Consider the following 559018-nt stretch of genomic DNA (forward strand, 5'->3'; position numbering starts at 1 on the left):
TGTTCAGGAGAAGCAGCTACGTGATGGAGTCCTGTAAACTGCATGAGAATTCTTCATGGCAGTGGCTGCCTTTATAGCAGCAACTCTTTCAAATTCCTGAGCTGTGCCTACCCTTCTGAGGTCAAAAACAACTGCAGGTGCAAGTGATGTAAATGTTATATCTAAGTAGTTACTATTATTTCACACTTCAGTCTTGAAAGGCCAAGAGATCTGGAAGACCAGGTCCTCCTTCCTATAAAAAAACCAAACCAACCAAACAAAAAATCCCCCCAAACCCCCCCAAACAAACAAACAAACAAAAACAACAAAAAACCAAACAAAAACCCCCAAACAAAAAAACCCCAAACCTCACTACTAACAGCTTTTTTCTTAATGAACTTGCCTTGTATTATTGAGTCATCCAAATAATTAAAAAAAATTTGTTAACAAAAAAGGTCTGTTTGGCCAAGGCTCTTCACTGGGTTAGAACTAAGTGGAATTTAAATTAACTACTAGAGTTCAGTACTGACTGTCCTCCATTCTTTGAGAGAGGGGATTAAAGAAGTGCAACACTTCTATCTGACTTTTTCTTGAGAAAGCAAGGTAGGGTTGAGGTTTATACATTAAACACAGACCAGGTTTGCTGATATTTTGTAAACCTTTTGGTATGCATTGGGCAAGCTTTTAGCAAACTCTCTTTCAGGTATTATTTTGATGGCAGTCTTCCTGAAACTCAATGTTTCCATGTGGTTTCCACCCAGAACAATTCAAAACCTGATGAATTTACCTGGAATTACTTTTATGCTTGGAAACCTGAAAAATTGGAGCATTTTAGTAACAGATTTCTATATTAACACACATTACAGGAAAAGTATTGCACAGATTTATGTGGACTGGGATCATTAAGATATTAACAGTGTTTTCTTGGATATCTATTTATAAAACCTTGGCTTGCTGCTAGCCTTCTGTGAAAACATTGCCAGCCTTGACTCTAAATTTTGTCTGTTCATAGGATAGGGATGATTTGCCTGCCTTTATCAGTGGATTGCTGCAAGCACTCTGAATCACATTTTTAATCATCATTGGGTAAAAAAACTGCAGAGAGGAGTTGACAAACCATGTGATGAACCACCAGGAGGAGGAAGAGCTCAGAAGAGGTTTTTTTTGTGTGTGTGTGTACGTTTTGCTCAGTTTATCATCATTACTGCTAAATTACTTTTGTTGTTTTCCCACAGTCACTTACGTTCTTACTTACTGATAATCTCTTATGTTCTGCTGCCAGTTGTGTTTCTAGAGACTTGCCATTAGTATAAGTAGTAGATGATTGATGGTGTACTGTAATCTTGGGTTGATTCATTACATCTTGAATGATTAAAACACGCTGCTTGTATTGGAAGGGCTGAAACCTGAGCACAATTTTCTGCAAGTCAGAAATCCCCATGAGCAAGGGGAGCCACAGAAGCAGGGGCTGCAGCATAGCAGGGAATACAAAGAGCGTCAGCGGGTAGATCACAGCAAAATCTAACCCTTCATCTTTTTTTAATTGTGCTGACTCCTACACAGAGATTTGACAGATACAGCTGGCTTATTGACTCAGTAGTCTTGCACTAATTGACTGCCGGTTTAGATACCGGAGCCTCTAACCAGTTGTTAAACTCTGAGTAGGCACGTCGGTAACATGCCAGCAAGAGTGTTTGGGGGAGGAGAAAGCTGCTGGGTGCATGCCTCTCGGATTTGGCTCCCCGCGCCGGGAGATGTGAGGTTGGGTGTGCGTGCTGTCACAGGCAGATATTCAAGGGCAGCTAAAAGCGAGCTCGAGTGCTCTGCTTCCACAGGGGAGAGAAAGGCTGCTGCTGAAAGTGCAAGCTGGCAGGATCATGACAGAGTCAAGCAGCAGAAAGGAAGGATTTAAAAAATGCCGGAGTGCTACTTTCAGCATCGATGGCTATAGCTTTACAATTGGTGAGCCTGATTTAATTCCCCTTCTTTCCTTTATTGTCTCTCTTCTTTTCTCTTTTTCTTTGCAGCTCCAGTAAGTGCAACTAAAAGATAGTTGCTGACAACTGCCTTTTGTCAATATATGCCTTTAAAATGTATAGATGCCCTGCTACTTCTGTCTGGGTTGGTTTTCCCTTCTGTCTTCTATATTTTCTTCTGCCCAAGAAACTTGCCTTTTGATACGCAGCTGTGCTAAATCCTTTCGCTGGGTTTTGGCACAAGTTCACCAAGATATTTGCAGAACTTTTGTTTTGGAACCTTATCTCAGGAAAGCCTGGGCTTCAGGACCACAGGTTTCCAACTTGCTAGATGCGTTTCCTTCCGATGCGCCCAGAACACAACCCTTGGGAGCCCTGGCTTTGTTTCCAACATTTCTTTGTTCACTTAGCCAGCGTTTCCAAATTCTGTAACCTTTTGCCATTTCTCAGTTTGCGTGAAGATGTACGTAACAGTTCTCGTTGCCTCTCAGACACAAAAAGTGTAATTGCTGGGCAGGGAAAGATGTGAGGAGAGATTAGGAATTTTAGGACTGGTTGTTGTAGCTGTTTGAAGAGTGCAGTTTATTGTTTGTTTTCACTGTCTTAGGGAAAAATGAGGCTTCTCAGAGCAACAGGTGTCTATGTGTTTTTCCAAGAGACTTGCTGTACAAAAGTTAAAGTCTGAGGATTCCCTGAGCAGGCTGCTCTGCTGAAAGTGCATATCTCACTAGGCTACATTATATAGATCCCTATTGATGTTAGAAACAAAGCAAGCTTATATCCCATTTGAATTTTTAGATTAAATCCAAGTTAAAATATATGGATAACTTGTAATAATCGATACAAATTCCATTCCCCTTGAATACCTTTAAGATGACAGATTCTACTTCCTTGCAGTTGTGAAATCAGGAAAGTCTTTCCTGATTTGTATTAGTGCAATTGGGTCACAATTTCATCTAATAATGATGGATGCAAGCTTTTTATTGGTGTAGGAGGAGGCACCTGTTTAGTCCTCTGCTTTAGAGAAAACTTGTTTTGCAATCATTAACATCTACAAACCTTAAACTTGCTGAAAAAAAATTAGAGGTGGGAATGTATGTTTCATTCAAGTATCTTCATGGATTCATCTGTTAATGTGCATCTAGCCTTTTAGAGGTGAAACTGCCACGCAAATGCTACTTTTCAAATTTCTTTCTCTAATGGGAAGGTGGTAGTGCCTCCACACGTTAAGTTGCAACATGCTCACTTTTGAACTCCTTATGTTAATCTCTCCCCCTCTCAGCATCATTACTAATAGTGTTATTTCATCAGTTTGTGTCAGTCTGGAGGATAAACATTTCCTCTTTGAGCCTAGGCACATTATCTGAAGATGCTGAATATTTATGACTGTGCCCAATTTTGGTTTTTTTTTCTTTTTGTTCATGAACAAACCAGCAGGATTGCTGTATTTGTTGCTCTGCTGTCTTTATTGCTACTCATGCTCACAAAGCAACTAGAGCAAATTTTAGATCAAATGCCTCAGGTTTAGAATTGTAGCTGCTTCTGCTTCTCAGGACAGTTGTTGCATAGGAGTCCCTGTGCTATTTTCTTCTGTTTGGTGCACACAACCAGCGTATTGATTCTGTGAGCTGTGCATTATATAACATTTATTTTTATATCTGGGCAAGTGTGCATTGGATTGACTCACATAACCATGAAAACTTTGTAAACATGCTATCTAGTATTACCAGCGCGGTCTGGTAGACAGACCTGGATGATTCATATATTTGTTAATCTTTATACTGAAGAAAATGAATATATCCGAAAGATCTCACAGCAACATTAGTGCATCAGGGATGTGCTTAAACTTCTTTTTTCCATCAGGTGAGACTTCTGTATAGGTATCTAGTTTTGGGTACTGCAAATTTTTAAGAAGTTCTTGGGAAATGCTGAGATGCTGCATCTGCTATTGAAGCGTCAGCTGGGAGAGGAGACAGATACTCTCGAGGAACAGATTAATACCAGGTTGAGAGAAATGGGTTTCCATTTGGGTGCAAAAGAAAATACTTTGCATTGATTCCCCCTTACACGAACTGCTAAGAAAGGATGATCTTTGCAGTGTTTTGAAAAATAATCACTTACAATGAGACTTAATGAAAATTTTAATGAAAGACCTGGGCCTAACATTGGATGTGAAAGTATATGGGCATGGAAGAAGGCTGGTGCAAGAGCAGCTCCTCGTGTCTCTGGAGATGGTGAGCATCCATTTGCACAGAAGTGCAACCTAGAGCAGCTTCTCGGCTGCTCTGATTTCCACTTTGGTTGCTGACAGCCTTGGTGGTGGCACAGGAGAGCTGTGGGAACTCCACACTTCCCAAGGACTTCACAGATGCCTGCTGAAGAAAGGGATGAGCCGTACCTGAAAGGCAAATGTATGCCAATACTTGATAGCTTTATTCTGTACAAAGAACCAAGGTAGTTGCAAATCCTTTTCCTCCAGATACCACCCTTTCGACAGAGACCCTGAGGAGGATGGAGGTGTGCTCCTCTATGCCCACTGAGGATTTCCGTGCAGTTTTGGATATTCTGCTTTTACGGACTTTTTGCACTGGTACCATGATGTGCAGGGACTATAGTAGGGACACAGTGTGAGCTGTTCAGTGGGACCATTCAAGACTGGCATCATGCAATTTAGTAGCTCTAGAAGGCTTCAAGATCTTTATTTGCAATGGTCTATGTCAGCAGATTTCAGAGTCCATGAAGTTTTGTACACAGATTATTGTATTTGAACTCTTGTTTAACTTTGGATGTTCTTCTTCCGCTAAAAGTAAAATATAGCAGAACGGCAGCTGAGTTTAAAGGAAAAACAGTTAAGAGTTAAAGCCTTTTTTTTCTTTTTTTTTTTTTTTTTTTCTCCTGCACCTTGTCTCATCAGTCCTGTGCAAATGAAAGGCTATTAAATCAGAACGCCACTGTGTTGCTGACTTTGCTGTTGTAATTGACTGACTAAAGGTGGAAGACAGAGAAATATTCACTGTCTTTAAACCTGGGAAATGGTAAACACAAACATTAACAAGAGCATATTTTATTCTGCATTTATTACCTTCCAAGGGCTAACTTCATTAAAGTGCTCATTCTCCGCTTCTCATATCCAGAAGCAACTGGCAATGCTGTTTTGTCCCATCCAACATATCTAATAAATGAATTTTTATAGATTAGAAAGAAATGAAGTTATGGGGAGTTCTGCTGTAACTCAGGTGTTACTGGAGAGGAGCGATGTGGCACTGAAACACTTGTTTCTCACAGCAGTTTCTAAATCTTGTAGGAAAGCTTCTTTAGGGGGACACTGTCTCCATTTCGCGTGCAAAAGCTCTTGCTCCAATTATTATGGAGGATCTGAGTTTTGCTTGGTGGTGCTTTTGGGCTCTATTTTGAAATAATTCTTTAAAAATGTGGTTTTTGTAATGTTGCTGGAGTTTCTCATGCTGCAGTTCGCTACTTGAAACCCACTTCAACATCCCTTTCAGCGTCACAGGTAGAACAGCCACAGTAGCTCTTGCTGGCCTCTGACAGAACACTTCAGAAACGCCTTCTGTGTTTTCATCAAAGAAAATGTTGCTTGAAGAGGTGCGTGTGCTCTGTTGGTCTGCGTTGGGGTGGGGGAGATTGGAAGCAAACTAAATATGGAACTTGGCTTTATTAGGATAAGGAAAAAATACCTTCAGCTCTGTGTTGTGTGTTTAACTTCTAAAGAAAATGCTACTGTGGATTTTGTGTTATTCTCTCTTGAAAGGTTGTCCATTAGGAATGGAATAGACAGGAATGGTTTTTTAAAATTATCCTAGAAAGAAACCAGAGAAATGAAAGCAGTTTCTTTTTTTTTTTGTACTGTATTTTGGCCAGAGAACTGTGTACACTGTATCAATTAACTGTTTTGTTCTTGTGTATTGATTTTCAGCCTTATTGGAGTTTGTCATCCATCTGAGGGCAACGACACCTTTGCAACCCACAAAAACAGGCAGGTTTCAGCAGAAGACACTCATAGGTCTAGGCACGGTGCACTTCCATGGAGATTTACTTTAATTCTTCCCTTGGTTGCTTACAATAAAAAAAAGTCATTCTGACTGAAAGCACACTGATTATAAGGTGCTGACAAACCTCTCACTAATTCTGCCTGTGCGTCACTCGTAGCCTTCCTTCAAAGGCAGTCTGGGAGAAATGTCTGCCTGTGGGGTCAGCCCACCTCTGAGGGAGGGCAGGTACCTGTGCCGGCACGCGAACAGTGTCCCTGGCAAAAAGATGAAGGGGGAACGCATAACTGCCACTCCTGCTGTGGGTTATGGCCTCTCCTTGTCATTGTACCCAAACTCTATAATTTTCTTTGTTGTGACATAATACAAAAGATTTTAAAAACAACAATGAAACCCCCATAACTTTGCTTTTCTTATTTTCTTCCCCTCTTTCTCCTGACAGACCTTAGCGAGAGGGTATTTTCCCAATAAGAGCTGATAGGAAGCACTGATGATTTTTGCGTGAATAGTGGAGCACTGTCATCTGAGATCTGAGAACTGGGAAATCTAAATTTATTAACGTAATACTAAGCTTGCAATAGGACGTGAGATTTTAAATGTAATTTAAGGAAGTCTGGTTGAGTTATAATAGCCTATGAAGAGTTAAAGTATCTTCCAACATAGTCCTACCCCCAACAAATTCACCTGAAGAAAGCTGTCAGCAAATAGATTGTAAAATAAAGCTCTAAAGTTATGAGAGCTTTTTCTGCTCCCTCCATTTCAGTAGTTGTGTTTTAGCTTCAAACCAGTTTGGTCTCTGCCTGCTCTGCCTGAAAATACACCTGAAAGGAGTCTGCATAGTTGGCCTGCATATGGGTGGGATACCCAGCTGGCCCTTTGTGTGGGGTGGATGGTCTCTGCCACAGTGATGGGCAATAGTAATTCCTGCTGTTTGTACTTAACCTGTAGCTGCTTCCATAAAGGGGAGGAGATGGTGATTTCTGTGGCATCTACAGGGTCTCAATATTGCACTGACATCTTTGATGTTGCAGGGGTGGACTGCTGTAAGCTAAGTAAATGAGCTTTGAAAAGACTGCAGTGATAGTTCTTGTGTGGCAAAAAGCCTGGGGCTCTGCTCATTTGCCTTTGTGGATGGTCTACCTTGTCACTGCTACCTGCTGTTCACAGCCGTGCTCTACTGCCTGTGTCTTGGCATCCAGAAACACAGCAAGTATTTGGGGCTGTCCCCTTCTCTGTCAGAGTTGTTTTGGGTGACACAGGTTACCACGCAAGGTTGCATACCAGGTTCATCAGCTGCTCACAAAGGATCAGATTAAGACTGCAGGACCGCGTGGCAGGGTCACATCAAAAGTGCCATTTTCCTTCCTCTTCTTGATTTTATTTATCAGGGAAGCTGCCAAGAGTAAAATCTTTGCAGCATGTTTTGATGTGAGTGAATGGGCATCCACGTCCTCTGCAGCTGAATTCCATACATGGAAAAATAACCTCCAGAGCTCTAGGTGAGGAGACTTGTTAACGGACAAAACCGTTGTCATCACTGTCAGGAAGTGTTCTTTTCATTACTTCACTTTTTTATTTAAGATTGGAGAATTATGTATGCCCAGGTCTTGGTGCTTGGCCACCTCTGAATCTAGCTTCAGGACTAATGTCATCATATGGTCTAAACCCCTCAATGTGTTGGGAATAAGATTCACAAATGGGAAGTAGCCAGAAACACTGGGCTTGTGGGGCAACAAAGCCCCCTGAGAGAGGTGCAAATAGGGCAGAAGGTGGAGACACCTGGCTAGAGGTGAGGCTCCTGTTCCCTTTGTGCCAGATCCCAGACCCACTGTGCTGTTTGTCCCTCTGCTCGACTTCTGTGAGCGAAGGAAGCACAATCAGTCCTCTTCTAGAGACAACAAATGATTGTTGCTTCCTACCAGGAAGGGCCCCATCTTACCATTGTGAGAAATAGGGTTGCCCCTGCTTTTGTTTTCTCTCTGGTCTTTGGCCAACTACTCCTGCTCCCAATGCCTTCTGAATTGATGCGGCGAGATTAACTAAAAATTTCAGATTTTCTAGAATGCCCAAAGTTCAAAAGAAATAAACAGGCATGAACTCTTCTGTGTCTCTTGAGCTCAGTTTTAGGCAGGCAGCCAGGCCTGTTCCCGAGCAGGCAGGCTCTGACTGGGAGCAGCCTTCCCTTATTTGCAGCCCCAGCCAGCTCCCTCTCCCATGTCTAAAGCCAGAGATCTGCATCCTCCTCCTCATACTGCTACTGTGGGTACCAGAGTCTACTCTGTACTGTGTACTGAGTACACAGTACTCTGTACTGTGGGTACCAGCTTTCAAACCTAATTGCCTTTGGGGATTTGCATTTCTGCTGCATATCTTCTATTTTAAACCCTTGTGCTGTCCTAATTGGTCTATTTTCCTGATGTAGTGTAAATGCTAGCTCATTTTTATCAAGTTCTTTAGCTCTGCATGAGTAAGAAAGCAAAAGGCTCCTGGGTGTATCTTGCACTTATTTGTGTACTAGTGCAAATCAAGTCGAGAGGCAGGATCCTGGCCAGCGGTAAATCTGCATCATTCTACTGCAGCTGGGAGAGAGAACCACAGTGATTTAAATGAGCAAAGAATTTGTCCTGGACAGTCTTTTTCCAGTTAAAGCAAACACTGCTGTAGACTAGAGAAGGAGCTGCCCTGCGTACAAGAAAGGCAAATTACGCCGCTTTTCCATGGCTCGCTTCCAAGACTTCATTAAGATTACGCTGATATGATTTTGCTCCCCACTTCTCCCTGCCTGGTGACACAGCTTGTTCTAATGACCCTGCTGAAACTCGATCCCAAATTTCTAATAGCTACAGGCTCGAAATTTTCAGGCCTGGGAACTTCACCCTCATGACTACATCAATAGCCTTGTGCTACGGCTGTGTGCAAAGTTGGAAGCGTGGTGCAGGGAAAGTTGTAGTAATTACTGAACAGATGCACTTAATGAGGTCTCTACTGGCTTCCCAGCTGGCGAGTCGAGCCGTGCGCTGGGAAAATGTGACAGCAGTCACTCGGGTCGTTGTGTGACATCACATGCTACCCCTTGTTGTCATAGCAGCTGCAATCAGCCCCCTGAAAATTTCCCTCAGGAAGACTGCTGCAAACATCATCTCTCCATTAAATGGCATTGTGTGGTGTTTAGTCTCTTGCTGCTGCTGCACAATGCTGTGTCTTTTTTCTGTTGATTTAGTGCCCTTTCCAACTCCCCTTCCTCCCCCCGCTCTTTTTCACGGTGGTGAGACCTGTCAAATGGTGTGTTATTGGGAAAGGGGAGAGGGGAGACAACTCGCTTAGCCAGTACCACTTAATTCAGTTCTAACTCCAAGTGCCTCTTCTATGTTCAATAGATTTACAGCCAGTTCATACTCATCAGAGGTGAGGCTAAGGACACTGGATTCAGGTTGCATATCCTTTCTCTTTTAGTATTGACAATGAATGCTTATTGGGAGTGAAAGCTTTCAAAAGTCAGGTTTTACTAGCTCCTTCCCTGTATACATGGGTAGCTGAAGTCCTTGCAGTTGCCCCACGTGGCATGCTGATCACTTTTACGGACCCACTTTTTCACATTTTTTTTTTTAATTCCCATTTCTGGGTCTTGTACTCTTGAACTACAGTAATGGATTTAGTCCCCAAAGTTTGTACTAGTGTTTTCCTGCTTCATCCTTTTCTCTTTATTTTTCACTCCATGAATGCCAGTGTGATTTAGTTTGAATCATGTGGACTGAAAACTAAGCTTTCTTGCTGTAGTCCCACCACACAGCTAAGTATGTACAGAAAACTTATAGGGATATTTTTTTTTTATTGCTAGTTCAAGCACAGCAAGTGGTTAAACCACTTTGGAAATAGACTTGAAGTAAAAACCAGAAATATATTAACTTTTCTCTGAAACCACTTACAGCAAAATGTTCCTCTGCTTAGAACACTGAGTTTGAGGTTTGTTGTTATTTTTGTTTGTTTGTTCTACGATCCTTATAGCTAAAGATGAAAGATTTACCCATACCAGGCAGATACCCTTAAGAAATCCTAAAAATACTTTTTCTCATTCAGGCCATGATTCTGCCATTGGATGTGCACATGAAACCTTACTGAAGTTGCAGAATTTTTCAAACCAGTTGCAGGCTGAGGAGCTCTGCTGCGTAGTGATGAAAGTTCACTCTGTGATTAAATGAGAGCAATTGGGTTTTTAATCAAATACCAAGTGGGGACAATTGCACCTGTAACACTCTAGGAAGTGAGCAAAGAATGAAAGTGCATGGAGAAAAAGGACTGTCTGAAATTTATAGGTGCTACCGTCAGCTATGCTCCAAATACGAAGTGTTGTTTTCCACTCCCATTAACACTGGCGTTTTGCAGGATAGGATATTTTATGTGCTGCTGTGCACGATGTGAATAGCAGAATACTAAGCCCATTTAGTTTATACTGATTTCCTCCCCCATTCCCAAAGCTGTGATTATTATCAGACATGTATACCGTCAATAATCACTACTTCCCTTGAAATGTACTTTGAAAATGGAATCTTTAGGATGTTCAGACTTCTTTTATTTGCCCTTATTTGGTGGCACTGTATCACATTTTATTAGTCTACAGGAGGGAGAAGGTCTTTCCTCTGAATTGCCGGCCCTTGATTTAAAGGCCACCTATGTTCTTTCCACCTTGAACATTATCATAATTCAGAATTACAGGTCTTGCAGGCCAAATTATGTTCTGACTCTTATGCAACCCTGGTAACTCAAAACGTAATTTGGCCTGCAGTGTGTACTATTTTTCTTAAAACTGACATATGAGCAAATCTAAGAAATCTCTGGCAAAGCTGTGTTTTTTTTCAATGCTAAAATCTGGAATATTAAAATAGAACTTGATAATCAAAGCTGATTTCAATCTGAATCATATCTATATTTTATAGTCCATGTACTCTGTACATGGTGAATAGTAAAAAAAGTTTTGAATGTGTATATAGCTGTTATGGAGCACAAGGGACCGTGGTAGATTCTACTGCTTCTCCTAGGAACGTAAATAATTTTTCAGCATTAATTTACAGAATCTCATTTCATGGCTCCTTGCATAAAAAAAGCTGTGGGATTTTCCAGAGCCCCAGCTGTTGGCTAACTCTGCTGTTACAAAAAAAATCAATGGATATCTTTAGAATGTCCAGAACAGGACACCCCATGCTACTTTTGAAAGTTCCTTTGCAGGTAAAGGGTTTAATTTCTTCCTGGTAACATTAAATAGAATTCTAGTGGGAAATACCTAAGACCTCATGACTGCTGCTAACCATACCTTTTGGTCAATTGTCTGCTTTTCAGAAATTACGCAGCACGTGTGGATCAACTGATTAATGAGCACCTTGCTTCTCTTCAACAGAACGAATTCTGAGTTTTCACAAGCATAATTCAGGGTAGATTTGAGCTGAGTGTTTAATGACATTTGGGTGCATGTTTCTTCCGCAAAAATGATTGATTTTTCCATGGTGTGAATTTTTGGTTGTGACAGAGGTGGATATTAAGGTAGTTGTTTTACCTCTTTTCCCTATTACACATAGATAGAAACAATTACATAGAAACCTCCTGCCTCACAGTGCAAAGCCACAGCATACTGATGTGGGTTGGTGCTGGAGCCTGGCATGCTCGCACAATGATTATCCCAGAACCTGGCTGAACAGGAGGTGTAGCAGCTCCTCTGTGACCACAGTTTGCAGCCCGCTTTGCCGCAGAGAGCAGACATGGATTGCTGGTAACTTTAATTAATCTGGCTATAAAGTTGAGTCCTTTCCCCTTGGCTGGCCCTGCTGCAGGAGCCACCTCTGGGAGAGACACAGGACAAAGACAAACAAGCTGAAGGAACCCTGACCAAACCATTGCTGTTTAAAACGCCACCTGGGAGTCATCACAGCAGCCTGGGGAAACCAGGGGATCCTGGCTGTTATTAAGTGTTGTACAATAGTTTCACTTGGACGGGCTGAAGCTGCGACTTGAATATGGATCCATGTCAGCTGGTGTTGGATCCTGTAACTAAGCAAATGCCTCAACTATCAGGCCAGTGTGCTAATGCTCCCCAGCGTTCCTCCATTCCCAGAGTATCAATGGGTTATTACTACAGTTGCTAGGTGGCTTCACGATATTACTCCTGTCTGCATGGCTAATGCTTAAGGCTTAATTTTTATTGAGTCAAGGGAAGTGTAAGTAGCGAGAATGGCAATTACAGCACTGCTGATAACTTGGATCCACTTGCTCCTGGAAGATGCTTGAGTCAGCTTGACAACATGATCAGAGTAGATTTTCCTTCATAGGAGAATATGTTTATTCTTTAGTGATGTTTGCTGCCTTATGTTCCAGTCTAATGCTTCCCATTAATTAGAATTCATTGTGCCATTTAAGTGAAGTGGCATTTTTGAAGTGAAATTCTGCACAACGACTTGTCATTTACTCTCTGATTGCGTTTGCCTACTTGCCCTCTGAAGCAGCAACAATAATCCGAGCCTTCTGTTTTATTAGCTGTCATTTACAGTAACACTTTACATGGATAATTATTTTTCTCAAGCTCTGCACTGATACCTCTGGGATGTGTTCCCAGCTGGTTGAGTGTTTACGTGTTGCATTCAGTCACTTGCATTTGATCTCTCTTATGTCGTTTGTGGCAAGGAAGTTTTGTGTCCTTTTAGGAAGTTTTTAGCTTTGATTATTTCAGTGTTTATTAAGCACTAACCTGTTCAGATGTTTTGGATAAGCCTTCTAAGAGAATGTCTGTATCTTTAGGTCCCTAAGCCAAGAGGCAAAGGAAATGTGGCCTTTGAGCACCTTGGGAAATTTTGCCTGTAATGCATAGGCGCTGTTACAAACATCTTTTCGAACTGGGGAGAAGAGGATGTTTCCATGTTGGTGAAATGAGTGTTACGCTGAAAGGAGTGAGGGCACGATTTCAGATGTGGACATGCACATCATTCCTGAACCCCCATAGTCCTCTCCACCCTTTGGCAGTAAGATACCTGAGCCCTGCCGCTTGCTGGCACTGCTACTAATCAAGAGGAGGGGATGGAGTATTTTGGCATTGAGAGTCTTTCAAAGGCACCTGGAGGAAGAAAGAAGGGAAGACAGGGTATGCTTTGGGTGCCAAAATCTCTCTCGATGGCTTTGCTAAGACTAATTTGTGTTTCTAAAGAACACGGTATCATACCTTATGGACCTTGAACTCCTAAATCCAAATGTTGTAAGTTGGAAAATGCATTGGAAATTCATGAAAAGAAAGGAGGAAATATGCTAATACTTTTAAAATTGTGAAATAGCCGTCTAGACAAGCCTGCTACTCCAGAATGAAGCACAGGGAAAACTTTGGACACAGAAAAATGAGTCTTATGCTACACAATTATTTTTTTTTAATTTAATTCAGAACATTCCTTTTCAGTTTTATGTGTTCAGTGGATTTATCACATCCAGTAAACTGACTATGCAGACAGCACATGCTGTGTTTGCCATCATCACTACAAAATATTTATTTGTTCTCATTTGAAATAAGCTGATTGTTGAAGTCACTGAGCAGCATTTGGATGGCTAAGACATTTGTGACTGCTCTATGAAGTCACATTTGGTACCTTTTGGCACTGAAAAAGGAACAAAGCAGAATCTTTTGAAAATGTGTGTCATTACCATCAAATAATATCTGATAGCTAAAAAGAGTTAATTTTTGTAATATTTTGAATTTTCTTTTGTACTGCATTGTCTTTCAGTCTATGTAAATTCTGAACTTGTATACATAATTTTATATTTGTAAAGCTGCTATAAACTGCAGGAGGGATTAGCACTGGAAAATGAAGGCATCTCTTAGTATGGCTGCTGAAGAACAAAACAGCAGCAATTCCAAAACTTGTTGAAAGAAAAAGAGCAGTGGGGATTAGGAATAGTTAAAGGAGATAGGCTGAATCCTTAATCCTATATTTCTTATTCAGCCCAAATCCCTAACAATATTGGTGATAAGAGAAAGCATTTCAAAACTATGCCCAAGTTATTTAATGTTGGAAAATGAGGCTGGCATTTTGCATAACAATAATGCTTTTTAAATGAAAGGAGCATTTGCTTTACAGTTCATTGTGGCTAGAGGGCCATGTGCCGATACATACAGGGGAAGTGTCTAATCTGGTAATTTCGCTCCCCCTTGGAATTCAGTGATCTAAAGTGGGCAACAATTGTTGGTATTATTCTCTCTTCTCCAATCTTTTACTGATGTAATTAATGCCATTGTAAGGCATTCTTTGATCACTGAAATTTTGGGACACAGATGAACAAAGCAGTAAGTGGAAAATAGATTAGGCATAGTTGCAGAAGGTGGCAGATAGTCACAGAAGTGTAAGGATAAAGCAGTCAGGATGAGGCATGGACATTATATGCCACTGAGGTTATGAAACATGCAGTTGGACTTCCCTGGTGAAAGACTTATTTAAAAAACAAAACAAAACACCCCACAAACAAACAAACAAACAAAAACCACCCCAACAAAAAACCAAAACCAACAAAAACCAAAGCAAAAAAACAACCTGAAAGAGAAAAATTAGAGATGATACCGTTAAATAAAAAGACAGCATGTGGGAAGATTCTGTAAAGAAGCATGGCAGAACCAAAGGAAATCAGTGAAGGCAGTAACTAAATTAGGATTATTTTGAGCTGTCATGCATTTCTATGTGATTAGTGCCATTACAATATATGTGAGTACTTACTACTGCAAGAGATGCCAAATTAGACTCGTTAGTAATGATAACTTTTAAAATATAGAAGATACTTAGCTTCAGGAGCTCAGTCACATAGCTCTTAAGTGCTATACTCAATGAATTTATGAAGTAGTGTTTTTGTGCGTTTTGAGAGCGCTCTGTTGCCAATACCTTTCAGTAATAAGGGCAGATGCTTCCATTGAGGTATCCACATATTCATCATGCCTCCCGCCTCTTCCTGGGATACACCTGAGAAAAGAAGAGAGCGGTCACCTCAGAACTACTCAGTAAAACATAGTCAAACTCCTTCCTCTGCAGAGAGCTACTCCTGTAAGATGTTTTAGAGGAGCATGGGTTTAACTCCCTTTGTGCTGCATCCACAGCATCACTTGTATTGAGGCAGAAGGCCTTGTACCGTCAGGGAGCTATGGTAACAGGACTTATACCTTCTGCTGTGCACTTGTAAGGCCAGCAGATAGCTCCTGCTGCACAAAGAGACCACAGGTGGTTTGTCCTGATGGGCAGATGACCACCTCCTGACTTCCAAGCACAAAGCCCTAAACTGAATCCCATTTTCTGTAGCCAGAACACTGGGTGTTTGCTATGTTGCACAGACTCGCTGTTCACCGTGGCCTGCTTGTCCTTGGAGCTGCTGAAGTAGCACTGTCTCTAGAAAGAGCCAAGAGATTTTTTTTTCTATACAGAATCAGAGATGTGCCCTAAAAACCCAGATGCCTGTTGGGAGATGTTGGGGAGACATAGCATGTGTTATTGCCTAGTTCAGTCTGTGTGGTACCTGCAATGAAGTCACTTACAGTATTACAGATGAAAAAATTAATGACTTTTCACAGGCGTTTCGTTTAGTCGTTTTCAGAAGAACAAAACAAACAGAAGAATTTTTCCTTGGCTAAAGTTTCAATTTAAAGAGCCATATGTAACTTTAAAACTAAGACTGACATTATATATTAGCCAGCGTCAGTATTTTGCTCAGGGCCTTCACTAATGGTATATATTCAAGTGCAGTGCCAAAAATGCTCTGACTCAGGCCTTGGATCTTTCTTCCTTTTATCACAGATTGTCAGCAACTGGATGTGAAGCTTGGTAAATCTTTTAAAGATATTAATTTTAAATTTATGTAGTATTAAGACAAAGCTGTCCTTTTTACAGTGGCAAGACAGCTTTGGGGGAAGAGTATATGTTATACTGGTCACTACTTTTATGGGTATTGGTAGTTTATGTGAAGTAATAATGATAACGCTGGCAAATACCCCCGGTGGCGCTTTTCACGTCGGAAGTGCTTAATGGTTTGGCTGCGCTTGCTTCAAAGTGGAGATTTTAAAAAAAAGAGTTAAAAAAAAAAGTTTTTATTTTAAAACACACAGCATCTTTGTGTGAGTGAATCTTTTTGCATCACAACTGGAGACCGGTTGCTGCAAAGGCAACTCTGAGAAGAGCCGTCTGTGGGTACTCACTGGCAGATTGCCAAGGACAGGGAATTGGGAAGCAGTCCTTAGTTTCTATATGCATGGGAAGCTTTAGTTATTGACCTGAACTGCAATTGTTTGAAACAGTTATATCAGACGGGATCACACCACCAGTCAACCTCTTCTGCGAGCTGGTAGACAGCAGACAAGCTGAAAAGGAGAGACACATGATAGATGGTTCTCCTAACATCTGCACTGGCAGCTTATGAAGTGGTGTTGCATTACTGTATGGTTGACTTGCTGTGTTGCCTATTAATGAGAAGTTTATTTACCAGGATTATCTTTCTTAGCTTTTTGCACATGCCGTTCTCTATTTGTGAGAAATCCTTCCTGTCTGTTCCACCTGGTATGTAGGCCACAGCAGCATTAGGTTTTGCTAATTAAAGATTGGGCTGTTTTCATGAGTTGGAGGAGACAAATCCTGCCCTGCTCTTCTCCTGCTCTCTGAAGCATAGGCATATAAGCACAGGGACTTTTCATGTCCTGGGTTTAAGGTTATACAGTACAGTGGGCTTTATTGCTGTGAGGAAATATTTTTTACTCAGCCACTCAAAATGGAGTCCTTAAATACATCTTGAAGTCTTTTATATCTGATCCCATACTGCTTGTAAAGTAAATAAAGGGTGCATGCACCAGTGCCGAAGTGTACGGGGGAGATCCGATGGCACCTAAGCAATGCTGGCAAAGTGACCACAAATGAAGGAAGGTAAAAACTCAGTGCACTTCCATTAGAGAACCATTTTTGCAATCTTTCTAGAGCCATTTTGCACAAGGTTGTAACTGAAATAAAACTTTAAATATTTCTTTTCATTCTGTAACAAGCAATGTGCTTTAAATTAGCTTTACTTTAAGCAAGGATCAGAACTCATGCCCTTTGAAGGTTGCTCCCAACCGAAGTTGTTCAGTGATTCTATATGTGAATAAAAAGTTTCTCTAGATGAAGATACAGCAAAAAAAGAAAATCATACTTTTAAATTTTTTTTTCCTTCGGTTTCTACTTCCTTTCTTATTTTTTGCATATCATGAAAGGATTTTATTCTCCCATTGAAAATAATGGCAAAAAGTTCTGCTAGTTTCAGTTGGATCAAGGCTTGGATTTGAACAGACAGAAATGCGTTGACATTGCATTTAGAGGGAAAAGCAGGGCGTTGCCCTCTTTTGTTTGCCGCTTCTCTTACAGACTCCTTTGAAAGCATCATGGGCAGTGGGCAAAGTTTGTGTAGTGTATGTCTCTTCCTTACAAGTAGCAGGAAGGCTGTGACAAAGGACAAGTGACAATAGCTGCATGGCACCAGGGCAGCCTGAGAGGTCTGCTGTTCACATTCAGCCTCCTGTTCCTGAGACAGCACACAGAAGAGGGAGAAGAGAGGCTTCTCTGATTATTAAAACTGAGTTGCTGAACAGTTAAAAGGGGGTGTTATAGTGAAGTCTTTTCAAAAAAGGATGTAACGCTCCTTGACTTGCATGCAGGATGGGCAGCCAAGGATCAGTCTCTCATGGCATGCTGTCTGTGCAAACCTGCCGGTGTTGGCAGATGAAAAAGCAGTAGAGTGCAAGGCATTTCCAGTGATGTACTTAAGCTGTGAATCCACTCAGCTGTATGGCACATGCAACAGTCATTTGTCCAGGATTCCTCTGATTAAAAGAGCTAGCAGGTCTGCCTGCCTCTGCTTGCCTTCCTGTCGGTGTGCAGCTGAAGTGCTGATGTTTTGGGGAAAGAAGGGTATTTCCAAGGCCTCGCTTTAAATATGTGTGTGTGTATTTGTGTGGATTTATGGAAGCTGGGGGAGCTAAAGGAACAGCATAGCAAGCATACACAAATTTAGCAGAGGTCTAAATGACCAAAGGTATAAAGCCATGACGACCTGGGATTTGAGGAAGCTCCAAATAGAAGAGAGGGTTACTTGAAAAGGCATCGTTTACACTTAGCTGCCTTCCTTGCTACGCTCTTTTGGCCTCCTGGCTTTTTAGTTTTCACGGGGAAACATCAGAAGTGATGTGTAGGGAAAGAGGAATGTGGCAGATTACATGCTGGTAAGTAGATGTAAGTCTCCTCCAAGGGAAAGGCGGAACAAGGTGTGGGCTTCCATGCATACGCTCCCTTGAGTGCTATATAGGTGTGCTCTGGGTCACCTCTGGGCTTGGATGATGCCTGAGGTCCCTGCCTGGCAGAGGAGGAAAGGAAAGCAGGCGTCAGAGGAACTTCCTCAGGAGTGCCACTCACAGCCAGAGGGCTAAACTTGGATCCCCCTGGGACTGCAGACTGAAATAGAAGGGCAAAGGAAATGGTGTATAATTGGTCCCTATCGAAAACAATGGGATTGTTGCCTTGTAAAACAAAATATTTTGTCAATGAAGCTCCCACAGACTGCATATTTTGGAGTTCCTTTAGGGTGAACTCTCCTAGGACCTGGTAACCAAGCCAGAGCCCACAACATGTTTCTGTTCTCTGCTGAGTATGACCTGTTCATGCATAGGAAGATATCTGATGGAAACCTGAGTGGACAGAGTGATGATCCCAGGGGTACATACAGTTTAAAAATTAAAATGGGATGCTGGAAAGGAGAAGATGCAAAACAGAAAACAGTGAGTTCATTTCTTGAAAACAAAAAAACAGAAATGCCCATTTCCTCTCCCAGTCATCTCTTGCTTTGTCTGATATAAACTAAACTGAAATCAGAGGCAATGGTTCGTCTTTTCTATTTGGCTTTTGGAATAGACTCAGTGAGAGAAAATGTGGGCAGAGCCTACTGCTGGAAATGCTGGTTTGACCTACAGTTAACTATCTCAGCCATGCTTCCCAGTACCTGAAAGTCTTTTATATGTGGTCCACGCTAATGACTGTCACTTTTTTAACAGGAAAAATAGCACTAATTAATAGGAATAGTAGATCATCATTTTCCCATTGTGTTCATTGTAGCACAGAATGATTTTAGTAACTCCATCTTTAACTATATCTGGAAAAGGAATAAACGTTTTTCAGTGATGTCAGCCATTTTTCTTACGGCATAGCATCTTTGTTAGTAAACAGACTAGCCTGAAAGGTTTGGCTTTATGGACTGCCACAGAAAGCAGTCCAGTCTGTGGAGTACTGCAGTCTTCATATAGTGTGAGGATGAAAGATGATGTTTGTCCCAAAATGATGTCCTAACCACCTAATATATCTAGAAGAAACAATGCACAGGAAGTTCACAAAAGCCTTCTACGCTCCGAGCCCCCAGGAAGGCCTGTCTGCTCAGTGCAGCTTGTATATGTCTCAAAAGGTGAAGGCACACAGAGTTAGAGAGCGGTTAAGGTTGGAGGGGACCTCTGGAGGCCATCCTGTCCAATCCCCCTGCTCCAGCAGGGCCACATAGACCCAGGATTGCCCAGGACCATGTCCAAACAGCTTTTGACTGTGTCAAAGGATAGGGATTCCACAACCTCCCTGAGCAACCTGTACCAGTGCTTGGTCACCCTCACAGTAAAAGAAAAGTGCTTCCCAATGTTCAGAGGTTCCCTCCTGTGTTTCAGTGTGTGCACTTCACCTCTGGTCCTGTCACTGGGCACCACTGAAAAAAGCCTCGCTCTGTCGTCTTTGCACCCTCCCTTCAGGTATTTCTGCACGTTGATGAGGTCACCCTGAGCCTTTTTTCTCCAGGCTGCACAGTCCCAGCTCTCTCAGCCTTGCCTTATATATGAGGTGCTCCAGTCCCTTAACCATCCTTGTTGGCTTTTGCTGGACTCTCTCCAGTATGTCCACACCTCTCTTGTACTGGGAAGCCCAGAACTAGACTCAGCACTCTAGGTGTGCCCTGACCAGTGCTGCATAGACAGGAGGGATCACCTCCCTTGACCTGCTGGCAACACTCCTAATGAATCCCAGGATATGGCTAGCTGCCTTTGCTGCTAAGGCAAGTTGCTGGCTCACGTTCACGCACAGCTGGCCTTCTCTCACCCATCAGTGAGGCCAGGCCTTGCACTCGGACGTGACACTGCTGTCACATCTCCCCTCCTTTATGAACCTTTGTGCTGGGGAAGAGCCAGGATCAGGAAGCACAAGAGAGAAATTGTGGCACTGTGCAGCGTCTTAGCCCCCTTCACTCCAAGTATCCCAGCTGGAAAATGTATTTTTAGGCTGTGTCCCAGTGCTGAGCTTCCCTCTGGCCACAAAACCTACCATGGCATTGGGTTATGAATTGGAAACAGGGTTGCTGGACAGAAGGTGTGCACATCTGGGCTATAACTGTTGTTGAGAAAATCAATCTAATACTGCATGACCTCTTACGTTCTGTCTTGTGGCACATATTGGGCAGTATCAGTACAGGAGTTTATTACAGCATAGTTGGAAACAATCTGGAGCAATAAGGAATAAAAGGCAACTGCAAAGTAATGTGGGTCATAGGTTTTTCCTTTTTTCCTTTGAATGTTCCTGTCACTACCACAGTAGCCTAAGATACCTTTGCTATGGATACAAAGGCTCTAGCTCTCTTAATTATTCAGGAACAACTTGTTTACAGCCTGACTGCACTAAGATCATAAAGACGTATGCTGTTGTTGGTGGCTATCAAAAAAGTACCTCTGTGTTTTCATAACGGATAACATTTGCAAAAGATCCTATTGATGTGGGAGCTGAGGCTCTGCTTTCAGGTGTGACACAAGCGCTTAAGGACTTATGTCTCGGTGATCTTTAAAAGTAGGACTTGTGCTCCCAAAGCATTACCTGCTTTTGTATCGTAGTACTGATATAGAGTAATGGCTGCATCAATCTCGTATTTCCAGGTAACAGAAGTGCCTGTTTGGCTGAGAGAGGATGCTGTTGTATCACTGCCAATTTCAGTACCTGTTGATAAAGGGCTCTGGAGCTACTGCATTTCCCCCATGGTAGAGAATCATTTGATTTGCTGCATCCCCCAGTTTTATGACCAAGCTGTCGTATCAGAGCTGGCAGGTACATGTGGCTGAGACAGTTTGTTGCTCTGTGATGGTTATAGCTTCAGTTATTTTTAAAGGCAGTTCCTTTGGTGAGCAGGAAAACACAAACCTTACCCGTATCAGAGGCTGAACTTCTGGTCTGGCGTTCCTTTAGCTGTGCACAGCTCAATGATTTTCTTTTTTATTTTTTTTTTTAAGATCACTACATTTCACCCTTGTGTGGAACACCAGTACACAATCTTTCCTTTTCTTTTGGTGTTCAGCAAGGGAATAAAGGTGCCTGATAGAAATTCGCAGGAGGCCTCCTTTACTAGTATTACAAAATTCAAATCCAAAAGGTCACACCCACAAGAGCTAATTGTCAAACTGTGCTCTACCAATGGAGAAAAAAAATGTTTCCATGGTAACTTTCTAACGAGTCTGCTTGCAAACCTTTCCAAGAAGAACTTTTTTCCCAGTGGATTATATGTTTGTGAGGTCAAGTGGCTCCTATGCTGTCAGTATAACCTCACATATTACTGGTGGTTTTTACACAGCCTGGTTATTTTCAAGGAGAGAGCCTCCAACACAATCTGTACAAGCTGCACATGAAACCAGGTCAGGGCAGGTTTTCACCTAATTTAAGGCATCCTGATCTGAGGTAATAATTTTGGCTTCCTTTATAATCAATATAGAGAAATAGATTCTAACAGGGTGTTGTTAGTCTGACCTATTTTAGACATCAATCTCTGGCTGAGCTGAATCATGCCCTAGAAGTGACATTTTCTTTCTGTTGACTATAAAGGAAGCCTGGATGACTATATCGCAATTACCAATATCTGGATCTGAAGACGTGCCCCCTTCGCTCCTCAGATGCTTTTGCAATCTAGAGATCTAGAAAACATACTTTTAGGAAAAAAGGTAGAATGATTAATTGCATCGTCTGGAAAAGATAAAATGAGGGACACACATGTAACAGTTTTCAAATATGTAAGTCATTTGAAAAGAAAGGAAAAGTGTTTGAACTGGACAAAAGGTGTGGGTTAAACTTCTAATAATAAGGGCAGCAAGACACTGATGTTTCACTGAGAAGTACTGATTATCTAGTTTTTTGTGGAAGCATTCCACAATTTGTTTCATTTCCCAGCACTCTACAAGTTCCAGTCGTCTTCTTCAACCGAAAGGTACTTACTGATATACTTTTTTCCTGTTGTCAAGACAACACATGGTTGTATATCCTCCTTTTGTTTCTCAAGGATGTATTAAAAAAAGAAACCAAGCAAACAGTTTTTACCTTTTTTTCTTTTTTCTTTTTTTTTTTAGTTCCTTGTGAAAGGATTTTTTCTGAGCAAGGTTTTTTGTGATTTTGGATAGGGGGGTTGCCAAAGGGTTTTGGCTGCCTAGAGTACAAAGGTGTCATACAATGTATGAATGGAAATAAAATCTGAAGAAGATAGTTAAGTATACAATTTTTACAACTTTTATTGCTTTTCTGATATTTCAATATCTACAAACTAAGTGCTTCATGAGACATCGGAGGAGACTTCACATGCTTCAAAACAATCAGTAACAGTGCTTAAAAAAAAAAAAAGTTATAAACTTCTCTCTCATTCCTCTAGTTTACCTGTTGTAGCAACAGGAATATTTGGCAGTGAGATAATTTGAAATGTGACAGTGGACGTTCTTACTATGTGTGTTGCTTTTTTTCCCCCCTCTCTACTGGTAGCAGTCAGTCACTCAGACCAGTTTCCTGAGCAGTTCAAGGTGTTTCAAGCCACTGTTACCATTGAAAGCAGTAGTTCTGCCACCTCCTTCCAGCTAGCTACACGTTGCATCACCTTCAGCCACTGCAGATGGTGCCACATCTGGGTAAAGCACCTGAGCTGGGAACTGACCCTGGATAAAATCAGTGTCTTGTCTTTTCTCCCAGTGTCACAAAGGGCTTGGTGCAGGTTTGGAAATAAATGGAATATCAAAGGATAGGACTGTGTCTTTTGGTCTCAGTTCTAACTTAAGGTGCTGGTGAAAGCAGGAATCCAGTTCTGTGATGCTTATTGTTTTGACTGCTTTGTGAAACTTCCTTGGTCAGTAGTTGGCATCTCTTGGTGCCTTTGCTAAGGGTGAAGTTTAAACAGCATTCTTCCAATTACAAAGTATAATTTAGGGAGCAAATGGAGCTATAACAAGAAAGTGCATTTTGATCTTGCTTTGTTTTCATTAAGGCATTATCTGGTAACCAAGGACATCTGTCATTCTTTCAAAATTTTAGAGTGTGGTGGGGAGTCTGGACCTGCTTCCTGTGAAATCATTAATAGTGATCCAAGTAATTTGTGTGGGTTTGATGTCTCTTTTCTTCCATGCACTCATAGATGAAATGGCTAATATTTAGATTAATTGCAGCAACCACCTGCTATTTGCAGAGCAAGCCATTTGCTAGTGGACATTTAGCAATTGGGATGACAGACATCGATCCTATTACTCCGCTGTGCATGGAGCTACTGCAACCTGTACTTTTTAGCCTTTCAAATACAGCTGGTTTTCTTCTAGGAAGAAAAGGAAAAAAGGTCTTCCTGTTTACAAAGAGTGTAAGTTATAAATCCTATCAGAACTTCTGGTTTTGAGAGTTGAGTCCAGACACTGTGTCTCTAAAGCTTTATTTTCTAGTATGCTTTCCCAAATGGAAGCAGATATGTCCAAAACTGGTAAAATATCATTTCAGGTCTGGTCATTGTCCTCTATTATTTTTCTGTTTGACCCAGAGTTCAGTTGCACAACTTGGTCACGATAATGACATGCATAACAAATTTCTGCCCATTTCTGCAATACTCAAGTTTGCTCAGAGGTCAATGTCTCTGACTTCTGGATTCTTAGCTCAAAACACATTGTGAGTTGGTGTAAGTTTTAGTCCATGTCACATATGTTTTTTTTCTTTGCTTCTTTTGTATTTTTTTTCTTAAAGTGTTTAAGCCCTTAAACTCCTTTTTCTGTTCATGAGTGTTCAGACCCTCAGTCTTGAGAGCAGAAAAGGGCGAATGCAAAATCCAGAAGCATATATTCTGAAATATTTTGAAATTTAAACTATGTAGGTTGAGACTTCCTGGCCTTTACCCTTTCTGGGTACTTTTCTTGCCTCACAAGATTTATGTTCTCTAAAGCTTCACAGCTATTATGCATCAGCATTTAGAATATCAGGTGGAGCAAAGCTTTACAGTTTGGATCATCCTTGCAGAGGAAACCTAAGTGGGAAAGGAAGGAAAACACTGAAATTTCTACCCCATTTTAAACTCTCAGAAAGGTGAACACATGGGAAGTTTGAAACTGCTCCCTTAAAAAGGGCCCCAGAAACCTCTTGTTCTTCACCAGTGAATGAAATGAGGCTAGTGAAATTTGAGGAAAAATGGATTTGTGCAGAGTTCTTTCTGGGACTGTAGCACAGCTTGGTACATTGCAAACAGAAATGATTTATGTGCCAAAGTCTATTAAATGTGGTATGTGCTGGAATGCTGACTGTGGATGCTGCAGATTAGCAGCAAGCTGGCAGTTTTGGAGAGGTCTAGTGGAGTTGTACAGGCACCTTCCATGGGCGGACTGTGGACTTACCTCAGTGAATGTCTATAAAGTTGCATGCACGCTTACTCAAGGTGGCTCTGAAATGGATGGACCCCAGCTAGCTTCAGGCTCGAAGGTACCTTCTAGTTATGTTATCACCCTGTTGTACCCAAACCAATAAAGCCTTCTGAAAGCTTGTAGGTTCTATAAATGTATTTCTTACAGTAGGATTTTTTAAAACTTTGATTAAATAGTGCTACTTTGAAAGGGACAAAAGCACTCTAAAGACTAATAATGTGGGGTTTTTAGCTATTTTGATTCTAGGCTAAGCCTCTTCAATGTGTACATTAGTGCTCATATACATGCACAGACCAATCTAAATCCAGGTTGCAGCATGCTTCACTGAGGTTCATGATTTCTAATGACTTTGCTTGTACAAATGTCACCATCTGGAACTAGCTCATGTGACTTTTTATGTTGAAGGAACAGACTGATTATATTTAGAAATCTGAGACTCTAGATTTTCTTGTGATATTATATTACACTGTCACATCAAATTTCAATAAGGGGGGATTTGTGTGGTTTCCACCTAACCCAAATAGTTACAAAATACACAGTGATTACCCAATAAGGTTGTATCACTTGATTCTTTCACAAGAATCAAAAAGAAAGACAAAAATATTTGCTTCTGTTATGCAGATTATAAATTTTTCAGCTTTTCTTATTCAGCTCTACTGAAACTTCTGCATCTTAAGGTGCATTTCAAAGTGTACTTATTAAAACTGAGTACATCAGAAATTCTCACTCGAGACTGAAAGGACACTGAAAGTTCATGTATTCAGATAATAATCAGTTATATCTGCAGTTCTAGTCTGGGAGACTGAATCCTACTGTGGCTGATTGTATCTGCAGCTGAAACTGGTTAGAGTTTGAGAAACCTTGATATAGACAGTTAGGAATTGCTCTTTGAAAGTTTATAAGGGTGTCAAATTTTAAGACTTCACATTTCCTTCTGAATTATTGTGCCTACATCCTGGCCTGAATCCAGGGATACTGCTTATGCCACAAATAGGTTTCTTCAGAAAAGCCCCAAGAGATTAGAAGTCAAACCTTCCCCTATGGACCTGAAAAATGGTTGTTATTCTTATCCTCCCTTTAACTGTTTTCTTGGGAAGAATGTGACCTTAGAAAACGCAGAGATTTAGGTGGGTGGGAAAGGCCTGCCACTTTCTGGGCTATGCTGTGGGTACAGTGAGGCTGTTACTGCAGGCATAGTGGTTTTATTTTTTTCTTTTTCAGCCCAGGCTGGAAGAGACCTTGAAAGATCATCTGGTTCAACCTTTTGTGGGAAAGGGAGCCTAGATGAGATTATCTAGCACCTTGTTCAGTTACATCTTGAAAACCTCCAGTGCTGGTGACTCTTACCATGTGCCTGGGGAGGTTGTCCCAGTGATTGATTGTTTTTACTATAAAAAATTTCTTACATCGAGATGAAACATCTCCTGGTGCAACTTGTACCTGTTGTCCCTTGTCTGCCCCATATGACTCCATGTGAAGAGAGCTGCCATCTGCTTTGTAGCTGCCCTTTAAGTACTGGAATACTATGATGAGGTCCCTCCTGAGCCTTCTCCAGGGAGAAAAGACCTAACTTTTTCAGTATTTCCTCGTACAGCAGGTTCTCCAGCCCTTTGATCACCTTCATGGTGCTCCTTTGGACCCTCTCCAACCTCTCTGCATTTTTGAATTGTGGGGACCAGAGCTGGATGCAGTACTGCAGGTGCAGCCTGATAAGTGCTGAGTGTGATGATTGTGTCCCTAACTCTGCTAGTCATGTCCCTGCAGATGCAGCACCGGATCAGTTTTGCCTTCATTCTCGCAGACCACCTGTCCAGTCTGTATCTTGCCAGTTTGGCCAGGAGAAGGCTGTCGGAAACAGCATTGAACACTTAGTCGAAGTCCAGGTAAACAACACCTGCTGCTCTCGCCATATAACACAAAATTTTATCTTCTTGTAGAACAGGAGCAAGTTGGTCTGGCATAATTTGCCTTTGGCAAACCTGTACTGGCTTTTCCCAAGCACTTGCTTTATTTGGTTTGTAATAGTTTCCAGGAGCACTTGTTCCATTACTTTCCCAGGGAGTGAATGAAGACTAATGGGCCTGTGGTTTGGTTGTAGCCCTTTTGAGCTCTTCTTGTAGGTGGGTATGACATTTGCCTTCTTCCAGGCATCAAGGATATCCCCCGATCTCCATGATTTTTCAAATATTATAAAAGGTGGCCTTGCAACAACATCAGCCACTTCTCTTACCACCCTGGGGTGGATCTCCTCTGGGCACATAGACTTTGGCTGCCGGCGAGCCAACATGTGTTGCTGTAGCTATTTGATCCTGTGATCTGGGGTCTACCTATTTAAAGGCAGAGGCAAAGATGATATTAAGATCCTTTGCCTTTGTCAGCATTATTAGTAACTAGTTTCCCTGCCCTGTTTAGCAATGGGCCTATGTCTTCCCTGTGCTTCTGCTTACTGTTTGTGTATCTGAAGACCTCTTTGGTCTGCACCCCTACCTCTGACTGGCAAGACAGAGGAGAAGATCACTTGGGCACCTGTTACTTTCACTCATGCCCCCAAGGCAGTGAAGTTCTGTTTGATCTTGCCCAGGTTTTGCTTTACCATGTCATGGTGCCGACATGGAAAGGAGCAGGGGATAGTAGTCTGTGCTTTTAATCAGTGTGGTAGCCTCCCTGTGACATCCCGGAGCAGTTCTGGGAGTTCAGCAGCATAGGGCCCTTGTATTTCTTCTTGCAAAGTCTCAAATAATACTCATAGCTTGTTCCTCCTCCCAAATACAGCACAGCCTGCTGACTGCTGCCTTCCTTCTGCAGCCTCTCCACCTGCTGAGTGACTCCACCATAGCTCACCTTGGGTAGGTGGAGACTCAGGAGGGGATGTGCGGTCTTTGCAGCCCTCCACCTGGGCAGCAGCTTCCCTGGTAGGAAGCTCTGTCAGGGCGGTCACCCCCAGCTAGCGCAGCCAGGTAGCTTCACAGCACAGCTCTCGCCTGCTCTCTGCCACCACGCTTCCGCCAACCCCAAAGCGGTGAATAACAAGCCCTCCTAATCCTCTGGCGACCTCGGGCTGCTGGGCAGGCTTGCAGGCCCACCAGCTAGCTGGGCGGCCGTCGGGGCTGCAGCCCAAGGCGGCAGGGGAGCAGAGGGGCAGCAGCCCCGCCTCTGGCATGGCGCCCTGGCCTTCCCGCGCTCAGGGGCGCTGCAGGGGGCTGCTGCGCCACTGGGGCAGGTTGTTCGCGGCTTCCCGCCCGTGCGACCGGCCGACCGACCCCTCCACACGCACAGACAGCCCGAGGGTGTCGGGGGGGACGGACAGCCCCTCGGGCAGCCGGCGGGGAGCTTGCAAGCTTCGCCGCCCTCCCGCAAACCGCCTGCAGAGGTAGGGAAAACCGCCGCCTCTGAGCTGCTCGGCCCAAGGGTGAATGCGGCCTCTGTGCAGCCCCCTGGCCGGGCAGGAGCCGCGGGCAGCGCTGCCCTCTGGGGGGCACCTGGGACCGGGGTGCCAGGGCACGGTGCCTGGAAATAGTGGGGAATTGGGCAGTCGTCCTCAGGCTTTTTTCCTGAGGGAGTACAGTCCTGCTAGGTCTGCTTCTCTGGTCAGTGACAACATTTCTTTCCCGTTTTTTTTCTTCTTGGCTTGTTTTTCTCGTGCTGTAAGCAAAACATTTTGGATTGCTCCACGCATTGCCAGGCGATAGTGGGGGTGAAGAAGAAGAGGGGTAAAAGGCGTCTCAGAAGCCATGGAGGGAGGGGGCTGAGCTCTGTGTGGGAGCAGCCGTTGGTCAGAGAGCGCTAGGTTGCTGCTGGGGAGGTTTCACCGAGCGAGGAAACGTGGGGTTTTGCCAGTTGATTCACGTCCTTTTGATTTCTTCCGGTACAGAAGCCCTGTGAATCGTGAAAGTGCCAAGTGTTGTCTGCTGGTACAAAAAACAGCGATTTCTTTCCTCATAGTTATTAGCACAGTGGATGGCCAGATGGGTGAGCGTAACAAAATCCAGGAATTGCATTTTAAAGTCTATGTCCCAGAACGCAAAAAACCCCGCATTGTTTATATTTAGTTCTTGCTGGCGACACGCTGAGACAATGTGACAAAACCTTTTGACTTGGAGAAAGGGCATTACAAAACAGTATTCAAAGGGCTACACAAATTATTTCACACAGGGCTCGCAAATGTTTCTGCGATGTCTCTGGTGGCCTTTCCTGGCATCTGCTATGCTGTTGCAAACCATGAACTCCAGGAAATCCACAGACATTTGAAAGCTATCTTGGGATGAAATGCCCAGATCTGAATATTCTTTAACTTTAGAGGAATTAAGGTCTGGATGCCCACAATGTGATGCCATCCCTTTCCTTGATGAGCTGACAGCCCGCATCTGAACACCCCTGGTACCTCTTGAGCTGTGGGTGTACTTTTCAGTGGGGGATTGTCATGAGTTTGTGGTATTGCAGGAGGTACTTTTGAATCTGGATATAGCTAGAGTATATTTTTGATTGGATGTTCAAACAAAACTTCATAGGGTAGCAGTGGAGCGAAGAAACTGAACAGGTTCTCCCTCTTCTTGTTGAGGTATTTTTTTTCCTACATGATGGAATAAAGAAAAATGGGCTCTAGCCCTGACCTGTGCTTTCAGCAGCAATACCGCTTTACCCTCTGCATAGAACCAGCTCACTGATGCCCCAAAAATTGCAAATTAGCAGGACTGCAGTTAAGAAGCAGTGGTGCTGAAGGTGGGTGTGATTTGTGTGGTAGAAAAGATGCTCCTTTTCTAGGTGATGGAAAGCAAATTCTGCTTTCCCTGACTCCCACACAGCCCCTTTGTTTTCAGCAGGCTTCCCACCAGTGCTTCTGCAAGCCTGTTCTTAGGTGCAACCAAAAGCAGAATTTTCTCTTTATTATCCTCTTGCCTCAGAGGCAATTCTGCTTTCACTGAACTGAATGGAAATTTGTGAGTGAAGATGGTGTTTAGATTCCTCTGCAGTGCCATGGTAGAGTTCATGTGACCCTGCCTGTCTTCAATAAATGTCAGCTTTGTGCTGTGATTTTCACTGAAGTGACATCTACTGAACTGGAGAAGACCCATGGGAGAAAATAAACTGACGACAGAAGTTTTGAACGATGGGCTTGGGAACAATAGATGTGCATGTTTATAGAGTACATCTCTTTCAGTCTCCTTAGGGGATTTTTTCATCTTGTAACTTGAGTAGGATGGAAATCTTTTCGGTCTGGTGGATTTGATATTTTTAACTTCACTTTTTATTGTACTGTGAAAAAAAAAAATGAACACAATCTTCTCGTTTACATGCCACAGTGTTACCCAGTGGTCCAAAATATCTGAGGCTTTCACATCTATTCCACACCTCTGCTAACACTGTGCCAGACTTGATCTGTTGAATGAGAGCCACTACTGCGAATAATGTTACTGACTTCCCCATCTCTGCCCTCTGGTTTTTCTCTTTCTTGGGCATGCTTTCTAGAGACTGCATATAAGGGAGAGAGATTACTAGAGTCCTTTCTTATTCCTAAACGCATCTGAAAGTGCTTTTAGGAGGTACTTGCTGTAAGATTATCTTTTGAAGCCATTGCAGAAATGTTTAAAATTTTGTAGAATTTTTTTGAGGCTTAGGAAGGTACAGTCCTTTTCTTACACTCAGTTTAACAACAGTCTCTGTAGTCTTGACCTCATCTTCTTTAATGACACATTTGAGGGTTACTGGTTCTCCCAAGCAGGGTGCCCTGCTGTTGAATTAGCTAGGCACAGCGCAGAGCCCTTGGTCTGGCCATGGTGAGTGTGTTTTTGGATAGACTCTGACCTGTATGGTGAGTTTATGTTATTTCAAGGATTTCCTATAATGTTTGTAGCATTTCTGATTCAATATTGCAGGCCTTTTAAAGCTGCATACTTTTTTTTTCCCCTTCCAATGAACCATTCTGGGACTCTGTAGAGCACAGGATTATTGTGCTATAATATAAGGTATTAATATAGCGGCAAAGCAGTCTTCCTTGCCGGTTTCCTCCTACCAGAATAACATCGTTTCATAATGTCTGTACTGGAATGAAAATGCTAATAAATGCAACATTAATATTTGCTAACTGCATATATTTTTACAGTGCTGATCCCTCTAATATCAAGGCAGATATAATGATAGTCATCTGTGTACTTCCGTAAGTCTGTGCTTTGTTTAGTTAATGGGCTGGAGAGTGATTTCTGATTATGATTCTCGTGTTATTAGAAAGGGAAAAAGTGGATGTGGAAATGACAGGAGAGGCTGGGAGCTTAAGTTTATAAATAATCGTAGCATCTGACAGTTGGTCTTGGTGAAGGGTCAGAGTAAGGAGGGAGAAGGAACTATGGTTTTGTTCAGATCTTCCCTCCAGTTAACTTAAGTAAGGGTGGATGAAAACCCTCTTGTAAAGAAGCACTTTTGAATCTTCCTCCAGACTTTGAGGGTTTTTGTCTTTTTATTCATACTAATGTACAGTCTTTGTAATATTTTCCCCAGGAAAAGTATATCGCTCTATGTGTTTCTTACTTCTTGAAGTGTAACTATTATATAAAGAAGCTCTATTGTGTCAGAACCACTAGACGAATATTGTTACAGAACTGTGTGTAAGTGGTGGTATAATTTAGCTATGACAGCTGAGACATCACAGCAAGTTATTTTTATCAAAAGAATTGGTGCTGACTTGGGGTTGGTAACACTTATGCGAGTTCATTTTATGAAGCATAAGAGCATGGGTAAAACAGGTGCCTTAAAGGTGATGGTCGGCTGAGATTCAGTCTGAGCCTTGCATGCCAGGTGAGATTTCATAAATCAGACAACCAAGTAGATAGTTTCCTTGTGAACTGGTATTCATCTGGGATTAACTTAGCAACTAATGCCATTGCACAGTTGTGGCCTGACTGTACATTTTCCTTAAGAACATTTTAAAATAGGAAGCTGAGTTTTCAACTTAATTTCTACAAGTCCCTGTTTCCTCTGAGGAATACTGTTTTCACTGTAAAATTAAAAGGTGCCTAAACTGAAAGGGCCTTAGCTTTTCATGGGAAACATCCATAGGCTCTTCAAAAATATTTTTATAGAGCCCTTAACACATCCTTCTCAAAACCCCTCATTTTTTCTCAACACCTCAATTGGCAGTATAATTTCTTTGACTGCCAAAACACCCTTTTGAAATCTAATTGCTGAACTGCTGTGCAAGTTTGGACAAGATATTTTTAATTTACTTTCTGTCAAATTTCAACAAAGTGGGAAAGACTGCTTCTTTTTCTCTGTTCACATTCTTGATTAGAATAGCGTAGTTCAGCTGGAAGTGCCCTACAGCGATCGTCTAGTCCAACTGCATGACCACTTCAGGGCTGACCAAAAGCATGGTATGAAGGATGTTGTCCAAATGCCTCTTAAACACTGACAGGCTTGGAGCATCAACCACCTCTCCAGGAAGCCTCTTCCAGGGTTTGACCATCCCCTCAGGAAAAAAATGTTTCCTCATATCAAGTCCAAATCTCCCCTGATGGATGCAGCTTTGAGCCATTCCCACACATCCTGGCAGTTTCTTTGCATCTGAATTACATCATCAGTAATTTCATCACACTGACATTCCTAGGTGGTTTTCAGGTGGGCATATAAAAAGCAAAGTCTTCAGTCTTTGTGGCTATCTTCCAGGCGTGTAGGGGCTCTTAAATAGAGTCAGTTGCCTTTTAGTTTTGGATGGCCACCTGGCCAGCCACCTCCTTACCCATACCAGCATTACCAGCAACAGCCTTCCTCTTCATTAAATGCCCGCAGAATTCATTTTGAAAATCATCAGCAACCTTAAATCACCCTCTTGGAGAGTAACGCGTATCCCCACAGACAGCAGTTCCGCCAACTGCATCGCCACCAACTGACCCACCAGTGTTTTGTCTCTTTTATAGCTTTTCCAGTGTCTGGGCTGATGTGGCACTTTCTCCCATGCAAATTCCAAAAGGGAAGCTCAGTTAATGCCATCTGGGGATATTTTCTTGCCTAGGAGGCAGACATCCATTTTGAAAGCGACTGGACTGACACCACCAGCTTCATGCTCAGAGCCCACGCACACAGCCTGTTTGTTGCCCAGCCGGCCAGTGGAGGGCTCGATCTGCTGGTCATGACTGTGTGGAGCTGGACTCCAGCAGGCTGCTGAGGGGTGAAAGCCCCCTTAACACATCTCTCAGGCTCCACCCTTCATGCTTTGCTGCCATCAAACGTATGAAACAGTGAAGTTCTTGGTCAGGTCTTTTGAATTCAGATTGCAGAAAAGCAGCAAGAAAAGTTCAAGAAATGTAGGTTTCCTTGTCCACATCATGTTCTGGATTTCATGGCACCCCTGAAGCAGAAAAAGCTCTATCTCATGGCATAGTCCTACGGCCCCATCCTCCCTACCAGCTGAAGCTCTGATGGAAGAGACATCCCCTACATCAATAAACCCTGCGTGAAGGACTGCAGGTAGGAATAGGTAACACAATGTCAGGCAGAGCACCATGAGTTTCTGCTCCAGTTTGGGAACATTGGAGGAGGCAAGTGTTCCTGGAGGCATGAGCAGATGATCACAGGGTGACTGTGAGCCACGAATGTGATACAGGCAAATGCATTCTTGTGTGTCAGGCAAGGAAGGCAAGCATTGTGCAAAGGCCTGGTGAGAACTCACCTGTACCACTATGGCCATTTCTCACTCCTTGGGTTCAAGAAAGACAAATTCCATCTGGGATGAAGGCAAACAAGGACTAAGCATTTGATTAGGGGCATGGAGGCGTACAGAAGAAGATGATGGCTGGAAGGAGCAAGACAAAGGCTGAGAGGGACGCCATCACTTTCAAGAAAGGTATCAAGGATGAAGGCTGACGAAGGAAAAGCACTATTGAAGTGGAAGGAAAAATATGGTAAAGAACACAAAACAGTTCAAGACTTCTTTCCAAGAAGCAGACCTCACCAGAAACAGCACAGTAGCAAATATCACTTGATGTCCCTTGGTCCATTGGTAAGGAATGGTGAAGAAATCATGCGTGCTTCCTGTGTCTCTGCAGAGTTCATGCTGAGGGAACCAAACTGCTATCTTTCACCTCTGGCATCACCGCAACCAAATGAACGTTTATGGTATAAATGCCCTTATTTACATAGTCTGAATGTACAGATTAATTTACAGGAATGCCTGGCAGCTGTGCCCAGTGCATAGCCATTGAGGGCAGGGACAGCCCCCTGGGCCTCCTGGGCACAGGGACTGCCTCAGGACCAGCACCCCAAAAGCCTTCCTCTTAAGGATGCTGGGCAGAGGGCTGGTGGGTGGGGCTGCGCATGGAGGGCCCCGTCATCCCCATGTCACAGGGCCACCACCCGGCAACGCAGCAGTCACAATGCCCCGGGACAGGATAAAAGGGAGCAGCGTCCAGTGGCTGCTGCCAGTGCTGGCCTGGGGGTAGCCTGAAGACGTCTGAGAGGAAGACCTTGAGGAGCTGGTGGAATTACTTGGAGGGGGCTGATGGAGGAACACCAGATGCTGGATGAGGATGCTGGAGCTTCTCTGCTGCAAGGCCAGCTCCCGGTGGGGCCACATTCAAAGCCCATCTGCTGGGTGGAGATCCTGCTTCAGCCTTCAGGGAATAGATGCAAGCCCCTTGGGAGATGAGAAGAACCACCAACCCCTGGAGGTACCTGAGGCTATCAGGCCTTTTCAGCTGGATAGCAGTGGTAGACCAAGGCAATGCATTTTTGAGGAGCACTGCAGAGCTCACCGTCCTCATCCCCTGTGGAACCAGGGGCAGCAGTGTCAAGGAAAGGGATGCAGAGATGTTGCAAGGGGTCCCAGTGCTTTGGAGCACCCACTGGCATTCTACTAGATGTGGGAAGGATTCTCGCCCCCATGGTCGATCAGGCCCAGGAGTATGTGGCCACCCTCGGAAGTCCCTGAAGATGGTTCCAGGCTGAGGGAGAATAGGGCTTGGGCATCTCCTGGGAGGCATGACCAGCTTGTGGGACAAGGAGACAGGTCTTGCTCACATGCTCAGGGAGTAGCCGATCGCCAGTGCTGGGATCAGGAAGGAATTTTCCCCCAGGGCAGATTGGCACTGGTCCCTGGGGGTTTTTCGCCTTCCTCTGCAGCATGGAGCATGACCGCTTGTCAGGGCTCCCCTGGTCCCTTTTAGCTGGGTCACTGCCTGCTGCTCGTGCACCACGAAGATGGCCTCTCGTGCCCTGCAGCTGGGGGGAGGAAGGCTTTTTTTCCCCCATGGTGGGCTAGCAAGCATCCCTGGGGGTTTTTGCCTTCCTCTGCAGCAATGAGCACGGTCCCTTGCCAGGGCTCCTTTGGGCCATTTTGGCGAGGTGCCTGCTGCTCGTGCTCCACGAAGGTGGCCCTCGTGCCCCGCATCCGGGGGAGGAAGCTTTCTTGACTCCCAGGATGGGCCCCCAGCATGGCCCCTGGGGGTTGCTTCTTGTCCTCTGTAGCACTGAGCACAGCCCCTTGTCAGGGCTCCTCTGGGCCCTTTCAGTTCTGTTCTTGCCTGCTGCTCTTGCACCTCCAAGGCACCACTTGTGCCCTGGCTGTCTCTGGCTCTCTTGCCCATTGCAAGTTTGGAGCAGAAGCGAGCTCTGCTCTTCCCTTGGCTCCATTTCCCTGGGGCTTCTTGCTTGTGCAAAACAGCCTGTGCTTGGAAGGGCACCAGGCTTGCTGCACCACCAGGAGCTGCCACTTTCCAGCTCTCCCTGTGTGCAATATGAGCACGGGGCAGGCATGAGAGCGCTTCTTATGCATCACTGGCCAAGAAGCACAGCAGAGCAGGTTTTGGAAGGCAAAACATATGCTTGTCATCGCTGTATTTTCCATGGGGAAAAGAACAGGTATTGCTCACCTCAAAAAGAATTGCAACCATTTGGTTCAGGAGAATGTCCTTGCTTTGGTCTGGGGGCTTGATCTTTGAGCCTTGCTAGTGTCAGAGATGTGGGGCGTTGCCCTCCTGTGGGAACCCAGCTCAACTGGATGAACAGAGAAGACTTTCCAAAACTGCACTTCACTCTTGCCTCTTGCCAATTTGTGCAGATGGTCCAGTTATCTCCAGCCAATCCACAGCTCTCACCCCCATCAGAAGGTACGTGGCTTCTTCCCACATAGTGAGAGAGCCAATGCCTAGGATGGGACACGACTGCCCATTGAATGCCTTCTGCTAGTGCTGCGCTGGGAAGAAATGTCATCAGATTTCCTTGGCATGTACTGCTAGGGAAAGGAGGAGGTAGGAAGAAGAATAGCATAGCATAGCTCAGCACAGTTCAGCTGGAAGTGCCCTACAACGATCATCTAGTCCAACTGCATGACCACTTCAGGGCTGACCAAAAGTTCAAGCATGGTATGAAGGATGTTGTCCAAATGCCTCTTAAACACTGACAGGCTTGGAGCATCGACCGACTCTCCAGGAAGCCTGTTCTGGGTTTTGACAGTCCTCTCAGGAAAGAAATGTTTCCTCATGTCGAATCTGAACCTCCCCTGATGCAGCCTTGAACCATTAATTAAATACCTCTGTTGTGAGTCCCTTGAAATCTGTGCTTTCATTTAGACATCATCCCATTATCTAGAGCTATGAACAGATAGTGACTTGGTGGTGTGACAGGGGTGTACAGGCAGCTGTTTGTATTCTGCTACTTGATGTTCAGTGTTTGAAGTCAATGCCTGAAGTTTTGAGCTTGGTTCAGTAAAGCATATGGTCCTTCCTCAGGACTTGACCCAGTGTCCCTGAGGAAAACAGATAATTTCTGCTGACTTGCAGAGGACTTGAAATCAGGGATGTTACACTTTTAAGGGTCTACCTGCACAAGGGGGCTAGTTTCCGAGTGATATGTCATGATGTGTAACCACATCGTAATTGGAGACTATATCTGCATGACAAGCCAGTATTTAAAAAACACAGGAGGTGCTGAACTGAGGCAGACTAAGGCATGTGCAGTCCATAGTCTGTTTCAGGTGGTGGCTAGAAGTGCAGGGTGATCAGTTTATCTTTTAGAGCCTTATGATGGGGGACGTGCCTCTTGGATTAAATGATCAAGGTGAGAGCCAGATGTGACCTGTTCTTCTGGTGGGAGGAGATAACTTTTCCAGGCTCAAAGTGACTGGAGAGAAAAGAAAACTGGTATCTCAAGGAAAGTGCTGAAGAAAGAAGCTTCTGCAGATTTTCGCTGGGATTTCATCTTTATTCCAGTCCGCCCTAGTCAGACTGGGGTACCTGGGCATCCTATAATACAAATTGCTAGTGGAGTAGTATGGGAAATGGCACAGACACTTGATTTTTGTTCTGCATCCTTGCTTCTAGATGAGGAGGATGGCATCCTAGCTATGCAGGAATGTACCTGAATCTTTGTAGAGGGGAAGTATAACTGAAAAAGGGTAAGGGGTACAGAGTGAGAGAGATACAAAGGTGCTTGGGCTCATCCAGTGATGGCTGTAGTTCCACTCAAGTGCTACGAGTTGAGGGGAGCAAGGTGAGCAATGGAGGAGTGGGTGAAGAAGCTCAAAGACAGAGGATTGCTGTGTATGCCAGTCAGGAGAATGTCATCCTACCGTATCTGATGCCAATTTCATGTGTTTGGTCACTATGCTATTGTTTATGTGATGTATTTTCTAATGGAAGTGAGCTGGAAGTCATGGGCAGAATCCTGCTCTAAAAATCCTATGGTTTATTATTTCCATCTGTCTGTCTTAGATTCACTGTACAGAAAGGTGCGACCTAGACCAAGCTTTCCAGATGTATAGGTACTCTCAGGAGAAAGATATGAGTGGGTTTGCTAAAACAGGCAATCTGTTAGAGCTACCAGAAGTAAGAAATCTCAGCTAAATGTAGAAAATCAGCCCAGACATTTCCAGGTTAAAAAAAAGTCATATTCCAGAACCCAAAAGTTAAAGTAGCTTCATCATCTTGTAGTGGAGAAGTTTTATGTATCTTGTTCTTCCATCATCTCCTGATTCACAACTTCTCTGGTAGCCATTTTCAGGCTTTTAGCAAGCAACTGTGGGTCCATCACACGCTGTTGGTGACTGGGTGTGCCAGAGGCTTATGTATGTGTGTATGGCCGGGGAGGCAAAGGGGCTGTGCTCTTTGTACTCTGAAGACTGGCATGGCAGAGGTTGGGAATGAGAGCAGCCTGGACCTTGTATGACCAGAGCCATTTGTTCTGTGAACTTGGAGAGCTGGGGGATGTTCAGTCTACAGAATGTATGTTAATAGTTTGAGTAGACCACACAAGACTGTGTCTCGGTTTTGAGGTCAGGAATGTGCTTAACATGGGCCTTAGTGCAAGGAAGTTGGTTTTGGTCCAGGCACTTGCTGGTGTTTGCTCCTGTCTTCCTTCATCTCCAAAACACAGCATCAGGGCCCCTCCAGGCTTTAGGTGCCAATAGGGCTGGAGTGTGCAAGTTCAGTGTCTGTATCTCTGCCTCTAAATAAAATTTGGCTGGTGCTCAGTAGGGTATTGAATAGTTTGTGGGTTTTTTTCACACAGGTATTTTGCACCTATTTCTCTGTTACAATTCCTCTGGGGACACCTTGCCCTTCTGAAAGCATTTCTGTGGCTGGCAATGAGACACAGAAGCTTTGAAATCTGTGCATGGAGTCAGAGTCCCTTCAGAGTGAGGCAGCGACCGCCTTCAGTTGTCTGAGGGAACAAAGTGTTTTCCGCTGCGGAAGCAGCTTTCCCATCAGGGATGCAAGTAACCTACAGTGTGAGGACCCTTTCATAAGGAAAATGAATCATCAGTTGTGTACGGTGTTCCTCTCTCAGTTAATGAAGGACAATGTTTGGTGTACAGTGTTGTTGCCAGGCAAACAGCAGCAACAAAAATCCATTAGGAGTTATTTCAGGAAATGCTGGGTGCCGTATGCCTTTTGGTTATTACTTGTAAGTGAAGATTACGTTTCCTGCCTTCCAGTATTTTGAAACATCTTTTGTTTCTAATGTGTTTTGTGATCTTCAGGTTATAGTCAAGAGATGCATATTGGGCCTTTTCCATCCATGTAATTGATTTATTTCTTAATTGGAGTAACTAATTAGAATCTTAAGTTCAGAAGGACAGAAAAGTTATACAGTACTTTTTATGAGCAAAAGGTTGCTGCATATTGTTGTAACTTTGTGACCCTATCAATTTGTTTTCTAGGATGTGTTTATATCGCTTGTACTGTTGAATGTTTACAGCACAAGCATTTCAAATCATATTAAGTTGCTGGCATTTCCTGTGTGGTACTGGGATTCAACACTCTCGTAAACGCTTCGGGTGACTGACTCTGAAGGGGCCTGAATAATCTCTGGCTCAGTAACGTGTGCACTGGCTGCACAGTTTCTGTGCTTGCAATTTATGTAGTGCTGAATAAAAACTCTCAGAAGCAGAATTTGCCGTGTTATGAAGCATTATTTGTATGGTCTGAGACTTTTCTGATCTCCTTATTGGACTCAAAATCCCCCAAGAACAGGTTTTCTTATGAGGAACCTGAGCTTCTAAATGGTCAGAAATCCATCAGGAAAGCCTTCCTTTGGTACTATTGTGCATCAGATCCCTGTGTGGGATTGGTCTCGTGTAGGATTTTTGTTAATGACTCTGACACTGAGAAAAGGAAAGTGCTGATAATTGCTGCTGACGACACAGAGCCTTGCCAGTACAGGGGAGGATCTGAATATCTCACAGGAAGATCCACGTGACCTAGAGGATGGGGCTAATAACAAGGGCTGAAATAAAGTAGTACAGAGTGAAGGATCATGCGGATGAGGACTTAATAAAAAAAACTTCTGCTTTGATCTGAGAGTCTCTTCATTGTATGAGGGGGGTGTCACAGCACGCAACCAATGTGTGGGCTGGCAAGAATAAGGCCTCTTAATGTTTGCATACAGTACTTGTGAGAAAGTGAATTGATACTGAAGAGATTCAATCAAGATGGGGAGGGGATATGAAGATACCTATTCTGTAAGGCAAAACTGATGATCTTGGTGTGTTTAGTCCAAAAAATGATGGCTGAGGGGGGCAATTCAGTCTTTCTGCATCCAAGTCAGAGGAGGATTAAGCAGCAGAAGAAAAAGAAATACTTCAGCCTAAGGAGATCACTGATGCAAGAATAAATGGATATAAATTGACACAAATTAAATGATAGGTCATAACTCACACTGTGATCAGGTTCTGGTGAAGTCTCATAATATAAGATGGGTAAACATAAAAAACAATCTACTTTTAAGATGGAGCTTGATAAGTTTATAAAATGTCTAATGGCATTATAGTCTTTGAGAGCAAAAACTGCTGGAGTTCCCATAGATGATCTTAGTTTGATTTGCCTGTAAAAAGTAGACAGCAACAGTTGTCTCAGCAGTTGCAGTACTGTCTTTTATTCTCCTGAGTTTTACAGGAAAAGATTACCAGGATATGATACGTGTGGGCAATCCAAAGATTTTATTCAGATTGTATGTTCAATGGAAATCTATCTACATATCTGTGTTCTCACCTTATCTAATGTACTTTTCCCCTTCCTAACAGTGACAAATTTACTAGCAGCACGAAATATATAGTTAAGCTCATCTGCCCTTTGACTGATTTAAAAAAAAGTCCTCTTGAAAGAATGTGTTTACTGGTGGGTGTAAAAAATACCTGACTTTCTTTTTTCAGCCTCTCAGCTGCTTAATGGCAAAATATAGATGATGTCTGTCAGTCTTGATGAGTCAGTACTACGACATTGTATGTTTTTCTTTGCATTGTACTACAAGTTTGACAAAGGATCTTTGAAAGCTAAATTGGCTGAGGGGGCGTACTGGTGAAATTGATACCTTCTGTAGAAAAATGTGGCAAGCTGTAGGAAATAGTTTAACAGGTCAGACATTAAAAAATGAAGCCTGACCATGAAGTGGGCACACCATGAACTAGCATATGAGTGATCCGTGTTAATCATAGAACTGATCGTGCCTATGAAGATATTTTTATAATTGCAGTGAGAGGCTCTTGAGATTTCCAGGCAGTTATGATACAACATAATACTTTTAAAATGGAAGAAATTTGGCTAGGCCTGTTATTTTGTTGTCTACTTGGGCAGGAGAGCACAGACTGCATGTGAATGTTTTGCTCTAACAGGGTGATTACAGGATGATGTCCCCTGCCTGTCACAGCTGTCTTTCTAAAGGAACAGAAGTTACTTACAAGCTACCTGCATGTTGCTATACCCCTCACCAAGATTTATTTGCTTCCAGGTTAGAATGGAAAATAGCTTCAAATCTGCATCGTTTAGTATTAAAAAAAAATAAATTAAAAATGGTGGGATGGAAACTGAAGAAAGTCCCACCCACTTAGAGGAATGAAGTAAATATCTGCAGTTTTCATGCTGATAGTGTCGTCTAATCAGAGATGAAAGTCAGCCTAGACTTCAGCATACAAGTAGAAGTGGAGTGTGACTGGAGAATAAGCATATCCGAAAAGACAGCGGTACAGGAAGTCTTTGGAAATACCAGAAATCATCTTTGGTGTGGGTTGCGACTTGCTCTCTCAGAGATTCAGCTTCTTTCTCCAGCTTCATTAATTCATGCCTGCTTTTTCCCAAAAGCTTATCACTATTAATAAACTTGAATATCAACACAGGGTGGAAAAAATTTCAGGCCATCTGGAGAAAAAGTCTTCTCATTTATATGTATCACATATGAGGTCTGTTAGTTCTTTGTGTCTCCAAAGACTCCTGTAAGACAACTGTAGGATATATATGCAAAATTTCCACAGTAAAAACTGCATCAAGTAAAATCTTCGAAGATTTTCACACAGAGCAAATGCAGAAACACTCTTTGCATCTGAATCCGTCCCCTTTTGCTTGCAGGGCTAACCAAACCTGAGATCTCAGCTGTGCACACCTCCTTGGTCCCAGAAAATTCCCAGGCAGCAGTTAGCTCACTTGCAGGAATCTCACAAGGAAGCTCACGGGAATCTTGCTAGTGAAGCAGGTTCAGCATCCCCAGTGCTTTCTGCCCTGCTCATTGCTTTGCTCTTCTACCTGTACCTTTGCTCTGTGTGGCCATATGCCAGGTGGAAGGGCATTACTCTATATATAACGCCATCTGAGGTTTGGAAAGCACTGACAACCAAAACCAAACCTATGCAGCCTGGAATTGGAAAATGCTTATTTTTGAGGGGGTTAACGACACCTGTTAAGTTGGATGCTGTGAGTCTGGGAGCTGAGCTGCCCCAACACAGACGCTGGGTGGAGTGCTCCAAAACTCTTGTTGCAACATCCAGCTGGAGGGTGGCACAAAGGTGAGATCTTGTGTGCACCTGAAACCCCTGGTGACCAGGGAGTGCCATCTGCCACCAAGGTGGGTGGTGGGAATACTCGAAAGTGGGTAATGGTGGAGCTAGAAGGCCCTCAGCAGGCTCTTCCTCATTGACTTAGTAGTTTACTTGGTGTTCCAACTTAGAACATGATTGCATGTTATGAATTTGCCTGCGCCTTGCTATGATATGGAGAGATACCTAGGACCACAGAAGGGGCCAGTCTGGCAGGTGATCTCTCAGCCTACCCTATGCAAGCCATTATCACTGGGTTGAATACAAAGCCTGGCTTATCGACCTTTACATATTGGCTTATAGCAGTGTTTTCTGGTATGGTTTTTGGTCTCACTGGGTCCAACTCCTTTGATCCCTGCCCCATGGAGGATGCTGCTACCTCTCCTTCACCATGCCATCATCTCAAGCAGAGACAGGTTTGACTCTGAAACTATGAACTGCGCTGGATCTGCCTAACTGTGCAGTAACTCCGGTGTCTCTGCAAGCAATGTGCCAGTTGGTTAGGGTTTGTGCTGCACAGGTACCTGTGATGGACACAAGCCAAGGAAAGGTGTCTTGTAGGACTTGGGAGACCTCAGGGCCTCTGCTCCTGCCAGCCTGGCAGGTTCCCCAGGCTGATAGAGAAGCACCAGTGTTTTAAGGGCACCATCTACTGGCTAATGGGAGAAAATGAGGAATTGATTTTCTAGGGTCCCTCTGTTCACTACAATGAGTGCTGGAGCCACCTTAATCAGCAGGTTAAGACTGGGGAGCAGGTAGGGAAAGCTGGAGTGACACTGCATATGGGTCTTAAATAAAGCCAAACTTAAACTGAAAACCTAAAGACTTGTCAGAAGAATTAAATTTCATCAAAAGTCTTTTCTGGCTTCAAAAAGTCCATTATAGTTTAGTTGACATTATCTTACTAGGAACCTGTGAGACAGTTCTGGTCATACTTTGCATCCTTTTGTGGGATTTCTTAGCTTTGTTGTTCTTGTCTATAGAAAAGAGTACATAAAAGAAATACAGAAAGTAAAGGTTTGGCCAGGTTTCTATGTGCACTTACAATATGCTCTCCTTCCCATGTGCCCATCAATGATTATTCTAGTTAGAAAAAATAAAAAGTCATGGGTGGTAATTCCTCTTCTTGATAAATTTCCTCTTTTTTTATCTGTAGTTTAATATTGTGAGAACTCCAAAGAGTTGTTTATGCTCTTGACTAACTGCATACCGGCTGGGTCACAGAAATGTTGAGAGCTATGCCAGTATGAATCTGAGGCAGAAAAAAGCAGGATTTGTATGGGATTGTTTTTATCCTAGGTGGTATCTATATGCAGTTCCAAAAGTCAGAGGATTCCTTTCCCCAGATCCTTAAATTTAATTTAATTTGCTATTACATGATCCTCTGGGCTTCTAAAATTGCTAGTGCATTTCATTATATAGGTGGAATAACCTTACTTTTTTCTTACCATACTCATTAATGCAAATGAGAAAAATTATATTTTATTTAGGACTTGGAAGAAAGTCCAATATAAAGTAAACTTTTGTCATGGTTTAACCCCGGCGAACAACGAAGCCCCACGCAGCTGCTCGTTCACTCCCCGCCTGGGGGAGAGAATCGGAGGAACAAAAGTGAGAAAACTCGTGAGTTGAGATGAAGACAGTTTAATGGGTAAAGCAAAAGCCATGCACACAAACAAAACAAAATCATTCACTCCTTCCCATGGGCAGGCAGGTGTTCAGCCATCTCCAGGAAAGCAGGGCTCCATCACATGTAATGGTTACTTGGGAAGACAAATACCATCACTCCAAACCTCCCCACCTTCCTCCTTTTCCCCTTAGCTTTATATGCTGAGCATGACATTATATGGTGTTGAACATCCCTTTGGTCAGTTGGGGTCAGCTGTCCCAGCTGTGTCCCCTCCCAACTCCTTGTGCACCCCCAGCCTCCTCGCTGGTGGGGTGAGAAGCAGAAAAGGTGTGTAAGCACTGCTCAGCAGTAACAAAAACATCCCTGTGTTATCAGCACCGTTTCCAGCACAAATCCAAAACCTAGTCCCATACTAGCTGCCATGAAGAAAATTAACTCCATCCCAGCCAAAACTAGCACAAATTTATAAGGATGACTGCGATCATATATTGCTGTGTACTATTAATGTCTAGTGGTTGAATGTTGGGTAGTTATACGATTCAGTTATTACATGGGACAAGACAATGTTTGCAGGTACCTGTACTGTGCCCTCTTGACTTGGAAAGCCAAACTGAACCAGCCAGCCAGCCAAACTGCAAAGTAATATATTTGGTGGTATTAAAAAAAGTATTATATACCTATGTGTATATATCCATCTGCTGTAACTGTGAACAGTCTTCTCTCCCTTATGTGCATGAGAATTGCTATTATCATTAATCTTAATGTAACATTTAAATTTGATTACTTTTTATTTCTCTCTATTTTCTCCTTTCAGTTGCAAATGAGGCAGGTGACAAAAATGCACGACCACTTTCACGATTTGCCCGTAAGTAGCCTTTTTTATTTTAACTGGTTGATTTCTGTATCTACTGTATAAGTAAACACATGCAATAACTCTTTTAATCTCATATTATGCCCACCCTGTTATTACAGTTCACTTACAGTACTAAACTGAGGAACCGAAGTGCTTAGTTGGAAAAGTCACTTAGAGACATTTAGTCTTTTTGAACAGAGTTGATGCAAATCTAAGAGAATGGGAGGCTTTGTGGCCTTACTATTGTTTCAACTATAAAAGGTTATAAAAGTAAGTGTTACAAAGCCAGCTGAGGTTGACTGCAGTGGCTACAAAGAGATTTGGGTCAAGCATTAGAAATAGTGTACGAAAAATATAAGTAGACTTTACTGATAGCTCCTCCATCACCTTCTGCTTCACACAGCAAGGTTAGGAACTAAAGGTATGGCTTGGGATTTGAAATAAATGACCCAAGTTTGAGCAAAACAAGGGGATGCATCTGGTAATACAGCATCAGCTGACCATGATTTTGACCATATAAATTATTAAAAACACATGTGACAAAATATGTAGGAATGAGGAGGACGATAGGAAATCCTGTTCATAATGCATGCAGTTTTATGATGATTTCTCATCACTTATCAGGGAAGAATCCCCTTCTTATCATTAAAAGGGGGCATTTGCCATCATCATGGGTAGTGCAGACTGAAATGTCAAAAGAATTTTCATCTATGATGCAGTATTTCACACAGTCACAGGATGGCACTCTGAGCATGCCATACCTCACATAGGTGATAAAGTGCATAATGTAGAAGGAAATACTGTGGCTATGATGTGTGTAGTGACTTACAAGGTGATGGAGCAGATTGAACAGGATGGAGAGAAAATTGTACTGGCATTCCTTATTCCCGATTTAGGGTTTAGTTTCCTTCACATTGTAGACAGTAAAGCTTAAAAAGGGGTTCTATTAATCTGTCCTGTCTGGGTCAATATTGAAAATGCATATGGCAAAGGAAATCACAGAGGAGAGAAATACAAATGTAAATGCAAACATTTTGAAGTTTTTTATCACTCCACTTTTTGTCCATTATTGGTTCCTGAGTACTAGGCACAGAGTTGGAAGATTCAGCCCAAGTACTGTTTATTCCTGGATCTTTGGGTTATGGGGGCTTCATGCTGCAATATTCCCTGACAAGTAGGTCAAGCATAATGTCATGACATTTGGAACTGAGCTGGCATTTCAGTTGTGATTCTGACATTCATAAGAACTTGATTTTTGGTGAATGTGTATAGGGTGCAGGTCTGAGACCCAGGTTCTGCTCCTGTTTTAATCTTGGCTCTCAACCAGGCAGCCAAGCCTTATTTGCAGAGTTAGGGGTGACTGGCATTAAATGGAAGAGAGCAGACTGGAGGATGGCTATCAGCTGAATGAAAGCACAGGTTACCCCTTTATAAGGCCTCATCGTATGACCCAGTGCTGCATGGGATTAAGTGTGGAGTGAGATCAAGGCCGCAGGCTGTTTGACAGCAACAGAAATGCAATGCAGAGAGGGACACTTAGATAAGCCTGGTTGGGAAATAGTCACAGAGGCATAATATAGGGATGAAGGGAGATAACTCAAAGTGTAAACCAGACCTTTGCTGTTAGGAGTTAAATTTAGTGATCTGGGAGTCAGGTTGAGGATTTAATGATCCAGCTAGCTTCTCATAGGGTACCATTAATGATGTCTGTGTGGCCATAAGCAGTATAAGGTCACAGCTCTGTGAGAATGGGAAGGAAAATTAGAATGGGAATTGTGTTACGGAAAGGAAGGAAATGTGTGAGGCATGTGCTGTGCTAATGCGAGTTAAATGGATGATGCCCAAATTTATGCTGAGAGTACTATAACCTACTCTGCCATACCATGTTTCATTGAGCAAACAATGGAGTACAGATCAATCATTCAAAAACATCTAGACTGAATGGCAGAAGAGCTGCTGCATTTGAGGGCAAGGATTCGTGCAATAGCTGAAGTCATAGAGGATTATGGTCATTATCCTTGTATCCAAGTCGCAAACCAGAGACTGAGTATCTTCCTGGATGGTGCCTTTCACATTCACTCAAATAATTAATTCAAAGGCAATTACTAGCTTCATGACAGAGAACAGGATTTCTATTGCTCCGTAACAGCTGCCCATTTGAGGTCACCCTTCAGAGATTTCAATGGGATCACAGTTGGGCTGTTATTGAACATTTAACAAACCATACCAGCTTTGGCTGACCTTATTTACCCAATCTAACTTTCTGTGCATGCAACCAAACACAAGATAACCTACAGAAACCCAGATGTGCCTTGTCCATCCTGACTGTCATCCACAGCTCCCTGGAGCATGTAACTGTTTAGCCTTTTGTTCAGAAACAAGCAAGACTGAAAAGCTTCAGGTGCTGTTAAGTGAGGCAATGGGAATGATGGTTGTGTATCTAGACTTGCAGTGTAACAATATTTTCAGGCTATATTAAAGTATTTGAACACCCACCCACAAATTCTTGAGAGTTCTGCTTTTTAAATTATAGCACCTAAATCTAGTTTGTTTTTGCCTCTAGCTCAGCTATAATCATCTTTGACAGGGTACAATAAAATGAGGGAGAAGCATTTTTGCAAATGTTTACACTTATTCAAGAGAATTTGAAATTAAAATTAAGTGTTATTCATTCCAATGCTAGGGCTACCCAGTCTCCTATACCCTTAAATGTCAAATTCCAGTTGACTTGGGAGGCTGAATTTAAGAAGTTACTACTCCCTCTAGCAGCAGTTAATGTGCCTAGTATCTCACTATGTCATCTTGCTACAAGTACCACTGTGCCATCAATGTTTGAACAGTTGTGGCTGTGGGAATTTAAGTTCATCAGGCTTTCAGCGTTTCAGGCAGCTGGAGGCTCCTGGCTGGTGTCTGCTTAGGCAGGCCTGTTAATAAAAAAATCATTTGCCAAGTGCCCTTCACTTGAGTGTAGCTGTGGGCAGGCTGAACATTGATTAGGACAGGTGGGCATTCACGTCAGTTGGCTAACTTGCCACTGTTGATCTTCAGAAGAGCCAAGTAGGTCTGGGTCTACAGTCTAGTAGGGGAGAGCTCCATGGGATGGATATCCATACTGGAGGAAAAGGTATAGGTATATGTGCAGAGAACATAGGGAAAAAAGCTATATATACTGAAACAAGTACTTGGGTTTTTTTTTTTTTTGCACTGTTTTTGTTTAAAAAAGAAGAAAGAAATAAAACAAGGTTTTGATTTGAGTGATTATATGGTTTTCAGGGACAATTAGTTAACGTGTCACTGCTGGCTTTCAGTGGTAGTGCAGAATAAAAGCTAATATGTTGTTCTCCTGGACCATGCAGTTGTCCTGCACCTGACAAGCTGGAGGGCTTGTGGAATAAAAGGAAGGATGGAGCTGAGGAAATAAGGAGAAGATGGTGGTTTGGGAAGCTCAGCAGATTCCGTGGAGTCATTGCAGGGGAAAACCTCAAAATTATAAAAGTGGCTTCAGAGAGCCTCTTTTCCACAAAATATTATTTTAATAATGCACAGCATCTTTTTCGGCAAGTGTTGATGCCCTGTCTCCTGTCTTAGTGTGTTGACCATATCTTAATAGAGACTTAAACTTCTGGTTCCAGCTCTGCTGAGTATGCCATACCTTTGCAAAAGAAGTGGTCCTCTCAAATTTCTATAGGGAGTCACAATATTGTTTGCTATAGCACAGGGGGCATGAATGGTCATATAATTTAAAACTCTGACATCCTTTATATTTCCCCGTAAAGAATGGGAAAACAAATGCTTACCTATTCAAGTAAAATCAAGAAAATTTGGGAAACTTGTGTGGTGGTCTAAAGAACAGAAACAGTGGTATTGCCATAACGTTGCAAGTCCTGGAATGATAAAGATGTATGGATGTTGCATTTATTTCTGCAGCTGTTGTGTAGACATTACTTTGGATTACCTGCTGTGAGGAGTAATTTTTCTAGCTGTTGTAATACAGAACTCGGCAGAGGATGACAAGGCTTCCTGTAAATCTGGGTAAATAGAATCATTGTATATTAAATAGGTGCTGACAAGAGCAGAGAAGCCTATGAGTATGGGCTTTCCTGATTAGCTTGGAAATACTCTGAAAATTACTTCGGAGTGGGGGAGATAGATGATGATTCTTGCTGATTTGTGTTTGCACCATTTAGGCTGTGTGAAAAAAGGACACTGAAGACAACTGGAAAAGTAAGCTGCCATCACCTGTCTAGCAGCAGATATTGCTGCTTCTAATAGGGTAGCTTCTCATGATCTAGTCCCAGGAGACATGAGACAACAGGTCTTCTATCTGGTTTCCTCTTATGTACTTTCTGTGTACTGCAAGAAGTAGTCAACCTTAATCGAGACGTGTTAGGTCTGCTGTTTGTTTCTTAACTGTCTCTGCTGGACAATTAAGTCTGAATGCTGGTGTCATAGTTTTAGCTGTACCGTCTCTTATGAAAATCTGTTGCTGACTTTAGAAATATCCATTTGTCAGAATAGAGTTTGTATGTCTTATGACTTTGGAATCTGGTAAGATGAACGCCTGCTCTTCTTGGGATCTGCTAACTCACTCATGTATATTCTGTAATAATTGAAAGCTAGAATGCGACACAGGTGTTCAGCGTGGGAGTATCACTGGGATTTTCAGAAGTGCCTAACTTATTCAGAAGCCATTTGGAAATTTTTGAAAATATGAAGCAGATACTGTATGAAATATAAGGCACGTATTCTTTTCTCCAAAGGCGGGGGGAGATCTGACGGAAGGTTGCTAATTGTACTTTGTCAGTGGAACTAGACTTACAGATGAGGACGGGTTCTCTGAATGACAAGCAAGAGGCACCTGGTGACACTTCTAAATAGATGTAAAAAGGTCATCCATATAAATATTTTGGCATTTGAATATTTACTGAGAAATGTTGAAGTTTCAACAGAAAAGTATGTTTTGTGATACTAGTCCTTTAGAGAAATCTTTAATCTATAATTTGATCACTGTTAACTTCAGTCTAAGAAAGTCAATGTTTAATATTGTATTGATTTGGTACTTTGTTTTTTTGTTAACTTCTTTGGCTTAAAATACAGCCACATCAATACATGCTAAGCTATAGTCGAAGTATAATGTGGAGAGGATGTTTTTTATCGAGACATGGAAACTCCATGTTCTGTAATCAAATCTTTTTATGGGAAGCATACAGTCTTGGATTTGGAATGACCTGAATGTTAGTACTTATTTTCACTCTGAGCTTTTTTTCAGGTTTTCAGGCTTAATCCCAACCTGTGGTGATATGTAGAAAGATAGGAGACATCTTTGTTTTTCAGACTGCTGAGAGACTGGGCAATAGGCCTATGAATTTATTTTCCTTCTCACGCTCTGTTTTTGCAGGGTCTAAATCACAAAACTGCTTGTGGAACAGCATTATCGGTGGGCTGACCGGCAACCTCAAGGAAAGGTCAAAGCCGACCATCATGAGTGACCCTAGACCTCCTGAAGAAATCTTAGCGGATGAACTACCACCAGTGGACAGTCCTGAGGCGTTGGTGAAAACATCTTTCAGGTCTGATGCATATGTGTTTACTTCGTTTATCCTTGAAAGGATATCTTTTTAAGATCAAGTTTGCAGTGTGGGTTTGGTGCAATAATCAATACTGAAGGATTCAGCAATGCTGCATATCTTTGTACTGAACAAGAGTGACAAAACAGGTCCATAAATAATACTGACTGGACTAGTGTAGTCTTTCACTTCTCAGTCCTCATTAGCCTTCTTAAAAGATTATGGACCAGACAGAGATACGTTCTGTAACTAGTCAAAATGGTCAACAAAGACAGCTCGTTATATGAAGATGTCTTTGAAGATTGTTATTGTGTCATTTGAGAGTGGTTTAGTGATCAAGACTTGCACTTTAGGTCAAACGATATGCTTTATTGATGCAAGGAAGAGCTAAACGTTCTTCTGTTGATGCAATGTCTTGAGAACTGTCTAGCATTAATTTTGTCAAAGAGAAGGATTCTGGCTGAGGGCTTGCAAGCAGGCAGTTGCTGCTGTTGTAAAGTGTGTGATCTATCTATTGCTGGGGTTTCCGCTCTTTTAGTTAATCATGAGGACAGGCAGTTGTAAGATGTTTTTTGGAGGCATGTGTTCTGAAAATAATTCTCTCAAAAAGAGGTAAAATAGGGAAGCTGTGTACATGCAGTGAATCTTTGACCAAACTGTGAAAATTGGTGTGCCCAGCAAAAGCAAAGTGAATGGCAGAATTTATTTTTCCAAGTGTTTTTATGAGCTTTTCTGTTGTTGTTGTTGAAAAACTATGCTCTGCTTTTCTTTTATATTAAATGCACATATGTGCAAGCATAAAATGTTTTTTGCTTTCAGTAAATTTCTCTGACTGCAGTGATTTTGATTATACTTCAGTCTGTCAAACTTATTTCAGTCTTCATATAATCATTACTTTGAATGTACTTATTTAAGTCATTATATTAGGTAGTAATTTCAGATATCATGTTTATGCTACTTGACATTTAAAAGCATATTACCAGAAAGTGAGTTTATGTCAGTCTATATAAATAAATCCTTTAATTCCATAGCATATTTTCATTTTTTAATATTTACATTGAAATGCTTCAGGACAAATATTTCAGAACCTGGATCCTCCTTTTATGATGACCTGTGGTATTTAATGGCTTTTAAACACTTTGTGTCTCTGATATTTAAAGTCTGTAATTTCAAGAGATCTAACTCTTTTTCAGCTTTCACTTCTCATAACAAATTCTGGGTAGCAGTAATCCTTACATTGCCATGGTCAAGATAATTTTGACCATTTTATATGACAAAATAATTTCACAGTGTTTCAAATGGCGTGATTTGATTATGTGTGTAGGGGTGACTCTCTGAAGAAGTGAGCTTGTATATAGCACAATAACGACTGATAAGTTGGAAAATGTAATTTAGCAAAATAGTTTTGCTAATGCAGTTTGAATGGCTTTATAAACATGACCAAACCTTTGTATTTCATCAGTACAGGAATTACTGTACCATGTGGCATTTTGGGGGTTTTTATAGATGAAAATCCACACAAATTGTTGTTACTAAATAAATTGTAACAATTGTTACAATTGTAATAAAGTTTTATAAAGAAAGGAACACCCAGTGCATTTAAGAGCTGTGCAGAGAGGAGTGGGAGATAAAGCAAGTACTTTGCAATTACTGTCTAAAGACACGAGCAAATAAAAACACTGTGGTGTTTATATTCATTTTGGGATCTTGTTGATATTATGGGGAAAACTGGGGCTTAGGAGACAGTAGCATCTTTTCTATGGTGGGTTGCATGTTTGATTCGTCAGGGTCTTCTGTGGGTAGCGATCTTCAAGTGCTTCCTTGACAGAGTTTGAGTGGTGTGTCTGAGTGCCAGTGGTTGCCTGCCAACCGTGGGCTTTCCTTGTTTCTTATTAACTAGACACCAGTGGAATATCTTGCTACTGTTGCCGTGTGGGGAATGAAATGAGCTTTACAAGTTGTCCAGTCTAGCATGTCTTGGTTAGGTACGTGGTGGCTGAATCTCAGGGTGTGGGCAGGGCAATGACGTGCTTATACAAAGTGATTTTACAGAGAGAACCACCAGGCCTTGCTTTTGAACGTGACCCTTACAAACCATAAAATGCAGCGACTTCCTTACTACTTCTGACTCACCGCTGTTAGAGCAGTGTATGGCAATACTATCCCTTTCATGCACAGTTAAAAAGAAAATGTCTCTCCGGTGTCAAATGAGTCACACTTCCTTGTGATTGCATATCTTTTTATGTGAATACATATAAGCAGCATGAAATCCCAGTTGCCACCTCTTGTATTAGATCTTGTTTTCTACTGTGTGGTACTTATTGTTCTGTAGCTTGGAAAATTGGGAAGGGAACTATATTTGATTTTGTTCAACATCTAGATATGAGCTTGAAATGCATTTAAACATAAAAGGAGGAATGTGATTATTTCAATCATTTCATACTTTTACTGCTGTAATAATACGTCTTTAAGATGTAAAGCAAAATCCGAATGAAACCAACCCCCTCTCTACCCCCCAAATAAATATAGTGCACAATCTCTCTATAATTAAAAAGTGTTCTCATTGTCTTGATTTTCTTACACATTTTTTTTTTACTATCTCTTTTCTGAAGATACCAGGAACAAGCACAAGATTGGTCTAAAGAAGGTTGAATACCTTTCTAAAGAGAGAATTGAGTTTGTAGTATCTTCTTGTTTGGAATGTTGGACTGAATGAGCAGTTATAAATAATTTTGTGTGTTGAATAGTTATACTACTGCGCTGCTTACAATATAGATTTTAAAATCCATTCTCACTGGCATTTAGTCTATTTATCTAGTAAAGGCGGGGAGGGCCCAATTTGAATTACACTTGAAAATACAGTGTGATATGGAGAATGGCAGATTATCACCTTGTGATGAGGGAAAAAAAAATAATTACACACATAGAAGTAATTAGCTTCTTGGCCCACACGCTGTGCAACAAATCTGATATATCCACTGTCTTTCTTCGCACAGATATGTAAGTTCAGAATTACAGGAGCTGCGATCACTTTCTGTTTTTAATAGCTGTGCATGTATCAGTATCTGTGCATGTTGGCAGTGGCTGTGGATTGATGCCCAGGAATATTAGGTGGTGGGCTATGGCCTTGTCAGGGCTGCGTGATCTGGATGTTGGCCGGAGATGTCAGTGGTTGCTGACACTGAAGCCTGTAACTCAGAAACTCTCTTTCTAGATCTGCTTTTTGATCTGCCAGGTCCCTGTAATGAGCAGTAGTGGTATTGGGAAGAATTAACAGTTGTAATTAATGAGCTTTTAAGGAGACTGTGTAATAACTTTACAGCCTGCTTTAGCTTCTGTGTGCTGCTCCCTGGCAGCACTACCCAAGCAGGCATTTTGATAATGCCAGGCTGGCACCCACCACCACCAGGTGGAGCAGAGAAATGAGACAGGTTTGGGTGCTGTTCTCCAAATACCACCTGGAAGTTTGTGGAAGCACTTTATGTTGGAGGATACGAGAGAAAGTGCTGCATTTGTCCCCAGACTGGCATGTGGAGTGAACTAAGTCACCAGGGCGGCACAGCTCCAGCTGAAAATTTGACGTGTCAAGACCTTATGATTTCTCCCAAACTCATTTAGTTTTGATGTACGGGAAAGAGGGAGTGTTATTTTGAGACCGGAGGCCTGGAACACACTACTGGGGTGTATGATTGTGGTGCTTACGGGATGTAATGGCTGTTCTGGATCTTGTGGCAAAAGAGATCCCATGGTACGAAGTGACTGGGACATCCAGGGTAGAATGAGGATGCTCATCTGAAACAAAATGTTCAGTGCAACCTCCCGTCCTGGTCCAGAGCCTGCATAACAACTAAAGTTGGTCTCCAACTGTGTAGTAGTCCAGCTGGCTCTGTCTAGCATGTGCAGGCTTGGGGTGGGAGGGTTTCCAAAGTGATAAATCAGGGCAGCAGGTAGCTGAACAGTCAGAAGATGAGGCAAAGACCCTCCATCCTGTACCAGACAAGCCTTACTGGATACCTATGTATGCTGAACTAGGAAGTGATATGTTTCGTCTGTTACCAAGGCAATGTTGCCCTGGGAGCCAGAAAGGCAGGTTCAGACTTCAAGGTCAGGGTGTTTTTAAGCTCTAGGCTTGCATGGGTTCTTAATTTCTGTCACCTTTCAAAAATACTTCCAGCTTTTAGCTCGAGGATGGTAACACCTCTGCTTTCCTTAATAGCTGCTTTTCCTGTGTCAGCTGCAAAGTTTCTTTGTCTTTCCAAGGACAGTTTGCTTTGCTTTCCTTATCTGCCTCTGTTCTGCTTTGGGAGTTTTAAATCACACTGGCAGCTAATCTTCTTTCTGGTTGGGTGTGGATGATGTAAACTCTTGCTCATGCCAACTATTGGCCACTTTGTCTACAGGATAGAGGTGATGTTGCAGTGCTCCAAGTGTGAAAACTTCAGTCACAGCACCATGTGTTGGGAGTCAGCCCACGAGCCTCAGTCATGTGGCTCAAGGTGGCGTCGACGGGAATAAGGGGTATGAGCCTTCCTTTCCCCCACCTTGCCTGAGTCACAGCAAGAACCCATCTCAGTCACATGGTGGAGAGGGACCTGCAGGACCACCCCTCCTTTACCACCTCTCACGTTTTGACACTGTCTGGGGGGCACCAAAGCTCAGCCGTAGCTCCCTAAGCTAGTGTGTGAGGTCTGAAAATCAGAGAGGGAGGTGGTGCTGAGCGGGAGAGCTGTGATCATGACTGCAGAACAGGAGTTGAGAGCTAGTCATGGGGTAGAATAAAGCCCTTCCCGCTGGGTCTCAGTATTTATTTATTGCCTTTTAAATTTGGTTTTTCTTCTTGTTTTTTAAAAAACACACACAAAATTGAGAGATGAATTTCTCTTGCCCTAACTTGTTAAAAAAAAAAAAAAGACTGTGTAAAGCTGGAAACTCATGAAAGGCGTTTCTTGTTTGTTTTTATACCCATCTGCAGCAGATCCAGGTCTCACTAAACATTAAAATGTAAGCGGTCTTTCTGACAGCCACCCTTCTCAACATCTTTCTCAATTTACTTGCATTGAACTTAAACTCATCTATGCTCTGTTCAAACCTGTTGCTTATTCCTGTTACTTATTGATACTCATTATGATGGATAAGAAGTTCAAAGTCTTCTGTTCATTAAGGAAATAGCTCTGACATAATTTGTTTCTCTTCTTTTAATTGTGCCTCCATTCTAGGTGCATGTTACGCTTTGTAAGAGCTAAGCACTCATTTCTTGGTAGATTGAGATTGATGAGTCAGACGGGGGAATGATCAGAGGAGAAAGATTTATACCAGTTACTGTTCAAAGGCTGCATTCTCTCTCTCTTTGTGTATATTCACATGGGTGCAGAGGAAGGTGTTTCTTCAGGTAGTTGAAAGAGAAATGAACTTCTCTTTTTTCTTTTTTTTTTTCCTATTTCTGATATCACAGTCGTCTTGTTCTTCTTAGGATAGATGTATTATTGATGACAAGCAAAGCCAGCGATTCTGTCCCTGTAAATATCAGACACATCAAAAGCCCCAAGTTGAGAAATTCGGATGAACAGTGGGTGTCCTAACAGAGCTGTGCCTCTGAAAGGCAGGGAAGAAATCCACTGCCAAATGGGAACGAGAGTTTGGGCTGAAGTCCTGCTTTGAGGACTGACCAATGCTTGTCCTTAACGACACTTCTCTGCCTCACGTACGTCACCTGAATCTTGTACCATAATAAACTCTGAGCATTTGTTTTGCAGCTGTGCAAGGCTTCCAGTTCTTTGTAAGCATACAGATCGCCCCCAGTCCTTGACATGGACTACGCTAGCCTCCACCACACACAGACGGCAGACATATTTTTAAATCCAGACGTGGTATACCTGTACAACCACATGAATCTTCGATGTCTGTGTGGTACTTGTGGGCACACAAGGCTGTTCCAAGGGCCGTGATTAATTGCTTGTCTTACTGAACTTGCTGGCCCAGTCCTCCTTGCAGGTTTACAGAAGAAACTGTGTATGGGCAGGGAGCTGTATATAGGAAAATACATGAATTTAAGGATAGTCTTTATCCTGATGAGGAAGTGTTTAATAATGCACTATTTAGTTACCTCCACCATGAGAGACTAATGACCTACATACTCATACCAGACTGGGATACCTTGAAATTCCCATTGACATAATTTTTAGCCTGATTTCCTAAGGAAAACTGGCTATCCTTTTCCTAAGGAAATTGCTGCATGTGTCTCAGTCAGCCATCCCATTAACTTCTTAAACATGGATTAAATTGATCAGTAGCTTAACAGAATGGTGGACATCTCAAAGGTACTTAGTTCCTACCTATTTTGTGAAAACTGATGGTAGGATAAAAAAGTGTCCCAGTGAAGAAGTGGATAGGAGAGAGAAAAGATGACTTTGGAGAGTTGCTGTCTGGCTGGCCAGCGCTAACATACTCTCTTGTTAATCAGCACACATGTAGCTGTGAACCAGGCACCAAGTGTGACCACGCAAGCAGGCAGGGCAATATTTGGAGGAGAAACCCAAGGAGAGCAGAGTGGCAGGAGACACAGCAGGTCGCAGAATGTATGGCAGTGGGGAAGGTAGGAAAGATGTAAAGCGCAAGTGCATAAGAAACCAGTCATAGCTTGTGCTGCAGCTTTGAGGACTATAATTGATGCTAATGAAAGGTATTATTGTCACTACTATTATGCTATAAATCATGCCGGTCACCCTGGTGGAGTGGACCACATATCTTACTCTGGTAGCCTAAGTGAATTATATACCATGGCTCCCTCCCCTCCTGCTGTGTGGTTACACCCAGGGTAGTCTTCCTTTGCACATGCAGAGGTCCAGGGTTTCCTGAGGTGAACTGATTCTCATGGAGTGTCACCGAATGGGCAGGAGCAGCTGGGCTTTCAGGCGAAATAGCACTAGAAAGGGTCTGGTGGCCACCTGGCCTATTCCTCCAGCCTGTGGTCTGCACTTGAGGGGCACTTGGGAGGAGGGGATGTGGGCTCTTACACAGACTGCCAGGACAATAAACCTGTTCATGTCCTACGGGCCGTAAGTTGCTCATCCTGCTATTAAATCAAGACTGTTACAGTATGTATTTCATTACCAATGAGAAAATGGGATAGTGGCTTTCTTACTTTTGGCAGTCAGAGAGAGTGTGATGAGCTGAGATAAAAGTCTTTGACTAATCAATTGCTGAAGCTTTATCTTGAGTTCTTTAATTTGCGTAAGCAAGAAACATTAAAAAGGCTCTCAAAGGAAATTCCTATATGGTTTAATCTGCTTTTAAATGGCTGGCTGATAACATACCACTTCACTTCATTGCTATACTGTGATGTTTTCCTAAAGGACGTGGTAAAACACCCTCCAGATCCAGTCCAGTCAGGGACAGATTTGGTTTGGTTTTGAGACCACAAAACCTGCAAGTAAGAGTTCAGGAATACTTTGAAGTGAATAACAACCATAGCAATCATGAAACTACCCAAAACAATCTTAAGGATGATGGATAAGAGCTTATTCTTCACTAATGCCCTGCATTTCTTCTTAATGTGAAGAGATTTGAAGGAGGAGGAAAAAGGGATACTTAGCTCCAGTTAATTTAGTGTTACAGTCAGATCTGGAGAGAAATCTGTGTCTGCCTTGGGAAAATACTAGCCATTTATGCATTGAAATACAAATTTTAGATTTTTTTTTTTTTTGTGAGACCCAAGAGAATCTACACTACATATTTACCTGGGATTCATTAGAAATTCCCATACCTGTTGCAAATGTCACCCACCCAATGGATCGAATTGTTGATTCCCACAAGAATGCTCTTGAAACCAAGCTATGGGTTTCTTGGAGTCACCTGTTTGCACCCCTTGCTCTGTGTATCTCTCTTTTAACTGTGTGGTTTCTGATGAAGGTTTTGTCCGGTTTGCCTCCCATGCAAAATGATTTTTGGTAAATGCTGTGTTTTGCTGGAAATTCGTTTGCCAGAAATTATCAGCGCAGCCTACCAGTGACTTTGCAGACATGTAGCACCGTCTAGGTAAGTAAAGCTGCTGCGAACTGTCAACACCCCTTACCCACGTAACTTACTAATGGCTGTTCTTTATCTGGTTTTTGCATGTTAAGCTGCCTGCTGGCAATTTCTAGAAACTATTTTATGTAATAGAAAGGTCTCATTTGGAAATTATCACACTATTCATCTGAGTACTCAGCACTTGCTGATGTCAGAGCCACGGTGTCTGTAGTTTGCAGATTGGGACATTTATTTTTAGTTCCAATAATTTTTGGATCTGATTCCAAAGTGTTCGCAGCAAGACTGCTAAAACTATCATGTGTTACTTGGTTTCCATCTGAACTTTATAAATTGATCTAAACTTCATAAATTGACTCAGGTTGTTTTGAAACCAGGCCTGTAGTCTAAATTTGCTGTCAGTGCTGCCCTTACTCTGGCAAAAAGCAATCTTGTAGCTCCTTTTGGTGGAAAGGCCTTCATTCTGAGGTGTGGAAATTGACCCAGGAATATGGGCTTTGGGTCCCCGTTTGTGCCCAGTGATTCCTTCTGTTATATATGTACCTTTGATCGGTCTCCTCTTTCGTGTGAGCACTTACATTTCCTTGTCGGAGCAAATTTACTCTCAGCTCAGCTGAAAAAGGACCAGAACTGAAGTTCTGTTTCTTTTAAGTAACAGCTACTGAAGAGCGGTTTATTGCAAAAAGGAAAACTATCAGAAGCTTATTTTCCTTCCTCCTAAATGACCTGTGCAAGCATCATTTAGATCAGTGTGGGCATCTGTAGTTGCAGTTTCTAAGATGAAGATAACATTTCTTTTCCCAGTACTTAGAACCTCAGGATTGATTTTTGTCATATAATTGTCACCAGTAGGATCTGCTTCGGAATCAAAAAGATACTTGTTATCCTACCGGCTTCTTGTAGCAGTTATAATTAAGTCTGCCCTAATTCCGAACAGTGTTATTCATAATAAAGTAATGCTCAGACTAATTCTGAAGATGAGGTGTTGAGAAAATTGGATTCCTCTTATGGCACTGTACCTCCTTTTCAGGGCGTCTTCACCTCCTCAGTTGTTTTAAAGTTGCTCATAACATAATTATCTGCAATGTCAGCAGTACTTGAGTAAGAGTACACAGTGTAGTAGTGTAAATACAGTGGGCCAAGTTTGGTGTAAATTGGCATAAAACTCAGTTGCTTCCATGGAGTCCTACTGATGTACTGCAGCTGAGTATGTGGTTTGATAGTTCAAAACAGTGCTTGTACGCTGAAATTTGCATATTTGTTGATTAATGTTATAAATCTGATAAACTTGGAAGTGTTTTGCTGAACCATGAGCAATGCTGTCAAATAATTTGTTAATCAAAGTGGCCTGGGCTAGATACAGCAAATTCCCATCTGAAGAATGCCGCTGGCTTTCACAAACACTCCATGAAACTTGCAGACTTTGAATCAGTACAGCTTTTAACTGTTTACCTTTATTCTCCACTGCTTTAATACTGTTTCTAATGTAGCCAAGGCACTCCCTGGGCATCTGAAGGATGGTGTTGGCAAGCTGTGACCCAAAACGTAAGTTTTCTTTGTGTTGCTTGGCCTTTACATATTTGCTCATTGCATTGGTTCTCAGAAAAAAAAAATAAGTACATATAGCACTTTTTCATTTTATAATTTATGATATAATATAAATAATTGTGTTATCCAGACTTATCAGCTGTTGTGCTAGCAAAACTGCCCTAATTTCTTACAAAAATTACTCATTGGTATCAACAGAATACAGGCTCCTTAGTTTCGTGCTGCAGCAGAATATCAGCCGTATGACTCTTTTTTTTTAAACTAATTTCATTGTTTTCTGAATTGAAGTGAGGTTAAGCTCAAATTTGTCATATTCAACACATCATTCTTTTTGAAGCAGTTGTACAATAATTAATGAAAAGTTTATAACAGCACAAATTGATTCAATATATTTTACAATGATTGATTCCCTGCCCCAGCATGGTTGTGCTATGGCTTATACAACTATGATTTATGCTGTTTGACATTAATGACCTGGATGATGGGGCACAGTGCACCCCCAGTAAGTTTGTGGATTAAAAAATCCCCCAGAACAGGGGGAGCGGTTGGTACACCAGATGGGTGCGCTGCTATCCAGGGGGACCTCCACAGGCTGGAGGATTGGGCTGACGGGAACCTCATGCAGTTCAACAAGGGGAAGTACAAAGTCCTGTGCCAGGGCGGGGAACAATCCCATGTACCAGTACATGCTGGGGGCTGACTGACTGGAGAGCAGCTTTGCTGAGAATCACCTTGGGGGCCTGGTGGACAGCAACTTAGACCATGACCTGGCAATGGGACAAGACTCTTCTCAGTAGTGCCCAGTGACAGGGTGAGAGGCAGAGGGCAAAAACTGAAATACAGGAAATACCATTCAAACACAAGGAAAAGCTTCTCTCTCTCTCTCTCTTTTTTTGTCTTTCTTCTTTTTTCCTTTTTTGTTTTGGTGAGGGTGGCCAGACACTGGCACAGGTTGGCTAGAGAGGTTGTGGAGTCTCCATCCTTGGAGATATTCAGAACATGACTGAACACATTCCTGGGCAACCTGCTGTACCTGAAACTGCTTTGAGCAAGGGGATTGGACTAGATGATCTCCAGAAGCCCCCTCTAGCCTCAGCATTTCTGTGATTCTGTGGTGGGAACAGTGAAGCTGAATTATCACCCTGTGAGTAAAATCCTGGTGTCTGATCTGCATTGCGGATCTGTTATCTGCATTGCAGATTTTTGTTGCATTGTCTGCACACATCTGCTGCACGGAACTCCCTCTGACATCAGTATGAAGTAGAGGTCTGCAGTGCAGATTCATGACTGGGATTTTTCTCTGGAGAGTTTCCCCATCTGTGTTTGAGATGAAACAGAATAACATCTTTTAACTTTTTTCCTATGTAAACTGAGTATTTTGTGAATTGAGTCTTCGATAGAGAAGTTTATTAAAATGCAAGCTTCATCTCCCAGTCATCAAAAGAAAGTGGCACTGAGTTCATAGCTCATATAGATGATAGGAAAGAAGAAACTCATGTAACGAGACACTAATAGAGATCCTCAAATGTAATTTAAATTTGTCTGAACGAGTTTCCTCTAAGAAAAGGGGGGAAAGTGCAAATGACAGAGGCAACTCCCATAAAGAATTGGTGAAAACTTTTTTTCCTCAGTTCATCATGAGTTGGGTGATGGTCTTAGTGAGATTATTTGTAGCCTTAGAAATGATTAGTTCATTTGCAGTGTCAGCCTAACACTTTGATCTGTCTTGAATCAAAGCCTGGTAACAGGGGTTACTGCTTGTTGCTTCTGCAGAAGCATTTCTGGGGGTCCTGCTGAGCTTTCCCTAGGTCTTGAAAAACATTGCTTAAATAATTATAATCACAGAGATACTGGACTCAGGTGTCATCTATTTTTAACCAGTACCCTCTCCTAGTGTTGATTTCAATAGAGAACTTGGCCTAAAATACTACGTGGGAAATTTTGTAATGTATTTCCTCTGGCACTGAGATAAGACAAAGTGATAGAAAAGCAAATAAGCGTATTCTGTCATTAACATTTCAGTTGCTGAATTTGTGTGTCTGTTGATTTGAAAATTTTGAAAATGTCAATATACTTTTTTTTTTTTTCTCTTGTCAAAGGTAAAGTCATGCTGGCTGGGCTGGGAATGTCCATGGGATCCCTGTTGTGTAGCATCTACTGGAGGACAGTGTCCATTTGTGTGGCACTTATTTTCCTGGGTTGACTACCATAAGCATTTCATTTTTGCTAGTGTCACTGATCAAGTCTATGATTTCTGCATGTTTTAGGGCTTTTGTCTGGCCCAGACTTGTAAGCAGTCAAGTCACAGGTTTTCATGTAGTCTTGAAGCCTGGTGGCAGTTATCTTATCATAAACATCCCTTTTTGGTTGGGATGACATCGTGACTGGTTACTGTGTGGCATCGTTGCATCTAGTTTTCTGGGTCACACTGGCTACAGCATCCTGCTGACCTGGCCGTGTAAATACAGTGTTTTGTGCTATGCCTTTCTCCAGGTGTACCTTGACTAGCGATGCTTCAGGTGGCTTGAATCCAGAAGATGCATCCAAACTACAGATGAGTACAGATTGGAAAGTGCATCAAAAGCCTGATATTTTCAAAGGATTACAGCTCGTTGAATGGAGGCTGGTGCCTTGCTGCAGCCTAGGCAGTGTGGACGTATGGCCAGCTTAGCCTGCAAAGTGGCTTTGACAAGATAGTCTCAATATAACCACTAGAGAGGTTGGAGAGGATTGCTGAGTTAATTTTATATACATTTCCTGAAATTTCTTCTTCTCAGCTTTACTCTTCTTGGTCATATATTCTTAAAATAAAACTCTTCTTTAGAGAAAAAATAAGAAATTCTGGCTGTAATTTGCACGCAGCATGAACTCTAAAGTGAAATAACCCAAATGTATATTTAGACACATGCAGGTAAATATCTCGTAGCTGAACTTTTTATAAAGGAACAGCTAATTGAAAGTAGTGTGTTAACACTGAGAGTAATGCTGTACTTGTTTCCCATTTCACAAAGTAGAAAATGTACATCAGTTAAAGAAAATTGCAGTGCAAGTCATTTTTATTTTGTTGTATTTCTGAGGAAGAAAACAAATATTGGAAATTTCTTAGATGATTTTGGAAATTTTTTCTATAGTGGATATTCTTTCAACTTCAAAATATTTTCATCAGGATATTGTGATGCCTCTAAAAATAATAACGTAGAAGATTAGCAACATTAGATAAACAATTGCCAATTAAATAGATCTCACTGTTATAACACAGTATGAAAATGCACACTGCAAAGCAGCATGAAGAAAATGCATAGGAAGATGGTAATGCATGATTTTCAGAATAATTTGCTTTGTGTTTTTTTCATCCCTGTTTAGTGGTTTGTCATAATCCTTACCAAACAGTAACGTATGGAAGCAGCTTTGCAAAGGACCTTCTTTACAATGGTCTCCTTGGGATACCTGGTTTGTGATGGCAGAAACGAGAATGCTGTGGAAAGGGAAGTAGGGAATGAGAGTACCAAGTACCTGCTTTTTTCAGTCTGAGAGGAGAAGAGGAAATTGTGGCTTGTCACAGATCTAAGCCTGCTTTCCTCTCCAGTGTCAGCTAGTGGACGTTTTGCTCCTTTCAGGGCAATATCGTAGGGTGACACCTAGGAACACACTGCTGCAACTCAGCCAGGTGGGAAGCCTGAAAACATACTGAGGGACAAAACTTAGGTGCTAGAAGAAGCATTAGAAACTAGCAGTGAAATTTGTCATGAACAGGTCCAGTGAGGAGACAGATAACTTGTGCTCAGCTCCAAGGAGATGCAAAAACCAGGGCTGAATATTAAGCTAAAAAGGAGAAAAAGGAGGGGGGAAAAAAAGCAGCATAGTTTGGAGGAAAGCACATGTTTTTCACTCCCATGTAGAATACAGGATCTTGGTTTCAAATGTTTTGTTGTTGTCATTACCGTTTTGCTACGAGTGTGTTCCTGCTGCTACCAGAGGATCACAATTAAAACTGCTGATGGTGTGAGGGTAGTGTCCATGGTAGGAGGCAGCGCATTGCCAATCTCTGCGTTGGCGTGCAGAGCCTCGCTCCTCACTGAGGGAGGTGAGCTGCCACGCTGCTCTGAGCAGGGAGGTGGGTGATTTTGACGCTCAAGGTCATGCCCCGCTCCTCTTTCATGTGCCACATGTGTGTGACTAGCTGATGAGTGTAGCTGCACATTATGTATATGCGACGGGAGATAAGAGGACTGTTTTGCCATGGCTCTACAAAAGCTGTGGACAAGAGGACCCAATGACAGAGGCGTGATAGCTCTGACAAGCCAGACCTCTATGCAGTGTCTAATTTTAGTGTTTATCTGACCAGTGGGTAGCTGGAAGTGTTGTCAAATGACAGATAAAACCCTGAAAAGATGCACTGTGACCATCCTTTTCTCACTAGTTGCAAGTAACCATGGGGATAGGGATCTAAGAGGTCTGTTCTTGTTTTCCTGTTGTTCAGTTCACGAGTGAAACCAGGAATACCTTTAAGTCACAGTCAAATGGACTCCAAGCCTGTAGATGAAGATAAATTCAGGGACAGAGATTCTGACCTTGTCTATCCACAAAAATAGTAGTGATTTAGAGATCAGTTTATTAACTTAGTACTTGCATCTGTTTAATTGAATTCAGTAAGCGATGTGTACAGCATTGCCTTTCTAGCACAGCTGTATGGGGGAAGATGTTACCATGCTAATCCAGGCACTCATGCAGCAGCAGGAAATCATGAATATGATGTCTGTTTTCTTCCTTCACTTCCTATAGACGAACACCTGAAGTAAGGCATAAGGGTATCTTTCTACAGCATCATTCTCTGTATTTCCTTTTCTTCAGCTTGTTTCAATTGTACTTTAATTTTGTGCAGAAGTGATGGCTTGCCCACGACACCTGACAGTTGTTCTCTCATTTGGCCCCTGTCACTGTAGGAGCAGGCTTACTGTGATTGCTTTGCTCACCACTTCAGGCTATCAACTAGCTTTTTTTGATCATTTATGTACTTGCGAATTTGCAGTTGTCATTCTTTCCATTTGCCCCAGCGCACGTATTCTCTCTCTCTTTCTCTCTCTCTCTTTTTAAAACTTCTGGCACAGGACACAGCCCTTCTATACTTTAAGTAATCTTCTCTGAACCCTTCCCAAAATTCATCATGGCTGTTATTCAAGAAAGCAAAGAAAGGGTCAGTGAACAACACTGAGGCAGAAGGCATTAAGTCCTGTCAGTTTTCTATATTTAATGGGTGGCATTTTTTTTGCTTCAGAATTGAATACCTGAACCTTTTCTCATTTCAGTTCTTGGCAATAGTTTTGCTGTAGCCCAAACAACCTGAATTTATTGTTCTCACACAAGAGAGGAGCCTCGTTGGTGGGAGAATTGTGTGGGTGGTGTAACACATTCAGCCTCCAGCTCACCTTCCTGTTATTCAGATGCCAGAATCTCTGATCAGTTGTGAAACACAAATACAGGCAACTTGCCTCTATACATTTTTGTGGCACTTGCAAGAAACCTACTGCTATGTATTACTCTCTCATATATTGCCAGCAGTATGAAATTGCTGCTGAGCTGATTCATCCTTCATCTACATCCTTGTGGTAAGTGAAGCCAGACAGGTAAAAAGTGAATTATTTGGCATGTGCTTGACTTAGAACACTGACTTTTTATGATGTTGGGAGTCAGATTCAGGGTGTTGTCCTCATCTTCAGTGATCTGGACTTTGATGTAGTTCAAGCTGCAAATGAAGGCTGTGGTCAACAGTCTTCTGAACAGTGAAGGTTTTTCTGCAAGTGTACAAGCCTGTACAGAAAATGGAAATGATCTTAGCTTTCAGGTTTTTTCTGCATTTTAATGGAAATTTACAATTCTGAACAAAAATCTGTGTGCAAACATAACCTCGTTGAAATCTAGGAGTGACTCCTAGGCAAACAATACCAAGGGGAAGGTTGACAGAAACTGATCCAAATTCATGCAAGCATTTGGAGCAGTTAGCACAATTTTTTTTTTTTTTAATGAACTTCAGGAAATCTTCTTGGCCTCTTTAAGGCATCTTTCAAGGTTTTCAGTTCCTGCAGCAGAAAGTTTTCGTAGTCATCCTTTCAAGCATGGGATGCTTGGCTGAATGATAGTAATTGAAGAGTAAGGAGTTTTCAGAGTGTACTATTAATAGACGTGGACTAATTAAGTGATCCAGGAGAATTTAATATTATATGAGGTTTGGGGGGGAAGAGGTGCAGGAGGGGAAACTCTTCCTCAGATGAATCATTCTGATTTAGATAAATGGTTCTCATTCCACCTACCAAAACGCATAGTATGGGGATTAAATATTCAAAATGAGTATCTGCAAAGTAATGGACAAAACATGACATCCACCTGCTGCGTCATTTCTACCTGTTAATGAACACTAAATGGTGCAGCTGCTTTGCCATGCTGGGTATATTTAGCTACAGAAGTGGGGAGACGGCAATAGAGAGCTGTGATGAGGATGTGGTAGGTTTCTGTTTTTAACAAAGGCTGCCAAATGTCAGCGTATAATTTGTGATCATTTCAATAAAGGCTGTTTTTAGATTGAATGCAGAGGGGAAACAGGTATGTCACAAGTGGCAGATTTGTGCCTAAAATCCTCTGCTTTTCAGAATGTAAGTGAAATTTGAGAACAAGTAATTCTTAAACCATATTTTACTCTGTCCACTGTAAGTTAGGAATAACTAGATGTGTATCAGACTGATAAAAGAGAAGTCAGATCCTGTTACCTGATTTTACTGAATGGTAAAATGAACCTAATCTTAGCATCTATCTTTGTTCTTGTAGAGACAATATAGCTCTCCCTTTTCTCATCTGTATCAAGATGTTGCTTTTTTTTCCCTTGATGGTAGTTTTGTTGCCCAGTTGACAATTTAAGAAAATTTCTCCTCTCAGCAAATTACGTGCAGTTTGGGAAGAGTAGGACTGAGGTTTGTGTGGGAAACCATCTTAATTATTGTTCGTTGCTGATTTTGTTTGGTGTCAGAGATCTTTGCTGTGCTGGAGGTCTCGGTTTCAGGACAAAGTGACAGTTGGAGCAGTCAAAAATTCCCTCCTTCTTTTGAGGTTCTTTGCGTGTTGATGTAGCTCCCCAAACTTTTCCAGACGCAGACAGCCACATAATTTGCTGGAAGAGCAATAAGGTAAACTTCCAAGGTGCTTTCTGCATTACTTGTCTTCTCATATCTCTGAAAAGGGATTTGATTGTGGGGAAAAGAAAGTGGATAAAAAGCAGAGAGCCCGTGTAATTGTTGTGTAGCTTACTTCAATACCACAGTTCTGTAACAGGACAGGATGGTGTGTCAAAGCTAGGGCAGATAAAATGTTAGTACACAGACTTGTCTCTACTTCCTATACAAATAAGTCAGTAGTTTATAATACACTGATACAGCTAATGTTGACGAATGATTAAACCTTGTTGCATGGAGGCAGCAGTGTTTTGGGATTACCATATTGCCTGGTGGATATCTGCAAGTGCTGCAAAAGAAAAAAACAACAGAAACAAAGTGTAGGATGTGACTGATGCATGGTTATCCAATGTGCTGTAGGGCAGGGGCAGACTGTACTCTGTGTCCAAAGGGACTGTTTGTTAAGGAGAAAATGTATGATTTTTTTTTTGTGTATCCTTCATGTGTCTCAGATTACATGGCTTTGCATGCTCACAGCAGTGTAATTCCTCTGGGAACGGCCACTTGAGGAGAAGCGACATGGATGTGTGGAGCTCCGAGGTGTCCTGGAAGTTGTGGAGTGGTAGGGCTGCAAGGCAGCAGGAGCATTTCTTTCTTCCAGAAAGATTCAGAGGCTGCACGCAGTCATTTCAGAAACATAACACCAAACTGTAGATCTTTGTGGGTAGTGAGGCATCTGTCCCAAGCAGTCTGAAAAAATCTGCTCCTTGTCCATTTAGGCAATAGTGGGGCAGGAGGAACCGATCTCCATAACCGTACCAGCTCTGTGGGTTTTCCTTGTGGGCAAGGAAAGGATGTGCCTTGGCATTTTTTTAAATCAGCATTTTCTACTTGTGTGTTTTTCCATCCACCCTGATTTTTCAGTCATGTTAAAGCATCTTTTTAACTTCGCTGGCAAAGTAAAGGATTTTCCATGGGCGCATATTGCATCGTACCCACCTCTGGCTTGGTGAAAGAGTGAGACACCTGTGAAGCAAACGAGCATCAGTCTGGTGGATTTACAGGTGAGGGTTGTTTTGGAGTTGCACATACAACCGGGCTGCTGTAAAACTTAGATGTTTTAAAACTGAAAAAAAGTTTCTAAAATCTGAAATCAGTTGTTTGATTTGAGTGAGCCCATGTTTAGAAATGGAAATATTGAGTACAGTGTAAAACAGGTGGAATTACAGAAATGCAGGATCTCACCAAACTGGCTTACCAGTGATAGAGGTGTAGGGATAAAAATAAAACAAGTTGCAAATTAACCTATTAGCACTTTGGTGTACGTGTGAAGTAGACAAACCACTGATGTACCTGTGCTGATTCATGTTTCTCTATTATTCATGTACACAACCTCACACTTTCCAGAGTGTGTAAAAGACGGTCAGCCTTTCAAGCCGTATCACGGCATAATCTTTGTATTAATCACAGAGCAATAACTTGAAATAACATTCTGGGTAGGTGGAAGCAGCATTAGAATCTAGTATTTCTGTTGTCATCTTCCCCTCTGGAAATAAATCATAGAATCACAGAATGCCCTGCACAGGAAGGGGCCTGCAAGGATCACAGAGTCCAGCTCCTGCCTCTGCACAGGGCAACTCCAAAATTCACACCCTGTAGCTGAGGGCATTGTCCAAGTGCTTCCTGAATATCGTCAGGCTTGGTGCCGTGACTGCCTCCCTGGGGAGCCTGTGCCAGCGCTCCACCACCCTCTGGGTGAAGAACTTTTTCCTAATCACAGAATGGTAGGGGTTGGAAGGGGCCTCTGGAGATCATCTTGTCCAACCTCCCTGCTTGAGCAGGGACACCTACCTAAACCTCCCCTGGCACATCTTCCTGCCACTCCCTCAGGTCCTGTTATTGGTCACCAGAGAGAAGAGATCAGCGCCTGCCCCTCCTCCTCCCTTTGTGAGGAAGCTGTAGACTGTGATGAGGTCTCTCCTCAGTCTTGTCTTCTCCGGGTTGAATAAACCAAGTGAATTTAGCTGCTCCTCATATGGCTTCCCCTCTAAACTCTTCAACTTTGTGGTCCTCCTCTGGACACTCTCTGGTAGCTTTGCATCCTTAATGTAATGCGGCGCCCAAAACTGTGCACAGTGCTTGAGGTGAGGCCGCACCAGTGCAGAGCAGAGCAGGACAATCCCTTCCCTCAACCAGCTGCAATGCAGCGCTTGATGCACCCCAGGACACAGTTGGCCCTCTTGGCTGCCAGGGGACACTGTTCAGCTTGCCGTTGACCAGAACCCCCAGGTCCCTCTTCGCGGGGCTGCTCTCCAGCCTCTTGTTCCCCAGCCTGTATGTACATCCAGGGTGGCCGTGCCCCAGGTGCAAAATCTGGCACTTGCCCTTGTTAAACTTCATATGGTTGGTGATTGCCCAGCTCTCTAATTTGTCCAGACCTCTCTGCCGGGCCTCGGTGCCCTCAAGAGTGTCAACAGCTACTCCCAATTTTGTGTTGTCAGCAAACTTGATTAGTATTCCTTCCAGTCCTGAATCCAAGCAATTCACAGAGAGATTATTAAAGAGTACCAGCCCCAAGATGGATGGATCCCTGTGGAACCCCACTAGTGACTGGCCACCAGCCCAATGTAAATTATTTTTAGCATAAACTAAAAAGACAAGGTGTGTTACAGTGAAGCTTCCACCCAATTGAGTGAGTAGGTGTATACTTGTTTTCTCACACTGAGATATGTTTCTTCAGCTATGAAATAAATAACTAATCATTTGAAATGAAGACATGCATATGTATTATATAACTGAGATACGTAGTTACAGGACAGGAAGTTCCATGCTGTGCTGGTGGATAGCAGTATAATGACAGTATACAGCAGTTTTTTACAGTAGCTCAGCTAACTGTGACTAGAAAACTTGCTTCCAACAATTACAATCTGAGATTCAGAAGGAAAAAAGCCATCAGTACAGTGTGAAGTATTTTTCAACACTCAATTGTGTGCATGTGTTTTTCTTTTGGAGTCAGGGCTACAAACCGTACAAAAACATGCAAGCAAACTTCAAGAGCTGCTGGCATTTACTACATTCTGATAACTTCTTCTGGAAAAACAAACAAACAAACAAAACCCAACAAAGCCAATACACACCCTAAAGGACAATACACGTGTACTGTATTTGTCAAGTATGTATAAGTGGAGAAGGACTGTAGTTGTCTCAAAACAAGAGCCCTCTTAGCGCAGATTTGAAAACAGTTAATAAGAGTGGCCAATTCTAGCTCTTGAAAAGAATAGTGCCCAGTTTCAGAAGGCAAATCCTCTTCCCTTTTCTTCCTTCTCATGCAGTAAATTCACTGTATCACGTAAATCTTAGTCCTGTGTTTGTCTATGTTGTGGATAGAGAACGCAGCGTCCATCTTGGATGCACCAAATGGGACTGATGTTTTGCCCACCTCGCTAGCCTTTGCACAGGCATTATCTCACAAATGCCAGATTCTGTATGTGCAGGCATCAATGGGAATCACGTGCATACCTGCGGGTTGACCACTTGATGTTGACAGTGAGAGAGTGTTCCAAGAAAACTGTAATGAAAATAGCTCTAATAAGATAAGTGCCTTCAAATGGACGCACGTCTGAAAAAGTGAGGGAATATTTATAACAATACAGGTAATTAAGAAAGTGTATAACAAAGGTCTCTGCAGGTATAGAATTTCTTGCATGGGATGCACGTTAGGCCCGTACAGATCAGGTGATTTTAGCAGAGCCTGAGCTAAAGCAGACTTAAATTTTTTTTTTTTTAAACACTAAGATTTATTTTTGTTAAGACTTCTGCCAAGATTTTGATTAATTTTAGAAGTTATGATCTCTAAATTACATAGTTTTTTAAGCTAAAGAGAACAAGCTTAATCTATGACTATTTACCTTCAGCAACCTGGTAATACTTTCTACATCAGATTTTTTGGTATCCAATTTAATTATGGAACAGCTGTGATGTAGGCTGCATAACATCTTGACTTAAAATCAGTTTTACATAAACAGGACAACTTCAGGAATACTGATGCTGATATGTAAAGCATATCAATGATGTTTTGCTAACTGAAGGGGACATGCAAGAGCATGCTGTGAAGTATCATTCACAAAGGTATTTCTAAGTGTACTAAGGTGAAGTAGTGCTGTACTCTCTGAGCAACCTCAAGTAGCATCCATGGGTCTAGTCAGAGGGGCAAAGATGTGCGATATGTGTAAAAGTGATTAAGTCTTACCCCAGGTAGTTATAAATAATAGGGATGTTTGATTAGTTGGTGTAAACAGTGAATATAGACAAATGTAACTGCAGTACTGTTTCTTGGGAAATGGAGAATGAAAATAGCTTTGCTGCTATTTGGTTGATGTTTCTTTGACCTGTGAATCACCTCTTGAGCCACAGGACAGCTCTGGAGTAAACTATTGGAATTAAGCTTTTTCAGTTTTTCCCTGGTTCTGTTTAGAGCAGAAGGCTTTATATCTATATATATGTATGTATGTTACAATTTCTATAAAATGTGGTTAAACCTTGAGTCTGTTAAAAGAACTGGTCTTATGTGGGGAGCAAAGCTTGGGTCAGTTAACGGGTTCTTGAGTCAGATATGTCTGCTAGGCATTTGATAGCATTATTTGAAAACAAAATGCATGCTTTATTTATCCACTTTAGAGAAAGAGAGATATAGCAACGTAGGAAGGCTAAGAATTACATGGACAGTCAAGTAGTTCATTTGGTCTTTTGTGACCACACCACCCCCCCAACCCCACCCCCCCCCCAAAGAAGCCTTTTCAAGAAATTGATAAGATGTAAGGGCTCAAAAACTATCCTCAGAGTAAGTCACCCAGACTGAGTGGAATTACACCAAAATGCGTTTTGTGGTATCCATTCAGCAGTGCTAGTTTCATTTCTTTAAAAAGGTACTGTTGCCTCATAACAGGTAGAATCCAGGCCGCATAATGGCCCAATGGTTTGAAACTCACATGGGAAAGATCTGCTAGTTCATTAACCTACAAGCAATACCTGGTGAGAGCATGTCGGTACAGCTGGTGGAAGGTGCTCTCTGTGTGTGGTGGACAGTCTCAGCAGTACCTTGCTTCTTGGGAGGTAAAGACGCTGTCGATCTTGGCATCTGTTTTGTCCGGGGCATTTTTAGAGGAAACATGTTTCAAAGTGTACTGCTGTGCTTGCACACACTGGAGAGGTGGCTTATGGCTCTTCCTTCCTTTGTGAGGAGGAGGATGCAGCAGCCCAGGGCACAGAGCTGTGTGTGGGGTGGGTGTGTAAGCAGGGGGTGAGCTGGCAGCAGGGCCCCTGCCTGCGTACTCCACCCCAAAGGTGAGACCTGGTCACGGGTGTCCAGATGCAAGTGGGGCGCAGCAAGAAGGGAGAGCCCTCACCCCTTTTGCCTTGAGCTTCTGATGTATAGGTGCTTGTGCAGAGCCCCTGTGCAAACCCCACATTTCCCCTACATCCTCTCCCAGACTGCTTCCCACAAGGGAAATCTTCCTGTCCCACTCCTCTGAGAAGACGGAAGGGGACCAAGTTACACGAACTGATATAGGCTTGCCCAGTGAGTCATCATTGCATGCATCTTCGCACCTCCCCCTGTTTGGCACCCACTCGCCATGCTGCAGAACCCCTCTTCTGCCCCCTCCCAGGCTCCCACACCTTCCAGCTCAAAACTCCCATCTTCTTTTCCAGCCCTAGCTCCTGGCATGGTTTTTCCAACGCTCATCTACCAGCTGTACTTACAAAAATTTCATTCAGAAAAGAGCCTGACAGCTTAAAAAAAGAGGACAAAGCTGAGAAAGATGGACCCATTGTGTACTTTCCCAGGCCCTTTATTCATCCTGTGGTTAAGGCTGGGGTGACAGGTGTCAAATTCTGCAGAGGAACATTGCTGCCATGGAAGAAGGTGCTTCAGAGGTGGTATGTAGGAGATAGCTGAAACCTGCATAGGCCTCATTTGGAGGGGTCTGAGGGAAAAGGTGCTGGAGAAAGGAGGATCTGTTTCTGTGTATGGTGACCTCTCTGGGGTCGTGTTTGTTATCACAGGGTCATTTACTGCTTTCTTTCCAGAATGGGGTCTTCATGCTTTTAGCGGGTTAGGAACTTGGCTTACATTTTACCTCTTGTTTTTTCTTTTCATACTGCCTGCACAAAGAAAGTGCAGGGTGGATCTGAAGTGGGGCTGTTGTTTTCTCCTTGAGATTGATGAAACACTCTCCTTGAATAGAGAGCAAAAGGAATTTTTTGCAGCTTTTGCAATACCAGTGATGTGATAAGGTTAGAAGTGTAACCATGCACCTGGCTCCAGGGTCTGACAGTATGGGAGAGAAGGTTTGCCTGAAAATCAGTTTCCTCTCTGCAGTGCAGGAGTCCATTTTGCTTTTGACTGTCATGGGAAGTGCAAAGGCAGCAACTGGCCTGGCAGTAAACTGATTTTGGGTTTGATTTCTTCACCCCTACACTGAGCACCTTATTACAGAGGGCCTATTAATGAAGCCAGCAGTACTGCTTGCAGAGGAGGACGCTGTTCTGTTCAGTAGGGGGTACAGAAGCATCCCTTCTGGGGCTTCTTGGGCTATTGCTTCATTTGTAAAGAAGCACAGCAACCTTCATTCCCATCTGCTATTTTCTTCATGGGATTTATTTATTAGAAGTGAACCGAAGGATGTGCTGTGAAAACCATATTAACACAGATATGCAAACAAAGGCCCCTGGTATTTGATAATTTACTGAGTGACTGTGATTGCCTGGTCTCCAGCTGTTAGAGTGAATCCTGGCTTGGAACAGGCAAAGGGGAAAGTCATCACTAGATTAAATAAGAAAAAAGCAAATAAAACCATCAATCAGTCCCTAACAAAATATTTAGCTTCCTGTCATCTTCAGGAATCCATTTTGTGTAGTACCGCAATTCATCATTTTCTCTGGCTGTAGAAATGGTATTGTTATATTTACAGAAAAATGCTGAAAGAATATATCTATTAAATAAAATTTACATAAAATATCTTAATATATTTTTTTTTACCCAGGAATATCAAAGGTACCTTCTTAAAATAGCATGGTTGTAGTTTACTTAATTTATTCCTAAATACAGCTACGTAAGCTTTCAACTTAAAGATTTGTCGAAGTTAATAGCATTTCTCTTAAATATAGCCTTTTAATGTTAGCATAAATGAACAGAAGGAGATAAAGAACACTGTGCCCAATTGAAATTACAGGGTTGATTTTCAGGTAGGCAGACTGAATTTGCTAAAATTAGAAATATTCCTGCATACCCAAGTTAGCATCTTCCTTTTTACTTCTGTGTCACTTGCTACACTAACAGTAGGTAACTGTAGGTGTTTTCTGCCTTTGGGACAGGAATGCTGGAAGAATCCTAAGGCTTCTGGATCCATTCCTCAGATTACTGTACGAAAAACATTTGCCTAAATTTATCCTTTTAAACCCAAAGAGTTTGGGTTTCAATGAATACCTTGTGGTACAGTGTGATAAGTATAATAGTGATTAAAATGCAAGAAAAGAAAACTTTGCTCCCTTAGGCACTGTTTAATGACATTTCGTTGCTTTGTAACAAGTGAACTCATGTCTTAGTTCTAGTATAGCTGGTCAAATCTACACCAACAGTCACAGGTACCCCCTTTTCTGTGTCTTTTCTGTGCCTTTCTGTGAGTTCATGATGGTGTAATATAACGCAGAGCTGTTCTATGTCAGTGGCATCTTCCCTAGCCAACATGCCCAAATAACACAACAAACACGTGGTCTGAGGCGTCACATATTTGCTTGAGATTCCTCCAGTACTTGCACAAGCCAGGAGGACATTTGAAGGATGAGCTGATGTTTCTAACTCTGAATTTTTGGCTTGGCATTATTTACAATTCAATATTAAAAAAGCTTATAAGCTGCCATGCATAAAGAAACATTTGTATAATTTCAAAATACAGGGAATAACCAGAGGGCAGAGCAGAAATTTCAGTTCACTGATATGACCTCCTTGGTGACTTCCTTTAATGAAGTTCAAAGCAGCTAAAAGACTGGGAAGAACAAATGATCTGCTGAACCTCTTCCCATGCATTTTAAAGGTCTTGGGACACTGTATGAGATGCAAACTACTTGCTAGCTCTTTTTCAAAGCCTCAGCTGGTTTTCTCACTGAAGGAACCTGCAGCAAGGCTGTAGGAGACTGCAGCACTAGTGACATTAGATGAATTCCCATGGAGGATGCGTGAAGCCAGCAGAAACATCTGCAGGGTGAAGTGGGCTAAAAACCACCTGGAATTCTGGCTGATTCTCAGTGGTGAGGGTTACATAAGCAAGTCCAGCCTTCTCCCACACTTTTTTGTGTCATGAACTCATTGTAGGCATTTTCATAGGGTCTTCAGTTAGGTATGTGTCTCAGAGACTGGTTATTCCTTCCCTTCTCATGAGGTGCCTTGTTTCCTATCTCTTCTGTCTTTTGTAATGAAATTGTAGCTTGCCTTATTGCTTCCTGCCCCTGTGTCAGTGCTTTGCCAGTGGAGGGACTGTTGTGAAAAGGGCACCCAGATACCACAATAGCGAGGCTCATGTAAACACCTCGGGAGATTAGAGAGGAATGCCATGTGTGACCATGGTGTTCGCTCCACCTGACCAGAGCCTCAGGCAGGCTGGTTCCTCTGTGCGAGGCTGCCAGGCTCTGCTGGGACGCTGCGTCCCACAGCGTCTGCAATCGAAGGGCCAGTATTTCTAGAATGTGACTTGAGTTATGTCAGTTTGACATAAATAGTTACAAATGGAAAATGTAGCGAGACTATCTTAGAGATGCCACAGTCAGCATGCAGCAGAGCTGATGTTAGTCCCTCACCTAGTAACAGACATGTATAGGCTTATGAAAAGTCCAACTTCAAAATACGAGGCTTAAGAAAAGACCATGTGTTAAGTGTAAGGAACAGGAAGAAAGCAGGAGAGGCTTATACTGGAGAAAGGTTGAATGTCATAAGTTTCTGCAGGGAAAGAGTATGAAAACAAAAACCAGAGCTTGGTTTACATTTCCTTTGTACCTGAAGCAGTGGCAGATGTTCCAGGTTAGCATGGTCTGGTTGTGTTACACCGGTTTGCTTTGCTCCTTTATTGGATGCAGCTATCCCGGGATGCTGTAGGACTGATGCTGTTCAAAGGAAACAGGCTTGTTTTCACAATTTTAATACATTTACCAACCACTACTGTTACTGGGGACAAGGGACTGGTGCAGCACTAACACCCAGGCCCCCATACCAAATCATCTGCTACCCGATCTATCTGACCAAGACTCCATAACACATTACAGTCCTGAGGCCTTGTGGCTGCACTTCAAGCGTCAAAGCTTATTAACTTGGCAATTAATGGAGAATGGTTTGGTAACTGGCAGCGCCTGCCCAGAATATTCTGGGCTGGGATTTGGGGTTTGTTTTCAGAGGAGTCTACCTGAGGATTGGGCAACTGTGTCTGCACTTGGATACCTAGATTAACTAGCTTTGTTTTCAGTTAAGATCAGTTACACAGTCTATTTAAAATTTGGAGTACCATTGACAATATAATCTCTCACTTTGAAAAGTGACACAAGTCTTATGAGGAGGGATAGGTGGTGCTGGGAATCAGGGTGGGGAAGAGAGAGGGGAAAATAATGATCAGGCTCAAGGTACTGGTAGGTGAGTGGTTCAATTTCAAGCTTCTGTTCTGCCTGCCTTTCACACTGCATGTAAGCAGCAGGCTACTCTGATTTAAGGTTCTGTTGCAGAAGAAATATTAAGTAATAACCTTCTGAGTCATCTCTAAATTTCATTTCCACCTGTTACTTCCAGGAATGTAAACAGGAGAGGCCAACAGCGTGCAAATTCTTGTGTGGTTTTGTCTTGCGTTCTTTTTTTGTTGCTACGTAGAGTCAGTAAGCAAGGGGTTATTTTATATTTCCAAATGTTTAATTTCTGCTATATAGTATCTATTGCATTATACATAGTGTAATATTTTCCTGATGTTACAGAATACATTTTCCCCCTTTCTGTCTTCTTATTGTGTAAACAGATTAGAATACATTTAGGACTGCCGAATCATATCTCATATGACTATAAAGTGACACAGAACTGAAAGCATCTCAAAATTTATGAGAAAAAGATTGCTTCAAGAAGTGTATCAAATCCAAGATATTACTGGTGCAATACATTTGCAGGAAAGCTACTTTTTTGATAAAGAGAGAAATTGAATCTTACCAATGTGTCAGTTATAAACTCATTGGTAAAGTAGCGAGAGCAATCTGTTCTTTGCGTTATACTACTGGGAGGTACAAGTTTGGCTTACTTGACAGATAAGGAAACTGAGGAAAATTTTTAAAATCCATTGAAGTGAATGCAGTGTTATTTTACTACCACTTGTGAAATTGTCCATCTATGCATGTTTCTTCAAAGATGCCCATTTGATTGAAAAAGGGGATAGGGGGACTTTGTTAGAGCTGGGGTTAAAGTTCAGGATGAAGACTGAACAGGTTTTTTTGTGCGAACAAACGACCTGCCCTTAGATGCAGACTGTGCCAGTCTTAAGCTATTTGCAAATCTGATTTTGAATCTCATCAAACTCTTCGGGCAAATATGTACAAGGAAAAGCAAAAAGAAAGCAAGCATTTCATAAGTGTTAGTATCACCTGATTGTCCGCCATTTCCTTATGCAGCTGAAACCTCTCACCTCCCTAGTTTCTTGCTATGCATCCAGATTTGCCAGACAGCCAGGCAGGCATAACAGTCTGCAGTAAGACGAGAGAGTCTTACTTTGTGCTGGTGGTCAGGGCACATCCCTGGGATGGAGCCACCTGGCTTTTGGGCTCTGCTCCAAGGATTATTCAAGTATTTCTCACAAAGCAGAATAACCGCAGTGGGAGAAGCTGGGAGAAAAGATATTTGCGGTATCAACTGTAGTGGTAGTCACCGAAGGCATGAGCGCTCTCTCGAGGTGCTAGGCTTTCTTCAAATTCATCCATGGAGTGAGGAAGGACAAATAGAAAATAGGTCTTCCACATGAAATAAGGAGCTGCTCCCCCCAGCAGCAAGATTGAAAGGCAAGGAGACACTATAGGTAATAGCACCCTTTCCTTCCTTGTTTTTCAGTCTGCACATTTGTTTCTATTACAAATTCCTCTGATTTGTTTTCCAACTGGGCAAAACTTTTATAAACTTAGACAAGTGTTCTTCATCTTCTGGGGGGTGGTGGTGGAAAATAAAAATCCACCAAAATTGCAAGGCCATCTGCTTCATCTGCTAATAAAGCTTTCTTCTTGAAGGTCACCTTGTTCCTCTGAGTCTTTGCATTTACTTCTTCCTGGCAGTAGATTCAGTGTGTTTCATATACTCTTGAAAAATACAGGCGTCACCCGAAGTTTTTTCTCTTAATATTATTGCAGTTAGAGGACATATGCTTCTCAATTTTTTCCAAATTTCAACACTCTGACATAGAAGAATAATGAAATATGAGTACTCCTGATTTGAACTGAAACTTGGAAAGAAACAAACAAAATCCCCTCCATGATCATAGAGGTCCTTTTTCCAGCCCTGGTTTACTTGAGGCAGAGGTAACTTGCAGCAATATCTGATTACTGCAGGAAATACAGGTCATCTTATTTAATGATCTGAACCTGGAGATGTATTGCAGCTTCCATCTGTCACTTGTGATTAGCGTAGAGCACTGAACTGGACTGGAAATGAAACTAAAGAATGATAGGATCATGGCTCGCCAGGCTGGAGGGAAGGACGTCTGGGGTACGGGAGGCACTGGGAGCTGCTGCTGCCCACCATGGTCACTGTGAATGCGGCAGGATAGCTTTGGCACTGCTTCCTCCGCAGGCTGGGTTGGAGTTATGTTGAAGTGTGGCACTAAAACAGCCTTTTACTCCAACTCCTGGAAACAAAATATGGATGTAAATGGGTGTACTCCCTCACGTGCCGCACCTCACATGGACTCCCTGGCCTCAGGACCCCAGCAGGCTGTTTTCAAGGGTTCAGTTTTATTTCTTAAAACAAGACAAGACTGGTTAGCGTAAGTTTGATAGACCATTCATGTTGTTCTCCCTCATTCTGGTTTCTAAAACAGTCTATTTATACTATGAATTTACACTCCCACCTAGTTTTCTATTTGTAAGATTAGACTCCACCAGCCACCTCCCTGGGAACTGGAAGTTCGTTAATGATCCAGCAGTTCCAGTAGGAGCTGTGCTGTTTCCTGAAGCTCTTACTACCCACTAAGGTACCTAAAAGATATTTAGGTACCTATTTGTCCCTTGAAACATCTAGATCTTCTACCTCGGTACACTGGCATGCTCAAGACTGCTTTTCAGCAGCTGTGCATTAACTGAGGGAGCTGAAGAGTGGCAGGAGAGTGCTAGAGGTCATTTCATTCCAGGAACATTGCTGAATTGGAACAGAAATTGGAAATTTGTGGCAACTGTGGTGCAATGAAACCTCCCTGTACCGGTCATCACTGAAAGTCAGCATTTACCTGCTGTGTCATACTAGGGTTAGATATATCTTCAGAGTGTTTGGCTTAGCTGTGCTTTTCATGTCTGTCCAGAACTTGCACCGTAAGGGCCTGATGCCAGGTACCAGTGTTTTTTCATAGTAACATTGCAATTTTTAGTAGGAATTTAAAAAGATACTCAACAGATAGTGATACTTGAGCTTGATTCTTGCAGATTTTTGGCAACCCTTGCATCTCTTCAGACCTTGGAGGTGCTGGGCAGGCATCAGATAAAGGGCCTTTCTTTGTCATGATGAGTAGCAAAAGCAACTGAAAAGAACCAGGCAATTCTGAAACTTTTAAAATGTTGTTGCTCTTACATTGCATTCTGTTTTAATGCTTCATATTCCTTTTATGTTGTTTCTTTTGCTTACAAAGAAAAATTAATCTCTGTAAATTTCCAATTTGTGTCACAGCCACTCATCTTTCTTAAGGATGAGTCCTAGGAATATCTAATGTAAGTAGGGTCAAAGGCAGAGGCCAGAGGTAGAGCTCTTGAGAGAGACTTGCTCTGTAGACAAAACCATATAACCTTAAAGTGTTTGAAGGTGGTATTGAAATACTAACTCATTATATACATCTTTCTGACAGCTGTGATGGGCTCTGTACCAGAGGTGAAATATTTACCTGCAGTCCTTTTTTACAATAAGAAACTGTATCTCAGTGCATCTTGTACAACATAATTTTATGCCCATAGGGCTAAAAATAACTGCCTGTAAAAATTTACAAAAGGGAAAAGATAAGTCTGGGCTTAGCTCTGAGTCTCAAATATTTTTGTTTCTGGTGTCTTCAGTCCAAAATGCTTTGCTAAGGAAGTTTTGCTGGAAGTAAAATATTTATCTATGTCTGATTTGTATCCAGCTGCAGCCCATTTTTAATAGGTATATATACTATCTTTTATGGTTTCCATAACTTTTTTTCGATTCTATAATAACATATTTAATCATATTCCATTCCCTGAATGCTGGCTGATGTGCTCTTCCAGCTAATCATTTTAGTAAATGGGATACACGATTATTCTTTTAAAAATTAATTCTGTTTTTTATAGAACTGATTCTTAAGTAGCTTTAGAGTGATTTTTAAGTGATTTTAAAATTTTTTATAGCATTGATTTTTCTGAGTTCCCAACAAAAGCTTTAAAAATATGTTTCTGCATAGACAGGGCTTCAGAACTGTCACTTACTAAATAACAGGTCAAACTACTGTACTGCAGTATGATCATGGACCTGCTTGTGAGATCAGCAACACCAGATCTAACCCAGTGCTAGGGAGTCACAGATGCTTGTGTAATCAGATCACATTTTGTTTACAAGCAGCCCTGGACAGGGTGAAGTATAAGACAGTAGTCGGCTACTCAAGCCCTGTTCATATCTTGGAATTGAGTTATGGCTGTGATGCTTAGGTTTGCGACATGAGAGGCTAACAGATCACGATGATGCCTTTAAGACCTATTCATAAAGTGCTGTTTATGTTACGTTGTCCTGTGGCCTTCTCTGCCTTTGCACCTGGTGGTCTTCTGTCACACAAAGACACCCGCTAAGTTCATCACAAGGGGCTTTTCTCTTGTAAGCTCCTTGAAGGTAGGGCTTGCCTTAGCTCGGCAGAGTACATGGAGGACTATCTGAGCAACCAATCTGATGACGGTGAAAGCTCTATACTGGGCCACTCTCTCCCCAGTTTGTGAACAGACTGCTTAACGTTAATAACAATAGAAAGTTAAAAAAGCTATACAAGATGAAAAAGACAGCTGCAACCCCCCTGGTGTTACAGATACCTGCAGAAATACAGTCTTCCTTCCTGCTTCTTCCATCTTGGAGAATAATTGTCAAGGCAGCTGGACTCAAGTCCTTCTGACTGCTGTCTGGTTGCTAGTGGTATAATTCTGTAGAGCATAGAGGAGGCAAGTCAACTGCTATAAGCAAATCTGACAGAGCAATGCTAGGAGCATGAGATGAAAAAAGGTCTCAGTAAACTGTTAGACTTGCTGAGCTATGACACTGATGTAGCACAGGAGACAAAATGTGTTACTGAATTTATGGTTTGGGATTTGGGCTGTGTTTTTAAAGGTGCATTAGTTTGCACTGATTGACAACTGAATTCCTTTTTGAAATGCACATGGCAGGCACATGAAGGCAGAATTAATGGCAATCAGCAATTCTGTTGTGATTATGAATCCAGTTAATAAAAATTCTGTTTCGTGTCTCAAGGTGATGGACAGAACTGGGCATTTTACAAACAGGCACACTGCCCCACTCAAGTGGATGAGAGGTTCTTTCCAGCTCGTTGTCTAGTAACTGCTTTGCTGGGCCATCCCTGAGACAGCGTTAGATTAGGCTTGGAGATGCAGCATCACAAAACTCTTGATTAACCACAAGCTGTGGACTCTTCAAATCTTCCTGTTTGAAAAAAAATAAAATTCTAAACCTTCAGCAAAACAGGTTGACTTCAGTTTGTACAGTGCTTGGTGCATGATACGTTGTGTTCCCTTTGCTGCTTTGCATCAAACAGAAGAATAGTCATCTTTCAGCAGTCAGTTTTCTTATTTCCCCCTTTTACCATGACAACCAAGTCACATGGATTACAGTCCCCCCACCATCCCCCAAAAATCTGGGAAGGAGTAAAAAATACAGTATCCTCCTGAAGTTCAAATAAAGCAGGTTATATCATACAATATTCATCAAGACAGTGAGTTATCGCTCCCTGTAGAAATCATGGGAGAAAGCATTCATCCCGTTCTTTCTATGGACATTTGAGGTCAGCCATGAAGTACAACGTGATTCATGTCAAAAAAACCAAACTGATTTCTATTGGAGTGAAAAGGTACAGGGAGTTACACTGTTGATGGGAGATGTCGCTAGCCTTGAGCATGGTTTCCTGGAGTACTTGGATGGTGAGGTACAGGGGGTGGGTGCTGCCTGTGAGCAAGCATGGTTGTGTTGGAGGAAAATAGCTTAGGTGCTTGTAAGTTTGGGGTCTGCTCTCATCTGTATCAGTGAGCCACACACAAAGAGGAATGTCCTACCATGGAGGACCATATTATCCTAAAGTGCCTAAATTCCTTTGTTCTGCATTTGCACAGGAGATAAGTGTTCTGGGCTATCAGTGATGTTCCTGGATGCTATGTTGAAAGCAATAGTAATAAAAATGACTGTTACTATCAGGGTTGGGTGGGTCTTTTTTTTGTTTTGTTTAATTCTAAATGCACAGTCTATTCTTTTTAATATTTGTCATCAGTTCAAGCAATGGAAGCAAGCTGATCCAGAAAGTTATTCCTCAAATGTGGAAGCAGTGAATGGAAAGCTGCACAGTGTTTTTTTACTGCGATTTTGTTCTATGAGAGCACCCATATGCCCCAAAGAAACGTGAGCACAGGTACTGAAAGAATATACATGAAAGGCATTTACATTTTAACACATTTCATTTTACAGTCTTATTTAGGTGACCGAGGCTTATCTGTCAGCTATTGGAATGCATTTTTCCTGCTTTATATATTCTAAACCACTCCCTAATTTTGCATCACTTAAACTTTTGAGGACTCATCCAATTTTGCCATGGGATCAGGAGAAATCAAATACCTTTTCAGTATGAAAGATAATTTTGCTTGAATTTCTGAATTTTCTGTAAAGAAACTAGATTCATTTTAACAGAATTCTCTATGAAAATGGGTCAAAAGTCATATTCAAGATCAAGGAACTTGTGCTCTCAACTTCCGAATACCATTTGCCCTCTGAAGCAACGCTGGTGTTGATTCCCTTTTCATCCCTTGTGTTTTCATGGCTTTACTTTCCTCTTCTACTACAAAAATAATGTTATGCCAGTATATTGTTTGACAGAATGATAAACTAAAACCAAGAAGCAGCCCTTTCTCAAACTGCATCCTAGTTTTAGCAATGAGCCATAACACTAAAAATCATTAATCCAGGTTTGTGAACTTGGACCACTTTTTTCCTAAGCCCTCTGGCATTCTGCAAGGTGAGAGCTGAGCCCTTCTCACAGAAAAGCCATTTTGTGTATTATTCCAGTCATTACGGAGGCTCACCAGTGAGGAATTCATCATTTTATTGAAGAAATTCCTAACCTTTGTTGCCAGGATCCTTTTCTCTTAGCTGTCACTTCAAATTTGGCAAATAGTAAGCATTGTGAAAAAAGCCATTTTGTAGTCATCTGAAAGCCTGGACTTGCTGCTATCTGGGTTAAAATACATAGCTTTTATTCTGGTTCTCCTGGATTTCCTTTTATTTTTTTTCTTGTAAGAAAATCCCAAATTTTCACATTTTTATTGGTTTCTTTTGTCACTGCAAATAAAAATATCCAGGACAACTTCTGTCTGCTATGTGAAAACACCCGATAGGTCTGACATTTCAAATACAAAATTAATACCCTGTACTGCTATCTGTGCCTGTGACCGTACAGATGTGTACGCATGCAGTGCTACACAGTTCAGTGGCGCAATGAAGGGGTAAGAAGGGAATGGGATGGTGAAGTATTAAAACATCGAGAAGAAGCCTTTGTTGTAAACACTTGCAAAGAGGGTGCAGAAAGCTCTTTTCTCTGACACCACTTAAGTCTTGTCCAGATACAGAGCCAAAGGAGAGACGTTTTGTGCATGTTCCCAGCTTGCTGATAAAAGCCCTTGGAAAACAATTTTGCTTTATAGATAAAATGGTCCAAAATTATGGATGACCTAACTCCCTGGAAGCAAGTAGGACAAGTTATAGCAGTGCTGGTTCTTGGGGCTCTGTAGAAGAGGGCAGGCTTATGCAGGATAGGGTTCGAACAAGCCTCTTTAATAGGAAGGTGTGGGAAGGGGAGATTTTTGGCTGCATGGGATAGTTGATCAACAGTGACGCATTCCTCTCTAACTGGTTACCATAAATAGTGTTATGGAGCTTGTAGTGCTTTCTGCTCTGAGCATGCTTCAGTCATAAGACTCTAAGCTGCCTTCCCTGCCCTGTGAAGGGCAGGAGAAGGTGCATAATTAGGCGTCTTTGTCTAAAAAGGGAGGGGAAGAGCTGGGAGGGCCTGGAGACAAGGCGTCATGCACAGTGGTATGGAATCTGTCTGACTGCCGAGGCCAGCACGGTCCTCCAAAATGCTCAGTAAGAGAGCCAAGTATTTATCAATATTTGTTGTCCAAGATTAATTTTATTTTTGCTTATAAAATAAATGAAGGTTTTAGCTGCATAATAGGCAGCACATTTCATTCAGTTTAATTAATGAATGTGGACCAGATCCTCAACTAACAGAAACTGGCATTGTTGTATTTGAGTATGTGGACAGATTTTCAGCTTTATTCCTTCCAGTGGTCCTTCTAGTACACAATGAACTTTTGGTTTGCTTTATTTGAGGAAACCATCCATCAGCATTTAAAAAGACAAAAATCTGAAAGCCTGCAACTTCAATTCACAGTCAGGTTATAGATTCGTGGATTCATACCTTCTCATTTAAAAAAAATGCAGTGACGAGAGAATAAAGTGACATCAATTAATTCAGAAGTACTGCAATGAGAGGAATGATCTCTAGTGGTTATCAGAGACAGACAACTCAGCCTCAAAGAACATCATCTGTCAGCAGGCAGATACGGATGAAGACAAGACTGCGCAGAGGTCTAAAGTTACTTGTACTATTAGAGTGTCAGTGTCTTAACAGAGCGAAAACATAAATCTGTTCAGCTTATTGCAGTATTGATGCTTGGCAAGACTCAAAGTTAAAGGTTTTAAGCCAAGGAGTACCCTTTGCCCCTTCTTCTGCAATGCTCCTCTGATTTTACTGAGCCCAGCAATTTGCAGGCCAGCAAACATTCAGAATCTACTCCTGTCAAATCTTGCAATATTTTTGTGAACTGGTTTTATTTTTTACACTTCTAATGTTGTTCCAGACAGTTTTAGCAGCAGACATTTACTCCTTTCTTCTATGCTTTCATCTTATTTTGCAGTCTGACAACAGCTAATCTTTTTTTTTTGCTGAAAAATTATCCATCAAAGTCTTATTTGGAAGAGGCAGATATCTGTTCAAGACCAACTAGCAGTATGGAATTGCATTATTGCATTGGATATTACAGTAAAGTAAATTATTTCAGACAGGATATGTGAAAGAAGAAAACTTTTTTCAATTTATTCGTTGTTCTACTGTACCTCTGCAAAGAAGTCTGAGTCCACCTGACTGAAGTAAAACATAAGTTTCTCTGCTGAATTTAATCGAAACAGGATCCTGCTGCATTTTGTGCCTATCACTTGAATCACCCACATTTTTTGCCATTTTGTTAGTATATTGACTTACAGCTCCACAGATAAAATACATTTCTTTGTTTCTTCACCAAAATCCATCTCACTTTCTCAACTGATTTCACTGAAATCAGAAACAGAACCAAGTTTGCATCGAGATGTGGCATGAGGGAGAACATGAGTGCACTTGACACAGTTGTGTTGGCGAGAGAAGAAATGGTTGGATGGGAACCCAAGATTGTAAATTCAACAGGTGAAGGAGAGAGGCTACAAAGAGAAACCATCTCAGCCTAGAAAAACAGCTTGAAGGAGCCTACCACATGCTTAAAAGTAACACGAAAAGTAGGTCACTGTACCAACTGAGGTGCTTTCTCTTTCCCTCCCAGTTTTCTGAAACACAGGATAATTGTAAATAGACCAAGGCCATATCCACTCAGTAATGTCACACAATTATCAAAGTGTTTTTAGGAATGAAGAAATATACTAGTAACTCAGTGACCTGTCATGGTGAAAAAAGAAAACGAAACACAAAACCAAACCACACCAAACAAAAAAAACCCACCACCACCCAAAAACCCCACAAAATGCAAACAATCCTTTAAAAAGAGTGTTAGGTCCATTACATGAATTTGATTCAACTACATTAATTCAAGGCCTTGAGCAGGTAGTGCACAGTCAAATCTCAGAGTCTGCAGATGCTGCTGGTAGTCAAGTGCCACCCCAAGAGCAATGCACTCCTGAGGCACCTCACTGAACTGAACGTGTGGGCAAAAAAGTGGCAGGTGAGCTTCAGTGCGAGCAACCATAAAGCTGTGCACGCAGGGGAAAACAGTGTAAGGAATGTTTGTATAATATTGAGCGTGACACTGATGGTTACAGCTCAGGAGAGAAATCTTGGAGTCATTGTTGACAGGTGTCTGCAATCATTAGCTTAAAGTGCAGAGGCAGCCAAAAAGCCAGGAAAATATTGGGCATCATCAGGAAGGTTACTGGAAACAAGACCAGAGGATATCATCTCGCCACTCTTTAAAACTTTGTCACACCCACGTCTTGATTTCTTTGTGCAGTTCTTTCTGTCAGAAAGGTGTAGTGGTGTTAAATATATTTGCATGTGTATATGTATTTATACACAACAAAAATGATCTAGGGGCTGGAGCATCTGCTGTACAAGGGCAGATTAAAAGGCAAGGGCTCTAAGTTTGGAGAGCAGAAAGCTGTGAGGGGATATGAGCAAAGTGTATGGTATCGTTAAGGGACTAATGTGAATGCAGAGCTGATATTCACCAAATTCAGCAATACTGGAATGAGGGAGCAATCGCTGAAACTAGTAGATCAGTTTAAAATAGGCAAAGTATTTTTGAGTAATATACTTCTCAAGTTTATTTCTACAGGAGGTTGTGGACACAGGTAATGTGAGTGGGTACAAAAGGGGTTAGCCAAATTGTTGGACAACAGGTCTGTAAAGAGAAATGGAAGAAAAAAGGCAGGGCTGTAGTCTCCACATCCCTAATACGACAGTGTGGATGTCGGGGAATTACAAGGAGAGTGGCCTGTGGGAAATATCCAGATTTGTGTGCTGTCCCTAAATGCCATCTCTTATTGTTGCTGGTGACATAGCTGTATTGTTGGAGATGGACCATTTGTCTGACCTAGAATGGCATTTCTTACATTCACAAGATTTCTCCCATTTCTTCAGAGAAACTCTCAGTATTTTCATGTTTGCTATAGAGATAAAAACAATCTTCTAAACACCTATTTTTCTGTAAATAAGTATCCTCTAAAACTAAGGAGAAGCCTGAAGAATATAAATGAAAGTAGATTTAGATGCCTCATCTTGTTTTGCTTCATAAGAGTGAATGCCTGGGGGCACATTTAGTACAGACCTCCCAAAGGTCTGTGACTCATCCAGAGCGTTGCCCACGCAGATTACGCTGGACTGAAATGCTACCGACCCTCTGACAAGCTGTAAAGTATCCTGAGTTTCACACACTGTGAGCGGATGCTCTGACTGCTAAGGTGTTGGGTAAAAGGCAGGGTGACCAGGATGATGATACTGCTACCCCTGTTAAAACCTATTTTGCCGTACAAAAGTGCATGGTGAACCCAGTCCACGTGTGTGCCCAGGATCAGGACGATTGTAACCGAGTTTTTTGGCAGACATATAATTCAGTCAAAACCTTTAACTTACCTCTAAGTGGAATTCTTAATATATATGATTTGTCTCACTGGAGAAACAGGAAGAAAACAAAGCTAGTCTCTCCCTGCATTTAACACTGTGAATAAAGCCACAGGCCTAAAGATTTGGAATCAGATTAATTTTCAGTTGGGTTTTTTGCTCCCTCTAAAGGGAGGCAGCTGCATAGCTCAAAGGAAAATTCAGCCCATCTCAAGATCTTCCACTGACAACTATCCAGGCGGCATAGGATGATTAAGTCCTAACCTTGGCACTGCAGTGCCTGAAGTCAGTTGGGATTAATTCAGGTTCTTCCCCTTTTTCCAGATTCTTTTTGTTGGAAAAAGATGCTGGACTTAAATTTTTCACTGAAAGTATTTGAACTGCAGTCAGTCTGCGGGTGTGATTGCTGGACATGTAAAGGGATCATTTAAGATGAGTCTTGTTTTAGGCTCCTTGTTTGATTTGTGGTGGAGCAGGGAACTATGTTCTCTAGCCTTCATTTATTTTGCCAGAAATTCTCCACTTTATGATTCCTGTTGATTTTTTGGTGTGGTAATCTGGCATGCACTGGTAGCTGCAATGTCCTGGGGGTGCACATTCTCCCTTCAACGCATACATACAACTCTCCTTCACAATACAAAATTTTAGAGAGATATAAAAGTTGTTCTCATTCCTCTTCTATATTTTTGAGACCTCATGCACACTGTTACTCACATTGTACATATAAAAGGATCCATGGTTGAAATGCTGGATTGAAAGCACTTTTTTTTAGCTGGGTTCCCTTAAATGAGCTGGCAACAGTGTTCAGGAAGAAGAAATAAATTTTCCATAGCTACAAATTTTAATGGAAGCTCACACAGATAGGATCTCTCTCTTTTTTTATTCTAAGAGTACAAACACTGATATCATTTTGACAGTAGCAAAAAATGAAGAAGATGGGAACTTCTAGATCATCTTAGTTCTGCTGGGCTGCCAGGGTTGCAGAGTACCCTGAAATTCTTCAAGGGTCCATGAACCCTTATATTAAGGTAAATCCTTTACTTAGTGTGTAATATTAGTCTCCCATATGGAGGCAATATGAGGCTGTTCTGTGTCTTCTATTTCAGTATCTCTGTGCAACGACCATTAGTGTGTCTTTTAACACAGAAAAGCCTTTCCCTTTCCCTTCCCTTCATCAGTAATTTGCCAAGCAATCATTCTTCACCTTCATTAAGGTTCATTATTTGTCTTCATATTGTCCTCTGTGGTCACTGTACATGACATGAGCCTTTGGTTGATGAGGACCATGCGGGTACCAAAGGCCTGGAGGCTTCTGGACAGAGTTGTGCTCAGTTCTGGGATGAGCAGCTCTCTTCTAACTGCTGCGCTTCTGCCACCCCATCAACAATGCTCGTCAGTCATGCAAAGTATAAGATGGGATTGTGTGTAATGTGCACCTCTTGCAGGAAAATCAAACTTATATTTGCCCGTAGCACGAGGTAGGAAGGCAGCAACAAAATCCAGGCATCTGGACGGAGACATTATTTCCTACGAGCAATCTTTGCCCAAGCTTATGCCTGTTGCTTGCAAAGCACAGTAACACGTGGGTGTAATAAGTCATAATGGTGGAATTAATAAATGTGAAGTAGGAAATACAATTTGTGTTATTGGGATCCGACAGATGGTGCTGGCCAGAATGATGCTGAGTGATGCTCACAACTCTTTTAAATGAAAGCATAAAAGACTTGTTCTTTATTTTCCTTCTGTTTGGATACTATTGAGCGTACTACCGGTAAAACCAGTTCTTCCTGAATATCATTTGCTTATGAAGAACCTGTCTATAGAACACATCTCCGTCCACCTCTACTGCTCTTCCTCCAAATCCTGCATGATATCAAAATCACTATATAGGTTATTCCTCTAACAGTTTAATTTAATATAAGTGATATTATACAGTGGTGTGCTGGTTGTGGCTGGGATAGAGTAGATTTTCTTCACGGAAGAAATGTTTTGGATTTGTGCTGAAAACAGTGTAGATCCTTTAATCTTTTCATGCTTGGACCATTCCAGCTCTTTTTTTCTGTAAAATGTATTCCATATGTAATATCCATATGTAACATGTATCCATATGTATTATGTCATCCAACTGTTCACACTCTGGGTGCACAGGCTGTTCACAGGTATATTACTGTAGCACCCATTTTTAAAATTTACTCTGTTTTATGTGCTTCAGGATCAAGTGTAAATTTTCCTGTATGTTTCCTGCTTCTCCCTGCTTGAGGTCCTCATTGGTGGTGGGTGATGTAGCAGTACCACCCCAACACTGGGACTTTAAACTCAAGGCTTGGCATGATACCTGAGCTCCCAAGGGTGAATGCTAGCTTTGTGTCCTATTCCTTGTGCTATCTCATGTGACCCAATTTGTGCTGCACCCACTGTTCTTGGTGTGCATCTGCCTGATCTCTGCCTTGCAGCCCTTTGCTCATCTGGAAGCAGGGAGGGGAAAAGTTCAGGGAGAGTTTGGGCTTCACCTTCCCACCCATCTCTGCTCTGCTCCCTGTCTCCTCCCTGAGGATGTGCTAAGGGAGAGAACTGCTGTGCCACAGCCTGCAATCCTTCACCTGAGATTGTGCTAAGTGGGGTCAGGGATGAGACAGGGGCTCTTGGTGCTGCTCTGCCTTCACGAGCTGCCATCTCCATGGAGGGACTGCTCTCTTCCTCTCCGGCAAGACCAGATTAGTCCTTACCCACAGATGGCAAAGCCCCGTTGAGCCCTTCCCAGGCTTTTGGTAATAGTGTACACAGCAGCACTGTGATGCTTCTTTTGACAGAAAGGTGTGAGAGGCCAATATCATTGCTCCTCGCAGGTCTTTGTCCATTTGCCAGAACAAGTGGGAGAATTGCATATAATACTAACTTTTCCTCCCTTAATAAAAAAAGAAGCAGTAAAGAAAACAAAATTTACAAAGGAAGAGATGGGGACTTGTTAGTTTATTTGTTTTCCATTTTGTCTCTACATTTTTCAGTTCTTTGTTTTTTCCTAAGTTGATACTGTTTCCTCATTTGCCTGAGTGCCTCAAGGGATTGTTTTCTTCATTGCTCTGTTCTTTCCCCACACCACACTCCATGATTCCTTGGATGCAGTATTGTCAATGCCTGTCAGTATAACGATGGAGTTGAAGGGTCCTATAGACCTGATCCTCCAAACACTTTTCAAGTGTTCAAGTGTTCAAGTGTTGAATTAATGAACATAGGCATGGTTAAAGGTAATGGTGAACATTGTTCTCAGGATCAGGGGCTATATCGGAGACAAATATATTGATTAATTCCATGAGGCATAATTTCACCCTCTTTCAAATCTCTCTGTCATTTTGCTTTGTTAATGGCAATGTGTTTTCACCTGGAATTGTAACCAATGTTTGAGGTTTATAAATTTTGCAACTTTCTTGCTTGAAGCAAAGGTTAGAAACTCTTTAAGGACACAACTCTGACTTTCAGCTACTGCACCTGGTTTCTTTATGTTTCCCCTTAGAATTAAATTGACATAGAGGAATCTCTGCTGTATGTATGCTCACTGAATTTAGGAAAGTCCTGACATTTAGCCCATCTATTAGACCATGTGATAACTGTAAAAACTCATGGAATTAGGGGTCTGATAGTATGGTTACCAGTGTGAATGCCAGCCTTCAGCTTGCTGGGGACTTCAAATGGCTCTTTGTGGGTGAAAAATCATTCATTCTGGCTGCATTTCTGTAGCTGGCCTTTTAAGGTTGCTACACTTGACTTAGGAGTGGAGTAGTTTTACAAATAAAAAAGGTATCCTCTAGGAACATACATCTGATTTGACCTTGAAAGCTGGAGACTTTTTGATCGCTTTCATATCCAATTGCTTTTAACAACATGCTGTTTCAAATGACTGATTTTTGACCAAAAGTGCATAACAATACTTTTCTTGAAAGCACAGTGGTCAGATGGGATGACAGGGAATTATTTGTATTAGCTGAAGAGGAATGCTTAAAAACCACCTGTTTATGTCTTCGTGTTTTGTACAAGACAGTAAATGATGACTGGCAGCAGGTGTGATCATTTTTCTCTAAAGGAACTACCGATATTTGTGACACATTTCTGGTATCTTAAAAAGTAAAATTAAAATCCTTTATGCCTTTTTTTTTGCTTTAGAAAATGTTGGTGTATCACCTGTTCTAAACTCTAAGGGTATCTAATTTATCAAATTTGTAGTAGGTTTGCTTCTTTCTGAGATGAGCTTTTAGTTGGGTGATTTTAATTTCCCGTATTAAAGCTTGCGTGCATGGCTCACTCTGCTGCTGTTTTTTTGTTAGCCTGTTTAAAGTGTGTGTCTATTATAGGTGCTTTGCTGAAGGGCATACAAATATCAGATGATGAGTCTGAGTGCCTCATCCTACCAGATGTAGAAGTGTATGAGTATCGTGGCTTGCTTGACTTCCGCCAGTTAAGTAGATGAGTAGGTGAGGTAGCGCATGGACACAAAGAGTTTTCTCAGCCAGAAGTCTTTGCAAGGAACAGTGCATTTTTCAGTGTATGTAGAAGCTTGTATTGTGAGACTGTATTTGCATACTGCAAATGTGAGAACAAAAGCCAAATGCTCATGTCAGAAATGTGTGATAGACACAGGGTAGCTGTTGTTATCATTGAAAATGCTAAAGTTAATTTTGTTTAAATCAGCATTTTTAACACACTCATACTAGGAGGAAGCAAAGTTTGTGGCCCTTAAAGCTGAGGCTTTGTAGCCCCATTCAAGGTATCACAAGAGTGACGGACAGCTACAGTGCTGCACTGGTAGTTTTGCTGGGGGGGTTTTGGAACCACACCTTGAAAGGGACTTCAACTCATTCCTTCTTCAGTTAAAGAAAAGAAAAGAAATTTATGTTTTAAAAAAGTTTCAGTCCACAGGTCCAAGTGTTTGCTTCTTGGGCTGAGCTTACAGCTAGTTTCTTTTTGCTTTCCTTTTTTAACAATTTATTAATCCCTAACTAGTCTGCAGTCTGCATGCACCACTTTTCTGTTGTTCCTGCTTGTTGGTGTGTCATTTTTATTAACCCTTGCTTAACGCATGTGTATGTATTTTTGCAGATGCATCACAGACGCTTGAGGTTTTATTATGTTACCTCATTTTATGTCATGTACTTTGGGTATAGATATGATTCTGCTGGCAGTCTGCACACGTCAGTGATTCACAAGTGAAATCTTCCTAGATGGGAAGATTATTAGAGTCAGGAAACCTTAAGTATTATTTTAGTACTATGGTGACATGGGTGATTTTTAAAAAATATTCCTGTTTTATTTGGTTCAAAATAAGAACTCTTTGGTTTTTCTGTGCCTTTTTAAGTTCTTGGGAAAAGTTATTTTTATAACTTAATACTTAAGGGCTCCAAGTTATACTGCTAGGGAGAAAATACCTAAGAGAAGATGGCAACAGGAGAACAGTACAGGCTGGGCGTCCTGCTACAGATGCAGGCTCGTGACTCCTTCCAACTGAATCCTGGAGTCTGGTCTTCCTGCCAGGATGGGGATTTGTTCATTTTTTTGGAAGGCAAATGCTTCGTGCCCCACATCTGGCAACAGTGGGCTCAAACAAACAATTATTTAGGTTAAAACATGATGAGTATTTACACCAGTTTTACCCAGCATTGCTGCCGCTAAGAACAGCTCTGAATCAAGTTCCCGTCGGGTACTGCAAGTGTCTTTGGAGTAAAAAGTTTAGATAGTTACTGAGCAGACTTGTCTGTTTGGACAGCGTATGGATCTCAAGTGTGTGCTTAGTTATCTGACATAAGGAGGAACCTTTCTATGAACTGAGCCAACTGTGTCAGCTACTGGTGTTTGGAAATGAAAGGCACGCAGTTGACACCTACCTAGGTTTAAGCTTGAAGGCTAATTCCAGGGTACTCAATGAATAAGTGTTTCCAGAGAAAGGTTTTTCGATAAAGTTGGTACCTGCTGCTGTGTACCTTTGTATGAAACCACTAACTCACTGCACTAGCTCCTAAACAGTAAACAGTTTTGCATATTCCACTTCAGATAGACTTTAGGGAGCTGGAAACTTGTTTACAGATACATGCAGGCAGGCTTGCTTTTCCTTTGAGCTCCTAGGTATTATTTTCAGATTTTTCAGTATATAATTAGACTGTCATTCTGTTAAAATAAGACTTCTAGACTCTTCCAGGATTTGCCCAGAAAGCCAACCATACCCTGGGCTGCATCAAAAGAAGCGTGGCCAGCGGGTTGAGGGAGGTGATTCTGCTACTCTGCTCTGGTGAGACCCCACCTGGAGTGCTGCATCCAGCTCTGGGGCCCCCAGCATAAGGAGGACATGGACCTTATTGGAGCGAGTCCTGAAGAGGGCCACAAAGATGATCAGAGGGCTGGAGCACCTCACCTATGAAGACAGGCTGAGAGAGCTGGGGTTGTTCAGCCTGGAGAAGAACAGGCTCCAGGGAGACCTTATTGCGGCCTTCCAGTACTTAAAGGGGGCTTGTAAGAAAGATGAGGACAAAATTTTTAGCAGGGCCTGTTGTGATAGGACAAGGGGTAATGGTTTTAAACTAAAATAGGGTAGATTTAGACTAGATATAAGGAAGAAATTTTTTATGATGAGAGTGGTTAAACACGGGAACAGGTTGCCCATAGAGGTGGTGGAGGCCTCATCCCTGGAAACATTCAAGATGAGGTTGGACGGGGTTCCGAGCAACTTGATCTAGTTGAAGATGTCCCTGCTCATTGCAGGAGAGTTGGACTAGATGACCTTTAACTGTCCCTTCCAATCCTAACTATTCTGATTCTATGAATCTGTTGTTTTGTAAGAGAGAATTGGGAGAACTAAGGAGGGTTAAAACTGGGGAAACAGCACTTCTAATCTGCTTCTGTATGGTGCATTTAAAAAGTCAGCTTGTGCACTACAGTTTCGCAGCTCTAGTTTGGAATGAATTAAAAATACTGTACAAGGAGTACTCAGCTTTGGCACTGTAAACAAGACTTTAATGGACGAAAATGCGGCTTGTAGGAGTCTTAGGTTATATTCCAACCAGAGCAGCAAGTAAAACATCCTGCATGCTTTGTTGATCGCACCATTATTTTCAGCCCCAAGAGATTTTTCTTTGCTGCCACTGAATTTTCACACCTGCCACCAGTGCGCCCATTTAAAAAAAAACAGCAAAGAACAACAGACCTGAAGTATTTCAGGGGGGAAATTTAAATATCTCACAGATGTAAGGCAGTCCAGTATACTAGTATGGGAGTTCTCTATGGTTTTGTCTTACAAACTTGCCCCTGGAGGGTTGTGCTAGGGAGAGGGGGAGCACGTCTGCCCTCCTTCCCAAGGAGTAGGACCTTTGCAAGGTATTGCCTCTGAATCTCGGGAGCATCATTGCAGGCTTCTCGGCTCCCTCTCCTTTTGAAGCAACAGTACTGGCAAAGGTTTTCTCTGTTGCAAGCCAGCTGCTGAGGCTGTTATTTACGTGAGGCAGCTGAATCCCCACATTGTAAACAAAGTTTTCTGTTGTAGTGGTGGTGGAATTGACCCAGCAGAGGAGTGGGAGCTCTGATTTGAGCAAGCAGCTGTGGCTTTTCCTGGCCACGTGCTGAAGTTCTTCACTAGATGCAAGTCAGTAGGCCTTTTGAGTTCATGTTTAAACAGGGTTGTTTTTATTGCTTTCCAATACAAATAAGAATGGAATCCCTCCAGGAGCTTTCTGTGTCCTGAGGTAATCAATCTTAGCTGAAAAATGCAAAGGGTAAACCAAAGATTAAGTTGTATAATTTTGTTGCCTTCTTGTGTATTAACATAATTGTGTAATTAAAATCAGAGGGACTTTACAGCTTACAAAGCTGGGCTCCTTGTTACAATTTCAAGTCTGTTAATACACAGATAAAACACCTATTTGTTTGGCCCAGCATGAGGAAGTAACCAGCCCAATCCTACTACAAATGCCTGCTTTGGTAGCAATCTTACACTGGCAAGTGAAAATGCAGTCAAATAATACTTTTTTTTTTTTTAAAACTACTCACTGGAATATTTGCGAATAAACTAAAAATGTGTTAATTCTCCCATGTTTTTGCAGAAACTGGGAGGGTTTTTGGGTGTGAGGTGTGGCATGCCCTACCATTTATTATTTTGGGTTCATAAAGTGCTTTGTGCTTCCCTTCTTCCCTTCCCTCCTTCCCTTCCTCTTTTTAAGCCATAACTTTTGTTCTCTACAATTTACTCAGACGCTAATCTCAGAATAAATCAAAACAACAGATACCATCAGTTCTAATAATTATTTGTACACAATTCGTTCACTGCAAGCTTATGTAACCTATTTCCAATTGAAAGCAGAAAAAAGCCTTCCCCATTCCTCTGTTCCTCTTAGCACACTTGCAAGATGAAATGTTGCAGCAAAATGTTGTTTCTCGGCTCTGATTAAAAGCATGAGTCACAATTTGTCAGGTCGTGTGGGTTAGAATTGCTCAGACTCTCTCGCTGCATCCATTTCAGGACACGTTATAATGGAGTGTGGAGCTGTTAGAATGAAGTCAGAGCTGGTGAAAAGAGGGAATTTCCTCTTCTTTCTGGGCAAACATACAGACAAGAAATGACATCTAGGAGCCTTTGGATAGCTATAAATCAATGCTGTGAAAGAATCACTGGAGAAGGTACTGCTTTGAAATGAGTGACAACAACTGATACCAACTGCATGTCTGAGCCACTTCATGGGTTTGCAATACATTCATCAGGCTTTGAGCAGATTAGGGCAATTTAATTGTTAATTAAGGTTTTAAATACTGTACGGAACTTGTTCGGACTTACATATAGACTGAGATTTCATGCAGCATGAAATCATGCTGAATCCAATTTCTGCCAAGATCCACAAGGAGGTTTATTAAATATTTTGTGTTTTTACAGTAGATGCATTACAGACAGCCAAATTTAAGCACTGTTTTATTGGCACAACAGGCCCCACATCACGCTTATATACTCAGGGGTGGCAGTTCCCTTATGGCAGCATATTTATCACTTATCGTTAAAATGCAGCATTTGCAGAGTCCATGTGTAATATGCTCCCAATACCCTGTTCAGAACACACATTTAGCTAAAGAATATCAACGCAAAGACCATTTGAGCAAAATACAGGAGCATAATACTGCTTTATAGCGGTGCTGGAGACAGAAGTGCCTCGTGGTACCAGGAACAATAATGAAAATGAGACGCTGCATGAAAAAGAAGTGCCATTTCCAACTTCCCTCCTTCCTGATATCGGTATCGTGTGTCTCTGAGTGAATGTGTGGAAATTAAACCAAACTGTTATTGTAAGACTCTATTTCCAGGCCCTGTAGCATTGTAGACCTTATCTGCTCTGGTTGCTAAGCTGAGCATTCTAATATGAAGAGAGATGAATACGGCTGAAGTAGTCTATAGGGAAGGACCTCAGTGTGCAGTGCAGGGTCTGCATGGTGCAGAACGGAAATAGGTATAACCATACAGCTAAAAGTTTTCTCAAATTGTTGGCACGTAGCAGAGTTGCTTAGGGCTGTCTGTGCACTCTTTATACTGGCTTTTTTTAAACTTTCAGTGCTTGCCTTTTTTACCTTAGGATTCTTGTGTCTAGTCTCACGCTCGTACTCAAACACACACATATGCGTGCACACAGATATAATTTTAGATTCTGTGCAGATGGTCACAACTGACATATAGAAAAATGATAATTCAAGACTGGATAAACATTTAAAGTCATGGGAATCCAAAAGCAATAATAATCCTTTTAGGAAGTGCTCAGGACTGAGTTATTACGGTGGCAGATGCTTCATACATATAAATCAAATATTTACTGACGAGTGAACTGATTGCTGCTGAGCATATCTTTTAAAAATCAAGGTAGCAGGTGAGAAGAAAACACATTAAGGCATGAATGAAGCTAGTAGGTACTTCTTTGGTCTGTGCAGGTCATATTAAGACGCAATTTGATGGATTTTTGACACTGCAATATATTTATCTGCAGGAAGGACATAAAATGCACTCCTCTGGAAAAAACAGATCTCTTCCTAAAGGACAATAGTGTAATGGCTTCTTGATTCCAAAGTGATTTAATTGTAATCTTCTTTTTTATTAAAATAGCTCTCCAGGATAATTTTTTTTATGCTGTGGCATATGCATTACACTATTTAAATGTCTCTCAGGTGTGACCTAGATCAGTAATTTCACAAGCCACTTGTGGAAAGTTCCAAAACCATTTGATATGAGAGATGTAGTGATTGTACTTGAGAGCCCTTCAAAACATGGCCTGCCATTTTTTCCCTTTATATAAGTTTGCCCCTTCCTGCTGCATTGCACACATAACTCTTTGTCAGTATGTGGTGGATGAGTGTGATGAAGCTGAAGCTGGAGTGGACATTCATAGTTACTGTTCTGGAGGTTCTTGCACAGGATTTGGCTGAGAGGTTTCTACATATTTTCTACTGCTTCACCTGGAACAGTGACACAGACACTGAAAGTGAGCAAAAATGGTTGAGCCCAGGCCTGTAAGGAAGGAATCTGGGCAATACTCTCTGCCAAATCAAAACTTTACCAACAAGCCATGAGAGGGAGATGGGCGATGGTGATTCCCTTGGGTATGATTTTCCCCCTCACCTTTCCCAGGCACCAGTCAAATGCCGTATGTCAGAACTGTTATGACAGTCATTCCACTGACCTCCTGTGCTGTTGTTGTCTGTCTCCAGTACTTCAATTTATTCTTAAATCCATCCACTTGTAGCCAAGGTTGCGGTAATGTGCAGTGGAAATGGCAAAACAGGTTAGATGAGAGTGTCAACAAGCTGTTGCTGAAGTTTGATAAATGGGTCTAATTTAAATGAGAATTGCAGGAATTCGCTTAAATGAGGATTTTAGAAATATCAGTTGTTCTTCCAGTGCAGGATTTATCTTGAAATATCAAATCCAGCACATACTACCTGAATGGGCACGTACCTGTGAAACCTTCGGGTCAAAAGAGCTGCCATCCTCTGCCCTTCCAGCAGGCAAGGATCTAGTTTTGCAGCAGCAGGAGGGAGGATATGACCTGCCTTTGAACCTTCTGCCCTGTGCATCCTGAGGTATGGATGCCTGTTACCCACCTAGGGAAGGAGGCCACCTCAAACCTTCCTTGTGACAAACTGTTCTGCAACACCATTTCCCTGCTGTGGTGAACCTCTTCATTTGGGAAGTCTCTGGAGTTTGCACGGCTACATCCATAGATTTACATGTTTTCTCACTATGACATTTTTCTGTAATTTTTGTGTTTATTATAAACATTACTGGCTTTAGGCATGGTAAGAATCAATTGTGGCAGAACGACTAATTGCAGCTACAGAGGATGGGGAGCATGTCATTGCAGTAAAGTGCCTAAACCTACCTGCAGGCTTGCAAAACTCTTATTTTTGTCACAGGGAAGAGGTAGTTCAGGTTTGGAGGGCAGGCCTTTCCTCTTTCTAGCAGAAGACAACTTATGAGAAAGGAGGAAGCCCCAAAGCTCTTAAATTGTTCAAGGAAGCTCAGCTGTTAGAGCTAGAAAGAGTGGTCTTTGAGGAGCACCTTTTAAACCTTTGGAGGAGCCTCTCCTTGTGAAGATGAGAGCCATTTGTACTGAATAACAATATACTAATTTCTTGCTTCTCATCATCTCAGAGGAAACCCCTGTTACCTTTTTATTTTTCCTCTCTGGAGAGTGGGTTGCCCTGATCTGATTGTCCTCCCGTGTGGGTGTCAGCCCAAGACCTCTCTGTGCAGAAGCAGGAACATCTGCAGGACACAGGACTCAGCATAGGTTGCTGGGTCTAGCCTGCTGCATTGCATATAACCTCTGCATAAGCTGGGGAACCTTCATCTTCAAGTAAGTGAGGTGGGATTTTTCATTCGTGCTGCACCAGTTGGGAGGCTTTTCCAGAGGCTCACTGCTCTGGTGGTTAGAAATCTTCTAGCTTCCAAGTTATATTCAGGGCCAGTTTATTTCCATTTGTTCCTCTGGCAAGAGTGTTCCTTTAAAGGTTTGTTGGTTTTTTTTGCTGGTGTTTACCTCTGATAACTACAGAGAACAAACTGCAATCCTTTTCAGCCTTCCTTTTGCTCTATTGAAGCAGCTGGTCCTTTAGGGTTTGCATGAACAAGGACAAGTAGGGAAGACAGGCCAGCTGTGGCAGTGGAGAGTCCTGTGAAGGCTAATTTACCCCACATCCTTGTCTTGCGTTTAGTCACATCCCTGCTCACATTGCAATTCTCTGTTCCAATGCCTGTTTTTTCAAAATGTTGAAACTGAGGCCTTTGTAAGCTCCAAACATGTTAGATCTACCACATTTGTGTGATCACAGGAAATAGATTCAGGGAGAAGGAGACCAGGTTAATCAACCATGATCCAATGGGATAAATAGATGTTGCTTTTTATTCTGCTTCCCTTTTCTTTAATTATTCTTTCCACTGAGTTCTGATGCCTGGCACACTGCTGAGATCAGACTAATGAGCTTCTACTTTGTGAATCACTTCAGCAAAAGCTCCCTCTACATTGTAAATCCCTGCTACAGGCAGCCATTTCTCTGGTGATGATGGACTCCTTGGTTTCTGAGCAGTATGGTTTTGCATTTTGCTTCCACTTTCTGCTTGTACCCATGTCCAGTGCATGTTATCCATAGAAAAATATGGGAAATATTAATTTAATTGGGGGATTTGGGGTGGAAAGGGATCTACATAAGATCCCAAAGCTAACATTTGTCACTTGGACTGTAGTCTGCCAGAGTTGGTTAGTTAAATAGCCCTAACTTGCCTATCTCTGCCAGCAAAGGCAAGTGGAGTGATCAGAGGTGGCTACCTACATCCCCCAGGAGACAGCAGATGAGGAGAAGAGAAGGAATTGCACTTGGGCTCCCTGGCATCAAAAAGCAGTGGTAGTCCTAAAAACCAACTGGGAATCTTCCTTCTTTGCAGCAGCTGGGCAGATTTTAATTAAAAAAACCCCAAAACCCAGAAGTGGAGCTCTGGTTTATAAATTACTTTACAAATGACTATCGACTTTTAAGTTGATAAAATTCAGTGGTGTAAACACAGATATTCCATGATAGTCATAGATTTGTTTCCTAACACCAGAAGGGATAATAAATGATGCACAATAATGTATGTCTTTATTCTTTGGAATTTGCGTATATTGAATATAGGATCAAATGTAGCACTCTAATGGTACCGGGGGCAGCATTGGCCTGTGTAATAAAATGTCCTTTGTGTATGAGAGACAAACAAGCAAAAAACCTCCCACTTCCACTTCTCAAACATATAAGTAGTGATTAAAAAACCCTTTGAGACAGCTTTATTCATGTTTTGAATTAGCTTCAGTATTCAATCCCTTTGCATCTGATGATGTGAAAGGTGACCTGGAGCAGGCATCTCTGCAAGAAAGTTGTGTAGAGGCTTCAGGTCCTCAAAATGGTCTACTTTGACCTCACTGGCTGTTTGCTGGTGAAAAAGGAAAGGACTAGAAAGCCAGTTCTTGTTTAATCCTCTAACTAGGGATTTCTTTTAAAAGGTAATTAATTGCTTGGACTGTTCACATTTTATTTGCTTTTGCCAAGACTTTTCATCGCTGAGTTTTCAAGCTCTTCTCATTCTTTTTTGCAAAGCATTTTATAAAGCTCCTCTTCCCTTAATCATCACTCCTCTCTCATGCCTCCTTCCTAAACTGCTATGTACAGTAATATAGGTTTTAAGGCTTTCTAGTGCTGTGGAGGACACTAGAGAAAAGCAGACTTTTAAAAATGCCCTTCAAGAGTGACCGTGCTTTTGTCAAAGTTGCAGTGCTCTGAGTGAGCACCATAAGGGTTTTTATGGAGCCATTGCAATGCCATGGTTTAAGTAATAACTTCAAGTGTCATCCGCATGGAAATGTTCTCATTTTGGTAAGCCTCCCGAGTTGAAGAAGGTTTCTGCAAGTTGTCTGAAATCTGCCTTCACAGAAACTGAGCAACTCTGGGTCAAAAACGACAGACTGCAAAAGAGGTATGCCCTTGTCTTAGTGGCAATATTAGTTGATTGTATTTGGCAGAAAAATTCTTACCAGTCACCAGAGCTTTTAATCAAAACTGTCAGCTTCATTCAGTTCACTCAAAAGTTTAAATGAACAGCACCTTTTCCACCAACTTCATCAGCTGCATTTTTTTGTGCTGATGATTGTGTTGTCACTTTTGTAAATTTTTTTTTCTTAGATGAAAAGCTAGAATTTGCCTTCCTCTAAAACTCCTGCTTGAAATTCTCCATAGTATGCCTAGTCCTGGTGGCAGTCTGAGACTGAGCACATTGTTAGGATTCAGGGAATGCAGCAGTGGTCTTATGTTACCTTTATCGCTCTCTCTCTTTATATATGTATATATTTTTTCCCCACTGTTTTTGAAACTTTTTGAAAGTGCAGCATTCCCTGGGTCAGCTGCATCTGTGCTCCTTCTGGACAGAGAAGCTAAAACTATCTGTAATTACTGGATGCAGCAGAAATCGGAGTTCCCCAGCCCTGAGGGAACTGGCTGATTGCTTGTAATTAAAGGCAGTTAGCAGTCCCTTAGATTGCTGCTACTCCTTCGCTAGCTTTAACCCTCGCAGCCTTGTCTTCCAGCCCTCACTTATGGTGGTATTAATGGCTCTGCAGCTATGGTGTGAGTCAGTTACCATGAAGCCCTAAAATCTAATCGGAGGTAGGAAAAAAGAGATGAAATTTCACTTGCAAACTACAGTTGGAGAAGTACTTGGTCAAGTTTCATAAAACTAGGAGAGCAGAATTGCAACAAAAAATCTGAAACCAACATGCCTCCTTCATACCCACGTGACTCCAGATGCTAACAAATATGTTGCTTGTGAACAAGTATGGAATAATATATGGTTGAATTACGACTCTATAGAGCAGATCCACTAGGCTTGGAATGTTATAATGCTCTTGACTAAATGGGGCAGAGGCATCTATGCTTTGATGACAGTTTCTTGCTAGCAAAAAAGCTTAATATTTAGGTGAATATTAATGCTTTTTCAGCAGCCAAAAGCTGAATCAGGTATAAGTAATTCTGTTCACTACCATCTATTTTGTAGTGAAGTGTGACAGAGTTAATTATGCTATTAGATGAATTGTCTGATTTATTCGCTTTTTGAGTCTCATGATTTTTTTATTAACTCTTCATACACTTAGCACAGTGGTTACCTTTCTCAGAGTTCAACCTTCTGAAGTTATGTTTTGCTCAGGACAGAGTGCTGTAATTCTGATTATTTTCAAAAATGCATACAAGTCAGCTGCAATGTCTAAGTATTTCCCAATCACTCTCTTATATTTCAGCATGAAGAATAAATTAGATAAATACAATTTGGTGGTACAGCTGATCCCCTCTCCCTCCTCCTAAGCCCCTCCCAAACAAACAAATTGTTCTTAACTGAAAATGAGCAAGAAACTTTTTTCCTGCTAGGATAAAGACTGAGCAAAATCTGCCCAGTTTATTTTGGTATTAGCAGAATTAGCAGAAATGTCAGTATTTTACAAACTGAATATAGTATTAGCATAATATTTTGGAATATGGTACTGGCAGACTCATCACAGTGTTTGTCATAACTGAAGTTCAGAGATCCAGACTCAGACGTGCAGTAATGAGAGCAAAGAGGAATACTCTGCTGCAGTTTTGGTTGGAGGCATCAGTGGTAAGAGAATAAAATATATTCTGGATTATTTATGCACGGACAGACGTATGAATACATTGTAGTTGTACTAATTATAGATCTTGTTATAATGCTTGAAGCTTTAATTCTGTCAAATCAGATTAATTGATGGGAGAAAATGCGTGTTCACACAGGCGATATGTAGGAATAGCAATAGGCAACATTTCAGCATGCTTCCAGCGCCCCGTGCTACCCCTTCAGCACAGGGTAGCTTAGCTGTTTTCGCCACAGTCCGGCAAAGACTTCAGAAGTCTTGCTGTTTGAAATTATCGTTCTGGTTTGCTTGTACTTACTGAAGTGCTGTTTCCATCAGACAGGCTGCTGCCTCGGAAGCATTTTTGGATGCGTTTCAGTGGGCCTTTTAAATGTCGTTGCTAGCTCCACTTAGCTCTGGTGAAGCCTGCAAGGAGGATTCTGAACTTCCCAGCGCTTTTTATGGTCTTTGTTTAAAAGAGAAAAGAAAGGATCTGTAGGTGTCTTTAAGGAAAGTTGTTGTTGGGGAGTTTTATCCCAGGACAGAGCCTAGTTTACAGCTATGTGGTATGTCAGAGGTGGCTCTGACCATTCTGCCTTGGACTTCCTGTTTTGTGTATGGAATACCTCAACCACCACCCTGAGAAAGGCAGACCTACTCCTACACACCCAGGTATTTTGTCTGTTTTGCAGAGATGCCTGCCTGCCACAACGTACAGAGGTGTGTTGTGGACGCTACCCTCCTCAGCTGCCGTTTAACACCTCTCTGCTGCATGTCAGCAGCATCCTCCTGCATCAGCAGTCATACAGAATAGTGCACTTAATTACAGCTACTTCTCCTTCCTTATTAAGATCCTTCCTGCACAGGGCTCAACCAAGAGGCTTTTGGCGTGAATGCAGGTATAGTCCTGGACTAAGGAAGGGGAGGCAAAGAGGATGAAGCCCTGATTTGCCCAAATCTATGTGCTGTGCTAGAGGAGGAGACTGGCATAGGATTTGTTTGGCCTGGGACCTCTGTGTTGCTCTTCATCCTTCACTGTCGCAGAGCTGACCTAGTGCCCTAGGAAGGGAGCAGGTGAAAGCTGTTCAGGACAAGTGTCCTGGCTGCTCTCTCACAGGTGAGTGGAAGAGGCAAGACAGCTGCTTCTAGGGATCAGGAAGGAGTCCTCTTGCCCTGGACCCTAGAGGCCAGGTAACAGAGCAGCAGGGGGAAATCCAGTCTCTCCTGTGAGCTAGATCTTTTTTGAAGGCAGCAGTGGTGTCCTGGATCCCTCTTGCATCTTCTGAGGGACAGCTTGGGGAGGCACTTGGATGCAGCACAGTGGGATAAAGTCTGTGAGGTGGTGCTCCAGCTGTAAGAGTGTGCAGTGCTGCATACGCAGCCCCGCCTGTGCTCCCAGCATGGCCCTCGGTACCCGCTGGAGGCTGGGCAATGGATGTCTCTGACAGGCACATGGGATTTTGGATACCTGAGCTCTCCTCTGCTTTGAAGACATGGCTACTTCATCAGGAGGTGGCTTACTGCTGCATCTGTTGAATGATGGTCATGATAGTCAAGTGCTTTAAATGGAGTGAACATGATGGTGCAATTTCTGAGTTTTGGAGCTGGATTTGCTGTGTGTCTGTGACCTGTCGCCTCTATGCAGCAATGTGAGCGCGAGAGCTGAAGCAGTGCTGTTTGCTCAGGCTATAAACTTGCTCACCATGAAGTGAGCCATCAGTTTAAGGACAAGGCAAGTAGGGTGACATGTATTCATCATAGATATTTATGGGAAAAGTTCATAACATTTTACAGCCACAGCTGCTGTCCTGGTGTTTGCTATCTTTCTGGCACCTATCACAAAATCAGACTGCCAGGAGAGCAACTTTCTTAAGCAAGCCAAGGAATCCCAAACCTGAGCTCAAAATGGTGCTATCAATACCCTGCATTTGTGTTTGGCTCTGTGTTACTCCTGATGTACCTTAAAATGGGCAGAGAGACGTTTTGTAATGGCTTTACTCACCACTGAAAGGCAGCGACGTGTGTGAGATGCTAGCTGTTCAGTGGTGGGCTTCAGTGTAACGGGAAGTAGTAGCAAAGAATAACATTATATTCCATTGACACTGCAGGAGGAGTGTAAGCAGACAACACGCTCCAAGCTGGCATGGGCGTCTTTGCTCTTGTTGGAAAACTGCTTACTATGGCTGCTTGTGCAGTTCTTTGTATCATTCAAAAGGAGTTCCAAGAGCAAACATACTGGGTTGTCCTTTGTAATGCACAAGAGGAAAGAGGACCATCTGGAGAGTTATTCATGCTTTTACTCCTCATAACTTGTCTCTCTTCCTTGAATGTGTCCCAACTTGACTCAGCTCCTTGCTGGTTATATTTGAGGATCTCACTCAGTTGCAGAGAACTAAAGATGGTTAACAATTGCAGCAGTGCTAGACCTGGGTAACTCCTTAAGAACTACTAGGAAACTGCTTGGAGATGATGGCTGGTACAATTTAGCACCTAGCAATGGGAAGGTTAACATTCATTAAACAACTAGCTTTCTGAAAATCAGCATCAAGTACTTCAGAGACCCTCCCTGGACCTGGTGTTGCAGGTGTGTGGTTGGATGTCGTTGCAAGGATGAGGTGACCTTCTCCAGGGCACAAGCGATGAGACTGCCTGAAGCGCTAAGTGTCTGTGGTGCAACAGACCCAGGTAGTAGGTGGGATCTTCATGCTGCTTCAGCTGCTGGGAATTCCTCATTGCCTCTAATTAATTAGGAGTTTCTCTTATCATGGGAGCAAAAAAAGTTACTGTAGTGCACTGTAAAATTTTATTAAAGAAGGAAGGAAACTTTATTTTTAGGAAGTCTCAAATGACTTTTTTTCCTAGTCATCTTCTATACAAAACCAAACAGAGAGAAGTAATGGAGACTGAAGGGGTGGGGGGAGACTCTTGTTAATAGCTTCTTTTATTTTGTTACTCTAGCGGTGCTGTTGTGTGGGATCTCCTTAGGGACCTCCCTCCTACCCCAGCCCCAAATTGCATCACAACACTAGATCAAACGGGGCAGGAAGCCACCTTGTGTCTTCAGTGATTCTCTCGTCAGTGCCACCTCTGCCTCCATTGAGCAGATAAACTGGTGTCTGTGTCTCAGCTTCCTTCAGCTAAGTGTCACAACTGTAAAAACGTTTGCCTTTGGCAGGAGCAGCATCCTCAGACATGTTCCTGATGCCTCTGTGGCTGCCTTTAGACTTTCCATTTGCTTCCACAGGCTCCAACACTGGTGTCGCTCCTGCCAATGCTCTTTCCTCTCCCAGTTCATATTTTGCATATCACCTTGTTTCCTGCAAACATTGCAAGCCCTCTCTCTGCCCATAATTCCCATAAATATCATTGCTGTGACATCGTATCAGTCCAGTCCTCAGTTTCCTCAACAGTTGAGTGCAATGGGATTTCTGTCTGCATACTCCTGATTTGGCCCTGTCTCAACTTCCCAGTTTTATTTGTTTTTTACAATTAGCTATCAGAATGCAGAGTTCTTGTATTCAGTAGCTTATGATCTCAAAGGCTCTTGGAGGTCAAAATACAATGAAACAAAAGGCTGTGCACCACTCAAGGCTGGGAAGATATCTAGGTTCTTCTCTATCACTTTTTTAACAGGATCCACACAATATTACTTTAGCTCTTCAAATCTGCAGGTGTCCTAGCCCGGCACAGAATCTCATCATTGTCTTTTTTTCTTCTCTCCACCTTGCTATCTTTGCTTGCCCAATATCTGTTCCCTGTGTGTCTGTCTTCATAACTGTGACACTAGTTCATAATTTTTCTGATATTTCTGCAGTCTATAGTAACTTTCCTTGAATTCTTAGTCTCATCCCTCTCTTTGCTTTTAGATATCAGCTGAAAATAATTTTTTTTTTTTGCTTTCCCTCATAACTTTTTATCTTCTGTTATTATATTATGTATTCTTTCTGGTGTTATCTGGTATTTTAAATGCATAATTTGCATCGTAAATAATAACATGGTGAAGGTGAAAAGTACCTGGGTTCTGCTAATCTTGACTGGCTGATTATGGCTGAGGAAAAGCATGAGTCACTGGTTAAATAGATAATATACAGGTAAGGTACAGACATACAGCATCAGATTTTTGTTGACTTATATTTTAGTCTTGAGCTGGAGCTGATGTGTTTATCACTTCAAGGGAAAACGTTATTTAAGAAGTATTAAGAAGTATATGAGTTGTGGCATGTTGGTAATACATCTCTGTTCCAATGATGATTCCTGGTAATAAATGAAACGTCATAGAAAATGCTCCTGACTAAAGCTGAATGGGAAAAATGCAATTCTGTGCATCCAGCAATGGAATTCAAAGAGGTATACAGGAAAAAATGAAGTGTAAATGGGGATTTTTGTCCTGCTGGCCACTTTATGTAACTGTGGTAGGCCATGTGTCCATGGGGTTGAATACCTGCCTCTGGTTTTTGCGTGAGGTGGTTTTTTAAAAATATCTAAACCCCATAGGAGCCAAGCGTGAGAGAGCTTTGCCTCCTACAGCATAACAGAAATCCCAGCATCTCTGCGTTGATTTGTGTGACTACTAGAAGCTACAAAGGGTTTCCTTAAATGGGACGAGTTGGATTTGGAAGGTCTAATATCAAATGCATGTTGGGAAAATGATGCAGAAATAATGAAGGATGATAATGCCTTGCTCTTACAGTCTCCTCCTCATCAGTGAAACTCACCATCCTCCCTCTAGGTAGGTGGTAGGGCTGTGCAGGTTCTCTGATGGAGACACTGAGATAAGGAGTAGGGAGATGATTACCTGTCACCTGTGAAACATGAGGCTGAGCTTCTGGGTCTTACTGACGAATCAGTAAGACTGGGCTGTCTTATTGACAAGGTCAAAAGTGCCAGAAGGTTGGTAAAACTCTAGTAATGTAAGCTTAAATTCAGTATAGGCTGTTCTCTTTCTGTCAATATAATAACTTTTTACGGAGCTTTGTCTAGTCTCACTAGAATTAAAATGAACCCTGGCACCACTTCTACCTTGGAAGAAAAGTTTAAAGGTGTGTGGTTTTACCTCAAAACTCCTTTTAACTCTCTCCCCCCCCCGCCCAGCAGTGTGAACTCCCCTTTGCGTTAATGGATGCAACGCTTCTTGTTTTCCTGTGAATGAAAAGCACTCTCAAATATGTAGAAACAAGAGGGTGAATTGGTAAATAGTTGCACAAACTCAGCAGCACAGTTCCAGAGCCTCTTGCACACAACAGATCCCAAAGCAGAAACCCCACTGATTTTGTACAGATGTGTAAATCTGCAGGGTTTTTTTTTTTCCCATGGGGTAGGAGATTCTCTGTGTAGGCAGGATGGCCTGGTTTTACTTTGCCTGGCTGGATTTTGAAGTAGTCGTTACATGACTAAAAACTGATTTAAACCCTTTAAATAGGGGCTTGCTTGATTAGGCTAATTAGTGTATTCTTCACATTTCCACAACCTACTCAGATTGTCAGTGTGTGGACTTGCACAACTGGAGTTGGAAGTCATCACCAGAGAGCATGTTTTCACCGGCGCCTGTCTTCCCTCACATGGTGAACTCCTCTGTTGCAGGCTCTGCTTCTCAAGAGGCAACTTCTGCAATATGTGACATAAAGGTGTTAAGGCTAGGAAAATGGGTTGACAGTTATTTTCCCTCTGCTCTAATGGCTTCAGCTGAAAGCACCACATCAATAAATAACTAAAGAGATGCATGCAGGGGATCTTGGCAGAATTTGAGAGGTGATTGATTGGGTCGGTGCAATGAAGGAAATCCCTGTCCTTCCTCCTGCCCAGAGCAGGAACCCAGCAGGAGTAGAGAGAGATGCCCTGTATCTTGGTCCCTCCTGTGCCTGGGGTCAGTACGGGTGTACCTCCAGGGACCCGGAGGGAGGCATCCTATTGCAGAACTGGGTTTTAACCCCCTGCTGTACAAACCTTTTGAGTTTGATCCACAGGTCCTGTTTCAAGCTTCATGCATTATGAAGGATGTGTTTTCTTTTAATGTATTGTTTGTGGTTCTTGTTGAAAGGCACTGATATATCTGTGACTAGCGTGTTGGGCTTGATCTCTCTTCAGTGTGCAGACTTCCCTTGCTGTGTTTTGGGGTGCTTTAGGCAATTGTGCTTTACCGATTTATTTATTTTAAAAGTGGGTTTTGCCCCAGTTGAAGCCTTACAGCCCGCGCTGCGTGTCGCTGTCTCAGGAAAGCAGGCTGACTGCAATGAAGCAGATGGCTGTTTGCCAGGAGTGAGTCGCTCACTTTCTGTAATTTACCCTTCCTTCTTTTTTTTTTTTTTTTTTTTTTCAATGGTTTGGCTTGGTTGGATTTATGATCAGAGCCAGCCTTTCTCCAATAGCCTGTTCTCTCAAGCACGCCTGTGTTTGTGTGTGTGCGGGAGAGAGAGAGGCAGAGAGAGAAGCTGTGCCTGGGCTATGCTGACAGACGACTTTTCCCTCAGTTGTCAGGTTTTGAGCCTGTCGGCAGCGCTGCTGGTAAGTGGAAAAAAAATAATGCCAGGGTGGGGGGAGTGAGCCCGGAGGGACTGTGGGCTGCTGCTCGTGTGGCAGCGGTGGCGGGGGGCCGTGGGACCCGTGCAGCCGCCCGACTCCCCAGCTGCCGGTGCAGACAGCTCAGTTGTCAGCAAGGGATTTTCCTCCCCTCCTCCCTCGATAAAGATCCCTCAGCTGGTATTACTGATTGTATCCTTGGTTTATTGTTAAAAAAAAAAAAAAGGGGGTGGAAAAAAAGAAAAAATCTGTGTGGGTTCGCAATCTGGAGATGAGCCTCTAATCCCCTCGGTCAGTCTGAGGATGGTGGCATGCTGGTGCAGCTGCCCCCCGCGTACACCTGAGCGCTCGCGGGCTGCCCACGCACCCCCTGCTCGCAGGGAGCGGGGAGAAGTGTCTGCCAAAAATGTTGGCCGCTCCTGGGCAGCGTTAAAGGTGGAGCGTGTGCATGTGTGGGGGGCAGTATCTGTCCTCGCTGAGCTTTAACCAAAGTGGTAACCTGCAGCTATGGAGTCACCGACTAAGGAAATCGAAGAATTTGAGAGCAACTCTCTGAAATACCTACAGCCAGAGCAAATAGAGAAAATCTGGCTTCGTCTCCGAGGCTTGTAAGTAGCACTTTTTTTCATAGCCTTCTCCCGTTTCCTCCCATTGTCAAAATTATTGTAGCACTTTCGTTTTCCTTTCTTGCTGGTACCTTCAAAATCTCTCAGGAGTTTCCACACCTGTTCTCCATAAACACAGTGACTTAATCTTAGCAAAAGATCCATGTGCTTCCTTAAATTGAACTGCTTGTTACATTGAACAAACATTTTCCAGTGGGAATGTAAAAATGTCATTAATGAGGCATTGTAAGATATAAGCAGTTACTGAGATGCTAATTACTTTACCTGCTCTACTAGAAAAGTTTTGTTATAGCCTGAATGGTACTTATTTGGATCCTCTGTTTTCGATAATCTTACCCTTAGATGCAGCATGCAGAAGACTTTTCTCCCCCTTAAATGCACAGCATTCCTGTCACTGACATGGTTAATAAGGACAAAATAGGCAGAGAAGGCACAGTTGGAAAATATTTCTAGCAACATTTGTAATGGCAGCAAATTCATGTTCCACAGATTGGATTGTACTTATTAATTTATACATTAAGCCTGACTTGCCATGAAATGATGGGACACTGCCTCCTGAGTAGAAAGAAAGTACCAGTTCTTGAAGAACTTGGTACTGCAGAAAAGTAAAAGTTTATAGGCTGTAGAGTTTATGTAGCTTACTTAGAGTCAATGTCTGGCGTCTTTTTCAGATTCTCGGTATGTAAAATACCGTCTACCAGCAATAAGATCCATCACTGGCGGCAAAGTATTTATTTGTCCATCAGTTTTTGGCCAAGGTAAAGAGGAGCGTTACCACGTTAAGTTGCATCCCTCCCTGTGTTCAGAACTGTATGGGTTTTTTTTTCCTTCAACCTCACATGTGAGAGTTATTAAAATTTCAGCCCTCAAGGGAAAGGGGGAAGGGAAGGGAGCAAGGAGGCTAGGAAGCAGCAGAAGTAAGCAAATGTAGAAGGAGTAGGCTAATAACTGAAAACAAATGGGTCCAAGTTAAACTTGAGTTGCTCTTTGAGTGTTATTTTGTGTGAGCAGTGATGGCATATTTTGTAAAGCATATCCAAAACTTCTGTAGGACTCCAAGCAGTCTGAGAGACGTGCATGAATATGTATTTCTTTCAAGGCGTCACTCCAGGAAGCCTGTTTTGTGAAGGAACTTAATCAAAGTAGATGACAGCTGTCTTGTAAGCCTTCCAAATAGAACAGCCATGCAAAACAAACCCTCTTATTTTCAAGCCTGTGCCATGCTGTAGTATTAGGAATCCTTGAAATTCTGTCTAATACGGAGTTTAGGAGCATGCTGATTCAGATTCCACCTGAAGTTCATAGATGATTCTTCAGCAGCATTGTAGTTCAGGGTCTCTCCTGCTGTTAGTACAAGGCAGTGTCTGCATATTACATATACATCAAGCTCCAGTCTCCTCTACCTTTTGGAAATTTTGCAAAACTGTAAGACTTATTCTAGATATGTAATAACTAAACCTCAGGCTGTTTTTCAGTATAGCCCTCCCTGTTGGCAGTGTGTGTGAGCATAACAAACACATCCCTTCTCCTTCTGAGTTTCAATATTTCTTTGCCTAAAGAGGAGATAGATTTTTCTGTAGGATTCTTGATCACAAGGTGAAAACTGAAATGTATTCTGCTCTAGTTAAAGACTGTAGAAGATTTTCCATTCCCAGTAATTCTATGGAGGCTTTTAGCACATGTATACAACACACAAACTGGTTGCAAACTGAGGTTTGGCATCGTGTTTCATGGTTTTTGTTGTCCGTTTTTATGCATGCCTATATGTGTAAGAAGAACGATTGGATGTGCACAGCCATCTTAATTAGCTCTTAAATAAGATGCTTCATCCTGGAGAGATCAAATACTACTTGAGAAGATACCTCTCTCCCCTGCCCCTGGTACACCGACAGCCGTATCACAGAGGAATTAGTTACAAGGCACAAGAGTGCTGCCAGAGCCGTGTTATACAGGTAGCGAGAGAGAGCATGCTGCTGTCTGGAGCCGTTCCGGGAGCTGTAGTCTGCAGCAGGCAGACACCCAGTAAGTAATTTGATCCTGACACCATATTTTAAATAAGGGCTGTGATGATTTAAACAGGCTCAGGTGCTCAGCGTTGGGTTGGACATCTCCTTCGTAGGACGTCACCCGTGGCAACTCTGGTACCTTCTTCCCCATCTTCCCATTCCCGGTGCTGGCTGATGTGTTTACTCATTGTGACTCAGTGAGCAAACCAATATGCATCACCTCTTGCAATACCTGGCTTTTCCAGGGGTTAGGGAAGGGGGCTTTTTTACTTTTAGTTTGTTTTAAAGTGAATGGAAACCCAAAGGCTGCAAAGGGGTGATTAAGCTGAAGCCTTTTTCAGACTCCCCTAATGTAGTGTGTTATTGCTTAAACAAGTCTGGTAAGGGCTTTTTTGCCATGTGCCTGGTACAGTTCTGTCCCACAGGATGGTTGGCCTTTGAAGGTTTGGGCACGGGGTGTGTATTTTCAAAGAATAGGGAGGTCTTCTGGACAGCATGCAAAGGGCAGGTTTTTGTGAGGCTGAAGCCAGGTGTCCATTGCAACATGAGTCATGTGTTGCTGTAAGAGCCAGACAAGATATTGAATTTGCCTCTGGCGTGGAGTGGAAAGATCTCCTTCTCCTTTCCGTTATGTATCTGTCCAAGGCATGGTTTGTTGGTCAGGACAGCCTGGTTGCTTTGTAAGCGTAGCGTATGAGGTGATGGTCCTTAGGCCATATACAGATTCTTTTTGCTTTTACTGTTTAAGAATGCGCTAAAATACTAATACAACATATTCATGGCTTAATGATTCTGTGCAGGAATTTATAAGAGAATCAAGTCAGTGGAACTATAGTGTTTTCCCCGGTTTAAGGGAGCATGATAAATTGCCTCACTGGGCAGTAAGTCACCTGTGGCAAAATGTTTGGGTGTCTCAAACCAGGGTTCTATGAAATAAATGTTGTCTTTTATACATGACCTATTAAATATTAATTTAGGTTTAATCGTAGCTTAGAAAATTATCTTTTAGTGGTTTATTATTAATAAACTTTCAGGAAAGATTTCTGAACAAGCTGCTTCCTGGGCAAAGGTACGGGTATATGAAACTCTCTCGGGAAAATCTTGAAAGTTGAGAACTGACAATTTTGCCCTTTTTTCTTATGTCATGCTGGAATGTCAGGTAGAGGTTTACTCCAGACCCTCCTTGTAGGAGCTCACTCCAGCAAAACAGCTCTGTGTGCTGGACATGCAGCCGTCAGGGTCCTGTCTTCCCTGGGAAGGAATGTACCAGCTTTCGCTGCAGCAGGGACCTCCCAGAAACAGACCTGCTTCTGAGTTTCATTGTCATCATAAATGAATCAGACTGGAGCAGCTTCACATCCCTACAGGGGTATCTCAGATGGGGCTTTCCCTCTTGGCTGCTAGAGGGCTGCCTGCCTCCCAGGAGTGCTGCTGGGTGCAAGCGGTGCCTCTCCACCACCCCGCGCCTCCCCGTCCCCACAAGCGCACACACGGTCTCACTCCCTGGCTGCTGATGGGCTTCCAGCTGCCTCTGCACACCGCTGGTGCATATGTGCACTCCTGCTGAACAAGTGTTTAATTCAGGAGTGGATCTGCTCGGTTCCTTGGCTGCTGCTGGGCTGTGGGGATGTCCATTTGTTTCTTCATGTGGGGCCTGCCTTTGAACCAGTTGCCTGTTATTGCCAAGCAGTGCTCACCCACAAAAGCTGACAAGCTCAGCCTGCAAAAAACTGTGTTTCTTAAGGATGTGTTGATTGTTTGCTTATGGCTCTCTATAGCTGCTGCTGCCAGAAAAAGGGTCTTGAGTCTCTTACTCTGTTCTGTCTTCTTTGCCCCATGGATCCATCCAGAAGGAAGTCTTTTATTCAGACTTGCCTTATTCAGCTCCAGGCTTGGACGCTGTATATATGGGAGTTACATATGAGTCTGCCCTTTGCTCTCCTATGATTGCTAATAACTCATTCTGTTAAGCTCAGAACCTTCTGCTCTGCCAAATGTGTCAGTTAAGATTAGGTGGGCCCCAGTACAGAGCACTGTTAAGCAGCGGAGCTTGGAGACCCGATTTCAAAATACGACCACATGGTTGCTTTTCAAGCTGACAGTTTCTCTAGGGAGGTACGAGCGGTGGTGGCTGTGTTGGGGTGCTCTTGTTTTAGCACTCGGACCCCTAGCTGTGGGACTGTGAACTCCCATCTGCTAATTAGGACTCAAAGCTCCATGAAGGGACTTCAGTTACCTCCCAATTTCTCAAGAATAGGGAAAGCACTGAAGCCCTTTTCTACACAAGGATTAGGTGTCATGTCTGATGGCACTGAAGAATGCAGAGGCATATATCCAAAGAGCTTTTCTAGTTTCAGTAGAAATGTGCTAGTTGACAGCAGCTGAAGACCCAGTTTGGAGATATTTTTGGTTTGATTTTGGTTGCTTTTATGCAGAAGAATAACACCTTGGTTCCTAGCTATTGCAGTAGTACCAGCATCACTGGCATCTGCTGGTGCCCCTGCAATGCTTTAAGCATTACAGGAGAGGAGAGAAAATGGACTTTAACCTTCTCAATAGCTGGGATTGTAACATTAAATTGCTAAATATGTAATAAATCCCTTCACTGTCAGTATAGTACTTCCTCATGCTGCCGAAGATGACATTAAACAGCAGCAACGTCTGAACTGCGACTCAAATGGGATGCTTGACTTTGAGCTCGTTTTTTGGATTCTCCTGCTCAAACCTGTCCATGTAGAATTGGTCTAAGAAATTTGATGGGGAAAGAAGATAGAAACACATGTAAATCAGTGTCTTTGAAAACTTTGTGGTTTTGCTGAAGATCTGGAACAATATTTCAGCACTTAGGGTGTATCCTCAGCTTCCTCTGTAAAGCACCATGCATCCTATCGTCAGTGAAGACGTCCCAGTGCAAACACTTGTGTAAGATCCAGATTTGTTCTTGAAGTACATGGTGAAGCAGCAATGATTTCAATGGGAAAACATGCAGCTTTGGTGACTGAAGACTATCTGGCAAGTGTTAGAGTGCTACTGCTCAGTTATATGTTTCCCCGTCTTATCTGTATGTGCTGTGTGATATTTGTAGGTCGCCTTAGCTGATAAAATATCACGTAGAGAACAGCTGGTTCTGCCAGTGACAGTATCCTATCTGCTTCGTTTTCATTTACGTGGCCATCGTAAACAGGAAAACAGAAAGCTCCCTTCAATTCCAGAGGCACGCTCTACACAGTGGGCTTTGTCCCCACATGTTTTAGCTGGCAGCACGGAGTAGAGGTTAAAAAAGCCCCTCAGAAAGCACCACTTTGTTAGGAAATGTGTAAATTAGTCAGTTTTCAAGTGGAAAATATGAATATGCTAATTCGTTTCCAGAGGTGAGAGAGGCACTTGGGCTGTCTTTGGTCTTGGTTTCAGTCCTTCTGAACCTCCTGAGGGTCTAGGTTGAAACTGAAGCCCTGTTCATCCTGGGAGCAGAACTGAGCTACCTTCAACTGTATTTAAATACAGCTGCTGCCACCCTGTTTCTTATTTGGCTTTCCTAATGAGCATAGAGAGGGATTAATTGTCAGAGAACCACGTCAGGAAACCTCTCTGTAGGTCTTTTAGGTCCAACTTCACTTTTCCTGTGGTTGTCATGATTCCTAGAAGGATTAAGGAGGTCTCCCTGGTTAGTGAGTGGGTGCTGGGTACATGCTGGAGGTGGCAGAGCTCCAGTGTGGCCCAGAGATTCTTAGTTTGGGTGAGCTACTCTGTGGGTGTGAATGACTCAACTAGTTTTAAGGTTTGTCAGGGTCTGGTTGATTCATAATATTGTTCTCCCCGTAGTGTGAAGAAGGGCTGAATTTTACCATTAGACTAAGCCACAACAGCTCATTTTTTACTGTCTGCAGTATAGTCCTTGAAGGAGCAAGGGGAACAGGTGAAGTGCTGCCAACTGCTCATCTCATGCCTGACAAATGGACAGAGGAGAGAATATATTCTAATAAATATCAGAATGACAACTATAGAAAAAGTTAATTAAAAAATACAGTGTTTGGAGGTATAGTAATTTAGTAACCTGGTACCTCTTGCCACAGTCGTCCTACCCAGTGACTTTATTTGAATCTTAAATCAATAGGTGAGTCCTGTACATAGCAAAAGAGAGAAGACTTCATGTTTAATGCTAAAATGTTGACTAAGAAATAATATACACTCTCTAGTTTTTGCCATAATCATAAAAAAGCTTTTATTCTTCTGGAAGTAGTACAAATGAATCATACCTGCAGCTGAAAAAGCAATTATTTATTTCAGCAGTCATAAAAAGAAGACCACAGTCTGTCGTAGAAGAAAGGGGCTCCCTTTGTAATAATAAATTCAGTGCTTTTCAAATAACACTTCTGTAAAGCTTTCAGTCCTGCATAGGAAACAAGGATATGAAAAAAGTTATTTTGGGGAAGATGAATTTAAGCCTCAGGTCAAAGGGAAATTACGAGTCTCTTTTTGGAATTCTTTTTTAAAACTGTCTTGGTGGGATAGGAGTCCATACAGAAAGGAAAAAAACTGGATGGAAGACAGCACTGAAAAGTCCTCTGTGTGTGTGTGTGTGTGTGTGTGTGTGGCCAGCTCATCTCCTAATCTGCCAGCTTTTGGTGGATTCAAACACTATATAAAACCCAACTCAGCCCTTGAAAGGATTTTTATTTAGTGTGATTCTGTGTTTCTTTTTCTTCCTGCAATTCATGTGAGATTTTCCTGTTCCATTCTCTCTTGTCTTGTTCCATCAAAAAATCACTTCAGCCCCTTCAAAATACTAGAAATGGTCTGACTCTGATCCTGACTGATAAATGAGGGAAGACTGAGGTTCACGTGTTAGGGCTGACCCATTAAAACACTATAGCGGCTGTGAAACGTACCTCTACAGACGCCAATTGCTCTCAAAACACTGGGGATTTGGATGAAGTGGAGGTTTTCTAGAAGGGCTTGTTTGGATTCATAAAGCTGCTTTTGATCTCCTGAAATGTGCTGTAAATACTCGAAAGAACGACCTCATTGATACCAATGCGTTTGTGGGGGTGAAATGAGAATCCAGTTCCTGGCTTTTGGAGCATTTTTTTGTTTGCTTTCTTTGAAAAGCTAGGTTTTCCAAGTAATTGATGACTTGAGAAAAGTTGTTGAGCACTGTGACAGTGCAAAGTTTTCTCCAACAGTGCTAAGCCCAACTTTGTCCTTAACTTTGAATTGTAGCTGAGAAATAGTCCTTCCTCCAGCAGACTCAGCACTGCTCCAGGTCTCTGCCAAAATTTGTCTGCAGTTGTCTTGGATATTTGAAAAACAGAATCATTTTGAAGGTGTGATTATAAATACCAAGAAAACAGAATTAAAATTTTGGAATAGATTGAGTGCAGCTTAAACTCTGGTGAAGCTGGTTGTAATAAACTCAGCTGGTTGACTTAACTGGAATCAGATTCCTCTACAAAACTGGTAATGTCCATGTTGGGGATTTTTGGATTTTCACAGAATCACAGAGTGGTAGGGGTTAGAAGGGACCTCTGGAGATCATCCTGTCCAACCCCCCCTGCTTGAGCAGGCACACCTAGAGCAGGGGGCACAGGAACGTGTCCAGGCAGGTTTTGAATGTCTCCAGGGAAGGAGAGTCCACAACCTCCCTGGGCAGCCTGTTCCACTGCTCTGCCACACTCACAGGAAAGAAGTTTTTCCTCATATTGAGGTGGAACTTCCTGTGTTCCAACTTGTGCCCATTGCCCCTTGTCCTGTCATTGGGCACCACTGAAGAGAGCCCGGCCCCATCCTCTTGACACCCACCCTTTAGATATTTATAAGACTTGACAAGATCCCCCCTCAGTCTTCTCTTCTCCAGGCTGAACAAAGCCAGGTCTCTCAGCCTTTCCTCATAAGAGAGATGCTCCAGTCCCTTGATCATCTTCGTAGCTCTCCACTAGACTCTCTCCAGTAGTTCCCAGTAGTTTTCTCTTAAACTGGGGAGCCCAAAACTGGACACAGTACTCCAGATGTGGCCTCATTAGGGTGGAGTAGAGGAGGAGGATAACCTCCCTGAACCCGCTGGCCACACTCCTTTTAATGCACCCCAGGATATCGTTGGCGTTCTTGGCCACAAGGGCGTGTTGCTGGCTCAGGGTCAGCTTGCTGTCCACCAGCACTCCCAGGTCCTTCTCAGTGGAGCTGCTTTCCAGCAGGTCAGTCCCCAACATATATCGGTGCGTGGGGTTGTTCCTCCCCAGGTGCAGGACCTTGCACTTGCTTTTGTTGAATTTCATGAGGTTGCCCTCGGCCCAGCTCTCCAACCTGTCCAGGTCTCGCTGGATGGCAGCACAGCCTTCTATCGTATTGTCCACTCCTCACAGTTTGGTATCATCAGCAAACGTGCTGAGCATACACTCTGTCCCTTCGTCCAGGTCATGGATGAATATGTTGAACAGGACTGGACCCAGCACAGACCCCTGGGGAACACCACTAGTGACAGGTCTCCAACCAGACTCTGCACCACTGACCATGACCCTCTGAGTTCTGTTGTTGAGCCAGTTCTCCATCCACCTCACTGTCCACTCATCCAACCCACACTTTCTAAGCTTACCTATGAGGATGTTTTAGGGAGACAGTGTCAAAAGCCTTACTGAAGTTGAGATAGACGACATCCGCTGCTCTCCCTTCCTTGACCTAGCCAGTCACACCATCATAGAAGGCTATCAGTTTGGTCAAGCATGATCCTTCCTTGGTGAATCCATGTTGACTGCTTCTGATAACCTTCTTGTCCTCTACATGCCTGGAGATGACCTCCAGAATGAGCTGTTCTGTCACCTTTCCAGGGATGGAGGTGAGGCTGACTGGCCTGTAGTTCCCTGGGTCCTCCTTCTTGCCCTTTTTGAAGACTGGAGTGACACTGGCTACTCTCCAGTCTTTGGGCACCTCTCCTGTCCGTCATGACCTTTCAAAGATGATAGAGACTGACTTAGCATCAGCATCTACCACCTCCCTCAGCACTCGTGGGTGCATCCCATCAGGGCCCATGGATTTGCAAGGATCCAGTTTACCTAAATGATCTCTAACACAATCTTCCTCAGCCATGAGGAAGTCTTCCTTCCTCCAGATTTTCTCTCTCACCTCTGGAGGCTGGGACGCCTGAGGGCCAGCCTTAGCAGTAGAGACTGAAGCAAAGAAGGCATTCAGTAACTCTGCCTTCTCTGTATCCTGCGTCACCAGGGCCCACACCTCATTCAGCAGTGGACCCACAGTTTCCCAGTCTTACTATTACTACTGACATATTTGAAGAAGCCCTTCTTGACATCCCTTGCCAGTTTTCATTCCAAGTGGGCCTTGGCCTTCCTCATCGCATCTCTGCACACGCTGGCAATGTTCCTATATTCCTCCCAAGTGGCCCACTATAGCCATGCACACCCTTGAGGTGGCTGGTCTTCTGATTGTCATCTCTTGAAGCAGCTAAGGAACCTTTGTTGCTGTGCTCAGGTTAGCCTGGCTTATTCTTTCGTGGCCAAGACATGGGGTGCAGAGCTCTCAGCTGTAGCTCTACGTGGCTGTCAAGAAGAGGTTTGAAAGGCTGCATCTTTGCCAAGGAGTCCAATACACGTCACAGCAGTCTGCCCTGCCCTCTTTGGGTGGACCTCCATGCCAAGCAATTGGTGACATTTGGTGGAGAAGTCTGTGTGGGCTCAGGCATGCAGCAGGAAAGGAGTGTCATAATCTTTCTTGGAGAGAGAGATGTAGGAGACAGTTCAGTTATTAAGATACATATAGACATGTATGATAAGTTCCATGCTTTTCTCGCTTATCTGTCAAGCTATGGAGTTATTTTGTTACTAGACACTTTGAATGGCTATTAGTAGGTCTGTGTCATCACTTTAGGAGTGATTTCTTACACTCATAGGGACAGATACTATTCATGCACAAAACTCCTAGCCAAGACAGAAAGTTGCACAATATCCATCTGTAGCACAAATCCTAGTTTGGCGCATATCTCATTTCAACACCAAGATGAGCACAAATTAAACATAAGATTTGTGCAGTTTTTAACAGCTAAGACTGTACAGAGCCCTTGAGCTACAGCTGTGGCATGCAGGGGGTCCCTGCAGAGCATACAGCACAAGCTGCAGCAAGCATCCAAGGGCAAAAGAGCAGAAGTAGAGCATAAACCCCCTTGCAAGGCTGAGCAGTTCAGATGGTTGCTGTAAATGATGCTCAGATCACACTTCCTCCCATGCCTCCTGTGGAGCAGCTGGTTTTCTGGGATTCACTAGCAGCAAGCAGTTACTGGTGTCTGCTAAGCAAAGAGTCTGAATACACAATTTAACTATGCTCCTGTACACATATTGATGCAGCAGGGACAGCTACAGTCAGATGGGAGAACTCTCTTTTTTTCAGACTTGCTTGAAAAGTGAAAGGAGAAGAAACTGTGGGGGTTGAGGCTGGGAGGGGAGAATCAGGAGATCATCTACAAAAGAGCATACTGACTCATAAAAAGGAGGGAGAGGAGAACCAGAGAGAGATTTTTAAAAAAGAAAACAGTGATGGTGGGGAAAGAGATAGTCCTGTGAGTTCTTCAGGTCCCTACATGTAAACATCTGTTAGATTTATTTACTTCCAGATTAAAATAGCTCATAGCTCAACATATCTGCAAGTCATTTAGGAGTTTGAGTTTTCCTGAAAATCACAGGGACAAGGGCTGCCTTTAAGGGCATTTGAAAATATTATCCAAGCTCTAGGGCAATATTTTTTGCCTCGCTCGGATTCTAATGGGAGACCATGAAGGAAAGCGTGGATGCTGCAAGAACACCTGTGGTTATAAATGCTGCACAAAACACCGCTTTAGTGTCACCTTCTGAGCATGTCTTTCTTCAGGTGAATGAGGGTCTCTTCTTCAGGAAGCTGTTGCTTTGTTTCGTTAGAGGATGGGGTATCTTGGTATCTTGGCCACATTCTTGTTGTAACATAAGTCAAAATTCTTCCTCTCAATGCTCCCATTAGCATTGTCTGGGCAGTCATCTTTCCTTTCCCTCTTTGCACTAGTGTTCCAGGTGCAGCCTATGGATTTGGATGCAGCTTGACTGGATGTGTAGATGGAGTCATTCATGTCATACAGAGAGCGTCATAAAAGTGCTTTGCAGAGAAAGGCTTTTGTATACATGCTCAGCAATCTCTAGAAGACCTATTTCTAATTAGCTCGACTGCAGTGCAGATATCTTCTTGCAAATGAACAAGAATTAAATTCCTGAGTTATGCAAATTTGCTGAATAACTTGGAGTAAATTATCATAATGGTCCCACCTAGCCTCACAATCTATGAAACATCAAATTGCCTTTTGAATTACCTATTTACCTTATGGAGGCAGATCTGCTCCTCTTCTGGGCCAGAGGCAGGGAACTTGGCTCCTCCCTCACAGCAGCCAAACTTTTAAGAACTAGAGTTGCTGTTGCAACTCTGGCACCTGGTATGTGGAAAGGACTTGCTTATTTAAATATGTCTTTATATCTGAGGATTCTGAAAACACTCACCCCCTCCCATGGTTGCCGTGGTGTCTAGATGCTTGTGAGACAGCTGGTGATAGCATGGAGTAGGGCCTTAAGGAGTAAAAATCTCGCACAGCCTCCTCCATTCTCTGTATGAACGCCTGTTCCCTTCCACCCACCCGTCCGTCCCAGTTCCCTCTCCTGAAGTTTCCCCGTGTGGCAAGGAATTCCCACGCTGAGACTGCAGGGCAGCGTTCCAAGATGCAGACAGGGGTGGATGCTGCCTCTCTCCCTCTCCTCCTTCCTCTCTTCCTTCCCTCTGTCCTCATGCCTAATTCGGTGGAGGCAGCTGTGTGCCATCACACCCTGTGTCATTCATGCCTGGAGGGGTGTGGAGGGAGGAAGGAAAGATGGGCAACCTTCTTTACTCTCTGCAGAGAATAAGGTTGTAGTGATACAAAAACAGCGTTGACAGAGTAGTAGGCAGTCCACTGAAGGTGCTGAGCCCCGCTGCAACCAGCAATTTTGAGGATAGGAGCCTCCGTGAAACCACTTTTCCGCTGCAAACAGGCTAGCACTGGCTATCCCAGAGGTCCATCATTGTTCAGATGACTTCCCTCTGTTATGTCCCTGCTCCTGGAGAAGGTCAGAGTGCTGGGAAGCCCAGAAAAAGAGCATTTGCTCTTCACAAGAAGTTTAACTGTTACCTTTTCCTAAGAGTGACATTTAATAATTGGTCTATTAATGAGGAGGCACTGCCAGGACAATAGCAGTTCTGACTCGCTACACAAAGCAGCGTTGCTAAAAGGCTTGAATAATTTTTAAAAACCACCAGCTTGCTGAAGGAGGGAGGTGGGGATGGGAAAATGAACTTTCTTTTGGAAAGGGAACACTGCATCTTTGTGCAGCAATTTTTTTGCCCCATGTTAAGGCTTGTACAACAGTAATCCGAGTGTTTCAGCCTGTAACCCAGAGTCAGGAGAGGGCCTGGCACAAAACCATGAGATTTAAAATTCTGCGTCACACCAGCTGTCTACTAGCAGACAGAGGGGGTTGGTTGTGTTCGGGGGAGGAAGGTTGGAGGGGGAAACAATAACAAGCAAAAATCTGATAGAATTACTAGAGCTTAGGGAAGATGCAGATTTGTTTAGTGACTTCACGCATGCGGCTGGTCTGGTCTGATGTAATTCCAGTCCGTGTTTCCTGTCTTGATATTTAATCCAGGGTATGAAGAGTGACTCCCCCCCTCCCCATTGTCGTGCATACTGTAACTAATCACAGGAGCCACCCTGCATGAAACAAACTGCACAGCTGCCTGCTTGGCTTTTGCAGAATCTGAATATGCTTGTTTTACCTAGTGGCAGTGATTAAAATAAGTTTTTAATCCGTACATGCTTGCTTCTTCCAGGGTCTAACGGCTTTTTGCCACTAGGGGAATAGAATTCCAGATTAACAGTATTATGTGCTTCCAACATGCACAATACATCGATACTTCCCTTATATGTGCTCTGCAAAATTCTGCTTTACCTTATTCCAAGAGGAACTGTTTTTCCCTTTTACACTCCTTGTTGATAGGACTTGTTTTCACAAGCTCTTTTCTTAGGGAAACGAACAGGATACAACTAAAGAGCGCACAGGAAAGGTTGCGTATACGCTCCCTTTTTTGAGACATTGTAATAGCAAGGAAGCGGCATCCCACTTGCAGAGGTCAGTGTTGCCGTGTAAACACACTCTGAAGCACATCTATGCTCAGAGCAGCGGAGAGGTATTCTTCCCTCCCGGCCTCTCTGATCCCATTGTGCAGTAAAGGCCACAATCTCTTCCAGTGGGAGAGGCTACAGAATAGGCTTGTTGAAGTACCACCCATCCTGTTCTTTGCAGGTCATCACCTTTACTCATTTCAGAGCCAAATGTTCTGTAACTCATCTGGAGTGGCCAGCTAGAAAGCAACCTTTGGTCAGGCTAACTATATATATGTATTTTTCAAATAGTAAATATGTGAAGGTCATACTCTTTGGTGATTTGACAATCTTTTTGCCTTTTACTTCCACCCCCCCAGCATCAATACTGAGAACTGCTCTATATTCTTTTCAGACCTCAGGACTTTATTTTCCTGAAATGTACTTTCTTATAACTGGATTTTTATGAGCACATACTTTTCTTAAGAATGGGATGTGTGTGAAGCACAAGAGAATTTGCTTGTTGCGTGCTAAGAAGAAGCAGAATGAGCAGTAGTTCATATTCTTTTCACAGGGTTAGATTTTGAGAAACAGACCTATTTTGCTATTTACTTCATATTTTTCTTCAGTTAAATCAACACTAACTGCAGTGGCAGGATTTTGTTGTTGGTTTTGTTTGTGGTGTTTTTTTTTACATAAGTGATGGAAAACTGAGTAAAGATAGAGGAGGAACCTCAAGATTTCAGTAATCGTACTGGCTCTGTACAAAATCTACATGAATTAAATAATATTTTTAGAAATTTGTAGAGCAACATTTGCTGACTTGTTTTGTAGTTAAGCTGCCAACACATTAAAATCCCAGTCCAGTCTATTGCCCAGTACAGGGCAATTCCAGTAATGAATTTGAGTTTGCCTTTCTTATTTGGCCGGGCTGAAGACCTCATTTGGTGACGAAGCTGGAGCGCTCAGCTGTCCCCGCAGCATTTCCAGTGCTCCCTGCAGAACCTTGTACCTCAGACTGTCTTCTCAAAACCTTCCTATAAATACAGTATTCAATGCAGACCAATTAAGTAAACCTTTCCTATGCTGTTTTTCTCCTCATTTGGTATACATACTGTGCCATGGAAAGCAGTTACCTTGCCTCTTCTGATAGCCAGTGGTGTTTATCAAAGTTTGAGCAAGCCATGATTGCTCTTTGTTGAAATGATGCTGAACAAAATTGTGACAACTGATTATAGATCATCTTTATGTCAGTGAAAAATAAATACCTTTAGCTAATATACCTCTCATGCTGCTGCTTGAATAAAAGCATTATAGCTGTATAGGGTCCTGCCCAGCCCACCTGCCCACGGTCAACAGGTGGCTGCATTTACACTAGCCTTAGGAGATGAGAACAAGCCATAGGTCAAGTCTGTAGTACCAAGTAGGTCAAGTCAGTTGTATCCTCATTAGCAGCAGGAGCAAATCTCAAAGAGCAATTCCCTTCTTGCCATCTCCCTTTCCCCCTTCCTCCTTCTCTCTCCCCATCCTTGAATCCCTGTCTTGTTAGGGAATTGGTGCCCAGAACTCTGGCTGTGTGAGCAATGAAGAAATTTGGACTCGAGTGCAATTTAAGGTCATCAGCTCTCATGACAGCATGTAGTGTAATAGTGTTGTTAATGTTAGTCTGCTCAGATCATATCCATAACACCCATCCATAACACCTCCAGGCTCTGTCCACTCTTTACAAAATGGGTAGAGAAGGGATTGCAGCTACCTTGAGCTCTACTGTGTATAAGTTCATGGGACTTGATGAGATGTATCCACAGGTCCTGAGGGAACTGGCAGATGAAGTTGCTAAGCCACTATCGATCATATTTAAGAAGTCACGGCAGTCTAGTGAAGTTCCCACTGACTGGAAAAGGGTAGACATAACGATTTTTAAAATGGGAAAAAAGGAAGAACCACGGAACTACAGGCCAGTCAGTCTCACCTCTGTGCCTGGCAAGATCATGTAGCAGATACTCCTGGAAACTATACTAAAAGGCACATAGAAAATAAGGAGGTGATTGGTGACAGCCAGCATGGCTTCACTAAGGGCAAATCATGCCTGACAAATTTGGTGGCCTTCTACGGTGGAGTTACAGCATTGGTAGATAAGGGAAGAGCAGCTGAGATCATCTACCTGGACTTGTGCAAAGCATTTGACACTGTCTCACACAACATCCTTGTTTCTAAATTGGAGAGACATGGATTTGATAGATAGACCACTCAGTGGATAAGGAATTGGCCGTATGGTTGCACTCAAAAAGTTGCAGTCAACGGCTCGATGTCCAAGTGGAGGCGAGTGATGAGTGACATTCCTCAGTGGTCATTATTGGGACCAGTGCTGTTTAATTTTTGTTGGTGACATGGGCAGTGGGGTTGAGTGCACCCTCAGCAAGTTTGCCGACAGCACTGAGCTGTGTGGTGTGGTTGACATGCTGAAGGGAAGGGATGCCATCCAGAGGGACCTTGACAAGCTCGAGAGGTGGGCCCATGCGAACCTCATGAGGTTCAACAAGGCCAAGAGCAAGGTCTTGCACATGGGTCAGGACAATCCCAAGCACAAATATAGGCTGGGTGGAGAATGGATTGAGAGCAGCCTTGAGGAGGAGGACGTGGGGGTGTTGGTTGATGAGAAGCTCAACATGACACAGCAATGTGCACTTGCAGCCCAGAAAGCCAGCCATTCCCTGAGCTGCATCAAAAGAAGTGTGTCCAGCGGGTCAAGGGAAGTGATTCTCCCCCTCTGCTCCACTCTGGTGAGACCCCACCTGGAGTGCTGCATCCAGCTCTGGGGTCCCCAGCATAAGGAGGACATGGACCTTATTGGAGCGAGTCCTGAAGAGGGCCACAAAGATGATCAGAGGGCTGGAGCACCTCACCTATGAAGACAGGCTGAGAGAGCTGGGGTTGTTCAGCCTGGAGAAGAGAAGGCTCCAGGGAGACCTTATGGCAGCCTTCCAGTACCTGAAGGGGGCCTACAAGAAAGCTGGAGAGGGACTTTTTACAAGGGCATGTAGTGGTATGACAAGGGCTAATGGCTTTAAACTGAAAGATGGTAGATTTAGATTAAATATAAGGAAAAATTATTCGTTATGAGGGTGGTGAGGCACTGGAAGAGGTTGCCCAGAGAAGCTGTGGATACCCCATCCCTGGAACTGTTCAAGGCCAGGTTGGATGGGGCTTTGAGCAACCTGATCTAGCGGCAGGTGTCCCTGGCCATGGCAGCGGGGTTGAAACTGGATGATCTTTAAGGTCCCATCCAAAGGAAACATTTTGTGATTCTGTGAAGTTCCTCGCTGCCTGTGCTATGACAGAGTCTTTTCTGTAAGGAGAATTTAAACACATTGCCTCTCCAGCTACGTTTCACGTGAACTTGGTAAACACCTTAGATTGCAAATGACCAAGCAGGAAACTGGTTGTTAGGCCACAAGTAAGAGCCCTGTCATGGCAAAAGGCCACAGCAAAGCAGAGGCAACATAGGAGACATTGATGTATCGTTTGTATGTCCTAATTGCAGTATGTTTTGGGGATGAAGCTAGAAGTTTCTTTTTTGCCCAGTTGATTAGAAAACTCAGTAGCTAGTGACCTGGTGACTTGATGAAATCCAATGGTCAGCCAGATCATCTAAAATTTATCAAAATTGTGTTTTCCTTGGGTAAAATCTGTGAAGATATTTTCTGACCTTGAATTATTTACATATATAATTTACTGATTTTGTGTTGGGCACAAGCTTCGCTTCCACTTTGTAGCAGTACTCTTGTTTCCAAGATGTGAATGTTCTCCAGTCTTTTTGGCTGTAGATTTTTTGTGCCTCTCAACTGTCTTGTCTCCTTTTCTACTGAAATCATCACACCTGTTTCAGGTTGTGAACATTTCTTGTCTTTTTATGCCTGCACTGCACATGCCCATCCTTCAGAGCATGCAGACTCTTCTAATCTGCTTAAAATGAGACAAGTGACTGCCTCATCCTCTCATGATTTCACTATGTCCCCATGTAGTTCAGGGTCCAATTTAAAATGACTCCTCCTGTTTTTTAAAAATCCCACATAAACCCTCCATCAAATTTCAAGTACCAGCTGAAATCTTCTCTTCGTTCCACACCCACTTCTTACCATTTCTTCTCTTCTGCTGTCACTAGTCTCGGTGATTGTATTGTTTTTAACTTAGCACAGTACTCTAGTAAACAGCCCATGTGGAAGAAAAAAATAAATAGCTTTTTTTTTTTTGTTGGCTAGAGAGTGAGTAAAGCAAGAAAGCTGGTCTTCCTCTTTCAACTAAGGAATTAAAAACCCAGCAGGAGTTGAGGGCATCATACCCTTTCAAGTCTGGTGATCTCAGTATATTTCTGAGTTCTGTTCAGGGCTCCCGTGGGATCCTGAGTTTTGACAGATGCCAGTCCATGGTCTGCACTGTGAGATTGGGTTTTTGTGAATTGATTTATACATGGTTACTAATACAGGCTTTGGTAACATAATGTAAATGCATCACTAATCCTGTGATGATGACAATTAATTGGTAATGCACTGCATGGTTCAGAATATTGAGCTGCTGGGAGAGAAGATTTTCAATTTATTTAAGTGATCCTATCAGTCAGAAAATCTAGCTTGATCTGAGCCCCCAGCCTCCTCTCCCTGGGAGGGATGCACTGAGGGACAGTGCCTACCCAGAGTACGTGCTGCTGTGCCACTGGACAGGGCCAGAGAGGGCACCTGGGCTCAGGAGCTGGGAAATGCCTAGACATGGCCAGCGAGGGGAAATCCTGGGGATTCTGGACCAATGAGCAGGAAGGATTTGGAGGTAAAAGCAGTAAGCTTGTGGTTGGCTCTTACAGAAAAAGGAAGGGGAGGGATAACATTCAGTAAAACCGTAGATTCACTGATGGGTAACAAAAGGGCAGGAAGAATCTTCCAGGTTTGACCTGTAGACAGGCTTGTTTCTTTTTTGCCAAATTTCATCGCTGTCTCACTGTTGGTTTGCTAAACTATGAACAGACTTTTAGTAGTGTTATCTTAACACTGATTCTAATGTCAGAAGCCCAGCTCCAGCAGGAAAGGAAAGAAAAGAAGACCTGTGAGAATGTGTGTGTTACAAGGTGGATATTTCTTCATCATGGTAAAGTGGTTTTTTCGTCTGAATAAGCTGGTGAGAGGAGCCCTGCAGGGAAGCAGAGATGAACAGCCCTGGCTTGCGTGAGCTACAGACGTGGTAGGACTCCAGTACTGAAGGACAGACATTGTTGGGTGCTTTTGTTAATGGATGATTAAGCTCCCACTCACATCTTAAACATACTAATTACAAAGCTTCTAAATATAGATGAGGAAAAGTCCCTTTTTCCCCTTGAGCCTGTGAATAACTAATTTAAAATATTTGCTCGTGGCAACTGTTTTCTTTAACAATTGTGGTTCCTCTAAAGAAGTAGCATTTGTAAAATGCTCCTCTTCAGGCAGGAGTTTCCTTTCTCTGCACATAGCTCCAATCATGCTTACCAATGTCAGTGACAGAAATAAGGGTCCAGCAGGTAAGCTCTGGCAAGGCTCGCTGCATCAGCTGGAGGAGCTCATGTCCTAGTAGGTTTTTTTGCCTCTCTGTCTCCACCATGGAGTGGGTAGTAAGGAGCATGCCTCGGCTGCAGCAGTACAAAACCCAGTGTCTTTGCTTAAAGGCACCATTGTTGCTAGTTTAACCCAAAAGGCTGAACTTTGCACTGAAGCAGCTGATGCCGAGGGATGCACTCGTGTCCGCCAGCCGTGCTGTGAGGGCGCTGGCCTGTGGCAGGGCATTGCACACAAGGTGGCTGGAGGTGATATCTTTTTAAACCACTGCGGGATATTCACTTCAGCTTGTCTCTCAGTGCCCTAAAAAGTCATTGCTCTCTTTTTCACAGAGAAGCACAGATCCAGCCTGAACGCAGACGCTGCATTAGATCCAGGCTTGTACGTTGTCAGCTGACAAAGGGGAGAGCATAGGCCACTGAGTTTTAAGGAATTCAAAAGATGTATCTGGCTTGCCAGATACCAGTAGATTGCTTGTTTTAACCAACTGTGTGTGCCCTCCAAACCCATTACAATGGCCAAGCAAAACAAAATGCGTTAGATTAAGCCACTGCGAGCACCAGTTCTGAGCTTCAGCCTGAAAATTGAGTCACTTGACCACCTCAGCAGGCTAAGGACAAGCTTGTGGCAATTGGCATTCCTGAGATGAGAAGCATGAAGTCCCTGAAAAGTGTCACCTGCACTCACCTCAGGTGTACTGCAGGTCATTTACCACCCGTCTGTCAGCTGGTGGCCTAAGGCTGATCACCACTCTGAAGTTACGAGCCTGCGGAGACCTTACCAAGGGTGGGTATAACCCATAGTCTCTAGCAGCAGTGCGTGAGCAGAGCATGATGCTCATTAACGTTCAGATTTTAGTATAAATTTCCAGGGATGAAGTTAGGCAAAGACCCTCCTATTACTTCTGCAGCACCCACAGTTTCACTCCATATACTGAAAAGATGCCATTAGTACGAAACCCTGTGGAATAAATGCGGAATAGCACCATGTTAACCAAGCCACTATTATGAGTAAAAAAAATTAAGTGGTTTAGGTAATTCTTCAGAGGCCGTGTAGGAGTGAAAGAGCAATTAACGTAGCTAGTTGATATTCTGAGTTGTATGATTATGGGGCAAAAACAGAGCAGTTGGCAGAGTTACTTAATTCCCCCAACCCCTCCGCCCTCACGCCTCTCCATACCGACTCAGTTGCATTAACTCACCGCTCTCAGAAAAATAAGGCCTGAGAATGCCATTAGACACAGTTTCAGACACAGGTTTTGTGTGTTTCTGTTAAATTCTCTTAATCTTTAGGTTTCCAGATACACAGAAAAGGTGGGAGCTTTTTGCAACAGCTCCAAAGTTATGCCCCACTGTCATAAATTGATGTGGAAAACCTCATATGGCTACAGCCACGCCCCTGAAGAGCTAACAAACTAACAGAAAAGGGTCTGAAGGGGAAATACAGGAAGAAAGCTATTTGCCTGAGGGTGCACTGGAATTAAATGGCAGAGGTAGAAATGTAACCCTGGGAACAAGATACTTAGCCTTAAAGATGAAGGGCATTGAAGCACAGAGGGAAATTTTGTGCATTTATTTATTTCAAATGGAGTTGAGTGCCCATATAGCTGTAGCTAGCTACGTCTTATTGGTGCTTAAAGACCTTCAAAATTCTGTCCTAATTTTATGTTGGGCCAGTATATTGTGGTGTTCCTCTGGCCACATGAAGGATTCATTCATCCCTAGAAGAGCAGGTACTGAAATAGTGGGCTCAACTGTCTTGTTGACTTCATCTTATTTGACTCAGAAATTTCATCCTACTCACCACTTTGTTTAGTTTTGATTGTTACTAAATACCTATTTTTAAAACTCTTACTGGGTTTATTTTCATTAGGCTCCAGCAGCCTTTTTGTACTAGGGCTGACTCACTTCATACTACACTCGTGCAGGTGTAATTGCATTAAGTTGAGTGAAGTTATTTCTAGGTTGCACTAGTAATATAGGGCCTACCTAGAGTGAGTCACCTGCTAATTCTCTTCAGCATGCAAAAAAAAAAATCTACCTTGTTCGAATTTATTTTTCTAATGTAAGCTAAATGTAGACCTATGAGTAATACATTCCGCAGCAGGTAACAGGAGTTGAATGGATGTGGCAGGTCTTCTGGCACGGCACGTGTGCAGTGGGAAAAGAAACTGAACTTACCAAATCTGTGTAATATCAGTAACCCTCTTGAAGGCATGAACACAGGACAGCCCACAAAGCGTGGGAAGCTGTAACACTACTTCCTTTAGGTTTCTCTCATTCTTTTGTTCCTGGGAAAGAGGAATAGCTTGGGTTTGTTCAGAAAATCTTGTGTCCTTTGAGCTTGATTGGAAAACACACCTGTTGCCAGGTTTATCCCAGAGCATCTGCTAAAGGCAATTTAGCAGCCAGTCCCTCTCTGCATGGAGTTCTTCTGGGGAGGTAAATGATGATAGCTTGTCCCACATATTTTTGAGAAAAAACAACCAGCCAAAGAAAAAAACCCAAAACCAACCCTGAACAAAAACCCACAAAAAACCCCCAACCAAACAAACCCAAGCAAAACCAACTCCCCATCCTCCAGCTTCCTCTTGTTAATGCAAACATGGTTGCTGATTGCAGCCAACCACTGATGCCGGCAGTGGTATTAAAAGGGGCACTTACTAATTTCCTTGTTTGCAAGGAACTCATTTAATGGAAGACAGGTGTAAGTGGTGGTTTGTAAGTATTAAGCAAGTACATGTCAACATTGTCTGTGTTTCCAAAAGCAAGCTGAAGACTGTACTTGGAAACAGCTTTATGTTATGAATACCATCTTCGTGTAATGTTGATGAGTAGCATTGTCAGACCTTGGTTTTGTAATGTTAGAAGTTCAGGTATACAGGATTTTTTTTTCCCTGGATATCAGAAGCTGCTAGTGATGTTCCTTTTAAAGCAAGCGCATGCAATAGTGATATTGAGTCTATAAACAAGGGCTTCTTTGCTTATTCTCTTCAACTGTAACATGCAAATTCAAATGGTAAATGCGGTCACTAACTTGGTATATGTAAACCTTGACTGTAATTGGACTGCAGGTGTGGAAACAATAAACAACAACAATAAAAGAGTGTATATGTTTTTAAAACTCCTGTGACTAGGCAAATGCTTTTTTTCCTAATACTGTCATGTGTCATAGGACGTGGTTTTCTAATGCAGTAAAAATATTTTTCAGTGAAAGAGGCATTAAAGGTGTAACTGATCAGAAAGGTGATGTAATTACTCAAATGCAAAGAGCACCCTAAGGCTGGGTCATCTCTTTAAAATATACAAGGAAATTTTAGCTAACCGCAAGTTAATGAATTGTATCTTTGTTCAAATGTGAAGCTTGGCTGAAACAGAAGCACTTTATAAAATGGTATGAAAGTCACTAACTAATAAAGGGGAAAATAGTTCTGACAGTGCTGAAATGCACCATAAGACACTTTCAGCGGAAAGAATTAACTTGTAAATAAGTTAATTTGAAAATTAATATAGCAGAAATAAAAATTTAAACAAATTTGGATTACTTGGGAATATATTTTAGTTAACCTGGATTGGAATGGCCAATCAGGTGGGGTTATTTTCCCAGTATTTTATTTTTGAAAGAAAATTTAGTCAAGTTCTGTATTTGTCAGAATATAAATGTCCAAATCTAACGTCTTCAAAATGAAATGTCTGCTTTTCACCCTTCTGAAATGAAAATGAAAAATTCCCTTAGAATCAGATGTGTTCAAGTGGGCTTCTGCTTATACATGTCAGCATGCTGAATGCCAGTAAACTAGAATCTTGATACTGCTATGAATATTTGCTCTTTTATTCTTTTGCATATGTTCAAGTTTAAATAAGTAATTCTTCACACAGTAAAGTGTAAATGAAATATTTTACAGTAATTTTAAAGTAAATGTCTAGGATTTTTATGATTCTAACATGGTCAGAATGCAGAAGCAAGTACAAGCCATGAGTATGATTTCTAAAGGTAATATTGGATGAAACATTTGACAGCCAGGAGACATTATTCATGCTTCTTATTAAGCAGAAAAATAGCACTACATTCACTTTTGCCATGTTTCTTCTTATTTTTAAGTAACAATACCCCTTGGTTAGGTTGTCTGGGCCTGACTTAGCTACAGTTTTCCATGTGCAGTAGTATCAGAGATGAAAAAGCAGAACTTGATGCTTATAGCAGTACACCGGTTCTAACAATATGACCTATATATTGAAAAGGTGGGGTCTTTCTGGTAGTATATGGCTGAACAACAGGGTGTTGGTCTTGCACTCCTCATCACAGCCCACACTGAGGCTTGTTCCCATCACTACTTGTTAAGTTTAGAGATCATTAGCTTTACTTCAAAACACAACAGCAGAGCTGAGCCTAAGTGGGATCAATGCCCTGTTTTGCCAGGCACTATGCGACGCTGTTGGAAAGGGCTGCTGTGGGATCAAGAGCTCACTGGCACCACATGGTGCCGGTACACCTCTGCAGCTAACTGTATAGCCCCATAGGTAACTCTGCAGGAGGGCTCATGATTATTGCCTTACTCTGAGCATTGGCAGCTTGTGCTGTTGCCTGCTGTAGAGGACAAAATCCACCGTGCTAAGAAGAGTAAGCAGTTCACAGCCTTTGCTGCAATTGATGTGGTGTAAGGGTTGGGGATGAGAAGAGCTGCTGTCATTATGCTTATCTACTCTTGCCATTCCTAGTCCTGGGCTCAGGCCAATTAAGTCTCAAGATAAGTGCAATGAATTGAAACTCTGTGGTATGGTATCTGGGATCTGGTAGAGCAGAGAACTTGCTAGGGTCTAGATTTTCTTTTTAGAGCAAGGCTGCTTTAAAACCACTGGGGTTCTCCACTGAGTGACCACAGCCAACGTGGTCGGATGCATCATCTTGCCACACCTACATCCTAGTGGCCTCTCCACCGGTAAGGTCATACTTATCTGCTTGATGGAGACAGAAAAACTACTTTACTACTAGTAAGTAGAAGTAAGTTTTTGCCACTTGGACTTCCTGTTAAGTCATTTAGAGCAGTAACTCATTCCTTCCTTAGCTGCAGCAACCCTGTCTTACAAGAAAAGGGCAAGATGTGTGTACAGGCACACGCATACCTTTTTCTACTGGTTAGTGGCAACTGCCACTGAGGTTTAGCAGAAGGGAATGGCTACATCAGGTTTGGGGCAGTCGTACAGCAGAAATGACTTCACTTAATTGCTCCTGATTTCTGACCCTCTCCTTTTCTCTTCCTCAGCAGTGGAGCTTTATCTCAGTTGTATTTTGTTCTTTTCCTGCAGGAGAAAATACAAGAAAACATCACAGAGGTAAGAGTAAATCGCAGAGGACTGGAAGGTATTTGTGAGTCACCTGTCTCTTTTTGTTAGGGGGATTGAAAGAGGATTTTCCTGTTACCAGATTGGTTTTGTTCCAAGGGAAATGCCATTCTACTGATTGTTTCCCCCTTTGAAGGTGCATCTTGCACTGCTGCTGCTCCCAATCCCCTCCGCTGCTAGTGGCAGTCCTCCCCTCTGACATTAGTGGTAGTTCTCCCTGAGTGAGGACAGAAATACTTATCCTTGAAGGTCAAACCCTTATAAACATCACTCTGTTCCTTCTGCAAGATCTGCTGGTTCTAACTCCTATCACTTACTCATGCTGTAATAACAAAATGGATTGTGGGCTTGTAGTGTTGCTAATGATCTGTGCCTTTGCAGGAGACTGAAGGAAAACGGGGATCCTGTTGATAAACAGACCCTGTTATAGCTACCTGATCTAGTTATTTTACTGCGTCCTTGCAGAAGGGAGGCCCAATGGGGGTCTTTGACAGATTCATTTTTCTTTCTCTGGAGCCCTTGTGCTTGGTTGCTTCCAAGCACCCACTTTGCAGCACAAAGTTTTTTGGTGCTGAGCTGACTTCCCCTCCCCTGCATGTGGGCTATTAATTGGTGACTTAATCTCATGGCGTGCTGAGCATCTTTAGTTCATGTTGACTTTAACTGGATTTGAGACTCCTGCAGACTGCTTCCTAAAGACTAAACCCTGCAGCTCCACTGAATGTGCCCTTTAATGTTGTGCAATGATGGAGGGAGCTGGCAGATAAGCCAACGTGATGATGTGATGGGATAAGACATCACAGCCACCCCTCCTGTTTACTATCACCCTGTGCTGAAAATGATCACTCCAATGTAGCATTGGCAGGACAGGCTATGTTGTGGTTATGTGTCACAGCGACAAGAGGCTGAGTGGCTTGAGTCACGAATGAGGTGGGTTGGAGCTATGACAGTTTAGTGGAAAATACTGATTTGGTGATTTCTGTGCTGAACTGTGCAGGTGGGCATTGCGTAGCATGAGATACAAGAACAGGGAGAAGGTAAATATGCTCCCAGTTGTTTTCCTAAATGTTGAGCTGATGCTGTAGTTCTGTTTGCAGTTCTACTTTTCCCCCCTTTTCCCTTGCTCTGTCATGATTGTTAATTAATTATGAACGTGTCTCTGGCCAGAGGTCTTGAGTTGCTGCAAGAGGATTTGTTCCGGGGCTGAGATGGTTTCCAGGAATGAAAAATCACTCTGTGTGTGTGTGTGTCCCTGCACTGCTCGCATCGTCCTGAGTACTGTCTTTTTTAGGTGTGTTTTCTGTGTACATAACCATGTCATCAGAGAGGTTTGTGTTCAGCATCTCTTCTGTATGGGAGAGTTTCTGTGAGGCTCAGAAGAGAGATGAAGTACGTTAAAAGCTCCTACAAGCCTAATACACAATTGTATCAATGACATACAGATAACTGAATATGTTAGCCTGTTTAAAGATACTATTATAGGGTTAAGTTTTGTGCCCCATGGAATTTTGAACTTTCTTCTCTTGTGGTTACCCTGCCTGGCCTTGCAGCAGCTGGGCAGATGGGCTTTGTGGCCCTCTTGTGTCTAACAACTGGTGTGAGATCTGTGGACGCAAGAGGCTGCTCCGGGGACCGGCACACAGCAATTGCTGAGCAGCGTCTCCTGATAACCTTGCTCAGCAGGTGCTGGCTGCCAGCCAGAGGGCTGTGTAGCACAGCAGGGTAGCTGCTGTGGCTGGGAACCATGCTTTGCCCGCACCTAGGGCAAATTAACTGGCTAGTAAGCTTTTGACTTGAATTTGCCACCTGCTGTGTGATTAAGGTATGATGCTAAGTGGGAAATACCACATGTTGCCATCTGACACAGAAGAGTAACATCCAGCAAAAGGAAGTGGTAGGGCAGCAGTTCATTTAGAGGCTGGTTTTAAGTAGCATCTCTCCGTTGAGTTGGTAAGTCCAGCAAAGAACATAAACTGATGACTTGTCTCAGATCTCCACCTTTGTTTCCCACATTTATCTGTTGTGGGGTTTTATTCTTTTTCCTGCGTTACGTTTTTTCAAAACTATCTTGGTGGTTCCTACGTCACCAGGCTCTGGAGGGTGACTGGCACCTTGTACTGAAACAATCCTTTGCTTGCTTTTGCATCTTCTTCCTTTCGCCTAGGTGATAGTACACAGCACTGAGCTATGCAGGAGAAACACTGCTGTCCTCTGTACCTTGCAGTGTAAAGAAACAGTTTCCCCTGACAGCAAGCCTGTTGGGAAGGAAGATGAGGTATGTGCAAGAAATCTTGAGGAGAAAGAGTTGGAGAAAATCTGAGCCATTCTAAAATCGTGATTGGAAATGACAGCCACTGACTCTTGCATTGATCATTCTGCTGACTCAAATGCTTTTGTAACAATAATGTATTGATGCGGTTTTCTTCATAAACTTGGAAGTTTCACAGCTGTCTGGACAACCCTAATTGCATTAGTCCCAACCTAGTAATTGCCTCCGAACTGCTGAACTGTGATGTAGATTAATCACAGCAATAACAGAGAAACAGGATATTTAATCAGAATTTGGGTTGTCTATCATTCTCCCGGCTAGTTCCTCTCGGTTAAGTGACTGGAGAAGTAGTCAGCAAGAGGGACCACTAGACAGGAAGCCAAAGCTGTCTTGAACTTTCAGGTCCTGGGTTGGTTTTGCTTCTTTTAGAGCTCCTGAGACCTCAGTCATGTTTGACGTGTCTACTGAGGCTCCCATTTATCCTGAAGACACCCAGCTGTGGGCTGCCCATGTTTTCCTGGGAGATATTCCTCACCTTCAGGGAAATAAGCCTTTCAAGTAGCCTTTGGCAATCCCCTCCTAGATTAGGCTCTTCTGCTTGTGGGATGTTCAGCTAGTGCAGTCAGTTTTGCACTTCTGAGGACTCACTAAAGTCCTATTCATCTTCTCAAAATTTGTCAGATGAATAATCTGTGTGAGTTCACATGGCATACATTTTCCTCCATTACAATCCACAGTAATGCATTTTTACTCTGCCAGTAACACAGAATTGCATGTGTTGCTGTTTTAGTTCAGCTGCATGTTGGTTAATTGTACAGTTTAATTTTGTATTAGGATGCAAATGCTTCTTTTACAACAAACTTATTTTAGGTAAAAGTCAAGTAAAAAGAGTCCTGATATTTAATCTGTCCATCGTGGAGGGATGGAATTTTTTTCTCTCCTAAGAACCTGTTAATGCTATACACGAAGTACAAAGTGGAAAAGGAAGTGTAACCCTGAAAGAAACATCCTGATGGGCCCTGCAAAATACTAATGTGATTTCTTTAAAAAAAAATTGTACTTTAATTCAAAAAGGTTGGCATCTGATACAAACCACATGGCTGGAACATCAAGCCTTCCCTAATTTTCATAAGGGTTTTGTTGTTTCTACTTCAGACGATTAGGCAGGAAACTCATAAGCAGAGATCTTCTTTCCCATCCCTCTTCCACACTTTCCTGTTCTTTCTCATCTACATCTGTGCTTCTAAATTCCAGTTTGCTTCAGCATTTAGTTAATATACTCTTGGAGGAAAATGCGAGTGTGAATATGTTCTTCCTTAAAAAAAAACCAACCAACAAACAAAAAAGTGATGTATTTATGTTAGTGTGTGGCACAAGAGGTAAAACCATACATGCAGAAATGGTGTTCCATAGAAAATAAGTGGAAAAGTGTATTTTTTTGTCCAACTTTAGTTGATAGTAATCTTCAGGGTTACTCATGTTCATACCTCTTTAGATTTAAAATAATCCACTCTCTCTTTTCGGTTCTTTCAAAATGCAGGTAAATTTTTAGCCTTGCAAGTCTCATTCTAGGCGATAACTTTAAGTTATGTGTTTACTCATGACCAGCTCCTGTGAGGAAGACTCTTGTGCTGGGATTAATCTCATCCTTTAGTGCTATTGGGACACGCTAGAGAGATCTTCATTGGAATGAAGCATCAGTGCACTCTCAAAGCTGATTGTCTGATAAAGGGCATTATATTTGGTGGTAGTCATCACTGCCGTTGATAGAATAATGTAGACTGAAGGGGACCTCCAGAGGTCATCACTTCCAGCTCTCGGTGCTTGAGAACATCACTATGGCCCTGATTAACTCTTGGCATTCATCAGTTTACTTAATTTGGCAATACGCTTAGTCCTTAGTCCTGATACCATTTCACTTCCACAACTTATCTATTGACCTTGCAAGGTTATCTTAATTACAAATAATAAAAACACCCCTAATTCCTTAAGCTGTGTAAGTAATTATAATAATGCTTAGCTCAAGTTTTTCTTTATATGTAGTATCTGAGCAACTCCAGCAATATAGGATGCATTAAAGTTTGATATCCTATTCAGTATCACAGGCACACAATGCATGACTTGATGTGTCAAAATTCTTTCCAAAGCATGGTCTTTTGGGTGCTGAGACCTCCTCAGCTCCCTGTAACTTCAGTAGGACTTGTTGAAAGTCTGCATTTCAGGAAAACTGATGTTAAATTTTCAGTTCAAGGCTTCTGGGCATTGTGCAAAGAGATCTTATTTCTATAATATTACAAGTGGATCTGGTTCTGTTAAATTTAATGAACACTTAATTTCAGTAAAAAAGGCTATTGATTTGTTGAGTGCTCTGTATTCATTGCACTGCAGAATCATAGGTGCTTTGGGAAAAAATTGAATGTGGTCATGTAAGTAAAGCTTATAATTAGTCTGTATGTGAAAGGGGCAAATTAAAGTGACATTGGCAACCTTAATTCTAGCTTTCTGGGTGCTTGACTTTGCAACCTGAGTGATCTTCTAATGTAGTTTAAGTGCAATCAGATACTGGCAGCATTACACAGCTCTGAAAAAGAGGCTATGGTTTAAGTTAACAAAGCTAAGTGGAGTTTGTGCTTTAATTCACAGAGGAAGTTTATATTACTCGGCTATGTGTAAGGAAACCATGCTGAGAGGAGAGGAGGAAACCTACCTCCTAAAAAATCCCAGATTATGTTCTTCTAACTTTCTGTAAGAGGAAAACATTGGGAATGACAGAGGCTTTTACATACCATCTTGCTTTCTGTCCTTCTATTTCCCTCTGTTTTTGAGAGCTGGGAGATGCAGTGAGGTTAGACTCCATATAGATACATGTGTTATTTTCGTCCTTCTGAAATCTTGCTCAGTTTTTCTACCCCAAAAGGAGCCAGCCGTTTCTTAATGTGGTGGCTCTAGTAGAGGAAGGTATAGATTTTGCATTCCTGGCATAAGTAACAGGACTTACGTTCTTTATCCAGAGGAGGAGTAAGTTCAAAATAATAGGGAAACATGGTTAGTGACCAAACCTTTGTTACTGATGTATATTCCTATTATTTTACTCAAATCAATTGTATTCTATCTTATGTTATATAGTGCTGAATAATTATCATTAAATACAAGTCCTTAATGACTATTCAGATATTGAATATACTGAGCATAGGTTTTCAGCTGATTTGCAGTACCTAATATGTTACTGGTAGTACAGAATTTATTTGAACAATAGACACATCTTGCTTGATAAGGAATGGACTGTGCCAGATGTGAAAATGGAAAAACTAGCTTATGCTACTCAAATACTGTGGCAACAAGTGTCCTTACCTATCCAAAGAAAGCTAAGTTCAGGTTTTTCCTAAATGTGTTCATGTTCAGGTGAAATTCAGCCATAAGCTTCAGTATCATTTCAGCAGAACTGATAACACACTCCTGCTTTTGCATTGGTCCTCTGTTTGTACAGGACACTGTTTTTCAAAATGTAATAGTGTTATCATCTAGATTCAGATTTTACTGATATAGTTTGTATCAATTTTTTATAAGTTGTTTGTAGCCCCTAGATTTGCAAGATTCATTCCCTTTTTGCTAGACTAAGATCAGTGTGAAATGAAAATTGTGCTCAAAAGTTGTAGACTTTAATGAAAATAAACCAGTATCAAGCATTGTTTGGTATCAGACTTTCAAACCAGAATGACTTTGTGAAGTATAGATGCTTTCTTTTTTAAAATTCTTATTGCCTGATGAGTTTTTCTGATTCCAGTCTTGGGGAGAAGACAGGGCAGAAGCAGTCTTGTGCCTTCTACTATTTCTAGGTTTTGTTATGAAAAGTTGCCTGGAAGAGAGAATAGATTTTTCATTAGCTATGCACCTGGGTGATTAACACTCTAAAAATAGGTGATATAGATTAGATACACTATAACCTTATGATATTTTGGCACTTCTGTTTCCACCAGTTGGAACCAAACAAAATAGTGCACATATGCCTCTGGAAAGCTTCATGGAGAAGACTAAACCCAGTCTCCTGACACCTTCCCATTGGGTTAGTTTGGCTTCTTTCAGTGACACTCTTCTCACTGACTTATTTTTAGCTAAATTGAAGTGGCTTGATTTTTCTTTGGGGTCTTTGCAGTTTTCATGCCTTACATGCATGGAATATAATTGCTTGTGGGCACACAGGTATTACTAGTAAGTGTTCATTTCCATTTTAGTTAATCAGAAATCCTTTACTGAAGCATGTTTGGAGAATTAGATTTGGATTTGGTGAGGGGATGTAACAGGGAGTTCTTCTCCCATGTTTTACACGTAATTTGTATAAGAAGGATAATAAAACTTAATGAAGAATTCAGTTAAGCCCTATATTATTGCCTATTCGACATAATCTTCCTGTAAAATACTATCGGGTTTTGGGTTTTTTTGGATTTTTTTGTTTTGGTTTGGCATTTTTTTGTTTTGCCCCTGAGGAGTGGATGACTCATTCCATGCATGCAACCCAGTGAAACTTCCTTAGTGAAAATGACATTAACTTTCGTGCTCATGTTGGTAGCATAAAAGGGAGGAAGCTAAGATGGTTGCTACTCATACAATCCCTCTATGGATAATCAGATTGTTAGTTTTCCAAGTCTGGATGAAAACAGTTTATGTTGCTAGTAAGGGGCCTTCTTTTGTTGGAGCTTAATGTAACTGTTAGGAAAGGCAAAGGCTGCTCTATAGAACTTACCTTTTTGTCCTTTTCCTCTTATTTGCCCTGCAATTTCTTGATAATCTCTCAATGTTCATAGAAGATGTGTGTAAAGTATCTGAAGAAAATTTTGGTTTTATCTCCTGAAAATAAGTGTTAACACAAAAGTTAAGGCACCTGCCTCCAGTCCTTCCTTCCCCAGCTGCCATTTCCTATTCCCTTGTTCTTCCTCATTCTTTCCTAACTGTATGTGAATTTTTCTAATCCACAGCATAAGGAAGACAGGTGTTAGTCTTGACTCTCTGTATCCCACTGGTCTTCCACTAACACGCACACAATACACAGAAGCGCAGAGTCTTGTCTGTTGAAAAGCTTTCCCTCCAAGGGAAAGCTGAAAAACCAGTGGGAAGCCATAAGATTTGGGATCCTACTGCCACTTGCTACAACTAGGCTGTATCACTCTACCCTTCAGTTAAGCATCCAGAAGCTCCTGGGGAATAAAATGCCAAAAGAAGGAAGAAAACCAAATAACTTAAATGGATTTCTGTTTTTTTTTTTAACTGAATGCTAAATTGTATCTGGTCAAACCAATAATCCCAACAGCTGCTAATGAGTTGACCCCTCTGAACTGGCGCTTCAAGTAGCGGGTAGGTAGTCCATTGATTTTTCCCGTCAAGCATTTATAATGTATGAGCTATAGCAACTTCTAGGCAATTTTCAGTACACTGGGTAATTACAAAAAGCTGGTCATTTAAATTACCCTAAAATGCAGCACTTCCATGACTAATTCAGAACTCCTATGACTTATTTGTGTCACAAATTCAATTTGAATTGATAATGAGTTCTTTTAATCCCCCTCTTTGATTTAGCACTCAGACCAAAGGACAACATTGTGGGTTTTTTTTGGGGGGGGGTAAGGAGTGAGGGAGAAGGGAGAGAAATGTTAGTAACTGACATTATTTTGGCAGTTAATGTGGGAATTAGCTTTCACTTGGGGGACCTCCTCTGGAGGAGGGCAATATAATTGAAGCCCTGTATAAGCTTCCAGCCTTCAATATCTTTTGCTTCCTAAATGTGTGTCTCCCTTGCAAATGACGAAGAGGGAATCCTGAGGCATTTTATTAAAAATCTATCGAATGCAAGGGATAAGGCATCCTTGCTGAGATAATTTGCCCCAGGAGAGAATCAGCTATCTCCTGGAAGTGTGACTTTTTATCAAAAGAAGTTTCTCACTTTGAATGTGGATTACACTGGAGCCACTAACAAGTCTTATCAAATCTGGGAAAGCTATAAACCTTCTTTGCTCATTGCCACATCAGAGAGTCTCTCTGATTTCTACTGATTATGCTCTGTGTTTGCTTTAGCACATTCTCAATAGACTATCCAAGTATTATGAATATTTTTTTTTTCCCCAGCAGATGTATTTTGTTTACCCTGTTGTTCTGCCTATTTTGAGATGATAACTTGGAGATGGCATTTAACTTTAATTAGATGACAGGTGAAGAAGTCCTCCAGACCTTTATGCCATATCTACATGGGCACTGCACTCTCTCTGGGCCAAAGGATTTATTGGACATTAAGGTGAAAACATCTGTGAGAGTCTCACGTGAAAATGTTGTCAGCTCCTTGCTGACTGCCATGCCATCTCCACAGGCACAGGGCAGCATCACTAGGAATGTATTTTGAAAGGCTGTCTTCCCAGTGTTAACACCAAAAATGGAAAATAAGCCTTAAGTAAAGCACTTGGGCTTCCTTTGTGTGTGCATTAGTTTAAAAAAGAAGTCACACATTGATATGCTTAATACATGTTTCAATGAGCACCACCACTGAGAAGATTAAGAAGCAATCTGCTGATGAGTTGGAAGGGTTGCAGACCCTGTTACAGAATTTCATGTGTACTTTTCCAAGGTTTGAGTAATGTTATGCTGCAGTGGATGATGATGTTAGACTGTCATTGTGCAGAAGAACAATTATTCTCCAGGTGGGGAGGAGGTTCTTGAGTAGAAACGTACAGTTGTTTTGTAGTTATCCTGCACATACTATACTTCACAAGGGCTTCCTAAAAATATCTGAGGTATTTATGTTGTGGGTTTGTTGTTTGACCATACTTGGGCATACTAATGTGCCTGGTTGTGCGGTTGTATGAGCAGGTACATACATGATAGGCACATTTGATGCATCTGGTTTTATAAGACCAATCCCAGGCTTTCAAGAGTAGTTTCGCATGATCATTTCCAAAGATGTGTTCTGACTTTTTTGTGTTGTGTTGTTTTTGTTTTTTTCTTTTTCTTTTTTTTTTTGTTCCTCAACCAGATTTTTGGACCAATGATATTAGCGAAGTGCTTTGTTGTTTCACAAGATGTAGGGACAGGACTTTGGATATCTGGGCTTCCAATGCCTGGTCAGAAAACTGTTTTTTTAAGTTTGTGCTTTTTTTTTAGAATAGCTGCTTATTCCTAATCATAATTCTGATTCATAGAGCACTTAAACCCACGTTCCCCCTCACCTAGCTATAACCATGCCTTCAGAGAGAAGAAATAGCAATTGTCTGAACAAAATAGAAGTGCTATAGTTAAATCATTATTTCTTTCTGAGGTTATTACTCTTAACGCGTACAAGTGTCTTATTTCTGTGCTCCTGTGCAACACATTCAGATTTAGTGGTGCATGTAATTAAGGTTCATAGCTTTGGAACCTTTCTTGACTATTTACATAAAACATGTTTTCAGCTTATGTTTAATTATTTTCTTGATTAGGACCAGCTATTTTTAAATGGGGCAAAAAATTTCTGTTCTCTTAAGTTTGTTGTCAGAAACAATGCTTCCTGTAGTGCAGAAGGTCCTCTCTGTACTTGCTGATCAGTAATACACAGTTATGTTCGGCTTGTAGGCCATTGTCTCACTGGGTTGCTTTTTAGAGTCTGGGATGTTAATAGTAATGAGCGGGTAGGATGGAAGTGGTTCTTTCTTGGGTTCTTGCTTGTTCCTCCTGGGAAAATTCACAGCAGATAGCACTTTTTTTTTTAAAAAAAAACAAACCAAAAGAAGTAAAATTTTTTTGAAGTGAGAGACGATGACAACATTTCAAGTGAACCAGTTCTCTACATGGAATCCATTTATTCTGATTTCTTTGTCTGCTAAAAGATGGTTTAAAATTCTAGAGGTTTTTTTCCCTCCTTTTCCTGTCAAAATAGATACTGCTGTAACTGAGTTACACATGAGCTGGTAATTTCCCTACTGGGTTTTTTTTCAGCTACCTAATAACAATTCAATAAATTCCAGTGGTACTTAGTGAATACTGACTAAGGATGACTTCTCCAGTTTTGTCTTGTAGTCAAGACAGAAATACTTATCCACTCTCTACTGCAGGAGCTGGTGGGATCCACGCCCCAGAAGAGCATGGATTTACATCTCATGGTTTTGTGAAATAAGTTATTGGCATCGGAGCATCTGGTTAAGCCCTTACAAAAGGAAATAACATGTTGATTCTCATGAGAATGCTCAAGGAACGAGCAGGCACAGAGACTAACGTACTGTCCAACCGCTGCTGATCTGTGTTCGTGTAGGTCAGGATTAAAGCATAGTGATGAAATAAAAATTTGGACTGTGAATACTAACTGTGTTGCATATGGATAAGTGAGTTTATCTCCTAGGCAGTGAGTCCAGCCTTCTGCCAGCAGTAGATTTGCTTAGAAGAGAAAACCAAGACTATCATAAAAATATGTTGTTCATGCTCTGAAAAGCAATCATATTGTTGTTACTGTTTTCTTTAGACTGGCCAAGCCATAGGAATGGTTGTACTTCAACCTTCTTACCGATTGCAGTTGTGATTTTTTTTTTTTTTTTTAAAATTTTTTTCTTCTTCCCCTGGCAATAATGTGAATGTTTTCAGATTGTGATGACAAACGCTCCTTCTGGGAGTTTCTGCACTAATAAACAATGGCAACAACAACTTGCTCTATTTCGTGTTATAGCTTCAGTTTTAATGACTCATGAGGCGAGAAGAACTTGAGCACCGATCTGTTTATTGACAGAGCTTAAAGACACCAAAGACTGAAGTGACAGTAGGTATCATTAATCAGCAGCCTTGTTGCTATCTCAAGCAACACTGCATTTTGATGGGCATTTTCAAGAAAACTGTAAAAGCTGGACCAGATGAATTCATCTCCAGTCCTCTCCTAAATCTTGCCAAGGTGAGGGGCTGGAAGGCTGACAAGCACCACAGCTTCCAGAGGTGGCAGCTTTATACCCAGCACCTGAAGGACTCTGCCCTCAGCACACACAGTAGTTACCTGGAGGAGGGCAGTGCTGGAGGTCATTCAAGGTCAGGGTCTGGAAGGATTGTCATAGCTGCCTCACATTGCACACCTGGAAATGGTGAATATCAGTGTGGAGATGCAAGGGTACACGGAATAGTTGCAGCTGTCCTGTTTCTGAAGTGAGATACGAATTAGCTGGAGGCCCCAAGAGTTTCTAGCAGAGCATTCGTGTGAGGAAAATCCTAAATACATGAAGGTTTTGACTCTTTTGGGACCGAACCTGAAGAAGTTTGGTGATGGCAGAAACCACCTCTCCCAAATCTCTCAGGACTTTTCAAATGACCGCTCCCAAAGCATGTGATTTAGTTCAGTTTCACTTCACCTCGGTTCTCGGCTGGATGGTCTGAACATTGGGAGTGCAGTATCCCAGTTATTCTGCCCGTGGGACCCTATGGGCGGACTGATGCTATGGTTTTTGTCAGTGTCTTTGAGAAAACAGTGAGAGACCAGTGGCAATCAACATCAACTCTCACCTTTTTTATCTCTAGAAAGCAATGTTCAGCCTCTGCTTATCAGCATAGCCTTGACACTGCTCTCATCTGAATTCAGAACTTAAACATCTTGGAAGGAAAATGTCATTAAAGCTGGATTTGCCTCATCATCCCCTGTCAAGTAACCTTCACTTGGGAGGAATTTAAAGAATAGAGGTAAAGATATTTCTGAATTGCAGCTTTATTATCCTTTAATACTTCAGTTAATACTAACACATTGGTAACAGTTGTGGAGTGGTTAGACTTGGAGACAGGGCTCCTGTCTCAGGTGGTTTGAGACCAATTCAGGACAGTTAAAAAAAAATGACAGAAGGTGTTACAGAATCTCTCAGGTGTTTGAAATGTGCAGGGAGTTTGTCACATCACTAGAAAAAGCACTTTCCTCTGCCACACGCAGTTGGAAAGCTGTAGGTTGCTCTTATTAATCCAGTGGTGGAAAAATGGATGGCTCTGAGAAACTTTGCATACTGTCTAGAGCCCTGCACATGGAGAAGTAGTGGCTGCAAAAGGTGTAGGTGGAAGAAAAGATGACAAATTTCTTCAGTCCCTTCATCTGATAGGAGGTGTTAGAAGCTGAGAGAGAAGCAGAAGCAGGAGTAACATAAGCTAAACCATATTAAACCGTCTTGTCCTCTAGCATAATGCTTCAATAGGGCTGTGGTTAACATCTGGATTGCCACGTATCGAGAGAGGAGGGGGAACTTGCTTTGTGAATCAACTGGTAAAGTTCTGTGTGCTGAAGAAAATGGAGAAAACAGGGTAAACAAAGACATGACTGGCTTTTTCTTATGCAGACTTTGTGATGTCTGCATATATGTAACTGCCCACTCTTAATTTGGAAAACTGTTTTAAGAGCAGACTTTATAGCACTCACCTGCTTATTCTTCCAGCTGTTTGCTGAAAGGATGTAATTAGGAGAGCATGTTTCTTCAATGTGTAATATGCACACAGATTCAGCAAAAGCTTTCAATCTGAATTAGGGATGTGCTACCCAGGCATCAGGTTTTATGAGCATATGATGGGTTTGTCTCTGTGAAAGGATCTCAGCTTGAGGAGCAGACATAGAACGTTAAGGAAAGCACGAACTCAGTAGGAAACACAAAAATGTAATATATTTTTGATCAAAGCAAAAAATTAATGTTTAGAAGTGATGTGCATTTTCAGTGGATTGATAAATGATATCCATATTTTGGTCAGGAATACACCGAGGAGTCGTTCAACTGCTGCTAGATTTGTATCAAGGGAAACAGAAAGACACCAAATTAAGTTAGTTTAACTATACTGTTAGGCATTACTCTTCCGCAAGAGAGATATCTAACAAATATTTTGAATAAGAAGGCCCTTGAACAGCCATAACTATGTAATACAGCTTTTAATAAGTCTGTGTTTCTGTTCAGCAGTGTTTCCCCATCTGAGGAGTATTTCTCTTGAATGAATATAGGTTGCTAGTGTTCTGAAATTGCATTGGAGCTCACTGAAAAGTAAAAAGCTTGTTATTTGATCAGAAAAATTGGTATCACAGTTTTTAGGTGTTAGCTGTGTCTCAGATCTGAAGAAGGATTTCTAAGTCTGGAAGTGTGACTTCTAGCTCTATCAGTTAAACTCCCACAGATTTAATCTCAAACAGAGGAGTTAATTGCTGACACATAGACATCCTATGTTATTTCACAAAACCTTGTGGCCTCTGGCTTCAAAAGGGCATGGGTTTTCCCTATGTCTCGTGTGTCAACTCACTGCAGATGCTTTAGATGCTGAGGGCACTTCAAATGTCCTGACTGAGGTTTGTTTAAGTGACTGATAGTCACCCTTGTCAATGTGTAAATTCAGGCTGCAATGCGATTGCAAACTGGGTTTTGCTGAACAACCAAACTTCTTCTAGGTGCTACAGAGACACCTTAGGTCTGTATCAGAACAAAGGTATTATTTAAATGTTTTCCTGTTACTGTAGCATCAAAATCATACATAATACTGGAAAAGTAATAGTAATAGGAAATGTGATCTGTGTGTCAATATGTATTTGTAGGCAAAGAAGGGAAGGAGGAAATGAGTGAGCAGTACTGGGAAAGCAAGAGTGGATTATAAGGCTGTTCAGCTTTATGGCATGGTACGAAAACCAGTCCAGGTTGCAGTCAAGGCTGCTAAGTGGTTTATAGGAAATCAGTTTGATGTCTTAAGTGGTTTTCCCAAACATATCCATATCCCACAAGCAGTACCAAGCTATGACTCCTCGTCTAGATGAGAAAAAGATGTATTTAATGCATCGTATACCTTATCTTAGTGGGTGTGCTTAGAAGTCTTTAAGAGGACTCTCCAATGGAAGGAGAAACACAGAATTCTCTTGTCTGGCTAACACATGGAGACTCAGTGTCCTCTGTCTGCTCCAATGGTTTAAAATTTGTTAGCTAATATATATATTTTCATTCTGTTATTTGAAAACCATTTTATCCCAAATTATACGTAACATTACTGTCTTTTTCAGGCTATGTTGGACATGGATTTCAACACAGGCTCTTCTAAGTTAGTGTGAGGAGAGACTGGCACAAAATTTTCTGAGAAAGGCAAGAAACTTCAATCTCCCAGAATAAATCTTAGGCTATTATATGACCACCACCTTCTCACAAAGTGAAGGAATGACCAAACAAATAAGTGGATGTTGATTAAACAGTATTCCAGCTAGCGTGATGCATTTTTAAAAGCTGATGGTTTTGAAGCAGAGCTTTTAGATCTGTACAGTAGATAATTGCTCAGATCCAAATGCAGCTCTGTCACTATCAGTGAGCAGAGATCATGTGGCAGTTTCCTCACACACCAAGCATGTGCCTGGTGAGAAAGCTTCCCAGAAATGTTCTCATTACACATTTACAGTCATCAGTGAAACTGATGGTTGTGACTGAAGATACCGTAAGGGAGGTTGTAGCCAGGTGGATGTTGGTCTCTTCTGCCAAGTAACTAGCGATAGAACGAGAGGAAACAGCTTCAAGCTGCATCAGAGGAGGTTTAGGTTGGATATTAGGAAAAATTTCTTTTCTGAGAGAGTGATCAGGCACTGCAACAGGCTGCCCAGAGAGGTGGTGGAGTCTGCATCCCTGGAGGTATTTAAAAGGCATGCAGACGTGGCACTTCAGGGCATGGTTTAGGAGACATGGTGATGTTGGGTTGATGGTTGGACTTGATGATCCTAGAGTTCTTTTCCAGCCTTAATGATTCTATGATTCTGTGATAAAGCTGTTTTGCCTCTTGCCCTTTGACTAACTGTCTTCTTTCATGCTGACTGTTTCTAAGCCACACTAAAGCACGCCTTGTAGACAGCACTCAGCCTGTTTTGTACTGTGTGGATACAGCTCGGTGACTACTCAAAACCCTTAACTGCTTAAAATTATCCCTGGTGAGAAATGCAAGAAACCCATGCAAAGACTGGGTCCTACACAGCATTTTTCCCTTCCCTGTGAACTACTTACTCTTGCATGGGACTGCAGCACCTCATTCTGTCACTTATTAGGAACAGTGGTGACGTATGAGTTTTCGCAGTACAGAGAGATAAAATAATCTCATTGTGGTAAGTTAGCTTGAATTGTCACTTCACATTGCCATTGCTGAGACATTTGTTCAGCCTCTGTTTACTGCCTGGGTCTTATCAACACTTCCCAAGCTGTACTGTTTGGAAACCTCAGGCTTGAAACTTTGCCAGTACTGCTGAATAGTTCCAATAACTCCATAGTTCTTCCAAGGATCGAACAGCTCATCAACTTAAACTTGCAGCGTCCTGAATGGAAAAAAGTACTTGTTTTAAAGTTGCACTGGTTCTCTTTTTCAAATAGGAGTGTTATAGTACAGTGTGAATCATTGGAGAGAATAATAAGCTACAGACCTTGCAGAAGGGAAGTTATGTTTGCACTTTCTGGAAGAATACATCTGCAAGGAAGTATTACAGTTTAAGTAGCATGACCTTGCCTAAAAGTCGTATTTCCCCTTTTTATGTGATATGTTTAACGTTCCTGACCTCCTCTTTGTTAGTTTGGGGATAATCAGCTGTGGGTTTGCAGATCTGTGGTAGCTTTTTCAAATGACCTGAGGTTCACTTTTAGTGTTAGTTCAGGGTATCTCTAAACCTTAGCTAAATGGTTTATTGAATTTGATAGGATACTTTTTACCATTAATTTTTATTTATTTTTAATAATTAAAATAATTTCATTAATCTTTCCTCATCTCATATTAAAAAAAAAAAAAATTACATGCCCTGTATCTACTGCTAATCTAGTAAGATGTCATAAAAATTGGTCTGCCGGAAGTTTTCCAGTTACTTTCCTGTTACATTATAAACTAATGTTATGTAACTTAAATAAATTAGAGGGGAAATTGTTCGTTGTTTGGCACTCCTCAGATTATGAAACAATGTTTACTTAACTTAAAATGCTGAATCCATTCCAGGCATGAATAAAACTTTGAAAAGTATTATTTATGGAAAGAAACACTAGACTTCCTTCATATTTCAAAGAAGGATTTTTAAAATGTTAAGGGTCATCAGTCAAACCCTCACTGAAACTTCACAAGGGGCTTAAAAGACTGTGTTAATTTTTGCCTCTGTACAAATGCACAAGGACATCTAAGAGTCGGCGTTCAACTTGTTAAGTTACATCTTGTATCTTGAAAAGTACAACATATGCTGTTCTAGCCTTTATAAAAGCATTCAGACTCTCTTCTTACCCTGCAGAAGGGTACTGTGATAATGCTGGAGAGCTGATGGACTTTCTTTATTTCAGGACCTTATGGGAAACAGTCATCACATTTGAGCGACTCCACAGTCTGATAATTCACATACGGTCAGTCACTGTGTGCATGTGTGGGTGTGGAGTGTAGTGGGGCAGGTGAAGGCAGGATGGCAAAACTTCTGCTTAGGTTTTTGACAAAAGCCTGTTTATGTGCCATTACAGAGAACAAAATAAATAGATAGGATGAAACTCTGGATCTTAAAAAAATTTTCCACTTACTTCAGTTTGAGCAACATTTCCCGTTTAGGCTTTTGAGCTGATTGCTAAATGCCTAATTCACATTAAACATGTGCAGCCATCTCTCTTAGGCTAGGCTTTTGGAGACTGGAGATATCTTCTTATCTCTTTCTTTCCATACTCCCTCTGGCCTCCACCTCCCATAGGCTATAATTAAGACTGGATGGGACAACTGTAATGACATGAGCTTCCATATCACATACGTGACAACTCAAATGCCAAGATCAGAAAAATTGTATCTTAGGCCCTCATTCTGGCTTCATGCTGGATCCTGGTTGCAAAATAAACCTCCAGATAAAAGGATATTTTGCATCTGAATCACAAAACAGAGGTGCAAATGAAGGCTGGGGTGCTGAGGTGTGGGGTTGGACCTAAGGCTGGAGTTGGGGTCGAGCTGGGAGACTAACCACCAAAGCCTGCCTGTCTTAGAAATACTGCTTTTGGTTATTTTCACAGTCTCAACATTTCTGTGCACAGCCTGTCTCACACTTCAGATGATGTCTTCTCTCTCTGTTTTCAGTCAGCTCTGTGTATGTACTGAGTTAATTATCTCACAGAGATAATTGCGGAAAGGTAGGGTGGAGTTGTATGGAACAACTGTTTGAGATTAAACTGTGGCACAAGTGCTGGGTTAGATAAGTAATACGAACAGTCCCCAGCCCTGAAGAGAATTAACAGTCTAAACAAGACAGGTCTAAACTGGCAAGTCACACTGGGAAACCCTGAGGAATAAATGAGAGGAATTGGAAGAATTATTGCTTGCCATGCACTTGCTATGAGTTCAGTTACTGCCTGTTTAATATTATTAGGGACAGTTGTTTTCACTACAGTGTTTGGCTTTAAGTGCTTAGCTGATTTTGTTAACAGCTCTTGTTAAGGGTAGAATTCATCTTGCCTAATTGTATTTGCCTGCCAAGGGGAAATTTAGTGGAAGGTGACTCTTCTGTGAGCGACTGTAGAGAGGGACCTTAAGGAGAAAACCTTGGAGAAAAGAGTAAACATCTATTTAGGTGGCCGGTGTTAGGTGATGTGACTCCAGCCCTGCTTTGTCCTGCTCAGTTCCACAGGCTGTGGGGTCAGGACGATGAATCTGAGTCTTATATCTCATAAGGTATGTTGTTCATTTATTAGGGAACGTTTTTGTGGACTACCTTAAGTGTAGGAGTGTTATCCTAGTTTAGTTAATGGTAGATTATCTGGAGTTTACTTTTGTGCTTATTTGTCTTAAACATAAGCCTCATTAACACCTCTGACTCATGTAAATGCATGTCGTTTTTACTAAAAAGGAAAAAATGTATGTAATTGCACTCTCATAGATAAATTTATCTACCTCTGACTACCACCTTTTCCTTGCAGACAGATCTGTGATTGCCACTGAATTAGAGGATTTTTTCCCAGAGTCCCTTAGGTTGGAAGGGACCTGAGGAGGTCCTTACTCCAATCTCCTGCTCAAGACTGGCTCAGCAATGAGCTCAGACTGAGTTGCTTGGTGATGTATCCAGATGGGTCTGGAAAATCTCCAAGGGTGGATCCTGCACAAACCCTCTGTTCTGCTCCCTGCTCCCCAGTTGTCCTCAGGGAGAAAAAGTTCTTCACCCCTATTTGGCTCTCTAGTGCTCGAATCAAGAAGTTATCCTTGACACCACCCAGAAATATCCTGAACGGCCTAAGTCTGGCCATGCTGCCATTTGAGCTGCTCCTTCAGAGAGAGGGCCAACCCTGCTCTTTGTTTTCCTGAAGAGTGCGTATACCTGTCCATCACAGCATGCCAGCTGTGCAAGCCATCCCACCGTGTCTGTTACTCCATCCATGCTGCAGTTCTGTGACTACATGTGGAGCTTTCGTTCCTCCTGTTTGTTTCTAATGCTCACATGGATGAGCAGCGGGGAGTAATTGTTGAGTCTTTTCCAGCCCTCAGGTGTTTTCTTTACCGCATCCCAGACAAGCAGCAAACCAGAGACAACAGGTCAAACCAACAGCACGATTCATCTCTCTCTTGCACAAAGCAGACTCCAACAGCTATAATTCCCATTTTCTTGTTTATGCAGATACTTGGTTGAGGCTGAGCTGGCTTTGATGCCTCCCCTGATGCAAGGTGACCTTTCTCTCCTGTTTCCAGAACTAGAAGTGGAGAAGCAGCCCCAGTTGTCTTGCTAGAAGTGACAAGTTTCAGTCTTCCTCCATGGTGGGAGTTTCAGTCCTTTGAGGGTGGTGTCTAGATTCCTTTCCCACCTTGCAATGCAAGTTTTGGATTCTTAGCTCTGCAGGGTCTCTGCAAAGACTATATTGATCTTCTGTTTGTTCTCCCTGATAGTGTGCATGCTCACCTCTTCTCACAGCTCCTTCACTTTGCAATTGAGTGCCACAACCACAGCATACTTCCCACAGGGGAGGAGACTGCTGTTTCCACCCTCAGGGACGGGCACCAAGCACTTCTTGCAGCCTCAGACCTGAACAGTGGTGTCCTTGCTCAGTAGTCAAGGCCCCCAGTTTGTCAAGTCCACTTGCTCTAGCTGGTGTTGGAGACCACATGGCACATCACTGCTGCTAGCACACAGTCCTCAGCAGAGGTTCTGGGCTCCTTCACACTCCTGCTGCAACACTTGCCAGGACACCGTTAGCAGCGCTTTGCATGTTGGTCACATAGTTTCTGCTGAGCAATGGTTGCCATCAGTGCTTGGCAGTTCTTGATCAGCAATCTGTTGTACGCAAAATCTATGGGTACTCCTAAGTCAGAAAGTAGCCAACAAAGGCTGACTGTTGGAGCTGTCAGAGGCAAAAAGCATGTAGCAGACTGCAGAAGTTAACCCTCAATGACAGCAACAAGTCACCAGATGTTTCTTGAAGAGTTTTGCTGAAGTAGTAGTATGGAAATTGCTACAGGTGTGTTAGCTGCCTCTCTGCACATTTGCAAATATTCTTTTCTCTTCTATCCTGGAAATGATCTTGAACCCAAAAATAAGTAGCTAAATAGGTGCAAAGAGTGGAATGTCCTAAAAAACCAACCAACCAACCCCAAACAAACAAACAACAAAACAAAACCAAAAAACCCCAAACCCAAACCCAACCTGTTCTTGATGCTTATATCAAAAGCTAATTATAACGAGCCCTACTGCATTATCACTGTCAAGTGATGAAGAGATGATATAGTTTTGTGATTTCTGTATTTCATGATGATGGAAGCAAACAGGAAGTGTGCATATAGTGTTCCATATTCTGTACCTGAGACTTTGATTTTCCGACTGCATTGAGCAATGAAGTCTCTTTGCCTTGACCAGTTGGGACTTTCAGCTTTGGTCTATTTTAATTTTTGTTGCAGTTAAGCTGCTTTAATGTTGTTTAATTGTGGTTGCTCCTGTGGTGTTATGAAAGCGAACAGATATTGCAGTCTGCAGCGCTTCTCAGTGTCTGCCTTTGGCAGGAAGGAGTGGATCTGATGTATTGCATGTTAATAGATCTTCCTCCAAAAGTTAGCAAATCAAGGAGAGGCAGACTGCCCATGCATTTTAGAATTAACATCCCTATATTGCTTTTAGACATTTATAGTGCAGGAGATTTATAGCATTTTTTGAGTTTCTAGTGCATCCCATTCTAGGATAACATAGCTCTTCCCCTACTCCTGAATTCTTGCAAATGTTGTTATTACTACCTTTGAAGTAAGTCTGTGGTATGCGTGAATGTTTATCATTTTGCAGTACTCCACTGCAATTCAAAACAACCTTGCAGCAGCAGAAACAACACACAGTGTTGTCTTCAAAATCTTCCTCCCACTTTAGCTACAGCCTGTTTCTAGTTTATCACCTCTGACTAGGCTTATCAAGTACTTGACAATTTCTCTCAAATGATACAGAACTGTTTTCCAGAATCATATTGGTTAAAATGGAACTTCTGTCCGGAAAAAAATATCTGGTTTGGGACAGCCCTGTGAAGGGGATAGAGGAAAGGTAAGTTGGAGGATACCGACTGGGTGGTTAAGTTACTCAGCTGACATACAAGACACTAAAGTTCAAGCATCTGCACTAGGTTGCCATTTTGCTTTCACAACATGTTGAAGAGAGCTTGATTTCAATCCTTATTGACATTAGAAGTAAATTTCTGAAGCCTCTATTTTCCTTTTTTCTTTTTTTAAATGAGTCAGTATTCTTGTTTCCCAAACAGTTCAGTCTATGATAAGCTACTGAGCTTTTCTAGTTCTGGTACAAAATGGTTGCATCATGTCTGTATCCATCTGAGGTACGGACTATGAATATTCCCCAGATGCGTGCACTGTAATTTATTCTAGAGCACAGTGGTAATAACTGGCATATAATGGAGGCAATAAGTATCAAACCCACCTGGGTATCCACTTACACTGGCAGAAACAATGGAGTCACTTCTGCAAGGACTTTTTCAAATCACTAGCCAGGAAATGCTTTTTAATGATGGCTCTAGGCTTTCCCAGACACCTAGTATCAAGGATACATTGTGGTGGTGCCTGGCCAGGCTTTTGCCACACACTGATACCAATGAATGAGGTGAAATAGCCTTTTTGGATTGGCATTAGAGCTGTATATATCTTGCAAGTAGTTCATAGGTTAAAGGCCCCTTAACTGGTACCTTGCTTTTTGTCCCCTTTTGCGTGGGGATGCTGACTCTGGACAGAATTCCTGGGAAGGCAAGCTCTGCTAAGTGTGCAAAGGTAGTCAGAAAGCAAATGGTTGATGGGACATGATATTCAAAAGATCGAAGACCACTTCTGGGAAAGGATGGACCTCCTGCCCTGGGAATATTGTATTTCATGGTAACTGTGTTAGAAAAAGTAGAGCAGGCAGGAGAGGATTCCACAGCCTGGTAGAAAAAGTGATGAGCCTTCCATGTGAGGCAAGATTAGAGATATGGAGATGATTTTATTTAAAGGTGAGATAAATCAGAGCGGATGTTTTGGCGTTCTAGAAAGGACTACTGAGATAGAGCAGGCATTAGCTCTGTCCTGTAGTAAAACGACCAGCGGAGAGGAAAGTAATTGAGAGGCAATTCTTTCAATTTGATAAATATAACTGCATCCTATCAAGCTGTGTATTTGTAAGGCAAAAATTTCATTAGAATTCACAGTGGTGCTTGCTGCTTCTACAAAGAATGAGAATATTTGCAGCTAATTTATATATAAGAAGTGTTTTCAGAAGGCCATACTCATGAGCTCTGCGCTTCAGTTTGTGAGCTGTTTTAGCCACAGTTTGTAGATATGCTCCTATCTGAAGGGTAAGATGTGCTAAGCGAGAGACACAACTAAGTAGTTCAGCAGTCGAATGCGCTTCATAAATCTGTGTCTGAAAGTGCTATAAGAAAGCCAAGTTAGTAGAGAAGGGAATGAAAACCAGCAAGACGATACTGTACCAATGTTAGTTTTACACTAAGGTATCCAGAATTGCAGTGTGAGAATTCAGCCCTAGGGATTGTTAAAACCTTTTAATGTGATGATGAGACTTCATTAATCTTGCACAAGTATATTTATTTTCCTTTCCCTCTTTTCCTTTCCCTCTTTTCCTTTCCCTCTTTTCCTTTCCCTCTCTCTGTTAGACTAAAAGACATTTTTTGTATTTTTTTTCTTTTCAATATACAGGATGATTAGAGAAAATGAACTCCTCTTCAATAATGTGTAATCGCTCGTTGTCATTCAGATACGAATTTGATTCAGCTGAGTGGTTTTTAAAGAACACATGCGTGAATTTCAAAGTGAATTGCATTTCTTCAGACTGATCTTAAAAATACTTTTTTTTTTTTTTTTAATTGGAGAAAGGGAGAAAAAGTGATGAGAAAAAAGGCTGGCAGCTTGTCGAAAATCACAAGTGATCCTACTCTATTTTGATTTAACTATAGTGCCTGCAAACTTTTTTCATTAAAACTTTTTAGAAAGAAAGTAGCAGTCTCAAGGAGTTGAATGCCTTGTGTATCTCATTAGCTAATTCTGGATGGCGGAAAGATGAAATGAAAAGAGAGAAAACCAAGACCCAGGGAAGAAGAGGATTTAGGCAAGAAGAAAAGGAAAAGTGCATGTATTGAAATGTTTAACTCATTTTTCTGATGGATTTCTGGACGTTTCAGTTGAATTACTTAATTTGGGGTTGATTGGATTGTGTTGCAAAATGCTCTGAGATTTCAAAGCTAGTCACTCTTTCTGGAAAATGACCATGGAAATCACTTGTTATGTTTCTAATATGCTTTGGCTTTGAGTCAGACTGAGTTCCTCTCACTTAGGCTCGCTGGCACCTTAATACTTGTGTAGTCCTAACACCCTAAAGGGGGCTTCACGCAGAGTGGGGAGTTACGCATCTGCAGCGGAATGGCAGGACCTGGCCCTTGCCTTGTACTAAAACACGTATTGACTTCTGTTTAGGGTTTTGATGTGTAATTTTGTAACGGGCTCATTGCCTCCAATCTGAATTACGCCATGGCACAGACTTGGAGAAGAGAAGGGCAATTGTTGTTCAACCTACTTTTGGGATAAACTGTCATTAGATGCTTGTAATCAGATTGCGTTGGCTTTGAAAGGAGGCTTATGAAGAGGAATTTTGCACAGTGAATGATGGGTATGCAGATGGTCTATTAATTTGCTGCTTTGGGATGTATCAAATTAAATATTTACCTGACAAATAGTCCCAATGTGTTGAAGAGAGGAGACTGCTAAACTAGAAGTCAAGTCTTTAAGTGATACTTTATTGTACTGATGTAAACAGAATTGCAATATTAATGGCCTGTGCAGTAACGGGCAGAGTCTGGAGGGAGGGGTAATGTATTTTATTGGACCAAAATGTGACAGAAAATAAAGGAGCATTTAGAGAAACAAGCCTGCCTTCAGGCACGTATCTCTACACTACTCTACCTCTTCTTCCATCTATCACAGATGCAAAAATATTGCTTCCACTATCTGGAGTAATAAGGTAATAGAGGGGTAAGCCACTTCTTTTTGGCATGGAAGTAGTTACTGGGTAGAGCAGCAGGGGTTGGAGCCGCTGATTAATCTCTCCAGCTCACGTTATTAACGTTGCAAATGTCACTCCTTATTCGCGTCACCCACTTGAGTCTGTCACGTCCTTTTGTGCCGACAGTTCTGAGATCAAGTTTGACATACAGCGAGCGGTAGCAGATGGGCAGCTGAAAGAGCAGGCTGGGAAAATGTTTCAGCCTTCTTTGAGGGACACTGATTCTTTATCTCCAAACATTGTTTGCTTTTTCCATGGTTGCCCACGTGTTGTAGGGAACCCATCTAAATTAAGCTGTCTAAGGAAAGGCTGTGCACATTTGAGGGGTCTGGGTACAGGGCTGGGTTTTTCAGCTCATAACTCTCTGAAAAGCTCATCTGTCACCTCTGAATTGAACCCCTTCCACTGTGTTCATCTCCTTTGGAAACTGAAGATGGGTTGTTGCTAATTAAACTCAATGTTTCATTGTTGGGAATGACCTACTGGGAGCCATGTGTGGCACAGACCTGTATGTGCAATTTTTACTCTTCCACTCGTGAGAACTTGCCAGGTTAATTCTGATCCCTCCTCCCCCCCCGATGCTCACATTTTTTAACAAGTTAACTTTTAAATCTTTCAAAAGAAAAAAAAAGTTTAAAATGTCAGTTTCCATGTATGTACTATAGAAGATGAATTTTTTAACTCCTGTACAATTTGTGGGGAGAAAATAAGAGCATATTGGAAAAAGAAAGGGAAAAGGAAATAAGTTTTCCTCTCTTAAGTCGGTTTTACAAAACTTGCATGTGACTCATTTTAGGGTTGACTGAAGCCTCTATGCTCAGCATCCATATTGTGCTCTGTTGTGTTAGAGGCTGTTTCAAAATGGTGTTCTAAAGCCTGTACAGCTTGTCGAGCTATGCCATGGCTGGACAAGACAAACGAGAGAGTGGCTGAGAAAAAGGTGGGGAAAAAGCAATAGAAATGGCTGCGTGTATGCAGTTTTCAGGCTGCTCAGTGAGTCTGCCGTGTATACAGATGTTGCAGTTTGATGTTAATGCTTCAGTGAGGTGAAATCTGGAGACATTCATTGTTTTTCAGAGTTTTATGTATTGACTAGAGAGAAATTGATTTGTGTGGGCTAAATAATAATGTTCTATGGCATAAATATCTATTAGGGGAGTTTTATGTATGTAGACATCTGCTGTTGAATACCTTTGAAGAGGGATTTTTGGGTAGATTTAGACATTGACCTATATTAGGATGGCAGTTCTTGTTTTCCTTTGTGGCAACTGGAAAGAGACAATTCTGGTGCAATACAAAAATAAACTGAGCGAGTGACAACTTCTTTTATACCAACAAAAAACCTGTAGTTTATAGTAAGTTGTAAAGGGAATGTTTAAGTCTTCTCATGCAACAAAATAGTTCTTATATGCTTAGGATCAATTAGGAGGTAAAAGGTGATGCTTACAATAGCTATTTTTATTAAAAGCCCCAGCATTACTTAGGTTATTAGAATCGGTGTGAATTAATATCACACAGATCCTGCACAACACATTATTTTTTTTTCATATTTACAGAAAATCTCTTAGTGCTGCTATTTTGCATTTGACTTTCGCTCTTTTTAGATGCTTGACTAGTCAAGTGGCCAAGCAAGCACTCAACTTGGAAACAAATATTTACATTGAAATTAAACATCTTAAATGGCAAAGGTTAACTTCTGTTTTAAGAAAAAGTAGTTTTATTTACTCTCTATGGAGAATTTGATTTGAAATGGAGTAATAAAAAGGTGGAGTTTGCACTTAAAAACTCTTCTCTTACCATGGATGTACCAATTCTTGCTTGCAATTAGCTGCTTTATGTGTTTAAGCTATTGCTTATGGCCAGTATAGAGAAGTGTAAGGACAGATCAAAGCTGCTGATGACATCATGTCCATAGTCCTATGTATGTCATGTGAAGCTTGCACACTTTGAGAATTGCCACCAATACTCTTATTAAGTTTCCGCCATTATTTTGGAGGTGCTTTATGGGCACGTCTTTTAGTCCTACAACTTCTGTTGAGATTTCAGTCTTCTACATTTAATATTATTTCTTTGTTATCAGCAGTAAGTAAGGGTAGGGTTGGCTGAATTTTGTGCTTTAATCTATTTTTAAGTAGAAAACTGGATTTGGGGCTAAATATATTTTCACAAAAATGTCAATTTGCTATGGAAATTAAAAAACCCAAATAACATAAAAAAAGAACAAGTGCCCAAAGATTTAGGCCAAAATGTTCTTTTGAGTTGATAGCTGAGATTTCCAGATTTGAATAATTTTTCAGTATTACTAGAACTGCTGTTTGTTTTTAACTGAGAAGTGCCTGGGGATCCCAATCAGGGATTTGCAGTGCCAAAACTGTGACAACGTGTACCAATGTGTACTGTTCCTGTCCTGATGAGTTTACAATGCAGTCTCATCACACAAAACCAGCTTTCCATCTTTTTTCCACTCTCCTTTGATGGCTTTATACCTCATGAAAAAAAAAGACTAATTTTTAAAAGCCTGTATGCCATAAATGTGGAACATACTTGTCCTAGGCAGAGCTTAAAAAGACCCAAATAAACAAACTTTAAAAAGCTTTTGTAGAATACAGCACTAAATTTTGTGAATTCCCTTTACTCCTCCATCTACCTTACTCTTACTTGCTGTTTCAAGATAGAGACTTCCACAAGTGTTATTTGATAACCAGTGCAGCTATAATAAAGTTGCAGTGCCATCAATTCATTGCATTATCAAACGGCCAATTGCTTAATGGACTTGAATTGGAACTTGCTGCAGGCCTAGCAAGGAAGCAGCTAACTCTGTGATGAATGGCACTTAGAGTTAAAATTGAATAGACTGCTCTGGAAAGGTATATTGGCATTTGCTTTTTGCTTTAACTGCAGATTTGTTTCATTTAAAAAGAAAAGATTGAGAAGCTAATAACAATTGGCTTGGCTTTGCATAATATTGTCTTATCCCTGCTATAAATCTTTGCCAATATCAGATTCACAGGACAAAAAGCTCACAGACTCCTCAAAGCTCATTTGTGAAAATACCAAGCTCTGAGATTCTGAAATGAGGCTGGCATTAAAGATGCTAAATAAGCGTTGTCTTTTTTTTTATATATTATTGCAACATACCTTCTTGTTTCTATCCACTCTCTTTAGGGATCATACACACAGAAGGTATAGTTTCAAGATGTGTTGGAAAATGAATGTAGTTTATTTTCAAGCTTTTCTTCACAGATAAATAAAATATGCCATTTTCTGGGTGGCAGGGTGGCCAGGTGAATAAGGTATAGAGCAAAGAGCTGCAACATCTGGGTTTTACTGCTCTGTCCTCAAACCTGTTCTTGGTTCACGGCAAGACCCTAAAGATCAATATTAACAGAACCCTAATATTTGTCACTTAAATATTTGTGTATATATTAATGAACTTCCTTTAATGATTACTGTTTTTCATTGATTTGAGCAATAGAGCACATGCTGTTGTGAGCACCATGTTTCAAGGCCCTACAGTTGAAAAACATTGACGGCAGCACGTTCCACCTGGGAGCTTCAAAGAACACCATAAACCCCATCTGACTGAGCCCCAGAGTCCTCTTTATGGGATGCTTGTGGTGGAGCATCATCATGAAGGTGGGGAGGCTGTTGTGTAGGAGAGCCACATGACTTTATTGCATTCATGTAATGAGTTGGTAAGACTCAAGAAAGCACGAGTGCTGATTACTAGTCAACTAGTCTATTAAGCACATGCTGTCAGTCCAACTTTGTGGAGTTTAGAGGAACCACCATAAAAACAGAGCAGAACTTATTTTTATGAACTGACAGGACCATACTGCCCACTCCGTGTCAATTCACATTGCTGCTTGTGAAATTTGCCTACAGAAAATCACAGAGCTTGCTAGTAGTAAAATTAACAAAGGCTTCACTCACAGAAAACTGGGGAATAATTTTTTCTACCTTCAATAAAATGAAAATGCCTTACTTCAAAATAAAACCTTGCAATCTTTTCTATCCACCTGGATTCTTATTGATAAAATAATCTTATTACACAACAAGCAATAATGAGGAAATAAAATCAGTAATATTGTTAATAATTTCAGTTAGTTAGGTAATACTGTGTTTAAGACCAAAGTGCCTTGTCCAGTCACTGAAACTGATTTCTGGTTTTTATATTCAAACTTACATACTGCTAATCTAGCTAAAGTCCTGATACAGCCTCTGTCAGTATTTTCTTATGGTCCTCAACTGTAACATGTTCAACTATTGAACTTTTGTTTCCTATTAAAAAAAAAACCTAACAAAAAACCTACAAAAGAATTTGCTTTCTTATGCCTGTTTTCATTCTGGAATAGTAAAATTTTGGTGTTTTTCTTGATACTTTTGTATTCAGACAGGCATGCTTTTTATAGTACTTAATATAGAGGAGGCCATGTTGACCCTCAGGAGCTTGAGAATGCTTTCTGCCTCCTAGCTCCTAGTCCTGCTTCATATAAAGACTTGCATGCCATTCTTCCCCTTGTACCTGGGCTTCCATGCAAAGGCCACTCTGGTGTGGGTCAGAAGGTATTTCCTGCAGCTATGGTGCGTATTGGTCTGGCAATATGTGAGAACTCATAACTCTTCTAGTCTGAGGCTCTCCTGCTGATTAGACCCACATGGTCTGCATTATTTCTCTACATCCTGCTCTTGACTTTTGGGTTGGGGTCTGTTGCACACATTAGCAAAACCAAGACCATCAAAACGGTACTGAAACAGGCCAGTAGTAGCATCAGCATTCATTTCACTCCTTCAAATATTAGCTGTCACATGCACCACAAAAGCATGTGTTCAGAGCTAGGAACATTTCTGTAACTTTTCAGTCATCCAGTTTAACTTCCATTTATGGATAGCGTTTAGTATGCTTACATGTATACATCAGCAACTCTCTCTTTCTGATGTTGGAGAAGTAACTCCTGTAAGATTTGTAGTGAATGTGTGTGATGAATAGCATGTTCACTGCAGCTCAGAGCCCTTCTTATTAATAACTACTGATGAGCAGTTTATGGTTTGTTTAGAATCACTGAAATAATTCTTGAAGTATATACGCATAACTCTGTATGAGGTAAATGTTCATTGACTGTATAATATGTACATTTGATATCATCATTGATTATACACTCGTGCATCTTGTTGGAACTTTCAAAATAATTGGGTTTGTCCCAAAGCCCCAGCACCCTCGGTGATGCAGTTATGAGAGAAATCTCTGAGAAATACAAAGATTTTAGCACCTACTTGTGGGGAAAAAAAAAAAAACCCAAACCAAAAAACCCCAACAAAATGCAAGTCGCAAAAAGCTTAAAGCCTAGAGCCAAGGTTTGAAAAAGAGATAAGAATTTTAGTGATAAAATGCAGTGGCTGGTACCATAAAGCACACTCATGGTTTTTGGAGGGTGGAAAGGCTTCCAGAGAGTTGGCCTCATTTGGATCCTGGCCACGTAAGAGTGATTTTGGATGGAAAGGGCTTTAGGCACGGTTAGCATGGAGGTCCCTGGCTGCAGGTTTAGAAAGGTCTCTGTGTGAGAGAGGGGCAAGGGGGTGGCTGGCTGTTCCCTCTTGTCTCACATTTCCATGGGAGCGTCTCTGAGCTGATGGGACTGCTTTGTCCTGGAAAGGTGCTAGAGGGGCAGCTTTCTTCATTGGGGTGTCCCTTTCCTCCGCCTGTGTCTCTTAAGCTGGCTGTCTGGTGTTACTGGTCTTCTGTGCACCTGTACAGAGAATTATGTCCTCTCTGGAAAAAGGACAGAGTGGGTTTCTACCCTTCATCACCTTTGACCAGGTACGCACAGCAGTCCTCTAAGGATGCAGTGTGAGCTTGGTTGCTGCTTGGTTTACTGCAGGATTACAGGACCGTAGGGTCCAGGGTGTAAAAACTACACCTCATTTTTTGTTTTCTTAGACCTGACTGACAAATTCAGATTTTCACCTCTATTAATAAATGCCTTCCCTCCCCCACACCCTGGCCAGCAGGCTTGGAGGTGAGCAGAAAGGAAAGTAGATATTAAGAACAGCTACAAACGATCCTCATGGTTTATTTAAGAGCCCTGTCATGAAGGAGTGACATAGTAACCTTGGCTGTGACCTTCCTCGTTGCTGCTGGCTGTTACACAGAGCATTTCTAGAACTAATCTGGTGCTCTGACTCAGCGGTGCTGACGTGGTAGACCTGCTTTAATCAGTGGAGGAAATTTGCAGTCGCTTGCAAGCTGGTGTGTAGGCTTTTCCTTTTTTAATGATATGTTCTGGAATGTGTCTCTTCTTAGCTCCTTCCCTAGTAGAAGAATACAGATGGAGGATTTTCCTTGCTAGGACCACTCAGCAGACCCTAAATACAGAGGAGCTTAATATTGTTATTTATGCCCTGTTGTAGTGGTGTCATTTAAATCAGAGAAACTGCCCTGTGTTTAGTGGTTACCTGAGTAAGCTCTGGCAGGGCTGTTGCAGGTGAGTGTGGAGGTATACCTGGGTTCTCTTCATTTTAGTCCTCAAGGATTACTGCACAGTTCACTCGCATGACAATGGTGTGCAGAACTGTGCATGTAAATATCGGTAACCATGGCACATCTGCACATCAACTGCATCTTGATTGTAGAGTGGCTATGAGCCAAGTATGGCATCATTTTTCTTAGGTTCATTTAGTAGATGTGGTTTGCCTGGGCAACACCAAGAGAAAAGTGGAATGCCTCTTGTCATTTCCATGCAGTCCTGCATTTAGGTGTTTAGTCCTGATACACAGTGTACAGCTTCTCACCCTCCAGCACAGATCCCTGTCTTGAAGAAGAAGAATCAGGAGTGAAAAAATGAATGGTTATTTTCTAAGGCTTATGAAGGGCTGTTAGGGAACCATCAAAACAACCTCCTCCATGTGAACTGAACCAGATTTAAGTTGGCAGAAACCAAATGACAATCCGTAATTTACTCAACTCCCTCATCCATCCTTTCCTCCGCACTTACAAAAACCTTAATCAAAATATTTGAAGGTAGTTGACAGAGCTGAAAGTGAGTAGCTTCAGTCAAACAAGAAGAAATCGGTGTGATGTTCCAGATCTGTTGCTTCTATAAATGGACAAAATATCTTGGTAAACTCCAGTGGAGTTTAGCTATTTTACATTGCTGAGAATTTAGTCTCAGACATTTTACATTGTACAAATTATGCATTAGGCACTGCTTTATGGCAATTCCAGCTTTTTGATGGAAACAGGTTTTAGAGTTTTGGGTCTGAGAATGCAAAACACTCCAGATAGATAAAAATGCCACTGTAAACTCAGTCACTGATTGCTAGGAAAAGGGAATTGGCTGCTATTAGGAATAGCTGCACACCACTTGGAGACTTGAAATATTGGAAGGAGTCATCTCTACCAGAGGAGTTTCTATTTAGTGGCTGAACTGTTCTGGTAAGACATGCAATGGGCCTTCCTGGTACATCTCTTAAGTTGTGAACCCAGCCAGAGCCCAGGCCTGAGTGCAATCCTTTTTTCACCCAGTAAATATCAATGTGACACACATGTGCTAGTTTTAATCAAGTAAACTGAAAAAATTGCTATTAATCTAGTTGAATGGTTGCAGTTTATCTGATTTACACAAGCTATGATGGTAAATTTTTTAATTCATAGCTGTTAGTGAAGCTTTTTTTCTACCTTGTGCCATTTGTTTCTTATTTTACTGTTAACGCTTTTATTCTAGTTATCCATTTCAGATGGCAAATATTGAGTCAGGGGGACATGTTTATGATTTACTTCATGGATATAAAACCAATGCTAACTCAATAATCATCAGGTATAACAAAGATTTATCAAAGTCATACCACTATGCCTTTTCAGTTAAGGTAGAAGTCGAGCATGCTTGCTGACAGAAGTGTTACCTTTTAATTTCTCCCTCAATACATGTAATCATGAAGATTAGGTGACACAAAAATCTCATGAGATCCCTAAAGCAATATCGACCAAATAAAGAAGGAAAAAAATCAGTTCCTTTTTCCTTAAAAGTGTTCAGCAGAAACCAGTGGATCATGGATCCTCTGTCCTACTGCTTCTGGTGGGAAACATCTTCAGTTATGGATGTCAAAACAGAGGCGCAACCTGTGCTACTGGGTATCCTCTGAAGATGCCATAATGGTACGTGACTGAGATGACAGATTCATTATTATTTTTCACTGTCTCTTATAATGTGATGTGTGTGTTTTTAATGGACACGTATGTTTTATTTTCATCCTTGCTTTCTATCCAAGCACATCAACATTTGGTCTGAAAATTTCCCATATTCACAACATATTTTTCCTTGGGCAGCAGATAATATCTAGTGAATGACAAATGACCACATCATCGACAAAGCAGGCAGGCAGCTTTTTCCCATATGAAGCTGTTCTTTTTATATCACCTCTATCTTTCCACTGACAAAACATAAATGTGTATGTGCAGAAATAATGCAGGCTCAATCTATCTGAGTTGGGGGGAGAGGAGCACCGCCGTCTGCTGATACACAGTTCCTGGACAGAACGATCTTCTCTCTCAAGGGATTCCTTGTCACAGTGAAGCAATGAAGCTTCCACTTTGTCATTGGGAGGGAGATGAGGATCCCTCTGGCCAAAAATGGTCAATGTGCAGGGAACGTCATTTGCCTGGTCGCAAATGCTGTAGGAGTGAATAGTTTTTTTCTTGTATAAAATCCACCTCTTCCAAAGAGATGACTCGAAACTCTTGTCTAATTTGTAGTTATCAAAGTCCTGTTCCTGAATGCAGCTGCAAAAAGCCCCACACTGAGCAGAACAAGTCCTTTCATCAGGTAAGGGCAAGGGAGAGCTGGTTGGGGAGGGGTGGATGTCCTCAGAGAGAGCTAGAGCTCCTTCTGCCCCCAATGGCTGAGGGAGGGCCCATATATAAAAAAAGGCTGAAGTCCAGAATCTCTCAGCAACTTCTAGAAAATATATTTCAACTTTATACAGAGACTTAAAATAAGGGTGGGAAAGGTCTGGAGGAAGGCAGATGTGTTGGTTTTGTCTCTCGTGGGAAGATATCTGGTGGCATGGGGAAAATAAAGTGAGATCCTAAGATCAGAAAGCTGGTCAGGAGACCCCAGGCCCCTCTGACTTCCATGCCAGCACCACATGCATTGGCTATGCACGTGCCAATAGGTGCATGGAATAAAGTATAAATAGACATATGGCACTGCAGAGCTGGTGCAGAGAAGGAGCATCGTGCAGAGCAGATGTTACTGGGAAGGTTAGGACCACAGCCCACCGTTCCCTTCTTTGCTTCAGCCTTTTGTGCCCAGAATCCTCCCGTCATGCCTGGTGGCAGCACGTCCTTCTGACAGATGGGCGTAAACATGTGCAACTTGGAAACCTAGCTGAGCTTCAGTCACTTTTTTTCAAGAGTAGCCCTGCTGAATGGGAGGGGGATGAAAATTTGCTCTGTCATGAGGGTCTCTTTTGCCTACAGTTTAACCTAAACGGTTGTCATCTCTGTGCACCTTTGCTCTCTGGTCCCTAATATTGTGTGAAACACTTGAGGTAATCTGCTGTCATTTGGGTGGCTTAACCATGGATAATAGAAGTTGTTGCAGCTGGGAAAATAACTACAACAGGGCTTATAACCAGCAGTAGCACTGCAAATGTGCTAGGCGCTTTCCCGTGTGGATCCTGCCCTAGAGACCCAAGGAGGGAGGGAAAGAGGCTGCCTAGGATCAGTGGTGGCAGGCTCACGTCACCTTAGATACACAGTTTTCCTTCCATCTTTCTCAGTTTTCCTCTATCTTTCTCAGTTTTGCTTTCAGACAAGAATTATATTCATTATTCATGCAATGAATTAACAATACTGATAAGCAGAGGGCTTAATAGATAGTGTTTTCTGGAGTTGTGAAAATAATGCTCCATGAGAAAAAAGGATAATAGTTTTGAAGATGGCCGTAGTCCTTCTGCATTCTGAATGATCATGCAAAGCAGTATATGCTGTTGTTCTAAACCTGCTTGTCTGTCTATATTGTTTTGGGGAAAAAATAAGATGTTGAAGAGCCTCTGAATATGCTTAGCATATATTCTGCATTACACATTCAAATGGCGTATTTCTATTGTAGCAGGATTGAATCCATGCTTTTTCCTCTTTTCTCTTTCTTTTCTCTCAACTCCTGGAATGTGATGTAGCGAAAGAAACAGATTTTTTTTGACAAATTGTTTGTAAATGGTATATCCGGCAAATTAACATGTGTTTACTTTAGGTGGGTTGTTTATCTAATGCTTTGTCAACACTGTGTCAAATTCTTCTGTGCCGTGTTCAGACTAGATGATTTTACTAGTCTCTTAGCATATTTCCCTGCAGCAAATATTTATCTTAAATTTATTTTTTATTATTTTCTGAGCGACAAATACGCTCTGGGAGGATTCACTGCAGCATAGAACTCCAACAGATCGACAATGCTTTCGCTGAGTTACATTTATTACATTTCTTGAACTCTCCCAATAAAACAGTACTTTGACTACAGGTCTGTTCCTCCACCTCTACAGGCTGCGTTGCCGTTGCCCACCTCTTCTAAACTCTCTGTAACAAATAGTTTGGTCTGACAGCAGCTGCGAAAGATTAGCGTTCCTACTGAATAAATGTTCGGCAGCTGTGGACATTTCATGCCCAGAAGAGTCCTAAGGCTTCCTATTTAGACAAATGGTATTCTGAAAGCAGTCGCTGCTACTCTTTGCCAACACCCAGTTCTGGGAGGTAACAAATAGCACTTTGATGCTGCCGGGATCAGCCTTTATGGTGCCATATGCCAGCCAATTATCTCAGTGTCATTAGGCACAGAACTAGTGTTTCCCACATGCCCGGATCATGCAATTAGTGTACTTACGTGAAACGGCATTGCAATGTAGCAAAGAAGAGTCAGAGGGTAGACCTAGCTTGTGCAGCCAACTTTCAGTTTGCCAGGAAAAAGCTACGCCGATGGTGGCTACCACAACCAGAAGCTCTTAACTCTGTGTTGGTGTATGTGTCCTAGAATCATAGGAAAATTTAGGTTGAAAGGGACATCCGCAAACCATGTATTCCAAGCTCCTGCTGTATCTCCTGCTCCCCCAGATTTGATATCATCTACAAACTTAGAAAGAATGCGTTGCATCTAATCCAAGTCACTGATAATGGTGAACAGCTTCACCACCACCACCACCACGCTCTTGGTGTCTTGGGTCTAGCCATGTCTATGCAGCACTCAGAGTGGGCTAATTTCTCCTACCTTTTCAGTGAATTTATAGCTTGTTTTGGGAGAAGTGTATTGTTGCAGCTGGACTGTGACCAGTACCCAAATTTAAAGGTAATTCAGGTAGATCTGCAGAGTGTGAACACAGCCAGAGGAAATCAAGGGCTGGTGCACAGCAAGTAGAAAAACATGGTGCTTTCCTGAGACATGCTGGTATTTTTCTGAGCAATCCCCACTTGCATTCTTTCTCCGAGTTGCTTTTTCCTCATCTCCCCTCGGATACCACCTGGATTTAAGGAGTACAAGTTATTTGTATTTATATCTATAGGGGGAGGGAGAGGATCTCGGGGAAGTCTGGGGATTTCTGGCTGCTGACAGTGTTACAGGAGAGGAATCCAGGTTAGGTGAAAGCTGTAGCTGAATGACTCTGAGGTGCAGGAGGAGGATAATGGGAACATTGGTGTGGGTTGCAATCTCTGAATTGCAGTATCTGTCAGTGGACCCTAGGTCTCACCTAAGGGAACCCAGTAGACTCAGCCTTATGATTGCAGAGTTTTGTGCTCAAAAGGGTTTCTGACAGAAAAAGTTGCTGAATGTTTTTTGATCTTTGCTTGCCTCCATGTTCAGAGAATGGTTATTGAGGAACCTTTTCTGTGACTCACTGAAAAGTTGCAGCAAAATTTAGCCTGAGATGAAATAAAAATCTGAAGCTATTATGAACTCCTTGGTCAATTATGAAGTACAGGCAAGTCTTCCTGGTCTACATCTAAAATCAGTGTGGGGAGAGAAGAGCTCTAATAGAGGATGTTTTGAAGAGCTACATTAAGTTTCTCCTCCTGCTCCTATTTGCCCTCTGGAAGAACTTTCTCCTTCCTGCTGATTATGGATGATTATGCTCGTTATGCCAAAGCTATCCTTTGTGAGTCCACCCCCAGCCTTCGTGACGGACAGCTACCGCAGCTCTATTACCGGACTGGCTGGGTTGCAGCCAGAGGAGGCACAGGCTCCTTGTTCCTTTAGTGGATCTGCTCTTCGTCAGTCCATGATTTTTGCTTTTCTCTGAGCTGTTTGCCTCTTACTTAAATGTTTGATAATTGAAGGCTGTTGTGTATAAATGAGCAGTTGTATTATGATTATTCATTGTGTAAAGCTCCATTTCCATTCTCAAGTTCCCAAAAACCATCTTAATTTCCTGCTCACTTCTGCATCTGTTGCTCATTATAGTGTTTTCTAGTCAGATGTTTTGGTTCTTGGAAACGTGCACCCTGAGCACATCTAGCTCTTTGTGCAAGGGGGAGGTGCACAAATGAAATCCCCTGGGGTTTTGAAGATGTAGTACATCAACTTGGGTATTTTTGTGAGCTTTTCTAACAGAGTAACTACTGACCTGACCATCTCTTTCAACGATAGCTGTCAGACAAAACAGCCTTTTAATGGGGCCAATACTTGTGTGCTCCGTGCAATGTTTGAAAGTAACCTTTTCTGAAAGTGGTGATATTTTAGGCGTTGCTTGACAGAGGTGATTTTTTCAGAGGCTTACTCATGCAAGTACCCTCAGTGCTGTCAATAAATGTAGCTGTCTGAAACAGCTTTGGGCTGTGGAGCCACTACTTCTCTAACAACTCCAAGCAAAAATAAGGCTTTCCTAGAAGCTGAAGCTTACATGTGTCCTCCCATAGTGTTTCTTGAGAGGTTAGATGCAGCCCTGAGGTTATTACCCTCCCCTTTACATAGTCCATTCTCTCCATTTATGTATTTCTAGGGAATGGTTATTATTTAAATATCCCTCTTCTGCTCTTCTAATCATGACTTACTGGAAAATAGCACTCTAGTGCTTGTTCAGTTGTTGTAAGGATTGGACTCAAGATCATTATGGAATTACTCCTCCGCTTTAATAGAGATGTCAAACCAGTATTTCTTTCACCATTACACAGTGAGAAGCTTTTGAAGGCTGGTCTTCTCAAGCTGTGAGAGCAATTTTAAAACTAACAGGAAAGTAAATTATATAAAACATTCCTCATTTGTCCTGTCCATGAAAAGCCAGCATGCATTCGTACTTGCTGCAGACCTGTTTTCAAATCTCTTGTTTTATCACCTAGGCACTATAATTATTATTTCCTTCTGAGCATAATCTTTTGAATAATTTAGTGTAAATAAGAATTTTTAAGTCTGAATGATAGGCTTTCATGTCTTCAGTAAATCATTTGGTCATTATGTGCTACACATACAGGAGACACCTAATGTCACAGACTGTAACCTGACAACAAGTACAAAGCAGAAGTAAACAAAGTATTGGTAAAGGAATATGACTTTCTAATGAGATGATGTGAATTACGGCAAAGCTATCTCTTCTTCGCATTAATTCCACATCCCTGCCCCTCCTCATTGCTTTGAATTCAGCGCTCTCATCTGCTGCTGCTGACACATTTGCAATCTTTTATTTTCTGGTTAAAGTTGTGTGAATAATTAGGTTATTTTTGTTTTGCTTTTTTAATTCCATAGCTGAAGAGAAACATTTTGGAGGAAAATGATTTGTGGTGCCAAACGAAACATTTTGTGTAACTGAAAAACAAGCACTTTGCTTCTGGACCTGTTTGCTCTTCCAAAAATACGGTGGATTTTTTTTAATGGACATGAAAATGTTTTGCTTTAGAAATAAGATGGTTTTGACTTGTCATATACTATGGCATATATTTTTGCATGTGTCAAATTGGCAGGATTTCACATCAGTTTTCTTGCTCTGGAGCAGCAATTTTTAAGTGAATTAATTCTCTGCTCAAAGGGAGTTCCCTGCTCTTGTAATAGTTAACCTGCACACTTCCTATCAACCCTTCTCCTCACCTGTTTTACCTGCTCAGTTGCTTTCTTCACAATGTCTCCTTTCAAGGAGCTACTCTGACTACTCTTGGTCCATGCTTTTACTTTTTTGTAGCTGTGAAGATGAAAAGCCTGACAGATGCAGGAAATCTCCTCTTCCTCATCCACAGGCCAAGGAGAGATGTGTGGCTGCGGTGCAAGGCTCCCCACACTGCACCATCCCCGGTCGCAGGCTGCTCTGCGGTGGGCAGTAATCCCTAGAAGGGAGAGGGCATTCAGCTCCATCCTGGACTAGCCTGCGCTTCGCTGCACCTAACTTCTTGTCTGGTGATGTTTTGTAAGGAGAGGTCCTATCCTCTGGAGCTTGGGCTGAGATCCTTGGACGCGAAGGTGAATAAGGAAAGCATTCTTCAATGAACCACTGACTCCTCCTGGCAAACTAAGACTTGTTTCTGCAAGTTATTAAGAGAGAATTCCCACTGGAGTCATTACATGTGCTGCACCTGTGTTTGCTATCATGCCGTAATATTTTTCCATATTTAGGCATGCAATTTTCCAAAGTGTTTTTCTTTTTCTCCTTTTAATATTTTCCTTTCTTTCATTTAGCTTCCTTCTTTTTATGCTACTAGGCAGTCTTTCTAACTTAGACCCATTTTAATATATTGGTGTATTTAACTGAGAATGCAATTTTATAGCTCTTTCTAATGTTATGGCAACCTCTCATTTCAGCTCTTAGTCGGGTATCGATTTAGTGACCTCTTTCTTTTTTATTAACCAAGCCATAATATAGCTTCTTCCATCACTTTAGTCATAAATCTTATTGTTTGGAACTAAATAGAAAAATTTCTTCCTTTCTCATCTTGTGTTAGCTCTCTAATAGTTTCTGGGCATTTATTACTTGCATATTCCATTTTCTAATTTAATTGCTTTCTAATTTTCCATGATGTGCTCCCTCTTCTTAATTTGGCTGAGTAAATTATACAGTGCTCTGTGAGGACAATTCGTAATAAGAGCTTATGATCAGGAAAAGGACTCTCTGAAATGAAATAATAGATTTTCCTTATTTGTTCCCTATTGGTGTCTTCCCTATCAAAGCCATTCCATGTATATGTTGAAAGATTTTCTGTAAATCAAACTGTGTTGTTTAGGCCTACTACTGTCTGTCTTACTATCACCAGAATACGCTGGTGCAGAGACTTAGCTGTTGAGATTCTAGGCATGCAAATATCATAGGATCACAGAATGTCCTGAGTGGGAAGGAACCCACAAGGATCACAGAGTCCAGCTCCTGTCCCTGCACAGCACAACCCCAAAATTCACACTGTGTGTCTGAGGGCGTTGTCCAAGTGTTTCTTGAATATCGTCAGGCTTGGTGCTGTGATGCCTCCCTGGGGAGCCTGTGCCAGTGCTCCACCACCCTCTGGGGGAAGAACCTTTTCCTAATATCCAACCCAAACTGCTCTGGCACATCTTCCTGCCGTTCCCTCGGGTCCTGTCATTGGTCACCACAGAGAAGAGATCAGCACCTGCCCCTGCTCTTCCCGTTGTGAGGAAGCTGTAGACCACGATGAGGTCTCCTCTCAGTCTCCTCCAGGCTGAACAAACCAAGTGAATTTAGCTGCTCCTCATACAGCTTCCCCTCTAAACCCTTAACCAACTTCATGGCCTTTCTCTGGACACTCTAGTAGCTTAATATCCTTAATGTACTGTGGCGCCCAAAACTGCACACAGTACTCAAGGTGAGGCTGCAAATATACGAGATAGATTCTTGTTGGACACCTTCAGTTTTCCTGTACCCCTGGGGACCAGTTAAAATTTAAAAAATTTCGTAAGTGAGCAAGAGGAAGATGGATGGATTCATGAAAAGTCAGCAAATAATAACAGGCTTTGATGAATAGGCATGTTCTTACATCTATCCACATTGAAGTGAACACTTAGGCATCTCACTAGAGATGCAAACCAAAAAATGAGTGTGACGAACATCGGCTTTAACACCTTGCTGAACTATTGACTTTGGTACCCCTAGGTGTGTCTGTATTTGAGCTGACTGCCTAAGAATGGAGAGGAGGGTCACAGCAAGATATAGGTAATGCCAAACCTAGGGACTGTTGGGAGCCTTAAATGTGGGAGCCGGGAACATTTCAGCCCTTGTTTCCATGGCTGGGCTTTTTCTATGTTAAGCCATGATCTAAAGTAGGTGCCTCTGCTCATGGCAGAGGTGAGGTGGCTCCCAGGATGCCAAAGTGGGGGATACTGCTGTGCACAGTGCAAGGGCCTGAAAGCCAGGGGGGAGGGAAGATGAGGCTATTGTCTGAAAAACAGCCAACTGCAGGTCATGTCTTCTTTACATGCTTGCCTGACTTTTGAAGACTTTCAGCCAACCCAGTAGGCCTTAATGGAGGCTGTCTCATGTGACAAAATGTCTTGCTCTGGTTCTGATGAAAGGCACCACGCCAGCCCTGCAATAGGTATGCTCAGTTGCAGGTTATTCTGCCATTCCTTACCTGACATGAGTACAGCTGCCTCCTCAGAAATATGCGGTGTTACCAAAACCAGAAATGTGGTAGCTTTTGCTTCAACTCTGTTTTATCTACCACTTCAAAATGCAGTTAGCTAAAATGGCAGATACGTGATGCTAGAAAATTCTCAAATATTTATTCCTTTTGATGGATCTGTGGAGAAGGTAAGTGCGGAAATGGGGTGCATGTCCAACTCAAAGTCTTTCCAATATCTTTTCAAGTAAAAGACATCTGAAGGCTAGGAGTGAAGGAGAAGGTGGATTAACCTCAGTTTGTTTAATTTTGTAAAGGTTTGGTGTAAATGTAGAAGTGAAAAACACCATTGTGTGTGTCTCTGGTAGAGTATGATGAATTTGTGCGACAAAATACCTGTTAACTTTGCATATCTCCGTAAGGAAGTATCTCAGCTCTGCTACTCCCTTTGTGACTGTCATTTGTAATGTTACATTATTGTACTGTCTAATGAAGTGTTTATGGAATCTCTTATTTGGGAAAGATCAGAAGCAGAATCATGACACTTCTATTGAAGTCTGCTTCCCCAAATATCATGCTAAAAAAGGAACAGACTTTCTTTAGATAGGGGAACACTGTGGGAGAGCAGAGAGAGATGTTAACCATGCACATGCTGGAATAGAGACCAGTGCAGGATGTTCACTAAAGACTTGCCATGCTCCGTGGGTGGTCCTATGGCTTTTGGAGGCACCTGTAGCTCCACCAAACCATACTTGGCTCCTCAGAGAGTTGTATCTATAACTCATGAATAAGCAGAGTGATCTCTTCATTTACGGGTGTGTTGTGCTGCTAAACTTTCTGCAGGCCATGACGGTTCTGCCTTGCTGTTCACAGTAATTTGCCTCACCAGGAGCTCTCTGGTTTCTAGGAGTTGTGTTGGTGGTGTAATAAAACCCGGGAGATGACTAGGACTGGGAGTGGAAACTGCTGATTTTAAGTTAACTGTTTGTTGCAGGATTTTTGAAAGCTCTGCAGGAGCTTGAGGTGGAGGTGGGGCTGGATGGGCAACCACATAACCATCCTGGGGGATGACAGAAGATCCGGTTGGTTGACATCAAAAAGTGTGTCTCTAGTCACCTTTGTTTGTGATATCCTCCTGCTCCTTATCTTTTCAGCACAGATAAGGCTTAGGTAGGCTTAAGGCCATTTTATTCCAGCTTATATGCAAATGAACTGACAAACCCACTATTTTTGAACTATAATTTACTGCATAATTCTAAAAATATACAAATGGTTTTGTGTTTCTTCTCATTAACTTGTTATTCTTATTAGCTTCAAGAACTTACTGAGATAAGATACTTTGTGATGCACCTGCCATTGACATTAATCCATAATACCCCTTAACTGTATTTAAAATGTTCAGTAGTTTGTACAATGTAAAGCTTGATATCTAGATCAATAGTGTTGTCCATTTTATAGAGTAACTGAACTGACTTATTAAAATCAAATTAGGTATTGGTCTTACTCAATCTTTCCTCTTCTTTAAGTTCACTGAAGAATACTGGGCTAGAAGTGGACAGGAGAAGAGAATAAGACAAGACGGCAGGCAAGAAAGGAACATAAAGAATGGAAAGGAAAGGATTTGAGAAGGTCTGTGTGAGGCAGTCAGAGTTAATGAAAACATTTCCTGTCCTTCTCCAGCTGTTTATAGGCAGGTATGTGGCCCACTTTTTCAAGACCTTTGGGCATTTATATCTCAACATGTAGTGCCTCCAAGGAATGAGGCTGATGAAGTCTGTACTCCACCGACTTCTCCAGGACTGGGCTTTTTTTGGGTCTCACTTCCATAACACCAGTATTGAACAACTGCTGTCCTGAGCTCAACAGGGCTTTTTCCCCCTTCCCTGCACTTATCGCATTCTGATTTAGCGCCCATCAAGCTTAAAAATAGATTGCTAGTTTTGAGTACAGCTCAATTTGATAAGAAGGCTTTCTGCCTGTGAGTTCTTTCCAGAACAGCTGAATGTGGGGACATACACAGAGAATAAATTATACCAAGAACTCTTGTCATTGCAGTATTTTATTAGGAGTGCTGCTAGAGACTGGAGTTACCTTAGATTTCGTTAAATTCTTTGTATTTCCTTGAAATGTTTCTGCATTTAAATCACTCACCAAAAAGTAAAAAACAACAAAACTCTAAAACCATTATCTTGATCAGATGGCTTAGTCTTGTGTTTGTCTAATATCCCTGGTAGGGTCTCTATCTGTGCAGCTGAACAGAGACAAGATGTTATCTCAGCCCTTGTGCTTGCAGGACTCAACATGGAGAAGAAAACCCAGAACCCTCTCCACTACAGCAAATGAGCAGGGCATGTCCACAGCTACATGCTCACTGTTTGCTTATCATGAACATGACAGGAATCAACTCTGAAATGGAAGCTGCATAGCTCAGCATAGTCCTACATGTAGCTGGTAGAGTCTGTCATTATTTCAGGCTTAGCTGCATGCTAAACACCTGTATGGCTTCCAGTCTGCTCAGAAGGGCTGATCTCTGAGCAGCAGGGCTGCTTTGTGCATTGTTTCCTCGTAGCCTGTGCTTGACTTAGGCATAACTCTGACAGTGGAAGGGCCCATTACAATCCATGGGACGATATCATCTGGCTCTTGGTATGAATTGTTTCACTGGGTTCTTGCACCAGAGTTTGCATGTGTCAGCTGCTGTTACTGAGGAAGACTCTGTCAGCTCTTTCTGAATTATGAGAGTCCCTCGGGGTACAGACCTTTGCCCAAAAGGAGCATGTGTTTTCGTTAGGACCATTATTCTATTCTTTTAGAAATCAAAGACATAGCATAAAAACGTTATTTTCTGAAAAGAACCCTGGCAGTTGGTTGTGCTGTTAACTCTATAAGACTATTTTGTGGAAGTATCAATTCATATAATTAATGGGGTAAATATTTAAATGTATTTGTTTTCTGTCTGTATTTCCATTGCAATGGCAGTGAAGCCATCAATAAATTTGTTTGCTGTAATGGAAAATATTATTCAGCCCTTTATGCCATCCATTATTTAGCAACCATCATTAAAAAAAATTCCTGTAGTCATTAACAATCTTGAAAGGGCTTGTTACGCTGAAACATACGGTATTAGAATACACATTACAGTTACCTTGAAGTCCCAGGCACCAATATCAATCACTCAGTATTCTGTCATTACTCAGCAATGCCATAATTTTGTATGTTGACTTGTCACTCCTGCCAGAGAGTGGGTGCATGTGGAAAAATATTTTAATTGCATTTCCAGCATGTGGCAGAGTTGAAATGATGACTGATCAGATGAAGAAAGGAGGAACCTTTGTCTATGCTGCAATTAAAAACAGCTTTTGTTTGTACTGTATATAAAGAAAGCTTAGTCTTGGAGAGGCTCCAAGTCTTCAAAGGGGTTTTGAACGACAGTGTTTCTACCTCAGTCCCAGAAACACTCAAAGAAAAGCAAATTAATAAAATATGTGATTTAGAAATGTGTTACTGAAGTCTGAACCAAACATTCAAGACTGGCTTTACGGGATCGTAACTGCATCCCAATGCTTAGGCCCTGCTTTTCCTGTCTCCTCACTGTTGGCACTATAAATGACGAGCCCGAGTGCTCCAAACACACAAACATGTCCACAGTTTTGTTCACCTGCGAGAGCTGTATTTGCTTGTTGGGAATCCTGATTTCAGTGCTGTGTGCTGGAGAAGAAGCACTTTTCTGATCCCTCTGGCACTGGTGCGGTGTGTTCACATATATCAGCTCTAGCATCTGTGCACCTTTTCTTCTAACCTTTTGCCACTCTTGGCTAATGTTAAAGCCACAGAAAATAGTTTTTCAGTTATACTTCTTGTTCCTGGTCTGGCTTATCATAGTTTTGATTCCAGAGGTTTAGCCTGATTCTGTTAACTCATTGATACGTAATGCAAAATTATCATTATATCAAGGTAAGGATATTTGTACAACATTATACCATTGTATGGGCTGTGGAGATAGCCTGCACCTTACATACAAAGATGAGAAGTAAAGGTAGTTTTGTTATTGACTTTTGCTCCCCAAACCTCTGAATTGCCCAAATAAATTCCTTTATTTAGCTGGAGAAGCCAATGCTGTGGTAGAAGAACAAGCTGTGAGTGCTCACCCAAATGTAATTTTAATCCTTTCACCTAAACAGCAGTGTTCCCTAAGGTCAAGCAGAGTTAGGCTTTGCTGAGAAATATAAAACAAATACTAAACCATTCTTTATCTGTATAAACAAAAGAGGATTGGGACTGCTGTGCAGTAAAGAAGATGTTGCAGAAAATCTGGGTCTAGCCTCTAAATTATATTGAGATTTTACCTTACATTTCAAAAAGGTTATGGTGTAGGTGAACAATATATTTTATTTTCCACTGTAGCAGGCCACTGCTCTGTTGGGCCAGATGATTGTGTGTGCATGTGAAGCGGTCATTGTTTCAGAGTTCACATAAATGGCAATGCCTGGGACCGACAAGATTTACTGACCTAGCCCTTGCACAGTGCTTTCTTTTCCTCACCATTGGAAGAGCCAGAGAAGCACAGCTGGAAGATATTTTCTTTGTCATTTGGCCTGCAGTTTCTCCTTTTCCGTGGCTGTGAAGCCCTCTGGGAAGGATGGCCAGGGAGAGGTTCATGAACTTCAGGAACTGCCTGTGTAGGTTGAACATAGGCTGTGGATCATAGGTTGGAGGGCAGAGTGAAAAGGCAGAACTAGGAAAGAAGGTATGAAATGGGAAATGAACACTACCAGGGAGATGCCAAAATTAATCTAATCTGCTCAGTTTGAATCTAATCCACTTGGTTTGCAGAGACTGGATATCTTCCATATTAGAATACCTGGAGAACTGAAATTCTGACTCTGTTTTCAGAAAGCTGAAACTCCAAATTCTGTGACAAATTTATGATCAGGCTGCTGTATTAGGGCACAATTCTGCGATTGGGTGAATTATAGTGTGCAGTACATCTGTATTTGAAAAAGAGGTAAAAATAGTCTACAGAAATAAATACTTATTTGATTTCCAAATGTACAGGTTTTAGAATGACTTCTGAAAGAAAGAATAGTTGAAGACACGGGTAAATGGCAGAAAGGGATTCAATTCAGTATGCGCTTGCCAGTGGTGGACTCAGTCAGACTATGTGACAATTTTCTGGGCTGCATAACTAGTACTTTAGAAAAATGAGGAATGGAAGTTTAAATCCAGTTAGACTTTGTGAAACCAAGGTGTTACCTGAGAAATTATTTTTAAACCTGGAGGAGATGGGGACCAAAATCAGAAAAGGAAGGTGGCTGATGGAGAGGCAACAACAGGATGTGAGGAAGGTTGAGTTACAGGGGATTTCTACAGTACTTCCTCATGTTCTTGGGGCTGATATTGTTAGTGAATTTGGCAGATAGAATAGGAAGAACCAAAAAATAATAATTACAAACAATCAGAAAGTCCCATCTGTGCAGAGGAGTGTAGGACAATACAGGAAAAGCACTTAAAGACTGAAGGATGGAGTAACTACAGCGAGTTCAAATTTAGTAGTGTAAGTGCAAAGTTGGGTTTCTGTATGTTTAATAACAAGAAAATATTTCATAATTTTATAATGTGGCAGTGACAGAAGAGAAAGTGTTAGGCCTACTGTTTGTTCACATGAAATAAGTAGTAGTGAAAAAGGCCAACTGCCTTCCTAGGAAGTGTCAGGCAAGACATTTTAGAGGCGAGATACTGAAGAAGCCATTGCTCTAAGTCCCCATGTAAAGTACTACACCATTAATATTCAAGAAATTGTGAACAAAGGCAGAGAACAGCAGGTAGATTGGGGACTAGGAGGTTCGGGCAAAATGAAAGCTTAGAGTGAATGTGATTGCTGCCAGTAAATACATCAGAAAAGTAAATGCAAGGGGAGGTGACGAGCCATTTGAGGTGATGAACAATGTTGCTGAAATAAAGGGTTTTGCCTGGTCAGGAATACATTTTGACTGGAGAAGGGATGGTGTTAACCATCGCAGCAAGGAGGTTCAGGAAACGTTTTCTCAGAAGATAATAGAGGGTCAGACACACAACTAGTTTTCAGATGGGCTTGACATGTTTGAGAGAAACAATCTGGTATCCAATTTGATATTTGAGAAATTATATGATTGTTTTTGTTAGTGGCTGGCTGCTTTCAGCTCAGTGATTTCTTTCTGTTCTACGTCTACACCGATCTATCTGATTTAGAAAGCGGTTAAGAAGTGGGAAAGGACTCTCACATTCACTGATGCTACTTCACTGCTGTAAAAATATTTTTACAACCTAATGATGATTTCATAATTCCCCAGTGGGGGGATGAAGTGGAGACAGAGTGGCTTTGTGTACTGTCATCTCCTTATTGGGAATATAATAGTAATGACTAACGAGAAGAAAAGTGTGTTTGACATTCTTCATTACGGTCACAACATTTTCAGTGATGGGAGATAAACGAATGATTACACCTGCTGGAATCTGTGTGGGCAGAGATTGTTTTGAATTAATGTCTGTCTTATCCATTTGTGGTGTCGGCACCCTTGGGTATATCATACAGGCTTTTGCCCTCTGAAGTGGATGCTATTGCTTCCAGCATGCCGTCACACCTTTAGAGAGAAGTGCTGTTGTCAGTTTAATCTTAGTGTTTTTGTACAAGAGCATTATACTATAAAATCCTAATTCTTTGCTATAGTGGCTATCATCTTGCAATTTAAAACTTCAGAAGACAATGAAATAGGGCTATTTCAATAAAATTCATAATCTCTGAGACATCACAGTCAGAAACTGATGACTCATTTGAGAGAACTTCAACAGAAGAACATGTCATCACTAGCCAATTTCCAGTTAAATACCCTTTGAATTGATGCTGTGACTTCAGCTACACAAAATTTCTGTTCCTGTGAGAAAACTCATGGTTTTTACTGGGTTCTGTGTTTAAGTGTCTATCTGTACAGTCAGGTTACAAATTCTCTGACATGCTTAACAGATAACTGTATGTTCTTTGACCATAGCTGTGTTTGCATAGTCCTGTTGTGAGTACAGTGGAGTTAAGCCTATGTATCAAGAAGAGAATGTGTCCCTTACTGCATCATATTAAAAATACAGCAAATGACAGCGAACTGTGTGCTGTCTATAGGTCTTTTTCTAATGCACCTTCTTGGTTTGAAATTCGCCTCTCTTGGTAACATGCTCTCTTTGTGTTTTACATTGATGGTACTGTTTAGAGATGGAGTACAGAACCAAGGGTGTTCCTGCAGAAATGCTACCATCTCTCTGAGGTTACAGATTGTGATTTAATGCTGGCTGGTGAAATAAATAGAAGTCACTTGAGGCATTATATTTCTTTTCAAAATACTTTGACTAGGGAACATTAAAACCTAGTTTTTCAAAATTGGAATACTTCCATTCAGTAATCCCTGTGTAATCTCTCTATCTGGAAGCCACAGGATTGCTCTGAGTCTGAGGGCAGACAGCTTTGTCTTTACAGTGAAATGGAAGACTGTAGGTTCTCTTAAAAACCTGTACTATTTACAGGAGAGTCACATGTGCAGCATCCCTCCTAGTGCTCTCATTAGTTTTTGATTGTGGGCAAGATTGTTTGATTAGTCTTTTCTATTGGAGTTGCCAAGTTCCTTGCAGTTTCTTGAGTGGTTATTAGACAAATGTGACAAATTTATGATTCAATGGATGGACCAAAGGAAAGAGGAGGAGGGTAAAATGTATTTGCCTGAAAGGAAAAGGTTTTGTTTTGTTTCCTCAAGAAACATCTTGTTACAATTAACGATTTCATTCTGAGAAAGTTGAAAGGAAATTTTCCCCCCATTGTTTCCCCCTCCCCATTTTATTGACTGCCAGTGTAATTTGACACAAATCTGTGGAATATCAAGAAGAATGAGCTCGACCTGGTGAAGGAAAAGCCCATTGAACAACAGAGGGTGGAGCATCTGTCATGTAAGAAAAGAGAAGAGTTTGACTTTCTTAAGTGTAAGGAATGAAGATTGAGACAAGATGCAACTGAAGGCTATCAGGGATGTAAAAACAAGAGAGAGTAAAACATTTAAGCGAAATGGGAGCTGGCATGAGTGCAAATAAGAAGGAGATCATGAACTGATTTAGGCTGGAATTTAGGAATGGTTTGTAACTGCCAAAAGAGTGAATGTCAGAAGCAGCTTTTATGATTGGAGCAATAGAGACAAAATAAAAAATAAGATAAATTTTAAGATGTATGCGATAAATTTCTACGCAGTTTTATATGATGAAGTTGCTTATGATAACAGAGGAGTAAGCTGTATGACTGCACATTTCTTACTAGTCCCCTCTTCCTATAAACAATCTTGATTTGAATGGCCATTTTGGAAAAAGGATCTATCTGAAGATTTTACCTAGTTCTAGTGGTGACTGTCACAGACAAAATAGTGCTGAGCGAGTAGGTGTGTCAGTGACAAAGTGCCCAAGGGGTTGGGATGTGAAGATCAGAAAACTCAACTCTATGGTGTAACGTAAGGAATCTGGGGAATTTAAATCTTTGGGCTAAATAGATGGTACTTGGCACACTTGGTTGTGGGATGCTGAAGAGAAACTGGGATGCAGGAAATTACTATCTGAGCAGCAAATGAATGATGAGTGGGGAGGAGCTGCCTTCCTCATGGTAGAAGGTGGGTGATTGGTTAGGAAGGGTGAGACTGCATTGTGACATAATAATTTACCGATATTTGCTATAATTAACTATAATTTGCTATGAGGGGACTAGAGGACAGGTCTAGGCAGGTCCTGAAAATGACAAATCAATTAATCTTCAAGGCAAAATAACGTAGTCAAAGAGCCAAATGCAGGAGTGGGCAAGCTTTTTTGATTGTTCTGTTGTGGTTTTAAGTGCAAAAGAGGCTAAGTACAGTTCAGGAAGAGGAAGGGAAGGGAATGGAGACAAAAGAGTTGGTCTGCAGGAGACCAAGAGAAGGAATGTGAAGCACTAGGCAGGCAGAGAGACCAGAGGAAGATAGCAGAGGTCAGCTGTCAGCTTTTGTGGCAGGGAAGAAAGACAGGAGAGTTGTGGGGAGGGAGATGGACATTAGGGAAGGGGCAGATCATTCTGAACACATTCCTTCTGGGGAAGTCACTGAAATCTGTGGAAATCATACTGGAGCAAGAGGAGAAGATGACTCAAAGAGAGAGGCAGTGAAAAGGGTAGCTGAGATTACGGGCCTGGAGTTCAATTACATTGGAGAAATGGAGTTAGTTACCATTGAAGATGGCAGGCCAGAAGGAGGAGGTGGCCAGTGTTTGCTGGAAGACGTTGTTCTGCCCTGGGATTTCCCTGAGGGATACTGGGTATATGCAAGAGCTGAGATGGAGGACGTGGATGTGGGGGAAATAAGTAAGGACTAGTGACTGGTGGGACGGGCACTGTAAAAGGATAGAGATATCCTATCTTTTGTGAAGAGACTTTGCAGAGCTTTGTTATCCAGAATATAATCATTCTAGATGGGTGTATGCCCGTGACAGATAGTGTCTGCACTTACTGCAGGTACAGGTGCCAGATGCTGTCACACTTTGTTTATCATGAGTAAATGAACATTGTTTTCTGAGTTGGTTTTTTTATTGCCAGTTACAATGAGGAAGAATAGCTGAATTTTACCTTGTATGTTATTTAGTTACAATTAATGTTATGCTTGAGATATCTTCTCTAAACCTTTAATTTAATGAATGGCACTTCTCTTTCCTTTATTCTGAAGTGTGAAAGGGAATTATAAGCCTTCTGATCACTCCCCAGCCTATAAAATGCCCATGGAATTTTATGTGATCTCTTCAGTGCATTGATTTGATCTCATCTGTGGACCCATTTGCACTTGACTTGCCAAAAATATATTCTTTTGCTATTTAGCTTTCTGCAAGGAATATTTTTACCCTTATTTTCTGCAATGCCTTTATATGCACTCTTTTTGCAAAGTGACTTTTACTCTCCAGGGGAGATGTGCTGTTGCCAGTTTTCACAATTTTTTTCATGAGTTTCTTTTTGTATTTTTGAGAAACAAAAATTTGATATTTTTAATCCTTGTAGGTATAGAAGACTTGATTATCTATGGATCTCAGGAGTCAAAAGGCAATTATAATGAATTACACATTTTATTTTCTGGTTTTTGGTTTCCTGGGCATATTTTGTCATGCACATGGCTATTTTTTCGGTGGGAGGGAGCTGAGTGGTCCTTATTTTCAAATACTTCGGGTAATCAATACTTGAATCCATTCATAAAGCACCATCTGTGCACGTAGAGCAGCTATGCAAGTAAATGTTATCTTCACATGTTGTGAGACCACAAGTAAAACACTAAGGAAAATAAACCTCTAAACCCCATTCGTCAGTACGTTTATACAGAATGAGGAGATTTGTCCTGACAAGAAATCAAAAAAATTCTTCTCAGGGTTCTGGAAAATAGTCAGAGTTGACAGATGGCGTACCTGGCTTCAGATGTGGATATAGACAAAGAGAATCCACTTTATCACAGGGAGGAGGAAGCAAATGGGATTAAAGAACTGCCCAGAAACAAAATTTGTTTTCCGTGAATGGAGTTATTAATTTTCTTTAATATATTTTCTTAATTTGTGTGTTCATCAAATGTCTGCTCACGCAGAAGCAGAACATCAAAAGGTCCTGAGACAGAGTTCTGCCTGGGTTGTCTTGGCTCAACTAAAACCAGAAACTCTGAAGAAAAACTCTCCAGTCCAGAGCTACAGCATTCATGGTTGCCAGCTATCACTATTTAGACTATTTCCCCCCTTCTTAGCCCCCCTCTCAAGTTTCCACTCCACACTTTTTCTGCTCCAGTGTTGCTTATTGTCAGCCAGTCTTGAAAGCAGTTTTAATTGACTATTTTTTTAAAAAAGCATGATGCTGCTCACTAATGAGGGATTGTGATAATAAAGGGAAATGGTGTATCTTCTGGAAATGAATCAAGGTAACTGACCCACATAACATTGGAGAAATATTAGCTGGTCATTCTGATGTTAATGATGTTGCAAGATGAGTCCTGGGGTCTCTGACATCTTCATGTCTGTCAAAATATTGTAGTTGTTATTCATCTGCATTGCTCTACCGTCTAATTTCTTCCTATTAATGAAATGTTAAATAGAAACCTGTATTTCTCACATTAACTTCTGTCTCTATGGAGATTTCTTTTGAATGTCGCTCAGAAAAAAGCATCAGCATTGAAGTTTAATGAAAATGAATAAGCAAAAAAATTCTCATTACTTTTGTGATACTTAATAACGTAGATGTGTTCTCTTTATCACATTTATTTAGTATAATTACATTGAGTACTTGAGATTTCAAGCTTCTGTTGCAGCTTTATTCATAAGAACAAGAAGATTCAATACTTTCAGGTCCTAATACCCATGATGTGACTGTACAATGGAAACTACAATTTATCCCTCTTCTAACAAAAGAGCACTTGGCTTATGTACTGAAATTAAATGAATTGAAGCTTTATCCGTATAGCGCATTTATGCGACAAATACTTGAAGGTTTGACTTCCCCAACAGGTAACTGTTTTGGAAAAGCTTTTTCTCAAACAAGATGCTCTTCAGATCTGAAGACATACACATTCCTTATGTATTTATTTATTTCTTGCAGGGGTGAAAGAGAGAGAGAATAGAAATTGTTTCCATTACAGATTTTCATGGTGATTACACCATGCACTCCCTGTTGGGTACATAATAAACAAAATAAGGCTTTGAGAGGCACTCAGTGTTTTTAGCTCCTGCTGTACTCCACAGAAACAGCAGTAGTTTCTGTTGTGTATAGGGCCACTTCATTTGGGTCCTCTGAGGAGGACTCCCAATCTTCAGAAGTATGTGACAATGAAAGTATATGTTTTAATATAACTGATTTTAGAAATAAAAGGCATCTCTTGGCATTTCTGTTCTAGTCCCTTCATGCTTCCCCTCTGATGCATCACCATGTGTTTGTGTCTCCCTCCGCCTTTTTTTTTTTTGTGCTGAATGTGATGTGTTTTTTATTTCCTTGAACTGTAACTGCCTCTGCTTGTTTTCTATATGTTACCAGCATTGCAGAATATTGAGTTGGGGGAGAAGGGGAAAAGAGGTTTCTCCATGGCCATTTAAAACACCCTTGGCATTCTTCTTGGGAATATTCACTTGACTTTCTCCAGTTTCATTTCACTGTTTTTCTCTTTTGATATTTTATCTTTAGTTTGCTTTAAGTTTCTTATATAGTCAGTCCCATCCTTATTTCTTACCATTCTGCCCAGTTCTTCCTCTCAAAATTTACTGTAACGGTGTATTTGCTTCACTCGCTACTTGCTTTGTTTATTTCTTATTATTAATTATTTTCTACAGATCCTTACATTGTGTTAATTTCTATACTCCAGGTTTATAACCTGGAGTCTTCTTGAGATAGCATGTCTGGATCACTGGATGGGTGGGAAACTTCCTTTGCTTTGACTGGCCACTTGGGAGGAATATAGGAATGTTGTCAGGGTATGCAGAGATGCGATGAGGAAGGGCAAGGCCCACTTGGAATTAAATCTGGCAGTGCATGTCAAAGATAACAAGAAGGGCTTCTTTAAATACATCAGCAGTAAAAGGAAGACTGAGGAAACTGTGGGCCCACTGATGAACAAGGAAGGGGCCCTGGAGATGCAGGATGCAGAGAAGGCAGAGTTACTGAATGCTGCCTTTGCCTTGGTCTTTACTGCTAAGGCTGGCCCTTGGGCATCTCAGCCCCAGAGGAGAAAGGACAAATTCGGACAAAGGAAGACTTACCATCGGTTGAGAAAGACCGGGTCAGAGATCACCTATGCAAACTGGATCCTTGCAAATCCATGGGCCCCGATGGGATGCACCCGCGAGTGCTGAGGGAGGTGGCGGATGTTCTTGCTGAACCACTCTCCATCATCTTTGAAAGGTGCCTGACAGGAGAGGAGCCTGAGGACTGGAGGACAGCAAATGTCATTCCAGTCTTAAAAAAGGGCAAGAAGGAGGACCCAGGGAACTACAGGCCAGTCAGCCTCACCCCCATCCCTGGAAAGGTGACAGAACAGCTCATTCTGGAGGTCATCTCCAGGCATGTAGAGGACAAGAAGGTTATCAGAAGCAGTCAACATGGATTCACCAAGGAAGGAACATGCTTGACCAAACTGACAGCCTTCTACGATGGTGTGACTGGCTGGGTCAAGGAAGGGAGAGCAGTGGATGTCGTCTATCTCAACTTCAGTAAGGCTTTTGACACTGTCTCCCTAAAACATCCTCATAGGTAAGCTTAGAAAGTGTGGGTTGGATGAGTGGACAGTGAGGTGGATGGAGAACTGGCTCAACAACAGAACTCAGAGGGTCATGGTCAGTGGTGCAGAGTCTGGTTGGAGACCTGTCACTAGTGGTGTTCCCCAGGGGTCTGTGCTGGGTCCAGTCCTGTTCAACATATTCATCCATGACCTGGACGAAGGGACAGAGTGTATGCTCAGCACGTTTGCTGATGATACCAAACTGTGAGGAGTGGACAATACAATAGAAGGCTGTGCTGCCATCCAGCGAGACCTGGACAGGCTGGAGAGCTGGGCCAAGGGCAACCTCATGAAATTCAACAAAAGCAAGTGCAAGGTCCTGCACCTGGGGAGGAACAACCCCACGCACCGATATATGTTGGGGACTGACCTGCTGGAAAGCAGCTCCACTGAGAAGGACCTGGGAGTGCTGGTGGACAGCAAGCTGACCCTGAGCCAGCACTGTGCCCTTGTGGCCAAGAACGCCAACGATATCCTGGGGTGCATTAAAAGGAGTGTGGCCAGCGGGTTCAGGGAGGTTATCCTCCTCCTCTACTCCACCCTAATGAGGCCACATCTGGAGTACTGTGTCCAGTTTTGGGCTCCCCAGTTTAAGAGAAAACTACTGGGAACTACTGGAGAGAGTCTAGTGGAGAGCTACGAAGATGATCAAGGGACTGGAGCATCTCTCTTATGAGGAAAGGCTGAGAGACCTGGCTTTGTTCAGCCTGGAGAAGAGAAGACTGAGGGGGGATCTTGTCAAGTCTTATAAATATCTAAAGGGTGGGTGTCAAGAGGATGGGGCTGGGCTCTCTTCAGTGGTGCCCAACGACAGGACAGGGGGCAATGGGCACAAGTTGGAACACAGGAAGTTCCACCTCAATATGAGGAAAAACTTCTTTCCTGTGAGTGTGGCAGAGCAGTGGAACAGGCTGCCCAGGGAGGTTGTGGACTCTCCTTCCCTGGAGACATTCAAAACCTGCCTGGACACGTTCCTGTGCCCCCTGCTCTAGGTGTGCCTGCTCAAGCAGGGGGGGTTGGACAAGATGATCTCCAGAGGTCCCTTCTAACCCCTACCATTCTGTGATTCTGTGATTCCTTCAGCTGACCCTTTCTTCCTGTTTCCTTGCCACTGTGACTGGGGGATAATTTGGGATACAAACTGGCAAGACTGGTGTACATGAAAATAAACAACTTGGTTAGCTGAATGAAAAAAGGACAAGAGAGACCCAACAATACTTGTGCGTCTTGATGAAATTCCATGTTTCAACCCATGTGTTTGAATGTTTACTCTTCAATAATTCTCTGAAAAAACTCTGCAATTGAAACTAAAATGCAAGACTTGAGAAAGAACTTCTAAAATTGCACAGCCCTCTACCTTTTTGATTTCCACTACTATGATATCCAGGCACTCTGCAGTCTTGTCTTTTGTTCATATTCCAGAGAAGCAGGTGTTACTGCTAGGAGGTAGGTGTTTTCTTTCCTACTTTACACAGTTACTGAAGATACAGCAAGTTAGGTGGCAGAAGCTGTAAAAATATTGAAATGACCTTTAAATTCTAGCATACACTGACACAGAAAAAATGTGTCAGAACAAGGATTCAGTGTCAGGTTTTGCGTGCTTGTGTTAAAGTCTAAGGTGCTGGATTTTTTTTTGTTGTGATGAAATAGCACCATTGTATTTGTGCTGTTACTTTCACTTTACTCAGATAAGATGTATTAAAGAGGAAGACAAGATGTAAGAGTAGCATGGTGAGGGTAATTGGTGGACTCAGTGTGAACCAGAAAAAAAAAAAAATCCAGTGCTTAATTGCCAGTAAGTGTTTCTGTAGGCTGGGTTGTTAAAACAATATAAAATTACTTTTTACTCACAAAAACTTGATCTTGATGTTGTGTGAATTTGATCTGAGTCGACTTTGTTGAATGATGTGCTGGAAAGGACATTGAAGCCTTGACCTGAGAATTTTGGCACTTCCTTCTGGTTGTCAGGTTGAAAATACCACGTGAAAAGCTGTCCGTACAACCTTCTGTCCGTTTTCTTCAAATGCAAAACTAAGGGGCAAAGAGTGGAAAGTTAGCAATTGTTTGGGTTTATTTTAACTTGTTTAGACTTTGTGTAATTGTTCAGGCCAAAATATAAATGGTTCATATGATCTTTGCTTTGTGGCAGTGATATTTCATCTGATGCTGATCTTATTCCCATAGAAAAAGTTGTCTGCTCACTTGTGCTCCTGGCTCAAGCCACCTTGGTCAATTGTACTGGAAATTACTTCTGGGGAAATAGGAGAAAGGGTCTGCTTGTAAAAGTCTGTTGCACTTCTGCTGCATTTTGCTGTTTTATTACTGTGATTAACCTTGTCTAGTTCATTTATAGTCAATACAATTACATTTGTTCTAACTTTAGAAAGATTGTAGATTCAGATATATTTCCTTTATTTAAAACAAGGAAAGCCTCTAGAAACAGGCTTAGCTTTTTTGAGTGGGTCTATTGTACCTTTCAGTAAAACTGCAAATGTCTTAGCAATGGTATATATGCAAGTACCAACATGTCTACCATAGAACACAGCATAGATACTTTTGAAGGAATGAGCTAGGTGTTCCACAAAGTGGAACAATTGCAGTGAAAAATACAGGGAAAATAAAATATTACAGTGCTTCAAAAATGCACACAGTAAGAGAATTTTTTCCTTTTCTTCGCTAAATAAATTTTTAAGCCGAATTTATGCTGCCTCTTGCTTGTCAGCACAAGGACATGTCAAGATGAAGAGATATGTCAATGAATTGAGCATAAGTGCAGAAATGAGTATTCATCTAGTCTCCAGCCTGTTACAAGACATGTATACCGTGATTCCTAAATAAAATAGGAATGGGACTGTATGTACACTACCTTCCAAATTAGTGAGTTACAGACCTCTGTATGTGAGTGGTTTTAGGGGCTAAATTGGGATTATTCGCTAGAATAATTAAAAGGCCAGGCAAGTTGAAATGAAGCAAACAGAAAGCTTGTCTAGAGGCAATAACAGTGAGAACTTAGGAAAGTTGTCAAAACCCAGGTTGTGCAATTTTGTTGGCTGTCATAAGTAATAAAATAGTGAAAAGATAAATTTTGAGGAAGAAGATGGGCTCACCTTAGCAATGATTACGTGAAGAGTGAATTAAAAATACTATTTTATATTGTGTTCACCTACATGTCTGACCTCTGGTGTGATGAACATCTGTAAGTCTAGATGGAGGGTTTGGGAGTGAAATACAGCTCATTCAGCTGAACACAGGCATCCCCTCTAGTCTGATTTCAGAAAGTTGATGGTTCTAGTGATTAGATTAGATGGGAAAAATGCCCTCTTGGACAAAATGTGCTGGCCTTCCTAAGTTGCTGTATAGCTGGTGGATTTGGATATGTGGGCTTGGGGGAATCACCTCCCGCCCCTTTTCAGAGTTCTTATTTATGTCAGTCAGGGGCCTTAAAATGCCACCTAGCTGATGGACCACAGAGAGGGGCCATGCTGCCCCAAGGGGGTCACACTGCTGGTCTCCTGCTGTCTTTGGTTGAACTGGATTAAAAGGTAGGACCTAGCCACGGAGTTGAAGTGCACCATACTCTATGTGTGGACATGTAGTCTATTTTCCATTCAGGTTGCTCCAGGGCAGGCCCTGGTGGAGGCGGAGAGGAGAGGGGAGGACACAGCACTGCCAAAACACTAGCTGTGGTGCCCCCAGTGTGTTTCCAGCCCCAGGTTGCTACTGCGACCAGTGGGAGGAAAGCAGCATCCGCTGGTGGGGATGTAGAAATAAAGCAAAGGACAATAGTTCTTAGGCAATAATTTATTAAATGGCTTTGACCCTTTTTCTCCTGGTTCTTGAATGGTTAGCGAGCAGAGTGTGATTTGTGCCTGTTTATTCATTATTAGTTGAATGGTTTATATGAAGATATCGGTCTGTGGATTTGCTTCTGAATGACTCACCAGAATTTCTGCTTGGAGAGGTGCTCACTGCTAATAACGTGCTATTTCTTCTGGTTCACCAACAGCATGGAGTTGTTTTTTTATTCCCGGACTGGAGGACTTCCACGTCTTTCCAGATGATGCTCTTCTCTTCTCAGCACCTCGTATTCAAATACTCATGTGCACATACCATCACATCAGTGCTTCTCCCTTTATTCCCCCCCTTTTTTTTTATAAAATATGCTACTGAACAAGCACTTTTTTCCTCATAGATTTGCATCAGAACTGAAGAGTTGAAAAACGTTATCTGTTTCAACAACAGTTCATGATTTAAAAAAAAAAAACAACCAAAAAAACCAACTTATTTGGTTTTGCAGTGCTTGCCTTGTGCTAGGAAGTTATTACCAAACAGCATTTTATGCAAGGAGTAAATGGTACTTCACAGATAGCTCCTCTGGGGGTGGAGGATGTGAGGCTATTTTGATCCATTTATCAAATAGTTTGTAGCTTTAATTTCAAGGCAAAGACAAATTACTGAGAAAAGAAAGCACATTCTTACCTAGAGATCTATTTGGCAAATAAAAATGGAAAAAAAAAATCTGCGGGCTTGATGCCTTTGCCTGTTCTTGTTAACAAGGATTGCTTTCCCTTTAGCAAGCAATTATTAGATAAACATATTCTCTCGCTGTTTGAGAAGATCTGTCAAAGTCTATTCCTTTTTTCTTATGTTCACAGGAATATTTCCATGGATTTTTCTGAGAAACTTCCTTTCTATTTCTTCTGTCATTAGAAACAGCAGCAAATAGCACTTTTTACATCTTTCTCAGATACTAATTGTCTGTTTCCTTTCTCAAATTAGTTTTACGTGCCTCATTGACATCTGCAAAAGTATTCCTGAGTTACACAATTACAAGTGAAATGTGAATTAAAGCCTAAGGAAATAGATGTTTTTGAAGTTGAGACAGTTATGATACAGCAATTAAACTCAGTGATTTAAAATTTTAATTAAAACATTGACTTTTATATTATTTATTGTGTCGGCTACTTCACAAGTCACTTAATTTCCATGTATTCCCCCCATTTTTGTAGCCATGGGAAAGTTCCTAACATGTCCGCTTACCTTATAGAAACATTGTCAAGAGTAATTTTTCTAAAGCAATTACAGTAATTAATTTCTAAGTCCTTTTTTTGAGAGGTACTATGCCTCCTTCCCTTTATTTCATTTTCCTGGCAGTTAACACTGGACATAGAGTGTCAGAAACAGGTTACCAGTTGAGCAAAAGGGACCACTTTCATCATTATTATAACCTCTTATCTGTATTAGCCCACTACTCATAAGTCACCAATGCATCACTTCTCTCTGTGCCATGGGGCAGAGAATTTTAGTGGCCTCCTGTGGTCGAATGGGTGAGATTTAGTGATCTGGCTCTTCTGTTGAGCATTCCTGGGGATTTCTCTCTAGGCTGTCCTTCACAGCCAGTGCTGTGCAGTCACAGAGATTGCTCTGGTATCCTGAAGGATGGACCCGTGGGTTTGATGATGAGATTTTACCTGGTGATTTTGTTTCACTGAATATATAAATAAAAACGCATGAGCAATTGCTTTGCTGTAAGCCCAAAGGCATTGACCAATATGCAATGGTATAGCTGACTGCTCATTAGCTGATGTGTATGCTTCATGCAGTGCCAGTCATCATGCTATTAAGTGAGCTTTGAAAATGAAAGTGTCTTTTATTTCCACTAGTCTCTGCAAACTGCAATTAATCAGGGGCTGTTCTGAAAATGCTAAAAGCTTTGCTCTTGCAGTTTTACTTTTGCACTTCCCACTTCTTCCTCTCCCTCCTTCCCTGGCTCCCAGCAGCTCCATAGGGAATGAGGTCTGCTGAGAAATGAGTCATTTCTCTCAGCAAGTGAAATATGCCTCCCATTTCTCCCAGTCTTCTGTTGAAGGATTTATTTTCTATTTCAGCAGGCATCTGCTGAACTTGAGAGGCTTTGGTTTCCAACAGATGCAGGGGTCTAGAAGGGCTCACCACAGTGTAAGCTTGAGTATGGCAGGGCTTTAAAAAGTGATCTGGAAGGAGGCTGCTGAATTTAAAATAACGTTTCCTCTTATACAGGCAGGGCAAACTGCAAATCCAAAACCTGCCTTTGGCTGCAGCTTTAATCTAGTAAATATCACTCAAAGCAGCATTTCCTATTTTGCATCAGAGGAAGGCTCAGGTGAAAAAGAACAAACTTTTTTCATTCCAACTTTCATGCCACCAGATGAAGGCTCTCCCTCAGTCTCAGGGGTCGCAGCTAGCTGGGGGATCAGGACAGGGAGTAGCCAAGGGAAGTGGCACAGGTCTAAACAGCTGCTGGTCTCTCACCCTTCCTGCCCATGGGTGGTGGGAAAGGCAGTCTTGTGTCTTCAGGGCTGGAGACACCAAGAGGTCTCAGCTGCTGATGCTTTTAGGGGAAAAAAGATAAATCTAGGCGGAGTGTAAAACTGGTGTAAAAACCCTATTAGCCCTTCCCTGTTCTATTTCACTCTTCAGTGGTGTGCGAGAGCCTTCAATTTGTGCAAGTGTCGAGTCTTGTGAGGAGTCAATTGACTGTGAGGAAAAGGCATTTGGGCAGGGTGGTGTTTTATGCACCAGCAGCCAGTGAGCTCCAATGGTATGAACTAAAGGAGAACTGGCTGAAAAATATGGGATTTGATAACTGTGGTAACTGTCAGAGATACTTGAAGCAGTAGATTTCTTTCTGTCATCTGACTTTCACACGGTGTTATGCACTGGCCATGCCTCTTCTCCACCAGCATTACCTGGGTATCTAAGTGTGTTACAAGGAGTTCAAGAAGAAAACCTTGAAGTTTCAAGCACAGTGCCAAACCTGCCATCTTTTTATTGACGTCATCAATGATCCAGGTGTTTTACTAGCAGCAGTTCTGGGAGAACAGGCACGTTATATTGCCGACTCTGTGAAAACAGTGGGTGGTGTAGATCCCAGTGTGGAAATTGCACTAGCTCTGCATCTAATTATATAAAGGGAGAGAATTTTGAGCTCCAGTCAGTTGCTTATCGAACATATTAGTTACACTCTTGGTAATCAATTCTTGTGTATTTTCATAATTAATTCTTACTCACTGCTGAAGCTCTTGCTAGGTTGGTTTGTTCTGGTTTCTGTTCAAGAGGATCAAAGTCATGGAATGTTTTGTATTTCTGAAGATAAAAGGGTAATGAAGACAATTCCAAATATCCAAAACACAGAGCCTGCTCTGCTTCTCTGACTGCTTTTTTGAGGATTTTAGACAGGCCTATTGTTCCCTCTGCACTGTCAGGTTGGTCCGTTAGGTACCATCCTCTAAGTTGCCAGTCAACAGAATACATGCTGACTTGTCTGTGGACTGGACCATCAGTTGACTGGAGCTACAGGTACTGGAGGGGTTTCAACTCTTAATAACTGACCAGCTTTATTCTCTACAGCTTACAAAGTTCAAGGCAAGAAACCCTCAGGTTACTGATACCAGTGTGTTACATCTCGCTGCAGTCATCTCTGTGTAACAAATCTTTTCTGAAGTAAAGACAGAGTCATGGTGTCAAACAGAGTCAGTGCTCAGTATCACAGTGGAGGGCATTCATTCTTCCACGAGCTAATGAACTTGGCATCAGTGATGATGGCTTTTGTGTTACAACCGCCTTGTTGCTGGGGATTACAGTTTGAGCCACATTTATCCTACTGTTCACTTGACATGAAATTTAAGTCCAACAATTCTTAAGGAAGCATAGGTTACTGGAGTGCATAGTAAGAGTTAGGTATTACGAGTTGTGTAAGAGTTTACACTTAATGGTTGCTAGTGCTGTCACAGGCTAGACTACCACTCAACTTCTGCTCAAGCACTTTTTTTTTTTTAATTAAAAAAGCCCAACCAAACAAAACCAACGCAAACCTCAAACATAGCAAGGAGTTAATAACATCAACCTGAGACAGCTAATTCCTTAGTCCTGCTCATAAAGTATGGTCTCTCTGGAGCTGAGGGGATGAGGACCTGGATCCCCATTCTGTATTTCTAAGATGATTAAAATCACCTTTGTAGTGCATTTTTTCTGCCATGTTCCCTGCTTAGGGAGGTGCAGAGATTTCTTTTAAAATACAAGAACTTCATAGCTTTTTGCTTGTTTTTCATTAATGTATTTCCTAATGAAAGATTTTTTGCTAAAAAGTCTCTGAAAGAGGTGAAAAACTTCATTTTGTTTTTTTTGTTGATCCTGGGAGTTGCTCCTTGACCCAGGAAAGTCACTTGCATGCCCTCCACTCCTTGGAAGATTGACTCACCAGTACCATCTCATTGAGGTCAGGGGCTGCCTCATGTTTCTGTGCCAGTGCACCCTCCTGGATCAGGGTCAGCAGAGACCAAACAGCCTTGGAAGGTGGAAGGATTCATTCCTCAGCCAAGGGAATTGCAACAGGAAGCAATTGGGGCCAGTTAGTGGTAAGTCTGCTCTACTGCGTGATCAAAAGTGCTAAGCTATTTGCTTGACATAAAACACATCTAACAGAAGTGATTACAGAGAAGATTGTTTTCCACCTATCCTTTTTTTTTTGCCTTTTTTTTTTTTTAAAAATGAATGGTTGATTTTTGTCCAACACTTCAAAACTGAATGGGAAATATGAAAACAAGTATCTCTCTAAGGGAGAGATGTCTATGGAATTTAGAGGAAGAAAAAGAAATGTTAGGTTAAATCTGTTCTCACACTTGCCTTAATCTGGTGATTTCAGTGGTGTCCTGTTCTCTGATGATTTGTGGAATAAACAGTGTTTCATGTTGTGGATAACTCCAGCTCAAAGCTGGGCCATACTGGTTTTAATAAAAGGCATCTAATCCTTAGAGCCATTTAACATCTGGAAAGCAAGTTGTTAAAAACATAAAGCACATCTAATCCTGTGAGCTGCTCAGAGACTAGAAGAGGAGCTTTTTCTTTATAGAGTGCTTTAAAGCCATTGCTAGGACATGAGCTGCTGAGACATTTAGTCTGGTGTGCTATTCAGGCTGTCAGGGTTGTCTTCCAAGTGCTGGATGAAAAATTATGATAGCATTCTTCAGCTAACCGTTCATCTAACATATGCATAACTAATATATATTTAGAGACAGAGAGTGACAATGAGAGCAAGAATATATAAGTGTTCTTTTTAAGAATACGTAAATATAAAATGCAAGAATGTATACAGTGAAGATTTTCCCTGTATGTATATGATTTTCCTTGTTAATGAAAAGGACCTTGATCTTCTCAGCCGTATATTGGTAATCTGTGGATTCTAGAAAAGTGACCCGTTAGTTGGCTGGCATGATACTTTTTATTCTTACTCAAGCAAAGAGCTAAAAATATAAAGCCTTTTGATTTGGCTTTATTAAGCAGCAGACCCAATAGATTGTTCAGTTGGTTTTTTTCCTCAAATAATGTGAAGTAGAAGTGAAATAATGTTTTGTCATATCACTAGCCTGTACTTATACATATGTTGTTGTATTGTGCTGCTATTACTCTGAAATAGAATCATAGAATCATTAAGGTTGGAAAAGATCTGTGGGATCATCCAGTCCAACCATCAACCCAACACTACCGTGTCTCCTAAACCATGCCCTGAATTGCCACATCTACATGTCTTTTAAATACTTCCAGGGATGTACATATGAGAACCAGAATGACATGAAATATTTGTCTTTAAAAAGCTGGATTAGTGAAACCAAAATGTTTTCATGAACTCAAAATCGTTCAAGCTACTTACAGTCAAACTGGTAAGCTCAAATAGTTAAGTCACATCCCTACCTTTTGCAAAGTGTCTGTGGTTTTGCAATATCACCTCATTAACTCTTTACAGCAGAAGCTGCCATATTCACACAGAACCCACTGGTGTGATTTTAATGCGGTACAGAAATACGTGAACCATTTCTTACCAGGCTTGAGATCCAAAGAACCTGAACAAATACTTGGGCAGTTTTTCCAGTGTGTTTTAAAAGATGAGCTCTCTGTCACAGTGGTTAAAGGGACACTGATGTCAGGACTAGATTGTTCAGGCATCACCCCTTGTCATTCTAACCACAGCAGCGATGCCAGCGTGGCTGATCTGGGTTTTATTGTGTACCCAGTAGGAGAGATCCGAGGATGTCTTGACAGCTAATGAAGAGAGGCACTTGTACAGGTGGCTTCTCAGTCCTATTTTAGCTACACAATGCCCCATGGGCTTAAAATCTTTCTCCATTGCTTACAGAGGGAGTGTTAAAGTAAGCAGGCTCACAATTCAGGAGACTCCATAACATCCCTAAAGTTAGGTAGGAGGAATATGGCCCACGGACATGAGTAAAGTGGCATCAACCACATCAAATGCAGCAGGCTTAACTTACTTAGGGCCCACTGGATAATTACAAATAAGTCCTCTTTTCCCACTCTCTTTCCATCTTCTTTCCAGTGACAATTTTTCCTTACTTCTTTGGGACCTTGAAGTTGTCATGTTTTCATCTCCACTGGCAGTGGTATTGATGGGATTAGAAGGTACATTAATGGTTGTTTCATTAGGCTGTGCAAATAAGATATTAAATAATGTTCTCTATTAAACCTAGTTATTAGCAAAAGCTTGCTGTAGTTATTAATTAAATAAAATCTGTTAGGAATTAATGTTCTTGTTTGTCCAAACAGTCTCAGACAATCTGGTCAGAAAGTCAATTAATGAGCACTTACTCCAATGCAAGAGAGCCTTTCTTCATTTTTAAAAATCAGAATCAATTTGTGTCAGATTGGTTTCTGAAATGTGATAGTGACAGTGGAGTTTTTGAGAATGGGAAACTAGAGGAGGGAATATCCATAGCCTGACATCAGTTTTGCCATTGATTTGCTAGGTGACCTTAGGCAAGTTGCTTTTCTCTGGGAAGTATCTCTAAAAACAGTGCTGTCAAATCTATGCTTGTGCCAAAGATCTATGTACCATATGTCCCATCAAATAGCGGAGTAGTTTATCTGTCAATCCTGGAAAGTCAACCTTAGTTCTGAAATTCAAGTGGGATCTGAGTTGTTGCTGGTACTTAATCTTCTGTGGGATGATGTAATCCCTTATTTACACCACTGCAACCACATGATTTGCAAAGACTGTGTCCAAGATAACAGACAGAAGGACTGTGTGTCTTTTCTCTTTCACTTTTTTGACTCTGTAGAAATTACAGGAAAACTGTAATTATGTGTGTATGTGAAAAGCAATGGGGGTTGCATTCTGCCCTGACCAAAGTCAGTACAAGTGTTGCTGTTTTCATGTCCTAGATCTGTGAAGACAGAAACCATCATGGAGGTGCTTCAGAGGGAAGATGATTTTTACACAGTCCCCCTTCGCTGCTGAAGCACATCTTCAGTTTACCCACTCCTTGGCTTTGTCAGCAGTGAGGTGATTCTAAGACTATCTGAGAGTGTTTTAAGCTTAGTATTTGGAAATGCATTATGAGTTTGAAGGTTGTGTGAAATTTTGTGTGGAGCTGAAGAGCATAACCTTGAGACATGTGCAACATGGGCAACAAAGTGTACAGCAAGGTATATGGAGCTGATGAAACATCTCTGGAAAGGTGCAGTTTTGCAGATACACTGAAACCAAGATGCCTGAAATTTCCTGTGTCTTTATAAAATAAAGGGACTCCTTATTAGTTAGAATTGTAGTTAAAGCTTTTTTATCCAAATTGAAATGTACGATGACTTCACTGTGGGTAAATACAGTTGTTAATTTTATGTAAGAGATGATTGTTAATGCTATCATAAGGTTAAGAAATTGATAAGCCATAAGCTTGATTGGATCAAAAAAAAAAAAAAAAAAAAGATTACCCACTTATCTCAATAACAAAAATATCCACAGTTGTGTTAGGGAGGATTAAAAAAGTGCAGAAGACACAAAACTCTGCAAAACTCTGGGTGAATGGAGTTAAGAAGCAACGCCCCTCACATGCACTTTATTCTCTGATTGTCAGTGAAAGGTATAATATAATACATATTTCTGTATTATAACTGTCCAGGCTAGTATGGAAGTAGTTATATAGTCTTAAAAGCTTGTTCACCTTCTGCGTTTGCACAGGTGGATGGGTTTGCTTTCCAGAGAGTCACAGAATGGTTGAGGTTGGAAGGGACTTTTGGAGATCTGGTCCAACCCTCTGCTCGAGCAGGGCCATCTAGAGCAGGCTGCCCAGGACTGTGTCTATATGGCTTTTGAATATCTTCAGGAATGGAGATTTTTAAAATGAATTTTACAACTGCCAGGGAAATTGCAGCATGAAAGACATGAGAACTGCTTGTGTTAGCTGTGAAACATCTAGCTACAGCCAAAGATGATCGCCACAGCACAGATTTATTATGGCAGTCCCTCTGTTGCTGCAAAAGTCAGGGCATTCAGAAGTAGAAATTTCTGTAATACTGTTAAATGGGCCCTTTTGTTCTTTGCTTTCTAATAAACATTTAAAAATGCACACCAAACTAGAGGAGTTATATAGCTGCTCATGGCAGTGGATAAAATGGTATTACAAAGAAAACAGAAGACACAGACATAGCCATAAGAAGGTGAACACTGAATGTTAACACCAAAGCTTATACTGATGTCTACAACATGATTTGCAGAACTCCTATAGCCATTTAGATGTGGAGTTCACAAAATGCTCCACACAGAGGATGCTTCTCTCTGGTAAACGACTGAAGAAGCTTTATAGCCATGTCCAGACACCTTGGGAGTGTTCACCGTGCCATGTAGTCATCTCTCACTCCACTCTCACAAGTGGAGCAGGAATAACTTCATGGCAGTCAGTGAAATGACACAAATAAAGCTTGTGATGGGAAAAGGCCTATTTTAGTGTGATTTTACGGATCTCATTAAAAACAGTACCTCAGAAATGCTGACATTAAAAGTTGTTACCCTTTCTAATATTTCATGTAGGAGGCAAGGGAATTTATCAGTGAATCCCAAAGCTTTCATACTGAAGGATCCTTCCGGGTTGAGAATCATGTGTATCTTTTCAATACACGCCTGGTTTAGACATCTGCACGATAGAATTACGAGTTTATATAAAACTATATCCTAAGCATAAAAAAGAAAATAAATTATCTGATATTAAGGCTTATTATTAAAAGATATATATTGAATTAGCATAGAAAGAAGCTGCTGTATACTGGAAGAACAGAAAGAATTAATGAGATTTTTGGCTTTGTTTTGGCTGAATTTCTTCATCCTATCCTTAGCCTGCATCTTTCATCTGAGTATCTGCAAGCCTATGTAGGTTTTATGATGAGACTCCTACCTTATCCTAATTTCAGCTGGGTCTTAGATAAAAATGTTCTCCCTTCTTCAATTTTTAACCTATATTGCTCTAAGTCAGGGATTTCCTTCTTGCCTCCTTGAAGGGATAACTTACCTTGCTTCCTCCAGCAAATGCTGATATATTGCATGCCTGCAGTGAAATATTGCTCTCAATTACCTAGCCCAGAGGTATCCGGAAATTGCACCAGATAAAGTGATAGGCAGAATCAAAGTGAAATGCATTTTCTTTGGATGCTGTAAGCATGTCCTTTAGCAGCCGCATTGATGGGAATTCTGTGCTGCAAAAATGTTGACTCTCTGCTACAGCAGTGATTAAATTGAGTAGCTTTTTTTGGCCCAGCCAAAGAGTAATATTTCTTCCTCTAGAAGTGATTAGCCTCAGGTTTTGTGTCATATATCTTCAGAGGGCTTAAAATGATCTCCCAACGAGAAGGTTCAGCACCCTGTCCTTTCAAAGGCCAAGCACTTTATTGATTGAACCCTCCAAAAAATGGAGGTGCTCAAAATCCTAATCCCTTCCTGACAATGAGATTATCTTTTGTTTTGTATATTGAGATTTTAAAAGATGTGAGCAACTTGCTTGGAAGGAATAAGGCTTTTGTATGGAAAAGTTTTTAGGGAGTCCTGGAAAACTGGAAGTAAACAGGAAGCCCACAGTTGGTTTCAGTGGGTTAATTCCAAAAGTAAAGCTTTGAAAGTTGTACACATCCTTTTTTCATCTTCAGTCAATGCCGGTTTGTTCGCTCCCGCCCTTACTGGTGCTGTGGGAGGGCTGTAGAGGAGGATGAGCAAGAATCCTAAAAAGGCCAGGTATTTCAGTGTAGCAGAAACATATTAACCTGTTTTCCTGAAAAAGCAGGAATTACCTGGTAACTCTTTAAGCCTCTCTTTGCATCCTTTAGTCGGTTGATGAGCCAGTCCCACCAAGCAAATTTTCGAATTTGAAAGAAAATTCCAGTCACATTTAACATATTTAGATTAGATTTAGATTGGATATTAGGAAAAATTTCTTCACTGAAAGAGTGGTCGGGCATTGGAACAGGCTGCCCAGAGAGGTGGTGGAGTCGCCATCCCTGGAGGTGTTAAAAAAACATGTAGACATGGCACGTCAGGACATGGTTTAGGAGGCATGGTGGTGTTGGGTTGGTGGTTGGACTTGAGGATCCAAGAGTTCTTTTCCAACCTTAATGATTCTATGATTCTATGATATTTGGTTGCAACAACACATGGCCTGGGGAGTGTGCAAAGGCCTCACTGCCATCTCCTTGGGCTACCATCAAGCATTTGGCAGTTTGCACGTATTCTGCCATAGCAGAATAAATCCTTTTCCTGGCTGGTGCACCAAACTGAGAGAGGCACAGTACATGGACAAAACAAAGGGTTTTTACAGTGGATCTGCCTTTAACAGGCAACATAGGCATAACAAAAGTAGTATATATGACTTTATAAGAGCTAGCACCTGGGTTTACTGAATTTACTTTCAGGGTGTAGAGACTGATTAAAGTGTGCGCTTCCAGAGGTGTTACATCTTACTGTCATTGCAGAAGAGAGGGCAAGTGTTGAGTGCCTTCCAGTGGCCATGTTTTGTGAACATTAGTCAGGAATGGGTGTCAGGATAACGTGAGTTTTGTATGAGGAGAGGCCGTAATGTAATAACATCACATTGCAGTGCAAACCATTGTTTCAAATGAAAATTATTTTCCTTTTCTTTTTTTAATTTTTGAATCTCAGGCATGTGCCACATTCTCACTTGTCCTCTGAAGAGGTTAACTTTCCACAGGTTTCTAGTTGCTCTTCCTCAAGGTACTCCAAAACCATCTGAATTGGCTTGGTGTGCACTCCTGACAGTGAAGGCTAAAAGCAAGCTAAGAAGTGATTTTGGTTTCAAACTCGAGGAATTCTGTTTCAAAGAGGCTGAGGATCAAGACTGCTGGGAAGAAGGGGCAAAGATGTTGCATATAAATTTTTCACTGTATTGCAGCTTTTCTGGAATGAAGGAGAGACAACACCTGTTTCCTAGGCCTTGTAAAGGAGTTGGAGTTCATGTGTACATACCATAAGGGAACAGTTTACAACAGTTTTCCCTGTATGTTGATGTCCTTAAGGGAACTGTGTGATAGGCAAAGCAGGCAGGAGTTTATCTCTCCCAGTTTTTAATTTTATTCAGCAGAGTCAATCCTCAGAGGACCATGACAATCGTGGGGATTAAAAGCGGATTTCCCCTGGCTCACAGTTGCATTAGTTTTCTGTGCCCACAGAGGTACTTTTCCTGTTGCTCTGCTGACACGCTTTGCTCTCAGTGCTTCGGCATGTGTTGAGCTTCATAAGAAGGCTTCTGGCAACGATTTCTGAACAGGCTATTGCTTCTCCTGACAGGGTCATAGGGAAATCTTAAGCACATCAGGTGAAAAATGTGTCAGTACAGTTGTGTTTTATGTCATTAAGGCAATATAAAACGTGCCCCCTCAGGAGTACTGCATTCATAGGCACCTGTACTGATGCTTAGCATGAAAGAACAGAAAACAAGATGTTACAGTAATAATGTGCAATGGTAAATACATGATATAGTATTCAAATAAGCCCAAATCCACAACTTATAACCATACACCATTTAGAAGTAAATCTGTTAAACGGGTGTGTGCGTACTTCTTCAGTTTTGAAAACTAGTAGTTTAGAACTACCATCAGCCTAATGAATAAGGCCTGGAGTGATGACAGCTCTGTTCAATTCCCATTTCATCCAGGGTTTTCCTCTTTCATGCTGACCAAGACAGTCAGTCTGGTCTTGAATCCCAGCCTTCCATATTTAAAATGAGTTTTAAATCCTCATCATAGGATAGAAATAAAAAATCCTCCAGTGTCTGTTTGAGGTGCTCATATCTGATGATGATGAAGGCTATTGAAGGGCTTGAATAAAAGAAAGTTTATATAAACAATGCATTTTAATACCTCTAGGTAGTATATTTCCTCTGGGCACAAAGTCTATAATCGATTTATATTCCAGTCAAGGCAAAATACCTCATAGGTTTTTGTAGTTGCCATCTTAAGCTCATTACTTGTGGCTGAATTTTTCAGACTTACTCCATGTCTGTAGATAACTTCAGTGTTAGAAAAGCTACAGGCCCAAATGTGTTTAACTCTGTTCCTTCTTTCCACCTTGGGTAGACACGTACCCATTTTAGTTAGAAGTTTCTTTTCATGTAGTGCAGCTGATTGCATTTAGGTGGATAAACTATGTTTTGTCCAAGTGTGGACCTTCTTGAATAGTCATTTTCTCTTGTGCCCTGGAAAGTAAAGTGTTTCCATTGTTAGATCAAGTGGAGAGTTCCTATGAACGCTGCCAGCCACTGAGTCTAGAGCGTCATGTGACTGAACCTTGGCTCCACCAGAAACAAAAATTCTCGCTCCTGTCATTGGACCAGCTTCTAGCATTTTTGTGTAGACCAATTTCTGATGTTGTAGGCCAACCCAAACAGTAAGTGAAAACTCACAATTCATACCCTGTTTGGGTAAAAACTAGACTGAGTGCAACCCCGTTTTATCGTCTCTTGGCCTAAAACCAACATCTTGTTCTAAACTGTTTTCACTGATGACACTCAGATTTGCTAGCCCCCTCCAACCCCATTTGACAAAATTAGTAACTAAACAACTTCAAGTGCTTTCTTGAGCTAAAGAATAATGAGTATATAGTAAGTAAAAATCCTTTTCACCAAATTGTTTTGATTGAGTATTTACACAAGTATGTCAGGCTTAGGGAAAAAAAAAAAGTTCATTAATATAACCATAATGATGTGCTCATTTACATTAAGCAATCAAGACTGGCTCTAATGGATTGTACTTGGGTTTTTCTTTTTTTCCAAACCCCTCTTGCTTTCCATGAAATCATTGTGATTATTTTTAAAACAATGCAATTAGGCCTTTAGATACGGTATTTGAATATTTATTCTCTCGATCTGAATTATTAAAAGCATCCTTTCTCTGAAGCATAATTTTTAATTATCTTCAGTGGTGGTGTGTCTTTAATAAGCGCTCTAGCTGAGGCATGCAATTATCCCATACAATAGTTGCAATGAAGTTTTGGTTGTTAGTGATGCCTTGTTAAAACTGTTTGGCCGACTGTTACATTGCATCTGTGGGCTGCTTTGTCTGAAGATCCAGAAAAATAATTCATGCTAGGCTAAAATGTAGCGAGATAAACTGTTAAACTGAGCTGACAGGTTTATTTTGGGACTGAAGGCTAGAGTGCTCAGGCAAATGGGTGGTTAGTTAGGGTGGGCCATAAGTAGTAGCTCTGGAAAAGGGAGAGAGTGGAGGTGAGATGTTTCACTCCATGCTACCTTTTGAAGTGGTGTTTATATGCTTACACGTCTAATGGCAGCACAGTTGGGCTGGGCTGGCCATAAAGTCATTTTGTGGTGAGGCTGCACAGATGTTCTTATCTGGTTGTATTGAAGTTTGGATGTTACAAGATCGGGGGCAGACATATCTCAAAATGGTGCTTGATTTAGCAGCTTGTTTTAACAGTGTGGTAAATGTCTGTTCAGAAGTACAATACATGGTGATTGGTTAGTTAATTGAAAGGACTTAGCCTAATCAGTACAATGTGAGGTTTCCCCCAAGCATCCCATCTGTGTTTCCCTATTTATCATCACGCACAGGTGTCAAGCGTTTAGAGACCTCAGTCCTACCTCTGCTCCCTGTCAGCTGAAGCAGCTCCTTGAACGGCCTCATGCCTTCACCTCACTTCCTTGAATGGTGATTCCTTGTGGGTTTTCAGGAGAGGTGCAAAGGAACATGTTCAGCAGAGTGGTGACTTCTCTTCCTAGGCTCATTGGTATTTGCCCTGCTGCCTGTGGTGGATGTGAATCCAATCTTGTAATGTTTATGCATTAACAGGCTCATGGTGTCATTGGGTAAGCTTCCAGGTGAAATGCCTAAGTCCCTCACATGAAATGCAGTAATCTAAGGTAGTATTACTTATATTTTTTTCTTGTCTAGATTTATCAATAATTTGATTTTTCTTCAGTTTTTAAGAGGGTATATTGACTTGTTATAACAGCGATTTAGGTTTAATGGTCTTTTTGATTTGGCTGCAGTACACTGATTGTGGAACATCCAGCTATTGAAGTCTTCCTAGGTGGAAACAAATGTGGTCCATGGAGATGCCCAAAAGTGCACATAGGTCACGTGTGCACATACTGACACACACACAAACACACATATACATGCACTCTCTCACGTTTCTGGAAACATGAGGCAAGATGTAATTTACCAGTGGTGAAACTGGTATGGTTCTGTAAAACTAGTTCTATGAAAATAAAACGTACATGATTAACTAGTTCATAAGTATTTACTATTAGATGTAATAATAACAGCTGTGTGATTCTCTATGGTACACCAACAGGCTACATCAAGAAGCTGTTCCTGCACAGTCCTGATAAAAAAGGATAATTGTGTAATGAAAGAATAATTCGGGCTGGAAGGGGCCTCTGGGGTCAGTTCGTCCATCCTCCTACTGGCGCAGGGCTAACTTCAGAGTTAGGCCATCTTGCTCAGGGTTGTGTGCTGCTGGCTTTCACAAGTCTCCAAAAATGAACGTTCCACAACTGATCCGGGGCTTAACCACTCCCAGTGCAAACAGTTTTCCCTTTGATTGGAACAAGAACAGTGCATATATACTGGTCATGAATAAATTTAGATAGGAAATCGGATAACTTCAGTGATGTTCTGGAACAGTGCTCTGATAGGATTTTTGGGAGGAGGAAGTGTCCCCTTGAGCCCAAGATGCATATTTTGTCTGACTATAAAAGTGATGATATGCCATAACTGGCTCCCATAGCAAAGGACTTGACTCAGTGACCCATTTCAGATTTGAAACCTTGATGCTTTTACCAGTGATGGGTGTTGAATTTGCTGCTTGCACTTGAAATGGTCACCTTTCTACTGCTTCCTTGCATTTATATAGAATTGTAAACGTCATATGTTTCTTATTGTGCTCTCCTCTGATTATATTTCTGTAGGGAATAGGAGCAATCTTCCTCCTTGAATTAATGAGGCTAAGTCTCTCCTAAGAAATTCAAGAACAGACTGGGCACGGTAATAGAGCTTATTATCTAATTTACTAGAGGTGCAATATTATTCACAGTTACTCATCTTGTCCCTTCTCTGGGTAGAGAGGACACCTCATACTCCAGGTCTGTTAGTGCAGTAGCTTTTTCAGGCAATTAATTCTCAGGCACACGTATATAATGAAGTCAATATTTTACCTCAGTCTTTTTTTTTTTTCTATATTTATCAAATCTTTCTTTTCTGCTGCCTTGCACCATTGTACGATGATAAAGTCACTAAAGTCACTAATGAAGTCTAACTGTGCTTTGTTTCTGGACGCTGATCCAAGGTGGAAGCCTAAGAAGGCATTTGGATGATGAAGGCATTTTCACTCGTCCTCTAGTGGCGGCAAGCCCAGGTGGGCTGTGAGGGAGTGGGCTGGAGCCCCATGCCCATTGTGTGAAACTTGATGAATTGTGTGAATTTATGGAGACGTTTCCTGGGGGAGAGGGGCAGAGTGGAAAGGGCAGCAGCCCCTGTGTTAACATGGTTTTCAGTCTGCACCACTGTGGTGCCTTGCCTGCGTCTGCACCAGCTGCAGAGCGTCTGGCTCGGCAGTTACGCGTATATGCACACATGGTATAAAATTACCTTCTACTCAAAGGGCCATTCTTAGAAGGGAAGACAGTGAATTACTGCTTTAGGTCCCAAGTAATATGCAGTGATTTAACGACCTTATAAGATACACTGACTCTAGTATGGAGCAGAAATTTCTGTTCTCTCCATTATGATCAAACATGCATTATATTTTAAATAGAGTTGTTAGAAGGAAAGGATTATTTGCTTGTGTTGTAGGAAATGTAAATTTGCATCTAATGAGCTTGTCTGCAATTTTTAGTAATGTATATTGCCATTAAAATCAATGATTTTAAATATTAAACATAGTAATTACACTTCGGACTGCATTTCATTTAAACTTAGTATGGTGGAATAATCTTTCTTACGGAGTGTCAAATTGCCATCAGTTCACTTTCTGAATAGGTTATTGAGTTTTAGGAGACATATATGCCTGAATAAAGTTATGAGCTGTTTATAGTATGAATAAACTACTACAAAATATTCCTCAGAAATTAATTTTAAAATTATGTGGTACACAGTTAATATGCTTTTTACTGCATCTTTAAAAGAGTAGTGTATTTGAGAATAGACTTTACCGGAAGAACTGCTTTGGTTGTGTAAGAAGTTGGGGAGCAAGACAGGTGAAATGTCTTGAAAATTAGAAGATAAACTTAGGCTTTCTAACCAAGTTGTCCAAACACTGAGGGTTCAGCCGTTCTCAGGGAATTTAAAAATTCATAGTAGGTGCTAATTCTATGGAAAATTAAGTCACTGAAGGGTTTCAGAGCCTTAGTTAGACACTTCCTGAAAATATTCATGTCTTTATAGACAATGTCTTAGACAAAGCCCTTCCACAAAAGTATCTAAATGCTTTCTGGCAGGATATTAAATGAAATCACTAACATTTTTTGAAGTTGCGGTAATAGTTATACCAGAACTATAACGACCTTTAATCTATCTTATGTGATGCAAAGGCAGCAATGCACCAACATTGTAGCAGTGGTTAAACTTGGGCCAGGAATAATGTTTTTTGGTATGGACTTTAAAGCAGTTATAAACCTGCAGAAGTGTGTTCAACCAAGTTGCTCATTGGGAGAGTTTCACGACAGGTAGGTCTGACCTGGCAGGATGGGAAAATGTACTGTTTTTTCTGAATCTTTGACTCTGGAAATATGCTAGAGAAAAATAAAGGAAAGATTCCTTTGAAGAAATATTGGTTTGGTCAGTTTACTATGGAAAATACTTTTTGAATTCTCTGTTATTTTGCTCTTGTCTTTTCTGTTTGAGGAAACAAGAAATCTTTTTTCTCAGTCACTGATAACGAAATACATCTTGAAATGGCGTTTTCTTCAAACTATACAAAATGGGTCTTTTTTCCAACTCAAAGTCATCAGTCATTCTATATGTAATAGAAACGAAAATTTATATCCCCTGGAAAAAGTCAAACATTAGTTCAAGGAAGGGAAATTATTTGCTGTGGGTGTGTTACTGTTTCAACTTGCAGGCTTTGGCAGCAGGAGGGGAGGCTGGAGACAAAAGTGCAATTATAAGTATCCCATGTCAAGGGGTGTCGGCTGAGTGATGGCTCAGTTTACTCTTGTCTCTCACCCCTGCTCCTCTTTAGTGACAATTAACCATAACCTGGGGCTTCAGATGTTACAAAGGCATAAAAGGCACGGTAACAATTGCCTGTCATTGTCCTCTTTGTCAGTCCCAGTGCTTGTACTATAGGCTTGACCACCAAGGATTTAAGTAGAAACTGGGTCTTAAAGGGAACATCCATAGCTTTTAGACTCATTTCAACAGAAGTAGAAGTGTTTGACATTTGGAGATTTTTCTGCCAAGCGTTCATATTTCATGGCTAAAACTATTCAGAATTTTTATCTTGACTTTTCACAAGGCTCTGCTCATGGGATGAAAGAACAAGTGCAGCGTTAGGAACAATGCTGGGAAGATGCAGTGATGAAGGCCTCATTTTTGGGAGTACCACAACAACCCAACACCCACTCTTAGTGGCACAGTACAAAGGAGAACGTATTTTCTTAAAAACTGCGTGAAGGTAACAGGGTAAAAACGCCAACAGAAGGAGCATACATAAAGAACACAACACAACCAGATTGAGAAGCTTCTGTCCCTTTTTGCTAGTATCATTCCTGAGTCAGTTGAATGCCCCTTTGCCACCAAGGGATGTCTTTGAGATCGCAGCAGGTTGCTGCCGTTGCCTTTCCAGTAGAAAACAGATATGGTGCTGAACATTACACCCAGTAAAGACTGGTTTCATGTGGCTATGTGGCATCTGAAAACATGCAGGCTTTTTTTATATCTTTGGAGCATTCACAGTGTCACCCCTACTTGGAATCCCTGAGGTCTAGTAAAGGTTGTGCTAGTACTCACACCTCTCTCTCTGTCTCTTTCTCTATACAGCTACTACTCAAGACTTATTACAATAAAGATTCCAGCTTGGTTGAAATTGTCTTATTGTTTGAAAAGTTAGTCGGGGGGTTGGTCACATATCGTGTGTGTGACCACCCGTGTTTCTAAAGGAAAAGTATAGTATCTTTAATAGACCATTTGGAGAAAAGACAGAACATTTAAGAACTGAGTCTTTCTTATGGTTAATAGCATGCATTTTCTTTTCTTCAGCTCTTTTAGGTGATCCAGTCAAACTTGCTTTCTCCCACTATGAATTTTGTGTTTTGTAGCCTTAAAGCCTCATGTCTGCAGCAGCAGTGAGTACACTCAGAGTGGTGTAGGAAAATGAATAAATAACCTAAAACCATTTTTCAGGACAAAAAGGAGTAAAACTGTTTACCGGTGAGGGTCCTTCCCTCTACTTCCAGAGGCCTTCTTGGCATCTAATTGCTCTGCTAACCGGTATGGGAGGCATACCCTGTGTGGCTAAGAAGAAATACATGCCTCCAACAGGTACATTTCTTTGCTCAGCCTGTCCAAGCTGTCATTGCGCTTGCTTACCTTCTTTCTTGATCTTTCTCGTGCTGATTTTTCTACACAAAATTTGTATAATTTTTGATTGTTAAAGCTCATAGCTAGCTATAATGACTGTTTCTGTCAACACTGCCCTTCAGATTCCTTGACTGTGCATTAGTAAGTTAGGAGCATGTTTAAAATTAAACACACGCTCTGCTCACACGTAGCTGATTATCTTTGTCTATTTTATTCATTCTCCTTGATGACTCTAGCATAAACTTAATGCTTTTGTCCATACTGACTTCTACAGATCTTGTAAGATTTCTTTTATAATAACTTCTTCAATGTGTATCATGACCTGAAGTATGAACAATATTTGCTATGCACTCTTATTCTTCTGGGAGGAAAGTCAGAGTGTTTAATTTCAGAAGAAATTAGCATCACTGAGTGGAAAATGTCAGCCTTGAGAGGGGACCAGAGAGTCCTGCTACTGCTGTCCTTCACAGAAGTGCCCTGCCTTTTGCTTGTGTTAGGTTTCATTAGCAGAGTCATTTCTGGTCACTGATGTTAATGCCTTTAGGTTAATACGTATGTCCTTAGACCATATGACAACCCATCTGACAGTGAAAGAACCTTGTGCTTGTGATGTGGAATAGAAAGCCAGATGGATCAAGGGGACGTTCTTCCCAAAAGCTGACCGTTTAAAGATTGTGCTCTCAATCATATAGCTACTGCATAGACTCTCTTTAGCATTGTTTTTACACTGCAGCTCAGAAAATTACAGTTGTGTTGTGCGTCTGTTCTCTTACACTGGTAATCTAAAGTGTAGGCAGTGTAAGCAGTGGTAATCTCTAGGCAGAGAAATGGGCTGTTTGTTAGTATATGCAGAACACGTGTATTCTTTTCCCTCTCCAGTAGTTTTTTGAGACCTAATTTGTGTAGCTAAGTCTTTTTACACATGGCCTTAAATGGTTAGGATAGATTCACTCCTTTCCAACGCATATCCTTTAGTATGCTGTTGCGGTTGTAGGCTTAATTTGTAAGGCTCAAAAGCTTTGCCCATGTAAAGGATAATGGGGAATGTTACTGACAAAATGATCCATTGCTAAATGTCCTTGACAAATGTGATAGTTTTGTTTCTAAAGCGTTTATTTTGCTTGAGGGGTTTCTGTTTCTCCTATCCTCTTGCACTATCATGGACAATTTGAAAGAAAAGAAAGTAATGGCAAACAAGAATCAATCCAGCCCCAGCTACGTCTCAGTTTGAACCTGACCCTTTTTGACTTGCTTTACAAAATCAAGTCCAACTTCTACCTGAGTCAGCACTAGTAGCAGAAGTTGGAGAGCAGGGGTCAGGTACGTTACAGCTTTCATGCTAGGCTGATGGGATGGGCTCTAATCCGCTATCTACGTTTTTCTGAAGTCAGAGAAAAGTTCTTTGTCTTCCCTGGTGGCAGAATTAGGCCAGCTCCGAGCATGGCAAAAAGTTTTTCCTGTTTTGGAGAAGCCAGAACTAAGTGTCAGACTGTCACTCGGGAGGCGTTACTCAGGTTTGCTGGGCGCTCTGAACACTCTGGCAGTGTGCTTTTGCACCGTTGGCCAATTCATAAAATTTGCTTTCTCCTTCCTGAAACAAATCATAATTTCTATTATAGAAAGCAATTAGCCATTTAGCTGAAGTCTCAAATATTTTAATGAAGCATAACACTGTCTGATGTAACTGCATGATCAGTTAATTTTTCACATCATTTTTTTCTGTATCACTCTGCTTATAAAATGTTAATAAGATGGTTGAAAAAATATTCAGTAAACAAGGCAGGGTTGGGTATTTTTCTGAAGACATATGAAACTTTTTTTTTCAGTTTGCTGGTACACTGAAATGTGCTGAAGCTATCAAATCAAAATAGTGCAGGTTCCTTCAGGGTGTCCACACACCACATTGTAATACAGAGAGGCCTGTGGCCCCTCCAGGCATGTGTTAGGTGTAGATGGGGTAGTACATGCTCCAGAATCATGTCCCTTATCCAGGGTAAATGGTCAAATCCCTTGCTTCTAGGTATCAGATCAATGCTTTACCTGTTATGGTAATAAGCCTGTTTTTTACGCATGTTTTTAAGGAAACACACGGGAATCTTACTGAAGTTACAATTTCTAAATTGTCATTTGTAGAACAGGAGCTTGAAATCACAGTGCTGTCTGGAGAGGAGAAATATGAAAATGGTTAGGAGTAAGCTATAATCACAGTACGGTCAGTGTGTTTTAGGCTTAAATAGCACAAGTCAAGCTGTAACTATTTTTAATGATTATTGGTTAGATTTTTGATGCTCTACATTAGTAATTTAAAAATAATTGTTGTGTAAGGGACATGTTACCAAATTCATGACAATGAAGTTCAATTACCAGTCTATAAAGTGTTATGATGCTGCTGTATACTGCAGTATAAGAATATTGATTTTGCTTTCTTTTTAGTATGTTTATTATTTTAAAGTAATATCTAAGATTCTTTTACTTCAAGTCCAAGAGAAGGAAGTAGATTATTTTGTAACAGTCTGCACTGATCCTACAAATGTTTATGCTTATGCTTGGCTTTACTTATGAGCAATGCTGTGCAGCTCTGTTAAGCGGAAGGTTTCAAGATCAGACCTAATTTAAGAAGGCATAATGATAGGTCTAATAAACAGGACAAAGACAAGGGATATAGCATAGTGTTTAACTAAACTGCATATGGGCACTATATCGAGAAACCTGTGGTTTTACATTCAAGATACTGTTTTCTTGGTTTTTTCTTGTCACATTAAATTTAAGCCCTGATCCTGGGACATACTGAAAGAGCCTGTGCATACCGAGGTCAGCAGGAACCAATGAAGCAAACAAACTTCTCAATTAGTCCTTTAAGCATTTTATTATTATTATTGTTGTTGTTGTTGTTCCACTCTCATTTTAAGATTAGCTCAAATCTGCTGTTTTATTATTTATCAAAGACTATTTTTAAAGGAGTTCTCGGTCTTAACCATTTAGTGCTTCCACTGATTACATTTGCTCTACCATTCCTTAGCTGGATTGTTCACTAGTTCTCCTGTGCTCCTGATCTGTTTCCAGAAGCTTTCAGTATCCCAACCTCTGCTCATGAACCCTTGCTGACAACATAGTTATGGTTCCTTCATTTCCTCTTTTCCAACCCTAGAGGGGACAGGATGCTGCGTAACGAGCATAAATATTTCAGAAACAACAGATAAGTCTTTTGTTATCCCAGAGGTTATAGTGAGAAGGAGCATGAGCTAAACAAGTTGAATGAAATGTGGATAAAATGGAAGCTACCAGGGATTGTTAATTCCTGGAACTGAATCTGAGATAGTGAAGGTTTACAACACTGCAGATTTAAGGTAAAATTGCTTTTTGTGTAAGGTGACCCACATGTTACATGAAAATGGTCTCTGTTATCTGAAGAATCTGTGAACTGAGTTTACGTAATGTTAATAATTTAGTTTAGCGCAGTGCATTCACTACAAAGCTTTGTTATTTTTGTTGGTGGCTATTAGACTGTATTACTTGTCCATGAAAAGTAACCAGAAAGGTTCTTGTTCCTGCTTGTTCATGTGTGGAGTCACTGGGAAAAAAGTTGATCCCTTCATTGCATATTTGAGAGGGTAGAGCACAAAGTTTGCCACATCTTCTCTCAAATCCCACCCAAATTTCAGAAACATGACAAGAATAAGTGGGGTCTATTGTTTTATTTTAGATTTTCACACAGTTTAAAGTCAAGATGAGAGCAAAAGGGTCTCTCATTTAAATGCAATTTAATTCAGAGATATTGTGCACAACAGTTTTTTAGTAGGTTTGTTTATGGAGCCAGAACATCACCATGTATTCTGTGAAGTTGCCTGTTATCATTTGATTTGAAACAGAGTGCTTACCGACTGAGAAGTCTGATTCATCAACTCTTATATTGACATTAATTTGTTTTAAAAAGAAGAAAAATTATGAATAATTTTGCTGAAAGGTTGCAGAAGTATCCTGAATTGCTTAAGAAAAAAAATATGAACGCATAGCTCCAGAAGAACTGTAATTTATGTCTGGAGGAAGATAATTACCTGTAATAGTAACATAAGGAATGTTGTTTTTAATCCACTGACCTTTAGCAGGAGCGATCCAACTCTCATATAGTTTATAGAAGACCTAAAAAAAGCATAAAAATTTGAATGCAAGAGCTGCAGGTTTGGTTGAAATTGGTGGAACATCTGCCCTGAGGTAAAACACAGCAGCTCAAAGTCACTGGAGTGAATCCCAATTTGATTGTCGGCTGTGCTTGGGGAATGAGCAGAGAAGGGAGCGCACCCAGCTGCTGAAGCGGCAAAGTGAAGGAGGCTGTAAGGGTGGGCCAACCACATTTCTCCTCATTCAGGAACCAGGAGTTTAGGTTTGTGAAGAGCTTATCTAGTGATATCAAGCTGCCATCCCTCCTGCAACTTGATGGGACAGGTGTCCTGGAAAATATGAGACATACATCTTGCAGTTTTCTTCATCAAACCTAAGGTTCAGATTGCTTGCATGGATAAATGTTGCAGGGTTTGACTGATGCAATGCAGTACATACCTACTGGCAGTTAATCTCTGAGAGGCACTGATTCTTGTGAGCGAGCATCTCTGAAATACAGTCACCCCTGCTGCAAGATTTATGAACAATGAATGCTTGGGTATTGGTCTTTGCCCCTTATTGGGGCTCTGGCCCAAGTGAAGGCTCTTCAGTTGGCAACCAGGTTTGTCTCTCATGAGTGTAATCAAATGGCAGAAAATAGTAATTAGAATCTGTGTGTGAGTGCAGTTCATTCCTTCAAACTGGGCTGTTCTGTTCACCTCTATGACACTTTGGAAGCTGTTTTGAAGGACTTATGAGACACGTGACAGCAGTTTAAAGATCTAGATCTACATCTTTCCTTTGACGTTATTTGTGTATATCTATATATATATGTATATATTTTTATATGAGGGTGTGCAGAAGGAAAGCAGGTGGGTTATATCATCTGGGGCTGTTGTGCAGAAAGTAGGTCAAATTTTAAGAAGATATCACTAACTGCTCTCATATTACTGAGAAAGAGTTATAGTGCTGATATGCATTCAGAAATTTATATACAGAGAAATAGTAATACTTTCAGCTGTATATAAATATAGCCTTCGGTCTTCCTTTTTATTCTTTTAAATCAGTGTGACCTGAACAACAGAACTAACTGTTCTTCAGTCCCAGTAATGTTCCCCCTAAGGGAATGTGTTTTAGTGTGCTTGCCTAGTTATTGACTTTCTTACCACTCCATTTTATACTGAAGAATAAGAAAACTTCGTGCTCGATTTAATTTAAAAAAAAAAAAAAAATAAATACTAGCTGTCAGAAAGAGATACATCAGTTTTTCCCAACCTATATAGATATATAATATTCACCCCGTTCTTTAAGATTTGCTGCCAACAACCATAACATATCTGTTCAAAACCATACATTTCCGTAAAATGATTTCATGAAATTGTACATTTTTAAGTATAAAATGGGGCAGGAGGCTGTCTTTCAGTCCTTCTGTGTCTTAGAGCCATATTAAAGTGGTTTATCAAGCTGCAGAGGTGTTTAATGTCAAGATTATTTACATTGCTGAATATTATAACTGAAGTTCTTAAAATTCATTAAAAAATGAAAATGCTTGCTCAACTCCTGTCAGTATTTTAAAGTATGTGAGTCCTTATTTCATGCAGTTCTAACTCAACAGCGTGCAACACAAGTTCTTACGTTTCAAAGATGTAAAAGAAGAGTAAAAAGCAATTTGATATAAATGGATTACTGTATGGAAATTTATAATGTAAAATAAGATTAAAAAGAAGAAACAGTATTCCACACTGGAACAGTGAACACACGTGGGTCCACATTTATAAATTTTTGCATAAGCATTGCTTGGAAGACTGTTTTTTCTCTCTTAAGTTTTAATTCCCCAAAGTTACCAGTCACCAAGCACAGGAAGAATAAGCTTTATCCTTCATGGAAGAAAGGACTAAAGCATTAAAACCAGTTCACAATCGTCCTGTACAGTTAAAAATGTGACTTATTTTTCACTCACTGGAAAGAAGAGATGGTAATTTTATTAGTGCTTATGTTAATTACCAACCCTAAAAAGGCTTGAATTATTGGACGGTGACGGTGTGGTATTTTTAGATGTGGACAAGTTATTTTTAGGAATTTTAATAACTCCTTCTGCTCTGGAAAATTAATCTCAAGGCACTTTTACAGAAAGTCTATTAGCAATCATCCCAACGAATGAATTTAAAGCTTCTGTAGCTGAAGCAGATTTTCTGTTTTCTCATGGCATAGCCAGCAAATTTCATCATGTAGTGTATTAAGGCTGTAGGAACCAGCAAGGCACCACAGTGCCTATCTGCCAGAAGCCTGGCTCCTAGCTGGAAACCAGCACAGCAGGGTGAGTTTGTGGGGTGTCATTACTCTTGAGGCTTTTTTAGAGGATAAGTTCCTGTAATATCCAAAGAACTCAGCACTCTACTTGTTTTTAAAAAAAAAACCAAAAACACGACATGTTTGCATCCTATTTACATTGTGATGTAGTGGTTAGAGCACTAGCATAGGCCATGCCAAGATTTTGGCTGCAAGGCCCTCCTCCTCAAAAGGGGATTTACATCAAGTTGCCAGAAGAGTGCCTTGACCTCCACTTTCCAGGCTAACTGAGGTGACAGGTTTGGGAGATCTCCAACCCAAAGAAATGTCGTATTTGTGAGGCCACGTGGAAAGAAAGCAAGAGGAAATCCTAGTGGTTAGTGTTGAAAGGAGGATTTCTGGATGCCAAGTCCCAGCTTCTTACTTTGTTTATACATTTTACCCACCTCTTTAGGAAAATGGTAATCTTTGGCAACAAGGCTGTACAAAGCTGTACTTTTGCAGCTGTGTCAACCAAGAGATAGTTCTGCACTTCTTTTTTTTAACCTGTAATCTAAAGTTAATAGTCAAAATATCCAGTCTAGTTTCAGGGATACTTAAAAGCAGAAATTTGAGGTCCTAAATGTGAGTTGGCACTTCTGGGGAATGAAGTCATCCACCACGGATGAAGTGTCATGTTTCATTGGCTTAGAAGTGGGATGGAAAGCAGGCAGAGAAAACTGTGGCATTCTAGTCAAGTCACCTGCCTGGCAGGTAACTGATCTTAAACTCATCACTGTCTAGGCCCCCAGGGAGGATTAGACTGCCAGGTTTGGAAACATGGGGTCAAAAGGATTAGTGTTGAGTTAATAAAGACTTGAATTCAATATGTGAATTCTCTTGGGGCCCCTGATCCTGCAAAATACTGCAGCTTCCCTTAAATTATTGTGTACTAAAGGTTGTCCTGGTTTGGGAGATCAACATCAAACCTGTCTTTCTTTTCTCCATCTTAAAAAACTAATATTACAAGGTAGGGTTACAGGAAAGGAGAGGGAAAGGGACAACACCAAGTCATTTTAACTGTAATTGATTTTCAAGTCAAACTGAAACACAGCAAGCTCTAGCTTAAGTGTGTGCCTGTTCTCTTGATAGACTCAGTGTGATCAGAAACCATCCAATTCAGATAGGTCTTGTGCAAGGGGGACTGATGTGACTTATACAGCTGAATTTTATAGTATCATTCATCACAGCACCATAAAGAAGGGCAGGAGAAAACCTGGAAGAGATACTTATTCTCAAAGAATCAGTCAGATTTTTCTCAGCTCTTCCCTGTAATAAAATAAAATAAAATTTAAAAAAAAAAAAAAGGTGATGTTTCAGTGTATTTTTTTTAAGAACATCATTGCTTACATTTGGACTCTGTAAGCAGAGACAAATGATGCCATATATTTCTGTGATTCAGAAATTATTTTTGTTCTATTAAAATAGCAGTTGAAATCTGCCCCTGCACTGTCAGACTCTGGAAAATGGTCAGTCAAAGCTGTGGGATGCCTCTTTGTGCTTTTTTCCTTCACAAATGACACTTTGAATCTAAAGATGGGAAGTGATTGCCCTGAAGTGGTCAGACAGTTGGACTAGATGATTGTTGTATGTCCCTTCCAACTGAACTATTCTGTTCTAAAAATACCAAGATGGAAATCCACGTAAACAGCAGAAATGGGGTAGTCTTGCTCATGTTGGGCCAGTAAAATGGTGTATACTTATTATTAATATTCATTGAGGAATTAATATTGCCTGAAGCCTTCTACTGAATCTAATAGAATCAGATACACATCAGGTATGCTTTCTCTCCAGTTAGAAGATGTGTTCAGTCGTGTGGCTTCCTCTTCTCATCACACGCGGACACTATAGGTGCGGCTGTCTGCTTTTAGGACATTTGGAAACCATATTCAATGTGTTCCAGACCTCTGAGATGGGTCACATCTATTTAGTCTCTGTTTTGCTCTTAGTGAGAAGGATTTAATTCAATTGTATTGTGCAAATTTGGGGAACACAACTTCGTTTGAATCTAACCTTCTGTGAGACTATTTGACTGAGGCAATCTAAACTTTGAGAGTATATTTGTCTTTAAAACCTCTTAAATAATTTCTAGTGGTTGATTGTGGTTGTTTAGTTGTGCCCAGTATTGTATAAACACTGCACAGAAATTCAGTTTAGACAGATAAATAAAGGATTTAAGAAGTAACCTTTCCTCACGTATCTAACAATCAGAAATGGCTGACTGGTTTTATAGGTATTTATCAGTATATGCTTTTACCTTTAATAAACGACAGTGCTATTGCGTCACTGAAAATACCTCAAGCCTTTAGAATAGTCGTATTAGTTTAAGGCTTGTAGGTTCTGTGTAAGCAGACCTATTCTTCAACCTTCACTCTCCTCTAGTTTAGAGAACAGTAGACATGTATAAAGGCAAAAATGGGAATGAGGTTGTGTTGCAGGAGACATTATGTTTTCAGTACTTCGTTCTATCCACTGAGCTGTTTGGTTGTTGTTTTCTGTAATATGCGTATACGCCACTGTGCCACTGTCACGATCCACTGCTGGGTTGAACAATTTGGCGGAGGTTAAACCCCTTTGCTTTCCAACTGGCCTCAGGTAATTCTGGAAGGTTGGGGGTGGCTGGGCTTAACTTCTGATTGACTCCGATGTTTTATCATGACTAGGTTCCGGGGTAGTGAAGGAATGTTCAGAGCGCTCCTCATGGCCTCCCCTGGTTTCCCCTTTTTATAGGGGTGTCCTCTTGCATAGTCAATGACTGTTTTCCATACCCACACCTCCCACTCGGCAGTGGGGTGCACGCCCAGTACCATCACTAGAGGGTGCTGGAAAATTCTAGAGGGTCTGAGCCCCCCATCAGTTGACCCTGGGCCCAGGTGGATGCACAGAGGGCACATACTCCAGAGACAGCAGGACACACACACGCCCACCGGGCAGGACTCAACGGGCTGCCCCGAGACCAAACTGTCCTGCTCAGTTGTCGTGGTGACTAAGCTTTGGTAGTGAAACTTGTCCCGCCAATAATGTTGAGACAAGTTTCTAGTCTCTTACAACTGCCTCACACTTCCTTTAGTTACAGGTGAATAAGATCTGTGGTTTGTGTGGTGTGGTATGAGGGAGAACTCATGAAAGAGCAAGCTGGTTGTCAGAACAAGCTCCGGGACATCTGCAGCCAGGAGAGGTGGTGAGCTCTCTGAACATGCTTTCCATATAGTGGTGATCTCAGCAGCACTGAGATGGAGGACACACATTGTGCAGCCCTCTTAACGATTGTTTCTAGCCTCCAGAAATCAGTGTGTTCCTGGTGTTTTGAAAAAGCTCTGTGTGTAATCTGATTTAGGGTAGGATTGCCATCTGTCTTTCGGATCAGTGGAAAAGTGGAAGCATCTAGTGTCCGTCAGAGTTTGGAGAATACCTGGGTCCTGCCTTCATTAGAAGTGCTACAGTGCTAATGAGCATGCTGTATGGTCTGTGGAGGCATTTTGACGTGGTAAAGTAGGTGTAAAATAAGCCAGGGTTTCCCAACAGTGCCCAGCTAAATTGAGGTAGTAAGTATCACAGTGCACAAGGTGAGAAAAAAGGTGCAGGTCAGATTATTTGTGTTAGCTAACTCTGGCTGTTTTCCTAAGACATGGGTCACTGTAATTGAGCACATGGTGGTACATTCCAGATTAAGTTACACAACAGTGTAGCTAAGCTACTGAATTTTCACTAGAAAGTTTTATGCTGTGAATTGTTACTAAATTAGTTGTACTTATACCTGAGGTATCCGATAACTAGAACACGGCCATTTCTCCCAATTTTGGCTTCCTTAAGAACCCTTTCCCACCTATGTGGCTTCCGCCCCCCAGTATAATAGACAACTTTGCACCTTTGATATAATTGGGTTGGATGTGCATATAATGTGCATATAATACCCACTTGTCAACTGCATGGAACTCTTTTGGCCCAGATAAAAAGCACTCAGGTTTGAAATTGATTTAGATTGATTGTAGCATGTAGAACCTTTCCTTGCTTTGACTGTTTAAACCAGGAAAAAAAACCCCAAAACCCGGTGTGTTGGTACATGGAAATGCTGCTTACCCTGTTCTTGCTGGGATATCAGCCTACACTGTATCTTTTTAAGGTAGCTAAATAACATCAGGGCACTCTGCAGTGTATAGAAGTTGGTCCATGAGCATGAACAATTGATGAATACTGTGACCTGGGAATTCCAAACTGTCCAAATTTCCCTAAGTCTAGACTTAAATATATAGTGACATTTCTGTTTTTCGTTGTACAATCAGTGATTATTGAAGAAAGAGAGTTTGAGATTATTACACTTCCTTTGTAAAGATGATGGAAAAATATATCAACTTTTTTATTGCCACAATAACTGTAAAATCAATCACATTATGTATTATTGTTATCTCTTCAGCTTTTATATTTGTAAGACAGAACAACACCGCAAAGTTGATACAGCAGACATTCATCAGTGCAAGCTTTCATTCTGATGACAGTTTATTTCCTGGAAATGAGAAGGGGAGAACAAACAACCCACAAGCACTAGAAAAGCTGGAGAAAAGATCATCCACAAGTTTCCACAGATATATCAGAAGCATTTTGTCTTAATGCCCCTTTTTTTCCTCTCCTTTTAGCCAGTACTTTCAGTGGTATTTTTCTCTTTCCTTTTCACCCTGGTATTTTCTCAGTTCTGTGCATTGCTCTGTCCTGCTGTTTCTAAGTGTCTAGTGTACATATGTTTGGATGCAGAATTTGGAGAAGTGTAACTTCCACGTTGCCAAGTGCCAAAGGTGGAAGACAATGACTGAAAGTACCAAATGAGGAAAAATATTTCATGGCCATGGGCCACAGATTCAGATGGTTGGCACTGACAGTGGCGAAGAATTGAGTCCAGGTAGCTGCTCCTGCCCACCTTTTCCTTTGTCCACTCTTTGTAGACTAGTGTCAGGACTGTTTTGGCCTGCAGACCCTAGCACAGCTGTGTTGAGGCAGTGACAGCACCATGAAGCTCCCATGGGATGGTGCATGCACACTGGTTTTCACATTTCCCTCCATCAAAGACCCCTTGGCCTCATATTTGGCTCATACTTCTTAAGGATATGCTCTGGAAGCCAAACAGTGTGTATGGACTATTTGGCTATTTGCCATAGTGAGACCACATTTGGAGTACTGTGTCCAGTTTTGCCCCCCTCCCCCCCCCCCCATTTTAAGAAGGATGGGGAACTGCTTGAGAAAGTCCAGCAGAGAGCTACAAAGATGATCAGGGGACTGGAGCATCTCCCTTATGAGGAAAGGCTGAGAGACTTGGGTTTGTTTAGTCTGGAGAAACCTGAGGGGAGATCTCATCAATACCTATAAATATCTGAAGGGTGGGTGTCAGGATGATGGGACTGGACTCTTTCCAGTGGCGCCCAGTGACAGGACAAGGGGCAATGGGCACAAGTTGGAACACAGGAAGTTCCACTTAAATATGAGGAAAAAACTTCTTTCCTGTGAGTGTGGCAGAGCAGTGGAACAGGCTGCCCAGAGAGGTTGTGGAGTCTCCTTCTCTGGAAGTATTCAAAACCTGCCTGGACATGTTCCTGTGCCCCCTGCTCTAGGTGTGCCTGCTCAAGCAGGGCGGTTGGACAAGATGATCTCCAGAGGTCCCTTCCAACCCCTACCATTCTGTCATTCTGTGACTTCTGGTCATTTCTGCTGCAGTGACAGTATGAAGCAGATGATATGGAGGGAGAGGTAAAAAACAGAGGAACTAGAGAGGAAGTGAAGTCTGAGAAGAGACATTAGAAAATCCCAGTCTTGGTGCAGTGCCTCGAAGCTATTGATTCAGGTGCCAACAAGTAGCAGAAGAGACCAGCAGGAAGCTCACCTATCCTTAAGCTGAAGAAAATGCACTTGTAAGGAATCAATTGGAGGAAAGAGGGATTTGTACTTCTTTAGGCTGTGCAGTGTTTTAAAATTACATCTTTACATCAGGATATAAAGCTTTATGCTTAAAACTTCGCCAGATTGCTGCCTATCCCCTCCAAGGTTTGCCATACAGAATATGTATCTCCATGGGTTTTTCCCTTCTGCAGTGTCCCTTTAGCTACATTGAACCTCATATCTGAAGTAATTTTACATTCTCTCAACTCCCAGAAGAGGCAGATACCATGCAGCTTCCATCTATGCCTCTTTTGTTGGTGGCATTCCCTGAATCAATACCTCTGACTTCTGTTGAAAAAGCCACGCTTCTTCCCAGTGTTTGTGCATTTCAAAAATGACCTGTGACATTCCTTTTACCAACCCACCTTTGAGGAAGCAGATTGTGTGCTCTGAGGGCGTAGCAGAGTCCGTGTACAGCTGAACCCATCTGGCACTGGAGAATGCTCTTCTGGATTGTTTACTTAGGGCAGATAGCAAGCAGAATTTCTGGAGGTATCAACGTCAAATGTTGCCCCTTTTGCTTAATTTTCTTTATGTTACGGATGCATTCAAACTCTATATAATCAATGTAGCAAGATGTAAAAGATGGCCAAAAGACATTCCCTGCCCAGTGGTGCATAGAAGGGAAGCATGCCCTGATGAAAAAAATCAGTATTGCAGTAGGACCCACAGCGGCACAGAAATACAAAAGAAAGCATACTGGGATGTAATTTCACAAAGGTTTTGTTCAGAATTCAGAATCTGAAACATTACCTTACCATGCTTCCTGCTGCTTCCTACTGGACTGCAAATGATTAACTTAGCTGTTTATTGGCAGCTGGTGATTCTCTTAGCCTGTAGCCACTAGGCTGAGATGAGATATGTAATCTGTCTCTGCTACTACCAACACAGGAGCCTCTGCTTTGTTTTTCCCAGTACCATTGCATTCCTGGCAGGAAAAAGGGAGCTTTTCACTAAAGTTGGTCAGGTTACACTAACTTAACAGGATGAAAAAAAGACAAGGGTTGCATCCCTGTGCTTTTTGGAAGATAAAGTCCTGGTTTTGCTGAGCAGAGCCCAACACTTTCTTCCCTGAAAATTTTTGTTTTATATTCAGGATAAAATTTATCCTGGCTGCAATTCGTAAGTCTATGGAACAACACTGACACTGAGCCTGAATCCCAAGCAAGCTGTGTTGCAAGTGTCACAAGTGCTTATGTAGCGATGTCAGCTAATGCCCTCTACAACAAATTCAGCAGTCCCACAAGGGCCTTTGATAAAACGAAGTATTGTAGCTGGACTTTTCCAGGTGTAGGAAACAGGAAAGAGCTCATCCAAAGGGATGTCAGAGCTGGGGGAGAAAACTCTTTCCAGAGTGCCTTTGTAAGTAAAGAAATGGGGATTTATGTCTAGCTTGTGATTTCATCAGTTAATTCTGGGCTTCCACACATAGTTTTGCTGCCCCTTTTCAAATTGTTCTGGGAAGAGCACAAGTATGGTTTTAGCCTCTTCTTTCCCAACAACACTTGAGAGGCCTCTTTAGCCCTCTTCATTTGAATCTAATGTCAAGTTTTCTTATGTGTACACTTTTCACATACCCCTGATGGTGACAACAGTGTAAGGCTAAATATTTACAAAGAGCTTTTTGTTGACTACTTATCTCCTAAAACTTTAACAGGTTTTTATTTTACACAAGCTATTCAACATTTCAAAGGGTAGAGAAATATTACAAGTTTGTTTAAATTTGCTAAAGTATGTTGCTTTGTTTTTATTTTTTTTTTTTCTCCTCAGCAGTTATTTAATGTAAATGATTATGGGGATAGCTCTCTTTCTACTTCAGGGTTTGAATTCCTGTGCATCTCCTCATATGCAATTTTAGAAAAAGTGTCAAAGACAGGAAGACATTGCAAATGTTACTTTGTACTTTTATAATTTGAAAAATGAGCAGTGTTTACATAGGAAAGAAACTACAAGAGCTTGTATTGTTCATTTAGTGTTGGTTGAAGGTGTGGCAACCATATGAAGTTGAATATTTTTGGTGTATTTTCAGAGCATCAGCGATGACTAGACCTGTGCAAACCCTAAGTCAAAATAACACAGTATTAAAAATCAGATCTTTTTTTCCCCACTTCAGTTTTAATCCATGAACATGAATTTTGTAGGTTATTTTTCTGACAGCAGAACTTTTGTTGGCATTTTATGAGTTTTTCCAGCCTTTCTGCTTGACAGTGGCAATTTTAGAGGCAGCATTTGCTGCTGCTTTTCAAAGCAAAGTTCCAAATATGTGGGGAAGTTAGCTGCTGTTCCTTTTCTTTTTTCAAATGGTTGAATCTGGCATATATGTTCACCTGGGTAGTCTGGTTTTACTCAGTTGCAGAGAGGGATGGAGGGGCTGCCTATACTCTCACTGAGCCTTTTAACATTGCAAGTGTGGCAGTCATGATGCCTGGTTTCTTCTGTGTCGGAGCTGGGGCTCTCCTTAGATTCTTTGTTGTCTAATAATGGTGGAGAGGTTATGCTGCTGTGATTTCCTCAAAGGAGGTTCAGTCATGTACATTGGCCATTTGTTGTCATGCAGTGTGTTCAAACTCAATGTTGGAAAACTCTGACATTGTTTGAAATCGACTAATAGTTTCATTGGTCTCTAGACATGGACAGACAGTTTAATCAGCCTCATTTTCTTAAGCAACAATGTTTAAAAGATATCATTTAGGCTAAACCTAATCAAGTTTTTAGCTTTATTGTTATTCTTCCTTTGGAAGGCCTTTGATTATTCTGTGGTTTCACTAGTTAGTCAGAATTGCTGTCTCAAGGGGAAATGAAACAAGAACAGTTTTTGGGGTCCTTTTAGATCCAATGAATTCCATACAGGGGTATTACTGTACTGTTAAGGTTAAGGATTTCTGAGGGATGAGTGAAGTCTGCTGGAAAACATGAGGTTTTTCATACCCCAAAGCTACAAAGTCTTCCTGTTCTGGTCAGAGACCAGCATCTTCTCCTCACAGTAATGCTACAGTCTAGAACCCAGCTTGTGTTAACTCATGGTTACAAAAATGCCTTTGCAGGCTGAAAGCCATGTGATAATGCTGTGTGTTTCCCCCAGTTGCCATTCCAGGTTCAAAATGCATATTTAAGTTCTTGATACTGAAGTTTTAACTTTTCTTAACTTATTTTCTTGGCATCTTAGAAGAATTCTTCACTTGCAGTGGTTCATATCAGTATCACTGCATTTAACCAGTGCTTGACTAAACTATCTTATCCTCACTGAGGTAAGTGGTGGCTTAATTATGGTGTCTTGCGTTCCAGTTTTCCACAAATGTAGATAAGGTATTTTCAGTGTTCATATTAAATTGGAGGAGTTTATTGTGTAAAACAAATACAGGCAGACTCTAGGTAGCTTGAGCTCTAGCTTTGTTTATGTGTTTTACAGTGGGACAGATCATGTAAACATCATTCCAGATGCTCATCCAAACCTTACTGAAAAATCATAAGAGTATGGATCTGTTCAGGTCTGCCATTGCCACCTCTGACGTGAGGTGTTTATGAGTTGGTGCACTTAGCATGTGGTGCAGCAGGGGAGGTCGGAATGATGACCACTGGTAGCATAAATTGGACAAAACTGGGAAAGACAAGCTGGATGTGCCTTCAAAAGTTTTGGTCTATTTGATGAAGATTAAAAGGATCTTTGATAATTCAGCAACTTGCACAAATTTCTTATTCACTGTAATGCTCAGCATGATTGTTTTGAAACAACTGACTGTCCCAATTCACATCCCTTCCCTTTCCTGTACCTTTCCTGGGATGCTACTGCTCTGTTGCCATTTGACAGAGTATTTGTGAAGCTTTCCCTCTTCATTACTGGACAGAAGGTCCTCAGAAGCTTTTTCGCTAGAGTACACCTCTCCGCATCCGTGTTGTGGCCATTTAAGTGCTATATCATCTAAGGAAGTGGATGGCAAAATAAAACAGCTTTGGACAGCTTCAGTATCTGTTTGTCCCATTTTGCATTATTGATGTTGTTGTGCAATCGTATTGACATAATGCAGAAATGGGCCTTGGGAAGGTCAAGCAAAGCAAATCACTGAGATGCTGCTAGTGAAATTCCAACTAGTCATGGTGGAGCTGAAATTGAGAGTGAGGGAGGAAAATAGAAAGGAAAGGGAAGGATAGGCAGAAAGAAGATAGCATTGGAGCAAAGGCTTCAAGCTAATCTACATTTATTGTGGCTGTTTAGCAACATGTGAGGAATGAAAATTTGCCAAGAAAAATATGAAATATGAATATCTGCAAAAGGATCATTTGGAAGCGAATACTTCCTTCAGTCAGAGCCTGAGGCAGAGGAGGGTATTTAGGTATTGCGGTAGTGAGTACAGCTGAAGTGTTCAGTGCTGCCTCTACAGCAGGAAAGCAAAGCTAATTGGTCTGCAGGTATTTGCAACCCGATGACATTCTTATGTGGCATGTGGAATCCAACAATGCCTGCAGGGAATGGAGACGGGAGACATATGCCCTCGTAAACATGATAATACTATGCAGAAGTTTATTTTAATAAGTGATCTTTACCAGTTTCCTGTTGTTCTTCATGGCATCTTTTTCTTATTATCACTGTTCAACAAGATTTTTAGTGCTGCTCCTCTTTCTAACCTTGGGATATTTCAAGCAGATGCTTTTGAAGTGCTTTGTTTATGTTCCATTGAGTGCGTGCAGGAAATCTCAGTTGATTTTTTTTTTCCTTCTTACATGAACGGCCATGAATGCAAAGTGTTTCCTACAATTTACCATCCTGTCAGCTGCACGCAATTTTCTTGTCACAATTTTTAGTGCAAACTTTGCATTGTTTCATTTCTACCTGCTAATCTATTTCAGAGTACAATGAACAAGCCATCAATTTCAAAAGTTTCTTTTCCCCCAAGAGGTCATTTCCCAATCGTGCTCTCCAAATTTGGCTAATTGCAGTTTTGACTCATCAGGTTGCTGAATGTGTACTTCATGGAATCTTGAGGTTTTTCCATAATATTTGCGGTTGGTAATTTGTCCCAGCTGAGGCAGCAAACATACAGGTTTGAAAGGCTAGTAGCAGTTAGCCACAGTGGACCCAATCTATTAGCCGGGCTGGTAATTCAAGTAGACAAGGAAGCAGTCTGCAGTGCAAGGATGAAACTACCAGGGTATCAATAAAGACCACTGTGTGGAGAACCATTGCAAACCATTTGCATTCCCCAAAAGCATGGCTAGGACCCTATCTCAACTGTTTTTTATTACAATTTGTTGCTTGGCAACCTCCAGGTTTAATTTTGTAATTGTCTCTTCTTGCCATTTCTCTCTAAAGACTGTGGTTCTCCTGATAGTGCCCGGGTTGTTAAAAATTCCTGACACAGCAAATATCTAGCTCAACATCTTCCTCATGCGCAGCCGGAAGTTGGCAATGGCCTTGGTTTTCCAGCCTTTAGCAAAAACCAAGGGAATGTTTACTGCTGACTTTGGGAATGCTTCCCCCAAAACAAAGATAATGAAAGGTAGCAAGAATGGGCTTGTTTTGTAGAGGTATAGATTGGCCAACTTGCAGCCACCAAGAGGGAGATGATTTTGCAGTTTAATGCCAAATTTGTGGGCTTTAGGAGAGCAACAGCTTGCTTTTAACAATATTTGTTAAAATAATAAATTGTATATTGAGAAAAGGCATATTAACTATCTGAGCTAACAAAATGTAGGCGCTAGTATTAGCAGAGAGGCATGGTGAATTCCTGAACTTTCAGGGTTATTTCTTCAGGCTACAAAAAGTGTAATACGGTGATAAGTAAAATTTTAGTACTGATTCAGCTAGTTTTTCTGATTTTTACACCAGCAAATCAGCTGCATAAATAATGTCTATCAATTTGCTCCTGGTAAGTATGTTGTTCTGAATGGAAATCAGAGGCAGAAAAGTGATGATCCACATCTTAAACGTGTCTAGCAGTGTCAGTGCCTGGGTATCCAAAATCTAAAAACGAAGGGTATAAGCCCCAGTGTAAAGGAAATGGTTGAAGTTTTTAACTAGAAATCCTGGTATTTGCCATTTATGCCAATTTAGAATAAAACAAAATCTGAAATGTTTTATCAATGCCTCTGATCACAGCAAAGATTAAAGTTAACGGCTGTGTCAAATGTATCGTTCCTGAGAAAATGCATTTTAAATCCAGATTTATATATAGCATAAAATCTTCGGCTAATATCATCTGGCCTGTCTGTAGTGGGGTCAGTGATGATGACTGCAACAGCATGCAGCTGCCTTAGGGATCTAGAGGAACTTAGGGGTCTGTTAGAGTAAGGAGAAGTTTGCCAAACCCAGCAAAGAGCCTTGAGATCATATGGGAATTTGCCATTGATCTGTGCCTGTCTCTTTGCCATGGCTGGTGGGATATAAGCGAGATGAAGTCTTTGTCTGGGTCTTGGGAGGTGCTGATGGCTGAAGGTGGTCTGAAAGGAAGCAGCCTGGGAACCACGTCTCCTGCCTTTGCATACTGGGCATTTCTGAAGACCGGGCAGACACATATTCCTGCCTGAACATCACACTGCATGTGGACTCTGATCTGCACTTGCCTAACTGCCCTGTGGGTTCCTAAAAGCTGCTCTGGAACATACTTGATTTCTAGAAAGAATGAGATAATTGCAGACTTTCTGCCCGTGGATATTTTAATGGCAACAGATGGGGGAGTTTAACCTTAGTTTAAGGTTACAATGGAATATTTTGAAATGATTTGTTGAACTTCTCCCTGGTCTGCAGTGAGCATTAAGTAAAGAGCCAGTGTGGAGCGCTGACATTCAGATCTGCACAAGGCAATCTGCTAGCATCGTTTGGAAGAATGACCTTGTTCAAGGACCCAGAAATGTGATAATTGTGGTTTCAAAGAAAAAGATTCCGTCTGTATAAAACAAACGGGAATGCATCATTGGATGCATCAAGACTAAACTGACAGTATTAGTTAACTAACAGTGTCAGTTGCCTCAAATGCAAATTTAGATCGTTCATTTCAGGTTCCTATTTTTAAAGATGCAAATTAAAAATTGTTAGATTTGTGGCTGACATGTTATAACTGAGGTCGTCTTTTCTAAAAGGCACCAGTGCTTTGGAAAGGCTTAAATCAGGGAGACTTTGTTTGTCATCTTTGGATCTCTTTTTCAACAAATTCAGTGGTCCTACGGTTTCCCAAAAAAAGCTAGTTTTCACTAGCATCCCAGAAAGTCATCCATCAAAAGGAAAGCTTACTTTGGAGAACACCAGTTAGAAGATGGCTAGTTATGAAAACAGAATATTGCAGCCTTTCTTTCTCTCCCACATCTGAAATGTACCCTCTTTCAGCTCTCAATTTATTCAGTGGAGTCATCTCACCTCATCTTAGCTGTCTGAAACGACAATGACTGCCTAAGCTCATCTTTTAGCTCATTTCTGTCATTAGTGGGAGAAGAAAGGCACATCAAAGAGGCAGCGCACCCTTTCCTGAGGAAATATATGACAGGCAGCTTTTGAAGGTGACTCATGCTGGCTATCCATCTCAAGCGATTTCCATGAGCATCTGTGTGCTCGATTTGTATAAAAGGTTAGTGCTAGGTGAGGTGGTTGACTTGAATGAAAAAAGCCTCATGACCAAGACTTCTAATGACATCATCACCAAAGACTGACATCAAAATTTTACCCATGTTAAGGCTTTTTACTGCTTACATTTTCTGACTCAGTTCCCAAAGTTCAGAACCCAAGAACGGGGAGGGTGTTTGCACCTAAGAAGAGAGTATGCCCTTTAGAGGTTTTCAGCAGCAGGAGATGGAGACAAGAGTAATTCAAAGGACTTGGTGCTGAGGAATTGCTTAGGCTGTTGTTTTTCTGAAAATCCTCCAGTTTGCTAATGGTTTGGGCACAGGACTTGCCTTCCTGTAATAGACATAAAGGAATTTATGACCGTGAAGTGAAAACACAAACTAGGTATGATTTCACTTACAGTTGGCTCATGTGGTCAAAAGCTTATTTGAGTTAAGGTGTGTAGAAGCAAGCGATTGTTGACCTTCCTGCCAAGGCCACTGAACTTATTGTTGCGTTTTCATGCTTCTAAATAATACAAAATTAATTGATTACTTCAATTTTTTTTATTATTCAAAGGAAGAAGGATATTTCAGGAAACATGAGGAAGGCAAAACAATTGCTTGGGAAATTGCTTGTAATTTCTTCTGAAGAAAAAATGCCAGTGTAGCAATGCTCTGTGTTTCAGTGATTGCTCTTTGCAAACACATGGGTTTTTTCTTCCTCTGGATGTTGTCACTTGCCTTTTTCTGTGCAAAAGCAGCGATAGACGATAACTATCCAGCCTACTGCAAATCCCCTGGGTCACAGGCTACCAGTTACTCTATTTGTGGTTGTGTTTTGAGGGTTACTGCTGGAGCTGGCTTTCTAAGTTGTGTCTTTTACTCAGTGGTTCACATGTGCATATATGCAGAGCCTTAGACTAAGATGTGGCAGACTGTGGAATGAATCATACCTGCTGACTGTTGTGAAAAGACATGGTGAGCTCCTGGATTACTTTCTGTGTGTGCTGTACCACTCCCACCACCCCGCTATTTGACTAGAGCATCAAAGGGTCTGCTGTGCAAACTGCAGAGGCATCTGTCCACCCAACTGACTGAAACTACTGCACACGTGCATTATCGCCCATAACCACATGCGGTCTGCGCTGGGTAGTTTTGGGCCGTCTTCAATATCCTGTGCATTTGCTTTGCAGTTTCTTTACACCCTAGCAGGCAGTCAGATACTGTCATGGGCATCTGACAGGCCTTCTATGCGGTTGCTGCTTAGCTCTGGTATATCCCCAGAATTTCAGATTTATTGAGTTTGTACATTATAGTGAGATAGCAGGTGCACATCTATTTCTGTGTTGAAGTTGACTAGAAATATAGTTCACTGCACAGTGAACCTTTGTTTCTCAAACTTATTCATGAATTTCCTACCAGTAATTATGGTGGTGGTTTACCAGAGAAGGGTAAGCAATGTACTATAGATCAGAAGGCGCAGATTTGTTTTTCAATTCAGCAGATGTTTGTCTTTCCAGCCTGTAGGAGCAACCCTTGATCTTTTTCTGTGTGTAAACTGAAGCTGGCATTTATGTAATCAGGCCTACCACTGATTATTATTCTGTTAATTTCTAAAGCTTGTGGTCGATTTTATTTATCTCGATTAAAAAAAAAAAGGCAATTTGAGCTGGCTATCAAAAGAATGTTATCACAAATGAGTTGTCTTTGAAATAACTCTCTTGGGATTTCCTTACATAAGGGTAATTTGACTAACAAAAGCCACGTAAACACAGGCTGGTAGCAGAAGGTGCTTCTTATTCATGCACCCAGAGCCAGAGTGACAAGGATTTGCTGAAGCTGAAAGTGTTCCTCACTAGTGTCTATTTGTAATGACATTCGTATTGTCTGCAGAAGACTCATGAAGGGCCTCACTGTAACTGGGATCAATCTTGCTGTGTGCCAGTTTTGCTCATGACCCTCTGTGATGAACAGGACCGTGAGTAGTGTCCTCCATACTGAAGTTAATGCTGACAATATTTAGGGGAAAAATTTGTGTATCTAAGCATTAATCATGGCAAGATTATTAGAAATGGATTCTTGTATGAATGTAGCAGCTTCCATTCTTATCCGATATGCAACTGCAACACTTTTTACAACTATGCCCACTTCCATTGAAAGTTGGTGACATTTGAGTCTGAAGGAAATGCTGGAACAGCACAAAGTTACTTCACAAGAATAGGGAGAGGCCATGAGAGCAAACCTGATTTCTTACAGAATGTGTCACAGGATCCCTTATGTTTACAGAGAACCCCCAAACTGCTCATGGAGTGTAGTGTCAGAATTACACTGAATGCAATGGGATATCATCTGCTTAAGGAAACCTTTATGTAAATTTTAAAAGTTGATTCTAAAGCTTTGGAAACTTGAAGAACATCAAGAACCAGCATTCAGGGTATGAAACGTGGTGTTTTGTTGCTACATATACCCATTTTTGTCAGGCACCCATAAAATTCGGTCCTCTGTACAAAACATTCTTGTACCATGTGTTCTTGGTGCATCAGTAAAACCTGGTACAGCAGTAAAAGCCTCAGAAAAGAGTTGAGAAGGGGCATTCTCATGTAGAGGTGTAGCTGGGGAATGATTTAGTATTATGAAAAGGTTTTCTCTATTTGCGTGCATGCACTATGTACATATTTGAAAGGAAGTAAGAATGACACATCTTTTTTGGGGTTATTGCATCAGGAAGCCAGTAACTCATTTTTGCTAGCTGTGTCGCTTTTAGCGAGAGTGGGATAAGTTCTAATGTTGCTCAAATCTCTTAAAGTTTTTCAGAACATTTTCATATTTTGCAGAAAGATAAATCAAAAGCTGCCCTTGGTGCGGTGTGGACCAAATCTACCTTGCACTCCTTCTCCTCAGATGGGAGACAGGAGACTTTGAATAATTTCTTCCAACCCATATCTGTAGGAAACTTCTGAATTCACAGCCCAGGCAAATAAACTTCTCATGAGCATTTTCTGGTCTAGGATACAAGTCCTTTCTCCTACCACGCTGTTCTTTAGGACTGGCCTATCAAAGGTGATTGCCTCAGTCTATCACCTGGGCTCTGGGATCTCCAATTTCAGTATGTGTTAAAAGGGACCAAGTGGCAATCACTTCAGCTCAGGGTTTCCCCTCCCTGGTGAGGGCCTTTGCTACAATGGCAGGGCTCAGTTTTGATAAGAAATTCCAGTGCAGGCTTTCTTCATGGAACTCGTATCAGACTTAGAAGAAGCTTGTGAATAGCTTTTGATCTCAAAGAATTAGTGACAACTGATGAAAGAACATTGTCTCAAGAGAGTACTTAACCAGCTCTAGCAGTGCTTTGTTCAATAGCTTACCCTCTTTTCCCAGGTATAATAAAAAAATCTCTGTGCTTACTACAAACCTCACCTGTCAGGTAGTAGGCCATCATGTTTGAAAGAACATATTAATCAGGTTTAGCTGTCAATATCAAACTGTTTAGCCCTTAATATCAAGAGTAAAGCAGGGATAAATATTCCATCCTTGGTAATCTGTAATGATATTAGAATTTTTTTTTTTTTTTTTTTTTTAATTTTTAATGTGCATTCAAAGTAGTTTTTCTTCAGCTGGCCCAGTGGTGTGCGAGTGATTCTCAGAAGAAAAGATTGAGTTGTATTGTTGAAAACGTGTGGTGAATCACAGTCATAAAGCTTTGAAAATAAATGCGGAGACTAGCCACGCAGCTTTGCAGACTTTACACCGGTTGAAGGAACTTGCCCCAAGTATTCAGACAATACGTGTGTTTTGCATGTTAATTGAAGCTGACTGGTATCTGGACTGCAGTGGTGTTAATCTTCTCTGCAGTGATATGTAATGCTATTTTTAAAAAAAATCAACAGCATAAAAGCAAGCCCTCTAGCTAAGGAGATAAATATTTGTACACAGATACTGTTTTATTTATAACAGAGAGGAGAATGCCTGGAGCGGTTACTCAGAAATTTTACATTTCAAGAACACACTGAAAACAGCTTCACTTTTTCCTGGTATTCAGTTTGGATCTAGAGCGGCTTTGGGTCTTTGAGCTGTGTAAATTTCATGGACTGACTTCAGTTGCCCAGTTTCTAGTAATTTGTTTTCTATCTCCCTGGATCTTTTGATAGCTAATACTTTAGGGAAATATTAAAAAGAGTGGGAGTGGGACTGTGGAACAGCGTGCCCTTTGGATAACCTCTCACCTTCGCTGAGAACCCAACCCACCTGTGTTACACAAATGTTTTGCTCTGCTGAAATCGGTGGGATTATTTGCAGATACTCTCAGGGCTTTTTATGGCAGGTGTGTACAGATGCTTTCCTGGGAAGGCCAATACGGGAGGCCATATTCTAAAATAGGCCTTGTCCAAGATTTTACATGTACTTGAGCTCCCTGTGGGGTCAGAGGAAGTTAAAATGCGTAGCATTACTCAGGATTAGGCTTTTCCTTTGGGCAGGTAGTCCAAGGACTAAAACGTGAAATAAGTGTGCGTAGAACAAATGTTCTCAGACGTTTTCCGTAATATTTGGCACATATTCACAGAGAATTTGCAGACTGGAGGAATAGCTTCCCTTGGAAATCTGATTAAGAAAGGCATTAGCTGTATCTTAATATAATGAAACAACTAGATTTAGAGCTAATATTTTCGACCAACCAGTTCTTTGTAACTGCTGTGCTGATGACCATAACCTGAGAAACTTTGAGCTGACCTACAGTCTGGCTCACTTATGGCACGTGACATGGTCCTAAAACAGCTTAATATTAGAAATGGTTAACACCTGCCTTCTGGCCTGGGATCTCCTTACGCACAGGAAACGTCTGCTTCTCTTACAGCTGGCTCCTTGGGCTTCAGTGGAACTAGGTCTGGTAGATCTGTGCACATTTTTAGTTCTGAACTTCAAAGGAAAAGAAGGGAAAAAAGAAACAATGAAAAATTAGGGTTTGACCACTCTGTAATGAACTTTTTAGAACAGAACAGAACAAAGCATGCTTTGGTTGAAAAAAGTGATTTTTTCATGCGAAACAGACAGTTACAATAAAAGCGAAGTAAATGATTAACTAAGTTCCTTAAATTGATTGTGATAATTATATCAGTATGTTTCTTTTAGTAGCCTGACAGACTCAGCATTTTCCTGTGAAATGGTACATGTGACTGAACCCTACTCACTTGCTGCAATGACTAGTCTATGGGGTAAAGATAGGAAGTCAGTATCTTGCCCTCAGCTTCCATTGCTTTAATAAAAGCTCCTAAGAATAAAACAGTTAAAAGTTTGTGGTAATGTTTTTATTTCAGTCAAAATGATTTGGTGAATTTGATTGAATTCCAGAATTACTTCAGCCAACCTGAAAGAGAATTTTTCAGCATATAAATTTGCCTGGATGCCCTTCAGTGGGACAGCCTGGCCTTAACTTTATGATTGCATTTAGGACTATTTAAAAAAAAATAGAGCTACATGGAATGCATTAAAGACAAACTTATCACCAGGCTCTTATTTAGTAAAGGTAACTGGCAGCAGCTGTTGTGACTTAATGAATCAGAAATAGTTCTAGATAATGGATGGTAAGACAAAGACGATGTAATTTTTTTTCACATGAAAGCAGCTGAACGTGTGACAAGGTTTTATTATAACAGCCGTACTTCTGTTTTTCCAAATGATTGGTGCAGGCAGTGCTCTGCATAATCTTCTTCGATGATGAATGTTGGTGCCATGAAGGAACCGTTACTCACTGTGCTATTATTGAACATGAATTTTGAATTACTTTTGGCATAGAGCTGCTGGGTACTTAAATCAATGAAACAAAAGTCAGGAAGAGCCAAAAATAATGTTCCTCCTGCAATATTAACTCCTGTGGCTTGTGTACAAACAATGTGGTAACTAGTAAAGGGGTCCCATCTCTGGACTCCCCATACTTGGGATGAAGGAAGGAGAAGGCATATGAACCAATGCTTACTGTTTGGACGTGAAAGTTGGTTTGTTGTTTTTTTTCCTCTTCCTCCCCTCCTGCATTGGCTAGAAAAGCTGGGAATGAGTAGGGGGGATCAATGGTTTGGCTCTAGGGAGGAGGTGAATTAATCTTCCACAATGTGCTGCCTGAGGCTGGAATCAACCTGAAAGGTGGGAGAGAACCTTTCCTAGCTCTAGTCATCAAACGCAACATGTTGCTGCTAACAGCTGGTGGTGCTGTTACGCAGAAGAGTGGTATGGGAGCACTGAGCCATGTTTCTTCCGTGGGGCTGAGGTTGCTCCATGGATTCCCTGAGCTGGGTTCCAGGATTGGAGGGAAACGTGCTGGCATGGTTGAATGCTCTCCACCTGGCTTACAGAGATGAGAAGAGCTGTGTTCAGTGTACCTGTACATCACTGGCGTTCCCATTTCCATTCTCACAGCAGGGGTGAAGTACTGAACAATACTTTTGTTTTTCAACCGCCAACAAGTGGATGAGTTAATCCTCCTGGAGATGGAGGGTCCACCTCTTGTTCAAGGTTCTGTATAACTAGCTAAATATGTAGCTAGCTGTGTGTCAGCAGTACCACTGTCAGTAGGAGTGGCATTTATGTGACCTAGCCAGAGGAACAATCAGTATTTGTTAGGATTTTTACTCTCCAGAGCCTCACCGTTTATGTGGGGAAAGGGTAGGGAAGGAAATCCAGCTGGAAAGAGCTGTTGGCGCAGTGCGCACAGGCAGACTGACTGCTCCTCAGCTCTGCTGTGACATACAGCCCCATGGAGACTTGATTTCTCCTGAAAGCACTGATACTACAGGGGTGTTGTGGTAGCAAGGTAATACAGATACTCACTTTGTTTTAAGATATTCATGTACGTGTCTACTGTAGGAGGTTGGGCTCCAACTAAGGTTAATAAAGTGAGAGCAGGCACCTATATGGGGCTCCAGCTCTGTACTACCTTGTGGAAAAGGTTATTTTTCTCCATGGAAGAGTAGTGCCCTAAGTACAAGACAAATTTTAGATGACATGACTACTCCTCTAGGTTTTTGTGTCTTGAACAGGACAAATTAACAACTTGTGATTTCTGCTCCACTGTTAAATATATATTTGAATGTTTGTTTAACCGCTGTTTAACAAGGATGAAGACATTCACAAAAATGTTTTAACATGTCAAATCTTTATACCATTGTCCTTTTAAAGGAATTATAATTTTCTTCTTCTAATTGTAAGCATTTATATTCTTGGGTTGTTTAAAATCATTACGTTACTCTTTACTTTTAAATTTTCTTCTCCTCTTTCTTCCTTTTTTTTTCTTATTTTTGTAATTTACCACAGAAAGTAGAGTGTAAGAGAGGAAAAGACAAAAGCAAATTGCGCAAACATATGAATTGTCTTTGACATAGGAGGCATTTTCTGCACAAATTTTTGTTTTCAGAAAGTCTGTTCCCCCCCAAAATAATGATAATAACAACCTGATAAAAAAACTTCCATGAGTTCTATTTAGTACAGATGGGATAGTCTAAGGGTGGCCTTTTGATCTAATGAAAATTGTAGCATTTTGTAACCTTGTATTTCTGCAATAGTATTTCTAAATATACTGTAATACAATTTTGCATAAGTGTACACCAGTCATCATAACTGGCTGACATTTGTCAACAGGTGCTACTTAAGAAGTCACTTTCTTTCTTATGGCTGGAATGAAATTGTTCTGTCTTAGTTCCTGTGTTAAATTCCAAGTGATTTCTGCCTTAACTTATCTTGGTATAAGTAGGGGACAGTCATAACTGCTGGCTTATTTGAGCCTAAAAATAATATGATGTTTATCTGGCATCATTGTGACTGATCTTTGAAAATTGACTTTTGTTGACTGCATTCAGCTTAAAGAACCTTGTGGACTTCCAAAAGTTTTCTCCTACCAATCATGCCTGCTAGGTGTTTGGAATTGATGCCCACCCTCAAACCTGTTTCTTTGTACTAATCAGATTTCTGTTTTCTAGGCTGCGGTCTTTGGTAAAGCAGTTAGAGAGAGGGGAAGCTTCAGTTGTAGACCTAAAGAAGAATTTGGAATATGCTGCGACTGTTCTTGAGTCAGTATACATTGATGAAACTAGGTGAGTTAACTACAGACATCAGCACTCTTATGTCTAGTACCAGCGACTCAAAATTGTAATTTACGTGTTGGCTGGGAAATTTTTTTAGCCAAGATTTATTACTCACAGACAATAAGTTTTTAATAATGAAAATATTGTAGTCTGCGTAAAGCAGATTACAATCCTTGGTCTAAAAGCTCTTTTAAGTTTCCTGGGGAAGGGGAGGTGATCAAAAGCAATCATTAATTTAATGTATATTCTCTTGGAGAAATGTTTTCATAATATTGTGACTACTTTTTCTGAAACTTTCTAAATTCCTACTCCTCTATTCCTTTTGGATGTGCGCTTGTAGAGTCACCTCAGATGACCAGAATGGGAAAGGAGAGGACTGTATGATATTAACAGGGAAGTTAGCATGGCTATAAAGAGCTCTGAAGGGCAGAAAGGTCACGAATATTAACGAGCTGAAGAAGAGAAGTGAGTGGATGATTACGTAGTTGTGCTTCAGAAGGCTGATACTACTTTGTTGGCCTAGTAGTGAGTTTCACAATCTTTTAACTGTAAAAGAGAATAAACAACCTGTAGAAGACTTGTACAATTGTGTTCCATTAGGGCTGACGAACCAAAAGCTTTTAACAAGTCCTTTAATTGGAATATATGTGAGTTTCTTTTTTTTAATAATGATGCAATGCTCTCCAAGGGAGGCGGTTTACCCATTTTTTCCCTCCCTCTTCTAGGCGTTTACTGGACACAGAAGATGAGCTCAGTGACATCCAGTCTGACTCTGTGCCCTCAGAGGTCCGGGACTGGTTGGCTTCTACCTTCACGCGGCAAATGGGGATGATGCTCAAAAGGACGGAGGAAAAACCCCGATTCAGGAGTATTGTCCATGCAGTACAAGCTGGGATATTTGTGGAAAGGTAAAGGGGCATGTAATTACTTTGTTCTAGTAGGTGCCTAGGTACAGTAAATTGCACCTGTAGTATTGGATAAAGAATACTTTAATATAGTTGTAGTGATGTTTCTACCCAGATCTGGATAGCACCTCGAAAGCTGGGGTTAAGTTACAGATTGCAACCTGAAACAGGACATACTGCTCTGTCCTTTGCTTAATACAGATGTAATAGCACAGTTGGGATAATTTTGACAGAGAATATGCACCTCTGCATAGCCCTAGGTCAAGAGTGACAGCTTTTAAAATTCAGTCATCCCAGACCACGCCCTCCCCTGCCTCTGTTTACCTCTGTGGTCTAGTATTTCTTACGAAGAACTACTAAGAAACCAAAGAAAATCCTGTATCATAGAGTCACTGGAATGAACTATAGACCAAGACTGATGTGAAAACTTTGGAGGTCAGGGAGGATTTCAAAAACCCATTGAGTCCTCTCAGCCTTCTCTGTTGTGATTTGCATCAGAACCTACTGCTAGAACTGATTTCACTTTTCTGAACCCTTTAAAACATTTAGTCATTTCAATTTGGACTCACTCCCTATTTTAGTTTTCCTTACTGAGTAACCATTCTTTGCTGACATTCTTCCTTCAAGCTGGAAGGAGGGCTGGCACATGTAAAACTGTCAGGAGACTTTAGGCAGCATGAAAGACAGCAAGTCCCAGGTCTCTACAGCAAAAATGAAGTCAGGAATGGAAGAGCAGAGCACCTTTCACTCTTCATCAGAATCACAGTGGCAGCCTACCACCCTCTGTGCAGGAGGTTGGGCATCTCAAACAGTGGACCACAGACCACACAGATACACAAAGAAGGCTATGGGGCTCCTGACTGGAGGGAGGAGGGGCTAAGAAATTCCATCATTTCGGGAATGGGTGAATTTAATTCTCAAAAGGGGGCTGAATCTTTTCAGGTCTGAGTGCAGAACATGACACTGAAAAAGGGAATTGAGTTAAGACTTCACATGGGAGAAGAGAGCTTTCCATCATCTCCCTTTAGTCCTATGTTCAACCCCATGCAACAATACAGACTTGGGGAGGGTGGCTGGAAAGTTGCTCAGCAGAGAAGGACCTGGGGGTGCTGGCTGACAGCTGGGTGAACATGAGCCAGCAGTGTGCCCAGGTGGCCAAGAAGACCAACAGCATCCTGGCTTGTATCAAGGATAGCGTGGCCAGCAGGAGGAGGGAAGTGATTGTGCCCCTGTACTCGGCACTGGTGAGGCCACACCTTGAATACTGCGTTCAGTTTTGGGCCCCTCAGTACAAGAGGGATATTGAGGTGCTGGAGTGTGTCCAGAGAAGGACAACAAAGCTGGTGAAGGTTCTGGAGCACAAGTCTTAGGAGCGGCTGAGGGAACTGGGGTTGTTTAGTCTGGAGAAGAGGAGGCTGAGGGGAGAACTTGTTCTCTACAACTGCCTGAAAGGAGGTTGTAGTGAGGTGGGTGTTGTTCTCATCTCCCAAGTTACTAGTGATAGAAAAAGAGGAAATGGCTTCAAGCTGCCTCAGGGGAGGTTTAGGTTGGCTATTAGGAAAAATGTCTTTCCTGAAAGAGTGGTCAGTCATTGGAACAGGCTGCCCAGAGAGGTGGTGGAGTCACCATCCCTGGAGGTGTTAAAACAAACATGTAGACATGGCACTTCGGGGCATGGTTTAGGGACATGGTGGTGTTGGGTTGATGGTTGGACTTGGTCCTAGACGTCTTTTCCAACCTTGATGATTCTATGATTCTATGTTGCTTAAGTGCAAAAAAGGGTGACCTGCAGAAAGGCATTTGAGCTGTGACAGTCTTTCTGTATTCACCAAGCCTGTTAAACACAGTGCAGCCTGAAAATATGTCTGAAATCTAGTACATATTTAGTGATTTGTTTAGTATGGTTGCAGATGTTGATTATTGCGTTACTCTTTCTCTCTGGCTCCTTCAAACACACGCACCCATGGCGAACACCCAAAAGATTTTATACCAATCTTAAAAAAATGCAGACAAATGTAACAGCTGTACCAAACTGGATTTGATTCCATGCAGACAACAAATGATTTCTGAAGTACATTTAGAATTCACTTGCATGTGGACTAGCAAAGACTAAAGGAACTGAAAGAGCAGGGTGGTCATCTGCAGTGGAAAATGGGGAACATCTTGTTTATTTGGGTGTAGCCTTTCCCTCTGATAAAGACTTGATATTGGCAGATTCTCTGTGATGTCCTGCCAGGTACCAAGCTATGAGATACTGGGGAGCATATAGGCTCAAGTTAGGCTATACAATAAGAATGGTATAGAGAATATTGTGCAAGTTAGGAACAAGTAGGAAGAAAAAACACCAAATTGCAGTCAGGGTTTCCTGGACTAAAAAAAAGGTCTCCTGTAATGGTCTGTTGCTTTATGATTTTTGTTTGTTTTGTTTTGTTTAATTCTATTTTTGTGTTGCCTTACCTATTTTATCTTGGTAGAATGTACAGACGGACTTCAAATATGGTCGGTTTGAGCTACCCACCAGCTGTAATTGGAGTGCTAAAGGTAATCCCAATAAAAAGGTGTTGGGGGGATGGGTTCTGTACAAAGCATCAAGATAACACTGGAATATTTGACTTGGAAAGGGGGTCTTAGTAATTGCCCTTTCCTTCTTTCTGACATCTAGTTTAGTTCACATACGTTAATCATTTACTGGCCTAAGGGATTATCGGTTTGATAAAGGCGAGAATAGAGTTGAAGGCTGTAGCCATTTTCAGGTTGTGAAGGCTACAGCTATGTTCTAGATTATGGTGATTAAACTGAGGACTTAGTAACATGCTGGAATCAATCACAGCCTCTCAGAGGGAAGACAGAAAATACAGATGGAGAGAGGTAGATAAGTAAAAGGGTCAGTTGCTGTGAGAGAAAGGAATTTCTTGCATTGATGATCAGCTACAGGTCTTCAAGGTGACAATTAGTTTAGGAATAATGACCCTTTTATGAGTTTTGAGGTTTCAGAGGAAAACTGATTAGTCAGAAGTACTCTGAAAAACCCAAGGTTCAATCCATGGGACAATTGCAGGGTTCTTGACTTAGACGGGAATTATCAGGACTCCAAACACAAGTTAGCAACCAGCTGCCTACACAGCAGCTTTGCAGATTACACGTCGCACATGGTTCAACCATGCCATGCAAAGGTGAAAAAAGGTGATCCAGTGGGATCACAGGGACATTGCATGTAAAGCTCATGAAGCAATCCTTCTACGCTCCTTTATGCTGGAAAGACCTACAGCTGAATCCTTTTTGGTTTTGATAGTACCACTCATCAAAAGATGTGGAGGAATTGCAGAAGGTCCACTGAATGCAAGAAGAATGATCAAACATGCCTTTCATGTACAGAATCAAAGCATCCATCCACACCTTTTTCCCAACTGCAGGTTGGCAAGTGTTAGCTGCACTCCTGCAAATGGGATCTAAAGTGTTTGTTCTTTTAGAACTATACCCCACAGCCAGCTTATGAGGGAACATATCTATAGTGGTACCTCTTCTCCCAAGTTCCTCAGCAGTAACAAGACATTCCAAGGCCCACCAGCTAGTCTCAACTGTCTTAAACTTTACAGAATCTCTCTCTTCTTTGTATGTTCTTAAATTATTAAGGGTCATGAAGAGAACTGATCATGCTAGAGTAAGTTAAAACACATTGATAACAATAAAGACATTGACTAATTTTGCTCAGGGTAAAATAATGCCTGCTTGGCCAGTGTGTACTCTAGGACATGTATTTTTGCAGAACTATTTTGAGAACATGTCTTTGCCTGGATGGCCTTGGGGTTGGTGGAAGATGTGGTTGAAACAGGAGTTACTTCTTTTGAAGAAGCCTTCTGTCTTTGAAATAATCTTAAATTTCTGAGTCACACATCCTTAGTGGAAAACAGTGCATATTGTTGCTTGGTTCAGTCCAGTAAAGCCAATTGAAAAAACTTAGAACTACCCAACTGCTTGATGTGCTCTGTAAAATGAGCTGATGCTTTAAGCATGCAAAAGAATGTAGGAGTGTACCACACACATCTCTTCAGCTGTTCCGGATTGCCATAATCAACATTATTCTCAGAGTCACGGTAACAAGGAGAAGGACTGAGAGGACACAGAGCCAAAACTAGCTTATTTTAGAACTACCTGCTCTCCTTTTTGCTGCCGTGGCCAACAGGGCATCTGCACTGAGTAACCCAAAGCTGTGGAATCAGCCTGGCAAAATGAGATTGTTTTCATAAAACAATGAAATGCTGCAGCTTCTGCAAAAAATGCAGATGGAGTGGTAGCAGTGCAAGTCTTAGGTGTATGATCTCTCTCACTTTTCCAGTGGATAAGTTAGGCAATTTTTTTTTAATTGATTGTACAGCATCTCGAGATATTGGATACTGATTTTTCTACTGCAGTAGTCTGTTGCCTTTCTGCATGACATAGCCATGATGATGTAAGGCCTGTTGCGACAAAAGTGCTGATCAGCCTTGTCTCTCATTTGAATAGTGGCCATACATACCATTCATATAGACAAGTTTGAATAAATAAATATGTTAATTTACCAAGTAAGTTGTGGTGATCTGCTGTTCAGCAGTGTAGTACCAGAGAGAGAACTTCACATTAACTAGCTGCTGAAGTAGTTACCTGCTTTAGAATTTAATTTTTCAGCCTTTTCTGATGCCTGTGCTGTCACAGCAATATTTTCTGGCTAGCTAATATTCAGGTAATGAACACAGAACCTGTAGTCACTTACAATGTCTGCAGTATAGACTTCTGCTTGTCTGTGGCTACAGAAGTGTCAGGCCTTCCAGTAATGTTGAGCAGAATAACATCTATCCCTGAATCGGCTTATAAAACAAATCAAGTTTCAAAGGTTAAGGGCAGACAGAAAGACAGAAAACTGAGCCTTTAGGAAGAACTGGTGTTGCACTCCATCTCTGGGTTCCCCCAAGGAGTGGAGCAATGGCCAAGTAATAAGGACACAGGACTGAGAAGTAAGACCCTTGGTTCTCTTTGCAGTTACACCACAGCGGGTATATGTGGCATTAGAGCAGCTTATGCCACTTCAGCTGAGGCTCCAGGGCCAATGACCTAGAGACGTGTGTAGCACAGAAAGTTTCCCATGCCTCACTTCTGCTCTTCTTAGGTAGAAGAAACAGTTTTTCTCCTCCATCACAAGGCATCCATGAGGTTCTGCTTCCCTTTAGATCTCTCCCCAATATAGGGGCCACTTCTGTGATAAATTTTATTTTAAGGTCATAAAATCCACTCATTTTCAAAGCGTAACTGGTGTTGCTGCAAGCCTCTAAGCCGTCTTTGACACTTTCTTGCTTCTGTTAAGAGGATTTTCCCCCCTAGTTATTCAGGGTAAAATGGTGCTGTCATTATTGTCAATAGCAAAACTTGTGTTGTCTTGACAAGAGCAAGGATTTCTCCCTCAGTAAAATCTAAACACAATTTGGTAAATTTGATCTGCTGCAAGAGGACAACATTAATGACAGGAAAAATACATAAAGGAAGAAACCCCTTTTATTTCTAGAAGATAAGATTGCCTTACAGTGAATTAAATTTCAGCATAGTTAAGACATTATTTTCAGTGCCATAGGACCCAAAAGTTAATTATTATATACATGCTAGCATTAAATTAATTTGCTTCATTGACTGAGATAAGTGATTACAAAATAAAAGCACTCAGAAACGAGGAAAATACTTAAAATTGACTGAGTGGATGCTTTGGGCATTATTTTTCTTGCCCATTTTCTAAGTTTGTTCAAGGGCTTCAAAACATGTTTTCTTGGTGGAACTTGCGTCTCTTCGTTGTTTTTCCTCACCAACACCTACTAAAATTGTTGAAAAGCTGCAATTTATGATTGTTCTTCTGTGACTTGGGCCACAAATCATCTCTGAAGAAGCTTGACCCTGCCTGCCTTCAATGTGTGGGCTCCACACAGCTTGTAAAATCAGCTGCTTGGGAAGCAAGTGATTTCCTGGAATAGGTGAAAGCAGAACTGAATCTTCAGCGTCCTTGATGTTCACTCACTAATGAGCCTCTCCGTAGACTGTACTTCCACAAGAGGCATACTCAGTTCTGTGTAATCAACACTATGCAAGTAGCAAGGTTGTCAGAATCAGCCCATGCTGGAGAGAGCTGATACCAAAATACATTGGCCTCGTTCAGAATGTAAGATATGGGTGAGTGACCACAAGGCAGTTAAAGGTCACTGTTCTTTGCATTTGACTTGAAGTCAGGTCCTTACCTGGAACGTGACCATGACAATAAACAACAAAGGTGGACTGGGCTTTAAAAGCTCGGTAGATAATTGTAATTTAGCATTTTTAATATTGCTAAAAGAGAGGCCAGATTTTCAGATGGACTCTAATCCTTAACAGCACTCAACATTACGTCTAGCCAACTACCATTTTTTACACGGAGAGCAGATATGCACATGCGTGTGTGAAATGTAATCATCTTTCTTTCTTGGTGAAAGTGGTATGAGGAAATGGGAGGTAACCTGCAACAGAAAGTGGAGGGAAACTTCAGTGTAGAGGTGTCAATCTTTAGTATGTGGTTTAAGGAGAGTCATTTGGATAAACCCCTGTAGGAAGTACATCAAAGTTCTCAGCAGGCAAGAGAGATTGAGAGCTGGTCCTGTGCCAGATGCAGCTGCATCGTAATACTCATTTGTAGATGTAAAGTGATAGAAATTGAATTACCATATTAACTGCCTTTTCTACCCACTCTTGCAGAATGTAGACAAGTGGTCCTTTGATGTATTTGCACTAAATGATGCCAGTGGGGATCATGCACTGAAATTCATTTTCTATGAACTTCTCACACGCTATGATCTGATCAACCGTTTCAAGGTCAGTAGTTAGAAGATGGGTCTCCCATCTTGGATTTTGTTGAACTTCCCTCTCATGCTGCTTTGTTCCATTCAAAATGCAATTTTAGCACTATTTGAAGGCTTCATGGACACTGCATTTTCTCCAGTAAGCAAGACCAAATGTTATTTAAGTAGTATGTTTAATTGCGGTGGGACGCCATGAAGTGGGCAGGGTTCCAAACAGGTTTCCCCATGAAATCCATGGGAATATTATATTTGATCCTCTGGGAACGATGGTGTCATTCTCCTGAAATTCATAGGACTCTCAAGTGCGCAAGCAAAAAAGGAGAGCTTGGATTCAAATTCATGAAAAGAAGCAGGGCCAGTGGGTTGAGAGAAATGATTCTGCTGCTCTAGTCTGCTCTGGTGAACCCCACCTGGAGTGCTGCATCCAGCTCTTGAGTCCTCAGCACAGGAAAGACATGGACCTGTTGGAGCAGGTCCAGAGGAGGGCCACAAAATGATTGGAGGGGTGGAACACCTCTCCTATGAAGAGAGGGTGAGAGAGTTGTTGGGGTTGTTCAGCCTGGAGAAGAGAAGGCTCTGGGAAGACCTTATTGAGGCCTTTCAGTATTTAAAGGAGGATTCTAGGAAAGATTAAGACAAACTTTTTAGCAGAGCCTGTAGCAATAGAACAAGGGGTGATTGCTTTAAACTAAGAGAGGATAGATTTAGACCAGATATAAGGAAGAATTTTTTTGCAATGAGAGTGGTGAAACACAGGAACAGGTTGCCAGAGCAGTGGCAGATGCCCCATCCCTGGAAACATTCAAGGTGAGGTTGGACAGGGCTCTGAGCAACAGAATCTAGTTGAAGATGCCCCTGCCCACTGCAGAAGTGTTGGACAAGATGAGCTTGAAAGGTCTTTTCCAACCCAAACTATTCTATGATTCCATGATTGTTACAGATGTTTGCAGACACAAATGCTATGTATCTTTTCCTCCAGCTTTGAACAGGCTTAAATTTGGATGGCAGCAACATTGCTTTAAAATCTTGGCTGTTCTCCCCACCCAAATAGTCTGCTGTCCCTTCCTCCGTTGACACTTCTACTCCCTGGGGGTCCCCACTCACTTTGGCTGAAAGGGTTTACAGATACCTGGCTCCTGCAGATCTTCAGGAAGTGCCCATGCCTGATGAAAAATGTTTGAAGAAGGTAACTGGTCAGAACTGCATCCTTCCCTGATACATATGCAAGAGGAGAACAGTAGTGTTCCTCTAACTCTGGAAATATGAGCATTTAGGGTTGGCAGTTACATATGTTGCAGCTGACACCACCTTTGTAGGCTCCTCTCTGGAAATTTTTTCAAGTGTGCACAGTTCTACTCTTGCAGTCAGAAAAGAATGGCAAGTCCGTAGGATGGGCAAAGTGGATTTCACCATGAAAAGCCACAGGTCTGAAAAATGATAGTCCTCTTAGTAAAGTGTCTCAGACTTGCTATATGGTGTGTTTCATTAGAAAATCTTGAATGTGAATAGTAAAGCAGAGTTATATTCCAGTGGGTTGTGAGGGGAACAGAGAGACACTTGTGGCCTGATGAGAAATATTTCTCTGGGGGCAATCAGTCAAGTGCCCTCTGTTACTTTTCTTATGGCGTTGACTTCCAGATGCCATTTTGTAGTATACTTAGTTGTGTGTGTTTATGTGTGGGAATGATTCATCAGTACTGTAATTAGGGATGGCAAAGCCAGCTTGAGGAAGTAACCTGGATTCATTCTCTCTCCTGAGTTCTTGTTTCAGATGTGTTAGTGTGTTATTTATTTCTGAAGTACAAACCGCTCTTTGGGACGTCTTATCAAAATGCTCTCCTTCAAACACTAGCCATTCAAGGTGATTATTTTGTTTGTAATTCTGTGGTGTTTTCCTCAGATCCCCATTTCTGCCCTGGTGTCCTTTGTGGAAGCGCTGGAGGTTGGCTACAGCAAACACAAAAATCCTTATCACAACCTAATGCATGCTGCAGATGTGACACAGACGGTCCATTACCTCCTTTTCAAGACAGGCGTAGTGGTAAGTACAGGAGTTGGCATCCTGAATACATAACGAGACAACAGCAGTTTTGGATCATGAAGGAGATCATGATTATCCACAGCAGAACCCGTCTGCATTGTAGACAAACTTCATTTGATATGGCTGTGCTAATGAAGTAGAGATTTAGGATTATTTAGAAATAGAAGGTAGGTGAAGATATGGATAACTCTTTTAACAGTGATCTAGAAGAGGATGAATGAGAAAGCCAAGCTCAGTTTTTCACTCTGCCACAGATCTCCTGGGTGATTCTGCCAACTCACTTCTGTTGGAATTCGTTTCCCCTAATGTGAAGAAGCAAATTGTCTAAGCTTTCTTCTTACTTCAGGGAGCAAGGCAATACCTCCAAAGGACAATTCATTCCACTTCTCTGAGGATGACAAGAGCCATCTGGAGCCTCAGATGGAGATGCTTCTCTGGATCAGCCTCTGGAGGTGCAGATCTCCATCCAGTCTCTACAGCAAAACCAGCTGAACTGGCTTACACAGAAACGTACAGACAGCTAGAGTGTGACAATAGTGACAGGAATGGATGGAAGGCTTCAACAGAAATACTTAGCACAAAATATGATTCCACAGTGGTTGTCAAGACAAACAACAGAAATGCGTTTGAAGATGGACTAGAGAAATTGAAGGCAGATGCAGAGTGCTGGTCAGCCATTACAGTTAGGGTTCAGCTGGTGGCTCAGAAAGTTGCTGGCTTACTCAGTGGGGAGAAGAACTGGGAGGGAAGGCTCAGCATGTACAGGATACATATGTATCTCGTTCTCTTTCTCTTCTCACTCCTGGTTACTGCCGCAGACAGAAAAGGGACATTTTGCACTGTTCTGTCTGATCTCCAGTGGTGTCCGTTGGTCTCTGTCAGTCTCTGATGATCTCCGGCAGTCTGCATCACATTCTGGGGACCTCCAATGGTGTCCAGTGGTCTCCGGCGGTCTCTGTTGGTCTCGGGCAGTCTCCGGTGGTCTCTAGCAGGCTCCAAGGGACTCCTCCTGGTGCTGCGACACTGCCGGCCAGAAAATGGCAGCCCCTCTCCTTGCCTCTTCCCCAGGGCTCAGGGCAGAGGAGATGCCCCCATGATGGGGGATGTGGGTGAGGGGTAGGAAGGCAGGGCTCATCTGTGTCTTTACAGCCGGGTGATCTTCCTTGACAAGCCTGCCTGATGTCAGTGCGGATGCTCCACTTGGAGCTAGTGCTGGTGGCGGGGGTGGTGCCCTTTGTTGAGAGCTGGCTGTTTGGAGGGTCCCTGGGAGCCCCTGGTGATCCTGCTGTGCTCTGGGCACCATGGGGCTGGAGGCACCCCAGCCATGGTGGTGTGGTGCCCGGTCAGCCTGGCAGGGGGTGGATCCACCTCCATGGGCTCTTCCTCCTTTTGAGGTGGATCCACCTCCATGGGCTCCTCCTCGTCTTGAGGTGGATCCACCTCCATGGACTTGTCGCCATTGCCTGGTGGGTTGACCTTCATGGGCTTGACACACCTGCCACAGGTGCTGCTCATCCCGTCAGCCCACCTCTTTTTTCTGGGATGTGGATGCATCCTTGGTGGTTCCAAGAACCTCTTCTCGCTCGTCCCACTGACCATGGATGCTCGCCTGGCTTCGCTGGGTCCTCCTCTACCAAGCAGGCTTGGTGTCAGAGTCTCGAGCTGCTCAGCCAGCTGTGGGCCAGCCGCAGGGGTGCCTGCCGGTGTACCAGATGGCTGGCTGGTGATGTCACCAACGGACGCTGCTGTGGTTGGACAGTGGCCGGTGAGGCCCTGAAGGCCCCATTCCGGGAAGCCGTTTTGCTTGCCCGAGAGAAAGGCTGCCCGTCAGGCACCGGGACTGCCCCCCAGCTCTCTGTGTGTGCCTGGGGCTCCAGCCCCCTCCTTGTGCCAGGCCAGGGGTCCCCTCAACGGGACAGCAGCCACAGTGTGGCAGGAGGGCTGGGGAGTCTCTCAGCAATATAGCTGTGACTCATCTTTGAATGAAGGAGTGCTGTTTTAGCGTGGATGACAGCAGTTTGGGGAGGACTGGCCTTCAAGAACTGCCAGAAGCAGAGGTTCGGAGAGACCTGTGGAGGTTTCCGTTGCAGTCTCTTGCTCTCTCAGAGCAGCCCCTGTTGGATCAGGTTGCCTGGGCCCTTGTTCAGTGTATTTTGGATCCCTTGAAAAGGATGGAGTGTCCTTAGCCTCTCTGGACACCTGTACCCTGTCTGAGCACCCTTGTGGTGAGAGTGTTTTCCTTTTACTTAGCTGGGATTTGTCCATCTCTGTGCGTGGGCCTTGTGTCTCTTGTCCTTCCAGCACGGACCACCTCTGAGAAGAGTCAGGCTTCATTTCCTTAGCTGCTCCCAGCAGGCAGCTGTGGTCACCGGTGAGACCCAGCCCTGAGCCTTCTCTTCTGCCAGCTGCACAGAGGCAGTTCCCTCAGACTTAGAAGACAATTGCAGAAACTAAGTGCTGAAGCTGGTCAGAGCAAAAAGTGACAGCTGTGTGTATCCCAGGCTCCAACCTGACTGAGCTGCAAAAGCAAGGAGATGGTAAAATTTCTATCTTCAGTTCTCTCTGTGAAGTGTTTCAGCCTTCTCTCAACCTGGCAACAAATGCACAAGCCTGTTGTCCTTTAGCGTATGTCTTTTGAGATTTTCTGTCATGCGTCACCCATGTCCAGTAAATTGTTTAGGTCCACACACCTTTCCAAGTCCCCTGCTACTGTGCTGCCTGATGCTGGAAGCGACAAATAAGAACCCTTCAGTATTGAAATGCTTTCTTTCTGAATGTCTCTGAAGTATTCTTCCTCTCAGTTTCAGAGGAAACAATGTTCCTAAATATGTGCAGAGGTCAGAGAATGTGCATGTCCCAGATTTACATCTCTAAAAGGGAAACCAGAATTTGTGTGCTTGTGAGCGTATGTGCATGCTGGCACTGAAGTCAGTGACTCATTCGCCGGAGCTGAGCCCTTTGCTTTTGCATCCCTGCTGCAATAAGCTATGTACAAAGTATCCCATGCAGACTGTTACGATGGAGTTGCACTCCAGAGGATGTAGTGAATTGTCTGCTGTTTCCCAGGAATAACCCCAAGCACTAATTGTTCCCACAGCCAAATGATCTGTGGCATTTGGTTTAGGGTCTAATGTAGCACAATAAGAAACCACTCTTCTGCTACTGGGAAAAAGGCATTTGCAACACTGTGTGCCAACAGTGACATTTCAACTTTGCTTTCCTATTTAGAATGCTTTTTCTAACTTTTTTTTCTTTTTTTTTTTCTTTTTCCTTTTTCCTTAGTTTCCACCCTGCCTGCCCTGCAGGATACAAGGCATCTCGATGTGCATAGTTTAATGTAGTTTGAGAATGAGCTCTAGAGGTCATCAATTCTAACCTCCTGCTCACAGCAGGGCTAGCTTCTAATATGCATAGTAAGTTCACACATGGTAAAGAAAGTTTTCCTGTTTCCAGAATTTACTCACATCAATATCTTGTCCTTACTTTAGCCTACACAGTTGTTCAGTTCATCACTTTCACAGTATTTATGCAGGGAACTTGGACATGCTGGAAGGTAAGACTTTGGTTTCAAAAGGCATGTTTTAGGCCAATGGTTGAATTCTTCAGTGGGATGAAGACAAAAGACTTTTGAAAAAATCATACAATAAAACAGAAAAAAACCCATGTTTATTTTGTTAACTGGTTATTTGCAATGTTGAAAAAGTACTTTTTTTCAAATCCAAATAGTCTGTATAGTGGCAATTTGTTCTAGTCTCAAATGGAAGAAACAGTTGTCTGGTGTGTCTTTACATGGTTCTTTTGCCTTTGTCATGCTTCCTATTATTTACAAGCTCAACAGTTTTGTCTCGGGCTTCTTTTTTCTTCTATTTTCTTTCCAGTGAAAAATTATTCTTTCCCTCTAATCATAGTCAGTACCTGAAATCTCTTTGTTTTCCTGTTATTTTATTCCTCAGGATGGTGCCTTGGAATGAATTTATTGTATTTTACCATAAGAACTAGAATATTTCGGGTTCTCTCATAGACATAGTGTTGACAGAGAATTTGGAGTTATGCTGATGTTTGTCTCTCAGAGGATTGTTGTACAAGCATGATGTGTAGGAGCAACTTCCAAAAGCTGACACACTTTTTGCTCATTTCATTCTTTCCTTTTTTTAACTCTGTTGTTCAGCTGCAATTATTACTTTCTTCAGGATTATTTTCTGGTTAACCTTTATAATTATTAGGAATTCCCATATGATTTCTTTGTGAATGCAGACAGTGAGGTGCAAATTATAATGTTTAAGATTTCTTTCTCTGATACTGTCAAGAAGTATTGGAGAATATTTTGTGCAGCAGACCTGTAAAAGTGCACAAGTGCAGGACTTCTGTCACATCTGTTTGCAGCAAAGGGAAGTAAGATCCTCCTCTCCCTTAGATGATTGTGGTTAATAAACAGATCATCATGAGCTCTGAAAAGGGTAACTACTTTGGAATAAAAGACCATAAATGCTGGGGAAGGAAACAAGCTAATTATTGGTGTCTTTGCTTTGTAGCATTTTCTTGGAAATGCACCCATGTGTTTGGTTAGATTTGGAAACATTGCTCTTTCCTTTTCCTTTTCCTTTCTGTATGCATCCATCCTTTTGTTTACATGCCAATGACTTGCCTTTGTAGCTAATTCTTCATATTTATTGTATGTTTGTGTTAGATAATCATGCCTTATTATCCTTTTTTTGTTTCCACTCTGGAAGACAATACTTGTTCTTTCGTGCCTTCTTCCCCTGCTATCCCTACCCCCATCATCGTTGAAAGTTTGAAGGTTTTTTTCCAGATTGTTTTATCAGCCCTTTAGAAATGAAAAACGTTCACATTTCCTCGCTTTTTGCACCTGCAACAGTGTCCTGCTGGTTTCTCAATAGTTCTTGATGGCTTTGTTCTTTAAAACTAGCTCTCTCTTCCCAAGATGAAGTCCATCACAGACTAGTGAAAGGTAATGTCACCACTTAGATGGAGATTGTGTCCATTCTCTGCAGGCTCTTTGCAATCTTGTTTTCTTTTCCTTGCAAGGTTGTAGCAGAAAAATGGACTAAAGGTTCCAATTACTTACCTGCTCTTGCCCTCCTGTTACTCACAAGCCTATTTTGACTTTTTGCTACTTACACCGATTTATTTATTACCCACAGTTCACAACTGTAATCCCAGTCTGTGTTGCGAGTGGTCTTCCTCAAATGCTGTTATGATATTTAATACCTCTCCTGAGGTGTATTACATCCTATTGGAAAACCTACACTAGCCAGACTTGTTCAGCAAGTGATACTTTGATAGGGCATGCAAGTTAGCACTTCTCCTGTATCCTGTGTCTTAAAAGATGAGGTAGGAGACCTAAAGCACAGGGCTCATTGCCTTAGTGATGTTTTAAGACTTGGGTGATAAGACCCTGTTGGAGTGGCACTTGTCAGACCAGGAGGTCTGAAGCGGATGCATTAGACTAGCTGGGCATATCCCATAGTAGTTCTGCATGTATAATGTAGGTTTGCTCTGCCTGTTCCTGAGTGCTTGTGCCTGAATTTTCTTCTACCGTTTGCACTCTCTCCTTTTGGGAAGTGGCCGAACACAGTTGAGGAATTGAAGTCCAGATCTGGATGTGTAGCCTGGAAACCCTAATTCCTTTTTTTCCCCATTGCAGTTGCCAGAAGTTGTTGCTTGAAAGTTGCAATTATGTTCTTAACCAGCTGTAAAGCGTTCCTTATTCACAAGTCACACCTGGAAACAGAAACATCACAAATTTTTCCACCATCAGTGCTGTCCATTCCTGTCCTGGACCAATTGTGTAGAAAGGAGAAAACAGTTTAATTTCTGTGCCTGCTCATTTCTTGATCTCTTCATCACCTTCCCCCGGCCCCCACCAAATAGAAAGGGCTACCTTGATTATGGTCAGTGGCATTGTGCAAAATTATCTCTGGACAGTATTTTCAAACTGTATCTTTAACATAAGGAGATTTTGAATACTGAGACTTGCTTCATTCTTCTTTGGTTATGCAGAGGTGGCTGTGAAAGGCAGGAGAAGAGCTGGGCAGATCACTGTATGCAGAGCCCCACAGTTACCTGTGCTTCCCCTGCACTTGGTTAACAGAGGAGTGCTGGCCCCTGAGCTATAGTAGATGTCTGGAATAGATTTCTGAAACCAAACTGCCTTTACTGGGCTTTGAATTAAAAGGCAGTTCGTACATGAATGTCTGTCAAAATGTTTGCAGGTTGACAGTAAGCTGTTACAAAAATATTTGGCAATCACTGTTGTAAAGGTTTTCTTTACATGGAATACATTGAAGTGTTTTGTACTAATATTTACAGCATGTACAGTACCTAGAGCCTTTGTCTCTGATACACTTGATGTTAACAGTGCTCCTTGTGTGCTACCAGTGGAAAACCAGACATAAAATGATTGATTGACTCAGAGGAGAATGATTAAAAGCATCTAAGTAATTTAGAAATCTAAGACAGAAGTGACTTAAGCATTGAAAAATAAGGCTTGGACTAAGCAATTAGGAAAATAAACCTCAGGGCTTTCACAAATGTTTTTATAAATTAAAAAATAAACAACAAGATGTACATCTTTTGAGGTTGTGTTCCCTGTTCTCCTCATGATTCAGTGACTGATGAAGACTTCCAGTTGCTGGAAATTAGTGACATTCTTCTGTATTTGAGGCTCTGCTACCCAGGTCAACTGAGCTGAAAATACATACCCTGGTGGTATGTTCATGCCTGCACATGTATCATCAGGTTCCACTTGAAGAACCTTGATTTTCTTGAGGTTTCCCTCTCTCTCTTCCTCACACATTGCTCTTTAAGAAGGGCATATGTTCCCCCTTGCTCTGCCTTAAGTCTTATTAGCTTCTGAAACCATTTTGCTGAAGTTCAATTTATTTAGATGAAGCTTCAGGAAAAACACTGTTTTGGCTTTTGTGTATCAACCACACAAGTTTGCTTTAAAACATCTGGCAGGCTGCAGGGGAAAGGCAATGATGTGTAGTGCTGACTGTCAGCGGGGGATAACGTGCCTTAAAAGACACAAGCCTTAATGCCTGCGAAAATGACAGTTTATCTGATTGCTCTGTAATCTCTTTGCAGCACTGGCTGACAGAGCTGGAGATCTTCGCTATGATCTTCGCAGCTGCCATCCATGACTATGAACACACTGGAACCACCAACAACTTTCATATCCAGACACGGTGAGGCCACTGTAAATCATGATGAAGGGTTGGGAAGTGGAGGGGAAGCCTTTGGAGAATAACAGCACAGCCACCTAGAAAAGTGCAGGAGCTTTTGCTTTCAAGTGTTACAGGAGGAAAGTTCACTTCCTTAGGTTGCATTTAATTTTCTCTTGCTCAACCATTTACAATGGAATGCATGTATTCTAGCTTCCTGAGTATTGTTTCACGTTAATAATCAGGGAAAAGGAAAGCCCCAAAAGATTTCTGTGTAAAGTTGCCAAAGACAAATTGCTGTAGAGAGTGATACTTTGATGAAGGTATAGTTTTGGAGGAGATCCTGTAATTCAGCAGTTTTTTCTCCTTGTTGAATTTGATGAATCAAACATGAACTGCATAAATCAAGACTTCAACAGTATCTGTATTCATCAGTGAACACCAACAATACACATACTGTTTTTAATTTAGTGGAAAACCACACCTGCAGCAAGGGAATATGTTTACCTGTTCAGGGATATAATTTTGTGAAGCTTTATAAGTTGCTGAACAATAATTAGCTGATCACAAACTAGACTGGACTGGCATACTTTCTGAACTCAAAATCTTCTATAAAGCTTTTGGGTTGGTGGAAGAGAGAGGGAGAAGTTGAAGATGGCAGCAAAATTCAGAAGCGTACAAAAATTGTTAAGTCTCTAGTTGCAGTGATAATTGGGCATGTAATGTCTGCATATTATTGACAATGGTAGCACTGACAAAATGTCTAGATATCCTCGACTGACACTGCACGCTTGGGGATTTATAAGATGTGTTGCATCTTACCCTAAATGAGATGCCTGGAGAATGTTAGCTGAATCATGCTGTGTATCACAGATACATAAAGACTGCTAGGATAAATCACACATATGCTCAGGATAGCTTGGGAACATAGAAGTTTCTGTTCTGGGCCAATCCAAACTCCACTTCTTACAGCTTCATGCATGCAAAAATTAGGGATCTGATTTATTTCCCAAATACCTACAGAGGTATTCAAGGAAGGGCAATTGTAATTTCATTTCGGTAACACTGAACATCAGAGACATCTAAAGTGTCAGGGAAGAAAAATACATACTGCCCTCTGGGAAGCAGAACTGAGTGGGGTCTGTAACAAATCCTACTCACCCTCTGTTGCCATTAACTTCCAGCAAGAGCTTTGTATTCATACCAGTTTAGCCATTCATCAATCTCAGATCTATGACCTGGAGCTTAAAATGAGGCATGAAGTACCTTTGGTCTTACTCTATCCCACTGGCAATTGTCCGTCTGGACAGCATAGTCTAGCACACAGGTGACAGAAAACAGTTCTGTTACATCTTCCTTACAGCCAGTTTGCTGCTCTGAAAACAATATTGGGACACATATTGTAATTGCTTAGTTGGGTACAGTCAGGCTTTAATATGAGAGCAACATACACAAGAACAGGAAAAGAGCCTTGTGATTCATCTAAATTTACATATCTCTCACAGCTCTCAGCATTTTTTTAAATATATGTAACCAAAAGACTAGGTGAGTCTCAGCTGATGAAATAGATTTTATGGTGAATTTGGATCTTTAGCTTTCTTCTACTAAATAACGGCAGTGAACCAAGTATTACAAGTTCTCGTAAAGTGCTCGTATCTGTGCTACAGAAGTAATTTCTATAGCCGATCAAAGGAAAACTTGTGAATGTGAGACTCTTTAGACAGGGAAGAAGCATAACCTTTCCTATGTTTTCTTTTAAATGCTAGGTCAGACTCAGCCATTCTATATAATGACCGGTCTGTGCTTGAAAATCACCATGTTAGTGCGGCTTATCGTCTTTTGCAAGATGATGAAGAGATGAATATTTTATCTAATCTCTCAAAGGACGACTGGAGGTAAAAATTAACATGGTGGCTGCCTAGGAACATTGCAGCATCACCATAGACTGTTATTACCTTGTTTGAATGGCAATATGCATTCTTTTCTATTGCATATTAGTATTTCTATTACTATGAGAAAAAGAACTTTGAAAGTTGTTTGTCTTGCTTAATTCTGCTTTCAGTTTTCACCTCTGGTAGTGAGACTAGACTTGGTGACAATGGATTGTAATATGCAAATTGACTCCCAATTAATTTCCAAGTCTCTCAGAGACACCCTTTGTACACATCCATTTGTAACTGAGTCTAGAGGTAGCCTTGCTATTTGTTCATCCTAAAGCATAAACAAAACCTTTATCTACTTTGACACTCCCTGCCTGGAAGTTATAAATGGGACTTAATGAAAAAAATAATCCAGTACAAGAAACATAGATCTATAGTAATAATCTATACTCATACTATATATGCCAAGGTGATGTAAGAAGCTGTCATTTAAAATAAGCCTCATGCAACATATGATTTATGTGCCAAAATCAAACCATGATTTGCTTTCTAATAGCAGATAGTTCATACTGATGAGGGTTTTCTGTTTTTGTGGAGTTTTTTGAACTCCAATGGGTGGTACTTCAAAAACAGCCCAGTGTGCTAGACAGGAAGAATCTTGCTCCATGGTCTTTCTCATGAGAGGGGAAGCAACGTGTGGGCTCTTCTGTGACGCATGGTGCCTCCTGCATACACTTAAATGTGATACAGTGCTGAGCAGTTAGTTCATGTTATTTGAATATAAACGTGGGGAAATGAGCCCTTCTCCAGGGCCTAGTTTCTAGCAAGCTGGTCAGTGAACACTGTGCTTGCTAATCTGTGTAGCCTCAACTTCCTATTTATTTCAACTTGTGGATAGTGATGCAATCTCATAGCTGAACACCAGGAATAAAACTCAGGAACTTAATGTGGCTGATTTCAATCAATGTGAGTGTTGTGGAGGAGTGGCCTGAGAAATTCTATCCCTCAATAGAGAAAATAGTCTCATGGTGGGCAGCAAGCAGGAACTTAAAAATAACCAAAAATTGCACTGAGGTGTTAAAAATCTAATTTTTTTTTTTTTTTCAGCTACAGCTGGTAATGCCTTGTCAAATATAGGCAGCAAATTACTGTTTCCTTTTGTGGGGGAAACACAAGGAAATAACTGACTAGAACCAGCAGCTTTAGAGCCACTCTCTACAGGAACAGTGGAGCAGCTAGTTGAGCATGCTTCATTGCACAGAGACTGTCTTTAGGAAAATGGTCTGCTTTGGAGCTTTAAACTGTTCTTGCTTGAATCAAAGCTAGATTCAGATATTTCTCATTGATTCTGGAGTGTCAACATGTGTGTTATGCTGACGCAATATGCTTGGACACAAAGTTTCAGAGATTAACCTGTCTCTTTAAGAAATACACTAACTGCTGAAGCAAAAATACTGAGTGATTTCGATTGCTTTTTGTTCTCTCTCAAGTAGGGCTTTATTATTTTGTAGCTGCTGATCAAGCAGCAGCTGCAGAATAAAGGCCATTATCTGGATGTGCTCTAATACCAAAACATGGTGATTTTTGTGTGCTTTTGCTTTTGACAGCCAGTTTGAAATCCCATAGGCAAACATTTTGGAAGCACTGGAAACATCGGCTGGCTTCAGCAGGATCTGAGGTGTTGAGAAAAAAGCCAAGAACCCTAGAGTTTCCCAGACTAGCACTCAAAAATAGGACCCTCAGTATTGAAGGATGCTTTGGGAAACTATTAAAGCATGTCAAAATGTAACTTTTTTTTTTTTTTTTTAGACACACCAGATAAATCTCTCTCAGCAAAAGGCCTGAGTGTTGGGTTTTGGAAAGCAAATTCTTAAGTGCCTTTCTGAGCTGAGCTCTCTCTTGTTTTTTCACATTACTTGTAAGAGAAAATCTGATGGTCAGTGGATTTTGCAATCCTAGACATCTATGTGGGTTTTATCACTCTGTGGTATTCAGTCGTCTAGTTAGGAAGTGTATTTTCAGGAAAGAAATGCAGAAAATTAGAGCTACATTTTACTGTTGCAAACTAAATGGGCACAGTTTTTGTAAGGAAAGCAGGTGAGACTGAAAAAGATCTTCTGGGCTACAGTCAAAGAGAAAAGAGTTTAATGCTTACTAGTACTTAAACTTAAACATTCTCCATTTAAAAAAACTCTCTTGCATATTAAATATTTGAAAATCAGTTGAGTTGCCTTATTTCATGAATCCCATTTATGCAAGTCATCAACAAGTAAATGAAGTATAACAAAACCAGATCACAGTGAATTAAGAAAATAAACTGCAAAGTAAACAAATGCTTTCCAAGATACTGTTATAGGTGTCTTTTCTGGCACTGTATTTCATTGTTAATAATTTCCATGCACTTTATTGAAACAGAGTATGTTTAGTGCAAGCCCTTTACCATCAAGTACAGGATTAAAAAGGCATCTGGAAAATGTTTAGCTCCTTAACTCTGTATTGGAGTACATTTTTGGGAAGTAACCTTTAACGCAATACTTTGTCCATAAAGCTGCTTGGGGTTTTGTCCCTCAAATAATTCTGAGCCCTTCTTGTCAATCAATGTTATTCCTTTTGAGACTGCAGTGAGAAACCTTAAATGTTTTTTGACTGAAGATGACTTTGGTCAGAGCCTTCTTTTGTACATAATAGTGTGTGCACGGTTGCATAATCATACCCTTTTCTTGTAAAAGTATCTTTTGTAAAAAAAGGGGGGGTTTTTTGTTTTGGTTTTCTTTTGGGTTTTGGTAGGTTTTTTTCTTTTAAAAGCATTCAGGATGGGCACATGCGTATTCTGAGTGTTATACCTTTAGTGAGAATCAGCCATGGAAAATGTTGTCTTGGGTGGAGTGTTTTTCCTATCAGTTTCCATGAGAATAAAATACTGAGACTTCAATGGGACAAAGTGAACAAAATATCTCACTTCAGGAGGTCTTACATTTTGTTCCTAGCATAGGGGTTAAGCGATCTAGAATGGCCTTTTTCCTGTCCGTTTCCCATCAGTGCAAGGGGATGTGAGTCCTTCATTAGGATACTGCTCTAAGGTGGACGCTGATATGGAGCGAAGACACATCCACCAAAGTATCCAACACAATGATGTAATGTTCTCTGAGGCAAGAAAGGTAAACTCATGAAGTAATTATTCTGAAGAGGAAATACAGGCCAGATTGGTCAATGCAAAGCTTGAAAGTATTTAGATGTAAAATCAGCCAGAGTTTATCTCAGCAATCAGTAGTAAAGATGTTATAAAACTGTGCTTGCTCATGGGACTGTGCCAGGTACCATGTTTATACCTGAATCGTATGTAGGACATTGGTTAGAAAACAGAAAATCAAAGCTGTGACATTGGCCACATGATGAGTTATTATTCAGCATATGACAGTAATAAACCAAGAAACTCACTTCAGGTTTCCCGCTTCTCCAGTTGGTTTTCCTGACCCTGTTCCCTGACAACCTGCTCTCTCCACCTAGTTGCTCCTTTCCCTAATTCTGCAGGGGTTATTAAAAGGCAAATTCTCTTAGAATCTATTTTCAAATTTGGTAGTGCCTAACTTTTTCTCAGTGGTAGGTTATAGGTGTGAGTATGTGATGTCTCCCAAGCTCCTAGACTCTGGCCTTAGGGAAATGTATATTCTACTGTAAGAAAAAAACATCTGGAGGTATAATGAGAAATAGTAAAATCCTGAATTAGTCAGCCAAGCAGCACAACCAGGTCTATAAAAAAAACCTTTAAGTACACAAGGGATCTTCAGTTGAGGGGGCTTGCAAGAAACCCCATTCCCAAACCCTAGCAGAGCCATAATACTCTCAGTAGGGACCACTTCAATATAATTTTATTTTTGTTGCTACAAGCAGTGATCTAGAAGAGGATGAATGAGAAAGCCAAGCTCAGTTTTTCACTCTGCCACAGATCTCCTGGGTGATTCTGCCAACTCACTTCTGTTGGAATTCGTTTCCCCTAATGTGAAGAAGCAAATTGTCTAAGCTTTCTTCTTACTTCAGGGAGCAAGGCAATACCTCCAAAGGACAATTCATTCCACTTCTCTGAGGATGACAAGAGCCATCTGGAGCCTCAGATGGAGATGCTTCTCTGGATCAGCCTCTGGAGGTGCAGATCTCCATCCAGTCTCTACAGCAAAACCAGCTGAACTGGCTTACACAGAAACGTACAGACAGCTAGAGTGTGACAATAGTGACAGGAATGGATGGAAGGCTTCAACAGAAATACTTAGCACAAAATATGATTCCACAGTGGTTGTCAAGACAAACAACAGAAATGCATTTGAAGATGGACTAGAGAAATTGAAGGCAGATGCAGAGTGCTGGTCAGCCATTACAGTTAGGGTTCAGCCGGTGGCTCAGAGAGTTGTTTGAGGCTCTTACTGCAGCTTCTGCCTTCTTGAACACGCCCTAATTGTTCCAAGCTCTGTAATAGGGAACTGTGAAGAAAAAAGATGAGGGAAACCATGGTTGCATGTGACTCAGCCCTAGCAAATTCCAGCACTGTTTCCAATGCCTTACCTTAGATGGGCTGTACGAAATCCCCATAAAAGTTGGCAGTCAACATCACTCATGGCAATACTTGTGTCCCCTGCTGTATGTTGATGGCGCCTTTTCCTGTGCAGCTCAGTGAGAAACCTGAAGAAATGCTGCTGCCAGTGTGTAGTGTGTGATGGAGCATAGGACAGAGAGGTGCAAGCTAAGAAGGCATAGCACAGCTCCTGCCCTGTCCTTTAGGCCAGTTTCAACAACTGTCGAGCTGCTTACGCTCGGGAGCAACCTTTTGTGCCTATGGTCTGCGTTCTGCAGTCCCTTAATTGCCACAATAACGTTGATTTCAATTCTGAGGGCAGACCTGGCTGCAACTCTGCGAGGAGTAAAATGCTCAAGTGCCCTCTCTGAACGTGTCCTGAGTCTCCTGTGTTGAATGTAAACTGTACCTGTGAACTGCAATGTTTACTAAAGACATATTTGGAAGGCTCCAGGCCATGTCTGTCTCAAGATCTGATCCAGACTGCCAGATTCTGATTACAGTTCAATCAGTTGCTCCTGATTGTGTCCGAAGTAAATAGGAATTAGGTCAGATTTGCAACTAATCCAGATGCATCCTCAAAACCTGCTGTGAGATCCTAAATTGGTCACTGCACCTTTTAGGGCTGTTAGTTAATGAGAATGCACTGAACACTGTAGCCAGTAAAAATCATACCACATTGAGTTATAATGCGAATTGCATTATAACACTGAGCAAATGGATCCCATTTTTCTCCACACATTTGAAGAAGGGCAGTTTTCCCTTGGGGGCTACTCTGCTCCAGAAAATGAGCGGTTGGAAAGAGCTGCCCAAGTGCAGCAGCCCTTCTGCCTGCGTATGTTTGGAATGGCCTTATTCCGCCTTGCTCCTTCGTGGTCCGTCAGCAATTTAGCTGCAACTCGTGTGAATGAAGGAGGGCTATTTCATTCTAGCCCAAGTTTCCACGGTGCTGAATGGGGTTTTGTATTCTGTCTCTGAGCACAATCAAGCTAGGCAAGTGTTAAAAAAGAGAGGAGTGGAAGGACGTGAAAATAGTTGAGTAAGTGATGCAACAGGTTGGACTTTTTTGCTGTAAGAGGGCAATAGGTGATGTAGCGGATAAAAAGGCAACACCACCACTCCCCAAACTAAACCCCCACAAAGCGAACCAAACCAAACCAAAGAGCCCCCATGTTTTTACTTAAGTAGAGAGCAAACTTGACGTGGAGTGCTTGAGGTGCACCAAGACTATCAGTTTTCTGTGTTCCCCAGTTTGCTGCAAGCCCTGGGCCCCAGTAACCTGTGCTGGATACCTGCCAGTGTGCTCCATGGCTCCACGTGGGAGCAAACCAAACAGTGCTGTTGATTGGAAACCAAGGTGTAAATACCTCTGAATACCAAAAGTAGCAATAGTGAAGTGTATGTGGGAGATAAACAGGGTGATTATCTATGTGGTATTGGGTCATGAAAACAACATCATGTTTTGGAAAGAGCACCAGTGAGACCCAGCCCTGAGCCTTCTCTTCTGCCAGCTGCACAGCAGCAGTTCCCTCAGCCTGCCCTTGTCTGCCATGTACCCTGGCCCCTCACCATTTCACGGGTGCTGGGCTGGGCCCGCGTGACATGTTTCAGTGTCTTTGCTGTGCTGGAGGGACCAGAACAACACACAGGAGTCCGTGTGCAGCCTCAAAAGTGCCAAATGAGAGAGGAGAGCATTTTTTGGTTTTGAAATTGGCTTTTCTTGTCTTTTTATTTGGGTTTTATTGTTTTGTATTATTGTTTTACTTGTTTATTGGCCAATCTTGCCAAAGCAGCTGAGCGAGAGCTAGCTGAGGATGGCCACCCCCACTGGCTTTCTCATCCTCAGACTGAACAAATGTCACCTCCAGGCCCCAATAGCCTTGGTGGTGCTCCAGGGGAGTCCAACAGGTTCCAGTGGTCTCCAGTGGTGTCCATAGCTCTCTGATGATCTCCAGCAGTGTCTGTTGGTCTCCGACGCTCTCCGATGATCTCTGGGAGTCTCCACTGGAAAGCAACAGAAACCACTGGAGACTACCTGAGACCACTGGACACCAGTGGAGATCATCGGAGAGTGTTGATCTCCAGTGGTGTCCGTTCATCTCCGTCAGTCTCCGATGATCTCCGGGGGTCTGCATCACTCTCTGGGGGTCTCCAGCGGTGTCCAATGGTCTCTGGTGGTCTGCGTCACTTTCTGGGGGTCTCCAGTGGTGTCCAGTGATCTCTGGCAGTATCTGGTGGTCTCTAGCAGGCTCCAAGGGACTCCCCCTGGTGCTGTGATGCTGCCAGCCAGGAAATGGCAGCCCCTCTCCTGGAGGTGGGGTTTTCAGTGTGAGGATGGGAAGGCCCATGGGGGATTGCTGTCCCCCACTAGTTCTTGCCTCAGCTACCAGTTTGGAGGTTGAAAGTGAAGCCAGAGCCACCCTGGCATTGCACAGAGAATAGCTGCAGATCAGTTGTGACTCTTGACAAGCACGCAGGACTGCAGGCTCTTCAGGGGAGTGCTTAGGGTGAAGGGTGTGTAGGTACTTCTCCACCACCAGTTGATTCCCTTGTACCGTAAGGAGTGTAAAAACTGTTGACAGCATGACATCAGTTAAGGAGTCAAGGGAGGCGTTTTTCATTCCACCACAATGCCTCAGTGACAAACAGTCTGCAAACAGAAACCTTGCTGACTGTTGCTGAAAGAAGGAAAATTAAGCCGGCTCTGACGGTGTTTCTGGTGAGGGCTTGCTTTACCTGTGCTGCCAGGGTGACCGCAGATCCCAACGTGCCCCTTTTTCTTGTGCCGTTTCAGTTGTCTCCTTTCATGGCTTGTATAGCTCTGGAAGGTAATACCAACTTCTAAATTATCTGCTGATGTCATGAGGGAACGTGTCATCTCTCTGCTATTTAATAGTTTCCTTGGTCCATTTGGCTCATGCTTTTTTTGTCAAGGCTGCTCTGCAGACGATGTCTTTGGAGGATCATTTTTCTCTTCTTTGGGTAAGATTTTTTACTAGCTCTCAGGTAAGAGAGAGATGGTGCAAGTGGGGAGGAAGTACTGGCGAGCACTGTCATTTTCATGTCATGAAAACCAGTCTGGATGATGCAGGTCTCAGGACACCTTGTCTGTATTCATACCATACTTGTTGCCATGATGGTGCATGACCAGGAATAAAACAGGAGATAGGTTTATCTCTTAATGGTCAATGGAGGGCAAATTGCGTCTAGGATATTTCCTTGGCCTGAGCTGATAGGCAAGTTGTCTTGATTGGAAAAAGTTCTGATATGACCTTGCTTGTGAATACTTAGCACGATGTAGCTGTGACTCACTCTCTGGAGATGAACTCAAGGGCGTGTCTGCCTCTATCAGCTTGCTGTAGCCGATAGATTGTAGAGATATAAGCGTCCTCACTTTTTCATTAGATTGCATTTTTTCTCCTTTTCTTGGGTACAATTTTAGGTTACCTATTTTTTAAAGACTGGGATAATTTGTCTTGAGTCAAGTGATTTAATAAATCACTCAGGACAATTACAATTTGAGTGAGTTAATTTGGTTCTACGTGAACTTCTTCCTGAACACAAAACTGGGTTTCAGTCATGGGGAATAAAGGACAAGAAGATATTGCAGAACTAACAGGGGGACCTTTGACTGTCTAATTCCATTGGTAACCCTGGCAGTGAGAGCTGAATTTGTCAGTATCTTCACCATATGTCAAAAATAATAACATTTATAAAGCCTATGTGTTCAGTGCTATACTTTTGCAGAGTTTCACAGCAATGTGTAGGCATTTGAAAGTAGTGCAGCCTCTTCTCTTGCTTCATTTCTTCTCTGAGATTGTAAAATCTGTTTTCTTAAAAATAAATAAAAGGAAGCTATTTCAGTTGATGTTCTTTTCCCCTGCTTTTCTGTACTGTGCTTTTCCCATACAAAGGTGTTAGCCCAGGTGAAAGCCAAATCCCTTTGAAAGTATGTCATGGAAAACATTAACAGGCTTTTGTGCATTATTACCATCATTAAATATAGTCCAGTGATACCTCAGTGGAAACACCTCTTGCAAAGTGTTTCTGGGGGGTACTCAGCCAGGTGTGCTGGTTTTGGCTGGGATAGAGTTAATTTTCTTCGTAGTAGCTACTGTGGGGCTACATTTTGGATTTGTGCTGGAAGCAGTGCTATGCAGCATGCAGACTGCAGAACCATAATGTGTTGTGTAGACTTAGAAGACAATTGCAGAAACTAAGTGCTGAAGCTGGTCAGAGCAAAAAGTGACAGCTGTGTGTATCCCAGGCTCCAACCTGACTGAGCTGCAAAAGCAAGGAGATGGTAAAATTTCTATCTTCAGTTCTCTCTGTGAAGTGTTTCAGCCTTCTCTCAACCTGGCAACAAATGCACAAGCCTGTTGTCCTTTAGCGTATGTCTTTTGAGATTTTCTGTCATGCGTCACCCATGTCCAGTAAATTGTTTAGGTCCACACACCTTTCCAAGTCCCCTGCTACTGTGCTGCCTGATGCTGGAAGCGACAAATAAGAACCCTTCAGTATTGAAATGCTTTCTTTCTGAATGTCTCTGAAGTATTCTTCCTCTCAGTTTCAGAGGAAACAATGTTCCTAAATATGTGCAGAGGTCAGAGAATGTGCATGTCCCAGATTTACATCTCTAAAAGGGAAACCAGAATTTGTGTGCTTGTGAGCGTATGTGCATGCTGGCACTGAAGTCAGTGACTCATTCGCCGGAGCTGAGCCCTTTGCTTTTGCATCCCTGCTGCAATAAGCTATGCACAAAGTATCCCATGCAGACTGTTACGATGGAGTTGCACTCCAGAGGATGTAGTGAATTGTCTGCTGTTTCCCAGGAATAATCCCAAGCACTAATTGTTCCCACAGCTTAGCTTCTAAAAGTTTGTTTCTATGCATTCAGGTTCTCCCCTCCTGCCTCTCTTGCTTGTATTGACAGAGATGTCTGTGATGCTGGGAACAAACCAGACCAGGGAACTGACCAGGACTGGCAAAAAAAAAAAAGAGATCCAAAATAATTTAAAACAAGTTTGTTTTCAAGTACCATGTAATCATCTTGAATGCTGTTGGATATGCAGGTGGTTGTACATAAGTGTGGGGAGGAGGAGGTGGGCATACTGGGGGAAGAGTGAGGCCAGCTGATGCTGTCTTAACGTGTGTGCAGAACTCCTGGCAGGGAGGCCTCATTATGTGCCACCCATGGGATGGAGAAGCACAGCAGCCTTGGCTGTCTACACAGTGGTGGCCTGGGGCTGGAACTTGAGCACAGCCACCAGAGGCAAAAGAGACATGCTCAAAATAGACCATGTCCTTCATGAAACATTCATGAAAAGAAGAATGGTAACTTTTATTTTTAAATGAAAGCTGACCCATTTCTGAATCTCCCAAATCCTGAGCTGGTATGATAACCTTGTGCTGTTCTTCCTCTGTTAGCCTGTGGATAGCTGAACTGAGAGAAAAAGAAAATAAATTTGTATTGTGTGCTAGATCAGAATGTTCTGGTATTTTAAAATCTCTGGGACATTCATATTATCTTCAAAGAAATTTCAACTGGATCCTAAACAAGTTTGCTTAACAAAAATTCATGCAGGAATAGTCTGAATTAATAATATCAGGGAAGTAATGCAGGTTCTCAAAGGTCTTCACTCCATATATGCATCATATATAGTAGGAGATTTTTTTTAACATGCTGTTTTTCCTTTAATAATATGACTAAGCTTTCAACATAGGCATGAACAAGTTTTAGTCAATTGGATAGAGATTCAGATTCAAAAGTTTACCTGATACATGCTGAGGCTTTAAACAGTCTTTTTACATCCTTCTAAGAATGCCCTATAAAAGAAATCCATTTAAGAGGTTTGTTCTTAATTGAAAAAGGAATACTGATACTAATGCACTCTTTTAAAAACATCTAGAATTTCTTTTAGTAAGGATTAGCCACGTAGCTTAATTTGCAGCCTTCCCACTCCTGTGTTTGTGTAGAAAATCATTCATCCTCTTCCCCATCCCTGAAAGAGAGATAATGGAAAGACTGACATACAAAGGCAGAAGTGCTGTCAATAATTTGCAGATAGATAACAAAAGAAACGGGAGTGTGTCTGATGCTGGGTTTTGTGTTTTTCTTTCCTTGCTCCTCTCATCATGATGCCATCCAAAAGGGAATTCAGAGCTCTAGTGATTGAGATGGTGTTGGCCACCGATATGTCCTGTCACTTCCAGCAAATCAAAGCCATGAAGAATGCTTTGCAGCAGCCAGAAGGGTGAGTCACTTCACGACACTGTGCAGTGAGGGGCTGCATTTCAGCTGGTTCTTTGCCATTGCGTTTGACTTCAAAAGCACCTCTCTAGAGGCGCTCGCTCTCTTTAATGTCCACATCGATCCTTTCTGCTGTTGAATTTTGAATGAATTCACTTAGGAGTGGACTGGCACCCCCCTATATACACATCTCTAGTCTGTGCTAATGGACGAAAGCTTGCAAAGGTCACCATGTCGGGATAAGCCTCCCTGCGCATTTCCCTTTGAATATCAGGTAACATCAAGGACATGATCCAGCTGAGTGACTTCTACAACTTGAGTATGACTCAAGGTTATAAGATCTGCAGAACACAACTTACGCATTGTCCTTCTGCAGATGGTATCAGCTGCCACCTCTGCAAGGGGCCTGCTCCATGACCAGAGGATGGATGAAAAGAACTTGACTGAGGGAAGGGGTAGGAGATAACAGATGGAGCGGTATGGGGAAGGCCTTTTCTTCTTCCCAGTATGCCACTGGGAGCTGTAATATTTTGTCCACAGCTCTTCCCATAAAATTCCTTTTTTCACTGCAGAAAGCTCTGAGTGATGGTCATTTTTTCACCCTGGACACAGGTCTGTCCAGAGCCTCCCAGAATTATACGTGTATCAGACCAGAGTGTTGCTAGCTGCTTGGTCCTCTCAGAAACTACAACTCTTCCAATGATTTCAGTCAGTCAAAAGCTGGAATTAAAAACTAAGACTACCCAACCCAAGAAAGCATTATTTACTGGGTTCTTGGGCTAGCCTTTCACATTATGGTTTTAAGAAATTGACAGCCCTTTTTGTTCTGTGGAACCGGATGCAAGGATCACCTTCTGACCTCACACTAGTTTTCTAACAGTAAAACATTTATCAGTTACTGTGTAGACTCACCAGTGCCCCTGAGATCAGATCCTGACTGTTTACTACAGTAAGATGGTAGGGACTAACTTATCTTTTGAGCTGCATAAAATGCAGCCCAGCTGAAATGGGGGACACAGCAGCTCTTGTGTGCACAGCAGCAGCTTGTCTGCCTGCTTGTGCACACAAGCAAATCTGGAAAGGAGCAAGGCCGAGCAAAGTTTCTTTTTGCACTTCTTAATGTCTCTGTTACAACAGGAGTGGTGTATGTTTGAGAGATTAGGCCATCTTTCATAGTTGTCTGATTTTATGAACATAGAATTAATTCCATTAATATCCTGGCCAAAGATTCTAATGACCTCATTTCCCTGCTTAGGTGAGATTTTAGTCATTCTCCACTGCAAGAGCAGATAACTAATTTGTCTGATCCTTTGGGTTTTCAGAATTGACAAGCCGAAAGCCTTATCACTGTTGTTGCATACAGCAGATATCAGTCATCCAGCCAAGGCCTGGGATCTCCATCATCGCTGGACCATGTCTCTGCTAGAGGAGTTCTTCAGACAGGTAAAGCTAGGGAAGTTCCTCTGCATTTCTGCAGCACAGAGGGACACTGTAGGATTGGACAAGGAAGTAGGAAAATATGAACACAGATCTTTTCCTCCTTCTCTGATTTTCTCAAGAACCTCCTAAATGATATGAAGCTTTCTCATCTGGCACCAGTAGCACTGGTTGTTATGCGTCTTGGGGAAGTTAGTGTCCGATACACTGCCTATAGATACAGATGTTATCTATAGTTATAGATGTTATCTGCGTACTAGAAATTCTAATTTGGGAAGCTAACACATGTTTCAAAGTAGCAAAATATGAAATATGCGATGTTCTGCTTAGGTGTAGAACACAGATTTAGGCAGCTGTATAGAACTGTACTTATGTTGTTGGGGTATATGTGAAAAATGCATTACCCTTACTTTAGATGAAGTGAACTGATATAGTTTATAGCTCACAGTGGACTGCCTGTTGACAGACCCACAAATCTAGACAAATCATTAAGCTCCGTTTGATAGCTGTCAGCTCCCCAAGTGACTAATTAAAAGCATTTAAAGAGCTGCCTTAAAAAAAAAAAAAAAAGTAAACAGAGCACTTAGGAGTGTTTAGGATACTTTTCACCAATATGAATTACTAAACTGAGCAGAAAATTAAGTGTTTAATTTCCCTCCAAAGTTCAATAACTTAATGTTTTGGAGTAAATCTGAATGCAAAAAAGAAAAAATATATTACAATTTTTAAAAAGTTTTGACAATTGTTTAAAATGGCATCTGTTTTTAAAGGCATTGTGGGAATCCCTTTGTAATAAGGACATTGCAAGAATTTGATTTGAAGTGAATTTTTTAATTTGTTTATCAAACCAAGAATGTGTTTACTAGGCGGAAGCAGGTCAATCATACCTGCAGCTGTCTCTGTGTTGTCACACAGGAGGCTCATGAAGTAGGATGATTTTTACATACTTTTTAGGGAAAACTCTGTGCATGTTTATGCTTTTCTAGCTCAAAATTATACTAAATGTGTTAAAATACACCACTGCTGAATCCCCCTAAAGACTTGTGAGGGAATTAAGGTTAGCTAGATATGAGACCACAAAAAGCCCAAGTTTTGATCTGTTTTACACATGTAATGAAGGCAAAATTATTATTTTATGTTTCCATATGAATAATTTAATTTCAGCCAACAAATCCTACCTTAGTTTTGAATGACAAATGCCTCCACTTTTAGATAAAGCTTTATGTAAAGCTTGTATTATAGTTCCAAATTCAGATGCAGGATTAATTTCCTCTTCAGAAAAACCCTTAAGCTTACCATGAAGCATAGACTTGTGTACATTGAAGTTATTTAATACTAGATCAATAAATACATCCCTACCTGACAGCAGAACAAGACCACACACTCTTCTCACAAGCTGAGAAGTACCACTAGCCAGAGGGGACCATCGTGATAAGAAACTGGGCTGGCCTCAGATTAGGTATTTATTTCCTTATGTTCTTCACATTCAGACACTCTCCTCTCCTTTCTGTTATGTGCTCTGCTGAGCCATAAAGTCTGACTTAACCTACACCAGTACAGGTCCCCAGCCCTATTGGTTTCCAAGTATTTTGTGATGCAGCACAGTCTTCCTACACTCAGTAACCATGCTGTAGGTGTGAAAGATGCTTCAGAGTACAATACTCGTTGTTTACATTCAGCAGCTACGGTGAGCATCTCTTAAAGCAAACGTGTTGCATCAATTTATTTGTTTTACTAATGCACTTTAGCTAGCCATGACGGAGCTGCCCAAACAGCTTAGAAGAAGTCAACTATGTTTCTGAGTAGTCAAAAGGGCAGTCGGGTTCCTTCCTGAAGAGAATTAGGCACTGGGGTTTTTAAGAGGCATAAGGAGTAAGAGAAGAATGATGATTAGGTAAGAGCTGGCACTGAGAGATGTTTCTCCTGAGAGATACAGCAGACATAGTAAAGTAACGTCACTTGGAAATATTTCTGTGTTTGGTTTTTGTTTTACCCTGGTATTTGTATATCAGACTCCTAACATAAAACAGAATTGTTCTGCAATAGAAGAATAGAAGAATATTGCTGCTTGTTGATCCACCCAAAACTCTAACAGGACTTGTGCCCCCATTTCACGTACGTTATATTAACAAAAAGAATTCAGCTCTTCTTATGCCTACAGGAGTTTTTTGCTGATTAGTTTGCTGGCTATTTTAGCTTCCATTTGACATTAGTCAGAACACTGGCAAGAAGTTCAGCACAGTTAAAGTGAGCTGCTGATTTAAGGAATTGATTCTGTAGTATAGTTAACAGGCTATTTAAATTTGAATGCTCAGTGGGGAGTATTGCAACTATGTCATCCTATAGATCTTCTCAGCATAAAGCAAGATGTTACAGAGTGACTGAACCAAGTTCAAGGGCTTTTTGAGAATATGCAGCTTGAAAGACTGGAAAAAAAATGGGGTTATAACACCTGATCTTCTGCACCATCTTGTGATGTTATAAAAGGACTTTCAGTTCTGAGGGATGGAAAGTGTGTCTGGACTTCTGTACTTAAGCACTTACATAAAATGTTGACAATGCCAGTGTTTCCTTTGGAAGAAAAAAGTAATCTACATCTGTCCACCAATGACCTGTTAATTTTTAATCTGAAAGACTAAAATAAATACGCAAAGAAGTGCAAGCCCAGAAAAATCAGTCCTGACACTGATGTTTTCTCTTGAAAGGTTTGCTGTGAGAACTGAGTTCTGCTGAGTTCTCTGGGGAACTGCTATGAGAAGTGTTCTTGTGCTCAAGTGGATTTTTAGTTGGTGCATAGAAGTACCAAGCAGGCAGGGAAAGCTCTGAAGAGAGATTCACTGGGATCAAGATGCTTAATTTACCAGCTTGTGTTCAGACTACAACTTTTCCAGCCAGACTCAATTTTTCCTGAAGTTATGTTAAAAAAACCCCAAACAAACAAACAAACCCAAAAGAAAAACTTAATTAAAGAAGGTAAAATGAGAGACTTTTACAGTCATGACCTAAGATATCAAAGTGCAATATGTTTTGTCTTTTTCTTATTTCTTCTCAATTTTGTTTCTCCAGGGTGACAAAGAAGCAGAACTAGGGCTTCCCTTCTCTCCACTCTGTGATCGCAAGTCTACTATGGTTGCTCAGTCTCAAATAGGTATGTCCCTTTTGGTGCATGCAAAGTAGCATCTTACAACTTACTCCTCCCTGCAAGGCTAAGATCATGGTGATCTCTCATTGTCTGGAGCTATGCTAAAGAGAGGAATAGACCACAATGGCATTATTTTCCCCAGATCAAAAATTCAGAACTGAGGAGCCATTGAACTTATGGTGGTGGTTCCATGCAGTAACCAAGTTACCTCTGATGTGTCTGCAAAGATGACTACAGTGCCTGGTTATGACGCTACTCCGTAGTTTTCTGAGCTGAGAAGATGAGGCACGCATGGCCTCACAGAAGTAGTAGAAGGATGAGGCAGCAAGCCTGGTATTTGGTGAGAAAACAAGAGGGGCTAAGTGAAGTAAAACTGTTCAGGAGGCTGGGAGCAAAAAAGGACAACAGAAATAGTGGATTTGTGGGTGGATTTTTATACCTAGGAAGTAAGTGAAGTAGACAGAAGAATGTGATCTAACCACAACTGGAGAATGGGGTTCCAAATGGAATAACAAAAGAAAGATAACGCGGACCCTAAAAATGAGGCAACTGAGTCCAGAAGCAGAAAGAGAGAGAATGTATTAAAGGAAAACAAACAAAAAACATGAAGTATGAAATTTCAAAGAACAAGACAAAGATATCCCTGAACCCAGGGAAGTTCAGATTCATATCTGTGACCAAGAGCTGTTTCTGTTTAAAATTATTTCATTGTTCCTATTAGGCAAGCCATTCTCCAAGGGACCCCATCACAGATTTTTCTGCCTTCGGAAGTTTAGACAGTTCAGCCAAGAATCTGAACTTGAAAAGCCCTATGCAAGCCTAGCGTGGTTGCCACACTCGTAGCATTTACTCTTCTGCAACTCCCAGAAGAGTGGAAATGTGTTTAGAGCGCAGTGCAACTGCTGATGACATTTGTGTTCTGCCAGCAGCTCGGTGGAGGGAAGCATCAGTAAACTTGAAGTGCTGCAGTCTCAGCTAAAACCCATGTTGAGGACTCCTGGACAGAATACACCTGCTGCTGTGGTGGGAGAAGATAAAATCTATCTCCCTCTGGCTGGTGTGGAGGGAAGCACATGTAGACACTTCTCTTTCACATCCCTTCTATCAGTTTTCACAAATGCCCCTCACTCCTCACAAGGAAAAGGAGTTGTGCTTCCCACAGGGTCCCTCTACGCAGAGTTGTGTGTGCTTGGAGACCAGTTTTCCCTGTCCTCTTTTGTGCTCCTTTGCTCAGGAAGACCAGGAGAGCCAAGAGACTTCTGCACCAATGTCCCTTGTGTCAAGCCACTGCAAAATTAATGATGAGTTAAACCATCACCAACACAATTCCACCTTATAAAAGAGGCACTCATCAATATGCAAAGGCAGCTTTATTTAGTCATATACTATTTGTTATTGTATTAGATTTGTGCAGTTTAGTAATGCATTGACATTAATAGGCTACTCTGTATAAGTCTTGTTTTCTAACATTATAAAATTTTTATTTCTCAGTCTGCTGCACATACTGGCAGTGTCTTTCTGTTATGTCTCCTTTGTTAAATCAAAACATCTTATATTTTCTGGCTATCTGCTGAGGTAGGGCTTTCAAAGTTGTAGGCTAGATTCTCGGACAAATAACCTGTTCCCATTCATTTATTTACCTGATTAATAGCCTTAACAAATTGTTCCTTGGAATAGTAATTACTATATTTCTTTGCAAACGAAAGTTCTTATTGAATTCTAAATTGTGCTATTATCTGCAGTAAGCAGCTATCAGTTCCCACAAATAAAGAACCTCTGTCCTTGGTGAAACAAAATTGTGCTCTTAGTTCTCTCAGGGACAGAGCATAGGAATCCTGTTCTGGTGGCTTGACTTGTGGTTGCTGGTTTGCTGCTCTAAGGTCACTGCAGGTGCAAAAACAGTGGGCAAACATTTTTATTAATGAAAGATTTTCACAAATGCAAACTGAAGGATTTTGTCCACAGGAATTAAGCAATCTAACAGCAAAAACTTCCTCAAAAGAGATAATATTTCTCTCTCCTGTTGCTACAGTTTGTGAAGAAATTGTTCAGAGTTTAAACTGATAATTAAAGAAACATGAATATCAAATAATGAACCTGGGTTTTAAAAACCTATTAATGTTAATGCTAATGACCAATTTATCACCCTTTTCCATCATCAATCAAATGAGTGTGGTAAATATTTCTGTACCACAGTGAAGTACAGAAATCAGGAAGGATTCGTGTAATGAAGTCAGGCTGCGTATCAGAATGGGGGAGACAAACAAGCTGTGAAGAAAACCAGGCCAAGACTTGTATCTTCCAACAAGAATATCAGGAATTAAAGCTTCTCTGTCTGCCTCAGACTGTCGGAAGCTTGTTTGACTGGAGATCTGCCTTTGTTGTCATTTTCCTCTTTTGCAGCTCATAAATGTAGGAGCATCCTTTTATTTTTGTCATTTGGCTGGCAAGAAAGAAAATTACAGCTTAAAAAAACATAGGATAAAGTCTGATGGGTGCATTTTTTTTTTTGGTGGTGGGCTTTAGGGAAGCTGTTCTCTAGCCAGTATGTGCTGTGGTGATGTTCTCACGTGGAATGAATGAACATTACGGACATGACTGGAATCCCCCCTCAGCATGCAGTGTTAATTGGTAAAATCATCTTAGTCACTGGGGTGTAGAAATATTTACCACACTCATTCTATTGAAGAAGAAAAGGGATGATAAAATGGTCATTAGCATTAATAGGTTTTAAAACCCAGGTTTTTAATTAGCAAACTAAATCACCATATTTAATCACAGTGTCTTTAGGTAAGAAGTTTTGGGAGGTTCTTGGGAATATGGCATAAGTTACATAATTATTAATAAATTCATAAGTTTTGTTTCTATGATAGCAGATTATGTTTCCCAACTCTATTATAAATCCCTATTTTAAGGTAACATAGTTGAATAACTTCTTCATGTTTTAGGGAATAGAGGAAAAAATAGCACTTATCACAGAAAAGTTATCCTAGGTCTTTGAGTTTGTTTACCTGTGGTCCCTTGTGCCACCTCTGCCTGTCTTTGTTGATATGCAAGACTTCTCCCAGGGAAAACTTGTTTCTTAGATGCTTACACCTGGACCTTGTGTTTATGTGCAAATGTTGAGTATCTCGGGAAGGAGGTTCCACCACCCTGCTGCTGAAGTTAGTGGCACAGTCATGCATTTGATATCAGAGATTTGCATGTCTCAGGGTTGTTAGTGGTGATGGAGCAAGTGGCAGTGGTATTACTTGCTGCGTTGATTTTGGCTGGGGTAGAGTTAGTTTTCTTCATAGCAGCAAGTGTGGGGCTATGTTTTGGCTTTGTGCTGGAAACAGTGTTGATAATACAAAGATGTTTTCATTACTGCTGAGTCAAGGCCTTTCCTGCTTCTCACCCCACTCCACCAGCGAGAAGGCTAGGGGTGCACAAGGAGCAGGGAGGGGACACAGCTGGGACAGCTGACCCCAACTAACCAAAGGGATATTCCAACACCATATGATGTTATGCTCAGCAATAAAACTAGGGGGAAGGTGGGCCAGGAGGCCATTGCATGGGCACTGGCTGGGCATCAGTCAGTTGATGGTGAGCAATTGTTTTCATCTGCATCATTTGCCTTTCTTGGGTTTTATTTCTCTCTCATGTTATTTTCCTTTTCATAACAATTTATTACTACTATTACCACTACTCTATTAATAATAATAATAATTTCAATTATTAAACTGTTCTTATCTCAACCCACAAGTTTTCTCACTTTTACCCTTACAATTCTCTTGCCCCCAACCTGCTGCTGGTGGGGAGTGAGCGAGTGGCTGTGTGGTGCTTAGCTGCCAGCTGGGGTTAAACCACAACAGTCCTTTTTGGCACCCAACATGGGGCACAAAGGGTATGAAATAATTACAGATTGACCAGAGCGTGTTAGAAGGGATTTACATCTGTTAACATTTGCAGGTCATGATACTGATTCATCTGTTCTCAATATTAATTTATCTGATCTGGGCCATGCTCTTTTTTTTGCTGTACATGTTAAAGACTGAGGTTGGCTTTTGCAGTTTGCTGTGCTCTGCAGTAATTAGTGATGTTTTGCCTGGGAGATTTGTTATTAAAACACGGACTTTGACCTTAATTTGGTGTTTGGGCTCTGTACTGAAGCTGTTACTGCACTTTGGGTACCACCTCATGGAGACAATTAGTAATTATACCTCTTCTTCCTTTGAGAGGGTTTTGTGCAGGAAATAGAGAATGACACCTTCACTACTTTCTTCTGAGATGTTTTCTCCCTTGTTACAATAACTTGTCAATATCTTGAATATCCTTGGGTAGTTCTAGTACTTCTGTTGGCATTTCTTGGGAATATTGCTTCAGTTTTAACAAGCAATTTAGGAATATGACCCAGGCTCTGCGAGAGTATGGTCATGGGTGGCACAGCATGTGGGAGAATAAGGGCAGGTATCTCAAGAACTTCCCACCTCCAATGGTCTGAAACTTCACTCCCAAACAACTGCAGGATCCTGATGAAGTGACAGAATGCTTGAAAAAAAAATGCCATACCTATCCCAAAGAGGCACAACTTACCACACCATGTTGGGCCCTGGCCAGCATCTACCAAACACTGCTCAATATTTTGCAACACCCTCGAGAAGAGAGGAAAAACATACCAATAGACCCTATGACTACATCAGACACTTATCAGTCACCCCTATAGCTGAAACAAAACAATTGAAGTGGGAGTCAGCTTGTTTAGTAAGGGATGAAGAAGCTTCTCCTAGGAAAAAGAACTAGAAGAGGCAGCCTATTCTCAGCAGAGCAGTCACAAGAACAGGAAGAGGAAGAAACTGAAATCATAAATGAGACAGAAACCACCCGATCCCTAAGTGAGCTGTGAGATATGCAGAAAGATTTTAGCTGTCAATCAGATGAGCTAATTCTCAGCTGGTTACTCTGATATTGGGGCCAGTAGTCAGGAATTAGAGGGTAAGGAAGCCCAGCAGCTAGGATCCCTTGCAAAGGATAAGGCCATTGACAAAGGGATTGGAAAAAAGGCAGGAGTCCTCAGTCTTTGGCAGTGACTCCTATCAAGTGGGGTTAAACCATGACACTTGCCAAGCAGAAGTGACAAGGTACCATGGTTTGGGTTTCTTTGATCATTAAGAAGTAAAAAATTATTTTGAGTGAAGTGGAATAGAAGAGACATATAGACAGGCAGACACACTCACACATGTAAATCAAGTTCTTATTATCCTCAGGATTCCTGTGGCACTGTTCTCAATCAGTACAATTCCAATGTTTTAAAAAATAGTATGAATTTTGCTGGGATTATCTGGGCGGTGATCTAGCCCACAATTTCCTGTTGTGGCTTTATACTGCATACATTCCTGATTAACTCCCTGGGAGGAGGGAGGGTTTTTTTCCCTAAATGTGGATAGATAAGACTGTCTCAGTGTTATGGAGACACATGATTCAGATGTTCAGATAAGACTGAATGCATATTTTCTCCAGATTTACAGAATGTTAGTATGAAATTCTGAGAACTTGCAAGTAACGTTTTTCGTTTGACTGGGCATGAAAATACATTTAATTACCCATCCTTTCTGAAATTTAGCAAAAATCAGGGCAGAGAAATGGAACTAGAAGGACAACTGCTTTGCACTCAAGATGTGGATCAAAGCATCGGTGAATTGAGGTGTCTGGCCCATGTGGTCTCTTCTCCTTTTATTGTTCTGTTATCACCTAGAATCACCAGGGTCTCTTGTAGAAACGTATCACGACCCAGACAGACAAATGATGTTATGAATGTATGATTAATAGTTGATAATTACCAACTCTTTAAAAATTGTAACATAGGGAAAGATCTGAATCTCAATGAATCCTAAGGCTGTATGAAGCCTTAGGAGTAGGAGGGTTTCAGGACATCATTGTTTTCTTGGCTACCTGCAGCACTAAGAAATTTGCTAAGTGAAGTGCCAGAATGAACATAAGAAATAGCCCTTGCCTCAGGTGAGAATTTAGGGGAAGGTGTAAGGTACTATAAGCTCCTCACTCACATTTTTTTCTGTGCAACTTGGATTTTCCTTCATCTTATGAGCTTGTGCCCAAAGGGACCATCAGTCTGCCCTTCTCAACATTCAAATCAGAGCCCTATTCATCTCTGCTAAACTGTATACTGAAGTAGAAATTACTTGGCCCTTTATTTTTTTCCTTTCCTTATATTAAAAAATGGGTGAGGAAGTATCTAAATCTATCTTTATTATCAATAAGAACAAGCTGGCCGAGCACTGAGGAGAGAATATTCACAGCAACCCACTGATATGCGGTAGGGGAGGTTTGCATGTAACTCCACACCAGCAAAGCTTACTAGTATTATTACTGGTATTATTATTAATCTTCTGCACTTAGAGAGTTTATCTTTGAAACTGGGTTTTATCCAAATCTGATAGGAATTTGGCTTAAATATCACACTCCTCATACAGAACAAGTTCTGATGCATCTGTTTATGTTCTGATTTGCCACAGATTCTTTCCAGTGTTTAAGTAGGTACCTTTTATTGCATGCTATATCCAGGCTCTTGTGTCAGGGATTAATGTATAACTCTGTTTTCCCTTTCTAGTATTTGCCTATTCCTCTTTCAGGTATTATTTTTTTACTCTGTCTTTTACAGTGTGGTTGTCTGCAATCACTGAAGCAGTGATTCCACATAAATCCTCCTCTTGCCTGCTTGACTCTGCTTGTGTTTCTGCTCAGGTTTCATTGATTTCATTGTGGAACCCACTTTTACTGTGCTGACCGACATGACCGAGAAGATTGTGACTCCACTCATTGATGAAGCTTCCCGCTCTGGCATGTCTGGGTTCAGGCGTTCCAGGTGAATAACCGTGCACCCTCTCCCTTGACTCTGCACATGCTGCCATTGCACCCAACTCCCCCAGTTTCCCCTCCACAGTATATGTCTTCCATGTGGCCTAAAGCCCCATATCCACGTTGCTGACACTGCAGCTCACCTTGTGACATGACTTTGTTGCAGGGAAACTCCAGCCCAGGGTAGGGCAAAGAGGGAGGCTGGCATGAACCTGAGCCATGCCTCCAAAGGCAGTGAGCACAAATGGTTGTAGCCATGCGATCAGGTGAACTTTAGTACTCTCTTAGTCACTGATGTCAAAGAGAAGGTAGAGGGAGTCGTTGAGAGGCACTCATTTCTTCATGTCTAGAAGTATAAATGGGATTAAACAACAAAAGAGGACTGGGAAGTATAAGCACACTTCAGTGATAGTGTTTAGGGTTACGGAAATGTCACCACCAGAATTCATCTGGAGTTCAGGTGTACGGAGCCTTGGCCCGTTCAACCCACTCTGCTGTTGTAGAAAAACTACTCTTTTAATAATTTCATGGACAGAGTATTTCTTGGGATTCAAATGCTGTGTGGCTAGTGCTCCCTAGAGTAGGTCTACCAAGTCAGGATTCCCTCTCCCAAGTGACTTCTTTACTCTTGGGCTGTTACACGAAGAGCAAGCACTAATATCTTTCTGTGTCAGTTACCTTGCTGCCTTTCTTAAAATGTGCACAATGAAGTGTCCGTCCTTGAAAGACAACTGTAGGGTCTGGAGATGAAATGAGTTCCTGATTTCAGCCTCAACTGAGGTCACCAAGCCCTGAACAAATGTTGGTCTCCTGACCTGTGCCTAATGGCTCCCATTAGTAAATTTTGGGAGGCTCCTCCACTGACATACTTGATTTCTAGAATTTTCTGAATCTGATGAATATTTAGGGAGTGAAGATGCGTAGTAAAGCTAATGGCAGTGCTTTGAGTGATTCTATTTCTTAGGGACTTTGGATACCAAAAAATAGGCAGGGAAAAGCTTCCCTTTTTTTCTAATACTGACTCAGGTTGTGCTGTTTGCTTTAAGAATGGTTGCCCTGGGGTGGGAGCAAGAGAGAGGAAGATGAAGGATTCAAGCTTAGTTCTTGGTTTTTCCTGGTTGACTCTGTTAAGCTATCTAGACTTACAGTCATTATTTCTTCTTAGCTGTATTTGGGTATATGGGATACTGATTTCTTCTGTGTTTTGTGATCTTGTGTCCCAGTCTGAATAGCATTAATCCCTCCGACGTTAAAAGATCAAGTGTCAAGAGCACTGGGTCCGAAGGAAGTGCCTCACTCAACTGCTCCATACTCACTGTGGACTTCAAATGTTTTAAAGCCACCTGGACGGAGGTGGTGCAGCAGAACCGTGAGAAATGGAAAGCGCAAGCCACCAAAGGTAAGAGCCAGGCTTCTTAGTGAAAGAATAAAAATTCTTTTAAGCTCTTCTTCAATCAAATTATTCTCCAAGTAAGCACTATTAGTTTGAAAGAATCTGCTTTTCAAGGTCAACAACCTACACTGAATTAAAAAAGATAGGAATATTGTGACTCATCTGTGCCTTATACTCTTATGTGGTGTATGTGTACATAATGAAGAGGATGTGGACACTGGGAGGAAAAAAAATAATTGTAAGGGGGGTCCCCTAAAGTCATGAATCAGACTCAGAGCTATTTTTGCATAGGATCAGCATTTGTAGAGATAGGTTATCAGTTGTTCACTGTTAAGATTGAAAGAGGTATGGATGATAGTTCAGGGGAGAAGGACAGGATATTCTGGGTTCACAGCTGGTTTCATATTTCTGGTGATGACTTGGATAATGAATTGGGAAGTATGCTGCAAATGCTCATGATACCATCAATCTGGGAAGGACTGCAAACATTTTAGAAGAATATGAGGACTGTGTTGGCTGCAAGTTGACCAGGTTCAATATTGTCATGCTATTAAAAAAAAAAACTAAAAAACCAAACACACACACCCTCCCAAAAAAACCAAAACCAAAACCGCAAAGCAGACCTTGCTCCTAAGGCCCCTCTGGCATTCTTCCTGTCTTCTCAGTGGTAACAAGGCCCCCACAACAGTGCTGTGTCCAGTTTTGGCCACTGCAGTTCAGGAAACAATATGGACCAGTTGCAGACAATAGAGAGTACAGCAATGCAAATGATGATAACTGTTGTTTATAGCTGAAAGCAATTTTCTGAAGATTACTGCAGCTGCCAAATGAGGGAGCTTTTTTTTTTATTCAAATATCCTGGGCTGTTAAGAGGAGAAAAAAATTGGCAGGTGATTATAACCTGATCAGAGGTTAGGCATTGGCAAATCTCTATGGTTGGAGATCTTTCAGAACTAATGAGAGCCATCTGTTGAGACTGACTTGAGTATAACTGCCCCTTGCCCCCAGAGGCTGAATGGTTGCCCAAGGTCTCCTTGAGCCCTGGTGTCATTTAGACAAGCTTTGGAACCAAAAAAGGAGGAGTGTGTCACTAATTAATTTTTTTTTCTTCATGAAACTGTTTGTGATACAGGTTTCTTCTCTGAGCTGAATGCTTGCTACTCAAACCCTTATTTAATGGAATTGTATTTGACCTAAACGGGAGGAGTTTTATTTTAATGTATTATATGGCAGTGGCTTCAGGAAGATTTGGCATAGTTCTCCTATTTGCCAGAGCAGCTTGTTCCTCTCCAACTGAAAGGCCTGTCTAAAGGTGCAGGAAAGCATGCGTTATTATCCAAATTAAATTTTCCTTTGCAATTAAAGCTTGCCATTCAGGAAAAGCCTTTCTAGGCTTTCCATGAAAATGAAGACAAAAGCATACTTAAAAATCTGCTTATTTTCCAGGGGCTTTTTTTTTTTAGCCTTTTTTTTTTAATTGGTATTTACTATTTCATGGCTCTCTCTGGACCAAGCAAATTAAAGCTAACCAAACGAGGAAAGCATTTAACATGGTCAGTGTCTCACAGTATAAGAGCGTTGAGTGAATGAAACCAATGCAGTTAACTAGTTTTAAGGATTCGATTTCAACATGTACCATACATATTTGCTTGTCTGCTAAGGATCTACTAGATAAAAATCCTATATGCAACAGAGACCTGTGGGGAAATAAATAAAACATACCTTACATTTAACCTAAAACAAATATATAGTGTAGGTCATAATAGATTCTGGCTATTTAACTTGTAAATGTGCTTTGTACCCACTTGCTGTGACTGCTTTACATAAAGACTTTTTTCTAAATGTGCACACATAAATGTCAAGTTATGATTCAAGTGGATGTGCACACATTGCTTAACTAATGCTGCTACTGGTAATACGTATCAATGCCGTATTTCATGTCCATTCTTCACATACTATCCTTATGATAAGTGTTTGGTTACTAATACTTTAGCTGGAGAGGAAAATGTTTTATTTTTAATTGCCTCATAAAAAAATCCTTATAGCAGCTCCTGAGGGTAGCCGATGGAAGAATTAGTTGATCACTTGAAAGCAGAGAGCTCACCACTCTGCATTATTAGACACAGGAGCCCTTGAGTAGGTAATTTCATCTTTACCTTTCTGACCATGTTTAGCCCTGAAGAGTTGATTTACATCTTATATTCATATTTTACATGATTTAGTTTTTGCCAAACTTCATCACCAATAACTTGGATCAGGGCCTTGATTTATGGGTCAAAGATTCAGAAAGCAGTCTCAGCCTCTGTTCCTCTGAATTAATTGACTTTCACATAATTTCTGTGTTTCTGAGAGCATTTAACAGTACAAGCATACATATTCTTTTATCCTGAGAGATTTATACAAATGTATGGTTCAGCATACCCTTGTATGGGCTGGGGACTAAGGAACTTGCTTGGAGTCTGGAGCCCTCGCATCAAAACCTTTGCTCACTTGCTGTCTTTCTCCTGACTTGCAGCAAGTCTTTGCATACCCCTCCAACTGCCTGACCTGTGTTAGCCATATGCAGCAGGGCCTGCCGCACAGCAGGCATTTCAGTTGCCAACCCCCGTCAAGCCAGTGTCTTGCAATGCATCAAGATGCTCTGCCAATAAAAATAAGAATTATTAAGAGAAGACAGATAAAGCATTTAACTGTTGATTGACAACAAATAGCAACTGAGGATCAGAAGGGAAGGAAACCCATCTATTATTACTATTACTAATATTATTATTAAATTATTTGTAGAATGCTGTATTCCCTTTGGTGATGGCGTTGCCCCTAGAAGCATCAGTGAGCTGTTTTTATCCTGAGTGTGGTATTTATAGAAAATTTCTCGTACTGTGTGGGCAAAGTAAGTGGGTTTATTACTGATCTCTTTTTGCTTAAAAGATCATAATTAAATAGCTACAAATTTAAAAATGGAATAAACAAACACCCTGATGTGCAAAGCACCATTTAGATAAAGTATTTTCTGGCACTAATTTTGACAAGAGGCACTCGTCCAATGGTGCTGTGGCAAGCCCCAGTCTCCTGAGCCCAATCTCTCTCCTGTGGTTCAGGTGCAAAATGCAGCACTTTTTTTTCAGATCTGTAAATGAGAGGAATCCTTCTGTGTACCATGAGACTTCAGGGAAAATATCAACATGCGTAGCTGAGCTATCTATGGAAGCTACCATAGATTTCTGGAATGATTAATAAAGTGAGGGAGGCTCATATCTAATTTAATTATATTTTCATGTGAACCATAATTTATTCATTTATAAATTAATTAACTTTAGTTAGCTGCTGGCAAGGAAATATAGATTGGCATTTCTTATAAAGACGGCTTTCCCCCTTTCTGTCTTGTATCCCATCGGTACCTTTTTCTCAAAACTGGTTCTGATTCACTCATAAGAAGTATTTGACAAGACACTTAGAAAAGCTGGTGTAATTTTTACTCACTGGCCAAGACCCTGCTCCTGTAAGGAGCAAAATATCTTCCCTATAGGTGTAAAGAATGCTTCCGTAGGACCAAGGTAGACTTTATTCAGTGTTTTGTAAGATCTGTTCATCTGCTCATCAGCTTACACCGTCTCTCAGAAAACAGGAGATGCATCTATTTGTGATTCCTGTCACAATTAAAATGCAATTGGTTGTCCATGATGGATATTGCAGACCCAGAAATCTTGCACACAGGCATAGGGCAGTCACATATGAATACTGAGACTCAATACGGGTATAGATATGCTCTGAAGCTGTGTAAGCTTACAGGTTCCAGACTGCATGTGTGTTGAGCTACTCAGCTGCTTTTGCAGATTAATTCTCTGTTGATCATGGAAGAGGGAGAGAAAATTATGGAGTCTCTGCCTAGAGTCTGGGTGCACCCAGCCAGGTTTATTAGCTTGAGGATTGCACCGAGTGACTGTGGTTGTGTCCTGCTTTCCAGTGCAATGCAGAAGGCCACACAGAGCCTTTGCAGCTGAGTCTGTGGGGGTGTGCTGCACCCAACCTGCACCAGAAATGTAGTCATCTCAACACCTGGAGCCAAAGTAATTTGCAGCCTATGTTATAAGTATGTGTTGCATCAGGACCCAAGGTTTGGATAAGAACAAGAGCAGTGTCTTGAATGGGGGAAACCGGCTTCTCTGTGATTTTTTTTTTTCTGAATGACAATATGTTGAGATGCTGCAGTTGTTCAATACTCACTTTTGAATTTTTACCTTTGCATATTTGTGATTGTAAGGCTTTTTGGGATGGAAGGGCAAATGCTAGTAGCAATATATTAGTCTGCCAAGGAAGGACAGAGCCATGAAGAAAGGATAACAGGAAGTGGAAGAGAAGAGGTTAGGAAGGTGGCATTGGAAGCAACCTGGAACAAGCGAGAAAAAAATAGATATCAAAGAACCAAGACTTTTTATGTGCTTAGAGTTACATGGTACGGCATGAGATAAACTGAATGTCATTTGACTGATTGTTGTGTGTCAAAAATGAAACTAACCTTGGCACCCTTACAGCCTTCAAGAGCTAATATCTCTTTTTAATTTACCTTTTAAAAATTCCAAGGAACCACGTTTCCAAAGGTGAACTTTATGTAGTAAAAAAAAGACATGCACATAATATACATTTAGGCCAACATGGGATTTTTTTTTCAGAATACTTCCTTAAATGTACTCCTCTGCTCTTTTTTCCTTGTCAAGTCAATTCTTACATTTGTTTAAGTAAAAGCTGTTTGCATGTAAAAAGCTGAAGTAGATTTAGATTTGTGAGTTGTATCATTCTTGTCAAATTTACTGATAATCATGATTTCTTTCCTTGTTCTGCTTCTCTGTTTGCTGAGGATGCAGAAGAAAAAGCTAAGAAAGAAGCAGAAGAAAATGCTCATCAGGGAACAGATGAAAAGAAAACAGATGAAACGGATGAGAACAAACCAGCTGAAGATGCCACAGCAGCAAAGACAGAGAACAGCAAAGAACCAAATCCTGGGGAAAACAAAAGCACAGATTCCAGTAAGAATCATGTAAATGGGACTCGGCAAACTGGGGTGAACAAACACGAAGCCTCTCAAGGGAAAAGTGCACCTAGGACAGATAAGGAAACAGACTCTCATGCAGTAGGAGAAGAGAAACAGCATGTCCAGAATGGTGAGTTCTCTTCAAGTGAAATGTGAATCCAGCCCTAAACCCAGTATCTCAATGATGGGGCACCTGATGTCCTGAAAAAGGATGTCCTGAAAAAGGATGTCCTGGGCCCAGAGCCTCTTCTTGGACATTGTCATAGTCACCGGCATATGGGAATTGGTATCTGTAAATTAACTCCCAAGTAGTGTTCTTCCATAAAAGATGGGGTTCATCATACCTGCTTGGACACTTCTGGAGAAAAGAGAAAATTACTTTTCTCATGGAAATGAAGCAGCCTGTTACGATATACACTTAAAAGATGAAACAAATATTATTTGTTCAAGGAACAGCTTCATTGCTTGGGTAACTGACAGAAGAGAAGCTAAGGTTGGCTTGTAAACCCTTTTTAAGGCCAATTAAATGTATACTTGAACAGAGTCTCAGATATAAATATGTTTTGGGACAGAGGATTTTTCCTTCTCTCTGTTTTAAAGAATTATTTTATTTTTGCTTCCTTTGCTGAGTTTTTTTTTTTATTAGGGCAGTTGCAAGCCTGTTTTTGGACATTTTTATTTTGTCAGAAATTTTATTCCACTGTTTAAGTTATTATAGAACTGAGTTAAAATAAGAATCACATTTTGCACCCAAAAAAGGTGGGAAAATGTTTTAAAATTGCATTAAACATTAAAAAAAATCATTAGACCCATGAGAAAAGATCAGTGGTGCCTTGATCTGTCTAATTTCACTGCCTTTCCCTCCCTAGCTCCTGCTCCCTGAAGCAAAAAATGGCAGGACAGCCACATGTGACTTGTCACAAACTTGGCTAGTATCAGCCAGTCTAAAACCAGCAAAAAACTCAGACTTGGAAGCATCCTCTTAGAAAAAGCCTGAGTGAGTATACAGGCTTTGAAAGTCCCAGGCTCAGGCAGTGAGTTTAGATGGCAGCAGAGGCAGAAGTTCTGTTTAAAACATTCCTCATGATTCTCATGTATTTGTCTTGGCTGCTGGCCTTTCCCAGTGATCCCTTCATCATTAGGGTTTTTGGTTGTTATTTTTTTTTAGATTGGAATGAATGTGGGGATCTGAGCTGTTATGCTCTGTTACGTATGGGATTTTTCTTCAGACAGTGTTAGGCAGGTGAATAGGAATGGGCTCCCCAAGGAGACAAAAAGGTTGAAGACAAGCGAAATCCCAGTTAGACTGCATCAGTCTTTTCTTCTGAAATCCTTCGTTTTACATGCTTCTAACAATACGGGGGTTAAGTGTGCTCTAGTGATTTTGACAGTACCTTTTTCTGCAATGTCTCTCTGCTGCAGGTGTCAAAAATGCTTTGAAAGGAATTATAATGATTTCTTAAAATTAGTGTCTTCCGCAAGGAAAAGAAATTCTGCTCCTTAATTTATGGGAAAAGGCCTTTTTGAGGTACAGTCACTGCAGAGTCTTTGGAGACTGATGAAATCTTAACATTCACATCTCTGGGTTCACCACAGCTTCCTTTATGCCTAGATGTTAATATCTCATCGTAAAGTATTTGCCTTATTATTTCTCTGCCTTTCTAATCCCTTTCAAAAAGATCATTATGATCATCATTCTGCTCTGCTGCTGGCAGTGTGGCAGGGTACGTATTACAATCCTCAGAAGTGCCCTATTCATAATACGTTATATTCAATGAAAAGTTCAGAAATTGTGTTGTCAGATGAGTTCGAAGTCTCTCTCAGACACTCACTGCTGGTGTGCTTTGTCAGAGAGGCTGTGGAATAATGTATGTGTGGGTGTTCATCATCTTTTCCTGCATGCACGTAGGGTCAAGCAACTTCTTTATGCAGTGGTCAAATAAAGCATTATTAGCTCATCATTACCACCAGCCATATGATGGTGGAGGAAATGCGAGAAGACTTTTGCGCTTTGCTAGATACATTTTCATTTCATTTCCTGAAGACAGTGTCCTTCTTTTAGAGGCCACCTTTGTCAAGCAGACACCTCAACCCTGCTTGGAGCTGCTCGTACGTCTCTGTTCAAGGAGCCCGAGTCAGTGGCAGTGTGATCAGCTGAGGAGGTTGCTGCTTGTCCTGTATCACCTTGTTTTCATTTTTTTCTCACTCACACTGAACTTAGGAAGAAAAGCATGAAGAAGTTTTGGCTCTGGATGAGAACTGAACAGGACATGTTTTTTCCATCTTGTTAAATATTTTAAGATTTGAAAACCATTCCTCTTTTATGCGATGATGAAACTTAATTGGAGAGAGAGTTTAATCCTCTGTCAGCCAAGAATAACAAATATTCTAGTGGTTAGGGCAAGATGTGGAAGAGGGAGACTTTGCTTCTCTACAATGTCTCTTTTTTTGAGCTGCTTCAAAAATAAGTATCCACTGGCCATGACTATTTTGAAGGCAGATCAGATCCTCTTTAACACATAATACCTATAATCTTGATCCAGAGGCTGTGAAGTCGTTATAGTAACAAAAATAGTAATCCAAATGGAATAAGCATTACTTTAATACAGCCCTGTAACATACTTCACATTTACGAAATTCTAAAGTGAGACTTTTACAGCTTTTTGTGGTGAGGTCTGAGTCACAAATTCACTGCTAGTCCTCCAGGGGAAAAGGACAAGCTGCCTGCTCCCATCTGGGCAGGCTGCTGTTGCTTCTGTGGACATCTGAAGGAAGGACACCTTCTTTGCTGCTGTTTGGACACTGCAGCTGAAAGAGCCCTGTTCTGCTAGAGGTTTTCCTATAGGTTATTTTTCCCTTGATCTTGCGTTTGGCATTCTCATTAAATGAAGGGATGGTCTGGGAAGGTCTGATGTGCTCTCCTATATGGCTGATAAAGGACAGAAAATTAGACTGACTCTGGTTAACCTTCCTAGATTCATAAAATACACCCCAGCTCAAGTTGCCATGTTCATTCTGCATCAACCATTGCTCTGCCAAAGGCCTTGCTTTCCTGGTTTGCTATAGGGACTCTCAAACCAGTGATCAATGTTAGGATGATTGTTTGTCCCCTGGTACTGTCATCGAAGGACCAACCCAAACCAATCTGTGGATAAAGAAACTGGTAAGAGAAAGTAAGACAAAATTATATAGGACTGTTTGGGATATCTAAGGTGATTCTTTAATGCAGAGACTTATGATGAAATCTTGCTGGGTCTTAGTCCTTTAAAAGCATAAATATTTCAAAGTCCTGATTTCAAAATGAAGGTTGTGCTCAGATTTTTAATGGCCTACATACAACCAGAGCGAGTATGAGTTTGCATGTGCACTTAAAAAGGTGTTAACAATTAGAATACATTTAAAAGTAGACTGTAAAGCTTGATTTTCTGTAGGAGCTGGATTAATTTTGCCTGATGCTGTATTCTGTGGAAATGTGTTAATCCAGTTCCTTGTGAATTCAGACCTTTTCTCTTAAGGAACATCTCCTTTGGGTGTTGCAATTTGATTGAGTTACAGGCATTAATAAACTGCAGTCTGCATTAAAATGCTTATTGTGTTTCCTATTGCTTCTTTCTAGGTGAATTAAAGGAAGACAATAAGTTGGACAAAAAAGATCAGTCTAGTGTGGGGGATGAATCAAAGAAAACAGATGGTAAGAACAACATTTTATTATACTTTGTCACCCTTTTTTATATGCAACCTATTGTTTCCTAAACATCCACAGCTTATTCTAAAACAAAAATATTGTGTGGTAACCAGAAACAGACTTAACAGAAACAGTCATTAGACTCAACAAAAGCCATTGGGGCATTCTGGGGGAAAATCATCCCTTTCACCTAATGCCTGGCACCACTTAGTTGTTCTGTGTTCTGTTGGTAAGCCTTATCCATCAATTTTTGTGCATTGCCTGCAAAAAAAAATCCTGGATTATTAGAGTTGCTTAATAGGAGATGCAGATTTGTGGGGTTCTATCCTTCTGACTTTCTTTGGGACATATTCTGCTCTCTGTTAGGACAGACTGCATGGGAGATGCAAAAAACAGAGCTAAGAAAAAAGCTGCACAAGGTGTCCCTGTTTTTCATGATTGCATGTTATAGTACGCCAATACAAACACAAAGGTTTCTTGACTTAATTGTCTGAGGGGGAATTTGCCAAGCACTGTCGAACCACAGCTGCGGGAAGCAAGCAGGAGTGAGAACATCAGCATAGAGTTCCTATTAAGGATGCTATGTAAAAGGGAAGTTGCTGAAACATTGTTGAACTGAAGCAATCCCAAGCAATAAGACGGTTTCTTGGGCATCTGGGAATAATTTCAAATGAGTCTGAGCGTAGTGTAGAGGTCCACAGACATTTTAGTAGCCTCAGCAAAGTGGAAACATGGCTGTAACGTCTATGGCATTTTTATGCTTTTGCACCTTCTCAGCTGTGTACCAGAGTCTGAGATAGTGTCTGAGCCCATGTTGCTCCAAAAGCGATTGCTAAAGTATTAGGTAGCAAAATAAAGAGAAACAAATCTTAGAGCTAACATTTTCTTTGTGATGTCTAAGTGGAACCCACTGAAACACAGCTATTCCTAAAAGTAAATAATACAGTCCTTTGTTTTGATAGTCAAGAAAGACAACCTCTTAGCAAGTACTACAGTTTAGAATGATACTATGCTTTCTTTTATTGCTTCCTTTTAAGAAATTACCTAAAATTCCTATTGCTCTAGCAAAGTGCTAAATAAGAAAATGTAATACCTTAACTGAAAATGTAGAAAAATTCATCTAGGAGCATGTATTAATTTCAGACACATAAATATATACGTTTATAAAGAGGCACCTTAGCAACAATTGTTTAGGAAAATTCGATTATTTTGTTAAGAGGTCATATTATTTACACACTTGAGTTAAATGTCTGTCGGGAAAACAGTCTTGAACAAGTACCATTCAGAACAAATTAAGCACAAATATTCAAATAACATGCAACTCTTCAGATGTTCATGAATATGTGCAGTGCTGTATGTAACTACCAAGGCCCCAGAAGAATTAATGGGCAGAATGGTTACTCTCCCCACTGCAGTGGGTGATGGCTGAGGCGCGGCTGTGCTGGAAGGCTGCAGCCCTGGCAGGATGAGGTAGACGCAGAAAGACTGGAGTTTCTTTAGAAGGACTCCGGAGCATCAGCCCAGCCAAGAGAGTAGACCCAGGAATCCCATTTTCTGTAAGAAAATGTTCTGTTTATCCCCTTAGGGAAAAGACCAATACCATGGGACCAGTTGATTACAGTGGATAAGCAACTGTAACCAAGCAAGGACAATTTGTAGACTGAATGTTTTTCATTCAGACGCTGTACAGAGAGATTATAGCTAACGATGTCTTTGACAGAAATCAGGAGAAAAATTGTGAATGGTGTGCCTTAGAAAGGAAAGTGCTAGGGTGGTGCTTCTGTTTTGACAAATACTGCGCAACCTGCTCTGTCCATCACTCACCCCAGAGCAAATCTGCTTACCAGGCATGTGAGGGATGTGGAGAAAGGAACATTATCCATGGATAATACATAGCTGTTCGCAGACTACTGAAACGTTTACCCGAACATATGCTTTCTCATGTGCCAGTACATGGTCTTGCAGATGCTGGAAAAAAAGATTAAGCAGGGGAGTTAGAAAGATTGAGGTTACAGCTGTAATGCACTCACCACATGTAGTTTGCCTGGACTTTTTGCAGGGTCAAGGGTCCTTGGGTTTTACAGCCTCTGTTCAGTCTGTAGCTGGGGTGTATTCATATTAAACGTGTGGCCGTTTGTGTAGATTTACCATGAGGTCTTCAGCTTTCTCACCACCACCCATTAGCATCAGCTAGAGCCCTGTACCCAACTGAAGTCAGCCTGCTACCCTGTCCTACTGTGCAGGCATCCTGCACCCTGAGGAGAAAGCCGCAGACTATATGTTGCATAAATCTTTGCAGGATCTATGTCCAAGTTGCTTTTTAAGCATACACAAATGAAGTTATTGTAATATCTTGTTATTGGAATACATACATGCCAAAATGTTGCTAATATATTTGTCCTTCTACTACATGGGGAACCAAGTGGCCAGGGACACATAGAATAACTGTCTGATGTGGACACGAAGACATTGAAGCTGCGTGTCTACCCTGTTATCACAGGTGTGAAAGGTAGCTTCTGTGTTAGAGTTACCTTGAAGCTACCCAAAAATAATTAAGTGGATATGCCTCCAGAAACAGGGATCAGCTCGCCGAGACAGGGAGGAGCTACATATGCATCTAGCCAGAGCTTCATACGACTGAGGCTATCCATACTAAAGCCAACTACTTTACAGCTAGCTTGAGGATGGCTAGGTAAGATGTAGTCATGCCTTAGACTTTGATCTTAACTGCTTCAAACTCCCGTGCAAGTCTCTTGAATGTAGGCTAGTCTCCTTCTCATGTTAATCTGATCTTCATATTATTGGCTTTCTTCTGTGGGAAATACTGCTTGTTACTCAGTATTTCCCTTTTTTTCAGCTCCAAGAAAAGAGATATGGGGCTGCCATTTCCCACATAAAGACACAGCCCTATCAAAGACATCATCAGCACAAGTAGTTCATCAAATGTTTCCTGTGGAATAGAATATTATTAAACCATTCTGGAAAAAAATTATTTTCCTATGTGAAATAGTTGCTTTTCAACACTTCCAATGGAAAATTATAAGCAGCCACATGGAAATAATTTTTATTTACATTCACAAACTTTCTTTATTGCAATTCTTTTCTCCTCACAAAAGTGACAAAAAATAAGAAAATTATTCCTCCTCATTACCACTTTCACAGATTATCTCTACTACCTCCTTATTTTTTCCTACTGAGAAAAGATTCTTCAGTCTTAATACAAACTTTTCAGTGCAACCCTTTGTTCCAGGGACCAAAACGCAGGTTATTCAAGTATTCTTTTTCAGCTAGCATTTACAGACAAGTGAAAGGTTCTTTTTTTGTGTTTGTCCTGAGAACTTATTTTTCTAGTGGTAAAATGCACATTTGCAGGTTATAACACAGAAATATACGAGGTGTATGTATCTTAAACAGCTAGTACATACAGAGAAAGCCTAACGTGCCCTGGGTATTTGTGATGAGCAATGCTCCCACCTCGTGGTCAAAACACAACCCTGCGTTTTGACAGGTCACAGTTTCAATAATACATTCCTCTATGCAGTGCAACATCATATAACGTAATGTAATGTAACGTAAACGCCTTTAAAATATACAAACTACATGAAAAGTTCATAACAGGCTTACCAGAAATTTATTTTTTAGCTTGCTTTATTTTGATTTTGTTGAGCTATACTGTTGCTTAGCAGTAGTTAAAAGGCTTTACTGTATATTCTATACAATGTGCGTGCCAACATGTAAAGCTGGCTTTTGGTCTTAGTTTTTCTCAGCAATCATTCCTTGATCAGCAAGTGGAAAATTCCCTGATTATAAAGGAAAAGTACAGGGGCTTAATATCTTCCTGCCCCAGTTGTCCCCAAAAATCAAGTGGCAGATTAGCTGGCACAGAAAGTTGTTATCTGAGAATGCCTTTGGTATAGGAACATCGTGGTGTGAAGGAGCCATGATGATGGCTCCACAGTTACCCCAGACATAGTTGAATTAACAAGATCATTCCCAGCTTCATTTAAGGAGAATGCAGCTTTTTGCAAAGCTGTTCAACCGCTTAAGAATTGTCAGTCTTTGCAGCCACCTGCAGATACGGTTTTCATGTGTGTTGATCTAGCCAAGACCACTACAGAGCGATGAACACCAAGTAGACGACTTCTGACAAAACCCTGCTCATGTAATCTGCATAATGCCAATGTTGTTTTAGAACAGGTTACTCAAGCATATAAATGAGCAGCATTTGTCTATATCTTCTTGAGAGAGGTAAAAAGGTAAATTTCAGGTCATATAAATAATGGTGCAATTTCTATTTGTATTCCAAAAGATTGGCTGATTTATCCATTATTGTCGGAACAACAAAGCCCATGTTGGTTTGTAAGACAAACACATTGGATTCTCCCTTGGTGCTTGTTAGCGCTGTTGATATTATATGTCAGAATCCAGCAGCAGTGGCAAATCGGAATTACAATAGTCTGAAACTACTCCTAAAGACAATTTCCTTCCTTTTCTTACTTCTTTTTATGGCCGGTTATTTGAATTACATTAAAAGTTATTGCCCCAAGTTAGAAACCAGAAAGCGTTGTACTGATACCTTCTGGAAAAGCTTGCTTGAAAGCATGAGGCCATTTTGCTGTCCAAAAAGACGTATTTCACCATAACTTGTCTCTGCTGAACAATTGCTCCATACTAGTGCAATATAGGATAACTGGAGGGGGGAAAGGCTTCTGTGCTCTTTAAAATCCTTTTTGTACTCTTTTTAAAAAAAATGAGTGTGCCTACTTTAGCAAGTGGCACCTGAGGCAAGCTGGAATTTGCATAGAGGGATGTACTCTGAAGAAGGTTTTATGCATTTTTAATATCAAATAGAAGATGAACATGATGTGATGTGATCTTTGAAGCTAGATACAAAATACATTGTTATCATCCTGACCTCAGGAACATTACAACACCATGGCCTGCACTCTTGACTAGAATATGGGGAATATGTAGAAAGGTACCTTGTATAATTATGCAGATGATTTTGCAGCTTGTCTGTTTTGTGAGTGTGTGTAACTCTTACGGAAAGCGCCTGGTTTTCCTTAGAGACTTTAATGTATCTCTTTTTTAGCCTGCTTTCCAATGTTCAGGCCATGCCAGGTAGTTAGAAAGTCCTTAGGATGCTTGATTGCTTTTTGCTTCTACTTTACGTGAAGTCACAGGTATGTGACAAGTTTAAAAATTGGAAATAGCCTTTGGCTTGATTTCATATTTAAGTGAATATTTGGAATATTTGGGATATTCATTGCAGACACATGGTGAAAAAACATTCACTGTAGGTACTTAAATGGGTTTTTTGAGCGGTTAACTTTACAGGGAACATTTTTTCAGGTTACCTTTGGTGCTGTAAAAATAATTCTGTTCACAGATAGCTTATGGACGCATTGCTCCTCAGGGGTAACATCCATGGTCCTAGAGGCATGGAGGAATGTGTAACTTAAGCAGCACATTGAGGAAATTCCTCCTTGATTTTGCACCATCAGCCATTTTATAGCACCAGTCAGGGAATGGAGCTCTGACCTTGTGACTATTACAGTCCATCTTACCCCATTTAGGATAATTTGCCTGTACAATGATGTATATAAATTTTCTGCTTCAGCAAGAGGAGAGTCCTCCTTGCTTCCCCCATAGATGAATTTATTCTCAATCCAGTGACAGTCAGGCCTCTGTTTCCCTGTGCAACACTTAGCCCTGAAACAGAAACAAGATTGTGTCCAAAGGTGAGGAAGAATAAGAAATGGCTTCTCAAAAGAGGTCAGTAACCTTTAACTTTCATCCTGTCCCTTTCCCATGGAACAATTAGCTTCCAGTTTGAGCATACCAGCTATGGGTATCTTACTAAACAGGGACTCTGACATGGTAGTTTAAGTAGAAGCATTAAGAAGGAAGAAATCCAACAGTCAGCTGAGTGGGAATCCAAATCTAAAGACTGCGTTGTACAAACTGCCAGCTGGGTGCTTAGTGGGACCTTCATGCCCTTTGTTTTGTGTGCTGGGCCTGCTGCCTGGTCCTGGTCTCTCCCTGGGGGCAGAGGCAAAGAGACATCAGTCCCCTCAGGCTGCTCAGTCTGCAGTTCTGTACCATTCAGTCCACAGAAGCTGGACAAAGAGAAAAGAGAGTAAATTTAGAGGTTAGTTTTCTGAAACTCATGCCCTAATAGTAATCTTTACTACTTATTACCATTAATCAGTCCTTCGCTAGGCAGTTAATTCTTTTCTCTGTTTCTGAACTGCTGCTTTGCTATTCTTAATGTCAAAACCTGGGACTTGGAGGAAATAACAAATGTAGAAGAAGAAAACCAGCAAGTGGTACGAGTTGGAAAAGTGCTATTTTGAATCAGGCTAAAGTAGTTAGGAATTTAAGTCTAATTCAAAACAAGTGATGGTCAAAAACTGAAGAGGCACTGAAAAAAATCTGAATGAGAAATTTTGCTTTGAAGTGAGGTTTCACATTTATAGCCAGCTTTAAGTTTTGTTTGAGTTAGATGAAAAGCTCAGCTTGATCTTTCATTTCCTTTCCACCCCCCTCCCACCAAAAAATCCCACTCCCCAATGATCATTTTTGCCATGAGAGAAAGCAAGCAATTACTTGTGTCTGACCCAGAGCTAAGTATTATCCTAATATTTCAGTTTAGTCACTCAATCAAAGAAGCAATTATTTGCCCGGTGCTAATTACAAAATTCTGATTCATATATTTGGGTGAAAACTTTGTTGGCTTCAATTATTTTTCTGCCTATGGCAGCTCATCCCTTTTGTGCCTTGAAAAGCACTGAGGATTTAATTTCCATCCATGACAGAACAGCTCTTAATGAAAACCATGATCTAGCTTTTACCCCAAACATGTTAAAAGCTTTGAATTATGTTTGATTATCAAATACGGAAGAAGCTTTTGCACTTATTCCTGTAGGTCGTTTTGCATAATAAGTGTCTAATTTCTTTCATACATGCTTTACTCAGGAAGCTCAAATCTTATTTGGTGTAACCAAACTTTTGCCAATGTATTCATTGTGTTTTTCTCTGCTGTTATGTATTTCCATAATGTGCTGGTAAGCAAACACCACATATTAAAACAAAGCTAATCTCTTTCTTCCATCACTGATGTGATTTCAGATCAAGTGTAATACAAGCTGTCAAGCAAACATAAAACTCAACATCAGCGTGAACAGGGCTAGAAATTGTTTGACATCATGAATGTTTTAGGGATAATTATGTGCCAAAGCTCAAAAATCAGAATACCTTCTATGCTAATGTCATTTCTCCTCCTAGCAAAATTAATGTTAAGCACTTGGGTCGTCTGCTAAATTAGAATGATGGTATTATAAAAACAAGTATTCAAAACTTTTTCCCAACAGCATTTGTTCTCGTTTTCCCTTGCTTTAAACAGGACGCAGGCACCTTTGAGTAACATTTCTGTTTTCTTTGGAAAAAATAATAACTTTCAAATTTCTCATCCATTAAAAAGACAGATAATGGAGATTAATTAACTTATAACTCATACTTCTTCTTCATTTCACTGATCTTCTGAACTTTGTTTCTTAGGCCTCATTCATCTCTGGTGCAGCAGAAGCAAAAGAATAGCATAAATATGCAGAATTTATTTCTTCATGGTCTCAATTTTCTTAGAAAACGCTTTCCAAATGGCTTTAATAGGAGGCAGGATCATCTGGTGCTGAGAACTGAGCACTGAGATTTTTGACATCTTCATTTTATTCTGAGCACTAGGAGTAGCTTTAACAGTGCTTTTCAGATGGCAGGAGGTTACAACTGAGCACACTTTAGCACTAAGGGGAGACAAGAAATACCCAAGGTTTTAGAAATAAGCTTACAAAATGAAGGGGCTGCTGCTGCAAGATGCTGAGTGCGTGCACAAAAGGAATTCAAAGTGGCAGATTTAGCAATCTGCCCCACCAGCTGCAAATACTTCCATCATTTGTAGTAGGAAGGCTAGCTACCTTTCGGATTATGGGTTATCTGAGACACATATACTCAGACTATTATTTCCCCTCATTGTGCACTGCATCAGTAGTAATTGCTTTATATCAATTGCCGTACAACAATTTGTCATTTCAACCCAGTGCCCGGATGGAGCAGGATGCAGGGGGAAAGCAGAATTTGGAATAGACTTGCCCTGAAAAGACGAGGCTTTTAGTAAGTGAGGGTAGAGGCTTCTTCCAAACAGCATGTCAACTATCCTAGGAACACTCGAACAACCATGCTGGGTCAGACCAGAAGTCCCTTTAGCTCTCCATCACCTACCTGACAACATTACATAGCAGAGATTTGAATGAACAAAGAACAAAACCAGAGCAATGCCACCCCCTACACCTTTCTGTCTTCCAGAGAGCTAAGGCAGAGGTCAAATCTCTGACTTGAATAACCTCTGACAGATTTTTCTTCCATTACTTTGTCTAATTATCTTTAAAGCCCAGGTACTCTTTTGGGTACTGGACACTGAGGCAACACAATTCAAATTTTACTTAGGCATTATGTGGAAAATCACATCTTTTTATTGGTTTTGAATTTACTGCTTGATAATTTCATTTGATGACCCCCTCCTTGGACTGCGAGAAACAGTGAGTAATTGTTCCCTATTCACATTCTTAGGACCACTCATTATTTCACTTACCTTTTATTAGGTTCTGCCGGCAACTCTCACTTTTCAGGCTAAAGAGTCATAGCATGCATAAACTTCGTGTATTCAACTTTCTTTCAAGTGCAACCCTTTTGATATCTGCTCTTTCTGTTAGTATGTAACACTGGCAGTCTGTGTTACACACATGGTTATTGGGATGTCACAAGAGAATCTGATTTTAATAGAAATGAGAAAACCTGTAGGATTCAAATTTTTTTCCTAAATTTTCAGGAATAAAATATAGAAAATACAGAAATGTTCATTTTAATATAATGATTTTAATATAATTTAAAATATGGTGATATCTTGATGATGTTACATCATAAAAGCATCACCATAGGGAGCTCCATAAGAGATGTACTGAATGAATATGGTTAATTGAGGCTCTCTTCTTTTGCTTTTTCTGTGTATTAAAACTAACTGAAAAAATATCTTGGGATAGTAGTGAGTACCTCAAGGGCAACATTATTTGGTGGTGTGGTGGAGTTCTCCCATCCTGTAGAAGTGCTCATGCAGTGTGCTGAGGTGAGATTTCTCCATGTGCTAAGCACTACTTTTTCACAAGTGAACTGCAGGGTTACCACAGTCTGCTTAGAAAGAAAATCCTAGTGTGTAATCCTGGATAATTGTGGTGTCATCTTCACTTCCTTCATAATTAAGTGTGGTTATAATGCTGAAGGAATGCATATTTCAGCAGAGGAAACGGACCATGCAATAATCTTGCAAACGCTTTCATCAACAGGAACTGCCAAGCAAGCTAAGTAGTTTCTGAAAAAAACCCCAGCCCACAAAATCCTTATTCCACATCACACTGTCCCGCAGTCTGCATTCAGCATTTATTTTTTAGGAGGGAAAATAACAATTTTCTTCTAAATGCAATTTTAAAACCATAGAGCTCAGTCTTGTCCTGACAGCCCGGCTAGGCACTGGAGGCCCTGGAGAGATGTCCTGAGCCCTCTCTGGGCAGTGCCATCCTTTCAACAGCTGGGGAGGAAGGGATGGAGGGAAAGAGCAGGCGTTTGGCTGGAGCTGCAGAGCCAGCCACCGTCAGAAGCCAGACTGGGAGAGGTCAGCTCTCCACTTCCAGCTGGTACAACCAGCATCACGCCTCTGATTTACAGTCAGTGAGAAGTGTGAGTCATTACAGAACAGGCGTAGTTTTTGAGTCAGGCTAAACTCTCACCTCAGTCTAAATGCCTCTGGGGCTTTGTTCCTGTTCTCCAACTGGGTAGCAGATTGTGAAAGTTTGCATTAGACAGGCATAATAAATGCCAATTGTTAAAACGGGTAGTTCTTGTTAAGGCCTTGGACTCCAGAGCATTTGTTTTATCACAAAAAGAGAGGGAAATGTGTGAGATTAATCACTGACTGTGGAAAACTGACAGCCAGCTTCCTTGCTGTATGGATACAGTCATATGCTGAGTAACTCTGTGTGAAGGAAAAGACAAACCGCAGTGCATTTTCACTTCAGTATGTCAGACTGCATAGTAACATAGTAAATATATATATGCATAGTCCAGCGAGCACAAGTTAAAAATGCCTTAATATCAACTGCAAGCTGATAGCAGAAATGGACTTAATAATCTCCTCGCAGTGGGTGCTGGGATCACATGAGGAGCTGTAGAAGTCACTGGTATTTGCATTGGTGATCAAGGGGAGGGCCAATACTCAACCTTGACAAACAATATAAACTCGTTGGCGACACTGAAAGACTGAGATATGCATTCAGATGAGGCTATTTCAGGTAATTAAATCCAATATATGCCAGGTGAACTACTTGAAGTCTTCCTGTGTACTGAGCATTCATTCTTTTTCCTTTTTCAATTACCTCTGTTGATGCGTACTAATATTTGCCCTGGATCTATTGTGCTGAAATAAAAAAGAGGCTGAATCACATGCAAGGTTAAAGTAGTTGTAGGGAAGCTATATTGTATCTAAGGAGAAATTCAGCTAGGAAACCAACGCATCTGCTCCACCAAGTAGAAAAACAATTTAAAGCAAATGCTGTACTGGAATGTTCTCACCGGAGCTGATGATGTGGCTAACAGAAGCAAAAAGTAATACATGACTCAGTTCTCCACAGGGAACCTCTAGAGTCTGGAAAAAAACATTGCAGTTTCCCTCATTTCACTAACGGGGGCGGGAAGGGTTAAAAGTCTTGTGAGTGTGGATGGCATAGGAAGGGGAGATCACACTGGGTGGTACTTCAAGCTCTGTTTCAGATTCCTGGTGTGATTCAGCAAATCATTTAAGAGATTCAGAAATAATGACTGCTCAAAGATGTCTTTTAGTCCATTTAACGGACGTGTCCCAAATTATTATCTTTCCTCTGGATCAGTATTTTCTCTTTAAAATGTGGCTAATGATATATCTCACAGGATTGTTATGATCCTGCTAACGACAGTAAATCAGGCCGCACTTTTTAGGTGGGAGACATCAAGGAAGTTGTGGCCCTGTTGTTATGGCTGTTACTATTGCCTGTTGTAGATTATGCTGTCAGTAGTGCTGGGAATGTGACAACTCAGTCTAAGGAAATCCAATGAAATGCTGAAAGCCTAATTCTTTACAACAGTGTCTTAGAACTGCATCAGCGAGCAAGATATTGTAGCAACTTACAAGGGACCATCCTGAAAGGAAAAGTCCCCCTGCTAACTGCAGGTACCAACTCACTAACAGATCTGTGCAGCCACTGCTGTACATTCATCAGAGATAATGCAATCCAGCAGCAAAGCCTTAGATCTTTGTTTTGCCATTGCTTTTTTCCCTTTGCCCAAACACTACTTTTTTTAAAAAAAAAAAAAAAGGCGCAATATATTACTGAAGGCAGAAGAAACTGGTTTTCTGAAAGGACCGAAAGAGATTCTGAAGTAAGCACATCTTCCAAGGCATGCTCAGCCTTTCGGATAAATTTGTCTCTCCTTGGGCTGTCTCTTATTGGTTGAGAGACCCTTTCAAACTTGCTTTCAAACTCTGCTGACATAAGCATTGTCAGAATAACAGTAGCTAAGCAGAGTGCCAGGCGTATTCACATAACTGGTTGGGAGGGCTAATACAGGGTAGAATATTCAGGTTCCTCTTTGAAGCTTTTCTGGAGGATTTCTAGAGGAGGTTATGAGGAGGGTTGGATAGAGTGTCCTTTTTCATTAGAAACTGTCCTCTTTCACTAGAAATAAAGAAAGATTTCTTGTTTATATTTCTTGCTCAAGGAGATCTGTTCATTCTCAAGATTCACTTGTGCTACAAATACATGGAAAACAGTTATCTTTGTATTTCAGGATAATGTTAGTCAAATATAGCCTAATTTTGAGGCCAAGAAATTATAAATATTTGACAGAGGAGTCAAGCAGATTGTAAAATGCACATATTTTATTAGTTCTCAGGCATCTATCTATACATAAGGCTGTGTTTTTCGTTGCAAGCTCTTTGGGAGAAAGGGGCTTTTAAAAAGTAGTGCTTTTTTGTGTTTGGAGCATTTTCTGTCCTTCACCTCAAACCACATGTACAACATCGTTGCTTTCATGAACAAAAAGGTACTGAAAAGCTAGTGAGCAAGGGTGATCAGAGAGCCCTACAGCAAAGAAACCTAATGGGATCTCTTAATCTAAGCATGCTGGATTCTGTTGCATGATCCCATTGATGCCAAAGGTTGAATTCCCACTGGATTAGTCAGAAAGCAATGGATTTCACGTTGTGTAGGACAGAATGATATTTCCAGTTGAGCTGGTAAGAGGTATTACTTTGGTACACTCACCTTGCAGCCTTTCAACAGTTAAGCAAAGCTGCACTGCTTGGAGGAAATGAGGCTGTCTAAACTGATACCCTTCTTTTTCTTTCCCAGATTACCTGCTCCTTGGACAAAGGGGAGAAAGGCAGCATTTGACGCTTTTCTTTTTCTTTTTTTTTTTTTTCAGATACGGAAGAGTAAAAATATATTAAAAAAGAGACTGCAAATTTCTTTCATCATTTTAGCTGAGCTTCTTCATTCCTGTTCTCCTCCTCCTTCCGCAAAGACCTATTTCTGAGGAAGGCGTTAAACAACTTTCAAAACACTCCTCCTCCCACTGGCTACTTCACAGCTAATGACTCTGGGTTCTAGGGTGGGGGCCTTGGTTTTTTGGGTCAGTTTCATTTTTGTTTGTTTGATCGTGTATGTGTGCATTTTTGTTGTTGGGGAAGTTTTTTGTTTGAAAAAAAAAACCAAACACCAAGTGGTGATTTCCTGATGCAGATGGTTCAATTTTTCTGGACAGGTTGAGCAAATAGATGATGATCATCTTCAAAAGCTGTTATTGCCCTTTGGTATGCCTCAGCTTGTGAAACCAACATTAGGATGATGCAAAAGAATATAACAAAAAAAAAAGAAGACGACTTTATAATACTTATTTTCTTTTCACCGAGAGTCTTTTCCAGTTGCTGGTAGATGGAATTTGACATCAGTTTTACCCTCACTGTAGAAGATTTTATTAATAAGAATGGTGAATTTGTAGAGTCGTTTGACCATTTGTTAGGATTTGCTGTCTTTCCCAGATGATGCAATGATAGCAAAATGTTTTTGTTTCTAAACAGCAGGCAGACTCACTCAACCCTTGATTTTGTTCTGTTTTTGCAGTTAGTAATGGGAAAGGAATAATCAATGAAAGCGCTATTCCCTCAGGGCAAATTTTGTTGTCAGACTCTGAGAACATGCACTAATGTACTGCTTGACATGCCTGCCTTAACTTAAGATTACAGATAATGAGCTGTTTCCCATATTTGTTCATGGGCTACTAGTAACCACTCTTTGTCTGACCTGAAGATCTAAGAGAAGGGCAGCAGGGAATCACATGGATCAATTCTTACTTTCATCTCAGTGTGGTCTTTCTTTCTGCACTGACTGAATGGACAGGCCAAAGAAAAGGAAAAGTGTTGCTGGAGAAGTACAGACAGACAAAACCAAAATGAAAAAGTGTGTCCTGAATACACTGCTGGAGTCAGTGGATAAAACTGTCTCACCCAGTGGAGTTAGGCAGATGGAAAGTAGCCATCATTTTGGCCCATTTTAAAGAAGAATTTAACTTACTCAGGCCTTAGTTCAGAAAGGTATCTGTATAAGAAACGTAAAACGTATGTAAGTGCTTTTTTGGCTCAGCATCTTGGTAGGGATCCAGTTAACTGTAAGTAATTTTACCTGTCTATGTGGAAATCAAGACACGTACATACACATTCAAGTGTTTTTTTGCCTAACTCCTTTTTGTTCAGGATGATGAGGTCTTGCTGTGTCAGTCATATATGTGTTTTACAAGGAATCAGACTGCTGTCATGGCTCTTTGCCGTCTAGAGAACATGCAAAACGTTGGCTTAGGAAGGTAATTCTTTGGTGTTTCCTTTTGATGTTTAAAAGCAGCCTATATTAGAGCTTGGGTGTCTGTTCCTGCTTAATCTGTGCATGTACAGGGAAAAGCTTCCTGCCACACTAGCAAAAATTCCAGCAGTGAGCTCAGCCTAAATCCACATTTAAACATTAATACCTTCTCACTCAGGAGTGTTTGTATCTGGGATTTTGATTATTGAGGCTAGAGACATTTTGAGTTCTTTTTTTGGACACCAGAGTTTGAGTTTGTTCAAAGCCAGAGGTTTAGATTAGGTTCATGCTGTGAAAAGGTTGCACTTCATCACATGTTTTCAGAAGGAAGAAGTAAAAAAATAACGCTTGCAGTTCTTAGACTTGCAGTTGGTTTCACTGAACCAGGTGATTTAAATAAAATAAATATAAGGGCACGTAGTGTCCCCATTTGTGAGCTCCTGGTTCAATGGTAGCTCTGGGGTAGGTTTTCTGAGGAAAGCAGAGCTGGGAGGACAGTGGCCCCATAGTCAGCACTGAGCACACTCCATGTTGTGTGACAGACAGAGGGCTGTGTTACCACGTAGCACTTTACCACCTTCCCTTTCCCCGCCTCCATCAGCATTCAGCCCTGATAGGAGTGGTAGAATATGACTTCCAGCCCTGACCAGGCTCTTTGAAGGCACACTGATGAAATATCAATAATGCAGAACTAAATATTGCAGCGGTGACTCAGTCCCTGCTCAGTCAGACTTCTCGCTGAAGTCAGGGGGACATACCCTCACCAAGTGTTTGGTCAGAGGTGCAGGATGATTTAGTCAATATTTTTAAAGTTACCCTTACCTAATGTACAGTGACTAAAGATGCCTTAGATTATGCACAGGAGAACAGCAACAACAATAACAATAATAGTAGTCATTAAAAAACCCAAAACTTTTTCTTCATCTGCTCCTTATATATATTTTCTTTCTTTCTGGGAGTGACTTATTTCACTGGTGTGAAATCAGACTGGAAAATGTTTTTCCTCGATTGTTAGGGTTATTCACCACCAGCAGAAACTAATAAGGGAGGTGGCGGATTTACCATCTCTTGGGGACTGCAGATCAGACCTGCCATTCTAGAAGAGTTACCATAGTCAAAGTCACCGCTGTCAGCACACAGGTATACAGCAAAATGTTTTGCAATATACAGGCAGTCAGAGCTAGCTCTAACATTCTCCTGCTCTTTTAAAATCATTTGGATAAGCTACAGTGGGTTATTAGCATTTTTTAGAATTCTTTGTTGTCATGTAAAAAAAATCCCCATTAATTCTGTTAGTTTGGAAGTACATAAAGTGAAAGTGAAATCTAAAAATCAAAATCCTACAAAGAGACTAGGCCAGATGAAAGCATCTATCGTGGGGTCCCCTCCCAGGATTACACCTACATTCCCCTACTCCGTCCCCCCACCTCCCTGGAACACTCTGCAGCATTGTGCTAGTGCATTGTGAGCCAAGGAATGGTATGTTTAGATACCTCCCAGTTAAACTAGAGATCAGCCACTGTGCAAGTGTGTAACAAAATAATAAAAATTAAAAAAAAAAATTAAAGAACTGCTTTCTCTTATTTTATTCCATGAAAGGAAACAAACAAACAAACAAAAAAAAAGGATTAGGTGTTCATCAGCTAATGACCTATGATTTATTAGGGATTTCTGTTTTTACATCCTTACATTATGTTTTCAGATGCCTGCCTTTTCCATCCTCAGTAAGACTATACAAGCAATGAATAAGCCAGAAATTCTGCAAATATAGGGCCCATACCATTGGCCTTATGCTGAAATTCTACAGAATTATTTGGGAGCACCCACCAGTAGGCACAAAGGGGTCCTCTGGTGCCAGAGTGCTTCTTATGGAGGGCAGCACAGGCTGGGAAGCTGTGTGATAAAGATGGCAGTCTTCCGCCTCCGCGCAGGGACTGCTGCTGCTCTCAGAAAGCCCTCCCTTGCTGGCAGAGCACCAGGCCTCTTCTGCTTCCCAGAAACTGGTGTGTAACTTGAGAGGGAGAATCCAGGCACTTTACCCCCTTAAAATAGGGAGGGATACCATTGCAAGTATCCCTATCAGTGTTTTTTTCCTTTAGCTGGGACTGGTGTTCAGGGAATTAGCAGACCTTTGACTCATGGTGATGTAGTGCTTGAACTCCTGGAGATATTATAATTTAAAAAAAAAAAAAAAGCAGCAAGCAATATGTTTTTATCCTGTTCATTACTTAAATGGCTCAAAACGTGACAGTTCAATCTGGGCTGCACTCAGTGATTTGAACTGTACATTTCTGTGATAACATGCAGGAAGCGTTTGCACATGTGAAAGAAGGGATTTGTTTATTTTTTGAATTAATTTTTTTTTAAATGTAAAAACTTGTGATGCACCCTCTTAAAATGCTTAAGTCAACCAGCTTTCCTTACAACTACACAATATTTTTTTTTAAGTTATATGGCAAGATTTTTATGTTTAATTATACAAAGATGATGGATGTCACTAATGCTTTCCATGTTTGAGAAAAAAAAATAGATGCCAGAAGCCAACTTTTTTTTTTGCTAATGATAAAATAGGTGGTTGATTAAAAAAAGAAATTTTGCAATTTTAGACTGAAAACACATTTCAGAGCAGTCAATCTAGCAGACTGACGCTTATCTAAAAGCGCAACCTTTTGTATAGCTCCAGCTGGTGTAAACACACGATGTATTAATACAGTAGGACGTTTAGCATCAGAAAAAATCCAAAATTTAGGAACTTGGTTCCTGATGGGTGACTGGAGGCAAATTCCTTTTTTTTGATATTTCTTTTTTCAAGCCTAAGTTTTGTGGTTGGAGAGAAATTTCCCAAAATGTAGTTGGTTATGCCAGAGGAGAATGGTATATGGTGGAGTTTTTGCAAACTACCCTTTGGATATGCAAATGTCTACATATGTACTTACAAAGTCTTAGAGGCTCAGTCTGGAAGCTAAAATATTTCAGACTAGATAGCTGAAAGTGCTGTGCTGCTTTGTAATCAGGTCCATGAGCAAACCTAGCTAAATGTAAATACTTCAGCTGTTAGTCCTTGTAAATTCTACAGTGGATCCCAAATGCCGCTTTTAATTAAAAAGCACAATAACCTATTCAACTTAGACAGTAAAGGACAGTCCTTTTTTGCTTCAACTAGAATAACCTAGTCTATCTCCAGGAACTTGTGAGATGGTCTTAAATATTTCTTACTGGCTTCTTTTTCCTCACATTTCATTTTATAATAATGAAACTCATCATCCTCTGATGATCTATACCATATGTTAGCCATTTATACTCAGCATAAATGACAGCATAATCAAGTCCTTTTCTCTCACTCCTTTTTGAACCATCACCTCTCCCAATAATTAAAAACAACTGAGCGATCCTGTGCTTTTGCATGTGTTGAACCGGTGCTGATCTTCAGTGCTGTGCTGGCGCGGTGTCTGAACATCAGCACTCAAAAGCAGGAGCACGGTGGCTGAGGACGAGGAGGAGCCCTGCGGTACTGGCTCCATGCGAATCACTGAGGGGTGGGCATCAGTGCTGGCCAGGTAGAAAGGAGGGAAAAAATCATGCTTTCACATTTTAAGGCATAAATTCAGCTCCCCCGAAAGTGGGTACAGAGGTTTTTCCCACTTGTGTTACCTACAACATGAGCAGGTCTGCTCCAGTCTCGGTTTAGTGTCCGGTGCGCATCCTAATATGGTGCTCTCCCTGCTGCCACAGGCAGACAAGTTCTGCAATCCCAGACAGCCCTTTCTCTGTCTGATTACTGTGAGCAAAGCAGGAGCAGGGCAAGTGACCACTTCAATGCCATTATTTTCTGTTTAGATGAAATGCTGGCCATGTATTTTCACTTGCTGAGACAGCCTTCTCATTGCTGCAATGTCCCTTTCGATCCCCAGCAAGCACAGTGGGTTCTGATCTGTACCCAAGCAGGACTGGGGCACATGTCTTTGAGGCATCAGCTCTCCCTGCTCTGGTGACTTGACCACCAGGTAGAAAAAAAAAGTGGAGCTACTTCCAGGCAAGCTGGCTGAGGACCTGAAGCTCACTTTTAGTGAATTTATGTGCCCTCGTATCTAAGTGCATGATAGCACTCATTCACAAGCCTCACAGCACACTCGGCATTTTGTATTCTTTTGATTTCTTCCAAGTGCATATGTATCGGCTGCTGTGTACTCATAACACCTTAGTTTTAGAAGCTATCCAGTGGTAGGAGGAATATACGTAATCCCGTTGTCTCTGCCGGTGGTCATAGGAGTGTATCTATCAAAGTTACTTACGGCCATTGGGGTTTTCTAGTGATAAAACCTAGCAGTAGAGTGACAGAGTGAGCATTTTCCTTTTCTTCTTGCTTGGATGATATTTTTATACACTTTTATATGCAATTTTTTTAAATATTTGCTATTTTTATGGTAGGGTTCTGGTTGGGTTTTTACCAGACCTTCTGGTTGTCTACAGGCCCAGATTCTCACAGGAATATTTCCCTTCCCTTTTCTCCTCCCCCTTCTTCCCCGATAGACAAAAGCCATTGCATTTGCAACATCAGCTTAGAGCGAAATAACACCTAGGGCCTGATCACTCTTTTAGTCGCACTGAAATCAAAGGAAGTTGCATGCAAAGTCCTGCTGGTCCCATCACTGTGCCTGGGGCCAAAGACTAAATAACCAACACATATACAGCTGATTATGCGCAGGGTGGTCTGTGTAAAGCCGATGCATCAGAGTGGCGCTGTCTTCCTTTGCTGTGGTAGGAGCTGTTTCCACCACGTGTTTAAATAAGACTATATATCTCTCTTCATTCTGATGATGCTACTTCTCGTAGACACTTCAATCAAAATCATACCCTAGCGCGCTGACTACCTTCAGCAGGGAGGAAGGGTGGGCGTTGTGGCTTATCTGTGACAGTAGATTTCACTGCTCTTTGTGGTTAACCCTACAGTGACAGGTCCTAAATAAGCAAACATTAAACCTGTTGGTAGAAAGGATAAGGGGAAGTTAACCAAATTCAAGGATCTTGGTCTTGTAAAATAACCTTTTCTCAGCTGGCATTCTGCAGGGAATTCTATGTATGAACTTAAACATAAACTTCAGAGTATGTTTATATAGGCAGAACTGATAATGGAGATGTCTTTCTTGAAGTGAACTAAAATAAACAGCAGACACCTGCTCGCTAACATTTTTCAAGGAAGAAAGAGTCAGGTTGTTATGCTGTTTTGCACCAGGGGATAGAAAACAAGTTAAAATACATGCTGAAAGCAGAACTCAGTGTAAGTTTGCTCCTGGGAAACTGGGTGGATAGGGTAATGAAAAAAATCTATTTGGTTTGTTATGACTCATAAGGAAAAAAACCCACAAAACTGAAGTGAATGATGCCATATAATGCCAAGTATTCTCAACTGTTCTGAGAATAATGTTAAACAATATGTATTTATTGTTAGTTCCTTATTTGAAAGAAGAGGCTTGTGGTCTCTAAATGTATAAAACATTTTTCAACATTCCAGTTTTTCTGTAACTGAGTCCATGTATGTTCATCCTATTACCAAATAAAAACAATGAGGTCTCTGCTCCATTTGAATTAAAGTTGTAGAAGGGTTCGGTTTTTTTCTGGTGCTTTCTACATCCAGTCCAGGCATTGCACTTGCCATTTGCTTTCCAAACTCCAGCTCCCCATAGAGTTCTAGTAACAATCAGCTTTTTTTTCTTTAAGTGTAGTGGGAACATTGCTTGGACAGCAGTCATTGCTTACCACTTGCCCCTGTGAGGAGGTGTTAGTGGCATTACCCAATTTCTAAAGACAAGGAAATAAAGGTAGGGAATTCAAACAGCTGATCTAAGGACCTGAGTTAAGTCTTTACCTTTTGGGGGATTAGTCTTGTCAACCTCACCTTTCCCCTTTTCTATTTTAATGGAAATCGCAGCCCATAAGAGCATCTAAACCAACAACAGCACACCACGCTTATGCCCACTGAAGCATTTGCTTGTATGATTATTTTTTTTCTGTGCCACTTGGAGAATGAGTATCGATCCTACAGGGCTGGTGTCCTGTGCTCCAGTATTGCTTGCAGACCTACTTTCACAGCATTTCGGCTACGTCTCTACATACCACCTTCTACAAAGTATCTTATTCCACAGGCAGTGTCTGTGCAGTAGTCATCTCACCACACAAGACCAGTATGTTCCTGTACTGCTGCTGTTTTTCGATTAAATCTTTTCCTTAAAAAAGGAAAAAATCATGATAAAGAGTGGCAGAGACTAAGCCATTCTCTCTGAGGAGGATGTAAAGTTCACAGATGTTCAATACAAGCATGAAAGCCTTTGTGTGTTACCTTTTGCTTGAAATTCCAGATTTAATTTACTCCTTTACTCTCTGCGAGGTTCATTGGTATTGATTTCCTGAAGAATATGCAATGTGCTTGCCTGCTTGTATTTTTATACCTTACCGGCTTGGTTTGAGTCTGCATGTACCTCCAGTCCAGTGCAAGTAGAGATGAAGCCAAGCTGCCAGTTTCTGTTAGATATTGAGGGTGTTGGTGCAGTCAACTGTCATGTTCAAATCAAAAATACTGACTGCCACATAAGCAAGAAGGGAGAAAAGATGGTTTGGAATAGGTATCTAATGATTTGGGTGACTCATCTCCACTTGCAAATACAGTATCGGAGTACTTTCTCTGGCGTGTATAGCCAGTGACATAAATGCCTGGAGCCATTACCAACCGGTGGTTCCCAAAGTGATGCCAGCCGCTTGCTGAACTGCCACAGAAGCAAGGTAAGTACTGCATAACTGCCTTTAGAGCTGTGCCGGGCAGTAAAACTTGCAATTGCCAGTTCTATGGGGACACAGAGGTAGCTGAAGGGAAAGCTGTCTGAGATCTGACAACAGTTCATAGGTCCAAAACCTAAGCATGTGAAACTTCCAGAATTAATAACTCGGGTATCTCCACCAAAACCCGGTAATAAAAAAGATATGTTTGATATCAACTCTTTTAGACGGAGTGGTCCCTAGAAGTGTGGCTACTTTCCCACCTAAAGCCATGGATAAGAAATGGCGGAAAGAAGAAAACAAACAGCTCGTAGTGGTGGCAGCACTACAAAAAACATTTTCATGGCTGGGGGGGACTACTGTTCATCCACCTCTGCTGAAACTACTCTTTCTTTCTAAAGGTCCAGTGCAACGTTCAGCTGACCTCAAAGGTTCGGGTTCCTCGGCAAACCACCTCACATTGCCAGGTCAGTCGGTACCACCTCACTCTGATTTGCTTATATGTGCAGCTTTAGAAATAGGCACTCACAGTGCCTACTGTTTGGGAGATGGACATAAACAGCTGACTTCTTCTCCAGGTATGGCATGACTTTTACACATCACATTAAAAAAGTTGAATCCATTCACTGGGGTTGAACAAATGAACTGGTCTTTTAAATGGTCTTTACCACATTTCAGTTTTTTTAAACAAAACTTAAGTTTTGTGACTTGCAGGATAGGCTTCACAGGCTATTTTAATTTGATCAGCAAATTAATTTGGGCCTTAATCTTATGGACATGGATACTGAAGGGTAGAAATAAGGCTGTTTTGTGGACCAAGGCACAGGGTTTCTGTGTGCCCTTCCCATCTACCAAATCCTGCTGGCTCTATTTTACCACAGTAACAATTTTATTAATTGCTTCATCTTTGTCCCACACAGCTGTCAGAAGAAAGGGAGGGTAATATGAAGCAGTTATACAAAATAATGGCTTAGTGTGAACAAGATACTATCTGGCATGTGCACATGCAAGGGCATTCATATATGTGTAATTCACAGTAGGTGAAAGAAGACAACAAGAAATCAGCAAGGAAAAGTCCCAAACTCCAAGCAAAGTACTTAAAAAGTTTTATTACAGGTATTTTCATCAGTGGCTGCTGTGCCAGCACATGAGGTATTGTGTGGCTCCATATATAAATGCCAGTGTGCAGTTACATGTTTCTGTGCTGTTTCAGTTCTCCAAGCTGTTCATGGCATGATGCTCTTTTACAGCCACCACCTTAGCAGATTGTTTCCCCAGGCACAGCTGCAGCCACCGCTTGAGTGTAAGTAAGGAAAAGAACGAGCAGGAATGTGAGGGAGTTCAAAACACTGTATGCCCTTAGTAAAACAATGTGCTCCATGGATTACTGTCCTGCTTGAGAACAAGGATGGACAATCACTGAAAGTAGAATTTAAACCTCTGGCAGTATGCTCACATGAGGACACCCAGGTCTCTAACCCAAGACATTTTTTAGAAAGAAAGCATGGGACGGGGAATGTCATAAATACTTCCTCTTAAATCCTGAAGTTTCTCGTAACTGGCAGTGAAAATAAGTATTACCTGTATATATTGCCTATTTCTCATAGGGTCCCAGTAGTTGTTAAATTCTTATATTTATATTCATATTATTTATATTCATATAGGAGGCTACTACTTTTGATGTTTTCACCCAGGGTTTTCTTGCAGGTGGTATTTAGAGGTCTTGCTCTTTGGAGAGGTCTTGCTTTTTGGAGGAAAAAAAATGTTTTAAGGAAAAATTGTGGAATGAAACATTCACGTCACACTACAGCCATAACTTTCATCTAATGTAAAGAGATCTAATTTCAAAACTAGCTCACTTTTTATACATTTTGGCATGTTTGTATTGGTCCCTTGTTTATTTTTAACAAGCAATTCTTACACAGGGTTTTTAATCCATTTCTCCAACACTATACCACTTTTAACCCATCAATCCATTAATGAGTATGTGCAAACAATAAATCCTGCATCCCTTCTTATGTGTGATCCTTTTTCTGAGCCTGCAGACCACCATTATAATAAGGTAGAGAATGTAAGTGCAGAAGAGAGCGTTTTGGCGTAAGCTACCAGATAGAGTCCCTTCATTATTGCTGACTTGCTAAATGACCTTGCTCAAATCCTTCTTGTGTGCCCCAGTTTCCTCATCTGTCTGGGAATGATAACATTTACCCCCCTTTAAAACTCTCTGATCTAGGGATCTGTTAACTGTTATGATTAGAAAAACAGCAGTAGGGGGGATCCACCTTCAAGAGAGGGGAGTGAGCAACCTAATATTGTCCCTTTTTGCAAAAAGTCACTGTGGATTTGTCGCCACTCAAGCCTCACTTCCAGTAGCGATACTCCCTGTGATGATCTCACATTGAATTATAGGAAGGAGCCCTCTGTCTGGCACTTGGGGAAATGACTGGCTGTGTTTTGACTCTTCGTTAGACACCTCCCACCTCAGTGTTTGTTTTGGCACCGATTGGTTGAGGGACCCAGTGGGTTTTCTCTATTTGGCTCTTTAACACCGGTACCTTCCTACCCGTGCCTTGTTACTGTGGCTTATGCAGCAAACTGTTTACTCTGGTACAGCTTGCAGATCAGCCCTTCCCGTGCAGCTATTTACAGTATGTGATGGGGAGTACATAATAGTGCAATATTTTCCATGTATATAGTACAGTGACGCATTTTGTTTACAGCTATTATGGTGTTGTTCCTTTATGCTTTATATATCAAGTGTCAGGGGGTTGCTTTTGCTGGAAGCAGCCACTAATTAATGTGTAGTTAAGAAACAGTCTGCTGTAAACACACACACTATTTTCTACTTGAGAAAATGTTATTGTCTTGCTGTTTTTTCTGCAAATCGCATGCGGTGTCTTGAATAAAAAGAGGAAACTTTATTGCATTCGGTTTAGTCTCACTTCTGAAAGAGTGAGGCTGACAAGAACAAGCATGTGTGCATGCATGATCCTGTCCGTCTCTTTGCTGGCAGGGTGGTCAGTCCTTCTCATCGCTAACTTTTGAATCTATGCCTTGCCAATTTAAAGTGCTTGAGAGGAAGAAACACCCAAGAGGTCACAAAGCTGGGGAACTTTTTCGAGGTTAGGTGGCTGCATGCAGGAGAGCCCTGCCAGTGCTCCCACCTGGGCTTGACCGTTGGCGAAACCAGAGTCCTCCTGCAGCTAAGCCGCGTCTCAGTGCCGCAGGGAGCCCGGCTGCTGCGGGCATATCTGCTGCCTCCTGGAATGACTCCTTTCTCTCAGTGCAAAGAGGTTGAACCATTTCTCCAAGGAGCCTGCGCTTCGAGTGGTGAGGGAGCACAGCAGGGGCATTGATGTACCCAGAAGTATTATTTGCAGTCACTGAGTGACCACATTTTTCTCTCTGTGGCTTGGAAGCATTTGGAAGGTTACTTGTGCCAGGGCCCTGGGGGTGCTCATAGGCCTCAGTGGCTGGGACCAGCCTCCACTGGGACCCCCAGCCCCAGCGCCTCCTGCCAAGGGCCCAGGGGTCGTGTCTCAGCTCAGCCTGGGGCCTCCAGTCCCTGCCTGAGCCATGCTGTAGGTGTGCCCGTCTCTGCCCCTGCCTCCTGGATGGGCCTGGCCCCTGCACTGCAGAGACCTGCCCTCCCGGATGGAGCCCTCTGCCCTAGGTCAGAGCTTGTCATGCAGAACTCAAGGTGTAACATAACATATCTCCTTTCCCTCTCCCTCTCCCCCTCCCTCTCCTCCCCTCCCCTGAAAAACCAGAGTGTTTTCAGCTTCAAAAACACTTTCAAGGACACATAACACAAAGGTTACAAATGGAAACAGGATATTATTTTTATTTGTATTTTTCTGAATCTGTTTCAGAGCCAGTGCTCACAAGCATTAACACATCGCACATGTGTAGCCAGGAGCAGGCTGATGTATTCTTCAGTTCAGCTTAAAAAAATATCCCTTGCAGTCTGGCAAAGGCAAGTCACACAGCTGCAGAAAGTAGCACAGGAACACAGGCCAAGCAGTCCCTGTTTCCTGAAGAGTGAGAATGTGAAGAATGAGGATCAGGACCAACCACACGCAAAAGAAGAAGAAGAACAAGACGTAGTGTCTGGCACCGTGCGGTATTTTCCAAAGTATTACTGGTGGTGATGACAAGCTTAATTTTGGCATTCCAAAACTTCCTCCACCACTGTCCTTCTTGGCCGATGATGCATGAAAAGTGCTCTTGCACCTACCCTGCGCTTGTATTTCATGCAGGGAGCTCCTGATGGTGCAGCAAGCCTGGAGCCCTTCCAAGCACAGGCTGTTTTGCACAAGCAAGAAGCCCCGGGGAAATGGAGCCAAGGGAAGAGCAGAGCTCGCTTCTGCTCCAAACTTGCAATGGGCGAGAGAGCCAGAGACAGCCAGGGCACAAGGGGCACCTTGGAGGTGCAAGAGCAGCAGGCGAGAACCAGGCGAAAAGGGCCCAGAGGAGCCCTGACAAGGGGCTGTGCTCAGTGCTACAGAGGACAAGAAGCAGCCCCGGGGGCCACCGTGGGGGCCTGCCCTGGGAGTCAAGAAAGCTTCCTCCCCCCGGATGCGGGGCACGAGGGCCACCTTCGTGGAGCATGAGCAGCAGGCACCTCGCCAAAATGGCCCAAAGGAGCCCTGGCAAGGGACTGTGCTCATTGCTGCAGAGGAAGGCAAAAACCCCCAGGGATGCTTGCTAGCCCACCATGGGGGAAAAAAAGCCTTCCTCCCCCAGCTGCAGGGCACGAGAGGCCATCTTCGTGGTGCATGAGCAGCAGGCAGTGACCCAGCTAAAAGGGACCAGGGGAGCCCTGACAAGTGGTCATGCTCCATGCTGCAGAGGAAGGCAAAAAAAACCCAGGGACCAGTGCCAATCTGCCCTGGGGGAAAATTCCTTCCTGACCCCAGTACTGGCGATCGGCTACTCCCTGAGCATGTGAGCAAGACCTGTCTCCTCATCCCACAAGCTGGTCATGCCTCCCAGGAGATGCCCAAGCCCTATTCTCCCTCAGCGTGGAGCCATCCTCAGGGGCTTCTGAGAGTGGCCAGATGCCTCCAGCCTGACTGACCATGGGGGCAAGAATCCTTCCTGTGCCTGCTGGGACACCAGTGGGTGCTCCAAAGCACTGGGACCCCTTGCAATATCTCTGCATCCCTTTCCTTGACACTGCTGCCCCTGGTTCCACAGGGGATGAGGACGGTGAGCTCTGCAGTGCTCCTCAGGAAGGCATTGCCTTGGTCTTCCACTGCTATCCAGCTGAAAAGGCCTGATAGCCTCAGGTACCTCCAGGGGTTGGTGGTTCTTCTCATCTCCCAAGGGGCTTGCGTCTGTTCCCTGAAGGCTGAAGCAGGATTTCCATCCAGCAGACGGGCTTTGAACATGGCCCCACTGGGAGCTGGCCTTGCAGCAGAAAACCTCCAGTGTCCTCATCCAGTGTCTTCCTCTGTCAATTCCTCCAAGTAATTCCACTGGTTCCTCAAGGTCTTCCTCTCAGATGCCTTCAGGCTGCCCCCAGGCCAGCACTGGCAGCGGCCACTGGACACTGCTCCCTTTTATCCTGTCCCGGGGCATTGTGACTGCTGCGTTGCCGGGTGGTGGCCCTGTGATACGGGGATGATGGGGCCCTCCATGTGCAGCCCCACCCACCAGCCCTGTGCCCAGCACCTTTCGGAGGAAGGCTTTTGGGGTGCTGGCCCTGGGGCAGTCCCTGTGCTCAGTGGTCTTGGTGGCCATGCACTGGGCACAGCTGCTGAGTGTCCCTGACATGTCCTCTGCCACTTGGCTCCCAAGGACAAACCTGGTGCTGTTAATCTTCTGTCAAGCCATGGCAGAAACCAACCCTGCAGCCCAGAGACCACCCCTCTTAGCTGTCGCTCTGCACCAGAGCTAACATCCATGACACCTGCAGCAAGGAGGACCAGGGACTTGATGTGGCTGGACACAAACCTTTTTCCAGGGGTGCAATGGGGGTGATTTCTGCAGCCACAGCCTGGATTGAAAGGCAAAGTGTAACCAGAGCCATAGGCTGGGATGGACAGTGCCAACAAACTGCCATGGAAATAACACAGGCTTTGAAAAACCAGTGAGCGGAGGTGACAGTGGTGTGGTGGAAAGGTTGGTCACTTTTAGACCTAGAACATTTGGATCCATGCCCAAAGCACAGCCAGGCAAATGGCAACTCTTCCAAACTGCAAAAACAGCCCATTGCTGCTATCGCCGTCACGTCCCCTTCTCCCACTGAAACCAAGCTGCACAGCTCCTCTGTTAAACACACCTATTGGCCATGTTTATACAGGATACAAAGCATACTTCAGCCAAAGGGTGGGACTTTCAGAGCTCATTTGTGACTTTAACCTTTCTCAGAGTTATTTGCCTACTTCCATTTGTGGAAAGATGTTCATATCTTATCTAAAACCCTGGCAAATCTCCTTTTCCTTTAGGATTTATATTTGGAGTACTGAAAGATTAAGAGAAGTACTATTGTCATTTTGTACGTTGGTGCCAAAATTGGTATGTACCTTCAGTCTATGTAAATAAGGGCATCTGCACCATAGACATTCACTTTGTTGCAGTGACGACAGAGGTGAAAGGCAGGGGTTTGGTTCCCTCTGCATGAACTTTGCAGTGGGGTAGGGAACGTGCATGATTTCCTCACCATTCCTTGCCAGTGCACCAAGGGATGTTTCCTACTACACTGTCAGGGGAGGTTCGGACTTGACACAAGGAAACATTTCTTTACTGAGGGGATGGTCAAACCCTGCAACAGGCTTCCTGGAGAGGCGGTTGATGCCCCAAGCCTGTCAGTGTCTAAGAGGTGTTTGGGCAATGCCCTTAATACCGTGCTTTAACTTTTGGTCAGCCCTGAAGCGGTCGGGCAGTTGGACCAGAAGATAATTGTAGGTTCCTTCCAGTTGTACTGTTCTGTTCTGTTCTATTCTATTCTATTTCCATTCCATCCTATTCTATTAAGTATTTCTGGTAATACCCATGAACACAGTTTGCTACAAGCTGTGTTACACCTTCATACTCCTGAAAGTTAGATCTTGTGCAGTGTTATGGAGCAGGGACTTGCAGAGTTCAGGTTGTAACATAGGGCTAGGTTTAATGTGGGGGCTGGCTGGGCATAGAGGAGAGCATAATATGCATTCAGTGGATTAAAAAACATACCTGGGTAGAAGAAAAACTGTAATTCATTGCTAAACCCTCAGCTTATGTCACAGCGACTGGCCAAGAAATAGTTGTCTTTGGACTCTCTCCTTGAGGTGTCTCATTGGAGAGAACAGTGAATTTTGTATAAACACACAGATCTTTCTTAACAGTCCTAGGAGACTGCTTATCCCCAAGTTTATAACATTTTTTGAGAGTCTTTAATGCAACACAGTCTGGGTTCTCCTGCTGTTTTGTCCTGCAGATCTTCCTGATAATTACAGCAGAAAACCTCCTTTGTTGACAAAGGTGGCAAGAGGGAGAAAGAATAATTCCTCCCGTATGTGGTCCCTTGACTTAACAGCAGAATACTGAATTAGGAACAACAATATCCCTAGCTTTCCCATGTCATCTCCTAGTAAAAATGCCCAGTGAAATAATTCCCTTACCTCACTGGTGAATTTTTTAGCTAAATCAATAAATCAACTTTACTCATCACATAAGCCTTTCATCTTTCCTGTTGTCCTTCTTTTAGGATTTTCTTTATCCTACCTGCATAGTAGTTGAAGGCAAAAGTTGTAGTAGCTCTGCAGCAGGCTGAGGGGCACGGAGAGGTGGCAGAAGTCTGTCTTCAGGATGTCCCTGCAGGCCACTAACCACAGCTGGTTTGGTGAGGGAACACATTAATGCCTTGTGCGTGATGTGCCAGGGGTGCTTAGTGCTTGTGTCTGGAGATGGCTAAGAAGTACTTCTGTCTGGACCAAGCTGTGTCCCAGACACTACCTCCACCCTGGTGCCTCTGCAAAGCCACAGCATCCCCTCGCGAGGCAAGAACAGCTGGACGAGACAGCAATATCTCAGTCTTCATCCTCAGCCACACTCATCTGCATTGTCTTGTAGTGCTGAGGCCAAAGTGGCCTCCTCCAGCCTCAGCGCTGCCCTGTGAACCAGGTGTGTTTCACTGCTGGACCTCCCTCTGTGCAGAGGTGGTGGGGAGCCATGGCTGGGTCTTCTTCCAGAAGCAGTGGCAGCAGCACAGCAGGGGATCGCCTCCAGTTCGGGGGCAGATGGAAAGCTGACCAGCCTGTATGGGTTTTCCCCCTTCCAGTTTCCTGTTTTCTTCCCCTGACTCCTTTTTCTTTCCCTTCAGTACTAAGTGCCAGCAGTGATGGCTCAAATCCCGTTTAAAGATGTGACTGCTCAGTTAACTGTGTTCTTAATTTTATCAGAGGCAAATTGTTCCCTAACAGGTGTTCATGAGTAAAAACCGTGCTATTCACTCAGTGATGGTAGCAATGACATTAAAGAAAATGACACTTCAATGGCTTTTTTTGAGGGGATGTCCCCTTGGAATGAATGGAAATGTTTATATCTATCTGCTTTAAAATTCTTGAAAAGAAGAGGATACCAGTGTTTTGCCTTATCTTGTTTTGTTTGTTCAGAAAGGAATTGCTACATAACAACAAGAGCAGTTATAACAACTTTTAGTAGTTTGAAATTACTATATAGTATTTTTGTCAGTAAGCATCATTAGCAATAATTTCCTCCTTACTGCAGTGGGGCAAAAACTATTGCAAATCAGTATATTTCTAGGGAAGTCAGTGGATCCAGGAAAATTCCAGCTAAAATTTTGACTACAGTTTACAATAGTTCTTGTGGACTGTGGTGATGCATCCCCTAGCTTCAAGCTCACATGAAATGTCTATTATGATCATTTAACTGAGGGCAGACTCCTCATTAAACATATTTATCCTGTTCAGGTTATCCATGAGATTGAAGCTCTTGGCATTGTCTGGAGTGTTAGTTCAAGTGATCATCCGTAAAATACAACCTGGGTTTTGATGGCCTCTCTTGTTGACCTCACCGAGTAGATGCATGACACATCTTAGGATCAGTTTAAAGGGCAGAACTTGTGTCAGTATTTGGTACTCCTGTGGTTTCTTGACTCATGGATGAATGGTTTAAACTGGGGAAAATCCAGCATTTTTGTTCACCTGCGCTTCTGTATATGTGCCTACACTTCCAAAGCAGTCTGTCATGCATTAGTTATGTTTGCTTATAGGAGCATCCGTCACTGCTAGTAAAAAATAATATCTTCTGGTGTAGTCCCTCAAGCTATTAATCTAATTGGAGTTGCATGGAGTGTAGTAGACTGCTTTTGTATTACGCATGGCAGGGGCAAGAGGGATGGAGAAATGAACAATTCTTTTTCCTTCATATAAGCATTGTACAAGTTGCATTGTTCTCTGAAACCTGTTAGTTGGTCTGCTGTAAATATACTTGCAGATATCCTCAGCTCCTACTCCACTTTGACACAATACCTGTAGTTAAACCTAAGGCGCATCAGATCCAACCTACAGGCTTTTACCAAAAACTTAGAAGCAGAATTACAAGCTTCACACTCCCTTCTGCTTGGCAGAGCTCTTTGAAAATACAGACATCAGTTAAAGGTGTGCATCCGTTAGGAAGGGCAGAGGGAGGTATGCGGTTGGCAGCCCATAACTGTGGTGCTGCAAGCAGAACCTGAGGGCTAGTGCAGGGTGACATCTTCCCAGCAGTCTATATTCATTTTTCTTTTGCATTTGTCTACTATGTGTCAGCTCTGGCATTCATTCTTTCATCTGTGATGACCATTATATCTTAAGCAAACCAAGGCATAATGGTGACATAGGGCAGGTGTTTACACCAAGCAGCTAGAAGTAGTCCTGCCCTCTCTCAGGAATCAGAGTCATATCAAAGAAACGATAAGAGGAAGGTTGCTGTCCTAGCCAAATCTGAGGTTTGCATGGCCTGCTGTTCTGTAAGTGGCATCAAGGTTATAAACTTGTAATACTTGCATCACTCCATGCATGAAGCTCCTGAGAATCATAACCTACTGAAGTCCACAAAAACCCTGTGAAGTAAGGATTCTCATTTTTATTCCTGTTTTACATGTGGAGAAGCTGGGGTGAATGTTATGGTCCAGGTCACCCAAGAAGTCAATGAGAAACCTGGGAACAGAACTCTAGAGTGCCGAGAAAGAGTCTTCTCCCCATCACTTTGAGTCACTAAAGCCTGAAGAAATTAAATATCATAGATCCCTTTTATCAACTCCTGGATGAGGATGATAAACAGCACTGTCAGTGTTCTGGATAAACCCCCTTAAACCTATTAGGCAAGTCATCTCTGCTGGCAACAACTCCTGTAAAATTCCAGTTAACAATGAACATTCCCCCATGCTGAGCAATGGAAAATCCAATAACAGTTTGGCTGAGTCCGTGCTGAGTACAGAAAATGGAATTAATCTGAAAAGTGAGTATGCTTCAAAGAACAGTAACTCACCTGGATATTTTTCAATCTTTTAATGAATGTCAATCTAGTCTAGTTGAGAACAGGAAAGACTATGACTATGCAGAAATCTAGATGTGTATTTCTAAAGTTTATGAAATCCATAACATTTTAGAGTACAATTAATCACTCAAGGAGTTAACAAGATGAGAGTGTGACTGTTCTAGCATTTGCTGCTCAGTTCACACAGGGGAATCTTTTCCGCTTCTTAGGATTCATGCTGAGAGCAATGACTTTTCTTTTAAAGTGCTTATCATGCTAATTATTGACTTACCACTTGGTTATTTTTCAAATAATAACTAAGCGTAAGACGAATATTTTGATCATAGTCATGTTTAATTTTTGATTCTACTCATGTAAAGATGTAAGAAAGCAAGACATAGATTCAAATAAACATAGTCAAGAAGTTGAGAATAGACAGATTCATATGTAAGCCCTCCTGTGACTTTCACAATGGCCTGTAGTTTCCTGGGAAATCATACGAAACCTGTCAGATCCATGTATTCCTGAATTCTGGGAAATGTGATCTCAATCCAGATTTATTGCCTTAAAGTGACCTTGTTCAATGACATTTTGAAAACAGTGAGGTGTTTAGCTATTGGCCTGATTTTGGCTGGGATAGAGTTAATTTTCTTCCTAGTAGCTGGTATAGTGCTGTGTTTTGGATTTAGTGTGAGAATAATACTGATACACTGATGTTTTAGTTGTTGCTGAGCAGAGCTTACACTAAGTCAAGAAGTTTTTTCAGGTTCCCATGCTCTGCCAGGTGCACAAGAAGCTGGGAGGGAGCATAGCTGGGACAGCTGACCCCAACTGACCAAAGGGATATTCCATACTGTATGACATCATGTTCAGAATATAAACTGGGGAGAGTTGGCTGGGGGGCAGCGATTGCTGCTTGGGGACAGGTTGGTTATCAGTTGGCAGGTGGTGAGTGGTTGCATCACTTGTTTTTCCTGGGTTTTGTTCCTCTCTTTTTTTTTTTTTTTCTTTTCCTTTTGACTACGATATTGTTGTTGTTGTTGTTGTTGTTATTGTATTTCAATTATTAAATAGTTCTTAACCCACAAGTTTTCTTACTTTTGCCCTGGCAATTCTCTCCCCCACCCCACTGGGCAGGGGAGGGCGAGCAAGCATCTGTGTGGTGCTTAGTTGCTGGCTAGGGTTAAACCACGACAGCTATCTACATGTAGATAGGTAAGTATGAAGTTGCTTTTTCATTTAGTCTTTTGGCACTTTCATCTTCTGTCTCAACTGTTGTTTCCTAACCTTGAGAATGTTCCTTGGGATTCACCGTGTTGGTGTAGTCTTCTGGGATGTCTGAATAAGGGCATGATTTCAAGATCAAGTATTCTGAAGTGCTTAATTGCTCAAATTTCAATTTTGGAGATGCCTATGTTTCATTCTAGAGTTTTACATCTATATTTATGATTTATATTTTCATATTTTTTTTCCTAAACCTTTTCCTAACCCTCTGTAACCACCCATTGACCCAAAAGAGTCCTGGCTCTCAGGCTGAGGAACCCTGCTTTGCAGACAGGCTGTGCCAAGTGGGATGGAATTCTGCTTCTGATGAACTCACGTCTTGTCCACTAGTGGGTCAACGCTAGGCATGGTAACCATCCTGTTCTTCCTTTGTCACTGCCAGCCATCAAACCTCAGCTGCGTCACACTAGGAGGCCCACTCACAGCTCAGCAGATTATTTCCCAGCCTTCCACAAGAAATCGGAGGAACATCCTGTGAGATGTAAGGTGCTTGACCAGAGGGGAAGGATGAAGAAGATCCAACATATTTCCCAGAGCTGGAATAGGAAATAGCAGAAGAGATAAAGAGGCATCTTCTTGAATGACACTCCTCACAGGTGGACGGAGGACATAGTGTAACCATTGCACAGGCCATGCTGTGTTGTACAGCAGCTGCAATTCTAGATAGAAGCAAGTGTATGACTTAGCTAAACAATATAATGGGCATTTTGTTAGACATGTTCTCAATAGCCGCCTTATTATTGCAGCATATGCCCACTTAGTACTAAAATATTGGGCTGTTACTTTACAAGAAGTAATTAGATACCACCATCTCCTGTCAAATTAAAGAAGCCAGTGCTTTCCTAGACTGTTGGCCTCCTTATAGACTTCTCAATGTTTTCTTCGGCCAAACACAGGTAACACAACAACTCCTGTTTCAGAGAGCATGGGAAAGTTTTTTCTTGCCTAGCTGTACTGACAATAAATGTCCTCCCGTCATAGTGTGATACGTATTCAGGAGGAGGAAGGTAGGAGGCTTGAGGACAAAGAGTCCTCTCTCTTCACTCACTGGAAAAAGAAGACATAGCACAGCATTAAAATTGTTCTTTGCATGAACTCTGATGAATGTTAAATATCGTTGTTTGTATTAATTTAGTTGAGTTTGATCCCATGTGTTCCTTTGGTGCACAGAGTGTCCCGTGGGCCTGAGTTTCACAGCTGAACATGCCCCCGCTGAAAAAGTTCCTCTTGCCCCCAGATTTTACACCATGAGAAACAGTGGCAAATAACTCTGCATATTTTCTCCAGGCCCCTGCTGATTTACATACCACCTCAGCTCTCCCTTTCCAGGCCAGCGAGGTCTGCCTTGCTTGTAGTCTCCTCGCAAGCAGACCTACTGTACTTTTTATCTTCCTTACTGCTTTTCTCTATACCTTTTTCTTTTAATCTCTTTTTGAAAGGAGAGGGTGAGCACTGCACAGAGTACTCAAGGTGCAGGTATACCAGAAATTCATAATATATGTAATGACACCTTCTGTTTCATCTTCCATGCCTTTCTGAGTAGTTTTTAAAGTTGTACTTCCCTTTTTGAACCTCCTTGAGCACTGAGTAGTAGCTTCTGTAGAATTATCTATAAAAAATCCTAATTAATTTATAGCCCAAATGCATGTAAGGAGTTGGGGAGTTGAGGTTGCCTCTCCCTATATGCATTGTTCTGCACTTACCAGCATTGAATTGGTGTTTTTGCCAATTCCACTGAAGTAAGCTGCTGCTGCTTCTTCTGCTGCTGCTGCTTCTTCTTCCTTTTTTTTTTTTTTTTTAACATTACATCCTTCAATCCTTCATTACTGTTCCCTGCTTGTTTTCTTCTTCCATCAACATCTTTTCCAAATCATATCTTCTGGATAAGCACGTTGAACATCAGAGAGGACAATGTTTCTTTACTATAAATGCTGACCATTTCATCCCACTCTTTGTTTTTTTATTCTTTCTCACGTTGTTAACCAGTTATTTACACATCTTAATATCACATGTTACAATATTCTTTCAATCCATGACAGCTCAGTAGCTTTGACAGCCTTTGGATCAGGATCTTGTCAAAATGGAGAACTGCATACTATTACTGGCTTCTCCAAGGAAGCCTCAAAGATTTGTGAGGCAAAATTTCTTCTATAAAAACTAGGCTGATCCCTCACTGTTATAAGTATCCTTGCTACCTACCAAATCTATTATTTTTTTTCTAAAAGTTCACTCACTGTGAATTTGCATTCTGTTATACAATACAGGTTTGTGACTATGTCCAACACCAAAACTGCACCAGCCAGCATATGTAGGACTGCTGTGTGACAGGTACATTAAAATCATGGCTGGTTGTTGCACAAAAAGAGCCGGGGTGTTTTTCCAGTGTTACGGATGCCCCTCACTTCCTTAGACAGGATCACTGCAATTCCAGGCACACTCGCCCTGAGGTCTGACACCTTTCCACAGTGTTTTGCTAGACATCTCCACTGCCCAAGTGCTCTGATGTCACCTTGTTTCAGTTATTTTTGTCTGTTTTACCCTGTGGTTCATGTTTGTGGCATTGACCTCAGCCACCATCAGAGCTTGTGACTCCAGCAGCCAGCCGGGCTGGGTCACTGCCTAAACCAAAAGCAAAGAGGAATGCACTTCAAACCTCCTGCTTATGAAAAGTGATATATCTCTAGGAATTCCCTGAGAACTGTATTTTGCTTGTAGAATACCCTGAAATGTTTACACATATTGTATAGAAATGCAAAATTATACTATCCTTCCAAACACATTTTCTGTCTGTGTCATTTCCTTCCCTGTAGGACACCTTTGGTTACACTTTACCTAACAGAGTCTTACCTGACTGTACTCTGGACAAGTGCACAGCACTGGGTCACTTGCAGAAGTTAAAAGGGGAACCTCTTTTTTTCTTTGCCTTTCATTATTACTGACAGTTTATTGGGTTATTGTTTTTGTGTCACTAGCATCTCACAAAGGGAGTGATTTTTGCCTTTGCTCTCCTGGTCCACACTCTCTCCTTTGCTGTGAAACGTAGATAAGTTGCCATCTTGAATTTACTGCTGTGTAGTCAAGGCACAGAGAAATGAAATGACCTGCCCGAGGCGTCATGGGGAGTGTATATGGTTCCTACAAATTTAATGTAGTTCTGATCAGGTTCCTCTTTGCTCTCACTTTTTTTCTCCAGCCAAGTCCATGCTGTGCCAAGTTGCTGTCTATTAGAGTCCCCTCTAGAAAGTGTCTGTTCACCTAAGTGGTTTACAGGGGTTTTGGTGTTGTTTTTTTTTTTTTCTGGAGCTGGGGAAGGTGAAGAATGCTGGCACATACTCACCGGTATTGGAAAGATATCTCAGGATGTCTCTTCCCTCTTCCAGTGCCTGGGGCTTTTGGCCTAAATGAAGTACTGCAAAGTGGGCGAGAGGATGTTTGTGCAAACTGCTCCTTGTAAATATCGGATACTTCACAAAAATAATTCCTAAGCAAAACTAGTTGTGCTGATGGTATCCGGCCTGGTGCGCAGGGCTGAGCGATATGGAGATGACGGGCTCATCCTCTCAGTCCAACCCTGACATCTAGTGTACACCAAAGGGAGATTTTCCAAGTGTGAGGTTCAAAAATTAACTCTGTGTTATTTGGGGGAGGTCTGGCTTTGCGATGCACTTGACCTTTTTCTACATTGATGATTTCTGAGATAACCACTTGTTGCCAGCATAGAAATAAGTCTGAGTAATCTGTCCCTCTTGGAAAGTCTTATGACCTCAGACCTATGATGCCATTTAGACGTGTTATGGATTACTTGTTGCAACTATCAACACTTGCAAATTTAGCTTCTTTTTCTGTTTAGCCCATTTGTGAATTGAGTCTTTGCTCTAATCACTGGATTGCTCTGCTATGGCAAGAAAGTCTGGTGCTCTGTTTTCTGAGAGTTGCTTGTTTATTTTTTTAGAAAAGGATTAAAGTCTGAATTAAAAATCTGACTGTTAAAATCCACAGTGAGTGAGGCATAGAGAGACTCTTGAGTATTCATTCCTTATATTTTGTGTATTTCCATGTCTACACGAACAGGGATTGGAAAGGAAGGTTGTCTCCAAAGTCCTCAAGGGCAATTGCAGCAGCCAGAGCAGAGATGGAGGAGGAAGGGGAGGAGAGGGGAGGAGGAGTTGGGGCTCAGCAGCTTAAATGGACCTTTCCAATTCTTTAGGTCATGAGGTAGACAGTTGGGTTCGTAAAGCAAATTTGGTTCTGGATCGCTCATGTCTCCACCTTCATTCTCCTTGTTGGGCCTGTTGATCACTTCTGTGGCTCAGGTACCTGGCCAGCACAAGTCCTTCTGGCCAATCCCTCACTATTCTTTTGCATGTACTCCTCCCTTTACACCAAACTTTTCTCCTGATCTCTCATGGGCCTGCTAAGCATCACTTGGTATGCATCCTGGGTTATAGTCACAGAATCACTGAGGCTGGATGGCACCTCTAGAGTTGATCAGTCCAAATAAGGTCCCTCAGAGCAGGTTACTCAGGGCTGTGTCCAGTTTGGTTTTGAAAATCTCCAAGGATGGAGACTCTACAACCTCTCTGGACTATCTGTGCCAGTGCTCAGGAGTAAAAACTTGTTTTCTAACTTGTAAGTGGCATTTAATGTATTTCAGTTTGTGCCTATTGCCTCTTGTCCTGTCAGTGGATACCACTGGGAAGAGCCTGGCTTACTCTTCTTTGCTACTCCCATCAGACATTTCTATACATTGATAAGATCCCTTTAAGCTTTCTTTTCTCCAGGCTAAACAGAATACAGAAAAACAAACCTGGGTTACGTATAACTTTGTCTCAGACCCTAAGACCACATGGGGGCCTAAAGCTTACTTTGAAGGCTGGAAAGGACTTGACAGCTTAGAAGAACCCAAAGCTCATGGCAATGTTTCTCATGGTTGTAAATACACAGCTTGCATTTTACAGGATCATTGCACCTGTAAGAATAAGCACAAATGGTCCATCAAAAGCAGTTGTTTTGTTTCTGGAACGTGCTGTCTAATTTTGCTGCTACTTGTCCATCTGTCCAGTCTGTGTGTCTTTTCAGGATTCTTCAGGATGTCAGGTATAAGGGTGGATTAAGCTTCCCTTCACAGCTCCTGGGTCTGACAGTCTGACATGGGTTCCTCCCGCAGGACCAGGGGCCAGTACCGTGGAATAGAAATTGGCTTTTATGTTCACTGTCTCTTTGTAGAGCTACATCTCCAGAATACTGGTATTTCTGTTTGCACCACCTCACTCTTAAAAGGCCTATGGCTTTTTTAAGGATATTAGGAACAGAATCATATGTGTTTATAAACTCATCTAAATACAAGTGAGAAGCCAAAATTTCTAATGTGCTCCACTGATGTCTACTTTTGATTTTTGCTTGTAGATGCAATTGCTGGGCAGTCTGCATACGAAAGTACTGTAAGGTCATGCATACAAAATGTAAACTCAAAAGGTAGGAATGGCATAGGGCATGCAGGAAGATAATCTGTTATGATATCTAAAGACATCTATTAATTTAAGTGGTCAAAGCATTATACAATTGTCAATTTATTTACCAGTAAGGCAAAATTTCAACCAGACAAAATTTCAGTGTAAGTGGTGCTAAACTCAATGCATGCAAATGTGGTTTTATCTGTGAGTTAGTGATAGCATCATGAGTGTTGCTTTGGAATTGTTTCTGCTGCAGCTTAGCTGGGCAGATCCCTTAACCTATGGACTTCATTTTTAGCACTACAAATATGTTCCCATACCTTTCAGATGGCTTTCTGCAATCCTTAGTTGAAAGTTGCTAAAGTGCAAGACCGTTAAATACCTTTGTCTCAATCCTATTGTAAATGCAGACCGGTCCTTTAGTTTCTAGGTAGAGGTTAACTGAGAATTGGCTCCAAAAATATTAGCTATTGACAGCCTCCCCACTGCAGTCAGTCTTTTATTCACTCACTGAAGCACTTCATTCCCCACGAGGCCTTGGACTCTTTGTTCTGCCCAGTGCAGAGTTCTGGGGTGAGATGCAGTTCCAGCTAAATATCTGAACGCAAGCCAGCTACTAAGACCCTAAATAGTCAATGCCTGTGTGCAGACAATGTAAGCAACTTCAGTCACAAGCATCCCAGTCCTAACAGTGCTATGGAAAGGCTTAGCCTGTTTCTGTGCTTTCTGTTTCCTTCAGTTTTTGCTGTAATGGCTGTGGGGGACCTTTGGGGACACTGGGTACAAAAGCATTTCTGCCCCTGAACACACCAACTCCAGCCATTTGCCTAAGAGAGGATTTTGTGCAGTTTTAACACTACCTGGTCTTAAAAGGAGAGTTCAGAGCCTGAAGGACAATAACTGAACCCAATAAACCACATTCACGCCGTTGTACAGTCCACACACAATTCTGCAACACCTAAAGGGTTTGTTTTGGGGGAGGAGGCAGTGTTTATCTGATTTGAAAAAATCCTATCTTATTCCCAAATATAGTAACATTTAACATTTTCACTGAGTGCAGTGAGGCAGGTGAAAGCTTTGAGAAACAATTCATCGCACTGCTTCCCAGGATCATTGCAAAAACTCCTGTTTACTTAATTGATCAAGTGAAAAATTACTTTTTAGTTGCTCCTGGGTGGAAAAACAGTAAATGCTGAATTACCAGGCTATGAATATGCAATTTTAAATGAACTGCAGCAAATGATGTATGTTGCGGCATTTTTATGGCTGGGCTTCAAGTTGATCTATACAGGGATGGTAAATTAGGCTGCTGTGCCGTCAGAAATGTCACTGGGACCATAACTCCTCATTGGTGAAGAACATATAGTGCTAGGCTTAAAGGATGCTCTTTTTTTTCATCTTACGCTGTGTCAGCATTCCCCAGGCTTGGAAACAAATCCTCTTCAGAGCAGTGAAGTCAGTCACATCCTATTTGTGCTCCTGCCTTGTGTTGTTAAGGGCCTTCAAGTCTAACCATGTACATTTTCACAGCTAATCCGTTGCTGATGTCCATTTGAACCTTTTCAGGACTCCACGCTCTCACTCTTGCTGTATTGTGCACTGAAGATATTCACCAACGTCACTGGTAAAGCTAGACTCGAATTGCACATATTTTTTTGTCACATACTTGCTGTGACGTACATAACTGTGTAACTTATATGAATGCTGTTATATGAACTATGGGTTGATTATATTTTAAATATTATCTGATAGATTAACAGGATAAAAAAAGTACGCTGCCTAGGTATCAGACATCCCTTTAATAATATAGCTGGCCTCTTGCACACTTTAATACACGATTATTTATTATAAGCTTGTTGATTACATCTTGAAGCTGATTATCTGCAAACGGACTGTGTTCTCATGAAAGATGCTGGGTCAGTCACTGTGGCAAATGAAGTCCAAACTAGTATGCTCCTCAGCTGCCTGCCTAAGGCTCTTAAAAAGATAACTGAATTCAGTCTGCCAGGCTAGATAATCTGTAACCGCTGGCAGTGCTGCTCCATCTAGCGCACAGAGCTATTAAGGTAAGCACAAAACTACCCAGTTCTATTTTTGTATAATAATAATTCTACAAGTACCTGTCTCTGTTTGTACAAATGCTGAAGGCTGTAGCTGGCTGTGAAACAATTCTTAATTGAATCAATGAGGTAAACTGTTAAAAAATGGTGCTGTTCCACCTTTCAGTGTGTGTATGCCACTGACTAATTCATTCCTTTTACTCAATTTTTAATCTCCCCCTGTGATTTTTGAACTTTACAGCCCCTCCTAACTGACTACCTACGACTCAGTTTAAAAAGCAGGTGTCAAAAGTAAAAATATGGAGTAAAAGGATCAACTATACAACTAGTTTATCTTTCACCAACCCAGGAATAAAACCTTTGAAAGCAAAAAAAAATCAATAGTCTACCCCAGTATAACAGGCAGGTGCTGCACTTCCTGTATGTTCCTCTTTGAGAGCTCTGCTGCCTGTCCTGTTTGATGTGTTAATGTTGACAGCCCTTTGCTCTAAGTTTTCCTACTACAGCAAATCTACCTTTTTCTTATCACAAATACAAGTCATGAGCAGATACAGGCAGAGGAAGTGTTTGCATTGCATTTCAGGGACTCCAGAGTTGATTCCTGCCCTCCCACTCTCTCCATCTATCCCATCAGCTGTGCATGTGGGAATTTGCACTGTTATTCCAGCAGAGGAAAGCTGGATGAATGAGGTGAAGTGTCAGGAGAAAAATGCAATTTGAATCATTAGTTGATGTTTTATGGCCCTGTGCTGCCAACCACTCTGGTATCTAGTGCCAGGTACAGGGATTGGTGGTGTCCTTTATGTTAACCCTTATCACCACACTGCACAAAGCTAGATCTGATCTGAGGTGGATTCCTCATCGACAAAAATCCTGGGAAGCTGCTTTCTCTTTTTCCAAGAGAATCCTTCCAGCCCCATGTATAAGTGAATTTTCTGTCATCATCTCCTATGATGCTTGCTCGAATTTCATACGATGCAGGTAAGCACTTGAAGATAATTTAAATTCAAGTGCATGCTTGAGAAAATTATTACTTATAAAAATGAAAGGACTGTTTTTTTCTATGTGGTGCCACTTTGAATGACCCAGAATTATTTACACTGCATTATTGGAAATATCACTGTAATCTTAACTGGGGATTGTGTCTCCATCCTTTTCTTCATCTTCCATAATCACTGTTTGCTTTTCTTCTGTAAGCAGCTTAGTGCCTTAGAAACAGGACACACACACAAAAAAAAAAAGAGAGAGAAAGCGAAAATGAGTTGATTTAAAATATTACTTCTTTAGAAAATATGAGGATAAGAAGAACCTTTCAGTCCTCTAACTTCTTGATCCTCATGTTGTTTTCCAACATCATGGGAGTTACTCCTCATTTATTTTGGCACCTCAGTCTCCTGATATTTAGTGAACTAGAACTGAATCACTGCATTTTTAGCTAAATTTATCAGGCACTCTTAAATCCAGTGTATTTCTGCTACCTGTGAAAAGAGACACTGAGGTTTCATCTGGAAACCTCTTTGTTAAAAGGGTGTGGGAAGCTAAAAAAGGGAAAGAGTTTGCATGACGAAGTAAATACTGTGATTGATCTTTGTGACTGCGTCAGTTTATGTGAACATGTGTATACATGCTTGTTTTATATATATATGTATACAGCAATAATACTTACATTCCGCAAATGCCGATGCCAAAAGAGACAAATGTTAGAATACCAACATGCCAAGTGCCATCCCCACTGAAGTTACATAGTATCGATAAATTGCAAAGGCAACCGGATTAAGATCAATGTTAAAGCACTCAGGCATGTTACTGAAGGCTTTGAGCCAGTATGTGAGTTACTGAGGTTTGGGATCTTAAGAAGCTTTGAAGCCTAGCCATCCTAGAAGGAAAATAAAGCTTCATCCCTATCACGAAAGCACCCAAGAAGAGTGTGACATGATATTGAAAGGAATTTGATTTCACAGTTTGAGCACACCATGGGGATTCCAGCAACCTTTTCATCAGCTGTAGGTATGCTATGTGAAGTATCTTTCCACACGTAAGTATTTCCTTCTTCCAAAGTCCTTCTCTATTATATAGATAGGTTGTGTAACACACCTTCCACAAATATCTGCCTCTCCCCATTTCTCTTTCTCTCTCTCATACTTAAAACAGTATACTTAAAACACTCCTTACACATCTTGAGGCTTTTATGTGCTATCAAGATATCACAGTTACTGCAACAGCTCTCCTTATTAGAAATTAAATGAATTGAGTGAAGAGAGGACAATGCATTAAATAGATAGAAAATGTTCTTGATCCCTATTTTAACAGATTGTGTTGGTTTTGCCTGTTACCAGTAAAAAGCAAGGGACCTGTAAGAAACATTTTATGCCCACATTCCTTGGTGTGGAGGTTAACATACTCTAAAAACAGGATGAGGGTTACCATTGTGTTGAGACCAATGAAATCTCTCCTTAATCCAGTCTCCTGATGTTTGCTCTCAGTCTGTGCTAACCAGCTGAGTTGTTCTGTCAAACCAACCTATTTTGCTTCTTTGTGGATCGAAAGCCCTCTCACAGAGAAGGCTTTCAGTCTTGACCGGCTCTGAAAATAGACCAATACCGCACAGGAAGATTTTCTTCAACTTCGGAGTCTTTTCAAGAGGTGATGGATTAATGAAAATATTAAGCTATACAGCACTTTATTTAAGGTAGCTCCTGCTTCATTTATATGCAGTTCTTGTGAACCAGTTCATTTCAGAGGGACCATAAAATAAACTGAAAGGCGTGAATAAATATTATGTTGATACACAAAGGACTTCATCTGTTCAAGCAACAGTTGAGTAACCACTATTGTTACCTGCAAAGACTTATGCCATTTTGTGGAGGTGGGTGTAAATGTTCCACACCCAGACTTCTATTCGTATAGACAACTTAGGCAAATAAATTTTTTTTTGTTGTTGTCTTTGGGGTTTGGGCTGTCGTGTTTTTGAGGGGAGGGACAGGTTTTTTTGTTGATTTTTTCTTCATGGAGCATTTGAGGAATGAGGAAACATAACTAAAATATGCTTAAAATGTGAGCCTATACTGGATCATTTGATGACAGCTAACCTATTTTTGGGCAAACTCAGGAATAAGAGACCAGGAATGTAAGCTAAATAAAGCTGTGCTATGCTTTATGATCATGTCCACTTTCTTATTTGAATTACAAAGTGATGAAAGAAAAGTATGTTTATGTAATTCTGAAGGCCTAGTTGTAGCACATAAACTAGTCTTTTTAGAGCAGATACTAGAGACAGCAGCAAGGTAAGAGCCAAGCAGAGGTCCCCAGCTCTCAGCTGGACCCACATCAGTAGCGTACCAGATGCTTACCACCATCAATAGTAAGATGATGCATCATTATCAATGAGTGGTGACTGATGAACTCCAAAAGTTTCCAGAAGAGTTCAGAATTCAAACCTCAGAGGAGGACACAGCCTAGAGCTGCAGGTTATTAACTTTCCAGACCATGGACCTCCAGCAACTTCAAGGACTTACTATATGCGTTTAAAAATCAACCTTTTAATGCAAAACAGTGGAAGGAGGATACAAATGGGATGTCTTAGCTAGAATGAATTCTATAACACAGGGAAATGATTTTTGTCTTTGATGCCACTGATCACTTGCAGAGAAAGTGTGCGTTACTGAATGTGGTTTGGCAGTTCTGGGTTTAAAGGAGTGAGCAGGGTGTTGGGGAACATTTGTAAGTCAGTCTTTCTCTGTTTATTGTTTAAGTAAATCACTTAGCCTCCCTGTCTCTGTTTTCCCAGCTGTGTGTATTATGAAATGCAGATCTGCCTTAAGGATTGGTAGTTTGTTCTGTTAATATCTGCCAAGGGATCTGACTAAAGAAAGCAGTGTAGAAATACAACGCAGCCATATTTTCCCAACAGAACTTGCAACTGCTTGCAGTTTTTAGCTAGAGACTAGGACCCCAAAGGCTCAGAGAGACATGAGAGCTTCTGTTAGGAAGCTCAAACACAGGCAGAACAAGTAGTTAGCTTACATCAACCATTTGCCAGCTAGATCTAAATCACTCCTCCTGGGTTGTAAATCAGAAAAAAAACACCAAGATGGCACCAGTTCCATGTGACTGCTTACAGATAACTCCTGCACTGTTTTGGAAGAGTGTTGGAGTGCTCCAGTCACATCCCTTGCACTGGAAAAAGGCAAGGGATGACATTAAACTGCTGTACTACTCCTGCATCACTTGGAGATTATTCACTGGGGGGTTGATGTTATCCTAAAGGAGCTACCTTAACTAGTTTTCTAGGGCATGAGGGAGAATGAGGGTGAAACTCTGGTTTTACAGGTTATGTCTGATCTGATTAAGAAACCTTAAGCAGCCACATTTCAGGAACTGCATTCCCATATTTACACATGTATTTACATTCTTGCTCAAACCCACAGGCCTGAAGAGCTGTCAGAAGTCCTTCAGTTAATGGAATATATTGGTACGTGGGGATGGCAATAGAGTGTCCCAGAGCTGAGTACAGGCTTTGGATCAGATTCAAATAATTTACTATCACGTGAGAGGAAAGAAAACCCATTAGAACTGTCATTATATTTTGTCTTCTGGTCTAATCCCCTCAGAAAGCCAAGGTGTTGGAGTGGAGCAGGCCACTGGAGGAGACCTCTGCTCATGGCTTATTTGCACACACATGGCACAAATGTGCCACTTCGCTAGGAGTTTGAGGGCTGAATACATTTAGAAGTCCGACCCTTGTAGGGGAGGGTTTTGTGATGCCCATGCTTACACATTTAGGCTGGCTAAGGACTGATTTTCCTAGTCAATAGGTAGCCATGGGTTCCTGCGGACGGTAATGTTCAGATCCCAATTTAGCAGCCCCCTTGGGTGTTTGCAAGGTGTAAAACTGATTCTACTCACATGGATTACATGCCTTCCAGTAGACACATTGATTTTCATCACTTTTTATGGTCTGTTTGACTTGCTTTTATTTGCAATAGAAAATCTCTCTGGCCACCCAAGAAGGAGAGGTACCATCCTAGAATGCTCATAACCAGCTGGTCAAAATGGAGAGAGATAACACAGCTGCCATTTTTATCTACATTTACAACAAAGCTATTTGCACAGACAGCTGCTTATAAAGATAATCTGGTAATTAAGCTCTGTTACCACAAACAATTAAGTGGAGTTTTTTGAATTGGCATCTGGAAGTGGCATTTGGGAGGGATCTGAAGGGGAAATGTTAGGAACAGGGACAATCCTCATTAGCAGGTCGCAAGGGATACACGTGGCACTGAGTGTGCTGCTTACGGCGGCAATGCCAATAACATGAAGACAGGGACAGAAAGGCCTGTCTATATTTATTTAGTGCACGTAGCCCTGCCAGGGCTTCTCAGGTCTCCGAGTCTATAATTCAGGCTCTATTTTGCACAGCAGTTCCGCAAGAGCTCCGTTTGTTTGTGCTCTGTCTGCTACCTGATGGGATAACCCTGAAAGTAAACAAGTAGTAAATATTGGACCAGCCCTCAGGCACAATGAATCACTTTTCATGGCGAGTCATGGAGTCACCACTGGTGAATTTCAACCAGCCAAACGCTGTATGTTGGTATGTATCTTGAAAGGAAAATATGCATCCATAGAGTAGGGAAGGAATTAAAGTCAGGCATTCAAACACATTGACTACTTTTCCCCTGATACAGACACAAGTCTGCCACAGGTGGTCAATTGCTAGAAAATGGACCCAGACTACACAGGATCTAGAAAAGCTGTCTGCAAGGAGAGGCAGCATCTAGTAGGCTGCTCTGAATCCATGCTGAGTGCTGGAAGGTGGCTTCGCCAGGAGGCAAGAAGGTGTCATTGGAGGTATAATTGAAAACAACTGAAAAATTAATTAGGTTCTATCATTTTTCCAACAACAAATGGACACGCATTTTCACACATTTGAGGGTTACTGCAATTTTCTTTTCTTCGTCTTTGAGTTTTTTGATACCAAATCATTTGGGGATTATAAGTTAACAAGTTCCTGTTAACATATAACTTGTATTAGCTTATTTTCACTATGAAAATTACAAAAAGTTAAAGAGGAATTCTACATGGAAGGCAGGAGGTGAAGACCCTTAAAATGATTGTTATTTCTCTCTTATGTGCCTACCTGAGCTAGTTAAAGCTAGGGTAGAAACATGAAATAATATGTGACTAGGTGCTAATCTAACCAGAGCATTGTTGAGAGAGGTCAAGGAAATAATTCACCCTTGCTGCATCCTTTTAGCGAGCAATTACATCAAAACCAAACAAGAGTCAATCCTCTCAGTTTCACTGTCACACATTCTGTCTTTGATTTCTATCAAATGTGTTTCGCTTTCAGATTCTACTTCTCTGCATATATATATAAGTGCAAAGGACATACAGCATCTTCAAAGGTGCTACAAATGGCCAAAGGCAACTTTTCTTGGGAGTATTTTTGGACTGACCAAAATAATGTCTCATCTGTCCTCCAAGGTCCACAGGAAGGGTAAGCTTCAAGTATAATATACAGGACTAATACTTCTTACAAGTGGTTTGAGAAATTTTGCCTCTGCTTCTGTTCCTGAATCAAGCCCTAAAAGACTATGATTTTTTCCCACCTTATTTATTTGTCATGTGGAATTCCAGGTAATTTGCCGGGTAATTTCCTCAAGCAATTATATGACCAGCTCATTATCAGTGGTCTGTATTAAATATTTCAAACAACTGGAGCACTTGCAGTTGGGCTCAGAAGTTGTATGATAGATTTCAAATGATAGGTCCAAATGATTGGACCAGGTTTCTGGTGTCTCACAGCAGCTCTGGTGCTGCAAGCCATTGGGATGCTTGAGTTCAATGAACGAATAAAAAATATATTTTCCTTAGGTGGATCAATATGCCAGGCACTAGTATTCACCATGCTTGCTGCCACGATCCTGCAGACTTAGCCATACCCCTCTCTGCTTTTGAGAGCCTCATACTGATTAAATGAAAAAAATTTTTTTTACACGTTTAAGTCAGTTATGAAGGCTCAGATTCACAAAGATGTTTACAAATACAGGTGCCTATTTGGACTGATGAAGCCATTCGCACACCTTATAATTATTAGGTATGCAGGAAATTCCTTTCAAAGTGTACCTGAAACAGGTGCTTGATGTACTTATGTGCAATACATACATAAAATGTATGATGTACAACATGATGTTGCTTATTCACTCAGGGCCAAAGTATCTGCCTCGGGACCTTTTCATTTAGTGTGTCTCACTGCTCAGCAGTGCCAGCCCACAGCAGAATCAGTCTATTTAAGCAGTAACTAAAGGAACAGTGTTTTCCAGTTTGGGCACTAGTTTTGGATCTGGAGATTGTTTTTTTGGAGTTTTTTATTCATTAATTTGTTCATTAGTTCATTCATTTTTTTTGCTCCATCCTGTGATCTAGAAAGGGCTAGTGCATAGTATACAAACCTGCACTAGTTCCTGCATCCCTTGCGAGCACTAGTAATTAATATTTACATGGTGCTTTACATCTTCAAAGGCCTTCAGAAATATTGATGAATTGAGGCTCTTCTGTGATGGAGAATTGTGGGAAATGCAGCAAGCAAAGGACCAAAACATGGCTGACTGACTCTATATGGTTACCAGCAAATTAGCTGCTGCACTGTGTATTATGCCAGAAGCACAGAACTGTCTTTAAGGTGCTGTTAATTGAAGTTCATCACAGTTTGGTTTCCTCAGTGCATGTTAGGGACTGTGGAGTTAAGAGGAGGTTAATCAAGACAGCTTTGCTCCAGGTCGTTTGAGGCAGTGTGAGCTATCTTAGTGCTGGTGACCTAAAAATTTGCGTTTGCTCAATTTGAAAAGCAGGGCAGTAGTTGGCCTTTCACAAAAGTAGAATCATTTTTGCAAGAGATAACCAATTGACCTAATATCTTCTCTTACTCTCCTTCCCTTCTATCCCAAAAGCATGAGTAGGGAATATGTAAAAGACTTTCCATAAGCCAAAGTATTATATACTTTGACCAAATAGGTCCAGTTCAGCAGGAACTGCTAAGTACACTGGGTAGAACAACGTGCTTCCAGACCCCTCCCAAGCATACCTCTGACAGTAGCCACGTTTTGCTTCCTCTTTGAAGCACCTTTACCTAAGTACGTTTCTTACCTATTATCAAGGGTGGGATGTGTATTGCAGGTGTATCTTTTCTCCTGGGCTTTCTCTGCTCCAGTTCGGATATCTGAGAGCTTGGACTCACTCTCTCTCTCTGTGGCTTCTCTGTGATACCGTATCTTTTCAGCAGATTATCAGAAAAGTCTGAAAGTATGCCTGCAGGCAAGAAAATAAAAGAAAATGCCACTTGGGCCTTGTTCACATGGAAGAAATTTTTCGCCTGTGTAACTTTCCTGATTACTCAGAAGTGAGGCTGCACAAGTGGATGATGTGTTCTGCATAGTGTACCTACTCTTCAGGTTTTGCAAAGGCATACATATCCTCCAAGTCAATATATCCCATAGGCTATAGACAGTGATGCTGTCAGGCCACCTGGTTTCTGGTTGTACTTAATGGACTAAACTGTAGCCCATCAGAAATCATAGTAAAGATGAGTGCAATCGTCTATTCCAGAAGCTTAGACATCTTGCCAAAGTAGTTTAATCATACAGATGTTCAAGCCTATTTTAACTAGTGAAGCAGTGTGGGCACAAAATGCATCTCTCCAGCCTCTGAGCCACTCTTCCCTAAGGGAGAATTGCTGAGAGGCAGATACACGTGAGAGCTGAACAGGGCTGGAAAATCCCAGGTGCTTTTTTTTGACTTGGTGGATTGTTGCAAGCACGCAGGGGACTGTGCAAGTAGTAACTGGCTAAATACTCTGTGTATGTGCAGCATGGGAAGAAGAACTCAATGCAGTGGATACAAAAGCACAGCTCTCTCCCCAGAGAGCACAAGGAGTGCTTGTTAGCAGAGAGAAGTGACAAACGTTTATTCCTGCTGCTGATCTTGGAAGATCCCCAGGTTTCAGTGGCAGTCTCCTGCCCATTCTTCCCTTTCCCAGGTTGGTGGCATTTGGCGTTTGAACTTCAGAGGTCTGTAGGTGCACAGCAGCAGTGAACATCCTACAAGGAGCTCCTTTGTTGCTGAGGTGGTTTCTGTCTTCCCAAAACACCCGCCCTTTGCCAGAGACCCCATAAGCACAAGAGCCCTGCGATTTCCAGGAGGAGCAACCCGCAGCTGGCTTATGTGCCTCTCCCATCTCCCCCCAGCCTTAATCCTGTTCAGCTTCCCCTTGAGCGCTGGGTACCAGTTGCACAGGAAAGTGCAGGGGCTGAACTGGATCCTTTTTGATTTTGGACCAGATGGAATCTGAGCATCTGGCATGGCTCAGCATCTAGAGATAAGCACACATAATTTATCTCGTAAAAGCAGTAGGACTATGAGTTCCAAGGGAGCATTTTTTCAGGAGCATGCACCCACTCACCTTGGCATTCCCAGACCTGTGAGAAAACCCTTTGTCTAACAGGGAGTGCCTTTGAGGAAGTCAGCCTCTCTGTTTGCCTGCCTTCCCAGGTGCACGTCGTATAGCTGCATTCTTGCTCACCTCCAAGAGGACATAAGGGAGTGAGGGGTCTCCGGACCTTTGTCCAGATTCCAGCCCCTCAGCTGAATTGGGATTTCAGAGAGATGTATGCTCACCTGTTAGGGGTGGTGGAGTGTGTAAAGCTGGTGTATCTTTTCTCCTTGGCTTTTTTTGCTCTTGTTCAGTGGTCTGGGAAGCCTGGGTGGTTTTACCTTTTCTTGGTTTCTTTTTGAGGTCACAGCTTTTAATCAGCTGCTCTGAAAGATCCTCTGCAGGGAAAAAATGAATAAAAATTGAAACCGAGGGGAAATAATAAACCAGATGGTTGGAAAAAAAAAAGCTTTAATAATACTGCTTTCATCCAAGTAGATTAAAATGCCTGTGGAGAAACATCTCTTAAATAGTACAAGAGGCCTCTGTGCCATACTACATGGGAGTCAAGTGACTTAGGTGGTCCTTATGCTTTGTAGGCGGTAGACATAAAGAATAGGGAGAGAGTTGTGGGCAGCTGTGTGTTACATGGCAGAGGGAAGGCCGCACCATCGTGTGCAAAGGTCACATGGCCATCCCTGTTTCACCCAGTGCTAACTGTGTGGGCTGCCTTCAAAAGTTATAAGGGCACTTTTGTGAGGGAACGATCTGGGGGGGGCATGTGGGTGTGGGTGTGTCAGCCTGAGCCAGTTTATTGTTCCCTTCAAGAGCTGGCTTTATTTCCAGAGCAGCTGACAATTGAAATTTGCTTTATATTCACATAACATTACACTGGAGTTTTGGTTTTCTTTTTAAAGCAAGCCTTGATACAGATGACTCAGATGGTCAGCAGTTTTTCTGCAAGTATCTGCATTTCTGCGTGCTAATGCAAGCTGAAAATATTGAATCTAGCCTATCATTAGTATCAGCACACAAAACAATGCTTTGATTTCTTAAAAGTTGTTTGTTTGGCTTCAGCAGGGTCCCCTACCCCCACCCAACCCCTGCCTGCAGACTTGAGTGCAACATGACTTCATTCCAGGCTCTCTCACACTGAGGCAGCCATATATCTGTGAGCCTGAGGGTAGACATGGGAAGGACAACCTCCAGGTGAAGTCCCTGGAGGATGCAGGGTCTTCTTCTGGCCCTCACAGGCTTTCTGCATGGCTCTAATGAGCTCATTTAACCTCCCGCTGCTCCAGTTTCCCAACTGTAGAATGGGACGTGTTCTGTACTTATTTGAATAAGTAATTTCGTGGAACAATTATGTCTGGTATCCCAGCAGTTGTAAAAGTGGTGCCTTTGGCTAGAAATGCCTTGCGGCAGAGGCAGAACTAGGTTACTTTCCTTGCAGGCCAGATAAACAAAGTTTATAAGTTGTGCTTGCCTGCGGTGAGACACTTTTTCTGACAAGCAAGTGAAATTGCATTTGTGTTTCGTTATTGTCATCACAAGGGTAACAATGAGCAAATAGATTTTTGTTTCTGGGTTACTAAATCTTCATGACAATTTTGCAAGGCAGGAGTGAAGTAATAGCATTTGCAGTGGCGGCAAAGACCATGAATATGCAAAAAGCACATCTATCAAGTATGAAGTCTGGTATTTAGCAGTGTGGTGGAGCAAAGATGCCTCTGGTCCTCTCGGTGCAATAGTTATGTATGAAATAAGTTCAAGAGAGGAAACAGATTGACGATGAAGGAGAAAAAGTATTTAGAAAGCCACACCAGTGGAGGCAAAGGGGGTGTTTGATATCTTTTACCAAAATTGCATATGGAAAATGTGTTCAGGGAAGGCTCAGCTATATCCTAGCTTTCAGTTTATTTGTGGTGTAAATGAAGAAATGGATCTGCTTTTTCTACCAGGGAAAAGAACAATGACTCTTTTTCCTCTCTCCGCTTTAATTAACTTTGCTCTAGAGTTTCGGCTAGTATTTATATGCAGCAAAAACACTCTTTGCCTTTCCATCTGGCATCAGAAGCATCAGCAGAAGGTGTAATCTATCAGGTTTCATGAGGGCTCAGTTGTGTTGCTGGAGGGGAAAAGCAAGCACTGGACAGGACCTAATGATGTGAAGACAACACCCCTCTAATTACTGCAATGACATCACCTAATAACACTTACCTAAATGGTTACAGTGTGAATCTCGCTTGTCCAGTCTGTCTTCTGGGATATCAAGTGGCTGAACACATTCTGTTGACATCATTGAAATAGTCTTTTTCCCCCCTTGAAGCTACTACACACAGAAAAAAAAAAAAGAAGCAGCATCATGACATAAAACAGACACATCAGTGTTGTATATCCACTTGCTAGCCAGATCATGAGAAGCCTTGTCTTCTAGCTGCTCTCCTTCATGCAGGCTGCTGGCCTGATTTTGCTCACATATGCTAAGACATGAATTTATTCACTGCTGTGGTTACACATGCAATATCCCATTTTTCCACCTACCTTGCTGTAAGCAGCACTAGTATGGGAAATATGTTGGCTCCACAGAATAATACTGACTTTGATTATACAGAAAGTGCTATCACATACATAGAGTAAGTACTAGGAAATAGGATGGGTTTTTTGGTATTCTTCTCAATTTTTTCTCAACTGTAAGTTAAAGATCATATTTGGTGTTTATCATACAATCCAACTTTAATTAAGAATGCTGTTGAGTTAGTCTTACAAGTCCAGCTCCTCCAAGAGAACCTGAAGACCCAGGTGTGAGTGCTGCCTCTGAAAGATGACCAGTGCCCACAGAGCCCAAAGCCATGAAGTGGACTTACTCTTCACCTTGGTAAGAGCATGGGAACTCATTTCTCAAAGCTGTTTCAGAGCCTGTGCTCTGTAAGTCTTTTACTCACAACCTCTGTTCTCCACTTTTGGGAAATAGGAGCAGACTGTGACTTCCTAGTGGAGAGGAGGAAGGCAATGAGGAAGAGAAAAAAGCAGGAGACAACATGAATAGTAGAAGAAAGACAGGAGGAATTGGGAAAAAAAGGAGGAAGGAAGGGAAGGTGGAGAAGGAAAGGCAAATGAAAGAAAAAGGTGACAGAAAAGGCAGTTGGAGAAAAACAGTGAAAAGAAGGATGGGAAAATAGGAGACGGTACTGTGGGAGTTTGTTTTTATCTTGCTGGAGGTAAAGAAATTACCTATATTATTTCTCTGTGAATTACAGTTGTTATTTGTCAACAAAAAACAGAACAGTAGGGGAGTTAACCTCATTTCTATGACTAAACTTGCATCTATATAAATAACGATTAATCCTCAAGCAAAGTCCAATCACATAAATATTTGCCAAACAAAATATGAAAGGTCGCACTCATAATCATGCACTGAGCTAATTCTTCAGGGGATGGAAAAACATGTCCTAAACTCCAGTGACTTCAAAGTAAGTGGAGCAACACTGGCTGACAGTAATAAAGGTCAGGAACACTGACTCATAATGTACGTATGGGATTAACTCCCATGACCTTCAGTGTTCAAACTTCACAAAAAGCTGTAAAATTATACAAATTCTTAAATACCTTACTGTATCAGGCCTGGATAAGGGGTTTGGCTTCTGGCTGTTCTCTGCAGAACTGTCCCAGTCAGCCTCACATCTGCACTGAAGGATTATACTGCCTGCAGACTTCATTTGCATTTACAGAAAAAATAATCTTCCACTTGGGAAGACCCTGCATAAAGAAATCTTTGAATGCACCTCAGCATGGTATGGTTGCTCTGTTTATCCACTGTATAAGTAAGCTATAGCTATGGCTTAAAATGAAGCAGTCATAATTTTATTTAAAACAAAACCTTATTATCTGGCCATATGAAGGCTCACACTGCATTTTGTGACTTGAGGGAGGTTTTTTTCTTCAATGCCATTTCTTTATTGGATTTGATTAGGGCATGCTGTCTAAATATTATGATTGTAAGGAAAATGTTCTTTTCTGAAGGCTACTCTGTTTAGAAAGTTTTCAGTAAAATCAGGGATACCATTTCAGACACTGTGGACTTTTTTTGAACAGGTTTCAAGGCAAAAAAGCAGAGGATAGGTAGTAAAATTTAAATGTAAAATTGGTAGCAAATTATACTAACTGGAAATGCCTTATAAAATGTGATTAACTTTGGTTTGACTTCAGTAAGTTGTTTCATTGAGTTATTTCACATAATTAAAAATTAAGCTTTGTAAACAGACTTAATGTAGAATTGGAATATGCAGATTATGAGAGACTTCCTTAATTATTTTTTCTTAACACAGTAGTTTGAAAAATAGTATTCTAAAATAAATCCCTTAGATCTGTCTTCACATTTTCATAGTCAGATGCCAAGTCCTTGGCATCTTCAGTGCTTTAAAATATGACTTCACAGGCTAACTTCTGACACCCCTCCCCCTTTCTTTTTTAAAAGTTTGCCCTACAGCCAGCATTGCCTTGCTTACAAAACTGTTTCCACGCTGCACGTCATGACAGTCTGTGTGACAAAATAATAAAAAGAGAAAGATTAGAAAAATGGATCAGGAGTTTTGGTATCTTGGTTGCCTATACATTGCACATGATGTGCGCATCTGTGAGTGCTGTTACATGCTGGCGCTGTGCATTACACACAGAGCCCTCGTTCAAAGGAGAGGTGATGTATGTGAGCATCGTAATGGCGCTTTCCCAAACCACTAAAATCAATTCCCTCCACTAAAGAAACAGATTCCCCAGTAACGTTTCGCCTGGGAAGGAAGACTGCTATGGGGACTGTACGAAGTCATTAACATGCCTTTACAAATGGAAGCACGTTCTCAGATTTTCGTGTGTTAAGTGCAATTCTTTTCCTCCTAGCCTTCATGCTAGCACTGTTTGCGCTCTCTGTTGCCGTCAGTTGCCTTGGTAGGTAATGCTTACTATTTATGTGATGGACTAAGGTGGTTTTTTTTCTTGCGCTCTATCTTTTGACATAATGATCCACATTCATCCTCTGTGCAACTGTAATGGTTGAGGTGGAGCTCTAAATCACGCTCAGCAGGAGACACTTCCTGAAATGCATATAGATTTTTCCATATGAATTAGGATTCAGTAGTCATTTAGCCTGAGACTTTGGTACAATTCAGCTAGGCTGTACCGCAGCCCCTGCAGAGGTATGTACCTAAAGGAGTCAACTCGAGCCTCTTACTTTTGGGAAAAGACAGAGCTGATAAAGATACTTCAAATGCTTTCCTAAAGTTGAGACAAGTTCTAGCTTTGCCTACCTAGGTTTGCATTTGCTCCTTGTGAAAGAATTCAGCATGCTATAGGATTGGCTCTACTTACAGACAGAGGAGAGCAAGGAATGGTAAGGCAGACTGAAAAGTGCAGGTGTGAGTAAAAGCTACTTTAGCCTCATGTGGATGAACTCTCATGCTGAGTCACTGCCATACAAGAGCAGGACTCCTTTGGGCACGCACACTTGTAAGAGATGGTGATTCTGACAACAAATATCTGAACTTTTTACTTTCTAGATATCAGCTGTGGATTTCCAAGTAGCTTAAAGCACACTCTTTTTATTTTACAGAATTTTCAGTTGCTGTATGTGCTTGACTAAAGCGTCCAAATAAAGCTATCCAGAGAAAGGAGATGTACAGCTCTTACCACTCACTAACATAGTCTTAAAACATGCAAATGCATGGAAATAACAGGATTCCTTTCTTTGCTTAAATTGTGGGTATCCATCAAAAAGTCCGCCAATGCAACCAGTTCCAGGCTTCAATTAGGTAAAAATATTTTGCCTAGAGATGGACAAATAAGCCAGTTTTGGTTTACTAATTTAATGTGCAGTTGGATTATCACAGCTATTTGTCGTAAGTAATCAGGCTAGAGCTTAGAGAATGCTCAGCAAAGCTGCTCACATACTTCTACAAAAATGATGTGAATCTTTTGAGGCCATCATGTGACATTTAAACCAACTTGAAATGAAATCTCATTGAAAAACCCTACCTTGTAAGATAGAAAACTAAAGCTTAGAGAACAAAACTAAAGAGCTGGACTTTTTCATTTAATCCTGAGGTAGGCACAGAAATGGCTTTGGGTACGTGAAAGTTAAAACTCCATTTCTTGCCTTCTCCTAGGATTTGAACGGTTGTAGGTGTTACGCAGCTACATGGAAATTAGGTACCTATGGATATTTGTATCCCATCCCAAGGGTCAATGCAGTTCTCAGGTGAATCGTCGGTAGGAGATCATTCTTACCTATAAGATGGGTAAATTAATTTCTGATCTGCATTTCTTATCAAAGTTTACAGGGGCTAAGCGGGCATCGATGTCAATAGTCCTCAACACTGTACATTAAGGGAAAGACTTGTTACATGTGCATGTCATTTCCTTGTATGTTGAATACTTAGAATTTCTGAGCTGACCCTTTGGAAGGTCTCCACAAACTGCGCTTCTGAGGCCTTCAGTGGACCATGTGGTGTTGTCCACAAGTATGCGGATTTTTTTTGTTTGTTTGGTGGTGGTTTTTTTTGTCTTTTTGTTCAGGGGAATGTTTTGTTTCCACAATTGACAAAATCCCCAAGAAAAAACATTCACTAGTTTACAGCACACGTATAATCGTTAAAGAAAACATTGGCATGTTGACACAGATGCTACATAATTAAAAATACTCTTGACAGCATCCGTGTTGGGTGGCAGCGGGCAATCTGAATTTATTATTTATTTTAGTAGGTTGCCACAGAAGCCTGTATGACGCTGTGTGCCTACCCTCTCCTGGACCCAGAGCACTTTGTAAGAACATATTTTTCCCATAAGCTGAGAGAAGGAGAGTTCAAGAGCAGAAACGGAAGCAACTGGGGCCCTGGGGTGGGACAGCACACACGTGCTTGCCCACATTCCCACTGGCAGGGCCTGGCCTCGCTGCCCCTGATGCACTCAGCAGTTGGAAATGGGAACAAGTGGGAATATCTTCCAGTGTGCTGCCCCATGCAGACATGAGGCAGAGGTTGGACTGCGACAGCTACACTCCAGCCTGCACCAAGGGCAGTTTTTTGCTACCCTGCCCAAAGAGCCGCTCAGGGTTTGCCCTTTAAGACTGGTGCATCTCCTCCCACCATGTACACGCTTATGGTCTCCTGATGGGCTTTGATTATTAAATTATTTTTAATTGCTTTGCTTTGCCCCTCTCTGTCTGGTTGCAATGAGCACATGAGCAAGGAGGGACAGGCAGGCTTCCAGCCTCCTACTTGCTGTTCTCTTCCCTCCCTAAAGCTACGTGGGAGGCAAAGACAGACCTGTCCTTCCTTCTGTCGCATGTCCTCTGCAGGGTCGTATGGTGTGACTAGGCCCTTTATTTGCATGAAGTCATTTACAAATGTGTAAAGAAGGAATAAGATACTATCATCTGGATGTAGTCATCTTGCACCCACCTTCCCAACACAGAGCTCCTCTGAAGCAGCTCAGGGACCAAGGGGAATGGTACCACACCTGGCTGCCTTTGGCTCCTTCCACCTGCACTTGTCTCCTTTGCCAGCAAATATGCAGCTTCACCCATACCCCAGTCCTATCCTAGCCCCGTTACAACTGATTCCTGGGCAAATCTTGTGAATAAAGGAAGGCAACCTGTCTACTACAGTCGGAGTAGAAAATAGATGCCCTAAACGTAGGAAGTCTGGGTGTTCCCACTTTGTCTTCCAAACTTTTCATTACAAGTTTTACTGTATGTTTAGCGTCACTCTTGGAGTGATGTCTTCCTGGGCACAGAAGACAGCCTCATGCTACTGCACAGAGTTTCTTCTTCAGTGATTTGGGCACTAGGCTGCTTTCTCCAGGCATTCCTGTCAGATTAATCTGACTTTGATTTTTCTAAAGCATATTTAAAACTTCATAGGAAACAGTTGTGTATTTGAAAGCCTGATCCTGGTGTGTCCTTCCACCCAAAACTTTTGCTACTAGTAATTGCACAGATGCAGAAATCCCCCAGAATTGTCTGGGAGCCATTTCTTCCTACAGACAGTGCACTTCTGGGGGCTAGTTCAAAACCCAAGTTGTGCTGTGGACTGACTCTTACTACCTCCCACAAAAAAAAATCCCAATAGTTACACTTTAGTGAACGGGGGAAAAAAAAAAAAAAAGCAAGATACTTTTGCACAGGTCAGAAAGTTTTTGTCTTTGGAGATAATAGAAAATGCAAGATATTCCTTAATTAGTTCCTCGAGGTACAGACTAACCCTTGCACATACCAATCCTTTGTAGTGGGATACAAATCCTGATACCAGTTCCCACTCTGCTGGCTTACGTTATCCGCTTGTGAACTGTCCCAGCAGTTAAAGTTAGTTGAAGCGTTGTCTCTGAAGCACTCTCCTCCCCACAACCCCATCCCACACATTCCAGCCTCAGTGTGGTCGCACCCCAACTTTCCCCACACAAGACCATCCCCAGCCTGCTCCCCGCAGCGTGGGGACCCGACGGGTGACACGGGCAATTTGGCTTGCCGGTGGTGGCTGCAAAAGGAAAAAAAAAAGGGGGAAAAAAAAAGAAGAAAAAGCACAAAAAGATCAAAGCAAGAAGCCACCCAGGCGGGAGGGAAGTGTGTGGATGAAGTACTTACAGAGCAGCGTGAGGCAGTGGGGAGGCTGTGATTCGGCGTCGGGGCTCGCTGGAGCGGGACCTTCTGGGCTGGGGCTGCAGCTGATGCTCCTGCCCGCCTTATCTAGGGAGCAGCGGGAGCTGTCGCTGTGGCAACGCCGGCTCAAGCGTCCTCCGGAGTGCTGGGGAACAGCATCACCGCTCCCCTGCCCCACCAGCGGGTTTTAACCGTGTTTTCTTCCTCTTCGGCGAGTTGCTGAGGCCGAAGGAGAGGGAACAGGATGGGGGAGACTGGCAGCACCTCAAGGTGAAGGCATCTTTCCTGCCAGACGCCCAAGAGCTACAGATGCTGCTGCTCTCAGGGAAGCAGGGGAAGGTGCAGAAGCTTTAGCAAAGAGAGCCAAAAGGCAAGCTGCAGCCGCCAAGTCAAGAGGCGCAAGGAAAATGGCAAGGGGAGGGAGTGAGGCTGATGCTGTCTGGGACCCAGGGGAGAGCTGAGGATAGAAGTGGAGCGAGGAGGCAGGGCAAGCGTCTAGGAGCAGCACCGTAAGCTCTAAAAGTGATGGACACTGTCTCCAATGCTGAGGTTCAGCGATGACTGCAGTGGTTGTATATGTGTCTGGCCACAACTAGTTATACAAGTGTGGTATTTATGGGGCCAGGCAGGGAGCCTTCTGTGGCTGCCAGTTGTTTGCCAGTCTCTCCTCTTTTAGCCCATGCCTTTGGATGGAGCTGTTATTTCAACTGAGGGAAAAATATACAAACATGCCTGACGCTGGAAAAGCTCTGGGAGGAACACTCTACTCAGTGGTGGGACTGTGAACTGCCCCTCTCAGTATTCATTTGCAACAAAAATGCCTATGTCTATGCCCTTTTATTAAAACATCTTTAAAAACTGTGACTGCTCACAGTTGCGGGTTTCTCCTCTTTTCCCCCACCCAGCGACTGCAATTCAACAGCACCAGCGTGCGCCGCATACTTCAGATTAGTCAAGGTTTCTTTCATAAATAATATATTGTACAGAAGGCCCAAAGGGGCAAAGTGCTAATTCCCAGCCCTGCAAACTGTGCAGCACCCTTGGGTTCTGTATGTTTCAGGTGCGGTTCTGCAAAATGTCAAGCACAATAAATGCTCTAAAGGCACCACCTGGAAGCACTGTGAGCTTTCCCCATCGATGTCTGGGAGAGACAAGAATATTCATTACTTCGCAGAGGTCATGTGTGTTTAGGTGTCTCAGAAACTCATTTTTAAAAACAAGCTCATAAATGCTTGAATCGCTTCTGAAAAAATGGAGCTTAGGCTCCCAAGTAAAGTACACCAAGAATTTTTTGGCAAGATTAAGATTTCTAACTGAAAAGAAAAAAAACCCAACCCAAACTCCTTCAAACCACAGAAGCCCTAAACTGCTCATGAAAAATTGGGGTTTTTATGAGTTGCCCATTTCCATGTAACTTTTATTTTCCTTTCAACATTGTCAAGACCTCTCAGTTGCAGTGAGTTTTAAATAAAAAGTCCTCTGTTTGTACACTGAAATACCTTTTACTTAGAAACAGAAGTTAATTCGTATTTTCCTATGAACTCAGAAAAATCAGATTGAGATCACTGGAAAATAGGCTCATGAAACAAAACGCTCAAATCAGAACTACATTTTGAAACTCAGCTGAAAATTGCCTTTTTACATTCTCATTGTCCTGATTGAAAAAGTCAGTCAGTTGTTTATAGCACTGGAAGAATTCCCTGAGGATGAGAAAATCATTTCCTGTTCTAGCCACCAGATCCCAAGGATGCTTTGGGAGTATTACGGGATAGCTTTAATCACGAGGAAAGTGGCCTATCACGCTCAGCAAGATCACACGTCCAACCCTAATCACCTCTTACATTTGTCAGGTACCGCGCGATGCCACGAAACGTTTTACTGCAGCAGAAGTTTTATCCCAGCCTTTCCAGGGGGGCTATCACGTTGCTAGTGTGATGGAGGATTTACTCCCAGATCTGATCTTTTAAATGTTTACAGTTGTTGTCCTGCTTGTAAGAGGGTTGGGACTTCTGCCAGCTTTCTAATCCTTCCTGTTCAGTTATTTCACAAACACAGCCTGGAAAATAGCCTGAGTTTGTAATAAATCTGCACTTTAACCCTCTTCCCTTGTACGTGAGTATTCCCACCAGCACTTGGGGAACTACTCATGTAATTAAAGATAAGCACATGTCTGAAAGTTTCCAGGCTACTGCTTTAGAAAAAGGTGATGCAGCTTTGACAGATGGGAAAGCAGGAGACGATCTAATAGAAACCAGATAAATACACAAACACATACATACACACACATATATGTACCTATATGCATACATATATGCACCTACAACTATTACTTACCTATGCATTTGCTGTTTTTATATTTGTTTCTGGCTTGGTTTGTAATTCAAGGGTCAAATTTTCCAATGGCCAAAGTGCAGGGAGAATTTGGCCTTCCTTTGATACTTTTTCATGTTAGAACTTTCTTTTTCTGTACTGAAATGTTGACTTACTGAAGCTTTTCAGCAAAGCATAAGAGAGTGATTTCTTGAAAGATGCATGGCGCCCCTTGAAGTTATGCTTGCTGGTCAATAGTCGGTCTACAGGTGGTTTTGCAATGCAAGCACAGCTGGCTTTTCAACACTGCGGTACCTAGTAAAGATTATTTTCCAGCTGTAATTTTGCTCGCGGTGAACTCAATTTGAATCTGTCAAAACTAAAGACCAAAATCAGATCTCACTCATCGCAGTGTCAGTCCAGTCTGAACCAGTTAAAACACTGGGTTTACAGAAGGGGAAGCCAGAAAAAGCTCTGTTCCTTACAGATTACCGGTGCTATGCTCATTCTGACATAAGTCAGCCTACATTTTGGGCCAGATCATATGTGAAAAATGAAACAGATCTGGTGCAATGGCTTTGGAGGGTTGGTTTTTGAGGAAGTCCTGGTAGAAAAAGACCATTATTATACCTTGATTCAGAATACATTGAGGGTGGGGGGGTTGCTTTTTATTTAGAAGTTTTACATTAAATAAAAGTCCCACTTCTGGGGTGGGAGGGGAATTACTCCAAGTAGATCACTCAGGCTGACCGAGCGTTGAGGCTAGCAAACCTCAGACTCCATGGGGCATTTAAAATGCCTGTGCTTTCTTCTTTTCAGTTCCCATCTCTACCATCATTAAAATACTTCTGCTGTGGTGGATTTCTATGCTGGTCCTCTTTAAAAACCACTGTTTTTTTAATAAACATTATGGTCTGGAAAAAAATGCCAACTATGCAAAGGAGGCTGCCTACAAGGCGTGGGTGTGGAGCAGGGCAGCTGATGCTGCCTGCAGACGCAAGGACGAGTCTCCTGGGAAGGAGGTGAGACTGTGCTGCATAGGAGAGAAACAAGACAGTGGGAACCATCAGGTGAGTCATATCACAGTACGGTCCCATGCAAAACCCTCTCTTTAAAGAGGTGAGGGTGAGCATGTTTTTCAGTACCAGGAGACCTGTTGTCCTAAAGATGACATAGTCATCACCTCTGCATATTCCATATCTACTGCAGAAGACCATGAAAGGCATTAAAAACTAGTATACAATGAAAAGTATATATGGAGATGTTTCACTGTGGTTCTATGGGGTTTTGTATTCAGCTGCTTACATTTCAGTTTGTTCAGATTTGACTTTTAACACCTGGCACTATTTTCAGATGAAATAGAAGTGCTGATAAGGTGGAAGTGAAGGGTGATTTCATTTTAACAGGTCTTAGGCACCTGAAAACTGTTAATGATCCAGCCTCAAGTGGCTTCTCTGTGCAGTAGCATGTGGTTACATCCAAGATAATACTTCCTCCAGATAATCAAACTCAGGGCTCACACTATCCTGATGTGCTTAAGCCCAGCTTCAGCCTATGCTGCTTATTTCTGTGTGAAAATGTACTGCGCAGCACAGAAAGTTTGCTTCAGTTTTATGTTAACTTCTAAGCCCCTGCCTGCATGTGCATGCCCAAAGTAAATTTATACGTGGAGAATTAAGGAATTGTATCTTGTAAGGACCAATTTATTTATTTAGTCACTTTATAAATGTTGTCATAGGTATAAACCTGACTGTGGTTGATTAAATAAGTTACTTTGCAGCCAAAGCATTTTGATCAATAAATCAATGTACAGTGGGGTTTTTGTTTTGTTTTGTTTTGTTGTGTTTTTCTTTTTAATCAAACAGATTGCTTGATGTACAAGCAACACTTATCTTTGGTGGCTTCCCTTTGAGTTGTGGAGGTTAAAAGTGCAATAGATTGAAACCTGCACTCAATGTGGCTAACTTTTCGGAAAATTTATTATAAACATTTACATTTTCCCTTATAGATAAAATAATATGCATATAGGGGCAAAAGTTGCATTTATCACAGACCCAAACATATAGATGGCTCACATTTTTTTAAACAGAAGGCTTACTTGAGGAAAATCATTGTCACATCTTGAAAGGCAGCATGTTTGTCCCGGGTCCAAGAGGGAAACCATCTGTGTTTGTGTTACTGCTGAGTGAAGCCTTCGAGGCTGGAGCAGTCTCTAAGGCCCAGAGGAGGCTGGGATTTCTAGCTACCCTGACAGATGGTTCACATGCAAACGTCCTTCCTGCTGCCCCTGCAAAGGTTAGGGGGATTACAAAGGAGGCCTAACAGGCTGGAAGAGCATTACCCCATTTAGAGTGGCAAAGGGAGGTTTTATGTCAAGAGTCAAGAGTGTCATGCTCCTTGTACAAAGCCAAGGGAAAAAAGTATCACACTAAGTTGGTGTGAACATGACTGTCGATTAACCCATGCTTTTACATTTAGATATATAATTCAACATTTTCTGATGTATCTCATCTATAACCAAGTCTTCCTGCTTACTTCAAGAGGAGCGAGCCAGGAGAAAACAAGGAAAGAAAAAGACATGGCTTGAAATGAGGGAGAAAAATTTTCATGATTGGTGCTCCCAAAGACTCTGGTCCACATTTTTCACCAACCCTTACATCAGGGTGCTTTGGGGGGCGTTACTTTTAGGGAAAGACAGATGTAAAAAACCAGCAAATGGCAGATGGTAGTGGAAAACTATATTCCAGGGAGACTTGGGACAAAGCAGTAGCAGATGACCTCTGGCCCACGTAACTTGTGCTTCTCCGTAAAGGCATCACTTTTATGCAGCAGAGAACAAGGTGGGAGCTGGGGTGGGGTGAAAGCTGCCCTTTATCTCTGAGAGAAATCTCGCTCCTTCCCTTTCCAGGGGCATTAGATCTGTCATGTCTCTCCTTTTCCTGGAGCACCCACTGCTGTTCCTCACCTACATTCTAACTTCTTGCACTAGTTAATCAGGTGCTGAACCCATGTCTTCCCATGCATTGACACACAGGGTCTTTCTGCTAAAACACTATGGACTTGGACAAGATTACAGCATTTCTAACTATGCAGCCAAGCATAATATTTTCAGATATCATCACAGCCCTCCTGCACTTATAGTTTAAAATATTAAACAGCTTCTAAAACACTGCTGTGTTTGCTCTCCTTTCTAACTCCCTCCATGCTGGCTGCTTTGTTTTACTAGACTGCAAACCTGGGAAGAAAACAATTTCTCTGACTAGAAATTACATGCATGGGTGTGAGAAATGCCAGTGCCTACAACATGTGCTTATCTCTCAGACTAGAGACAGAGACTCATTAGCAAACTCAGGCTGTCCCTGGGCTTGTCTGTGCCTCACAGCAGGATGGCAAAGAGATGTAGACATCTGAGACATGTCTCTGAACTTTCCTGACAAAGGATATTTCAGCATGTGTTATCCAGTAAACACATTCTTAAAAGAGGAATAAACTAGGCTTGATTGAAACCAGACCAGAAGTCTTTCAACCCAGGGCATGAAATGAAGTAAGGAGCAGAGCAGTCTGCATGGGATGGGGGGCGGTTCAAAGAAATTCAGGGAAGGTGAATACCACTTCCTCTCAGCTTCCCTGGGAATTCCCAGTTTGTTGCAAGCATCTTGAAAAATCCTATTCACCCTTTATTCTTCGTGTTATAGCAGCACCACAAGCTCTTTGCTAGTAGCTGCCCTACCATGCAATGAGAGTGCATCGCTGTGCTGATGAAATTCCAGTCTGTGGCTGGCTCAGGTCTCAAGGGGGAACCTGAGATGGGGGGCGGCAGAGATGCTGACTTGTCCAGCATTGCTCTGTCAGTGCAAGCTATGAGCTGCATCTCTGGCGTTTCTCAGCACCTGCCCTCTGTAGGAAGAGATAAGGATGCATCTTTCCATACCCTGAGTTTTTTTTTCTTTTGACTTTAGAAAGGAAAAGAAACCTGATTTTCAGTACTTACAGCCCTGAAAAAGTCAGTATATAAGAAGCCATAACAGATTAATTGAAGCTGTCTAGAGGATGAGAGTTCAAGGAAGCAGTCTTCTACGTGCCACATCTTTGCTACTTCATTCTGGGTGTCATCATTGACTAATGCCTAACGTAAGTCCTTACTTGGTCAACTGGCTGGCCCAGTCAGAGCCCTGATGGCCATCATGTAACGATGGTGGGTTGAGGACTGCAGTTTTCTTATCAGCATATGCTTTTGAAGAAAGCAGTTGTTTTTGTGATTATATGTACACATACACATGTTGTGGATATTATAATTCAGACCATGCTCTCAGACACATGGTGTGAATTTTGGGGTTGTCCTATGCAGGAACAGGTAGGTGTTGGGCTTGATGATCCTTTGGGTCCCTTCCAACTCAGGACATTCTATGATTCTAATTTGTAATTCTGGGGATTTTGAGATACCATTTTTACTTGCACAATTAAGGAGCTATAATAAAGATGCTAAAGAACCCAATATTTTGTTGACCCATGAAGCAAATCAAAACATCTCCCAGCCCACTTCTGGGCACCTTATTTGAACACCTCTGTCCTTAACAGCTTGCTCAGAAGATCCCTACAAAGCATTTCTGTGCTGGGTTGCTGAGAGAAGGTGCCAGGGTGAGATCACTCTGTCCTCCTGTACAAGGATTTTTTGCAGTCCACTGACAGCTGCCTGGTTTGTAGCCCTGCCTCCTGGGGAGTGTAGCTGTGCTAAGGGCTGAGGGGAAACAAGGGGATGTTGCAACCCATGGTGGATCCCGAGAAATCCCAGATTGCCCAGAGGATAGTGGTTATGCTGCACCAGTGGCAGTAGTTGTGCAGGGCTTTTGCCATTGTATTTATCCCACATCCCTCAACTTTCAGATTGCCAATCCAACCCATACAGGAAAATTAAGGGAAGGAGGAAGGAAGTGTGCTAATTGCCCTTGCTTGGTTCCTATTGCTAAATGGATTACTGCCTGCTATGCAGAGCAGGATGGTGTCCTCTGCCTGGAATGAGCTCTTCCACTACAGGTGATGGTACAAAGGAGATAGCACAAAATATTTCAAAGGGAGAAAAGAAACAAAAACCTCTACCCTGCAAATGCTGGATGGAATTTGTAGAAGCAGCTCTGCATCGGTTGAAACCGAGTCTAAAATTTCCCTTAATTTCAGTGCCTGCATTTCAAGCGTGCAATTCTAATACCAAAAAGGTGTGTTAGTTGTTTAGCATTTTATCCATTTTTGCTGTAACATCAATAGAGCTGAGCCCGGCTGAAGGCTTGTCAGCAAGCTGCTGAACAGTAAGCCCAGCATGGGTACATTACATTTCATTCATTAGAGACATATAAGCTTTGCTTCATGTGGGATTTGTGTAAATATTTGCACAGATTCCTTATCTGCAGAAGCTTGCTCCTAGCAAGTTGTTAAGCTCATTAATAGGGCAGAAGGAAGGCTGTGCTCCTATAATTTCCAGTTCAATTATTATAGACTGCACAACATCCTAATTCTACTGCAGTCCAAGGCAAAACTCCCACTGGTTTAATGGGGCCAAGATGGCACAAAGTTAATTTCCCAACACAACATAAAAACTGGAAACTGTCCCAGAAGTGTGACTTCAGTGGAGTCTGGACCTCAGGAGATGAAGCTCTCTGTTGTCTCAGAAAGGCAAATTTTGTACCATGCCAGAAAGATGTTTCTACTGAGGCAGCCATTAGAATAAGGAGCATTGCCATGATACACAGAAAATGTGCTTGATTAATCAGCTAATGCAATACAGTTTCTGTTGTGCACATAGATTTTTGACATCACCAGAGTGAACTGGGCAACTTTTCTTCCCTTGAGGGCAATCGTGCACATCGTCACTTTCAGCAATACTGTTTCAGCCCACAAGGCATTGGGGAAATGTCTTTTCTGAAGTAGTATCATACTGAAAGAGACCATTTGGGTTATGTGAAGAGAGCAATGCCAGGGTAATGTTATATAGCAGAATGTTTATGAAGCTGATACGCAGTGGTCAGTGTCTATTTCAGTGACATTAATAAAGACTGCTTCAGTTCAAGCAGTGTCCAACCATTAAGTGCCTCTTTGCATGTATTTCATTAAATGCCCATTCTTTGGTAGGTTTCCTACTTATCAGTGATGAAACATCAGAACAATAATTGCTAATATCAGGAAATTTTGCGGAGGCAGGTGAGAGCTGCCTCTTGTTTTTTAATGGTCCGGTGAGACCACAGAGGACTTATTTTTGCTCAGCAAGGCCAGAAAATTATTATCATGAAACATGACAGAAAATGCAGATAGATTGCCCAGCAAGTAGGTTTTGAAAGCAAGTTGAACTGAGCCCTCTTGTCATTACATAAACTCTCATCCACCAAAGGTATGATGCATGTTTAAAACACCATGAGTTTCCAGCTGCAAGCAAACCTCCATGAGGAGTATGTGGAAGAGTAATAGCAGGGTGCTCACTTTCTACAGCTACTGTCACAAATGCCTCTATACATGTGGAAGGAGAACCAGAGACCTTGTGAAAGCAGCAGTGTGGGTCCCTGCTGAAGGTGCTCTGGTGATAGTAAAGCCAGCCTTCCACTTAAACCTCTGGATGCACTTACAACCCAAAATAAAAGCTGCCCATGCATACCTGTAAAGCCAGGAAAGAAAAGAGCCTCCTCTCCTCCCTGCTCCCTCTCCAAGTTACCTTCCTCAGAAATTTTATCATCAGAAGCATTTTTATGGCTTCCATATTAGGGCAGCAGGGACAGGAGATGATGCTGGTGGGAAGATGCAGGGAGGGAAGAGTGGGCTGTATCTCTATTCCAGTTAATTTCTAATTAATTATGTCAAGTGGAACAGTGCCATCCATCCAGACAGCTTGCATCCATCCAGACCCCGTGACATGCCACACTTCTGCCCCTAAAAAATACCCATACCTGGTTCAGGATTAGTTGGAGGTGGTGTTCATGGGATAGAGATTGAACCTGTTTCACTCATCTAGGGACAAAAGAAGGAAGACTGCATCTCTCCTCTCCACACACATTTTTTAAATTATTATTGTTTTTAATGATCTACCATAGCCCTCAGAGCCAGGCTTTGTGAATGCAAGTGCTAAGCAGGCAGGGCTGGCCACCAGATTCTGAGCAGCAGGACCTGTTCTCCCTCCTCAAACAGCAGAGGCATTGCTCCATTGGGTACAGGGAAACCCCTTCCTTAACTAGCACAGCGAGACCTGGGAGATCAGCCCCATAAGGCGAAGTTGCCTCCTGTGGATCCTCTGCGCATACAACGTTAGCCTTTTGTTGTCTCTTGTAGGCCAGCACATGGGTAGCTGCTAGGAGCTTTGCAAATAACTGTGCACAGGATTGCACAGAACAGACTGGAAAGTAGCTTCTTGCTCTAACTTAGCTGTGTTGACTTCTGGTAGCAGTAGCAGAAAAAGCTGTCAAACCGATTTTGTTGCAAAACTGAAGAGCCTGTCTGTGCTGCTGCAGGGAACACATCTACTGACTACGAAGGTCAATGCAAATGGGGACTAAGAGCAGAAATTAATACCGAAGCCTTTGTGGAATTTTGCAAATCCATTTCTTCCCTTTCTAGGTCTTTTTTATTCACGTACACACAAAATTTACAGTAGTCTTGCATGGTAATTCAGCACTGGAAAGGTACTAACCATCCATTATTTTCTATAAAAGGACTTGATTTTAGCCAGAAGGGGAATGGAGGATTATTTTTGCTAATTAGTTCTGAAAATTGTTCACTTTAGACAAGTCACTTTCTCTTTTGGGAACCAATGGACAGTGTGAAAGTGGTGCTGCATCTCTCTTCTTGGGCTTCTCCAGGATACAGAAGGGCCCGGATAAGAAAATTCAGCTGGCTGCTTCCATGTCATGGCTGGCCTTGTTATGGGCACCTCAGCAAGGTATAAATAACAACATAATGATTGAAAACATCAGGCTTCCTCCATCTCATAAAGTTGGGAAGAGGGAATAGTTTTGTGTAGTTATTGATTTCCAGCTGCTTAATTAGTGTTTACAGTATCTCTCCTTGAAAATAGCCATGTGCATTTCATTCCCTACTTGCTTGTTTAATTTAATTTAATCAATTGTTACACACCTGTTTCCACTTACTTAAAACAAGCATTATATGCAGCATAACAAATATGAAGCAACATTAAAAGTAATTAATCTTTATCCTTGAAATGTTTCTCTTGGAGTGGTATAATTAAGAACCCAAGCTATAAAAATAATTAGATATCGAGTTTACACCTTAAAACACCAACAGACAAATAACCTACTTTTGCACAGTACAGGCAGACTTGAACATAGATGCACAGAAAGGAGAAGGAAGAAAACTCCTAGGAAATTTCATAGGAGATTGCAAAAAACCCTTTTCTTTCGCTGAAAGGTGATGCTCTATTAATGAATGCCAGGAAGAGACAGCTTCAGAGGACAGCAAGCAGCTGTATAGCTGTTAAGCTATACCAAAGAGAGATAGATAGGTTCTTTGATTTTGCCATGCACCTTATGCCCAAGCACATATAATACTGTATGCTGCTTTTACTTTCCTAATAAGATGCTGAGTGACATGCTCAGATGCTAAGTTGATAGACCTCCTGCTTATAGGGGAAATCTTGAACGAGGCTCAAAACCATGAGTCAATTAAAAAAATACCACACGCACACGCTTTTTTTGTTTTTTTCATTTAACGATTTCTGTGCTCTTGCTGGTGCCAAGCATGCCATCCAGAAGTCAGGCAGGGCCAAGGTGCTGGCCCCAACCACCATGTGCCTTCTGCTGCCCAGGGCTGTAGCATGGCTCTCCCACAACCCCCCCAGAGGGTTGTGGCAGGCTCATCCCAGGGCATCTTTAAAAATGAGCCCATAGACTCTCCTTGCCCTCTGGAAAGCATAACCATAAACAAACATTAAGCAGCAACATTACCCAGAGTTTCACATACATGCTGCTGATAAACTAAACCAGAAGCATGGGATTAATATCTGAGAAGCCCGGGATTAATATCTGAGAAGCCCTGTGTTTCACATAGCCTCTGAGTCTCTCCAGCTGTCTTAGACTTTTGGGGTTCCTATCTGTCTTCCACTGAGACCTTTATCTTCTTCTCTTGTATGATCTAAAGAGAGTAATTGATTTATTCCTCCAAAGGGCTTCAGTGACTGTGACAGCAATTTCACACAGTTCATACGAATACCCTGCTGGATCATCACTTCTCCCTGTGGACCAGGGAAAAAAAGAATAAAGTCCTAACGACCCCAAACTAAAGCAAGGAGTTATTTTTTTTATTTTTAAAATTTTTCTTCCAAATTTGCTTTCCTTATTTCTTTCTTTCAATGTCTGGCAATCCCCAGTGAGTCTGACATAAGTCCCTAACTTGTCTGGTTTCTGCAGAACAGCGCATTGCCAGATGACTGCTCACGCTTCACTGACGATATTCTGTCATCTATCGGTGCTAACTATGGATCAGTGTCTGTCTCTACAGCCTTTTTAATAGGTACTTTATTATTTTGACACATTACCTTCCCTCTTGTTAATCTAGGGATTAGCAGTGACATGTCTAAATTCATGCTTAACTGTGTTAACATTATCCCTCTTGTATTGAATTTGCTGCGATCTCACACTGCTAGCTGCCTAGCAGAAGACCAACACATCTTCTTGCTTAAATATTCCCACTGAGACTCTCTGAGTTTGTCTTTGTGGACTCTAAAGCTTTACCTGACAGGTTGGCTACAATACAGAGCACAAAAAAATAACTGAATCTGAGAGGATATTAAAAAAAAAAAATTCAGTGTATCTCCCATAGCGGAAGTAAAGAATGAAAGACTAAAGAAGGAGTAAAATTATAAACTAAGAGGAAATCAGTAACAGAAAAGCGTCTGCACAGTCATACAACACATAGGGAGAATAATTTCTCAATCTGCCAGACTCAGCCAGGATCCACAAAATCATTCTCACTGGATGCTTTGCTGATTTCCATCCCTGGCTTTTCTTCACCATGGATAAGTGCCTACTGTCCAGGAGCTGCATCCATTAGGCAAGTAGCATCTGTGACCTTCCCTGCCTTCCTTGTGGATTCCCAGAAAAGACCCTCTCCCAGTAGTCACTCTGGCACATAAGCATGACCCCTAGCACAGGGACCTAGGCTTACTGCTTTTCCTGTTTGCAGCCACCTGTATGTTTGACACTGTGTTCCTCTTTCTGCTTTTCTCCTCAGTCCCCTCTCTTTCTCACTGCTTCTTTCTTCCTCCTGTCTTCATTCTAGTCTTATATCTTTTGTCAACCCTACACCTCCTCCTTCTTCCATGTGTTTATTTTTTGCTTTGATAAGAATACATTTTTCGTAACACTCCAGTGACAATAGAGGGAATATTTATAATTGAGTAAAGATTTGGATTTGGGATGTGTTGAACTTTGAGAAAAGACTCAGAAGAGAGCAAAGAGCTTGAGGCAGAACATTTGTTTGCAGGCTATGACGGTTGCACTCAAAATTCATAAGAACTCTTGGCTCTCTTCTAGGATATTTCTGATAGAAGAGGACAACAGCTTCAGACTCAGCTCTTTCCACTGAGATTGGAGAATGGCGGCAGAAATTAGTAGCTATAATAAAACTGACTTTGTAAATTGCACCAGAGGAGAAAACTCCCTGGAATCTCTAAAAACTTTGGAAAGATGTACGAAGTTGAAAATCTGGAAAACTTTTGTTGCCATCCAGCCAGATTTGGGTGGAAAAGATTAAGAGAGTGGAGAAACTTCTTGGAGAGAAAAGACTAAAGGGGCTGGGACTCTTCGGTTTGGAGACGCTAGGCTCCTCAGGGTTGTAGAATCAGGAAAGTGGCAGAGAAAGTGAATGCAGACCTCTTTTGCACGAAATCCTGCAGTTCTAGAACTAGAGGCCATTCATCAGAAGTAGGAGATCAGTTTAAAACTGATAAAACAAAAGAGTTCACACAACAAGTAGCAAATCTCGACTTTGTTTCCACAGGAAGTAGTGGGAGATTATGGTATCTTAGGGTACAAAAAGGATTAGACATGGTAATGGAGAAGGCAGCAGGGTAGTCTCTCTGAGTGGGATGTTGGATTAGATGGTCTCAAGAGGTCCTTCTCAACCTGTCTTCCTGTGATTCTGTGACATTATCAGAAGCTAACAGGGACATGTAGAAACATACACTCTAATGGCCTTTATCCGACCATTGTGGCTGCTGAGGACATAGGAGGAGAGCAACCTGCAGAAACGTAGTCAGGCTCTCCCTGAAAACCATTTACTAGTTTCACTGTCAAAGGTATAACCCTGTTGCTGGTGGTCTGGCCCTGTAGCCCGTTTCTCATGCTCTTAACTACTGGGTGCTATACTGGGAGCTTGGATAGCCATAAACTGACTGTTCTGTGCTTTGTCTTAATCTGTGGTCCTTAACCCCTTTGCTAGTCTGTGATCCTGAAGTGCTCATGAGCACCCTTGGAAAGAGCAAAAATTGAATTCGTTTCCCCAGGTTTCCAAGTGAGGGTTAAGTCACTTTATGTATTGGACTAATACATTTGGGCTACCTTTAAACTAATGAATCTACATATAGATGAATGTCTGCTTCATCCCTCCTTTGTCTAGCTTCAGGTCTCTCATTTTTGTTATACTTGCTCAACTGTTGCTCTTTCCCCATTTCTTTCTACGTCTGCCCCTTGTTTTCAGCTTCCCCTGTCCCATACCCAGCTAGAACATTTCCCCCATACTGCTCACAAACCCCTTCGTTCACCTCCTGCCTGGGTGGTAGTAAGCCCAGCTGCTGCGTGCTTTGGCAGCAATTGCTTCCCTCTGCCCATTTTTGAGGATGGGTTTGCTAGGCAACAGCTGGAAACAACCTGCTGACACAACGAGGCTATTGCATCAGCTCCCAGAACGAGATTTCTTTGGCACTAGCTGCTCCAAATTTCCCTGGACACCTCACTCCATCTCCCCTCCGCACATACACGCTCTCAGTCCTCTGTGGGTCAGCTCAGCAGGAAACCCAAGCCTGAGAAATGCACTTCTCACATTTGCCTGGCCCGGTTTGGGTACCCTTGCTTCTATTTTTTAAATGGGACAAGGATGCGAGGAGTCCAGGCTACCCTGCTTCCAACGTGCTCTGCTCTGATTAGAGCAACCCTAGATCTGGAACAGCTCTCCTGATGTAATGAGAGTAAATTTTCTCATTATTGCTATTCCTTGTAGATCCAAAATTAAGGGCAGTGGAGCCCTTATGCAGGACATTACAGAAGTGTCACTGATACAATAGACTCTAGTTTTCAAGTAATTAGGTTTTTCCTTTTTTTCCCCCCAGGAGACTCCCCATAATTTCTCTCTTTTTTAGGAGCTTAGGAAAACCTCTGGAAAGTCTGGGCAACTTTTAAAAAGCTAACTCACCAGCAAGATAATACTTAACTACAGACTGTTCTCCCCCCCACACCTTGTTTCACAGTAGGTCTACAATAGCTTGACCTGAGTTGTCTGTTGGAAAGGAAGCTCTATTTGTTGTGAAAGGTGCATCTTACTATATGTTCACAGACTGGGAGCTGATCTAAAGCAACTTCCCAAAAATTTGCACAGTGAGATTGAAATAGGATGGAGTTTGGGGGTGTCAACGTGAGCACTACAGTTTTCTTCACCACCCAGGACCTTCATCCTGCTCCTTTTTGTGACCCCTGGCAACCTGCCACCTTAACAGATGCTTGCTTTACCTAAAGTCCCTCCAATAAGTACTTACTGCAGCCATTCCTGGAGGCAGCTGGCTAAGCAGAGATCACAGAAAGACAGGAACATTTTACCTGTGTGTTTGTAGAAGCCTTTCACAGGTGACAGAGCCAGAGCCTGCCCATGACATGCAAGGGAAACATGTGTCAACATCTTCAGAAGAAGCCCCAGGAAGCCCTCACACTTCCTTAGGATAAGAGATGGTTGTGGTGGTGAGGAAACTAAAAACTTCTTAGCTCCTGACTTTTGGTCTCTCTTGCTTCTTGCCTCCTCACTACTTCCACGACTATCATTAACTATAAGCTCTAGTGTCCTAACAGGTTTCTTTTGTATTTTTAATGGGGCTAGGGTAGGGGTAGGGAATCAGGAAAAGGCTGCCTGTGTTCTGCATTATTTGTCATGGTAATAAATGTTTCCCATCTTAAGGTCGAATAGCCTCAATGGGACACACCTGTGTCCCCCTTACTAGCTGTGATCTGTGCTAATTGAGTGAGTGATGCACCCATTGAAAGACAATGGAAAAGAATGAAATGAAGATGGATGAAATCAAATGCACCTCTCTAGCGAGCTGAGAACAGTGTTGTTTCACATTCTTTTAATTCCTGGAACTCTCAGATGTTCTGATTCTGAATTTTTCATTTGATAACAAAATAGCATTTTTGTTCACGCTTCAGCCTATTTTATCTATACCCATTTCTATAGGGAAGATCAAAACCTTGTTTCTGGAGCAGAGGGAGTTAAAACAGTCAACAGCCTTACAAAGTGACACTGCAGCTGTTTCTTAAGTAGGAATGGATCTTAATGAAAGGCTGCTCATAAAATTATTATCGCAGCAGCAAGTAGAGGTCCCAACTGATATTAGGCCCCTATTGTGCCAGGCACCGTATGAACACATTAGGAGAGAATAACTTCTCCGCAAGGAATTTAAAACCTCATTAGATAAGACAGAAGGAAGCTGTGCCAGGAATAAGGGCCCCCATGGGGTAAAGAAAAAGGCCCTGGTCACAGGCAAATCACATGGTAGAGCCCAGAATAAGATGCTGGGTTCTCGCTGCCCAGGCTCGCTGGTAGCCCTAGAGGAGAAAGTCATTCGTATCTAGCAGCTGAGGACCAGTTTATTCCTATTGCTTGAAGCCAAGATTTGAGTCTCTCTTTTTTCTAACACAAATTCCAGTCGTGCCCAGGGAAAGCCCGGGGCCTGACCTGGGGCACCTCCTCACCACACACTGGGATGCAATACGGAGGCAGCACGCCCAGATTACGTAGAGCTGGGCTGTGCATCCAGCTGGAGGTCAGCATCACGTTTAAAGCAGGCGTGCCCATGATATTCAGCTGTCACACCCCCTGTCCTGAGCCCTGCCTTCATCATAAGCCAGTGTCAAATCTTCTTTGGACTTGAAGTTGGAAGGGGGTGAACTCCCAAGATAGTACTTTTCTTGGAGTCTGTTGGCAGCATTGACAATTAGGCAACTGATGCATTAACATGCCAGAGAGGCTCTGATGTTTATTCATGTGCTGCTCTCGAGGGTTTATTGAATTGATGCCTGGTAAAGCAACTAATGGGAGCCCTTGGCAGGGTACCTTAGATGGATTTCCTTATTATCTCTCTAGATTTTATACTCTCTAGCAAAATCAATATTCAAGCTGGTGCACAATGCAGCTTCTTTTTGCTTCAGGGTTTAAAGATTTATGGGGCATCAGGGAAAACCAGTGAAGGCAAAAGGCAATGACAAAAGAAGTAAAATCCAAGTGACACAGATTGCTACTGAACTAGGGTGGGCAAAAGCAATCATCAGTTTTTGAATTTTCTGCCTGTGTTAGGGAACCACTTTTTAGTTGACTTCCCCTGCCACACCCCTCCTTTCCTCCCTCCTGCTTTGGTGAGGCTGCACGTTGCCCTTGCACTCCAGAACTTGTGACCAGGGCTAAGGAAGTGCTGAGCCTGTAACAGGGAGTTACAAGGATTTCAGGTGACAGCTTTAGGTTTCTGCGGCCAAGAGATGATGAAAGAGCACTGGAGAGCAGGGAAACATACCACAGCTGTAACATACCTAACCCCATGCATCTTACCCTTTTCCATACCAGGTCTGAGCTGTATTGCATGGACCTTTGTGGGTCCTCAACAGCCCTGTGAAACAGAGTCAATGGCTGTACTTGCAGAGGTGGAATATGGAGGAAAACAGTCTAGCTTCTTTAGCTCAAATACTTCAATTTCTCCACCTAGTCTGTTTTTGGTTTTGTGGTCTGTTTTTTTGGTTGTGGTTTTTTTGTGGTGTTTTTTGTGGGTTTTTGGTTTTTTTTTTTTTGTGTTGTGTTTTGTTTTGTCGGAAGTCCTGCAGTGTCACAGGGTCAATTTTCTTCAAATTTCAAACTTGCAAACTGCCTAGCATTAATTCTTTTCGCAAGCAATGTAGCCCTCCCTGCGCCCCCCAAGATACGACCTACTGCCTTGTGAGCCTGCAAGCTAATCTGTATGGTTCTAGCTAGTTAGAGCAATTATGATACTCAATCGGAAATGTTGTTATTTCATTAATTCTGTGGAGTTATCATTAAGATTCCCACCATATTTGCTTATGACTGCCCTAAAGGGAAATAAATGAGTTTAAAAGGTTTGTAACACTGTGAGTCAAGTGGGTGCACAGCTGGCTCCCGCACTCAGCATGCTACCCCTGGACTTTCCTGATCACAAAATTACTGTGTGTTTTCTTTTCTCTCCCATCTTCAACAGCAGCACTATGAAGCTTACTCCAGCCACCCTTGTAACACGCTCGGAGGAGTTAAAGTGAAATATCACTTGTTATGTGCTAGAATAAGTCAGAAGATTTTTCTTTTTCCCATCGCTTGGTATGCTTTTTATTGCTACAAGGTTACAACTTAAGTGTTAAAAAAACATTGAGGGCTTGAAAGGTTATCTAGCTATAAATGCAAACTAGTTCCAGGTAACTTATCTGTGGGTGTCTGTTGCATATGGGTGAACCCTAGCTTGTCCTTATAGATTGCACAAGATTATTTTATCATTAAATTGAAATGAGGAATGTGATTGCACATACCAATCATCTAGAGACTATTCAAACAGGAAAGTTTTGTTAGTAGGAATCAGATTGAGTCCTGGTTGAGAATACAAATGCTCGGATTCAAATAGCGCCAGAGGTCCTGCATGATCTTTCTAATCAAGAAGAGCTGCCACCTGCCAATACCATCTTCTGTACATATGGACATAAGACGGGCAGACAGTGTTTGCAGCATCACATACCTACAGAGCTTTTATTCATCAAGCTGCAGTGATATTTGCAAAAAACATATTGCTTCATGGGAGGAATCACAGCCCTGGTCAGCTGAGGTAAGAAAGCTTCTTAGCCATCCTCCCTTCCAGAAGCCGTTCAGCACGGGCATCATTGTACATCCTCCACCTTGCTCGTTATTTGCCTTCCTCCACAAACTGAGGTACATCTGCAAGTGCAGTTCATAAGCCAGTGGACAGAGAAAAAAACTAAGCCAAATTTATTGCTTTTTCCACCAAGACTTAGGTGAAGGTTGTGTCAGTCCTGTTTGCATGCTGCCTGGAGATACTGTAACCATTACAAATCTTGATGTATAAACTCTTAAACACTAGATGGTGTGGAAGTGGTGTACAAATCCCATGCGGGGTCTCAAGAAAGGGGCAAATTTCAACCAGTAAAATTCATGGCCCAGCAAGCTGTGGAGGATCTTGTCAGTTCCTATGTTACCTACTTCTCTCTCCCAATCATTTTATTACCCTGAACATCTGTGGCAACGTAGAGGTGCAGGGAGCCTCGAGGCTGCTCAGCATGTTTGACTCCATTTTCTCCTTAAACATGTGCAAATGCTACTTCTATTTGCACCTTTGCAGAGCTGTGATTTGCAACACCAAAGCCTAAAAGACACCTAAGATCCCTCCAGAGCATTAAACAAACACACCAGTAGGACATCTCATAGTCTGGGAAGTGCTAAATTGAAAGCAGTAGTACAAACTGCACTGCTTTGAAAATGAACCATTTGATTTTCTTTGCTGTGATCCAAACCTGACAGGTCTTTTCTCATGGCTTTTTCTAGATGAATCCAGGCTCTGCAGACTCCCCAGAAAACTGAAGCAGGATGCTGATTCAAGGTTTCTAATGTAGAAAACCTTGTGTTTCTAATCTCATTTTGTTTTTAATTGGATTTATGTGAAGCAAATAGGAAAGGAAGAGGACAGCCAGGAGACTAGCCACAGTAATAGCAGGTATTTAACATTTTATAAGCTGTCTGTAAGCTTCTGGTTTGATACTGACAGTAGATACAAACCTCATAAAATTAGTCAGAGGCAAGTTACTATCAAGTTAAAAGCTAGAAAGTGGCTAGGACTGTACAAGGTAATTTGGGCTGGAGGATTAATATTGGTTGAAGACTGTGTTAAAATAAATAGCTATAAGGAGAATACCTTCTAGTGGTATCCCCTGGGCTGCCTGCAAGTTCTTAATTTTCTTCTCAAAAATAAGCCCTTTCCTCTTCCTTTTAAATGACTTTGCAAAGAGCAGCCCTAACCCCTATGATTGCCAGTAGGAGCATAGTAAGTTTTGCAGTCACAGAATAGCAAAATACATAGCGCCTCTCCTTGAAACATCCTTTAAAAATGCCTGCTTTTCTGGCCAGTCATCCTATCGCAAATAAAACTGCTGTGATCAGAACCTTCTATAATGCAGTGCTGTGCTCATTTGTTTCTGTGATATGCCATGCATTTCAGGAAAAAGGCCACAATTATTAAAACCAAAATCCACCAGTCTGTCCTCCATCAGTCTTTTCCTTCTGCTGAGTCATTAACTAAAGAATTTCGGAAAGATTTCTGCAACTGGAAAAAAAGGGGAAAAAAAGTGTTATTTTCTTTGTATGTTGAGAGAAAGATCAAGATTAGTCTTAAAAGGAAATGGGTGCAAAAGATGACAAAACGTGATCTCAAATATTTCAGTTCCATGTTCTTCACTGCCTATGGTTCTTATTCTTTGTTTTGTGTGCTAAAGAACCTGATTCTGCTTGATAATATCAGTGGTAATATCAGCATAAATCAAGAAAGTAGTATAAGACTACAATAAAGACCGTTCTCTCCCATGGTGTTTACATGAAATTTATGCAGAATTTAACCCTGATTTTTCATTTAAGAGAATTTAAAAACTGGGGGACATGCTTTGGTGGAAGAGACCATTAAACGATAAAGCAGCTATCTAAGAGATTTTCTAGGCATATTTTATACTTAGAAAGGCAGGCAAACAATTCTTTATGGTTATGTTGTGAGACCAGAATTTCTGACTTTGAATTTCTTCAGAAAAACAACAAACCTTCAGTTCATTACATTGACTGCCCTTGTAAAACTGGATAATGGTCTCTGCAAATTGAAGCTGTAAATTACTGATTTCACATGGTGGGACGGGGTTGACTAGACTAATTAGTCAAACAGTTGCATTCAAAGTTCAAGCAAGCCAGGCAAATACCATCCACATATATGTATACGTTCTTCTCTCTGGAGCATCTAGATCATTGCCACAGCTTGCTGAGAAATATCATGGCAGCAGGTCCAGTGCCAGTTCTACCTGCACTGCCGACGCAGACTGAAAGTTCCCTGAAACACACACTCCGTCCCTTCGGATGAATGCATGGCTTAGTGGGAGAGGGTCCTGACCTAGGCTGTGGCAATGAGACACAGACTAGTAAAACGACATTGCAGGTCAGCTATCCCTTCCACATAAAGCCTTGAGGATGAGACTGGAACAACTCCTTACATTGTGTAAAAATGCCTTAAACTCCTTTTTTGCTTGGGGAGGTCCTTTTATTTCCTTTTTACTGGTGGAGAGCTCCTGTGGGTCAGACTCAGCTGAATTCAGCTCAGGTGTTGTCCTGGCAGGAAACTGCTTTGGGGGTGCCCCTGACCACAGGGCAGAGAGTAAGCCTGTTGCTGCGGTATTTTTGCTAGGAGCTTTTTGGAGCACCATTTCTGAGCACCCACTTTGAGGATGAGCAGTGTCAGCAGCATCTGGAAACGCTTGTTTATTCTGGGCTTTTCTTTCTCCCTCCCAATCAGAGAGTCCGAGCTCAGAAAACAGATGGGATTGTTCTACTAGTAATTGGTCCAGCTGCTGCAGAGAAAATAGAAGGAAAAGCATATTGCAGTAATAAAAATATAATAAAAGGAATCAAGCAGGATACACAAGAGTATATGAAGCATGCCTGCTTCTTCTGCTTGGTCCAAAGAAGACATGCAATGTCTGGCAAAGGCGATACAGCCATAAAAAGGAGGAGAAAGGCCTAAAGGACATTTTATTCCAACAGGTAGAACCAATTGCCTAATGGAAAATCTCCGAATGGACTTCAATCTGTGACCATTGCAGTCTAGACCCTCTAACCCAAGTTTGTCAGGGAAGAATCAAAGACAAGTAACCAATTCCCTGATCATGTTCTCTTTACCTCTACTTATCAAATGGAGAGCTGTTTCAGAGAAGAACCAGACCAGTAACCATTTATCAGTAATTCTGTAGGCTGACTGCCTATTCTGGAGATCACGGGACCTTTATAGAGCAGACGAGAGTACAGTCACTTCTATAAGTATTGGCACTTTTTGTGGGTGGTTGAGCTCAAGCAGCACAGTTAAAGAGGAAGAGAGTCAGATTACATAAACTGTTAGTCTGTTATTGGAAATCCTCCTATTCTTGGTGCTGAAAGGTTTATTCAGATGTACCTCAGAGTTAACACTCTGAACACTGAATAGCAAGACAGACTTTAAACTCTCCCCACATGACCCAGAGCAGTGACTTGTGCAACGTACCGTAAGGATGGCCTCCCTGACCTGCCAAGCTTGATCATTCAGCTGAAATTCCAGCTCTGCAACTTCCTGACGAACGGCTTGCCTTAAGAGTTGCAGGTTTCTGCCTTCCTCCCTGTAGGGACAGAGGTGAAAACACACTCAAATAAGCATTGAACACCCTCCCTTTCCTCAGTCCCAGTATAACTCCTGTTCGTCCCTCTGTTGTGGGCTTGCTTTTACCCATGATCACAGGATACATAACAAAATAATAAATAACAGCCCTTGTCTGCTTGACTCTCATTTCTTTGATTATCCTAGTCGCAAGATTAAACACATTGTAGTTGCAGACTCGGCTTGAATCTGGGTAGGTTTATCACTTCTGATTTATCACCAGCACAAAGACTGCGTAAATGCCCTACCTTCAGGCAGCTCAAGACTGGAAGCTCCTAATAACTTTTTGTGAACCTGAGGCTTCTTGATAGTCCCTGTGAATTTGGGCTGAGTCCATGAAGAGCTAGTTCAATTTTTCCTGTATCATCACCCTACAGATCATGAGCACTAAGTAGATGGCCTAAAGGAAATGATTTGTCACAGATCTCTCCCACCCCCTTCCCTGAACCCACCACTGACCTGGGATACCAAGATCCAGCTGACTGAGATCTGTTCCTGTGTTCCTATAGCTGTTAAAACATAGTAGTTGCACACCAAAAATCTAGCCTGCATCTACGGAGCAATCTTCTCCTTCAAAATGCTTGTGCTTAAAAGCCTTGAACAGTGCGGGGAGAAGCTGGAGTAAAAAAAAGCACATCACAATACGTTTCTCCTCCCCTTGTGGGATGCCCATAGCTGCACCTCACTGACCAGAAGTGCTGTGGTAACACAAGTGACCAGACATGTTGCATGTGCCCACGGGCTGTTGTTGATGCTAGCTTTGGATTTCGGTCAGTGTGTTGGGCTGCCATTACCTTCCTTCCTCTGGCATCATGCTAGAAAAAAGCACCTGCTGTTCAGTCAGGTGCTGTTCAATCTCATTCAGCTTCTCCTGGAAGTGCTTGCAGGAGCTCTTCATCACTTCTATTTCATGGAGGGTACGCTACACAGAAAAGCAAGAAGATACCCCACTTTACCAGTTTTCTTTGAGCACTTCCATGTCAAGTGTGTTTGAAGCTGACAGCCCAAACAGCATGGGTCCTCCTAGTACCTGCACAACAGGGATTCTGTGAGCAGCTGCCATGAAAATCAGATAACACTTCAAGTGAGTTTGCTCTGGGTGCCTTGCTCACATCCCAGTCACGACGTTTCTTCCTAAATCACGTAGGATTATGTGCTGGCACTACTTGAGCCAGTGAGAATTTCTTTTTTGCCATTGAAGAGGAAAAGGACTTTTATCAAAGATCTGGCACAATGTGCTAATTTGTGATGTTATTGCACTGCTGTCAGACATTATATTTGAGCAGGATGAGTTGCTATGGGTTAATGGTAGGTTAAATTACTGTCCACTAGAAGGTAGAAACTGTTTTGAAAAGGAGAAAGAGGGAGACATGGAAGATATGTAAGAACTATGAGAAGGAAAAGAGTCTTTCCTGATGATTTCTGGTAGGTGTTACACTGATAATTTCTCATCTATTACCAGTTAGAAACCTAGAATTGGATTTATCTAACCAAATGTAGACATTTCCTGCAATAGATGTACATGCAAGTACTGCAACAGAGCAAATGTTCTGATCCAAAAGTATACATCTGTAACAGGTCAGAGGATCTATGCCATAAGTGTGACCATTACTCTTCACTAAGAGGAGGTATCTAGTATGACTGATCATCTCCATCTATCCTGATGTAGGCACCTACACCAGGAAAGTCTCATGGCAGGAGAGACGAATGAGCAGGAATGGTACATCAGAAATTAGAAGATTTGCAAGTTACTGCTTTGTAGCACAGGACTAATACAATGGCAGCTCATTAGCAACATCGAAATGTCTAAGTATCTAGCCACATTAAAGAATTTTCCTTGACTTTTCACACCTTTTTCAGGGCAGGAATGCAGACAACATAATCCAAATAATTTTGGAGATGATACTGCCTGCCTTCTGAAAGCATGCTCCCTTACTAGGCCAAAACTGCTCCAAGAGCAAGAAGGTGTTTGGCATGTTCCCATATTAGCAGGTTTGGTCTCTTGTAAGTCATTGGAAGACAATGTAGAAATCTGCACTCCACTGCTGACCACTGTAGCTGATAGGGAACAAGAGGCATGTTTGCAGAGCATAGAAATGCCTGACCTCTTTGGATTCCTGTAATCATGTCCTTTGTTGATGTCTTCATGTTCATGTGCTGGAATGTGTCCCTCAGTCCCAGCAAGGCCTGAAACACGAGGAAACTGTCCTTGCTGGAGGATCAGCCTCAGCTACAGGGCAAAAGATGCTCCCCATGCATTTGAGAAATCTCATTCCCAATATCCATTTCAGTGCAGATACTATGTCAGGCACATTCCTGATGTGCATGACCCAGGGAGAAAACATCCCATAGCAGTAAATTAAAAAATCTACCCCCAACAGCCATGGGATTGCACCAGAAAGGGCTAATTAGAGACTAATAGCGGTTTGATAGGTCCAGTCCTATGACTGCAGTGGAGGTGAGCTCTCCTAAGTGTCCATGTGGAGCTCAGCTGGTACTCTTAGTGCTGTGGGTCAGGGTAGCAATTGCACCCCACTGCGGCAGTAAGATGTGTTATAAGCACCTTCAGATTAAGTGTTGGCTGATTGCATATTTGACCCCCACCCCAAATTTTAATCTTGATCCTCAGACATTTTTCTTGTTCCTAGATGGGAGTGTGTGGGGTGGAAGTGAGCAGTGCCCACATAGTAATCATGGTTTCTTCTACCCACTACTAAATCCGAGCAGACTGAGGACTTCGAGCCATCAAAAAATATGCCAAATGAATTTGAAGAGCTCCTGTCATTCAGGTCACTAAGGAGAAGTCAATGCGCCACAGGCAAATTTCTAGTTGGTTCCTCAAGGCTAATAAAAATCTAGAAAGCACCATGCAAAAGATACAAGATGCATGATGTGGGTCGGTTTGGTAAAAAGTCATGTCAGCACTTATGGATGAGGTATAGGCAGCTCCCCTAGCACCGACTCTTTAAGCATGTTGCAGAACACAAGTTCACATAGATTTATTCAGAGTTCAGGCTCAGCAAGCATGCAGGGAGGAACTAAGTGTTCCAGGACTACTCTCATGCAAGACCTGTTTAAGGTAAGGTGCATGTAAACAGGGTAAATTTACTGTCTAACAGTTGCTCCATGGTGGTTGCATTCCCCATGCATGCTCTCGGTAAATGGGATGTAACCTGAGAGAGCTTCTCTCAGTAAAAGATACAGAAACTACTTTACCTTTAATGCAAAGTACAAAGTAGGCATAGTTGTAATCTCTGCAGAGTGGCTAATACTCAGTAAATTCTCTCACTTATTGCACAGTGACTCGGATGTGGAGCCGTATCCCTAAGAACAGGTCTTGGATAATAGTATGGTGCAAAGTCTGTTCCTCCCACATTCCCTGTCCACAGATTAGAGAAGACAAATCACCATGAGCCTCCGCTACAACAGTGATAGAACAGCAGTCCAGCAATGAGAAAAGGCTTCATAGTCCAGCATAAGGTACTGATTTACTGCCACCTCGTGGCAACAACAGGATAGCTGACGAAAGGCTTATTTTCCAATATACGGTTCAAAACCAAGACATTGTAGATCTATATATTCAGTGATACGGCAGCATAAAAATCACCAGCTTCACTTTCTGGAACTTTTATTTAATAATTTCCTTCCCTAATTTGTGCGGCAGTTCAAATTTCGTTTCCTTATGAAAAGCAAAGGGAAGAGGAAAAAAGGAAACACCTGCAAACCAGCAGGAGGTATGCTGCCTCTTCCACACTTTTCTCAGGATGCAAAAGCCACTCCTGATTACTTTCCTTGCTTGCTTCCCCAACATGCCCTGAATCTTTCACAACTTTTGGGAACTTTCATCAATTCTGAACAATGAAATAAAAATCTGGTGACTTTCTACTATCAGTATTTTTATTGCAAAAAATTCATCTTAGCAGCCTTAATGCAAGCTTTTCATTCTATCATGGTAAAATGGCTTGTGGCTCTGAGAAGTCACAGTACACCTCGTTTTAGAGCAGTTTGGCTTATGGTATGTATCTGGGTGTCCACAGTTAGTCTTTAAAAAACACTAAGTAAAATAGCCTAAATGAGTTCTCAGTAAAAGAGGATTACACTAAATCATATAACCTTGCATTTTCTGCAGTCCAGTAAGATATTCAGTTACTGTAACTCTGCTGATTCACAGGAACTTGCTGAAGCTCATTCTCATCTCTCAGTTCTTCATTTGACCTGTAAAATTTATCATCCAGTTCGCAGTAACTGTTTTAAGACTAAACTGATATAAGCTACTAAATTAAGCAGCCCAACAAAACTGAAGGTACACAGATATGCTTGCCATTTTTGTCCAGAAAGTACTGCTTCTTTCCCCATCCATTTCCTCAGTTACATTCCCAAGATATGTCTCACTAAAGAAGCAAGTATGGCAGGAGAGAAAAGGAAAAGGCAGCTTGTGCATTTAACTCATGATTGTGTCAGCTGACCATGGATATGAAGAAACCTACTCACCGGAGCAAGATTATGCATTGCAGTGTGCTGCAGGAACGTCGGTGTTTTCAAGTGTTGCAGCTCGGTGGAGGCATGGTTTGAGCAGCAGCCCCCAGGGCAATGGGGAGAGACACCAACGGGGAAGGTCCAAGGGCAGCCGCCATGGTGGCAGCAGCAGCAGTGACAGCAGTGACTGCCCTGAGCACCCCCAGCACCAGAGGCTTCACCCCAGTAGTGTGACCTGTATTTGCCATGAAGCATGGTGTCAAGGGAGGCTGATTTTGTCAGGTGACTATGGGGTGGATCAAGCATTGGTGGCCACCTGGTATTCCTGGTGTGGGTGTCGGTTTGGCTGGAGGCTTCAGTGGTCTGCTTCACACCATCCTTTGAAGACCCTGGGTCTGACTGTATGAGAGGACCACTCTCAGAGTGGTGCATTAACATGTCAGAGAAGTCCACAAGGTCTTCCCTAGCAAGGCTCCCACTGGTGGGAGCATTTTGCCTTGTGCACTTCACCCTTGAAGTAAACTCTAGCCCTGAATACATCTGAACAGTAACAGATTTCACAGGAGCAGAAGCCATTTCACTGTTTTGGACAGAGTCTCCCTGTTCTGATTTGTTGGCACCTAACATCTTCCCTATGCTACCAGTCTCTTGACCTTCAGATGAACTTAATCCAGGCCCTTCTGCTAGGTGGGAGGGACACCTCTGAGATACTTGCAGAGAACATCTTGAAGCAGCACTGCTCCTGCTTTGCACTGCTGAGCCCAGCTGCAGAGTTTCTGGCAGGTCCGTTCTGGGGAAGCATCTTGTATTTTTTGAATCACCATCCATTTTGCAACACTTCTGCCCATCTGTCACCTCATTCACTGCAAGCAGGGTACCATCTTCACTGACCACTTCCACTCCCCACCATGGTCCTTTAACACCTCCTGCATGACCTCGATGGACATTTTCATGACATGCAACTCCAAGGTCTTTTTCAGTCAGGCACCTCTCACCTTCACCTTCGCCCATGATTTTGCTCCCACTGATGACTGCAAGGTTTCTATCACTCAGTTTAATGAAGGTTACATTCACCTTCTTGCGTCCTGTACTAAGATAGAAATTATGATCAAATTTTGAGGAGGTAGGATCTCTTTCATCCTGGGTATCACCCTGAAAACAAGGACTATGCTCTTCTACACACTCCTCTTTTTCCAGTTGCTTTCTTCCAGTTTTACCGTCTTTCTTGTCCATGTCACTTACCATTTCTTGTAAAAAGGTCGGTGGCTCAGTATTATAGGCTTGATACTTGCCATTTTCTGCAGTCAGCAGCAGATGAGTCTCTTCTCCCTGGTCACTACATGATTTTGTCGATCTAGGTACTGTCAAAACACTCTCACAAGCTGTGATGAGGACCTTAGCCACACAATCACCTGGCCTTTGTTGAAAATCTTGATTTAACATAGGAAGAACTGTCCTATGTGACAGACCTGTTTCTTGATTGAGGATATCAGAAATAAAATTAACCTTTCCTGACAAAGATGCATTCTGAAGGGGAAAAAAACAATAGAGGAATTGAAATACTACATTTGTTCTATCACATTGGTTTGCCCACCACTGTTTTGCCCTGGGCACCCCCAGGACATCTTTAAATACATCTTTAAATACCCAGTGAGCCAAATAATTAAAGATTTTTGTAATATTTCTTCCCTTATGCCTGTAACCTTGCACATATCTTGCATTAGTGTGGTGGAAGTGTTATATAAAGTTCTGAGAAAGCTTCTTGCCTTCTGAGGTTTTCTAGGAGAATGAATTAGTTTTCATGAAGATTTCACAACTTCATGTTTTTTTGTGTGTTACTTGTGCCAGGGTTAGCGTTTTCATAGACCTACCAATGACTATTTGTCATTTCTTACTTGTAAAACTACAGGTGCTGGCATCTCCTCCATGAATCCACTGCTGTCTGACTGGCAGCTGCTTGTTCTTGTCACCATCACCTCTGCTGGGGAAAACAAAAAGGTTAAGAAAAAATAGAAAGAAAGAAGCAGTACCTAGCCAAAATTAACAAAGAGCTAAGCAGGGGCATTGTAAGTGTACATTTCTAGAGTGTTCTTGATCCTGGCCAGAAATCTGCAATATTGCTGCAACAAGAAAAAATTAAAAAATGTGCTCCGGATACCTGCTGCTGGCGTTACTAAGCATCGACTTATTCATCAGTGTAATCACCAACTGCAGATTTCAGATTTTGCTGTATTCACACAACATACACAATGTAAATAACCTAAAAAGCAGCCAACCACTTGTTTTCCCTTGATAAAAATGTTGGCTTCTGATAGTTAGAACTGGCCCAGACCAAGTCTTATTCATACCTACGTAGTTTTGAGGGCTTCAACCAGGTGACTCCCGCAGGGAAAGGTAGCTGCCCTAGCCCCTCCCTAGACCAGTTTGTCTCTACTTTGAGGCACCATGTGTCATCTTTGTTGTTTTTTGGTCTGAGGGGAGGAAATCACAGTAACAAGTAGAGATGATGTACGGTTGCATGGCAAGACAGAAAGGCAAGAGGAAGATATTCTCGGTTTACTTCAGAGAAGGTTTCTAATCTAACAGCCACATCGTCTGGCTAAATCAATTCTTACCCCAACTTTTGCAATTAAATAAATTATACACCAATAACTATTTGATTTAATGGATAAAAGCCAAACATCTTTAAAAGTACAAATGCTTGAAAGTAAACCCTCACTTATCCTGTATATCCCAATACCTCCTTAGCCCTTAGATAACTTGCACTTTCAGATAACCTTCATCCTCAGATAATGCCCTTACTCTCAGAGAGCTGGCACAAAAACCAGAGGTAGAGTTGGGGGAGCAGGCTGAGGGTGTCTGCTGAGGAAGGGGAGGGTTGGAGACTGAGACACTCTGGATACACTTCCTCTCTTGCTCCTTCCATACATAACCACTACTGAATCATAGGGCTTTTTATCTTCTGGTCATATCCATGAAAATATGACAATTCACCTAGCAGTTCTGAGACCTGAGCTATTAATTCTCATTTATGTGAATTGGTAAACGCAAAAAAAAAAAAAAAAGTCTACAAATTATATTTTCACACATTATATAGGCTTTATAAACTGTATCTTGGGCATCAATTAATGAAAATCACACAATCTATTTGTAGGCAGCAACTGTACAATCAAAACCAGATATCATTGTATGGCTTTTAAATTAACTACTTGCACTGTCAGTCCTGGTATCATCATCAGCACATCAGTCAGTCAGTCACTCGCTTTCTTATTTTGGATGAGAAATATGTGGTTCCCATCTCACACATTACAAAATCTGCAGTGATGTTGCTGAAAATTGCCTGTTTTGTGGGTGGTCTCGAAACTCATCCTTGCAGTTTCCCACAAACGACATCATGGTTCAGCTTCTCCCCCAGGGAAACTGCTCTACAGATTCTCTAAACTTATTTAAAAGCTGTTTCAATTACCCTTTGCATCTTTCCCAGCTGTTGCTTCTACTGTGTCAGTCTGGCCTATAGTTTTCCATACATAAAAATGAAGAAAGGCTTAGTAAAAATTTTGAAAAACTGTAATGTTACATTTGCAGTAGTTCCAACCAATTTCAGACTCAAATTATTTGAGTCTCAAATACTCAATCGTATCCTACAATCATAAGAACTGACCTTCAGGCTTTAAAGTTTGCAGAGTTAGAAGACCACACACATTATCTGCTTACCTAGTGCAAGGTGCCTGTTTTTCTTTGAGATTTGCAGGATACCAGAGTAGCTGACGTGCTGCTAGAAATTACGTGTAGGGAAAAACCCTGTAACTTTTAATGGAAGAGTAAGTATGGTTGAAATTCATCTTCTGACCTGGTCAGAATGAGGTGGCTGTAGCCAAGTTTGACCCATTTATTACGATAAATGTGATGCATCTGCTCCAGCAATGGTAAACTGTGTTTGTGTATTACAACCACGCAGACTTCCCACCCACATCTACATTCATGTACTAGCTGGGGAGCTAGCCAAAACATGTGACAGTGGACTCCGATCTTTAGGTGAGACATTAAAGCCTGGATAAAATGTCTGCAGACCAAGTCAATATCATTACAGTTAAGTTACAGAAAGACCTCCATGTGTCTCCCTGGACTCGCCCTGGAAGGAGGTGTGATGTGTACTCTGCTGTCATGGCTCTCATTGATTAAGCATGCAAAGTGTGTACATAAATCAAGGCTCAAACCACTCCGAAAGGCTGTCTATGTATTTAAAATGGTAATATAATAGAACCTAATGACCATTCTGAGCATAAATCCAATTTCTACAATGTTTATGTTAGCAAAACAGAAACCTTTTTTGTTTTTCTTCCTGAGTTGGAAGGGACCCACAAGGATCATCGAGCCCAACTCCTGTCCCTGCACAGGACAACCTCAAAATTCACACCATGTGTCTGAGGGCGTTGTCCAAGCACTCTTGAATATTGCCAGACTTGGTGCCGTGACTGTCTCCCCGGGGAGCCTGTGCCAGTGCTCCACCACCCTCTGGGTGAAGAACCTTTTCCTAACAGCCAACCTAAACCTCCCCTGGCACATCTTCCTGCCATTCCCTCGGGTCCTGTCATTGGTCACCATAGAGAAGAGATCAGCACCTGCCCCTGCTCTTCTCCTTGTGAGGAAGCTGTAGACCACGATGAGGTCTCCCCTCAGTCTCCTCTTCTCCAGGCTGAACAAACAAAGTGACTTTAGCCGCTCAAACTTATAAAGGATAAGAAAAGTATAGTAGAAGGAGAACCATGTTAAGCACAGTTCACCTGTGCTTGTTACTGTGATTTCCTGTCCTCAGACCAAGTAGTCACATCTAATTTGCACCTAATGACATATTAGATGTGTAAGGAACTAATACCCCTACAGTAAAGGCTTAAATTCCCCATATAGCCAGTGCAAAGTGAAGTCCCTGAGGGTCTGAGCTGCAATTCTTTTCCAGCTACATTCAGATGCCTAATTTAATCACTGCATCCCACGCTGGCTTACAAGATCCTACCCAGTGTGCCAGGCCCTGATGAAGGTAAGCAGGTGAAGATAAGGAATTTTTAAAAGAGGAGATGTTTTTCTGACTCTGTAACACTATTCAAAGCCAGTCAAAATTCCCTTGATTTCAGTGGAAATCTGGACTTTAAAAAAGACTTAGTAAAAATGAATATAGGCATCCAATTCAAGGTGAAGTAAAAAAAGCTATGAAGAGATTGTTGAAGTGCTCCCACAAGGACTTCAAGCTGAACAACACACTTCTGGGAGCAATGTGGATCAGGGCTGTGCTGGGAAGGTAGGTTGCGCTGCAGGCAGGGGCTGTGCCAAAGCTAGATTAAACATGATAACCTTTTCAATTTGAGGCAGCTCAGTTTCAACTTATGTAAATATAGTTTGGTTTAATGTCTATATACCAAGGCCAAGTAATGTTTGCATAATGGAGAGTAGCATTTGCATACTGAGGAAACTGTGTTTTGGGTTAAGAGTGGACCAATCTATCAATTCATTTCTTCTTAGTGTCCCATATAGGGATTAAGAAAGACAGCAAATTAAACCATGCCTGTTGCTGTCCTGAGAAGGAATAGCGTTTTCCTCTTCGTGAAATTTTCAGTAATGTTAATAGCTTGTCAATGGTAACCGTAGAGTTTTTCTTGGCAGGCTCTAATACCCAGCAAGGATAATCATAGCTTGAGTTTCTGCTAGGAGACTGACTCTTTGCAGGGATTGAAAGCAGGTCTTCGCTGAGTCTCCTAGGACAAATTCCTCTATCTACCAGGTTTCTGAAAATGTCCAGGCTGGATGCTGGTGGTGATTTTTCTCAGAATGGACTAACATCTAAAGCCCTTTCAGCAGTGGCCAAGGTCGCTTTAAAGAAACCAATTCTTCACAGAAACAATTCCTTATTTTTAAATGTACTAGAGTCTTTTAGCAACTGGAAGATTGTCTTTAGGAAGGACACAAGTCGGCCAAAATTACGTGGTTTATTTTGACATTTTTAAAATGCTCTTGCCTTTCTCTTTCAAACGTGCTTTTTTCTTTTTCTGAAAGAAGACACATTTTTTTAATTTGAAAAAGAAGATGCAAAAACAAAAAACAGTTTAAATCACCTGAACATTGAGCAAAACATGTTTTCCTTTTTAGTCTACCCAAACTGCATTTCCCCCTGATTGTCTGGTTCAGCCACTGAACCAAAATATCCATTATTCATGTAGCTCTACTCAGTTCTCCTAGTGTGTGGAAACACCCAAACCTGTAGAGATTCTGCAAATACATGCATAGCATCACACTAAGGAAAGATAAATTATGTTTGGAGAAGAAGTAGAGACACAGACCAGTATTCAACTATGAACTAAAAATTACAACTCGGGCCCCTGTGCAGAGAATACATCTGGCTATGTTGGAAAGAGAAAACCTGAGAATCGCCCCTGAAGACCTTGGAGAGGAAAACCTTGGCTCCTTGCCTTTCTGTGCTAATTGAACTGGGAGATTTTAGCTCCTGAATCCTATTTCTGTTCTGCCTGAATTTTAAATAAAAATAGGTTAGAGGAACTTACTAATCAGATTTGTGCTTCATTTTGTATCGTGTAAGAAAGTACATGCCTTCCAAATCCCAAAGGTCCCAGAGCTTTCCAGCCCTTTACGTGTTCAATCCAATTTCATTAAGAGACTTTTTCTCTTCCCTTATTTGCATGCAGATACAGTGGCTTCCATTTTCAGCAACTGTCAGTGCAGGAACTTTCCGAAATTATCAGGCTCCTAGGTTCACCATTAATGAAAGAATATTCCCTAATTAGTAAGAAAATAAGTGCTGGAGTACAGTTCTGCGTTCCTCTGAAGACTCTGCAGCTGGTTTTCTGTGGACTTGGCTGCAAGTAACACAACCTCTTCCTAGTTTCCAGCCTGGAGAATACTCGCAAACTGCAAAAGATGTCATGAGAGCTACTGCACTGCTTGTAAATAATAGCACATTTTTTGCATGCCTTTTGAATCACATTAACGTTGGTGAATGTACTTCAATATTTGTTTTTCTACATCATTTGAGTATGCAGGGAAGCATAGGAACAAAACTTCAAGTGCAAGGACATTTGTGCATATTCAAATTTCAAATTCACAAATTAAAATCTGGACTGCTCATCCTGTCATAGGAAAAAGCAGAATGGTGAACTGTGACATAGCAATGCTGTTCAAATACTGGACATTTTTGTAGCTATTTAAATGCTGCTGGACATTGATGTGGATAAACATTTCTAAAACTATCTGCTACATACACAGGACTAAATAACACACAGAAGCCACAATTTAGTCACATATTTAGTAAAAGAAAAAGAAGCCTGAAGGACTCAGAATAAGAGTTTTCCGCTTCACTGTATAAGGAAAGGCATTTTGCAGTCTCTCACACAAAAAACTCTCAAGGCATTAACTTCATCACAGCTTAAACTCTCAGACTAAACTCAGCAGGGAAACTAGATTCAGGCTTAAGTCTATGCATAACATTCTCACACATAGAGTTAAACTGACACACAAGTATCTCACTGAGTGGGCCTTGAGAAGCAGATCCATGCAACAATAATTGAATTCAACAGTAGTCAAACGCACTAAGAGATGGGGTGAATGAAGGTAGCACCATGTCAACAGAAGTGCCAGAACTGAACAGATATTTTATTACATTCTGCAAGTTTTGTGATTTGCTTCTCAAGCATAGCCATCAAATACTCAAAAGTTCTTGGTCCACCAAAGCTGCTCAACACTACAGCTCTAGCGGCAGTCTGGAAGGTGTGAAGGCCCTGATTCTCCAAAACCTTGCAACACACAAGGCAAAAAAATCAATTTCTGTCCTACATGACAAAAAAGGACTTCAAAATAGAAATAGGTTCATTTTGAGTAGTTACTGGATCCTTCCTATTTAGGCATTTCACACTACCTGCTCTACAAAGTGGTAAATCTGTATGTTATCCCCAACAACACTGCCTGACCTATGTTATTGCACAAAATGATGTTGCAGGACAAGCTACTGTGTGCTAGAGGAATATATCAACTGCATGGCAGTTACAGATGGTCCAGGCCTGTGATGGGAGAACTGCTACAGCTTACTTCGCTCTCCTGCTACTCAGAGAGGGCAGGCACCATCAGTTTTAAGTATAACACTCTACTAGATGGCCATTAAGAGCTAATAAAACTCCCCGAAAATATTTATTCTGCATAAGCCACAAAGAACCCTTTTTTTGGTGATGTTATGCAGAACAGTGGACTTTCTGCAGCTCACTTAACCTTGGTGCACCAGAAGAAATAATTTTGTACAACTTTCAGCATTTCAGGAAAAGAAATGTTATTCATATCAGTTCCCAGGTATGTGGCAAAACTTGACCCTATGGTAATGTTCAGTAAATCTGCTTTGTTCCCAGTATACTGTGCCTTCTTTCCTTAGCCCGAGAAGTAGGCAACTGCAGCAATTACTGACTGTTGACTATGAACATATATATTTCATTTAGTGCCACTGAAATCCAAAAGCAAAAGTCTACTCTTAGTCTTTCTTTCAATATTCCTGCACAACTTCTATAACACTGATTCACCTTCCATGTTGCAGAAACGGTGATGAACAAGCAAACTGAGATCTAGTTTATATTTATTTTCTAGCCAAATACAGTACACAGTTCTACAACCTGCCCGTAAGAGAGATCAGTTCAGAACCGTTCATCACTGAAGCAGGGGTACAGCACCGACCCCGTTACAGTTACATCTGTTTTGTGCTGCACTTCAGAAGAAAAATCACCAGATGGCAGCAGCACATAAACCACAAATTGTGTTTCCAAAGGCCAGCACAAACTACGAGTTTTTATTGATGTTCTTCTGCATATTTTATTTTTCAATGACATTGTAGCAGAAATTAGATAAACTATATTTTTAGAATAGTCATATTACTTGAAAGCAAATAATACACCTCAAAATGCACCAGATGCAGCAAAAGTCCCATTCCAAAACAAGCGCAGCTAAGAAGTTTGTCTATCCCTTGCTCCTTTTGAATTGAAGGGGCATTTCATGCCAACCATCTAACACAATGTGACTGGGCAAAAATATATTTTAAAAAAAAGCCCTACATAAAGCAATTTCTATTACTAGTTGTGCCCCACTATGCTGGTTGATGCTGTACGAAGGTAACAGAATGGTCTATGCTCAGAAGAGCTTACAAGGTGAACAAAACCTGGCTCCTCTGAGGTATTTCCTTCTGCTTGTCATAACCCAGTTACCCCAGCTCTCACGCAGTCTGCAATGTTCTCCGCATTACTTTGGGTACCACCAGCATACGGAGGACTTCAGGTGTACTTTTCTTTCTGTGGGGGTGGAGCCAGACTCATTGTGAACAAAGGGGGGAAAGCCCTGCAGCCCCCATGACTGCAGTGACCTCATGTGGGACAGGGGTGCACGTATGCTGCACCCCACAGAGGTGAGACAGGGCCAGGGGGGATGGAATGTGGTGGGCACATATGCTGTGTGACAGCTACCAATATTTTGCTTCATCTCCATGTTCAGCTTTGCAGTTCTTTACACAGTTATCTACGGGGTCTGGCTGTCACAGCCATCGTTAGCAGGAGACACGTGCATAGCTCCAGGGGCACAGGGAGCGCACACGCTGTGCTTCACGTCCTTCTGCGCAGCCTCCCACTCCTTGCCCAGGGCCCGGCTCCCCGCAGAGCTCTGGGTGCCCACATCCCCCTGGGGGGATATTGGCCTAGATGCTCTCCTGGTATCAGCCATAAGCACTTGAGGGAACCAGGTCATGGAGCATTAGTGACACTAACTGCGCTGTCCCAGAGCATGATAGAAAGAGCTAAGTAGCAAATCTACATCTATCATCAGAGCATTCAGCTTCAGTCCTCCTCCAAAACACCTGAGGAAAAAAGCAGTTTTGCACCAAGTTCCAGCCAAGTTTTTGGCTTAAGATTCAGTGTATAGTACGGTTATGTCTAGCATGCTCATGGCATAGCACAGTCGGCAGTCAGAGCACAGCAGCCTGGAGTGCTGCCCAGGTTGCAAAACCTGTCTGAAAACCAGGGTGAGAGGGTGCACTGTCAGCTCCTCAATGCTGTAGCTAGACAGCCACTGGTACCTGCACTAGATGCTAACGTGTTTTAAAGCTGATGCACATATTTACTGATTTAAAACTAGCTTCAGTACATCTGCTGCGCACTACAGTCAGCACTGCGACAGCAGGTATAAATATACTTCTTTGTGAAATGCCTGGGGCTGGTGGGTGGGTGGGTTGGCTCTCTCTTTCACTCTCTCACATTACAGGTTGTCCTGAGCTCATGTATAGAAGGAAGCTTTGGACAAGAACTGAATTAGCTGATAATATTCTGTTAAGTAACTCATTAAAGAAAAATGAAAGCTTTTTAGTTTTAGGTTTTTTTAAATGTTCATTTAATCCTCTCCCTACCCAAATCAGAGATGCATATGGGCAAGGGAAGAAGCATGCTCTCTACTTTGTACATCACTGAAAAGTATTTGATTTCCTGCACTAGTGAACAACCCTGTGCATCTCTAGAAGGGTTCAGAACTGACATCTGTGGGCTTTGGTGGCAGAGGTTCACCATCCAGAAGCCTCCACCTTTGCCCCTTTCAAGAATATCCCCAGGACAATTTGGCCCATGACTCTGGAAACTCCCTTTAATAGGTTGGCTGGAGCTACAGAAAGTATTTAAAGTAGCTGGGGACAAAGGTCATGTCAGGTTTGGTAATACAGATAGACATCGTGAATCTCCCACGCTGTCGCTGAGAGCGACAGGCGCACCCCTGCAAACTGCCATGTTTGGGAGCAAGGCGGCAGCTTTCCCTGCGAGTCAGAGCTTCCCCTCATCTCCCGCCTGTCCTACGCAAGAACACACTGCCCTAGAAATGATAAAAGAATAAAGGAGTAATCTAAGAGCTGAATTTGACAGGAAAAGAGAGAACACTGTAGGCAGTTCTCCGTGATAAATGATGGTTCTGCAGTCTGGGAGGTTAGGAGTAGTGATGAATCTAGTCAAAACCTGAAATTACAGTCACTTTGACAATGGTCTTTTATCTTCCCTCAGCTGGTGAAACAGATTCAAACTTTGCCAGGTCCTCCTCCTACTTTCCTTGAGAGTCAGTATCACTTCCATCTTATTTCACTGAGCTTCAGCCAACTGTCATTAATTCAGATTCATGCTGCTGCCAAATGTCGGGAGAGACGGGTGATGGTTGTGTCTGCTTCTGATGAAAATGAGAGGTAGAACTGAATGTCATCAGCCTACACTGTAGATCACGTTACATCACAACTTCTCCCAGTAGCAGCTGCACGGAGATAATGAATAAAAAATAAGCGATCGCAGGGAGCCTCGTATGCAATGAGAGCACCTCACAAAACGGAGGATGGCTTCCAGCAACCCTTACAGAGACCTCTGAGAAACATGAGTGAAAAGCCCCTATGTTTTTGCTAGGTCTTACAACTTCTGCCTGGTCAGCAGTATCCAAAGCAATTGGGAGGCCAGAGCAGGTATCTGGCTTTTGGGTGTTACTTTGTAGAGATCAACAGTCAATTATAATAGCTCTATTTCCATGGTAATAGGCATTAAACTGTGTTCTGGGGGTCTAAGGGTGTCAGGCTTAGTAAGCTTGCCTCTCTTTGTCAATGATATTTTCCCGAGGAGAAATGCTAACTATCAGCCAGTAGTTGACAAGTATGTAGAAGATCTATGGAATAGGAGCCATTTCTTACCCATAAAGAAATCAGAGTTCTCTAGAGCATAAAAATACACCCAGGGTAACAGCAAAGGTCCCCATCTCCCAGATGTCACTGACCATGAGGGGAATCAACACTCTCATAGCAGCCATGGCAAAGCAATGTGGTGCCGTCAGAAAAAGTATGTATGTTCTCACAAAGTTGCCTTGAAGCCTGAGCTGGATGTGGGGTTGGGACTTTGAATTTTGCAGCAAGGTTCAAAGGGTCAGACTGTCAGCTGGAACCATTAGTACGGCAACATGGAGGTCCATGACTGTACAAGCAATGCTCTGACCCTCCTATGCTCTGCTGAGGGTGTGGGAAGAAAAGGCAGACATAATATTAGAAAAGACCTTTCAAGATCTCAGCACATAACTTTAGCACAACTAGATTTCATTTCAGAAGTGTTCTAGTTTAAAAGACTATCACTGTTAATCTAAACCAATGTCTCTCAAGCATTTGGTTGTCCTGGATAGCAAAGGTATTTTGTATTTTTCCCCCCTAAGATTTAAACAACAGCAGGTTTTATAACTTTCACTGGGCCATCTGCCTTAAGTATGCGGTGTGTGCATATCCTTTCCCACTAGGATGAATCAGCTTGCTGCAGTAGGACCTAAACTATGACACATACATGCAACAAAATGTTATAAATGTACAATGACTTTTAGGAATGTACTAACTGAAAATCATACAATCCCCCAAAGCTCCAAGGGCTGCAGGCAGCGCATCCTGACACCACTGGCAGGTGGCACGACCTCCCAGAAGCCATTTCAGAAGTCTGCCAGACTTTCTTTCTTTGCTGCCTGTCCAGTTTCTGTGCTTGTGAACACGGCATCACCTCCTTCTGGGTCTCCATCTTTATATCCATTGCTGAACTTAGACATATGCATGTGCGTGAGATACATCAAGGAGGATTGTGGCAAAGCAAAGCACTCAGAGTATTCTCAAGAGCTGCAGAAATAAGTTGTCTTTCCAGGAGGACTTCTCTGAGGGAACCAGACAACTCACAGTGTTTCTGGACAGGGAGAAGGTGCAGGGAGGTTTGAAGACTCACCATTTCACAACTTTGCTTTCACTTTGCTTTTTCTCTCAGTCTCTGCTTCTTTCTGAGACCACAGGACTTTCCCTCCAGACTTCTTCCTTCAGACTACAAAATGCATTGAAATGATACAGCTCCCTCTTACTCACACTTACAGGTCCCTTATGTAAGAAAAGGGAAACAATAAGGCCTTTACATGATTCATTTGCAGAAGATGGGAAAAATAGGGGCTGTGGCATCATAAATCAAATAGAGGCAACCCAAAGCAGCTAAAGAAGGCAGATGTCTCCTTTGTGCCAGGTCACCTGCAGAAGATAAAACTGTTGCAGAGAGGGATCTATCTATTATGGATCTATTATTCATCATGTTTTATGAAGGGAGAACTTATATTTGGAGACTGTATGTGATCATTAACCAATGCCAAAGTTTAACATAAATGTCGGGCAGTATCAACACAAGAGTAGTTGTAGGACGTTTTAAGCTCAGCTCCTGATTTTGGTTGCAGCTTTAGCAAGTCTTCCCTCTGGCCATCTCTTTGCCTTACCCTTTCCTTTAATCTGTACTTAAAACTAAAAGTCACTGTGTTACATATGAAGAAAAACAGTGTTATGTAGGCACTACAGCAAATAAGAAATATGAAATAGCTGTTCACTTCTTAATACTGAAACTAGAGAAAGGTACATGGAAAATCCTGCACTCTTTGAAGCATAGGAAATATATGTGCCTTTTCTTCTTGCACTTTTGAAGACATTGCTCCTTCAATTGCAAGCAGACGTTACAATGGATAATGGATAATAAACAGGATTCACGTTCTTGGCACTCAGTCAATTAAAAGAAATACCAATTGCATTCTGTGAATATTCCCATGGTGCCAAACCATCAGAGGAGTTGGTGAGTAGGAGGAGTGAAGGTGTGATAATTGAAAGAATTGCTACTTGATAAGTCACAGGAGCTAATGTGTTAGCTCAGCATGCGGGGAAGCTAGGACGCTCCCAGCTGCCGCAAAAACTGGGTGTATGCAATCCCTGGCACCACTCGTTGGGACAAGATGAATCACAAGCGCTTCAGTAGCAAGCTACCATGTCACAGGGAGCCAGATGGAAGTGGTTACTTCTCTGATTGATTGCCTTGTGGGCTACCAAGGGCTTTTCCAGCAGGCTAATGCCTTTCTGTTGGCACTCAAGCGCCTGGGAGCAGTGTGTCCGCTTGGGTCAGCACCATGCAGGAATTCCTGCCTTTCGAGTGCGTGGCCACCCCGCAGAGGGAGAAGGAAGTAAATAAGGAGCAAGGGGGAGCAGGTGACTACAATGTGCACCGAAATAACACGGACTTCCGATGCCTCCCTAATAGATGTTGCTGCTAATGAATTTTCAGGCACGTGCTGAGTTAATGGGGGTGAGCAACATTGAAACATCCTTTAGTTAAACCCAGTGCTTTACAAAGGCTAATTGAAAAAGGAAGGAGCAGCAGGGGTGGGGGGGAGAACAAGGAGGAAGAGGGGGTGGAGGGGGAGAACAGCTCTATTTTTCAAGTGCTGAATATGAAATCCCTGCAACAGATGAGTTTACATGCAAGCCTGCACCTCATCAGGGCAAAGATACAGTGAGTGGAGTCAAGTAATTTTCCTCGGCACACAGCATCCCCAGCCCCTTACCCTGCCCAGCCAGCTTTCTCAACTGTGAGCTTTAGAATATAAACAGCCAATAAGTAAGGACAATAACTGTAGTTCCTGCTGAGAGCTAACTCTGTCTGTCATGCATTTGCTGGGTCCTAATACAGGACAGTGAATAAAGCTTCATTACAGAACAATGGAGTTAGCTGCCAGAGCCTACAGATTTGAATAAACAACAAATAAGCAACATCTGCTCCAGCATATGTGTATGGTAAAAAAAAAGTCACAAAATAAAAGAATTTGTAAATGCCAAAAGCAACACTAAACTGCCAGTGCTACTGTAGAGTGAATTTTTAATTGCACATGCATACAGGCAGGCTGTGGGTATTAGTCTCACATATGTCTGGTTGCTGCCAACCTGGGAGTATAGATGAATTTAATTAAATAAGGATTATCCCTTCTCCCCAGTACAATTACTTATTTATAACAATGATAAAATTGCCTAATAAAAAAGATTGTAATATTTTTTAAAACAGAGCTAGAAAACACTCTGCTTTCCCTGTAAGTCATTCAGGGATGTTTGGGGGGTTTGAGCATCTTTTAAAATTAAGTCTCAGCATTCTGCCAAGAGAGAGGGGAAAAAAGCCTTATCATAAAGCCTACTGCAGTTAAACAGCCAGAATCTACATTATGGAGAAATATAAAGAAGACACACAGCAGCCAGGGAATTGGCTTTCATGGGGAGTGTAGAAAATTAAGCAATTGGACTAAAATTGAGGCCAGGCTACAGAGCCAAGGGACAATACCACTGGGACAAGTACTTCCATAAGTCACCCGTCTCTAATATGCTCCATCTAGGCAAAGCAGTCTGTTCCTATCTATCTCTATTTCTTCTCATAGTGGGCGCTTCACATTTTCCTGCTCAGGTGAGCTCCTATTTCAGCAGGGTCACGTCAGGATCTCACATCTTCATCATTACTCAACATCCTTTCCTACAGAGCCCACAACCAAATGAGAGTGGGCCCTTATTGTATCAGGCACTGCATGAGCCTTGGAAAATAGGCAGCCTGTGTGCCAGGGAATTGGGAGGCCAAATCTAAATTGAGGCATGGTCTCCTGGGAGCTGAGGTTTTCCTTGTGTAGGCTGTTGATGGACTCTCTTTCCCACTTGGTGCTGTTTTGAGGACCCCTGCTTATGGGTCCTCCCTGAGCCACATTCCGCTGAATTTGGTAGGAAGCTTCTTAAGAGCTAGGTATTATTCACTACTAACAATATTACATTCACAACTGGCAATTTTTAGACTGTTTCCGTGATGCAGAGCAAGTTGAAGTCACAATAAAACTCTCATGGGTATGGAGGGGTACACCATTTAAAAGCAGTGGGGAAAAGAGAAAGAATATGAAAAAAAAGCCTGTAAAAAAAAAAGCCAGAAATCTCCACTTTAAATTTAGGTCAAGCATCAACAACACTAAAACAACAGAGAGAGAGAGAGAGATGTTCCAGTGTTTAAACAAAACTCTGAAATGATATTGTGGTTTTGCAAAGGCATAAATCTTACACAGGTTCAGTTTACTTGTATGATTTTCATTGATCACTTAACTGGATGACAGTCTTAGCAGATTTAAAAACAGATAAATACTTCCTGCATTTTCTGTCATGAAATTACTACTAAATACATGCTTATTCCTATGTCTTAAAAGAGTATTCAGGGCACATGGTTATTTTTTTCCCCTTATATTATGATTGATATACCTATACAATCTGTTAATTCCTTCATCATTAAATAGCATAGTCATTTTTCAGAGATGGACAAAGAAAGGAAAAAACATTTGTGGGTATGTTGTTAGCTTTTGAAATTTTTTTCCCCACTGGGCTATGTCCATATTATCTTTTTTTAATTTCCCACTGAATATTTGTCCAAGTGGTGTTTTTTCCACTGCACCAGTTCTTGGGAATTGCTTTTCTTTGTGTAGATATTCCTATGAGCAAGACTACTGATACGGGGGCATGTCTTTGTTCATGAAGATCAAAACATCCATCAGAAAACAAAATCAAAGTAACCTCATGTAACTCAGGCGACAAATCATACAGTCCGAATAGCAACAAGGACCTGACATTAAGCCCCCAAAGTCACTGGAGTCATGCATTGACAGACCGGACACATACAATCCTGCCAGAAGACGTGGCAAGATCAGCTGAATGCTGTAGCTATGCAATCTGTTACACAGTTAAAAAAACCACCTAGCAAAACAGCAAAAGTATGTTTACAGATCACTTGAAAACAAAAATAAACCCTCCAGGACTGAGAGATTCATGCTATACTCCATCACCTTTACTCAGCTCTAGCGTTTACTAAGAAAATTCCACACACTGATGAAAACACTGGCCTGGCTGAAGTCAGGAGAGCTTATGCCACTGCCTTCAACGGGCTCATGATTTAACTCCCACAAATCCAGCCGTGTCTCCAGCCAATAGCATCTGTGAATGACCAACACCAGTGGATATCTGAATTCTTTTTTAGATACCTGTGTATGAACTTGGGTTGCTTAAGTATTTGTGCTGGCTCCCCGAAAGTGATACAATGTAGTCCTCAAAAGGCGAGGGCTCACCAAACTTTCACCTTCGTCCCTTGCTATCTGCTTCTTGCTACTTACCAGACCTTTCACATTAAATTTCTGTCCCATTTAAAAAACAAAACGAAACAAAAAAACCTGCCAGTCCTGTTTTAAGCACTGGTTAGCAAGGGTCCCTAGAGACCAAGGCCAAGCGTTCCCTGTTCTGGAGGCTGAACAGCTGTTTCCCCAATACCGCCACCCCTGACAGCAAACGCTTCTCAGGATCCAAAATCAGATTGCCCCAAATGACAGCATAACATCTGGTCTAACAGCTTTGCTTTTAATCCTTTCATAGGCGCCTCAAATAACTTATTTTCTAACACATGACTCAATGTTATGTCAGCTCATGTGGTGATATTCTATGTGATATAGGAGTCTCAGATGATGGGGTAGAGGCCATGCTGCCACCAGAACGTCCTGGTTGCCTAGTCGTTGTTGAGTTGGGTACAGAGTGGCTGCAGAGCCACCATCTCCAGTCTCCTGGTTGACTTATTTCTTAGGGATCTAAGAGTTGGCTGATAAGGGTTTGTCTGAGTCTGGCAAATAATTCACTGAGTAGGAACAAAGCTTTGATGCTGCTTGGAAGAGTAGAGAGGTCTGCTTAAAGAATCAGGCAGGGACCCCACACTCTCAAAGCTGTGCATATGAGATGCCCTTTGCATGTGCACTCATTGTGTCTCCCTGATGAGCTCAGTACATTTTACAGCCCTATGATTTATCAAGTTATATCACCTAGACTGCTATGTATAGAATAATGCATCCAAATGCCAGAGGTGGTGGAAGCAGAGAGGAAAAATGGATTGCTAGGATAAGCTTCAGAAGTAGATACATGGGAACAGTATTTTAAAAACAAAACTGGCCAAATTATTTGTTTCTTAACACTCACCTGAAGTGGTGTCAGGAGCATTTTGACATTGAGTTTCGTCCTCAAAACTCTGAATCTGAAAAGAAAAGGATGAGAAGGAAAAATTTGTATTGATGGTAATGATTATGAGTGTACACCTAATAATGAGGGGGGAATAGGAGTAAAACCAAAAAAATTCCTAACATTTCAAAGTGAAAATATAAAATCTTTCAGATGATTCCTTTTTGGTTGTCTCCTCTTTAAAGTATTTGTCCTTGTCATAAACCAGGCTCCAGTTTCAGAACCTTACCAAACCTTGCTCAAAGTAATCAATACATAAAGTTTCCCAACATGTAAATAAACTAACAATCTTGTTTGAACAGCCTCAGAGAAATGTCCCTGGAAAAAAAAATATGACTTAGTAGAAGAAACCCAAGGAAATGTAACCATATGGAGGCAAATTCTTGCCAAAGAGTGTATACAAGGTCAGATTTTTTTTTCCTCCAGGAATGAAGACCCATTTGACTTTTTCATATTATCAAGGGGAACAGCATGTCATGGTGCTGCATAAACTCCTTCAGAAAAAAACCCTTAATTAATAGAAAAGGGGTTCTATTAGGTAAAAGTAACACTTGAACATGTGTGTTGGGTCTGCCCTCCATTGAGTCTTTAGCTCAAGAGATCTCTAAGCCCCTCATTGTCAAATGCTAGAAGAAAACAAGAGAAGGATCGCTCTATATGTGCCTGTCATTCTGTTCGCTATACATCTGCTGCTGGCCACTGCCAAACTAACAATTTAGGTGGCCCGATGGTTGCAGTACATGGTTCTTACAGCCTTAATTTAATGATGTGGTAGAGAATACTCAGAAGTTAAACAATATATATCCTGTCTAATTTGAGCATACAGCGTTCACTAAATTGTCTTAGACATCAAACTGGGGAGTTTATGATCATCTACATTTACTGCTCTGTCAATGTCCTCACTTTTGTGTGAGCTGCTAGTCACAGAGCTGCAAGTCCAGCATGCTAAGTGCTTTACAAAGACATATGGGCTGTTTTGGAACTATAAATTCGCTGTGCTGGAGATCTCTGAAAGACACCCTCTTCCCCACTGAGGCTGATATCAGGCCCGTGCTCTGATTCTTGAGTCAGCTCTGCTGACACGAAGGCTGCACCAAACCTTTTGCAGAAAAATACACCTTTGAAAGGACTTGAAATGATAAATATGCTTTCCTCGATAACAATGCCAGCACCTTAACCTGACCTTTTCCAGTGCTTTAAAAAATGGAAAACTTTTTTAAGACTCCCACCTTTTCCAGCTCCTCGCTGCTCGCTCCTCCCTCCCTCCCTCCCTCCCTCCCTCCCTCCCTCCCTCCCATGGTCACTATGTTTTCAGGGGGCTGCCAACTGTCCCATTTCTCCTCCTTTCTTTGATTCTTACAGTAGAGCCTAATTTTTTTACTCCTTCCTTTTCCTCATTCTTGAAGGATGGCTGGAAAGGGAAGAGTATTCCTGTCAGCATCCCAGTGGAGTCTGTATGATAGGAGAGTGTCCTCCCACAGACCTTTTTCTGCAGCAGTACAGCCAAAAAAACTGCTGCTCACAAAACAACTCTAGATGTAAGGAAGGGACTGGAAAGTGTCCTGGTCTCTGCTCCTTCATGTTGAACCCCCACTGACAATCTACTGTTGCTAAAACATACAGAGAGCTGAGTATCATGGACTTCACAGACTGGATATAAGAACAAGCTGCTGTTCTGAGTTATTCTGGTTTTTGGATGCCTGGCTTACAGAGCGATAAAATATTTCAAACACTGCTATAAAACCAAGGCTAATTTTGTGATGCAACTTTCTGAAAGAGCACACCAGAAAACGAGCTTGGGGGGGTTAAAAAAAGATAGGAAAAAAAACCCCAACCCTGTTTAATGACTGGATCTGTAAAAATATCCTTTACCATATGTATTAGTGTTCCTGCAACTTCCTTCTATAAAAAAATAACAACCTAGCACTGCATAAAACACATTGGCATGTTACACTATCATACTGGTTGAATGAATCCTACCTCAGTAACTTCAGTGCCAACTTTTTTGGCAGTATCCTAACACAAAGACAACTTTAAACAATCAAAACGCCAATGAGTAGTGTAAATACCAATGTTTTCCCCATAAAGCTGTTGCATGGTGTTTGTTGAAAGAATTTACTCTAGTTTCCACCTTGAAAAACAGAATCCAAACTTATACCATAAATATGGGTGGAGATACACTGCTAGCACAATACACAAAAATCCACCTCACCTCTTTGATTTCAAATGAGTCTGGCAGCTGGCAGTTTAGGTCGATCACTTTTTTGAGTGTGTGGGCCACAAGAAAAGGTGGCTCCTTTCTTGGCCTGTCTTCGGCAGGCACCTGCCATGCAGGAGAAAGGTGGGGCTGTTTTGCAACTAAGTGCAACGAAGCCGAGGCTTTCCCAAATGGGGTCAGTGGACCCAGGGATGTGGGACGTGCCAAGGCACCTTCGTCTCTGGGAGTTTGCTCCTGGGTCAGACAGCCCAATGTAACATGTGCAGAAAAGCCCACCTGGACTGTTCCCCTCTCAGCAATATCTGCACAAGAACAGGGTTGCTCTTTTCTGCTGGGCAAGTTGGCTTCGCCAGGTGCCAGCGAGCCCTGTTTCAGCAGCGTTGCTTGCTGAGAAGCCCTTTTCAGGAGGTGACCTATTCTCCTCCGCTTCACTCGTGTGACCACAGGTCTGCTCTTTGTAGCATCCAGGAGAGCTGTCTTATCACCGCCGGCGTCCTGTGCTTTGGTCTGTTGGGTGTTGACGTCAGTCAGCAAAGACGAGAGGGCACTGGTTACACGGTCAAGTACTTCGAGCTGTTGAAAACGTTCTTAAGTTTGGCAGAATGGAAGGCAACATGGTTATTAAAAAATATAATTTGAAATAATTAGGTACAATGAATATTCAAACTTGTCATTGCCAAGAAACATACTAAGTACCTCATTCAAAAGTGGCTAAATTTTTCCATTTGCTTCCAGAGTATCCATTCAGGCTACATACAGACGTCATTGCATAGTTCTTTATATTAGACAAACACTTACACAATGTTGAATTCATTGGGTCAAGTGCGGCTGCATACTGCTCTGTGTGAATAAAGGTTACAGAATCCAGCCTGAAATTCTCCGGTTGGCTGGGCCAGACTTGGATGCCATTTTTGAGGACTTATTAAAATTCATGTGAATAAAGTTATTAAAATCTGATCTCAAATGTTTACAGCTGGCAGCTGTCCAGGATAACTGCAAAATGCATATAGCCATTAATTGAAAAAAAATTGACCACAGAAGCTATGTTCTCATTTTCATAGCAGCACAAAGCAAACCACTTATCCCCCAGAAACTCATAGCTGATGTCGTATAAAGGTTCCCAGATTTTTTTCATTTTACTAACCTCCTGTAATTTCTGGGTCATTTTTCCATGGCATAACATCTAAAAAGAAGCAAATAATGCATTCTCTAAGGGATCCTGGAGATTTCCATCACTACAACACTATGAAGTTATTTACACAAAGAAACACAACACATTTGCTTGCATGTTTTGTCTGTACCTATCCTGAGGCAATTAATATGTCACCAGGGCTCCTCCTTCCTTGAGAGACTCATTGAGGACAGTAGATGGCAAAATGCTAACTTTCTTGGCTGCCATTTCTCTTAGAGAGCAGCCAAATTTACTGCATGCAGTCTGCATGCAGGCTATTGGTAATGCTGTTTCACTGACAATTAGACAAGGGGATATTTAACATGGATCTGAGTTGGTCCTTTGCATTGGGGACCAATACTGTGACATATAACTCCTGATAGTTACTGTATCTCAAGAATACTCCTTTTTTTTTCTTTGCCCAGACATTGCCTGACTTTTAACACTGGGGGAATACGTTATCGTTGCTGCCACTTTTTAAGATGTGGTCAAAGATTTCACCTGATGTTGTTTAAAGGAGTTATCTGATCTTTCAGTACAAACATTATACAGTGTTGTATAGTTCCCATTTACATAAGTTTGGGGTGTCAGAGTAAATAATTTTTGGTTTTGTACGTCCATTGTGCTACCACATGTTCTCCATGTAAAGCACATTTTATCCTCAGTATTTCATCTGGCTTCCACTACATCAGACACAAAAATGCCAAATGCTAATCTCCTTTGACTGAAAGTGGCACAGCAGTCTAGTCCTTCTTTTGATTTGAACCAGAACCAAACTTGCTGCACTTTGAAATAGTTTTTACAAACCACTTAGCTTTTGTGATTATTTCAAAGAGCTTGGGACACCTAAAGAACAAATCAAAGAGAATTATAAATGAACAACAAAAAAATTCCTCTCACTCACATGCAATGTAATACACTGATCATGAAGAAATTATGTCAGGGATAGCCTTGCTTCATGGACTATTTCTTTCCAGGCTAGCAATCCCTTAAATTTCTAGGTGTGGTCCCTAAGGATTGCACCTCAAATAGACAAGAGGTTGACAAGATCTCTTTAGTCCCTGCAGCCTGCTGCAAAATAGTCTCAAACCGTAGCACAGATGAAATTAAAGGACATAAACATTGATTCATTTTCATTAGCAACTTCAGCTGAAATGGCAAATGGCCTTGCTGTAAACAAGATCAATGAATCTTCAACAGACTCTGTATCTTTTATAGGGCTTCTAATGACTTTATGATCAACCATTTTATAATTTAGGAGGGGAAGCTCACAGTTTTGTTCCTCCTTCCTTAAATCTGGTATTACATGGGCTGACATAATTATCTACATGACAGATTTGGACAGTCTTCGGTAGGCCCACAGTGGAAAGAAAGAATGCATTTCCAGAGCCAGCAAGAAATTTTCAATCAACACCTTTTCCTCCACAGCAAATGGTAAAATTTTTGGGGAAAAAAAATTCATTGAGAAAACATAATCTGGGAGTGCAGCACAGACTGGGCTCCACCTGGCTGGAGAGCAGCTCTGTGGAAAGGGAGCTGGGGGTCCTGGTGGGCAGGAATCTCAACATGAGCGAACAGTGTGCTGCTGCAGCCCAGAAGGCCAACAGGATGCTGGGTTGCATCAAAAAGGGCATCGCCAGCAGAGATAAAGAAGTCATTATCCCTCTCTACTCAGCGCTTGTCAGGCCACACCTGGAGTACTGGGTGCAGTTCTGGTCCCCGCTATACAAAAAGGATGTGGACAGGCTGGAAGGGGTCCAGAGAAGGGCCACCAAGATGATCACAGGACTGGGAAGCCTGCCATACGGGGATAGGCTGGGAGATCTGGGTTTGTTCAGCCTTGAGAAAAGGAGGCTTAGAGGGGATCTCATCACCATGTACCGGTACTTAAGGGGTAGCTACAAAGAAGATGGAGAATCCCTTTTCACAAGGAGTCACATGAGAGGACAAGGGGGAACGGACACAAGTTGCTCTTGGGGAGATTCTGATTGGACACAAGAGGGCCGTCTTGTCTAGACTGCGCTCTTCCTAGAAAGGTTGGACTAGATCATCCGTGAGGTCCCTTCCAACCTGTGATTCTGTGATCTGAAATTGCTCAGTTTTTCTCAGGAAAAGAAAAATGAAATTTAAACATTGTCTGCTTTGTTGTATATGAAAATATTTTCATTTTTTTAGATTGTTTCAACTTCGGTCTTGGCAATACTGCCTTTGCTTGAATCAAAGCTGTACTTCAGAGAATGCATTTAGCAATTTACATTTCATTTCTCTTCCAGAGGTAGATTTACTGGCTGACATATATCATCCACAGAAACAAGACACCAAACCCCAAGCAGGTTTAGATATGGCAGTAAGGAAAGGTGATACTGAAATGTGGTGGGTTGTTTTTATTATTAAGTGTCAGATTGAAACACTTCAATATTTCTGAACTAAGGTGTGCACAAACTTGCAGTTTTCAAAGAATTTGGGGATCAACATATTCAGAAATATAAGTACTTTTCACTTAAGATAACTTCTGATTGTCAAGTGACTTTATTTCTTCAGTTAGAAAGTCAAATATCCCTCCTAGTGAGGTCAGTAAAATTTTCATCACTGGCAAATAACGGGGATAAGCTGTTCTTTTGCATCTGGCCGAGAAACTGAAAGGGGGACCAATATTTTTGAAAATACACCTTTATCTTTGTGAACTGAACCTTTTGAAAGCACTGTCAGATAATGCTAGGGAAACAGCACTAAAGGAGGGGACAATTAATAAATAACGCTATAACAATCCGCAAGTATTTTAAAAGGTCTAATCAGCAGTGAAGAAAGCCTAGAAATCTATATTCTTCACAAGCAGAGAAGAGCCAGACAGAAAAAGGAAAGGACTGCACTAGGAAATGAATGAAATATGAAAGTGGAGAGAGATCACTCTGCTATGGAAATCCTTGGCCTCTTTCACCTCCCTCTCCCTCTTTTTTCCTCTAGGTTTCTTGTCTGCCATATTGTACCTATAATCTTTCTCCTTATCTCTCAGTTTTTCAGAGTAACACATGTTGTACTAAATCAATTAACTTTCTCTGCTGATTCAGAGAATAGGAGAAAGTAAACTGACAATGAGATAACCTCTCAGGCATTCACTAACTCAGAATTAAACACTTCTTCCTTTTCCATGGCTAGAGACAAATGAGGGGGATTCAGACTGTATTTGCATTGAAATGGTTCAGTGATAATAAACCAAACAGGGTGACAATAACTGAATTCATCCAGCACATCTCTGGGAACAGTGGTTCAATACTGTCTTGAAATCTCTAGAGGTGGCACACGATCTGCCTCATTTTGGCACTTTCATTTCAATGCGCTGGTGAAATAGTCCTCAGACAGTAAGGAGTCTGGTGCTCCCTAAATTTTTCACGGAGCAGTAAATGCTGTGGACCTGAACCTTCTACTTCATTTACAGAGAAGGGTCTTTTTCTGGGTTGTCTTCTGGAGGCCTTCAAAAGCACCTCTTGTCCTCATTGCCATTACAGGGTGTGTTGGCTGCTGCTTTAGAAGAGCTGGCTCATTAGGTTCCTGAAAATGTAGGTGCAGTATTAGTACTGAAGGCGGCTAGATTAGGTCCCACTGTAGAGATGCAGTCCATTTTAAAATCTAATGAACCAGAATTTGCCACTCCTCCTTCTTGCTATACCTCACTGCAAAACCATTAGATGACCTAAAGTTGGCAAGATTGGAAAAAAGCAGTTTGTGAACAAATGCAATTGAGGTTATTCTTCAGGCGTTTGTATGCTAAACCTGTTACATCCCTTTTTAGCTGTATGTCCTCTCCTGGAACACCAGGAAGGTACTTGTGCAAGATTACCTACATGGTCACTGAGACAGATTGGCTTCTGAGAGGTGTTTTAAGTGGTGGCTGGATGATCACCCACAGGAGTTGCCCGACTCTCTCCACTTGCTATGGAGATGGAAAGACTCTACAGTGATTAAGCTCCCTGAGATGGTGCTTCAACTAAATGCCTATAATTTGGTGCAGTGAACCAGGCTGAGGTTAATCACCACATATATGGAAACACGTAGTCAGTGAAAAGAGAAGAGGTAAGTATCTCTGAAGGATGAATCCCACCTCTCTTGATTAAATATTCCCAGCCCAGGCACATACTTAGGAGGCCTAACCAGATGGTGTGAAAACCCCCTCCCAAACTGTCAAAAGCAAGATAATCTGTTTTGATGGACATCACACCCACCGAAAGAGAAATCCAAATCTTATCTTACTTCACAGCAACTCCCCCATACAGATAAGCCATTAACATGTACTAAAAGTGCTCCCATTGAGGATGACTGCAGGAGTCATTAAATTCACACCTTGGCTTACCGCTGCCTGCCTTCACTGTGCAACCTCCTTCCCTCAGAGGCTCTTTCTCTGCTCTCATTCCCTTCTAGTTCTCTACCTTCTTCCCTGAGGTCTCCATCCACCATCCACTCATACTGATTATCTCTGATCCCTCTCTCCCTCTCTCTCAGAGGAGTTACAGAGAGAGAAAGTGAGAGCTGAGAAACCTGTTTGATGTGTCAGTTTGCTGTAAATATTGAAATGTGTGCACGGGGCTTGTTATAAAGAGAGAGAGGGAGGGAGGAAGGGAGAGAGAGAGGGAGGGAGAAAAACACATTTTCCACAATGCTCTGACATTTCTGTTTCAATTCTTATTCCATCCATACTGCTTCCTTGGTGTAATTCTAAACAGGAATGCATGGGCTATGTGAGAGATTCTGCTTCACTGAGCATCTTAAGTAAACAGAAGATTTCAAGAGCCATCTGGCTATCATGTGCAGCAGACATGAGGGGAAATGATGTCAAAATTGGACTTTTCAGATGGGTGATACACCAGCGAATTAACAATGCTATTTTAATGCAGATATATCTTTAGGGTGAGGACCTTGTATTCATTTCTCTACTGCAAAATACACAAAATGAGAACTAAACCTTCTAAATGAATAAAAATCAAGACTGTGTCCTTTAAGTGTTGCAATTTTATTGTACCTATAATATGATCCTCATCTACATCTTAGGGCGTATTTGAACCACAAAACTATTAAGGTTCTAGTTAGGGATTTGTGGGTCTGATGCATAAGCTCTGGCAGCTCTAGTCATGGGAAGTTAAGATTTTGTCATCTGCTCTGCACATTTCCCTGTGAGAGGGGTCCTGATTCCACCAAGGAGAAAAGGGAATGCTAGCCCACAGCTGGCCTAGCTGAATTAAAAATCCACTGTATTGGCTTACACCACCATTGATGGCTAGTACATACTAATGTGCTGCTGGGGAAGCAGCTGAGGCAGTGAACCCATGTTCAATTCTGCAGCCCCTGCGACTCTGACAACAATCTCTGGTGGTGGGGCAGGTTTTACAGGGGATCGGCAGTTATGTTTTAAAATACTACAAGCTGGTAGCTTCAGTACCTAAATCAGAGGCCACAGCTGAGGAGAGCTGTCAGCAGTCACATTAGGAGGTATCATTGCCACAAAGCAGTATATGAGGATCTTTGATGTCTCCTGAATACATGTCCCTTTTTCATCAGTTTCTTTCATAAGCCTCTTCTTCCCTACCCTCTCAGTCCCCATGTTATTTATGGCTGAAACTTCTCCTTTTGCCAAAAGTCTCTCCTTACCATAGAGATTTGGCCTCTCAGTGTCCAGTCGCTGCTTCTGAGCTTCCAAAAAGACTCGGATATTGATCCCTTTTGCTACAGAAGCACCACTGAGGAACCGAGGAGGGATTTTAGTGCAGACATCAGGTTCTTCTGTACCAAACCCCAAATCAAGCAGAATCTCCACTGGATCCTTTTCCCACAATACCAGCCATTCAGTGATGCTGTGGTGAAAACATTGGGATTATTTACACCACTGTCTTGGTACCACTTTTCTTTTGCATTAGCTATCATATGGTCTTGTTTTTATTAAATAATTCTCTTCCCTTCCTCTCCCATCTTGTGGAGACTACTACTTAAGTGAAAGTAGTAATTTTCAGTCCCATTGCTAAGAGATTAATACATGTTCCTCCACCCAGAGGAATTTGGTGGCATTGGATCTAGATAGGTTAGCAAGAAGAACATTAATAAAAGGTTCACAGCTCTGCAGACTCACTTCTCTCTAGACACAATACAGAGAAGGCATGCTGCAGCTGCCGTAAGACCTCACAGTTGTTTACCTTCCAGTGGATTCAAAACCAGTGGTTTCAGGTAGGTTTTGATTTTTTCTGGTACAAATGCATTTGAGAGCAGACACCTGTTATTAAGAAGTTTATTTTGATCTTATTAAAATAAGTGAGAACATGCCTTTTACAAACTAAGACCCTGACTGCATACTCAAAATTATACTCGCATTTGTTGATCCCTAGGTGGGCTAATACCTTCTAATCCCAGCTGGAAATACCTGGAAATAACTAACCTCTGGGGTACACCAGTGAGCGAATGGGAAGAGCTAAGGCTCTTGCATCTTGACATAACCGGACTTTCTGAAAACTCTTGCAGGGACCTGCTTGGAAAAAAGCAACAATGAAATGTGTTTACTCATGTGCTCCTCTGGGATGTCATTATAATTTCCTCCTAGAGTAAACATTTGCATTTTGTCTTGGTTTATAATGATACATAATAGCAATGCCTTAGAAGAAGTGTCGGTATGAGAGTGTGGCAATACGCTTATTCTCGAGAACAGTATGTTACAGTAGGTGTGAGAACGTAGGTGTGAGGTACCAGTAAATGCTAATTATAAAGGTGGCAGAATGGCTCACTTTTGACAGATGGAGAATCTTTGGGGAACCTTTAGGGAGCACGGTTTCTCTAGCCACCTACTTCAAGAGATATAATTGCTCTTGACAAAGTTTTGTAGAGACAAGGCACAATGAGTTTCAGCAGCAGGAGTGGCACCTGAGAACAATTCTGTGCTTTGCTTCTCGTTGTGTTTGTATCTCCTAATCTGCAGAGAAGTAACTGCTTTTCAGAGCCTGCTCGCCACAAAAGGAATATCCTGCAGCATGGTAGTCTTTCTCAATAGGTAACTTAACTTTACCTACCAAGATCAGCAGGAAATGTTTATATACAGTGGAAGCATTGCATTGATCTTTTTTTTTTTATCATTGCATGTTATCTACCAGCTCACATCTTAGACAGGACCTAGAGGGATATGTAGATTTTTGGACTAACACTGTTGTTACCAGTTTGAGAGAAAAAAACCCAAAACATCAAAAAAGAAACTAAAATTCCTCCTTTTGTCAGAAAAGGAAGAAATAATAATTTATGACAGATCTCTATGGTGTATGACACCTACCTCCTGTAGCTTTGCATAGTCATTTGTACCATTTCTGGCACTGACAAGGAAACTGCAAACAAGAAGTAATAAAAATAATTCATTTTCTTACCCTTTCCCCCCCTCAAAACAGAAATGTGCCAAACTAGAGAAAAACCCCAAAGACCGATCGCATTATATGAGGAAACATCTTAGCCTGAGTGGCAAGGTTGCAGAACAATAACATTGTGGGACGCTGAACTTACAGCGTATGTTAGTTGCAGGTAAATGCAGCACATGTCAATAAGAAAGGGAAAACAGGTGCCTTTACATTTCATAAACCAGTAGCAGTACACTCTAAGCCTATGCTATCTAAAAGTAAGCACTATGAAATGGGTTCTACCATTTGCTGCAGAGCCATTTAAGATATACATCGAGCAAATATGGTGAAAATAACTTTTAATCCTTGATTTTTTAGTAAAAAATACAATTAAAGGATATTATTTTGAATTCTCATTTAAGCACATACTGGTACAACTTTTTTGCGTATAATAGTTTTTCAAGAGTAATTCACTGAAAGTTTGTGCCTATTAGTGAATACTGATTTCTCTGGGGTTTGCATCATGCTCTAAATGTGTTTGAGGGGAGTGACACAGCTGCAGGGCACTTGCAAGTGTTTCTGGAGGAGAAAGTATTTGTCCAAAAACTGATAACATGGTTTATTGGACTCCAAGGGTGCTATACCTATCAGCTGTAAGGTGCATATTTCAACATTTCATGATGATGAAATGGGAATAAATCAGATGCAAATATGCAGTGCCTGTAGTTGTCTTTCCCTCCTAACACTGAAATAACACACATGTTGATCCTCTGAAAGGTGGGGTAGCATTTGCCTAGGAGCAACAGTCAATATCCTTCTGCATTCCACAAGATGAATATTTTTTTTTCTAATTTTGAATGTTTTCTTTTCTATTTAACAAAATTGTGTCAATAAAGAAGGAGAAAACATCCTTTCACATTCTCTACTGGATTATTCTTCCGCTCATAAATTCCAATACAAGTTCATTCTGGCTTACTCAGAGCAAGGTTATCCATCCAAATTGAGAATATAAAGGTTACTGACATCCTGTAATTTGCTGTGGTAACATAAACCAGACTTTCTAGCAGCAAACTGAGCATAATTTGAATAAGAATCTGCCTCTTGTTGTATACCATTTCCTACTCACGTGCCAACAGAAGCTGTAGATTCACTATAAAAATGCTTGTGAATGTAAAAAATAAGATCTGAAAGTGAGACTTAATACAATTTTTCCCTAGCAGCACGTAGGCACTCCTCTCTGTAACAGAACATTATACCAAAACTGGCTGCTGCTTTGATTTCCTCAATATCTCATATTGTTGGGACTGAATGAACACAAGTGCTGCCAAGTTAAAAACCTAACGCTGTGAAACACTGGCCAGGGTGTTAAGTAAATAATTTAATGATGAGAAACCTGGTGTTTGTAGGTGGTGTAGGAAGTAGCAGGTCACCAAAAAAATCAAATGGGCAGAACTTGATAGGGTACTACAAGTTGGGTAAGAGGTAGTAGCTGATGTGGCTGTACTCTCAAACTGGACAAACACAGGGTCTTTTGCTGTAGGCTAAAGTAAGTTGAATTGTCCTGTATTGCTGTGGGTCAAGAACACGTCAACATCCATTTCAAACATTGGAACAGGCTGCCCAGGGAAGTGGCTGAGTCTCCATCCCTGGAGGTATTTAAAAGAAGGGTAGATGTGGTGCTTGAGGATATGGTTTAGTGGTGGACTCGGCAGTGATAGGTTAGTGGTTGGACTCGATGATCTTAAGGGTCTTTTCCAACCTTAACGATTCTAGGATTCTATGATACTGCTACCAAGGCTAAGCCATCCAACTTGTTAAGAGGTGGTAAACGGCTCAGGAGCCCATGTCCACTTTGTGACTTGGACAAACTTTTCACCTCCAAGTAGTGCAACACAGGCCATTTCACTCATGATTAGAGTCTCCACTTCTTTCTCTAATGAGAAGACTCTCATGAGAAGTTCCTCATTAGAGTGCTTGACATTTTGAAATATTAGAGTTTGTTTTCTCCGTATTTAAGAGGTCACAGAAATAGTAATGGGGAGGGTACGGTATTTATACTTCCTGATCTGTGTAAGTATTTTGTTCCTGACACAAGAAACACTGAATCTCATTACCAAACTGGAAGATACTTTGGGGGAAATAATGCCCTTTAGAAATCTGTCAGAAAACCTTATGAAAACAAACAAACAAACAAACAAAATAATTTGTAAACCAACTGTGGTGCTCTGTTTACTGCACATCTAAGTATATCTTTGCTTATGAATAATATATTTTGCTAAGCAAAATGTGGCCTCTGATACTGGAGGGAAGATGAGGCATTTTAGCCTTGGTAATCTCTGATTAGCAGGAGACAAGGTTAAATCACATATTGTTGAACTGCATCTTCTACTTGTGAACCCAATAAACAAAAAGTGTAGATATGGAATCACTAACAAATAATATTTTGGGCTTCCAAAAGCACTAAATATGTGGACATTTTCAGGATTATATGAGGAGCTGTGAGGTGATTTGGGCTTCTGGCTCCTTTCCTAAAATAAATAATAGTCTCTGAATTCTCTACATTCTGGAGGTCAGGAAAGTAAGTGAGAACAAATGAGAAGTTCTGCATTCAGGTCAGGCAGAATTTCAGTCACCCGAAACTCTTGTACCCTAACTTCCAGACTACCGTGCAAACCCATCCTAGAAACCTCTACTCCTTCAGTAGAAGAAAATCAAATCATGCCAGTGGAAAAGGTGAGCCTAAGACTTTTCTGTTGATGATGTCATAAGAGAATCTCCTCATTACAACTTCTAATGGAGGAAAAAATATATAGCTTATCCATGAATATCACATTTTCCCAATAGCCCCCACCAAGGTCTGTGGTGCTTGGTATTTTATAGTTAACAGTCCTTATTAGAAATTACAAAAGATATTCTGTCTTACCTGCCTGCTCTTGGCCTTGCAGCTTATCCCTACTTGTAGAGAGGCTGTAAGAGAAAAACCATTAAAAAACCCAAAGAAATTAAATCCCCCCAAAGAATTTCCTGAGAAGAAACAAGGTCAGGGAGGCAGTCCAATGGGCAAGCACAGCACAGGGCACTCAGGGCAGGGATGAGCTGAGTGGGGATGGCTGGTAGAAAACCAGAACCATAGGCTCATCATCTTTTCTGCCTGTGAACATCACCTACTTTCCCCTCTGTTAAGTGTTGAGATTCAAATCTTGAGTTTATGCATAAGGCAAGAACCAGAAAATTTTAGCACTGTGCATGAGCAAAGCCTGTCCCTTCTGAACTTAAATTTTACTAAGAATCTAATTAAATCATCTTGTCTGGGGCAGGAGTGAGAAGAATGGAAGGAAAAGCCTTTTCAGTGTATCACATAAAAGGCAGCTCTCAGCTGATCCATGTCTGCATCGTGACATAGTAATTATTAATGACATCAGTAATAGTAACCAGCCCTGCAATGCATGTGTTTAGCTGCCTTGGCCTTATCCTGCTACTGGAAAACACTGCCACAACTGTTACATAAGATTACTGCTATTTTTTTGCTCCTCACCATACTTACAAAGATCGTTCCTAAGGCTGTGTCCTTCTTTTTTCTTCTCTGGCACAACCCTGCTTCTAAACAAATACACTTTGGTTGCTGCATTTCTTAAGCAGTGAATGCATTAAGTCGTATTGAAAAGTTCATGGGAAATACAAGTCTTTATTTTTATCGTGAACAAAGACAAAAAGTTAAAAAAATCAGAATTTTGGTGAACAACATAAATTCAAGTTGAAGTTCAAGGTTAATCTATATTTCCCTATAGTAGCACATTGCCTCACAGAGTTGTAGGTATGTGTAACCACAGTTTGTGCCATAAAACATGTTTGTGCAGCAGGCTTCATTTCCCTTGGGGAACACAGCTTTGTGAGTTTCCCATGATGTAGCAGATAGCTTGATCAGAAAGCTATCCAGACACATCATGGGAAATGCTGTCCTTCAAATAATACCTTGGAAATGAACAGAGCACTGAGATACATTTCTTATGAGGCACTTAGTCATAAGCAAGATAGGTCATTTCGGACTAAATGGTTGTGAAAGAGTATTTTGATGTAGTTCAACAAAATAAAAGTCCATTCTTTAGTTGAAATCAGTCAAAGCAGAATATTTTGTTCTGAATTTTCATGGGTCACAATTTTCCTACCATAAACTCCAATGTTGCAGACATTATACTTTCTACCAGAGAAATCAGGCAACAAATAATTAAGTAATAATGCGACCCAAACTTACAAAACACAAGAATTCAACCAGTGACGAATATTTTCTTCTATAGAGTCTTCTAAAAATAAAAGTAGAGCTCTTAGGTAAAGTATTGACAGATCCTTTTGTAAGAATTAACTACCTTATAGTATGCCTCCATTTCTGGTGAATCATGGAATGCATGAGAAATACTAGGAGAAGGGTCTACTACTTTTATTTTCTTTTCATTTTCTTCTTTTCTTTTCTAAAAAGAAAAAATATTTCTTTCTAACCAAATCTGGAAAACAAAATAAAATCCTGAATTATTTAATTGTCTCTATTATCTGCCAGTGATCCATATTTTTGAGGTATCTAGCAGTCCTAATGAAAATAGAAAACTAGCTTTTCTTATTCTGCGTGAATGCACCTTGGCGCACGGTTCCTGAATAGCTTGAAATGGGGAAGACAGTCCACTCTTGTGTGGAGGGAGGTTTATCTTCTCCTGTTTAGCAAAGATGCAGGAAGCCTCCAGCAGAGCCAGGAACAGATCCCAGCTCTCTTGCCTTTCCATTCAGTTTTTCAACCCAAAGGTAAGCAAAGATGTCTCAGAAGTATTCAATTCGTTGCTGAAAAATGTTACAGGCAGGCTTCTTTCCCTGCAGGTTCAACTGAAGCCACTGAGACCATCAGTGTAAGGAGCAGCCTTGCTCTCCGTGACAGAGAGGGCAGGGAAATGCTGATCTGCAACATGTCTCAGTTGGACACAGGACAAAGCAGGACATGATTTGGTGCATTATCGCCCTTGGATTCAATGATGCAACTCTCATTAACACATGAAAAGACATGGAAAGACTGCAGCAGAAGGCTTTACGCTCAAGTCTTTAGAGATCTAATTTTGATGTGTAGAATACAGTATATGTGGATTTGCAAGATTACTGGGTTTTGTTAAACTACAGAGTAACAGAGTCATTTTAAGACTGTCAATCTCTGCCTAGCTGTAACCCTGAAAGCTCATTACTGGTGCACTAAAGATTAAGATCTCTTAGTAAGCCAGCACGTTTTCTCCAAACCAGTCTTTTAGGTTCCCTTTATGGTCAATACAAAGAGTAAGGCACCTCCATGGCAGTTCACCTACATTAGGAGGAAGAGACAAGGAGCTGTGTGGAGATCCGTTTCTCCACCGACGGAAGAAACAGCCTAGCCTTGGACTAAGCACAGAGCTCTGAAAGGGGTACTGAGATGATCCCAGGTGTTAGGTGACAAACCCTGCCTGACCAGTGGCACATTCACACAGGCAGAAGTGAGAACAGTAGAACAAAGGTGAAGTTTTGATGAAAACAAGATCAGATTTCGCAACACATGGTGATTTTTCTCCATCCAACGAAGAGAAAGGAGGCAAACTGCAACTGCAAGTGTTACACTGAGTATCAATGTAAGTATCTGGTACTTACAAACTGTCCTGGGGAAACAATAGATGTGTGCACATTTAACATTTCAATAGGAAATACTAACAGGTGCACAGATTCCACCAGCACCTTTGTGGGCAAGAAGAAAAGATTGACAATAAAAATGAAGGTGGAGTTAATGACTAAGAGCAAAGCGGGAATGCTTGTCACCAGCACAAGCACACTAGTACAGAACCCTGCCCCGATATTGTCCTTAGTCACCATGGGATGCTGAGAATCTGCAGAATCCCTTTTTCCAGTCTAATGAAGCAGTGGCATAGGAAAAAGGGGAGTCAACCACTTTTAACAGAGGAGAGTCTTCATCTATGTGAGTCCATCATGCTCGGCTGCACAACAGAATCCCTCCCTTGTCCATCTCAAAGCTATGGCTGATCCATTGGCCTGGATCTGATGCCATCTCACAAAGAAAGTCTGAAAACTAAAAATATCCTTCACCCTTACTCATCATAAAGCATCAGCAGTGGTTTTAGAGCCTATCAGTCAATAGGGAGTTCTATTGTTGATCATATAGTGGATACTATTTTTTGAGGCTGACTCCCTGGGCTGGTACTCTGGAAACATAGGTTTCTTCTTGAATGGGCAAATATCTTCTTTCTTTTGTCCCTCAGTTTCCTGTGCTCAATGCAAATATAACAATACCACCTCTTTTCAATGTCATCCATTTGAACTGTAAAGATTTTTGACCAGCAGCACCTTGTACCCTGGTCAGTGTAATAACATGCTCTTTTTCTTCTTTTCAGTACCGTCATAACAGATATTTTAAAATCATCTGCAATGACTAGTGCTGTGGCATCTTGTTCTCTATCCATTCCCATATCTTTCAGAAATTAACCTTTTCCCACACATTCAGATGCATTTGCAACCAAAAGTGAGCTTGGTATGATGCCACTGACATAGCTGTCCAGCTGCTACCCCTCAGACTGTGAAAACTGCTTCAGCAAACCAGCAAGGCAATGTTCTCGCAGCCATCAATGCAATTATTAGTCACATCAAGGTGGGGTTGTTCCTGAGATGGTGAGGAGGCCTTGGGAGAAAAGGGTGCATAAGATGAGAGATAGAAACCAGGCTGTGTCAAAGACATTCAGAGATTAAAATAGATTAAGCCCCAGAAGAGCAGCTTTTAAGTGGTTCGGTATCAGTGCACATGGTGTTGAAAGGGAACACCTATTAAATGCTGTTTTATTTAGTGAAATTGGGAGGCTTTTTGTCTGATCCTGAGAGCATTGGTTCAAGGAAGCACAGCTTAGCAGCCCCTGAAAAGTCATCTCCACTTAGCTTTGCTGAAAGACTTGATCTTCATTGCCTGGGACACTGCCACCACTTCCTGAGCAAAAAGACTGTCCACCAAGGTGAAATGCAGCTACGAGAAGTAGTTTTATGACTCTCCTGGCTTGAAAACCAAAGGAACAATGTGTAGGTCTGCCATAGTCACATACAACAACGCAGACATGACACCAGAGACAAAGACTTTACAAAGCCACCTACCAATGATTGGGGTGGAAAAAATTTCTTTCCTGCCGCTTTTGTAAATGTTCTTGGGACAAATAAACCAGGATACTTGACATGCTTTGAAATCACTTAGTTTTCGTTAGTCATTTGTCATTGGGTTGGTGTACCAACTGATTTCCTTGCTATTATTACCTTTTAGGAGACCTTGAGACTAATAAAATGCCATAAGTAAAAGACTGAGAGAATGGACTAGCAACCTCCTTTGTGCAGAGGATGGCATATACAGCATGAACTGTGTTTCCAAGTCCTTTCTTTAGCAGAGGGAGCCTAGAGTCTCATCTACTTAGTGTGGTCTCTCAAAAAATCCTTCATTCCAGTTAGAGCATTGCAGTTACACAAAAATGGTGAAAAAATATCTTTCGCTGCCTTTGGTCAAAGAAAAAAACTGCAGGGAAATGGAGCCTCACATCTGTCAGAGAAGTTGCCAGGGGTAATGCCTGCGCAGCAGAAGGAGGTCAAAGAAAGGACAGTAGTGTTTTGGGGGAGTAAAGTGGGGAGAGTGAGGCAGAAGGACCATTTTTTCATGACAGGATGACTCACATCAGAGGAGGGTTACAAGTCAAAGTTCAGAGCAAGCCTAACTGAAATTAGCTCATTTCCCAGCTAAGTAGTCCACCAGCCTGATTCTCCATTGCCTGATGACTTGCACAGCCATTTACAGCGGGGCACAATGAGGGTAAGATGTTACAATGGGATTGAACTGTAAATGACACAACATAAAGGGCAATAGAGAGTTTGGCCCCAGATGTGGGAAGTACAGAGGTAACTTCCATTACATTTAATTAGTGCTATCACCATTAATTTCCTGTGCATATACAGCAGAAGACATCCTTTTGATTTCAAATTAATTAACACATAATGATTAATCTGATAGGGTACATCTTTTCAGACAAGAGTGTCCTCTTGATCACAGTTTGGGTGCCAGCACCACTCATCATCTGTGTGTTTTAATTTCTAACTGCTCTCCAGTAGCAAATTTAGCTCTGCAAATCTGTTGATGGAATGAATGACTGGCTGGTTTCCATGTTCTGTGTTTTGTTCATTTGATAACACACTGAGAACATCTTGGAAATCCTTTTTTTTTTTTTTTTTTTTCTTTCCCCCCTCTCCTCCTCCCCTCCAAGGAGGTTTCAAGGTAGAAATTGAGGACTCTGCATCAGCAAGAAATTTATACCAGATTTCTACTACAGAATGGAAGAAATGAAAAGTTTCTAAAAATTGAAAAACATATAAACAGTTTATGGCAGGTTCCCAGACAGATTTGTCTCACATCGGTTGCCAGCATTTAACAGAACCATTCTCCTTGCCACCAACTACAGTAAAGTGTGTTTGTTTCACCGAAGCAGGATCTTGAACTTCTTCAGCTTCACACCATATTCTTCACACTGTGTGATACCTACTGGATAGAGCTGTTAATATTACTCATCGCCTTCCATTTGTCAAGTGATTACTCAATCACACTTGGTTAATATTTATCCACTTCCTTTAGTCGTTTATGAATGCAAACATCTCCATATCCAGGTGCACCAACACCTGAACAGGCAGCGCATGGTTAATTTTAATATTGAGAAACATGCAACTAAACTTGTAGATATACAGATATGGATTAGGAGGTATCAGCAAATCTCAGATACCTTAAGAAGGACATAAAATTCCCAAGGTATTCTATTTCCATCCAGAAAAGTATTTGAGTATATTTACGGTGACCGGGATGTTTCAGCATAACAGCAGAACACTAAGTATACTTTTGCAATACAGAATGAAGAAAAAAAATGCTTTTTTCAGATCCCATAACTAGGATGAGGAGTTTTTCTATTATCAACTGTATGAACTCATACATATATGGTTTCTGAATCAATCACTGCATTCAGATAACCATTAAAAAAAGAAAAGAATGCAAGGAAAACATAAAGAAGATCCTTCATACTATTATCGTGGAGTCATTTATGTGACACAGTTGTGTGTGGCATTTTGGCTTAGCTATGCTTTTTATGGCAGCTCCATCAGGGAGAAAGATGATGGTATCTATCTACCCATTTCTGTTCCAGTAAACAGGAAGAAAGATGCTGCTAGCACAGTGCCCTCAAGCAGGAACAACCGTAATTTTTGGTCTGTAGTATTCACTCTTTTCAGTTGCCATTTTCTGGGACAAACCACTGCTTGAAGACTGAGGACTCTTGTTCTCTCTCTGTCTTACTAGAAGCAAAAGGAGATGACAAAAACCTCTTCAGTCTTCAACTTTAGTCCCTGACTTTGGGCAGCTAAATGAAGTTGAGGTCCCCTTTCCCTGTCCATCAACCTGCAAGTGGTTAAACACACTGAAATCTTAGCTACGGTAGGAAGATACTAATTTATTTTTTCTCTTCAGCATGCCTGCCATTTGCATTGAAAGAAATGAAACACACTTGGTTTGGTATTCAAAACACCCCTGGAACATCCATGTGAAAACTCACAAGTGAAGAGGCTCCAGGGAATGAAGCTTTTCTGGAAGTGCACCAGGTAGTAAAAGCTTGTAATTATACTTCAGGCCTTCTTATATGTCGGTAAATATAAATTTGGGTAGGTTTCTGTCTGTCTGAAGCCTTTGGCAAAATTGCTGCTCAGAGGCCACAATATCAAGTTGTTCTGCTCTTTTTGAAGTAGAAGTCCTAGAGATGGTTGAGACAATCAGTGTTGCTTACTGTGAATAACTGAATTGGAAGCTGATGGTATCATCATGCTGTATTTTAATCACAGTGTGAGCTCAGTCTTAATTGAGAAGAAACATAACAGATAATGCTAAATAACAGTAGCTAAAGATGCTTCCATTTGAAACAGCATAAGACTGTGCTGAAGAGGAAGAGTTGTATTTTAAGCCTCCCAGATACATAAGGGAAAGTGCATAAATTCAGTGCACAGGTTGTCACAAGCAAGGAGACAAAACAACAGTGAAAACAGTAACAGCAGCAATAATTTTGAGGACACTCAGTTTGAGCCTGGTCTCTTTGCTAAAAAACATCCCCTGGCTAGTCAACTGAGACAGTCTATGAAGCTGTGAAAAAATCAAAGCTCTTTGAATCAGGAATTAAACTCTTAACTGGAATTAAAACCAGAAATAAAAAAATAATTATTATTTCTCGCATTATATCTTACAGATAAGTAGAGGAATAAAAAGTCTTTATAAAACTTTTAATGACTACAATGAAAAAAATTTATAAGCTCCAACCTGTATGGCTTGATCCAGCTGTTAATATGATGGAATTATTGCAGACTGGTGCATCTGTGCCTCTGCTTTGCAACAGATCCAAAGTCTGAAATACTGGAGGACAGGAACTGGTATTCTTGGCTTGGCTTTCCACCCCCATTAATTTTTTTTTTCAAAGATACTAGGAAGGGCAAGGAAAGGCCGTTTGCCAACAATGTGGTGTTTAAGTTGACAGTTTGGTGGGATGATTGTTTGCTTAGCCTCTGGGCAAAGGGAAAGCAGAAATCGGGAATAATATAGTTTTTAACAATGGGAATGTCAGCAAAAGACAGGATGGGAAAGAGAGGGTGGAGGAGTGAGGGAAATAATAACTGAAAGTGTGTGTGTGTGTGTGTGGAAGAAATAAAAAGCCAGAAGTCGCTTTGGTTGCTTCCATTTCCAAGAAATATATTGCTGTGCCTTTAACTCCGTATGCCTCTTTGGCACATACACCAGGGGAAGGATTACACTTTACTAAGGAAGTAATGCAAACTTGTCTTCATTTGGTTACCATGGATATGGCACTATGTGAGACAAAGCCTCCCATTTGCATTGCAAACAACCAGGAGCAGTGAAGGACACCCAAGTTGATATTCTGGCCACAGAGCACCCCAGGTTCTTCCTTGTGACTGATCACAAGTAAAAACCACCAGCTTTGGGTCTGCGCTTGGTACCAAGAGAACAAGTGTAAGGGATGTTGCATTTCAGATGAAGAAAGAAGAGGCAGAATCATGCACGTCTGCAGAACAAATAGCATTTCTTGCCCTACCTAGTGTGAAATAGCTACTATATAGGTGTGGTGATCATTTAGCTTTCCAGCTTTCCCCCCCTCGGCAATCAGTGTGTTGGTAATCTGGAGTAAGTGATTTCCACAAACACTGGAATGGAATAGGAAGCGGCCAAGTCTTATGATTGCTGGGCTTTTATGCAACAGTTTTTATCTAGCTAAGTATCCTCTTCATTCTGCAGAAGTACTATATAAAGTACCTTAATTTTATACAAAATCCAGTTAAATGAGCAAGATGAACAGTCCCCTAAGCAGACCTAGTGGGAACCAGCACAGCACAGTTAATAGCAAAGAGGGAAATTGTCTTGTTTCCCTAAAACAAATTGCAAATGATTGTTTGTCTATTAGATTGCTGGGCTGTCAGATATTCTTTTCTATTGCTTTAAGCTCTGCCAGATATATAGTCACACATCATTTTTATTTCAACTGACATGGAATACAAATGGTATGGCCCTGCTTCTATGGATAGAAACGGCCAAATTGCCATCAGTTTCAGTGAAAAAAGAACTGGATCCAAATAGCCCACATCCATGAATTAAGAGTTTTCTTTCCCAGGGATCTTAGGCACAGATTAACCTGAAGAGTAGATAGGTGTTTGGCAAAAACATTGTTTCCTCCCTTAGCACTGGACCAGGCCAATCCCTGATGGGGCCAGGGCAGCTACATCATTCCAGGATACTTTTCTTGGCTCCCCACTTCAGGACAGTGGCCCACAGCTGGTGACAGGGCACCAGCACCATCTAAGTAGCTTTCCTTTGTTAAGGAGATCTCCCAGATCTCTCTCTGCCCCTACACCACTGTTCTCCTTGGGTAGGGGGGGATAATTAGGACCACCAACCTTTCCATTGCCCACCAAATGGTCCACAAAATAGTACCTTTGCACCAATATACACCACTCACATCAGTGTCTTTGTTTCTTCCTTGCGTCTGCGAGTGAGAGAAGCATCACCCCCAGATGTGTTTGCCTTTTCCCTTTCTTCTAAAGCAAGCAACTGGTGCCACACCTAGCCCTGAATGCATTTTCTAACACTGTGCTCATGGGGAGGTCAAGCCCATTACCACTGTGTCCCTGAGCAAACACTGTGAGCAAAGAATAGGGAGCTTTGCAAAAGGGTTAAGTTACTTCCTTGCTCTGCTGTCCCACCTCATCATGCCCCTTGAACTCCCACTCAGACCCCGTAGCAGCACAGTAATATGTGCCCTTGAGACCAGTTTTAGAGGCACACAGCAACATCACCAGACCAAGGTCTACATGTACCCTGAGGATTATTTCAGGTGTTTCCAGTAACCCTAATACTAAGTTAAATACCGATGGGACAGCATCTGCCAGGTCCTTTAGTGAACAAGCTGCTGGGGAGAGGGGCAGGGACAGGGGCAAGTATTAAACACAGAAATCTGCCCCAGGCTTGTGTTGACTGTGTAAGCACCACTGGACTTTATACACACGTGCTTCATTCTTCTCCTAACCTTTCAGAGTGCCCGGCAATGAAACAAAGCTCTGCACCTACTTTTTCCTCCTCCCTCTCTGCACCAGCCCACGAAGCAGGTCAAGAAGGGAGAGGGAGGAGGGTGGGACTTGAAATGGGAGCAAATACCTGCAACAGCTCTCCAGGGCTTCCCAGTCCTCAGTCTCCCCTTGCAGTGGTGCACAGCAGGGACACGTCGCCCACGGGCTGCTCTTAGTCCTCTTCCAGATGCACCCTAGAGCAGCAACAGGAAAGTGTAGAAAATGCCGGTGCCAGCCTGTCTTGTCAGACCAAAGCAAGTGTAAATCCTGACCATACGTAGGTTTCCTGGAAAACTGAACTTAGCATTTTGATTACTTTTAGTCCCATCCACCTGCCATGTAGGATCCTTTCCTTCCCCTGCAACAAAATTGATTAGGAAATCGTTTTCTTGGCATTTCTTTAAACATTAGTACAATTGCCAGTGAAGACATGGTGAGGCAGGCAGGATGGTAAAGTCTCTTGAATGACAACATGACTCAGAGTGAATAATCTATGAAAAGCACTGTTTTCTTTAGTGTCTGAAAATAAGTTTGGGCTCAGTCCTACAATCAATAGATCTGTTCCCTCTGGGTGTTCAGTCCCTGGTTTAGTTTAGTGAAAAATATTTTGTTGCTTTAATTCTATTAATGTTGCACAAACACAAGAGGGATGGGAAAAGCAGCATTCCCTTCCTCCTCACATCAGCCTGACTGCAAATTCTATATGGTAATGATGAATCTATAAATGGTAGATATCCTGCTATTTCTACTGGTTTCAGGGGAGTTACAGAGAGATATTCCAGAAGAGGTAAATGGCCTGCTATTTTTATTTTTAGCATTGTCAGGGCTAGGAATAACTCACTCTGACTCTTATGGACAAGGGTAAATTTGCAGAAATGAGATTCAGAACATTTGGTTTTTATTCTCGATAAAACTAGGATCTTTAAGTCACAAAGGATAGAGCAACAGTTAAGTGTATTGGCCCTTGAAATGTCATTCTCACAGGGCTCATTTCAAAGTATAGCACCAGTGTAAACTATTTTTAAATTTGTTGCTATTTACAACAATACTGTTCAAGTGGAATTTGGTTCTCACCAACATTTATATCCTTGTCCCACCCTTACATGGGAGCTCAGACTTCTTATTTGATGATAAAAGTTCCCAAAACCAGTACTGGAAGGATATGCATTTCACTAATACCTCAGTAACATCCTAACATGGAGAAGGAAACACTGATTCTGCTCCCTTGCAACTAGTCATACCTGATTTTGCCATGACTTTGGAACAAATTCAGGTAGCTTTAGGTTAGTTCACAAGCAGCCTGGCTGAATTCTGTCAGAAGCCAGCATGCTTGATATATGTCAGCGAATAAGGAAAGAAATCAGATGAGGCTGACCTCCTATCTTAGATTAGAGATGCTACATGTTCACCAGAATTGCTCTGACAAATATTTAACCATAATTATTCCCTCCTTTCCCTCTTCAATACAGAGTTTCAACCAATTTTTCTTTCATATGGAAGTAGACAGGTTTTGCCCAAAATTACTCCCGATTTAACTGCAGTCACTTCAGGTCTAGTTCTGACACTACAAAAGTCAGTTGAAAACTACCCACTGAGAAAATTTGGATCAGGCTTCGTCCACACTAGACTCTGCTAGCCATCACAAACATTAATTTCTCCCATCAGTAAATTGGCACAGAAACCCCTGAGGGCAAACATTTTACTTCTTTTACTTCTCTGGGTTGATAAGAGTATACTTTGCATACCAGGGGTGGGTGGCAGAGGGGGACGACAATGACTGTAAGTATATGTAATCTTTTGTGTTGTAGGCCAGATTTTATGCCCTTGAGTCAAACAGATGTCATTTAAACAATTGCTAATCCTATCTCTATGTCTGAGAAAACAAAGAGTATAGTCAATAACTTAAACTGACTTTATACAGGCCAATAAAACTACACGGGTTAGTGTCTTAGATAGTGGTACCATTAGACACTGTATATTTAATTACTCAGCGACGTAAGCTTCAAGCTTTAGCCACTGGTAATGGCATTGTCCCATGCACATGGAGTAATATAGTACGAGGCACAGTTAGACGCACCTTCCCTCTCTGTTAACGTGCTCCCGCACGGTGGAATAGCAGAAAAGGAATTTTGTCCTCCAAAGATACTTCCATTGGCATCACCCCTCTGACAGTTGTTCTTGTCTGTGGTAGGCTTACAATACAAATGCAGCTTCAATAAAGAATAAAGGAAAGTAAACAAGGCTTACCTGGGCCAGCATGGGTACTGCAGAGCATGCTCTAATGCTCCTTCAGAAGCCAGAGGAGGGACAGGTGACACTCTCCAGCAGCTCTCCCATCTCTGCTCAACAGCTCTGGAAATCTGTTGCAGCTTTCCTGTTCCTAAAGGAGAGAAGACAAACATTTGCCTAACCTCGGCTGATATTTTCATAATCCCCACCCATTCACGCCAAAAAGAAACCTGTTTTTCAAATACACACTGTCTACTCTGTGTCACAAGTGTTTTCAAGAATAGACATGTTCAGAAAGTTTTGTACCATTCAGTTTTTTCTTAAAGTGATGCAGGAAGTTGGCAGATTGTAGGGTCAGCAAGACCTGTTGTGAGCACTGCTGCCCTGTTGATGCCACAAGCCAACCTGTCTGCACAGAGTCGTACGTGAATGCAAAACACACTGGGCAATCCTGCCGGGTGAGGCAGACACAGGCTGGGAAGTGGTCCCAACGACATCTAAAACCAGACTACCTTAACGTGGTCAGTCCACACCACCTTCTACAGGTATGAAGATCCATTTGTCTGTGAGAAGGAAGCCTGCCCAGTTGTCAGCCAGTCATCCAAACTGGGGATGGTGGCGACTGCAGAGTTCATCAGAACCATAAAAATTCCTGGTGCCTTCACGACTCATGGAAATGGCACAAAGCGCTCTCAAACATCAATCCCAAGAACAAACAAGACTTTTAAAATAAACAGGCAAGCTAACAAAAACAAACTCAGCACTTGAAAACTAATGAAAATAACAACACAGCCAAAGCCTACAAAGCTGCTCTCATCAGACTTGAAAAAGATAAACAGCCTGACAAACAACAAATCCAATCTCACAAAGCTACTCTCAGCAGCACAATATTCTCAAACATGCAACTGCTGCAGGGTGCACCATTTCAGCTGGGGGCAAGGACACTTTCAATAGGCCCACTACACCAGAGGTACTGAGCAGACCAGCTAGCATGGATGTAACCCTGGACAAATCTCATATCCTCAGCCTGGCTGAACCTCTGACTTCTACTAAGTATTTTGGACAAGTAATTTGACTTCTCTGTCTCTACACTGTACCGCTTGTAAAATAAGAATTCTAGCAACCTGGCACATATATATTAAGGTATGCATACCACTTTACACTTTAATACTTTACACATTACTAGTCCCTATTAGTATTCCCTATGGCTATCTAAAGTCAGTCTTCACTGGTGATGAAACATCTCCTCTGCAAGCACATGTTACAGACTCAGAAAGCAACACTCATGAGGGCAAGGATGCCCTTGAGCAGCTCTTTGACCAGGAATCCTGAACAAAAGAGTCTCCATAATGTCTCCCTCCATGTGCATTGAAAGCTCGAAGTTCATACTGGATGGGCTCCATGAAATAGGCGGTCAAGTAGGTTAACTAAACCAGTACTGAGACTAGAAAAAACATGATCAAGGAAAAACCTAGGAATCCAATCAGGATCTCTGTAAGACCTTGTGAATGGGAGCTACTTATCATGTGTCAATACACATAAATAACACATGATTTCATTAAGTGTAATTTACCCTTCCCCCTTTCTTCCTCTCAGTCTTCTAGACTTTTTGGCTTCCCACTTGTCAGCGAGGAAGTCCAAAACACAAACCACTGGTTTGTGCGTTTGCTATCCCTCCTCATTCATGTTTAAGTATAGATGTACAAAACCAGAAATAATATAAGCACAACAGAGCTGCACTGAGCTCCATCAAACTCCTGGCATACAGCACTAACTAGTTTGCACTATTGCATGGCATTTTACCAGATCTAAACAAGTTTACCAGCACTAGTTGATATTAGTGCAAGATGCAGCAAGATGCCCAGCAGGCTCTGCATGGATGTCTTTAAATACAAAGTTGTGTTGCATGACGTTCATATAGCAAGCTCACCCTCACAATATGATGTTATTTTCCCTAGTGAAATCCCAGCCTCTTTAAGAGGAAAAATGTCTAATCTGGCCTGGATTAGCAATTTTTCTGTACTTGTCGTCCCTTTATTTTCAGAGCATTCAACGGACCATTGTACCAAAGAGGTGAAGCGAGAACAATCAACTTGAAGAGGCCAATAGAAATAGACCCGATTATTTTCCACAGCTTTTTCACCAAGGCAGGTGCCGTATCCCAATGTCTTTGCGACAGCCAGGATGATGCAGTTTATCGTTACACATGAACACAATTTATTGAACTTACAAAAAATCCTTTCATGATTATTTCCATCAGGACTCAGAAACTGGGTTTCAAAGACATTTCACCCTCCAGTATGGAATTGCTGGGTCAAATGGCATTCTCAGTTTTCTTTTTAAACTTTCCCCAAATACAAAATCCTTTGATTTTGTTTAGATTTCTGTTCTTTCCACCATTCTTATTTAATATTTCCCCCTTTTCCCAAAAAAGTACTAACAGTCATTTTACAAGCTCTTTCAAGCCCATTAAATATTTTTATTTTAGTAATATCAAACCAATGAATTTCATTCTTCTAATTTAATTTGAAAACAAATATTTTAATAAACTCAATTTCTATGTAAAAAAGCTTTCTGACTAGAAAGGAAAAAAAATCTTGTGATGAAAATGCTACAATGGCACATTTTGAACAAGTCCAGAAGAAAGGCTCCCCTAAAAAGTTTCAGGTCAAGATGAACTATTTCTATAAAATGTTCTTGTTTTGGCAGACCAACATTTTTAATTAGGAAAACGTCAAAAAAAGTTCAAATCAGCTTTACCTCTAATTCCTTTCCCTGCTCCTCCCTCAATCTCAAATTACTTTGAGGAGAGTCATGTCCTATTAAAAGACACGTCTGTCTTTCAGGAACAAATGTTGTCAGTTTCTGAGGGACGCAATATGATGAATATCGTTGCCAAGCGGTGGTAAGTTGCTCCTCAGGTTTGAAGGTGAATGTTCTGCATTTGGTGGGAAACCACAGCACATTTATGTTCTTGTCTCCATGTAGTCTTTCACTTTCTGTAAAGATATATTATTTATAATAGTATGTATTATAAATTCTGGCCAGATTTTAGGTTTGGATACAGCAAAGCATGGCTTAGAATTAAGCACAGCTTCCACTGTTTTGCTGATAAAGACAGATTTGTGCTTGAAATTAAGTAAGCTGGACTCAGCCCGTCAGCAGAAGATTTTCTGTCAACTTTTCTGTAATAATTTTTTAAATTTTCCTTCCCCATCTCCTGTTAAAAAAAAAAAAAAAATTCAAATAGCTCATCATCTTCTTCTTCAGAAATATAAAGCCACAGATGCCTTCTGTACAAATAAAATCTAAAAGTTTGGTTGATGACCCGTGACACTGAAGTGAAACTATTCCTCTCAGAGCTGTTTCTAGAATACCAGGCAAAAAAGGAGAATATTTTTCAAAAGGACAGTCATTAATAAGGAGGTATTTGCACGTGTACGTATGTCTGCTTTTCTATGGGGGTGTACAGGAAGTGTACAAAATTAAAATAAAGTGCTGAAAGTATATTTTTCCAGCATTCTCTGTGAAGTTAGCCAGAAACATGACAAAGAACAAATCTGGATTGGGAAACAACTAATACGTGTTCTCTTGCAACCCATGGCACAAAGAGCTCATTCTGAGCTCCTGCCATGTCTTTTCTGCCCCCTTTTTGTCCCATGGGAAGCTCCAAGTCAGAATGCGAAAGACAATTTGGGAAAGCAGCATATAAATGATAGGGCCTGCCCTGTCCTGTGACTGCAAGCTCCCTAGAGACATCTGGTTGGAAAGTTTCTGAAGAACTTTCTTTCCCCAGTGAAAAATGGGATTAAGTTGAAACTGATAGTCTTATGAGAATGAAGCTTTCATGAGCTGGGATTTTTTTAAATGTGAGTTTTTAAAAATTGTTTTGGAACAAGCACATTTAGAAAGACACCCCAGTGTTTTCACATCCCATTTCCTCACTCTGCTACTGTTTTACACTGGCAAACATTGCTCAGCAACTACAAAAAGTGGGTAAAAGCCCCCTTTTTTTTCTCTTGATTATGTTCAAATCTTTGTCAATAACAAAAGTGTGTGGACATTGGCATAGAAAACAGTAAGCTGGTGTCTAGAAAATAGTACTGTGACTTTAGGCAACATTTTCAAAACTGCTGTAATCTAAGAAATCTACATGGCCATAATTTTCTACTTTTCCGTGCCTGCATACAGATTAATACCACTGTCTATGCAAAGTTTGTTTGTTGTTATCATTCACCAAGTGCCCTTTATAGAAGGAGATAGAAAATGACATATTTTGTAAACATAATTCAGACCATAAACCTTTTGGATCCTATAGAAGGATTAGAAAGACACTCTATTAGAAAGTGCAGAATGACAATCTTCTTCCAAATCAAATCCATCTTTCTTGCAGAAAGGAGTAAAATTTCTACTACCACTTATGTGATCTAATTTTATCCTTGCTACGCGTCTGTTCATTAATTTAAGGAGAGGATGCCACAGGAATGGGTGCCACAGTCAAAATGCTTCCTGTAACAACAAATATTTTGGGGTCACTGTCTTTTCTTTAATATTTCAGCATTTGTGACATCCTCCCTAACATTCCTTGGGCCTATATCTTTTTGGTACTGAAGATAGCTGACACACAGCATCTTTGAAATATTCCAGTTCTACTTAGAAGATTGCTGCAATGAAATACACTGAGAAAGCAGGGCAACAGCATTTGGACACAAATGTTTGTGAAAAGACATGAAAAATACTTGATTAATTGAACAGACGTGCAGATTTCCACCAGCAGAGGTCATTTTCACTCTAGAATGAGTTAAGGAGCTCATAAAAAGCTCTGTCTTTTTATCTAAGGGCATATCTTAGAAACAGTCCCAATGCCGAGGGTATTCTTCATCAAAGAAAGTAATCTGGGGTGGGATATAAAGAATGTTAAAAAGCTTAAGCAAATGTATTTAATTTGATCAAACAAATTCAGTCTGTGCTGTGAAATATGAACAAAACCCCTGCTTTCACTTTTCTTATGCATATGGGACTGGTCAGTTTAAGGAACGCTGATGGCCTAAATATTTTTCCTGAGCAATTATTTTTGTCTGGGAAAAAGTTGCCTATGCAACACTAAAACTCCATATATATCTCAGTAAAAATGCAGTGGGCAAATGGGAGCCATCTGTTTTCTCCCTTTTCCTCCTCGTGTCTACCAGCATCGTCTGCTATTCCCTTCCCAGAAGGCGAAATCCCACCCCCACATACACTGCCTCAGTGGCATGGCTGTCGTTGAGGGGCATCTCTGATAAACAGTGTTCACAAGGACATACACATGCATACCATTCACCTGAAAAATCAAACTATGAAGTAATACATACTGACATTTGAGTTTTAGGAAGGGTGTGCATTTTAGATTTTTAGCTTTAGCAAAGGTAAGAGTTGTTACTTAGAAAAGGAACCTGGAATTAAAAAAAAAGTTTAAAATGAAGAAATACCTGTTAGGCACAGCTATGTCAGGAACCTGAGAAAACATTAAACCATTGTACTGTAACTAATTAAAAAATAGAAACAAAGGGAAATGGGAAATTTGATAAAATGTGCAATTATCCAAAATGAACATTGAGAGTAACACAGTGATTCACACATGAGCAGACATGTGTAAGAGGAGAGCTGATAGTAACTGTCGTACAATCATATGGGAAAACACACCTATGCTGGATTGATTTTTCGGGTTGTCTTGGCATCTTACAGGTGACAAGATGCTTGGAATAACATTTACCTCTAATGTTGTCTCACCGCCATTAAAACACCTGCTTTCACTGGCCAAGCACCTCTCTACTATTTAATTTTTTACTTTACTGAAATTACAAGTTTCCACTATGGAGATATCGTGCTATCTGCTGAAGAAACACAGTACAAAACCAGTATTGTTTAACATTCCCACAGAGCTTACCCGTAACCTCACACGAGTTTTTCCCCACTCTGACATGGGTGAGGATTTCACTGCACTAGTGACTGTGCATGCTATAAGCACATACTGTCTTCTAAATGCATATAAATAATTTTTTAAATAATTGCAATACAAGGAACATAATTTTATAGTTCATCTGGATTTCTAGAACATTTTTCTAGCAAAGCACGTTAATTTCTTGAAGTGACAGATCAAATGTCCCTGTCTTTCGTACTCAGCATTTTGGTGAACTTTCTACCCGAAAGCCTTCAGTGGGACTAGATGATGCATGTGAAACTGCAGAGATGTTGCTATTTTGTCTGTCTAGTGTTTTGAGAAGGTGAATATACATCAACTTGTTATAAAGCAGTCCCAGGATAGACAGTCAGTTCCAGACTAGACTGTGGACAGGCTGGCGTCTTGCACAGTAACACACTTAGCAAAGACGGGCTTGAGTTTGATCCAAAGCACCCGAAAGGCAAATGGGAAAACTTTTGAACCAGGCCCAGGGGCAAAGATAGTGAAGGATGGGTTTTGTTTATAAATGGCATGAAGATTGTTATTGGGGGCAACAGGAAAGAGGGCGGAAAGAGTGTGAAATATCCCTTCTAAGTTTGAAAATACTGCTCGGCAATCACTATACAGGAATTAATGCTCGGCAAAGCAATAATATCCCTATTTCTCCTTGTTTTACACCAAGGACTGAAAGGGGAGTTGAAGGAGATTAATCACTTTGCCTGCTAATCAATGCAAAGACATATTTTTCTGCTCCTCCATCTCATAATTTTTATTTCATCTAGTTTGGGTTTTTTTAGGGTTGCCAGATGTCCCAGTTTCACTGGGACAATCCTGGTTTTTGAAGGTACATCCCATCTGCTCTTGAAAATATTTCTGTTCACTGCTCTCTTGTTGATTGTGTACTTTTAGAGTGGCCAGCAAGCAAAGAACTACAGGAGAGAGGCTGATAAATTATTAACAGACTATAAAAAGCTGCCCATATTTCCCAAATGCTGAATATTAATTCTGTAGGGAGACTTTTTCCACAAAATGTAAATGGTCGCTGTGGCACACAAGAAATTATGATTACAAGGCCCACCACCACTCAGAGATCACCCCTTCATGTGCGTACATTTCAAACTGGAAGCGGTACTTCTGCCCTTCCTAGGCTGCCTGAGCTCCCATCACAGAGGAAGCCTTGGACTTTTTGATTGTACAGCCAAGAAAATAGATCCTCTACAGCATGAGGGAGGACATTGCAGGAAAACCTCAGACCAAGAGCTGGGGTTGGATGCAGCAGCAGTGCAAGTGACTGTTGAGAGGACTACACTGCCTCCTTGACCCAGCAAAGACTCCCAAGGAAGTACCAACGGACGCAGGCTACAACTCCATTAGCCCAAAGTATCTACAGAAAGGGGAAGCTCTCTCCTACACTTTCAGTTCCAGATTTATTTCACAGCTGCTAGCTCCCATGAATATATCACAACTATAATTAATGTATCACAATATTATTCCTAAAGCTCCAGCTACTGGAGTCATGTGAATCTAAGAATCAAAGATGCTCATTAAAAGCAGGAAGTGAATTTGAGGTCCTCATTATAAAAAAAGCTTGCAAAATCAGCTGTGAAAGGACAAATGAAAAGCATGCCAAGTCAGTAATTTTCCATTCCTTTTCATGGTGTTCTTCCGAGGCTTGACTCGTAGTTTCTGAATGCTTGGAGAGAACAGGAAAAAGATCAAGAAAAAGAGAAAATGATGATCCCTCAAATGGGAGGTCATCTTCCTTTGTTCTGGTGTCACATTTGCAAACAAATCCCATCACAATCTCTCCTGTGCATTCCCTTGAACTTTACACACTCATTTTGTTCCAGCAAATCTCTCCTTAAAGATTGCCTTTGTCACAAAAACTGCAAAGGACTTGACAACACCTACACTGCATGTTGTGCTGAAAGTAGAGGCGTAAAACTTCCAAAAGTTAAGAAGCATAGCTGCTTGACTTTTCTCCCCCAAAGTGTGGGGAATTAGAAGGGAAAAAAAGATCTATAGTTTTCACTCATCCGTCAATACGAATATTTGAAATCTTTAAGAATTTGAAGTAAATATATGTCAGCTAGTACGTATAAAGTACTGTTAGTATATTTATAATATAAATCACTACCAACCTTTTCTGGTGAATAACAGCATACAGGAGTATCAGGTTTCTGATGGGAGAGAATATTTATCCAGTTACAGAGTTCAAAAGCAGGGAGAGTGGTATACCAAAAATAAAATCCACCAATCTTGCTTACATGAAAACTAAAAGGAAGATTATGTCCACAAAGCTCAGGGATTCATTTGTCTAAATGACTGACTGAAGGGAGCCAGACTCACTAGCTCAGGCACAGAAATTTGCACTCCAGGCAGCTGCAGTGCGATGGGATGCATCCCACTCCTAATGCTTTCATACAGATAGAGAAACACCTGTTTTTAAAGAGCCTGGAAAGCCACCATAGCTGCCCAATGCTTACTGAATGTAACAAACCCAGATATTAAGCACTAGCAACATACTTACCTTACACCAGAATCATAAGGGACAAATACTGTCTAGAACCAATAACTTCACATAAATACTTATTTGGTACAGAAACCACTTTGAAGGACTGACGTACAGCAATGAGAGTATGATTCTCTCATTTTCTTCTGGGATAAAAAATTTAGTGGGAGAACGAGTTTATTTTTCTCCTCTGCATTTCTAATTGATGGGAGGAAACTCTAGAAACACTCATCTTGCCTTTCCAGCTCTGCCTGCAACAGTCAGCTATCTCACTGGCCAACACCGACCTTCTGCTTCCTCCTCCTCAGGACAAATATCTTGCCTCCAACCACAAGCTCACTGGAGCAGACAATGTCTTTTTTCTTGTATTGCAAGGTCCAACTTAAAAGCATGTGCTTCGATAACTGTCTCCATCCTGCTGCAAGGCTCTTCTAAGCACAGCCCATGACACCTCCACATCTCCTATGGCACTGTAGCGGCCTGTCCTGGCCAAGTCTGAGCTTGTTCACAGCTAGGTGTGACCCACACATCTTCCTCTGGGAGGGGTATGTGGAAGAAACCTCCCATCTTGTGCTAAATGAGGTACCTGTTACAGCGTCGCTGCATCAATGTGGGGTCCTTGCAGGACGCTGTGCTTTCAGGGAGCACAGAACAGGCTGTTTGCAAGCCCTCCGATCACAAACCACTGAACTTAGACTAAAAAAATGAAGCACATTGCTTGGCAAACACAAGTGCCATCAGTTTCTGACATGTGAACTCAAACTCTGCAGCTGTCTACAACCTGCCTCAACTTGCTCTGTCCACTCTGACGGCATAGCTAGGACACAGGTTTAACTGGTAGCAGACAGTAGGGAAAGTAACGACTGGTACAGTTATGAAAGAAGGTTTTGAGATCATAATTTCCTAATACTATGGCAGACATTTCATACTGGCATGATTTTTAAAACTAAAACCCCACCTGTAAAATTAACATTTTTGCATGCAAGGTGCTATTTGCAGAGGTGGAAAAATACTCCTCAAAGGTCACAAGATAGAGCTATACCTCAAAGGTCACAAGACAGGTAATTACTCCTTAGTGTCTTAATTTACCAAGTCTGTGGATTCAGCTGACCACAGTACTTGCTTGTATTGTGTGTATAATATTAGACCTATATCATCTGCAATATATGGAAGCTATAAATTTTATTGCCAAATGCCTGTAGAGGAGTCAAAACATCTCTACCACTTACTAGCAAGCATCTCAATAATTCATATAGCAATGCCAGCAATAGCAGTGCCATCGTTTACACAAAAGATTTACAGAAACTCTTTCTGGCTGCTACATTCTATGTTTTCAGTAAGGATGCCAGTCGTTTTTCATTTGACATTTGTTCTATCCAAGTCAAAAAGTTGTAAAATTAAAATTTAAAGCTGCACAGATACATTTCTAGGTGCATGGAGTAGAGTAGCACAAACAAAGCCTCTTGTCATTTTTCACTTGTCTCCACAAGGTGATTTTGTTACTTTCATCAAAGGCAGGAAAGGCACTTTCACTCTATAAACAATCTCAAGTGTCACCCTTAAGTAGCTAAATTCTCCACAAAGAAAAAACCTACACCTGGTGTTTCCATAAAGCTACTCTGTTTTTGGGGTCCTTCAGACCTTTCTTCTCCTGTTGGGTGAGATATAAATTTTTGTCCCAATATGTACCTGGTGAAGAACAATGAGCAAGTATGGATAAATCTTATAGGCCAGTTATACTGAATCTGTCACTTCCAGGATACATCTGATTCATGCAGTGTTTACCACAAAGACTGTCTGCATACATGCAACATATCTGATGATCCCCAAGTAATGTCCACTTAACAGACAGTGCATGTGCAAGTATTTCTGTCCAGGAAAGGTGCTAAGCTCACCCTCATAAAAAAAATGCAGTTCCCACAGTTTGATTAATTTCCTCTGTGTCCCACATCACTTCAGCACTTCACTGCATGGTTAGACATGGAATTTAAATACCAAAGTAAATGGATTTTTTGTATCAGAACTACTATCATCACTTAGTCCAACCTGGATACACAGAGATCAAGCAAAGTGTGAACACTCATTAGTACCAGACACCAAAGAGGTTAAACGCAATAGACCTCTAAACTACAAGCAAGTGTTTAAAAAAATCCAGTGCAGCCCTAGAGTATTGGGTGTTCCATAAGTGGGTTAAAAAAAGCAATCGACAAAGATCCAAAGACAATTCTGCCTCTAGGATGAATTAATTTGGAGAAGGGAAAAACAAAGCTGTTAAATAAGAAATGACACAAACTTTTATTTGAACTTGAAACAAGTCAGATCACAGACCTTTGGGGAAGTGTAAAAGATTGTATTTGATTGTTTTCTGTTTCTTACCCTTATTTTTTCTAATTGCAATCAAGACAGGAAGGGCTAGCGCTGAAATACAAAAGAAGAAAATATTATTAAAAGTGTTCTCACTGTGACAGGCTAAAACATCAAAAACATTGTGAAATGCCTTTATTAAATATGTAAAGCTATTGTAAATACACATTTAAGTGCTTTATTGGGCTTGAAATGCAGTCTTTTATTTCTCAGACAAGATGAAAGAAAATAAAGAAAGCGAAAGAGGAGTTGTTTTAAGTCCTACATTGGGCATCTGGTACTACAGAAGCCATACAGCAAGGGGGTTTGGCAGACCCAGGCACCAGGCCTGGCTGCTGGTTGTCCCACATGCAGCAACCCAGCAGTGCAGAGTAAAGAGATATAAGGTCACCATCACACCAGCTTGGAGCTCCTGCTTTCCACACCCAAATAATTCAACAGGCCAGGAGGCAGGGAAAAAGGGAAAGTAGGCATTGCAGCGCTTGACTGTGTGCATTCCCTTCCTTGCTATCTAAAAAATGCTAATGATGGTCATGTCACTGGCCTCACAGAAGTTTCACCCTCTGGGAAGTGCAGGAGCCCACTTAAAATGGTTTCCCAAGTTGCCTACCTTGGGTCAGCCTTTGCCCTTTGTCTCTCATGTTCTCACATGGCCCCACGTGGCATGGAGAGTCTTCTGACACTGCTCAACTCCTGCCATTTGTTCCTGCTATGGGAACAAATCACACATGCCCCTTTAGTCTTTTGCAAAACAGCCTCAGCTGGCAGCCTGAGGTCCCCAGATGTTTTCTGGGAAGATGCTTATCTAGATCCATGGAGTTGATTACCCACTTGGTTATCCAGTACACCCTTATTCAGCTAGGGTAATGTAATACAGGGAAATTTTGTGTCTCAGCAGAATGATACTATATTTTGTCTCACAGATAAGATTACATATGGAATTTCCAAAATTGTTATAGATCAGTATTTTAAGTGATTGCACAGCAGCTCCAAGTCTGCTATGTGCCACCCTAACAGACAGAATAGTTCCTAGTCCTAAACACAGAACAAATCTCCTGTGTTCAAAAAGCCTGGAAAGGCAGCAAAGTCTTAAAGCCTGCAAGCACAGGTAGACCCATTGGCACCTATTTGCTTCAGAAATTGGACAAGAAATCTTTATCCAAAGTTAACCTACCAACTTGAAGGGTATGGAGATTATATATCACCCTTGGCCAGTTGCACTTATTTCTGCAATAGTTTTAATACACATCACCTCCATTAAAACAGTTTCTGAGCACCCCACACCTCTAATGGTTTTATCTTTATGAACTGTATTTTTCTTAGGTGGGTGGACAACAAAGTCTCAAAGAAGATAAATTACCTGCTTCAGACCACCTGGGAAGTCTGGAGCAGGGCAAGACTACACATCATCCTTCACAGAACCATCATCTTCCCTTCCTCTCTAAAGAATAGAGAATCTGATTTCAGAGGATCAGAAATAAAAACAAGAGCAAATTGCCCATAGCTGATCTTCCCAAATGTGAATAGTTGCATGAGAAGTTTTGCATAACATGTTCCCGTTCTGGCAGGATACTGCACACCTTCAGCTTCTTTCCACTTCAGGTTCAGCATACTTAGCATTGCTGAAAATCTGGGACATTTCTGTCTACAAATTAGATTTTACTCGTGCACATCGCCAGGTGCTACCGACAGTATGGGAGCCCCCTCATCACTGCTGCGGACAGATGAGGCTGTGTGTGCTTTGGTGTTACACACACAAACTGCTTGTTTAGTACAAAGTGGATATATTTTCTCCGAGGCAAATAAAACCATTTCAACTTCTGCCTATGACTTCACTGGAGATTTGAAGAATCAAGCAAACTCATTAAGGCAATTAAATGATCTTTAAAAAGTGAATCAGCTCAGCTCTGGTTTCCTGGATTTTAAGAGAGGGAGGCAACAACAGAATTCTCTAATCTAATCATGACTTGAAAGTAAATAAAATGAGAGAAACTGAAATAGTTGCTGACTCTCTCAAGAAGAAACATAGGAACAGTAGCAGATAAGTACTCTGTCACTTCAGGGACAGAGGGATTATGTTTCTCTGCTTTTACATAATTGTCTCTACCTGGACAGATTTCCAATTGTGTCGTCCACACCAAGAGGGGCATTACTAGATTAATTACTGTAGTCTACAAGGTAGTCAGTGATGGTAGTATCTAAACATATCCAACATGGAGTATGACGTTTAAATCAGGGAGGGAAGAACCTGTAAGACTTTGAGGGCTGCAAGTCTCTTCAGATATTTTTAAAAGTACAATGGAGTACTAGCTTTTATACCATCTTTCCCCCAAATATCATACCCTCACATTCTTAATAAACAGTCCTTTAAATGTACAGAAGTAACCAGGGACTAACTTGTTGCAACTGTTTTTATCTAGGAAAACCAAAAAGCTTTAGCAAGGTTCCTGAAGTCTGTGGTATCAAGGCACTTCAGAATGAAGGTGCTCTGGCATTTTCAGTTGTATTTTAAAAATTCAACCTACAATATCTAATAGCTCTTCTCATTTCCTAATTTTCCCAAAAGATTATTTATATTTTTATAATGCAAAAAAACACCCTCAGTAAAATAACAGTTTTGCAAAACCAAGGCAATTTTAATCTAAAATAAGTTTTTGAATAACAAGTTTGACTTTCCTTATTTTTGTGTCTTCCTTTTACGAGTTCAGAAAAACTCCAGCAAAACATAAAATTTTCATTCCAGTCAAAAAACACTTGCTTATGAAAAGACATTTTCAAAGAAGAGATTTCTGTGACCCCTCACACTGATACTACCTCACTGCATTGCACACAGATCTGTGCCTTTTATTTTCAACCCAGAAGAGGTTGGGGTGCTGATAACAGCGGTCAGACCCACTGATGAAGGAAGCAGCTTGCGTAACGCTAACAGGATCTAGGACTAGCAAAGTGCTCATTTTTTGAGGATGACTGTGCTTTTTTGGTAGCAATTGATACAACCTTTACAGGTAAAGTAAAACACACTGACAAAAGCCCAATTCTGTTAGCATAAAACACCATTGGCTACCCCTTGCATAGCTACATATGCCATAAATCACTCCTTGCCCTGCCTATCCATGGGAGTTACACCTCTGCTAATAAAAATATGTGATATTGACTGACACTGCCCAAGTCATTGACATTCACTGACATTATCAGCCAATTTTGCTTACTGAGAGATAACTAGCTGGAGGCCGCGGCACTTGGGAAGGCACAGACAATGAGGACTATGCATTACCTGTCTGCCTGCAAATGGCCATCCCTGAAGTAGGTGAGGATGAAAATACATACTTCAGAGTTCGCATCCTGTGGAGAGGTAGGAGCTGCAGTCAATTCAAGCTGCTATACATTTCTGAAGACAAGGGAAGAAATGTAAGACCAATTGCCAGCTGAGGTGATCTAGCTACAAATGTCACACACCTGCTTGCTCTCAGGGATCCCTCTGGAGGAAAACTGCAAGTCAGGCTGCAGTCTGGGCTCACTGGCCTTGCTAACTAAGCAACACATGTGAACATGAATGCAACAGTGCTCTAGGAATCCCTTCAGGGTTCAACACAGCCATAAGTTAGAAACATCATTTGCTTTAATAAAAATAATTTTAAGAGTGCAACTGTGCAGCCAGGGGTGGGTAATGTTGGTGTGAAACACACGGTATAAGAGACAGAAAATCCCCCCAAAGACTTCACTCACACTAGCCAATGCCTTGTGTGCTGTGCTTTTCTTTTCATAGAATTTTTCTTCCTAGTCTTCACAACAGTTTTTTATGGTTTCCCAAGAAAGAAGGGGGCCCAAGTCAATGCTCTGAATCATGAAACCCAGTTTCAGGACTTTTATAAATGGGTAGCAGTGATACTAACAGAGTTGCATCCGTTTTTACCACCTCTGAATCTGAGAAGCAATCTTAAGTTCAAAAGCCATTTCCCCATTCTTCATATAGTTATAAAGACATTTATATTCTGGAACCAGTTTCCTTTCCTTTTTGCACAGCCATTAATACATTTTTTTATTTTTTGTTTCATAGCTGCCAAGTCTTGTACAGCTCCATGTGTGAATTTATGCAAATTTCAGAATGCGCTAATTCACATATTTGCAAATTGGGAAGTGATTGGCAAAGATGTAAATGAGCTGATTTAGTCATTTTCCTCTTCCCTTAAACTTCAGTTTCAGATCAGTACACCCTTCCCCAAGTTATGGCAATAAGGGGAAGTTAATGCAACTGCCCCAAACCTGGCAGGTCTAGCAGGGGTTTGGGCTAGTGTACCCTTACGCCTGGCTGAGTATGGGAAGGATGTTAGAAAACGGCATAGGCTGCTAATGCACTGAGGAGATCTCCAGATGTGGTAGGAAGGCATCAGGGGAGTATCCAGCACAGCTGCAGAAGTATCAGGAGTAAATGGGTGCGGATGTGGTCATGTTTATCATGGTCAGGCCAGCGTGGGAGCTGAGATACCTGACTGGGTAAAGCAACACTGGCTGTCAGGGGAGATAAAGAGCTGGTTTCACTGCAGGGGACAGCAGTTTCGAGCATAACCTAGTGTCCCTGGATGAGGAAGCGATGGTTTGACAGAAGAAGGTTGTGGGATCAGGAGGTATGGTAAATAAAATAATCTCTTGACTCTTCTGGTAGAGCCTAAGACTTTGCTATTAAATGGGCAGGATGTGGAGCTGGAATGGAGATATCCCAGCTCTGAGGTTCCCACTGGTTGGGGTTGCTCTTCCCCCCCAGGCTATGCAGCCCCATGGGCATCCATTATAAGAACTCCTGGCAGCAGCTCCTGCTGTACCTGCAAACTGCTTTTCGCAGTGAGGATATGACAGCTGCTGCACAGGGGCAAGCCATGCCAGATGCAGGGTGGTAGGCAGCCCTCTTGCTTTTTTATGTCTCACCAAGAGCAGCTTGCTGCTTTTCCATAAAGGGCAATGGCTCACAGACAAAATAAATATTACTCTCCAGTTTTCCCATTGCTCACAGTCCAGCAAGGCTGGGTACAGGGTATGTCCTGCTGAGCTACGTTACACCAGCACTTCCAAGGTTTAAGGCAACCTCTGATCTTCTCCCTTTACTTACCTGAAACAGAGCCTGTTAGAAGCTATTTGCTGTATCATACTTTATGAAATGAGGAGTTCCCAATACCTGCTTATTCCAGCCAGCACCAGTTGTGCTGCCTCTCCTCAAAAGCAAGATATTCGTAGTAAGCTGTATCACTTCTAAAACTGACAGATACCCTGTAAAGTGCCTGTAGTTTGGGGTGACGAAATTAGCAGAGTAGCCTCAAAAGGTTAAACAAAACAGTGTTGCAAAACTCAGGCAAACCAAAAGAAGAAAAAAAAAAAGGGCCAGAGAAAACATACAATTCATCTTCAAGTTATCTAGGGCAGCTTGCCTTAGAATTAGCTTAATTAGCTTCATTACCTTGTTTCATATGGAAATATTGTAGGAACAGTATTCTTTCTGTGGCACTCAGGTAGTTAAATCCACACAATTTGCTTTTTGAAGCTTGGATTCTGCTGACTTTATTTCAAGCAATCAAAAGTATCTAATTTGCATTCACATTCACATTAGTGGTCCATATGTTAGCCCTGTTTAAAAGCTATATGCTGCATTCATTATGAAATACTTGGCTTCCTAGCTTTATCCTTTTACTTTGAAATTATTGTGATAATATTGCAACTCTTCTATTTAGGCTATTCTCAAATACAAGGGGTTTTGTGTGATTTGATTCTTTTTCAAAGTCTTCCAAGGGTAGGGCTTTTTAATTTTTGTTTACAGTGTTATGGGAACTTGCAAATTGGCGAAATAACTCACTACAGTCATTTAATATGACAGTGTATTATTCCTCATACCTAAAGCTTCATTAAAATATCAGGATTTCAATCTGCCTCTGCATAAGATTTCAGACCACACACAGCGTCATGAAGTACATGCCCTTCAGAGTTCGTCATGCTACTCAGTGAACTGAGTCAGCCTCTTAAAATGATTACATTTCGCTATGTTACATTATTGTTCTTCAAGTTTCTTTTTCATTGTGGTGCAGAGTAAGACATTTCTTTCTTACAGAGTTCATAATCCAAATGAAACAATAAATAAATTGACAGAATTAAAAAAACTGAGTCACTGTCAGATGAAATGTCCTGTCCGTGGTCACAAAAAAGGACTGTGACAGAGCCAAGAATTAAATCAGGGTCTTCCAGGATGCCCTCCTCCGTCTGGGATAGAAGACCACCTATCATATACTACTACCTACTTCATCAGGTCATTACTTTTCAGTGCTTGCTGTAATGCATGCATTAAAGCCATCACCAAAGTATTACTTCCAGATTTTAATGTATATCATGGTTGGTTATTCACTGGCTTGTATATCTAACGCTCATAGTTTGGGAAAAGAAGCATATTTCTTCCCATAGAAAACACCGATAAGTCATTCTCCCTCAGAGACTGATTCTCATACCCCTGAAAACTTGAAAGAAAAACTCCTTTCTCACCTGCATGTTCACTGCAACTTCTGACATTTGGAAAATCCTTTCCCACTTCAGTCTTTGGAAGCTGCCTGGACATCCTAGAAGGTGAAGAATAATGAGCTGTCTACTATGGAATGGACATCCATGACTCCATTAATGAATTTACATGGTACCTCTGAGAATGAATTGTTGTTAATGGTCAATAAGTTCATTTACAATTAACTCTTGAGTACATGAGGTACATCTTTTGTAACCAGGGTTGTGTACGGAAGGAGCTTGAACAGAAGTCATTTGGTTATGATGGCACCCAGAGCATGAAATAAGAAATTCAAAGAATAAGCTCCAAATACCATTTGGCTGTTAAGAAATTTAAGAAGAGACCCTGAGTATCCTATTCTGATCACATATAGAATAGAATAGAATAGAATAGAATAGAATAGAATAGAATAGAATAGAATAGAATATGAAACCTATGGTACATTCAGGAATACAAAATCACTACAGAGCATTTCTGATCATTGTGGGCACATCTCTGACACATAACTATTTGAACTAAATAGGAAATACTACTTTTTATTGGTGGACTACTACTCTGCATTTTTTTTTAAATGGAGCTCTTTACAACACCTGAGCAGTATAGCAACACACGGTGAATTGCAGCTTGCTTTCTAGAGGATTCTGGGTGAGGTAATAACAAATAATGATCCACAACTCACAAGTGAGTTTTTCAACAATTCTTTCTGTTGTATTAGTTTAAGCACATCATGCCAAGCTTTACCTATAGCCTAGAAAGAGAGGAAAAACTCAATGAGCATAATAAATAGATTGACTTTTTCTTAAGCCCAGGAGAATTCAGATCAGCACTTAGTATTGCTAGACATTATGTTGAACCTATCCCCCCAATGCTCAACAATTTAGACAGTATAGGCAGAAAGCCAAAACTTTAGTGTTTAAATCAAACGAGCTTCTTGAGTCAAAGACTATTAGCCCTGAAATAGTTGCAAAAGAGCAATATGCCAGGAAATGCAAACACAACCATACAGTGATGTGTCAAAAAGTTACCCTATCTGCAGTTCATTTCTGCCTATATAACCTCCTGGCGTTACAGCTATGCTATCCATACTGCGTGTGATCGCTCTTGAGAGTCAGTCCCTTCAGAGGAACAAGAGATGTTTCAATAACATGAATGAAAAGGCACAGATACACCGTGTCCAAGATGCTTCCGAATGTGCTCACTCACAGGCAGAAATACAGCTCTGAACATCTTGAAGTAATTTACCCATAAAAGAGTGAGGCCACATCCTCAGTTGTGGTGAGTCACAGAGAGCAATGACTGTAGCTGCTATAGGTCCCCTGAAGAGAGCAGAGACACACTGACTCAGTCCAGCTGCGGTTCTGGGTCAATTGGTCTGGTTTTCTGGACAGGTGTTAAGTGAAACCTGGTAACAAAATCAATAGGGCTGAATATTTGATATAGTTGGGGTCATGCTTTTCTCTTAGCATGTTCCTGCAAATCCCATATGAAATAAAAAATGAAACCTTAATGTCTGGGGGGAAAAAAAAAACGAGAAAGCCAAAAGCTTCTTCTCTCCACCCTACACACTCATTGGCTCTATGCAGTTGTCTTAGCCAGAGGCAATGTCAATGTACAGGGAAAAGAAATTAATATTTAGGTTAGGGGAGCCACTCACACTAAGAAAAAAACTTTTCAGAGATAGGTAATGGTAATGGTAATGGGAGAAAAAGAAAAGGTAATTGTATGCAAATCAGCATGTAAATTAATCTTCACTAACAATGAAGCCATGCCTGGATCCAAACTTCCAGTGTTTCATTTGTGTGGCAACTGGAATACTCCAGCTACAGATATCAAACCAGCTCAGGTCATAAAAACACCTAGCAGTAACTTTCAACAAAATCCATATTTAGCCTTCCATGTGCCTTGAAAAAATTCGTGCAACCATTTAATTCTCTGTGCGCCCGTGAGTACATACTGCTTTACTCACTTGAAGTGCAAATACTAATGATTTTTTTTCCCTCTCTGTGGTACTTCCAGTTTAGAAGAAATCAAAAAGAACAGGTTACTGGCTAAAATGCTGTTAGCATGAAAGTAAAGTGAACGCTCTAGGTTCAGACTCTCTGAAATAAATTCCCACCTGGGTGTTTAAATTTTTCTTGCCATTTTAAGCCACTAAATTGGGATCACAGTTGTTAGGACTTGACTGTATGTTGGAAAGCGCTTTGGATAGCACAGTTTTCCGTGGCTGACTGCGTATCCTCATGACCTCAGCAAATCTAATTTTTTACCATGTAACTTCAATATCATGTACGCTATCCTCTGCTGCCTTTCATCAGAATGACACAGATATCTTGGGAAAAATGTAAAGGGTACCCATAAAGTGGGAACCTCTCCATTCACAGTGCTTAAGTTAGGATTTTGCTACTTTCTCCCATACTCCCCTCAACAAATTTCAGTAGATAGCAGCATGTCCCCCATTATGTTCTCTTATCTTATGAATCAGGCTGCATGGTTCTCTGCTGCTCAATGAACACATCAGACAAATCACTTTGTTGTTGCCAGTTGGCAGGTAATAAATACACAGGTTAGGAGTGTTAATTATTTAAAAAGTCCAGTCCTGCTCCTGTTGCTAGTAACCTCTTCCAAATGAAACAGAGCTAAAACTGACTGTGAAAAGCTAGATTGTATGGCAGCTCCTACTATTTTCTACTAGAAATTTCCTGTAGGTTCATACTGCACCAGAGTCTCAAATGTTCTCCTCCCTGTTTCTTTTCTAACTATTGTGGAGAGTGTGTAGCATGCTACCATTCTCATTGAAAAGTGTGTAGCCATAAAGTCATAAACAAACCTGGCCCATAGATAAATGCTGACTGGAGGGTATGGGAGAGCTAGTTCCATGTTTTAATGGTTCCGTCCACCATAAAGCAATGAGACTTTAAAGAAAAAAAAAACCCAGAGTAATAGCATATATATTTATGTATCACCACATGATGTCAGAATTTATCTGCAGCACCTCTTTGATTCAGGACTAAACCACGCTCCAGCAGGGGAGTCAGCAGCATCAGAGTGTAAGAAGCTCATACAGAAACCAGACTGAGAGTCCCATAAACTCCGAGGACTGAAGATCCAGTTTAACTCCTTCATATAAGCACAGAGCAGACCAAGAATGGGAAGGTAGTTAAAGCTGGTTTCCAGGAATGGCTAAGTGCTATGGCATGTACACCCATTTTCCACCAGAAGTGTGCATCTTGTACATGCTTTATTTTAAGTAGGGTTCATTTTTCCTCATTACCTGGGATGATTCTTGTGCTTCTATTGACAACTTCTGAGTCAGTTTAAGCCACCAAGTCAAACCATCATTGTTACAAAGCTACACTGGGGAACCAGTGATCCTGTCAGACACTATCACAGGAATTAGGAGGAGAGCAAACTTATCTACTAGTGACCAGCTAGCTCAAATGAAGCCAGGCAACTTAAAACAGCCTTCAATGTGCACCAACTCTAGGACTAAGGAAGTTCAAATGCAGCTTAAAGTCAGCTTCACATACTCATCTTTCTTGAACATGAACTGTTTTAGACAAAGTGCAATCTGATTTCTGATGCCAACAGGGGACTAATGTCAAAGTCAATGTCAGAGTAGATTCTTCACAGTATTGGGTGTACTGGGTTAATAGACTAACTCTGATTTTCTGCCTAGCCTGCAGCTGTGGTAAACTCTGTCAACTGGAGAATGTCCATTAAGAACCATCCACTAACTGCAAGGTGCCCTAGTGTTATGGCTTAACTCCAGCTGGCAACTGAGCACCACACAGCCACTCTCTCACTCCACCCCCCAGCAGGATGGGGGGAAGGCAATTAGGCTTACCTCAGCCTCCAGCACAGGCAGTTCTCAGGATACTCCCATCACTCCAGAAATACATCTGGATTCTTCCCCTTTGTAATCTGATGGTATTAGAGTATGCTGTGCACCAGTGTCCACTAGAGCTTTATACTCCTTTGGGGCTGATGAGACAGGCCGCTGAATCCACACAGTCCAGTCAACCCGGTTGTCCCTTTTCTCTGCCTGACTGAAGGCGGGGCCCCTCTAGTTCTAGTTGGAGTCTTCATGACTTGGTTTTTGTAACTGCAGGGCAGAAGTCCCTTCATCAGTGTCAAAGGATGATCAGCCCTTCTCCTCTGCCCAGCAGACCCCAGAGCAGTAATTTTCCTGGATGCATGTTTTTTGCAGTTGTTTTTTCTTGCAATTTTTGTACCTGAGCTTCTAGTCTCTGGTAGGTTCACCATCCCACTTCCTCATGTCCTCCCCCTGGTCACATAAGAAGAAACACAGGCTTGCACCTGGTGTGTGCCACCAGTACCCTTTCACTTCTACAGAAAAAAGCTGACTCTTAATAGCTGAGGCCTTGGTTGGAGTGCATGAAGAAGATCTGTCCTTCTCAGCTTGCTCAGACATATTTTGGTTCAGTCTGTCCACAGCTGAGACACAGGCCCACATAGAGGAAGTGAGATTATCTTTGTATTCTCAGAGTTGTCTGGCCAGTTCACCTACAGTTGGTGCCTCTGTGTCTGTCCAGCTCATAATTGCCAGGGTGCGGGCGTATGACATTGGTGCATTTTGTACAAACTTTTGCTACATGGACTGCATGCACTGGATTTCGTTTGGGCCTTTGGAAGCCTGCTTGTCATCCAAGCTGTTATAGATCACCTCCAACACAGCTAATTGCCTCAGATACCGGATGCCTCCCTCAGTGTTGGTCCGTTTGCTTTGGGAATTTGCAAATTCTTCCTTGAAGGAATACCTGCCCTTCACACTTGACAGGAGTTGCCACCAGAGAATGAAGACTCCTGCCCTTTTTCTAGTCCATTTATCAACGGCTTTATCCTTAGCAAGGGATCCTAGGTGCTGGTCTTCCTTACCCTCTAATTCCTGACTACTGGCCCCAGTATCCCAGAATCAGAGTAACCAGCTGAGAATTAGCTCACCTGGTTGACAGCTAAAATCTTTCTGCATATCTCGCAGCTCACTTAGGGATCGGGTGGTTTCTGTCTCATTTATGATTTCAGTTTCTTCCTCTTCCTGTTCTTGTGACTGCTCTGCTGCAGAAGAGGCTGCCTCTTCTGATTCTTCCTCCTGCTCCCTCTTAGGAGAAGCTTCTTCATCCCTTACTAAACAAGCTGACTCCTACTTCAGTTGTTTCGTTTCAGCTATAGGAGTGACTGATATAGTGTCTGATGTAGCCATAGGGTCTACTGGTATGTTTTTCTTCTCTTCTTCTTGAGGGTGTTGCAAAATATTGAGCAGTGTTTGGTAGATGCTGGTCAGGGCCCAACACGGTGTGGTAAGTTGTGCCTCTTTGGGATAGGCATGGCATTTTTTTTTCAAGCATTCTATCACTTCATCAGGATCCTGCAGTTGTTTGGGAGTGAAGTTTCAGACCATTGGAGGTGGGAAGTTCTTGAGATACCTGCCCATATTCTCCCACATGCTGTGCCACCCATGACCATACTCTCGCAGAGCCTGAGTCATATTCCTAAATTGCTTGTTAATCACAGACAAAACTGAAGCAATATTCCCAAAAAATACCAACAGAAGTACTAGAACTACCCAATGATGTTCAAGATATTGACAAGTTATTGTAACAAGGGAGAAAACATCACAGAAGAAGGTAGTGAAGGTGTCATTCTCTATTTCCTCCTCAAAAATCCTCTCAAAGGAGGAAGTATCATTGTTAATTGTCTCCATGAGGTGGTACCCAAAGTACAGTAACAGCTTCAGTACAGAGCCCAAACACCAAATTAAGGTCAAAGTCAGTGTTTTAATAACAAATCTCCCAGGCAAAACATCACTAATCACTGCAGAGCACAGCAAATTCCAAAAGCCAACCTCAGTCTTTAACATGTACAGCAAAAAGAAAAGCATGGCCCAGATCAGATAAACTAATATTGAGAACAGATAAATCAACATCATGATCTGCAACTGTTAACAGATATAAATCCCTCCTAATACACTCTGGTCAATCTGTTATTATTTCGCACCCTTTGTGCCCCATGTTGGGTGCCAAAAAGGACTGTTGTGGTTTAACCCCAGCTGGCAGCTAAGCACCACACAGCCACTCACTCACTCCCCACCAGCAGCAGGTTGGGGGCAAGAGAATTGTAAGGGTAAAAGTGAGAAAATTTGTGGGTTGAGATAAGAACAGTTTAATAATTGAAATATTATAATAATAAAAATAATAATGGTAATAAATTGTAATGAAAAGGGAAATAACAATGAAAGAGAAATAAAACCCAAGAAAGACAAGTGATGCAAATGAAAACTATTGCTCATCATCAACAAACCAATGCCCTGCCAGTCCCTGAGCAGCAACCCCCTCCCATTCCCCCTAGTTCCCACCTAGGTCCTTCCCAAGTCCTCTTCACCTACAGCACCTTCCCCAGAGAAGGGACTAGGTGAGCTCTGAGGGACTCCCATGGCCAGGGCCACTCTCCAAAGAGCTGGGACTAGGTGCTTCATATGGGCAGGAGATGTGTAAAATGGGATGGTGGATGTAAAGTCTGAACGCTTAAATTTTGCAGATCTTTACTTGATCTTTTAACTGTGTACATAGATTTGCATCCCTTAGGTACTTACAGTATAAATCAATTCATTCTGTCATCACATCAACTTGTGTAATACCTGTATACTATAACATAGAATCTTCAGCTCACATCCAAATAAATAAACATTGACTTAATATAAATTGTTCTCTTACCATATCAGAACATTGTGTAATTAAATCATCTCACTGGTAGTGTGTACAGATGGCTTAATTTTCTGTAATACCCACTGAAGCTCAATTGACTTAAAGGGGACTACTAATCTATTTAAAGTTAAACCCACAGTGGGTAAATTTGTAGCTCAAAAAGGATTTGTCTCTGTAGTAGACCACCATTTTCTTAAGTGTTTAGGGAGAACAAAAGAATTTGCCATTTAGTATTACTAGCCAATTTAAAATAAATACAGGAAACCCCAACTCTGTGGCCATCAACAAAGTAATAAGGCTAGCAGATGATCTCACTCCTTCTTGATAATCTTTCACTGTGAAATATTTCTCTCAGACTGGAACCCAGCACTGAGGGCAAAAAGCAAAGCTTAGTCTTCTTCCAGACACTCCTGCATATTTCTACACTTTCATATCACAACAGAAGAAAAAAATAAAATAAAAAAATACATAACCAACTGAAGTGAATTACAAGCCAACACGTTGCATAAAGGTTTACAGCTTTTTTGTAAAGTGAAATTTAACATCTCCAGAACCTGTGCACTGAGTTCGTTTTCTATTGTTATTGTGTTGCAGCTTTAAAAAATTGCCAATTAAGTCAAATTAAGCTGTTGTGCAGTCGGCTTCTATAATTACTAGCAATAGTTTATGGTAGGTTCAAGCAAACAGAGGGTGCTTGGGTTTTTGTTTTTTGTTTGTCTTTTTTTCTCTCTTTTTTTTTTTCCAGAGTAGTAGTTTCTTTTTGTAGAAACAATTATCATGGCAGTGCTTCCCAGCAAAGAAAAACATAGCCTGCAGCCATCCTATATTTCATTTTCAGTCCAGCAGTTTTAGAGAGGCTTTTTGCTTTTCTAGCGAATGTACAATTAGAGGAAAACAATCCAAGGTGATGAATAAAATGTGGGGCATCATAAAGCAGGCAGAAAGGCAAACGAGGAAGAATGGAGAGGAAGCTGTGATGGTCTGGACGGCTCCTTCCTCTCATGCTCAGACTTACAGTGGCGGTGAGTATCCGTCCTGTCATGCAGCGCTAGGACTCATATACCCCCAACCCCTGTAACAACGTTATTGCCACACCTGAAATAAATGCAATGCAAGACCATGAATGACAGACTTGTCACAGAGGGCAAACCAAAGACACATGTATAGCATTTTCTATTTCCAGAATGTGCTGGAATGCATGTTGTTTGCAACAACAGTCCCCCCTCCTTTAAAAGAATATGGTGGAACTGAAAAGGTGAAGGGAACGGTGGCAAGGATGGTGAAGAGTAGGACATAGCTTTTGTTAGACACACTTTTTCTGTAAGATGAATGACTAAATAGACTAGGGCTCTTCTACTTTGGTGTGGGATGATGGCATGGATACATAAAGAAACATAAGAAACCATGAGTGCCGCTGTGAAACAGGGAATGATCATCTGTTGTGTTTTCTGGTGTATGAAGCAGGACAGCAATGGCTGGTTCAAAATTAACTGAAAGAAGTACTTGTTCACACAGACAAAGGTCTTGTGGCTAGGCTGCAGCTCTCTGTGGCAAGAGGAGTTGGAAATCCTGAGAGTCTGCATGAGTTCAAAAAAGACTGGAAAAATTCAGAGAATTTAAAAAACCCCATGACTAACCACATTAGGATCAGTAATCTGTACAGCTTTGATGGAGCTGAGACAGAGGAATGACTTCCCTAGCCTTCCTTCTCTTTAAAGCCCTGGCATCTCCAGTTTTATGTCCACTCTGCCTTTTATTCCAGCACTGGATGCCCTTGTCTAGCCTACCATGTCAAGGTGATATATTTACTATATTAGGCAGAACATTACATGAGCCTCAACATTGTTCAACAGAGCAGAGGGTAGTACAAAATTGTATTTTACATAAAGTGCAAATCAAATGCAAACACTGGTAGCAAGGCATTGGTAATACCTAGACCAACACAAGTTCATAGTGCTTTATAAGACTTCACAGAATCTCCCAACACCTGCTGTGTTGGCATTAAGATATTATTACACAGGCCAGCACTGGAGAAAACTCTGACATCCACAAGTAGAGAGATTAGCCTTCTTTTATAGACAGAGAAAGCAGAGCACACAGATGTTAAGTACCTAGCCCAAAGTGATCTATCGGCATAGCCAAGACAGCAACCATCCCAGCTACCTCCCAGTCCTATGCTTAAGCCTCTTGACTGATCTGCTCTCCAGCCGACAAGCTCTACATGGATCTCCACACTGCACTTCCAAGCAGTGCTTGCTAAGTGACACATCCATTACCAACAAAGAGGTGCAGAGAGGGAACGCAGCATCAGAGTCAGTGGCTGCTTTGACTTCAGCTCCAAGCAGCCTGTTCATCGCGCACCTTACAGATTTCCTGCACTATAAAGAATGAAAAATTTGTTCAAGTACTGAAAGCAAAAGCCAGTGCCAGATCGGTCAGTGCCAAGTTAGGGGCTATTTCAATGAATCTAGGTAACCTGAGTCCTCCACAAAGCGTGGGGTGCTGAGAGAACCTATAGACTAGTGCTTCCTCTGTCTCTCTGGGAGGTGAACTAAAGAAAATTGCTTCTGCCCCACAGTCCTACCATTGTCCAGGAGGATGCTTTGGCTTGCGCCTCTATGCAATGTCAGCCACAATTTGGCCTTGATGCATTGAGAGATTTGCCAAAGGATTATGAGGGTTTTTTCCTTCCCTCCAGGATTTTTTTTTAAACTATCCTAAGAAATGTGTAACTCCAGATTAATTGCAAGGGGAAAGGGAGAGGAACAACAAGAAGTCCATTTTTATTCTCCTCGAATTAGAAACATGAATTTTCTTCCCCTCCCACTGATTCACCGCTCAGCATTCAGCTAAGATGATCACCGAAAAAGGAAAAGCAAATGAACAGTGATGTTTCTTAGGGTATGAAATACTTTACAATTAAATAAGGTGCTGCGGAGTATTGCGCTGATCACCCGTGATTGGTAGCTCTCTGCTAAGCTGCAAATGAATTCAGCACAGGACAGCATTCCAAATTGCTCTTACAAGCTTTCCTTTATTATTTTTATTTGGTTATGCTCTGACTCTCATCCAGAATTGTACTTAATGCCCTTGTCTGAAGTTGTTGAAATGGCACCCCATGGCATAGTGTGACAGTGAAAGGATATTGCCTTTGGAAGCTGCTAATGGTCCATGAAAAGAAAACAGCAGAAAACGGGAGAGCAGTTGTTCCAAAATAATAAGAACAAAAATCTTTACATTTTTAGCTCATGGTCTTCCCATTGTCAGAGGATTGAGAATGGGCAGAACATAGTCTGCAGCTAGTGAGGAGTTGCAGATCCGGATGGGTTGCAAGTCAAAGATACAAGTAATGAAAAAATAGTGCATTATATGTAGCAAAATAATTTAATATTTTTAATCTTCCACTTGCCACTCAAAATTTGTGTTTGCTACATAACATTATCCACAAGGTAGCTTTATTCCCTGACATGGGACAGAGGGGCCAATAGTGTCATTAGGAATAAGGAGCAAGGGTTGCAAAGGTCAGGCCAAGTTACAAAAGCTCAAAAGCTTCAGTCCCAGTAGCTCCGTCTTAGACAAAGATACTTCTGTGACCCCCAAGCACAAGGCCACACTGAAACCAAAAGGAGCTCTCTGCCCCAAATATTTTAAACTTAGGAGTACAAAACACAGCTGGGAAGTCCTAACTCCCAGTGACTTTACTTCAGACTTACCCGCATGTTGCCTCTGCAGGAGTATTGCAGAGGTGATGCAATAATCACTTGAACAAAACAATGCCAACAGGCAAGCTACGAGCATAACTGTGTTTTAACTAACCTGTTTGTCCTAATTCCCCCAAAGTAACACACTCCCTTACTGTTGAACACACTTGTACAAGTAAAAACAAAGAAAAGAAATTAAAGGTAACAATAACGATGGATCATTCCTTTAACAACTCTCTCCCTACTCACAAGAGCTTTTCTTCCACTCTTAAACTATTTCTGTGGTCATTAGTGCCTTAGCAGAGGCACCTGCCTTTGGATCCCACAGACCCCAACAGTAACAAGGCACTAGCCGGACCCTTTCCTGTCCTGTACCAGTCTACCAACTTACTGTGCTGCTATAGGAAAAACAGGGAGATACCAACCTCTGTGCCACAGCACAGCAACATTAAATTGGGGTTCGTGTGTCCTAAGTTACTGTAATAACTGCCTAGCTTACAGTATATTTCATCTCAAAGTACTGCATTTTTTTCAATATAAACATTACTTAAATGACTTACTACCATAAAAGTTGCCATTTTTTCTTCCCCTCTCCAAACAACAATATGATAAAATAATAATAATAGTAATAATAATAATGAAAAAACATCGCCCTAAGAGACAGTTATGTTTACTGTGTAGTGATTTCCCAACAGAAATTAATTCAAAACAAATTTACATTCTACATTTAAAGAAGATATAAATAATTCATGTTCTCATATCATGAGCACTCTGCATGTCATACACCGGGGTACCTGTAATTTTTCAGTTTATCCATTTAAAATTTTCATTCAGGAACTCATTGTCATGGTTTTTTGTATTTCTATTCCATTGTGGTAATTTAATAGTCTTCAATAGAATTATGTTCAATTAAAATCTATTCAGTTTTACCATTCCAAATCTTTTTAGCTTTTAATTTAATTGCTGTAGGCTTCAATTTTACTTATGTACTATTAACTCACCTTGTTCATCGATTCTGCTCTTAGAAGTATGAAAAGACTAACCCCGTAAAGGCTGTGAGCTGGGGTTTCATTCCTTTTAAACAACTTCTGTATAAATATCACTTCATCTCTTTCAGGCCAGTGATTCCCATAATCTCTGAAAGCACAGTCAGGTCCCATTGCTTTATTTTTTAGCAGCCATTCTTCTTCTGTTTACCCCGTTGTCCTCTGACAGACTGTTCCCACACCAGCACAAGGTCCTATGAGTTTCTTGTTGCCCAGCTTCTGCTCAGGATTAACATGCATGTGAGCTCCTGCAAGAACTCCCAAGTCACTGATGTGCTCAAAGCCAAGCAGGTAAGTAGATGCTTTGCTGGAGAGAGCAGGAAAACACTCCACTTCTCATAGGATCAGTGACATCGCACAGAAATGGACTTCCTTCCAGTCACTGGAGATTTGGTGTCTCAAAATAGAGAAAAGGAATGAGTGACACATGGAAAGGTAGAAAACAGTAATTCAGGATTTTCTTCTGGATTTATACAACTTTGTACACCCACAGGCATGGAAATGGTAGACCAGAAAGATCTGCATGAGTCTCTGTTGCCAAAAGCAGGTTTCCTAAGCTGTACTGATATACAAGCACTGGACTCTTACAAATGTAACACTAGAGTTGCCTGGGGAAAATTAAAAAAAAAAAAAATAAAAAAAGAGAAAAATAGCTCTGCATGTTCTATATTGGCCCTTCTCTTATCCTATGTTGCAGGTGACAACACACCACTGACACATACAGTGACGTTATCAGGTTCACACTGTTCTGTAACTGTAACTGGTTGACATAGTTTTATAGTCCAACGTTTACAGGTGTTAACCTTTTGTCTATTTTTGTGCTACTATTACAGACTGACTAGTTCTGACTGACCTGTGTGGAGTGGTATCAGTACTGAAGTTAACTTGAAACCTCAAAAATAGATGGGCTATTTTAAATTCTCCCTTCATTATCCCAAGATAAATCACTTGCATTTACAAACTTTCAGTTTCCTCTGCCATTGTGTTATGTCCTATCACGTTCTTCTGAATTTTCTTTTGTTGCTTGGCTGGCTTAAATGACTACAAAATCTTCTACCTGAGAGTTTATTTCCCTGTTCCCAAGTGCCAGTCAGTACTTCTCCAACTTCAAAAACTCTGAGTGCTCCTTTTCTCCTGTACTAAAAGAACTAATTTGTTTTCCTTATTTCTGACAAAAGGAACCTTTTCCATAGGCATCTCATAGACATAGACATTTTTGTCAAATAAACACTCTCTTTCATTTATGTGCAAAGATATTTCAAAGGGTGACTATAAATAAAACCAGAAGAAAAAAATTGTTAGAAAGCACTTCCCAGTCATGTGAAACTACTAAGTTTATTGTAAAGATCTTGGAAAAGCATGCTGCAAAAACGTCTTGAATTCAATCAGGTACACAATTTACTGGAAAAAAGATTAGGTAGATACATACTGTCCAGATCTGTAACCTTGCTGTACAGGTACTTGTTGGTCCTAGATGAGAAAGATGTGCTAGACACAATCTTTATGTGTCCTGAGGTTACAGTAGGCTTGACTCTCTTCTTCCATGTGCATGTGTACATTGTTCATCAAAAGATTAAAAATCTACCCAGCCAGTCAGATTATTATGACCAGCTTTCTGTAGTCAGTGGCTTGCTTCAGAAACCATTTACATATAAATAACCAAAGATGAAATATTCGTTAAGGTCTACAGCAGAGTCTAGACTCACACCATTGGCACTATAACAAGACTCTCCAATCCCCTCTGTTCATTGTGCTGTTGAGAAGAGACAACAGCTCATGCCTGGATCAGATCAAATGTCCAGCTAGCAGACACCCCTGTCTCCAACCAGGGTCAGCCACGGAAGCTGTGTCATGGCCCCTCCACAAGTGGTAAGAGACCTCCATTTAGTAAGGGCAACACAGGCAAATCCTGCCAAAAAAAAAAGAATTAATTTTTGCTTCATGTGCAGTGATATATGTATGTCTGTCCAGAACTCATCTGGCCTATGATACAGTTTTTTTCTGCAGTCAGCAGTAATGAATTCCCATTACGAATTAATGCCAGCAACATTTCATTTTAAATATTAGAAAGACACTGAGTTGTTCAATCCCTCCACAAAGAAATGATACAAGGAACCACCAGGTGTAGTGTCCCAAAACAACTTGAACATGGGAAAGCAAAGTTTTGTGTTTTAAGTTTCAAGCAACACTGAAGTTTAGCTGAGATTTTACATGCCAAGTTTCAGCTTAAAGGGATTTTTTTTGGCTACAGTATAAGCCCTGGAGAATAGGAAGCATTCTAGAGGAAGCATCAAATCACACTTAACTACTGTATGGCAGAGCAAGTGGCTGTGTTACAACACAATCACTCAATAAGATAATTTCTTATGTTAGCATTTTAATTAAAATAAAGAATACTTGCCTCCATCTTACACTCTACAATTCTCTCTTCAAATTACACAGACAGACAAAATGTACAAAGCAAAGAGAAAATAGGATCACAAATCCTAGCAGACTTGAAGGCATGACTCAGAAGCTTTGTGAGAAATATGGCAAATAAAACCAGAGTTAATGATTCCATAAACATTTATTTTGAGGAAATATTAACAGCGGTCCCTAAAATGTTTCTGGGCAATAAAGGATAAATAACACCTATTATTAATGTAATGGTAAAAAATTTCATTTGCCACACATTTGCAGTACTCTAGTTAAATACATTATTAAACAGCATCTCAGTATGGATTAACACTGAACAGAAGCTCCAGATGTAGAGATGTTTCCCTGTGGTTTTATCAGCAGCAACATGGTTGGTGCTAGCCCAATCCTGATCCCAGTGTGGACAGGGCCTTTGGCTTGCTCTGTTTGTTTTTTGGATGAATAATAACACTTGCACAGACTTCTCACTGGGCTTGGTGCTTTGATCAAAGCACTTTCCAGTGGGCACAAAATCTGCCTCTAATGTTTGCACCTAAGCTTTCATTTTAAAGTAAATCAGTGGGGTGAGACCCTGTCAATCCAGCCTTGCATACTGCTCTCTCTAGCCAAATGGTTGCACAGATTGACCCCTACAGGGCCTTGCACCAAAAGAAAAACAGGTCTTCTCCCACCCATGCCAACAAATGGTCCAGGAACATTCTCTGCACCTCCTTCCCTCACTGGCTTCCCCTGAGCAGCATCTTTGCTCAGTCCAAAGGCAGCAGTGGGGGAATAGACAGTTATTGGGCAGCATGCGGCAGGAGCTGATAATGTATGCCAGTCCACTTCTGACAGTAGAAAAGCTCCTGAGGAGAGACAGGGCTTTCTGCATTGACCTTCCACTTCTCCACCCAGCCATGTTGCTGTGGGGCGAGAAATGGTGTCTCACCCAGCAGGTTTCTTGAGAAAGACAAGCCATGTGGCACAGACCAGCATTGGCTGAAGATGTGGTTAAAGCCTTTTCTGCTTACTTTAGTTGAAGGTGGTCTCACTGGAACCCAGATCAGATGTGTTTTACAGAAAGGCATTGCTGATGCTATCCTGAAGGATCAGGCAGGTCCATGAAGGCTTCTTTCACTCTTTCTAATCCCCACGGCCCACAGATGCTTAACAAATCAGCATCCTTTCACTTGGGCAGTAACACTCAGCATGGTTGACATCTGCCTCACCGCAATGGGATTTTTTATCACTGATCTCTTTGTGGTGGTAGACATGCTCTAGGTTATACGAGATCATGTCTCCCTCTAGTGACTAAATGTATTTTTGAAAGTTGTGACCCCAGCTTTAAAGACATAATTTTTAAAGGGACTGTAAAGTATGCATCTACCTACCTATCCATAGATTATACTCTCTTTTCTTTCACTCCTGTTTGTGCACCAAGGTATGAATTGGGTTTTGCTTAAAACTATCCAATTATTAACAGAGTCATAAGACTTCTCAGTAGGCATTGTGTCTCCATTATACTGTATTTTTTTTTTTTAAAAAAAAGGCAGGATCTGACCAGGAGGAATGATAGATCTTGATTAAACATTCATGCTATTTATTTTGTACTGGCAGCTAATCTTTGTCCAAATATTTAAATCCAGACAGTGATATTTAACAGCAACTCTAGTAAAACTATCACTTGTGCTTGCTACAGATATGAGGATCACTCTTTCTTATTTGGCAAGCTAGAAGACATCTACTTATCCTCACCAACAAAGCAGTAGCCCAATTTGTTTTTAAAAGACGGAAAAAAAGGGAAAACTACATTCAAAGTTTCATCAGCTGGAGATAAGATTGGAGAGAAGATGATCAGAGAATAGGCTGGAAGCGTGAAGCTTCACAAAAGGCATGCCACGCTGGTTTCTTCTCTGGCTTACCCCCCCAGGCAATAATAGACTTCATGCTGATAATAAAAAGCAACAACACACAAAACATCAGATAGGGAGGATGTCCTGAGATTTAGAAAAGTAAAATCTTTTTATCTTTAGCCCTAGTAATACGAGGCATAGTAGAAAGTGTGGTATATACACATCAAAAAATAGAAGTGGAACATAAAGTATAAGAGAGACCAAATAATAGTGCCATGACACATGCCCAGGATGAGCACTAGGAAGCAAGGAAAGGCAACACAAGGTCTCATGTCACATTCCTCACACAGGGACAGAAGGAAACTGTAAAGAAAAATTACAACATACCTGAGCTATGCTGGGAAAAAAACATTGCAAAACAATTTTTAAAACTCTGCTGGAAGAAGTTAAAAACGCAAGATAGCACAAAGTCTACTTCAGACTCATGTTTCCACTCAAAATTTTTAAGCAATTAGAATAAATGTAATTGAAAAGGAGGTGAAATTAATATTTTTCTATATATTTTCTTTATTGAATGAGTTTCCCACACATAAAATCAATTTAATTTTACATCTGGCATCACTTTTGTTCTCATTTTTAGTGGCACTGAGCTTGCTTGAATCCACATGTAACCTGTGGGAACACTCAGAGCTTAACAATTTCAGTATTTCTCCTGAATAGGAAACTAGGGCCTGGTTCTGCAACTGCCAATATGTTTGGCCTCAAATCTTCATAGGAACCCATGAAGTGGGAGCAAGAAATCTACCTACCAACTCTTATCATGATCTGAGTTTCATGTTATCCTGCTTGACTCCCCTACATCTTTCACAGAAAAGAGGATAAGACAATGGGATTTAAAATCTACAGAAACTGATGAAGTTTGGAAGTAGAAATAGCACCCAGGGCTAGATGTCAAGCCTATGGGGTTCCTTAAACTATTCTTACCTAACTGCAAAAGAGACCATTATCCTAGTATTTTATATGGTCTGAAATATTTTTAATTTTTTTTAATAGCAATAACAATCATAATAGGACTACTAGAGTCCTTGAAACTTTTCTTAAAAATTCACTGTGGTCCTAGTCTGGTTTCAGGGATGGTTTTGTTTTTCCGTCTTAGCAAACTCTAGTTCAGCTTCTTCTCTTAGCTCTATTCTGGTCTTGCTGCAAAGGAGTAGCTAAATCTAAGTGTATGTCCCTCATCTCAGGATGTTTGTAGCTTCCTTTAGCTACAGTGTAAAAATGTGAAATAAAAGGGTGTTCTTGTTTATTCCCCCTGAAGGAAACCATTTTGTGTAATATTTTCCTTTCAGTCACCTGCACTCCCCAATTTACTTCCACAGCTTCAAGTCACCAGCTACAGCAATATTACGGCCATACTAGAAAAACCTGGAAAGGATAAAGAAATACAACCCGTTTACACACCTTGCAAATAATACAAACAACCACACCTGCCGCCAAAATCTAGAAGCTATTCCCGTGCTGCTCCTCAGCAAAGCAGACCACAGCTCCACCGGCTGCTTTTCTTCTACCTATAGGTGGCACTAGTTATGTTTGCAACCTCTCAGCCCATGCTTGCCGCTATTTCTGCAGACCTTGACTGTAGCTTCTTGCCTCAATTCTTCTCCCTTGCTGTGGGTAGAGGTGTTAATCACAAACTTTAAATATATTCCGAAACAGCTTCAGACAAACTAAGCATGCATTTATAAAGCAAGAAACAAACTCTCCCGATGTCTGCCAGTTTACACACCTCCACCGCCTGGGCGTACATCCGTGTCCTCTGCGTGTCCTCAAACGTTAAGGCCACATGGTGGCAAATACCAGTCTGAATCACACTTCCCAGGAAAGGTGGCTTTATAAATGTTAGGGTATATTTAACATTGTTCTCCCAGACCTGCCTCTGGTGAAGAGAAGCAGCAAACCCAGCAGGATCCCATGGAAAGCAGCATCAACACACATTTCACTGAAGTTCACACAAAATGTAACAGTGCAACATCAACTATTATATGAGCTGCAGACCTTTCTAGATTTTAACCATTAAGCTAAGCCACAAATGTTTTTCCCATCACATAATAAGTTTCAGAATCTTGGTAAAAAGACAAAAACCTGAAAAATAATGGTGTTCAAGAAGATGAATAGAAACGCCTAAGATTAAATTGTTAAAATAATTAATGTAAATAATATTCTTATAGTTTTAATTTTTTGTTAATTTTTAACACTTTAAACTATAAATTAACTAAAACACTGTGATGAAAGCATTGGTTTGAATTATAAAACAGTAAGCTCTTCCTGAAAATATCAAAAGGGAACATTTCAAGAATTTTTTTTTTTCCCCCAGAAATGTTTCAGATTAGATCAAAACAATCAAAACTGATCCTTTCTAACAAGCAAGCTTTATTGTTGTTTCAATGAACCTACATTTTCCAAAGAGAAAACAAATAATTAAAATTAAAATGTCAGATTTACTTTGTGTCCTATCTATTTTTCTTATGATCTGCTAATTTTTACCCTTCAGTTGTATTCAGTTGTCTTTCATTTTGTGCTTCAGTACTTTTTTTTTTGTTTAGTTTTGCTTTAATTCTGAAAGCCAAAATGTTGGAGAATAAAAGTTTAATTAGATATTCCCACCCCAAACTCTGGTGATTGATCCTGGCCTTTAGAAAAGGAGGTTGCCCTTAACACCCTGCTCCATCCAAGGAGAACTACAAGGAAGATTTTTACTCCAGGCACACGCAGAACTTCTCCAAACAGCCCTGGAACTGCCACAGCTTGCTCTGTCCAGCTGTACGCCCAGCACACAAGAAGAAGCAGAGAAAAGATGGATCAGTCTTTTAGCACCTATTGAGGGAAGGACTCATTTCACTCAAATTTAACCATCTAAACTGGAGATATCCAGTTGAAACTGCCTATGTAGTACTACTCAGTAGAGAGAGAGGGTCCATCTCAGCCAGAAGCAGTTTTCCAAAGGATGAGTTGCCCTCCAGAAATGTCTCTTGAATGCCTTCTAAAGCAGCCTGCAGAACTAGTTTATACTTGGCATGTCACATTTAGCTGGTGTGGTAGACCTGAAGGCAAAGACCCCGTGCACATAACCTGAATGCAAAGGCTGCTTTTGGGAACAGAGTATGCAGAGGCAGCTGCGTGTCTCCTTCCCCTCTGCTCCCACCAGACAGTCACCATCTGCACCACTAGGTTTTTAAACTTTGTGCCATTGTTTGGCTGGTTTGTTAGGTGCTGCCCTGCCCTTTACTCTTCTCCTTAGCCCCCAGAGCAAAGATAAATATTATGGACTGCAATTACCAGACTTTTCTTTATAAAACAGGTGAAGAAATATACTGAATATAAACATTATATTATACCCTAACACCCTCACAGAGGCTAAAGAATTATAATTTATTCCTATTGCAACATTATTTTGGTCCACTTTCCAGTTGTTTTATTTAAATGATTAGTTATTGTGCAACTTTTTTTTTTTTTTAAATCTGGTTTAACACATTTCGGCTCTCTTAAACTACCTTTTACACATGAATTAGTGTGAATTTTATTGCTGTATTTTCCCAACTTATTAAAAGGGCTGTACTTTACAAATAAAACTGCAGGATAGATTTATTATTTACAGTCCTAGTCCTAGCCTTCATATCTACTTAATATGTGTAAAGTGTTTAGTTTTCCAATGTAGTCCAGCTGCATCACTGGAATCAAACTTGTAATTGCCTCTTTGGGATTTAAAACCATTATAGTTGTGCTTTTATGTTCTCTTTTGTTTTGCTTGAATCACTTTTTCAGGTCTATGAAGTACAGCTGGCACAATAAAAGTTTGATCAATGCATAACCAATGCAGTGTATATTTCTTCCAGATATATAAAACCCAGGTGAAAAATGTTAATCTATGAAAATTATCTTTGTCAGCTACTTATTCTTGGAATTTAAATTGGTTTCAATCTTGAAGTATATGGTTTGGCCTGGGGTTTTCCAGTCTGGGTTTTTCAACAGTTTCTTGTAATGTGTACATTTGACATATTAAAATGAATGATTGCCTGATGTAAAGTTTCAATTACCAGGGCAGATTTTTTTTCTCATACTGTGATACTCGAATAAAATTATCCTGGTACCACAGGAGTTAGCACTGGAAAAAGCCTACACAAGCAGCCTTTATTTCCTTACCAGTTTAGGATCCTCTCACGCATCATTGACATTGATGCTATTGGATCATCTACTCAAATCCTTTAGGCCTCAAAGTCATGCTTTGGGCATCGGGAAATCACCAAATACCTGCCAAGAAACTGGAAAGTTAAACCATTCAGGTTTGGCAACACAAACTGGTCTTCACGTTCTGGAGTACATTAACCTGGTAGACAATTAATTCTTGTTACCACACACTGATTCAGTGGCCTTCTCCAGCTAAAGCCTGACTCTTCTGAAATTGCTGGTGGAGCAAGGTGTTCTCCAGTATGAGCCAGGAATTCAGATGCTGGTCTTCAGATAACATTTAATACAATATAACCTTTTAAAGTCAATTGTAAAATGAAGTAGAAAACAGGTAAAATTTCAGCATATACCTTTTTGATGGTAGGTTTTCTGAATAACAGTGTATAAAACATTGTATGTATATTAACATAAAACTGCAGAGCTAGCTTAAAGGTGGTGTTCTCTGAGATCATGGTTTCAGCAAGTTTCACAATATTTGATGTTTGCCTCTGATAGCTGCTTCAGGATTTGAATGATTACATCAGGCTCAGAATCAAGACCACAAATAAAATGGACCAGACTTGTAAATAAATTTTAAAGCTAACTTAACAGAAAAAATGCTGTTAGCAACTTAGACCCTGGACGACTCTGTTCTGTTTGTGTCATATGTAGTACATAACATAGCTCTTTATGGTGCCACAGTATGACTGACTTTGTTATCAGGCATGTAAGCTGTCCATACCCCCTAACAGAAAGCCTCTCACAGCCACACTAATGTATTAAGGAATGAGCCCAATTTATAAAGGTGTCACAACTTCAATGATGAGCAAGTCTGGTGTTCCTACAGTGCCTATGCAGTAGGTCTGGTCCAACTGCATGTGCAAGACGGAGTTTCTTTGTGGAGGCATGCATAAAAACAAAGTCTCTAGTAGTTATAAGAAAGGTCTCCTAGATGCTCTTCAGATAGGTATTATAAACATATCTATAGGAACAGACCTTGCATCAGAACATAAATGTGATTTGACTGAAAGTGTGAGGGGAAACAGCTACTTCTACAGTAGACTTGACCAGTCTGATTACAGTGGAGGCTCTCATATCACCCAGAACAAGAGTGATTGTCCAGACAATACTCAGATTTCATCTTCCTGTCTAAATAAACCTAATTATGAAATTTAGGTTTCTGGAGCTTATATTCATATTTAGAAATTCAAGACACACCTTCTATGAATGTGTTGAAATAGTTAATATCCATGGGAATGCCAAACCTTCCTCACTGTACATTTTGCCACACAACGAAGATATTTTGCATATGCAAACATAGTCATATAAATTTCAATTACTACTCACTAGAATGATTTTGTAGCTCTCTTGCACCCTGTCATCAGCAATGAGTGTAGCAAGAACATATTCACAAGTGCAATATGTCCCATCTATTTTCTATAGCAAAAAATAGGCACAAGGTAATCACAATCATCATTCAAGGGAGGATGTCATCTACTAATGCCACTAAAACAAGAGAAAGCCCCCAGATATGTTCTGATATATTAACTTTCAATATATATTAAATAGACAGCTTTTTATTTACTGCCAAACAGACATTTCTGACAATTCTCCTAAACTATATACTGCGTGGAACTCTTCTTTTAGATTGTCCCTTGAATTAAGATTCTCACTGTGTTCAGGTAACTCTGGAAGACCTGACTCTACCAAGAATACCTACAAGAAAACAGACATATGATTGGGATAAGTGCTGAGGAAGATTTTCTGTTCCTTTTTCTCTTATCTGACACCTATGTCCCCATTTGTGTGGTGTTCTCCTGCCTACTCTGCTCATTCTTCATGGGTTCTTTAGTTCAGTCATTACTAGTAACTTTCCCAAAATACCTCAGTGATTGGAAAAGTGACTCTGGCATGATTTGGCAGATCTCACGGAAGTTTCCAAAAATACCTCATTTATTGGCTTTTACTGAAATGACAGCTTCATTGCAAACTACAGCTAATTGCAAAGGATCATGTTCTGACCACCCTCTCTGGACAGCCAGCTTAGGCATGGTTGCTCCTGCTCTCAAAAGACTGTGTACAGAGCTCAGATCTGGCAACTTCGAACAGCAAATGCCCTGGATTGTTTATCCCTTTCTAGTATTTAGGCCATAACAGTTCACCTCAAAACAGTCCCCAGGCATTTTTTAAAAACTAATGAGGGGTCTTCATGCATCATTTTCTACCTCGATAGTAAAAAAAAAATACACGCCTTATTAAAAAAACCTCTCCCCTCCTGAAAGTCAGTGGGCCTTAAGCTCCTATATTCCTGCCGGTCTTGAAAGCTGGACTTGGGATATTGAAAGTGCAGGTCCACGTTATGAATCCTTTCCTATCAGACCTGGCTCAAGAAGAGGTTTTCTACACCCTCTCCAGAACCTCCCATTCCCACTGCTTTTCTGTCAAAGATTACAGCCTCTCCATTGTGACAATACTTCGGTGTTTATATTCAAGACTGCCTTTTTTTCAATTTCCTTAAAAAAAATATTATTTCACATAAATGAAAGAATAGCAGTGAAGAACTGGCTCCAGTGAAGAACTGGAGCCAGGGTAGAAAGGAAATATCCTAAAATGGTTTTGCAAATAAATATTTTATAAAGTAGCATTTAAAACTAAATTATTTAAGGCCTTGTACGTTCAGTGACCAGCAAGGTGGGCTTCTCCCAGCCTCAGACCTCGTACCACCTTCACATCCCAGCATGGGAGTATGGGAGCTAGAGAATCAAACGCTGTTGCCACTCTGACATACATCATCCTCTTTATAAAAATATCGTTATCCCACCTAGCTCTTGCTGTCATACTGAGACTTGGTTGGTCAAGGTTTAGGTCAAATCAAGCTTTTGTGAAACAGTTCCCTATTTTTGACTGTAGAGATTATGATGTGACTAGCAAACTTCAGCAACAGAACTGCAGGCAGAACTGCTGCTGTAATTTGGATGGTGTAAGGTGACTGTGAAGCTTAGTTCATCCTTCTAATACAACGTTCAGGCAGGGTAGCTGCACTACATTCCAAATTGTGCTATTTTAAAGTAAATTATTTTTCTTTCACAGCACAATAATCGTTAACTGTGAATATTTGCAGCCACTACAAGGGTACACATAGGAGGCAGAGTAACAGAAGACTTGTTAATTTATTTTACCAGTGGGATATAATGGTTCCTCAGCACCTCTCTTCTCTCCTAGAAGAAAGAGGCATGAGGAAAAGATATACTGTATATCTTTCAAGCTTTTGCTTTCTGTCATCATTGAAATCAGATATTTGTATAAAGATGTACAGCATCATTCGTAATGCTGCACTCTCTAAAAACTGCTGCTTTAATCATGTGTAATATAGATAACAATATGTACAAAACAGGAAGGAAAATACATGTTCAACCATACTTGGCCTGATAGCCCTTGGCTTTCATGAGAAAGGCCAGAGTAGCAGGTTCTGGAGCTTGAAAGTCAAATGCTTAACCATCAAAAATGCTGTATGGAGATTCTTGTTCCATATACCTTCCCATCTAAACCACCACAAAGCTTTCCCCACCCACAGTCATAATCAAAAAGGAGAAGACAGTTCAACCTCCATTCTCATTCCGATCTAAACATCTGTGCTGAAGCAACCACAGAAGATCTTTAAAGCCAGTGGTAGCCATAATTATCTTGTTTGTCCAGATCTTCCACTAACTAGGAACTCAGTTCCCACAGGATGCCAAACCACCACCAGATGGTTCTCTGAAACCCTTTTTGCCAGGCTTACAGTACAATTTGGATGAAGTGGCAAACCTCGTGTTAGAAAGCCTCTTTGTGCCCCTACCAGTATTTCTGGACCCCTCCAAGATTTTAATCCCCTGCACATGCCATCCACACATGGGAGATACAGCTCTGGCATGCTTAGCCACCACAGGTGTGTTAAGACATGCTGGAGAAACACAGAGAGAAAGTATGCTTCCAGCCTGTGCTCCCTGAAACGACCGTGGCTCCCTATTTTGCCATGGTCTCTCCTTCCTACAGATTCCGTATACCACGACTCATTGGTAGATGAGGGATCAGGAGGCAAACCACAAGGCTGTACTGCATATGCATGGGAACGAGACCTAATAATGAGAGCATGAGAGGTGGAAGTTGGTTGTGTAAGACCTGCACCATACCCATGAGCCTTGACTACTTGTGCTTTTCTCTGTGAGCCTGTCTTTGCATTCAGATGCCTTCCTTCTCTCATGAACCACAGCAGTGTTTTGTGCTGTGGTCGAAAGGAAATTTCTTGGGGTTTCCCCTTCGTTGGAAGTCCCCTGGTTAAGGCTGTTGTTGCTGGGGAGCTCTGTGCAGCCTTTCCTCTGGTCAAGGGCTAAACCCTGCAGTCTTAATCTTTAATTAGCTTTCCCTTGACCCCTCTGCAAGGCTTGACACTGGAAGGCTTCTCCCTGAGGTGAGGAAGACACCTACTTGCTTAAGACATTTTGATGAATGTCTTTAAAAGTGCTCAGGCTGAGAGAGCTGCCAGGATCTCTAGAGCGCTCTGTCTCAGCTTCATGATAACCGGGTTTTCTGTGGAATCCTGTGGCATGGCCATCATTTAAGGTCATTTCATCTTTGACCCTTTTGTCTCACTGACATTGCCTGGGTTCAGGCTATTTTCATCCATTTATATTTTACACAAGACAAAAGAAAATAAGAAGGGCTCATTTAATAAGGTTTTTCACAAGCAGACCCCTTGCTCTCTGCAACCCAGCTAAGCACCCATATGCAAGGAACCTGTCCCTCTGCTAGCAGGACATCAGCTGTCTCACTGGGCATAGACATGAAGCATTCCCCATCAAAAGTCAGAGTTTGGCAATCTTATTACTTCAGTTCAGTTTGAGCTGGAAGCTCCTCCAATGTCTGGAGTGAGTATTACTTTCTGAAGACAAAGACATGGTAAGATGAATCATTGCAACATCTATGACAAGGCAGTTTCCTACAGAGCACCCACCACAGAGCTGAACTCCCCAGGTCCTTCCACGGTCAGCAATGGCACCAACAGAGAAAGACATAGTCCAGGATCCTAATGCAAGTGCTCAGGACTGCCCTTTAAAAAAAGTTACTCTCTCTCTTAATTGACTGTAGATGATGGCTTGGAAGATGAGGCTATAGTTTAGTTACAGAAAGCCTGGTGGCTGAATACACACTAGCAGTGTCATTGACCAATCATGATTACAGGGGTTATAATTGTGTTCTCCCTTTCCCCTTCTTGCTGGGCTTTTTTGATTGCTGCAAGCAACTTCACTCACGGTTTCTGCATTGCAGCCTGAGTTTTCATTATCAGAAGCAGTTGCACTAATATTAGCAATTCCCTGGAGCCTGCAGCTTCACTTCGATAACTACTTTTTCTAACTGAATGTTTTGCATTTCAGCTGGGTGACTACCACATCAGCCTAATACTGTCCAATAGGGTTTTCCTCTGTTAGAAAGGAGGTTTTCTTCCACCTTATGGTCTTCAGTCATAGGAGGATTTCCTCCTCCTTCTTACAGCCAGGAAGTTGTATTAATTTGCTGAGCTTTCCACCACTGAGCCATGAAAGGGGCAACACCTTCATAGCTGGTGTCAGGGGAAAACCTCATCAGGTATGTTGAAGTCACTCAGCTGTCTGAGGAAACGGTCTGGCTCCTCTTCAGTCACCCAGGCTAGCCACCCCTGGGACGATGTGGCATGCAAACCATTAGTTGTTTGTGCATCAGACACCCACCCTCCGAAATCTTCAAGATTCTTCAGGCAAAATTTCTTCTCTGCTTTCTGGGATTACTTTGGTGATAAAACAGTAACTATTGCCCTTGCTTTTCTTGAAGTGGCCTCAGAAAAATTCTGTTGTCTTCATTCACCATCAGATAGCATTTTTTCCGTGTCAGGGGACCCCAGCTGCTGCCTCACTTTTCTAGGTCTGACATACGTGCTCAAAGGTTCTGTGCCGCAACAGCCCTGTCATGTGGAGCAAGGCCAGTATTTTGTGCGTTAGCGTGGGGCTATCAGCGCACAAATGCTGACCTGGAAGGATGTGTCTCCAAACCATATTTTGGATAGTGCTGTATGAAACTGTCTGCTGGGAATATTTTTTGTGGCTCTGGCCACAGCTTCTTCGGACTCGACTTGCTACGCCTTCCACAATTCACTGCATTTTCTCTCCAGAGCAAAAGGAACTTATTCTTGTACAGACCACCTTGAGGTGATCCCTTCTTTCAAAAGACTGATTACATCGTCACTTTCTGTTTCTTTCCTGGTAAGTGCTGCTGCAGCACACATCGCTGCTCCTTTAGTTCTTCCTCCCCTTCTGCAACACGCTGCCTGACACAACTGCAGTTAGGAAAATAATCTCCTAAAGGAATTTTTCTTCTGGGCTTGCACTGTGCTTTCAAGAAGTACCTTCTCAGCTTAAAAGTGCTGCAACAAAATCTTGGTGACACAGATGCTAGAGGTTTGTCAGGAATGTCCTCTGGGGGCCTGTGATCTGTTTCAGTGGTAGCAGCACAGCTATATATGTGCTGATTAAGCTCCTGATACCCGGGGACAACAGCAATAATCCAATTTTTCCATCTGAACATTATTTTGCTGTGTTGACATCTATGCTCTCAATCCTTACTCTGTGGAGCTTCTTCTTGCACTAGTGCTGTTCCAACTGTTGCTTGTTAAGCACTTTCTTGCTGTGGGACTTCCCTTGTTTTCATAAAGTATTTTGTTTCTTTCTGAAGGCAACAGCATCCTTCATGTTCCAGATTGCTGCCCCATCCCTGCTGTTATGGCGGTCCTGTGACTTCTGCTGATCTTGGATCGGTAAGTAGTTACCCAACACATGGCTTCCAGTTTCTTAGAGGACATTGGCTTATGGCATTCACTTCATTCATGGTGCCTGAAGTCCTTCATTTGTTATGCAGTGATTTACATTCTGCTGTCATCCAGGTTTAGTTTATGCTTCCCGAATTTTGGCTGAGCGGCAGTATTCCCTCTTGTCTTGGTTGCATACCTCTAATTTGTCATGTATGTTTTCACCTCCTGTCAACGTTCATGCTTCACGTACACTTTTCCCAGGAAATCTCATGTGCTGATAACAGGCCAGCAGGTGTTTCCTACGATAAGTTGTGTCTGCTCGTCTCTTCTTCCAGTCTCACCTGCTTCGCCCAGGGTGGGCAGGCTATATTCAGAATGTGCTGCAGAGTTCTGATAAATAGTAGCTTATAGCATAGGGAGCCTATTGCATTCCTGAAATACTGAGTTACTTTTTTTTGCAGTGACTGATATGTATCCGGATGACTATAATATTCTTCCTCATTGTACCCATTTTAGAGGCTTGGCTACTTTAAACGTCTTGTGTCAGACACTGAGGTTTCTTTACCTCTTTGTGCACCTTGATTGTGGAAGTGGCTGCTGAAATACCTGAGCTGTCAGTACCAGGACCTTGGGAGGTGACTTATTTTTGCAGTGTCCAGGCTATATCCCATGTTTGTGAGCAAAAAAAAATTCTTAGCTGTCAGGAAAATCCCATTTTACTTGCCTTCACTATGAAATGGATTGCATAAATATCAAGTTTTTTATCAAGTGGAACCATTTTCTGTCTCAGGACTGATCTGCCAGCATGTCAACCACATAGAAAGAGAGATTCTGATCTTTCCCTTTGCATCTATATTCAGTCTGTATTTCTCCACTTGGGGTGGAAGACCTCCATATTTCGCTAGTCCTACTGATGAAGGCTATGTTAGAATCCAAATGGAAGCTGGCTTATGCCCATCTTCTGTCTCATGAATATAGATTACTTTTTCACCAGTTATCGGTTTTGAATGTCACAGGTTTTCCTTTGGTCCTGTGCAGCTAATTAGACCTAGGAAGCTAGCTGCATTGTGATCCTTCCCTTTGTACTGTACCGTAGCCAAGAAGAGTGCTGTGTCACTGCTGCTGCTCGAGTCTCTTTGGGGGTGCTCTCCAACTGCAGGCACTGTACGCCCTGTACTTTTCTGTTTGTTTATGCGTCATGCTTCTGCAAAATGGTTTACTTTGTGGTTGGAATCAAACAGCCTTATCAAAATGCAACTCTTCAATAAAGCTGAAATGAAACATTTGGACCTCATGAAAACAGAATGTTTTGCTATTTTGCACGGGGGAGTTTAGGATGAGGGTGAATTCAGTTGTTGAGTCAGCATTTGGTGAAGAGGGGAAAGGACCTCTCTCAATGGCCAGAGTGTTATTTTCTTTTAGCACAGTTTTGACAGTTAGAATTGGAGACAATGTCAGAATACAAAGCTGCAAATATGGGAAGCTGATATGTCAATCTAGATCTGAAAGCAAATTCATGTCTGTCTGTAATTTAAATTAAAACAAAGAACAACTCTGTGACTTGGGAGCTTCCGGACATGTAGAACTACGCATCTGCCCACACTGCAAGCTGATGGGGTACCAAGCAATCCTAACCCGCCAGGAGGTTAGCTGTGTGCATGTGGCGCTGAGTCCCAATAATAAGCCTTGCTAACAGGGAGGACATCCTACAGCAGGGTCAACACCTACATTACATAGTGCCATGGCTCCCAGGCCAGGGCTGCCTCATGTACATATTTGCATCCATGTCCAAAATGACTCTCACCTGCCTACAGGGCTAGATTTTTAAAGAGTGCCAAAGGATGTAGATAGAAAACTCAATGGGAGTGGGGCACTGAAAACAGCACTGGGAACCTATTTGCCCCTATAGGTCCTGAGTGTGTTTGGAAATCTGGTTATGTTTCAAGCATAAAAATTACTTTGGTCAAAACTAAGTCTAATTGTTTGGTCCTACAGATAATAGTTTGATTTTTACCTGAGATTATATTCATGAAGGACAAATTTTATTTTTGCTCATATTTTCTCCTAATTGTTTATGATGCAATTGAGTATGACAGAATTTGTGAAAAATATTCTTATTAAAAGAATGAGTGTAAACCCTGTATCTTCATCTGTAGTGGTAAAAAGATTCTTGTAAGTAACATTCTTTACCCATATTAGTTCTTTTTCCATCAAATGTTTATACATAAATCCTTTCTTACTAGTACTGGATTCATAATTGAAACAAAAAATATTTCAGAAATAATATTTGCTCACCTTGTAATTATTTTCAGCTACTGATAGAATTTATTAATTTTCCATGGTAAATGTAGAAATAAAATATACTGATTGGTAGGCAAAAAAAAAGTAATTTTGCTTGTAATTCCCACACATACATTACAACGACAAATTATTGTACCTGGGTGTAGGTGCATAAAGGAAAAATAGAGGGTTTCTTATTTCATAGGGATGATTACGTTTTGAATTATCTTGCACATATCTAATATGCCAGGAGCATCTTGGGAGCTAATCAACACCTGCAAATCTTACAAAAATTAATGGATCCAAGTTTATAAGATATTCCTGTTGACTTAAGCCCAGTTTGCACTTAGATCTTACAAACAAATGCAGGTATAGCAGAGGGGACAGAGTTTATACCTGCAAACTGTACATTAGTTTAAACTCATTCCTTGAGCAGAATAGAAATATACTTCATTGAAACTATAACTGCATCTATACTACAGCTCTATCTGCTGTAGCTGAATTTTTAAGCTTAGTAGCAAAAATAGAAGAAAAATAAATTTAAAAAATAAGGACCAAACTGACTTGCTGTGATACAGCAGAGGAGCTAGAGGAAGCTGCGACTAGTCTTGAATGCCACCATGCTGTAAATACACGGTGATGGCAAGTGATGGGCAATGCCCATTTGAATCTTCCACAACACTCACACAAGTGTCAAAATGGCACCAATGGCTAAAATTTAATCAAAGCTTTTGGACAAGGACCCGGTGACCTTTCAGAGGACTGTTTTGGGGCCAGCTCCTGCTCATCTCCCATTCCAACACTAATCTTGAAAAGGAGATGAGCAGTCTCACTGGGGGAGGACTGGAGATTTCTCCCAGCCGTAAAGTGTCCTGAGAGGTACCAGGACTTCCTCCACTGACCCCCATGAAAGCCAGCACTGCTCTGGCACCCTGAGAGGAGCATTAGCAATCACCCTACAGATATTATGGCATCTGGATATATTACCTGATGGGCAGACACCCCTCTCTTCAATATACTCCCAAACCTCACTAAATTGGGGCAACGGCTGTCCAGGCATACCACATTCAGGTATGCGGAGCAGGACTGTTTAGATGTACACAAAGAGGCACACCCACAAGCATGTCCAAGGAGGAAAAGATGACAGAACGGCAACCTGGAAAGCTAATAATTTATCCTGGGCTTTTATGAGCTCCGCTGAGTTTGACCTCTCTGCATTAGCAAATAGTTAGACAATGTAACAAGGAAGAGGGGAAATATCCCTGTCCCATCTATCACACGGCAAGGAGGCTCCTTACAGCTCCCCTTCGGCACCTAAATCAGGAGATCTGCAGCAGCTACCCTCCTTTAAAGATTTCCCTGTTCAGAAGCATTGATGGGTTTCATGGTTGCAGTAGCTCATTGCAGGAAGTAAGTTAATGGGGAAAACAGCTGAAGAGGTGATTAAAAGGGAAAAAAAAATTAGCAGTCTTAGTATCTTAGACCACATATTTGCACTTCGTTCTTCTAACAAAAGACATGATGAGCTTGCGCGCGCACACACATGCACACGCTCATGCTTATTCTATGTTTTTTCGCCTCATCTGGCAGCCGCTTTCCGGTCCAGCAGACACTAACATCTAATGAGTCAAACTTCCCATTTTCAGACTAATCAGTCGGCTGCACTAATTGCAAATGCAAATATGCAAATTTATATTAATTAATTACTCTGCTAATTAGTTCTGCGGTCTTTTTGGGGTAATAAATCATTGTGCAGTGGAAGGGAAATACGTCCTGTCCCATTTCATTCCACATAAAAATTTAATGTACTCATTGAAGAAAATATATATTAAAAAAACCTACCCTGATAGCTCTGCTTCTACTGATGAGTCCCCTACAGAAAGGTATGATTGTAAGGCAGCTTTCACATCTCCAGCAAATGCCATCACTAAGGTGCCTGTTAGCAATTTAATTATCACATTATGAGCTCCAGGAAAAGCCAGTTTGCTGTGCTGCAGGCTGTGACTCTGAGCTCCGTAGTTCACACATTTTGCAGCAAATGCTGTTTATACATACATGAAAGATAATCTGGAGGAAAGCATTCGGTTTGCTCTACCTGAATGGACTGCTAAAGCTTGCGTTCAAATCCCAGGAAGCTGGGGCTGCTAAAACCATCATGACTATATATGCTTTAGTCCTGCAGCCTCACTGGATCACATTTGAATGGGTTGTCAGGAAGAATGACAAGTAGCTGAAGAAGAAATTGCTTGCAGAGCCCTTCTCTGGCCTTGAATTTTACTTTGGCTCTGATTCATTTCAACACGGAACCTTCGATTCCCAGCCAGTGCCACTGCTCCCTCGCATCCCTCACCTCCCCAGCACACCCCAGGAACAGTGAGCGTGACTCCATTGCCCCCTTGCTGGTGGTCTGCCCAGCGCCACAGGATCTGTGGTCTTCCTTTCCCAGAGTGACGTCTTGGAGGTGCAGAGAGTTCCCCACACTGACTTCACACCCCAGCAATAGCATGCAGGGCGGCATGCTGGTGGAGCCTCGGGTACCACAGACTGTCAGTGTGTGGATGTCATTGTGTCGGGTGGCTCAGCTTATTCTGTGTCTTCCTCCCTAAAAGAAGGACAGGAGAAAAGCATCCCCGTAGCATTACAAACCCACCAGCACCTGGCTGTGAAAAGAGAGTCACTGTGTCCCCTCATTGTATGGAGCTACACCAACTCACTGCAATGCTACGGTGCACAGTTCATCACAGGCATCCTGGGAGCCAAGGGCTTTCCCAAGAGGTTTAGAAAGGCGTTAAGCAAAGTGTGTCCCCTTATGTCACACAGGTTAAGGCTAGCTAGAAATGCAGCATCTCCCACTGTTCTCAGGTTCCTTCATCCTCCACTTGCTTACTTTTCACTGGTTTATGCCATCATTTCAATAAATGAGAGATGTTCACAGATCATTTTATTGAGAGTTTGAATGTGATCAAGTGGGTTAATCTGCCTCAGAGATAGGCTGAAAACCAGATAAAGACATTCTAAAAGTCAACAGCTATCTTCTTGTATCTCTGAGATTCAGGCATCTCATATGTAAAAAGTCTTCTGATATTAAAAAATATGAAAAAGCCTTAGCAGAATTTTTGCTTTATGTTTTAAATTATTGGGTTTAAATTGAAACAATAAATAAGGTTTACAGGTAATTAAATTCCAAGAGCCTTTATCATGCTAGGTTTAACCAGAACTTGAACTGTTTATTTTTCTCATAGTTTGGAACCCTAGGATAAGTTCTTATTTCTTTATCTTTCCTATCCAAACACTGGAATAAGATACTGTTGAACTGATAATCTGAAGTCCTGTGACTTAGGTTCGGGGAAAGAGAGGAAACTAAAAAAAAACCTAAAATAACTGAAATTGACCAGCCTGTTTATGGAACAGCCAAAGATAAAATTTATTTTTTAAAAATTGTCACCTTTGCTTGAAATACTAATATACACTAATGGCTATGTCATTTAACATGCAATTGAAAATATTTATTTAAAAGCAAACCACCTTTGTGATCTTTGGGATCCGAATTGTTTGTTATATAGTACAGTCCTCCCTACCTGCCGTGAGTTTTGGCTGATATTTAAAAAAACAGCTTCTTTTTTTTTTAAAAAAAAAACCCTACAAGTTTTCAGAGATTAATATGTAAAGATTTTGACAAAACTCCACAGGTAACTCTTTAATAATGAATAGTTACGAGACAGTAATGGGACTTTGTTCTGGTTGTCTGTAGCGTTCTTTAAAGAGTTACATTTAAATCATAATTGCACTGGGACATGAGATATAACTTAAGACATTTGACAAAGTCTCTAGACCCTTTGATGGGTTAGCTTCAATTAGAAAACTTCAACAGCACATTCATCTTTTGCAAATTGCAGTAAGCTTCCTCATGGCAGGCACTGTGAACAAAATAATCTTTTTTTTTTTTTTAATTGTGTTCATAAAATAGCTAAGAAAATTTTGTCCATACTTATTTCTAAAGAACTTTGTCTTGATTCAGAATTCTTACAGAAAAAAAGTGATCCTAATAAAAATTCCATCATGATAGTCTATGTTTATTCCCTTTCAATTACTTCTGGCTGATATTTATTCTCCTGTCAGGGCTGTGAAATTAAGACTTTTCTTAACATATAGGACAGCAAGACCCATTTGGCATCCAAGATGAAACCCAGATGAGTGTTAAGATTGACAGTGTTTTCACCCTTGTAATTAGCTATTCACACAAATGGGGTTTTAGTTTGCACTTATGCTTGGAACATGGCACTTCTTCGTACAGAGAGCAGCATTCAGATGTTAACATATTCACTTTTGGTTTTTTGTTGGCAAGTAGACCAGTGTACTCGCTATTGACTTCTGTTAGCGTTTTGCTATATATATTATTCGCTATTTATTAGTGCCCTATTTAAGAAGAATTTAACATGAGCAAAACTCAAACAAGAACTACACTGATGTCCCTTTCCTTCGCCCTGCTCTGGAGGAGGACGGCACTTGCCTAAAGTCACTCTGCTGCTTCCCAGTGAATGCTTTCCGCATGCGTAACACTGGGGCACTGCATTCCAGCACCCTTTTTTTTAAGGGTTAAAGGCCCCCCTCCATTGCTGGGGGAAGGATGGGTGGCCCCAGTGCAACAGAACGCGTACCAAGCTGAGCTAATTTGCAGCCTTGTCCTCGGTTGCACAGTGATTCAGTGATGTCTGGAGGAAGGGCACAGAAGTAGGAAACCTTATGGCAGTACAGCAACCGTTGCCAGAAATTCATCAAGGATTATGATGCGTTCTGAACAAGGTCCTGTTCATTCTAAATGGAAGAATAAAAGGCTCAGTGATGGAAAAGGAGGCAAAAGAACAGCTAATACATCTCTGTTTTGCTAGATCTGAGATGCAACTGATTTTTTAAATACATATTAAGAGTTTTAAACAGAAAAAAAAACCCAAAATAAAGCATCCTAAATGGACTGCACTTAATATGTACTTCGGCTAGAGAGCTCTCTGCCACAAGAAGTGGATTTCAGAAATGTATGTTTGCAAAAAGGAATCGATATGCATATCAGAGTTACCATAATTAATTACAATAACGTTTTTGGGTCATGCTTCAGGGCTCACAGAATTCAGCAACTGTTAGAGAACGGGCTGAGACTTAACAAGGGTAATCTCTTTTTAACCTTCATGTACACACTTTAGGGGTCTCTTTTCGGCAATGGCTATCGCCAGAAAATAAATATGAGATGAGATTGATCTCAGGTCTAAATAAACAGGAAAAATTCCTGTGTTCTCTGCTGTGGACTATATCCCTACACGGTCCTTCCTCTTGTGGGAATGGATGGCTTTTGGCAGTTGATTTAGTCTCTTTCCTAATTCTTTTTAAGGTTAGAATAAAAAGGGGATGAAAAAAAGATAAGGAAAACTAGATCCCTTGAGCAAAAGAGATGGCATAATACACAAGGTCTTTTGCACCAAAAAAATTCGTTAATATTTTTCATCTCTTTAGAAACAATTGCATCTACAATGGACAAGAGGACAACTATCAGGCTAGATTAAAATGAAGATTACATATAAAATCACTGGGGGAAAAAAAGAACAGACTAATGGTGGAGAAAAGGCACAGAGAAGCCCTAAAGGCAAACAATAGAATGGATAAGCATGGTAACTGCAAACCACCTAAGCAAAAAATAAAAATAACGATTGGAGGGATAGCAGTAAAATGGGATAATCATTTGTCTATACTGAAACTCCATGACTGCAGCTCTTTGCCTCCAGGCACTCCAAGCACAAATATGTCTTCTCACCCAAGTGGTAAGATATCTAGAGAAGCAAACTAAGACTGCTGTTCATCTCTCTTAGAGGAGTGGAGAGATGCCTCCCTCTCTGCTCTCACATCGATGCAGCACCATCACCACAGCTCAGAGAGGGCAGCTGTGTGGGGAACCAGACTTGAGGCTGGGCGGGGGGGATATGGTGATATATAAAAACAGCGGGAGCCCAGGGCTCGGACGCTGCAGTTGCAGCTGCCCAGGAAGGCAACAGCAACAAGCATCTCTGATGCAAATCAAAGTGTGAAGCAGGTCAGTGCTTCAGGGCTGGGGACTTCCACTGGTTCAAGTCAGAAAAGTGGAATGGAACCACCACATCCCTACTGGAGATAAAAAGATCTGGCTTACTCTCTTCTACCCTACTTCAAAGTCCTTCGCTCACCTTTGTTGTAGGATACTTCACTGTACTACACCGAGGCAGAAACGCTGACCCTGCTGTAGGACAGGTTAAAATGGACTTGTGGTTGCAAGGCACGCTGAGATTGTTAAAGCTAAACCAAAGTCAGAGTATTCTTCCAGTGAGTTATTCCCAAACTTCCATGTTTATTTTCAATCCCAGCCATGACGAAATGTTGTGATATTTGGTTGATATACTCCCTAACAGTATTTTCAACCAAAAAGTTACCTTTAAATTTCAGAAGCTGAACATTTTCAGCTTTGATGTACAAAGTATGAAACAACAGCTCATTGCCAGACACTTAAAACAGAGAAATGCCTATTTCTCCGATGACACTGGGTGTTGTGGGAGTTTTTCCTCAGGAGCAAATGCCCCCTGCAAGCCCAGCTTCCTGCTCTGGCTGCACATCGTGGTACGGAGAGATGGTTGTTCAGAGATAGGATTGCTCTGCACCCTGGCAAACACGTTATGGCCACAGAACAAAAGCCATAAAGAAGAACTGGGACTCACAATGCAGCTCCCATGCCTCAATATGACTTCTAGGACAGGACACATTGATGTTTAAATGACTAGGGAAATATACCTTTTGGGGTAGCCTAACAAACAGATTATTCCTGTTGGGATTTATTGACCCCACGAAGGGCTGGTTTTGGCTGTCTGATCAGATGAAACACGCCCATGAAAATTCTGATTTATGAGAACAGCTTTATAAAGAGGAAATTGTTCTGGCAAAGGCTTTCCAACCAGCTCTAGTCTTGGCCCTGTGAAGACTTACAGTGGAATTCGATTTGTCTAACACAAGCCACCAAAAAAATTGTCTTTCCTAAGCAGGTTGTCTAACACACACACAGAGTTAGTGGAAAGTAGTGGAAGGTGATTCACTGCACTTACTTCGTTTAGACATCCCAGGAGAAGATGGTGCCTCCTCTTCCCAGTCTCTAAAAGCAAGCTTAGACGGGTGGCTTTCCCTCAGGCAGCTATTAGGCAGTAAGCTGGGGGTGTGCGATTCCTTGCACAGCTTCACATGTATGTGCAGGGTTGGTATTAATTGCCCATCCAACCTGATGCTGGTGCTGAGTGAAGTCCACCTGGAGCTCAGCTCAGTGAGAAGCCCATATGCTCATTTTCATCTTTAGCATCACCATGGTTGCATGCGTCTGCCTGTGCAAAAGAAATAATGTTTTGGGCTCTGTAATATTAAGTTGCAGAGACCTGAAGCTATGGCATGAAATATGTTGCTGGGAGCAAAGGTTGCAGCAGCCTAAGGTGACAGGAATCTTTTTGTTTCCTTATCAGAAAAACAGTCACTGAAAATGGGACTGACAGATTTGGAATAAACTTTTGATAGGATTTTAAATGTCCTGGTAGTCCTAGAGGTCTTTTCTAACCTTAAGAATTCTATAATTCTATGGCTTGACCACGCTGCCTATACTGTTTAGGCAGCTCAAAATCAAAGTCTTGAAATAAGTGTACTAGTACTTAAATAAAGAAAAAAAGACTCCTGATCGATAAAAATCCCTAAAAAAAAAAAAAAATCAACTAGGGTTTTGGGAGGATTCTTACATGTTTAAAAAGATTTGCTTTGGGAGAAAAGCATTTTTTTTTCTTGTTACTAACTGATTATGAATTTTTAGTTCCTCTTTTAATTTCTCATCGGAATTACCCTCTAATATAAAGACCAGAATGAAATCTGGTTTTGTATGCAGTTTTTTAACATTCACTACCTAGCTCACTTAGTGAAAAACTGAATTAAAATGCTGGCTTTCAGTTAAATCATTTTTTAATCAGTTAATTTATAATTATTATTCTTTTTTAGCATTTTACTTATCCAGGATCAAATCTTAGCTTTGAGCAGTAACACAATGGGAACTATGAAGTTTAAGTTTGGAGCCAATTCTTAAATCCCTTTTCCTATATAAAGCATGTAAATTCACACTTTTTATTCTGCAAGAGCAGACCCACATACGTGTTATATTCAACTATAGCTTTACATAAACAGAGGCTAAATAAAGCATTAGCGTACAAGATGCCATCTGACCAAGGTAAAGGTTTCTTGACCGTACACTTAAAAGATGCCATTTAAACATCTGACTTCCTTGAAAATGAATTGTTCAGTTTCTCTGGAATAGAAGAAGCAGCACAGTCAGGTCTGGGTGGATTTTATCAGACTGCAAACTAGCTGTGCTCTAAGTAGAAAAATACTTGGGTTGGATCAGGCTGGAGAGGAACAGAAAAATCTTTACACTGTGCTGCGTTACCAATAGAACATTCACATGCTCCATAGACAGCAATGTCCCTGACCTTTCTTTTTTTCTGCTCCGTCCTCAGTCTGTCCTATTCTAGCTCACACCACCTTTGCCCCAGATAAACAATAATCAGTACCATCACTCTTGCCTCAATCTATCACAGCTAAGAGATTTCAGAAGGCAATTGGCCTAGCTGGAAAAAAACATCAAAATGGAAAATATATGCATACCTAGGAAACGTTTTGTTTGTACTTGGGACTTGGACACATCAGGCTCTTGCGTGTTTCTTTAGCCACCTGAACACCCTTTTTTCCTAATCACTTGCAGATATAAACTGGGCTCTGTGCACATGGTAGCGGTGTACATGGCATCACAGCAATATTCACAGCATCCACCGCTGGGAACTTGTCCCTTACGGCTTCAGTCAGGAACAGATGTTTTAAGTACATAGTTTGAATAGAAGTTTCTTTACTTTCCTTTGAGGTTGAAGAATAAAACTGTTTTGCTCCGCAATCTTCTCATTACTTAAAAGTTAGAATTAGGTCAATGGGAAGGGCATACATGGGTGTGGGTTAGATCTGGAGACCAAAATCTGCTGAGCTCTCAGACTATTTCCCACTGTACGTCTGACTCACCATGGGAACCTGCGTGATAGCTCCTCCATCTATGAAACACTGATATGAACTCACTGAACCAGCAGGCACTGAAGCTTAATTTCTGTATTGACAGTGCTGAGAGATCTTTATTTACCACATGCTGCAAGAAGTGCAAAGTAACTTTCACAGTACCAAAAGTAAAAGCAAGTAAAGGGGATTTCTCTTGCACATTTCTGCTAAGAAGTCCTCAGTGCTTTGAGTATCTTTTCTAGCCACTGGTGGGATTTCACCATTTTAAACATAACACACACACAAGTTCCAAGTTTTTATTCCGCAATGCTGCTTTTGCGCATAAACAGTTATTAACTTTGTATCAATGTCTCCGTGGATTAAACAGTCCCTAAGTACACATTGACAACACGGTTCGTTATGGTTATGGACCCTTAACATTTAAAATGGGAGGGGAGGGAGGTTGCATGTGTGCGTATTCATCTCCTTGCTCCCTCTCTTTCACAAACTATAAGGTTTAATAGCGTTTAACACTAGACCACAGCACTTCTAAATTAATGATAGTCCTGCCAATTCTAATTGGTATTCTAATTAGTCTGACAATTCTACTAATTAAGAACATTAAACTTTTTAACAAAGGCTATCTTTTTTGTGTTGTGTTTGGCAAAATGGAATTGAGGGTATAGGGGAGCCTGAACTGCTACTTTAAAGAATTGCTGATGATTAAAGAAAAAAAAAAAGATTTGGGGAGCATGTAGAAACATTTATGTATGGTAGTTAAATAACAAGAATAGGCTGTCTAAATTATAGGATATAGCACATGATAGAGAAATGGATTAACAAAGTTAAAACTGCAAAACCCGAACACATGGCTGAAAGAGGTTTACTTTTTAGAAACTGATTTAGCCCAGGTGCTATAGGGATTTTGGTACAGTAGGCAAACTGAGACATTCCTTTGTTTGGAGAAAGCTCACATTTCTAAATTTGCTTTCCTTCACATATGAAATAAGATCAAAGAAAAACAAATGTGTTCCACAATGCAAATTTTTCAGTATATATTTGTTTCATATCAACTGAAATGTCTCATTTTGAAAAAAAAAAATTGCTCTGGTTTTGATTTTATATATTATATGTGCTTTTGAAAAGAAGTATCCTTTTGAATCCCTATGAAATGAATTACAGACCTTACTTTTCTTATTCTCACAATGAAACTTCATTTTAATGCACTTAATAGACAAAGTTTTATGCTGAACAGAATATGCAATCCCCTGAAAGAAAACATGCTTTATTTTCTGCCACTTTATGTTACAAAGTCACACGGCAAAAATCTTGTTCATAATCAAGATCTCTGTTTCCACAGGAGTCAGAGCATTCGCACAGAGTCTTTGCAAAAAACTTATTGATGTTAGTTGGTGCTGCAAGAAGTGAATGAACAACAGACTGAATGGAAAGCATGGAAAGCAATATTTACCCCAAATTCCCCCAACCTGAACCTCACAGATTTTATTCTTCCAACACCCAGGCTTCAAGGCAGACTGCAGGAGCTCTGAATCTCTCAGGATTTGGCCCCATGCTGTAATGCCGGGTGTATTTCCTCCACCACTTCACCAAATAACAATTGCACTGCCTGTATTCACACTTTTTGAGGGCTTAGAGGTATGGGAGAGACAACTATTCCAGTCATGATCTGCTGGTGACAGCAAATGTTCTCCACACAGCTGTCTTCAAAATTCATAGCAAAGTACCTTTTTGAAATAAATTTTACCTAGATGGCTTTGCATAGTGAGATGCCTTACAGGTCCAGCTGCAGAATGCAGAAGCCAGCAAGCTTGTCTAGGCAGAAAGTGCACTTCAAATTTCAACCCAAACCACGCATAAAACTCCTGAACACAAGAATGAGGCCCTGAACATATTACAGTACACTCTTCAGAATGTATATATTTGAATACTTTGTAAAGAGCTTATTTTTTCTTTTCTGGTCACACTGCAGTAATAATGGATCAAACTGCAATAAGCATTTCTCCAAAAATAGCAATTGAATTAAAGATGATTACAAAGAGACCAAAATAAGGCCAGATACGTACTGGCTGACACTATGAACAATAGCATGGGGCGGGGTGTGGGGGAGAAGGAAAAAGAAAAAGGATTCCTACCTTGCAAAAATATATGCATATTCAGTATTGTTTTTGCTGACCACTGACTATTTTAGCATTTTGCAAACTATGTCTTCTATGACCTTTTCCCATTACTTCAAGAGCTGAAAGGGTCAGGTCCCCAGTAAGACCACGCAAGCCAGGTAGAAAGTCAGCTTACATAGCAAGTAGCACAACAGAGGGGAAATGCAAGCAGGATTCAGGCTCCCTTCTTAGAAAAGGGAATTTGGCCAGAAAAAATGGCTTTTTGCCAAACTTCCAGGTGCATTCTGGACATGATTGCTTTAAACTATTCAGGGATTCAAACTAGTCCTCAGCCAGCCCAAGGACTGAAAGGAAAACTCCAGGCTGCCAAAAGATACTACTCGATTTCTTTTGCACACACTGTAAGGTGAGGCCACTTTGCAGAGTGGTTACCTCCAAAAACAACACTGTGTGCTCAAGGCTGTGGCATGGAGCACTGATTTTTATGATGCCTGATGGCTGAGGAAGCTGGCAAGCTGTAGAGCTTACACAACTCCTTAGAGATTATGCAGACATAAGAGATGGAAAGAGATGGAAATTACTGAAACCACTGTTTATTTCAGCTTGTACTTAAATACGATAAACTCACCTCTCCCTATGGCAGATGATGAGTTCATGTTGATTTTTGGCAAATTTTATTGACTGTTGTTAGACAATGCTGCTTCCTAGAGGATGTCCACAAATCTTACCAAAAACATCTATGCAGGTATGAGCAAAATCCTCTCTTGAGCTCTTCTTTCAGTTGTGTACTTGAAAAGAAGGGAACCATCGCTCTTTTCTTAATCTTTTCTTCTTTACTCTGTCCTAGGAAAATTTTGAGACTTGCAATGGGGATCTAAGAAATTTACAGCTTACAACATCAGAGTGTCCACTTGCCCGGGAAATTTGGTGAAAAACACATTAAAATGGGTTTTTATAAAGATGAGAAACATCAATTACTCTAAAAGTAGATCTGCAGCTAGAGGTAACAGAATTGTTCATTCATCGCTGAAAAAAATGTCCTTTAAACATCAATTTTCCAAAATATTTTTTGAGAAAGATCATTGCAGCCCAATCTGAATTCAGCAGCATTTTACAGCTGAGCTGAAATTGGCTGTGCCTTTCACTTTCTCAGAAGCTTGGGGATTGAATCCAGAAAACTGTTTTATAAAATCCCGTTCTATTTGCGGTCAAATTCTGCCACTGAATCTCCAGTACTGTCAGGGGGAAATTGATCCTGTGGGTAAAACACCTCAAATGACCCAACTTCACTCTCAGCTGTGACAAGCTTTCTGTGTCCTGAGGTAAAATGTGGTCAAAATCCTCCAAAGAATATTACTGTCTACCTTCCACTGCCTTCAAACCAGTGACGTTCCGTGTATCAGGAAAAAGCATGAAGGCTAGAGGATCTGGTGACTTGACATTCATCTAATCTACTTCTGAAAAATAATTTCTAGAGTGTTTAACAAATAGACATCAGATTCTTGATTACTCTTAATGTTTGCATCAGGCATTTTAAATCAGTGGAGCATGTTCGGGACCTGTGACATAAGATCCTTGTGCCTCCCTTTTCCTTCTGGAAAGCAGCATTTCCCTGCTGCATCAGAGTGTTATAAAGACATTTATTCTGACACTGGATTAGGTTTGTCTGTTTTGGTTGGTTGGGTTTTTTTTTAACTCGAAGTTATCCTTTTTGATAAGGAAAGATCTGCAGTAAGGTTTTAAGTACATCGATTATCACATGTTGTAGGTGCTGGTTGGCAATCACAGATGCTAGGAGGAGTCAAAAGGGTAATGCAGATTTGGGAAATGTGAGGGAGGCCGTAGTTCATTAACAGCTTGGGATGCCTGATGGCACAGCAGTTTTTTTTTTTTTAATAGAAAATTTACTTCTCTTTATCAGACCAGTATCTTAGGAAGAGCCCTGTCCAAGGAGGGTTATAAATTCAGGTAATAGAAGGCAAGCCAAGAGGAGTGGATATTCCCATTACAGTAAGCCTGAGTCACCTGCCCTACACTTAGTATTATTTCATGAAAACAAGCAGTTCAGCTGAGGTGTGCTGTTAAGAAACTACCTGCATATTTGTACATAAAATAGGAGAATAGAGGTTTCATAGGCACCTGTAGCTCCATCATTTTCTACTGTCAGCTATTCAACTTCTCAACTTTAATAATGTGCTTTCAAAATAGGTTTAAAGGATTTGTTATTTCTAAGGTCTTTTTTTTTTTTCCCTAAGATGTTCAGATAACATTCAGCATGCTGCTAAAATTTGCCTGAGGAGGGCATGCAAAAGAAAGTAAATGATGATTCTTAGGAGCTTACAGCTCACCTGAACCTGGATAAAATTTCATGGGGGTAAAGAAAAGTCATTTCTCTAGCCTGAGGGCTTTCTCCCTGCTGAGTTTCAAAGGTCTGCTGCAAATAATGGAAATGTCAGGGTTTCTCATAAACTTTGTAAGGGGATCTTTTACAAAGCTCCCCTTACAAAACATCCTATAATGTCCTGGGAGGGAACTGTCCACCAGAAGTTGATGTTATTCGTAGGTTTTATTCTGCACTTCCATCAAGTCAGTGTTAATTCAACTTCTCTGTTTCCTTGCATCTTGCATTTAATTTAGAGCATGCTGCATTGTCCTAAGCAAACTGCTCATCTCAGCCTGTGCCTTCTGTAAGGCCATTCTGCTCTTCTGAGTTGGCGCCATCACCACATGCTCAGAGCGCCCACTGCTTCCCAGAGGGGCTCTGCCCCAGCACTGCCTCACCACGTAGGGCTCAGTGCATTGTCATTCGCTGTGCAACTGATAATCCTCTCACAGTGAGAAGGCTGCAGGAAGGAAGAAAAAGTATCAGGAACACCCTCATGGGTGACCTAGGGAGAATATTCCACCAAATGCCTCTTGCTGGGGGAGATTTGCAGCAGGGAAAGGAAAGCAACCCATCAACCTCAGAGATTTTACAAGGAAGGAGTGCCTCTGGTTTATGGAAGAAGAAGCGTGCATCATAGCCATGGGGTCTGTTTGTGGAAGGGGAAGCTGTGCAGGTCTCTTCTGGGGTCATGCGCACCCACACTACCTCTTCTAGAAGGGAATGGCTGCCAGGTCCATCCCAAGGAGCACACTTTGATGGGGACAGAGACGTTCTCAGAATAGGAAGACAGAGGAAGCATGCCTGTGAGTTCATTCTAGGCGCTGGCAGGAAAAAGGAAAAAAAAAAGCAACAACACTAACTAGCTGTTTGACAGAGATTGCCTTTAAAGAGTAGACGCCGATCAGCAGCATCAGGGTGGGTGCTACAGCCAAAGGTCCCTGCTGCAGCCTCTAAAGGCTGCCAAACTTACTGATCTCAAAGCATCCCCAATGTATGGTAGCAGAGAGTGTGACAACCCCAGTAATCAAGTCCGAATGAAAAAAAACCCGATTTCTCAGATGTACCATAAGGTTGCTTCACACCACAAAGCAATATAATGATCTTAGCCCCCTGCAGTTTCAAGAAGTGACACAGCTACGTGACTAGTCTGACTAGAGCATTTTTACCCAGGGAGAGAAGTACCTTAAATCCCACATTCCTGCAGGGTACATATCACCTTCTAATCTGGTAATAAAACTTCCAGGGTACACTGTGCCATTACTTTTCTAGTTAGAACATATTTAATTTATTTTTTAAAAAAATTATTTTCCATCGTAAGATTATTTGGTCCCACCCTCTCTCAACTGATTTACATTAGTGTAAGCCAGGAGTAGCTCAAAATTAATAGGATTATGCCAAATGTATGTCATAACTAAATCAGACCCTTTCTAGTCATGTGTTTCAGAAATCTTAGAGCAATTTCTGATCACAAACACGGTTTTTTGTTAATCATAAATTAGTATTAGAAACCATTTTCAGATTCTAAATTCATGTTTTACTCAAGCAACTCCCATTAAAATAGAGTAACCAACCCCTCTGCAGTTCTTTCATATTTTTCCCTAACAGCCTATTCAAAACATAAAACTAAGGATGTCTGATTAGAGCAAGAAGTACATCCTCATTACAGGAGACTTAGAAAGTGCAAAGCACATTTATAATATTTTTCAGCATCAGAAGATGGGTTAAAAATCACGCTTTCAGACTGAACCGAATCCTCTTGAGCTAACGTGGGTTATTTCTCTGAAGCCGGCGGTCCTTATTAGTGTCTTCTTTAATCTCTCCTGGGAGAAGGACATATATCCCTGAACATCATCTTAGCACTGGTGGGAGAGGGCTTAGCCAACTTGATAGGAATGGCAGGTTCCCTTCACAAAAGAGTCCATAGTCTACAGCAGCGTACTGGGATGCAGAGAGGCAGAAAAGGGCTGAGTCACCCCTGGACCGGGACGCACACCACTTCAGTCCCATGGCGTGCTAGTTGCACACAGGCTAGGCAGCTGGCATGCAACATGCATATTGCACATTGGTCTGGTCACTCCCCGGCAGCTCCTTCTGTAAGGACACAGTCCAATCTTCACCAGAGGGTCCTGCCCAAGACACCACCCTTTCTTGCCCTACTTTTGTAAAAATAAACCAAACCAACAAAAAATAAAACCACACCAAACACCCCCCACAAAAATCCCAAACAGCTATTCCCATCTCCCTCCTGAGCTCTGAACTCAGCAGGAGACTGGAGCCAGAGGCCCCCGTTTTTCATGCTGTTACCCAGGTATTTGCCCCTCATGGTCTGGCTTATGTAATTTAAGGTGCACTAGACATACATTTTCCCCCAGTCTTGCTCCCAAGGCAGCAGAGGTGCCTGCCGAGGGAAGCTGAGTCCAACCCCACTGCAGGCATACAGTCAGGTTCTGGCATAGACACCAAACACCAGAGCCTGCCCTGAGGCAAGAGGGTTTGGAGTGGGTATTTATGGTCCTCCCCAGGTGTTTGAACTGTGCAAGTGGGTGCTGTGTCAGGAAGGCAAACTTGCACCAGGTCATCAGTGAGGTAGTTTGGCACCTCAGGGTTGTCACTGTGACTTACACGTGCATGGAGCAAAGTTGCTGTAACATTTAGTGCCTATATTAGAAAGATGAGGAAACAAAGAAAAGAAAAATATCTAGCTAACCCCCCCTTCTGAACAGTCCCCCACTGCCTACGAGGTCCCATTGCTACCAGTGAACGACCCAGACTACCCCACACCAAACTGGTCCTGAGCAAACATCATTAGAGTTCCTTAATTCTGAAGCAGTTCTGTTTCAGCGGAACTGGGAGATATGGGCCAGTGGGGAGAGGGTGATGAAAAAAATTTAAAGAAAAAGAAAAAAGAGAAAAAAGAAAAAAGAGAAAAAAGAAAAGAATAGAAACATTCCCTGGGGATCCAATAGTAGCATATTGAATTTACCAGAAGGACTCCTATTGATTGCAGTGCAGTTTGGGTCAGTCCCCCTGATGCACCGTGGAGGTTCTACAGTTCTTTGAACTCAATATTATTTCAGTGAATCTATTAATGTTTGGCTGTGTTAAAAGTATTATAATAATATTGCATTTGAAATAGTCACTTGTAATTCAAAACTATACAGCCTGGGCACAGGGAAAAAAATTGTGGTATGTGTTCAGTAACATATTTAGTGCTGTGCAGCCATTCTATAGAGTGCATTTAACTGTGTTTTGTGTATTATTCTTAACATGCATTCACAGTAGACAGCAAAGCAGCAGTTACGGGGTATGCTGTGAATGCATATTAACAGCAGTACACATTTGCATATCATGGATCCATAATACAAAATGCGTAGTAAAACCCTTATGAAAAGTTATTATGCATGCACAGTAGAGGCTTTTTAAACCTTGATATCTCAGCTATTTTGTTTCTCCGCTATTTATTTGAAAATATTAAAAAGGTCAAATGATGGATTAAGAATCTGCAAAAATGTAATGTTATTACTACAGAGGGAATCCTTCAACACAAACTAATTCATTTATTTTGTTTTTAGTAGCAGTATAAAAGCCACTCAAAGATGCATTTTACAATAACATTTGAGTAGTTTAAAAAAAACCCACCTACTTCAACAATAAAAAAGGACGGAGAAAATATTTTTATAAAAGTGTATTTGGAGGCTGGGTGATATAACTGGAAATTTTGATGGTCCTTTCTTTAACACAGAGCACCTACAATGTCAACCTTTCCTTCAGTTTCTTGTAGTATTTTTAGTATGCATTGAAACAGGGTTTGTTCCTCAGGACTTTGCATATTTAGATTATTGTGTATTGTATAACACTCTGAATATGCAAAATCCTTGAAAAGGTTGACAACCCTTAGGACCTTCCACAATACAAATCTTAATACATAAATTCCTATTGAGAATAATGGGATTCTACCCTTTCCTCTGTTACACAGACTGTAATATTTGGGATAAAATGAAATGAATGTTATGAATACTACAGCTCTTACTCCTTTTGAACAGTTGCCACTTAAGTTTTAACATCTTTGTCACTTCAGATACATTTGCCTTAAAAAATAAAAAATAAGAAAGAAAAAGAGGCCTGAGTTCTGTAAGGAATTAATGACTTGATATGTCTCACCTCAGTTAAAAAAAATATAAATTTTGGGGTAAGGGCTTTTTTTTTTTTTTTAAATGAAAGGCTCTAAAATCACATAGATGTAAAATATACACATAGATGTACATAACATGCTGTCTCCACACACATATGTTGTTCTGCTGCTGCCTTATTTTTTTGTTCCCCTCGCTAATCAAAAAATGCCCAAACAGATTTAAATGAAACTTTGTGAAAACAAAATAATTGGATCGGGGCTGAGAACATTAATGCCAAGCTTGGGCCCAATGTGAATTAAAGCAGATGAGTTATAAACCCTTCAAAAACAGGATTTATAATGGAAACGCTGACACAGACCCATAACAATAGCAGCTCTGCCAGGGATAATTTTAATACTAAAAGCATACTCAGTCGCTCACTTTTTAAAAATAGAGATTACTTAGTAAAAAGCAGCGATACACGATAATAATGAAAGCAAACTTTTTTAAAAAAAATGTTTCTAAGATGACATGTCATTCCCCCTGTAACTCTCTTGATATTGCTTATATGTGACATGCCACTCCTTAAACAAAAAACCCAAACAAACCCCAAACACACCAAGGTGGAGTTTGCCATAAGCTCCATGGCAAGGCTGAGCCGAGAGACTTTGTCGGCTTCATTTAACAGTTTCTTGCCTGTGGAAAGAGACAAAAGGGTTAAGGGAGGAAGAGCAGGGAGTACAAGAGAGCTGACGGGAGAAACAAGGGCATGAAGAAAGAAGCAGCCAGGGAGGCAAATGGAAGAGCAGGGGGAAGATTTTAGGAGAAAGAATGTGTTTCCAAAGGAAGGAACTCAGTTTTTAAAAGAGATTTTGAGGAAGTGTTTGCAAAAAGGCCAGGCAGGCGGAGAAAAATTGGCAGGGGGGGGAAGCCCTCCGAGCACCCCGAGTTCCGCCTGCGAGCGAGTCGCCCCACCGGGAGCAGTTGCGCCCCGGTCGCATCGCATCGCACGGGGGGCAGGATGGGGATGAGCAAGCACACCTCTCTGGGGCTGCACGGCAAGCCACACGTTTAAGAAAAAGGCATCATGTGTTAAAGCTTCCTGTTGTACGTCCAGTTTCCCACAAATGCCTCTTTTCTTTTGGGAATGTCAAAACCCACCAAGGGACATGAGGGGAGGATTTCTTAGAGCCGGCAGGAGGTTTGCTCCTGTTATCCTGCGCTCTGGGGCAACACACGGCACTCAAGAAAACCGCACACCCCAAAAATTGCTCCCAGCAGCATCACACAAAAACTACTTTTTGTGACCGTGCTATGTGTCATAGCACCAGTGTTACTTGCCCGTTCCTGCCTTCCTTTCCTTGTTTTTGTTTTTGGTTGTTTTTTTTTTTTTTTTCCTGGGTACCAGGTGCACCGGAGGGACTCAGATCAATACAAGAAAGCACTTTCCGTATAAACAATACCGTATTAACAACCACAGGGCAGCCGTACCTGTAGGCAGGGATAGCACCAAATGTTGGCACGTCTATCCATGCAGCTAGACTGCTAAAAAGAAGCAGCTCCAGTGGAAATGCACCTACTGTATGTGAAATGCTGGTGCAGATTTTTTTCGTTCTTTTTTTTTTTTTTTCTATCAGTCTAACCTTCTGTGTTGATACATGAATGCTGGTACCCACTTAGAGGGATGCCAGATGATCAGTGCAGAATGAAGGTCCCAGGAGAAAGGCTCACGTGGTTTTCTCTGCCCCGTGACGTCACTAGCAGATGGCATGGGTACCAGCTCTGGCAGTTGGCATCAATGTCACTTTTTAGAGATCAATGAGATAGTGCAGATATACACAGATCTAGACTCCAGGAGACGATGCGACATTCAGACTGAAAAGATTTGGAAGGCAAAAAATGAAAACTGATTGTTGAATGAAATAAAAAGCTAAGGTAATACAAATAAAGATATATTTCAGTTGGTGCTGGGTGTGCATGCAAGTGTTTAAAGATACAGTATCATTGTCTTGTATTTTATGTATGCTATTTACTGTCTAATAACTCCTCCTAACATTTTATTCTTCTGATGCAATTGCATACTTTCACTGGTGTTATGTAATATTGCAAGTGTGTAGACAATACTGATAGAGTTAGTCTTTGACTGGGGTTTTTGTTTAGTTTTGTTCTATTAAAAAAAGTCCCTGCATTTGTTTTGTTTGTCTCTTTGAGGACCGCAGGGTCCAAGCTTTTGCTGCTCCCAAACTGCAAACAAAAGCAAAATAATTAGGAAAAGGAAATTATTTTCCCATTCCAGGCTGGATTCTGAGCACACGTGCCGGACTGCAGTCAGAATCTACAGACCGCTCCTGTCAGCTACGAGCTGGAGGGAGACGTCTGAGCCTCGCAGAACATAAACACTGCTATAGCGTGCATGGAATTTTTCACCTCCCCACCAGCACAATTGATGGGGGAGAAAAAAAAAGGAGGAAAGAAAAAGAGAAAAAGCAAATAAGTTGATTCTAACTAAATAGATAATATCAGTTAGATTTTTTGCTGGGAAAAAGGAAAAAAAAAGGTAGGGGGATTTTATTTCCTAACTAATCTGAATACGTTCAGGGTTAGATCGTTCTAATTTTTGCCTTAATATGAAATAAATAATACGTCATTTTCATACAGATCATTAGTAAAAAATATTCTTCGTTTTTAATTATGTTACTAGCTGAGTGATATGGGGGGGTATGTTCCATTAATTTTTTTCCTCACCCACTCTAACTTACTAGAGTTTAATATCTTGATTCATAAGGGAAGAAACGTGGAGGGGAAAAAAAACCCAACTTTGAAACAGAAGTCAAGAAGTGATTTTAAAATATTTAATCATCAGTTAATAGAGATATGGCACTTTTCAATTTTAAGACTGCTCTCGCTCTCCCTTTTTTCACCCAGGGGAATTTGGATTAATGAAATTTCTGTATTGCTTTATCATGTTTTGCATTTCTTTGAATTCCACGGTGGTGAGGGTTCAAAGGGCTTGCTTAAAAATAAGATAAATGAGCAGGGAGCTAATTGTACATTTTAAATATTGATTTACTCTATACTTAGCTGTGAGAAATGTGGCTTTTTAGTTACAAGATCTTGACTGTTTTGAGTGATTTTTAAATTCTGGACAGCTTTTATTCTTTAAAAAATAAGCATTTGCAACTGGCATTTTATGAAAAAACATAGATTGTGCATTTATATATACACACACTCGTACCACAGAGCGTGCACGCAGATGCACGAAAGGTGCATGAGGATATGTAAGTTGGCAAACTTTAAAAATGGAAATATTTAAATATTGTGCTGGCATTCTTTCAGGTAACTTAAGATTATAGAACCATGTTAACACTACCGTTTGATGAGTCTGTTGTAATGCCAGAATCCCAGATGTGCAGAAAGTTTTCCAGAGAAAGTGATGACCAAAAGCAAATGAAGAACCCAGAAAGCTTTTCAAAGCAGATCGTGCTCAGAGGAAAGAATATTAAAAGGTCTCCTGGAGAAGACACAGAAAAAGAGGAGGAGGAGGAAGAGAGAGAAGAGGAGGATGAGAATGGCTTGCCTAGGCGACGGGGCCTTCGGAAAAAAAAGACAAGCAAGATAAGGATGGAAAGGATCAAATTCAGGCGACAAGAAGCCAACGCTAGAGAGAGGAACAGGATGCACGGCCTTAACGACGCCCTGGACAATTTAAGGAAAGTGGTCCCTTGTTATTCTAAAACACAAAAACTGTCCAAAATAGAAACTTTAAGACTAGCCAAGAACTACATTTGGGCTCTTTCTGAAATCCTGCGAATTGGCAAGAGACCCGACCTGCTCACCTTCGTCCAAAACTTGTGCAAGGGTCTGTCCCAGCCAACTACAAACTTGGTGGCGGGATGCCTGCAGCTGAACGCAAGAAGTTTCCTGATGGGCCAGGCGGGTGAAGGCGCCCATCACACCCGCTCGCCCTACTCCACCTTCTACCCCCCCTACCACAGCCCCGAGCTCGGCACCCCCCCGGGGCACGGGACTCTTGACAACTCCAAGTCCATGAAACCCTACAATTACTGCAGCGCTTATGAGTCCTTCTATGAAAGCACTTCCCCTGAGTGTGCCAGCCCACAGTTTGAAGGTCCCTTAAGTCCTCCCCCAATTAACTATAATGGGATATTTTCCCTGAAGCAAGAAGAAAGCTTGGACTATGGCAAAAATTACAATTACGGCATGCATTACTGTGCAGTGCCACCCAGGGGTCCCCTTGGGCAGAGCTCTATGTTCAGGTTGCCTACAGAGAGCCACTTCCCTTACGACTTACATCTGCGCAGCCAGTCTCTCACCATGCAAGATGAATTAAATGCAGTTTTTCATAATTAATGAGGAAAATGAAAATAAACAGTGGTCATTCACCTCCCCATCTAATTAAGAGCAAGCAGATGCTTGGGCACTGCGTAATTGGCACAACTCTATTTAACGTGTTTACTAGTTCCTAAAGTGTGTTTCAACTATTGTGGGGATTTTCTATGTATTAATAAACCCTTTTTCCGATAAGTATTTTTCCTTTCATTTTTTTGTCTGTAAACACTGTGAGATTCTGTTTCCTCCCAGAGGTACCCCCCCTTTTTTTTTCCTTTTTATTTCCCTATTTGCTTGATTTGTTGAGCAGTGTGTCTGAACAATATCGCTGAAATAAAATCATACACACTGTGTAAAGTCAATGTCTATTTTGATTGTACAGTAATTATACAAATGCATGTTATTGAAATCAGATTAATTAAAATAATGTATTTATAATTGGTAGAAAATATATATTATGTATTTGAGGAGAACTGGATTAAAAATATTCAGAACTTTAAAGAAATTATCTCAGACCTGAGATGGGCTTGCAATATGCAGAGGTGAGAGTGCAGCAATATTGAAAGCTATGCAAAAAAAAAACCAACAAAAAAAGGCAAACAAAAACAAAACACTTTTTTTGGTTGTCGTTTTTGGGTAAGCTAAGGAAAACCAGTGATTGTCACTGAGATTATTCAGTCTGACCTTTAGAGTGTTGCTGGCAGGGGGCACATGCTAATATTTTAGAAGATGTTGTTGAAAATTTGCCTCAGTTATTTTGACCATATATAATCAGCACTTTTTTTGTATTATTCTGACTTCAGATGTAAAGGTTTGTTATAACAATGTATAACTGTGGTTTCTCACTACGTACTTTAAATGCAATTAAACATAGATGTTTCCACTTTTAAAATACATCTATTAGCTGTGATACTGTATTTTGCCTGATACTTATTATTTCACAGTATACAGCTGCCTTTGGTCTTGCCTACACAGCTTTCTTCCCTGCACCCCTGTAGCACTTGAGGCTGGGGATGGAAATCATGAATTATCAGGGTGAACCTCGCGCTATTTTCAGAAGGATGTGTTAGCGAAATAGCAAAAGCACACCTAAAATATCACAGAAACAGCTGCATGCTAAATGAAACACAGGTTAGAGGAAGAAGATAACTTCATAGCTCAACAAAACGTCGAATTTCATACAGGAAAGGGCCCTGAGCAGTCACGCAGACCACTAGCTGTCTCTCCAGCTCTGGCTTGTGGAGGGTGCAGGAGCGCGGGAAGCATGAAAACTGCAGAGCGAAGGACTCCCTGAACATTGCTAAACTTAGTCTTGGCTAATAAAGAACACCAGTAAACTATGCATGTGTCTGCAACCCACATTAGTTCAGCAGCAGGGATCTTCAGGGCCCCTTGCACCTTAACACAGTTGAGCTCAGCTGAGCCTTGGTCATTTTCTAACCACTCAGAGCTATTCCTCGATAAGATACACAAGTGACAAAAAGAATGAACAATTCAACTAAAACCCAACAACTTTTAGATGTGTGAGTGAGCAAGACCTCTTGATTTTGAGGGATAAATAACAGCTACTTGACAAGTATTCACCTGAAGCATGAAAATGCTATGCCGTGAATGAGCAGGGCATCATGTTTTTAAAAACTATATTAAAAAGTGCAAATTCCTCCTGCAAGTTAGAGACCCCTGGCTGAATCACAGTCTGGGTCACAGTTTATTAATGACACATCAACCTCAGACCCTCACTTGAGTGACAAAGAGGGGACAGGCCAATTTTTCCTGATAATTTGCCTAATTTCACAAGCAGGACTTGTTGTAAACCGTCTGCCCTGTCAAGCATTGCAGCTCCTTCAGGACAACAGCAGCCTGACATTCATCTCTTCTAAATAAGACCAGGCTACTCCAACTGCTGGAGAGGGGTAACGAGTCCCAAAGTTTGGATCTGGGTCTAAATGCTTCCAAGCTTTGCAGAGGGAGGGGGGCAGACATGGGGTTTTTCTTGACCAACATCCTCTTCTAGACACAAATATCAGGCCAAAAATAGAGCCTTTTGAAGCAGAGTCTTGAGCCACAGTTCAGGGATTTGGCTAAGGATTGTCTTATGTTTCATCAGGGTGAGGAACTGTGGACGGTACAGGCAGCAGTTTTCTGCCTTGGATGAAAGGTGATGGTGATGACTGTCAGCTCAAAAGCATCCCCAGGTTTTTTGCACCAAATATAGGAGGGATCTGGGGAAAGAGAAGAGGGTAAAATAGATTGCTTTTGCTGTTATTCAGAATTAGCTGATATTCAGCAAAGCACGGAAAGGTGACAGGAGAGAACAGAATGGGGAAGAAGCCAGTCAAGGAAAAGAAAGCATGAATTCCTGGGCCCAGATTGGCACAGAGACACTGAGATACACCAATATATTACAAGGAGCTATAGGCAAGTGGGCCCAGAAACAGGGGATTCTTTGAAGCAGGGGGGGAGATGCCCTCCCACTGAGCACTAGCAGCAAACTTATCTAACCAAGTCTTGTAAGAGGACCCTCCTCCAGGAGGTTGAAAGTTAGCTGAGTACCCCACAACAGTGTTGTTGCACTGGGGAAGGGCGCATTTGCATAAGTTGAGAGCAAAGCGAGGAGGCAGCTGTAAAGTCCAGCACCAAGGGAAGGAAATGCCTGATGCAATACATTCAGCAGGCACCCAAGGGGTGTTAAGACTTCAGGCTCTGCAGTCTGGGGCTCTTCAGCTCTGTGGCCCTATATTATCTCAATAACTCATGGGCCAGTTCCAGTTTCCCCTTCCAGGAGCAGAAGCAAAGGGAAAGGGGAAAAAAATATTGCTGCCAGTTCAGTTCTTTCTCACTCACTCCACGACAGATGGGGAGGCAATTCACAGCCAGATTCCCCCTCTGGTAGCTCAAGGCGGGCACCACACTTGCTCAGGGCATTGCAAATTGGAAAGCCAGTCCAGAATAAATAATGGAGCAAGTCATAGAAAAATATTGAGACAGCATAAAACCCCCCGACATTCCCTGTCTAGGGGGGTATGGATTATTTAGAGATATGGAGGTAGGGGATTCCCTTGAGAGCAGGCTTTCTCGCATACCTTCTTTTTCACACACACAATAAGCAGACTGGCCTTCACCGGCCAGTCACAGAACATAAGGTGCTCCGAACTCTGACATGATTTATAAAAGCCTTTGAAGTTGCCTTATTTTAGGGAACAAATCCAAGCATCGGGAAAGTTCTGGTGCTTTAAACTCACAGGAATGAAAGCCAGTGGGTTTCTTTACCCGTAATCTCTGCTTTATAAGGTTTGTCTCCTTTCAACCCCATTCGTACAGCAAAACAAAGCTGCTCATTTCTGCCTGCCTTACTCTCCTCTTAACTGCCTTCACTTCCTTGAGGATAGAAATATGTAAAACAGCAACTGCTCCAGAAAAATAAGGTGAGAAGTTTCTATTCTCCCCTGTCCTCTAGCACAGGAGTAATGAAGCCTTCTGTCAATTTTAGAGGTGGGAACCCCAAAGCTGGCAGAAGAAAAGCTATTTCAGATGTGGTTTTGTTACACAGCAGAACTCTTTGCCATTTATTTTTTCCCAGAGTAACATTTTAGTGTGATTTTTAAAAAGCAGTGTATGTTTTTATGGTATCAGAAATACACTAATTACTTAAGAATGGCTGTACTGGTTCAGATTAAACATCCATCTAACCTGATATTCTGTTTCCAACATGGGGGCATAAAAAAAGATGTCCAAAGATGTCAGAACAGGGTGAGGAAAATAAATATATTTTTACTAATAAGAATGCTGGAAAAGAAACTAAACATCATGTTCCAGGATTTCAGCCAGCCCTGTCAAAGACAGGGATGTGCCCAAATTGGAAAAGGGGTGGGAGGCATGACAGCGTACTGCAGGGTTTGCACCCTTTCCTCTGCAACACTGGGCTCACCAGTAACCACCAAGTAGGTTTGACTGGGTAGTGCTAGCCTGAACTCTGTCTCAAAAAAAAAACCTCATGAGGAGTAAAATTTAAAACCAGTGGCCCCGGCCCCACAGTCCTCCAAATCCCAGTGCAACTGCAAAGAGAGAGGGAGGGGTAACCACTCTTTGCCAGAGCTCAGAGGAGATCTCAAAGCTCCTCTGTGTCACAGTAGGAATACGCTTGTTTTCGGACACATCCTGGCTGTGCTCCCTTTGGGACTGTCTGCATTCTTTCACTTCATAGCTATCTGCACAAAGATTTTTAAAATGTATGGAGATTGCACAGGCACAAACGTGATGGCAGATTTTTTGTATACTAGCAATTCCCTCTCCCATTTTTACCCCTACTTTACTCTTCTCTTCTCCCCTTTGCCTGTAGGGCTCTCAAATGGCAGCAAATTAAGTGAAATGCCATCAATAAAGATGAATGAAATCCCAGTGAAACACATGACAGAATCTTTCCTTGCAAAAGCAAATAATACTTGCCTAAATTAAAAAGTAGCTGCATGGTTTTGTTTTTCATATTGTGAGTCTATCTTAACTCGAGCCTATGGTTATATTTTGTGGTCCATAGCCAAGGTCAAAGCAGGTTTAATTCTGGTACCAAAATCCTACAGCTTTTGATGTACAAGTAGCAGAGATGGTACTGTTTTGTGCTGAATTGTCATGAAAGCAGATCCCCTTATAAAATTTCAGCAATTTCCAAATTAAAAGCAAAATGAAACAAACAAAAAAAACCCAAACACAAATCCCCACTCCTCAGTAATCTGGCTGTGGGTCTGACCCAGAGCTGAACCATGGCAGCAGGTTGTGATTTTGCTCTGGAGAGACACAGATCAGCGTGGCGAACAGCTGGCACCTTGCCACCACAGAATCTCAAGGGCAGACCTGTCGTGTCTCACTGATACAAATCTAACTACCGTACATGGGGCTGCCATGCAGAATCGCACTCCCAAGCCCTCTCCACTGCACAATCAGACCTTAGCGAGTCATCTCACAAAATTCTTGCACATTATGCCAAGAGGATGGCCTATTTTCCTGCAGAGCCTTCCCTTTTACCCTAGAGGATGTGCAAGAACAAGCTAGGAGAAGGGAAAGGAAAGCCAAATTCACAGACAAAAAAGCTCTGGGGGAAAAAAGTTTGCTTGTTTTTTTTTAATGCCTGCAGTGTGGAGTCCCTATGACTTGCAACTGGCTTTAAATTGGCATCACCCACAAAGGTTGTTAAAGAGCTATAAACAGGTTTCCACCCCTTTCCCCCCAAAAACCCCCTGTTTTCTCTTGGCTGTTTTTCTTTGTCACTGACTCCTTAGACTTACACTTTTATCCCTGTAATGGTGTTTCTTGCAACGTTTAATTCTAGGACACCATGTATGTAGAACATACCATATAGAAAAAAAAGCCAGTTCTAGCTGTAGCTGAAATTCTGGAGTACTTCAGGAGGTTAAAATAAAAAAATAAAACTGGAACAGAAAAGCAACCTTCATAATTTATCATTTTTCTAGGATATTCAGTCTATCCCTCCTGTCCCCACCCCAGCCTACTGAACATTTTACTTTCTGATATTCTGGGGGTTTTGCATTTCTGTAGAGCATTACTAAGCAGGTTTGGTTTTGGTTGGGGTTTTGTTTATTTTTTGGGGTTTGGTGTTTGGGGTTTTTGTTTTTTTTGTTTGGGTGGGGTTTGGGTTGTTTCTGTTTTTTTTTTTTTGAGTCGATTGATATGTGAAATAGCATTTTTCAAACTGATGAAATTTCCTGGTCTGTAAGTATACCCACACATAAAAGGTTATAAATTGTGAAGTGCTTGGACATTCTGTTTGCAAATGCAAATGCAAATGATCAACTGAATTGGAGGTCCTTGTACAGATAGAGAATCGAGGCTAAATCAGAGATTATAACATAAATTTTGTACTCTTGAAAGCAGGAACGTGCGGGCTGCTGTTGTTCCACAGGAGTTCAGCAGATATTAGATTGGATTCTAAATCACACGGGAAGCTAAACGTAGCCTTATCCACTATGTTATTTATTTACAGCCATATGAGCAGATGCATAATGCTTAGATGCAACTGAAATGACATTTCTGTTGGGCAGACAGCTTGCAAACAAAGAAACTATGATGGGATCTTCCTCAGAATCCAGAGGGAAGCTCACATGAACACTAGTGGATATTTGCCCTGCACCAGGAGAAGCACATGTGGGAAAGAAAAGCATTATCCAGACACTGAGAACAGCAGGAGCAGGACTGTTACTAATTGTAATAATTAAGGAGTTGAGATTCCAAGATTCCATCCCCAAATTCTGAGGAAGAGTCAGTGTCCGTCACGATGCAAAGCTCTCCCTCTGGATTTATGCAAAGAGCTGTTCTTGTGCTTGGCATCTTTGTCTTGATAACAAGTATTACTTTGGAAAAGTAAATATATTCCTCACAATAGATATAATAACCATTTTTGTTTGCACCCACCACGGTACATACAGAGGCACGCCTATACCCACTGGGATGCAGATTTTGCAGGTCTCCATCAGAAAGTGGGGAAACCATTTGACTGAATGCATATAGTTACACTAATTTTGATGGAAAAAGGGCACAAAACTGTGGACTAAGTGAATAACCAGTCACTATGTCCAGCCACCAGTTCCCAGGTGCTTACCTACACAGACTTTCAGCCCATGGATTCAAACTAGTCATAATCACCTCGTTCCTTCAACTCCTAAATTTCATGTATTCTTACTCTTTCTACACACAGAGTTTTTCCCTTATTCAGTAAAATAATAGAAGCTTAGCTGAAAGGATAACCTTGTCCCCATGCCTCATCTCACACTCTCTTTTTAGGGGAGGCTAACTAAACCCAGGGGAGCTTGCTTAATTAGGGGAGGATAACTACACCCAGCAATCAGAATGAAAAATATTGCAACCACAGAAACACAGCCCCAACATAACAAGTGACACAGGATGAGAATAAATGCCACTAGAAGTATGACCACAGTTTTCCTAGTGGATAGAGTAATTTGGTGCAGGATGCGCTGCAGCACCCAGTGGAAACACAGGTAAGGGAGCTTCTGTGGGGAAAAAAGCAACTTCATGGTCACAACAAATTCAGATAATTACTGCTTCAGAGAAAGGTACATTAAACATAAGCTGGGGTGTGGATGTGCTTTGCCTGGACAGCAAGTGTGTCCCAGCTACAACTCCGTCTATCCCCATTTTGAACAACGCAGTTGCTTTGCACAGCAGGTCATCTACCCCATAACAGTTACTTCAGCCTTCATGCTGGATTAACAGGCACTTCACAACAGCTGAGCCTGCAAAAGATGCCCTAGAGGAGATATGTTGCTGTACAATACATCCACAACTTACTTAATCACGGGTTCCCCGTACCCTCAGGTACTCACACAGATGTCAGCGTGTTCTGTAAGATGGTGACTCCGCCATGAGTAATGGCCTCTACCACAGGCACAGCCTTATGGAAAAGCTCTTCAGTGGTTCATTTAAGCTGTGCCTAGTGGCCTTCATGAGAGACTAACAGTACAAGCTGCCTGAGTGCAATATCTCACTGCTACTGTGGTCATATTGCCTATACTCTTTTTCCTATCCATGTGTTGGGATGTGCCCTCCCTTCAGATTCAGCACTGTTCTGGGTAAAAATGGCACTAGCAACATCAGTATTAATATATTAAACATATTATTAATGGACCAAGCATCAGAGAAGATATTTGATATGGGACCATACACATTTATAGCAATCCCAGACTGCAAGCACACGCCATCATCCTTTGCCTTCTTACAGTCACCAATGAGATGTCTGGGAAGCAACTCCTCCTGCAAAAAGGATAAGTTCTTGGCAACACAAGGAAGGATAACTCATGTTCTCAGATATCCTAGATGTCCCTTCTCTCCTGCGGGCCAGTATCTGTGAAGGTAGGAGTAGACAATACAGAGTCTTTGCTTAGTTTACTCACTTCTCCTGTGATTTACCCCAGCTCCTGCATCGTCTGTAGGTAATCTGGTCTCCAGGTCACTCAATCGCTATATGACATTTTACTTTGAAATATCTGGAGAATTATTAAATAAAATCAGTCTCAAATTATAATCTAGCATTATTCTTTTTTTAAAGAAAAATCCTCAGATTTCTTCCTAAATGTATTTAAATCTTACCAGTGAACATGATGCTGGTTATTAAAAAGTAATTCTGGAGAAATTAGCTTGCAGCTACAAAATTAATATAATTCATTTATTACTTGCAGCCACAAATCAAAATGCTGTTAACACTGCTGCATGCAATTTAATATGCACAGTAAGTTTCCATATGGCTTCAATTTTAGGTTCCCTGGTCACTACAGAGGCTCATTTGCAGATTGGTCTGTAGGCACATAAAGTCAGCTTCTGCTTACTGGCAGAAAAGCTGTTCTAGATGGTTCCTACATAGGCACAACAGTCCAAACAGGTCCAAAACCACTAACACCATTTCAGATTAGCATAACCTACTTAAGGCTGAGGAATATCTACATGCATTCATAGAACTACAGATATAACCAGTGTTTATTAAAAAAGGCATCCATAGTCAGACTGCTGTTACCAGTTCAGTCTCCTGATCATGAAGGCATATTTTTTTAAAGAACCGAGCATCCAATATCTCTTCTGGAGCCAACAGGAATAAAATGTAACAAGATGATACAATGTAAGCATTGACTACTAAGCTTAAAAGCAACCAAAGAGTCTAAATTTTGACAGCAACACATAGGTTGGCTGTTAGTGAAGTACTGCTAAGTTTTTGCATAACGTACCCAGAGTTCTGCATACACTGTGATTAGCTTGAACACATCAGCTAGATGAAGGCAGTATGTTGCACATACATTTCATTTTCAATAGGCTGGTTGCAGAACCTTGTCATGCCTGAATGAGTGACAGTGCTTGTTCAACTCTCTCCTACCTTCTTTAAGCACTAAGACCACACCAAACTCCAGCAACACCAGGCTCATTGTTGCCTAACAAAGGCCACAGAAGGGTGATTACAGTGGGCTTATGCCACTAAATCAAAGCCTGATTGATTGCCTGAGAGCAAGAGCAATAAATTGAGCCCTTTCCAAATAAGGGCAGGCCAGAAACGCCGGCATCCCACACCACAGCTCTAGTCACTAGGCTACAAGCCCACGCAGGTCACAGCAATACTCATTCCACCCCTCTTCCCCTTCTTCCAAAAAACCCACCCAATTAAGTCTCTCTCATAACCAAAGCAAGATATTTCAAAGCACTTTTTCCTTTGTTGGAAGTATTCTGACCAGCTTTGCTAGTAAAATTGTTGGAGATTCCCACCATGCTTTCTCTGTTGCTTCAAACAGACAACTGGCATCAGCTGCCGCATGGTGGTCAGCACCAGGTCAACAGTGAATAAGGCCAAAATCATAGGCACAGATTTATCTTTCTTTCATTAACAGTACTTGCAATTGAACCCTTGCCACTTCTTTGATAAGTCAGCAGCTGGTTTGGTTCAGCACTGTTCAGCTGTGCCTGGGTTCCTCTTATAGCTAGGAAGTCACATCAAGCACAGCCTCAGTCATATCCAAACTCAGAATAAGAGGACATGGGTCTGGGGCAAAAACATCCTGAGACCACAGTACATCAAGTAAACAGCCTGAAAGCACCTAACAAAGGCATGAAACTATCCAGAACTAGGAGGTTAAGCTTACCAAATATCTACTGGGCTAGTCAAAAAGAAAGAGAAGGGGAGGTGTCTTCATGACTGTTATTTATTAGAGACACCTCTGAGGCATTGTTAGCTGTCGGTTGTTCAGAGTGGTTGATGCCAATGCAGCCCCTCACCTGGAAAACATCTTTTTCAAATCTCTCCCGGGCAGCAAAGGCATCAGCATGCCATTACAGCCCAGCTAACCACAGATGAGAAAAAAGACCAGAGATCAATGCTCTAACAATTCTGAAGGCCTGATTCTGAGGAGGCTCAGTGAAAAAAGTCTCTGATCTAACCTCTTGTAGGATTTCAGGTTATTTTGACTAATTTCTAACTGATGTTTTTGGGACAACCCCAGGCTAAATTACTGTGAAAGAAGGCAGGCAGATGGAGGGAAGAATAGAAGCAGGCAGCCTAATATAACTTAAGTCCTACTCTTTCTAGCACTTCTGACATCAATAAGTCCTGTCCACCAGAAGGGCACTGCGATAGAAAGTGGGCTCACAGAGATATTTCACTGCATTTACACAATGCTTTCCTGAGATGGGAGGGAGTGGGGGAGTTGCCTTCTTTATTTTAGTACTGTCGACTGTTAGTACAGAGAAACTCTCTCTGGTGTGTTATGTTCTCGTGAGCTGGCAGACCTGTTGGGAATATAATGAGGTCTGTGCATGCACCTCCTGGTGTGATGTTTAAAAACTCCATTTCTACCAACTTATTCCTCAGATGCTTTCCTGATTTTCTTGAGGCATAAGGACCAGTTGACTATGCAAATGAAAGAAGAGAATGTAGGAAATGAGTTAGACACAAAGGGAGTTGCTGGCAAATGCCATTGCTTCCTCAGGGCATAATGGTAAGAGACAGCTGCTACTGCCAGCCCAGAAGCGGTAGCTGAGGGGGTTAGCACAGCTCTGTTGAAAATCTTTTGCCTGATGAATAACTAGGCAGAGGCTGCCTATGCTTAGGAGGCAGGACCCCCAAACCAAGATCTTTGATTCTTGCTCTGCTGTTCCCCATTATAACCCACTGTAAATGCACACAGGAGTGATATAAAATTATTTTTGTAGCAGTTTGTGAGTTTATTTTCTAAAAGTCCTTTGTAACAGGAGGGGTGAGACAGGAAATTGACTGAGAGTACATAAGAAGCATTGTCCTTTGCAACTTCTAAAGGTGTTATTGTAAGAATACAGTGACCATTTCTGTAGCAGGACATTAGTTTTCTGAATCAAATATTTTGAAATATGAACCACCTCCATGACTGTAGAATAAATCATTCCACAAATATTTAATCACTGTACATTATACTATGGTTTTATTTTTAATTTTCATTATGGAGTGATTCCCTCAAGTAATTATCACAGCAATCATAACTCTGATACATGTATTTTGTCGTTCTGCCCAATAAATGGTAGCAGAGTACTGTAACTGATGTGCATACATAAATATTTTAGGACTTTGTGCTTCTTAAGTGGTTTGGAAATACTTATGGTAACCAGTAAATACTGATACTTTCGCCTCCAAAAGAATCTGTCACTTGGAGAACTGGCACGATGCTTAGAGTACCACTTTATGGAAAAAATAACACAAATGTTTATTGGTAGTATTAAAGGAAATGCTTGGTGTTTTTCAGCTCCGAGCAGAATAGCTGTCTGGAGCACCACATGTTATGATTACCACAGAAAGACAGAATAAAAATCCTTCCACAAGGGAACACCTTCATTTCAAACAAGGGAGAACCCAAACCTCCCAATATTAAATCATTTAAAAGCATATCCTATTTAAAAAAATGGACACTTGTTTACTTTTCCTGGAAGGATAGTGGCACCTGATACTTTCCAAAACACCTAGAGTAAGTAGTAAGCAAAAAGTACACTTCCCAATTCTTCTGTTCTTCAGTACTTGCCAGGAACTGTGATAAATCTCAGATGAGGTTATGCATGCTCACCATCAGAAGGCTAGGTCTCTGTAGCAAGATTCTGCTCTCATTTATACCAGCAAAAACCCTTTAACACATTGGATTTACTCAGGTATTAATGAAGACAAGCATGAAAGCTTTGCATTAAACTCAGCCAAAGTTCAACATACTCCACAATTCTACACAGCAACAAAGAGAAACATCCTGTTCTTTTAGCATTCCCCCCTTTCTCTTTTTCTTCTCTCCTAAAGCACTTCACAGTTGTGAGTTGGTACCATTAGTACTGCTACACGCATGAGAAAAATCAAGATGAAATGGTTGCCCAAAGAAGTCACAAAGTGAGCAGAAACCCTGGTGACCTACCTCCTGAACTGAGATGAACCCAGATTCCTTAAATCAGATTTCAGACATATGACTGAGCTACCTCGGCTTAATGGCTGCCATGCATCAGCTGAGCCCCAGTGAAAATAGTTTAAATTAGCATGTGCTACCCTACATTTGCAACAGCTCAGCTGCTACACAGGAACTCATTAAGCTATGGTAACTTGCTCAAGTGTCTGAGACCTCAGCCTGATGCTTTACCCAGTAGCTCATGTAACTGCCTAAATTGTGCTCCCTGCCTCCATACCAATGAACACCCTGAGCCCATCTTTCACAAAGGGAGGATATGCCCAAGAAAATAAGTTCGGTATGATTTTCCAGTGAGATGCTTCAGAAGTAGGTTTGTTCAGATAAAGAGAGAGCCCTCAAGGAAGCTTTTATTTCTTTTCTCCCTGGCCTGGATCTGGACAAATCTCTCTGCAATTCAAGTAAACTCTATGAATGGTACTAGGACTATCTTCATGTCCTGTCTTTATCTTCAGTTTCATATACAATGTTTTCTTCTTCAGCCCACCAAAAAGATTACGGCATTCATTCATCTTAACTACTGTAATTTATTCTCCTTATTATCTCTTCAAGACCGACTTCTCCAGAACTCTTCCAGCAACTCCTTTTTCTTGGGGAGAAAAAAGAAAAAAAAATTTTTTTTTTAAATCAGTCATATAACCCTATTTTCATTAAACTCTGCTGACTCCTCCTTCATTTAAAAATCCAGTTCCAAACTGTCTCTATCCTTCTCTCTTCCTCTCTAAACCATCTGTTCATCTATTGTCTACCAGAAATATAGTGCAGGAAACTTCATATGTGCTATGTGAAATGCACATCCTGATCCTTGAGCCGTATCCCTCTTTTTGGAAAGAGGGCTCCTATTCATTCTTGCTTGCTTCCTTAATCTCTCTTTTGGGGTATTATAAATGTATCATTTAACTCCATTAAACATTTTAGGATTCAGATCACATTAAAATGTTATGCAAAATTAAGCTATATTTTATTGTCTTGCATGGATTTCTTATTATTTTGCAACCTGTAATATCTACCAAGAGAAATATCTGTGAAGATAATTAAATTCTACTAAAAGCAGAGCAAAAGTGAGTATCCCTACATTCCTGACCCAGTGTAGCTCAGAAATTCAAGTTTTCTAAGTCAATAGTTTAAACCTTGGGGCAAGTGTTATCTCACTATTATGTCTACAGGTAAACATAATAAACCTACCATGATAAGATTTGCAATTTTGCGTGAAAGGACAAGTCAACATATACAACCACAAACTTATATTTTGGAACGGGTACATGCAGGGAAAGCAGTTACTCTCTGATGCCACAAAGTTACGAAAGCAGCTCAAGAAACATCAGTCTAGTCTTCCATCTGACAATGATATTATCACAGAAACTTCAACAGGTAAATATGACTTCAGCTTTGTGTTGTAGCACAAAAGCATTGGTTATCTCTGAGTTCTCCCTGAACATGCTATGATGCTTTCCCTAAACTTGTGACTCCTGAGCTCACAAGCAGCCAAAGTCAAGCTTAGCTTTAGGAGCACCTCCCAGGGCTGATGCTAGCAAAAGGTCTGCTAAGAAATGCAATTTCCTGGTGGAGGGAAGAAGTAGGAAAGGGAAGATTGCTACAGTTGTTTTCACCTGGTTGGGCTGAGACCCTACTGCTTGCTCAGCCCAGCCCCACCAGCTGTGAAATAACAGGACCTTCAAGGAGCTGCTGCCATGGCCACTCTTCACTTGTTCTCTCAGATCTCTGAGGGGATGTCTCTTATTACTTCTATCTATGAAGTGATGTCATGGATTTAAGGATCAGCCTGCCCTTTAGGGCATTTTGCAGTCTCTCCACTATCCTACAGTAGAGTCAGGAGGAAGCTGTCAGTGGTCCCAAACTGGGCAGTAATGGTCAGGGAAGGGCTGGCCTCAGGCTTGGTTGATATAGACACCAAATGGCCTTCCCTGGTGACAAATTGTTCAGATCATGGGCAGGTTTTAAAGCTGTGTATTCACAGCAAAACCTCTGGGAAAAGATAATGAAAATTTTGTTCTTTGGCATCTCCATGAGGGAATCTGTACTTTAGCTCAATCAGTAGCTACTAGAGTGATGGAAGAAATGAGATGCGAATCCCTTTCAGCGAGGGGGAAAGGGTATCTGTCCCCGAGTGCTTATGTCTAGATTCCATGCCAGGAACAGAAAATCAAACAAATGAAAACAAACTTGTTTTATAATAAAAAAATGGCAAATAGGGAATGTTCCCTGAAACTAAGAAGAATAGAATAACTCAGCACACTAAAAAATTGCTGGAGACAAAACCAAATACATCCTATTGCATTTTCCCAGAGCTAGGAAGAAAGTAACTAGTTCATAAATTCCATCAGGAGCTTGGGGATTTTTGATGTAATGAGTTTTACAGTTTCAGAGGAGACTGCTTTGCTAATAATTATGTAACAGTAATTAAATCTGAAAAAGGCTGTACTCTAACTATGTTGATTTATTGCAGCTCCAACAAAGTACTCCTAGAGTGTGCTTTGGAGCGTGCACCTCCTCCCTCCAGTTTTCTTTAAATTCTCACAGAGCACTGGGTCACAGATGGTCTGAGATGCGATATTTTCCCTATTAAATTCCTAATAATCTTTTTCCGAGGCTGAGTCATGGAAGCCTGGGGATTTCTCATTTTAATTAGAAGGTTTAAGGAGCTAACTCTGTTTGAAATTTCCTCCTAGGAGATATGGGTGCAGGTGATCCCATTCAGAAGAATGACACAATATCAAGGCCAACATCTCATTTCCATATTAGATTACAGCTAGTTTGGCATAACTCCTGATCTGGATGCTGATGATGTGCTGCCTGAGCAGGAGGCACGAACTTTTACCATTTGAAAACAGGATTATTTTAGGATTATGTCTGAAGACATTTTAGGCTCTAGCTGGATGTTTCCAACCCTACCACAATGCTCCATCACCATGTGTAGAAACCATTTAGAAATGTGAATTATTTATTAGTCTGATTGAAGCAATAATTCTATATCATTTGGAAAGCAGTGCTGTTAAGGATGTTCATACAAAGAGATTTACCATATTGTCCAAAGGGCTGATCCTCACAGTATTTAAGATATTAGTGTTTCAGATGGATTTTGTCTGCAAATGTTATAAGCTACATAAACAGAGCATTCACGCAGCAAAACGGTTTATGTACGGCTTCAGCATTCGCAATACGCGAAGAGCAACGTCCCACCCCTGCCATCCAAAGGAGGTTATTCTTAGGCGCTCATAGCTCAGTTTGATCATTTGTAAGAATGCCTGTTGTTTAAGAGTTAGTCTGGTGTACTATTCACATGTCCCTTGATAGTCTATTGTAAAAAAACCCTGCTTCTTAGAAGGCAGCTGTTGAAGTTTCGTCAGCCTACAAGTACAGCCAATTCCTGTGCTTTAGCAAAATAATGAGCATCTCTTATTCTTCCAGTGTGGCATGCAGTTGTCAAGAAGTCAGATAAGACATTATTTGCCTTTTATATCACCAGGTAGCTTCTCAGTTTTCGAAAGGCAGAAGTGACTGCATTTTGGGAAAACAAAAATTTCACCCACTCTAAGCTGCACCACTTAAACATGCTAAAAATAAGATTTTATTGGAAGTAGTACTGCAACACATAGACCTGGCTGTGAATAGAAGAAATAACCTTTTCCACATTAAATCCTACCTGTTGTGCCATCTCCATGCATGGGTTTTGATGAGCCTGAAGTTTTGTTATGCATTTAAAAAATACTCAGCGTGTAATTGCTCAAAAGCTTAAGAAGTTGTCATAAATTGTTTAAAAGGTTTAATTTCTATATATAATCCATCCATTCATATATGCAATTTTGATGCCCTTTGTTGATGAAATGCTCTAAAGATTTGGGATTTATTTTAATGACAGGTATTTCTCTTACACGTCACAGAAACAAAAAACCAAAGACACAGAATAGTGCTTTAGACTGTCTTCCAGAGATCAAATCCATCCTTACTGTCAGATCACAGCCTGCAAATGCCCCACAAACAGAGTTACTCCCGGCAAAGTACTATGCCACTTCCCACTTGAGAAAGAGGAAGAAGCCATACTAGTAATGAGCCAGAAAAGCCAACCCTTGCCTGGGATATAGTGAGAAAAGAGAATTTGACCCAGCCCTAGATTGCACATAGTATTTTGTATACAAAACATCAATGTGTGAACTGCAAAACCAGCCATTCTGCTAAATTCCCATGAGCCCTGCTGATGCTGTGAGAATTGGCTGGATTTGGTCACTTGCTCCACGACACCTATTGTGAAGCTCAGGAAGGAGGTGGCTGGTGGTAGCTGCCTTGCCAAAGCACTTACGGGGAAGCAGGTTGGTCTCTGGTGTATGTTTGTAATACCATTCATTGTAATAAGAAGGAAAGTACACTCAGCGCTATAATAGCATGGAAAATACAATTGTGTTCATTTCCCCAAAACTGGTGTAGGAAAAAGCAAGTCCTTCTTTTCAGTCCCCATTCACATAATGGTTGAGATGCAAAGTGACTCCTCAGTGGAGGGTCAGCGCAAAGCGTGGGCAATGACAGCTTTCTCGGAAGCGATTGGACTTCCAGCTCGGTTGTTTGCCTTGAAGGCCCAAAATACAAAAACACAAGGAAAGGTAGCTTCAAAATACTCTGTAAAGGAAAGAGTTAAAATGGCAGATGAAATGAGGTTCTGTAATGAGTTAAAGGGAAAATGTCTCCGAGTTCTGATTAATGACCAGGGACACCTAGAGCTGCTTTGCCTGTCTCAGCAGTACATGACTGGTGCAGCAGGGTAATGTCTAATAACTAATCTTTGACACTAGAATTAAGTCATTTTGCAAGAAAGCAGGTCATTAGAAGCTAAATTGAATTATAAGTAATACTATCTCTATGGAGGATTGTAAATTAATTGGTTTTTAACAATAACATTTCTGTATTTTATTAAAGCAGTGTAAGAATTCAGCGAAGAAAAGAATGTAGCAGATAAACAGGGCAGGTGTTGATGATGCAAATGAAATAGATGACAGATGGTTAGTAGCACGATCACTCACTGTGTGTGTATAATGGATAGAGGTAATCAAATTCCTTTGTGAATTGGTGACTTTCTTTACATCAAGAACTTTAACCATGCCGTGCTTATACAGCTTCTCCTTAAAAATTAACTCCACTCCTTGTCATTATGTGGAGGAGCAGGACACTCATATTTGCATATTGTCACAAACAAAAGCCAGGCGCGAAACGAAAACCCCACCTGCGCAACCAGCTATGTTTGTGAAGTGGTCGTGGGACTCTGAAGAAGCCTCTGTCATCAAAGAGAGGCCCAACCCCCAGAGCAGCCCAGGTGACCCCCAGTGTAAAGGCTTTTCTCCAGCCCTGTGGATGAAGCACTGGGCTGAATATAACCCCACGACATGGACGCTGCCCCCCCAAACCCTAGGTAATGGTTCTGTCTTGGAGGGAAGAGACAAGATGACACTGCAGCAGAATAACACGACTGTTGCTTGCTGATGGGTGCTAAGCCTAGCTCAACCCACAACCAGTATACTGATTTTGGAGGAAGATTTATTTCATAACATCACGCAGCTATGCCTAATGATTTGACATAGACTGCAAGAGAAAATTACCAGGCTCTAGATACAAAGATAACACATCATTATATATCCACCACACACACATGCAAACACACCCAGGGAAAAAAGCAGAGAATGCTTGAGCCAGCACTTACTTTACTGAAAGCTGTCCTTGTTCTGAGCCAGAAAAATGAGCAAAAAAAATTGATCAAGGACTGCAGACACCATATCAGGAGCCAATCTATTAGCAGAGCAGTTTCCAGGATGTGTACAGAATGGACTGCTGACAGGGTAGATGGGAAATATTATCTACACATGGCACTTTCTTAGCACTCCCCATTTCATCAAAACAAAGCCATGCCTTTTCCATGGAAGTACTCTGCACACAGCAATTTTGGGACAACCCCTGCAAGATATTTCTAGGGTCACTAGTAAGGCCAGGTTGACATTGCCTCGGTACTTGCTCTTACAATTACAAGCATAGCATTGCTACACCAAGGCAGCCTCTAGCTCTTCAGCAGAGTGGTGTTGTCAGGGTGGCATAGGGATGACTTAAAAGGGCAATGGTCTTGTTTTTGTGGTCTAGCAAAGTATTTCTGTAAGGATCTGTTTTGCTGAAGCACCTGCTTTGCACAGCCCTTCCTCACCCTTAAGGAGCAGAGGGCACGCCTGCAGGGGGAGAGAAGGGTAGTGGGATCATCTGCAGCATCGCTCTGCCACAGCCAGTTGTACACAGCCAAAACCTCTCCTAAACTCTAAGACAGCTCAGCATAAGGCTTCACTTGCTCTAAGGCTAGAGTATTTTTTCCAGGGTCAACATCAGCTGCTTGTACCCTCCTCTGTCACCAGAATACTGAGCCTGAACAAATGCAGATCACCCACCATGCTTATGGAGAGCTTTGTAATATGATGATTTTTGTCCAAGTGCTAGAATATTTTGGTGATGGGTGTCCCACTACACACACACAGCTGTATACAACACTGGAAATCTGGACAATATATCTGATGATTTGCTTAAAGTATGCAATATCTGTTGCATGTAACTTTTTAATATTTTGAATATTTTTTCTTGAAACCTTGAGTGTGCAAAATGGAAAATTAAATTAGCTAATGAAGAACCACAGAAAGGATTTTTTTTTCTATTTTACCTCTTTGTAGTAGAAACATACTTATTCAGTTTCTCTTACCAGCAGTACTTCAGTATGTGAAGTCAAGGAAAATAACCCATGCAACTGCATTTGTTTGTGAGTTAACATGGAAAAGTGAAATAGACACCTTTGAATAGAAAGAAAAGTCATTGCAGCATCAGAAAAAAAAAAGACCAACATGGTGCACAGTAAACACTGTGCTTGAAGCTAAATGTCAAGAATTTTAGCAAGCTTCTGTGGTGAGAGTACCAATATAAATGGATGCTAAAGAAAGTTTACTACAATTTATATTAGGGAATCAAAATACTTCTGTATGTTAGATGACAGGACACATTATTAAATATCATTTGTAATATATCAAGAACATAGTTCTTGACTCCGTTTTGGAGCAGAATGTTTTGTCCCCAAAAAAAACATCTACTCCCTATTAAAATGAAATTGTAGCATGTTACTGTATCATTAGAACAGGGGAGATGCATGCACCGTCCAGAGATTAACATATGCAACAAAAGACTGGAACTACATTCAAGACCCCTTGATGTTTCAGTTTATTCATGCTGTATTTCTGTTTTATGATTCTTTAATATTATACAACCATTATTTTGGTTTATTCGTGTCTATACTTATGACTGACACCTGCAAACAATTTAACAAAGTTATTAGGGAATTTTATTATTTTTCCTATGGGAAAACTGCATATTTTACAAAGGAAAGAATGTGTTATTTATTTTGGGGAAGGCGAAACACAGACCCTCATGTTGTTAAAGAAACTGTGCATAAATCCTTTAATATCGTAAGTATGTGGAATAAAAAGGATAACTGTTACTGAATTAAAAAAAAAAAAAACCAAAGCCATTTAGAAAATGTTTTATCACTGCCTTTAAATTATATCTGTTTCAGCATAAGATCTTTGTTGTTGCTATTGTTGCTTCTGTTCCTTGCCTGCCCTGCAGAGACAAAACAGCAAAGAATGAGCTTGGTTATTTCTTTCTAGGAAGCAGCATTGACAACAAATTTCAAAATACATGGGCAGTGTATTAATGCTAACTTCGTGTTAAGTCTAACCTTGAATGAAAAGCAGTGGCAGTAGAAAATATGGCTGTTGCATTTTCACTACTGGTGATGGCTAACAACTAGAGAAGAAGGTACTTGGACTCTCGGATGGCAGTCTGAGCTTACAGGAGTATTTCTTATTAAAAAAAAATTCATATAATGTATGCAATACAGAAACTAGCAAGGAACAAAACTGTATGCAGGAAACATGCACACCCTATTTTTATGATCAAGTTTCTGAGCTGAAGAATACTTTAAAATGAATGAGATTAGATCCCACATAGAGGTACTTAACTGTCTTGTGCTTTACCTGTTGCTCACAGGCAAATACAAAGAACGGTACCAAAACAGATAAATAACTGTGTGTGACCAGGGGTTTCTACATAGCTGTTAAAAAACAAACAAAAGTTGTAAGATAAGATCCCTATGACAAGACCAGGTCCAGGTGTACTCCAAGCTAGGGTCCTAGCTCATCAGAAACGAAGCCAATAAAGCATTTAACTATTGCAAATGTTTAAAAAACATCTTACCACCACTATTTTGACAAACTGTTGTGTGGACATTTTATACAGATGAGAGAGCTTAGAATCACTTCCCACCAGGGTAAGAGTCCTCTCCTATGGGGACTGAAACTGTCTCCGTGCTGGTTGGAAGCTCTTTTAGGAGGGCACACAGTTAGCTCTGCATCATCCAGGGTTCACAATTCTGCCCTGACATCTAAACTCACTGAAATTTGTGAGGAATGACACACTTAACAGGAATAGGAATTTGAATATTTATTGATTTTAGCTGCTTCCCCCCTGACCCTGCTGCGGGGGTCATTTTGACAAAAAGTTACAGATTCCCAAAAGCTGACAACATGCTGCACGAGACCTCAGTCATGCATTTCATATGCTTCTTAGCAACTATAGTACAGCCTCTCAACTCTGTTCCCATACTTCTTTGAGACCACCACAGAAAACTTATATTGAATAATATTTTACACCTCACTCACCACCCTAGGACAGGTGTTGGGGAAGGGAGGAAATATGTCCTATATAGTTAAAATGAATTAAGATAGACTTCAGGTGAGTAACCCCTATCTATCCTTGCGTATGCTGTGATAAGTGGGTCTTTGGAAGAATAGCTGAACTGCCAGATTAAATTTACCTTTTTGGAGTGCAAATCTCCTCTGGAATTACTGGTGGTGGAAAGCTGAAACACAGAGGAAAGATAACGAGGAGGAGAAACACCCTTAGAGCATTTCTATTTCTTAACTTTCCAATATTCCTGCTACCGAAGAGGATCTAGAGAAACAGTGTGATCACCAGTTGCTTATTCATTAAAATCCTTACTTTGTGGGGAGGTGGGAAAAGGAAAAAACACAGAAGAAATAATAGCAAAGATATCTTTAATCTTGCTGATTCAAGGAATGCAAAATACCAAAAGAATCCCTCTTTCTTTTATAAATTACACAGGTCTTGTCTTTGAGATATTTTGGAAGACCCAAGAGCTCTCTGGGGTCAAAATAATGGTCTGCATTCAGAGTTGGATGCATCCCTATTCCCATAATAAACCACAGAGTAACTTGCATTTACACTATGCTGCAGTTGTAAGGATGAGTAATTCTGCATCACTTCTCTAGTGTGCTCCCTTCAGTGACAACTAAACACCTGCAAAGTGAAAAAGCACCAAATTATCACATTTTCTCCTTGACCCGTGCCATGCCCATGGGACTGGCCCTTGCACTGAAGCATTACTATTATAGTGGTCTTAATCTTCTCATTAGTGGTAGGCAGGAGCTAGCTGCATTTTGAGATGGGAACAGCAAAAACACACTTGCAGCAAAGGCTTGTTCAGAGAGGTTTTGGCTGCCCGTGAACTTCAGATGGAGGAGACTGAAGGGAATTGTCTGTGGGCTGGGAGAGCGCCAGCCATAGAGCAAGGGCTGGACGCTGGGGGACAAAACGAGACATCACTCTGTAACCTGCTACAGGTCAATGGAGGAAACTGGACAGAAAGAGCCCTTAAAGCAGGCTCTTGGGATCTCCTAAAACAGGTATCAGATTTTTAGAAACAATTTTAAAATTTCTAAGCAGGATTTACCTTTTAAAGCTGTTACTGAGAAGTAAGTGTCTTTTCATTTTAATTTTTTTTTTTTAACTCAGAAAGCACATAATTTCTGTTACATTAACCTAATCTTGTGGCTGTTACATTATGTATGATAGTAATGGACTTTCCTTGTTTGTCTTTAACTGGAATTTTGGAATAGGAATCCAACATTGAATAACTATCTTGTAAGGCTCAACCATCACCTCCTCTGCTAGGGTCAAAAGACTTGATGGGTCCTTTAAAACTGCTGAGGGATTTCAGACCGGAAGGGGCATTTGCTGCACTCCATGGAGGTTTTCAGAACTTCACTGGACAAGGAGAGAAAGAAATGGCTGCCATGGCTTTAGGGGAAAGCAAATCACCAAGAAAAGGGAAGTGTTACAGTAAAGGAGTACTTCCTTCCCATGGAGAAGAAAAAAACCTCTCCCTAGACATGTGAGAGGCTTTAATGAGAAAACAAAAGTCAAAGATATCAAAAAATGGATGCAAAAGATTTGTCATGATCTAGACCTAAACCATTTCCAGAAAAAATTGGCAGTCAGAGTAGCCAGCTGAAAAGACTGTGTGTGCCTGTCAGTAATTATATGACACAAAAGGTGAAGTTAGAGCTGCACAAGCCATAGAAAAGCTCATTTGTTCCTGAGAAAATCTGTAACCTAAAATTAGTGGTAGCCAGCACAATCCAGTGATATGGCATGCATATGTGATCTGTGATGTCCATAATGCAGTCACTCAAATATCTGATGGAAGGATTTTGAGTTGCTTTCACAAGAGCTTGAATGTTGCAGAGAAGGGAGCTGAAAGGAGAGCCAGCATAGCTATTGCCATAGGGAACTGCACGGGAGATGGGATGGAGAAGGTGCTATGGGAAAGACCTAGAGAGCAGCTGGGCGAGAGACACATGATAAGCCCAAGCAGAAAAAAAGAAGCACCTACACTGAAGCAAAATCAAAAGCATTTCAGCCTCTGCACTCGTTGATAATGAATAAGGGGAAGTTGCGTGGTACTTGTGCTGTTCAGAAATGACTCGAAGCAAAGCAGCTCTTTGCAGGCTGAATCTGAGTGGCAGCTGGTCAGCACGGGGAAATGCAAGCCTCATTGTAACACAGCCACTGCATCCAATGCTCTCATGGCAGTCTCACAAGGTACAGTTCCGCACAACTTTCTGCTTGTCAAACTTAAAAATAACATTGATTGATCAATACGAACACAATGCACATCTGCAGTTGCTTGTAAGCAACCTGCTGACTCAAGTGGAAACATTCAGTTGCAGTGGCACATGGACGTCCACATCCACACGTGACTTTTGGGAGGCAGTAACTAGAAGTGCTCTATCTACCTCCTTGCCCTGGGGCTCAGCTGTCACAGGCATTTCTGCTTTGGCTTCATCTCAGGGTCTCTTGATAGAAATGACCAATATGGTGCCCTCACTACTCTGGCGTTTCGAGGAACTGCCATGTATTTTTCCACAGGTGACCCACAGTTGGTGGGAATGGAAGCTTCATGCAGCTGGAGGGCTACCTTGTAGGCTATCCTCATCATCTGCAGCTACAGCCTCCCGGTGTAGATGCACACAACACCACTCCTTGGAGAAATGACAATACCCAGGTGGTCAAATCAAACCAAGCATCTGTTTTTCTGATCTTTATTCTTTCCATAACTCTACATCTCCACTGAGCCTGACATCAGTGTCTAACCGTGCAGAGATTGTGCTCTGCAGCCGTCAGTTGAACAAAATGTCAGCAGGTGATGATTCATGCTTCATTGGTGCTGCGCTATAATTTAACAGCAGTATATACAAATTAGGTCTGCCTCCACTGTCTTTTTTTAAGAGAGGCAATATTATTTTGATGCTATTTTCCAGCAACCTCCTTGCTAGTGGTTAAGGGAGACTAGCAGTTACTGGTAAAAATCTTTACTTGAAATTAAGAAATGGTTCATGCTTATGATAATTTATTTATGGAAGTTACCGTGCCAGATATAAAATGTATAAGGAATTGACTCAAAATGAACACGTATCTAGCTATGACATCTTCTAGTAAGAACATCTTGGGAAAAAGAGAATGTCAAATTAGGAGAAATACCCAGTTTTCCCCTTCTGAGATAAATGTATGACTATTTTGTTCCATGCAGATGTGCAGCTACTTTGCTTTCCCCCCATCACTAGGTTCAGCAATTTTCCTTAAATTAGGCCACATTTCTGGCCTCATCAACAACTTCCAACATTTATTTTTTTCTTAGGTCAGTACAAAAGAACTCTGTTATATCATTTACATATTTCAATTTCTATGTGACCTTCATTATACCACTTGAGTACAATAAGAGTCACATTCCCAGTACTTTTAAGCAAAACTCCATTTTGTACTGAGATATTTTTTGAAACTAGTAAGAGGAGCAGGGAAGATGCTGTTATGCCCAGTATGTTTTAATTGGTTTTGCTGGGTCTCCTCCCAATGGCGGCCAATTGCAACCCACGTAGCAACCAAGACCAGAGTTTTACAGAAAAGTATTTTGATAGTTTCTTTCGGGACTTTGCTTCATCACATTCTTTTCAAATGCTGAATATGACATATCCACAGCCACTATATGTCTCCCAGATTTGTATCATATTTTTAATTATAGCTGGGGAGGGAGGGGGGGAAGTCTTGTACCATTGCAGGGACATAGGGAGAAAAGAGGAGGAAAAGAAAATGCCAAGCCAGTGGCGGGTGATTTTTCAGAGTCAGTTTCAGTAAAAGCTGATCCCTCACAAATAATGAGATGAAATGTTTTGCACCTGGTTACCTCTGGGAGATCAGCATCTACTGACACTGACTCCAGTTTTCACATCCACCTACTAAGCCCTAAACATCATCTTCTGCTTCAGCATGCTGGTAATCCACATTGACTGACGGCAAGCTGCGAATCTCCCATTCAGATCACAGTATTGTAAGAGAGCAGTAACAACAGCCTGAGAAGCGACAGTGAACAATTCAGTCTCAGAAATACTTTGACAACAAGCATAAACGTCTTTTGTTAAGTGTTTCAGCCACTCAAGCACTTGATTTACAATTACTCACCATACCGGGTTCTAAATATCTTACTCAAGGTTGTTGGATCAGGTAGCTAAGGAAGATGTTTAATTCCTCCGCCACATGTGGTGTATATTTTAAGTCTCCATATTTGTCATTATTTACATAACAGTTCATGTAAAGCTGGAAAATATTAATAAATCTAGCCTTTTAGGACTACTCTCCAGATACAGAAGACAGCATTTTTCAAATATGAAAAAAAACCCCATAAAGCTAAAATAAACTTGTTCCTAAGGACTAAGAAAACCCCTAATGTCTTCGGAAATGCCGTTCCATCTCTTTTTCAGCTTGTTACCAAAGAAGAGCAGATTTTGAATGATTAGCCCCAATGAGTGAATTGCCTGCTGGGGTTTATAACACTAAAACACGTTTCATTTATAAATGAAATGTTTTTTCAGCTTGCTGTCTCAAAGCAATCCCCATGCTCTGCTGTCTTATGAAATATCATGCTTTAACATGTTGCTGATGCTTTATACATACTGACAGTCTTGTTTACTAAATACACGTATTGTCAATTGTGTTATCCCTAACCACATTATAATCTCTATTTACACCAATCTAATTGGTACTGCTGCTAAGCATTATCAGTATTAATAACAGCAAATAAAGCACAGAAAATACAGCAAATATTTCCTCAGCTGAAGGTCACACTCTCCACTGACCTCCTCCCCCCTTTATGTCACTGAATTTAGGGCAGCAAGAATAGAGAAGTGCAAGACAAGACTGAATTTGCAGCTGATTTCGTCCTGTGCCACTTCTCAATGTCCTGCCCTGCTTCAATCACAGGCAGCTTCATGCACAAAGGATTTACCCACAACCCCTTTGCAAACAAAGGTCTACTCCGGTTTGACCTAGAGCCTATTGCAGTCAGAGAAGGCCCACCCCGACACTCTGTACCGAGCCTTTATTGTCCATCGCACTTTTATAATTATTAACCAGCAACAGTATCAGCTTAAGCTGTTTGAGTAGAAAACGCCTAGAACTGATTAGGTAGTAAGAGCCCTTTTCATAAAAAAAGTCACAGAAATAAGGTTCCCCGCTATACTTCATAGGATGTTTAAAAGAGACTACAGAAATGGTACCATTCTTTATTAAATGTTAAGTTGTTCTGAAAGAGTAGTTTCTAAGGGGACCCATTTAATTTCTAAACAGTCACACTGGGTTTCACCTCTTCTGAAATCCATGGGGAAAGAAGTGATAGAAATTGCATTTTAAAAAAAATCTGACAACGAGAGGGGAAAACATCTTGCAAGCACTGTACCCTCCCCAGGAAAAAAAAAGTAAAAAGGATGATTTAAACAAAAATTAAGGACAACTCACATTTGAATATTATATCTTTGGGCACAGAGCCAAATGCAGATGCATCTAGCCATGTTTTGGATTGAGGCCAAATTCTCTCAGTCCCAGTTGTTCAATTTTATAGCAAGTGAACAAAAGGGGGGGTTTGATATAATATGGTCGTTTGGTAACCAATGTTTGGGGGCTTGTTAAGGTCCAAGTGAGGGTGTTTATGTGAAAGGAGAACATAAAATTAACACTGTGTTCTTCAAACCAAAGGATGATCTGTGTCATGTAGCACTGTATTTTGTGATCATTTCCAATAGCAGCAGGGCAGCTCAGCGCAATGATTTACAAGCAAACACATTGTGTCAATCCACTGGGTTTCACTTCACGACCATCTTGAAAAAAATCAAATCTGGACACAATATGCAGTGACAAACCCAAATATACCGCAGCAATTGTGTATCTCTCCACAGGCAAACAAACACCTATAACAATGTTTTTATTCTTCTCTCATGGCATGGTTTAAAAAAAAAAACCAAAAACCTTTAGCAAATTTCTATGTCTGGGAATATTAACATGCTAACATTGGGTTCTTGCTCCAAATTGCAATGCATTCACTGGGCCCATCTGACCTGACAGACGGGAAGGGAACCCGGTCTGGGATGAAGCAGAAGAGGCGATTACCAGCAACACAAGGGACATGCACCCTCCCTCTCCCCTCCAGCCACACTAATGCATTACATGGTGTGGAGGATCACTGAGTGGGGAAGTGACAGCTGCAGAGGCAGCACCAGCCACCACGGACTCATGAGATATTAGCAGGTACGTTAAGGCTGATTCTGTCGGCATTCATTTCCTGGCTGTCCTCTCTGCAATGTGAAACTCTCCCTGGAAGGGTTTTGGGGCAGCAGAGGGGGAGCTGTATGTTCTGGCAGGTACCTAAAGTGACTGGGACCAATTGAGGTGACAAAGGGCCTCTCTGCCACTGGCCCAGACCTCCATCACTGTGACAGTTTGGGGTGGCTGCTCCTTCCTAGGGTGAAAAAGAAACCCTCCCTCTCAATGCCTACTGGGAAACTAGTGAGAAGCTCAGTTAAGTGAGCAATTAATGATTAATAATTCTGGGGATTTATAGCTGCAGGGAGTTAGAATAGCTGGCCAGAAGGAGAATGAAGAGTCTTTTTGATGTCTGGGATATTTACAGTGACCAAAAAAAAACCTCTACAGGGGAAAACGCAGAGTTCCAACTTCCACTGTTGCCTTTGGGCCAAATGGAGAAGCAACGTGACAGCCAGAGAGTAAGGATGGGCATTGGAGCATGAATGGAAGCAAGACCACCCCATCACCCAGGGCTGTCTTTGACTCCAAATTACTCTTCTGCAGAGAAGGGGAAGGGCAAGGCCAGCCCATCCATTGCTGTCGTGGCTGGCCCCGCTGGCTCAGTAATGCCTGCAACACATCCCCACTCACAGGCAGACAGCAATAGGTCTTGGAGGACCATTTTGAGTGCTCTCCAGGCTGTTCTTGGGCACAATTCTCTAAGCCTAAATTCAGCTTGAGTGCAGGCGGCTGCCTCACAGTTGAAGTCAATGAAGTTGCACCCACCTACACCGGATCTGAATTGACTCTATTCATAGATATGTACAGGGTAGGATATTCAAATTCTGTGGTTGCCAAAACTAGACATCTGTGTCAAAGCATTTGACAAGTGCACTGATATATGTCAGCAAATTGCCTGAGGTACTTGCTAAAAAACTACAGTAACTTTCTCATCCTGAAATACTTCATCTGCACAATGATTAGAAAACGGCTATAAAGGCAAAATGCTAATAACTCCTGCTGGAGAATTTAACTGTATGCTCATATTGAAGAAATGAGACTGTAACTTAAGTTTTGTGTTATGTTCAAAAGAAAAATAATAAGGTTCAAGTACAGGACCTACAAAAGCAGCTCTACATGCCAAGGATCTCACTGAGACCTGATGGTAAAAAAAAATACTTCTGCAACTTACCAACTCAGCCTGTAACTACTGCAGGAAATTCAAGGCTATCACAATCATCAATTCCAGTGAGAAACCTCTGTGCAAAGTAACACTGATGGATCAAGTGCCCTGTCCTGTTCTCTGGCTAATAAATGAGTTGTGCACCAGATTGGTGCTTGAGGAATCCATATGCTGACATTCTGCCGCGCTCGCCTCAGCCTGGGCTGTGCTGCTTGTTGCTGGCATATCTGGACACCACATTTGAACGAGAAAAAAAAGCCAAACAAAAAGAAAAAAATCCCATTCTGTCTCCTTTTATTATCAAGGGAGCTTAGAGTTTCAAAGGTGTGGAAAGGGCCGTGAGAAAATTCTGTGGAAAGGAATACCCAAGACAGAAAGACATCACTTCTGTTTTTCAGGGGAGGAGGGGTATAATTTGGACTCTAGCAAGACACGATATATATGTTCTGTTTTGAAACGAAGATGGTTTTTACTCATACATCAATAAATGCAAGCTGTTAGAGAATACCAAAACAGCTCATCCAGGTCTTCTATCATTAGGATTTGTATTATAATATATATTTTTATTTTTCCTCTGGCAAAAAACCCTAACTTGGAATTGCTACAAGACCACAATTCTGGGCTTTTCTTATGCCTTCACTGAGTAAACATACAAGAAAACAAAACAAAACAAAAAACCCCACAAAAATAACCCAGCAGATATTTTGAACCCAGCCTAAATAATTAAACAAATTATGTAAAAATAAAAATAAAATGATAGTCACGGTGAATAATTAGAACAAAAGCATATCTCATAAAATAATGGAAATAAGATCGTTCTCCAAAACCAAGCACAAACAAAAGGCAGTTTTCCTAAGAATATGAACCCAGCTGGAAAAATTTAGTTAGAAAGTCCTTAACAACCCTGAGTAGCAGAGCAAATTACCCCAGTACACTGCAGTTGTGGCATGGCTGTATCCATTCTGAATAATGGATAGTATCTCTTCACAGCACTGACATCAGTTTTAGAGCTGCACTGCACAGGAGAGCTGTGTTTCCGAATTTACTGTAGCTTAAGATGTGTTACTCTGATAGCTGAAAGATTTAGTTCAGTAATTTTATGCAATGGGCAAATAGGCAGATACAGTATAATTTAACATTTATGAATTGCCAATCTCATATAAATACTGTAAGGACTGCTGCGATTATCAAATTATCTAAAAGTAAATTGCAATTTGGGATGCTGCTTATTTGTTAAAGTGATTTACAAATAAACATAAGCACATTGACTTAAAGAGTCTAACCCAGCGACTCAACAAAAAAGTTACTCTCCCTAGTACAGGTGTTTTCATAACTGTGATACATTAGGAAATTTCACTGTGTTTCATGGACCTCAAATTCACCCTTCCTCTTGAAAACAAACTTTTGAGATTTTTGATGGAGAAGTGCCTAGAAGCCCTCTCTGGAGTTGGAGGTAAAATGCAATCATCAGCCGCATATATATATGTATATAAGCCACATTATGTTTTTATATGTGTGTGTGTGTTTGTGTACACATATATATATAAAAGCTATAAACAATTTGGCTGGCTCACGTTTGGAGTTTCACTGAAGTTTAGCACAACCTGAATTCAGCACCCTAGTGTTTCTTATTTGGTCCACTAAAACCACTCTTATCAAAGAGGTTACACTCTAGTGAGTGTAACAAGGTAAAGAAAGGTTTTAATTACCTTCCTTTCTCTTGCTTACAGGCAAGAGCACCTCCTCTTCCCCCATCCTATTGCAAGGCTGCTCAGAAGCACTTGAGCAGGCAGCAAATCTAGGACACCAGAGCAGAGGTGCAGGCAGAGTTAGCCCTAGTTAACTCACAGGAAGGGAAGTTTCTGCATATGAAAGGATTTGTGTGAGGAGAAACCACTTGTTCCCTGAAATTCAATGTTCGTTTCTTAAATATTGGATCAAGCCCACTATTTGGAATGCGTCAACAAGCAGAAAAGCTCAAAATTTCTTTGAGCCACAAACAAAAAGAAATATATATACTAAGGAAACATGAAAATGCCAAATGTATACAATAAAGTGGAATGTATTTAATGTAATAAAGAATGTATATAAATATACATAAATAATTGCATTTCCTATGTTGGCAGAAATACTTTATCTACAGGGACAAGCTAAGAATTTCACGGGAACACACTTACACATTTTCATCTATTGTTTAGTTATGTAAAAGCTTTTTCTGGAGAACCAAATGCAGGGATCCATATATCTCATTTTGACATAATCCTAGAAAAAGAGCAGTAAAAATTTGACAATTTAGCAAAAAGTAATTGTGTGTGGGTTTTCCCTTTGCTTTTTCTTGCATACACAGACTGCTGGGGAAAATTTACACTGGGGAAGCTAGGGTCAAAGACTTGTCCTAGTGTCAAAGATGATAAACTCTGTGATGGTACTATGCCTTTGTGCAAAAGCATTACAAGCTCATGCAGAGATTAACTTTGTCCATTGAGAAAAAATAATCTTTTAGCCTTATATACAAATCTGTTCTCCGTTGCTGACCTATGCTAAGTACTTACCACATAGAGCCCCTCATGAGGGCTGAGTCCTTAGCATTGTAAAAATAGAGTATTGGTGAAAATGTGGTCACAGCCATCCACTAGATTTCTTAAAATTCTAAGCTAGACTCCCGTCCATTAGCAGACACACTAATTTATGTAATGAAATGTTGCAACAACTTACTTACCAAGAAAAGCCTGTCAACATTTTCCCAACAAAACTCTTCCAACAGAAAAACTGGCTTTCTGACTGAAATGAAATTTTTACAAGAAGTATATACTTTCTAAGGAAATTTTGCCTGCTTGTTGAAAAAATAAAAACGTGAAAAGTTTTTGAAGCCCATTCTCTGAGAAGTTCTAGTCACAGGCATAAACTTAGCTTCTTTTCACACATCTTGACAATGTTTAGATCTGTTGACAGTGTTGTTATCAAGAAATGCCGAGGGGACACGGACAGAAATCTGTTTCATGTAGCTCATTTAAGTTAATACCTTCTCCTACCGTTTGCTATCCCAGCACAGCCAGTATGTCCAGAAATAGATGGAAACAACCGTGTGCAAAGGGTGGCTGGTGATAAATCCATCAAAATTAAAATTCAAGGTTCGAAAACCTTGACAACAGGAGGGATCCAGATTTGAATCTGACAGCAGAATGAAAAGAGCAAAATGCTTCTAGTAAGTAGTTCCATGGTGATCTTGGGGATTTAATCCTAGAAAGCTCCATCACAACTGAGTGCAGATTGCCCCTGCTCTCCTAGGGGACTAAGGCTTACTGTCACCTTTTGAGAATCATTCCTGTTAGGCTTGTGACACCCTGCTCCTGCAGCTTGAAGCCAAGAAGAGCATTAGAATACCTGTGTACAGAGGATCAGGCTTCACCCATGCTGAAACCTGGAAATTGATTTTGGCCTTTTCTATTCAAGGTCTAAACAATCTCTAAATTTTTTTGTTAAGAACTCAGATTTAGAGTAACTCTATCTCTGATTTAATCAGCAAATACCTACCCACTTTATGCTAACATAATGGTGCCTCAAATAGCTCATTTTTCGTTAAATTTGCCAGTTAGCTAATATCATAATAGTCTGGTTTATTTTGTTTATAAAAATATAACAACAACAACAAAAACCCCACAAAAAATCACCACCACCAAAAAAAGGTTCACTTTGTTCCAAGTCTTCCATACTAGATGACCCTTCTGAGACTTACTTGTCTGGACATTTTAGGCAAACACCCCCTATAACGCCAAAGCCCAGGTGCCTGGAGAGGAGGCAGGGCCCCTTTGCCCATGGAGACAGGCACACCACAGTATCAAGTGTACTAGCCACAAAACAAAAACAGATGATCTCAGGCCCTGAAGTCTTATCCTCTTCTTTTCAACCTCTTATCATCTCTCCTCTCAGCTCTTGCTCTATCAGGTGTGTCAATAACCCAATCAAGTTGCACAGCTTTGGGGCTAATTGAGTACTTAGGATCCCCTTAACTTTTTCACCACCACCATGTTGTTAGCTCTGCACAGATGAGGTTTAGTATTACAAGAGCTCCAGTGGGTCTAAACGCAGAGCTGTTATAGCAGTCTCCTTGCTGGAGATTTAAATGATTTCCTTAGAAATAAAAGGATAACGACTGAGCACCTTGAATGCAAGGGGTTAAGAATTTAGAATAGATTTGCTCTTCACTGGGTCATCTGGTGTGGTGAGTGCCTAGCATCAACACGATGCCTTTGCTGTTCAAATACATTTTAGTGTTGTGTCTTGCTGGTGGTTTCCTGAATATGAGTGCTCGGTCAAAAGTGACAGAAACATATTTAAGTAAGGGCTGGCCAACACACACAGATGCCAAAAAGAAATATTAGAAGTCAACACTGAAAAATGAAGTTGTGTTAAACCTTTCCAAGAAAACTCTGCAAATATTCATGAGTCATGTGGCTTCTCAAACATCGCTTCAGCCAGTGCTGTCCTAAAGTTGTGGGTTACCACAGAAGAAAACACAAGGCCATGTGTAGTGAAAGGCAATTGAGGGCTTTACCTGTCACCTGTATATGTCTCTTTGTTGAGTTTATTTTGCCTTGCATTTTGCTAATACCTGTATATGTAAATTCAGCAGGGAGAAAACTCATGTCCTCATGGGACAAAGGTGTACCCTCCACTGTTTCTGGAAGGTACCCTGTGGGTAGAACCTGGAGCTGGGATTCATGTACCCAAAAGGAGTTTCTTCAGTGTGGGTGTGTTATTCCATATTTTGAAGGAGGATGGGTTACACCCTTTCCTGAAAAAGGCATTGCATATTTTGGCTGTGAGCAGCATCAGTTCTTCAAAACGTTCCTTCTCATCATCGAGCAGACTCATATATTTGATATTTTCAGTACAATCTCTTTGAGCAAGCCCTGAAACCGCATGTGAGTAAATGTATTAAGCCCCAGGAATGCAGACAGGGAAGTGAAGACATCAGTTCTGTGATTTTTTATATCTGCACTCCTGTCAGCATGAATGCTGAAATCTCTGGAGGGAAAAGTCTGGAGTATTTCACCATCATTGCCAACAAGGTATCAGTAAACTCCATTATGAACCCTCTGGGGGCACAGCAAATGAACAAAAATGTATGTTAGCCTTGGCTATGTTTTCTATTGTTAGATGAATGAATTAAATCAAACGTGTCTGATCTGAGGGACCACTTGGGTTTTAAAGTTTGAAGGGATGATAAATGAAGTGTAGTCTTCCTTTCTCTCTTCTCAGAGCTTGTGAAGAGCCCAGTGGCCTGCTGAGAGAAGGGAGGCAAAGGGAGAGACAAGGAATGGGCTAACACTGGGTTTGCAGTGTCTTCTGCCTGGGTGTCTGTGATAAAAGCTGTATCATATGTATCATCTCTGAGAAGTCTGCATATTGTTTGGTGGCAGGTAATTTTGCATTCATACTAATGTCTTTAGTGGGGATAAATAATATGATGTTCTTCAATCAACTATATCAAGTAATTTCCAAGCCTTAATGTCCACACTTATAAATACATATACACATAAGACTGGTCTGACTCAGGCACCCTAGCTGTGTTCTTTCACAGAATATCCCTATGAAAGAGCCTCTCTCTTTGCTCAGTTGCAGATGGAGTGTATGGAGACCATCTTCCTAACTGTGTCAGTAGGCTAAGGTCCCTAACTGCAATTTCTCATATATTTTCTTCTATCACCTACTGTTTTTGAATGCAATTGGCTTTATCAATGGCTTGTTTGGAAAGACAAACTTCTGCAATGTCTGAAGGGGAGCCTGCCCCATATGCCAGTACTCAAGGACAGCTGCTAGGATCCCCAGTTCTCCAGGGAGACAAGTAACAGAGGTAGCTGAATACAGCAAGGTCTAATGAGTCTGAAACTGGTTGGGAATGCAGGAAGCCTGGATTTTATTCCAAATCTGTTACTGAGCGTTGTGTGACTGACCTTAGGCAATATTTTTTTTACCCTCTCATTAGCTCTTTTTCTCTCCCACTCATTTTCTATCTTATCTGTTCATGGTAGAAACTCCTTGAGATAGGAGCTGCCACACTTTACATACAGAAAACCAGAAGAGCTAAGCTTGCCATTGCACAGTTAAATCATAAATACAGCACTTCAGTTCCTTGGTGTGTGCATGTAATCTTTAAACACTTTACAATTAGTCAAATCTGCTTTTACAGATGTGTAGACTGACATGGGACACTCAAGTGACTAACCTTAACTTCTGAGAATTGGTGGCAAACTATGGACTACAGCCTTGAAATCCTGGCTGCTAACCACTAGATACAGTCCTTGTTCTCTTTGTATGGAGTCTGCTAAGTTGGAATTACTCTATCCTTTCCAGTGATATACATCCAAAGTGCTCAATAAAAAATCCTCTAAACTTATATAACAAATGTACAAATGTATTTTAGCTCAGAAGTATTATGGATCCAGAGTTGTCTTTACATGTCACAATCACATTTTCTTACCCATGCTTTTACCATGTGTTGTAAGCATATGGCATGTTGGCAATGCATGACAAGAATACACAAAGTATGGTGTCAAAAAAAATCCTACCAAGAAGTTTGAGAAGCTGCCTACTACTCTATTTGCTCTTGAGTAAGTCAGGCATCTTCTAAAGTACCCATTTTCTTGTAACCTAAAGACTCTCTCTACTACTGCCAGAGGCTTTTATTTTTATACTAAATAGAAACTTGCAGCTCTGAAGGGGCTTGGTATTCTGGTCTCTTGCTGGCAATAGGTTAAGTTTAAATTGTCATTTTGTTTACCAGTGGAGAGTGTAGGCCATCTAATCTACCAGGCTCCCATGTGTTTTCCTCATGGGCACAGGAATCCTGATTTTGACTGACTGTGTGCAACACCAAAGCTCTGCTTCTACTATTCATTCACTGTCTAATACCTTCTATTTTCATTATTCAGTGGATGAAACAGACAAATAAGGTGTTACTTGGCCCATACTACTAAATGGAATAGTGCAAATGAAACTTCCCTGCCAGTGAAAGCTGAATGTGTAGTTCTCAGAACAGTCTGCAGCCCAGTTTTGACCCAGGCCAACCAGCACCACCTCAAACTATTCCTCAGCATGGTCCAAGTGTTAATAATATGGATGTAGGCTTCAATGAGCCAGATGGCCTTGGGGCCAGGGAATAGTCATGTCACCACTAGAGATAGAACCAATGTGAAATAGCTGGTGGCGTCTAATTTCAAATCTTAAGATTTAATCAAAGACTCTCGACAGACAAGTGAGGCTCTGTATCTCTTGGTTAGTCAAAGTGACAGGTATGCAAAAAATCCAGCTTTAAAGACAGCCAGGGCTATTCCCTCTATGAAAGGCTACAACAAAGTCTAAGGCCTACTCCCTCCTCTTCTCAAGCTCCCCACCCTGCCATCCCAAATTATACCCTCAACCCCTACTCCAGATCTTGCTCCATTCTGTAGCAAAAAGCCCAACTCCTCAAGCTGACACATAAATGCTCCCGCTCGGTCAGTTGATCCTGCTTCAAAATTTTTGACAGCAGTGGGAAGGCAACTGCAGTAAGAAGCAGCAGTAAGAAGCAGCCAGCAGTTGAGATGGTGCCACCTCACGCTAACACTTCCCAGCCAAATCCTGGGTAAATACTATTTAAAGCAATTGAGAAATGGGCCCTGAGCTGCAGAACCTGAAGGAAGGCTGCAGCCATCACATTTAAAAATTGCTTTCTAATGACATCAAAGTGGCTATTCATTATGTAGGAAAACTTCCTAATAAACATGCAGGACACTAGAAACAATATTTAAGGAGACCAAGGAATGTTTAGCTCATTTACTAGATCAAGTGAGTGATTTTGCTGCTGAATGCCAAAATTTACTCTCAGGTAAGGGAATAGTAACAAAAGTAAACTTCTTTTAGCTATCAAAATACTCGTCACCATGCTGGCAGGTATTAAGTAGACAGAACATGTCCAGCTAAAATCACTGAAAGACAGTGTGAAAAGAAGCAAGTTGAACTATGAGTTACAGTGTACTTTCAAACACTATGCTATAGCTAGTGGTAAGCAGTGTATCCTAGCAGCTCAGAGACAAGGAATCACAATTCATGGCACAAACCATTCACAGCTGCACACCAGAGAAGTTGTTGTCAGGATTATTTTAGTAAAAGTCAGATAAATAGCAAGACCTATGGCAAGGCTGCCTAGCACTGTCAAACCTATATCCTTGTAATTGTAAAATGGGCAATACTAAAAATACCAATAATAATAGTGATGTTGAATACTCATAGCCCTGCTCACCTTCAAGGTACATTGTAGTAACTCTACCACAGCCCACAAATATAAGGACAAATGATATGCTTGTGATCAGTATAGCATCTGATCCATTTATGAAAACAGACCTGCATTGTCTATTTGACAGCAACTCAGGCCAAATCCAAATGGCCAGTCATACATTTATGGTACCCAATTTTCCTCACTATTATAAACTACACATTAGTTGTTAAGTAATTCCTCTTTAACAGAAAGGCAAATTTGGATAATCATGTGCATGCGAAACAGAGCATCAACTGACACCATGTAGAAGATGTAAATTCACCCCCTTTTGTTCTCTCACACATGAGAAGGCATGACCTCTACTAGTCTCTCTTGCTTCCTAATAACTTATGCTACCTACTTTAGAAAACTCCAACATTATTCTACAAAACATGATATACTGGAGAAATGAAACTCTTAAAAAGTTAGTTTCTTTAATTGAATAGGAAGGTGAACCCATTAGTAGTGATGAAGTGAAATTTTTTAATTAGCTAGAAAATAAAAGGAAGATCCTTTGGTAGACATAGGGCAGCAAAGGAATTAAAATTGAAAGAGATGATGGGCAAAACCCTTCTTTCAGATCCATGGGAGTCTATACTCCAATACTGTTTTCTCCCTTGTTGCCCCAAACTCTCCTGTTGACATCAGCATGGGGAGAGGGAGCAGAGCATCAAAGAGGTCTCTGCTCTGCTTGGGGTGTCTCTCAGCAGCTCTTCTTCTTATCCTTTCTTCTTGCCCTCACCTACCTCTTATGCCAGCCCTGCTTAAGAGAAGGCAGGTGGAAATGTTGCATAACTTGGGCTCATAGTCGATTGTACTTTGTGGCCTCAGCTGTGGTAGATGTTGGTGGGTTTTACCCCATAGGGTATAAAATGAGCAGCTCTTTTTTCTCTTGGGTGGGTAAAAGAGAAGGAAAGCTGGAGTCTTGGGTTTGTACTGTGCTGCTGAGGCAAGGGTTGGAGAAATCCTGAGCTCCAGCCCAGTCCCTGGGCTTGCTCTGGGGAGGTCTGCCAGCCTTAGTGTTGGAGCTGGAAATTTTGTTTCTCTGAATAGAAAATACATCGAACCTGCAGCTTGGGAACCATAAAAAAACCCCACAGAACCCCATTCACAGTTGTGTTGAAGCCCATGAACATTCTCAGCTGGCAAAAGTGTTTTTCTTTTTCCCTGAGAAGTCAAAACGCTTGCCTTAAAATTTCAATACAAAATGTTTTGATTGTTCTTTTAACTGGGATTTGAATTTCAAAGTAACCTAGCTTTTATATATTTTTTTTTTGAGAAGTGTTACAGAATCCCAAAATAAAAATGGTAAATTTTATATCAAAATAAACATTTGGTTGGTGTTTTTATTTCAGCCTAGTCATTGAAACTTCTATTTAGTGTAAGAAGGTAAAATTGATAATAAATAAAATATTTAAAAGTGTTCCACTTATCCTTAAACTATATGCTATGAATCCACATGATTAATTTAGCAAAATAAGAATTTTCATTAAAGCACTCAAAAAATAATCCCACCTTGCCCCAAAATGACATTTTTGGTATCTTGTAATTCAGATTAGATTATTTCTTCAAGGAAAAGAAAATTATTTTTCCCCTTCATGATCACAGGACTGAGACAGGGTTGTTTCAATGCCTTAACAATCCAGAGCAATACATATATCTCTGCATCTTTGCTCTTTAAAGTTCCCCACTCTGATCCTTCCTCAGTTGTCTCTAGTGCTACTGCCTCAATTTGCAGAAATGCAAAAGCAGTGGTGTTCTGGAAGCCTTCAAATCGCCCATCTCCATGTAGCAATGCAGTCCTAAAGGGCAATGACAAATGGACCAAGCAATTGTCTCTTGATGTGCAGTTTCCTTGAAGCCACCAAATCAGCAGAGCTGTTGCAAGCAAATTAAAATCAGTGGAAATATGGTTCTTGGCAGAATTAGTCGTATTATATAGGCTCCATTTAAGAGTTATAAAAACTGTTGACCAAGGCACATCTATAGCCTATAATAATCATCACAATTAGAAACAATAAATGTTAATAACTTTGCTTAATTACAGCCTAATTTCTTCAAACACACCTTAAACACAAGATCTGAATTAGCTTTATGTGAAAAGTTTTAAATTACTATTAAGCTGTTAGGATCATTTGGAACAAAGGAAAGACTGATGCAGGTGTTAAATTTTGTAAATAACACAGTTTTTAACTAATTTTATCTGGCAAGCTAAATCATGGCTTTATATGAAAGTCTTTGGAAATTCATCCAATACTTGTAAAGGAAGAACTTAAAGTTTGGTGAGGATATGCTGCCCTATTCAAAGGTAGAAAAAGAGATTAATCTCTTTTCTATAAGCCAAACAATACCAAGCAGTAACTTTTAGGGAGTATCTCCCTGGTACTAAGTGTTATCTCTTTTATGGACTTGAATGGACCATAAATATCCTAGCAAATTAAGACATCTTAATTTTAAATGTTTCCTAACCCATTCTTGTTATACTTTGATGGAGGAATTCACCTGCATCAACTGAGTCAATGCAGCTTACATTTTTGAAAGAGGTCTTACCTTGATAACTTTATTGCTTTTATATAGATATACTTTAGGTGTTTAGGTCTAATGGCAGAATAACTCCAGCAGGAGAGTTGCAGAGATATCCTCTTCTCCTGCCTAAACAGTCTAAAACCAGTTGGTTGGAACACTTGCTTGGTTAATGATGGGCTTGAATCCCATCAGACTGAGAAGGGAATTATATTTGATTGTACCAGGTTGAGGACTCTGGTTTGCTGCATAAAGCCAAGCAGCATCATTATTTTAGAAGGAAATGGCCACAACAGCATTTCCCGAAAGGTCCAATCCTCTTATATTCCTGAGGCACGCCCATAACATACCTTCTGGCTGAAGTCACTGAAGAAACTGAAATAGTGGAGTAGGGAGGCTTCTGGATCCTTGTTAACTGGAATACGCTGGAAATCAGTATTGCCTTGCTCAGAGGTGTGGTGCAAGGTGTGAGACCACTTTGAGGTATGTGGGCACCTCAGAAGCGATGGAGGGCACACAGAGACTAACAGGTTTGGGAGTTTTGCATTGCAACTCTGGACTGAGGTCTCTACCTTCCATACCCATCCTGCTTTAGGCCCCCCCATTTTTTACCAGTGAACCTTTTAAACAGACATCAAAGAACGTAATTTTACTGTGATTGTAGGTTCTGAGGAAAATAGCCGGTACAGTGCTGTTATGCAGCCTGAAACACATACACCACAATGAGATTTACGTTGTCATTTGATACAAAATATTCAGACACCACTACTTACAAGTCAACCCAGTTACAGCAGTTTGCGTTTGCACCTGATATTAGTTGTAAGCATTGTAAGGTCTCAGTACTGCATGGTTGAAGTGTTTGATTTGAAACAAGGCAACAAAAAAGGCTCGTAAATGGCCTAGCTGCATGTAAAAATGCTCATCCACATCTAAAAAGAAAATCATTATAAAATAATCATACTAGTCTAACACTAGGTAATCAGATTCTATTCGCAAATGATTGTAAAACTGGGGTAAAAAATGTAAATGGAGATGAAATGCAACAGTATTAACCAACTATGTTCTAGAGGCCTCCCTTCATTTACTTTTTTTTTTAATCTAAGGGGAAAAATAAGGTACTGCTGTTGGTACATTATTTCTGCTTAATGCACAAGATCAGTAATTAAATATATTTCTGCTGGTCTTGTGGCCATATGCCTGCAATATGTAAAAATATATTTGCTGCTTTTTTTTTTAATTCCTTTTGTTCCCAGTACTGACTGCCTGTCAGAGTGAACCCTCCAGATTCCTGTGTGCTGGTATCCATGGGCTCTTTCTTGCCAAGCTGCCAGTCTGGAGCGTCACACCTTACTGCCTTTAAAGATTGCCCTGCAGAGATAGAGGAAAATGGCAATTTTTACATGATGCAGTCTGGCGGCCCAGGAGATTTGAAGTCAGAACTGGTGCCAAGATTTACCCAGGAGAGCAAGCAGAGGCAAAACAGAGAACCTGGGCCAAAGGAAAAAAAAAAAAAAAGAAAAAAAAGAAAAAAAAAGAAAGCAAAGGAAGAGGGGAGTGAAAGGGAGGAAAGCGTGGCAGAGTCAGAGCAGGTTTTCTGATAAAGGGCAGAACGCAGGGCTAAGCAATGGACACTACATGTTGTTTGCACGTGTTTATTAAGAGGGTCAGGGTCCTAAAGAAAGTCAAAGGGAAGAGGTCGGCTTTTTTTGCATGCCCCAAATTGTAGTAGATTGCAGAATGTAAATGAGACAATTATTACACCAATGCTCATCAAGCTGTGCTGGAAAGACTTCAATAGCCTGATGAATATGCATGCAAATTTGTTAATTAAGTTAATTATTCTGCTGAAAATTCATTTGTCTTCCAAGGACATTTTCCCAATGATTTTAACATGCTTGTGCCATTAGTCATGCTCCATGCTATTTAACATTACTTTTTGTCCACTTTTTCTTTTTTCCTTCCTTCCTTCTTGCTTTTCTGTTCTATTCAGATTTTTTTTCATAAAGCTTTAAAACCAGATGATTGGTTCTCTTAATTGACCCCTGCAATGCTCGAAGATGCTAACAGCCAGCTCTGTAGGAATCCCCTAAAACCAGATTTCATTCAAATACTTCCTTCATATATAAAAAGTCCCTAAAATGTCACCTAGGAAAGAGGGGGTGCCAGGGGGAGAGGAGGCAGGGGGGAGTGAACCTATCTGGCATCATTAGAGCTGGAGTCTGAATGAGTCCACGCAGTGATCAGGAGCGATAAATCTGTCCCTGCTGCAGGCTATTTCCTCAGTCACAGCCTTGGTTTGGCACAGGGAGTTACCTTGCTCTGAAAGGTGTGATCTCCTCACACCTCCCTTCCCTCTGCCTGTACAGCTCTACACAGAAACATATGCGTGCAAAGAGGAACAAGAACTGAGATACTTTTCTGTCACCATGAGGGCCAAAACCCGTTGCCATGGCAACAAAAGGGAATAGTGAGTTTAAAAATCATGTCTAAATGGCAAAATGAGATACTTTAAAGAAACAGAAGGATTTTTTTTTCCATTCTGTGAAAGAGAACAGTATTGTTACAACTTCGCATGATTACACTCTCAAAAAACCAGGACCTTTCTCTATCCATTCTTAAATCCCCATCCTTTGAAAATGTCTCAGAGTGCACAATGACTCTTCTACTTTTCTAATATGCATTAGGCTTTTTCTGTAACTCCACAGAACATAGCTGCTGGTTCCTCTAAAGTTCACTTATTCTAGTGTTCACTTATTCTAGTATTCACTTACACTATTCTGTTGCACATGAAAAATAAATTACTTGTTTTTTCTGCAAACAGGAAAAGTTCCAATATGACCATGGGATGCTTTCTGCCTTCCTACAGCAAGAAGGATACCAGGAAAAGCTTAACAGAGGAGGAATTATGAGGAAAGGAAAATTGCAGATAATGGAGTTTAAGAAAATTAATTGGCAAGATTTCTCTTTTGTGCAGTCCTTATACATTACACAGTCTGAATGGCACTGTAGTGTCACATAGATCGTAAACCAATTAGGATGATATTTTAAACCCTGTAATTTCTGTAATTCCATCTGCTTTAGATGGTTTAATTAGTGAAAGTTACAAAAGCCAAATATATTTGAATATTTTGAAATCAAGCCCAAAGGCAAGAAATAAGAGTTACCAAAAACACTTGATGTGCAAGTGGGCATATTGCATGAATATATGAAAAAGGGGAGGGGAAGGTTTTTTCTTTTAATTTTTTTTTTAATGGAATATATGTTAAATGGTATCAGTGGTGAAATCCCAATCACAAAGAAGACAGTGGCAAAATCACCATGGACTCCAAAAGGGTAAGAGTTCATCCCAAATGAAGACAGTCTTTAGTCCAGAGCTGTTTTTCTAGCAGGCGAATAGCTGTTTTCTTAATTATCTAGACCCCCTTCCCACTCCTTCTGAAATCAAATACAAACCCCTCAGTGGGGACTGTCACCAAGCCCTTCATTTGCAATATGTAGTTGGGGGGGCTCTACAATATTTTTGACTTTAAGATGGTGGAAGGAAAGACTGGTCAATGGATATAGCCCTTTCATTTCCAGAATATCTGTCCTGAAGCAATTGCCCCTACTGTTTTATACCTGTAACCTTTGCCCAGTGAACTGGTGAATACTTTGGTTAAAAACTACTTCTTACTTAGCTGGGTTATTAATACACAACATATCCCTGCTCTCATCTTTTTAAAGTCTACAGTGGACCTGATAGTGAGAAACTAAGTCCCATCATTTTCTGATGTGTTTCCAAATTGCTAACAGTAAACATCATAGCATGGAAAGCCACTGTGCTGGTTTCTTCACTCTTGCAAATAGTCCAGGACAAGTCCACGAGAAGGGCAATTTGCATGGAAGAGGGTTACGCAAACAACCCATGAAATCACTTTAACATATCGGAAAGGGGAGTGATCGGTCTTTTTTAAAAGGAATTCATCAGAACGTTAAGAATGTCTAAAACCAATTAAATGATTAGTAGCACACCATGTTTGTTTAGCGATGGTATTTCTCCTGCACAGCAGCTGTGCATTATTATGGACCACGAATAGTTTCAGTCACCAGTGACTGACAGCAGCATACTGAAGACAGGGTGTAGGCTATTGCAAAGTCTGTCACCCTCTGATTGAGCCACCGTAGGTGTCCAGGCTGTCCTTGCTCACTCTGAAATATTCCAAGGTAAAACTGTTACTCATAAAAAAGATGACTTGTCTTTCCACTTAACAGGAACACAATACTAGAAGTGAGCTATTAATTCATGGTACCTCCTACAGTTTAAACAAATCACTTTTGTTCTAGCTGTTGTTAGAAATGTCAAGTCAATGAAAATATCTAACATAACAGCAACTGTCAAACAGTGACGATGAAACAGAAAATTTAAGAGGAAGCAACAATTACATAGCTGTGTTTAAAAAAATGGGACTTATAAAATACCTGTGTCATTATAGGGCAACAGTTACTTTTGGTAGCTGTCAAGAAAGGTTTTACTACTAAAATCAAGCACATACTACCCTCTTGCATATTTAGTTCTGTAGCCATTTGCAGTGTGGTACTTCTAGTTAAGAGGAGAGGAAAAATGATAAAAACTCCCCTATCCAAAACCTACATTCTTGGCTTCCATCAAAGGCATATAAGAAGCAGCTGTAAAGATGAAGGACACCTCCTACTCCTGGGATTACACAGCTGCTTGACTCTTGCTCTGCGTAACACTGGCAACCAGCTTGCTTTCCTTTCCACAGCCTACAAATTGCATCCAAGTGTCCTTCTGACCGCTGGTAATTGTCACTATAGGTGGGCCGTGAACACACACCTTTCCTCCCAGTTCACAACCCACTGGTAAGGGGTGGCCTGAGCTTGCTCTCGAAGTTGCTGAGAGCAACTGAATCTTTTGCTAGCAGCTCCATTACACATAAAGCTGGCAGATGACGGACAATAATTTGGACAAACACCACCAACATCTGGAAGCATCAGTAGTTCAGGTAATCTCATCAGGGAAACATATTTGTGGTTGTACACTCTGTTAAATGAGTAAATTTGGGTGACCAATGGATATAGCATTGATATTAATTTTTAAAAAAAGAAAGTGTTATTGCTTAACAGCTGAGAGCCTCCCTGTTCCCTCACTTCATATTTCTTTTTCCCCTGGACGTCATCAGCACATTTCAGGATTAGCTTCCTTCCTGCTCTTTGGCAATCCATGACTTCACTGCAAGAGCATCAAGGATTTAGCCATACAGACATTATTAGGCAAGCCAGGAGCAACAGAAGATCAAGATAAATATTTGTTCCAGGACAAAGCACAAGTAAAATGAAGAAGATTGAAAAAACACAGAACTAGGGACAAAAAGGAAAGAACTAGATACTTATTCAGAGTTATTACAGCAGAACACTACTCTCCCATAAGGGTTAAAATTCCCTCTACAAGTATGTTATATAGAAAAATCCAACACATATCTCCCCACAGGCATAGCCAGTGGAATTAGAGGTCAATGAGATGCCTGATGCTCAGCACTGGGAAGCCAATCTGTCATCTTCTGCAGAGGGATCGCAGGCTGCTTTGCACCAGCAGCCTCCCTGCTGTCTGGCGGCCCCAAGGCTCAGTTGCCCATCAGCTCCCACTGGCAAAGGGGAAGAGCACAGCTCCATTTCCTCAATGTGAAGAGAAGGGAAAAGGCATCTCACCCACCCAAGGAGCAGCTTCTGTACTACTGCCCTTCCTGTTGCTGGAAACCAAATCCTACCAGCCAACTCCCCACAAACTTTCGCTTCCCCTTCTAACAGCAGCAGCACCCACGGGTGAGTTATTCAGGCCCACAAACTCATCACAAGGGGGCTGTTAGCAGCTCCTCTTTCTCCTGCAAGCTATGGCGTCTTGCCAGGTGTGTGAGGTCTGGCCCACCCTGCAGGACACACACGTTCTGCAGAGCTGCAGTGGCTCTGTGGGCTCTGGACTGGCTCCTGAAGTAGGACTGTGCCTCCTGGGCATGGACAGCAGAAGCAGTTTCACCGTGTGATGGAGATGACATTGAGCCCTGACATTTTTCACAAGCCACCAGAGCAGGGAGAATGTTTCCATTTGTTTCCTACACTATCTAAAATCACAAATGGAGAGTGATTTACTGCCCTGACTGAATGTACTATTGACCTCCGACAGTAACTTTGGGCAGAAGTTGACCCATTACATCTCATTACTGCCTTGTCCTGCTCCTATCTCCCTCCAAAAGCACCATTCAAGTTGCACTCAACTTTTACAGACTCAGAGCTGCACTGCAATGTTTCTCGCTTCATGGACCCTCAAGAGAAGTGCTTAATATATCCAGAGGGACCATTTTCCTCAGGGTATTTCCCCTCAAGGATGCACACAACCCTTGTGCTCCTGCATCCTCTGCTGTCTTTTCTATTGTTGACTCTACTGCTAATTGTAGCTGTGGCATGGAGGTAGCAAAACCTTAAGAAATAAAACATTGCTAAGTCTGAGCCTTCAATTGCAAAAGAAACTTACAAGGAGAGTTGACTCAGCACACTACTGCAGAAATTAATTTTCTTTTTTTTTAAATCACACTCAGCCTATTTAAAAAAAAAAAGGAGGGGGGGAAGAAATGGCAATAGACTTATCAGTGAATTAGTCATGGCAGATTTTGGCTCTTCTAACACTGGCAAAGCTACAGAACTATACCTAATCCTGTTGCAGTCTTAAAATTAATGTCGTAGCCCACTCTCATTCTGTGCACTAGAGGATTCATTGTGGTTTTTCCCTTTGCAGGAAGAACTGTATTAAACTCACAAACTGCACAAGTCAAAGCGTACACATCCGGTGCAATCACTCCTTGGGATAACAGTCAAAAATGTCCAGGCAGCCCAGAAGATGAGAGGTTCTTGTGACAGACCTCCAAAAGAGGGGCAGAACTTTGCAAAGGGGACATAGGTTGTCAACACCGCAGTCACGATCAGGCAAGAGCTCAGCATTTCTGGTGCTGTTTGCCAATGGTTGCTACCTTCTTTTCTCATTAGCTTTCCCTACGAAGGCCAACTCCATCCTGTTCTGACAGCACAGCTGTGTTGGTCAGAGGTGCGATAAGATGTGTTCTCTGACAGCGTAAGCTGCCACCACACTCTGGCACGTTATTTTCCTCCAGTTATCATTAACACTTACAGTGAATAAACCTCTTAATGCAGATTGCTGCAAATCCCCATTTGTCTTCTGTTCTTCTAGGCGAAGAAACACAATATGTGTCTGCGCTGCAGTCACAACAAAGACGTCGAGTTCTGCCCACGGTCCAAGCTAGTTTTAAACCAGCAGCCGTGTGGAGGCAGAGCCACCCTACAGACAGCAAGAGACAGATCATCTCCTGCTGAGCATCCCCAGATAGCGCGAGTAAAGCCAGCCCAGGTACACTGCAATCACAGCGGCCACTCTTGGGTAGATACACACTCGAGTGTGTCACAAGTCTCATGACAAAAATCACAAATGTCTTCAGCTGAAGATGCTCCTGTGAGTTTCTTGCCAATGATGAGATAGTTGGGATTTCTCTTGAAATCCCAGTACTTTTGAATCATACAATTGTGTCAGCAATTTCAGCCTCTGGTTTATAAAAAGGAAAGCAAAAAGTAAAACTTTAGCCAGGCAAAAAAGTCAGCAAGTGAGACCTCCCTTCTCAAAAAACCAAAAGGGGAATGAAAAGACAAGCGTCTCTAGAGATTTTTTGAGGGTGGGACGCACATTCATCGTGTTTTGATTTATTCTGTACTTCTCACAAGACTTCATCTGCTGGTCTCTGCAGTGAATGCCAGTGGAAGTTTTGTCATGCTTTGTGCTTGCACTAATGTATGCTTTTCCATACACTTGAAATTTTAGGAAATACATGTCTCTGAGAGTCCAAAAAGTAGTTACATCAACAATTTAGACTGCAGGGTTTTTTATGTTTACTTCAGCGACAGAGCATTTTAAGCTAACACATGCTGAGTGAACATCAGGTTCTTATCCCACGACTCCTCATCGTGATATTACTCCGTTACCCAGTCCAAAGGAACAGGCTTACAATATATTTAAGCTTATGCGATAAAGAAATAACAGACATACTTGGATGGAGGGCTTACTTCCCAGCTCACGGAAGAATAGCGTGTACCCCCAAAGTGCCAGCGGGAGGCACCATGTGGAGGTAGAGAAAGAAAAAAAGGGAAAAAAGCCGAAAAAGACAGACAACCAACAAACCAATGTGTACTTTCACTCCATGGGTCACTACAAAACATAACAGGAAGGGGTGCAACAGCATTTGCAAATGAGCACATCACTAGAATAACTTAGGGGCAATAATTAACCACACGGGGATTACTGTAAACCTTCCCATGCCAATACTGATCTAAATCTTCTTGACCAGAACAGACCAGGGTTAACTTTCAGTGGATTTTATGACTTTGCTTTCAAAGGGGAAGAGGGAGAAAGAGATGCTGAATATAGACTGCAGTCAACATGCACAAATAATGTAATGCCAGTTAAAAAACAATTCACTGGCAAGGATTTATTCTCATTGTTCTATTTTTCTGTTGTGTCATGTGGATTATCCATTTTAAGCTTTTTTTGAAATTACTCAGAGAAGTACAGACTTCTTTGCAAAAGTAAATAGGGCACCGTGATTTCAGCTTTTCCTTTCCTCCTTCCTCTCTTCTTTCCCTTCTGCTCCCTCACTGCCACCCCCCATCCCCTGTTTACAATTTCAACTGTATTTACTGATCATCAGCAAATGTGTAAACGATGTAGTCGGGATGGTTAACATTCTGTTTAGCCAAGATCTTCAACCTTGAGCTTACAAATGTTGCTGTGAGCACTGGTGGCTAAAGACAGAGGTTTTCAATTAGAGCCGTGCAAGTACTTAATGTGTGCATCTGTTCTGCAGAAAGGCTAAACATCTTTAAAATTTTAGCACAAGCGCACTGACATTGCAAAAGGAAAATCAAATGTCATTGAGACACGAATGGTTAAAAAGGTTGCTGAGGATCCTATTTGCATTTTTTGGATGGCTAATTAGGTCACAAGGGTTAATATGTTAAAGAATGGTCTGTCTATTGTTATGTTGGCTGTCAGAGCCTATCTCAATCAAGCATAACTACAGATTAAGGGGCAGCTGTCTTTGATCAAAATCTGAGTCCTTGTTTAGTCTTGGTTCAAAATGAAAAGCCTAACAGTTAATAGTTTAAAATATTTTGTAGCCTAAGTGCCATTGTGAGTAAAAGTCTGCTGAGGAAAACAAAAGCTTTCTTATGAAAAACCAGGGAACTTCTCACAAATTTAAACTCAGTCTGATGCTTTGTATCAGAATAAGGTATGGTGGTGTTGGCACCATTTTTTTCCTCCAAAACGAACAAAAACTGGTCCAGTACCACCCTGTTTCAGGAACTTTCTTAATATGAGCAACATTTGTTGAGGACTTGCATCCCTTCAATATATTGAACTGGAACAAAAACACTATGACAATGGGCATATTCCCCCGTTACAGTGAACAATTACTCGGCAGTCTAGGTTATTTTAATGGACATATCACTTTAAACTAAGCTTTCGCATCTGTTCTGCCCTCTAATTACAAATGCAAAAAGAACATAATTCACAATTGCACCATAAAAAAGGAAGCTGTAAGTGATTTAAATGCAAGTGTATGTTCTTTAGTAAACACAACATGCAATCTGCTATGTTGTTCCCATGTACTGGGAACAAATCAGATGGAAAACCTGATGTACTGGCCAGAGATTTCTCTTCCTCTCTCCCTTTATTCCCCCAGTAGAAGAAAGATTTCACTGTATGAATGAATCTTTTGAAGAAGTAAACTGGTAGAAGAATGAAGTGCATTCTCCTGCCTCCTTCCTATACAGTAGAAGATTGAATAAAGCTGAGCAAGTACTTCACAGTTCGTAATTTATTTAACATATTTTGATGTCTTCTGTCTGCAATCTGTCCCTAAGCAACCTTTTTTTTTTTTTCACTTCTTCTTAAAGAACTAGGAAAAAAATGACACAGACGTTTTTTCCCCTTTTTTGGTCAATACTACATTTTTTTCAATCATTTTCTACCCACTTTTGATTTTTTTCTCTATTGCAGTTACTGCAAATACTGGAGGAATTTTGCTACCATTTTTCTTCCCAACTGAACATGGTTCATAACCAACTTTCAACAACCATCTGATATGTCGGTTTGGGCAGATCCAACTAGTTATTACTGGAACACAAGCTACTTGGTTCAGGTCTCCCTATCACAGTGGTTCTCAGAAGTAGGATGCCAGTTAATGATCACATTTAAAGGTTTTATTTTTCCTCTTAATATTAACTTCAAAGTCACATTTCTCATGTATATATGCCTTATAGGAAACTCGTGTATGAAATCTGTGTACAAATATGTAAATAGCCAGTAAGATAATTTTGATGTCTACTCATTTCTCCCTGTAACACTGTACACAGAGCAACAAAGGTGCAACCAAGAAATCATTTTCTCCAGCCTATCAGCTATACTGCTTGCTTTTCTTCCAGTTTTTACCACAAAACTAGGTGCATGACATGCTTGCTGTGAGTTCCTCACCCACTTCTCAGCCCCATGTATGCTTCTGTAGAGTGGGCTGCAGGATTTCCCTCCACAAAGTCAATGCTCTTACCTAGCAATAAGCCTTACAGAACAGCTACTGTAGGAGCTGGTATTGTGGAGTTTGTAGTTCTGGTTTTGTTTTCCCCCCCAACTATATACACTGTGTACCACACCACAGCACAGGGGAAGACATCAGGAGAAATGCTGATGTGTCTGAAAGTTTTTGCCATTATTTTTCCCCAGCTACTTCTGATATAACCCATTCTCTCACCTACATTCCTCTTCTCTCATTTAGTTTGCCCCATAAGTTTATGGAAGGGATGGTATAACAGAGAATTGAGCTTTTGAGCTGAATCCTTTGATCCCTGATGTGATGAGGTCTCCAAAGGTATTTGGAAGGAGACCATCACCTACCTGTGAGCTGCACCAGTTATAGGGTATTATCCCCATACTTCACAGATCTGCTGGTCACCACATGCCAGAAGAAACCCTGTTTTCTCAATTATCCCCATCTTTTGACATACAGCATGGTTTCTAGGATGTTTTTTCACCTTTCACAATGGAGGCTGGCCACAGCTATGAGCAGAATGGACCATTGTCCACTTTTTATAGTTCTCTGAGAATCTTATGTAGTAATACCTGTTGAAAGGACCAAACCTCCAAATCTTAAATTTTCCCTTATTTTCATGGTTTTCAGTCTTTTGGTACTCACTTTAATTTTGTAACAGTATCTCAGCAGTGTTTGGTGGTGTGTGACAACGCATGGAACTCCCTATTGATCCTCCATCCCTTAAAACACCTAATTATTGTGGCTAAACAGCTGAGGAACAGCAGTGCCCACATGCTCCTGTCGCTGCTCCACAGCAGAAACAGATCTAGTTAGAGAATCCTGAGAAAGGCTTGAAGCTTAAGGATGTAAAGCTTTGGGGAAAAACATGGATCTGCAGATTTCACTGACGGCTGCCTAAAGCAGAATTTGCATGGCAGCTTGGCAAGCCCGAGCCAAAAAGTGCACTCTGCTGTACATGTGCCCTGGACTTGACGTCATTCTCCAACAGAGATGCAATCCTACGCAGCCTGTGGCACTAATGTCCCAAATGAAATGAATGGGATTTCTTTTGTAAGTCTGAGAGTTCCACTTATAGCAAGACAGAGAGTGAGGGTTCAGCATCATACACAAAGCCTGCTGCAGAGACAAGGGCAGGCAGGCCATGGCCCTGCTAGCCGCTCATACGGACTCTTCTCAGAGTCACCGAGCCATAATCCACAACCAGAGCTACAGCCTAGAAAGTGACTGCCTTACTTCTGATCTGACAAGCCCACACCAACTCCCTCAAAGAAAAGAAAGTCCACAGCAGTGTAAAATTTAGAGAGAAAATCAGATTTCCAGAAAGAAAGTGGATTGAGTGACAGCACAGGAAGCTAAAATGGACATGCAGGACAACACAGACTGGGCACCAGCTTCCAGATGCCTCCCCGGGACGTTCCGTCTGGAGCAAGCAACACTGATACCAGCACAGCTTCCAGGGGGTATATACACAAAGACAGGCAACATCATTCATTGTTTTCCTTTTCTCATTTCTCTCCCCATCTAGTAAACACTGAAAGGCAGCAAAATAGGGGCATCACACCAGGACACGGTGGGGCTGGAGGCTGGGCAGTAATGCTGCAGCACCCCGACCCAGGCGTGCTCTCCCATCGTTCCCTCTGCCGTCCCTGGCTGCAGCTGGCACGGCAAATGGCCGCTTTCTCACCGCAGCAGTTGGTTTCTATTGTTTCTATCGGGCATCAATAGGCCCCCGCCGCTCTGTTTTATCCCCGTAACAGTGAGTGCCCCAGCAAGCTGCTGCAGTGTTTGTCTCCGCCAGTCCCCAGGGACCATAGCAGGGACCACGTTTTTTTTCTCAAGAAATGGCAGGTGCCTGCTCTTTGACAAGGTGAATTCAAGTCTAGCACGGCAGACGTACTGGGAAGAAAACAATCCTTGCCTGGATTGTGCCTCCGGCATGAAAGGCGGTAGTTGGTAACTCCCGTCTGTTCTGGGCAGTTGGGTGCCCTCACATTGGGCAGGAAGGGGAGGTAGCACAGCAGAGGGAAGCAACACTGAGCCCATAAGCAGAACTGGCAGGACCAGTGCCCATAGACCCTGCTTCTTCCTCCTCCCTGCTCCTTCTCCCTGTTTTTGGGCTCTCCACTGCTCTTTGCCCTCTGCAAGGAGCTGAGGTGGGTCGTGTGCCTCAATTTCCCCTGCTTGTTTTGGTTTTTTCTTGTTTGCTCTCCATCCGTCCTGGTGATTCCTCCCCCCGTCCCACAGCAGTAAAATCCCCATTTTAAACAGACCCACACTGACACCACGGTGCTGTACTGGAAGCGGGGTCTTGCTGGCAGCCAGGTCACCGCCTTCCTCTCTGCTGCTCACTGCAGCAGCTGCTGAAAACACCTGTCTCACTATTTTGGCCTCTGAGACCATCCCCTACTCCTGGTCCTACTGGACCATAACCCCCAGAGCAGCCATCCATCTTCTCCTATAGCTCCTGAGGACTATCCTAGTGCTCTCTGCAGGAGCACCCTTTTTGTGCCCTAACTGCAGCAGAAACCACAGAGGTCCCAAATGATACACGAGGAAGCAGAGTTTGGGGCAGAGGAACCATTGTTGCTGGCCTTTCTGGTGGGAGAGAGTTGAGGACTGATAAAACCATCCTATTTGATGTTTTTTTGCTCCCCTTCAATGTCCTACTTCTGGAGCACTGCGAGCCTGCCAGGAAGTAGGCTGACCTAGAGAGAGGAACAGATACGTTTTTGGTGATGAGAAGGGAGGAAGAAATGGGAGGGTTTCTCACTGGTAAGAAATATCCTTCACAGAACTGCATCAAATTTGGCAGCTCTGAGAAATCTTTCTGGATCTCCTTGCCCCATCATATGTCATGGCTAAATGATAGAACACGTTGTTCTCTCACTAAACAAGAGTGCAAAAACCCAGAAAGTAGGACATAGCTTTCTCCCGAGTGGTACCACCTCTCAGCCAAAGACCAGGTGGGCTGCAGGAGGACTTCTGCCACTGTATCTTAAAAAAATGAGGTGGTCTCACCCTCTCTCATGGCAGTTGTGAGTAAAAAGAGTTGCAAAGTAGCACAGACAGATGATAAATCAATACTACAGGAAAGAGCAGGGGTATGTCACATGGTGAAAACCCATCTCACAAAAAGTAAAGTTTTCCATGCTGAAGGGAAGACTGAAAGGTTGAGGCTGAGTAACATTTCAGACACTTTCCAGAAATTCCATATTTCAGCAGGATTATCATGATCTTTTGTAGGGCCAAAATTGCCAAACATTTAACCAACAACTAAAGAAGATTTTTTAAAAATCAAAATCAAAAAAAGAAAATGCAAAAAATAACGATTAAAAGTTCTACTTAAAACTTTTATTCTTGGGATAACTTCATGCACTAGCAAACTACACATGAATATACACATTTTTAACTTCTCCAGTTGCCCCACTGATGTGGCCTTATGTGGCAGAGGGGTCTCATGGCTTTGCTTTGGAAGGACACTGAAGTGCTAGCAGCACTTACAGCCTGAGTACTTCCATTGCAGCCAACCGAGATCATTACATTCCCTGTGATGGATCTGCCTGTAAAGCCTGTATCAAAGGAGGCCCTACTCTATTTGACTCAACTTGACCTTTAAATTCACATTTTTTTCCCATCATTCCTTTTTTTCTTGCAAGAAACAGAAAGTAATCAGAGCTGTACGTTACCACCTCTTCCCCCCCCGCCCCCAACCAAGTTCTTCCACCCTTTAAAGTGCTATGCATACTCCTTTTGGGAATGCAACTCATTTTGGGAACCCAGAAAAGGTCAATTTCTGTATTTGTATCTTTATTTAGCGAATTATGGCAGTGGTATTTCTTCCGTTTTTCCATGTAACTATGTAATACTTCACAGTATGTCTTCTTTACACCACTGTGATATTTTATCACAGCTATTTGCTCAGATAGTGGATATTTCAGTAACTGAATGCCTGCAATTTCTAGACTTTCTATACTGTCCAAATAGGACTACCCAACTTCTGTTAATAATTGGTCATTCCCACACAATGCTTACTAGTGTAGCTATGCTGAATCTTGTTCAAATTAGGAAATTAAAATGTAGAGTTTAAATGGCTTGCTAGGGGAATTACCAAGAGTCAGTAGCGAAGCCAGTCACAAAAAATTCACCGCATCTTTTCTGGATTTGTGACTTCTCCTCCAAGCGCTAGGCCAGTCCAAAACAAATGAGCATAGGATTAGCACCAGAATGTATAGTATTAGATAGCTGATGCTATTTTAAAAGCCGTTTCAGATAAGGAAAAATGTAACAGCCAGGTTTTGTAAAGATGGCAGGTTCCCAAGAGAGGGCTGTGGCTGCTGATGCCACAACAGTTCATCAACTGGATAAGCATATACTTCTGTCTCTGCTAACAAGTCATAGAGCAGAATCAAGGCTGACATGTTTAACTACTTTTAATCTCTTTTCTAATAGGATTAAATCCATTATTCATAGAAATTTGCATATTTTGCAATATGATGCAAAGGTGGGATTCTGCTCTATTCAATTATAAAGGGTGTCATATAGAAGGGACTGGAGCCTACCCAGCTCCACTGATACACTTATTCCTAGCCATGGATATTTTTCCATGTTTAAAATTTTCTATGGAGGAAGTTTTGGCCAACTGTTCTTTCACTTATTCTGGCTACATATACTTGCTTTACTGTAGAACTTAGGCAAACTTCTGTGGGCAGAATATGATCACAATGTTGTGAAAGGTCAGAAAAGATTTTTTTCTAGACTTTTTTCACATTTTGAAATACATCTATTTTCCTAGATTTGAGACAAAGAACCTCACATTTCACAGGTGTTTCAAAATTCTTAGCAGACCTGGAAAAAACTGCAAATGACTGCTTGCAAGTGGGACATTTTGGTATCTCTTTCCCCACCAAATTGAAATGCTAGTATGAGTTCATTAGAAAGCTACCAACAGCATAGCTCCAGCTAATCTTAAGTTCTTCTGAAAGGCAAATTAAAGCTGAAGTGTGAAGAAGTATTTGTACCAAATCCTTGCAAAAGTAGCATGATGCTTTTGAGCCAGTCTACATAATACTGAGCCTCAGAGCTACCAGCAACATGCATTGAAACTGGAGAGTTAACTCCAAAAAAATCTCAAATCATATGCTTAGAAAATGGGAGATACTGGTAAATCATGCCAGAAAGCTAAATCAGATGCAGCCTGAATTGTGCAGCACAGTAAAATTCACTCCTACGAAGAATTTGCACTGAAGATCCCAGAAGTTATCTTCTTCACCTGCTGAAGATGAATTCTCTCCTGAATTTAAAATAATTAACAACAAATTGGCCATACTTATCCTTCAATTTTATGAGTGCAAAGAAAGGATCCAAAAGAAAAAAGGAGGGAAGTGGAACCCAAACCAACAAAGATAATATCATCTGAAGAAAAAAAAAAATAATCTGGCTGGTTCTTAGTGGCAAAACTCAAAACTCAGATATGGCAAAAGGAAAAAAAGGGGGGGTGGGAAGTCTCTTCATGAGAGTTATGGTCCCCTGCAGACCCCCCAGCCAGCCCAGGCCCGCAGGGCGCCCCATTGTCCCCCTGCACCACCGGGCACCAACTTCTCTCGGTGCCCGGGAGGACTCGCTGAAATCCCTGGACCGCAGTGACCTCTAGGGGTAAGCTGAACATCTGCAGGATTCCCCCGGTTCCCGATGAAAAGCGGTTTTCTTCTACACAAAAGGAATCTCCCGATGTTGTTTTTTTTTTTATCTAAGGATCATCCAAAAATCCTTCGCGAGGAGCTCGCCGGTGCATCCAGATACATAAAATTGGGAAGAACTCTTTCCAAATATGAACTTGACCGAAAAGGTTGCTCCTCAGAAAACAAATTAATGTAATGAACTGAGAGAGAATATGATCTCACAGAAAAAAGGAAAATTAAATCAAATAAATCAGAGTCAGACCTTCTGCCTGTTGAACACAGTGGTAAAACTCACACTCACCTTAGTGAGTGAAGGACCCGATGGGTGACTGCCTTCCATTCACTTATTTCTACCCAAAGGGACTCCAGCTACAGTCCTGCAAGAAAAGTAATGTTTTTAAAAATAAGAGCAATCCTCAGCACCTAAAAGCAGATCATTTGTGAATATTGTCCCGTGAGAGCCCATTTCTGCTTTAAAACATTAAGAATCTGATTCGCATTTACTCAGAGATTCCTTTCTCTTGCCAGACCAGAGTAAAAAGGTCTGAAAGGCAGGGTAATGTGTGCTGGCAGGTTATGTTTTAGCACACTCCCCGCTGCATGAGGAATTAAAAGCTCAGTCCCTGTTATTTGTAAAAGTTGTGTAATTAATTTGTGGCATGCATTAAAAAGCTCTGGGGAACTAGAATGGATTAAACTAGTAATTTTACTATTGTTCAGCCAAGCTATACTCTAACTCTCAGGGAGAAGACAGAGGACTATAAACTGGAGGTTGGAGCTTCCAAATCCCACTTCCACTCTTATGCCAGTTGCCAGTAAGGTCCAAACTCTGACTTTCTGGCTATTCACAGGCTTCTCCCCAGAGGTGGCCTGGCCCATACTGGTATTTCAGAGATGAACATTGGTAAGGAGAGGGGTTACACACAGAGAAGCAATTTTTTGGGGATTTCACTGGATGCGTTGTCACTAATGCTAGCACAGGTGGAGCATGGCTGTATGCCTTCACACCCTGGCAGAAGATGAGGGGTATCACCACAGGGTTGTCCGTGGTGCCTGAAGACACAATTTACAAAACCTTACAAAGTGTGGATGTTAGATGTTTGGATCCAGTGTGTGAGATGAGAGGAGAAGGTGCACAGCAGGCTGAAGGAGAAGACAGAAAGTGTGGTTCTTTGTCCAAATAGCTGCTGAGGAGCCGGCTTCCATCTCCTTCCACCATGGACGATTCCTATAAATTCAAAGGTATTTAGGCAACTGGTCCGGTTATTTCCCCAATGTAATTTCACTGCTGTTAAAGATTCAAATAATATGAACCCCTCTGGAGGAAAAAAAAATTCACAAACAAAAGAGCAGCTAGTTAGAAGAGTAATATGGTTGGATTTATTGGACACAGGAGTGTAGACGGGAAATACTGCTTGGTGTGTGTGTATATATATCTACATTAAAAAAAAAAAAAGCCCAATGCTTCTTTAAGCAAGGAAGAATCAGAGCAAAACAGCCTTGCAAATCAATCACCCATTACAAACCAGAACATATTGACATCTCAGTCTGCAGTCACTCAGGATGGGGGCAAAGTCTCCTGATGCGAGCATTGCTCCAGGCTTTCTGAGACATCTGGTCATTTCACTGAAAGGTGAAGACTCTGAACAGAAGTGAATATACATGAAAATTAATTTAAAAGAGGGGGGAAATCCTCTTGCTAGTGCTGTTGGGATGATTTCAGGAAAAAGGGAGGGAGTCAGAGCAATGCAGTGCACTGACTAAGCAACAAGCGTGAAGGGGGACGTGTAACTGAGCTTGCTGCACAGAGCAAAACCGGCATCCAAAGTGATTTTACCATATTTTCATAACCTTACTGGAAACTGGGTAAAAGAAACAAATAATACAAACAGAAGTTAACCGACATAACACGAGAGGTCGCTCTAGAATAGCATTACCCGCATTGACAGCTCCTGTTAATCCTGTGCGGTGGCAAAACCCCAGCAAACACAGCTACCCTGTAGTGCAAGAAAGTTACACCAGACTGCAGACTGAGTTGGTTTTTTTTTTTTTGCCTGCATGTAGCTTTTTCAAACATACATAATCTTTATACATCCATGAACAAAACTGCTATTATATTTTTTTCTCCCACTAATACTCAAAAAAAAAAATCAGATGGGACCAGACTTGAGCCTAATAGCAATGTGCCAGGGTGGGACTAACTCCCACAGAAGAAAAGGAAGGCATCCTCATTGGTTATGGTCATTTGCTGGGAGAAATGTTGTTGCCCACTATAAGCAGTGCGGCTTCACTTCACATACAGCAGTTACCAAATATGAGGGGTGACAAAGTAACCAAAAAATGAAAAGCAATCTATAGAAAATACCAAATCTAGGTGCAGCATCTGAAAACAAGGTCCATTGATGTCCCCTGAGTGTCTTTACTCTGTCTTCAGTAGCTTTAAATCTGTCTTTGTAAACAAAATCTCCTCAACCATGGTTACTTTTCATCTACTGGATTCCCATGTACACGAGGAATTGAGTTATTGCCTGTTTTCTAGTCTGTGAAGTGATGCTGCCTTTGTTAAACATTGGCTCTCTGCTCTTCCCTCAAACTTACAACTCTTCCTGCAACATATGACTTGTTTTCATTGAAAGAAAGCTTGTCATTTTGTTAATAAAATTCACATTTTCAAAGAAAGAAACAGAAACCTCTCTTCTAATTGCCTACACTCATATAAACTAATGATGCTAGGTTGGTAATGAATATGACAAATTCCTGTGGTAATTTGTGCTTCACGCTGGCTCTGTGTGGGCTTGCAATAACATTTGCTACACTAAAAACATGAGGTGAAATCTCGGCCTCATTTGAATCAATGATTTTTTTTTTTCCCTCTTTCAGCCTCCGTGGGGCTGTGCCGTGACAGTGCCTACTGAATTCAGTGGCATTATCTGTTTGATTGCTGTGAACATGGCCATATGGACATATCCTTTGCCACATGGCATCACAAATGAATATCTTATTTTTTTTCCCCCAAGAATTGTAAGATGTTATGCTATGTGAGGGTACCATAAAATATTTAGGTTAAGTCCCTGCTCCCTTCAAAATCAACAATAAAGAATTGCAGTGATCTCAAAGGGACAGGATTTCACCCTAAAATATCCAGAAGGGCAGGTCTCTAACAGGGGAGCACAGGGCACTTATTTAAGCTCAAGTCCTGGAAGCAGTTTTGGTACCATCGTACTGGATTTTCATTCATGCAGCTATCTAAGGATAGGGCATTGCCCTTCTGCTGCTCTTTCCCAGGTTTTAACTGCTTTTCAAAACAAGTGTTTTCTGCTTTTTGCTTCACAAATGTAAGATTTGCTTCCCCCCCACGCCCTTCCCCTAAAGTAATGGGCATCCCTCAATTCAGTGATAACTAGGTAAAGCTGAGCAGCTTAGGATAGACATGGGATCAGGCAAGACGCCATCTCGCCTCCACAATGTGAATCATTTATGACTTCTAGCAAAATTTCTTGAGGAAAGGGGGGAGTGCTCCTCTTAGTTTCCTGTTATTTTATTCAGGATTTTGTTGTTAAAGCAATTATGATAATATTTGAGAAAAAGAGAAGTAGAATACCAAATATAGAGAAAATAGGAGTATGGGAAGGAGGAGGAAACATCTCAGTGTGAAAACAACACATACAGCTGGGGAGTGTCTCGGATATCTTCTGCTTCAGTCAGCACCGGGACAGTATTCATTTAGCATTAAGAAGTATGTCTCAGTTGCATCCCCTCCAAGATGTGGAATGTATAACTATCACAGAAAATTTTCATGCCTAGCACTTCTTTTAAAAATAACCTGCACTGGGGCCAGTTTAGCCAATGACCTAAATAACGCTAACCTTTCCCCTGACTTCTTCCTTTCTCCCCTCAGTCCTTAGGCACACCTCACTCACTGCCCTCTTTCAGCTATCTCAGTTGCCTTCAGCTCCCCAATGAATTAAAGTAGCTCTCTTAAGGCTAGGTACTCCACAGGAATCAGCACCTCCTGGGTCCCTGCCTGAGCCTCATAGCCCCAAAACTTTCAGCTTATTTTCCAGGCATACCTTTGGGAACACCACACTGCGAAGCCACTGAGGCTGATTCAGATCTCTCCCTGTAACCCTGGACTTTGCACGCCAGCACGGCCAATGCTCGCGGGGCTGTGGTCATGGGGAGTTGCCTTGGGCAGCATCCCTGGGCAAGCTACGGACAAGGGAGCAGCGGGTCCCTCTTAGCTGCCTAGAGCACTTGCGCAGAACTGCTATGGGAAGATGCAGAATATTCTGTGGTAGTATGTGACCACACAGACATCTGGCATGAATAACAGAAATTTCTGTTTAAAGGCTTCAGAAAATTCAGTAAAAGAACAGCTTTTCATCAATCCTGGGTTTCTCTTAATGCACATTTTGAAGTCCACACAAAGGCAATAAATGCCTGAAATGTGTAACCAACCCAAAATCCCAGTGGCTGCCAGTGAAGAAGTCTTGCCCAGGCTTTTACACATAACTTCCAGTGCTGTGGCCACGCTACTTTATATAATGGAGCCTGTTACAAGTTAACATGATAAAGTGGTGTACAAGAGACTGGAAAAGGGCAGAACTAATCCCAGGGGTAGCTGTGGACAGCTAATAGCGTAGTTGTTTAGTGAGAACAAAGAACGCAGCATAGCTGATAAAAAGGAGCTCAACAAGTTTCTGTTTCAGTGTCACTTCTGCAACAAGAACATTAATCAAAGAGGGGTAAGTTTCTTGATGTGATGCTAAATCTAATAGGGAATCTGGATCGCTGCTTACACATTGAGGTACCTTTCAGTCACTTGTTCTTATAACTGTTGTGCAGAGGTTACTTGCCTCCTAAAGACTGTAAAAACCATAATTTCTGTTAAGAGGTTATCACGGCTTTTTAACAATAAAGCAGTCAAGACAGCAGAAATTATTTGTTTTTTTCTACTTATTTTTCACGATCTGCTAACAGCGAGTAGCTCTCTGTACACATAAACTTGGCTTTTTTTGAGTTTATATGGTGTCAGTTTTACCTCCAATGTTTCCTTTGGCATGTAGTGCCTGACAGCGCTAGCACTGGACTGTAAAGTAAACAAATAAAGTTTTGTGGGGAGAAAATGTTCACTCAGAGATTCCATTGCTGAATATTGCAAAAACCTAGGAAAGAAATATTTAAGACAAGCCAGTGGGCAATCTTCATTCCTTTCCACTTCCAGTATCCTTTCCAACCTCTTTCTTTCCTCAGCCACTTTAACTCCCAATAAAAAAAACAAATCAGTACGTTAAATTAAAAAAAAAAAAAAAAGAAAGGAAAATCTTAAATCCCTAATGTACTTTATCCAAAAATGTCGCTGGGGTTTCTTTCAGCGCAGTTGGCTAAAGCTGCAAGGCTAACGTTCATGTCCATTAGTGAACATTAGAGTTGGTCTGATCTCTAATTTTACAGTCATCTTGCCTTCAATAGCCTGTAGGTTTTCTTTGGCAGACTTCTTGTAATGATAATGAATTGATCACTGCTGGATTGCTCCAGAGCTACATGAGCTTTATAGACAGTGGGCTTAATCCTCCTCAGATTTACATTCACTCTGCTGCTCCAATTACCTCTGCTGTGGCTGTGCTGGAAGTACTTGCCATAAAGAAATGAAAGCACCTAAACTAAACAAGATGTTTAACAACTGAATGTTTTAACATCTTTTTTTTTTTTTTTTTCTTCTTTTCTGTCTAGGATTCAAGGTCTCTCCAGGTTTCAAGTAGTCTGAGGTTTGTTGCATCCATAAAAGAGTGTTTGAGGTCACAGACTGACCTGAGGACATGCCAAATAGTGAAAAAAGGATCCCTGCCCCATCACTTCTGCAGTTTCTGCAGTTCCAGGCAACAGGTCGATAAAACAAATGGATACAGGAAAGCAGGGTGGGATGAAACAGTAAGACGTTACAGTAAGTGACACAGCAGGATGCTGTTGTGGTATTATTGTAGGCCTCATGAGAGACAAGCAATTTAAGGAGATTATCCTAATTATCCAAGGTGGCTTTGAATATACTAGTGATTCAAATTCAGGACAAATGAGGAGATTATTACATTAGAGGATATGACCCATATTTTCTTAACCCAGCCTACAGTTTTAAGACTATCATAGCACACCACTGCTTGAGCAGGGCATAGATTCATTGTTTGGCAAAGTTAGGTGGTTGATGTTTTAGTAATTTGGGTCAGACTAGTAAATATGACTTACAATGGAAACTTGTCTGATATAAACATTTATACTACTCTAAAAGTGCAGCTATCATCCAAAGTGTGTTCAGAAGTGAACTACAAAGGGAATGCTACATCACACTAGGATAACTTGCTTTTAAATCATGGGGCCAGTGTCCCTTTTTCTAAAACCGAAATGTTGTATTTCAGTCTTTTTTCACACTCTTTGTGTTGACAGTGGAGTTTTCAATGGTTGGCAGAGTTTTACATCATTGAGATCAATCAGTAGGATAAAGATCAAAGTCCTGTAGGATCTAACGCTGCAGAAGCTTTGGAGCATTTATTTTATTTTACTCAGTAGGGTCTAGACCTTGGAACATCTGGGCCTAGTGTAACATCAATATACAAACAACAAGAGCTCAGGAGACAGGTAGCTGAGTCTGCTGTTATTCAGCTTTAAAAGTACATATTCAAAATTACTGTAGTTAATTTAATGTGATGTGCTGGTGGTCTACATGAAATGAGTTTTTGATGCCTGCTTCGTCCCTGGTAAAAAATTGCCAGCACTAAACGGATTATGACTTTAGTCACAACTTCTCTTCTTAGACATGTCTGCTGTAAGAGGCTCAAGGACCAAGACTTTTCTGCTAAACAGCAGACGCATGCCCACATTACCACTGGCAGTCCCACTGAAATTTTACTCACGGGTAAAAATTAGGATCCAGCTTCACATTCCCACAGCATCTCTTGTTAATCCAGTATTCAAATGCTTGTTATGGCACCACTCACCACAACATTGGTGGTGCTTTGAGGGTTGACCTGCTCCCCAGGGAGAGGACTTAGTCCTTCAGAGCTTTCATTCTGCCACCTCTCAAAGTGCTACATCTCTGCTGGGGAAAAAAAAAGAGCAGGTAAACAAAGCATAAACATTTATTAGCACTTCATCTTATGTGACTGTTGCAACACAAAGTCATGGAAGAAGCAATCATCACCTACTATTTTGAGACTCGAATTACAATTTCAAATTACAGTCCTTTAATGTTCTTTAGGCAGACACCTTTAACTTTCAGTCATGCTCCTGACTAGCCTTTAGCAGCACTTCAGCAGCCTTTAGGATGAGCTAAGCAAAGTAGAATTCATTTCATTGTTGTTATTAACATTGTGGATTGGCATCCGAAGGACAATTTTCCTTTGGGAACAACCTGAAATATTTTGCTGCAATAACATATGTTCGGGGTGGCAGGGGGAAGGTATTTGCTATCGACTAAAGATGGGAGAATGTGAGACAGTAAAACAAATTATAAAGAGCTATGCCAGAAGGAGTGAAAACTTTAAATGATGGCAACAAACAGAATATTTAGGTGTCACATTGGTGAGGTTTGACATGACTGAAAATGCTATTGGGAAGTTGGATCTTCGGAGTGTTTGATATTGGATACTTGGGATATTTGATATTGGGAGCCTCTTACAGGTTTAGTCTGAAATATTAATTTTCTTCAGAAGTAGTTTTTTGGGGAGGCAAAAGAGCTATTGGAATAATCCACTCTCCAACTGCAAAAGGAAAGTCACATAGGTGTCTTAAAGAAAAAGGTCTTTTAAGAAAAAAAAAAAACCAAACTGGTCTCCTCAGTCTTCCTACTGTCTGTAACTATGTTCTATTATGCTAACAGATGATAGATGACTTACATGGAAATGGGGATGTTTTTTCTACTTATATGGAGATAGGATTTTTTTTTTTAAATTATTGCAACCACTGAAACAAAACAGAAAGAGCTCGCTTAGGAAGCCAAAGGAGTTCTTTGGTGCCATATCTCATCTAAAGAATTTCCTGCCCCTGCCTTGCTGATGGAGGCCAGTTGAAAGCCATGAGGATGTACAAATGCCTGCTCTGCACCAGACCTAAGGTCCGTCTTGCCCGGCATCCTGTCAGTCCCCAACATTGTCTGGGGGCAGACACAAAGGAAAAAGAGCAGCTCCAGTGGGGACTGAAATTTCCCCAGTACACTCATCCTGCCTTCAGTGCAGAAATCACTGGGATTTCCTGGGCAATCTATTTTCTTTTGATAACCATTAGTGGATTTTTCTTTTACATGTCAGTCGGTTTCACGTTGAAAGCAAAATCAATGAGGTAAAGTCTGAATATTTTCCTGTGTATTCTCCATACCCCAGAACTGTCTAATTTACATATACACACTCTAACCACTGAGGGCAGACCTGTTTTGCTAGTATAAAGGTGCATGCATTACTTCTTTGTAAGAATGGTAGGATTCTGTACCATTACAAAAACAGCTTAATCCACCTAGAATTCTCCACACCAGGCATTACAGAAGTATCTCTAAAAAACTTACAGCTATATATTTAATAAATATGTAAATGCAAACCTACATTTAAATCAGAGTCATATAGGTCTTAGTTAATCGAAAAGTCATCAAACTAGAACAGAACAGATTAGTTCAGTTGGAAGGAACTTACAACAATCCCCTAGTCCAACTGAGATAGTAAATAGTACTTAAGCAACTTCCAAGAGACTTAGCCTAAACCCAATGCTACTTTCCTAAGGAATAACAACATCAAGAGTTAATGAGTGAAAGAAATTAAGACAGAAAGAAATAACTCCAGATTCTCTCATGGCATTCAGCCTACACAATTCTTCCATTAGAAAAACATGTGGGCTTTACATTTTGACCATTTTATTTTTCATTTTATTGAAGAAAAGATTGTTCCAGACAGAAATGTTTGATAACTAATAGTGTCCCTTTCATAGTATATGTGAGCTTTTGTTACCTGTTGTCAAAACAAATCATTATTTTTAAAAACATTGCTAAGATTTTATCAGCCTGTTGTAAGACTGTGTTCTTTGTGTGGTATGCCAGCACTCAGAAGTATGTGACAGCTACTCTAGTCAGAAAATTAACCAAATAAGTAAATTAAAATAATATTTGCAGTGCATACTAAGGTAAATTAGCCTGGCACTCAGAGAGAGAAAAAGGAGCAGATTGTTCAGCGGGCAATGTGCTTATATGTAAATCCAAACCCTATTGCACACACAAAAAAAGGGCCATCTTAAATAAGTACCTACTGAAGGTGACTTTGGCACATCAAGTACCAAATACCTGAGTGGTTATGAACTTCCAGACACTCAACATCTGGGGAGATACTTATCTTGTTAAATAAAATGTGCACCTGCCCCCTTAATTATCAGCTATAATTGACAACTTCCCACCTCAGAGCACTTTTTTTCTGCCCACACCGCATTGCTGAAAGTAATTAGACAATAATTAACGGTGCTTTAATTGTATGATATCTTCAGAAAGACTCTGAACATACAGAAGACCAATAGGTGTTTTGGTCACCTAGAACATGATCAGCACTAATTTGGAATTTTCTAATGAAAATATTGAAGTCAAACTACTTTAAGCATTTATGTACCAGTTTCCATTAACTTCTGTCAAAATACAGCCAAAGCCTCCCATGGACGAATGAAGGCACCATGCTCTGAAGACCTACAGCTCCAGATGCAGCCATGGGATGGTTCCCGTCAGCTCATAACAACGTTCTTGGTGGGACACATACGATACTTGCCTTCCAGACTCTGCAAAATGGTAGATCAAAAGCTCTTGAGAAAGGTTGTTTGTGCTAGAGTTTTCCATGTCTCTCATCATTCAAGACATATCATAGAGATCTGGTAACCTTCATGGAGCCAGGAAAGCCAGTCTTATGTAAGGTGAGGTACAAGGTACTGGACAAGGAATTAGAAACCTCACCAGGAAAATAGTGTCTTCTTCTGGTCACCCATATTCAAGAAAGATCAACTCAGAACAGGAAGGGAGGGAGCTATTTAAATTAAAAGGCCTTGTTGGCAGAAGAACAAGTTGGGCTGGAAATGACCATTAGTAGCACCATCAAAACGAGGTGCTAGATTAGTCTTTTAGCAAGAATAATAAGGTAAAGAAATTTAACTGGTTGTACTGGACCTTGTTCAGTTAATTCATGAAAGGAAGTATATGGAGCAGTTGCCAATGAAACTTGAGGACCTTCCAATCCCATGCTCCTAAATTGCATTTCAGAATTTCCAAACAAAATGTTTACATTATTCTGGAAGGCTGGGGCTTTGGCAGCCTTGGCCTTTTCGTATGATTTGTCCACTTCCAAAATAATTTTCAGCCATATAAACATGTCTAGCAATTGATCACATATCTCTCTATCTACCTATCTATGGCTTCACATTTATTAGTGGCAAGGTATGCTTCAACCTGGCTAGTAGGTTACATGAAAAAGCAGTGGAGGAAGGGCCCACAGTGCCTGATATCCTCTAACAGGCCTCAGAGCTACTGATGTAATTAGGAAAACTGCCAAGTTTTCAGAAGGACAAATCTTTCTTCGGGTCTAAAACAAAAGTGACATATTTCAAACTAATGGCAAGTTAGGAAAAATCACTTAAGTTTGCACTCCTATTCAGGCAAATTGAGAAAAAAGTGTAGTAACATTTACGAAGCAGAGGAGAAAATTAAAAAGACGTCAGGTGAAAAAGTTGGTAGTTTCTGTAGAACAGGAGTGAGAGCAGGACAAGCACACCTGAGCAGGCAGTGGAATATGAGACAAGGTTATTGTAGGGTGACATGTGCCAGTTGATGAAGCCACATCATGGACAGTCTTGATCTAAACATTGGCATATGGCAATTTCACAAGCAACTTGTAATTTCTTACACGGTTAGATGCATTCTCTCACCTCCCACCCTGAAAATTAAAATGGGGAAAACTCTTTTACCCCATTTGTATCATCTTCTATCCAACCCGATATATAGACTTCATTATTTTAATACTGCACCGGTATTCTGATCTCTTACTAGGTAATCACTTCATTGCCAGCTTCCTATTCTGTGCCATTCTCCTAAAATCAACACAGCAAAATACGTAATAGGAATTTTAGCCATCAGCTTTATTATTCAAGTTAGATAAGGGTAAGGGGGCAGATCATGTCCCGTTCTTAAGTGCCCCATCTCCACTGAGAGACTGATGGAGGACAGACTGTATCCTCTCTATGAAGTGGTCTCTTTGCTAGATAAAGTGATCACTCTTTTCCTACTCCTTTTATCTTTCTGAATATAGCACAGAGCAGCATCATTAGGATTGAATTACACAGCTCTCAGATAGCAAACCCAGAGGAATACTGTTTAAATGACAGAAATGACTGTATATTACCACTTATGCAGATTAGTGCAAAGCTTGTCTCATGATGTGTGTCCTTCAGCTTCAAGGGAGCCTGTTTGAGTCCCTTCTCACTTGTGTTAGTATAAATCCAGAATAATTTCATGAAAGTCAATATATCATGTCTGAATACGTCTGCAGCAGGGAAATCTCTGCTCAGGGTTACTACTTCATTAATTTCTGATTCTTTACAGCTGTTGAACTGCTGGTTAACTTACCAAAACATTGCACATCTAGAAGTTCAGGCATTAAAATGACACTAACTACATCAAAAGCAAAGAAGAAATGAACTGGAAATCCATGAATTAATCCTTTCAGACAGTCACAGGAAATTATAGCATGGCTAAGGCATGAAAAACTATTTTACATTGTTCTTTTGTTAAGATGATTCATTTCTCCACTATCATGCTTTACTTCTGTCAAAACCACTTGCAAATAAAATCTCCATTTGCAGCCAATGTAAAACCCTGGATGTACAGAAGTGAGCAGTCATATGACCTTAAATCCGTTTGTCTGAATCTTCAAAAAAACAGCTGCTTTTGTTGTATTTTAATTCTGGTAGCAAGCCAGCTGGGGCTGGAGGACCGTAAGACCTACTTTGCATCTTTGATGCTGCCCACAACACTCTCCTTAGTCATTCTGGCACTCAATATCTGTGGTGTTATGGGCACTCAAAAAAATCAAATCAAAACCTCTTACCTAAGACTACTCAGGTCAGTATTCACCCCACTAGACCCAAAAGGTGTGGGGAAAAGTCACTTACCTCTTTCTCACGGGGTATTTCACTACTAAATGGAAAAGATCTAGTAGAGGAGCTCCTGTTATGTTCAACCCTGACAGCAGGCCAATGGCCAGGGCAGGAAGACGAAATGTCAGACCAACTCCAGTCCCACACATGAGCCAGGCTGAGCAGCACGCTAATGAATGAGCTGCTTTTCTGTGGTAAAAGAACATCTTCCTTCTCTTGAATTTTGATCTAGTTTTGAACTACTCCTTCCCTTCTTCGTGAAACTGAAAGAAACAAATCTGCTAAAAGTTTTGGGTTTGTTTTCTAAAATCAAGCCACTTTGTCTCAGAACTCCTAAGAGGTTCTTAAAAGCCACTTAGGGGGAAGGCAACACACAAAATCCTGCAATGTACAGACTGCTGTTCTCTGCTCATTAAAAAGAGAAAAGGCAAGCGAGCCCCACAGAGGGCAGTGTTAGCTCATCAATCCTCCGGCCCCAGGGGTGCCTGCTTCCACACACACGCTCGCACGATAAGAAAAACGTATTAGTACATGTACAAGTTTCTGGTTATTATTTTAGCAGCTGCTGCACTAAAGCTTCCACTAATCTCCAAAAACTCTGCGTTGCATTCCTCTCAGCAGCAGCATCCTCCTGCCACTTTGCCCAACAATGTTTTCTTTCCCCCGAAGAAAGCTTTCCTGACTGAGAACATTTGTTTTTACTTTGAAGGGTGCTACCTACATGCCAGGACCCACATCTACTTGGAGCTCTCCTCACGCCTTTCGCTTCGTGGCACATAAAGCCGTGGTCTTCCATCAGCACAAACGTGCTCTGAGTCACAGGTTAGGTCCTAACTCTGCCCAGCCTGTTCTTAGATATTTAGGCGACAGCCTAACACAGAGGAAACAGACTGTTTCTGTACATCTGGAGAATATTTAAACACTTACGCAAAGGGTCTCCACAAAAAGCAGAGAATGGAGCTGACAATGAGGAAAGGGAGATCCTGAAATTTCAGATTCAGTTTTTCAGTTTTGTTTCAGAATGAAGGTTCAGGTCAGTTCATATTTTACCACAGAGGTTTCACCCATCCTCAAAATCATGAGAAAACTTCCCTGGGACCTCTAATGGGTAGTAGAAATACAAAGAGGTACACCACAGCTACAGAAATCAATCAGCTTTTTTACTGCTTCTATCCAGCTTCCACTCCCTTTGACAAAGCAATGGAGTTGAAGAAAATCTTTCAAACACAGTATTTAGCCACTCGCAGAACATAAAATCCTTGCAGAAAAACTACGTGAAGCTGAATAATCCGACTTTCATCCAAATTCCCACAGATTGAAAGAGAACTCAAGTTATACAGGTTGACACTCTTATCATAGGGCAGTATCACCACCACGTGGGGTTTTATTTGATGTTGATGGAGCAATACTCTTGAAATATAAATAACTCCCACTTCTACAATTTTATTTCCATGGTTTTACAATACCGTAGTCAAGCTAGTTATGCTCTTAGTCTCCAAATACCTTGATTTTATACAAGTCATAGAATTACGATAAAAGATGCCCATTATTCACACACAGAGAAACACATGCACGTACCATTTAATTCAAACATACATGGGATAATGTCTCACCCAATTAACGGAAAAATACTTGAGCTGGACAAAGACAATAAGTGACAAAATGATATTATTAGCATAATTTTGCAGCCACTTTTTATTCCAAAAAGTTGTATTTTTGTAAACCTGACATTTCCAAAACAGTGCAAGTGAATTAGAATACAGGGGAACACGAGCTTCTAAATACAGGTGACATCAATAAGAATGAAAACATTCTTCCAACCACAAGTTCACAAAAAGAAACATACAATTTTACAATAAAAAAGGAGTGACATTCTAAAGAAAAAGGAGTGACAATGGTGTGGGTGCCCTATGGCGTATGCAAACCATGCTCCAAAAGCAATTATAGTCTTCATGCCAGTTTAATCAATGTACACTAAATGAATCAAATCCTACTTTCATTTTTATCCAAGAAACCCTAGCAAGTGGATAAACTTGGACAAAGGTAGAAATCAGTTCCACAACACCCTTAATCCTTTAGTGAAAGCAATATTATATATTCCCATGCCACATGGATACTATGCTTGGAACTTGTGCAAGACTCCAAAATGTGCCCATAAACAGAAGACATTCAAGAAAGTCCATACTAAATATTGCCAAACACAATTTTTGCACAACTGTTGCTTTCAGCAAGCCAAGTCACCTGCACGTCACTGACTTGTATGTAGGGTCCTTCCCATTCATGTATGAAAGCAGAGAGGGTCGTCCTCACTGGTACACTTGGTATTGCAAAAGCCTTTGCGACTTTGAGATGAAAGGATTGCTTAAGTGGTTTACAGGCTCCGGGTTTACATCAAGCGCAATTTCTCTCTCAGATAAGCCATGTGATTTGTGAGGTGACTTCAATTCAGAGGCTGCTCCAGTATTTTCTACGGTTTGCTGACTTCCTCCTTGTATTTGAGCAAATTTAGAACTAGGTTTATTCTGAAAAACATAGCTGGTATTTTTGTTAGCTACAATGGCCAAGTACCAGAGTGTACTAGTGACAGCCTCAGGGTACACTAGCCCTGCTGTTGCTTGGGGTGAACTGATGGAAATTCACCTCCAAGAGCAGACCCTTGGGTTTCAAATGAAACAGTCACAAAACATGCTGAGAAATGTGGCAAACGCTTTCAGCTCTTGGGAATTGAAATTTATCCCTGTGCTGTGGGCCACCAAAACTCTGAAGTGACTGTGATCTGTTTGATGTCAAGATGGAAATTAAATGGGTTGCAACAGCATGGGCTCTGCATTACGTGAATTTCCCCCTTTCTTCCCGATCATATTTTTCAGAGATTTTTTTCTTCCTACCCTAGAAGCAACTTCAAGGGTACTATCCATAAGAAGACACCCTGCACATTGCAAGCTTCAGGGCTTAAACAAAAGATCTCTCAGGTGCCAGATGATGCGTTTGAAAGCATTACTGCCCCACTTCTAATGCTTCCACCTGCATAGCTTAGAGCCACTGTAAAGCGAGCCCGCTGCAAAAGAAAAAGCAATGCCAATTCAGTAAACCCTGCACTGAAGTTGTCTAAGACAATTGATGACTTTGTCCCACAACAGATTAACTGGAGAGAACTGGCACAAAGACTTCCCCCAGCTCTGCTGCGCAAGCAGTACAGCACAAAGGAACTAACAAGCAGCTGACAGATGGGAACTTCCAGAGCCCTCAAAGCAATTTCCTGAAGTAACCATGTCTCTAGATTTTGATACAATTACATTTATTACGATTTATTATTAAAAAAAAACCAAACCAGCAGATCTATAGCACAGCTAATTTCTACACATTCTTGAAGTATATTACATTTTCATAAGATTTTTGGGTTAGAAACTGATTGCAACCAACTGATATTAGTGAGGTTTCTTTCTTGCTTGGCTTGTTCTGTTGCTTTTTAAGGATTGGAAAGGTGCATCTACAGGATTTTAATACTAAGTACTGGTATGTATCATTGCCAAATCTGACTATTCTAACTGGAACCAAGCAAGAGCCACAACGAAATTTGAAAAAAAAATTATGAAGAGTATACATATAAAAACAAAAGCATCTGTGACAACAGAACTACTGAATATCTAGCAGTGATGAAACTAAGAATTTATGGATTAGTTCAGGAATATGTCACTAATCTGGCCAACAACTACATTTTCACTGAGTGACAACTTGTGCTGGATCAATAGTAGACAATTCAAGTCAGAGATCAAAAAAGTCCAGTGTGGGCTCAATCAAATGGGATTTACTTGTATTTGTTTTTCACTTTAACCAAATAAGAAAAACATTTTTGCCTTGAGCCAAAAAGAAAAATTGTCCAACACAACTTGAAATGCTAAATGGGTATTTTAAACTCTTTTCTTCACATACTTTAAAAAGATGTTTCAAAGGAATAACTAATCTTGATTTTTAAAATATTGTAATAAAGCATTTTTGGCAGAGCTGAAAGTAAATTTTTGTTTAAAAAGTGGAAATGAGGCATTTCAACTTTTCAAAGGGAATTTACTCCTTTTTTTGGATGGAAACTTTCAAATTCGTTTAAATTCACAAGTAGTTTCCCTTGTCCCCTGAATTATTTTTTCAGCAGATTTAATTTTTAATAAATTGGGGGGAGGCTTAGTTTTAGAGTGGGCAGATACTAAAAATTCTTACAGCTAAATAAATGGACTTCTTTTTTTTCATCAAGTATTTTAAGCAATTTCTTATTCAATCCATAGCTGTGAATCAATCTCATGCACAACTTCTATCTTCAGTCTTAGGTATTTTTCAACAACAGAAGAAATAGATATATTACGTTTAAATACCAGCAAAGCAAACTGATGTCAGAACAGTGCAGTCAAAGGCATCAGCCTTTTGGTTTTGCACTCTGACGAAAAATCTGCAGTCCACTATATGTGGTGTAACAGGATTTCACCTCAGCAGTTTTTTTCAGATTCTGCCTTAAATGATCATTTGTTATACAAAATCTGTCAAATCACCAATGATTACTCTAAGAAAGATAACTGAATAGGCTAATAGCTTTTCTTGTCAAATGTTGAATCAATACACTTCACCCACTTAAAAAACATCTTCTGCCTAATGGGTGCAGAAAGTTAAGTTAATAAATATTGATCAATACTGTAGTAATAGCAGGTACTTAATGCTGG

General features: G+C 41.4%; 4 protein-coding genes and 2 long non-coding RNA genes across 17 annotated transcripts; 2 read left to right on the plus strand and 4 right to left on the minus strand.

The window, feature by feature from the left end:
• Positions 1 to 1554: 1554 nt before the first annotated feature.
• Positions 1555 to 348293, plus strand: PDE1C (phosphodiesterase 1C). Of its 6 annotated transcripts, none has more exons than XM_075083627.1 (20): positions 1555 to 1941; positions 44427 to 44477; positions 49864 to 50035; positions 238878 to 238991; positions 239708 to 239890; positions 242362 to 242428; positions 246632 to 246748; positions 248636 to 248776; positions 255884 to 255984; positions 257727 to 257855; positions 268560 to 268661; positions 269980 to 270100; positions 273161 to 273242; positions 279978 to 280098; positions 281315 to 281490; positions 286347 to 286643; positions 290130 to 290204; positions 311365 to 311430; positions 336577 to 336723; positions 346405 to 348293. In XM_075083627.1, the coding sequence occupies exons 1-20, from the start codon at positions 1857 to 1859 to the stop codon at positions 346488 to 346490; spliced, it is 2433 nt and encodes an 810-aa protein (XP_074939728.1). In that variant the 5' UTR covers positions 1555 to 1856; the 3' UTR covers positions 346491 to 348293. The 6 variants fall into 6 exon arrangements, with proteins under 6 accessions (XP_074939728.1, XP_074939729.1, XP_074939732.1 ...); XM_075083629.1 differs by lacking the exons at positions 1555 to 1941; positions 44427 to 44477; positions 49864 to 50035 and adding exons at positions 109435 to 109861; positions 110382 to 110484; positions 134549 to 134575; XM_075083628.1 differs by lacking the exons at positions 336577 to 336723; positions 346405 to 348293 and adding an exon at positions 323097 to 325728 and having other exon boundaries at positions 1556 to 1941.
• Positions 329948 to 348373, minus strand: PPP1R17 (protein phosphatase 1 regulatory subunit 17). Of its 3 annotated transcripts, XM_075083635.1 has the most exons (6): positions 348287 to 348353; positions 345860 to 345933; positions 341875 to 341986; positions 339900 to 340052; positions 338373 to 338534; positions 335560 to 335701 (listed from the first exon to the last, which is right to left on the minus strand). In XM_075083635.1, exons 3-6 carry the CDS (start codon positions 341954 to 341956, stop codon positions 335619 to 335621), a joined length of 480 nt encoding a protein of 159 aa, XP_074939736.1. In that variant the 5' UTR covers positions 341957 to 341986; positions 345860 to 345933; positions 348287 to 348353; the 3' UTR covers positions 335560 to 335618. The 3 variants fall into 3 exon arrangements, with proteins under 3 accessions (XP_074939737.1, XP_074939736.1, XP_074939735.1); XM_075083636.1 differs by lacking the exons at positions 335560 to 335701; positions 345860 to 345933 and adding an exon at positions 329948 to 331435 and having other exon boundaries at positions 348287 to 348373; XM_075083634.1 differs by lacking the exon at positions 345860 to 345933 and having other exon boundaries at positions 348287 to 348373.
• Positions 348374 to 366170: 17797 nt separating this feature from the next.
• On the minus strand, positions 366171 to 418497 carry ITPRID1 (ITPR interacting domain containing 1). Its single transcript, XM_075083637.1, has 14 exons — positions 418391 to 418497; positions 416232 to 416337; positions 406374 to 406417; positions 403393 to 403444; positions 402514 to 402600; positions 401736 to 401938; positions 394919 to 395511; positions 392668 to 392722; positions 376673 to 376755; positions 374793 to 376304; positions 371096 to 371223; positions 370152 to 370263; positions 369112 to 369465; positions 366171 to 368186 (listed from the first exon to the last, which is right to left on the minus strand). Exons 1-14 carry the CDS (start codon positions 418416 to 418418, stop codon positions 368130 to 368132), a joined length of 3414 nt encoding a protein of 1137 aa, XP_074939738.1. The 5' UTR covers positions 418419 to 418497; the 3' UTR covers positions 366171 to 368129.
• Positions 418498 to 441496: 22999 nt separating this feature from the next.
• On the minus strand, positions 441497 to 451572 carry LOC142052876 (uncharacterized). Its single transcript, XR_012659019.1, has 2 exons — positions 447188 to 451572; positions 441497 to 443538 (listed from the first exon to the last, which is right to left on the minus strand). It is a non-coding gene; the product is annotated as an uncharacterized LOC142052876 (long non-coding RNA).
• A 32767-nt stretch (positions 451573 to 484339) lies between these two features.
• NEUROD6 (neuronal differentiation 6) lies at positions 484340 to 487725 on the plus strand. The gene is made up of 2 exons (XM_075086138.1): positions 484340 to 484407; positions 485809 to 487725. Exon 2 carries the CDS (start codon positions 485830 to 485832, stop codon positions 486841 to 486843), a length of 1014 nt encoding a protein of 337 aa, XP_074942239.1. The 5' UTR covers positions 484340 to 484407; positions 485809 to 485829; the 3' UTR covers positions 486844 to 487725.
• An 18442-nt stretch (positions 487726 to 506167) lies between these two features.
• LOC142052877 (uncharacterized) lies at positions 506168 to 546287 on the minus strand. 5 transcript variants are annotated; one of them, XR_012659024.1, is made up of 5 exons: positions 546224 to 546278; positions 543234 to 543381; positions 542455 to 542530; positions 507694 to 507738; positions 506168 to 506438 (listed from the first exon to the last, which is right to left on the minus strand). It is a non-coding gene; the product is annotated as an uncharacterized LOC142052877 (long non-coding RNA). The 5 variants fall into 5 exon arrangements; XR_012659021.1 differs by lacking the exons at positions 506168 to 506438; positions 507694 to 507738 and adding exons at positions 531351 to 539180; positions 544091 to 544150 and having other exon boundaries at positions 546224 to 546287; XR_012659022.1 differs by lacking the exons at positions 506168 to 506438; positions 507694 to 507738; positions 546224 to 546278 and adding exons at positions 531351 to 539180; positions 544091 to 544150; positions 545821 to 546206.
• Positions 546288 to 559018: the final 12731 nt, after the last annotated feature.

This window comes from Phalacrocorax aristotelis, chromosome 2 (assembly GCF_949628215.1).
Source record: "Phalacrocorax aristotelis chromosome 2, bGulAri2.1, whole genome shotgun sequence".
Taxonomy (NCBI): domain Eukaryota; kingdom Metazoa; phylum Chordata; class Aves; order Suliformes; family Phalacrocoracidae; genus Phalacrocorax; species Phalacrocorax aristotelis.

Coding starts and splice junctions, on each gene's coding strand:
- PDE1C (XM_075083627.1), top strand. CDS start 1,857: ATGACAGAGTCAAGCAGCAGAAAGGAAGGATTTAAAAAATGCCGGAGT. Junction 257,856..268,559: donor CTCTCAAAGGACGACTGGAG/GTAAAAATTAAC, acceptor GCCATCCAAAAG/GGAATTCAGAGCTCTAGTGA. Junction 270,101..273,160: donor TAGAGGAGTTCTTCAGACAG/GTAAAGCTAGGG, acceptor TTGTTTCTCCAG/GGTGACAAAGAAGCAGAACT.
- PPP1R17 (XM_075083634.1), bottom strand. CDS start 341,956: ATGATGTCAACAGAATGTGTTCAGCCACTTGATATCCCAGAAGACAGA. Junction 340,053..341,874: donor TTCACACTGTAACCATTTAG/GTAAGTGTTATT, acceptor TTTTCCCTGCAG/AGGATCTTTCAGAGCAGCTG. Junction 338,535..339,899: donor CACTCCACCACCCCTAACAG/GTGAGCATACAT, acceptor TCTTGCCTGCAG/GCATACTTTCAGACTTTTCT.
- ITPRID1 (XM_075083637.1), bottom strand. CDS start 418,418: ATGCTCTGCAGTACCCATGCTGGCCCAG. Junction 395,512..401,735: donor TGAGAGGCCAAATCTCTATG/GTAAGGAGAGAC, acceptor GCCAAACTTAAG/AACGTTTTCAACAGCTCGAA. Junction 368,187..369,111: donor TTAAGGCATTTTTACACAAT/GTAAGGAGTTGT, acceptor CTTTTTTTCCAG/TTGCAGAAATCTTTCCGAAA.
- NEUROD6 (XM_075086138.1), top strand. CDS start 485,830: ATGTTAACACTACCGTTTGATGAGTCTGTTGTAATGCCAGAATCCCAG.